The following is a 538,795-nucleotide window of genomic DNA, read 5'->3' as shown; positions in this document are numbered from 1 at the left end:
CAGTACACTGCTGAAGCAATACCACAGGCACCTGACCTTCCACCAACCAACACCTTTTTTAGGTTATTTCTTTTAAGCACTTCGCCTAACATACAATTAAGCTTAAATAAATGTGTGAGTATAGATGTGTACCATATACAAACTTTTTTTCACAAAATTTTGTCTATATATGTTATTAGATTTTAATTTATCACGTACAAGTAGAGACATTAAAGAAATTTTTATATATACTTGTGTGTCTCATAGAAAAAATAGGTCAAGGAGAAAAAAAATCACTCCTTTTCACCACTGCACAAGCTCAGTTTCACTGGAATATTAAAACACCGAAGTATTGAATGTGGAAGCAAGCTGGCATCAATTAAATGCAACCTTTCACTTTCACTGAAGGTAACATTACAGGATCACTGCAGCATTACCAGAACGCAGAAAATCTTTACCAGACGAAAGCCAATTACCTGCCTAAAATACACACGTACTAAATAATGCACTAAATGTATTTTATTTCCTATGCAAGCCTTATTTTGAGCCTGTAGAACTGAAAATGTTTGTTGCTGTGGAGGTCGGTTCCAAAGCCCGACACAGGTGAACAGCGATGGTCCAGCAGCACAACCAGAGTAACTGTGCAGGTGTTTGACGCTGCCTACCTGCAAAGTGACAGCACTGATTGCAAGGGGACACAAGCCAACGCAGAAGGATGATTTAGGTTAAGGTGAGAGCTCTTGTCAAACCTTCCTGTAAGTAAGGTTTCTTCTTAAAACACAGAAGCTGCTGGAGACATGCAGGTAATCATAATTAAAATAATATACACAAGAATTTTTAAGTATTGCAGCTAAAACTGAAACATGACAATATGGTGTTGGACATCAGAAGATAAAGTATGGGATCCCACATGATTTGGAATTTATAGATCTATGGAGCAACTTAAGATTTTTAATATGAGGAGAGAAAAAGTATTTTAGCATACTAACAATGCTACCAAGAGTAAGGAACAAGTTTAAAACAAAGCATTTCCTAAACAGTACATACTTGTTTAAGGAATAGTGGGCAAAACAGAGCAACAGTTACCTTAGTTTAGGTTGGAGACACATAGCATGGTATGCAGCACCAACCCTGAGCCAGCATAAATTACTTTTCTGAAGCTAATAATAATAATCCACAGAATAGTTAGGAAACAGTGTATTTTTCTTTTTTAAATGACAAAGCCCTATGACAAGGGAACAATTAGCACATATTCCAGAATGTGGTGACTTATTCTGTCCCATTAGACACACTTTTAAATTTTTTTACAGACCACATGAAAGTATATGCTTGACTGATAGTCAACTCTTGAAAGGCATAGCCATTAAGATATATTAGCATTATGCTGTCTATAATGTGATGCCACATCAGAGGAAAATATAATTAAAATTGTATTTGTTTTCACCTTCCGTCAGTACTAGCTTGTCAAAAATTTCTCTGGGATGGAAGCTTACAATTATCAAAATATTACTAATTTCATGACAAACATTAGTAAATATTTCTATTTCTCTCCCCACCTCCAAGAGTTTTACATTTAAAGGATACAGTGAAAGTAGGAGGATAAGATAGAAAATATATTTAATTTGGCAACAAAATAATAACTGCAGAAATTACAGCATGCAGTTAACAAGTTCCCTCTTTTCAAGTTCATAAACTTCACTCCTAATAACTCAGTCTTTAGAAGACAACCCAGCTCCCTCCTTAAGCAAGTATTCTTCTAACTCAGTCTTCTGTCACTGATGTATGTTCCTGCTTCTTAGTATTTTTATGCTAAGCACCAAATGTGTATACCCAAGGTATTAATTAGATGTTCCAGCTCCAAGGGTTTCTGGGTGTTAGACAGAAATACAACATATGTGATAAAAGTCCTATATAAAATATGGAAATGCTTGCATGGCAAAACTATTCATTGTCTTTAGCTGGGAGCAAATTTGACATCCACAGGAATGTAACACTACTGTATATCCAAAGTGACTCCAGCTGAATCACTGAGACTGATTTTAGTATGCTATCCAGACTGAATAGTAGTGCAACTTTGGACAATCTATTTCACACACAAAACATTTTCAATCAGCAAGAAAAGAAAAAGGTGATCTTGTTTGCATTCATATTTCAAAACATTTAGTACCACCTTTAAATGGTGTAAATAAAACCAGAGAGCCAAGAAAAAAAAGTGATAGAGCTGACAGAGAATGGCCACACGCAAGACTGAATAATAATTAAAACAAACAAACAAACAGTCCAGCTACCTTCAGACTCACACTTGCTCTCTCCAGTAGAGAGAAATTGTGCTTGAGAGAGCAGTCAGATGAATTTAAGACAAGTTGCAGCACATTTTTCATGTGAGCTCCCACATTGCACCGAGACCCCTGCAATGCATGGGCAAAATCAAACAAGCATCAGAATTTCTGACATGACTCTTTGCTGAAAGCAACTGGAAACCTCTACATATTACGATGTAGCTGTCTGTTGTATTCAGGAAGGGATGCAGAGAGTCAGTGTCCCGGTTCCTGGGAGGTATTTTGCTTTATAGAAAACTGGTTTTAATCTGCTACTTTGAAGCTGTTGAACATAAGCTGTTCATTTCCTTCTTTGCCAGATGCAGTGGAAAATAGAAGTTCTTTATATTTGGAATTGAAGATAGGCATATTGCTGTTTTGCTATCTATTGTTAGATGAGAAGTACAGGAAAAAATAATTTAGGACACCTCATCATGTCTTGATGGTGTACAAGCTCTGCTGTTGCCTCTCTTCCCAGTTCAAATAAAAAACTGAAATGCAGCAAGAAAAAAAAAAAGTAACATTTATTTCCTCCAGCAAGAGGCCCCAAAGGGACTGTAGGAGGTGTCAATGACAGAAAACACAGAACAGCAGACCTCTTCAATATCCCATATTTTGAGAAATGCCAGAGGCTTGAATCTTAGTCAATCTGTGTTCTACATAGCCTTGGTATCCTTTCACGTTGTGCCATTTCAAGTAATTTGTACAAGAAATAAACAGGCTCCAAAACAGAGTCTAAGCAAAGACCAGATACTGGTCTTGCAAATTTCCTGTATTTATCTGCCTGTCATTCCTAGTTTGCCATTTTCACATGAGTTTGACTGAGAAGTGAGCCAAACAATCAGCTAATAAGGAAAAGGGGGAATCATAGCAACAGGTATCTATGCTGTCTAGCCCTGAAAACCCGCAAGGATAGAAGAGAAGCAACAGCCACAAAGATAAGTGGAGAGAATGAAGGACTCTGGAGAGAACTTGAAAGAAAACTTTTAATAGATTTGTGCTCAGGGAAGGCAGTTACTTTAGTGAATCAGAGCACAAATTCGTGTTATGTTTAAAGTCACTTATCTGGAAAGTGTGCTAACCCCAAGAAAAATCTGATAATTCTCACCCTTCAAATAAACTTTTTTTTTTCTAGTTTTGAAGGTGGTTTTTAAAGTTGTCATTTTCTTGATGCAGAAAATGTATTGCTAGCTCTGGACTGTGCAACTTTCTCAGCAGGAGAAAGCTCTGAAGAGAAAGGAACACTTGGAGACTGATTTGACAGGCAATTTTTACAGTATAAAATTAATGGCAGCTGTTTGAAACTACTCATGTGTCTGAAACATTGAAAACCCCACAGCTGAATTTTTGACCTGTGGGCACAGATCAAGGAGCATTGCACTTTTGCCATATGTTTCCATAGTGTGGGGCATAGCCACTTACTTCCATGTATGCATTTTGCATCCTATTAGTAAATCAATTACACTTATTTTTCCAAGTCTTCTGAAAATCATTTTGGAAGCTAGTACAAATATTTTACTACACCAACACAGATCCCACTTCTCCCAACAATATACAAAAAGGTTTCCTTCTCTTCACCTTTTTGTCACCTACAATGGATTAATGTCATCATATCGTAAAGGCAGTGCCTCACTGCACTTTTTTCCAGGTTGGTTTTTCTTTTTTTTAATTGAAAGACTTAATTAAAAAAAAAAAAAATCTGTTAACAGTATAAATTTGTAGTGAGAGTAACAGTAAGAACTTTGGGCAGACAATTTGCAAAGGTGCTGTGCAGCAGGTTCCTCCTGTAGACAAGAACATCCCTATGTACTGTGTACTCACATAGGGGCAGAGGTTAGCACTACTGTGAGCCTCAAGGCTGCACTGCTTCTTAGTATAAAATGATATAGCATTAAAAAAAAAAAAAAGAGTTCTTTAATCTTCTATTTCTTTAGTAGATTCTTTTATTGTGGTGATAAATTTGGAACAATGAGATTATTTGATTAAACTTTCTCAGTCATTGCTGAATGGACTACCCTGCATGTAGAATTAATAAAAAGGCCAAGACACTTCATTAACATGCTTGGTATTGAGCTGGATTGGCAGCGGTGCAGTTTAATCCTGCCAAAGGGCATTTTCTGAGGAAAGTCAGGAAGCTTTTAAATCATACTCTTAAAGGTTGAGTAAGAAGATGACCTTGCAAAAGCTGTGGTTCTGAGCTGTCCAGACTTCCCCCCTGGCCCATTCATGCTAGAGCTGCTCGCTGCACAGAACAACACATGAAATAATATGGCTTTTCCTTGGGTGGTTAAAATGTATAGAGCTTGATTTGGCTGTGCATGCTAACTGGAAAGCTAGATACAAAAACTTAGTTTGGAAAGAGCCACATGTGTGAGCATTGTCTAGCATTTTTTTTAGTAGCTGAAAGTACAGTTACATCTGATGGTCTAGAGGTAAACTCTCATTTAAAACAGCTGATACAAACCCACCACACCACTTTCACATGTGCCCTCATAATTTGTATAAGCAATTACAGCTCAGAAAGACACGGAGAAACTGGGTGAAAAGCACCAGTAGTTGAGCATAAGCATGCCTATGAAGACGAAGATCAAGATTTATGTCAGCCTTGCTGCTTGAAATCACACATCTGTGGCAGACATAACTACAGAAAGTAACGCTGTCAAGTAAATTGCATTATACTTGTCATACACAACATCCTTTTGGCACCAATTATGGACCAAAATTTTATTTATTCCTTTTGTTGTCATAAATAAAAAGGCTTTTCTTGTGGCTTCTCCTCCTACCTACTCTATTGTCAGTAACTATGATACCATTTGAGACAAAAACCGACTCACACTGTGCACTTACCGAGGTTGTCATGTCATTTCCAACCCTTCAGGTTCACTTTGTGCTGCATTAGTCCATAAAACATGACATTCCCCTCACAGAGCTGAGCAAGAACTCTCTCCTGTCCTCGAATAGTTGTGGACATTCTCTGCTTTGTCAGGCATAACACTCCTTAATTCTACACACAACCAGAAATAGTCATGTACAGAAGCCATTTCTTTTTTAGGCCTAATCTTATCAGTAAAATTAAAAACAACAACAACACCACAAAAAACTCAACAGAAACATTCCAGCTCTTCTCATGAAGTTGAAGAAATAGACAATAAACATCCCAGTTATTAACAGTGACTTTTCTGACTTTGTAATAATCCGTGGGCTAGCAGTCTAATTCTAGGCTCAGGTACATCTCCCACTAAAGATTAAATATTCATCTTTCCCCTGTGATCAGTAGTTTTTGTAGCACTTGCTTGTTTTCGTATCGAGGTATCTTGTGATAGTAGCATCGGGAAAAAAAAAATCTACAAAACCACAAAATCTACAAAACAAAAAATCTACAAAAAAGTTTCTTGACTGAAACAGGTTGTTTAAGCTGATGAACAAGGTTTATGCTTATTTAACTATTTTGACCGTTAGTAAATTCAAGTGGTGACTTTATTAGGCCATTATGCAATTAGTTACCAGATCTTGTAAAACAGAAAACAACCAAAACAAGAACAAGTTCTCCTCCTGCAGCGGGACAAAATATGCAAAAGTCTTAGCTGCCTCCTAGTTCTTCCAGAGTACTCTTATACTTCCAAAAGAAAATCTCTGTGGCATTAAGGGAATCTGCATCTAGCATGACAGCATACCACCAGATCATATGCAAAGGTTTACAAAAAAACACCAACACACACACACTTCCCATGAGGTATACACTAGGGATGAAAGCTATTTTTCTGGCTTGTGTATCAGCAGCATAAAAAAAAAGGTTCACCATTTAGGATATTCTTACTACTTCAAGGAAAGAGGAAAAAAAGAGGAATTGTTTTCCCTTTCTCACCTACTTTATTCACCCAGGGACAACAGAATGGCACAAGGTAACATGGAGAGACTGGGCAGGGGGAAAAAAAAAAAAGAAAGAAAAAAAGATACTAATACAAATCCTTTGAAGCCATTTGTTATAAGAAAGACAATACATTGTTTTTCCTGTTTGCCCAGGACAGGAGAAGTAAGGGGCAAAAAAAATCTTGCCATTCAGATACTGGGCAAAACTTTGCTTTGGCGAGGATGGTTACCAACAGAGAAGTGCCTCAGAAAGTTTCCTGGAGCCTCCATCGCCAGTACAGTATTGAAGCAGCTAGACACACCTCCGTCAGGGGTGAATCCTGACCCATTCAGCTCTGTTCTGCATTGCTCACTGGCAGCAGCCATTTCATGTGCCAGGCCAAAATCATGCCAGAAAACACTCAGACTCAACTTCTAGAGAAGTGTTGCTGCGGTTCCTCCTATTATTCCATTTGGTGTTTTGTGTTGCATTAGTCAATTGCTACCTCATTATTTGCAGCCTCCTTGTTTCTTCCATTTTATTACATTTTAGTTGTCAAACAAGACTGAAAATAAATAAATCATGGAGCTTGGGTAATGGCTTGTTTTCCCTTTTCTAAATGCTCATTCTCCAGTTAAGAATGAACCTTTTTTTCACTCTCTCTCCAGAGTTAAGCTATCGTTCAATCTGATAAAATTACATTACTCCTGATTCTTATCCCTTACCCATGGACGCTCATCAACTCTATCACATGTGACCCAGCTCAGAGCTTCAGAGACTATTACCTGTGTGGCTTTTCAGAAATGCAGTTTGTAGCACTAGTTTTTGCAGAGGCTCTTTGGTGGCATTTTGTGAAGATACAAATGAAGCACAAAAGAGATTTCCATGCAGCCTATGACACATTGGGGGTACAAGGGGGAGTGCTGCTTGCCTGCTTCCCCAGCTCCAATTTCACTGCAGGCAAGAGGCAGCCATCAAAATGACAAACAGAAACAGTCAAATCACAAACGAACAGGATCCAGATGAAGTGCAGTCACAATTTCTTCATCAGCCCCTAAGTACCAAGAAAAACAAAGAACATTCTCCCACCACTCAGAAATGGAAAAGGAAGCTTTGGGAGGAGAAAAACTCTGAACATCCTTAAGAACTCAGATTATCATGGAATTCAAATTGCTGAGCGTCAGACAAGAAGGGTTATAGTTGTCCATAAGTGGTAACAGTTATCAGCATGCCATTTTCTTCCGAAGTTCAGCCTGTCCTCTTTTAACTTGTTTTGGAATAGGCAGGGTGACTGCAGAGCACCCACTTGTTACCTTGAGGTCCTGCTGACTGCAGGGGTGTTCATCTAGTCCCACCTGTGTTGTGGTATTGCATTACACAGACCAACAAGACAAGCATATATACAGCAGAGAAGTCCACAAGAGACCAACTGAACAGATTTGCAGAAAGTGCATGTGACGTAAAGGTCCAGGAAGGAAGTGAGTCCTCTCATATGGCTGTAACCATTTTTTGCTGAGGGTCAAAAAGGTAATGTGCAATTATGGTGTTCACCTACACTGAAAATACCAATTATATTTTGAACTTGAGTTTTAAAAAAGTTCACACCCTCTCCCCCCCCTTAATTTCTGTACCTATCCTAAGCACCAGTTAATTTTATTTATTTTTAAGGTATTTACCTACTCAGGCACAATTGCTACGAGTGTTCAGCAAAGGGCAGAAAGAGCTGAAGGTAGGGATAGGAAAACATCCCAGAGAGCAAACTGTGCAGTTTTGGCATGAGAAACTGCCTGGTGCCAGCAGATACGTGTGGTTACCCTCTGTTAGTGCCTTCCCAACAAGGTGCGTGTTATCTGCGCACAGACACACACACACACACACCACGCTCCAGCCCAGGGCATCCATCAACTCATTCTCGCAGCTGCTGTACCAGCTGTGGCCCCCAGAGGCTGCTCACGTGGGGCTAGGGCATTTTTACCGTCTTCTGCAGGAACATGACTAGGCCCTAAATAAGCAAAGTATCTAGCTGTAGAGATATATATATAAAGAGATTTTTCTTCCCTTCCTTCCTCTATCTGGAATGAAACTCAAGCATTAAATTTTTAATGGAAGGATAGTTTTGTAGTCTCTCTCTCCTTTGATCATCAAGAAGGTTTTAAAAAACAAACCAATTGTTCCCTTCCTTTTGAAGTTCTACACAGCAGGATCATTAGTGGTAGACAAGCAGGCAGAAGTAATACTCAGTGTTAGATTTCCACTGTCACCATAACAACATTTAGTTGGGATGCTGAGCTACCATCATTTGAAATTACACTGACAAGTGCTACAGAGTTGTGGGCAGGTGACACAGCTTTCATTTTGAGGCTGTTCTCTCCAGGAGCAAGCTGAGAATCTGGAGAAAGACCTGTTCCTTCTGGACAAGAGGCTGAGGAGTCTCTGTGCTTCATAGAACAACCTGAAACTTCTGGCTCTACTTGTCTCATGAGAAGAGATTAAGCTTTGCAAGCTTTGATAATTCATTGTGCAGCTTCTAGTTCTGGTTAGTTTGCAGCTCCTGCTCTAGTTGTCAATCTATAGAGAATCCTCTGGAAATGGTTGCCTTCTCCTGCTCTCCTCTCCACTGCCCCAAGTCTATGGACCATCATTAAATGCAAATATAATGAGTTCTGTTCAAAATTCGAGGATCATTTATGCATAAACACTTGTGTTAGATTTTTCCCTTTATAAACACAGTATTGGTGGAAGGTGGTAATTGAAAAGTTTCCTTTTCCTCTAGAAACCAGATGTTTAAACTGTGTTTAAATAATTTCTAGACAATTACAAGCATTATCCACATGAATTAACAGTCCTAGCTTATCTGCAGCAGGATAACATCTCCTCCTTCCCTGTGAAGTGCAATAATCTCCTTTCATATTGGTTACTTAGTTCTAAACTGGCAGGCAACACACATGGGTAATGAGGGAACTTGTTGAAACTGCACAAGTGAGTGGAATATGTGTTTTAGGGTGAGCTAAAGTGATTCCTAAATTTCTATCCCATTTGAAGACGAACAATAAGAGATCCCTGAGGTGTGACACCGGATGCTTCATGTCAGAAGGTGGTGGAAATTGACAGCAACCTGCACATCAGTGGTACCTCTATGATACTTCCCAAAAATCACTTCTATGACCCCACCATTTCTCTTCGCTGTAGGTAACTTCAACTCTATATTTTAGGTGGTGACGGTACAACATAAAAGAAAGATTTAATCAGTATCACCAAAACTTTGTGGTGGATACAGAAATGAAAACCCAGTTCCTAGTTCCAGCACCTAACACATGACACTCAGTGGATGATAGTGAAGCTTCAAACATGCACTTTTCTCTGGTGCTGCTAGTAATCCCATCCAGTTTACTATAGTATCACCTTGTGTAACTTGTCCAAACCAACAACAACAAAAAACCCCACCCACAAATCCGTAACTAACAGTCTTCTCAGGGGAGCTCACCTAATGTCAAAGACTTGGAGGTAAGAGTAGTTTGACATGCAGACGACAGCACCAGAGTTTGCTGCCAGGAAGAACAGAGGGGAACCAGGAGATGACTTTGATTTAGGACCTGCTTACCATAACAGCGTTGGCAACATTATGCTGAGTAACATCATTTCTAGTGACAATGGGCATATGCAGCAAAAAATGAATCCCAGTGGAATGAGTTTTGGTGTTAAATAGCAACCAGTCACTAGGCTATCTCAGGAGTTGTAAGTGAAAAACCATGTTTCTCTCATTTTGGAGAAGTTCATTCCAGAGAAGCCTACAGCCTCCAGGTGGTGCAAAAGCAAGGCTTTGAACAGGTGAATTTAGCACAAAGCTCCATGCAGAAGGTTCTGCTGCTGTCACACTTCACCACAACAAATCACAAGCAGGTTTAGCTGTTTCCCCAGGTGGCTCTGCTATTCAGCCTCTTTTTCCTTCATCATAACAATTTTGTGTTGTTTATACAAGCTTCAAGATGCAACAAATTACTATGTTTTGTGCAAATATACTTCTTCCTGCCTGTATAATGAGCTCTATTCATTTGTTTCTAATGTTGTATTATTAGCTTAGTTAAATCTATCTACAAATTTCAGTGGTAGAATAGAAAAGAACAATACCACACTAATGCAAACCTCTTCACTTCCATCAGGTACATGTTTGTTAGAATACTAACTTCATTTTCCATTGTTCATGAGTCTATAGTTTCTTCACTGCTTTGCAGATTACAATGAGTGTATTGGTTTTTCTGATGTACACACACACAAAACTGCAAAAGAGCTCTGCAGTGACAAAACCTGCATACTAATACCCTAGCTGGTGTGTCAAGGGGCTACTTGTAGGCACTTATCTTTACTTAGAGCTAAAAGAAACTGAGCCTTCATTTTAGAGTAAATTAGAAACATGACAGAGGCTACTAGACCAAATACAAAGATTTAGATCAAGTAACTCCTTCAACTGTAAAAGCCAGCAGTCCATGCTTACACCAAAGCTAACTCTGAGCTCACTAACTGAGCTATTTCTGCCTCTAGTACTAAGAAAACTTCTAGGAATTACAAACCTTCGAGCAAGGACTTTGGAGCAGAACAACAAAAAAGCATACTTGAGCATCCCAGTACACAACCTTTGATAAGAATTATCTCCTGAAACACCAAAAAATCCTCTGGCCCAATAGCCAGAGTAGTGCAACTGCCAGTGTCCCTAATTATAGCAGTTGTTTGTAACTTTAATCACATGGACATCATCTGCTTTCTCTAGATTTTTGTCAAGCTACCTCCTACCACACATGACTTGGAAACTTTTGAGAGGGGAGATAAGGGTGCTTGCTGGCCTTCAATTTGGTGAACATGGAAGTCAAATGCAGTGCCATAGCAAGGAGAGAAGATATAGTGCAGAAGGAAGGCAATGCAACTAGAGGGAGAGTATTTGCCAGGTTAATTAGCTGACTTGGCTCAGATTATAGCGGGTAACATCTATACCACTCAATCTATCATAACAAAAGGAAGGAGAAATACAAAACCAGAAATATAGATTCCTCTTATCCTTGCAAATACCAAAGTGGAGTTTATTGGCCTGGGTCCACAGACTTCTGTACTTATAGAATACAAACTCTGTACTGAATTCTGTACTTTGGGGCCTTTTGATTACTAATTGCAGAGAGTTCATTACAAGCATCATTGTCTGAGTGCAAAACAGTTCAAAGAGGACAGAGAGAGGTAAATTCTAAACATACAAACAGAGAACCAGAACAAACATAACAGATAAAAGGCCTAAGAATGAAAGGCAAAGATCGCAGAAGACAGAAAAAACCCTGGGATTCCCAGGTTGGCTGGTACTGTCATGTGTCTTTTGTCATGCTGGTGGTGACGTTCATCTAATACCTCCAGCACCAGAGCTTTCTTATGGACACGGCGATGCAAACAATTAGATCTTCTATTTGCTGAGTGCTTGTGGAAGAGGCAGTTTGATGTTAGCACTCCAAACCCAAAGCAAAGAAAAACCTGTAACAGAGCAAATACCTCATGCCTTCATTCTGACATGAAGACAGTACTTTTAAAACATGTACTGAATATGCCTTTAATCAGTGCTTCGCATTTATGTATCATAACAGTGAGCTATTTTTAGCCCCTTTTCTCATTACCCTATCTGTAGCTTTCCCCAGGACTTTTTCAACACTTCACACTTAAAAAGAATGGGACACAATTATCAGCCTGTCCATTCAACGAAGGGTAGCCTAATCATCAGTGAGACAATCTAGAGTTCCAGAATTACCTGTTCTCCTCCTTTCATGTCTCTTCCCCAATAGGTCACTGACCATTCTTGAATAAAAGAATGTATTAGGCTTGGATGAGCTTTGCTCTTCCTAAGCATCTCAGAATGTGGCTATAGCTAGGAATAATAAATAAATAAAGATATTGAACATCCCCCAGCAGCCTTTAGATGTGAAAACAGATCTCCCATTTGCGCTGCTTTTATCACAATATCATCTCAGACTTGCATTTTCTGAAGGGACTAGAGTCTGTTACCCAGGTTCTAAAAATATTTTTGTCCCCCTTGGACAACCAATATTTCTTCTGGGTTCCAAGGAGACTTTGATGTGAGCTAGAGGCAGAGTTGCACAGCTGAGACTTCTGACCAAACAAACATGCTCCAGCTCAATAAAAGTAGTTTCTATAATATTGTGGTTCAGAGTCTGTTTTTCTTGCATATTCAATACTTTAATAATAATTTTTATCTATCATAGAAATTCAGTAAGAGCTTCAGAACCGATCCTTGATCGGATTACAGGGCTAAAGTCAATGTGAACAGCAATCCATTTTCTGTGGCCAGTGAACTTGTACTTGCTTATTTCAGGACCTACTATGGGCAGACATTTGAAAACAGTGTCATATTATTTTCCCCAGCACTTGCAATCCCACTTTAAGCATTTTAATCAATATCTGATCTTAAGTCTCCAACACTATGAAACAATGGTTAAGGATTGCCCAGTTGAATAATGTTGTATTAAAAATATACTCCAGGTGTCTTCAATTACACATGAAAGGATCAAGTCTCAGAACCTGTAGTAGACAAGCACCAAAGGATTTTACATGAAAGTGAACATGAAGAAGGTAGCTCTTATCTTTGCATACTTAACTGTATGACTCAAAGTTCATGCATTTGTAGCATCATATTTAGATGATTTTAAAACTGGCTTCAGAAATAGAAGCAGCCCCGTGCTTAATAGTGAAAAAATTAATTTGAGGTGAAAGTCTTGTTCTGTCATGATTGCTGTCTCTCTGAAGTTCACATACCCTCACTCAGAGCACAAAACAGTCTTGTGAGAAGTGCTTGCACAAATCCTTCCAGTCCTTCAGTGACTTTTGAAGGACCCAAGTTTAACCTCTCTCTCTCAGCTTTTACTTCCGTTTCTCCTTGTTGACTGGCTCAGTGAAACTAGAATAAAGTCTTAGGGATGAGTCTTTAGCAGAGCACAGAGTAGGAAAAACATCCCTGGTGTGATCTGCTCCACACAGCTCTTGGTTCACTCCAAGTCATCTCCCGTTGGTATCTGTGTACTCTGTGCAGACAGAGCTAGACACATTGCTTTCACTAAAAAAAATAAATCAGGCAGCTCATCTGATCTTACGTGTCCTGTTAGAAGCCAAGCTGAAGAAGCTGTGCATATAATTGCAAAGCAATTTACAATTTCCTCAAACTTCGTGTTTGAGATAAATACGTGTGCTTGTCTACAACAAGCCATGAACACAAAATAATTTCAGTACTGAAGAGTACTGAGCTACCTGAATGCTAAGCATTGTTTTGCTGATATAATGTCAAGGCTGACATTGGCACATATATACTCTTTTTGTTAAGAGGGAAAAAATGCGTTTGAACAGCAGGGAAGGCAGATCTGACTTTGCAATACTTTCCAAAATACCATCCACTTGCCTAGGCTAAATGAGGTTTTAACAATATCTTTTAAAAAAGAAAACAATAATTTCTTTTCTTGCATGCTCTGTTGAAAAATTGTGCTAATATACAAAATGCAACCTGCAGACAATTTTTTTGCCATACAGGACCACATAGCTTTTCACCATCCTGGCCTGATCTGGGAAGCTCAAATATCATCACTCTGGAGCTAGAAAGATTGCATCCAAGTTTTTGTTTTTAAGCTAAAGGGCTTCAAAAATTAATAAATGAAACAAAATTTTGTTTTACTAATTCCTAACAGCTCAATTGTTAATTTTAATTACAAAGCCATGATAGAGTACAGTAGAATCAAACTGTATTCTAGTGTTTGCTTGTCTACTCCTTATACTAAACAGAAGATGCACAAATATTGAAGAGAATTTAGGCAGGTACTGCAGTCACATAAGAATTAATATTTGAGCTTGTTTAGGTCTTAAGTAGTTTTTGGAAAAGCTTGATCAGTTACAATAAGGGCTGTTTTCCAGAATCTCGTGGAAATAATATATTTATAGAGATCTAATATATCTTTTCCCAAGAAAGGAAGTTCAGAAAATATTAAGTCAGCTGCTTTTGTGTGTGTGCATCTACTGCTGCCTATTTAGGACTACCTTAGAAGATGAACTAGCATATTCAGCAGTTCACCTACTGCAGTTAATCATCCAAAAGGGACATGGGGAAGAGCTCAGTGCTCCATCATCACACTTTGGGTGCTTTCTGGAGTCCTGAGCTGGCTGAGGGTGCTGCAGCCCCAAGTAAACACACCCAGTGAAAGATACATAGAATTGCTAGGATTTTGAGTTAGGCATATCCTCTGAGATAGAGAAGATAATTCAGCTCTGACTGAACAGGCTTCAACAGTCTTCAGAGGGCTGTCAGAATACTTTTCTTTAGATTATCTGTCTTCAGGAGTGCGAAAAAAATATTAAAGTGACATAAAGGAGGTCTCGCAATTTTACCTCCTGCTTTTCTTGAAGCACAGGAAGAAAGGGCAATCTGAGAAACTAGTATGCACAGGAAAATAAAAGCAGACTGCTTAGAGAGGTTCCTTTTATTGAGCTTTTTTGAAAGCTTTCACAGCTCCACAAGACAGATCTCTTAATTTTGCAGTCCCATCAAAGCAGTGTTCACTAGTGCAGAGACCTAACTGACTTTATACTGCAGCTTGTAAGAAACAGCACAACACTTGGTTTCCAAACAAAGGATCAAACATGGTTTACCCAAACAGGTAGTTTGAAATAGAATGGGTTCCTGCTCAAATGACTCCCTCACCAGTGATAATAGCCTAAAGCATCCACAGTCAATGTTGAGCACACAGATTGCATGCCAAAGCAAGCCTTATTAACAACTTTATGTTACTCCTCCTTACTCCAGGTAGGAGTACAGGCTCCAATTATAACCTGCCAGTCCCACTTTTAATATCAAGTTCTCTGGTGCAAAGAGGAAACAAGCAGGACTTTGAAGTAAGCTGGAGGAGACCTGCAGTCTGTTTTCATTTGCAATACAGTTCGAGACATCTGGGAGGTTTCTCTTTACTAATGCAGCTTATGCAATTTTTACTTTCCACATTAAACAGCTATACTTCAATATTCTGTGTGTCATAGATACATATCTTACTTCTTCATAACACAATGAGTATTTATATTCCAGTAGCAACTATTTATATGTTCTGTGAACATCAAGAGAAAAGAAATAGGATATTTGTATTTCTTGCTAAGACGGTTTAAAAAATTGTTAGCATGTTCCTCCTATTAAACCAGGTAAACTGTAATGTTAGCATCAGAATGTAGCTGTTAGACATCACTGTTTCAAAGCTTTTATAGCTCAGTTATGCATTGTGTATGTGATAAATGACTTCCCCTTCCAGCTTAATCAAGATTAAGTGTTTGAACCACAAATACCTTCTACTCTCATATTACTGAAAACAATTATACAAGTACAAAGAAATTGTATATAAAAATAATCTAACCAAAAAGAGGAATCAGCAGTAATCCACTTAATCATTGAGTACTGTAGTTCTGTAGTAGAAACCAGTTAATATCCAGTGATCACATAAACATCTTCCAGAGAGCTAGAAGCGTGCCCAACATGCATCAGCTTCTGAGGGGGGAGGTCGGTAAATGCATTTCTTCATAAGGGTTGCTTTTAAATGAAGACTCAGGGGTTGTGGTTTTGCTAGCAATTAACTGTGTTTCTGTACTTTCTGCAAGAAAGCCCTGTACTAGATTCATTATCAGTATCCCTCAACATATCCCTAACAGAGCTTTGTCACAAGATCCCCAGGCACAGCCCAGCTGCAGGTGTTTTCTGGGAACAGTTCCTCTGGCAACCCAGGCTTCCCTTCAGCAGCGCCTCTCAACACTCACCAAAGACCTTGTTCTATTCGCTTTTTCTCTCTTCCAACCTCTGTTCACAGCTAGATGATCACAATGGATTACTTCAGCTGAGGCAGAATTCCTAGTGAGAGTATTCAGGCACAGCTCTTTCTACTCTGAAGATCATACCCATTGATAATAAGTGTTCATACAGATGCAATAAATCCAAGGTATATTGGGTGGAAACATAAAGCTAACTGTTATTCTTTACAGGAGATGATACTTCAGAGAGTAGAGTATCACTACTATTAAGAGCACATTATACTGTAGGTACTATTCTTATTAAATGTGATTTTTCCAAAATAAAAGCTAATGCCTTACTCATTAAGTATCAATTGGGTTTTCTTTTAGCCTTATTCTTTCTGTAAATTATTGCATTGAAAAGGGTTATACAAAACTGGTGACATAATGCACTCTTGGTACCGGTACTGTATTTTGTAAATCACACTCTCATAATTAAGCAGCACAAAAGGTTCAACACCTTAGCCCCTGTGGTTTACCATTTGAGGTGATGGCTGGTGTGGAATAGGCAAGGTTGTGGATTTTGGCCTTTCTCACAAGCATATCGTACAGCATGATCTCACCTCAGGACAGATTTCAAAACTAGCTTAAAATTGTGTATCTGCGTTGAAGGGTGCTTTACTATGATTAAAATATGTGCTTGTATCCCAAAAGACCTTACGTTTGAGTGAGGGAGCTGAGGTACAGTGGGGCATCACCCCACTGCTCACCAGCACTGGAAACAGATATCTCTGCAGACTCTGGGTTATGCTGCACTCTTCAGAAGTCTCTAAATTACCAGTTTCTCACTGGATTCTTACCAGAAATCTTTTAAGAGCTATATGGAAGGGTGAATGGGCCAAGGTCTTGTTCACTGACAGCAGACCCAGAAAAAGAAAGGACTAAACTCCAATTTCATTGCTCTGATTTTATATTGTCCCATAATTGCAGAGCTTCATTTCCTGCCTATAAATTGAAAAGCTCACCACAATACATATTTGCAAGCATAATCGCATACCCATGTAATTCAATCCTTACTGTATTTTATACTGTGCGTTAAATGAGTTGCATTAGAAAACAAACTCAATGGTTGTTAGTTCTTAGCACATTTAGGAAATTACATCAAGCTTAACACCATTGCAGAAGCATTTGATGCAAATCTCAAAGCAAATCTTAATAGCAAATCTCTATCATATACCCTGTTCTGTAGTTCATTAATACCTATTTAAGTAGGAGAGGGAGTGCATGCCAATTTTCTTACACTGACAACAGCTTCTAATAGAGTTGTGCACCCCTCAAATAATGTTTTGTATGCACCTTAGTAAATGTGTGTGTGGGAAGCAGGAGGTAGGAGGCAGATTAAAAGCCTCTTCTCCAGGGAATCAGTTGGATGCAGTTCCAAGGACAGCTTTGTCTTCATTTTGCTCCAGAACAGCAGGGACTGACTGAGATACTCCGCATATTCAGAATCCTCATCTGCAAGCATTTTGTATCCATGGACTGTGCAATGTAAGACCATGAAATTCTAGCCATGGCTCTTAAACTCCATGAAAAACCTAAGTCTTGACTTACTGGTGCAGCTGTCTGGTCAATTAGGGAAGGAAGAAAGAAAACAAAACTTCTGAATTTCTAGTCTAAATTTTGAAAGAACATGCTCCCTATGGTCAGGCAAAATGTTCAAGAAATGCTTGACTAGAAAAAACAGTTCAGAGAAAAATGAAGTAATGTGGATATCATACATACAGAATGCAGGTGAAGCCTTGAATACTCAGCTTCAACATATGATTAACCACATTCCTCCAGCAGCAGCACCTGTCTCAGATGTGATCTTTGTTTCTGCTGAAACAGTCAGCAAGAATATGTATTCCTTACTGCCCCAGTATATGCAGCTGTCTCCCTCAAAGCCATCAGACCAATTCCTTTATTCACACTATTTTAATATTTCACACCATTGCTTCCTGCTGTGAAAGGGAGGTGTTACCACTGGAAGAAGGGCCTGAACCTCTGTGTCTTACACAGTCCAGTCACGTACAGCTTAGTTCTTCCCTTTCCAGTTCTCTCACAGTTTTTGCCTTATTTTCTTCTCTTAGTGTGAATCTATGAACACATTCTCCACTGGCAGACACACATCTCCATTTTTACCTCTAGTATGACTAATACAAAATGACAGAGTACTAACAAACTTAGCAAGAGTGGTTGGTGTTCTTTAAGCTAGCCAAATGCAAGATACTTAAGTTAAATCAATTTGTACAATACTCAGAAAATATTAGTTGGAAAGGGTAGGAAAGTGAGAAAAGTGGCAGTTATCTTGATACTATTTGCTTCGTCATCCTGAGAGAATCAATTATGTCTTTGTTCCTAGATCTGTGCAATTCTTTGTAACTTGTACCATTATTAAAGCTTTATGAAAGACAAAAGCAAAAAAGCAAATCACAAGACTTCACACAGCATAAGCCATGACCCAACAGATGAGTTTAGATCTCTCTGGGATCCATGCAAACATTTTCTACAAGTTTCACAGCTTAACACCAGCAGAAACACAATTGTCTTTCTGATAAAAAACCTGTCTCCTGTGTGAAAATAAGGTTTCAGTCAATAACTTTTTTTAAAAAAAATCTCCTTATTAAAAAAAAAAAAATCTATAAAACAAATAGTGTGATCTTTCTTTTAAAGGCAGTTTGAGAAATTGTTTATTCTGATTACTTTAACATTGAATATCTTAAGTTGCGATTATAATCAGTGCAGAAACCTTGCAAGAATAAGATAGCGTAGGAAGCAGGGACTCATAACAAAGCTTTCATTTCAACTGATAATTGCTGCAAGTAATTTCTTTTCAAATCCAGCCTTTCACCATTGTGTTCCTAATATCCAAAAACCCTAGAAGCTAAGTTTATTTTGTACACTTAAAGGAGGGAAACTAGGGCAAGGAAAACACAGTGCCCTACACAGTGAATCAGTGTGCCAACCTACGAAGTTTTGGGAGGAGACGGGGCAGAATGTTGCTCTGGACTACTACACCAAACCAGAGGAAAAGATGCAAGGGCAAGCTGAAGGACCCACACCAGTAGTCAATTATTCTATACCCACCAGTTGTCACTAGGCTAGCAACTGGCAGCTTCCCAAAATGTGATTCTGCTGATTACAGTGCCAAGGAGGGGCTCAGAGCTGTAACCTCCCACCTGTGATCACTCTGCACATCCTCCAGGAGCCCACACCTGCTGTGCTGCCTTTCGTGGGCACACGCATCCCACTTTTCCCTTAGCCACCTGCAGAAACCCCAAACAAGGGCTCTCTTGGGCTCAGTTCCCCCCAAAGGTTTTCTGGGGCACAGAAGCCCATCATACCAACACATAGCCCTAAGTAAGGGGCCACAAGCTGGCACTACACGATGCTGGAAGATGCCAGACCAAAAGTGCATGGGAATTTCATACCTGTGGCTGGACCTCTGGAAGCTGCAGCCCTTAGCTCTGTTGGGTTTGGCAGGCCCAGAAGAGCCTTATAGCTCCTGCAAATCCCACAGCTCCATCACTGCTTACATGGATTAAGTAGCTCCTTGCTAACACCCAAAGAGACTAAAGGTGAGTTCAGGCAGACAAGATGCCAGAGAACAAGAGTCTTAAGAGCTGCAATCAGTTCCCTGATCCATCTCCATACCATCTGGCCAAAGCTCTGGACTTCCTTTTGGTTGGTATGAGGCACATGGAGAGTTGATTTTATAAGTCCCAGCCCTGAAACCCTAACACAGGGTATCAATTGTACACATCAGTGCCCTTATTCCACTGAGAATCAAAAGTACTCAGCTGTGGCCTAGCTGATCTCCCAAACATGGGTGGGAGAAAAGAGAGACAAAGACCAGATGATTTACATCCCTTGTCATTCATGTTACGCACCACTACCTCTGGCCACTCATTGCTTGGGCAACACCCTCTCAATGCTTACAGCATATGGATGTGAAAGTACAAGCAATACATACATACATCAATGTTGCTTAAAATAAAATCATTTGCCCCTTTCATAAGATCCTGCAATGGGCTCTGCTACCTTCATTTCCTTCATGCAGATCTCATATGAATCCTTCTCTTTTTCCACCCTTCTCCAAGACTGCTTTCCTACCTTCCACATCCAACAGCCTTCTCTCAGTGCTCGCCAAGCAGTTTCTCTCACTGCTAACCATCCCAAGCAACCTCCAACACCTCCACTGGCCTTGGGAGCTCCCTTGTGCCTTGGGAGCTCCCTTGTAGAGCAGATGTGCAATCTTCTTTTAACCCTTTCCAGGCTGCTACCGGGGCAAGAAAAGGGTGCTTGTACCTCCACATAGGTTGCTACATGCCAAACTTCAGGTGTTATTACAATTGCATTGCTAAGTGGACTGGTGTGACTGCCGGGCTAAACCACTGAAGGCAGAAGAACTTCTCTGTGGTCTGAGGAGGCTGATATGGCAATACAGTATTCAGCCCCACTACTCCCATAGTTTTAAAGAACCTTTCAAAATAAATGAGTGTAAAGAACTGTTGTGAAGTGATTCAAGGGCTGGAGAAAATTCCCCATGGTGAAAGACTTTAGGAGGTTGTTTATTTTGTCAACAAAGAGCTTGAGAGAAACATTCACTACATTACATGACTGTCTGCATGGAAACAAAAACAAACAAACAAACAAACAAAAAATCCAACAATATTAATGATTTCTGTAATCCAGAAGTATATAATTTTCAAGAAATCACTTACCAAGAGAATTAATGTATTGCTTCTTTCAATTTTCATCTTCGTTATTTCAGATGTTATAACTTGGTAACAATTTCTTTTTTAAAATTCTTATAAAATCAATATACTTCTCTGCCATCAATAAAAATTATCTTAAAATTATAAATATTAGGACACTGATGTGGTAAAATTTTATTAAACACACAAAAAATGAGGCTAATATGTGACTCCTGGTTACTTGCCTATTAATTATGACTTGGGCAGACAGCTAATTTTGAATATTTTTTCTAGAAAGGATGATAGGTTTCTAAAGAGATTTTAGGACTAAGAGGCTGGACAGGGCTAGAAATAAGCTGCTTCTCAGAGGAAATACAGGTAAAGGGATGTACTTTCCATTTTAGATGTTAATCAATTGATGGGAGATTCCTAGAGAGTCTGCTAAAAAAGTTAATGGGTTTTCTCTCTGGCAGATCTCCTTAGAAAGTCTACTGAATATCCATGGGGAACCTAAATCATCCTTCCAACTATATTTTTTAATTGGTGTTCTTGAAATAGCTCTGTAGAGAGGGTATGCTGTATTAACTTCCGTAGTTATGACAATAGCGGTCTGCCGGTTTAATCTTTATTAAACCCTGTAAAGATTTTTCCAAGAGAGCTTAACTATGGTTGAAATCATGTCAGCTTTTGTATGATTTTACATAATTTTTCGTTCTTCACGATGTGCTGAGAGGAGTCAGCAGCTCAGCTTGCCTCCCTTTGGAACGGTCCACTGATGTGTAGGTGACATGAGGGGTGGTGACGTGCCTCAGCTGGGCAGATCCATGGTGAGCCCTGGCCTCCTGCACAGCCAGGCTGAGGACAGGGCTGGATGGAGCGCAGTGCAGACATATTCCAGGACACATGCCGGTGTGTTTCTGCTTTTGAAATGAAGTGACAAGTGTGGGGATGTGGCTGGGTGATAGGTTCAGGTGCTTGAAAAAGCTGAGAGAACCCCAGGTTAGAAACGGCCATTTTAAGTGCCCTCTCCTTTCTAACTCAGCCCCAGGGAGCTGTACCTGAAGGTCCTTTCCTGCCTTCACACAAGATTTCCTGTTACTTTGCAGGCAACATGTAGAAAGCTTAACTGGGAGTTCAGGAGGCGTGTTTTTGGGGGCTCTTAGCTCCTCCCTGACTTCTAAACCCAACAAACTCCAGCCAAGTGAATGTACTTGCCAGAGAGCACAGCTGCCACTTCAGCAAGCCAGCCTGTGCTCCCAGCAAGGGATGCCATGGGCACCAATGCTATTGATGTTCATCTTGGTGTGACCCTGCTTCTGGAACCTGCCATGGAGCCACAGAAGCGAAAATGCTGCAGGTCTCCACACCACCCCAGGCACGTCCTTGATCTGCCTTTCTGTGCCCTGTTTGGCCAACAACTTGGCTCATAATCTGTTGTTTTGTAACAAAATCACTAAAATGGTACCTACGGGAAACAACAGACGAGCTCTGGCTCCTGGAGGTGTTTTGCTGATATAGAGGACTGCCTTTGATGGCTCTTAGGAAAATGGCAATGGGCAAGGTGAAAGCAAACGTGCAATGCTGTTAAAACCGAAAAGAGAGCAGTGGTGGTGTGGAAGAAGAAACTATCCATGCTCTCTGAAGCCTGGGACTTAGTTACAGCTTTGCCTGGGTTCCTTTTTTAGATAAAACTTTAGTAATAATATTGTCCATCCATTTTTAAAACTTATACCGCAATACTTGCCCCAGTGACTTTCTGCAGGAGTGCAATCCATCTATCAATGAAAAACTGCATAAAGAAACATCAAATATAAAAAAGCGCACCTCTTTTGGATTGAGGATGCAAGAAGGCAGAGCTGTGACAGCATTGCAGGTTCACAAAGGCTTCAGACTGATATTTTTATTCTTGAAGCAATAACTACAAAGTTGTAGCTGTTTTTAGAGGGAGGTGAGTAAGACCATTTTTGGTGTTCAGTTTCAGTAACACACAACCTGGTGGCTGAAGGAAAGGCCCATCAGGCCCAGCTCTGAAGAACATCTTGCATCTTTCTCAGGCTATTTCTTCCTGGAGAGGGCAGGAGACACTTTTGTACATTTATGACTTTCTGCATGGTTACCAGGGTCTCCATCAAACAAGTAGTGAGCCCTGGCTCACAGTGACAGAAGAGTAAAAAATTATTAATGAAGCAAATTCTCCCATTTTACCTCATAACGATGTTCTGGATTTAGGCACGTTTCTACAGTAACAATAATGTCTTCGGAAGGATTTGTTAGTTTATCTCCTGCATTAATTCTATGGAGTTTTACAATATTTGGAATTTAAAGCATCTTTCTTCTCCACAGAAAGCAGATCATTGTTTCCTTCATAAAGAACAACCAAAACTAGAGAACATTTTGACTGACATTAAATATTACTAAAATAGGATTTCTGCGATTCTGTAATGCCAGCAAACACCACAAAATAGCCTTCCCTACCCCAAAATAACCAAGCATGAGAGGAATATAAGAATAGGAGGAGGGATTGGCCTTTTTCATTGTGTCAAGTGTCGCAACATTTTGTGACAAGAAAAAAAGAAAAGGTTTTTTTTCTAAAAAGCAATCACTTTTGTTCATAATTAAAACATTCTGTACATTCCAGAGTGACACATATTATCTCTTTCATAGGATGCAGATTTTGACAACCATTCTTCTTGTTTCCAGGTGCATTTGTATAGACATTTGGGAGCATGTGTTTTTATGTCAACGTGATATGCAAACTGCTTGGATTTCCAGAAACACTGTGACATGCTTTTCCATTGCCCTAACAACAAAAAATCACACAATGTAGTTCCTTCACACCAGCTATTTTCAAGGGGTACTCCACGCTTTCAGAAAGTGCCAATGTATTTCAGAGTCAGTATCTGCATTGTGTTGAAATTACTTTGTGGAGTAGAGGGTTAGTTCTTTCAATTTCTGTCATTGTATTTAAAAATAATAAAGATTTATTTTTCTGAATATGAGCTCCATGCCTTTTCTTCCTCTCTTAAGAGTTTTTTAGGGCAGAAACACTAAAGCATCCTGCTTTTCAGTGAGTTGTATGCTAAGGCTCCCTTCAGTACTTTGATTATGAACATCAACGGTCAGCGTGGTTTACCCACCCAGCACATATGAGTTTGATCTATATGATACCCTGTTCCCTTACAAGGCAAAGCTAGTATACATTTAGGGCCTCTAGACAGGCCTGGAGAATACAAGTGGGATAGGCTCCCTAAAACCTGCAGCATTTTGCAGTGTTTTATCCATTAAAATAATTTTATTAAAAAAAAAAAAAAAAACGCTCTTCTAAAAAATGAAAATATGTTAAATATGTTGGAGACTATTCTGACCTTTATTTTAAAAGCTTTACCAAATCTGGACATGGTCCTGAGCATGACCTAGCCAACCCTTGTTGAGCAGGGAGGCTGGACTAGCTATCTCCAGTGGTGCTTTCCAGCCTCAACTATTCTGTGATCAGAGGGGTTTATTTTCTGCCTTGCCAGCTGCTTTCTGCAGCAGTGTTCCTACATATCTCAGAGCTGTTAAGACAAGGACAAGACTTCTTGTTACACATGCTCATTTTGTGCAATGCTGGCCACAGGGGACAGAAGCTTGTCAGCTAGCGGGAAGCAAGGAGAGACACGAGAAGACATTACAGAGGATGTGCAGAAGTCACCACAGAAAACACAATTCTCCTCTTTACCTGGGAGGAGGTAACACCCAGCACACTGCAAGATGAGCAGCAGAGCTCTGTCAGATATGCTCTGTGCTGCTGTGGGAACTCATGTCTCTATCCAGGTGGCCCTGGGGCTGTTGGGCCATTTTCTGCTCCTGTAGGGATCTGAAACAGATAGAGGAAAGGCTGAGGTGGCTCACCAGGTGGTTTGGGAGGTCCCCCAGTAAGACACAGAATCCTTTGATATCCTAGATCCCCCTAAAATACTCTTGAGCTCTTCTCTTTCTCCACTCTTTAGAGTCACATAGCCATTGCTTGATACACCTAAGCAGATACATACATAGATGAACATACACATTTTACCAACTCAAAAAAAAGACAGTCAAATTGCTGCATAAAACCTAGGAATAAGCATTACTAAATGACACCCTCTTTTCGTTATTGCTAATCAAGTGTATTAAACTTCCAAAGAAACACAAAGCAGTCAGAAATGTGTAGTTTCTGAACACAAATAGCAAGCAAAAATACCTGAACACAGAGAGATCCTGAACCATGTGAAAGGAGCCACTACAAGTCCAAAATAGTCTATGATTTCCTGCATTTTGTACTCTGTAAATACTTTCACTTATGCTCTGACAATAGTGTCAATCTAAGCAAATAAAACTGTCACAATGAGTGTTAAGAAACTAGTAACCTGGGAAAGTGAAAAAAAAGTAGTTCTCTACATGGGAGCACCTGTGGATATGACAGCTGTCAGTATTATGGCTAATACACATGGAGCCAAATATCTTTGCAGGGTGATTCTGCAGCCATATAAACTTGGGAATAACTCTTTGTGAGAGAACTTGGAACTATTTGTACTAAATTTGTCCTGGGACTAAGTATTTTTCTCTGCAGAGTTTTGAGGATAACATTTGGAGATTGCCAGTCACACCTAGGTCACCTCAGAGAAAACAGAATTTGTGCCATGATTTCAATTATTACTTCAGATATGCCAAATCAGCTATGTACTACTTGTTTCTAAGCTGCCAATGTGCAAGATTTCAGTCCAGTAAACTATTTTCTTCTACTATCTACTGATATGGATAGAAAGCTTAACTATCAGTGAAATCATGCAAAATAGACAGGAATCAAAATTATTCCTGAGAAAATAATCTGCTTTTATTTGAAGACTATTACTTGCTTTACCAATGCTTGTAAGAATATTTAAGCATTTGCTGTTCAATAGACACATTCTGTATCTTATCTGTCAAGTTCTCCTTACTGCCTGAAACAAAACCAGTGTTCTCCAATTGGATGGGTTGAGATTAGGTGTGCAAACCAAGACAAAGTGTTAATTATACCTGTTAAAATCTATCTACACATTTATATGGGATGGATCAGAATTGATGTGGGCAGCAGGAATCTTTTTATGCAGTGTCCCCAATTCTGCTTAGGCCAAATGCTGGTTACTTCAGCCAGGAGAGTCCCGCTTTTCAGCACTTGTCTTCTACAAGTCCATTTGCAACTTTGTGAAAAGTTATTAATATGTTGTTTGTTTGTTCCCCTCAAGACTATCCTAGCTGTGTGTTGGGTAGCACAAACACTTTGGAAAGGTATACCAGCTGCTCTCCAAACACTGACCATGCCAACCCACTTTCTCCTGAAATCTCTTGGGATCTGGCTTTGAGCCTGGCTTGACCTAGCTGAATTCTCACCAGCCTCTGCAGGAGCAGTAAGCTAAGCTTGTTTTAAGGCACTAGAAAGCAAAATGCTGGGATTTTTATGACATGAAGAAAACCAGTTCCAAAGTATATGACCAGCTCAAGGGTTTTGAACTGCTAATGTCACATGCAGAATAAAGGACTATGCTGCCTTTCTGTTACGTGTGTCATTTTAATATAACTTTTCCTTGTCACAAGACTTTTCATGAAAACAAGGCTTTATTCAAATAGCATTATCTGAGGGAGGATGAAGTTGAAAAGCTGTGACAGACTAAAGTAAAAAAAAAAATTATCAAAAGGAGTCTTGTGTGACTCATTCAGTTATCTTATGCCTATATAAGCCCATACTTGCATCACATGTTTTCACTGCTTTTCATTATATAAAAATAATACTTAATTTTGAGTGTAATGTGTTCTGTATAAAGGCAGAAAGATATTTTAAAGTATAATGGTAATCATCTGCCTATTGCACAGAATATTATACCTGGATGCATTTTATTGCCTTTCTTCATGGTACTCTGAAGCAGCAGCAGGAATTTGGAGGCACAGCAAATCCTCCAAGCAAGAAATAGAATAGATGAAGCAGTTGACTTGCATATCCTGGACAGCGCAGGACTAAAAACAATTGCTGTGCCTGTTGTAGGAGCTGGAAAGCTCATCGTGGATGAGTCAGAAAAGATGAGCTCATGGTTAAGGCAGATTAACGCTGCCCAGGATACAATTATTCTATCACTGCCTCAGCCACAGACAGCTCTGTGAAGTGCCACAAGTCACCTAGTGTAACTCTGCACACATCAATAAACTGTGCTTGATGTGATCCAGGGGTCAATTTGTCCAAATGCTGAGCTGCAAAAGGTGTTAACACTGACCATGCTGAGGGCTCTCAAAAAGCCAGGCTTGTCATACTGACCTGGGCACCCCTTAAAGCCAGAAAAAAGCCCTGTGTGTAGCAATGTGCAGAGGTCCCTTCTGTATTCAGGATTGCCCTTCCGCCTGCTCCATCAGGCTAGTAGTATAAATATAAAGACCACAGAGCTTATGGATTAGAGCTCTCTAATGCCACAAAAATATGAATTTCCACTTTGAAGGCACTGATGTGAGCAGTATGGAGAAGCTGCTATAGCTGCCAGCTATTTTGTTTTGCCCAAACAACACTTAGTGTCTTTCTAATCTAGTCAGGGACCAGCCCGTAGTTCATTTTCTTCAGCCATTTTCCAGCCTCTCCGCTACTAGAAAAATTCGTTCAGGTAGTGTTAGTTGTGAAAGCCAAACATCAACATATAGGAAGCACTGGCCTTGTGACAGACAGATTGTGAAACTGTAATACTGTTGTGTTGCATATGGATGCCTTCATATAGTCTTTATTTTGAAATCACACTTTCAATAATATTTTGGGGGAAGATATGGGGGCTGTGCAATAACAAATTGCACCCAGATTTTCAGTCTACAAGATCCATACTACTTGCCTGGCAAATTTATGCCCATCACTGCTTTTTCTTGCAGGATCCCCTGATCCAGCCTCCACTGACTTCAGGCAGTTTTAACTCATATTGCGGAGGGTAAGGCAGGTTTGTATAAACTGTAAGTAAAACTGGTACCTAGATGAAGACAAATTACATTTAAATCTTCTTGATTAACTTTAACCTGAATCAGAAAGGAAAGATTATGCCTTTAAAAGTAGCTTTTCCTAGTACCGCTTTCTCATTAGCCTTTTTGAGACTGTGTGTTCTCCAGCTTTCCTGAATGCAGTCCTTCACGTTTCCATGACCAGTGAGTCTTTTATGCCAATGGGAGGTAATGGGCTTGTTTTAAGGGCAAGAAAACAGAATATATGAAAGCTGACTAAAAACCTGGTTAAGCAGACAGATCAGAGCTCCCAGTTTCTCACTTATTTCATTGGACCCAAGTACTTAATGTGAACATTGTCATTCTGCTTTAATTCAGATAGCAGAATTCATATACATAATAAAATTAACTGTTTAGTACAAGCAGCAGAAATATTTAAGCATCCAGTTGACAATACTGGCAATATTATTTTTGTACTAACCACAATAAATTTAGGGAATAAAGTGTTTTTGTTGTAGCAGAACAATTCTGTTTCAAATCACCAAACAGTTTCAGGCTTAATTTTCTGATTCACTGCTGTTGAAACTAAGTTGGCTGTCCAAAGTTTATGCTGTTGAAGCATGCACTAGCAAAGAGACAGAGCTTTAAAACCCATATACATTGCGGCCTATGACTTGTGAAGGATGTATCAGTACTATCATTCATTAGAAGAACAGAAATCAAAACTACATCTTTGGTCTCAGTTCAGTATGTTCACAAGAACCAGAAATTCTATTTTGATTTTAAAGTTATTTTCAATTGCAAACACTTTAATTTGACAAACCTCTTCTTAGTATTATTCAGCCTTGCAGAATATTATATATATATTATTAATAGAAATCCTTACAGACATTTATCTAACATTCAATAACCTTTTTTTTCGGAGAGTACAGATTCACCAAACAGGTCCTGTGTATTGCAAACAATTAACGCTCCTAGTAATCCATGTGCTATGTAAGTTGTTACCTCTTCAAGCTCATGCAGTACCTTGGTTGGTTGTTTGGTTTATGTTTGATAACCCTGAGAGAAAAGAGCTGTGGTACAACTTGACAAAGAGCAACAGCAAAGCTTTTCAGACTCTTAAAACATACGGTGTAGTATAAAGAATACTCTAATACAAATTTTATTCCAAAATATTTTTCCCTTCTTGTGTAGATCCTAAGATGATAAACCATATAGGTTTTTTTTTCAGTGTTTTCATTGAATCTACCCACCACTCAAGACTGTGCCAAGTGCTGTCTCTTTGGCATTTTTAAAGTAGCAAATTGGATTGGAAATGCTGGTCAGAGCATGATGTCTGGCACACAGAACTGAGACAGGAGCTGGGTGTGCTCAAGGCACTACATCTGGCAGCAGGAGATAAGACAACCTGTGGGGAATAATCAGCTTTTTACACACAGGTGTCAGAAAACTCCTTCTATGTTGAAATTGGGCTTTTTCCCTAGTCGATGTTCTGAAAGGCAAGCAGAGATTAAGCCAGGTTTCCTCAATCAAATTCTGTCAACATGTACCATAGTGCCCACCAGCTCAAAAGTTCTCACTGAAGTTTTGCTTCTCTGCATGTCCTGGAAGCACCTGCCTATCTGAACCACTCCACATTTCTTTGGTGTGACCTCCCATGTTACCTACACTGCAGTGAGGGAGGTACCTGTTGTCTTATGGTCCCATCAATATAATGTTTGGACCTTACTGCAGGAAATTAATGTATGAGACTCTACAGTGCAGCCATAATTATGACTCAAGGGGACAGATCTTTCCAGATACATCCTTAAATTACAAGCATACCTGGAATTTGATCGGCCAAACACAAAATGCCCATTGCTAACAATTTGTAACCAATCTGGGCTGGCAAGCAAAGGATCATAGTCACTGCAAAGAGAGCATGTAGATGGCTATTGCAACAGTGTCAAGGCAAACTCTGCGGGGAGTAGGAGAAAAGCCATTTTGACCTTCGTGAAAGTGCTGGCCAAAAGATAACCATTCCGGAAGACATATAGAGCAGCAACCATCATAACATCAGTGCAACTCACTAGGGGAGAAATATCTTAGCTGTAGCACAACAACACTGTATTTGCAGCTCAAACAACTGCAACATAACATTTACCAGAGACACACTAAGCCTGAGGCAAAGCTGAAGTATAGAGATGTCATTTTGCCATGCATTGATAAGAGATAAAATACAGCAAAGCTGGGCCTACTGGGAGTTTTTGATCAAGTGTATCAGTGGATGCACTGACTGAGTAGTGAGTTCCATCATTAGGTTTTTGACTATTTCCTGGCCCCCAGTTTGGGGTCCTGAAGAGAAGGTCTAACATGATGAGAAGACTCCATAGGGCTTCCTGGCAGGTGGATTTCACTCAGCTGGTAAGGTTTTTCTACAAGACATCACAGAGATGTGTTGAGTTACTTTGTGTGTGGCCTGAGCTCTTCTGCAAAACTGTTCAGGAATCATATATCCAGGTGGGCTTAGATTAATACATTTTATCTCTCGCAGTTGTCTATAGTTGCTGAGGCTACAGATGGGAATAGCACAAAGGAGACTGAAGATCTGAAACACAGTTGGCATCCACGACTGCCTCTGGTGGGGGTGAGAGCTCAATTTGTACAGAAACACCCTATCTGAACAGTATTTATTTGTGCACTGTGTGTGCTAATACAACTCAGAGCCATCTTCACAAGCTTCACAAAAGTCTTTGCACACAGGTACTCTTAGGAAGCCATTACTCTCTCAGAGCAACTCATTAATTTAAATAGGAGAACCAAGCTGATATTAAGGGAGGTCACAGAGCATTAAAAATTTCAAATGAAAACCATAGCTTCCCATGAATGAAGTACTTCTACGGAGATGCCCAGCAAATTTAGACAAAGTTTAGTGTATTCAAGTCTTCTCTGAGATGACAGGAAGTGAGTATAGTCACCATTTTTAAATGAATTGCAGTATTCTTGTGCTAGGTACAATTTTCAGAGCAATCATGTCAATTCTGCAGAAAACCATTGTGAAAGTTAAGAATATAAATTGCATGATATAAAAGGAAGAGGAAAAGACAATTCCTTTCCAGTTCACATAATTGCAAATGAACCACAGCAAGAAACATCAGGGAGTCACTTTTCACAGGAGCACAGATAGCAGGGGGTTAATTAGCGTTGGATCATATGTATCAGACTGAAAATGTGTAATGAATAGCTACCACTTTCACATGAGACAAGGCTGATAATCTGCTGTCATTTCAGGAAACATTTATGTATGTAGAGAAATTATCCCAGTTGCAAATAATCACACTGACTGCTGTAGACCTACCAAAAGGATAACTTTGAGGCCAAACCACCTAAAAATGAATCTTAAAATGTATATTCAATGAGGCTGTACTTTGCATATGGCAGAAACCAGAACTTTCTGCCAGACCCGGACACATCAGAGATGTACAGTTTACCTTTAGTGAAAACAACCTACAGCAATCTTTTCAGTTGCTTGGATTTATTTTCCTTGTATGTAACTAGGATGAAGTATGTGTCATGTGTAGGATCTTTACTGGTACATTTTGGGGACAATTTTGTAGAACTGTATTATTAGCTGCTACAGGTTTTAAAGTTACTTCATTTTTTGCACCAAGATGACAGAAAAGAGAGTGAATGGGTGTAAGGCTGAATAGGTAAGCTGCTGGTGCCAGGGAGAGTTAAATATACATAAGGAATTCCACTTCCAGGCAAATGAGGCACCCGTTTGGGAACACACCTGCATTACTTCTTCATCCAGGTGTCACAGAACCTACCAGAGTGTCTCTAGGGACTTCTCTTCAGCCTCCAGCCCACAGGCCTGGCCACATGGACCAACCTCTAGTAACCATTCAATTTTGAGTTAATGACTGCATTCAAGTTTCTCCCCTTTTTCCTCAGAAAGGTCTTCCACTTGCAGGATTCCTGCTAATTACTGCTCTGGTGATAATATTTTACGAGGACCTGGCTATCCCCTGCTCCTCCAAGCTGTCTCTGCAGACCTGCTCTGCAGAGTAAGCCCAGCCATGGGCAAGTATATGTTTACAGTAAATAAGAATTGGAAGCCTCTAAGTAGGCTGGCCCTTGCTCTTCTTTCAGAGCTCTACTGAATTACCTGTCTTGTTCTGTCATGGTCTCATTCATTATTTGACACTTCCTACGCTTCCCCCCTCTTTGCTTTCCCCAGGTTCTCATGGTTCCTGCTGCACAGCAAGGACAAGCAGGGCGCAGCCAAAGCTGCCACTTGTCATCCAGTTTGCTCACAGATCTATCTGCTTGTCTTTCCCTACTATCATGGGAAATAGTCCTTTACCAGTATGCTGCTTCACATAGCACAGCAGAATATAGCTGTGGACACTACTAATTCCTTCCACAGCCCTGTAAGAGCTTATTGAAAGAATTAGGCAGACAATAGTACCAGGGTGCTTAAAAAGAATGCTTCCTATTATTGTGCTTTTCTTACTTTACCCAATTTTTTCTTTCTTTATTTCACACTGCAAACATTGATTCCACAGGGACCAGGACTCAATAGTACACCATAGAAGAGGAGAACAAAAAGTTCAGGTTTACATCTAAGTGTCGATTTTTCTACAAAACTCCAAAACAGACTTTAAACAAGACCTCTTAATGACCCAAAGAGATTTCTGAAAATCCTACTTCTTGACAGAGCTTAAAAATCTACTTGCAGCTTTTCTATACCAGCATTTCCTCCTGCCTCAGATATTTCTCATAAAGCCCTGAAACAGAGCTTTTACAAGTACAGGGAAACACTTCAGGCAGGAGGATGACAGCTTAGCTTTGTCCAGAACTGAGCCTGATTTATGATGTTTAAACAAGACCAAGATTTAAAGCATGATCTCTGGAGACTCTGCTCTAAACTGGACAGATAAATCATTTTTATAGTTGGATGCTTCTGTTTACCTCATTCACCATGTCTTTGGTCTAACAGCTTGATATTTCTCTGAACAATCATGAGATAAGAGAGGATTTCAGAATTGCTTCACATCTGTATTAGTACATTACAGACTAAGTTGCAGAAGTTCTCTGCATTCAAACTAATCATGGGATACAGAAATACAATAATTCATCATTAAAGCACCAAAGAGTTCTCCTTTTTGTGCTTTTCTCCTTAAACATTGAAATCCTTCTCTCATTCACATACATGTGGACCATGATCAAGTCACCTCTTAAACTTCAGCTGCAGTAAGTGAAAAGATTAAATTTTATATTATGTTTGTTCTGTTTTAAAATCTTTCTTGAATCCTTTTGCACAAAGCATGCTAAGAAAGAGTATTAGCCCTGGGGCAGGTCATTATATTCCTGCAATGGTGGTATTATTATCCTGTATAGAAACAACATACTCTTTCTGCTCATGTGATATTCCCCTGCTTATATATCCTCTGACAGAGTGCCAGGTAGTCATAAATAGGTATTTGAATTGTGCACACTTGAACACAGTGCACTTCAGAGCAGCAAGCATACTGTGTGACTCCCTTTTGCTCAGCAGTCATAATACAAATCCATTAATTAATCAGATTTCAATCCCTCTCTTTGTCTTTAATATCTATCGACTACAGACTGTTGTAAATACTGTTTACAGAATTCAAGACAGATCCATACCTGTACCTGTCTGTTTAATATCTTGATTAAACACTCCCTCTGTTCATGCTTCCAGTGTGCAAATATTTTTAAATTGAAGTAAAAAATAGAAGTGACATATATTTTCACATATATAAAATATGTAAGTTAATAGGTATATTACCATGTGTTAAATATGTACTTGTAGGGATAACATCAATCTGAAATAATTTTAGATATCAAAGAATTATTTTTAAACTCTTTATCAACATAGATGCTTTGTGACATAACCCTCCCCCACTCAGTTTCCCTGAAGCACCTTTGCCTTATGAGCATTACGCCTGAGCTTTTCTTATTTGTTCCAGAACCACATTCTTTTCCTCCACACATCTGTACTGTGATAATGCCTTGCTCATAGGTAGCTGTAGGAATTAATTGTTAAACTAGAAACATCTTTTAGGGATAATTCTATCTAGCAGACATGGAAAATTCCTGAGCTGTTGGCAATATCTTGTTTGGAAAAATCATATTTAGAGACTTGACGGGTATTATGCTGTTGGCGGGGATAGCTCTATGGTATATGTCTTTTGACTTGAAACTACCAATGATGATGCAGGTCCTTTCTGTATATGAAGGAGCTGATTACCTAGGTCTTTTCCCTGATCTGGGCATGGTTGCAGACTCCCTGGCAGCAAGTCCCATCACCCTCTGCCTCCCCTTTCAATTTGTCAATAATTACCGCAGATAACATCACACCCTGTGCAAAGTGCCAGGCCCTTCTGCCTTTCACTGGTTCACTGAATGTCCATCTTTTCCCTTTTCAGCTTGGAGAGTGTATATTAAAAAAAAGAAAAAAATCACAACACATCAATAGATCCAAATTTATGTCAAACTGAAGATTATGTCCTGGCATTTTATGACTTCAGGGAAATTGCATGCAATTTTTACTGGATTCGTTTTTCTATATCAGTGGAAGGGATGCTTATGAAAGATTTTCCATGTATTATTATACAAAGCAACTTGTTTACTGGAGTTTGTTATTAAAAATCTTCATTAGACATTTAATTGCTAATTTCGACTTCTGAAAACCACAAGTGGTCTGCAGCTTTTGAACCTCGGGCTACTTTCTAACTTGAGGCACTTGAAAACTTGTTTATGTGATATATATAATAAAGCTTGCATTAGAAACTGCAATCCCAGAAGATCTTCCTTTCAAGAGCTAATGGGATTTATAAATCCTATTTTCACATGCCACTTTTATACATTAGGTACACATGAGCACAGTTTCTGGCTATTTATTTCCAGCTTTTTGCATCAGATGTATGTTTTCATCTCAATTTTTTCCCCCAATAGGAGAACTTCTCCATACTTAATAAGTAGATGTACCTCATCCATGGGTATAAAGTAAGGCAGAAAACAAGTAGGTATAACATATGACTTCTTCTAGTCTCCATAAAATCTAGTGCCTTATGGTACTTCATATTCCACAAACTTTGAGCCATGGTCTTCTGGAAAAAGAAAATGAAGACATCTGCTCAGCTTGCCTGTAAGCTACAGGTAGTGTTGGCGGGGGAGATCGTGTGTGTGCCAGAAAGCCTCAACCTGAGAAGAGTCACTTAGCTGTAATGAAAGGATGGAAATATATGCTAGCAGGTCAAACAATGCAAAATCCTGTTAAAACTGAAAAGGAACACCGAAATACGTGACCCAAGCAGCAGAAGGAGAGAGGGCCTGTGAAACCAGGATGTTGCTGGCCTGGGCATGATCTTCTGGTGATTTTTAGGGCAATCAGTGAGCAGCCAGCCATCATTTTGACAAAAAAACATCCTTCTGAAGGCTGAACTAAAAGAATCATACTTGACTGTTGAAGAGCAACAGGATAAGAGCATCTGAAAACTTCAACTTATCAACTACTTGAAGAGAACAACACATGTCTATAAGAAAATGTGTACAATGGTTGGGCTAAGCGAAGGTAGACACACATCTTCCGTCCAAAGTGATGAGGACAGCCTAACTATTTTTTCATAAATAAGTAAACACATCTGCCTGGAAAGCAAGTTATGGCATGATGTATGCTCAACTGAGAGAAGTCGAGGTGTGAAGGCACTGGTCCCAGGCTAGCACTGAGGAACTGCTGGAGAACCAAAGCATTCAGGTCAGATGCAGAAACAAACCTCTACTCACCGCATGTGTCATCTTTTGAGGACAAGGGCAGGACAAGTGGTCAGGTGAGATATGGGTGATATCTGCTAACACTGGTGCTGTGGAAAGCTGGAAGAACATGTCAGAATGGTGACACCACTCTCCCTGAAGAATGTGGGTCTGCCCAATTAATGTGCTTCCTTGCTCCTATTGCAAAGATGGAAAAAGAAGTCTCTATATCCAGGAAAGAGGCACTTGTACTCATTTTTGGGGTCAGGTGGGCTAATACTGTGGGAACAGAGGCTGCAGCTGCTATTTGATATCTCCCATATCCCTCCCAATGTTCAAAGAAGTTCCAGGATAACTTAATCTATGAATCTTGGTCAAATTAAGTGGCTAGTTTTGAACACATTTTTAAAAATAAATGGGATTAAGAATATGATTTTGTTTCAGAAATAGTTACTTTTTGAAAGCACATTTTTAAAAAGCCCCTTCAATTACTTCTAAAAGATCAAATTTATGACTGTCCTAATACGTGCTAACACCCGACAAAGAAATGGGTGATTAAAAGCTCCCCCTCACAACAGGATTACTTTTTGTATCAGTCTTGTCAAGAACCCACAAACCTGAACTTTTCCTTTCAGATTTAAGTACTTCTTTTTCTCCCCAATTCAGTCATCAAACCAGGTGGAAGAACCCAAACCCATTACTGATTCCACCCAGATGGTAGGCAGCGGCTGATGACCCAGTGTATGAGAGACTCTGCCCTCTGTGATGCTGCCTGTACAGACACGAGGCATTAACAGGCAAAGCAGACCCACACGTAACTCTTCCTCGCCTTTTCCCATGCCCCTTCTGTTGATCAGGTCCTGTCACTTGAATCATATGCTTTCCCACACTGAAAGCAGTTTCCAAAATGCTTTTTAGCTGTTGCTTCAGCTGTATCACTTTATTTACAGCCTTTCTTTTAACCAGTTGCCAGTGCAGACACTATTTGGTCTTGCAGTCTTAGGGGGAGTGCCATCAGTTTAACATGGGCCATGTTAGCCATTTCCCTTTGAAGATAATTTCTACTGAACATGCCTGTGACAAACCTCTTTTCTCCTTCCTTTTTCTTGGATTATAATAAAACACACCCTATGACGTTAATGATTTTGTAATATTTGTTGAACTATTTGGATGCTAGGAGACACCACAACTGAGGTCATTTGTTCAAACAATGTACTGGATTGAATGTAAAGGATTCTTTTTGCTTTTTGTCTTGCTTTTTGTTTTGTTTTTCTCTGCAGGACCCATTTGTACATTGAATGAAGTCGGAGCTTGCTTAATGGAGCTTTTCAGTGTTTTATATCACCTTCGTTGTCTTGTCTAACCACACAGTATTTCTGTTCTTCCATGACAAAAGAATTGTCCCTTCTCTTGCACTTTTCTGCACACTCACACTATAATGTCTGAATAAGTAATAAATAGGTGCACATTTACTGTCACAGCAATCTGGTGTTGGGGGACACTTTCCACATGGAAGATTAAAAGAAATGGAAATGTCAGACCACCCGTTCATTGCATGGTCGGTTTCAGACAGGTAGGATTTATCCTTTTAGAGCACTTTCACTACACGAACTTGTAATATGTGATAATTAGGTAGTTCTATAACAATAGATATGCTGGAGACATGGTGACACTTGAACTAATTCAGATATTCTAGGCAAACTAGTAGTTTTGGGAGAGCCACAAACGATTGCACTATTTGCATTATGGAAGTCAGCGCCATCCCTCCCACAGCCCAGTTCCACCTCATCCAGGCGTGGCCTCTAGCTTTGAAGCTACTTAGAAATGGTGTGTTTGAGTGTTCAAGTGCTTTTGTAAGCCTTACATCAGAAAATAGAGGGTATAAATTAAAGGATTTGTCTACACAGCAAAATGAGGTTTGTTGGCTTTTGCACAAACAAGCTAGTACAGCTAATGCCATTGGCTTTGCAATATGTCACCCAGGGAAGGACCCAGGTGACCATGGATGCTCACTAGCTATGGCTCATGCGCGCAGGCAAAGCTTTATATTTATGGTTCTGTTTATGGCTTGCAGGAGTAAATACATCGTATCAACTAAGAGGTTTTGCGTGGTAATTCTAAAATGAGGCCACTCTGACAGTTCCTAAGAGCTGCCACGGTCTCAAAGCAGTGATTCAGGTGGGCGCTTGGTGCCTAGAGGCAGCTGCTTGCCTGATGTCAGTGTTTCATTGCCAGAGAGGTCGCTCTCAGCAGCTTAGAACATGGGTTTTGCAAGATTCCCCCCTCAGAACTGCATCCTCTCACTAAGAAAAGCAACATGATTTATGCACTTTTCTTCCAGAAGCTGTCACTGGCAACAGTAAATTGTAGAGGATAAAAGTCTTTTTGTCCACGTCTGTTACAAAAGGTCACATCAGTGCCCCCTCTCTACGTGTCTTATTTCTTCTTTGTTGTCCCTTTTGGCATAGTCCCAATCTCTAGTCTTTCTTCCCTTGGTGTCCCATCCTTCTCCTCTCTTGTTTCCCTCAGCCAGATGCTCAGCATTTGAAGGCTCCTGCTCTACTGGGTGCTCCCACAGGATCTCACTCTGGCTCTGCCAACACTTGGTGCAACATTTGTGCCCAAACAGATTAGAAAGTAAATCAAGATTTCAAGTTGCTACAGACCTGTGTGGAAAGTCCAGAGAGAGTGGTTTCTCTCTTACTGTCTCCAAGATCAAAAATCAAACCAATTGATTCTGCTGCGAACAGTGCCCAAGAGCCCTGGCAATCTCTCTGATAAGGCAAGGTACAATTAGTCCCACAGCAAACACAGGGCACAGAGACCAAATGAGGACACACAGGGCACAAAAAGCAAATAGCCCAGCTGCTGAGGTGATGAAAGCTTACAGCTAACAGTGCCTGAAAAGGTCTTACTTCTTCCAATGAACACCAGATATTGATGGCGAAGTCTGATCTGGGTTTGAAAGAAAGTGTTTTTTAGCCAAAAAAATTACAAATGTGTGAAATCTTGAAGTAGGGTGAACTGTTCATGCCAGCTGAACAGCTTGGGAGGGACTGGTCTTAGACACATGAAATTCAGACGATTCAGAATTTCTTTGCCTTTTTTCCTTTCACTCAGCCTTCCTTTTTGGTAGAACAAAGAATGGAAATCACCATTTTTGAAAGCAACAAACCTGAATACAGCCGTAGAGAGTTTATACCCTGTAGTCTTTAGAAGGAAGTATTGGCTGTTAAGGTCTGCGTACAGATTGCCAGCTGTAAGGCTGAACTAATAGGAAAACAATGTGGAAAAGAGCCAAACACTGCAGAGGCTGGAAGGAGGAAAGCAGCTGGCCAGCCACACTTGGGACTGCCCTAATCAAACAGGATTTGGAAAAAAACAAACAGGCATTTCAGAGAGTGAAATAGGGGCATTGGGAACTCCCTTCAGGTGAAACCTCAAGAGATAGGGAGGTGCTGGTTCATTGGCTGTCACTGAGGACAAATCAGCAAAGCTGGGGCCCATGAAGAAAGATGAAATAGAGGCAAGTCAGTTATTTGGAAAGGAAAAGATGTGAAAAGGGATTGCTAGGTAAAACAACTCATGTGATTGGGACTGTATGGGTTACCTGTCAAACATCCATGCAGCTGATCAACACAGCCTGGAGCAGGACAATAAACCTGTTTTCATAACCATACTGCGTGCATCTGGATTGCTTCCCTTGTCAGAGGGGCCCAGAGGGTGACCTTGAATGTTAAGCTGGAAGGAGTTGGAGGATGGTCTGAATACCGCTTTCACATCGGTGGTCCTAAGCAATCTTTCAAACATATACTCAGCTTTATTTTGTTTATTTTCATTTTAATAAAGACTTAGTACTAGAAGAAAGGTTTAGAAGTAGTTCATGTTATTGCAGACCATTGGTCAAAGTCTGTTTACACTCTTCTGCCGCATTGTCCTTTGTAGCAGCCCTTTGCTGATCACAGCCACAAGGGCAACATCTGTGCTCCAGGAACACCTCGGTGTTCTGGCCATACCCTGTCCCATTTGTTTTCCCTCATTAATATACTGCTCAGGAAAGGTTGAGGAACTTGCCTAAAATGTGCACTTTCTAGAATTGTTTCCTTCAGTAAAGCAGTACACAGGAGCTTGTGTCTGTGCCCTTGTACTTTATCTGCATTCACACGCTCCTCTCCACATTATTCCCTGTCAAATATTTTCCCTGATCAGCAGGCCAGAAATGAAACTTCAGCAATACAGAGAACTCTTGGGGGTGCAGGCAATGATCAGACTCTACTTGAGCCAGTGGATCACTCTTGATTCACCCATGAAGAATGTTTGAGGAGAAAAAAACCTATTTGATGGGGGTCGGAGGAGGTGGGGGGAAAGGCATTTGTAGTTGACAGCCAGCTAAGGACAAACTCCTTAAAGTTTATTAAAACTCCATCAGGCTGCAGCCACCCAGGGTGATCCTTTCCCAGTCCAGGCACTCAAAGGTTGGTTTTACAAATCAAACACACAAAAGCTGCAATTCTGCACATCTTGGGAAATTCCCTCAGTGAAGTTTGGTGCAACAGTAAAAAAAGAAAATAAGTCACTCACTTCTCTGTCAGGTGTGCTTGGTCTGAAGTGCCGCCCAGGGCATCCTGGGCTTGTGGGCAGAGGGCAGCCTCGCTCACATTATGGCTTCCTTCAAGCCCTAGCTGCCTTCACCTGAGGTTGTATGAGATGTAGGTGGGACATGATCCCCTGAAGGAAAACATACCAAAGAGAAGGGCTACAGAGAGGTGGAAGCCTGTAATTGCAATTACAGGTCCCCAAACCATACTTCCATACAGGCCACCTCCAAAAAGGCTCATATCCCTATTCCAAATAGACTGGCCCATTATGCCCTGTTTTGTGCTCCCAGGAGCAGCACCAGAGCCTGGGCTTGGCACTGTCCCTTGAGAGGACATCCTCAGCCAGGATGATGTAACAGACCTAGCACCTTGGGCCAAGAGATATACACTTTATCAAGGAAACAAGAGAAAGGTCCTGTCACAGCACCTGCTTATCTGGTGTGCTCAGGTCCTGTGCCCCCTCTGTAGCTACAGCTCCTGCCTGGCTGTGGGGTCCAGCAGAACCTCAGCACATGTCCACACATTCCACAAGCCACTGCATAATTGAGGTTTTTCTACCAGCTCAGACTCAACCTGGCAGGGGTGTCTGCTCTTTTGTACACACCTATGCCTCATCCCTAGATGATGACCCTCTCCTCCCAGGCTCTACACATGTATCATCATTTCTCGTGTCCTACTTTTACAGGTTAGCATCAAGCAGGAAAAGCATTTGTGATGTGAGATGTCACTTGACCTAAATTGAGCCAAGCACTGGCCTCACAAGGACATCAAATGGAGATCATATCATTATAGGTGCGTTTTAGGATACCAACATTTACCTCCACCTCCCCACAGGCTTGAGGACATGTCCCCATGCAAAAATCCCTTCCAAATAAGCATTGTAGGGTTATATCAGACTTCCAGTCTCTGACAGCCAGCATTTTACTGAAGGTTGCTTCATCTTTTGGAACTTCATCAGCATTTGTCCCAACCTCTGACACTCTGCAGCAGTCAGCTTTTCGGCACTCGCTTGGCATCACAATGGGGTGATTCTGTTCCCTGAGAACTCTCCCAAGCAGCTGGGTTTCTAGAGGTGCCAGGGACTCACCACAAAGACACTTCTTCTTGTCATTGGGTTTTAAAGCAGCCATTCACTCAGTGAACCAAGCAGGGAGAGAGGAAACAAGGGTCCAGCGGTCACCAGAAGGGGATGGTGCATCAGGAGGTGGTCAGAGGAGAGGGAGGACAAGGCTGAAGGAAAGACTAGGAGAAGAAAGGAGTGGGCAATCAAGCGGAAAGGAGGACTTATGACAGTGATATCGGTGTCAGCTGGGATTTTATGAAGCATATGAAAGACAGACATGCTTTTCAGGCATTTTGAGTCTTTTCCACTGCTGTGCGATAAGGGCAATGCAGCTGCAAGAAGGCATATGGCTCAGATAAGGGAAGGCTAATAAACATATGGATGAGGTTTAAACCCAGCTAGATCAAAGGAATATATTTGGCTATTCTCATAACAAGGATTTTATCCTTGCCTTGCTATGTCCCCTCAGATAGGAAACTCCTCCTTTAGTCCCAAGGCAGTTCAGCCTTTTTCTCTGGGTCTCCAAACAGTGTTGTGAGAATCTAAAAAGAAAACTGATCTCTTGGCTTACACTTGCTCCAGCACAAACCTTTGTTTCCTCTCTAGTCTCAGCTTCTCACTCTCAAGCATCACCCTCAGTACTTTACAGCTGCACCCACCACAATCAGCAGTTATATCCCCCCACCAGATCCTGCACCCCAAGATCAGGCCAGGATGCTCCACATGCCTGTCCCTGGGCTGTGGGAAAGGTACCAACGAGCAGGAGATACATGTTTGGGTCTTACCTTTCTCTGGGAGCGAGGCCAGAGCTGTTGCACATACATGGATGCACTGACCTACATAGGCTGCCTGCAAGGCTGCTAACACCTCCTGCACCCGCCAGCACTGATAAAAGCCACCATCACTCTCTGCTGCAAGTCCTCACTCCATAGCTAAAGCTGCCAGGACTTGTTTTAGTGGGTTTTTCCTGTGCACATTGCTTAGACTTTTGTGATACTTCTTTTTAGCTAGCCTGACCCTCCACAGAGGAGCAGCTCTTGCCCTCCAAATCACAGACCTTTCCCCACCTGGCCACTGATTGCCATCATCTGCCCCAGCTGCCTGGCCTTGGTTCAAGCTGCCTGATCCCCAGAGGACGCATTTTTTTTCTTTAAGGAGCTCAGCAGATCAGTCTGTGCCTGTTCATTCACATTTAATCCAGTGAAGTCAGCAAACATGTTTAGCTAAAAGAAAATGACAGTATCTTAAAGATAGCAATGAGTGTGATTTGGGGGCAGGATTTAGTCCACTGAGGAATAATAACTCCCCCTTTAAAGTCATATCTACTTTATCTGTTGAAAAAAAATACAGCTATGTTTACTCTCTATTGATATTTGGCCAACAGTCAATATTGTCTAGTTTTGAAAACATATCAGACCACACAAAAGAGCTGCCAGATTCTTACTGAGCTGATGATTCCTTTTGTACCGTCTTTTTCCTTATCTTGGGATCCAGGCTGTCATCTTTAATTATTTTAAAATGAACTGCCGCATCTTATCTCTTTTAGAATATTTTATTCTCTCTTCACTCTTGTATCTTTATCTACAACATCAAAAGGAAAGAACTGTCATTGTTCTTTTTTTATTATTATTAGTGGTTTAGCTCATTGCTTCTTAAATTGAGGAAAGTTTAAAAAAAAATTATATTCAGCTTTCCTATTCTGGTTCTCTGGTGTAAGCATCCTTTCCGACTGCCCAGCGCTTTCCAGGAGACTTTTCTTGTATGCTGGGTGATGAAATGCCACGTCCTGCATTTTGCTTGGAATGTATCAGCTACATGATGCTGGAGAAGAAGGACTCCTAGAGACTAGAATAGGTGATACATGAACCAACCTGCTCTGTCTGCATTACTCTGCTTCTCCTACTGCATTATCCACAGGTCTAACCACAGGTCTGACCACTGTGCCCCTCCCTGCCAGCCCAGACACAATAGTTCTTCCTACCCTACCTGATATAGTTGTTGTTACTGACTGCTATCTAGACACAATGAATTTGTGTATGGAGTTTGCAGTCTCCGGGCTACACTTCATACCAAAGAAATACAGTATTTCATGCCTGCACCCTGCTCTGCAAGGAGGAGTGAGTATGCCTATCAGCATACATGAGTATATCCATCAATGTACACCACTGTCACAGGGCTTGGATATGGTCTGGGGAGTCAGGACAAACACCACAGCGGGTGCCATTTAGGATAAAATTTTAAGAACTCTTGCTGTGAGAGGCATAAAGGGACTGAGGATCTCTTTTAGATGTTTAAAGTGTTTACAAGATGTCATAGAATCATAGAATAGTTTGGGTTGGAAGGGATCTTCAAGGGTCATCTAGTCCAACCCCCCTGCAATAAGCACAGTCATATAAGCCTTCCTAGCCCCTTGGCATCTGAATATTCTTCGCTCTCTGGGGCTTTCACCTGCTGCCCCGGCCTGTGACAGTGGGCCCCATGCAGCCACTGCTGCACCTTGTAGAGCTGTTTGTGGGGGCTGAGGGGCCATTTTCAAAGGTGACTTTCACATGTAGGCACTTCTTTAGAAAATAGGGAAATGGTCTAAACAGGTGACTGACAAGGGTGGAAGAAGGGGAATTGTGATGCTTAGAAATGAGCTTTTCTTTAAGATTATTTTAATTGTGGCCCCTTATTCACAAAAAATCAAAGCCTGATCTGCACAATCTAGTCACACCATAGCATGGACAACCTGGAGGTAAATGCCTAGGTAGATACATTTCTATTTGTTCAGCATAACACATGCTTCTAGTGATCAATAAAATACAAATTCAGAAAAGCAGGGATTGCATGACATAGGTTTTTAGCGTTTTGATTATCACAGGTACAATGTAATGAAGTAGATTTATGCCAAAACACTCAAACTGGCATCTTACAATGCATGACTATGCTTGTCAGGAACTATTTATTTAATAATTTATCATATTAGGCTTAAAATTAAGCAACAGTCTGTACAAAATTACAATTACATGAACCTGAGAATAAAAGAGGGTAGGTAAAAGCTGGGACACACAGATACAGAGTAGAAGTGGACCAAGCATACAGATTAGTAAGAAGTGAGGATGCAACACTTGGCAACAAGCTGCACTGATATGGACATGGAAATAATTAGAAGTGTCCCAGAGACTGGTGTACAGCACCCAGCACAGCAGTTAGAGCTTCGCACCGGAGAGCAGAACAGTAACTGGCTTTGGAGCAGAAGCTGAAATGAAAGCTGACAGTGGAACAAATGTTGGTCGGTAAAACACAGGCTGATTATACACCAGTTAGCATTGATCCGGGTGCCAAGAATAACAGCAGGCACTGGAACAGAGTGGGAGAGTGTAAGGCTCTGAGAAAGAGCTCAGCACAACAGAGCAGAAGATGATTAAACAAACAAACAGGCCCCCACCCCAAGGAGGAAATGATTAAAGCAGCATGAACAGGGAGCTGCAGCCTCCTTCTGTGGGAAGCCAGTTGTGCAGTGAGCTGGCAGAGCTGGAGAGCCAGCAAAAGGCAAATATAAATTACTGGGGGGAAAATGAATCGGTGTTAGCCGTTAGCCAGCATATGTTAGACCTTTCTGAGAAAACTGGCACAAGTGCTTTTATTAACGACTATGGCAGAGAGATAGGCTGGCCTGGGAGGAGGTTTGATTTCTGGACCATCTGTGGTCCTGCCTGCCAAACCATGGTATGGCAGGTGGCCACGGGCCAGCCCTGGCCCAGGACAATGTCCCTTGTCACAGGCAAGGGAAGGTGAGACCTGCTCACCCACACTTCCCTTATGCAGGGGGGCTCATTTAACTGTTGAGCACTGGCATTTCGATTTGGGGACCTGTTGGTAGTCGTCATGCAAACAAAAGGCACTGTTTGCCTGGGGAGTGGCACGTCCAGGATCTGTGTGGCCACCTCTTACCAGGACAAAGTAGCAGATAACAAGAAGAAGCAGCCAATAGCTTAAAGCATGTCAGATCTTGTATTTCATTATACATAAAGCCTATGTTTCTGTATCCATCAAGCCATTTGCTGCCTCTTTCAAGCACATATGGCAAGTATTTTTCATCTCTTCTGTTACATTTTATCAATGAGCAGGGGTAAAGTTAGGCAGATAACAAAAGCCATCATGTTCACTGAATAGAATTAGAAAATGTCATCATAGAAATAGCTGGTTATTATGTAAAAATGTACACAGATGTAGAGTGCTGTGAAAAAGGTTATTCCTGTCAGTAACATAGATTAGTTGGCCTCATCTCTAAAGCATAATATAGTACAGTGACTCACAAGGATTTGTTTGTAAAGCTCGGATTTACTGCAGGAATTATAAACAATGTAAGGACTTGGGTGAAGAGGACACTATAACAAGATTAATTGATAGGGGTGTTACCAGCACACAGAGGTATCTCAAATTGGAAATTAGCCTATTTCTCTTCATGCCAACAGTGCAAGACAAGGCCTATGTTGTAAATGGATGACTGGATTTTTTCATAGGAAAAATTAGGTAGCCCTGGAGCTAGTAAAACTATGAAATGTGATGGAAAAACAGCATGGGTAATTCACCTGTGGTCAAAGGTGGCAATCTGTTGCTGTGTGCTGAGATGTTGTCAAGGGGTGCTGGAGAGGTGGGTGACCTGGGTGCACTGCAAAATGACATGCTGCTGCTCAGCCTCCTCCTTTTGACGGCTGGGGAAATGTGACAGCAGATCCAGGGGGGTTCAGATCAGCTATTATCCAGGATGGCAGGGAAGGTCCTGGAATGGGCCAAGGCACCACTACAGCCTCATTGAGATGTCAGTGTCCACTTCTCATCACTGGGCTTTCAAAACGATGATTTTAAACAGACGAGTGGGAAATGGCCACTCAGAAACAAGAGATGATTCTCACTGTTTCTTAAGGGCAGATTAAATAGCCTGTCTGGCATCACCGTGTTAACAGAAGACAGAGAGGGCTGGATTACAATAAGTAATATTACAATAAGTAATAATACAATAAGGGCTGGATTACAATAAGCAATAAGTACAGCAATTCTTTCCATTCAGATAAAAGCTGCTGCGAGATCAACCAGGTGTCCACTGACCCTGAAAGAATTTGGGTTGAAAAGAAGAAGAAGATATTTAACTTGAAGAAATAAAGTGCTACAGCAGCCTTTGAACAGGGATGCTGGGTGGAGGTAATTCGACTGTTATAAGATAATACCAGATTAGGTTACAGATGAGACTGTGTGAATGCAAGGATAGTTCTCAGTTTTGGAAATGATCGTGTAAGATACAAGGTTATTCAGAGTTCCAGTGGAAAGTGGACTTACTCGTGTGTTTGTGACACTAGCTTTTGCCACTCAATCCCATGGCACCTGGTTATCCTGGTTTCCTGGTTATCCCCAGGCTCCAGGACAGATTTTCTCTTTCTTGCCTGATGCTGTTCATTTGGTCTTGATTTTTACTCTTCTTCAGGGCACTACAGCTGTTGAAAGCAGCAACAGGGAGTTGGTCCAGGTGTGTGGATGCCTCAGTGGCACAGAGACCACCTACCAGTTTGTGTGCCCCCTGACCCCAGAGACAGGTCAGCAGAGACAATTTTGCTTGTTCTTTTCCATAAAATTTGAAGTGGCATTAGATCCAATGGGGGAAGACTCTCTTGTTTGGCAGCTGACAGAGCATGAAACTGAAGGAAAGAATATGATGAAGAGAGGCATTAGCATCTGCAGTTGAGAAGTCCTTGCAACTGATGGACTTCTTCCTCTGACTTGGACTGAGTCCAGTCCTGCAAACATGTTCATATGTCAGTACATCTGGCTTGGGAGAGATCCTCTGATTTTGGGGGAAATAGACCTACAGAAACCATGAGTATATTTAAAGTAGGGCTTTCAGCCTGTACCCTTCCTCAGCTGAATGCTTGCCCAAGCTTCCTTGTTTTATTAGAATAAAAGAACCAAATCCTATTAAGTGACAGCAAATAAAAAACATCATGTATAAATACCCCAAGAGATAACAACGCATTTCAGCATAACAAAGGAGCTGGTATTTAAAATGTATATTTTTTATACAGGAATATTTTGCAGCTACTAATCTGCAGTGTAAATAGGCATGAAGTCTTTTTTATCTCAGCAAACATGCTGTTTACTCAAAACCTCCTTCAAAACCAGTCTTGCCCAGCCGTTAAACACACTGGATGTATTTAGACTCAACCATTTGACAGCAGCATTTCTCAGAGGACCAATAATGAGTAAGACTTAAGCCTGTTAAAAACACATAGAGTTCTGCCATGGCTTTAATACATAACTACAGCCAATTTGAAGCCTAAGTCTCTACTTGTTTTGAGTTTGTCCCTCTGGATGATAAATTTACCCAGCACCTCCCAGCCTGCCACAAATATTTTCCTATAATCCATTTAGCTGGGCTTCAGATTAAGCAGTATCATATAGAAGAGCTGTTAGTGCTATTGCTTGTGAGCAGCATTCAAGTTTGGATACGAAATAGGCCAAATTTGCGTCTAAAATTGTTAAGCTCCCATGGGAGCGTGTACTGTAGCTGCTGCATGGGAGCAAGAATATGAATTGAATTATAAGCAAGAGAGGAACAGAAATTCATATCCCAGCTCAATTCCTGTTCCTGCTTCCTCACAGTCCTTCGGAGACCAGTTTGTCATTGAGGAGCTGAGTTCGGGCTCTTGGGAATGAGAGAGAAGTTCCAGGTCTTGTACATGCTTCCGACTGTCGAATAAACTGTGTGTGTCAATACATTCGTTTCTGATAAAACAGTAGCACAAATAGGAAGGGGAAAGAATCTGGCTGCATTTCTAGAGCATGATAGGGCCATGATCTATCAGCATCAGGATTTATAAAATCAATAAACGAGATAAACATTTCTTTTTGAGAAAGGTGCAATACTACTGGCTGAAAATTGAGCAGTAATTCCTTGTATTGTTCAACACATGGGTTTTCTACTGATTTTGTATCTCACACCTCATGAGATGTGAGGCTGTTATTAAAATGTCAAACTGACCCCGTGGCCTCAGGAGCTGCCAGCATGGTGACGTTAGGACACCATCATCTTGCTGATGCAACACCTCAAAGTCATTTCAAAATAAGCTTGGATTGCATTCAAGGATGGCGGAATCCCCTGAATTATAGGACTGCAAAGTGTAACAGCAATAAAAAGGTAGAAAAGTAGCAGAAGTAAATGGTTATCCTGCTCAGCCTGTCTGGACCATACGCATCCTCTTTTTCTTGGGCTGCAGCAAACTGACCTTCCTGGGGTCTGGCTGACCTGAGGCTGTGTGCTTTCCATGTATTCCTGCTTCTCTGCTCTGGCTGTCATCTCCAGGAGTTTCCCACAGCCTTAGATTTTACAGCTGAGGAAGAAGTTCCTGGGTAACTATTTGCCCAGTGGATCTATTTTTATTCAAGCATTCAGCGTCAGTCTCCCGTCTGTGTACAGATCAATACATTTTTCTGTTTAGTCTCCAAACTCACATTTAAGGGCATTCAGGACCAAAACATTGGAAAAACTATTGACATTTTGAGATTAGTTTTTTGTTTCAATGCATAACATGCAAAGAAAAAAAGTTAAACCTTATCAGCCTCCTTTGTGAGAAGATGAGATAGCAATACTTGCACCATCAAAATAACCCATAGCTTGCCAGATACGCACAGGGTTTAGATTGTGCAGATGTGGGTCCTCAGTGCCTGACTCAGGACACAGCCCTACCCACCTCAGAATCCTGGTGTTAAGGCTCTTGCCTCATCTGTAAAAGGAAATTGCAGCCTCAGCTGCATTTTACTCAAAGTCAGACCTCACTAGGGCAGTCACAGCACAAGTGTCCCCACTGTGCATCACAGGGGGATGGTACAGCCCTAGAGCAGCTCCAGGGAATGCAACAGATCCATTTTTTAGCTGTACCCTGAAGTTAATAAAAATACATCTTCCTTCTGTCTGCAATGCCCTCCCTGCAAGGTGCTTTAAACCCTACCAGGGGTGCATTTATACTCTCAGATGTGTGCTCAGCACCTTGTTGATGCACGAGGTGCTGCCAGGAGGGCAAGAGGATCAATGAGTTACCCCTATTGCCTAAAATTAGTGCTAAGAGATTGCCTGAAGTAAATGTGTACTTCTTGCTTCCAGCAGGTCAGCTCATGTTTCCCTGAGCTCTGACAACCTCTTGCATCCTGAGGGTCAATAGAAGACACAAATGGCTCCTGCCCAGCAGAGGCCTCTCATAGGGTGCAGCAGATTGCATGTAAAAATGTCTCTGTTTCGGGCTCTTTGGACTGTCCGGGGCAGAGAGGACTTGGTGCTGGCACAGCTTGTCTACTGTCCCCATGCATCTCCCCCATGGTTAGCAGGGGTAAGGACACATACCTCCTGTGCTGCAACCCTGGCTGCAGCACCAGCTGTGCCCCATGGGGTCTGTGTGAGGGGGGATGAAGGGAAACCTGGGGTCCCAGGGAGACGGAAAGCAGAGTGGTGGGGGCATGGTGGCTAATGCCACCTCCCCTTTCTGCTCCATGGCCACAGCTCAGCCCATCTGCAGAGGTACCACCCTGGGTGCTCGCAGAGGCTTGGCATGTTGGTTTCAGTGCCTGTGTGGAAAAAAGCATGTTGAAAAACTGAAACAGTAGTGAGTTGAGCTTTTGACAAGATGCTTGTGTTCAGTGCCCAGAGCCAGACTGCTTTAGCTATGCAAGAGGACACTGAAGGATGCTCATCTTCTCAGGACAAGCTGATAGCTAATGGATTGTGGTCTGTCACCTAGCACACAAAAAACATAACAAAACCCTACATAAATGCTGCTTTTGGAACAATTCATTAGAATTTGTGCAGCCAGACAAAGGAAACAGGAAATTTTTAACAAAGAAGGTAATTAGCCTCTGGGACAGGGGATGAGAGCTGGAACAGAGTCTTAGTTGGACGTGGAAATCTGATCTGTCCTAATACAGCTACTGCTGACGTGTCTTGGGTCCTTTAAGAGTTCAGGGAAGAGCATCACAAGGGTCATTTCTACCTTTAAAAGACAGAAATGCATCTTTTCTCTCAACACCTTCTGATTTTTACAGATTCACTAGCTCCCACTTCTCTGTGTTTCTTTGCAGAACGCTTCAAAGCCCCCCACAACTCAGTGTGGAAGATTAATAGTTAAGTATCTTAAAAAAGCAACACCCCCTTCTCCTCCTTTGATAATCCTAATTTCAAACTGTTTCACTTCTTTCTTCACCCTGCAGCAGGCACAGGTCCTTCCCCAGGGGCTGCACCAGGCTGCTTGTCCCCATCCCCTTCAAGTCCCACCGTGTCCCCTCCTTTACTGTCCATCCTTGCTACTTACCTTTTGCCTCAAAGCAGCTGCGGTGACTCTTCTGCTCTCCCCTCGCTGCTCCCCTGGGATGTCCCATCTCCTCAAGGCTGGGGATGTTGCTTGCAAGCCTTCCTGGGGCAGACACTGACTGTACCCCTGCTCTGCATGGGCCTGGACAGCTGGGGGCTGGTTTAGTGGTACGAGGTCAAGCTCCCTGGGAGGTGGGGTATGAAACAAGGTCATCATCTTCTTTTGTATTGACCTTCTCTTTCCTCTGAACGTGCAGCAGGAATTTGAGTTAAATGGAGCATGGATTTTAATCTTTGCATAATCAATTTCAAACAAGGCCTTATTACCCAATGCAAATAGGATTAATCTGAAAAGGCAGCTAACTAAACATTTGGGGGACTTAATCCCAAAGGTGATATTGTACTTTAGTACTGGACATCAATATTTTTTGCGCCTCTGTTCTTTCTGAACACAGTTCAGAATCACAGTTGCCAATCACTAAACAACTTTAACAGATCTTTTGCTCATAATCAGGAAACCAGCCCAGAAATGCAAAATTCGGATTTGCTAATTCTCATTTAGACTGATATTACAGTTTGCTGCTTTCTGTTTATGCAAACACGCTAATTAATTTTTGCCCATGCATGGCTGAAACAGAAGTTTTACAGTTGTAGAATAATGTGGGATTGCAGGACAGAATAAAATTAGAGTCTAAATAACGCCCAGAAGCACAGCAACAATGCACTTAAAAAGCAAAATAAAATAATTTAATTCTTTTAGATGAGCTATTAGTTTTTATGGTTATTAAATTACTAGCAGCATGAACTTTGGCTGCTGTACAGAGAGCACAGCTGGGTGAATTGTAGAGCTTTTAAATGCCAGAGGTTGGAGCAGGTTTTAGATATAAAGTGGTGCAGCTGGTGGTGGCTGCAGCTGGAGTTAATGTACACTCATGGGCAGGGATGGGGCTTTCTCAGTGACCAGCTGTCCCCTCACCTGTTCCCACCCCCATTCCTCCTGAGGGCAGATGGTACATGAGTCCCTTCTGCCCTCTTCATCTCACTTTGCCGCCTGCGGAAGCAGCCCAGCAAAGTACTGGTGAGCGCTTAGGGATGGTCAATCGCATTCTTAAACGGGAAAGATAAATTCAGAAGGTTGAGTGGGTTGACCAGTCCCAAAAATGAGGCATAGAGGAATTGAGTCCCAGTTCTATGTGCTACTCTGGATACTTGCACATATATACTACATGCTCAAGATGACATGACCTCTGGGATCAGCACAAAATGGGTTTGGAGAGTTTTGAGCCTCTCAGGTGAGTGGGTTTCTCACTTTTTAAGGTAAAGGTTTCACTCTTCTCTTTTCAGACAGCCTGAGCCACATTAGCCCCTGAAGAGTTTCGGCAGTGATGCAGATTTACACTCCTGTCCATGTGTCTGAACACTTAGTGACTTTAATACAGAAAAAGTTGTTAGGATAACAAGTGCAACTTGCTTCAGGAAGCAGAGGGACCATCTACACTGGGGAAATGCCAAACTGTTTTCCTGATTCATGGTGCATGTACAGTGCAACTAAAGTAACACAGAGCCACAGACTACAGACAAATTGTGAAAAAACATAATCCCATTATCTTCCTTTCAGGTGATTTTTGGCAATGATGTCCTTCTTCCTTCCCATGGAAGCATTTTCCTCTTACTCCTAGTAAAAGGCAATAAAGCCTGGTGAAAACTATGTGGTCACTTAGCAATCTGCCAGGATGATTTTGTCCTGACATTGGCTGTCAGCCCGTGCACCTGCTCCCAGCCACACTGTCCCTCCTCATTACCTCAATGCGTCATTTGGCCCCAACTGCCACACGTGAGATCATCTTGTTGTCAGCTAAGGCAATGGCTCTGACAAACCGGTATCATCACCAGCAAAATAACTGCATCACAGCACTCACCATCGGTGGCAACACAATGACCTTTGAAGATAATTGGGACAAGAAATCCATGGTAAAAAGCAAGTAGAATGGTAATTTAGGAAGTGATGAGTCTAACACTGTAAGCATTAAAAATGATACACATCAAGTGCCTAATACGCATTAGCAAGCATGTGAATTTGCAGAACTAATCATAGTGATTTCAAAAATTACTGTTTCTGTTTGAAGTAAGCAACATGGACACTTTTTTAGCTATGTAGTAGCTTCTTGATACCTATTATGACAATGATGGTTACTAGTGTAACTCTCTGCAGAGAATAGGAACCAGTTCATTTGTACTTGTGCACACCTGGAGTAACACTACATCCAGCCATACTAACTGTCTTGCTTCAGTAAAAAGCAGAATCAAGAAGAATGAATAATAATGGAACAGAATTAGGGCAGTAATATTTTTAGCAACTTATGGTTCATCTCAGTACATTTCTGACTAGTATTTACAATGCAAATGGTAATGTGGAGTTGCAAGACATAGCATCAGCAAAGAGGTTCTGTGTATGCTCCTGTCACCCAGAGGGCAGCAATGGCCAAATAGCCACGTGTAAAAGGCCTGCTCTGCTTTTCTTCCCTTTCTCATGAGACCATCCTATGCAGTCACAGTGTTAGTGCTACCACACCTGGTTACTACAAAGCACTTAACTTGAAACTGCTCTGTGGGAAAGCCAGAGGTAATCTGCATTTGATCCTACATGGGACAGTCCCTTACAAACCAAAACAGCACGCACAGCAGGGTAGCAGGTCTTCTACACAGCACACCTACAGTGTCTTTCCATACCTCCTAGATACAATCGTAGATCCAGAGCTGCAAATTGGTGGGAGCTAGGAGAATATTCTGGGCAACTGTTGCTACATTCTTCTTGTCTCCTTACACAAGTTCACCTAGGTCTGCTCTTGGCCATTGCCAAAGACAAAATACTGGGCTAAACAAACATTAAATGTAACAAAGAACTTCTGCCCTTGTGCAATTACTCTGACAGAAACACCCAACTAGGTAACTTTTGTAGTGCTGACCATAAAGCTGCAAAGCACCCAGATCTCTGAAGCTACCTACTCACAAAATTACCCATTTCAACCTTCAGCAAGTCTTGTGTTGACCCACACTAGGTGCAACTGGTGAACCTTCGGAAGAAACTCTTAGGGAAGAGGACATATTGTTGAAGAGACAAACATGACTGTTGCTCAGCTCCAAGATCAAAATTCATGTGGGTTCTTCCATTTTCTTCCCCCAACACACTCAATGGCCTGCCAATTCTTTCTCTTGAAATAAAAATAAAACACATTTATATTTAACAACTGAAAGACAAACAGAAGGTGGCATATGTCAGCTGCAGCGTGGGAACAAAGCTATTAATGGGATGTATGCCTGGATCAGTTGAATCCAGGAGAGTGAGGACAGGACCCAGGCACTTCTCTTCTGCATACAAGTCATTTACTCACATTTTTAACTCCCTTTTGCAGTTTTTGTTTCAGCACCATTGCTTTATGCCCTCCATTTGGCTTTACATGCACCAGCTTCACAGTTTGCCTCTGTGAAAGATATGCACTTTATACTAAGGCTCATGCACGATAGAATTCTTCCTTCTGATCTAGATTCCAGATTTAACTAGTCTGATCTTGTGTGTTAGCTTCACATGAAGATGTAAAAGCTGTAGGAAATGAAAGCAGTTGTTTTCATCTGTGCTACTAATATCCTGCAATGACATTTTTTCAAGCTTCCTCAAATGTTGGAGTAGTTAGGTTATAAAGACAAGATAAATGTTATGCCACTCTTTTTTATTTGCTATAATCAGTCAGCATCTGAAACAAAGCCAAACACACTTTGGAATTCTTCTTTTCTATTGGAATAATCAACACAATACTAAGCTACAATTAATATCAAGGTCAGGTAACCCTCTGGTATTAATGGTCCCTTCCTTGAGCTGAGGAAGGCTAAGTAAAGGATGCACAATCTTGACAAACGCAGACAGAATTTTTGCACAGTATGTGCAAGCACACACACCACTAAAGAAAATACTCCCCACTTCATAGTGCAAGCAGGCAAAAGCCAGACTTTTTATTTAAGTTTAAAATAACAAATACTCACCTACATCACAGTATACTGTTTAGTTTATCACTTCTGCTTTGAAATCTGTGCTTTCTTTTCATGTGTCTACATTTTGCAATTGTGGACACACTGCAAAATTAGCTTTGTATATTATTTAACATCCGTGCATATCCTTTAGAGCTTAATGTTACAGTGAAATTAAAAGTACTTTTGAACTTTAAGGTACTGAAAACAATAAAATTCCACTAAAAAAAAAAAGTATAAATGTTTCTTGTTGTACAGCACTCTTAATTTTAGGTCAGTGTCATTTAAATGTTACAGTTTTGAATTATTCACTGTATAAAGAGAAGCCTAGGGAAAAAAAAAAATCTAAAATGCCATTCTTAAGTCTGCTAAATTCTGATGATTTATGATATATGTACAGTATATAAATATTTTCATGTATATATGTACATATATATTGGTTAACATTCATTATAAGTAGAACTGTATTAACTTAGGCAGTATAAAAATAGCCACTTCTCTGGGAACATGCAAACACAGTATGCTCTCACCTAATCTATAAAACCCAAAACAACCAAAATCTTTCACTCTGTTTTTCTATAAATATAAATTTTAATTGAAGCCTTTCAGCTGATTTAACCATAAAGTAACTTTTTTTCCAGTAAAGATATAAAATCTGTTTGATGCTAGCTATAATTAAGCTCAAACACAGTATATTTTGGGTTATTTACTTTCAAGTATTTTTTCCACGTGCGCTAAATCTAGACACACCGCGTTTTCTTTTACAGTAAAATAGTATTCAGCTCTAAACTCTAAAAGCCAAATTACAGGCAATCTGGCATGCTTGCACTGCAGGGAAAAGGCTCTCCTCTACACTGTTCCTATGTGGGAGGTTGTCCTAATATGGCTATTTGTGCTCCAGATCTTTTGTTCACTGCAAAGCATTGTCAAGATTCCCATATCATGGATTCTTAAGGCCAGAAGAGAGAGTACTACAAGCACTTAAGTCTCATCTCCTGCCCACCAAAATTCACTCTGAGGTCCCTGCGTTCAGCACAGTGACTGGTAGCTGGACTAAAACACCTCTCCTGTTACAGCCAAAGAGGTTCCAGCTTCAGAAGTTGAACAAGATCTTCACTTTAGTGACTTTTCCCAAGGGGAAAAAATTCCGGTTCCATCTGAACCAAATGTGACGTTTTTCCTTTTTCCTTGCCACATGAAAAACTGAAAAATTGTTTTGCCCTGAAACGTTCCCTTCTCCTCCAAAGTGCTCTGAGTACTAGTTAGAAAAGCAAAAGACAAAGGGGCTGCGTTCAAAGGTGCCACTGTTTCTGTTCCTCCACTCACCTACCAGCTCAGCAGAGAGCACACACTGGGTTAGACTGTGGAGGAAACAGCACCAAGTCCTTCTGACAAACAGATTTCAACCACCTACTAGGAGAATGCCATAAGAACTCTGTCAATCATGGCCTATGCTGAATTTCAGTTCTCTTTTTCATTCTGTTCCACACAGCTAAAAATCCACTCCTACCCATTTCAGTGGACCAGAATGCAGCTGTCTCCCTTCCATAAGCCCCATCTCACCCAGCACTTAAAACTGGTCTCGCTACTTCTCAGACTTTACAAAAGTATTTCCTAAACAAAACAAGACACCAAAAACACAGCATGGAAGACTCAAGGCACACTCTCTTCAGGACAGCATTTTCCTTGTGATGGGGAGGATCTCTTAAGGAAGTGGTTAATTTGAATGTAAATGGTGTGGGCAAAAGAGGGACTGGAGCCTTGTTTTTTCATTCCTAGATTTAATATTTACACCTGCAAGTTACTGGGTAACAGAGGGATGATCTAGATACTCCCCACCCCAGCAGATCTATAGATATTGCTCTAGAAATGTTTTTTGGACTCAGATACTCGGTGCGTTTGGATTAAATCTTTGACTACACTTCTGACAATCAAAAGTGCACATCCCAAGATTTGCCATGCCACCCAGTTGAAAGATGGGACATCCAACCAAATGAGTTGGATGTCACTGAAGGCCTACTCTCCTAAAGATGTTGGATGAAGTTGTTTGTACAAGCCTTTCTCTCTGGCACCTCTGAAAGCAGTACACCTAACTCCTTCTCCCTCAAGCAGAATGGCATAATGTTCCCAGCCACATCCTACATTTTTCCCCTATTCCCAGGGTGGCTCCCACATTTTTCCCAGAAGTCTTTTCTATGTCAGAAGTGATGAATCCTTGTTAAAGTAGCACAGTCTTCCAGCTTTTATATTTTCAGAAAATAAAAAAAAAAAAAAAAAAAGAGGCATTCTATTTCTTATGGTAAGTAGCATAAATGCACCAAAACAATGGTATGGAATACCCCTGTATTAATTATTTAGAGAGCTGTCATTGGAAGTTGGGGACTGGGAAGTCACAAAAGGCTCATTTGCCTTCTGATCGTCCTTCATAGAGGCTGCTTGGTCTGAGATGGAAGAGAAGGAGAGCTGGTCATGTTCCATTATATGCACTTGGTCCTCTTCCTTGTCCTTCTTCACGTAAAACAACTTCCTAAACTTTTTGAGTTCATGAAGTTCACAGAAAGTCTCGAGAACCACCAACATTGCGATAAGGCCCAGCAAGAGATAACCTGGGTACAAAACCAAACAAAACAGTGTTTCAATTATTACAAATTAAGTAGGGCTGAAACAGTTTTAACCCTGTAACTTTTCCACCCTGTTATCTCTGTTAATTTTCTGCATGACCCAGTTCCAGAGCTCTGTAACCCACTTTGGACCATCAAATCCTTTTTGTCCTTTTTTATTCTGCAATCAACAAGACCCTGCACAATCAAATAAAGTAATGCTAGTGGCTTTAATTCTGTTACAATTGTACAAGAGAAAAATATGTAAAGGCATTACACAAAACAGAATACTACAATTTACCACATGCATGCTCCCCTACTTAAAACCTTTGTAAGTGCTCTTCAAAGTATTTTTTCCTTTAATATTCCAACATGTTATAACATAAGTAAAAATATGGCAGCTAGTTATAGTTGTTGTTTGTACCAGTTTAGCAGTACAAATCACTTATAATTCATGAAAACTTTTGAATTACTTTAATATTATGAAATATATCCAACACCCTGAAATGAGTGGAAAAACAAAGCAACTAGAAACGTGTACAAAACCAATAAAATGAGAAGTTACTGTAAAATCACTGCTGATATTTTAAAAAACATGACAAAGTTGCTCTATCTGGTGACACTTTGCAGATTATTTGCCATGTTTTACCAACATAAGTTATACAAACATGGAAGTGTTACTGAAATGATATTACTGATGACTTTGGTGGTACACTGACCCTGATTTTTAAAGGGAATAGTCAGCGCTCATATACTGAGACTTTTGAAAATGAAGCTTCATATGGTTAGCAGCCCACTGTGCTGGGGTTTTGTTTGTTGTTTGTTTGCTTTTTTTCCCTCTCCAAATACATGCATCTAGAATTTGAGGGAAGGTGTTAAAATGAGCATTTCTTAATCTCCATGTTTCACTACACCCCGGCCACTGATCATTACAGTTTAATAAGGAGCATGACTATTTGAATATTTCATCATTTCAATGAGGAAATCAAGGAGAAGCTAAGTGTGTAATTATTAGTACAAAATGCTCATCCAAAGGCTGAACATTACATGTGCTGAAAGATCAACACAGATTAAGTATTATAACATACATACGGTCACTATTCTGTTACCTAAAGGCATAAATATTTCCCCTATAGTTACAGATTATTCACTGGCAATAATTTATTTTTCCTTCCAGGAGCACCATTAAATCAATACCGCAATACCAGCTACAGATCTAAATCAGCGCTACAGCTAAAATTCATTATTTTCTTTTAAGCTTTATCTCATGACACCAAATTTGAGTTACGTATCAACACAAGGAAGAAATGACAAAGCTATGCCAATTAAAAGGCATTTATAAATCTGTACTGAGAATTTTGTAATTATCTCTGAAATTCAGTCCAACTGATCATCATTTGGTTTAGAACAAGACTTGTGTTCTCCTAAAAATTCTTGAAAAGCATGTAGCACTCATTAAACATTTTCTTATGTAGAACTCCAAAACTTTTCTAGAAGAAAATTAGGTTCAGCAAAAGAAAACATTCTACACATCTTGTTTGGCTCTTTGAATTGTTCACATGAAAGGAAAAGAATAATTTAAAAGTTAGGACCATAAAAAGTGTTGAAATTAAACATAAGGTTACAACACTGCCTAAAAGCTACTTTTTCATTTTAGTATTTCCTGTAATTTATTTCCCAAGTGCTGTAAGGTTTCAAAAAGGATAATCTGAGCCATAATGTTTTCTTCTGATTTTGAGGTTTGAGAATGGCTAGAAGTTTTACAAGGCCTTCACAAGCCATGACTTTTTCCATTCACTTCATCATTTGGCATCCTCCGATCAACTCTGCAGATCAGCAGGGTAATAATTAAAAGCTACTACTGGCAAGATAAACACAATGGGTAGAGGGGGAAATCTCCTGCAATGACAACAGGCCTGGCAGGAGAAACAAATAAAATGTTCTGTTGGCTGCTTCGAGGAATGAAAATTCAAGGCCCAATCGTTCTTCAGGTAAAACACAAATGCAAGTTAATGGACACTTCACCTACATTACAATTGCTGGATCATGCACAGGAGCACAGACAAATGTGTATCAGCCTAAGAAATGGGCCTGAGAGGAAAGGTTTGGTTTGGCCATTCAGATCTTCTAACCAGTGCGTCTGATGACCCAGGACTGTACAGACTGAAGCTGTATCAGAAACTGGGATACTTCAAAACACTCTCACTGGAGAATACTGCCCTCAGTATACATTCACACAGAGTGCCAACACAAAGATAATTTTCTTAGCTCTACTTTGATCGAATCACTGATCACTGTGCCTCTCTTCTGTGTTAAACATAACAGAACTATTTTAAATTTAACATTCATGGTCTTGCTTTGCCATCATCTCAATCTACTTGTCTCTCTTTGACAGCTGGTATGTACCAGTGCCAGCTTCAACTACCTTCTGTTACAACTGGGGTCAGAAACTTTGCTGTTTTGCCCCATTTCCCATTGCTCCTCGATTCCTCTCTGTACACCTGTCATCTCACCTTCGAAGATGACCTTACGTTACAGGGATCATCCCCTTGGCTCTGTGATGCACTGAAATCTTAGCCTAACATGCTCTTAACCATTTTCATAACAGTAATGTGAGCATTTTTTTCTACTGTTAATAAGACAGTACGTAGCTATGGTTTGGCACAATGGAATTTTGGTTTTAGCTGCTTCTCTCTTAACTAAGTAGACTGATCTTATTTAAATGTTTTCTCTTTGCACAGCTACCTACAATGCCAAGTTTTCTAGCTGACAGCTCAGAGAACAATCAGCATCCACAGAATGGAGAGGGAAAGTCTGATTATTTTTTTTTTAATATACAAAATGCCTTTTACTTGGCTGGTTAGTTTGACACTTACATGTAATTCCAATTTTATACAGCTCTCGGAATTTTTGATTGTAGCCTTCTCCTGGCACATAGTCTCCGAGGCCGATGGTGCTCAGGGAAATAAAACAAAAGTAAAAAGATTCCAAAAAATTCCAGTCATCTTCCAGAACAGAAAATATTGCTGCAGGGATTAAGAAGAAGCACGAGACTGTGATGAACCCAAGAAGCATAGCGTGGATAATTGCAACAATCTGCTTGGAGAAGCCCCAGCGAATGTGGAAATACAGTACAGGCCTCCTGGTGACATATACAATGATGCGCTGTACCACTGCTGTCAGGAAAAGCAGCGTAAAGGGGATCCCAATGACTGAGTAGATGATGCAGAAGGCCTTTCCTCCATCAGATAAAGGCACTGTGTGTCCATAACCTGGAACAAAGCAGAGGAGACAAGTTGAGCTAAAGCTGGGAGCTCATGTAGCAATTTGATTTTGGCTGTATTGTGTAAGGAAAATACTGCTTCATTATTGCTAATTCCGAATTCTGTTCTTGACAAGTGCTGCCTAAAGGTCTGTTTTAAGCAGGCAAACAAAGCCTAAGTACTATCAATAAGCAATATTTCAAAATCATGAGCATAATTGTATAAACGCTTACTTCGGAGAAGGAAGTGGGAACTTAGGCCAGGAAATCTGTGTTTTATTCTGGGTTTTCCTGCAAACCTTTTTGTTTAATTCTACAGAGTGATATAACTTCTTTCACTCACCTTGTCAAATGGAATAATCCATACTTCAGAAAAATATTCCTAGATTTACTTCATAGTAAAGTACCAAGACCTTTTGTGAAAAGCATTTAAATTATACAGAAGTATTCTAATCAGCATTCCACACTATATACTTCTGTGCCTCTGGAAGGTGTTTAGTTGATAATCAAAAGAAAACCAAAAGTAGAACAAACATTTTCACATCAAATCCTGGGATCTAACCACTGTGGCTGGATTTTTGCCTGGTCATTTACACACTGGAAGTATCAATACTGATCTGCTCAGAGTGCAGGAATGTATTCACTGTTGTTCAGGCTGATCATGGCAAGCAATCTCAATTCCACAAACGTGTGCAGTTCCACTTGTACCCAGCGCAAGCAACTACGCTGCCAAAGCATACTCTGCCAGACAGCCTGGTTGTAAATGTAAATCATAGGCACAGAAAAGAACAGTAAATCCAGCATAAACCTGGAAGGCTTTCTTCTGTTTGCCAACTATAAAAAAAAGGAGTATTTTGTTTTCATTGCAGTAAGGAAGAGGAAATATCTTGAAATCTCTTTTGGGTAGTCTTTACACCAATATCAAACCAAGCAAGAGCAGACAGGCCCCAGTAATTCTGCAGCCCCACATATGCCAGCTCATTCGGGTTACGTTAGTGCTGTACAACAAGGCACTTTCCAGAGGTACTGCAACCCTGAGGACCCCTGGCAGAAACCAGTGCATACAGTGTCATGCTGCTTCTGATCCCTGAACTGGGCTCACTCTGCACTCGCCCAGTCTGCCCAGCGCAGCACTGGACTGGCCAGACATGCCCCGAGGGGTTCTAGGAATCCCATACCTGCTTCCCCGTGAAACCAGCTGCTCTGCAAGCCCTTCTGGGTTTTATATGAACACAAGGTATTTCCCCTCTACATTAATGAATTTAACAGTAGAAGCACCAGCGGAGTAAGAAAAGGAAATGTTCATTTTATTTAAAATGCATAGAGACACTTCCAGAAAACAAAAGATGGGCAAAATGTCTTATCATTACAACAAAGTCGTAGAGAAGAAATTCATTAGATGTAGTTTCTCTGTGTTAGCTCACTTGACAGGAAACTTCAGTTGTATTTGAATTTTAATGACATTATGAATAATTTACCCAATCTCAGTCTTTTGAACCTCAGAAAATCATATTAATTAATGCCTTCTTTCCTTGCTCACCTTCTGTTTGCTTTATCTGTTTTGAGATAAGAGAACCAGAACTGCACAGAGCACACCAGACACAGCTGAATCACACTCATGAAGCTGCAGGGAAGGTTTCCCACTTCGTGTTCTACTCCATCCCTAATCATGCTGGACATTTGATTGGCATTTGTGACTACCACTGAGCTGACACTTTCTTGGCCCTGTCTATCAGAACCCCAGGATCTTGCCCCTCAGAGGTACCTGGGATTGACCAGTGCAGATACCATCACTTCATATGTGAAACTATGGCTGGTTTTGCTGCGTGCGGCACTTAACGTGTTATCCACACTCATTTTCGAGTGCCATCTTATTGCCCAGTTGCCCTGCAGCTCTTCCATCACCCTTACTGACTTAAATAATTTTGTGTCTTTAGTAAGTTTTGTTTCCTCCCCCTTGCAGGTCATTTATGAATATGTTCAACAGCACAAGCCCAAACACAAGCCTCCAAGGAACAACCTTTGTGACACTCCCCTACTTCAAGAACTAACCATTTTCTCCTTCTCTGTTTTCTGTCTTTTCCCTATCTCACATCCAGCCCCAGTTGGTTAGTTTTCCTGAAAGCTTTTCAGGACAGCCAATCAACTGTAAATTTGGAAGAAAAGAAAGATGTGTGCTTTGAGCAGATCATGTGATATCAAAAACTGATCCATGTGACAAAAAACACAAAAAAGGCAACTGCAATGCTCCACCACATCATGGCGTCTTCAATAAAGCACAACTAGAGGCGTGTTATTTAAGATGCAGATCAGACCTCATCTGGACTAATCCACTTCATTCTGTATATCTGCATTTAAAGAATTAATTCACACTGGAAGAGGAGCAGAGAAAGTTTACTGAAACCATCAGGGGAACAGAAATTATTTTATGAGAAGATAAAAGTGGTTGGCTTCCTCGGCACAGCTGAATAGAGGCTGAAAAATGATATAGTATCTGCCTGTTAACGCATCAGCATACAAGTACTACCAAGGGAAAATAAATGCTTTAGATGAAGAATAATATTGCCACACAAACAAATAGCTTTGATGTAGCATGAATAAATTTAGTCCAGAAATGAGAAAAAGGTTTTTAAGCTTCAGAGACGTGTTTTGGAGCAGCCATCCACTTTCAGTACTGGGCAAAGAACCCAGCTATGTTTAATATGGAGCCTGATGAAGAGTGGTAATTTTATGGATGCTGCAATACCATGAGGTTATATGTGACAAGCAGGAATTGAGCTTGCAGGTCTAGAAAGTTCCTTGTAAGCTGCAGGATCCTAAATTTAACACATTTGCACTGTTCAATGAGTCCATGCTTTCATTAATTTGAACCCAAACATCTGTATCATGCATATATTAAAACAAACAACAAACAAAAAAACCCCACCAAACACACCACCAAAAACCAATCAAAAGAAACAACCAACCAACCCCTAACACTTCGGTCAGTTCATTATGCACAGAGCAGGCTGATGATGATTTAATTCTGGCCTCAGTGGGGACCCAGGCAGCAATCAGCTCATTTCTTGGTGAGGAGGGGTTGTGTTACCTCTCCAATACTTCCCTATTAATTCCTTCTGAAGGATAGACATTATCCTTCCAGGTGCTACACAGTGTGCACCCAGACTCAGAGGGAAGTGTAGAATGAGAAAAACTACTACAGCAAAGTTTGCAACAAGGTTATATTAAACCAGGTGCTCAGACTAGCCTGCCTGGTTAAACCCTTGGACATTTTCCCAATTCACAGAATTAGTTGAGATGCCTGAACCACATGCTACCTTCTAAGGTCTGCTCTGCGCTTCTGCTGAGGTTTAAATGTTGCTCAAGGGACAGCGGAAAGGACTGTGTATCTGCTCCTCAGCTACTACCAATTACAGGAACTATAATACTACAGAGCAGTAGTTTCAGACTGAGGAGAGAATATATGGTCCACTCAACCAACAGCAGTAAGAAGATGTCAGCTTCCAAAAGCAATAGATGACTGATCAATGTTTGCTTGCTACACAGGATACAGAGTCACTGCCTGGGAATAATTGCATTGAAAAGCTTGAGCTAAAACAGTCACAAAGAGGCTACGGCAAGTGGGGAGGAAAAAGATCCATATTATTTTGCAGTATGAAATCGCTTATGTGACTTTTCCTAACAATGCCTATAATCTTAGTCATCAGTGTACAAAAGTCATTAAAAAAAACCAACACAGCCTTACATTTAAAGAGAGACAATTACAGATCCGAGGCAGGAGATAACTCCAAGTCTGCTTTCAGACACTTGCGTTCTATTGCCTTCCATCTCTGCTGCTGCTCCTGTTTGTAGCTTCCTTTGTACTGTAACTTCTTCAGGGAAATTCCCTTCTATAACCCCTCCATAAAGTACCTACCACATGCTAGTTCTACATAAATAATAGATAACAAAACATATGCCAAGTTGCCTTCTTCAGTGGAAACCAGCATGTTCAGAAGCATTTCAATTGCTATCCTAAGATATTCTTTTTGTTATGAGAAAAAGACGCTCACAAATATGAGACTACTTACAAAGACATTTCTGTATTCTATCAAGGAGACTTGCTATGGGTGACTAGAATTAAATTGTCCATGTACCATGTCTGTTAACCGTGTTACTGATTATGAAGACAGCCAAGATTTACTGAATGCTGTATTTTCATATGTATAAAGTAAATATCCGATAACAATCACCTGTTTAAAAGCATGGACCTTTGAAAACCCAAGCCCTCAGATAACCTGCCCAAACTCAGAAGCAAAGTGACACCAGAGATAAAAGGATATTACATACAATCCCTCCTATTGTCTATTAGGCACTTAGAGGTATAATTCCTTCAAAAAAGCTCACAGAAAAAAATGTGTGCAAGATCAGCAGGATTTGCCAAATTAAATAAGATCAATGCTCCACCTAGCTTGGTGTCTTGAGACAGATCATATTTGATTGATTATACAAAAAGCAAAACCCCACAAGATGCAGACAGTTGGCTTTCAGTTCTATTCACATGGGACTTTATTCCTTCAAAGTCATTTATTGTCTTATGACTTGGAGGACTTCTACTGCTATAAGATTATATAAATATTCAAGATGTCTTTATCTGTTCTGATGTAATTTTGAATGTCATCATAGTCTACAAAAATGCTTATGAAAAAAATCATTTAAAATGCCTAAATCTTTTACATTGATCTTGGTACTGTGAGGGAGGTCAATTATGCGTTCAATAAAATACTCTTCCATTTGCTGTCTTTCAAGTTAAGTCTTTTGCTCTTATATCTTTCTAAAAAGTCTTGGTCATGACTTTTCTATACTTTTCAGTGGTTTGTAACCCTCTTGTTAGTTCTTCTTTTAGTTATTTTCTCTTCTGTCTTACCCGTGTCTAATTGTTCCTGTTAGATCACTTTGTAGAGAAATATGCAGCATTGATCATCATATTACGGGTAAGATTAATTTTCTACCTCCACTTTTAAATACCATTAGACTTGGTTTACCAGACTCTCTAGGTAGCTTACAAGAATGTCCAACTCATAACAGCCCACGTCAAACCCAGTATTGTGTATAAGCATGTCACACTGGTCTTCCACCCTGTGTTAGCTTGGCATCTGTTGGGACTGGGTGTTTTCTACTTTCATCCTTCTCAGATATTGTTTGGACCAATCTAAGCAGTTTTGTCTCTTCATAGTTCAGTCCCCCCTGTAGCTCACTAATTGGACTTCTATCTGTTAAGAAACAGTCATCACCTTACAGGTCTTTCCAGACCCTGAATTGAGCATTTAGAGCCAGAGCGCAGAGGTGTTGCAATTCTGTGTTTTGATACCCCAGCCTGGACTTCCTCACAGAAGTTGCCAGCGGTTGCCCTGAAGAGCTCATGTTGAAATGTCATAAATGGATCTGACATCAGATGAGGCAACCAACAGGCAAACAGAGGTGCCACAGCCCTTGGGAAAGTTTCCCCCCAAAAGGCCTCTCCCAGGCTATGGTGATGAAGCCTGGAAGGTGTGCATGGTGGCTGCAACATTGGCTTTCTCTTGCCCCTCTGGTACATCCCCGGGTATCAGTTGTCCATGATTGCTCTCATGAGCTGCTCTCATGAATAGGGACCACTGTCCACAGCATTAAAGTTCACTCCCCTCCCTTCATGACTTAAACAGTCAGTGGTTTTGTGTCATCTGTCGTCTTCTGCCAGGTGCTCTTCTTCCTCTTTCCTACCACCGGCTTTGTCAAGCCACTGCTACCTCAGGTCCCCTTAGCCCCAGGTGACCTGTTACAACACCACTGAGCTTCTCAGGGCTGGGAGTGGGTTATCTTCAGCACAACCAGTGTCCTCCCCGACACGCCCATTCCAGTCACAGAGTCATAACACCCAACCCCAACATGGTGGCACAACACGACAGGCGAGCTCATCCCTTTGCTAATTTAAGTCAGGTCCCTGAAGATAAGTCAGCCCTTTATGTCTGCTCATCATCTCAAAATGCCCCAATAGATGAAGTGAATCATGTGCTATGTATTAAAGTTATGCAAAAATCTTTCATTCCTTCCAAGCATAACATGACTCACCGGAATATGATGATGAAGGTCAATGATAATATTTACATAATTTCTACACTGTTACTTTTATAAACCTTTGACATTTTCCGCTGTGTTTAACAGTGAAATACATCCTTTTTCATAACTGGTCTATTATCTTCCATGATAGAAAGGAAACATCAGGTGACAATAGATCCATGAGGTAAGAGAGATCATAAGTGTCAAGCATTTTTTCTATTGCCAGAAAAAGCACAGCAGGAACCAAAGTGACCAGAAGCATGCCTTACAGAGTTCAAACCAACATTATGATTGAAGCAGCTGATTAGGAAGTTTATGTAAAGTACAGCAGCTGACTGGGTCATAAATTTGCAGGCAATTGTCACCTACCATCCAGAATGAAAGAAATTAGAAAAAGATGTGCTGTATTACACAGCATATCTACACGCACCAAGGTATCTGCTCAGAATCAAATTCTTTCAGAAAATGTATTTTGCTTTTTCTACTTCTACTGGGTGAGCACTGGGAAGGACCAGCTTTAAAGATGGCTGATAGGCAGGTAGTTAACCTGCCTTTTAGTACACCATTGCACATAAGCCTTTCTTCCCTGCAACAAAGATAGAAAAAATAATTTAAAGGACAGTTAACAGACATGAAAACTGGTCCATAGCTAAAAATACGCAAAACAGTAGCATTGTGCTACTGTGAAAAGATTTTTCAGAACTCTTAGAGGTTTGGGACAGAGCAATATCATTGAAACAAGACATTAAAACAGAGTTATATGTTAAAAAGAGGTAAAAATTAAAATTTCCCAACAGTTTTGTTATACAAACTTGAGACCTTTGATTTCTAGCCAGGTTGAGATAAGTTACCCTACGTGGCAGAAAGGAGGATGAAAAATGCCACTACAATGGGCACTTTTAAGCAGAAGAAATCCATTTGGATGTTACGTTTTGTTGCCTCCTCAGTTGAACTAATGGAACTGGTTTTGGGTGCATTGGAGGAGGGAGGAAGAGAAGGTGCCGTAAAATGAGTTGATGAAATTATCTGGATTAAAACAAAAAAAACACAAACAAAACCAAAAACACAAACAAAACCAAAAACACAAACAAAACCAAAAACACAAACAAAAAAAAAAGGAAAGTGGGGAAGATATTAGTTTGAAACCCAGTGTTCATTTCACTAATCAAAGCTTACAGTGAAGTCCTTAGGAGTTGCATTGGCATAATTAGGGAGGTGATGAAGGGTGTGGCAGAAACCTCTTAAACCAGTTTTGCCACCAAAGAAAACACTCATTAGGTTCCTCCTCACACAAGACCAGCAAGGGTGATTTAAACTTTTAGTTGAGGTGGTGCTATTCCAGCTCCCTTCAATAATAATATAACCCTCAAACCTTACTAGAATGGAAGTGGTACTTTCAGATTTAAACAGTTAAATTAACCATGAGCATTTGATCTTCTCCAAAATGACAAGTCCACCACACTGATTTGCATGTATTTACTAACAGTACACTGTTTCAGTTGCTTCTGAGACTGTCCTTTGCTGCCACCAGTTATCGAAGCCAAAGACTGCAAACTGTCCTGCCAGCTGGGTTTGGAGTTGCCTCAGAAAGAACCAGTTCATATAACAGGCTCACAATGTCACCTGCTGCACCAAGAAAGGCTGAAATGGCTTTGAACATAGTTTTATAATAACGTTGTATGAGTAGTCTGGTTGGCTGTCAGCAAAATCCAAACCCAAGAAATCAAGCCAATGGCATGGATATATTGGCTTCTGTGTTCAAATGCAGTTTCAAAACAATTTCTGCCAGAACAGCTGTATGTCAGAACACTTGTATCTTGCAAAGCATACAAAGTCTGCCACATCTGTTCCCGCATAGGAAGCAACGTTTCACCTGCCCAAAGAAACCACGCTGGAAGCTGCATCCAGAGATGCTGGAAAAAGGGGACACTGAGAAATGGAACTGGGGAAGATGTTTGAATGAGGACAAGGGATACTTCCACACTGTTTATCTGAATATATTGAGATAAACAGCTTGGTTTATGGTCTTATATTTGGTATTGTTTAAAACTGTCCAAGGATTCGTGTCAGTGCTGGCAAAACACTGATGTTCAGTTCCTGTTCTGACAAATATGATCTGGGTCAGCCTAAATAACCAGCGTGACAGTGGATATAGCTACATATTCACATGTAACACATCCATGTTCAGAAAGTGTGGCAAATGCTAATAATAAAAAAATAAACATACCCAAGATCTTATGCAAGGAGCAGAAAGGGTAATGATTTAAATTTCCTACTAAGTATGTTCTTAGCTCTCTGAAAAGTTATCCCCTTTCCTGCAGTAAGCCCAATCCAAACTCCTCATGTTCTCTGGGAGTCCCACATGAAGGGACTGCAAAGGCTCTGACTGACCAGCACACCTACACACAGGATGGCCCTTATGGTGGAAAATTATTTCTATATAGATAAAATAAATAACTACCCATATAGAAATACACTTAAAAAAATCAGTAATAACATTTTAAAATAAATTTAATAAATATTAAGAATTAATTAATAAATATTTAAAGCTAAACCAAAACTGGTATGAAATTATTTCATATATCCCGCAATAAATGTCACTACCATTTATATGCTTTTCAGTTATTGTATATTTATTGTATTACCAAAACAGAATAAAAATATTTTCTTGCCCTCAAAACATATAAAAATATGAGGCACAAACAGAAAGGTAGAAAAGAACGAGATGGTACTGGGCACTGTGCAACACAACAGCATCTATATGCCATCATCACTACTTGACCTACCTGTTCAGGTATTTACATACACTCATGAGCTTCCCCTGACCCTTCTCTCCTCCAGGCTGAACAGTCCCAGTCTCTCCCATCACTCACAGGACAGATACTCCAGTCCCTTCAACATCTTTGTGGACCTTCACTGTACTCGCTCCAGTAGTTCTATATCTTTTTTTGTACAGGGAAGCCCAGAACTGGACCCAGCACTCCAGATGTGGCCTCACCAGTATTAAGTAGGAGGGAAGGATCAGGTCCCTCAACCTGCTGGCAACGCTCCTAATGCAGCCCAAGATACCATTAGCCCTCTTTGCCACTGGGGTGTGTTGCTGGTGTGCCTTTCACCATAATTTATGCAAGGAAAACTGAAAGTGCTTTACGTCTTTTCAGATGAGCTTAACCATCAAGATCAGAATAAATACATACATTATGTACATATCTATTATCTTCACTATAGGAAAACTACAGTAGTTTGTTTGTAACAAGAACTCTTGTATCTTTTTTTGCTATTCTAAGTGCACTTAAAATTTTCTAGAGCAACACATGCTGCCCCCTTTTGCAGCTTAGCAGTCCTGGGAACTCTCATGTTCCAAATAAACTTTTATAATTCCAAAATTACGGCACAGAAATCCTTACATTATTCATGTTCACCATTAACCCATTTCTATGATCTCCAAGGAATATTCATTTTATTTCCAGCTAGGAAATGCATTAAGACAGTTGTTGCCTTTGTTCCAACCTAGCTGCCGATGCTGGAGAATTGTCTGTATGTGGAGAAGTTTCTGTACCCTGTACTATATTAAGGTTACTGTGCACCTTTATATCTATACATGAGATATAGGAGGTGGGAATATTGACATTGTGGCCTGGGCATTTCTTTGCAATTCAATTTTTTTCTGTACCAATTATGCAGCATGAGGAACTGTTGTCACTTTGAATATTCAGGATAAACAACAATAAAGCACAAATAACCTTTTATTCCTTTCTTCAAATTCTGACATACCTTCATATTAATTATTATAAATATTTTCTCTCATGTAGAGATGAAAATATAGACATGGCTTTTCAAATTAGGAAAAAAACATGTTCTTGAAGACTGATAAAAATAGCTTTGCTCTGCTCCACCTGTGAGTTAGCTGCCCTTGTGAGCCACAAACAGTAATATCAAAATGCATGTTAAGAACATTTTCCAATAAAATTTGAGTGACAGAACATAAAGCAGTACAAGTATCCTGTTTTCATTTCAATCAGCAAGAGAAAAGCTGTAGTCAGTGCAGGTGGATCCATGGAAATTATATATTTATAGATGGTAATTTTCCATTTTTAAAGTTGTGATCATTTTTTTATACTGTTCATGTCTCAGAGACAGAAGGAGAAATTACAAGATGTCATGATGACGAAAATGGTTTTGTGTTGTTGGGCTTGTCAGCAAAACTTGTTCTTTAAAACATGAAAGTTGTTTGGTTGCAACAGCTGAGATCTTACTCTGTAAGTCTCATCTGAATGTAATGAAAAAAGCAACATTTGATCATATTACTTAAAGGATGAAGTATCTGCTAATTCCTACCCATAACCAATTACTTTGGCTACTAGAATGTAAGTATAGCAACAGGGGAAAAAAAACCAACCAAAACCAACAAAACACACACACACACAAAAAGTCACCTTGTTTACATTAGTATTATTACAGCACAGTAAATGTAGGTCTGTAGAGTAGAATATGTGGTAATATGGACCTAAATTCATCATTATATTTAGGGAAGCCAGGGTTTACTTCAGATTTGCTCTACTCTGTTCACAAAGACTAGATGCCCAGTAACAGCTGAGGTGTGCTTCACTGCTCTCCAAGAGTGTGTGCTTCAGGTTGTTCAATCAAAAAGAAATCTACTCTGCACACTCCAAAATTGCTCTACAAGTATGAACCAGAAGTGTGAAGTGGGCTTTCACATTTCTGATGGGCTCCAGATGTTTTGTAGGAAAGACTTTCACTTATAGTTTCTGAATTGCCATCATCAATCAATAATATGAACACCACCATGCAAGACAATTCACACCAGATGCAAAGACTACAACCTGCTGGGCATACTGAATGGCTAACAAGCAGTAACATGTTGACCACTTGGACAACTGCTGGTTTAGCCAGTATTTACCCATAGTTCCTATTTAATGAAGTGAAAAACATTACAACCATATAGCAGTGATGGTAATGATGAAGTCACTCCCATAGCAGCAGTTAAGATCCATACGGGGGAGTTGTACAGAAGTGCTCAGTGAAGATATCACACAACAGAAGGATGTGTTGTGCTAGATCAGCACAGCAGTAGATGGAATCCACTGCACAGGGACCAAGTGCAGACAAAAGAGTAGGTACAGAAATTAGTATGTCCATTCCACATCCGAGATTATTATTAGCTAGTGTTTGGTGCAATATTACCTCTTTTCAAGAAAAGTATCGGAGAGAAACACAACTCAAAAGATAATTACTTTAAGTGGAAAATGATAGCATTCTTTCCTGCCAAGGCCTGACACTGGATCTTGCTAATCCCACCTGGCTACATTATGTATGAGTAAAGTAGACACTATCAACCCAAGGGAACTGTTAGGCCCCTCCAGCACAGTCTGCAAAAGCACCCATTGCTTGACACCAACAAGGAACCTACCATGTGCGAGACAAGGGTGTCAGTACTCCAGGTGAGGCACATATTACCCTCCATGTGTGCACAGATCCACGTTGTGCTCAAGGCAGGAGCAAAGACTACAATACGCCAAGTGCATTCAGCACACCGAGATCTGCTAAACATCTGTGGCAAAGCATTCAGGCTTTATTTCTATCACAGATGATAGCCAAGAAATACACATGCATTTCTGAGTTTGCTGTTTGGGGTTTTTGTTGTTGTTTTTAAAGTTAACAGTATTTTTAAAACAAACAAAACAAAAGAAAAACACAAACAAACAAAAACCCAACCAATGCAAAACAAAAAACCCTCGCACAAGCTTAAATCTATATTAGACTTTGGTTTCTTACAGTATTATCCTGGATTTAAGACCCTATAAGGGTTAAACTGCAATCAAACCAGGATTCATTTGGTGCTGGGATTTCCCTCCCCATCCCCAGACTTCTCAATAACAGCACATCTCTGGAAGTACCCACCCAAAACGCAAACATCCCATCTTTAGACCTGCTTCTAGTGAAGATTTAGCAAAGTAAAGAAACATGTACCTTGTTTCAACAGTTATTTTCGCTGTAATCTCAGATTCATTTTTCAATGGAGAAAAAAAAAAATTGAAAATTATAAAAGCCTGCTAAATAAAATCCAACCAACAGGTCAAAAGCAAGGTGAGACTTTCTGTGAGCTGCTCTGAGAATTCCATCAGGGAAATTCCAATTATTCTTCTATGGGTTTACCTGCCCATGAGGCAACAGATGGTCAAAAATCTGTATCAAAGTAGGGGTCCCACCAACAGACTGCTTTATTATGAATCTTTCCTGATAGAACAAACTCTAAGTCTCAAACTTAAATTTGATAAAAGATATATATGAATGAGCTTTATTAGGAAAGCTTTACTTGTAGTCCTCTGAAATGTTAGAAAACAGGACTAAGTTTTGTGCTGGTTTTGAGGGGTTTTGTACCGTGATGTTTAGCAATTCATGTGCAGCAGCATTTCCACAATAACAGATTTTTGAAGCCACTGATCACCAAGATCAACGTGCAGTCAGTGAAACAGGTCATTAACAACCTTCTTAAGAACTTCGACATCAACTTCAAGGTATTGAAAGAGGTGGGGTACCAGCCTTTCTACAGTTCTTCCTGGGATTCACAGCCTTAAATATTCAATGTAGGAAAAACATGGAAAATGATTTGGCAGAGAGATTAGGAAAGAAAATTCCCATTATTAACTAGATTTAGTCCATAGTTTGTCCATAATAGTGATCTTCTCTTTTTTTTGTTAATTTGGTAAAGAGCAAGATGAGACTTTCAGCTTGACTGCAGCATAGAGATGATACATCTTACATAACAGTAATGCTTTCAGATTTCATCTTTAGGTATGGCAGCCTGCACCTATGGAAAAGTTCATTTAGCAGGTAAGATGTATTTAGCATCTAATTAGCAGTGAAGCTGAAGAGACTGGTAGAGGTGGAGCTTTTTACTTCCAGAAAAAGTCTGGAACCACGGCTTCGTTTCATGCCACAACTTCTTCTCTCCCCACATCTTCAAATTTTCCTGTAACAGGTTTTAAAGTTCTATGAATTACTTCAGCCTCTCACCACTTGAAGGACCTTGTTTATCCACAGTGCATCACAGGGATGTGCCAGCTGCCACTGCTGAGCCCAGCACCTGTGCAGTATGGTACTCAGCTTGAAGTCTGGTGCAGTTTACTAGGAAGAGGTTTCTAAAAATTGATAATTTGCATCTGTTATCATCTCAAATGCAGCTTGGGATGTGTCAAAAGCTTTGAATGTGTTGCAGTGGCACTTACTGCAGTGCTTTAATCATGTGTTCAATTAGTAAAGAATATCTATCTAGTCTAATTTATCATTTCTTGCACTGAAATTAGTTACAGTTGTTCTTCCTACCATCTGGGAATAAAAAGAAACAACCAGCTGCAAATTAGTATGCTTCCCACCTCCGCTTCTGAAACAAAAATTGCTTTATTGCACCATCAGAAAGAACAGAGCATGAAAACAGTGAATTAAACTGGTATTGTGGGCAGTAAGGAATTATCACACAACATTAAAAAACTAGGCCATTTCATGCTGTGGAGTTAAAATCAAATCTGTAAGCAGCCTCTTCACTAAAATGCAACCTCACATGGAAGAATGTATTATCTACTAGATACAGCAGGGGAATAGGAATTTATACTTCTAATCACGTTACTGATTTAACATGTGGAACTTGGGGAAATTACTAGCATCAGCTCCCTTGGCTGGCTGAGGAAGACACACACTCCTTACCTTTGATTTACATATGAGATACTGAAGTTATCTTGCAATCAGACATCATAATGCATTCTAGGCAAGAAATTCTATTTCTGTCTTTTGTTTTAATAGCTGTTTCTCAGAAACAAGAATTCAACAGCACATGAAGCAAAATAGAAGCAAATAAATTTAACATAAATAATAAAAATTGCTAAAGCAACTAATAAAACCACACAGAACTGAAAGTGCATCGGTCTCCACTTTTACATCTGGAATATTTATTTCTAACTTAATCATAATTAAGAGGCCATATTTACACAAAGGCCAAAGTGAGATACTTTTTAGATGAAATGGCTTATTCTAAAGTCTAAATCAGTGTCCTACATATGATGCTTGATGGTAGTCTGCCATCTGAATATACTCACAGTTTTGTGCTCAAAATAGAACATTAATTTGCAAGGCCCAATGGGGAAATAATTCAGCTGTTGTGAGAACTAGCTTACTGAACCTCAAGTGAATTTTACAGATACGCTAGTCCTATCGAATCATTTGTATGTTTAGAACATCCCGCATAGCAAACACTAATTGTGGGGACCATAAATGGTATTAGTTACACTGGAATCAGGATACTCAGGATAATCACAACTACATCTTCTACTAGTAAAGGAAAGGAAGAGCATTGTAGTTGCACATACTATTTCTGTTCACAAGAGAATCATGTAGATGGTTTTCACTACCTAGAAGGGGTTATTAAGAAATATTGATGTAGCATTTAGAAAGGCAAACTACAGATAAAAGATGTTTAGCCAAAAACGTAAAGATACAGACAGAGCAACTTAAATGCTGTGTGGTATTCAAACACTACATTGCCTGGTTAGATCAATGGCAATTTATTTTAAAGCTGTGAACATCTCTTCAGTTTGTTAGAGAAATGTCTCTTGGTGGGATATTAGATGTTTCCAGAATTCTTACAACTATAGGATGATTTTCCTAGTGAAAAATATGTCATTCTAACTTCTCAAGGACAGAACAAGACAGCCCTGCATATAATGAAAGCGGGCAACATTTAATCAGTAGGATGATTCACCAAAAATGTCCAAGTGCCCAATCACAATTCTGGACCCATCATGTCAGTCAAAGACCGTCAATACTGACCAACGTATTTGAGTTCCATTTCCTTAAATCCCATTATGTTAAAGTAGCACACATATCAGAAACACTTAGCAAACATCCAGGCTGAACACTGAATCATGCAAAGGTTTCCCTTGTTCAGCACCTTCCTGTCAGTGTTTGCATTTTCAGACTGTGACAAACATGAAAAAAGCTGGATTGATTCAACCTGTGACTAAGGAAAGCGAGATGCTGTCAGTAGCATCTCTCAGACCTCAATATAAAAGGAGATGGAATGTAAAATGGTTGATAATTCCAAAATAAAGGCCTAGCACTGAAGAGCCTGGACCACCAACGTGTAAATTGATAGTTAACACATCTTTTCAAGGGAAGAATTTATTTTTAAGTATCTGACCCTATGCACACATTCGATTTCTTCTAATTGTCAATTATCATAATTTGTAAACTAGTTACAGAAACTAAACACAACAGTATGACTGTGTCACTTCCTTACTGCTTTCAAAGATTATGCAATTTATCACCTAACACTACTTACCCAGTGGCTAAAAATAAAGTTCCCCTTGACACTTGTGTACCTCAGGTATACCGGAAAGAACTATCTTAGTGGTGGCATCTGTATTAACTAAGGGTAGTCTTAAATTCTTTCAGCTGTCCTAGCTGTCATTTTAATGTTGCTTGAAGTAATCCTTGTCTACAAGGGGCAGCTAGCAACTGTCAGATACATTATCATTGCAGGAAACATGTTCTTAGGTTGCCAGCTCCCAGCTCCTTTCTTGCATCTGTTGTTGATTTGGCCATGCATTTTTGATTCTTTCAGTGCTTTCACCAAGTTGTTATGTAAATGCCTGATCTAATCCCAGAGTTACTGCTGAGAAAGAAGATCCTTTTCTCTTTGTGGGTCCACCCCCTCTTGCATTGGTTTTAGTTTACCTGACTGCAATAACTCAGAGCAAATCAATCCAGCAGAAAGTGAAAACTTTTCTTCTAGTCTGAAAAACTGAATTGGCTTACTGTTGTGTGCAGCAGGAAACAGCCCTAGCTCAGGGAATAAGGTTGGACCACAAGGTTGAAATCAGGAGTCCAAGACATCTTCCTTCCGCTGACAGAGCTGTTAGGTAGGCTCAGCCTGTGTAGTTCTTCATCAATCTGAGCAAACATTTACTAGACGTAGAGAAAGCCAATCAGCATGCTACACCAGTGCAAACACTGCCTTCTTCCCACAAGGACTACCCACACATTTGGTAGATTATGTGCGCTGCACTAACTCAAGTTTAGTTTGTTTTCTACATAAAGTACACAACCAAGCAATTTCTTAGAAGGGAGCGGCAATACTTCTGGAGCCTCCGCTGAAGGAAAGATACAGAAACGTGTATTGCACACTTCAATATGGCTTCTGTAAAACCCTATTCAAGTAGCTGCAATTTCCTCTAATACTATTGAGCAGAAAAGCTATTACTAAAGGAAAAAAGAAAAGAATATGCAATACAAGAAAGTGAAAGCATGCTGAAGTGCATCCACAGGATGGGAAATCAGCTTACTGTACAGGAACACAGCCTAGCAGCAGGAGCAGAGAACTGCAAAACATAATTCACAGGCTCCTATTCTCAGCCATACTAATGGCTCCTACATGACCTTTCACAACTGTTTTTGTCTTAGTTCATCCTTTTACAAAATACATACGGAAGTATCATTCTAATCTTGCAAAATGCAGAACACAATAAAAGGGCTCTAATCAGTAAAGAAGTACATGCTTCAGGATCTACTGATAAAAGGTGGTTCAGAAATGTGAAAGATAATCACCATCTCCGTCATGGCATCTAAGGACAAGGTATAATGCAAGGCTAAAACCTGGATCTCAAACTTCTGCTTTAGATGTGGAGAGAGTTTCTGTCTTTTGCTTTGGTTGAGATTCATGGCTAATAATAACTTCTAGTGTAAATGACATTTTCCTCAAAGCAGCACATGAAACTTTGTCAGGTGGCAATTACCCCCAAAAACCATGACCGGAACATTCAGCTGGCTTCACTTAGTACAAATAGCTGCACTAAAAGATATGACTGGAGATTAATCTTTGTACTACAGATAGGATGTAAAAGCATAATAACTCCAATAATGAACTACAGCACGAGTTTACCCGTAGATATACTCTTTTCTCATCAGCATAGATTGTTGATTCATGCAGCGCAACATCATGTAGCGTTCACAGTTCTTTGCTTGCCCAACTGGAGATGCAGCAGTGATCCAGAAGCCAGGTTGGCAGCCTGGACTTCTCAACAGACATGCAAATGCACATAGGTAAATTATTTAATCTCTTACCCTCACACAAGAGCACTTCATACCATTCAAAAGATTTAAAACATTTTGCATTCATTTCTGTGTATCGCTTACAGTTTACAGTAGCTAGGCCTTCCTTTCAAATAGTAACACAATGACATATTTTTGAGCCCTAGGCATTTCTGCTATACTGCTGAGCCAGCATTCCAACACTAAATAAATATATAGCCATGAAAATAAGTAACAAGACATGCTGTGAAGTATTTAAAATTTAATTGCCCATTAGTAAATCATACAGCCTAGAGCTTCCAAAACTCTAGAAGAGATGGAAGTTCGCCGTTTCGCTCTAGGGTTTTCTCATTTCCTTTAGGCTGTAGGCTTCAAAGGAAAAGGTCTATGCCATTCTTGCACAGCACATAGTTGGGTAAATAGCTAATAAAATAATATACAGAGTAGAGATTTCATGGCCTTCTCACATTAATCTTACACAAAACAAGTGATTTTTGGGGCTCTTTTTCCCCTTTTATGAAGTAAGATTTACAGGATTGTACAATGAATTCTCCAAGAGTTAAACATCGAAGATACTTAATTTTTGAGATCTCTGAGCACAAGGTTTTTTCCCACTATAGCTGTCTTTAAAATCATGTACAGCAGGGGTGTATACACAGGAGTGCTTACATTTATACAGTCCTAAAATTACATTCAGCCCTTTGAAGGCAACTGCGAGGCTGATGTGGCCACCAATTAAAATGAGTTTGACACCCCTGGTGTATAGTATGATCTCAGCCTATGGGTGAGGAGCTGAAATTGGAATCTTTTGCCTTTTGCTTTGCCTTTGCATTTGGTGTCTCTGGAATAACAAACCCATTTCAAACTTCTAAACAAAGGAGGATACCTACTCTAGCCTGCCTCTGGACTTTGGCACTAGTTATCGCCTGTTTCAATGTCTAAGACTGCCAATCACATTTTAAAAGCTCATCCAAGCAAAATATGTGTTTGGAGTGTGCCATGAAGGTTTAAAAGGACAGAGAAAGTAAAAGATCAAGTGTCACATAAGAGACCATTCAGTTTAGGCTTTAAGGTAAAAACATGCCAGTGCTGCCATCATGGATGATAGCAAAATTAGCCAATGAGATGTTACTACTGCAACTTGTAACCAATAGCAAAAAGACACATGAGCTGGTAAAGACTATATAAAAAGGTGTTTGTGGCAATAAATGGAGACTGCTGTTTGTACTTAAGAACTTGGTCCATGTCACTTGTCCGTCTCAACCACGAGAGTAAAGAATAGTACAATGTATGTCTTAACCCTATCATTTCAATATCTAATCCTGGTTGATGCCCCACACCCTTAAACCAACTCATATTTCTACTCTTAGAAGCCATTTGTGAAGCGGCTACTGTTAAAGAATTTAAGGTTATTTAGCTGATTCAATTTTAACAGTCTTTAAATAATTGAAAGCTAAAGGAGGTACTCAGACACTACATGCAGGATGAAATTCAGAGGTACATTTTAGCCTTCCCATTTCAGCTTCTGGAGTTATTTTTAACATCTTCAGAAAATACATTCAGTGTGTGGAACATGAAATGCATAAGGAGCAAAAGACATGACAAAACCCCATACTCATGGTACCAGTTCTCTCAAAAGCTGCATTTGCAAAGGTATTAAATTATGCTTGAAGACATTCTGCATAGAAATTCTGGTTACTCCAGAAGTTCTCACTTTGTAGTAGAGGTGAGTAAAAAGATGCAGAAAGCTTTTACTCCCTGTTAGCATTACAACAGTCTGGACTCACCATTTTCAGGAGAAAGATGGAAAACTTCTGTTAAAGTTTCTGCTGGTAAATGGTATACCCATTTGTCAGAGGGCACAGCCTCACTTTCTCACACACAAGCAGAGCAATACTCAGCAAACTACCGGGTTGGCTTGTTCCACTGGCAAAACCTGTTTCCCAACCCATCTGCCTCTCTCAGCTGCCTAAGCAACCTCCTTGCTTCAGCATCTCCATTCCCCCAGTTCCTCAAAGATACTGTGATGGCTTAAACAGCTTCAGAAGGTATGGCACAGAATCAGTTTAGAGTACAGACTAGAGTAATGCCCAGGAAGCATCAGTTAGTAAATGTTTGGTATCTGGTGACAGCTGGTGTACCACTTCTATGCATATGTGCTTTTCCTGCAAGGAAGTTTCATACTCTGTTTTAAGAGTTGAATGTCTATATTTTTCTTTCCAGGGGAGAGAAAATCTGTATGCTCTTGCAAAAGTCACTCTGACACTTTTCTAAAGCACAACCTCTTGAAAAGCTTTGCTTCATTCATTCCTTTCAGTCCTGGTCTTAACCACATCACTGTTTTGTATGCATAAGAAGCACAATCTGTTTATGGTTTCAGCTAGGTTCTTCACTTAAAAAAGCAAATGGACACATTTCTCTTAAGGTCTTCTGAGTCACCATCAGTAACTACTCTAGGACTTCAGTTGGATTTTGTACAAATACCATAACCTTCAAGCAGCTGAGGTCAGATCCAGAAAGACAGCAGAAATTTAGATAGCTAATTTCCAAGAAACTTTTTATTGCTATTTTTTAATCCTGAAGGCATCAAAACTCTTGTAGGTATACTCATTTTTCTCAAATTGCTAGAATTCCACTTCTGCACATGCCAAGAAATATCCTGGTCTTCATATGGTTTAGCAGTTTGTTACCTACTTTAAAATTAACCTGGAGCTGTAGCTAAAGTAGACACTTCTCCATAGATTATTATATTCTTCTATCCAAAAAAACATAGACTGTTAAAACAATGACGCAGTGGGCCAAAGTGAAATAAAGAACAAAAGACAGCTAAACAAATAAACAGGAGAAACTACACATTTGAAAGTGAAACAAGACTTCTAAATTACATTTACATAAAAGAGAAAATCCTACTCAGCAATGGTCAGTAACTGCAGGATTTGATTGATAAGTTTTAGAAGTTTTGCTCTGAAAGTGTACATAACTTTGAGCTTAGGATTTGATTTGGAGATGTCAGTAGAATGGTAATAAAAATTCCAGCTTTACAAAAGGCTTTTGAGAGATTACTCTCTTCCTTTCAATACAGATGTAAATATCACAAAACAAAATAAAGCCTGAGTAGTAATTAGAAATAATAACAGAGTAACAGGAGGACATGTAATCTGTCTACGACAAACAGCAAATAATTTTAACATTGCTAAATTAGGAAAAAAAAAAGGGAAACAGCAAAGCTAACATTTACAAATATTAGTCAGTTAATAAGCCTAGGGCAGAATACTATTAACCAAGCCCTGAGCCCAGTTACACTCTGTCTATCATACTAAGTTAAATGGACTGGTTTTGCAATTTTTTGTTTTGTCTGTGTGTATTTCAGCAGAGAAAGAACGACCCTAGAACTGACACAGAAGGACTACAGAGGCAGCAGTTGCAGTCCCTCAGCTCTGGAGAGCTGCTGGGCTGGCTCCTCATCACGGGGAATTTAGCAAAGCAGGTAAACCAGCAGGACACAGCAGTTAGGAGAATGCATGCAAGAGACACTCCATCTGTCAGCAGCCAGCACTGCTCCAAACAATAATTCAGTCATGCTACTCCATGGCTTCTCTGATTTCTGCCAGGACATGGTTTTTACTACTCATTGGCCTGTTAACCATAAACATTGGATTAGAGCTACTCATGCCACCTTTGTTTCAGCAAGCACAAGCAGGAGTTTGGCACAGCTGATTGCTGTGCTCACATAAGAAACCAGGAACTGCCACCCTGCCTGGAACACAGGACAGGACAGAACCAGGTTTCCTCTCTGCTACCACCTGCTTCAGCAGAAAAAACAAGAACTTTGTCCCTTTGTCCTGGACATGCAAGAGATAATGTGCCCAGTCTGTCAGCTGTGACTTTCATCTCTGGTAACTAAAGGGTGGCTTCTGTCTTGAAGCACAGAGCCTAATACATTTCCCCAAAAGTTTATTAGCATTAATTTTGGACAAATATGGGGTTTTTTGCAATATTCATACAAAAGATTTTTGGTTTGTGTTTTTGGCAGGTTTGTTTTTTAGATTTTGGGTTGGTTTTGGTTGATTGGTTTGTTTGTTTGGGGGGGGGCGGGGAGTGTTTTGTTTGGTTTGTTTTTTGTTGTTGTTTTGTTTGGTTTTTTTAACTTAAGGCCCTTCTTTTTTGGTCTTAAATTTCATGGTAGTCTTTGTGCCTCCTCCTCCTCAACACAGCTAGAAAACCTTAGTTCAAATCTTTATCTTGAGAATGGCATTAAACAGAACTCAACTGAAGCCTCCCACATCCCAGGAGACACATTTTAACCCTGGGGCCAGACTAGAATATGACAGCAGCAAGTCTGGAGCTGTTCTAAAGTATATAAAATACAGGAACTTTCCCTGAGAAGAAAGCAGACACACAGGCAGACAGAATGACTCTTTCACTTAGTGTTTACACAACTTAATCAGAGAAGTGGGACGCCTGGTTCCAGGACAGTCTATTGATCTATCCTGAAGGGGACAGCAGCTATGACTAACCTGTCCCAGAACACCCTGTAGCACTCAACTACTCTCTTTGGGCACAGGTTCAAATTCCTCCAAGCAAAGCAGGGGAAAAAAAATGTGGTTTTTCATGTGCTAAGTCAGTGCCCAAACAGTTGATCTATTGAGTGTAATCCTTCTCCTCTGGCATCTTTCTCACCTACCTCTTTTCTTAGAAGCACTCCAGTATAAGAGCCACTCTGTTCTAGAGCGCCACACAATCTCACTCTGTCTCCTAGATCATCCCCAGCAAATTACCTTTTCCAGTGGATGTGGTTGCTAAGTAACAATCATCCCTGGAAAGAGAAACAAAGTTCCTTCCCAAAGTTCTGCATCCCCACCCTGATGAATAGGTGCAATTTGTCACACGTATTTAAATGATCCGTGAGTGATGTAGTTAAACGAAGCTTAGTTTTCTGCTGAAGTCAGAGGTGGCTACTAGTGAGACTGATCCAAGTTTAAACCATCACAAAGTTTGTTCATTTTCATACAAGGGGCAACAGAGAATCTTATGACAGGTCTCTAGACATACGTTAGGTATGAATTATGAAAGATATTTATTTGGTGTCTATTAATGAGCTAATACAGACACCCCCATGGACACAAGCTGCGTATTCTTCCGCCAGCAAAATAAAATATGCGTTTCACATTAAATTAAAGTATGTGACAAAAAATTCTGCTTTTATTAAAGCCTTTGTGAACTATCCTCTTTCTAATAAAGTTAAATTCACATTCTTCCGTAAGATGTACAAGACCCAAGTAGCCTCTTCCACCCCAAGGCTCTATTGTAAGAACATATGAATCTCAGACTGGAGCGTAACAAAGACATCATGATGCTTTCACAGCATTCCCTTATCTTCCACAGGTTTGTTAAGGTCTGTACTGCACACTAAATATGCACTGGATGTGGGGCCTTTTCCTGTGAGGAGGAAGGAAAGCTAGCAAGACCACTTCTTGACAGAAGAACTTGGAGAAAATGATGGAGACTGAAATGTTTCTCTCTCCATGGCCTTCATATGGACTGCACCTTCTTTTGCAGTACATCCACCAACTCCAGCAAAATCTCCCGGCCTGTTAACCTTCATGAAGGCAGAGTTTAGCTTCTCTTGCTAATTATCAGTAGCAATGCTTATGAGAATTACACCTAACAGAGAACATCCTTATGAATCAAATTATATACACATTTATATTAATTTCTCATTGGGCTTGCCAGTAAGATCCATATAACCTACATAACTTAAATGCAAAACTTCTCCTGAAAGCCATATTGTTTCTTTACTAGTCCTTCAACCAAGCAGTTTCAAGGTAACAGCCACTGTCAGCTTTTAGCTACAATGGCTGCATAGATGTTCCTTATTCTCTTCAGAATACAGCAAGGAGAAACACTAATTCAGTACATCATGGATCTTGGGTGTCATTCCTTGCAACACAGCATCACAACACATCCTTGCAACCTTAGCATCAACACTGAAACAGGTACAGGCTAAGTTCTGGAAAAGATGCTGATACTCACTAACCAGCTTGCAGATAACCACACTATGGGTTTCAGAAACAGTTGAACACTATCAGCCCTCTCCACCCTTCTCTTACTGTCTTGACTCCTGTGACTCAGTTAAGAGTCCAGCCTGACCTCAACCAAAAAATTAAAAATGTGCATTGCCATCATAAAAGATGCAACTTCTCCTCACTCTTCCTCTGCAAATCCCGAGATCAGGACAAGGCTACACTAGCTTCCTTGTAATGTGTATCTTGTTAACTCTGTCATGACTGAGAAGGATCCAAAGCAGCTGTTTCTCAGCATCCCTCTGGTATCCAAATGTTAAAAGAAACCTACAGTCATGTTTGTGATGGAGGCAAAAAATACAGCTGGAGAGTCAGAATAAGACTTATGATCCTTTTGCATAAAAGGCCATGAGATATCCTTACACTGAGAAGACCCATTTCAAAAATAAACTTAAAAATACAGGCCCCAAGTTCCTAAATTGGCATCTCCTTTCCTTCAAACAACAGAAGCCACTTTGTATCTTGCAACACAACCAATATAAGTTTCTTTTTTTTTTTTACTTAATTCTGCTTACAACTCATGTAGTGCAGTATTCCCATATTGCACCAATATGGGATAAGATCTTACACCCTAACAGCATGCCAAGAACAGTGAAACACACTACCTGAGAAAGCAACCACAAAAAATTACTTCATTTTTTAATTGTCAGAAATAAACCACATACAGATGGCCCCACAACAAAGGCAACCAGAAACAACTGCTTCAGCAAGATCATTCACAACATCTAGCACTGAGATAAGCAATGACCACAGATGTGTGTAAGGTCATAATTACAGAGTTACCAATACAGATGCTATTTAAATGCACACAATTGTATATTCTTAGTGTTTACGTTGTCAATGATTAATGACCAAATGCTTCCCCTTATACCCTGCTCATATGGCAATCTGCATGACTGCTTAAATTGCACAGGGAGGAATAAAGTTGTTAGAAAAGAAACCTGCAGCGAGTCACTGCCATAATCTGCTGAAGCCTCATCCCCAGTCCATGTCACTGCCCTTTCTTTGCCCGTCCTTGAAGCAGCTTGTAACAGTCCTGTGACAGTCCATGTATGCAGCAATATAAATTGCCTTCAACAAAAATTTGCCTGTGTTTATTCTGCAAACTCCATTTAAGAATATTTCCAAATTCTTAACTGGCTTTATCATTTGCTTCAAAGACTTTCTCTAGTTGGTAAGATGCCAAAGAACATAATAAGGATGGGAGGAAACAAGAAGTGAAGTTAGGGATGCTAAAATTAAATACTTTTCCTATGTGCTTTATATAGAAAACAAAACAACTGTGAAATAAGCCTTGTCCTCTGCACAAGGGGTAGGTGTGCATTTATTTACATGATGAATGACAGATTAGTCAGCTGAACATAAGGTACACCCGAGAACTCCCTGCAATTTCATTTCACTTCTCCTAGCACAGAAACAACCCTCAACTGCTACCAACAGTACCAGGGTTCTCTTTTTTACTTTTGTCCTTGCCGTACTTAGCAAAGAGAAGGAGTTTCAGGTGTACAGTTTGTAACAATGCAGCATTTTCCGAATGTTCAAACACTTCCAAACAGCTGTTTGAGATGACTGGGCATAGGTTCAGCTTCTTGCTTGTCTTTCAAGCGTAGGGCAACGAAGATGATTAAGGGAGTGGAGCACCTCCCTTATGAAGAAAGGCTGAGGGAGCTGGGTCTCTTTAGTTTGGAGAAGAGGAGACTAAGGGGGGACCTTATTAATGTTTATAAATATATAAAGGGTGAGTGCCATGAGGATGGAGCCAGGCTCTTCTCGGTGGCAAATAATGATAGGACAAGGGGTAATGGGATCAAGCTGGAACACAAGAGGTTCCACTTAAATTTGAGAAGAAACTTCTTCTCAGTGAGGGTGACAGAGCACTGAACAGGCTGCCCAGGGAGGTTGTGGAGTCTCCTTCTCTGGAGACATTCAAAACCCGCCTGGACATGTTCCTGTGCGACCTCACCTAGGCGTTCCTGCTCCAGCAGGGGGATTGGACTAGGTGATCTTTTGAGGTCCCTTCCAATCCCTAACATACTGTCATACTGTCATTTCCATGATCATTTCAAAAGACTTGAAAGATTTCTTGCACAGTTGCAGACTAAATTAGGGGGAAAATCATGTACCTCACCAGAAATCTACGTGCTCTGAGAAGAAGTTCTTCTTGAACAAGTGTTGGACATAGTATACTAGTCTGGATTTATATTTGTCTACTTGTAGAAGTTCTTATTTATATTAAAAAGGAAACAAGTAAAACTAAAAGGCACTGCACAAACCAAGAAACAGATTGATTTTGTTAAAAGGAGCCCAACCCAAAGGCCTATTGGACATAGAAGGACATACCACCATCTGATGCCTGGTCTATTACATCCGTGATGACTAGATAAACTTCAGTTTCTGAAATTCACAGAAATAATGATAACACACATGTTTCAGACTTCTGTGCTTTTTAAGTATATGCCATTTAAGTGGAGTTTTCTAAAATGTTTTCAATTTGGACAATAGTACCTACCTTGTGTTTTCAGTACTTTCCTTGTAGGGCCTCTATGATCAAATCAGCTAAACATGCAGGGCCAGGTTACGCCCTGCCCTTGAGCAGATGTGGAGTGGGAAAGAGATATCTCTGCCGGAACTGTACCACCAAACCCAAACATCCTGTACCTATGTCTGAGCAGGCAGTGTTAAAGTGTTATCGACACAGTTCCATCCCCACTTCCCAATGGTGAACTTTTTTTTTTATTGATTCATATCTGAAATCAATATTGCCAGATTCAAAAATAATAAACTGCAGGGATTGTGGATTAGAATTTTGTCAGGCCAATAAAATTAAGTTACATACATGACAAGAGAAAAACAGAGCTTTTTTAACATCCTCTTTTTTTAAAAAGTGTGAGTTATTATTATCTAGAAAAAATAACTTTAATACAAAAATTGCTCTTGAACAAAAGAATATACATTTTACGGTACCACAAAATGTGATTGATTAGGAATGGAAACAGGCATTGTAAGGTCAGTTCAGCACCTTAAGTTTAAAGTGCTTTATTGTTTTACTGAAGTACTGTGTGCTGAAGTGCTGAAGTACTATCACAATTTCATGCTTTTCTCACCTTTCCCACCAATATTATTACTATACCTTGATGAAAGTTTGGAAATTTATTCACTGAAAGCGCTTAATTGTCACAAGCATGCCACTTTCTTCTTACAACTCTAGTTATTAAGATGAGGGGGAGAGGTGATACGAGGACATCCATAACCCTATTTTACTTTTTAAAAACACCATCCTCCTTTTAACAAGGCACACAACCTGATCCGTATACTCAATGACAACTATTTTTAGGACAAGCATTGTCTGTTTGAAATCAGTCAGGAAGCACCAAAATAAGATCAAGTAAATTATTAAGTGTCATTATTGATATCAGCTGATTAGATTTCCCTTAATAGAAAGGATGCTCTTTTAGGGAAGAAAAAAAAAAAAAGGCACAAAGTATTGCATCTTTTATAGTAGTCTCAATGCACTGCCAAGACTCAAAGCCCTCTAGTTGGACTAATTTTAGGGTGATTCTTTTAAAGCTTTTCTTATTCGGGAAACCTTTTGTTATTCATTTCAGTGGGGCACATTCAGCTCACCACATCCCAGCTTCTCAGCACAAATGCCTGCACCCATCCTTTACCAGAAGGCTGCCCACCACAATCTTATGTGAAAAGCAAGTGCTGTAACAATAAGTCCTTATAAAAACTACGGCCAAAGGAATGCTGCCTCGAGCTTTTCAAAATACCACTTAAAATTGCTATTTGGAAGCAAGTAAGCATTATTCTTTTAGTCTTTCACGTGCAAACGTTAAACCGAAATTGACGGTAAAATATGAAACTGAAATTTAGCTTCGCTATTATACCCAGATTAGCAGTGCGTTCCCTCCACCCCCATTCGGCCTGAAAGAAACGCAAAGGAGACCAAAAAAAGCTTAAGACAACCCCTAAAAGCATTTAAAAGTTGGTAGAAAGAGATTGATTTTCTAACGCACCAACATTTTCAAATTACTCCGGAGCACAACCGCCGCCGCCCCCCCCCCCCTCACGCCCAGGGCCGAGGGGCTGGTGCGGGGCCGGCCGGCCCCGCACCAGCCCCTCGGCCCTGGGCGTGAGGGGGGGGGGGGCGGCAGGCCCCGTCCCCCAAGTCCGGCCGCCCCCACATCAACCCCTCAACCACCCGGGCCTCCCCGGAAGGCCTCCTGGACCGCGGTTCCCTTACCCGTGGTGGAGAGGACGGTGCTGGCGAAGAAAAGAGAGGAGGTGAAGTCCCAGTTCCAGTTTCCCGAGGCGTTGCTGAGCACCGAGACGCCGTAGTTGCTGGCCTCCAGCACCCGCATCAAGAACTGCTCCAGCTGCTGCTCCGACAGGCAGGCGTGCTCCTCCAGGAAGCGCTGCTTCAGCTTGCCCAGCTCCTGGCGCAGCAGGTCCTCGTAGGGCAGCTCCACCGAGGAGAACACCACGGCGCCGAACACCAGGTAGAGCAGGTAACCCAGCACCAGCAGGGCGAAGCACCAAGCCGAGCGGTGCTGCTCCACCAGCCGCACGCAGGAGCTGCCCGCCAGCGACTGCAGCATCTTCCCGAGCCGGGGCCGGCTGAGCCCCGGGCCGGGCCGCCGAGGGGGAGCGGGGTTTGGGCAGGGGGGGATGCGACCGCCGCCTGCCCTCTCTGTGGCCGCTGACTTTGAAGGCGCGGAGCGGCGGTGATGTGGCGCTCACGTGGCCGAGCGGCGCAGGTACCGCGGCTGAGGGACGGGCCTGACGCCGCCAGCCGCCCGGCCGCGCCGCCGCCTCACGCCTCTGCCGCCGGCTCCAGCGCCGGCTTCTCCCTTTCTCTTTCTGTTCCTTGTCACCCAGTAACGCGCGCCAGAACAAGGGGCCCCAGCTGACGTTCGGTGCTGCCGGCCGAGAGCCCTCCCTTCTCTGTGGCGGGGCGGCGTGCGGCCGGACGCCTCGCTGAGATCTCTTCCCCCTTCTCACACACAAGTGTCTGCAGATTCCCTCGCCTCACTGCCCCCCCCGGCCCCAGTGAGAAACCCCCAAAACAGCCATTCCTCCTACTGCTTTGGTTTACTTTGTGTTTTATCTTTTACGTTTGTGTGTGGTGATTTTGTTTTTTGGGTTGGGGGGGCAGGAGTTTGTTGGGTTTTTTTTGTTTTTTTTTGTTTTTTTTCTTTCGTATTTCAAAAGTAACTGGGCAAAGGAGACGAAGGTAATGCCGGAAACGGAGCAGTGTGAAGCAGGAGTCTGAATTTTGGTTCAGTAACGTGACGTGTTCAAGGGAGAACCCTGATGGGCTGGCCTTAGTGTCCCCCCTCAGGTCCACTGGGACATAACTTCAAAACGGTGCTAGCGAGTGTGCAGTTTGAACCAGGTGACCTCCAGAAGCCACATCTAAGCTAAATGAGTCTTTACTTCTGTGTTGCGCTCCTGACAATACTCGCTTTTTAATGTCACGAAGTACCTGGCTAGTGCCCAGAGCGGTGTCCACAATGAAGCCAGCACTCTGTGTGGTCCAAACCTGCAATCTTCTCAAGTTTCACTTAAAATACATCTTTCTTTGTCCATCTCTGGTCAGCAGTCACACAGTTAACCTGCCAGGAGGTTCCCCACCACATGAAAAGGAGCAGTGAACACTGTAGATTCTCAAAGTGTTCCTTAAGGTGACTAAAGGCAGCTTCTGTAAAATGAGAGAGGAGATTCCCTAGTCGCATCCAGCAGGGCTCTGCCACTTCCCTCTCATGTCTCATGTGATGGCAACTTGTACAGTCACAGAAACAGAGTAGTAGCTTGTAAAACAGAAACTTCCTGAGGCTGAGCCAGTGAGTTCAGAGTGTATTGAATCTGGCAATATATCTTAATCCATGGGGTGCCCCTCTAAGCTGTAAGGACTAAAATGGAAAAGGAATAGAAAAACAAAAGGCACAAAACGATTTTTCATTCTAGAAATGTAAAATGATGTGTCAACAATTCCTTTTATATAAAAGCTACACTGGGCTGTGGGATGAATCTGGCCTGGCAGAACACAGAACCAGTTCCCCTCTGCCAGTTACAGCTGAGTTGTGCCAGGGGTTTAACTCCCCACTCTCTCTTGTTGGATGATCAAAATCTACATGTGTTCCTGCATGTGGAAAGCAGCTGCTTGAATGCATGGTGAAGTGTCACACTTGGGGGATGTGATAGGTACGTACCTGACTGGCCTAGCAAGCAGACTCTTGATGCTATGCCAGGACTGCACATGTGTTCTGGCCTACAGATGTATGTTTGTTGTGTGTGCATGTGCAACTTTTGCATGCACGTCCAACTGTACAACTGGGGAAGGGGCACCATGGGCATTTGGGCATTTTGGTCAGATGATAAACTTTACCTCCATGGCTGGAGTCCTAAACTGTTGTAAGGTAAATGGTTCTAAAGTGCCTTCTTCATATGTATAAATTGTAGCACTGGGCAGAGGTGCAGCACAGTTAAATTAGGGGAGAAGTTTGGAATGAGCAACTGAAGAAAATCTGTGCTGTATATCCAGAAGTTAACTGACAGAAGGACAGACAAAGGCAGAGATGTCATGTCCTTACACCACCACTTCAGCACCTTCCATCAGCACAAGCGTATCTTTAAAATGTATGTTTTTGCTGTAAACCAGTGATGTGTAGGAAAAAGACGATTCAATCAATAGCAATGACAATTAATAATGGCTACTGACTGAAATAACATAATGCAGACAAGCTTTTGAAGGGAATATTCCAAACAAATGTTTTATTGCATTGCACTAAGACAGCATGCATTTAAGCATTGTTACAGAAAAAGAGGTTGAGGAACCTCATTGACCAATTTAGTATGCTTGGCTAACTCCATCCAATTACTTAATCACTCATCCCCTCAAATTCCAAATGACTGAGTATCTCCATCTATAATAAAAAAGCCATTTAAAACAATATATGTGACATACTGGGCTCCATTTTGATCAAGTGTACTTGGTTTGCCAGGTACAATAGGTTTTGTAATACAATTTAATTTATGGCAACATCTAGTAGGTACAGTTGCATTTGTGATAACAAATGGGCATATCTTCACTAGAAAACAGTATTTTCCCAACCTTCAAGCCAAATATTTATTTAAAGGTTTGAAAATGTTTGCTTAAGAACACACCTCTCTTTCAGCGGTGATAGGAAACTGTGGCTGCGTAGCTGAACAGTTTTATTTACTGGCCTCCTTCAGTTTTCCATTTTTAAGAACCACTCATTCTCCATTTTTAGAAGTCTCTCACACTTGGAGATTTGCTGGGTTAGAGAGAAAAGGAGGACTCTGCTGAACAGAACCCACTCCACTCTTATAACTTGTTTTTTCCCCACAGGTTTTCAGAGGCGTCGTCTGGGGGGAACAACAGCAGAGCAGCACATCTGCGTCACCAAAGTGTTCACGTTCTTGTTTCCAAAGCAAACGTCTGGACAGTTTGAGTTTTAGCTACCACTGTTTATGTTCGTGTTTGAACTCAAAGCCCTTAACATACCTGATAATTTAATTACAGAATTCATTGAGATAGATGTGTAGATAGGTGTCATAATGTTCAGTTTTCTGACTTCAAGTGATCATATTTACCATGACAATATTACACGTTAACGCAATTGTGTCATTCCAGTTTCCTTCTAAAGTATGCTGTGTCTATTTTCACATTGTTTTGCTAGTTAAGCAGCAAGGCACTCACGGACTGATTGTACTCAATTAAGTGTTATATACTGTGTAACAGAAAGTCACAACATGCTTCCACAAGGAGTGACTGAAATTCTGAAGCAGGCTGTAACAAGAACAGTCTTTTTCAAGCAGAAGTTTCATTCTGCTGTGATCATCCCTCTTAATAAAACATGAATCCAGTTAATAAAGCGTACCACATTATCACATCGCTCATTCAGTAGCTACACTCTGTGGTGACTGGGCTCCTTGCTGCCAAGGAATTCCAGCTGCTAGTGGGGAGAAGAAACCCACTCTTGGTAGATACTTGTGCTCCCTGTCGCACCAAACTCCCCTCTGAGGTACAAAAAATGCAAGTACAAGCTGGCTACCTACAAGGATAGAAGAAAAGACCAGCACTCTAATTCACACATAGAACTGAGGTAGAGATTGGTTTTGTGTCCTGGGGTGCCAGAAAACCATAGAGAAAGTTAGTAGTCTCTCTAACTCTGCTGCCTGGGGAGACAAGACAAATCCCCTGTCACATCCCTGGTTAGCAGCTTCTCTAGTGTTGTCCAGAGGCTGAGAAAATCCTGTCTCAGACATAAGAAATGCAAGGCCCTCTCAAAGCTGTGTGAATCACATTTTCTGTTAGGAGAGGTCAAACTGAAATAAAGAAGTTTTGTGTTAATGGCAGCCTATTTTTATCTGAGCTTTTTGGTTAACTAAAAAAATCTTTTATTACTCACACATTTCCAGTGAAATGCTGAAGTGTTCCAAACCGTGGAAGACAAGGCTGGAGGGGGATAACAGCCTGGCGGCAGACAGTGACCAGAGAGAGGGACAACTGTGCTCTAGTCTTTAGTGCAGTTAATGTAAATTATATTAGATGAAAATACTAGCTTTAGTGAAGAGCAAGAATAGTTCCCAATAATGCTCTAGTTCCCGGAGACTGGCATGTGCTGAATGGCATATGGCAAAGAGGAGATTTGATGCTCTGCTGCTCTGGTCACTGAGCTCTATGCCCTGAGGGGGGTGAGTCTGGGGGAAGGGAAGCACCCACATTTGGTGCTGCTACTAATATAAAGTCTATAAAATATTTTCATCACCAAAAAGAAATAACTGAAAGTAAGTCAAGTACACAGAGTTTCAAGTTGATTGAAAAGTATTTTTTATTCAAAATAGCTAGTCTTATGGCAAAATCACACACACAAAAAAAATCATCAGTCTTAGAAGAAAATGTCCTTCCTCTCAAAAAAAAGTATAAATAATTAACCTGGAGAACCTTAAGTCCTAGAAAGCAGTATAAATAAAATCAGTAACTAGGCAATACTCGTCCTGCCAAACCTGTTCTACTCTGGCGTACCTATAGCATAACCTTGCCATACACTGAGCAGAGGAGTTGGTGGTGGTGAGGAACAGTGGGACGAACAGTGTGGGAGCCTGTAAACAGTTATGTGCAGAGAACTTGAAGTACTATCAAAGCTGTGTCACCCTGACAGCTGAATACTGAATAGCAATAGGGAACCGATTTGTCCTTCGGGGTTTTTATTCAAATTTGGTGTGAGTATAAATTCAGTGGTTATAGCAAGTCTAAAGCCTGATTGATCTGTCCTAAATTATGTGTATGTGAAGAAAGATTCTCTAAATTCACTTTCATTAAGGATTCTGCCACATTTATGTGTTCCCATGAATTTTTTTTAATGAAACAGAGAAGTAAAATCCTGCATAACTTGCTGTATCTGTTAAATGAAGCCTGGAACGTAATACATTTCCTGTTGTAGAAGAAAATATATCTGAACAATTGTTTCTAAACACACAATTTATGGGCTTTTGCAAAAGTTAATATAAGGTTGTCTAGTGGCTCTGACTGAATGTCATGTCCCTGTGGGCAGGCAGGAGGTGCAGTTAAAAGAATCACATCCTCAGGAGGCACCAACACAAACGTAGTTTGTGAGAAGCAGTCAGATGGGTCACCATGTGTTCTGGTTTGCATGGGTAAGGTATTCTATTTTGGCTAAAGAGAATCATCTAGATTTGGGTCAAATAACATGAATCTTATAAAAATTTAATCAACACAGCCTGACTTTATAGGAAAAATTAATCTGGGATTCATTCCCGTCTTCATGTGGCAGGAGGATGGAGATGCGATAGGAGAGTACAGACATATTTAGGTCTTTAAAATTTATCACCAAGTGAGCTGGTGACAGTAGAAATATTGCTGTGGAAGAAAAAGAGTCAGCAAAGTCTGTGTCCATGCCGTTTCCAATATCCTGCCTGGCTGCATTCTACTTGAGAGGGAGGGGAGATTTAGTGGCTTCCTCAAAAAATCATTTTATGCCGTTAGCTTAATGGTGCAACACTGTCCACAAAGAGCACTGATCTGTGAGAGCAAAGGAATGAATGTACCTGGTTTGGGGGCTATATTTAGGAGAAGGTTTACGTCATGGAGTAGTAGTAGTTAGAATGAAGAAACTTTATATGCATGGTCAGGCACAATTTATTTCTCGAGTGAGTCATGCCTTGTTCAGCGTAAATGTAATTTTCCTTAGAGTTGCAATAAGTATTCATATTCGGCCAATGATCTTGTTGTCCAAATGGAATAACTGAGAGATAACAATTTTAATAAGATAAGCATTTTATGTCATGGAAAAAGTAATTTCAGGTGTTCTTGCTATCAGGTTTACCCAATGGCATTATCCAAAGAGGAAATTGGTCACTCTAAGAGGTGTAGGTCCACTGAGGATGAAGCCTGCGTATGTGTACATAAATACATACATTGATGTATATACATATATGTTTGTATATAATTGTATTGTGTGCTTCCTCAAACTCTTCACTGTTATATTCTAAGTTGTGCCATATCGTGGTAGAAACATAATTACCCATGATTTGTAGGATTGTGTTAGCGCTGAAGGAATGTAATAGCTCAGAGAATTCAGGATGTCAACATGACCTTATTACAGCATTACATTAAATACAATTCAATATTTTAAATAAAGTGACCTTGCCCTATGAAGTCCTGTGGCAGTCAGCCAACAGAATCAGTCTTTTAAACCTGGTGGTCGACGTGCTGAAAAGAGGAAAACCAGGCACTTAATGCTTTGTACTGAAAATAAGGGTTCACAAAATATTTTATTTCTCTTCCTACTAGAATTTTTAGTACTTCTTCCTCCTTCTCGGCAGCCTGGTGTTATAGATGGTTATGGAGGGAAATAAAAGAATGCAGTAGCTGAGGTGGACTTGAACAGCTGTGGGTGTCCAAGCCTCCCTCCTGATCTTATTACCTCCAGGACTGATCTTGGTTTTGTCTCAGAGACGTTGTGCTGGTTCTTGGGCACCCAGGAGGTGATGGCACCAGCAAAGCCCACCACCTTCCTCTGGGTCACTTTCAAAACACCCAGCCCCAGAGAAGGTTATGCACTAAATGACTTAATTGTGACTATGTTTTTCAGTAGTTAGACTGTATTTCCATGATTTCTGTTTTTTGTTTAATTGAACCCCAGTCCCAGTCTCTTAGTTTAGTGCTGCCATTGGGGAACATCGGTAGATCCTTTTGCCTGTTTTAATTCCACCTGCATTGCCTTAGAGTTTGTGTACTTGTATAATCAATTTTTTATGTAACATGCTGAGTTGGACTTGTGTAAACAGTGGTATGGGTAGAAATAAACCTGTACCCAGCAGTGGTGACATTTTTACTGACAAGTAACACAACCTCTCGCCCATTCGTGGAAAAGTCACATTAACTTGCCAAAACACCTTTCAGCTTCAGCTCCATTTGAGTCTATTTGCCTGGGCCCCAGCATGTGTACACAACACAGCGCTGCTCGCCAAGGCCTCCCTGACCTGGGTAATTCATTCAGACTGAACAGTGTGCACACTTGGACTTCTTCATCCACTCAAGTCGGGGTGCTGGAGCCTGGTCCTGACACTGGCTGCTCTTTGACTCTGCATTGGACAGTTGGGCCCAGGTGGCTGGAGCTGTTGTCGTTTGTAATGGTGAACTTCTGGATGCCTGCAACTGGCCTGGCCTATATGAGACCTTGCAGTAGCTACACATTGCCTCCAGGGCAAGTTACTTTGCTGAAGTAGGGAAGTCTGATGCTGGATGTGACTGCCTGTGTGTTGATCACACAGGGGCCACAAGGCAGATTCTTAGGATGACTTCCAGGTGCTGCCTAGACGCAGCCCAAGAAGTAAGGGGCTCTGGAAGAAGAAAGGTTGCAGCTCTGGGAAAGGATCTCTCCTGTTGCAGCCATAGCGGATAGCTAGGATGTACAGCAACTTGGCTTTTCAGAGCTCTAGACTCACAGAGAATTTAAATTCTAAAGACAGATCCATCTTACAGATCATTGCCAGTCTCTAGTATATAAACCATACTCTAACCCAGATCCTCAGCTATACCTGAGAACAACCCTTGTGTTTGATCTTAGATATTTACTTTGCTGGATGGATCCTATAACCTGAAGGACATTAATGCTTATCTGTAGGCTGGCACAAGGTCCAGTGCTTTCCTACAGCTGTCCTAGCGGGATGGAGAACCTAGGCAACCCTCTTCCCTAGGCTATAGTGAAGTAAAGCAGGAGTTCCTATTCACAGATGAGGAAATACAAACAAAGCCTTCTAATCTGTGATACTCCTACCTAGCCATGCTATTTGGACAGGTTCATTTTCTAGGCAACCCTTCTGCCCCAGCAGAGTTAAATTTTAATGAGTGCGATTCATTGCCTTGCTGATCTAATGCCTGGAACAGCCCATGGGTACTATTGCCACATGTACCTGCTATAAAGAATACCAAAGCCTACTTCAGTGACCTGGATCTTTTGAAAATTTAGTCCTTTATTTTTATCCACTTAGAAGGAACACAAGCTGCAGTGGCCTACTTTTTCTCAACTGTGTCATCTGACTCATCAATCAAAACTGAATTTGAGTCCTATTTTCACCTACTGATTCTCAATCAACGTAACAAACCTATCAGAAGTACAAAAGGACAATTTTATCACTCGACCCAAGATAACTTTGCAAATCTTGAGTTTTGAGATATTTTAAGGGTTAAGATAATTACAATTTCAGCAAGGCCAGATTCTACACTTTGCCCTGAGAAGATACACTTGGATATAAAGAACACCACAGGACAAGAGAAAAAAGTTCTGTGGAGTAAGAAAACTTTAATTTGAATAGATTTTATGCTATTGGGTTGGTTAATTTTTAATAGAATACAATAGCATTATCATTCTATCCACTTGTCAGAGTGCACTGTACACTTTTGTAACATTTACCAGATGTCCATGAAGGCATGTGTGCTGAGAAAGAAATACAAAAATTGTCTGGCCTACAGCTGGTTCAAGAAATAGCTTAAAATGTAGGTCTATCTAGAAAAACCTCAGTTAAAAACCTGACAGGTTTTTTCTCCCGTACTTTCACAAATGCATGAAGTGATTAAAAAACAAGAACAACCACACCACCACCATCAAAATCTGTTTTTCTTGCTGTTATGGCAAAACAAGTATCAGTGACCTGATCCTATTCCATCTGGCTCCTGAGACATAAATGGGAAGCAAATACAACATGTGCTAGAAGATCATTTGGCCTCTTGAAATCTCTTTCCTAGAATCCAGCCTGCTGTCCTTCAAACAAGTCTTTAACCATGCCAGGAATAAAGAATAAAAGACTGAAAAACTGAATTTCCAGGGAAAAAGAAATTTCTCACAGTGCCACTGTTTCTCTTCTGATTTCTCACACCTGATTTTAAGACAGATCTACAAAACGTTTTGAGAAGGTGGGGCCGGGAACGAACATTTACAATCCTTTTGAACATTGCCAGCTTTGGATTTTGATTTTGTGCTGCATTATAATTTTCTCTACCTCTCCCACTTCTTTGTTTAAAGTAATGATACCTCTACCTGTTCTTGCTCCTACCTAAAGTCTTCTTCTCTTACACATGCCATAAAGTGAATCTAGGACTATATTTTCATAAACAGGAAAAGGAAATTAACACTATGCATATTTCTGAAGCTGTCTTTTCATTAACTAAGTCCTAAGCATTCCCTCAGTGCAAATAACTAATGATAAAATCTTAAACCAGGCTGCAGAATTGACTATAACTGAATTGCTGTTAAATTAATTTTGGGACAGCACATGTACGACTTAGGAACAAACTTCCTGACAGGCTTTAGGCTTTAGACAGACCTCTGTTTTCTCTTCAAGTCAACATCAGATCCCCTATAAACACAAAACAATCAAAATATTAATATTAAATTTGTAATTAATAGTACTCAGATATATCAAGGTAAAATTGTTAACATCTATACTGACTTCAAGTATGCTTTCGGGGTCATGCATGCGCATGGAGCAATTTGGAAAGAAAGAGGACTCTTGAACTCTCAAGCTAAACATATCAAACATGCAGAAGAAATACTGAAACTACTGGAAGCAGTACAACTCCCTGAGAAAGTGGCGATTATGCCTATTAAGGCACACCAGAAAGTGAGCTCGGAATTGGAAAAAGGGAACGAGCTGGTGGACAGAGAGGCAAAACAAGCAGCTAAGCAAGAGGTAAAAATAGAAACTGCCCTAGTCTCCGACAGGCAGGTCTCTTTGGAAGGTAAGCCAGAGTATACTAAGGAAGACCAGAAACTTATTATAGATTTAGAGGGACCATGTAATAAGGAAGGCTCACACCCTGCAGGGAAAACTTATTGTTCCCTCCAGAAAGAGGTGAGTGTGGTGCGGCCTCACCTGGAGTACTGTGTGCAGTTCTGGGTGCCACAGTATAGAAAAGATCTAAAGCTGGGAGAGTGTCCAGAAGAGGGCTACGAAGTTGCTGAAGGGTTTGGAGAGGAGGCCATATGAGGAGCAGCTAAAGTCACTTGGTTTGTTCAGCTTGAAGAAGAGGAGATTGAAAGGAGACCTCATCGCAGTCTACGGCTTCCTCACAAGGGGAGGAGTAAGGGTAGATGCCGAACTCTTCTCTTTAGTGACTGATGACAGAACCCGAGGGAATGGCAGGAAGATGTGCCTGGGGAGGTTTAGGCTAGACATTAGGTAAAGGTTCTTCACCCAGAGGGTGGTGGAGCACTGGAACACGCTCCCCAGGGAGGTGTCACGGCCCCAAGCCTGACAGTGTTCAAGAAGAGACTGGACAACGCCCTCGAACACATGGTGTAAACTGTGGGGTTGTTGTGTGCAGGGACAAGAGTTGGAGTCGATGATCCTTGTGGGTCCCTTCCAACTCAGGACATTCTATGATTCTAGGATTCTATGATATTGCCACAGTGACAATTACTCTTATTTGTGTTCACTAAGTAATGTGGAAATGTGCTGGCATGCTGCCTCCTCCTGTATGGTGACATATGGCCCATGTGTGACTATTTCCCCAGGCAAAGGGGACAATAGACCCAAAGGAGCCTTACACAGAAGGACCTGTACCAGCCTGGTACCTTGGGGAAGACGAGTGGCTTCTGGGTAGTTTCCTAAACACCAATTCAGAAAGTTGAAGGTAGGCACTTTGAAATTTTTAGCCTCAGGCTTCTGTCTGCTTAGACACTCCCATTCATATTGTGTGATAGACAGACATTATTTCGGGGGAACAAAATGTGCTGTTACCACAGGATCGTATAAATCCTGTCTGTCTTCTGGGAATTTCAGCTTGAAAGAAAAGCTGGATGTAACTATCCTAAAGTGTTAAATATTTATGAAAAATATATATCACGGCATCCTACATACAATCGTTCAATATACTTTTGAGACTTTACTCCCCAAATACTTCCGTATTATCTTAAGTTGTTGACAAATGGCACAATGTTTTGCAGCAGGAAAAGATCTCCCCTCCAGCCCTCAAATCAACCTCTTAGGACATATTTCTTCTGCTTGATGTTAACACAGAAAACTGAATTTTCACCTCAGCATTTTTTACTGAAATGGCTTTGGTTATGAAAGTAGAATAATCAAGAAAACCATTTTAAATATAGCTTCACTAAAGTACAGAGGAAATTACATTGTCTGCTGTGTATGAAAATCTGTCTATAATTACATTTAAATGTCACTCCTTTCAGTGCATTTTAGCATTTCTGCAGACTGTAGTCCTTATGACATATATAGTTTCAGAATATAGCCTTCATTTTATGAAAATTACGACCCCACGGCATGCATTCAGGACAGTATGTCTTTGTATTAGCTGTGAAAGATAATCTAATAGTTGATACAGTTTTTGACTAGTTTCCTCTCATTCCAGTAGCATAATTTGTTATCATTTGCTTTACTCTGCATCCTGTAAGTTTGGGAGGAAAATGATTCATCTATAGCTAAGGACAGTACAGAATTTTGATATAAATATCTGTATTTCATGTTTTACAAGTGATGCTTGTATACATGAAATACTATTTATTCCATTTAAACAGTAGTGGAATTTCAGCAATTGTAATATTTTCTTTCATTCTGTGGTCTTACTATACAAATAAATTAAAAAGTTATTGAAAATGAAGATATTTATATGGCTGTCCTTTTGCAGAAAAGATGCTAATTGACCAGAATTTGTTGGGTTTTTTCATTATGTGAAATACCACAATAATGCCATCACTTATAAGATTAAGTTTTCCACTTGCCCACTTGCGATGGCTGTTTCCAAATTGAGGCTTGTCTCTTTGCAAAATAAACTGAAAAGTAAAAAGCTATTCCTAAAGAAAAGACATCATATTGATATTTCATCTAGTTATCAAAACATTGCTGTGCTTTAATGCCTTCTGGGTAGTAGTGTGTCAACAGGGTGGATAGCTGGAGAGAGGGGCCTGGCCCCTGTCCACCTCAGCTCCCTGCCACGTGTCCTGGTGATGTGTGCTCCCGTAGTGGGAAGCCTCTGAGATCCTTGCACCCTCGTCTTCCATCCCACTTCTAACATTTGACCAGCTCGGATATGGCCTTCAAATCAGTCTCTGAGCAGTGACAGGGAGTGGAGGGAATGGGCAGTAGTGATGCACAAAGTCAGGCCTTTAGCCAGCATTGATCAGAGTAAACAAGACCAAGGCAGATGGCTTATCCCACCTGCATTTTAGGTGTAGGTGCCTCTGAGAAGGGCAGAGCTGCATCCCCCTGCCATTCTCAGACGTTCAGCCACTGCTGGATTTTTGTTTAAACCTTTTGAAACATAATACAGTGGAAATATTTTCCCTTCAAGACATCTGGTTTTCAGAAGCAATAGTTCCCCTTGTTAGCCAGGAATGAACTGTAAAAATCACACCTCAGTCCAAATGAATTCTGACTGTACTTGAAACTTTAACCTAATTAAACTGTTAACTTCAAACTCTGGCATAAAAAGAAGAAAAGAACATTGTCATTTTGACATGAGGCAGGTAAGGCAGCTTCTCCCATTTTAGCACATTTTGTACCATACAATGGTGAGTTCAGATATTTCAAATCTAATTAGGACATATACAATGGACTTTCACTAAATTGTCATGTAAGTAGAGCCTTCATTTCCAGCACAAGCAGCTCAGGTGACCTGCTCTGCCTGGCCCTTCTGACTTCCAGACAATGTGACTGAATGAAAGACAATTTCTTTTATCCAGAACTCCTGGCTCCGAAGATCTGTCACTGCCAACAGCCATGGGAGCAAATCTTATGTCAGCCTGAAAAATAAATATTGAAGAATAAATTGAACTATAATAGTGTGTCTGTCTGGTTATTTAAAAATATATGAACAAAGAAAATGCAAAGGACAGGAAGCATCCAGGAAAGGTTTACAGAGATTATTCAAAGGTGAAGAAATTGAAAAGAAACTTCTTCTTCCAGAAACATCCTGACTCAACATCCACTGAAACTAAAGAAGTGGTTCCATCCCTTGCCTTTGAAAGTCTCATCTGTGTGTCTTCTCAGACACATCATTTGTGTCTTCTCAACCACAACTAGATAGTACCTAATTGCCTTTCTTGCCTATATGCTCATGCTAAAGCCTATTAATATTGCCCAAATAATGTAAAGGGAAGGGTCTTGGGCATGTAATGATCTAGCCTTCTGACCATAAACTTTGAAGGAATGGAGCACAACAACTCTATCAACAAATGGAGTGAGCTAAGATTGTCCCAAGAGGCCTTATTAAAGTTATGAGAGAATTACAGGCACATTCAAAAGCTTCTACTGAAAATTACTATTGAAACCTCTGAACTGTTATGAACGTCTTTTGGCGATACTCTTGAGACTTCTTGTAACATTCTACAGAAGATGCAATTCTCCTTTAAACTCCACATGGTGCTTCAAAAACCTGCAAGGGTTATAATTTTCTAATATATATTATTGTATTGAACAGTTATATTAAAATGCTCTTTCAAAGATAAAAGTAATGCAGAAAAAAAACAGAATGCAAACTCTTCATTATAAAGAAAAAGTAGAAAGGAGATAGCTGAAAAATTTTAGTATGCATGTATCAGTAAGTATTAATATTGTGAAACTCAAGGATTAATAAACAAATTAATGACATTAAACACTCACAGCAATCTGCAAATAATTGCACATTAAAGGCTTCTAAAAGTGGCTTGGTGAAGTTCTAAAAATTATCACTAGCCCTGGATATCTCAATTACCACCCAAAGCTATGGAGGCCAAAATTTTACTTACAAATACTGCTGTCATCTATTTGTCTCAGCAGCTCAGAAGGCAGAAATATTCTTTACAACTAGAACTAAAGTTCCTTGTATTTCACCTGAATTTGTCATACTGGACAACGTCACAAGGATCTATTTGGGATTCCTCTTGACTTGTGGTTTCTGCTGAACATGTATATAGGTGTCAAGCTTGAGTGTAGAAGCAATGCAATGATTTCCAAAGGGCTTTGTGCCTGTGCTGATAAGACCTGCAAGTGCACTACAAGGACACGTGCAACCAGCTAAACTCATATCTTTCTGCTCTGCAGCACCAAGTCTGATGAGACAAAACGCTATAAACGTCTCTTGCATTATAGTCACTCATGAAAGTGAAGGAGGAAAGGAGTGAAGGAGGAGGGAAGCTAATAAATGATGTTTCCTACATTTAGTGACAAATGTTATGAAAAACCCCACAGTCCTTTGTAACTGATGCTTTCTCCTTGCCTGTCATCTGTGTTTATGCAGTACCTATCAGTCTTTGCAACCCTCAGTTCTTGAACTCTTTCTCAAAGTATCTAACATGGGCTTTATTACCAAACACAGAGACCCTTCTCTTTCTTTAGCCTTTCAAGAAATAGTAGGGGAGGAGGACTGGAAATCTTCTGAAGATTGGAGGAAACAGATGCTGAACTGGGCAGGATGGGTCTGCTATGAAGTTGTGGGTACAGGGAAGAGCTCCCACAGGTGAAATGGGGACATGTTTGCAAACTCAGCCCACCCCTGTCAAACAGAACTTCTGGAGGAGAGCCCATTTCAAGCCAGATCTTCAAACAGGAGGAGGTCAGGTTTGAGTGGATCAGACACCTTAAAGAGCCCAGGCAGACAACAGAAAACTCACTTTTACAGATATCTCCTGGCATATCAGTCATTTAGACATGAAAGTGACTGTATGAGCCATAGTCATGGTTCAGTATAGAGCTAAGCTTATTTTCTGGTGAGAGGGCAGCTTGCCTGCAATTAGATAACCCTCCTCCTTTCCCAAAGCACTCACTTTTCTATTTTTTTTGCTTGATAAGAAAAGTTTAAGGGTTGTACTTCAGTAGTGACTCACAGTGAGGAACCTAGGGAGCTTGGTGGTAACTTGAGTGAGTTCTTAAGAAGCACGATAGTATAAGTTATGAAAAAATGCTTGCTGTCTACACAAGCTGGTAAGAACTAGCTGTGATGAATGGATAAACCTCACTTACGTTTTGTATCCTGGTGTTTTGCTACCTGGAAGAAGTCAGTGTGTTTGGGCTTTGAAACTGTATCTGATCTTGTATGTACTTAAGGAAAAGAGAAAAAACTGATATTACAGTTATTTATATAACATTAGCCTGTGATTATTTCTTGCATGGAGAAAAATGTCCCTTTTTTCATGGGAGTGCCTGTGAATATGAAAGGCTCTGGGGGATAATAACACCCACTGAAAAGTTGGTATTTGGGATTTGTCTAATCCCTGACACTTCTGTTGGATAAACATATTCTGAGAGCTAGACTCACAGGAATAAACCTTGCTGGGTGCCGTATCAGAGCGGGTCTGTTTCCTCTGGAAACTAACTTTGAAATGCTAATAACTTTTTGAAAGTTATTTATGAATTATTCCATGCAGCTGCTCCATTTCTCATCACTGGGATTGCCCCCATCAGGCAGGGAGAACCTGTGGGCTCCCACCTGTGACCAGTTGCTCTTCAGAGCTGGTCAGGGCATTCTGTATAGGAAAGGCTTCTCTGATACCAGCACTCTGGCTCAGTGGTTGTCAGAAGCTCCTGGCTGCCAGTGAGAAATTTAGGTAATTATTTTCTTCCTCAATAGATTTTCCTGAAGAAGCAGAAATAAATGAAGTATATTAGCTTGTTTTACAATAAGTCCATCTTGCTTTTACTGAACTAATTACCCTTCAGTCATATAACTGGTTATACTTTTCTAAGGCATTGTGAAATCTGTTGAATCTGGAGCCAGAGTAATTATGACACCTCAGATTCATTTGTGTTTAAAAGCAGTGACTGTTCGTACAGCTTGTATTTCATCAAAGAAAATCAGAGCATTTTATATACACCACTGCCTCTCAGGACAGTTGAAGAATAAATTACTGATAAGAAATATTCTTACATTTTAATGTTACACACTGGCTTTTCTTCTAAAAATGTTTTCTGAATATACAAATACCTAAAAGCTCCATTCTGTGCTGCACAACACACAGTGTATGAACAACTCAATAAGGTTCAGGGTAGGAAGTGAAACTAGTTGCCAGTAAAAATAACAGAAAACATTCTGAAATGCAAAAAGTAAATACCCAAGTAAGAATTTGGCAAGGATGTGAAAGCTAAAATCTCTGCACTCTTTGAAATGAAGTAATGCCATTTTCAACGACCGCAGTGTCAAGGGCGTTCACCTACAACTGTTTAAACACAACTCCTGTTAACACAGGGTCAGAGAGATGAGTCATACAAGGTGAAGCAACAGTGAATCACTGAACCCACCTATAACAGGTGCCCTCTAGACTAGTTAGGCATTAGTGATGTGTGACTGCTCTGCTTGAGGTGGTACCACCACAACGTCCGGAAAGGACAGGACAGGCTTTCTCTCTGTTTGCAGGAGACAGCATGTGCTCCCATTCTGGCTCACACAAAGGATGCGCAAACATGTGTAGAGGAAGGGGAAGCTTTGGGTATGGACAGCCAGCCACACCGCTCCATCCCTTCTCAGGCTCAGTGCAGTAGATAAGGGTTTCAGGTACAGGCAGGCAGCTGGTGAGGGTTTGTGCCACACAGGAAGCCATCTGGACACCCTGCAAATGCCAGAGGGGCCAGTGCTGGGGCAGGGAGAACTATGTGGTGCCTGTGTGAGGGCACACGCCAAAGAACCCACTGATTATTGGCAGGGTGATTAAACCAAGGCACAAGGAAGCTGAGTACTTTTGGTAAAATGGGCAACTAGCTGATAAGAGAGAGAGAGAGAATATTCTACAGGCAGAGAACTGAGACAGTGATAAGGTGTATAAATTAAACACAGACGTGTGAGACAGCTAAGAAATTAACTAACATCTCCTCATTCCCTGCCTAGGTTCTTAAAGCAGACAGCGTGATGTGCTCCGCTCTGTCCCTGCAACCTCTGTGAGAGGCTGTCCCTGCTGACCAGTGTGCACTGCACTGCATGCTAAAAAATACTGTGCATGATTAAAGGCTCAGAGCCAATGGGGTTGTAGCAGCCTTAATTAAAAATGCAATTAAAACCCCAGAACAAGTTATTGTTAGCCAAAGGAGCTAGGAGAAACCAGAAGGTTGGTCTAGGCTTTTTTTACCTAAAATATCGGAATGGGAATGTAGCTAGAGAGATAACGAGGCAATTAGAAACGAGAAAGGAATGAAATTAATGATGACTCAAAATGGCTGGGAGAGCTTTTTTTTTTTTTTTTTAGATCTGTCTATAGTGTTTTAAAAATAAAAGAAGTTTGAATATTCAGGAAGTCAGAATGATGCTATAAAATTAATTGTTGATTAAGAACATAGAAAGAGTAATTAGGAAATGTAAAATCTATGATTTAATGGATCCAGAAATACATATCTCAGAGGAGCTAGAGGAACTGGGGAATCTGAATGGATTTGGTGGGGTGCTGTAGGCTGTTTCCAACATCTGGCTTTATGTACCTAGTGGCAGTGCTAAGTTACTAGACTCATCCCTCTGTAGTCATGGTGAAGGAATCACCTCCAGAAGATAATAGTACAAACGAGGATCCAGGAGTCTCTGAAGGGGCCCAACTCATTCACCTGGGCATCTGAACTAGTGCCTCCATGCAAGTGATATGAAAGTCCCCCTTTGTTTCACACAGCAACACTCCATGGAGGGACCAGGGGAAATAGTGTTTTCCATCAGAGATGGATGTGATGAAACCTGCTGCTGCTGATGCTCCACTCAGGTTATTACCCTGTTCTTTTTACCAGGATGTTAGAACCTTATTGATATTGAGTTCACACAGACTTTGTATTCCCTTAACTCCATCAGCTTTGAAATGAAAAAAATGAAGGAAACTCTGAGACAGAAACGAGGCATCTTCAAAGGGCAAAGCTGCCACTTCAGCTGCTTGTATCAGCACTAAGCTCAGAGGGGTAAACTTCAAAGGGACGGAAGCCTTTTTTCTTCAGCAGCTGGATGAAGCCAGCCTAACACATATCAGCACAGATATGGTTTTCCTGACTCCAGAGCTAAGAAAACATCTTTCATGCATCCAAGGACTGGGAAGTCAAAAGTGATTCCACCTTGATTTCATCCTTGTGCCTAAATCCTTTAATCAGACATGGTCCCTGGCAAGAATCTGTTTTGTTAACAGGAACCAGCAGAGAACTGTAGAGTTGGTATACCTCAAAAAGATCCTAAAATAGGATCAATCTGCTAAAATAGCCAGTGGGGAGACAAAATACCCAGAAATCAGTGGTTCATCCTTCCATTGCATACTAGCCTTGCCTCTTCCCTCACTGCTGAATATTTATGCATCCTTGATCATTTGCATCTGCTGCTGCCTGGGCTCTGAAAGCAGTGCAAGGTAGTCTGGAGGGAGCATTCCAGTCTTTGCATAAAGGAAGCCCTGGTGTACTGGTGTGAAAAGAGAGAAAACAGCTCTGACAAGCAGACCACGTATTAAATATTAAAATGCTACTTACCCCAGCTATTGGGGTCTTGTATCCAGCATTAGTACACCATGTGCTATCAACAGGTGGCGCCAGGGTGTTTAATAGAGCAAAGGGAAAAACTATTTTGTGTACAGTTTGGTTATTTGGTTGGTTTTGGTTTTGTTTTGTTTTCTTCCCTATAGACTACTAATTAAAAACAAACATTAAAAAACCAAACAAAACAACAAAACCACCACACACAACCAAAAAAACACCAACACACACAGAAGAAAGTGTTTTCTTTGCTCCCTTGCCCCTCCTTAAACAGCCCAGCTGGGACAGAGCTGGCTGGGTGCTGCTGTCCCCCCCACCGTGTCCAGCCTTCCAGCTCTGCAGGAACATCCCAGAAAAGGGCAGGGTGTGGGCAGCATGCAGGCAGCATGTTCCCCTTAAGGTTTTAAATTGGAGTAGGGGTAGAGGCCTTAAGCTCCCAGTTCAGTCTGGAAACAGGCATACAGCCACATCACCTTCCATCTTGGTGACCAGCAAAAGCCATCAGTGGGTAAGGTGGAACAACAGAAGACCCCAAGCCACTGAATGGGCAAATAATCTTTATTCCCTTCTGCTATCAGGGCCTGTTCCCACAGGCCTCCACCCTACCCATTAAATCAGCTGGAATCAGGCTAGGAACATCAAATCCCAGTGGCCACCCTTGGCTGATTCTTGTTTATGCATGTATGCAGGGGAAGGCAAGAGAAACTTGAGTGGCAGTTTTAAGAGCTTTAGCCTCTCTGGAAAATTGTGCGGCAGCCATCAGTGGCAGACTTTTTCCTTGGCCATTTTGCAGCCTTGAACTCTCATGTACTTTCCATTTGTTATTTTACAGGCAGCATTTTAGCATTTGGTCAGAAGGGAAGACCTACTGTAGGTAAATGAAAGATAGCTGATCAGAATATCGTAATTTAATTCTGCAATGAACACCAGCTGGTCATCTATGCCTTTCTTGTTCAGAAACCCTGAGGATAAATTTGCATGAAACTGTAAATGCACACTGAGAAAGCAAGCAGTGCACCAGCTGGGAGAAGCAAGGGCCACAGCAGAAAGACAAACTGGAATCCATTGGTCAGTTTATACAAGGTTTAACCAATCCATTGGTTATTACAAGGTTTAATACCTTGTACTTCTTTAGGCAGACCCAAACAGTGTCCCATTAGCTTCTCTGACCTGGTCTCAGTGTGATCCCTGTGACTTTACTGGCTTTCCCTATTGTGTCAGCAGATGTGGGAATAGAGGCACAGTTTCTTCTTCCACAAGATGCGAAATGCATCACACTCTGCCCTAATGAGGATGTTGTTCCCTGATGTAATCTCTCTCTGTGTTCTCAGGGATCAGACCCACTTTTTAATGATCATCTGCAACAACCTCCAAGACTGAGAGACCTTCCCCACTCAACTTACCCCACTAACTTGTCACTGTCAGAGAGAGATTTATGAAGCACCACAGGTAACCGGCACTTCCCAGTACATTCTCCTGTGATTTTCTGACAAGAGATGTTAGAGTGGATACCCAATTGTGTTGTTACACAGCAGATCAGATACAGCCCCAAGACTTCTGCCATCTATGAGTAGAAGTCCTCAGCACTGAACTCATGTAGGAGTTTATCACCACCAGCACTCATTCTTCCTTTAGGTGTGGGTGATGTTGAAGGCATGCAAAAATAAAATTCCACATTAAATTCTTGCTACTAATCCATGCCTTATTTCAACCCTGCTTAGTAAACCCTTAGTGTATACCACAATCCTTTGTTGTTTTACCAATAGTGCCTACTATAAAGGAATCAGATACACTTGTACACTCAGGTTCCTTTACCCTAATCCAGTGACAAAAAATAAACGAGAAAATGTTAAGAAGGGCTTTTCATGGATTTGCATTGCCTGATTATCACAAAATCATTGCTTCAGTGCACTAAAAAATCCACTCCTTAATCAGTATAATTAAAACCTTATATACTTCTTCCTGTTTTGCCTGCAGAGTGGTCATTTGTTAAATTGCCAGATAAGGCTGCTGCATCAGCTTTGTATTTCAACCTGATTTCACGGTGTGATAAGACTTGCTAGATCGCCCTCTGTGCTTGTTTGCATGTAGGCGTGTCAGTCCTTTTTTAATAACTATTGTACTAAACAGTCAATTTCAACCAAATCTTTGGAGGTCTCAAAAGTATTCTGGTCCTTTAAGATTTACAGCAACAGAAAAATATGTGGAGAAGAATGTTCTGAATGTTTTATGAAAGAATTGTAAGCACCATCCACCTCATTAGACGTAAAGGAGTCCACAGAGGAGCCCAATTAAATTCTGGTTTACCACAGATAACAGAATCATCCCACATGGACAGAATCATTGCAAAATAAGAAAAACAGGGACCTCTTGAGGGCTTCTAGACCAACCAAATGGATAAATGATACTGTGTCATACCTTATAAACGTTTGTCTAACCTGTTAAAGATTTCCAGTGCTGAAGTCTCTCAGGGCAATTGCATGAGCACACATCTTCATTCCCTACCATCTTGTACGACAGCTGAAACATTGTAAAACATTAGCGAACCTCTATAAAATATGGTTCAAAGCCTGCCACTCTTGGCTGGATTTGCATTTCAATTTACAGCAGCCTAGGAAAGGAAGGTAAAACAATGCTATGGCATTGATTTCTCTCAGGGACATGATAGTTGCATAAAGGGCTCTGCTAATTATAGCCACCAGCTATCAATAGACTCAACAAAAGCCACAGCAGCAATTTGATGCCTACCATAGCTCTTTAAGCTGAAAGCATTTGTCATGTGTAAGAATTGATTTTCAAAGGTAATGCCACAGCAGCCCCTGCAATAAAACACAGGTAGACTTGACTCTGAAAGGTCCTTTGGATGGTGAGTTACTGCCAGAGCCTTTTCCTCCAGCACACCTTGTTTTTAATTGATGGGACTTCTCAGAAGGTGGATCCATAATACATTACTTGCTCAAATTCAGAACTTTAATCCCAAGGGAGCTACCAGAAGAGTTCCCTTAAATTTATGTTGGAAATTATGTGGACCTTCCTCAAGGGCAGAAAGTGCAGTACTTAGGCAGAAATATACCGATCAGTAAAAGACTAAGAATGTAATTGATTCTCAAAACACCAGTACCTGTTTTGATAGATAAAGGCAATGGATGAGGCTAGGTAAAAATTACTGTCCTCAAGCAGAATTTTTACTGCCTAAATCTGAGGTTATATTTGGAGGGATATGTGATATTTTTATACATACTTAAAAGCAGTGCCTCAAGATTGGGAAGACTGTGAAATGCAGTCCTCTCTCGTTTCCCTGACTAGAGGGAGTCCTAATTGCTCACTCTTTTACTTCCTTCTGAGCTGACACCAGACTTCTGCCCACAGTCCATGTGGGTCCCTAGGCTTGTGTGTATGTACACTGCAAGGTTTGGGGAAAGAAGTAGATGAAGCAATATCCATGAAAAACAGTCTAAGGAATTTTCCTGAGCCAGATCTTAGCTCTGTGCCTCTCCCAACCTTTCCACGGGAGTGAAAAGTTCCATATTAATTTCTCTCTGGTGAAAACCCTTGGTTCTCTTTTCAGCATCTTATAAAACTCAAAACTTCTGCTACTACAAGTTGGCACAAGTCCCTCTGTGCCAGGGGTGTTGTGTTGGTTTCTATCAGATTTGGAGCTGCCATCAGCCTGACAATGCAAGAGGGTAATTCCTCAAATGAGTGAAATACTTTATAGAACAACAGAGCCATGGCATTCATGCTGTGCTCTCCCTAAGACTGCCTTCTTGCCAAAAAAATGACAAAATATTTAAGTATAACATAACTTTTAAATTGTTCATGGCATTTGGATTTGAAACTCTAAGCAATAATTATGCTAATGAGAAACAAAGTATTTTCTTGGCAGCAGAACACTTTTTTTGTTGGCATTGTTATTGACTTGTTTATTTGTTGCTTTCTTGTCATCATCTCTGGCTTCTATTTGTATGCAGTAAGTGCCATTTACAGCTGTCCTTGAGAAAACCACTGCAGCTTCCAAAGATTGCTTTCTCATTTCTTTTTTTCTTGTTTCAAAAGTAACAGCTTTTTGTCTTTTCAGGCCTTCAACAACTGCACACCACATAGCTATTCCCTGAGAAGGGTAATGACTTTGTCAGCTGCGCGGTACAGCAATGCACCAGGGGAATCAATTGGGGACTTGCCATTACAACAGATACGAGAGAAACGAAGTGCCCGTCCAGAGAGGCCTCAGTATTGGGTTGATTGATCACATTCCCATTTCGGTTCTTAATTGTTCATTGAGCAGGGGGAAATGGAGTAGATCCAAGGGGGATCTGCAAAGGAAGAAAGTAAATTCTCAGCCAGAGCTTGCTGCAGAGAAATATACTTCTTCAGCTTATACATTTCGAGCATAAGCAGCAGCTTTATGTGAATGGAACCATTGTCATAGGAAGGTCACTTGAGAAATGGATGGACCAGACCCAGTGACCTCCTCTGAAGACGGGTCTTTGCTGAGCTGGGTGCAGGGAAAGCTGGCCTGGGGTGGGAAGGCAGGGGAGGAGAGGCCGGGCAGCTGCACAGTGCCTCCCTGCAACACGGCCTGCAGCGGCCACCACTGCAAACACTGGCAGCAGAAAGGCTGCAGCCCCCACAGCTTCTGCCCTGCTAGGTTCTGGGCTGTGTAGAGATGATTTCTGCCTGTAGAGGAGTCCCACCTACTCATGGAGGATCTTTAGCCTCTCAGAGTACCGTGAGGAAGGGAAGCAGAAGTTCAGCTCCAGGGCAATGGATGCCTCAGTTCACTTGAGTGATGGGTCAGAGAACTGTCCTGCTCATTAGTGTGGTCTGCAGGAGCCAGAAAACCCCTGCTGTGGGAGCAGGGTCACGAGCTCGGTGGAGGAGCACTGGTGTACAGTGACTGTGACATGGACCAGATCTTTACATTGACCCTTTAAAATGGATGTGACGCTGCCTTCCCCATCACATCTGTGGATAAATCACAGTGGGTTTTTTGGCATTTCATATTAAGATACAACAGACTCTGTCCTGTGACACCTGTTTCAAAGAATATAAATAGAAAGTGAAACATTTTGCTTTTTTAAAATTTATGTGAGTTCCTAAGATTTTGATAATATTTTAATGGAAGGTCTAATTAGTGGGTAATTGAATTAAAGGTTATATACTGCAAATGCAGTTCATTAAAGCTTGAATTTTAAACTACTAATGCATGTGTAGCTGTGAGAAATGAGAAACAGAGACGTAGAACGTCTCCTGGATCTATTGTCTCTGCGCTGCATCTCTAGCATACAAATAAATGACATTCATTTCTTCTTTTTGTCTTTGGGTAGATCACCCGAAAAATCTATTATTTACCAGATAAGTGAATCGATAGATGTTGTTTTTCTCCTTGAGCTAGATCTGCCTTAAGCACAACATGGAAAACCTGTTTTTCGATGCATGGAAGTTCACGAGCATTAGCACACAAAAGGGTCACTATACAAAAGCTGTATTTTCCAGCACTTTGTGTTCCACGTCACCATTTCTACACCTTTGTGTATACTTGGTGAATAGTCGTGGTGTTTTTTAATAAAGAGGATATCTGAATTCTAAAGTTACAGAATCATCTGCAATTACAAGAGCCACCGAGTGACCAAAATAAACCTTGTTGCTTGCTTCAGGTTATGTCAGAAGCGGCTTTCTCAGGGCCTGGCACTCAGCAGGCATTTCTGAGATCTGGCCTGCTGCATGATGAGCAGCTGCTGACAACAATCCTGCTACCCCAGCACGTCTGTTGCTCTTTTGGCAAAGCCCCACCACCTCTGGTTCTGCTCCTCATCAGAGGATCAGACTACCCAGGGCACACTGCTGCAGGGAAAACAATGTCTCGGTACAGACACATAAAATAAAAACAACCAGGAATCACGTAAGAACATAAACTTCATGTTGACAAACGTCAATGCAAGCACAACCTGCTGGAGATTAAGGCTGTACTCCCTGACAGATACATTTCTTACTTTTACACTTTGGCTTTGATTCTTTCCTCCATTATTGCTTTACTCAGTAGTTACAGCATGCAACAAACCTGTGATGTTCCAAACATGAAAAACAAAACAGAGATCAAAGGGGCAGGTCACCAGCCCCATAATGCAGCATTGCACGTACAAGACAGAAGATATTTCCGTGGGGCTTGGGGTGGGCCACTGATGTATCCCAATTTGCTCCTTGATACCCAGGTGAGTAGAAAGGAAATGAGTTAAGAAATTGATGCCACATCAGTATCTGTTTCCTGCTAACACCCAGTCCAGGTAATCACTTATACCCATGCCCAGTGTCTGTAAAACTCGTTTGTCCTGAGCTGCACTGCAAATCCATTTTGAGCTCATAAGGGACAAGCAGATGAAAGCTCAAGACCAACATATTTCTGTCTGCCTTCATGTGTCATTCATCAGTAGCCTCACGCTTCAGAAAATTCAGGATTTTTGTTTTCAGCTACCTGCAAGAGGCAGCTTTTGTGTTCAGCTGGGGGTTACTCAAGAGATTAGCCTCATGGAGAACTAATGTCCCCTGAGCCAGCCTTCTGAAACCTAGGGGTGATGGAAAAGCCCACTGCCAATGATATATCAGGATTTAGATTTCCTCCAAGGTGTGCCTTGAAATATATCCCAATCCCAGAACAAGAAGGTTCCTACCTTCCTACCTGAGGACTTTACACTGCTTTTAGGAAAGCAAATAAGAAGACAGTGATATGCGACTCTACCCCAAAGTCTGAGTTCATTTTCAGTTTGTTGCTGGATGAACATTTGGATGATTGTTTTTGCTGCACTACGGATTTTTCTTTCAGTTTCAGGAGTTTGAGAATCAATTTTCCATAACTGAGTAGCATAGCATCTGTTATAGATCTAGGAAAGAATTATACCAGGTTCCTTGAGTGTATTAATAGCTGGTTTGTAATTAGTTTAAAAGAAGGATTAGGTGGCGACAGGTGGCAGTCACTGGACAAATAACCTTCATACTGTGGAAAATACTAGGCAGTTTAAAAGATGCTGGCTGTAGCAAGATTTTTTCAAGTGCTGCTGACTAGCTAGCAGATAATTCTCACTCGGTTGAATGAAGCTGCACTTAATTTGTGCAAGACAATTAAGGGGAAATAAGTCACGGCAGTATGACCCATTGTTTTGTTTTGTTTTTTAAAACAGAAGTGCCAAGTCCACCAAGTGTTGTCTCTAGAGTGGAGAAACTGCCTGAAAGATGTCTGCCTGCTCCAGGTGGCCAGGACTAAGCACCTCACAGGGCACTCACATGTGGGCCACCCTGCTCCTTGCTGCCTGGTTGCCGCCTGTGCATGGGAGGCCCACGACGAGCAAGGACAAAGCCAGCAGAACATCATTCTTGGGGTGCCCAACTGCTTTTTCATGTCCTATTCTTCCATATGTAAAGCTGCGAGATCTGAAGTATTCATTAGTCATCAGGGTTTATACACAGCACCCCTTCCATTTTTGCTTATTTTGGCTATCTTCACCTCTTGTTTTTATTTATGTAGCTGATTGTTCAGTTTCTTGTGCCTTTTTCATTTGTTTGTTTTTCTTTTAAAGATACCACATACCCGTCGAGGAACTTCCATCCATCCCCCTCAAGCAGCCCTGACAGCACTCATGTTCTAAGTCTAAAAGTCTTCTGGAACTCTGGGACTCATCACAAAACATAAATCTCTGGTTTATAAAGGTTATTACATTTCTGCACATCATAAAATGCTCATTGAAAGCTGCCTCATAATTAGAGCCGAATAGAGAAAAATTTATTTCACAGAAGATTTAGATGTTTCAAAATCTGCTTTTCTTCCAGTTCCAAACAGTCCGTCGGTATTTCCAAAGATTCTACAAACTGGAAAGGAACAGCCTACACTGGGGTGGACCGGGATCCTGGGAGGCCAAAGAGCAACTACCCTGTGAGATCCCAGAGCAACCAAAACTCCTGGCTCCCCGACAGCCACCCGGGAAACAAAAACACAGTTTGTGTGTATGGGAGGTGGGAGACAACTCCTGTCAGATGGAAAAGTGGCTTCTGAACAGAAGTTCAGACACTGATCAGTATTTGCACAGAATTTTATACATAATATTGATCAAAGAGGTATTGTGGCTGTTAAGATTATTTTGAATATATAGTACCTTGCAGTGCCATGGTTACATGTGAAATGTAAAATAACCCCACTTTAATTGAAATCTATAAACAATATTTCAGCAGATTTGAAGCTTCATGCCTGCAGAGCCCCTTTGTTGTTAGCACAGTACAATCTCCTTCTTAATTTTGCTTATAAATTGATTTTAAAGTGCATATACATATATACAGTGAGTTATGCCTGCCTCTTTTTTACATACTGTAATGGATGTGGACATTAAAAGATAAGTGTGCACAGAACACATACGGTAACATGGAGAAGAATATAATGACAGGACGGAACACTCTTCCTCGTAATTTAGCTAAAACCAGGTTGGATTTTGATATTCATCTAGTTCAAATGAAGCATATCTAAACCATTAATTCTACTATCCATGGTTCATTTACTAATATGATTTTATGTAATCTTGACAGCTTTAAATTACATTCAGGTACTTACAAATGCCTTCCAAAGCATCTTAGCTCTTGATGTATGGTGACCCAATCCATTCCTTGGCAGCTGGATTTAAGCATGTCAGAAAAAAACCAGACCGCCACGGAATTTCCATTGTTGAACTTTGCCAATTAAAGGTCCGTCTCTCTTAATTTTTCCCCTTCTGCAGAAATCAGAATTGAAGCACATTTTATTTGGCACCTTCTCAGGCATTTCTGTGCCAAATGTGAGTTTCCTAGATACACAAAAGCACCCAATCTTTTACCAGAATATTCATTTTCATGTAGTGGTTGATCAAAAGTGACATTATGTGAAAAGGCATTACATATTTATTGCTTTGTTCTTCTGCTCTGAGTACCCTGTACATGCTTTCTGCATTCATAGTAGGTCTCATAAAGATGTCCATTGGTTTTATAAGTAGCACAATAACCTCCAAAGGTTTGTAGGTATGATTGGACAAGTGTGCTAGGATTGCACTTGGCAATTATTTTGAGCTGGATTTCAGTCTTGCTGAAATGAGGACAAACTAATTAGACTTGGACTCTTCAGCTGAAAAGAAAAGACAGCTGAGAACAGAGATAATAGAGGTTTATAATGATAACTGAAGTAAACAGGGAACAATTACTCAATTTTCCACCCACTACAAGAATTAGAAGGCACCCCAATTAACAGGCAGCAGGTTTAAAACAAAGACAAAGAAATACCTTTTCTCATATCACCTAATTAAACTGTGAAACTAACTGCTCATGGAAGTTACAGATGGAAATATACAAATGGATTAAAAGAGCAATCATACAAATTCATGTAACCCTGAATGTGTTCCAGTGCTGAGGGAACGGGATTGGATGCAACCTCTGGCTCGGGAAACCCCTAAAAAATCAGTAGCCAGGAAGGTACCGCTTTGCATTTGTCTTGCCTTTTATGCTCTTCCATAAGGACCTGTTACTGGCCACAGCTGGCAGCAGGATGCTTTGGGCTCATCCAGTATAGTTGCTTTCATATTTTAATGATGGTCTTCACTATGCTGCCATAGGATGATTTCAGGCATTGATATAATGAGTGATACAGTAACAGAATAGCTGTGAGAGGTGCTGAGATCCCCAAGATACTGAGGAGCAACCATATGGGTCCACCATGCCCACAGCAGTGCGACTACCCTGAGCTGAGTACCAGGGTGCCCAATCCATGGCCCTGGGACAGTCCAGCTGGGAAACTGGCCTACTTCTGCCCGGCAAAGCCACTGCACTAGGACATGCGTTCAAGCAGCGACTGCAACAGGAAGGTCACCGCAACAGCATCTTCCTGACGTGAGCAGCATGGGTTATGAGGTTTCATCCAGCACTGTCACATGGAGAAGCACATCCCCTCTCAGCTTCCTCAGGACTTTCATTATAATAAAAGACTGTAAAGACAAACTATAGAATTGATCTCTTGGTGGAGAATAACACCACTCAGACACTGGGGGCACTATCTCAGTCCTTACTTGTACAGTTTTCTGCTTCTCCAACTTTTGGCATATTTTAAACTGGAAAAGGCACATATGCAAAGTCACAGCATTCAGCACATGTAACACATTTGCTTTTCTTCTCGAATAACACCAACTGGGAAGAAAGAGGGACTGTTTAGGACTGTTTAGACCAGGGGTGTCAAACTCATTTTTACCAAGGGACACATCAGCCTCACGGTTGCCTTCAAAGGGTCAAATGTAATTTTAGGACCGTATAAATGTAGGAGTAGTTACTAGTTCAGACAGTGTTACTGCTTTGTACCTTCTCTTGCCTGAGACTTTTTCCCTCCCAATAGTTGAACCCACAGGGCACAGCCCTCCATTCAGCAGAAATAAAGTTGCGAGAGAATCAGGAGGATGATCTGACATTAAAATATAATTTGTTTCATTAAGGGAACAAAAGAATCTCTCTGGACAAAATAAAAGCCTATTTCAGATATAATACTTTAAGAAAAAAACCGAACACTTCTGAGCCATGGAAATCACTGAGGAGCTGAAATGGTGCAAACTTCAAATATGGGACACATCACCTCACTGAAGTGACAGCAAGTGTCCTTTCAGGTGCTGACAAATCAGAGAAGAGAAAAGGCTGAAAGACACGAAACTAAATCAATATAGTTTCCTCCTGAATGAAAACTGGCTTCAGTCTAGTATTCTCTTTAAAAAGAACAACAAAAAAACCAACCAAACAACAACAAAGAAACCAACCAAACAACAACAAGGGTAAAAATGGCAACAGAAAAAGAAAAACTCAAAGAAATAATATAGTTGCTTTCCACCACAGTTCTTTCAAAGCTCATTTTAGACCATAATTTGCCTGGAATTGCTTCTTGAATAGTCCCTTGGTTTTCTGTCTGCTGTTCCAGGTTGAATGAAAGACATGGTTGCTGCTGGTAAAATAAGCTTCCTCTTTTGTAAATGTGCCAATTGCACTCTCTGCCATCAGCAGACAAGCCAAATGGTTCTTCTGGGGAAATATGAATTTCCAAGCAACTCAGCTGTTCAAAGGCTCAGCATAAATAATACCAAGGCCAAAAAAAAAATCCCTCCTGTAACATCCACAAAGACAAAACAAAAAGATCACAATTGTATCATCATCCACCTATATAAATCTATGTGAGAAAAGTGTGCAAGGGGGTTTCAGGAAACTGCAAAACCACTAATGCCACAGCTTATCTGTACAGAAAAGGTCTACCTTTCAATCCAGTGTAATTCTATCAATAAATATGTTGCAGATGATGCAACCTTCTTGAGTGGCAATTCAGGTTATCCCCTACCTCCCCCAAAAACACAGACATCAGAGAGCCAGGCTGTGCTAACTCTGCCCACCTTCTGCCATTTGCTTACTGGGAGAAGCTCCAGCTGGCCCAAGCCAGGTAGAAACAGAATCATCTCACAGGAGTGAACACGGCAGGTAAGGTTGCAGGACTGCTCTCCAGACCAGGCTGCGGAGACTTGGCATGATCCCAACCTCAGCTGCATGTGTGGCTTCTCTGCCAGAGAGCATCACCCACACAGCAGGGCTGGGAGAGCAAGGCATAGCCCCAAAACTCCTCTGCGACGGAGTGTAGAGCTTGAAGTCTCGAACGAGCACTCATTCATTGACATTTTTAGCTGAAGAGACAGATGTTTTATTGAACCAACCGAGAGGCAAATGCATTTATTTCCCCTTTGCCTGTTCCCCTGTAGCAGGCAGTAACCTCCAGTAGAAGGGCAGTTGCCTACAGCTGGGGGGGCAACACAAGCTTAAAGCCTGGCAGCCCTCAGTTGGGTGGCCATGTACCAGCACCTGGAGGCTGTCTGTCTCTGCACCCGAGCAACTGCGCCAGTGGCAGAGATTAATCATCAGGCTAGCTTTCTTCTGCTGAAAAGGATGTTCCTTCCCTTTTGTTTTGTCTTGTTGAGACACTGTTTCATTTTGATAAGGAATACGAAAAATATATCTTGGAGCCTACGGCATCAAGTGAAGGAGAACCTCCTCCCCAGCCCTGGCCCTGCCACAAAGCCCTAATTAAAACTCTGCTCAGCTATAGGAATTGCAAGCCACTGTTAGTGGAAAAGGCTTTATGCTGGTGATTTTTGAGGCTTTCTGGCTGCCCCTTGCTGAGCAGAGCTGCAGAAAGCTCTGGCTGGTATCGATCACTCAGCAGTGCTTGCCTTCTCCACCAGCCTGCTGGGCAGGAGTTGTTTTCCAGCCTGTACATCATGTGCAATGTGCTCCTGCATTTCCACGAAAGCTGGAGCGTTTCATCAGTAAAGCCTTATTTCATAACAAAGTCAGTGTTGGCTACATAATAGGAAAAGTCAGGTCTCAAATGGCAGCAGTCCAAGAAAGGCTGAGCTCTGGCTGTGGGGCTGAACCCTGGCTGTGGGGCTGAACCAGCAGCAAGGTTTGTCTGGAGGTGGGAAGCCTGTACCCCTGCAGCCCAGTGCGGTGTCACTGAGGAAAGGCTGGGGACAGGATGAGTAGAAGAACGCAGGATCAGCTGATCAGCAGTTACCTCAATTCATCCTTCTTGGCCCCTGGCATCCAGGCTCTTGGCAAATGCAAAGTTCATTACGATTTTCAACAGAAGCTCTTCCAAAAGCACAGTGTTGTAATGTTAATGGATTGCTACTATTACAATATAATCCTGATACACTGCATTACTAAGAGAAAAATCATCAGAAACACGAGAAGTTATGTTCTTACCTAGGAAACCGTTCAGACGGGGAACTGTGTGAGACGTTTCCTGCACGAGCTGGCTACAGAAAGCGTGACAAAAGGGTAAAACCTGTGTCACGCTTCACCTGGCAAGTTCAGAAGCGCTCTGATCTAAAACCAGTAGTTCCAGTTCACTGTAGATTGTATGCTCCAGAGGCTTTTTTAATAGCAAAGCCTGTCTGAACTTTACTTAGCCAGCAACACTAGGTGAGAACTAGTCACATATTTTACTCTGGAAAGTCATCAACATGCCTGACCCACCTGAGTGTCAGGGAGAGCTGCTGAGAAGAAATGGAAGGAAATGGTCTTGTAAAAGAGGAGTCATTGGATGGCATAGATTCAGTCTGCTGTGTACCTTTAGGAATACTCCTTGGAAAGCAGGGATGTAAAGTTTATTCTACAAGATAACAGCAGCTAATACTACCAAGGAAATGACATTCCCAGAAGTTATTGCATGAAGGATCTAGGGCTATTTGCATTGAAGATTTATAACCAGGACTAAGGCTGTCACCTGCACAGAGATGGGTTAGCTTAGAGTGGAATACAGAAGAAATTAGGGGGGTGTGAGCTGGGATGAAAAAAGAGAGAAACATAAAGAGGGGATAAATAAGTTAGTTGCTCAGTGAAGCTTATGACACTTCAATGAGAATAATCCTTTCTCAGACCACAAAAACATTCAGAGAAAAAGTATTGCAATAAACCTCAGAAAGGCACTGATGAAAGACTGTAAATTCAGTTCCAAATGTTTGAGAGGTTGTTAAGTGGACTAATATTAAGTGGGATTATAAATGTAATGGCATGTAATATAGCTTTTAAGTAACTAGGGAAGCATTATATGAACTGACAATGGTGATCTGTGGCTGTGGGACCTTAATAAATTTATGAGAGTTTATTACTGAATTTCATTTATTGCCATCATAAGGAATGCTTACGCATGAGAATGTTACATGAATGGAGATAATTGATCATCCAGGGAAATGTCTAAATGCATTTAAAGGAAGCTTTCAAATACCAATTTTAAATGAACAAGAAAAAAAGTTATGTTAAAATCCATTCAGGGAATATTGTTATTAGCAGGACACAGTCAAGCCCCTTAGGCAAGAGATGTTCCTTGTTCTGAGATACTTGATCTTGACTGCAGGAGAAAAAAGTTTTACATCAGCCCTTCCAGCACAGATCCTCTCCCCAAAGACACAATGGTATCCACAAGCAGAGGCAACATCCCACAGCAGCCTTTAGCACTGAAATCGAGTCACTAGAAGTCTTGGTATGAGTGTGAGCTCTGGTCGCCCACATGCCCTAGTTGCAGCTTCACATTACAGCAAATTGCTGCTGTGCCCTGCATCCAAGGACAAAACGATGAGGGTTCCTTCACATGAGTGCTGCTCAGGCTGGAAGGGGCTCCTATGGGCACCTGACCCAGCCTCTGCTCAGCTTTCCCTGGGTAGAAGCAACAGGGAGAGATGGGAACATGAGGGTTTTCTGCACCCAGGCTGAGCTGGGCGGGAGCACAGAGACAGGTCCCTTCCCTGCAAGGCTGTAAGACACCCAGGGATCTGCTGTAGAGCCACCGATGGCCACAGCTGAGCCCCAGGAGTGGTGAGTAAAGGAAGGAAGGAGGGAGAGAAGGAAACACAAAGGTGTTAGCAAAAATGATAAAAGTTAGAAAGAGCATAGGGGAAAAAAAGGAAAGAGAAAGACTGTGTAAGGCATAAGAGAAACAGCAAAAGGAAGGGTTCTTATGTGTGGAAAAGGGAAAAACAGAAATAAAGAGACTAGGAAATCAAAGAGAAAATATACTTGAGGGATGTATGAAGGACAGTAAAAATGAAGGAAAAGAAAGAAGAAGTGAAGGACAGAAGCTGGTGCCGCAGACTCAATTACAGTGTTATTGAAGTCCAGCGTCAGATCTCACTGAACAGAAATTGGTTTTCTTTATGTTTGAATAAGACTTTTTGATGGATCTTGTGGATTTCCACAGTAGTCTAAAGAGCTCCTGCTTCTGTTCAGTTGCAATTGTACAAAAGTAGCTGATGTCAAAACGGATATGGAAAAGCTAAAGGGAGGTAAGATTAAAAGGCTGCAGGGTATCCAGGCAGCACTGTGAATTACATATTGGTCAAACCAGCCTGTGGCTGGGGCCCTGAGCAAGTAAGAAAGAAATCCTGTGGTTTGGAGCCACAGAAGTCATCTGGGACTTAAATGACACCAGTCTAGGTTCAGAGGAGAGAAAGCTACAGCTTCCCAGCAGAACCTTCTTCTCTCTCTTTCCCTGACCTTCTTTTTCTTCTCTACTAAGATCACACCCATCTTTCCAACTTCCAAATCTTAAATATTGTCCCTTATTGCTTATTCATTCCTAGATCTTACTGCATCAATTTGCCTGGCCTTTCTTTCAGACATTTTTATTGGAAAGTTTTTAAACATATATATGTATCTTCAGTGCCAGTGAGTGCTTGTTAAATGAATTTGTTTGAAAGTCTTCAGCAAATTATACCATTAAATGATGTGAGATAGTTTTCCACATGACAGCACTAAATCAGGCAATCAGATCCAGGAGCAGAGTTGATTTTTACTGCAGCAGAAGACCTGTTAAAACTCTAAAGAAAGCATCTGGCAAATTAACAGAATATTAAATGCAATAAAATAATGTAAAGCCAAGAGACAACTCTCAAGTATGCTTTGGTGGGGATTTACTGAATTAATGTCTTTATTTTTTAAAGACAGCTGGTGAGCTCTGGAGCCTCTCTGCTCTACAAACATGCACATGTCCTGGCTGGGAATCAGCTGGGAGCTGAAATCAAAAGAGTTTTCCTGCATGAGGACATCTGCAACAAGCGACCAGTGAGAGAGCAGGTCTGTTTGAACCACCAGTACATTAGAAGCAGGCAGTGGGACACTGCCATTTTAAACTCATGTTCATGCTTGGCTAAGATTTTTTTCTTTTTATTTTTTTCTTTTTTTTTTTGGTGATACTTTTCAAATCACAGAAGTGTGTGTCTAATTTGCCTTGCATCATCAGGATGCAAACACAGGTTATCTCTATGGAGCCACACATGGCACAGGTGGTGGGAAAATGAATGGGGGAAAAGGGGAAACTAGAGTCTCTCTTGATCACTTGTCCTCTTCACCTTTCCCTTTTCTTTTAATCTATGTACCCTGTCCCTTCCTAGCCATTAGCCCATTAAAAAACAAACGCACGCCACCCCAACCCCCGCTTAATTGTTTGGCATTTGCCCAATTGTATTTGTGAAAAAGTATTGCACGTCCGCAAAGTGATGTCCTAGTGCCACAGCATGGGTTGAAGGTTGCTCTGGACACTGGATCTGCTTCTCATGCCTTTGAAGTGCAAATTTAAACATCCCTGGTCATGAGTCATAATGAGCCTGTTTTGAACAAAGCCTGGGCAGCCCAATGAACCAATAGTTTCTAATGAAACTGTGCTTTGATGGAAAATAATTCCATGGGCACACTGGTGGCATATTTTTCCCCTTATTTCCATATACCTGTTGGGGAATGGAGATCTAGGGCAAATAAAGCTGGAAGAATAAAATCTGACTGGAGGGATACTAACTTCAGTTCTACTTTTGGAATTAATTCATCATCTTTCTTGCTACAAAATGGGAGAGCAGACATGCTGTGTCTTGTGTCCTATCCCTGGAGACAAGACTTCTGAAGCCCTTGATAGGGTTTCTCAGCACATGAAAAGTTGAGTGGTGGTTGTAGGAGTGTGGATCACTTGGATGTTCCTATGGTGGCACCTAGGAGGCTCAAAGGACAGATTTAGCAATACTACAATTCTCATTACGCACTTGTCCCTCTCCCCAGCCCCATACTATCGTATGGTAGCATCCCTTACAGCTCTCTCCTGTCTGGACGCAGGTGTGGACCAGGGACACAGTGATGAAGACAGCAGGCTGGCTCTATCCCATTCCCTGTTGGGTTCGTGACAGCACTTGTTGCTACATGTTCAACTCCCACTACAAAATCAGCACTTATTATTTGCATTCATTTTAACTGAAGGCAGCCTATCCATCTTTTCCCCCGTACCCTCTTTCTCATGTCTTGAAGCTGTAACAATCCCTGCTTGCCTCTGAAACTTTTGCATCTGCTGTCTGAAATACTGTTCTTAGAATACACATAAACACATTTGGGAACTCAAGCCCTTTCAAAATCAGAAATCAGCTTTTATGAACTGATATGCTTGTGGGAACACATGGCAGTGACCTCTTTTTGAATCTCAGCATCAAAGGAAGGCGTTCCCCTGAGATATTTGAAGCTCTATAAATACTTCATATTTTCTTTTTTAAATGCAAATTATTGTATATTTTCAAACTGAAATGAAACTTTTGAAGATCTGAAAAGGGTCTCCATTCTCAAAGGTGCATGGTATGGTACATAGTATGCAAAAAAAGTCCCAAATGATGCAGAGAATGTGATCTAGAAAGAAGTTCATTCCTCTAGTACAAGTCAGACATCAAGGTCACGATCAATAGATCTTTTGTCAGAAAAGATCTTCCAGGGAAAAAGTTTCTTGTATCAAAGAGAATCACCAGATTACAGTAGGTGACTCTCGCTATCCATATAGTTTTCATCTTTATTCCCATCTAAATAATCATAAAGAGCAGAGATAAACAGAAAAACAAATTCTAAGGAGCACAGGCAGCTCCAGGATTAAAATGATTGAGGCACCGTGCACTGAAGGACATTCAAGAGTGAAGGCTGAATGAGCTTTGGATATAGCTCTAAGTCCTGCAATGACTCATCCTATATTAAATCTCTTTGTTGCAGTTAAATAAATTGCATGAGAAATAAAAGTCCTTTTTTATGAGAGGTGAAGGGGCTCCAGCTGAGGGGAGTGTAGCAGGAGTCATGAAACACAGACTGTGCCATCAAACCTCTGTCTGTCATGAGGAGAAGCCCTGGCTCTTGGTTGGTGGGATAGATGACTGCATCACATCTTAACCCTTGTGAGTAGCTGCTGGAGGAGCTCAGGGTAACACATACACCACTGCCTCCTGCTTATTGGCTTGCCAGTGATGAAGACCAGGGTAAGGGAACAGCAGCTGTCATGAACCGGTTTCTTCTTCCACTCTCTCCCTCCAAAAAGAGGATTGAGGTGTATCATCGTTCTCTGTGGAGCTCAGTGCTGACAGTGAAATCTCAGCAAAAGGTGCTCTCAGCTCCTTCACAGCCAGTCAAGTGGGATGTTTAAGGTCTATGGAAGAAAGGGCATCTGTCTGACTCTTGGGGAGAGTCTGAAACCCTTTTCCTTGGGAAAACTCAGAACACTGGAAGGACCAGCTTGAAGAAAGGAAGCTGATGTCACCTCAGAGCAGAGTCGCTCAGGCAGGTGTCGCGCAGGCTCGTTCGTGCCTCCCTACACCTACTGAGTTAGTCAGTGAAGGAAACGGTGCCATTTGGTACCACAAGGTTCAGTGTATTTGAGATCAAACCTTTACGAGCCTAGTAAACACTGAGTTTTCTTTAATCAGATCCTTGCCAGAGTGAAGAAGAGCAAGTCTGCTTGAGACCAGCTCAGTGGATTTGTCCCTTTAAAAGATTTGTGCCTTAACAAATGCAGGTGATGCAGGAGGGAACATTTTTTCTTGCGCTTCCTTCTGGAAGCTCAACCAGAAGGTCTGAAGTTCTCACTTCCACCCTTTCCAAGCCCTGGCAAACAAATCAATCCCAGACTGGACACTGGTGACAGAAAACAGCCTCACACAGCCACACACCCTGGCATAGCCGGACACTTTTTGGGGGTACTCTGGAAAGGTGCAATAGTGCAACTCCCCTTTGTCTCTGATGCCTCGTCCTTGCCCAGACCCAAGGCCCTACGATGTTCTCTTGCTGCCACCTGGCTCACCCTGGACAAGGTTGCACTTTAGAGACTCGTCTTTCAGCTGAGTACAAAACGAACATTACAGCATTCATCGGAGAGGTCAGGTGGATAGCTGTGTTCTTCCAGAGCTGCAAACCAGAGCTGGAGAGTTGGGGTGTAAAACACATAAGGTTATACTTTTCTTACTTCCCCCACTGCAGGCTAGTTTCAAGGAAACTAAAATTGCTGCGCTCTTACTTTTCTTTGTGAACTAAATAAATTAAGGCCCTCAGATTACTGTCATCAACTCTTTTACTTCTGAGTATTCCTGAAAGCTCTCACCCTTATTCTCCTAAAGCTTCTTCCTCTCATCTTTCATTTTCAGTCAGAGTTGTAGCACAGTTGAGCAGCACCTTGACGGTGAAGTTACGAAAGACGCACAAGGAGACAAATGTTTTGAACACCACTGTCTTACTCAATGGCACAAAACAGTGCTGTTGAATGCAGTAATGATTTGATATTTGGGAGGATGCCTGTTCTGTCAGCCTTCAAATCAAACACTGAAAACTGGAATTATGCCTTAATTCAACCCTGGCAGCATCTGCCAGGTGCAACTCAGGTTGGTACAGCTCAGGGGACCGTATGGTCAGCACAATCACGGTAATGGTCAGCACAATCCAGTGCTTTCTGGCCAAACACTTTGAAAGAATAAAATTTACTCCAACTAATGCCAGTAACTATACCTAGACCTTGAAAAGCAAGAAGACATAAAAAGAAAGGAAGGAGACAAGGAAAAAGAAGTAGGCTTCCTGTAATTAAAGTTTTTACTGGGCCATGGGCACATTTCAAATTGTAACTGTAATTCTCAGATCTCATGTTTTAGAACAGTTTTCCTTTATGTGAGCATATGCTGTTTTTCTAATACTTTTTCTTTGCAACATTAGATAAACATATGGAAACTTCTGGTACTCATTGGCAAAGCATGAAGACCAGTGGTGCTTACACAGTCTAAAATAATAGCCTGTTTGCTGGCATAGCAACATCATATTTACATTTATGTGAGTAGCTTCACCAGTACCTGCCACATGTTAAGGTGCACTTGACGAAGTCTGTGACTTTTTCATTCTTTGAAAGCTACTGCAGAAATTCAGTAGGGCTAAATGTTGAAACGATTGATAATGTTTGGTTACTGGGTAAATGATTAAACAGCACACGTATGGAGGAAGAAATAGCTCAAAATGTTTGTTATTCATGTGCACTTGACTTGGTAGAAATACCTCAGAAAATATATTGTACAGTTGAGGCTCTTTTGTACCTTTTGTAGCACTTTATAATATCTTCCCCATTTTTTCTTTGAGATTAAATCAAATGTAGATCTGATGTGTTCTGTACAGTAGAGCCTAGAGCACCGACAGCACCTACGACCTCTTTTGCTTCTATTTTTTGTACAGAAATAATGAAATCCACTGAAAGATAAAAACGATTTAGGTATTTCACAGAGCTAGAGAAAATGTGTTATTTGTGCTCCCTCTGGTTTCAAAGAACATCAGGCAGAATTTAGAAAAATTACTGGTCAATGTAAAATAGTGTGTAATTCTACACCTAACACTTTGCTATGAACAGTAGGCTTGAAAGGCTATGAAATTGCTGCAATTACCATCTCTCACAAGGGACTCATTAACAAAAATTACAGTAGACGATCTGGACAATATGGCCAAGAAATTCACACTAACCAGCTGGTATGTTTGTATGGCTGTATCGGTACATCTAATTCAACAGATAGGAAAACGTGCTATGCATCTGAATTGTAGTACTCATGATGAAGACAGTGCCAGAGATAGCACTTAAAGGAAAAATATGATATAGAAATGTTATCCTTTTTCCATTAAGGAACTTTGCATGATCAGTCACTAAAAGTCTGATCCAAGACGATGCCTCATTTGCTATTCAAGGCTTAGGTACATTGTACTTAAAAGATTTCAAGAAACAGGTGAGTGTAGAAAGCTTCTTCCCTTCCCCACCCCCGAATCTTGGCATACAGTTAAATTGAAATTACCACATTTGAAACATTAATGAAGAAGAAAAGGAAGGAAATGTGGTTCTGCTACATTAAACCTCAGACAGTTCTGCGGGGTGCCATTAGCTTCAGAGAGTGCATCACTCTGAAGGGAAAAGATAGCTCAAAATCACATTCGGATGCTGAAAGGAAGCCTCCCACAATCTAAAGGAATGTAATAAAGATGACAGATGATGACACCAGTGGAAGTAAAATCCAAGTGGTCAGAAGAACGGCTGTTCAATTCTTAAATATAATGAGATAACTTAAGTCTCAAAATAATAATAAAAATAGAGAGGCTGATGACTGCTTTATAAAGGACAGCTAAAAATAGGACTAAATAAATTAATAAAAATAGAGCAAAGAACAAGAAAGTCTTTATTAAATAAACAAGACAGGAACCAAGGAGATCTTCAAATGAACAACTGCAAGAAAATGCTTCTAATTTCTCAAAGAGGTAAAAGAAAAAATGTAACAAAAGCTAAGGGGAACAATTTATCTGCAGCGTGCTTTGAAGAATGGTTGTGAAGACAACTGAAATAATTTCCAAAGGTGTAACTATGATAATATGTAGTGAAACAGTGGAACACTTCTAAGGAGAAGCATGAACAGAATAGAAAAGAAAAAGCTGTGGGGACTATCGAAATTTAATCCCTTTCACTTGAGAAAACACGCAACACCAACTTCTGTGATCTGAACTGCAGGGTTTGGTGCTTAATGCTGACCAGGGAATTTTACCAGTGACTTTAGAATGAGATTAAACCTTGGTAAGAAAACATTGAAAAAATACAGCAAAATTAGTTACTGAATAACAAATGCTGGTCACCAGCAGTGGGAACCTATTCTTGAGAGAACATAAAGTCCTCTGCTAAGTTGACTGGAATTAAAAAAAAAGCCCCTGCTTTGTACAGGATGATAAATTTTAGCCACATCGCAATCCAGATTTAAGAGGCAAAATACAGTTACTTGCAAGGATGGTTGAATATAGACCACAACTGCCAGCAAGCCAAGGTCTCTGACTGACCTACCAACAGTGTTTTGGAGCTCCTGCTCTGCATTGAAAATGTGATTCCAGTGTTATCTTTATATTATAGCTCTACCACTTACTACAGAGGCAATGGTGGCATCAGGAAGGATTGCCTGGTTCTTGCCATCTAGCTTCTTGTTCATGATCTCCATGCCAAATACCAGGTTAAGCCTGAGTCATCTGTACATGGCAGCTCTTAGTATTTTCCTAAATTTGGAATAGCTGTCCCATACTCTGAATCTGGTGAGACCTCAAACTCTGTATCTAGAGCTGGAAGTATTACAGAGTTCAGACTAGACATTACTAGGATTTGGAGCTGGAAGTGGATCCACTCTTGCCCACACATCACCAGCAAAAGACTGAAGTGGAGGATTTCACACAACCCTAAGCTCCAGGATTGCCAGACTGGTACCTTTCATCGCCATAATGTGTATTTTAGAGGAAAAAGAAATGTTTTGTAGCGCAGAAGCAATTTAGAGTAGCTTTAGACCTAAGCAAGCTTGAAATCAGTCCCTTAAGACTGATCTTGATACCTCCAGCTTACTCTGTTCCACTCTTTTAGGTGATGATGCAGTCTTCATTTCACAAGTGTGAAATCAGATTAGGAGAAAGGCAAGACATCTTTACAGATGAGTAATAGCTAAAACTAGAAATGACCCTTGGCAGAAAGAAACAAAATTAAATTAAGAGAAAATGAGAAAGGCACTAGAAGTCTTTACTAGTGACACTGATTTGGTAACTTGTTTGCCCTGGGATGAAATTGGACACAGTATAGGCACAGAAGAGCTGACTTGAAGAACTCTGTTTTAGCAATATTTAATAGCAACTTGGGGAAAGAATGTGCCCCAGTCACTCCTTGAAGTTATTAACAGATTTCCAGTGGGCAATAGGATTAGGAGGCTTTTTAAATTTAAAGCTTAAACTACAGAGATTTAAGCAGAAGAAATAGAGTGCTGGAGGAAGAAATGCCTACACTTTATTTATACTTTAAGAAGTTATCCGAGTGTGGATTAGCCATTACAAGCATCCTGAGACACTAAGACTGTATTTGCTTTCAGGCTCATCCAAGTTGATTCTTCCATCTAATAAAATGAAAGGCTGCCTCTCATTTGCACTAGCATGGCAAAAAAAAAAAATCTTCTATTGTTCATACCTTGATTTATGCAATGTTGTTATTTCTAAAGTAATGCAAAATGACTTAGAGCATGTTGAGAATCTCAGGTCATTGGATGATTTGAGACTACAATTGTTACAGTGATTTTAAAGTTACTCATATGCTGGTGAAAGGAAGGTGATTGAGACCAGAAGATGACCAGGAAGGCGTTGGGATGGAATAAGCAGTCCTGACAAAGCAGTAATGGGACCAGGAAATTGGAAAAAAGGTTAAGGTAGGTGTGTTATTGAAGGTAAAGAGGCTCATTTCTCTCCAAACTTTCATAAAGAAATTTTCCGTAGCTTAGTAAGAATCCTCTTGATGCCATGTCTACTGGAGATCTCCTTTCTGCTTTCTATACTGCACTGTCCTCACTGGGTCAGGGAACAGAGTGTGTGGTTTCTTCTGCTTAACAGGACCTTCTATATAAAAGATCTCTATGGATCTGTGAATACAGATTTATGAGAGATAGATGGATCGATCTGATTTTATTTCTCTCTTAGAAAATGTAATCACTATGTTTAAATTTTTAAGCACTTAATTGATTAGGACAAACACTCTTCATTCAGCGCTGAAGAGCCCTGAGCATTTTCTGTAGCCTGAGAGTTCTGAGCTACAGGTATTTTATTTTATTATAAAAAATGCAATGAGCTAATGAAAAATAAATAGCAAAAGAAATTACTAATACTCTGAATGTTAGAAGGCACACAGATATAAGCCAATAAAATGGGGACACTTAGCTAAACAAATGTCTAATGAATATTATCTAAATGTTTTTCCCCCCAGGAATGTTGTTAGACTTGATTCAATTTATTAATATAGTTTAGTAGATGGGATTTCAATTCTTAAAAAATAGTAATACTATGAAGCAAGCAAATAGGATCTTTTTCTAGGTGATGCCTTGCTAATTTTGTAAACGTAATAGTTTACAAAAAAATACAAAGTTGCCATTCCTGTCAATGCAGGAAATACAATTTGGCATACTGGACTTTCTGCCAGCACTACACATGCCACCCAGGGACTTGGCCAAATCACCTTAACAGGATTATTTCCATTGGTTTTAAGTACTGAAACATATTCTTCAGTGCATTTTATACCTCATTCAGAGCACATTGAACACGTTAAGCCTAATTAGCCAGCAGTGTAAGATCAAAAAAGGCAAGAAAATTTGTTGCAGGCTCGACACAGTAGTTTTCAACAATACTGCATCATGGTCCTTGATTTCAGTCTGTTATAGGGGTCTTCCATGTATGTTTTCCTCTTAACTCTGCGTAATTCCTTCTGTTCCATGTGGCTGAATGCCTGTGCAATGTTTTTAAATTATTGGATAAAAGGCAGAGATCGTATCTCATGCTGCCCAGTAAAATACTCAGAAGTCTACAGCAGTTTGATTCCTTTGCCACAGATTCAAAACTGATGCAGTTGTCATTATAACCTTGCCAATTCTCTGAATTATTCAGTTCTCTCCTTCCTTAAACACTGCTTAAAATCTTCAGGGTGTGAGTCACCCTGCCTTTCTAACAAGTGTGCTGAGGCACACTGCAGATATTTCATTAGAATTCTCTACAGGCTGGAATAGATTATAATAAGATTACTGTCACCAGCAGAGGGAAAACTGCAAAGGTAGATAAGAAAATCTGAAGGTTGCTGGAGGTATAAGGGTTGCTAGAAAAATGCAATTCATTCAAAACAAACAAACCAGTCAAATCCCCTTAGGAAACTGTTAGCAGTGAAGTTGCAGAAATGATCGAAGAACTGCATGGTAAAAACTTTCCACGTTCTCTAGAAATGCCAGTGGAAAAGAATTTGCAGATCCACATGAATTAATGAAGAAAGACTTTGAGGTTAATTGCTGAAAACAAGCTTCTCTAACTCTCAGAAGAAAACTATAGTAATCTCTGGATGTACATAACACCATGATTTACTTTTAAAATCAGCTGGAGTAACACGCCACTTAGAGCTAAAAAAGGATCCTACAGCTGCATCCAAAACTTTTCCCAGAACCAGGAGCAGATGTACTGGGAGCGTGAACCAGGAAACTGCAAGAGAAAGCTAAAAGGGAGCACCAATTCCAGCTCAGTTACATGCAGACTCATTGATAAACAGTGCCAAAAACCACTGATTTTCACCCCAGGTCAACCCACGTCATCTTCATCCCCTTGTAACATTTTGAAGGAGCCACATTCTAAAGCCCCTTGTGTGCTCCCCTATGCTTGGTGAGATCAAAATAAAACATTGTCAAAGCCAATTGATCACAACCTGTAAATTCTCCCTTTGCTATTTTTCTAGTTTAACAGCAACAACTAAGAAATTTAACAGCAATTAAGATGCAAATCTACTGGGAATCGCTGGCTGTCACAGCATCCAATATCGTCTTACTGTTTCATTTTAGCCCTTCACCTGACTGCATCCATCTGCTATCTTTCGTCTGCCTTTGTGTTTCTGCTCTTTAGGAGAGGAATCGCTTTTTCTGTCTTTCTGCTTATAGAGCATCGTGCAAACTCTGAGCTGCCACCACACCACAGCACAACAACAACCATAAAGCACTTTTGGGAGCCAAGATTAGGCAAAAATAGAAGAGCAGGAAAACTTTGCCCTGTCTACCCTTTCCCTTTGAGATGGAAAACTCAGCGGGAACCCTTTGTTCTTTATTTGCCTATGGGGCAACAATGCGAGTCTGTCATTTTATTTCCAACATGCACTTTATTATAAAGAATGTTTTTGTTCAAGATTTCTCCCAAAAGAAACATATATACCCCTCTCTCATCTCTCCCAATCTCCTCTTTCTACAAATGAGTGAAATGTGTCAAACCTAACACAATAAGGAAGCCCCTACTCATGGGAAAGTTTTTATCCTGAGTAGTTAAGAGAAGTGGAAATAGGTTTAGTGCCTTCTCTCTTTGCAAGGTGCCACCACTAGGTCCACTTCCATAATAGAACACCCTATCTCATTACTAGTTATAAATATTATTAACATTGTCGCAAACAGCAGTTCCCTGCCTCTTTTTTCAAATGTAAGAAATACAGTATGTCCTGTGTAATTCTAGCACTTTCCAGAGGTTATATTCCTGTGACCAAAACTATGGCAGAAACAGAAGTGTGATCCTGCAGTATCCAGACTAGCTGGTTGCAATGATTTTCCTAACATTTAATGATATTCTAGTACCTCTTCACTGTAAGCACTTCAAATAAAAAAAAAAAATAAAATAGAATAAATAAAATAAAATAACGCACACACAGAAAACTACAAAGGAAACTATTAACACAGTTCCGACCTATCTTCATAATACCTTCTCCCTGTTCTATACATTGCCACAACATGCAGTTTAGTGCAAAACTAACCAATACAAAAAAATTGTGAAGAATATCCTACCTCCAAATGCACAAATCTTATTTCAAGAGTAACGTGTTTCATTCATTCATATACTCATCAATACCCTTTCAATCTTTACAAACTTCACTTACACACATTTGAACTCTGGTGAAACAGAATGCACAACTTGCATTGTTTTCTGAATGAAAAGTAAATGCTTGGTCTTGTTCATTTTTTTTGTAACTGCAGCTCAAAGTAGTGTTCTCCCAAAGTCACATTATCATCTCCTAGAAATATGGTGATGTAAATAAGTCTGAATTTTGCTGTTATGTGAATACTAGGATGTGTGGATGACATTCGTTTTATAAGTTAAGATGTAGGACAAACATTGCTCAATGATACACAGGTTTTAGTATGGGTTTATCTCTACTAAAATGCCATCATTTTCTTGAGGACAGGGTACAAATTTGGTTTTCATATATATCAGAGTGCTTTTAAATAATTTTTCAGCCAATGAATGTGCTCAAGTGAATGTTTGTACCTACAGTGAATGTCACTGTGTTCAAGAACCTGCTTCATTAACTACAAGATTAAGTCTATGGACTACAATTTGCACTTCACCTCTCCTCCAGAGTCATTGCTGACACTTGCATAATATTACAATTGCAGAAGATTTGTTTTAATCACAATGATATTTTAAGAGAAAGAGTTGTTAAGGACCTGAGCATTTGGGTAGATCTCAAGGGAACTCTCAGTGTAATTACAAACTCCTTTAATTGTGTTTCTGCAGAATACTGTACATTGGATCCTCTGGTTACAAGAGACTGTAGCTGCATCAGAAGCATCCATATGGAAACTGCAGCACATAATTCAGTCTATGTACCCATTCAGTAACTGGTCTCTCTCTTAGGACTGCCAAATGCACTAATTACTGCCAGGGTTATTTTGTGATCTGTGAGCTTGTTCACTAGAAGTGTGAATAACATCGTTGCCTGTATTCGCAGAGACCGAAAAAATGACTTTAACTCACTAAGAAAGGCAGGATATGGTGCAGTGATTTGAATCATGGTGTTCTGTATTGCTTTATTAGTCCTTTTATTCAGTCACTTCTACACAGACCAAAGATGTTTCATCATTCACTGAAAAACATCAGCTTTATACATAAGATCAAAGACACCAAGTTTTTCAAGGCAAGGATAGGGTAATGGTCAGAGCTTTCTAACCCTGAAAAATTACATTTTGTCATTGAATAGACTCTTTTTAAGGGAATTTCATTTCTACACATATTTTTTGGTAAGTCAACCATTGCTAAATATGTAAATGGAGCTTCCTCTGCTCTTAAAATAGTCAATTTGACAAATGTAGATCAGGCCCATAGGACTTGGTTTACAAGTACTCAGCTTATGCATTTGTATCTGTAGTGCTGGACTGACCTGCTGCTTCTTAATTCTTGAGTCACAGTTCTCAAGAAGACCTTATAAGAAACTCGCAGTTCTTGTTCTTCCATCACAGACTCAGGGAAAATAGAACTGAAAGGGGAAATAACTTTATCACCTCACTGCAAGGTTAGATTAGCTGTACATAAGACATTCCTGATGGATTGGTATTTGAAATTTCCAGTTATAGACAGCCCACACTGAGCCAGAACTCTAGTTTCAGAGTCTCTACTATTAGAAAGATTTTTCCCAATCAACACACTCCTCTCCTGCTCATCTGCTACATCCATAGTAAATCCACAGAAAAGTCTGTCCCTCTCTTCTTTCCAGCTGTCTTCTGATTGACAACCATTTCCATGCATCTCACATACCCCTTACTGGTCCAATACTCATTCTGACTGCTGTGCTGTTATGGGGTAGAAAAGGAGCTTTCTATCCTTTCTCTCTCTCTTTAGCATATATCAATCATAATTTGGTCCTGTCCTTATCTTAGTGCATACAATTATCTTGCTCTTGCTCCTCCTCCACCCCCTTTTTTTTTTTTGTCTTTTTCTTCTTCCCTCACCCTTCTGAGCTTTGTGTTCACTAAACTGAATACTTGTATGGATGATGGGATCTCAGTCATTGGAGATAATAAGAATTTGACTGGAAAAGATCCAGAGCAACCTGCTCTGAGCAGGCAGGAGGTTGGACAAGATGACCCCCAGATGTCCCTTTCAGATGCAATTATTCCATAATTAATGTTTGCAGCTTCGAAAATTTAGGATGAATGTCCATATTAGCCTTTACAAAAGTATCACCTGCTCCACATTAATTGCCAAGCAATGGATTAGTTGTAATATCCTTCCTCCTCTCCCCATGACAAATGAATCATTATCTCATTTAAAGGGAAAGATGTGACACCTTACAAAACCTAGTGCAGTAGAACTCGTTTTCTGAACAAGTATGTCCTGAGGTTTAATTGGGTGAGGGAATTATACCTTTGTTCTTACTTAGACCTGGTCACAAAGTGTCTGCTTCTAATTACCTGTTCTGATTGATTGCTGGTGGGTTTTTCCATTTCAGATTTTAAATAGTTTTTCACTCCTCTTCACAGATGCTGCTCTGCTCACAAATATTCATGTATTTAAGCATTCTCATCTGAAGTCCTGGACCAGCCCCAGCATTAGCTAGCATGAGTTTTCTCCTCTTGGCTTTGTGCTTTCCAAGGGCTGACAACACAGCAGGAATGACGGCTCTCACTCTCCCGGGTGACTGAGTCACTGGTTCAACTAAATGAAACACCATTAATTATGAAAGAGTTAGCAATAAGTAAACAAACTCTCATCTGTGAGGATTTGCTTTATTCAGGTTTAAACTCTAATCAATTGCTTCTTCAATAACTGTTGAAAAAAATAAACAAGATTTTATGTTGCAGCAACTATACTGGAGTGCCTTTCTAAGAAACAGCTTTTTATTGCTGATTGCATTTTAGTGGGTGAATATAAAAATAAGAAGAGCACTATTTATCTAAAAACTCCTCTTCTTTGCTCCCCAAATATCATTACACTAGCTCAAACTCTTTCCTTTTTTCCCAGTAAACAATATAATTCAGGATTTTAATGCATAACCCTGTTTTCCCACCCATCATGGGCATTATAATGCAACAGAGGTGAATGTTCTGCCAAATAAAAAACCCCAAAACACCAACACCTGCATTTCTTTTCCATATTCACCCAGCTGGAACCAATCCACTATTAGTCAGGAAGTCAGATTTGGAGTTAACAGAATATGCTTCACTTTTCCGAGTAACTAGAACAGGAATTAAATGAGTGTAGGTGCAGCAAGTGGATCACGACAACATATTGCTGCCAGTCACCCCTAGAAAAATCACTTTTCTGAAGCGTGTGGCACAGTCTCACTACAGATTGCTTGGAAAGAACACAGGCCTAAGGTGTTTTGTATAGGTTCTGTAGGTATGGATTGGTATAAAGTATTTAGTGAAGCAAGGGAAAGCAATGAAATGTAATGACTGTGATACTGTGAAAGTTATGTATGAGTTTTCCCCTGCACTCTTAAGCCAGTAGCCTTATCACGTAGGCATTTTCCTGTTGAAGAAAGCATTCCAGTCACAGGACAACCATGCAGCATCTGTCCTGCTTTGCTATATGTCTAAAGCTGAGCTTGGCAAAGCACCATCCATGACTGCTAGTTTTCTGTGTCATATCCCCCAATTTTTAGTTCTAAGGGCTGATTAATCATAGAGAACCACATCTCCTGCTGCTAAATGACAATTAAAAAAACCCCATTCAATATGTCAAAGTATGATTATCCTCTTCACTGTCCTCCTCTCAATATACATACCAACAGATCCAAATATTCCTAATTTTTTTGTTTGGAATTTCAGTTATGTAAAAAATACTGTAAAGCAGTCCATTTTCCATAGTATTGAAGTCCCAGGATGGAGAGAATGAAGATCATATTATACTGCTCAGCAGAAGACAGAGTTATTTCAAAAATACCTGTACCGGAGATTAATTTATCCCAACTTTTTTATTCATCTCCTTGTTGGGGCCTTTGATGCAATCACCAAATATTTTTAAAAATTTAAAAGAAAAAAATTCTCCCAGACCTTTTTTTTTTTGAGCTAATAAGAGTTCAGAAATATTTGTACAATCATCCACCTATCAGAGCAAAACTGAAGAACGGCGAAGTTGCCAACACTTAAAACCTATGTATCATCTAGCTACATAACTTCATTTTTGTCCTTGGTGGGCAGAGTCTGTCAAGAAGGTGGTGTTACTCAGAGCAGGGGGAAGGAAAGTGCTGAATGATGCTACAGATAGCGGCACTTCACACTAGTCAAAACCCCAGTATCACATTATTTTTTCTGGAGAGGTAGATAAAGAGTGCAGCCTTTTTGGGTACAGGAGGGATTGTTTACCTCACCCATCTTGCACATTGGCCACTTGACTGTCGGATCTCCATTTCCTGACTGGATAATGCTTGAACTCCAGGGAGGATGTTCTCAGGAGTGGAGGGTGGCAACAGGTACTTGTCATGGGAGGATTTGCCTGGGCACGGGTAGTGGTCCTGGAGCAGAGGACAGGGCTCAAGGAACACTCCCAAATTTGGCAGCAGCAACCCACCACCAGCCCTGGCATGCACATGAGGATGGAGTCCTGGTCTCAAACTTGAACTGTAACAAGTCGTATTTGTTATTAAAATGGTACTTTTCAGAGCTGCTAGGTACAGCTTTTTTACAGCAGGAACCTCAGAGGAGGTCATTTATTACTGGTCTATTTCTAATAGAACAACTCTCTGAGGAAATCATTTATCATTGTGGCTAATGACCAGAATATCGTCAATATGATATAGTTTAATTAACAATTGTATCAGCACCAGCTAGCCGTTCGAAAAGGAGAATTTCCCTGACCTTTAAAGGAATTCTAATCAATTTAGAAACTACCTTTGTTAGAAGTTGGACAGTGAAAAGCTAAGGTCCGGGGCTCAGAAAACTTTTAATGAGAACTCATTTGGATACAAAGTGACAAATCATCACAAAACCACTTTATGTAATCAGTCATTATTTCTGCATATAGCTGCAGTCAGTGGAACTGGAAGATCCCACCCCGGCATACAATGAATATGCATTTGCAAAGGGAGTGTTACCTCTATCACTTTTACTTGCAATATGTTCTTTTTCTGTTGCCTGTCTTATTTTGAGCCTTTAAATAATCTGCTTGTGTATCCCCCTGAATAGACAAAAGAATCAGTACATGTCACAATGATATTGAGTCAAGTGAGAGAGCAAAACCAGGAGGAGGATGTCAATTGGAAGGGAAAAAAAAAAAAAAATAAACCAACACATTGATCTCAATATAAAAAGCCTTCAATTGAACAAACATGGCTCAAAGATGATCCTGCACATTTAGTGATTGGACAGTTAGCTGGTGGAAAGAGCTAGCTGGCTGATATTTTCTTTGAGCATAACAGTGATGATCTGGGGAATGTAAAACAAAAACCTTTCAAATATATTTAGAAAAATGAGGCAACCAATCGAGAACAATGAGGCAGAGCAGAAGAAACTGGAGATACAATCTCTGAGGAATACAGAATTTAAATCTCAGTTAAGCAAAAAGGCAACACAACGATACACTAGAGAACAATAGAAATGTCACTTCATACAAGCACCAGAATTACTGTAAATCTGAGATAATTGCAGGTACATTAGCTAATCAAGAGGGAACAAACAAATACCACCTTACACAGACTACTTACAACGGTAACCATCTCTGCACATGGGATGACGTAAGTACACAATGGATTTGTTTATAAGCGTTGACTCTGAATTATAATGGTCCTTATGCCCTGATTTATCACCTGTCATACTTTCCCAACTACATTTTCCTCATACTAATATGGTACGTTGAAATCCAGCAGCATATCTTAGAGCTGTCTGGAAAGACTCCAGCAGGAGAGACCAGCAGGATCTGCCGGGGGACCCAACATGATGCTCACACGGCCACTATTGTGGCTGTGCCCATGGGCAGGCAGCAGCTCTGCTCTGTTAAGTCAAGCAAAACATGTTTCATGGAGTACTCCTGTCAGGTATTTAAAAGTAAAAAAATAAGAAATCATGTTGTGCAGAGCCTGGCAGTGAATGTTGCCAGCTATAAGAATGACCTTTAGGTCTGAGATTGACTGAGCCTCCTTATTTCTTCTCCCTGTGAGGCAACGTTTATCCAGCTGCTCCCACCACCAGAAGCAAAACCATGCATTGATCCTACAATGAAAAGACCCAGAGCCAGGACAAGGCCAGAAAATAATCCCAGGAAAAACAGTTACTGGCTCCTGCTATTTCTGGCACGATGACAACTGTCCCTTACAGCCCTTGTGGAGCCACCAGACCATGCACATCTGCCCTGGCAGAAGCCTGCAGAGCTTGGAACAACTCTTTGGCATCTCTCTCCTCAGGCTCCAAGATGCAGGCCGACACCCCTTGCAGGCGGCCCCCAAAAGCAGCTGCCTAGGCAAAGAGCCAGCTTTCCTATAAAGTTAATTTTAAGAGCACTTGATTGTAGGTTCCTTTCACCTCATCACATTTCAAACACTTAAAAGCAACACAAAAAGAAGTGGTGACAACATGCATGTCCTGGGAGAACCTTCTGCTTTCCCAAAACTTTTCACTGTCTTGCTCCCCCACCCCAAAATGGTTTGTTCAGTTGTACAGATGAAGGCCAGAGGCAGGGCTCCTGCCTCTTCCTGTGAGCATAATTCCCATAATATCCAGCAGGGAGAGGGAAAAAGAAGACATATTCCAAAGTGGATCAGCATGAGAAATGTTAAAGAAACTACTATAGTCTCTGGATAAAATAGCAAATCATAAGTAGAAAAGTAATCAAACTAAAGGCTCCTCCAAAACCAGCCTCCTCCTTCAGTACAGAAAATCTGGCCAAGGAAAGCCTTTTAGTTGTTTAAGTGCATTATGAAGAGAGAAAGATAAAAAGGAATTGAATGAGACACCTTCCCTGACAGGTCTTGCCATTGAATCATACATTTGAAGCGTATCTTCTGCTACCCTACTGCTCACAGTTTTTTAGACACTAAATCTCCCTTTGTTTTTCACCAGTGGCCCTGCAGGAATGTCAGTCAGCACTCTCTTCTGCCTTGTCTGATCCTTAATTGGGCTCCCCATCTGCCATATCATACCTGTCTTTGTGGCTTGGTTTCTTTAAGCACAAAGCAAAATGTGAAGGGCTTTGCTGCGGTGAGCTTAACTCTGTCATGGGAGCAGGATTCTGACCTCTTTTCCTACCCACCCTTCAGAGACTGTGTCAAGGTGGTATTTCTACTGCCCACAGCTGCAATGCAGCACGGAGACATCGCAACCACTGTTCTGTCTCATAATACGACCTCTGTGCTCGGGAGGAGTGAGGAGTTGTGCAGAGAGGACCCATAGCAGGAAGCCCTGGGGAAGCATTTGCAACATGACTCTGGCTCTGACAACCCAAGGATGTTCTGCCTGGAGCAGATGGTGTTGTGCTTGCCTTCAGTGTGGTTTAGGCAATCCTCAGAGGGCAATCACCCTTTAAAAATGATTTGCACATTATGGTCTGGACAGATATTTTCTCACATTTTCCAGTCAAGAGGCCCTGAGAGGCCAATGGAGAAGGGAAACTAACTTCTTATAAGCTTTTTTTAATCACATACTTACGGCAAGATGAGCCAGGCCTGTGAAGAAGAGGAATCTAAATGAGCCCAACAGTGACATCCAGAGGGCAGAGACCAGCAAGCAGGACTAGCAATCAGAATTTGAAACAAACAAACAAACAAACCAAAACACACTAGAGACGAGTTTCAAGCCCACTCAATGGTAGACTTCTCAACCCCCACAGGTGCTGCTTTATCTACGTATCTGACTCCCCCAGGAAAGCAAGGCACAGGGAACATTTCTTGGATGTAAAGGACTCATCTAAGTGTTCCTGCTCTGGCAGGGGGATTGGACTAGATGACCTTTTGAGGTCCCTTTCAATCCCTAACATTCTGTGATTCTGTGACTAACACAGCACTCCTTTTTCATGGAAATGGAGATACATCTACCTACAACAGAGCAGGAGTGCACCCGAGACACAGCACTACACAAATCGAGTTGTTTCTGGAGAAGTCTCAGCCTTGTGAAGCAACTTGAGAGAGCTGGAGCAGCACTATCAGTCCACACAGACTTGCCATCTCTGCTCTAGGTGAACAAACCTCTGCTATTTTGTCTGCACATTGTGAGCTTTTCCTGCAGCTTTGGTTGCCTGAAACGGTTTTTTAGTTTCTTCCCATTGCATGAGTGCTCTTAAGTTATTCCCCTGTCTCACCAACTCCTCTCTCTCCCTTCCTGCTGATTCTGTGGTTCTACATGCTTTAAAAAATACAACTCAAAGCTGTACAGTGGTTTTCTACAGATTTCACCAGGGGTAACTAAACTTGTTTGTGCTAAGAGTACCTCAAGATCACAGGATGCCTACCATCACGCATGTAACGTGTGTTTTTCCTGTTACAACAGAAGCGGGGATTTCAGACTCCTACATAGGAGACAAAGAACACTGTATGTGGGGTAGATGTGCAGTATATGTTTTACCCATCCAGATCAAAATGGGATAGTGATAGATCAGGTTAAATTTACTGTACATAGCAGCAGCTAAAAAGTTTTGGGTACAGCCCTCCTGCAGTGCAGGTTCCAGCAGGCTGGGTTTCACTCGTCTGCAGGCTTAGCAAGGCTTCTATCTGCTCAAGTAGGAATAGAAATCCCAGAGGGGGACACCATTATCCTATCTACTGAGTCACGATGATTCATTTAGCATTCAGCTTCCATCAGATACAGCAACTCCTGGAGTTTAAACTGCATCGGTTTCCACCCTGCTGTGATTTCAGTTTCTCATTGGTTTATCCAGCTCCCCAGAAACTTGCACTTCCTGAGGCAAGAACGCAAGTCTGGATGTTTATTTATTGTAAATTCATTTGGAGAAAGCTACAGTTACATTTGGAGAAGCTAGTTTTAAGCATAAAGTACAAGGAGATGGGGGGCAGGTGGGCAGGGGGAAGGAAAAGCACACTGTAGCGTTAAAATCTGTAAGAACTATGGATCTTGTTTAGAAAAGACCTCTTACATCATTAAAGGAAACATTCTACCACAAAAACAATTTCAATGAAAGCTATCTTGAAAATGCCGTTTTTAAAAAATTTAGCTAACTTGTGGCTTGCAATAAGTTACAGACAGTCTTTCTGATAAAGGGACCAAGCAGACAGCTGTAACCTGGTTAGTAAACGGCAATGGTACAGCTACATTGCAGGTGCCAGAGGTAGCAGAGATGCAGAGCAGTTGCAACCCTGACCAACTCTGTGGCAGTAACCAAAAAGCTGTGAGAGAGCCAAATCTCCCTTAGACAGACCTGGATCAAGAAATCATGCCAAGGAGAGGGTCCTTCTCTCCCCATAGCCCAGTGTTACAAAAAAGTGTGCTGTGCCCAGGATCAGAAGGAGACTGCAGAAGAACTGTGGCTCTTTTCCTTCCCCCTGTAGTTGCCTTGTGCTCCAGTAATTCTCAGTGGGCATGTGACTACTGCTGTGCATCTCAGGTGGACACAGGCATAGCCAGAGTATACTAGCAAAGGTTTAGGAGTACAACTGCTTTTCAGTGGCGTATCAAACCCTGCCCCTTTTGTAGTCAATGAAAATTCCCACAGATTTCAACAGGATTTTGATTTCAATTCCTAAATCCATCTCTCACCCATTCAACTCAGAAATCATAGTTTGAGCTTGAAGACACATGATGAATCATTATTTCTGCTGAGCAAGAAAGCCATAGCAGTTTAAAAGGATTAAAATGCTCTATGTCTGAGCTGTGTTCCAGCCACATTCCTTGAAATAGATGCTATTGTCCCACTTTGATATATTCTTTCAGGTTCTCCTTGCTGTCTCTAAGGAAAGAGGTTTCCCAGTAGCCCTTTAAACATTGCAAGCCACAAGAACATGTTTTCTGAAAATACTACACAGTGAGTAGAAGAATTAATTCCAGCAGGAGTCAGGTTAGCGCTGACAGCATGTTTCCAAAATACATTTTGACAGCTTAAATGGCTTGATCTGTTTTTCATAGCAAAGCAGCATCTTTATAAAGCGACTTTGACCTCTGCTTGTACAGTTGGTGCTGCAATGCTCCTCAGAGCCTACGAATCCTGCAGACTCCTGTGCTTCAGAGTTGGGACAGACTCACCAGCAGTGATTTAAGGTCTCTGGGTCCTGGCATGTGAACATCAGATTTGTTAATGAATCACATGCAAAAACACAATGCCAAAGCTCCCAGGCTTCTTAAGGCAGAGTTGGGACCAGGAAAGTCACAAGATCAGCAACAGGTTCAGTGCTTAGCTCTGCTACAGCACCTCATGCACTGTGTCCCGCTCCAACCTGTTAAAGCACAGAAGATCTGAATTCTTGTGAAGGCCTTCAAGCATCCCTGTGTGATTGATGAGAGGCAGAAGACATACACCTCACTGCCCAATGAGCATGGCATTTTCTTGTGTTGCTTTATCTGCCCATTCCAAAGGGTAGTTATCTGCAGCTCTTCAAGGAAGAAGCACCTTGCACGAATTTTTCATATTTTTTTGCCTTGGAATGTATCAGAACACATTATTTTCTTCAACCAGCTTTAGTCCCAAATATTCCTCCTACTTCTTTTCACCACTTTCTGTTCTGTTTATATTAATTCAGAGAAGAAAACTTGATAAAAAGCAGTGATGTGGCACTCCCTAAAGTAGAAGAGATTTTAGCATCTCTTTCCTATGGCAAGGTTTTCTGTACAGTGCTACTGCCGTGGCTAGTGCCTGGAAGAAGGAAGCAGAGAAAGTTGTTTGACAGTTTGCAGACTGCTGAGCCCTCTCTCAAAATCAGAAGCTGTCTGCTGTGGGTATCAGCAATTTCCCTAAATAGCAACCATTCTGTATTTGACTGTGACTAATAGCAAAGATCTATGGCGAACTGGATTGGAAAAGCTGCTTACATGAAAGTGCCAAACCAGCAAACTTCACAGAAACCAAGGAGTGAGGTTGGTTGTTCTGGTCTTATTTATTGACCATCAGAAAAGCTGATACAACTTAATCAATAAGGAGGAAAGTATAACCACACACTCCATCTAGCTGCATAAGAAACTCTTTCAATGAGATTCTAAATGCTAAACAGAATTAAGCAGAATATATAAAATATAGGACATATTCATGACAGCTCTAAAATATTCGCACAAGCACAGGTATGTAAGGACAAATCAATAAGAGTAAGTCACAATAGGAATCAACACTATTAGGGAATAAAAGAAAGCTGAAATAAAATTCAGTAGTATTGTAAGTTGGAGAAAGAGGGGATTTTTGTCCAGAAAAGGCTGAATTTATCATGTTGTTTTTGCTTCAGTCTTTACAAGAAGCAGAATAGTAGCCAAATACCTATACATCTTTTTATTTTTATTTTTGCCATCTGCTTTCTCCATCTGGCCTGTGTTCCCTCCTCTAACTACCTGAGGTGCTGGATGGCATTCACCCAGGAATTACCATGAAGACAGCAAACACGCTCTCTGAATAACCTTAAAGAACTCTGGAGAATGGGAAAGGTCCCACAGCAATGGTTATGATACTCGTTCTTCCCATCAAGTTACAGTAAATAAATGCAAAATGAGAAGGTTCTGTAAAATTATGCATTAGTCACCTTAATTATGACAGGAGAAATGCCAAGTACAGATTTATTAAAACTACTATATGCTACTGATTGGAATGATGGACCAGCAAAGAAGCTTCTAAAGAGTGCAGACCAGAGCTTAAACCTCCTTAAAGGCAGGATTAAAATTTAGAGTGCTCCTTCGATTTATCAGGCTCAATCTCAAGTCAACAAACTGCAAGTGATTTTGAGGAGTGCAGAGTACCACAAATGGAAGGAAAGGGGATAAACTGTGCTCAAATGGAAGGGGAGGGCTCCTCTGGGCTACGATGTTACAGTGAATAGACACGGGAGCTATATCAGACCAAACCGAAAAGATGGGAACAAAAGTGATATAGTGGGAAGAAAAGGGAGGAAAAAAACCACCAACAACAAGAAATTAAAAACAAAAAAGCCCACCACATTTAAAAGATAAGGGAAGTGATTATTCCTCTACTCAGAGCTGGATGGGCACAGACAATAACGTGTCAATTTGTGAGGAAAGGGTGAAAGAGCTATGTTTGTTTAACATCCAGAAGAAAAGTAAGAGGGAAACTGAACAGTGTCTAAACACTGAAAGTGATTTTACCAAGAGAGACAGCAGTCAATAAATTATACTCCATGTCCACCTGGGAAAGGAAAACATTTAGTTGAATTTGTTCTTAAAAATCATTACTATAGCTGTAAAAATGAAGAACATCTGTCAGGGATGATACAAACAATGTTAACAGCATCTCGAAGCAGGGCAGAAGGTCTTTTGACGTCTCTTTTGAAGACTGACTTCTGTAATTCTGATTACATCATTTTCTCTGTCCTCAAAATGTTGTTTCTCCTGAGTGCCTGCACTACAATTGCTAATAACAAAGGCAAAGCTCCTTTCTCTTTGAAACAGCTTTTCTCCACTATATTACTGTGCATAATGACCGCATCATTAAGTGTCAGCAGGACTAAAGGTTTTCTGTATTTTAGTTTACAAGCACTGAAGCAACAGACTTGAGTTGATAAATGTAGCACAGTTGTTGCTTCTGCTAATGAGAGGGAAGAAAAAGGTCAACATCAATACAAAGGGAAAATGTTTCATATGAAGTGCAAGGATAAAAGTAAATGTTAAAGGCAGAAACAGAGATAACCAAAGTTCCTTAGCAACCCAGAGTGACAACCACTGCAGTGACATACAGTAGCTCACCAGGAAAGATGTTGCTGTCTCACTGAAATTCATGACACTGTCTATCCAGGCTTAATAGTAAGTTATGTTAGCTTCTTCACATTAAATACACACATTTTCTTTTGATTCCTCTATTTATGGAGGTATTTATGGAGCCATGTTAAAATATTTAAAACTGATGAAGTTATGGTAAATATAACAAAGAAGAGTCCATCATCGTTCTCCACAGCACAGAGAATCTTGTACAATTTTTGCAGTCCTGCTCATCAAACTTGTCTTCACCTCCTCCACCCTCTCTTGGTAAATAAATACCCTCTAAACATGACATCTCTCCCTCCCCTCTGAAAATTTGTGAGTTCACTCCATTGAAAAGAAAAAACCCTGATTTTAAGATTAATATCAGGGCTGGTATTTCACAATGATTTATCCACTCAGACATGTGCCAGGAGCCTTAGCTGGATGTGAGGTATTCAGTTCTGGAGAACCGAACAGTTTCTCCCCTCAAAACATGACCACTGCACCAAAACAAGTACAGACCCATCTTTCCCCTCACCAGTTGGCAAACACCAAGGAGTTGGTTAAGATGCGAGAAGAAAAGGTTTATCTGCCCTGGGAGAAGGGGGATGCTCTGTTCCAACCAGACCCTGCTGAGAACAAAAGGTTGCAAATCAACCCATCAAAGCATCCAGTTCTGCTGCTTCAGCAGTGGAACAAGCAAAAGGCAGATCTCCTTTTCCAGCCAAATTCACTCACATTCACCATCGGATTGTTAAGTCCTAGCTATTTATTTAAGAGGAATACCCTATATTTCTGAGAGCTGAGAACAATATTGACTGGAATGGCTTCAATCCCATCCTTTCCTACAGCTCCTACATCCCTGTCCCCTAAGACTATGCATGCCCTGCCCCCCCCACCTCAGCCTCTCTGTCACTTTTCAGCCTTTGACACTCAGTCTACCCCTTTTCTCAAATGCCATCAGCCCTCATAATACTTCTGAAAGCAAAGACTATTTTGTCCCAGTACTCTGAGAACAAGAGCACTAACTATATAGAGTTTGATCTGTATCTAAAACAGAAATGTTGAAATGGGAGTGAACAAATTCTAGCAGGATTCTAGACCCCACTGGTGATCCCAGTGCGCTTAAACCAATACTTATTAATTGATTGAAGCAGTTTAAGCCGAAGTCTTCCTTTGGCTGGATCTGGCTTGGATTTTTGCATAAAGCACAAGCCCATTGACACTCAAGAACTTTGCATGATCACAGGAGCTGATTTTCTGTACTTTAGTTTGCAGTACGTGTCATCTGCCACAGTGACACTGTAGTGATAAATCATCTTCTGTATGAGGAAAGACAGGCAGAGAATCACAGAAACACAGAATGCTAGGGATTGGAAGGGATGATCTTTTGATCATCTAGTCCAATCCCCCTGCCGGAGCAGGAACACCCAGATGAGGTCACACAGGAACATGTCCAGGCGGGTTTTGAACGTCTCCAGAGGAGACTCCACAACCTCCCTGGGCAGCCTGTTCCAGTGCTCTGGCACCCTCACTGTGAAGAAATTTCTTCTTAAATTTAAGTGGAACCTCTTGTGTTCCAGTTTGAACCCATTACCCCTTGTCCTACCATTGGTTGTCAGAAGAACCCAAAGGAGACATTTCTCGTGTGCTTGGGAATGAAGTAGGGAATTGCCAAACCTAGGTCTGTTCTGCTCTGGGAAAGAAAAGGCTCAGTGATATTTTGATGTTGAACCAATAAAATGTTCAGGATATTGTTGAGCCCAAAATGAGTTGGAGAAGATTCTGAAAGGATTCAGTAAGGAGTTTCTGAAGAAAGCAAGCTGGATTGGAATGAGCAAGGGTGCTGCTGGAAGGATGCTGAGCCAAACAAGAACAGAGTAGGTCAGCAGGACTCAGTGACTGCCTGCCATGTATACTGGTACCAGACAGCAAGGGCATTACAGATGGGTAGCAGGCTGTCTCAGTTCATCCCTCTACAAGCATCATCTTGTTCTTCATAGAGCGAGGTCAGGGTTGGAAAAAGAGCTGGCTTTGCTCCTCACTGACCTCCACAGGGACCTCACATTAAGAATAAAAAACAGTGGGTTTACTATGAAGCCTGCATGGACAGTGAGTCCAATTTTGTGCTGTCAACTATGCCGTAGAGAAATGACCACTGACCTTTTAGTCTGATGCCACTGTCATCCCAGATTTGACCCAGATGACTAAAGCCGAGAGACACAGTTATTTGTGAGCTGAAGGTCAGAATAAAGAGGCATCTGTCAGTGGCCAGAAATCACTGCTCAACAAGCATCTTGTGGTGCTATTATCTGCAGAGTTCCCTACACAGCCGTGCATCAGCTGCTGACACTGATCCATGACCAGGAGCATTTCAACACCCTTGAATTTGAAGGCAGACATGACTTCTCCAAGCATGAAAAAGAGTAGTGTCATTTTCCCGTTGAAGTTAAATCTTCCCCCAGGACTCTACTACGCAATTACAATACAGAACAGTGGCTTAAATTGCACAATGTGGATTTGGCAGGTTACCAAATCCCAGGACTGTGGAATTAATAGGTTGTTTTTCAGTTTAATGCTGAAATAGACAAAGTGATTGACTGAACCAAAACACTTCAAGTTTGTGTCATGTGCCTCTTCTGCAAGGCAGGTAAGGGTGGACTAGAGTTGCTCTGAGAAGCTGGATGTCAAATGTTCCAAGTTTCATAAGCCAAATCCAGCAATGAACTGTTTAAAATTTCGACTCCTGCGTTTACTTCAGATTTTTTTTTTTACCTCTTGTAATTATTTTGTCATAGAAGACTCCAAATTATCTTGTTTGGGAAGGAAAGAAAAAAAAAAAGCTCATGAACTTCATATAAACCAAAACTATATGAGATTATTTTTTTTTTACATTTCCCTCCATTAAAGAAAAACCATCCTACCATCAAGTTTTATTTAATAAAGAAAAATGTTTGGGCGCATCTACTACTCCCTCATCCTGATTCAAAACATTACTTGATAGAGCAGAAGTAACAGCCACTAAGGCTGACTAGAAGTGTGTAGTTTTCTTTCAGAAACCACTAATCCAGGGGAACCAAAGTGGTTTCTGGCCCCTGTGTTCATCCTGCCAAACCTTCTTACATAAAGAAGCAGCACAGTCAAGCCTGTTCCCTGTCCATAACACCCCCATGCCAGGGCAGCCAGCTCCTGCACAGCTTATGTCTTTTGTGCAGCCAGCAGTGCCCAGGCCACATGGGATTTCAGCATCATTTCAGAGACATCTGCACTAAACTTTGTCATTTTCCAGAGCAAAAATACCACCCAGCAACAGTTCTCTCTGACCATGGGCACGTTAAGGAACCTTGAAGGTTTCCTACGCAATGGCCAAGGAGGGCTCAGAAGCACAAATAGTCCCAGAACTGATGAACTTTTAAATCAAACCTAAATGGCTAATGCAAGCTAGTTATAATAAATATAAAGGAGCTGTTGTGTAGGGTGTCCTGCCTGTGCAATTGTCTTCTGCTAGAAGATGATAAATCCCATTTGTGTCATTTCTAATGGTGAAATTATTCCATGCAGCAAAGCACTGAAATGTCATCTGGTTGTGTTCCTGCAAACTTTAAGTTCTGATTCAATTACACTATTTCAGGAGGAGGCAGCACTTTCAATGTTATCATCATGTCATTCATGGAGAACTATTTATCTATTAAGACCGAAAACTATTTCCCAGATATAACAGCTGACTCTTAACAAACAAATGTGGAAAAAGAAGTATATTTGTTATCTGGATAAAAAGGTAATGACAAGCACATCTAGATTCCTGCCTCCTCAACTGAGTCATAACCAGAAGAAATAAATCTGATCCTTGAAACATTACATTAAAAAAAACCAAAAAAAACAAACAACAACAAAAAACAAACACGAAACATCACGCCCCAAGCACCCATTAGGAATAAAGGTATCAAAACGCAGATCAGAGATTTACAATAGGGAGGACTAGAGGGGACATTAAACAGAAAGCTCAAACAACACAACTAGATAAGGAAGACCTGGGCAGCATGAGATGGCCACATCATCAGGAAACCTCTGTGTGAGGTTCACAGAATGTTATCTCCTCTTAGGATAAAGGGAGATCAGTTGTCTCTACCAACACTAGGAGACAGGAAAGGTTTTAGAAGAACATGGAAGTGAATTTGCCAGACACAAGCTCAGTCATTGCTCAGCAGGATGTCCTGAGGTCTCATAAGCAGGCAAACATGAAATGCGTGCCATTTCTGCTAGCCTGGTACAACTCAAATGTTCAGCCAGACAGAAGTCAGCATTGCATTGAGTCACCCAGCCTCTTCCAGCACTGGCCACAGAGGACATCTTGCATGAGTTGCCATGTACCACTCCAGCTCTGCTACCTGCTGCCTCTGATACTCCCATTTGACGGGACACGCACACTTTCCCCTCACCTTTGCACCTCCCTGCTGAAGAGCAACCTCATCCCCATGTCAGGCACCTCCCAAAACAGACACAAACTTCACAGCAGCCAGCCAGTGTGCAGCACTAGGCTCACAGTCTACCTAAGACAAGACAACAAAGCATACCACCATGCACACGGTGGTCTATAAAGGAGAAATCCAACTCCTAGATGTTCAGCTGTGTGCCCTGCCAAACTCAGGGCAGCAGAGTGCACTCAGCTGCTGTCTAAACATGGGCAACGGAAGGAGGGTCTTCTACATTTAGATGCTGGCTGTGCAGAAGCAAGGACTGGAAATGTATCTTTCTGAGCACCATCCTGTGCTTCTAGAAGAATATTAAAGTTTGTGCTGGGATGCAACATGCTCAAGTAACTGCTGACAAAAACACACATATCAAGGGTAATGGGACCCGTTTCTCCACACAGGCTCTGTTTAACTACTGTCTAGTAACAAACTGAATAGCTTTAACCATATCAAGTCCAGAATATATATACACACGTAGATCCAGACTGTATATGGTTATTACCTTACCACCTCTTCGGGTCAAAATTCTCCTGCCTCCGGCTGCTGTGCAACTTCAGCCATCAGAGCACTCTAAGTCTCCTGCAAAAGGTGTCGCAGCACTAGGGGCCTCAGAGAGCCTTGGATCCACAGAGGCCAAACAAGCTGACCTTCAAGAGAAGCTATTACGGTGTGCTCTGCTGAGGAGAGAAACCCCAGAGAAAATAAAGATGATGCAGGGACACGATTTCCAAGTATCCCAGGCACTTAGCATAGCAAGAACAAACAAGCAAACAAAAAGTCCCTTTGCCCTGTCACAGAAATTAGATTATTTCGTTTGACAATCTACTTAACTTATTGCTATTACACATTTCAACTGATGTGCTGAGTCACCACCATGGCTTGCCATCAGTGCCTATAATAAGCAAAAAAAGGTCTTCAAGAGCAGCAAAGCATCTGGTTCTATGAGCAGGAGCGAGATTTTTTCCTCTCTCCTTCGAAAGCGGTAACATAATTCTTCCACGCCAGACTCTCCTTTCACTAGGAAAATGTTCTTGGACTTCAACAAATGAAAACTAACAGGTATATACCCACACTTTTTAGAAGTTCATACTAAAATCCCACTTTTTCATCCAGAATACACTTTCTCAGAGTGCCAGAAGACAATCTAATTCATTAATAATAGTGACATCCTAGCAACATGTAACATTTACATGGTAGCTACGTAGGTATGTACCTATCAGACAGAACGCTGCTTATAAATATACTAAAAAGAAAAGTATGTGCTGTTTCTTTAAGACAAAAAGATGCTGTGTCCACATTTCTGGCAGTCACATATGCACACATTCCATGCAAGACAGGGAGCTTACCTGGCAAGGTGTTTTACAAACACAAGCACAGCAATTTGCCTTTATCACCAAAGTGCACGTGGCCATAGCGATTTGAATACAGTAACTTTCAAGCTTCTCAAGTACAAGTACCAACATCCATAATAAAAAGTGATCTCTATCATCTACTGCACTAGAAGTCAATTGCGAAAAATGGTGGCTCTAATTACTGACTCATAACTTGAAAACTTGATGGCAACTTTCACCACAGGACAAGAGCAAAGTGTTAGTCAGAAAGGCAGGTATTAATTGCAACTCTTAAGAAATCAGCTACCCTGGAATCTGAAAATAAGGGGGCCTTTTCTGATGGAAAGGACATTTGCCATCAGCACCCAGTGGCTGTGGATCATTGGAGGTCTGTAACCAAATACAGCCCACAGCAGTTTGCGCAGCAAGGTGCAGCAGTATCACACCTCCTTGCTAGAGGCATTCAGAAGGTGCTCGTGTCTGGCTCTGAGGGTGTGGAACTCTCACCCACTCTGGTAATGTCACCTTTTATGAATGCATACCTTCCATCCATCACTTATGTTGTTTGACTGTCTCCTCCCCCACCTCGTCTCAAGCAGCTTCTAGGAAATACATTCAGATGAGATGGGTAAGCAAACGGGAATTCACTTCTCACTAAAAAAATCATACCAAATAATTTGAGTTCCATTACAGAAAAGACTGCAAGTTTTCAGCTACCACTTTTCAAAACCAAAATTACATGCTGACACAGAACCCCACGGTATAGCTAAAGAAAGTGGTGTCTGTCAGATTTCCATAGCACTGGATCTTTATCAGGGTTTGCTTTTCAAGCCAGCTTTATGTACTGGTGTTGACCGTGTTTAATTTTATGTGCTAGCTGCTCTGATATGCACTGTAGCACAAGCACTCAATGAGATGGTGTATTTTGGATACCATTTACCTTCTTCATTTCGCAGTGTCAGCAGGTAATTGTGTGGGGTCATTATAAGTATTGGAGGACAGGTTAAGGGCCTAAAGAACCCACCTGTGTTCTGAAAGCAGCTCCTGCTCACAACTGCAGGAAGGGAGGGAATAAAAGCTGTCCTCAAGGAAGATCTTTACATCCCCTGAAAAGAGACAGGAAGAAAAATATGATATGTAAAATATCATCATCCCTGTCTGACATTTCTGGCGAGTCTCAAAGGCAAACAGGAAATAATACTGCTACCCAAAACATAATCTTTAAATCAAAGTTGCCAGTTATTGCAGCATTTATCTGGAACCCACCTGTAGTCCTCAAAAGACCGTTTGCGCCAGCTACTTGACATTATCAACTTGTGTTATTTGCTGCCTCCTGAAATGTCAGCTGCCTAACCTTTCCAGGCTGTTCTTACACACAGTCTGCTTTTCCAAAACTCATTAAGTTCAGCAAAGACCTACAGTCCTGTGTAAATCTTGCAATCAAGCCAAGCTGCAAAGGGAATACAAAGATATATGAACCATCTCCAGACTTCGTGCACTTGTGATTCCTCACTGCAAAGGTCTCTCCTCATTGTCAAGCTGTGAGGAAATGAATTATTTTATTAAATAACATAGACCATGCTACTTACAACTAGCCAATTTTATATAAATATGTTGCAATCATCAGTACTCTCTAGCTACACAGGGAGACAATCCTCAGCAAAAGTTAGCTCAAGGCTCTAAACTATGCCTACTGTTTAGATTAATCCCCAGTACAGACTGTCTGACACATGTTACCGGACACTGTGCATCTGTCTAGGAAGTTGCAAGACTGCTGCTACATTATCAGATAGGTTGATATTAACAGCAGATACCAAATACTACATTACAGGTGCTATACAGTTTTAACTTTCTGAAGGGGCAAGACCACTACTTAAAGTGGATTCCTCCGTTCAATATCAATCTCCTGCCTTTTTTTCTTTTTGCATAAGGACAGTTAAGTAAACAAGTGTTTGGTGGTTTACCTGTAGAACTGATTAAAAATAAAGAAAACTCACAAGAAGAAAAACAAACAAAGAAATCTCACAAGCCCCACAAACCACCAACCTACCAGCCAGTGAGTTTAGTTACAAAAAACTCCTGCCGGTTGTCACATATGGGGCAATGAAAGCCTCCTAGTAAAAAGCCTGGGGGGCCAGGGAGGAAGTACTCTTCTTTCCAGCATTGGGAAATGTTATCTTAAAAAGGTAAGGTATAAATTACTAAGTTTCAGGTTACTGCCTACAACTAAAGAAGTGCAGTTCAGAAGTTCTCTTACTTGTGCCTCAACTAAGAGACTAGTTACCAGAGAGTTAAGTCTTCAAAAATTTTGGCTGTTTTATTCTTTACCACATCCTTATCTTTATCATCAAAACACGAAAGAAGAGAGGATGAGCATTGAAGGAATTAAATTCTGTACCTGAATTCCTCTCTTGTCCTTCATCGGTGAAACCAGACCACTAATAACTTTTGATTTTCAATGGATGTGGGTCTCACATTATGCTTCCAAATAGACTTTATAGATAAGGCAGCTACATTATTTTGAATTTTTCCTTCACTGGGGACAACAGTGTACCATCAGCAGCCTAAACATAACTTGGATCCCTCTAATGATCAGATAAAGGCATTCAAGTGCTAGTCAGAAGTTGCTCTGTGCAGTCAGAGGAATGGCAGGTCACTACTGAACATGGGATTAGGGCGTCCACTTGCATGGGGGACACAGCAGAGGCATCTCATCCTACTCAGCATCACAGTTCAGATATAACCCTTCTCATACATCTCACAGGAGAATCTGGGGGTCTGACTGAACATATTTTAATCTTCTCTTGGGATACTGGTGTGATAATTTGGGTGAGGGGTGGTTTTAGAACACTAACTGAGCTCTTCAGAGATCGTGCTTGTGCTAAGACTGCTAAAACCATAGCATAGGTGGCCCTATCAGCACTCAGCAGCAGATTAGGTGGCAGCTGGGTAGCTGGTTGATGGATAGCAAATGCTTAATGAGGCAGTTAAACATCCAAGCCAATTAAACACCTCAGAGGAGCTGAGCCTAAGTTTAGTGTAACCCAGCTGATTTTGCTTGAGGGAAGTTCACATTATCAGCCAGTCAAGGAGAGCAAAGGGGATGGTAACCTCTAGCAGTAGAGAAAAGGCAGAGGCATGCACAGTGGTGACCATTTGGGGCAAGGTACAGATTCAGGTAGCTCCAGAGAAGGACACCTCTCCACAGCCTCAGCTCAGAAATGGCTGGCACCTTGGCTTTCTCAAACTGAATTGATTAGAGAAGACTTGCCTGAGCATTTTCAGCAGCAGAGCTGGGATGTGGGAAAACTGGGATACTGTCATCAACAAAGCAAACAAGTTTGTTTGGCAGATATCTTCAGGCCAAATCTTAACAGCTCTTTCAGCCCACTGCATCCAGAAGAAGCGAGGGTTCATGCCCATTCTAAGCTGAAAGTCGCCACACTCAGAGAGGCGCTGTGGCTTTACCTCCCATTCCCTGCCCTCTCAGAGGGAAGAGGCTGTAGCTTAACAACAACTTCTCAGTGCCTGGTAAAGTCCATTAGGAAGTTACTTTTTATATGACTGCCCCCATGTAACTTGTCTAGGTTTGAGCAGTTCCTGAAGGATTTTGCTCCATAGGAAAGGCTTATTTTCCATGAAAGAGCAGGCTTAAATCTATTTGCACTAAATCACACTTGTCTAAGTGCCAAAGTGATTATACATATCGTTAAAACAATATTAGGATTTCATAGATACCATGGCTGCAGTCCAGCCCCTACCAGTAAACTGGGCTAACTGGAAACATACACACCACCCTTTGAGAATAAATGAATAAATAAACCGCCACACACAAAAACACACCACAAATCGCTTTTACCTTCAGTTTTCAATTTTAAATCCTCCACAGGTGATTTCAATAAAAATCTACCTTAACTAAAAGCAATTACTACACACAAACTCTGAACCTTACAAGCCTTGCCCTCACTCTTCATACCAAGAGAAAGCTTATTCTAAGACGCCAAGCAGCCATATCTAGCTTTTTAAACCTTACAGGTCATACCCGCCATTTTTCTAGTATTTACCCTACAGTAAAACCATGAGGTCAGTAAGACTCCGGGTCACTTCATGGTGTTTAGATCCACAGAGGAGAGACTTTGTCCTAAGGTTTCAAAGAAGACAAATCAATGAAAAAAAAAGTGAACTTGAACAACTTTTAAGCCTGCACTACTCAGTGATGTTATCCAAGCCAGCTGCCCTATGTCTTGGCCCAAAAATTTATGTTCTGTACTAAACATACCCTTCCTGCAAGGTAGTGTTTCAGAGTGCCTTCCTGTTGCTGGAATGGTGGCCCTGAGGAGAAATTTAGCATTCTTGCAAGCTATAGTCATTCAAACATTTTAAGGAACAGGTTTTCTTCACTTGAGTGTTAAGCAGGTACAAAAGTGCTTACAGGAGAATGGGGCCCAAGACACAATGAATGCCTGCAGAGAGCCTAAACTACGTTGTTGACCTTTCTGCAACATTCAGAAATCTAAAGTGTGCTGACCACATGGGATCTCCAGATCTGGAGCAAGAGAGAGAGATCTGTCTGGTCCCTGGTATTGCACAAGAGGCAAGAACCAGGTTTGTCATCACCTCCCTCGCTGACAGGCTCACAGTTGTGCATGGTATCACCCTTTTTCCAGGACTGAGACCTTTGCTAGAGACAAGCAAATGCTGTAAGAATTACAGTCTGATCACAAAAAGGTAGCCAGTAAGTAGGTTACTTGTTTCTTCCTTTAGTTTCTTTTAATCTATAGAATTTATGATTTTTGTTTTATTTTAGGGTACACTGTAGTGCAGCCAAAGGCTCTGCCAAGGTGGAGAAAGCAAACCTGTTATACTTCTTGAGGATGATCAGCACAGCACAGGTGGTTGGGTAAGAATTATTATGCCAGCTAAATGGGGTTGGGCAGTGGTAAACACATTTTGTATTATAGGTGAAGGTGGAATTCAGCAAATGTAGTTTATGAGAAACATCTGCAGGAACCTGATAATAAAAATCATTAATACTGTCAAAACAGGTGGGGTGTTCTTGGGTTCATCACTCCCCATAGATGTTGCAGCTATACTACCAGATGTCTTCATAAATTTTAATAATATTCATTACTCCTAACACGGATTCTTGGAGCTGTATTTCATGAAATATTTTAATACAGCAAAAAATAACCTCACAGACATACCCAACACTTTGTTGCAATCTATACTGACAGCTAGAAGATCACATTCAGACTAAAATTCAGCAACAGCCAAGATAACACCAGCCACCTCACAAACCACAAGAAAAAGTTGCACCTTAACCATGACTATTTCTGAAGAAAGATGTCTTTGAAGAAAAGGAAGACTCTCATAGAACATTGGTTGACTCCTGCTCAACACAGGCACAGTTCCACAACAAAAGCCATAGGGAAAAGCAGCACTTCTTTAAGATAATCTTGAAGCAAGAGAGTTTAAATATTCTTTTTTTTTTTCCTCCTCTCTCATTATTTTTAAAAGATACAAAAAAGCAATGCAAGCTACCTAGTGCAAAAATGGTTTGAAATCAGGGGATACATTTTCTCTGTTCCTGACTTGGACACAAGTTTCGTGTGTGACCTGAAGTAGCTTCCCTGATCATTGCCTCATTTTTACAGAATCACAGAAAAACACATGTTGGTCCTTTGGAGATCTTGTAGTTCAACCTCCTATTCAAATCAAGGATAGCTTCAAAGTCAGACCATGTTGTACAGGGCTTGGTTTAGTTGAGTTTTGAAAGTTCCCAGGGACTGAGAGCCCTTCAAGAGTATGTTCTAGTGCTTAGGAAGTTCATCACAACAGAAGTGGTTACCTCCAAACAAAATTTCCGTTTTGCAGTTTGTGACAATTGCTTCTTGTCCTTTTGTTCCACACCTTTGAGAAGAGCTGGGCTGCATCCCCTCTGCAATAGCCCGTCAGGTAGTGGAAGACAGCGAATTAGCCCCTTAACTTCTCTAGACTGAAGTAGCCCCTTTTCTCTCAACCTCTCCCAGTACAGCCCATGCTATGACCCACTGACCACTTCAGCCACACTCTGCTGGGCTCTTTCCAGTTTGTGGATCTCTGCCTTGAACTGACATGGAGAGACTGTAGTAGACTTAGTAGTCTGTTAGCTCTACTGGGCTATGCAAGAGAATTTAAACTAGACAAATTTAGCTAGGGCCCAAAAAGTCTGAAGTCTTTGTAGGCAAAGGCCTCATTAAACATGCTCAATCACCGCATTCATTTTCCACAAGTAGCATCCTCTAACACTCACATAATTTAGTGGGTGTGATGAAAAAAAAGTCAGTCTGACTTGCTGGTCAGCTCTCAGAACAACAAAACTGAACCTGCACTGGAATAAGTGGTCTTAAATGCGATGCATTGAACTCAAGACCTGTTTAACAGACTCTATTCTTGATACAGTGGGTACATTTATGAGTCATCTATTTCTATGGCCACTTTTTTTTTCTTCTTGAATAAGGTTTTTTCAAGATGCTCTTTACCAATAGGTGGCAAGCACTGTGACTAGAAATCCCCCTCAATTTCACTACCAACAAGCCCAGCTAGAAACCAGATGTAGTTCTACTATTTTTGAACAGCAAACTTGCTTAAAGCTAATAAAATGGCAGTGAATAGAATAATAGAACACAGGGCTGAAACAGATTTCCATCACTTGTGTAATTAACCATACTCTGGAGTTTATGCAAAACACAGATGTTTAAGCAGTAGTTTCTATGACTACCGTCAGTCTGCTCATTATCTCTGAAAGACTAGCCCAGAGATTCTCTTTAATAGGCACTAAGAAGGGAAAGTCACGATGGCACACCACTACTTGGGATATGATGGGTGTTAGAAGTACAATTAATCATTTGTCAAGAACACTGCTTTCAAGACCTTCCGTATGTTGGCCAAGTATATTTGTGCTTTTGGCTCACAACCTGACATTCAAAAACCTGCAAAACCTTTCCAGAGAGCAAAAAGGGAGCAGAATACAGGGCTACAGCCTGAAAATGGTTCAGTATATTGTGTGCTCTTATCTCCCCAAGCTCTACTGCTCGGGCCACAGCATAGAGAAGGAAGATGGGCAAATCAAAGACTTAACATGCAAGACTCTACTTACAAAGACCTTTAATTTTATTATAGTAAGTTTGGGGAGGCATCTGGAGGGGACAGAATAGATATTCTTTAAGAATTAGAGGACTATGAAATTATTAATTTGTCTGTACCAATTTTGCTTTTATGTCTGCAACTGTGACAAGAGGGAGTTGGTTCCAAGGGTCCAGGAGAATCATGCTCTGTAGAGCCAACTGAAAATGTATCTTCCTTCTCCCTGAGAAAACCTCTGGACTTCAAAGTCTCTAGTTTCATTCCAAAAACAGACTGGAAAGCAAATATCTCAGAAACCTTCTCAGAAGGCGGGAACAATTTTGTTCCAATGTTATTAAAAAGACTACACGAGTGCTTGTATCATTTTGGTTTTGATACAGAATTTTAGAAATCAGAACATGTTCCAAACATCCAGGGCAATTCAACAAAATTACATGGGAAGCCAGCTAGTTCATTTTTTTTTCCCCTTGAGTCCTAGTTTTGTGGCCAAAGCACCAGACAGGCCTGGAAAGCATGGGTGAGCACTGATCTGTGTCCAATCCTGGGTCAGACCCTGGCCAAGTCTTTGGTTCTCCATGAAGCTGAGTCTGGAATTCTCAGGAGAAGCTCCTCTGCATTGTACCAAGGAGGGAATCATAGTGAATGGATGACAAGTACTAAATGCAAAATAGTTCAAGTCATGATTGCACTTACCAAACAACTAAAAGGCTCCTAGAAATCTGAAAGGGAAACTAGTGGCATTGCAAAGTACTGACAAGAAACTATGGGTTCCTTCTCTTCTGTAATTAGTAGAAATTCACAGGAGACTAACTCCGATTAAACTAGTTGAAGTCATTCTATAGCTGGATAAAAAAAAAAAATAATAAAAAAAAAAGACCATAAAAAACCCCAAAAAACCACAAATACATAAAAACCCCACAAACAACAGAAACTACCAACCACAAAACCACACTCCCCACAAATCCCAGAATATTAGTTCTTTAAGATTTTTAGAGCAGTTGTACAATTTGGAGAGTTTAGAAGTCCTGCAGGAACTTCATAATGGCTTGAAACAGTAATAGCTTACATAATTGGACGTTAAATACAGCTTTGTAGCAGCTACTTTAGTATAGTCACAGTTGTACAGAACTATAACAGCATTTAAACCTCATCAGAATGCTGTCCTGTTGTGCTTGAGACTTAATTCTCTCAGCTCCCTGGGGAAAAATATTTCCTCTTGCTCTGCATATGTCAAGGCAGAAATTAATTTCTAGGGCAAGTCTTTCTTCTAGGTCATTAACTACATAAAGAACGATAGAGTTTTCTTATATAAGGGAGCCCCTCTGCCCCAAACACTGATAGAAAGATACTGGCTGTAATGCAAGGCACCCAGTCTCCCAAAAGAATATGCAAAGCAAAGACCTGGTCTCAAACCTTCAGTAACCTACATGAGTTAGTTGAAAGTTCAGCTATCTCTTAAATTTCCCTGCACCTAGGTATGAAATTGACACTTACAATAATCAGCTCTGGAGGCCAAGAGATGGCCTTTGCTGTGGCAAACTCCAGATTTGGCACATTCAGTCTTTCCAGCTGCAACACAGCCACCGTAGCTGCGAGAACCATGGACAAGCTACTGCAACCACACACTCCTAGCTTAAACTTCAGTCCTACACCTCTTCACTTTTATGCAGAGATAGTTGTCTTTGTACCTATTTCCCAACTGCAGTCCCTGTTATTATTCTCCCTTTTATTGAAACATACCTTTAAGAAGCTTAGATCACTACAGGTCCCCCCCAGAGTGGGGAAAAAAAACATATAATAACTCTCAAACAAGTTTAAAACAATTGATGGATGGTAGATGAGCTCAGTACCATGAGTTCCTTTCGTATTGCTATTAAATAGATTTGGAGAAGCATCATGTTCCTCTAATGGCAGGCTGCAACTCTAACAGGATAAACATCAGCATGCTAATTGGCACAAAGTACAAATTGGCTGCTGGTGTGTGCCTGGAGGTCCTGGGTGACAGACTGAATGAGGCAAATTTCTACATAATTGCCCAAAGAGATTTGGACTGAAATCCTTAATCACAGTTTTGATGACAGAGCAAGAATTCTGCTTCCTATCATTATTAGTTCACTAGTTCTGTGCTATCTTTTGCCTGTGAGTACTGGACATGGCTCTTGCTTTGATTTCTGTGGTGCAATAACTAGGCCACGCTTACATCTAAATTGGCTTTGTCATTAGGGAAGGAAAGGTGGAGAGGTCAGAAACATCGAGAGGAGAAGGAAACTCTGCAGCATTTTTGTGATGGTACTGAAAATCCTTCTGGCCAGTGGCAGTGACAGGAGGGAAACCAGAGGACAGGCAGGGGCAAAGCCTGCAGCCCTCTGATTCTGGAGAGCAAGGGACAGATACGGGCTGTAGAAATGGATGTTTTGGAAACAGAAACTTCTTCACTACAGCAAAGTCTCCATTTGCCTTCCCAAATCCTTTGGTTTCTATAAAGCCATGCTTTAGAGCAACCAAAGTATATAACCTGACCAAGGTCACAAGACCTTCACAAGGCCACATCAGAGCCACAGTTTTATGACCCTGCTTTGCGTTCTAGCAAAGCAGCACGGTTCAGCTCACATTGGATAAACAAGACTTGTGGCCTACCTGGACACCAGAAAATAGCCATCTAATTCCCTACCTTTCTCTCTTTTCCCTCTCTAATTCATTTTTGGGGAAAAGATTCAAGCCCCATTGGGTCTCTGTTCTTCTGCAATGAAGTTTAGCTGTCTTGTTTGAAGAAGCCTGTTCTGTTGAGCTGCTAATACCATTCGTTACATTCCGGTCGATCTAGAGCACTTCAGAGAACAACCCTGCAAGTGCCAGACACAATACCTGAAGCTACACATCTCTCCTCACAATCCCACTCTCTCCAGCAGCAGACTACACAACAGCCTATATATTTGTTGTCCAGTACCAATGTTACCACACTCAGAAGCCACTGCGAAATACTCAGTCTTTAAGGAACATTCTGCTTTACGTCAATCTGGCCTTGGATGAGAAAGTAACTTGTTCCCTAACACCTAGAACCAGTACCAACTCTTAGAAATGCAACCTTTCTACACACACATCCATAGTGGCCATTTTTTTTCTCCATTAACAGAGGATCTCACTTCCAGACAGAGCCTCAAGATATTATTAATAACTAATTTACTTTCTATCACAATACTTTAGGCAAAGCTAGCCCAGATAATGACAATGCAGATCATTTTAGCCACAAATTTGGACCTTATTTTCTACATATTATAAGACTCTTGAACATTTTTTTTGTCTCTTGGGAAGAGAAAATAGCCACCTTGTGATGAACCAGAGTCCCTTCACATAATACATTACTGAAAGTTGATGGATTAGTTCTAATTTTTATTAACTCAGTACTAATAACTGCGATTATTATGTTTTATATGATCTTACACAGGTCTTCTGGCACCTCTGGGATGACAAGGGAATAGATTTCCTCCTCTTTGGTGTAAGTTTATAGGTAAGAACAGATGTCATGCAGTTATGAACAACATTCGCTAGTAAGGGTAAACTAATCAGATATAATAGAGATTAAGAACCAAGTTCTCTTATGTATTTATCCTTTGAAAAACACCCCAGGATTATGAAAGACAAGTCAGAGTTCAGCAAACATCTCTTTTTAGCCTTCTACCACTTTCCCTTCTAGCTACAATACAGACTTGCATTCATCAGAGAAAAGCAATGACATCATGCATGCCTCTTCCTTCAGTGCCTTCCTAGAAGCAACAAGTCATTTTAAAACCAACAAGGTGAGAGAAGGTGCTAACAGTTGAGCATGTCCTCTGATGGAGCAAGGTTATTCACCATGGGATACCAAAGAAGAAGGTCAAGTGATACACACACACACAGAGCATAGGCAGGTACAGAAGAGACGGTACACATGGATCTAGCTTAAGATGAATAAAATATACATTCAGGAGGCTGACCAAAAAAAGTATTGGAGAAATGCTGGCCCATGCTCATCAACCATCCACACCAAGCATCACAGAGAGAGTAAGCACAACAACAGAAGAGGAGAAGCTGCACACAGTGGCTGCACCAGCTAACACCCAAGTGCTCACCCATGCCATTTTGTCTGTGTGAGCTGCACTAAGCAGAGCGCGTGGCCATGCCCAAACACAGCTCACCCAGGCACAGCCCCACAGCGTGAAGCTGCCCCAGCCATGTACTCCAGCAGGGCTCTCTGCCCTGATTTGGGGTTCCTCTCCCCTACTGGTAGGCCAAACAGGGAAAGATGGCCCTGAGCAGAAGTCACCGCTTTTTACTGGAGATTTGTGGAAGATAGTGGAAGACCATAAACTCTAGACTGTAAGTGCACTTATTTAGGCTGACAACAAGGTGAAGTATTTGGGTGGTTGGCTAGAGTTTCTCAGAGGAAAAGTAACTTTGAACAGTCACTGAGGTGATAGGGGAAAGACTAGAGGTCTTCTTATAGCTAGTAAGCCTTACTCTGATCCTAAATCAACTTATTTGTTTGCAGATACGTGCACACCTCTCTACACCCTTATCCCATCAATATTATGAGTGTTTCCATAGAAAAAAAATTCTTAAAGAGAACAGAGATTTTTGTGTGGGTTTTTTGGTGTTTTGTGGGTTTTCTTGGTTTTGTTTTGTGGGTTTTTTTTGTTTGTTTGTTTTTTAATTTCTGGTACCCTGGAGAAAAAGATTGATTGTCATCTCTTGATTTATCCACTTTTAAAAAATTTACATTTCAAAGAATAAGCCAATCAGGAAGAACAGAGTCCACAGTAACATCAGCTTAACTAAAACAACTGTTGAATATTCATTTTCCCTCTTCTCACCATAGAAATATTGGTACTGCTATAACAGTTGCGTGATGTGCATGCTGAGGACAGACGCTCAGCTGAACTCTAATTTCAAATAAAAGAGCATCTATTGCATTTTTTGTGCTTGTTAACATAGTTGTAATTCAATATTTGCATTGCAATAACGCCTAAGCAACCCCACTGAGATTCATCCTCCTACATAGCATGCAAACATGTTGACATGATTCCCCAAAAGGGGTGGATGGTTTGCCATCCTACCTTGCAGAAACACATGTGATTTAAAAGCTTAGTCTACAACAATGTTTTTCCCAAGACTTGTACATATGCCACTAGCACAAGGTCCTCAACTAGGAAAGGTGAAATGAACATAAACAAGAGCTTTAACATGTGTCTTTCTAGTGTGCTCACACACTCAGGTCCCTGCAGCAACCATCTGAAGGCAGCAGGGTTCAACACAGGGCACATGGGAATCCAGGTACCTGCCCCAGGCCCGTTAAAGCAGATACAAGCACCATCATCAAGAAATTTCACCTTCTTAACATTTGAGTTGATAGCACTTCTAAAGAGGCAAAACACCAAGCCAATAAATAGTAACTATTTCTATCATAGGAAATAACTTACTCCCAAGAACAGGAAAAAAATATTAGTTACCTTATTTGATAGGATGCCCAGCCCAGAAGACAGTGCTCGATGCTTCACAGGCAACACCATATTATTTTATTCATTACATTGCTGTACCAGAAGACTTTCCAGAGCTTGGAATGATTTAAAAAGCTGTGACCATGTTGTGTGTTTACACATCCCAACACACAGCTCTGTACACATATAAACACATGACTACGTGTGAACACACAAACATGCACACTCTCTCGAGGACTTTTACACCCAGATGACTGAATTCAGACTTTGAGAGCCCAAAGCAAGTAGCAGAAAAACAAAGTCACAAAAAGCCCTAACAGGGGAACACTGGGGGAGTTGCCCAGCTGCCCTCATCCCTTCCCCTAGGATGCATAGAAGACTGAAACTCCCGCAGCTCAGTAGATCCCACCGGCTACCAACAAGCACAGAAAATCCAGAGACCTTTCAACTCCCATAAACCCAAGGACTTAGAGAGTGTGAAAGACAAGGACCGCACAGCTCAGGAAGGCTGACACATATACTTGACTCTGAAGATAAATGCAGCACAGCCTGAGCAACATAATCATCAGCTGTGCCAGCCCTGCCCACGACCAACAGATCTGCAGGTCATCAAGCCCAACCTTGTTTGAGTTAGACTAATCAACTACTAATTTGCAACACCTTTCCCTCAGCTGGACCCTGCTGTTGCTTGATCACTTCAAGCTGGTTAGAAAAGAAAATTTGTGCTGCAATGAAATCTGCTTGAAAGCATTTGTATTTAGTCTGAATAGCAATAGTAAAACCAAATAAAATTACCTTTCCACCAGCTGACGAATGGCTCAGTGTTACCCACAGTTGCCCTCCCACCGTTCAGCTCAGTGGGAAGCACAGGAAAAAGCATCAGGCCGTTTCAGGGACTGCAAACTTACTCCCCAGCTAAAAATGCTCACATTAGTTGCTGCTGTGTTCAGCAACACCTTTCAATCTTCAGACAGTGATGAAATTCAAGTCCTAGAAAATATACCTTTATTAGCTGTGTGGCAGTGGGGACAGTGTTTTTGCAAGTCCTGGGCTGTCTTTGGCACCAAGCAGGTGAGGGGTTCTCCATCAGCACAGGGCTGTTCCTGCCCCTGGCTGCACGAAACCTGCTGCGGGAGCATGGGTGGGTTGGCTGGGGGGAGACAGGGGCAGGCTGGAGGCCACCCGAGCACCCAAAATCTCTTTTCCCTTCTCTGAAAACTGCCAGATATAAGTGGGGGGTGACCCTGGGAGCAGCTCAGCTCCCCACTCACTACCTAAAACAACAACCCCATTACCAGTCCCATTTTCAATTTCCCCACCCCTTGGTCTATAAACAGTGGGCTCAGCACAGTGTCTGTTGTTGGCAGTGTGGTCCATGCGTCCTTTCTCCTGTGACCAGCACAGGCTCCTGCAGGCATGATGTGACATAAACCCACAGGTCCAGAGGTTTGTTTTATCCAGGGGCTGAGAAGAGGGGAAGGAGCCAGTCTCTCGCCCTCAAGCTTGACTGCGGTATTTCTGGTAATACTTCTCACCTCTGGCTAATTGAGTCCTTAAAATATTTTTTTCTTAGAGGGGTGTTACTTAATGCTCTTCTGGTTCATCGCACTGAAATCATGTTACCATGTGGTTTAGAAAACAACAACATGTGTCCAAAGTTGAGGTTTTTTGTGAAAGGAAAAAAACCATTGGTGGTTTTTTACATTGGCCTTCATCATGCACCATGAAAGTCACTGAAATATTTGCTGCTTCTTAGCACCCTTTTCAGGGTCAGAGTTTTAGCTGAAGCAGGAGATATTATAGTTTTGCCTCTTGACCTGATTTCAGTCAGCTTTGGGTGGCAGAAGACACATTGGATAGCAAGATTCCCATTTTAACAAAATAAAACCGTCAATGCGTTCAGCACAGTGTTCGCATCAGCTGGTTGGGCTGTTCTGTTTAATAGCACTCACCTTCCTGATGTGGAGCACTAGCCGGCCTCTGCCAGAGGAGCCTTGGGAAGAACCTTTCTGGGTTTGTTCAGTGTCAGGTCTTTTGTCACAGGGGCAGAACAGGGGTCTGTTCAGGACAGCTGGCCTAACCTGGCTTGAGAATCTTTGTCTTTAAAGCCTGTTAGTAAAAAGTTGTGACTCTTTAAGCCACTAGGTGGTCAGTCAAAAAGCACAATGTCTGGAATCACTCTACAGGAAAAGGTGAGCATTTTAGAGGATAGCAATAAATATATCGCAGAATCGTTGAAAACAAAATCCAGATCTCATGATCATTTAAATAAGATGTTTCCCATCATGTTGACAGCCACAAAGATAAAGGGAGGCAGAAGGTGCTGCAGGTCTCTATAATGTTCCTGTCAGCTGTAGAATTTGACTTGATCTTTTTATTTATTTAAATCTGAAGAAAATACAATTCTATAATTTTCTCCCTCCAAGAAGAATAAACTGCATTTTTCCCAAAGAGATGACAATCAAATGTCGAACACAGTGACAGTTGCCAGCCCTGGTCGTCCTTCAACAAACTTATTCCACTGATATCTAATGATCCTCTGTTGTGAAAATGCACCGCCACTGTTTAGCTTCCGTGCATCTGACAGGCTTTTGAAGTGGTCATGAATACTATTGCAAAGCAGCAAGTAGGAGTATGAGTTTCCTCTGAACAAATGTTCTTATTAAAAACAAACTTAAAAAATCTAGTGTTGCTTTTGTTCATTTGACAAGCAAACAACATTTCTCAAGTTTCAGAACTTTATCAGCCTTTGGGTATTTTTTTCTCCTGTCATATCTGTGGAGACAGCTGAGCCTTCCACATCTTCTCACATTAGCTGCCAGCAGCCCTCCAAACATCTCAGTTAAGGGCACTCCGCTCACCCTTCTCATTGACTGGTCATAGCTGGTGGTTCATGGAGTGTTTCTCTCATTTCTCTGCCCCTCTGCATCAGATGCAGCCATGCAGCTGCTGCTTGGCGTGGGCATCTGCCCTGGGGCTCCTGCCACTGGGCTGCTCCCACCACACAGCCCAGTGCTGGAAGATGGAGGTGGCTCGTTCATCTTCCAGTGGCTGTTTCTGCAGCCCCATAGCTTGGCAAATACCAAAAAGAGCTTTTGCTGTTATCCAGCTGCATTCGACTCTGCACCATTGCTTCAGCTCATACGGAGCTCTTCATTTTGGAAAACGAGCGGTGGAAGAAGACTGTGGAGCTGCCTGAAAATAGCCAGAAAAAGCCAGGAAGGACTGTTTTGTTATATTCAGAATACAAAATTATAGAAAACCTAGTGACAGTATCAGACTTCAGATTAAAAATTATTTGAAAGACACACATGTTTATTTAAGCTAAGATTAAATTTTAAAAATTTCTGTCCTAGGATATTGTGGAGAACAAAACCAGAGTTAGGCAAGTTTCTGGTGGATACAAGTCTGGCCATTGGTGATTTTAAGCATGGTGGTCAAGAAGTAACGTCAGGTGCAAACAGGGTAATTCCCCTTCTAGAAGTCATCTTGCCCACCCTGCTGCTGTCGACTAGCTGTGTAACTCCATAGTTTCCACATACCAAACCTTTTCCCTTAGCCTGCTTTCCTTGACAAATGTTTTGTCTTTTATCAGGGACAGGGAGAGCCAGACAACCCTGCAAACAAATCCCCAGCAAGTGACCCATCAAACCTTCAACTTTGCTGCAGCTACTTATCTCACTCCGGCACTGAGTTCGTATCAGGGGACACGCTTTCCTTCGCAAACAGGGGAAAGGATATGCTGCTGTGGATCTCAGTCACGGTTGTAGTGGAGATGGTAATTCTGCGATTTAGAAACACCACTGTCTTCTTTGCGAGACATCGGTATCGTGCCACCAGGTGCTTTAGGGCAATAACATCCACTCGTTTAACACCCAAGGGCGGCCCCAGCCCTCGGCGTCTCCATCAGGTCCCATCCAGCAGCTTATGCGGGCACAGCTGATGTCATTCATTTGGTACCACCTCAGACAGCTATTCCTATGCATGCTGAGAATAAAAATGTCCTCAGAGAATAATGGTCTAGAGATGAACAGAGTTTTGCATTCTGCATCCATTCTTCTGTAAGGACATTTTGTCCAGAAATCATTAACTTCCTGCCCACTTAGGTTGCAGATGTTAAATCGTATGCTGAATATACACATATTTGAAGTGCATGGGGCAGCAAAGGGAAGAAAATAAGAGTTTTATGAAAAACAAACCACTTATTTTGCAGCAGTTCTGAAAACTTATTAGAAAATTTTCAACATAGTTTAAGTAAAAATCAAAAGTTCTATGTCAGCATAACCATGTAAGAATTACACAACACATATTTTCCATTTAATAATTGCAGAAAGGTGCATTTTAACATCTCAAATTAAGAGTGTGCTGTGATACCATGCAAATCTGTTACAAGGCGCTCAGGAAAACCAGACTGCAGGGCTTTAACATTTGCAAAAAAAGGAGTCCATGAGGAATACCCAAAAGAAATCTCTTCCTTAAAATAATGCAGTTTTCTTCTTCCACACATCTTCAATAATCTTAGCACTCAAGCATTTCCAAGCCCTTCCAAAAAAATAGTGTTACAGATAAATTTTTAATTAGCTTTCTAAATGATTTCTCTCTTACAACACAGAAAGTGCTGTAACTTGTGAAGAAGCCTTGTCAACAAGCTGTATTTGTTTTTTGTGGTCTTAACCTTACACAGTTAACCACATGCTGCTGAATTCATTCTCCCCTCCATAACCTATTAAGCCATTTTCCTCTGACGCATGCACGCTGCCCTCATAACTGTTTTGTACACCGCTGCCTTTACCTATAACAGTATAAGAATTGTCTCTACTCTCATCAGTGAACTGCTTCACAAATTCAGTAAGTCTTGAGTCAGGGAAGGTTGACAGCACCTGCACACTGTGAGAGCAAAGAGGCCACGTGTTGTTTCCCACGTTGCTTCCCCCAGCAGCACCTACAGCCCCCAGGGGAACTGAAGGTCCTGGGCTGAGGGCACGGGGGGATACAAGGAGGGGGACAGACTGGACTTGCCTTGTGGCAGCAGCGACCGCTGGCCAGCCCAGCTGCCCCAGGGGCGGGATGCACAGGGGACATGGAGGGACTGGTCCCCGCCACAGGCTCCCTTGCCAGCCAGCTCAGTGCCAGCGGCACCGTGACACCTGCAGAAACAAGTTTTGGAAATACTCTCTTCCAAAAGAAAAGAAACTGCTGGAAGCTCAGTAACAGAAAAGCCCTTTTAATGTTTTACAGCTATGTGTTTGTGACTGAACTAAGTCAAATGTGGCAGATTCCTTAATCATGTATTAGAGTTTCACAGTGAAACCAAATGGCTAAAGGGGCAGGCTTTTCCACAGAAAGGTTGCCAAGCTGTTTGCTCCTTCAGCAGAGAATGAAAACTCAATGAAAAGCACCTGCAAGAAAGGAAACTGAAAAACAGAATTACCACAGAGCAGAGAACTTCCGAGGATTCTTCACAAAGTTAGCTGCTAGGAATTGCAACAGAAAAATGTGTAGAAGACATGGAAGCATGAGTATCTCCAGTGTTTGGAAAATACTAGAAGAGAATTCATAATTTTGCACATGTTTGGAACCATGTGCAGCAAGGCTCACCCAGCAAATGCACTGCTGCTGTATAGCAGGAGGCAGCAGAGGGGCCAGAGCAGGCTTCTATGAGGGACCCTGTCTGCAAGAGCTGAAACACCCCAATTAACACTTTCACAAGAAGCAAATTACATCCAGATGACCATATGGGCTGAAAAAAAAATACAATATAGAGGAAAAACCAGAAAAACTTAGAATAGATAAGATGGATCCAATTCCTACTGTAGGAATTACTTGATTTTCAACTGAGAAAAACAACAACAAAAAAATCAAAGCTCAAAGAAGAGTGTTACGTCTGCGAAACAAAGAGCTAATATCAGATTTATTTGTTTTTGAAAGGGTGCTTAGTTGTGAATTTGATTTAGAGAATGCATACAACAAACGAACCAAAGAAATGTACACAAAACTAATCCTCAGATATCTTTAATGGAACAGATAGACTAGGCATGGAAAATTAAATTTTTAACACTCCAATGCCCAGTAATACGTCCTACCATGATTATCCTTTGTCATTTACTCTACACGGTTTTTTTTAAACTTTACTAACTGTGTTTAATAGCTAACTGAATTTATCAGCTGAAGCAGAGAGGAGGACCAAGTCATTGAAATAAATACTTAGGACCTGAAATGTTTGCTAAATGCAATTGCATCCAACTAGTGGAACGTTCTTGTTGTTATGATTGAAGCTGCCGCGATTGAGAGACGGGACGCAGTTTGATGCAAACAAAATGTCGGTTTTATTAGTGTACTTCACATACATTTATACTTTTCCTCAGCAACGTGCTTCGAGCTGATTGGTGTTTCTGTTACCGTGTTGCAGGTGATTGGTCTACACTGTACACTAGACATTTACAGACTGGCTAATGCTAAGACATTTTCTTAAACAGTTACTACCTTAACTCAAGCAACCTTCCCTGTGCAACAACAACAGTTCCTCTTTTACAGGACAACTGTTTTGCAACTTTACTAACATAGAATCAGCACTCTCTGTTCCTTCAAAGTAAGGTTCTTGCCTTTATCCTTCCCATGGCCTGTGACCCACAAGCTCCAGCACATCTCCTTTTACCAATTGATAAGGGCTGGGAGTTTTGCTGAGGCCAGCCAAATCCTGTCCCACAGAAGCTCAATATTTTTAAACATTTTTGATGGTTCTGGCACATTCCACTAGATAAGGAGAGTTGGATATGCACTTCCAATGTGCCGTATAGGAACAAATATTGTTAGAGACTACTGTGGCTTAAAATGTGTTCCTGTTTTTATTTTCCCCTCCCTAGAAAAAAGTATCACAGCTTCCTGAAGGAATACAGGCAAAGTATCTATTGACAGTGTCCTGAAAGGACAAGAACAAACCAGAATGAAAGGCTGCAGAAAGCACTTGATAGGGCTCAAGGATCCAAACTGAAATTTGAGAGATAACTTGAAGGTCATAGAACTAATCTCGCAAGAAAAAACACTGAAAATAAGATACAATTAATGTAAAGGCATGCAGGATTCGTGAACTCTGGAGGAATGTTCATATCAGTCTTGTCAGCCTGAGCTCATCTCCACATCCTTCTACAGAGAAAGGAGGATGGAATGTCCTCCTGAGAAGGGAATTCTCTAAAATGAAGCTATTACCCCTTGCATGCTTTTACAGCAAAAGACAGAGCAAGTTTTCTACTAACACCTCAAAAGACAACATAAGGCACAGTATCTGTGCAAGAATATGATGAACTTTGGGTTTGAGGGACATGTGCCCCCAGAATACTTACTGAAATAGAATGTTATTGCACAGAGGCAGAGGCATGTGCAGTGGAGACCAGTTCTGGCAAAAAAATGTCAATGACAATACTGCATATGTAGAGAAAACTGGCCTTTTTTCTACTGTATAAACTACAACACAAGCTGCTGATGGCAGATGTGCTCTGAAGAGCACCTGATCAACCCGTTCTTGGGAATTGTATGAAAAATGACACAAGGCATGCAACTTCCATGTAGAAGAATTAACTATAGAATGTATTTAGAGAAATGACAATAAAAGATGAAATAGTTGCAGAAAGTCATTAAAGCTCTCTCTCTTGGGTGGCTGTGGAATTATATTCCAAGGCTATATTGCCAGTTCAAATTACAATGGCTTTCTAAAATTGCCAGCTTGCTATCTGTGGGCTAGAGAACAGTGCTGTCACAGGCATTACAGCCTGACCCGCTTATAAGGACACATGAAGGTCACAGGGGTGCACAAAACACAAAAGAGGAATCATGCGATATTCTGTGCTGTAGTGGTCTGTACTCGGTTTTCTCTGTCAACCCATGTGAAACTCCAGCATGGGAAAAAATATAAGACAGACTCGGACTGTGGTCTGACAGAAGTACCTGCTGCTTCTTCCATCTAGAAATGAGGATATGGAAGTAGAACAGATTTTCTTCAACACCTCCCCAAACACAGCAAATCTGAAAGCCTTGCAGAAACCCTTAAAGGAGTGAAAAATCAATAACAATCAAGAGAGAGAAAAAAATGGCACTTTGAGAAGAGCCAAGGCATGCAGGACACCTGCAAGGCATAACAAGCACTGATAAGCAGCCTGCATAGCTGAATGAGTTTTGTAACACAATAGTAACGTTAGATCATTTTTTGTTGGTAGAATGTAAAAGAAGAAAAGAATAGCTGTGGTGGCTTCAAGACGAGCCAAAGATTCGGAGACAGACCTGATCAGAACTAGTTAGGCCAGGAGATGAAAGCACTGAGAGTAAAAAGTGGTAAGAGTATTTGGTTTTCTCAAACAGATCCTTGCTATGTTTCTTTTCTCTTGTAAACTGTATTGAAAGTCTCCTCCTTGAACCTTGCTCCCGAAGTCATATAAAAGAACTTGAAGTAAACCCACAATTCCTGCGTTCCAGTCAGGGTCTTTAGCAGGATGACCTTTCTCCTTCACTAAAGTAAGAGAAATTCTTCACCAAAACAAACTTATGGAAAGATGGGAATTCTGCCATTTTCCTCTTTCTTTTTGGTCCTTCAAGTAAAAATACTTAGGATCTAATATTCCTACCCATATTGAAAAGCCCTTGTCTACCCTTAAACCTAATCCTTGTTCTCTTTAAATCAAGCAGAAACTAATTGCAAAATTAATGTAATTAAATCTCACAGCACCTTTCCAAGCCATGCCTGATCTCTGGAAAATGCAGCTGAGGCTAAAGGAACTTGCCCAAGACCAGAGTACGGCTCTTTAGCAGACCCAGACTGGACTGCATACTTCACTGCCTAAACTTTGAAGCTTGCTCCCTGTCATTGCTGCAACTAGTTAACTTCACTGCCCTGTATATAGCGATGGCAAAAATTAGCAAGAGTGAAGTGCATGAGCATATGCTGCCTTGGCCAATTCTGGATGATCAGGAGCTTGCAGGAAATCACACTTTTCATTATGTTAATTGGTGAGTGTCCTGGAGAAGAGCTGGGGAAGAGACAAAGGGTTTACAGAGCACATGGCAGACGCTAGTCAGAAGAGAAGAGTCACTTCCTTACTCTAAACATTAACATATTCCTTTTACTCTCACACAACGCCCCTCTGCCTGCCCTGGTTTCATCCACTACCTGCCCATTTATTAATAAGCACCAACCCCTCCACCATCACAGATTTTAATGCATCTTCCAGTTAACCCAAGTCTCTTAAGCAAGGATGACAGTTGTTTTTAACTGGAACAGCATACATCGGTGACATCTAGTGGGCAAGGGAAATTTAACAACAGTCAGTCCAGCTTCTCAATAATTCAGCACATGAAAATATTTTGTCACCTACACTGTATCTACAAAATTTTGCCTTCAGTCTCTTGAGCTGAATTTCTGCATTGACATGAGAGCATGTATCACAAATTTGAGCCCAAACCTAACATCTTACAGTGCTAAGCTCCTCCAAATACCAAACCATATTCCAGAGATAGCCATCTATTACTTGCTTCCTCTCATTTTTCACACTAGGACTTGTTGCTGATAAATTGTCCTGATGATCTTCTAAAAGAAATCTATTATGTCATTAAAACTTTACAACAGCAGGTCCTTTAGGAAGAAAAAGAGTCTGCAACACTGTTAATGAACATTGAGTTGTTTGCCATGAAATTACGTTATTCACAGGTACTTCCACCTTCTGCCTGTAAAAAGAGTCAAGTGTGTAAAGCCCCTTCAGATGAGAAATAATAAGCAACTAGGCTCAACACCTGAATGGCTGCAAATGGTTTTTGCAAATAATTTGACTTAACATCTGAGAAATGAAGGTGCACACTTCATTTCCTATGCTAGTCTTTTTTCTTCGGTCTTCCAGCCTCTCTGTGCTCACTTCCCTTTGGAGAGGAAGGGGCTCCCCAACCAACCGAGCAGACTGAGAAGAAATAGCCAGGTGCTGCTGGAAGGAAAACTGACTCACTTTAGCTTGGACAAAAGAAATGGAAAGTTGTTACAATAGATGGTTTCATATCACTCCACAGGATTCAAGTCCCAACTTCTTTTTACATGTATGCAGCACTACCAAGATTGCCAGGCTTTTAACCTTCATTATTGGTCTCATATTCCCAGAGTTCAAGCACTTCAGGACTGAACCTTTAAGGATGCTAGAGACCTTTGTGCAGAGAAAAAAGTCTATTAAAGACCCTTTTTGAAACTTTTTTTGAGCTGCAAGGCTACATCTGTAGCAATTTAATGCTTCTTTTATTTTTTTAATTTTAGAAAAACAAAACAAAACAAAACATAATTCACTGAGTTGAAGCTTTAAAGTATTTTGAAACAAGAATTTCCACACTAATTCATCCCCAGAAGCATTTATGCAACATGCATTTAGGGACTGTTATCTTACACCTTAGCGAACTTCTCAAGAGGATTATTTGCATGGCGGCAGTTTGAAAAAAGTTTTTAAAAAAGCAGCAAGGCAAAAACCAGGCTTCTCCTCCTACTTGTAGCCACAGAACCCCTGTTCAAAACAAGGGTAGATGTATTGTACATCCACCATGCTGACACAATAGAGTTTCCCTTGGTCATGGTCCAGGGAAAGATGCTGAACCCTCCACACCAGCACCAGGCCCCTAGTTCCCCTGCCCTGCAGCAACAACACCCCCACGAGCCATCCCTTTCTACATAGTCAGCTTCTGGTCTGTATTTTTAGGGCTTTACCCCGTCATATGGGAGCTGCATACAGTCAACCTTCGCTTCTTGCTCAGCCAACATGTTGGCAATATAGTCCCACTCTGTACAATCCGAGGGAAAAGACCCTGAACTAATGCTGTGGAATTTCTCTTTCACAGTCATCGTACAACCTCCCCCCAAACCACAAATGCCCTGGTTCAGCCAGCTGTAATTGCAGTGAAGGAAGTATTAATGAGGCTCAGATATAATTATCCCCAAGTAATCCTATGATAGCATTTTGCAGGAGCAGGAAAACACCCCCCTGAGCTTTGAATAACAAATGAAAAAAACCCCGACATTTTTGAGTTAATTAGTTCTACTATGTTTATAATGCTAACCTAGTTTGCTTAATTATCCACTTGCACAGGTAGGCTTAATTAATAATCCTGCTGCTTGCTGCATACACATCATCACGCTTATTAATCATGCTGTGTAAAGGAATTCTGATTTTCTTTAACTGGTTTTAGGGTTTTTTTTTGTACAGAATTTGTAACAGATTACTTTTTTGCCAGGATTCTTACCTTCCCCTTAAATGCTCCAATTGTTATTTACCTGGAGCATAAGGTTCAATGCTCTACACTGAAGCTGATCTGCAAGGTGATCCTTAATTTTCCAAGTGCAAAAAACCAACCTGTTTCCCCAAGTGATGTTGCTGTTCCCAACTTCATCACTGTGAGCAGCAGAGGAACTTGGCATTGTGTACGTTCCCATAATTATTGGATGAAGAATAAGTCTAACTGGATTTGCTAAGTGAATGTGTTCCCCACAATCAGGAGGAACAAGCAGGTGTTGAATATTTCTATTTGAATAGAAAAAAGCTGCACTTTGCTGCTATACCTACTGTCAGTATGGGGCGAGGGGCAGAGGAGGCAGCATTTACCTCTGTTTGTTGCCTTGGTACCAGAAGATGACAGTGTTTTAAAGAGTCATCATGAGAAGCTGTTGAAGGGAAAGGATTTGTTTTGGTATTCATTTCTCAGTTAAGGGAAGCAGATGCATACATTAAGTTTGCAGAAACAGAGCACATAACACATACACTTTAAGTTGTTCAAAAGCTCTATTGCTTTCAATTAGCCTTACTCAAAAGGCACAGCTGAAGAGCAGAGTAAAAGTGTGATCCAGACTCCTGAGACTCTGATTTTGGGCCCTGTCCTAACAGATGCTGGGCGAATTACACCTTCCAGTTTTCCCCACCCAGAGAATTTTGAGACACACTTGGATTGGTTGGCAATGTTTCTCATCTGCACTTTGCAGTCAATGTTTTATTTGTTAGCAAGTTATTTACCACAGAGAGAGCATCTACCTGCCCTTAGCGGCTATTCTTCATCAACATATGGGCATTTTCCATTCAACTTTGTCCACAGGTCTAAAAGATAGAAACTATGCTGAAGACTGGGGGTTTTGCTGGTTTTGTAACTGGCAGGAAATTAAAAGTATGCTGGTGTCTGGCCAGGCTTTGAGTCCTGTCTTTCTACCCTTAAGAAAAAGAGGTTAAGAAATTGGGACTTTGCACCTTATCCGAAATATGTTCTCCTGAAATAGAAGATTCCTCTTATGAATTATTCTGCCTTGTATGAAAAGACTCAGAGCTTTTAAGATCTATACATTTCAAGCTTTTGTGTGATGAACTTTACTTCAAAATATTCCACTAATAGGAAAATCACTTGTAATGTGAGAAATCCAAGGTGATACACAAAGCTCAAGTGTCCCTTTAGGATACTTCTAGCTTAATAAAGAGGCTTATAATTTCTCAGTGATAGGCAATCCCGGAGATAAACCAAGGATAAACTGGTTATCAAAAACACACTTCAGCAAAAATTTTTGGCTTTGACAATTGTGCTTTTCTTTTGTCAAAAAAAAATGTATTATTGGGAAGTCCCAACCTGCTCTGCTTCTAAAAGTAACTAAAGGCAATATATCACTGAAACAAAAGAGACTGGCTGTGGTCTCCTATAGGTCCCTGGTTGCTTGTGAACATCCCACCATTTGTGTACAAACACAGCAGGCAGGTTAAAGCCACAGTGACACTGAATGCTGCATGCTCAAAACATTTTTATTTTTTTTTAATAAAATTAAATGAAAAAAAAATACTATTAATTGAGACTTTGTAGAAAACACCTCCTCATCTCTTCTTGCTGATTAGCCTTAAAGGCAGAGAACTGCATTTTGGCTTGTTTAAAAAACTGACTCTTCGCATCACGTGGTACTGCCAAGCAGCCACTCTTCAGTTCCTCCATCAACTGCTTTCCTCTGGAATTTGAAACTAGAGGCTTTAAACCACACTTTCTTTGAACCTTATTGATGTCTCATATTCATAACTTCATGGCATGCAGATACTGTGGTGGTGATTGCTGGTTAAATGAACCATTTCTCCTACCAGATCTGCAATGTACTACTGCACAATCTGTACTTTAAGGAGACGAGATTTACTGTGTAGCTTTAGGCATTCAATTTCTGTAGCTCAGTTATGAGCCAAGGCTTTCTATACCATCACCACAGCCCCCAGAGACCTGTTGAGAGCTTGCTCTTCTTCCTTTTCACAGCAGGTGGTTATTTCTGCATAGAGTCAGATGCCTAAATCTAGATGATGGAAGTAACTCTTCTCCCTCATCCTTATGTTTCACATTAATTTATTAAATCCTATCTCCACAGTAAAGATGGAGTAATTCCAAGAGAGAGTGCTACTTTGAAGAAGAGCATGAAGAAACTATCTTGATATTTGGGCCAGTAAGCTGTAACGTCATTCTTCTTTAGGGAAGATTTGCATATTTGCTGCCCCCTCATAAATGGAGAGCAATCAGGTCATGCAGCTTTACAAGAGTAGTATTAAGCAGCAGTGGTTGAAATATAGAGTCCTTTTAATCAGACAAAAGAAAATACCTAGTATCCTGATGAATTCAGGGTGGGGAAGAACAATGTGACAGCATTTTTTACATGAAACAGGGAATCAATTATAAGTTTCAGTAGCTTTGACCAATCATTAGAATCTTTAAATAAAACCACCACTAAACTTTGTGTAGCTATTTCCCTAACATGGCAATTACTGATTAAATCATTGAAGCCAGGTGTAATTGGAATTATTCCTTACCAAGGTTAAACTTTAACTTGCAAGGAACCTGTGTTTTGAAAGAAAAGTATGTACAGCTGCCATGTATTCAGTTCCCAGGCTAAGAGTTACAGCTCCCCTTTGTGTGTGAAGCCGAGGCATTAACTCTACTGGCACTGTTGTTTACCACTGAAACACGGTGCCTTTGATCACAGCTCTCTAAGTGCTTTACAGAAAAGGGTGAAATTGTTGTGCTCATCTTACTTACATCTACAGTGTAAGCTATAAAGAAGTTAAATGACACACCGCTCAAGATCAAATGCCAAACTTATCCTGGAACCGGGGTCTGATCTCCACTTTGCACTGCCTGCAGCTGCAACTTTCCTGCTGAACTCTTAGCACTGAACACTGCTGAAAAGTAAAGCTATTTTAGAAGATGCTGTTCAACGTTACATTTTCAAGACAAAGTATTAAACATGTCACAAAGTAAAAAGACAGCATTTATTTTAATCAAATGTAAGTAAAAGTTTTCAGAATGTTACATCCAATTGGCCTTTTAAAAAATATCTAGAGCTTCCAAAGTACTTGATTTATTTTTATATATATATATATATATATAACCCCAAATGCAAATTAATTGGCTGCATTGATCCAATGCAATTACATAGGCACATTTTTAAAATCTTCCTTGAAACAGCTCTGTTAATTATTGTTGAAAGTAGCATGGGAGAGGTCACTGAACTGATAACACTTAGAGTGGTTTTAACTCTTTGATATCAGATGCCTCTTTGGACAAGCCTACCTAGACAAGATCTTAGACAAAAGACTCAGTCTAGCACATTAATTTCTTAACCTAGTGAGGAAGATTTTAAGTAAGGATTGAATGATGCAGTTGACAAAGCAACATACAAAAATAATAAGAAGGCAACCTGGACATGAACCTAAAAATGAGGAGAGACACATCTATTTATAAATATGGTCGCAGTAAAGCAAGGAGAGAAAAGAGCAAATGAAACTAGTCTTAGAGGGTTGTATAAACCACAGTAAGGATGAGGAAGAGCCAAAAGTCTTAATACAATTTAAAAGATTATTATTCCATTTGCATAATTCAAGAAGTGTTTTGACCAGAATACAAATCATAGAAGACAAAGATTATTAAAAATGTTAATCAGACAGATTATTTTTTTAATTTATTTATCAAAGATTCATTTGCTTGCTCAGTAGTCCAAAATATAGGAACTACAGGTGTTGAAAAACAAACAAACAAACAAACAACAACTTTGTGAACTTATTTCAAAAGGGGTCACCCCACAACCTCCCTTCCCCAAATTGACAAAACTAAACTTCAGCACCAGAAGGACTTGAAGTACAGGCTGAAAAAAATATCAGGGAAAATAAGTTAGAAATTTTGGATTAAGGGCTTGGCTTCAAACTATTTTGGTATGGGAGAAATGGAATTATAGAAGACCACTGACTTGGGTAAATTATGAATTCTTTATTGATACAAAATACAAGGTAAAAGTCTGTACAAACAGAAGTTTAAAACATGGCAAGAATATACGGAGACAAAATTAGATGGAACTGGAAGGAAAACCCCCAAGTAAGTCATATTATAAATACAGTAGTAATAAAGACAAATAAAAGTCCATAAGAAAAGTGGCAGACAGGCAAAGCCATTACTTCATTAGTTGATGCCAAGAAATTGTGAGTGTTGTCTGATCTGCATCCATATTTCTCAAAAGGGTCAGATGCTAAATAGTTACTAGCACAATTAAGACCAACAAGTAACAGTAAGACTTCAACTTAAGCAGGTAAAAAGCAGTCTAGAGAAAGCTTAAAAAGTGAAAGAAAACCAATATTACTAATTATCTGGGCTTGATGAACTTTGTTCTGAAGGTTATCTGATTAGAGCAGTCATTTCTAAGAACGACAGGAAAGAGAAGACTGGAAAGAACAGATGGTGTTTTGATTTTGTGTGTGTGTGTGTGGAGGTGGTACACCACAGACTAGCCAGCTCAACTTAATTTTTCCTTCAAATGTTTGAAAAGGCAACCAGGACCCTTTAAAAAGCACCTCAAAGATGACAAGTAACAGCTTCTATGTGTTCGATAAGACTTGACAAATTAGACTTATTGCTATTTAAGACAAGATATCAAGCCTCCTAGCAACATGAGAAGCAGCAAGTGTATTTTGAGAATGACAAAGCTTTTAGTGCTGTCACAGATGATTCAAGTAAGGTCTCAGCTGGAGATTTTTGGACACTGCTTTGCCTTCCTCCCAGATTGTGAAGGCAATACATTTTGAATGTCCCAGAGAGAGATCAGAGCTCTAGGAAGTTATTCAGGAAGAAAGACTGAAGTAATTGTGGGTTACCCTAGTAAAGAAAAAATGAGGTGGAATATGATAAACCTAAAGACTTTCAGCAATAAGGACAGAAACAATCAATTCCCTTGTTGTTGCAAGTAAATATTTCTCTCATGGATGAGCCACGCTCTTGGAGCATCAGCCAAGCCAGTGCGGTGAAAAGCTCAGTCTACAACACAGGTGAAAATCTTCCACTTAGCTATGTTTGGCAATGGATGACTATAAAATTCTTCTGCAGTGTATTCTACAGGATCAGCTTTGATCCTTTGAGTTCCTTGCAAGCAGAAAAGCTAATTGGCTTGCATTACAAGATTTACATATTGATAGATTTCCATATGAAGTATGTGTACCTCATTAATCTCATTTGCTTCTCATGCTCAGTCCTGAACTGCTATTTTTAGTGTATTTTATTGTACAATAAAGGCTTCTGTGGATTACAGGATCTCCTGGCTTTTTCACTGTTAATAGCAAGGTAAACTTAAATTTGACTATATAGAAAAGGAGAAAGTGGAGAGAAAGCTGTCCTGCATAGGCTTCTTTACAACTGTAACCCAGCCTCATCCTGTCTTGACTTCCACAGGTATTCAGAAAAAATCATCAGGTATCAAAAAAAAAACCAAACAAACAACAAAACAAAAACAAAAACAACAAACCACCTAAAAAAACAAGAACCACAATCATTGCTCACAAAAGCTGAGGTAATTCTTTTTTTGAAAAGCATTCACTATATAGATTAATAATATATAGACATTTACACAGTGCTTTTGATCAGAGAACTACCTTCAGTAATATCTGTTGGGGCACATATAAAATAACGAAATCATTTAGGTTGGAAAAGACCTTCAAGATCATCAAGTCAAACTGTTAACCTAGCACTGCCAAGTGCATCACTAAACCACATCACTTCTGTTTTTTAAACACCTCCAGGGATGGTGACTCAACCACTTCCCTGGGCAGCCTGTTCCAGTGCTTCTCAACCTTTTCAGTGAAGGCATTTTTCCTAATATTCAATCTAAACCTCCCCTGGTGCTACTTGAGGCCATTTCCTCTTGTCCTATCGCTTATTACTTGGGAGAAGAGACCAACATCCTCCATGCTACAACCTCCTTTCAGGTAGTTGTAGACAGCAATAAGGTCTCCCCTCAGCCCCCTTTTCTCCAGGCTAAGCAGACCCAGCTCCCTCAGCTGCTCTTCATTGTACTTGTTCTCCAGGCCCCTCACCAGCTTCGTTGCCCTTCTCTGGACTCTCTCTAGCACCTCAATGTCTTTCTTGTAGTGAGGGGCCCAAAGCCAAACACGGGATTTGAGATGAGGCCTCACCAGTGCCAAGTACAAGGGCACAATCACTTCTCTAGTCCTACTGGCTACACTATTCCTGATACAAGCCAGGATGCTGTTGGCCTTCTTGGCCACCTGGGCACACTGCTGGCTCATATCCAGCACTCTCATGACCAGTGCACTCAAAATAGCTTAAATCACTGGACAATACACATCTAGCATATGTCTTTGATTATATAGACTACTGGCCTGATTCCTCTCACAACTACTTCTCTCCATCAGGCACAGAAAAAAATCTTGCATACCTCTGACTGTTAATAACATTTATCAGGCAGAATAAGTGGCATCTCCCGCAAGGAACAAACATCACTTTCAGTCTGGAAGGTAGCAGGGAGTAAAAAGGCTTTGAAAAATGTTATTGTCTAATCCTGTCTACCATAAAACAGAGTTTAGGAGCTTTTGAATTATTCAAGTAATTTACAAAACAGTTAAGGGGAATGAATAGCCCTGTTCTTTTCTGTTTTCTCCTGGGCCCCAAATATGCAGACTCCCACCTGCTTTCATAATGATTGGCAAGCCCTCAGCTGACTAGACTATTCATAGTGACTACTGCTACATCAAAGATCTAAGCTAGGTACATCTGAAGTCTTGGCAGGGAGAAAGGACAACATAGTGCTTATGTAAATTTTCTGGCATGCAAAGAACTGGGCAGCTAGAGGAGGCCTGGCTGCATCGGACACCTTGCTTTGGAGAAGTGTTAACAGCTTTCTGCCAAGGAGCTCACTGCTGTGGCCCCTCTGTCTCCCCTTCGGAGACCAGAGCATTCATGAACGTCTTCAGCAGCCACAAGAGATCCAAGTTGTCAGGCTCTGTAACTGCACACTTTGGTGTAGTGGGAGAAAAGACTGGTATTCTCAGATATAATGCAAATGTTTTTTAAAAGTCTGTTTAGCAGTGTTGCAGAGCACTAGTCTCCATATTAATAATCACCAGTAGAAGTAACACCAAATTCAACATTTAGCTGGAGTCTGACTACTGCAGTCACCCAGGCTGAATTGATCATGCTGCTTTTAAAGCAAACGGTGAAGATTTTGGACAGATAAAAGCTGTTACATTAAGAAGCACTGAATCTGGCCATCTTTATGCCAGATCTCACCTACTGGAAGCAATTCACTAAAGCCTAGATGTGAGAAGGGTGACCATGCCTTTATTTTTTAAATGGGAAAAAAAAAAAAAAAAAAGCACCTTTGAAAGTAATTGAAGAATAGCAATTACCTCTATCACTTAGGAAAAATATTTTACATGACATGAATAAAATATGAGATGGTATTAAGTACAATTTGCTTAAATGTCACCAGGATACCCACGGAGTACCCCAGGGGTTGATAGTAGGGCTGATAGTGTTTATCATCTCCATTAATGACCTGGATGCTGGGACAGGGTGTACCCTGAGCAAGTTTGCAGATTATATGAAACTGTGAGGAGTGGCTGATGTACCAGATAGTTCTGCTGCCATTCAGAGAAACCTGGACAGGCTGGAAAACTTAGCTTAGAGGAATCTCAGGAACTGGAAATGCATTTGGTGAGGAACAGCCACATGCACCAGTATACACTGCGGGCCAACCATCTGGGAAGCAGCTTTGCAGAAAAGAACCTGAGGACCCTGGTGAACAACAAGCTGAACATAAGCCAGGAATGCATCCTTACAGCAAAGAAGGTCAATGGTGTTCTGCATTAGGAGTGGTGCCAGCAGGTTGAGGGAGGTTATCCTTCTCTGCTGTTTAGCACTGGTGAGGCCATACCTGGAGTGTTGGGTCCAGGTCTGGGCTTCCCTGTACAAGAAAGACATGGACAAATCCAGTGCAGGGCCACAAATACAATTAAAGGACTTGAACATCTCTCGTATGTGGAAAGGCCAAGAGGGCTGGGGCTGTTTAACCTGAAGAACGCTCCAAGAGGATCTTATCTTTCTTTATAAATATCTGATAAAGGAGGAATGAAGAGGGAGCCAGACTCTTCTCAGCAGTGTTCAATGACAGGACAAGAGGCAATGGGCACAAACTAAAAAAAATAACCAGGAAATTCAATCTGAACATGAGAAAATGTTTCCACTGAGAGGGTGGTCAAACCCAAACATTACCCAGCGAAGCTGTGGAGTCTCCACCTGTGGAGATACTCAAAAACAAACTGGACAAGGTCTTGGGCAACCTGCTCCAACAGAGGGATTTGGACTGTTTTATCTGCAGATGTCTCTTCCAACCTAAATGATCCCATGATTGTGTGAAATAGAAAAGTAAATCTATCCTACTGTTGATCTACCCTTCAGCCTATTAGAACAAAAAGCATTTCTTTGGTTAAAAAAAGCTATTTCATCAAACTAGCAAGGTCATAGAGTCATAGAGAATACGGGATTTCTAACAGCATTGAGATGACTAACTTATATTTGGGTTGCTCATTTTTATTTATGTTCAGGAAAAATCCATTTAATCCAGAGTCTCATTAGCTCCTCATAATGCATGCACTGTATTGATCTGATGAGTTATACTGAAAAGGGAGGTGGCTGGTGAGAATGGGATCTTTTCCACTTCCACACACTTGTACATACATCTTAATATTACCATTATGACACTATGCATAAATAAACTGCCTGTGCATTTTGTCTTATAATCTGGGCTTGATGCTGACACTCACAGGCCACATAAATATTCATTCTCCAGCCAGCCTCACCAAAAGCTCTATGCAGGCATATCTTTGCAAGACTAGGCTTTCAGCTTTGAATTTCACTCTACCGCTGGAGACTTCCCATGTCTTGCCTGTTGCCACTGTGGAAACGGATCCTTCCTGTTCTCCCTGCTGAAAGACAGGCGGATGTGCCTGTGACATGATGGGGGAATAGAAGAGGGAAGTTCACAGAAGAAGGTGTTAGAAAATATTACAAAGAAAATACGGCTTTGTTTGCCTAAAAAACATAACCAAACAAAAAACCCAAAGTACTACTCGCCCGCTCCCCAACAAAATAAACAAATAAAATCCCCACAAAACACAACATCAAACTCTCCCCCACCAAAACTCCATGAGAGAATTGTTATTCCTTACCTGTATTCTTGGTTCTGAATCAGATGCAAAATTTATTTATATCCACTGCTCTACCTCCTCTAAGATATCCAGCAAACATTGTAAAAGCATCAAAAGACACATTATGGTCACATGAAGGAAGAAGCTTATACCATAAGTTTCTGCCTACGTCAATTGCAAGAAATTACAGGAACATTCATGTTACTGTACTGGATAATTAATCTTGGAGTAATAATTACATTTTAATGTTCTGAGAATACGCTGGCTGTAGTCTACATCTCCTGGTTATTCACCAAAGCACTCTTTTGTATATGTCAGGAAAGCAATAAAATATGTTTTTTGAGAAAATTCAGGTCACTTTGCAATACAGTAGCTACAAAACATTTATTTTTTTTATTTAAAAACATCTAAATCATCAGGTTTTGTACAACAGCATGTCAAGTGTTTATCTTAATCTTTGTAGTGTAAGCACCTTCAGTTTTATGCTAAAACAATTGACATAATTTATTATTTGGTCAGGCTATTAACCTACATTGAAATAAATATATTTTTAACCAAGACAGATCACTTAATGCATACCAGATTACCAGATCTTTCTGTAAAGTTTGTCTGGTGAACAGTGAAACACAGACCGTGAAACCATGATTACAATAATTTTTTTAAATTTAAGTGAAGACTGGCCAATAATTTTAAACTATAAAAACAATGATAAAGCACTACAGAACTAGAGCCTAAAAAATCTGCATCACATAAGAGAAATATTCAGGATGGCTTGGCTAAACTGCCTCAGAATAAAAGGTGGAATACAACCTCCTAAATTAGTTACAACACACTGGGCTGGTCATATCATATGTCCCACTCCTACGGGAAATTATCGACTGAACAGGAATAGAAATCTCTGTTTAATTACAAGAGACATAAGCCACTGATAAGTGAAAACAACAGCTCACAAAGGGCTTTTTGTACTGATACTATTGATTACAAAACATGCGGTGCAAAATTCAACATTTAAAATTATGTAAACCTTATAAGTACAGAACAGAACTGAACAGAAGTTTACAAGTCAAATATTTCAGCACCTGAGATTTTTCTGTAGAAAGTCAATACTTTCTTCAGAAACACATAATACAATCAACTCCTTTTCTCTCAGTATTACATAGAAATAATTGATCAAGAAAGAGTTGAAATATACATAAGGCTCCAAAATTCTAACTAAACTTTGAAGACAAATCTGCTGTCAAGCTATACTTAAAATGTGATCCATGTGCGTCACCTAGTTGACTTTATTTTATGAAAATATTTTGTATTCAAACTGGAATAGACTTCATCTATTAGTGTTCTGATGAAATTAAAGGTTAAAGAAAAGACAAAGAACACTATGCAGCTTGAATCATGTTGACAAAGAACTAAGAATACTGAAATAGAAACAGGTTTGAACAAAATGTAATAACCTAATCTGCTATGCAAGCATTTAGTTTTACAGACAACTAGTGGTTATGTCTTTATTTTGGCACACTAATACTCTAAGGAAATGTTTTTCTATTTTCACTTTGAGAGCTGGTAAATTGCATTTTATGTGTTCTGCTCTGGGTGATTAACACTTCTTGATTTTGTATGTGCCATTATCTGCCACCCTCAATGTAGCCACTGTACTGCATACCAGTCTTAGAATACAAACTTTATTATTTAACCCCTTGGTTTTGAAGCTTTAAGCAACTGTGTATTCTACCTAACAACTGAACTCCCAGGTCTCAGAGCAAAAGAGAAAACATTTAAAATAAAGGTCTCAACAAAACAGTGTTTTCACGGCAACACAGCAAGACAGTAGTTTTGTTCTAACATTATCTAATTTTATTTATGAGGACTACTTAAATGTCAAATGATATGCAAAATTAAGACTTCAAATACTGGAATGTGAGGGATGTTCTTTCCATTCTAGAAATGCTTTCATCAAGAAAAGTATACTGTACATTTGGTTTTATTTAATCACTTACTTAGTGATACTGTAAAAAATTAAACTGTGTTATCAAGCTTAAGTGTTCATCCCCCCACAATTAACTACTTGGAATTTTCTGGAAGCTTTCTATCACTGAAAACCAGGCAAGCATTTCTGGTTTTGTTCTTTAATTTCTGAATGTGACTAACTGGGCAACCAGTAGTAACTTCAAGAAGAAAAGCTGCAGAGATTATGTTGAAAGACTTAATATTAAATTATTGCAGTGTTAACATTTGAGTGCAGTAAAAAGCGCTGTTGGCTCATTTAAAATCAAAAGCAATCGTCCTTAACCCCATCAACCTTCCTCAATACAAGGTGCAGCAGAGTTTAAAAAAACAAGCAGGGGGACAAACCCCTCCACAACAAACAAAAAATCCCAAACCAAGAATATTGTTTTCGGTGCAAACACCGTAGTCTTCAAAAGGTTAAGAGTACAAATATTTATGTTCCAGTGTATCCTTACCCACAAGGAATGTTGTTTCACATTAGAAAGTATGTCAAATACCTTTCATCCAATCGCAACACTAAAGTTTACCCTCTCAAATCGATATTGTGCTGAAACCAAAGTGTTTGTACAAGCAGTGTAACTTTCTGGAGAAACTCATCCACACAGTTGAAAGTTCTCACAGAAACCAAGGGCAAAGACTGCAAACGCAGCTGCTGGTCCTTAGCCAATTTCAGCATCAAATGCCAAAGAATAACCAGCTACTTAACGAGCAGTGGCCAGAGCCTCCTGCACCAGCACCTCCAACCCCAGCCCCCTCCCTTCCCAATTCTACAAGCCCCAGAGGCAACCTGCAGACAACCATGTTTTTGGCAAAACTCTCATTGATGGAACACAACCTTTACTGCATGCCCTTATTTTTTTCAACGCGTAAAATTTCCAGCAAACCCCCCTCAAACCTAAAGAAAACTTCTGTGACGCTGCAGAGAGAGGTGGGCATGTTATTTTAGTCATTAAAAATATGCTTATAAAGTTCACCTAGAATACTATTTTGCAATATTGTGCTTTTAGAGTTACTAGTTGGGATTCCAAGGAACACTTGAGAAAGGCACCAACTACACCTTCTTAATTAGCTGCCCATTTTAATAATTTTGGTACTATTTGTCACAGTACATCAGAAAACAGCAGCACAAAGCATTAGATGGACAAGAATTTCATATTTGTTCCCCTTTAAAAAGCAAACATTTTTAAAATGAAAGGCACTCACGACAGAAACTCTCTCTCGAGTTCATATATAGATGGCCGACAAGTTTTGCTCTTCATTCTACACAAGGGCACAGTACAGTCTCTGTTTTGACCTTCCACATCAATATCGAGTAATGAGGGCATGTGGCAGTTAGTTCTTTCCTCTGTATCTGGCAAGAAGTTAACATCTGGACCTACATCGCCCTCTAAACATTCAGAGTCTTTAGAGTTTGGTTTAATAACACGTGGAATAATCTGCCATGCATCAATTCTACTTCTTATAGAAGAAGGTCGAGGCCTTGATATAATATTGACAGTGCTTTGCTTTTCAGTTGAAGTACTCCTGTGATTGCTTCTTTGTTGAACAGACGGAGAGTTAAGAATTCCAGTAAATGATACAACTGGTAACGTGGAGACATCACTGGTTGAAGCAAATCCATTAGCTAGGGGAAAGGAAAGGCCAAACAAAAAAAAAGAGACAATTTAAACCATGCAACTTCTTGATTTCTTTGCCATTTGTAAATCTGTGTTGCAATAAAACACTAGCAGTCTGTGGTTTTTTGGTGTTTTGTTGGTGGTGGGCTTTTTCCCTACCAGAAAAATTAAGAGGCAGGTACATTTTTGGGGAATCTCTTAAGAAAGGACCAGCAGTGCTCAAATAGCATTTTTGTATCTATACTCTCTGCTACAGTCTGTAACAATTTGTTTTGTTATTGCTACAAAACAGATAGAGAGCAAAGGCACTAATGACCCAGAATGAATCTTAGTTCTCTAATAAAGCCCCAGAAATCTGTCCAGTTATATGAGTAACTACATATGCATAGAGTACCATGAAAAATATTATATTTAAGCCACTGTAGAACACCTGTATTGAAATTTAGAGCTTCTTTTCAAAAACTTGTTAATCATGAACTTATCCATTTACATGGAAACCCGATTTAAAGCCCTTTATTTCAGGTTAAAATTTTATCAACAGTTTAACTTAAGGATTCATGGAACACATGACACAACTTCTAGCTCAAGCAAGCAAATCAAAATTTACCACTCTTGTTTTTCTTGAAGTTAATAAATGTGCAGTACTAAAATTATACTCATTCACTCACCTATGCAGACTCAAACTATATTAAATAAGTGTAGTCTCAGGAAGTCCCCAATGACATAATGCATGCACACCCAAAAGTGTCAGTTTATTTCAGCCATAATGCTAATATTCTACATGTCACAAAAAGCAGGTTCTCAACAACATTAAAAGACCAGGGAAACCTATTTTTGCAATACCTGAGAAAAACAGATATTGCCTTAAAATGAACCATCTATTCTCCTTAAATCTCTGTATACACACTCACTACTATTCCACATGCAGGTAGTTTTTTTAGGGTTCAGTCACAGATGGCTCACCCACATACAGTTATGATGGTGGTTGCTCAGCTAACACAACAGTGTAACAAAAATCTTAGCAACTCAAGGTGAATGGTTAGTTTCCCTACATTTTGTTTCTATACTTAAAAATCCCCTATAGTTTAAGTCCTTAATTACCTACCTGTGGTCTGAAAATTGTTCCCATCTGATAAGGTTCGTCTGTGACCCAACACTCTTAACTTCATCGAGGAATCATTTGGCACATTTTGAAATTCTTGTTTCAGGCAACGGTTAAAAGGCTGATTTTTTAATCTTGTAGAAACTGTGTTAGAAGCCAGCTGTATCCTCTGTTCTCTCTTACTTTCAGAATTTGCAGATGAAAAGTCATCAGTGGAACTACATGGACCACAATCACCAATCACAGCGCTTACAAACGCATCTTCAGTGTCAGGTTGAAGTAAGCATTTTGTGGAAATGGAGGGCATAGAGAGGAGATTCACAGTATTTGCAGCTGGACTTAGGGATGGAATACTTGTTTCCTCTTTCTTGGACTGCAGTCTTGTAGGGCTGGTACTCCTACGAAACTTTGAAGCACGCTGGAATATTCCATCACGCTTCTTCTTCTCATCTTTAGGCAAGAGTTCATCTGGACCCTGCGATTTGTTCAGCTCTCTGATATCTAAACCCAGGGCAACAGATGCGAGGAGGACAGCACACCCATACAGCACAGAATCCGTCTTCTTTTTCTGCAGCGTCCTGCTCAGACTGTTTGTAGGTGTCATTTGAGGAGTACTATTTGTAGAACTAGCAGAGGTTCCTTCTTCAAAGCTCTCGTGTTCTACTGTGTTCTCTCCCTGATCGTCTTTCCAAGGAGGTAGATTAATATAGGCCTGATTCGGCAACTTAATTGGCTTTGGTCTTTTACTGTCCAAACCTTCAGGGAGAAATTTCTTCTCGGTACAGACACCTAGAAAAAATCATGGTATACTTTAAGATTGCAATTCAGCTATTTTGCTATGTCATGTCTGCGTATATACACCATTACATCTTTTCACCCGCAAGTGTTAATCTTGAGGTACACCATATATCCTTTTAAATGCCGTCAGAAGCTCAGAGACTCTCATTGTAAGATTCAAAAACACATTCTAAGCCTAAACCTCTTCATGTTTTCTTGACAGTCTGTAAAATAGCAGAAGGACCATTTAGCTACAATCTTATCTTTTCAGCAACTCAAAAGGATTTGCAAAGCTTTACAAACAACATGAAAAATATTTGTGTGTATGGATTACAATGAAGTAATTGACTATACACAAACTGGTAGATATGGAACACATTCTTTACAACACTTTCAATTAAGCGGTGTTCCAAATTCCAGTAAGTTACTAGAACTTTTTCCAATTAATTCATTAGGCCATGGTGGTCTGCAGTAAAAAGTAAATTGGACATCTCATACCTAATGACATACAAAACGGAAGATATAATTTGACTTACATGAGTTATTCTACTATAAACTACTGAATGCTACAGAATAAAAATAAATGCAAATATGTAATCTTCTCTGTATGTAGGGGTGTAGCAGCAAGCTAATGATTCTATAAAATTACTATTTGTGAAGCCTTGATTTATACCCCTACCAGTATATACCAAGATGAAAACACCTTTTTCCTAGGGGGCAGGGGGAAGCAGCAAAAAGCAGTGTTTAAGCAGCATACTATTTCCTCCTCCAGCTGGCATCAATCTAGCTGCTGGTATGGACACCACATTATATGACAGTTTTTTCCTGACACTACTAACTTAATTTTCTCACGTAAGAGTATCTGTGGTACACAAAGTATGTGAAAATTTGAATAATATTACAATAATTGTATAGCCACAGCACATTATAGTAACAGACATAAAAAGCAACATATAGCTATTATGTTCCTGATCCTAAGAGGATGAAGTATGTTTATTTCTTGGGATTTACCTGTAAATCCCAAAGTGTTGCCTAAACAACTTTAAGATTTTAAATCTACCTATTTTTTCTTGAAAATTTAGGGAATAAGTTTCATTTAAAAAACAGGCAACTGCTATCTGGGAGTACATCTGGACTTACAGGTTTTTAAACAAATACGCATTCTTTTAAACAACTATGCAGATCCCACTAACAACAAAAGTCATAAATGATCATTTAAATGTCAAGACAGCTACTGATTCAGACATTTCTTTTTAAAAGAAGCTAAAAAGAGGTCACTGCAGACCTCATATACAGATGAGTCTGCAATTCGAAAACGCGGAAAAAAAAAAACGAACCTCTGTCCAGTACTGCTCACACACCATGTGTAGTTCTTAGCTGCCAATAATGGAAATGTAAAGATTTTAACACTTGCATTTTTTATAGACAGTTTTCTTTTGCGCAGGAAAATTATTTGTAGCATGACTACCCTCTAATAATCTGCATAATCCTTGACAAATTCAAGCAATACTACTTATAATGCTGGAGGTAGACTTAATGCCATTATATGGCACCTTCCACTTTTTCAAATAGAGCTCTTACCTTGATCCACAAACAGTGAAGCTAAAGGAACACTCTTCTGATTTTTCATTAAAAGGGTTGACCAAGGGTTACTGCCATCTGAAAGAGGTCTTACTCTGAAATAACAATAGTTACTTTGAATTTGCAGAGGATAAACGCTTTTGACAGAAAATTACTAAAATATCTTTCTTTTTAAACTATAAACATGAAAACAGTAAAGCTTCCCAAAGGTAAAGAAATTTGTATATCATAGCACAGAGTCATATGATTATAAATTGATACATGCATTATGTATCAGTTACTCCTTACAAGATTAAAGTTTCATGACACAACAGCCTAAAAAGAAAACCAAAGAAAACTGGGTCTTGGCTACCTATTGAAGAAAAAAAGTTCTTGAAAACCTGGACAACAGTTTCAGTGTGTCAAAGAAATGGAAATTTATTAAACATAGTGACTTTAAACCAAACAAAAATATCATAAAGCCAGTTTCAATAGATGGTCTGGAACTAACTACTGCCATATGTTAATGAGTGGACGTCTCTACCAAGAAAAAAAGCGCACTATAAATAATTATATATACTGGAAGAGACAAGGAAAAGAATCTCTTGCTTCAGAAAAACTGCTGACCTCTAGTTTTCCGCAATCAGAAAAAAATAATCTGAAAGTTAAGCCGTTCAACTGACTTTCAGAACTCTTCCACACCGTGTTTTTCAGTTTAAACGGTGTTGCTGGTGTGCATTGTGCTTCACACATGCACATAAATCAGTCTTATTTAATGGTCCTGGAAGTGCCCACTGGGAGCTACGCTTGCAGTTGGACACACACGCCATGAATGCCTGGTGTGCATTAACAGCTCAGCATCCCAGTATGTTCCAAGTCTCAAAAACCAGTGGTAAAGGGTAAAAGATACGAGCCACTAAAACCTTAAGATAAGTTAGTGTTCTATCCTTAAGTCTATGTGCAGGAGCGACTCATTAATAATGTAATTACTAAATTATTTAAAAGGTAGGACTGAGTTTTACCTGTAACTAGAGACTGCAGAACTTTTCTCCTTCACTACCTATGTTAGTGATTCCATTACTAGGACCGCTTAGTACTACCAAACAAACAAAAAGTAGTAGACATACTTGTCCTTACAATCTGCACGATCCTTTGTTTGAACCGAACTTGGTCCCCATGTACAACCTCTCTTTTTAACACTTCTCTTCACATCTTCAAACTCTTCTTGGTGATAAGTTGTGCTCCTTCCCCAAGTCCTGTTGCTTTCATCTGAAGTTACTAGAGATTGGATTTAAAAACAGAAACACCCCAACACATAAATACTCTTTCTAAAACCAAAATATTTTGACAGAAAGAATGTTTTCTCCACTGTAAAACAATTTTGATACAGTAACACAGTTTGTAGACAAAAATTGAGATTTTTTCTTTTACAAAAACTACCACACAACTGAATTGATCCAAAGAGATAAGCAAGCAAGAAAAATCATTTATGAGCCGACAAGAGGCCCAAATTAACAATGAAGGAGCAAAATGATCATATTTTCCATGCTTCCTTTAACTGAGCTCCTCATATTTAGGTAATTCAGACAAGTGAGTTAGACTGAGCACTTAAATTCCAATGAAGAAAATACATGCTGTGGAATAATTGGTATCAAATGAAACAGAATATTCCAATTATGACAATGTTTTCTTTCTCACTACACCAAAAAAAAATTATACTTTAAAAGTGTCTAACCTGCATTAAATGCTTAGTCTTTCACTGTCTCAACTGTTTATGTTAAACAGCACCAGCACCTTTGAAACATAATGAAATCTTGCCTTTTGTCATAACCCCACTTGGAAGTTCATATTCACTTGTGATATCTACATCTTGCTGGTACACATACACACTGTTCCTTCGGCCATTAGCTGTGTGTGTATCTGTGTTGGGAATCACTGAGGAAAAAATTAAGAGAATGTAGTAGAGATCTTAGTCAAACTTATTTTAGAAACAGAACTGTTTCCCTTCTTGTATTTTCATCTTTGCGTCATAAAGCCCGGATCTATAAAGGCAGTGAGCATCTTTTAACAGAGGGATTTTACTGTAGGGTTGAGAGCATCCTTTTTCTAGGACCAGACTCAGAAAAATACATTTTTGTGTATGATTGACTAACTGGAAATTAACTTGCTATGAACTCAGCACGCTTACAGTTATGATGGAGAGATCCAAGAGAAAAAAAGCAAAGTTATAACAGCATGATAAAAGAGGTGGCCTTGACATGCTCCTGCACAGAATGTCCTGCCTGCCCGTGCACACCTCGCCAGCACCGCTTCACACTCCCACCTTCAACCACATTCCAGGAGCTCTGGATATACATCTTACTGTTTTCCTCCACTATTTGAAGCATCTTTCAAAATCAGCTGAATTCATTTTAATAACAAGATTTACAATTAACTAGATTTTTAACTTAAAAACTTATTACATTTGAAAGATAGTCTTGCTCATGATAACGTGAAGCAATCAAGTAACCAGTTGTTAGATATGCCTGTTCAAATCACCTGTATTTGAGCAAGTCTTCTTGAAACAAAGGCAGTTTGAAGTTAAATCAAGACAAAAATGTTATTGTGGGAGAGAGAACTTATTTTGCACAGGTGCAGATGGGTGTGGATCTAAATTGTTTCAGCTAGATACTCCTGAGAGATCTGACAAGCTTTTAGGTAAAGCTTAGGGATGCAAACTCAGAAGCAGAAGTGTACTTCTTTTAAAGGAGAGCCTTTATGATGTCCTGTATGTTCTAGTCCTACAAATACAAATGCCTGCTCAAATTAGAAGAAAAAAAAAAAAAAAGAGAGAAGGAAAAATTCTCAGTGGCACTTAGCACACATGCAAGAAGTGGCATTGCTATGGCTTACATAAGTCTATGCATTCAAAAAAAACCTCAGGTTTTCAGAGTTATGCCAATACCTGACACTTCATTTCCAAGCACTTCCATACAGAGCAAGGAGAGAGAATCAAAGATAAAACAAGACAGTCTTGTTTGTATGTAATTATGGTATTTTGCTAAGAAAAACCTTTCCTACCTTTCTGCAGTAAAAAAAAAAAAAACAAGCAATCTAAAAAATCCACCACACAATTTGAGGTCAAGAAACCATTACCAACACAGATACTATGTCAGCTAACTTCTGAAAAAGACTTAAATCATGTCAAACTTTCATTAAGAAAAGCAAGACAGGGTTTGTCTGCCTCTCTTCTTTATCCACAACATATGGGTAGTAACAGTCTTCAATCAAAACTGTTATCACTTACAGTTCAAACAAATAATAAAGTTACTGCCAAAAAAGACAACACTTCTCCCTTAGACATTAACAATGAAAAGCATTTCATAAGGCAGACATATTCCAAAGGAGATGAGAAATCTGGTTGCTATCCAAACTTTTAAATTAAGTTTCAGGTTGGTTTAAAAAAAAATAATCTCTAAACTAGATGTTGAACAGCATACAGAAAAAAAAGTCCCCATGCACTGTGATTTCCCCTCCCTTTTATTTACATCTGATGAAGCCAGATGCTGAAGTAATTTCCTTCAGAGGTGACTATCCTTACAAGAGAAGATAGTAACCATCCACATGCAATCAGCTGGAACAGGTTCCACTGATTCCATACAGAGAGAGAAACCTGAGTTTTTTTCATCTCACATGGCATTCCATGCTGAATATGGATAACTAGACAATCTACTTTGCACAGTAGACCAGACAGTACAAAGATAAGCAGTGACTCCTATAAGAATTGTTTTTTATCTCTACATATGTCATTGCCAAACACAAATTAGGGCTTCACTGTAACCATATTATCAGGTTTTTTTCCATATTCATGTTACATCCACTGCATGAGCATGAACACACCTTCCCTTCTGTCATCAGTATACATGGAATAATGTTGGCCTACAAGTGTACCCACAATTTTATTTTTGTTTCTTTCTCTTGATTTTAAAAAACTCAAAGCAAACTTTCTTCTTTATTTTCTTCTGGTTTTGTATTTGCTTAAAGCTTGCTTCTTTTCAGACATAAGCAACCTGGGTTGCTGGCTGGTTCTTCAGCCTTTCTATCTGACATTACTCCCATATTCTCTGAATCTCTCTTTTTTTCTTTTTTCTTCCCCCATGCCCTCCCCTGTCCCGATAGTCCCTAACTGATTTCATTTACTAACTCCAATACCTAATAAAAACCTGTTTTCCATCTTGTATGGGTTGTAAACATGAGGTCTTGCCTTTTGCTGTTATAAAATTTGATTCTTCGTTGGTTTATCCCAGTCAGTTTACTAATGAGTTTCTGTAGTTATTAAGAAAATATATGATTTAAAGCATTCGCAATAATTTTGAATTACTGAAAATCAGCATTGTAGCAAGATTATCCTTCCCATCAGAAGAACCAGTCGCAAATGTGAGAACAAGTTAAGGGACCTAGAAATTAGGCAGAAGTCTGTCTTGCATTTGACACTACTACTGTTTTTTTAGTGAGTGTATGGAACAAACAGTCTCTTATTGAACAAATATAAATCGTGGAGACTTACACTGTATAGCTCGAAGACGAGGAATTATTGTGGGGCTACTTGATGGACTAGAGCTGTTACTGTTTAAACTCCTCCTCTTATCCAGATTGGGGGATGCCTGCACTGTTATTTTGTGCTGGAAATCTGTAAGAGAATAAAACAAATCTGCTTTAATGTTCTAAAATAAAAAAAATCTTCAGGTTACACTGCTGTACTTCTTAGAACAATTAAAGCTATATAATGAATTAGACTTGATAGTGTAAAAGATGTTCATATTAAAGACACTGACAAACCAACTTGTGATGTAACAATTTAGATGTCGAGTCAAACAGGCCTTCACAGACACTACATGACAGGTTTGCAATAATGTCAACAAAAGCAAGTAGGTCCACGTGGACCTGAACTGAGACACATCCACATCACAAGCTGTTATTCAGTGTTTTTGGTTGTCATAGAGGGAAAGAAAAATCTTGGTATTTCAAGTCAAATCAATATTAACGGAAAGCAGATTTGCCTTATTTTTTAAACATGCAATTAACATACAACATAAAAATTTGCATTAACAAGGAAATCACATCTATCAACATGACAGAAAAAAACCCACACCAAACTACAGAATTACAAACATTTATAGCAATGTAATGATAAAAGAATAATTCATCTTGGCAAGTAGGAAAAACATTATGAAATTAAATTTGCCAGTATACCCCTTTCTAATTCCCATCATCAGTGCAATCAGATTGTATGCTATTCTTAAAACAGATTGTCACAAGGACAAGTTTAGCTCTTTGTCAAGAATCATCCAGATAAGTCATACTCTGAGTAAAACTGTTAATTTTATCACTTTTTCAAGTTAAATATGGACAGAACTGGACACAAGGACCAATATTTAGTTTAAGCTTGTGATCCAGTATAAACCAATCTAACATGCTCACCTGGGAGGCTGTAGTGTAATTTTTATTGTATTTATTGTTATTTTTAAAGTAAGGACAAATAAGCCCATTTCACTAGTGCTGAAACAGTATTCTAAATATTACTGTCCTCATTGTCTCTTCCCAACTACCAGACCTGTTTTACTGTGTCATTAAATTCTTATTGCATTATTAACAAACTGACAGACTTGACCTGGAAGCCACTGGAAGGAAGCTCATCAACACCAGGATGCTGGTGCTGGCACTGAGGGCTTTCCAACCACTGGTGTCACCGTGAGTTTCCACAGTGCCATCTCGTGGCAACATCAAAAAGGCACCACTAAACCTGCCCCTGACACCAGAAAAACCTGACTCTCTACAAACACACCTCCTTTGCAAAAGGGGCATTTTAATGTGTTCATGGGTGGAATTAAATGCTCCAACACTCAAATTATACCATATTTGTATTCTGAGATAATATCGTCTGTTGCTATTACAGTGTTGGCTTGCAAGAAGCAAGACATGGAAGATTGTAACTGCTGTGTTGTATTCGCAACTGCAACAAGCATCCAGTTTGGACACACCACACCTGTACCTCCAGCCTTTACCAAAGTGCTGCTTTTACGCTGAGTATTTGGAAGTTTAGGGCAAACAGATCATGTTAGAAAGTTCTGGGATGTGATTAAAAGGTACTTCTCTATCTGCACACACATACACACAAAAAATCTGAACTTCAAACCACTTTTAAATCATTTGGCTCCCATGCTTGTAACCTTTTCCTCCAGATACAACAGACTTCTGGCTGAAGCAGTTGAAAGATTCTTCCAGTTAAAATGGGGACTAACCCACAAGAATATGATATGTGAATGTTGCTTTCTTAGGAAAAAATAAAAAGGGAGGGCTAAACAATTATTACCATATCCTTCTGCACTATTAGGGCAGAAGGACCTAGGATCAAAATAGCAGCCAATACTGAAGACTTTAACCATTAAACTGAACCCTCCATATTTCATTGTAACATATACTGTGATTTTTTAATTGCAGACCTGAAGGCAAACTAATTCTGTGTCCATCTTTAAGTTTCAACCGGCTTCTTTTAAATTTGCCCTTCCTCTTCTTAACATTGGGTTTCTCTTGATTTAACTGGAATATCATGATATTCAGCTCACGCTCCAGTACATCGATCTCGCGTTCTGCTAACTGTTGCTCACGGCGCTTAAGTAATTCTTCTTGAGATTTTTGCTGGAGAGCTGCTCTTGTCAACTCCTCTTCTCGTGATCGAAGCTCCTGAAGATAAGAGTCACACAAGTGAAACTAAGTAATAATGTGAAGGTTGTGCTGAAGGAAATACAAAGTGCACAGTATGTTGTATTTCCTTGTCTGTTTTCATGATGCACTATATACACCTAACATGCACCTATGATCTTCCGACAGTTTTCCATTTTGCGTAAACCAGGAGTCTGTATCTGGACACAAACAAGTATTACACAGGTTTCCTTTTAACCCCTTGAGTCACTGTATTTAAGGTAGGTAAGCACTGGCAATGGGAACAACACATCCAATTAAAGATTATCAGCTTACAGCCTAGCAGAAAATGTGCTCAAAGTACTTCAGGCCAGACACTCTTTCACAGCATGAGGGCTGCTCTTAGGTAGCTCCTATGCACTAACAAAGTCAATGACCTGACGAATACACAAATTAATGCCTTTATTTTTAATTTTCTAACCTTTCCTGTTTTTCAGACATGTATTAAGTAGCACTTTTCTATCTAGAAAAGCAATCAGTATTACACTAAATGAGGATTAGTGTAATAGGATAAAGCAAGTCATAAGACAGAAGACAGCTGTTTCTTAATTAAAATCTAGCAGGTATCTGTATAGCATCAAACATCTACTAACCACTGAATTACACCACATAGTCTCCAACAATCAATGTCACAGAACAGTTGTTCTTTTCCCTTCATTCTTCTTTATTTTTGGGCAGGAAAAGCTTTAGTAAGGAAGCTAGTTAATTTTTCAGAGTAAACTAATCCCCAAGGCTAAACAGCTGTAAATCTACGATCTTAAAATTATCATAATCTTCAGCTACCAAAATCTGCTAAAAATCATCAGAAATTTAGAATTCAAATTTAGAATAAAGGTACTTTAGAGTTTAAATAGAAAAGATGTTTATTACTGCATTAATACAGTAATAAAGATGTATTAGGAGACACTGTTGATTATCCATCTCTTGTTGTCCCCAAATCCAGGTTCCATAAAGCTCCGTAACAAGGCAAACACTGAGGACCCTGAAAAGGCAGACAGTCTAGAAAAAGTAATAGTTTCCTCACTGAGAGATTAAGCATTTACTCTTCTCCAAATAAACTAATTAAACCCAGACTTACTGCAATTAATTATGCAATGTTTTTACACCACTCTACAACTGAAACACCCACTGTAAGGAAGGTAGGGAAGAATTCTATATTTAAATTGCTCAAGAATGTTTGTCAAAAGAAGATTGTGATCTTCTCTTGGAGTGGGCGTCACCATCACTCATTTACAGAAAGCCCTTGAGGAAATTCCTGCAGCTACAGAAGATCCTCTTTTACAGGTCATGAGACTCCATGCAGGGTTTTTTTGTTTTATTATTCTATAAATACTCCATATACATTACTTCTTCTCTAATACCTGTCAGCAAAATTGATAATGTGCCAAATTAAATAAGCCCGCATATATGAAAACCTTGTCTAAGTCAAAGTTACACGTTTTTATTCTTAAACAGGTTTACTTGATTAGGGAAGATGCCTTTGTAGGTGCATTTACATTCGTATATGAGAAGTAAGTCTCATTTTATCTTTTCCCCTCTCCAATTAAGCCTAACTCAGTTTCACACCAACAATGACTCTTCTCCCAAAGCTTTGCACCAACTTATTTAATCCTAACCTTGATTTAGTCAGATTTTTCTTCAATGGGAAATCTCACACTGGACTAATGACTCCAGAAAACTAAAAAAGGGAATGCCCTTTACAGTTGCTCCCAGAGTAAAACGTGCAAAACTGCTGGTTGAGCAGTTTCTGGGTGGCCAGAGAGCTATGCCCTCTGGCAGGCTGTGGCAAATAAACGCACAGCAAGTAAAAAGGAAAGTCTCAACTCTCTGACGAGGGACTGTAACCTGGTAGCTCCAGTGGCTCCCAGCCCAGCCGCAGCAGCCTGTGTACCCAGATGGGAGAGGGAAAAGCAGAGGGTGGAGGGAAAGGCAGAGACTAAGTATGGAAGATTATTACTGATGACACTGCAATCTTAGTAGCCATCAATCAAGTTTTATACCACATGTGCTGATATTACAGTAGATCTGTAATGTCACACCCATCACCAACCAAGAGTCCACAGACAGCCAGTCACGACACTGACAAGTGAGGGACAAAGGCTCCTGACAGTGACTCACAAGATGAGAGTTTAGTTTTTGCTTTTGTCAAAGTTACGTGACTATGTCTTTTAAAAAGATTTCTTCACAGCTTACTGCATCTCAATTCTCTTCTTCCTCATATACTACTGTGTCATGAAAAATATCAGCAAATATATACTGGACAATAATTATACTGCCTAAAGACTTGCAAAGAAGAAATCTCTTCCTACTAGAAGCATTTCTAACAGGGACTCAAGAGGACACTTGGCCTATTCCAATTGTTATCTTTACCAAGTTATCTAAAGAAAAATATAAAGCTCAGCATGATCAAAAACTAGTTGAAGCAGCTAAAAGAGAGGGCAAAGAGAATCAACAATGGGCATCCGTTTAGCACAAATATATAATGATACGAGATTATGCAAAAAAAGATCAGTGACAGGAATCTGGATAATAAAAAAAGGAAGATGGATTTGTTGATTCAGGAGTTTAAGTGTGACCTAATTAATCTTATTAATAGCTGGCAAGAATATTTCCAAAACTGTGACACTGAAAGAGATCAATATTATCCATTTGTTCAGGAAGAAAAGAGAAACACACCATCTCACTTTTGGAAAAAAAGAAAAAAAAAAAGCCACATGGTACAGTCATATAACAGGATGAAAAGTTTTTCATTCACACAGCTGAGGAGGATGTTCAGCAGCAGATGAAAAATTGCAGTGCTTATAAAGATTAGCTAAGGGGTAAATAAACTCTGCTTTGTTTGTTAAGTGATGCATTCAAATACCCAAGAAAAAACAAAATGTTTTAAAAAGAGCTTATATATCATACTGTCCAGAAACATATTAATGGAATCTAAGAATACCTTCACCAACAAGAACAGACAACTTAATGTTTTAGAGAGTAAATCCTCTCTTCCAAGTAGTTGATCCTATGTATCTGCACTACTAAATCACATTTAAATCCTCTCTTTCAAGTAGTTGATCCTATATATCTGCATTACTAAATCAGGTTTTCAGCATTATATTGGTAAACCACAATTCAAAAGTTCAAAACTGCTATATCACACATAGACACATACACTTCCTTCACTACCATGCAACTGGAAAAATCAACTTACTTTTTCCTTGGTCCTCAATTCATTGAATATCTGCTGAATTTCCAATTTCCAGTCATCTTGCATGGAATGGAAAGACTCTTGAGGCATTTCAGTCATAACTGCCCCTTCAATGGCAGTAAGCTGTTCAAGAATTAAGGCAAACGATGGTCGGATATGAGGGTCCTGCTCCCAGCATTCTAGAATTTATCAAAATCCCATCAGTTTTTAATAATACATAGAACTTTAAGAAGAGCTACATGAATTTCAAGTTACTTGCTAGTGTACTTCGAGTTCTAATGTGTTCCCTTTATCTGCAAGGTTTCCCTAGTTCCTTTTCCATTTACAGAAGTGGCATCTACCTACCTGTACTCAGCTGTTTTTATATTAAGAGTCAATTTTTTTTCATCTCTAACTTTAGCACTTGAAATAGCAAAACTAGCAGTACTGCACAGAAGGGATCCAGATAAGAGGTAAAGTTACTAAACACAAGGAAACAGAGAGCAAGCAATGTTGATTTCTCTCTAAAGTATTTCCAAAACATTTTTGACATTCAGGAAGAAACACTGAGGGGAAAAAAAACGCATATGCAGTTCTTCCACTTAAGATTTTAATCTTGATCTTGTACTGATCCGTAGAGTGTGACCTGTGTATATCCTGTAGTTTGCAAAAATTAGTGCAATCTGAGTGTAAAAGGAAATCGGCAAAACCAGAGCAAAAAATGTACTCTGTCATTACTGAATAACTGATATCATATGCTGTAATACTGTATGACTTCCTCAGAAACACATTCAACTGCCTGTAACACCAGGTTGCTGTGAAAAGAAAAACAAAATCCTTTGTACACAGCACATTATCAAATGGGGTGTTTATTTTGCAACCCCATGACTATTACAGGCAAAGATACATACTCCCAAAACATAACTATTTAAAAACAAAGGAAGAAACAACATAGATACCTTTCATTAGTTTTGCAAATGGTTCAGGGCAGGTGGATGGAATGGGCAAGGTGAGCTTATTGACAGCAACTCCATAAGCCACAGCAAGGCCATCAATGCCACGGTAAGGAACTTCTCCTGTAAGCAGTTCCCACAGCAACACTCCGTAACTACAAAAGGTAATATTTTTTTTAACAGTTATTTTTTGAATGCTGACGCATTGTTCACTTAAGAACAAACAAGCATCTGTCCAACCATGCACTGAAATTCATGAGGATTTCCCACATCAAACGTGAATGTCTTTAAGAGTCAGCTCTACTTCAGTCATCTTGCGCCTTTCTACTGAGTGATTAACCAAATCGGATGCAACTCTAAGATGGGCCCACACTCCTATCCAAAACGTAGCCTGAAGTCTCTTTTATAGAAATGCTAGTATCATGTAAATCTTGTTTACAAGCAGAAGTCTGAACAACAGGAAACCAAGCAACCTTCTCCTCATCAGAAACCAATCAAACAAAAAACCTCCACCAAGCATTCAGGCTAATCCCCTTTCCTAACATTTCACAGCAATTCACCTAGATGTACATGCTATTAAAAAAAAAAAAAAAAAAACACACCAGAAAAGCCCCAGCTTTATCTGGAAGTGTGCATTTCTAATCTCTTGTGTGCTCTAAAAAGGCCCGTTAACTTTTCACTTCCCACAGAAGATATAATAAGATTGAGAATTTATTACACACACAACTAATTTCTCCATGCTAGGATAAAAAAAAACCAAACAAACAAAAACCAAACCACAAACAAACAAAACATTGCCTCCAGGTGGTGGCCTATAGAGATCTTTCCTCAGTGTCACATACAGAAATAAAGAATCATAGCAATTCCTATTGCAGCAACACTAATTGTAAGAATTTCTGCTATGCTCTCCATTCCAGAAGAGCTGGGTGTTGCTTCTTTTATCTTCTTCGGGTCTGTATGTCCAGCGCTTGGCTTGCTCAAATGACCCAAGCCCCTACCAAAGGCTGGGACAGAACACTCGCTGCTCTTGCTCTAGAGCTCCCATCCCACCACCACTGAAATGGATGGTTTTCACAGTCATTTTTGTGGAAGTAAGAATAATACCTTTCTAGAAGGTAAACCTAAAGTGGACTTTATGACTGGTTTATTTGGGGTTGTGTTCCCCACCCCCATCCCCACCTCCTCTTCCTGCCAGGGAACCACTGTCTGTAGAACTAGGGTACAAAGGACAATCTATTACTGCTTTTGAGTAGTAAAGTGAGCGGACATAGGGACAAAACCAGAATACAAAGTATTTCTCTTGCCCTTTCTCTCCAGCTGTGCAAAGAAACTACCTGGAAGTTTTGCAGGGCTGGACTGAGCTCTCCTATGTAAAGAGAACTGCGTACAGCACCGGGGAGGTCAGGGCTTTGTACCCCTTCCCTTACTACGTACCCCTTAGTACTAGAAATATCACCTCAACTACAGTACATGTGACAGGGAGAACACCACACGCTATTAAAGTTCTTCTATTACTTTCTCCTTGACAAGAAAGTCATTTAGCATTATACAAGACTGTACAACATCACTTCAATAAATAATAAGACAGCTAACTACACAATATGAGCATGAATATCAGCAGTAATTTGTTTATTTATGTTCTGTTCAACTAAGAAGTTTTGCCTATTGCAAAAATCTTAGAAAACTGAGGAAATTATAGTGCTAACACCCTTAATCAAAAGCTGAAGAATATGGTCTATTCCTGAAAAACAGAAAATATGAAGAGGAGTATTTGGCTTCTTAATATTTTCCTCCCAATTTTTCCTAGTCTAATCTCTGCAATTGCTTATATACCTAAAGGAGGACAAAACAATGAATTACAATTTTGTTTTAAATCAGCGGTACTTCTAACAATGAGTACAACACTTTCTGCAATACATACACATTTTATGTGTGATGGAGGAACTCTACTGAACTACATTCTCATCTGTGTGCTTAGAGAAATCATAATATCATGCTCCCTCAGCAAGTGCATACTGTTCCGAATTCAAGGAATTCTCTAGTTCAGACTATTTTAGACATATTTTAGCATGAACCCTGAAGTTAAACAGAACAATAAATTTAACTAAAAAGAAATAATCCTTTTATTAAAAGTTGTGCCACTCTATTATCTTTAGTTATATCTACAATGCAAGCCTTTAATCTTAAGTAGCACTGAACAGTGCCACAACGGTGGTTGTAAAATTTTAAACAGACCAACACAGTAATAGTCTGAACGCATCTCTTTTAGTAGAAGTAGTCTTCAAGTACCAAAAAGCCAATGCTGTGGGGGGAAAACTGTGGGGATGAACCCCAAAGGCATTCTAATCCTGCCACGCTGGAGTTTTGAGGAGCTACTAATCCATTGTTATCTCGGACAACAACTACTTATTAATTCTTTCTACTATAGAAGCAGATACTTTGTGCATTAAATTTTACCAGCTCATGTACAGTTGTCCTGGGTGAACAGTCAGAGCTTCTACAAAAGAGCTTTTAAGAAAAGATCAAAAGCCACTTTGCCATGCACATGCAGGCTGGAGGCACGCATTACTGTGAAGCCCACCAATGAAGTCCACTGCCAGCACCGGGACATCTATGGGCATGTTTGCACTTTCAGGCTCCATACACAAAACCAAGACTGCCACACCACTGAAGAAAAAAAAAAAAAGTGTGCTGACTGATGAAGGGGAGGGTGGAAAGAGTGGAATTCTTGTTTAGGAATTTGGAAGCATGTGCCTGAGAGTAATACCTGCAGTAGTCTGGTTCGGGAAGCAAAAAGGTTACACATGCAGGGCCTAGAAAGCACCAGTTCTGCTGTCTAGGATGACACCTGAGAATGTGCAGCCTGGAAGACTCTGTGTGAAAACACTCCCACAACATTTCCAAGCACTGGCTAATTCTGTAAGACTAGCTGCAAACATGAGTACACTTAAGCAGCTTCAACAGCCTTTTTTTTTTCTTTTAAAATAAGAGGTCTGCAGACTTCTTTTGGAGACCCGGTACTCAGAATATGTAACTGAAGCTCAAAACTTTCCTGACATATACTGTGTTCTTGCCTCAGAGAGACCCATACTTAAACTTGTAACCTGAATGCTTTTTTTAAAAAAAAAAAACCAAAACACTCCTGTAATCAAGGTGTTCTTTATTTGCCTTTCTTTTAAAGAAAGAGTAAAGATAAGCAACAGAATAGATCAAGGTGCAGCAAGCAGAAAATGTTTAGAAGCCAAGAAGGCCTAAACTATACTGTACAACACAGCCTTTCTACTTATAAACCTCTCCTGTTAGACGTCCATCATTGAGCTAAATACTTACATTTTTACAAGAGAGGCGTGCAGGAGAGAAGGCGAAGAAGAGAAATACTGTAGGTTCCAAAAATGTAAACTAATGTTGCAGGAGAATATAAAATAATTGCACCAAAGCATACCCCCTCAGATACCTAAAATCACAGCAACAAGACTGGACAGGACCTGTAATTAAGCACGGAATACAGCTGATTAGGGAAACGCCTACACCCAACCTCCACCCCGCAAAAGAAAAAAATCAAAGAAAAAAAGGAAGAAGGAAAAAAAGAATGAAGCCAAAGATGTTTCTTAACCGGGCATCAACTCAAACTGATGTAAACAAAATGCTGAAAACCAATTCCAGACACAAGACAAATGGGTGTCACAAAACAGTAGCGCAGATATATAAACATTCTGAGAATACCAAAAATATTACTTCATGCTGGAGAATAACAGGCATCTAAGCAAAATAGGCCCATATTTAAGAATTATACAACACAGAACATGCATAAGGCATGAGAGAACAGATTAAAGTCCACCCCTCCTTCCCCAAATAGCTACCTTGGATCCTTCAGAGAGAAAACGTTTCAAAAAGAAAGGAAATGTAGACTTTTCAGGGTGAGGCACAGCAGCTTTTAGAGCCTATTGTGCAATCACTGCTTTTCCCCACTCAAAAGACAGAACTAAATTAAAACTTAAGTTTAAATTGCCTTTCTACAATACACGTATCCCACACTACATCACTCAAAAATAGCATCAGTTTTGAGAGCCATAATATTTATATGATCCACAATAATGTCTTTAACAAGAAATTCACAAATATAACACAGGGAGTTCCCCATCTTTAAAATTAGAGAGCAAGTTAAAACAATTCTGTGCTTAACACTGTGTCCTCACTCCAGCTACTAGAAGCAAAATCTCTACACGTATAAACACTTAGATATGATATTCACTTTTACACATGATAACATTCTAGATTCCTAAAAACCATCACGCATCTGAGTTAACATCTGGCAAAGTTCTGGTTTGCAGCTTACGTTTATTTATCAGACTATATATGGTAATAACTGGCTGGTGCCAATTCCTTTATGCAGAATGAGACTTTTCAGACACATGATATAAATTAAACACACCAATTTGAGATCAATCATATGCTAATGTATCAAGAGCACATGGCTGTTTATATTAAGACTCCAGATATAAATACTTAGGTATCTTAACCAAGAGATATTTTAAAGGCTTCCCATAATGAGATCTTGTTTTCCCAAAAAAAAAAAAAAAAAAAAAAAAAAGGAGCTTTTCTGTTATTTTTCCCCCTCTCTCACCCAAATCTGTAAGTCATTAATAACTACAGGTAGATCAAACGAACTAAATAATGTGAAATTACTATGTTTCTTAGAACAGCTATACTTGCCATATGCTGGGATAATAACCTAGGAAACCACCAAAATATCCAAATAAAAGTTCATGAGAAAACTTCAGCATAGGTCTACTGAACATGGTCTTCAGCAGACAAACTTCTTACCTCCAAATATCGCTTCCTTTAGAAAACATGGAGGACTTGATAACTTCTGGAGCCATCCATGCGTAAGTCCCTGCTGCACTCATTTTGGTTGTTCTGTGCCACTCTCTAGCCAGACCAAAGTCTGTAATCTTCAGAGTTTTATTACTAATGTCATCATGTTCCATCTTCTCTAGCAACAAAACTGCAAAAGATTGAGTTTGTAAATTAATGCAATGGGAATCAAATCAAAATATCCAGTCCTGTTATTAATATCACATACGACTTGTACTGCACAAATAATTGTATACTTTAAATGTTGTGAAAATATTAATGCCATTTTTATAAACATGAAGGTTTTTGATAATTCTAACCTACTCTAAGCTACAAAAGCAAGAAACATCTACAGTACTGTGAGTTCTTTTTGCAACTGTGTGAGCAGATATTAAACTAGCACAAGAAATCCACTGTAGAGAGATGTAAAGTAAAGCATGTAAGTTGAAGAAAGTCCAGAATCCTAATGTCAAACTGATGATGACAAGATGTGAAAAAGGTATTCATTTTGGAATGAGATTCTGAAATAATAAAAATAGCAGTAGTAGTAAAACAAAAGAAGTGTGAAGAATTGTTATAAAAGATTTTTAAAAAGTGGGACACATTATGTCACTGTATAAAATCCATCCTTAATACCACATTCCATCTTGGTTCTTATTTATCTCAAAAAGTATATAAGAGAACTGAAAGAGGCACAGAGAAGGACACAACCACGGTGCTCAAAACAGCATGTCCACAGGTACAAGGAATGGTTAACAGACAAGGGGTCTTCCCCCAGGAAAAGAAACAGCTGGGAACAGAATCTTTAACACCACCTAAGGAAGAAAGCTGTAGGTAACAACTGTTCACAGTTCTTCAACAGAAGAAACAGACATCATTGAGCAAAATTAGCAGATAAGCATCAAACACGTGGCAGTCATTCAGACAACACGGGTAGGTGAACTCTTGAATTCTTGGCATAGTATGTGAATACTATTATTTTGCATAGATTTAAAAAGTGCCTACACAAATTCATAGACAACTCCATAAAAAGCATTTAAATTAAAAAGTGGGTTTAAGTTCAAGAAATCTCTGGGCCACAAATCAGCACAGGTGGGAGAACATACCAGAGGAGTCAGCTTGGCTTAGGAGTCCACAACTGGCAGCAGGACACTGAACTCACATCAAATCCATGTTAAGTTATGTCCACCACACCTTCATGCTTGTTAAAGAGTAAATTCTCTTTTTTTGCTGTTGCATCCTACAGTGTGTATTAAGTGTCTGACTTGTTCATAACACAACAGCATTGGCAGAGTTGTAATACACCTTCACAAACTAGTACTGAAGAGAACTGGGTTATTGTGCTAGGGCTCTCAAGGAGAATGACAACAGATGCAAAGGAGTCTTTATTAATACACTATAATTTTAATTGCATAGTAAGTTCCTCTGTCACTGTCTGTTGTAGTAACTGTTAGCTTTGACTTTCTATCAAAATTATCTCCCAGGACGAAGATCAAAGGTTACATTACAAATAAGAATAATCATAAATGCATGTGTTTTCCAACTATATGTACAGCAAAAAAGAGTGCAGTAAACCCATTAATAAAAAAGCAGATGAAGAATTACCTTCCCTTCCAGAGGAAAAACTGATAATCTTGCATTTGCAATTGCAAGAAAACATGTTTACTGGTACAGATTAATTACACTCTAAACAAATATGTCCAAAAATGACATCAAATCCAGATGAAAAGAGAACCCGTGTGCCATTTTCAGTAAGCTTCTTAACACAGAGTAGAAGAAATGAAGACAAAAATGGTATAGACAGACCAAGAGCTCACCACTCAGCACCACCAGCACAAGTTAAATTAATGCTAGAGTTTTTATATTTTTATACTTGAATCAAAGACCTATTGTTTGCTATTCCATTTCAAACATGTTCAGCAGAATTCCTGACATTCCTTGACAGCCAATGTGACCGAAACCAAAAACAGTCAGTCTTGCAAAAGGTAATAACTGGCATGTGGCCAAGTTTCGTCCTACAAAGAGACGACATTTCTTAGCGGTTCAAACTTCCCTTTCCGGCCAGTAGCCAGGAAAACAGCAATACTATGCACAGATTACTTAGCAGCTGGGTAGTAAAAATGCTTGGCATAGCTGAGTAGCGCTCTGTGAAGTGCTTCCCCCGCAGCAACCCAGCAACCTTTGCTGCAGCATCCTTCTGCACAGCCCCATGGCCTCGCTGGCTGCTGACCCCCAAGGAGTCACTTCTGCGGTATTGTGCTGACCCTCTCCGCTCAGCCCCCACTTGGTTCTTTTTCAAACCCCTTAAATTACCTTTTTCGGACTCCAATACACCCGCAATATTAAGTTGGCTAACAGCCAGTTGAGCACTTTCTGATTTACTTCAACATTTTTCAGACTTCTTGTTTTCCACAAAGAATAAAGCTCGTACTTACATTAGTTCTAACATTCTGACAAACACAGCCTCAAATATTTAAAAGTAGATAGGCTATTTGAAAACAAACTTACCCAAAACCCCAGAATTAGATTAGGAACACAGAAGTGTAGGAAAAATCCTACGACCACCTCATTTATTTTGACATAGGCAAAATCAGAGACTGTGACTATTTCTGAATGATTCGAAATTTAAGAGAAGGAGACTAAGTCGGGTGTGAGAAGACCACTTTGTGCAAACTGGCATAAAACTTCATCTTGGACTGTTATTCAAACATTTCATGTGCTACAGCCATAAATAACCGTTCGACTAAATATTTTAAGGTTGTGTATGCTCCCTACCAGTTAGACTATATTTTTCAACACACCTCCCTCTATGACTGTACCTTTCTGCAATGAGATCAAGGGGAAAATAAATTTATTAACATCATAGTAGCAGAGGTTAGGGTGTCATATATCAGGCACTCTTCGAATATGAGAGCACATGGGAGCACATGCCCAGAACCATTTACAGCTGGGGAACAAAGAGAAGTTATTGCATGCTATTTACAGTAATTCAATGAAATATAAATCTATAGGTTGAAGATAAAAGACAAAGAAACCTTGACTCAGAGAGGAAAAAACAAATGCTATGTAGTAAAGTGGTATTGAAATTTGTGGATATGATTTTTTGTATGTCCTAAAAATTAAAAGTTTTGACAATGGAACAAAGGTATATTTGGATTCTAATAGCATCCTTAACAAAAATATTGCTATTTAACCATACAGATGGAAAAAACGTTATACACTTCAGTTGTCTAATGTAAATAAAAAGAATATGGAAATCCACTTATTATTAATCCTTGTTTAATGAAGGATGTAGCTCATAGAATTATGAAATAATTTAGGTATGAACAGACCTTGGGATGTCAACCCTCCCCCCACTCAGAGCAAGACTAATGTTGTAAAAAGTGTAAATCTGCTATCAAACATTTTGAGGAACCTGTAAACTTATGGCAGAACAAAAAATTAACATTATCTATATTCAAAACAACTGTATTGTGTTCACTCAACTATAGACATTAACTTAAATGTCATTTTAGAATAGATTTCAAAGAAAACTAATAAAGGACGGTAATAAGGGACATCAAGGCATAGAAAAAACAGCAATAATATGGCAGAGTTACATCACAAATAGCTCATGTGACAGTAATCCCCTTTTATCCTGACAGATGGTTTCTTAGAAAGAAATAAGGTAGCAGACAAGTACCTTTTAGGAAGTTAAATCATACAAACAGAATAAAGATCATTCAAAGAATTCTGCATAGCAGTTGTATGAAGGAAAATCTTGAGACAAGTTATCAGGATAAAACGAATCATCACTAGGAAGCATGTTTGCTTCACATGCAGATTTGCGATCAGAGTGAAAATACAAGGAGTGTTTCAAGAACTGACAGCAAAGTCAGAAGATACTGCCTACTCTGAAGAAGACCAGATCATCATACTAGAAAATATGCAAAGTTGGAAGGAATCAATCATAAAACCTACAGCTATAAAGCAGAGGTGAAAGAAGGCAACAAGGATCTATCAGTAGAATCGTATAAAGCATAAGACCTCATACAAAATGCTGGATGAACTTCACATATATATTCAACAACAGGAACTTAAACTGGAGCAGATGCAGAAAACAGAAGTAGTCAGGAACATGTAATGTATTTTATCTAGATAAATCAGAAGAGCTTATCCTTTTGCTAGGCTAAACAACTGTCAAGGGCAGTTATGAGAACAGAAGTTAGCCATATCTAGGAACAGGATACAGATCTACAGCACTGGTGCTCTTATCGATAAAATACGTTCCTAGGTGCTTTGGCTGATCAATCTTACTGGGATGCTTGTGATTAAACTCAGTTCTAGATCTGGAGCTACCAGGGTGGGGAAAGGCTCATATCAGATCTCAAGGTATTGCCTCTTTCCTCCAACCTCCCTTCAGCCCTCCTCTGAAGTGTAAAGCAGAGTTTACTCCTCAAAAAAAGTCACAAGATCCAACATACACTCCTGTCAAACCTAATGATTCCTGAAATGGCAATGCTAATAATCTTTCCTGCTTTCTTTCAGCATCACGAGTTAGAGCTGGAGTCTTTTTCTACTCATCTTATGGCACACTGCAAGTATTTTATGGTGTAACAGTACGCAGATAAGATGTTCTGCACACTTTTACAAACTCTATCACACAGTTGCCCAAGACTGTGACGGAACTGTACCTGCTGAGCCAGCTGGTAGTTCCCAAGTCCATGTTCTGATTAAAATAGAACCAGAAACATCTCTCTGATGAACCACTACTGTTCCTATACAAGCTGCTCTCTAGTCAGGAAAGGCACAGAATTGCTTGAAAAGGAGGCAGAAGCCCCAGTAAAATCCCACTCAAATGCTCCCAGTCCCCCCACTCTTTCCTGTGCCATTCCCTTTCCACCACTCCATCTCCAGATCTCCCCTCTGGCAGTAATGCTTGGAGCTACTGAGAACAAAAGGTAAGAGATAAACTGCAGCAAGATATGGACAGATAGGCTGTAACCATTCAAAAAATAACAGAAAATAGCACATTTAGACAAAAAATCCTGGGGTGCATGCCTGGTCTACCAAATGCAGACAAGTCCAGAACTATACCCCCAGTGCTTTCAGGACTAAGTTTAAACTTTAGAGAGGAGCTGAAAGAATTTGTTCAAATCACAAGCATTTTGATTAAAGCATAATTTTAAATGAAAGGCTCACATTCTTGCCTCACCTTCTCTCCTTTTTATTTCTTAAAATTCATGTAGCTTAAGAAACCTTATTTACAGCAAGCCTGAGGGAAGCCTGGACAGACTTTGTAGTTTGCAGTACATGCAGGCAACCTCCACCAGGTACTAAGCTCTTCGATGCTACTCTTTTAATACAGGTTATTTCCTACAGTCCTACTTTTCTTTTTGTTACCAAAAATTATAAATTATATTTCTCCAACCTTATCTATCTTAAAGTCCCCATTTAATATAATATTTCATTTGACAAGCTGCTTGAAACCTAAAGACTTTATGCAGTTAAAATCAGCTTTATTTCTTAATGTACTCCAGCACTTTCAGGTGACCATTTTAAATTATTAGCTATTTAAACCAGCTGCATAAATAAGGTATTCTGAGAGAAGCCAAATCAAAGGATTGACTTGAATACCTTTTTAGTAGTTTAGATGTACTGAATTTAAACTATCTTTTGATGCTTAATTAAAAAAAAAATTCAAAATAACAAGTGCTTTGGGACCTGATGTGATGTATCCCAGAGTCCTGAGGGAATTGGCTGATGCAGTTGTCAAGCCATTCTCCATCAAAATTTGAGAAGTCATGGCAGTCAGGTGAAGTTCCTGGTGACTGGAAAAATTGAAACATTGCACACATTTTTAAAAAGGGTAGAAAGGAGGACTCAAGGAACTACCAACCTGTCAGTCCCACATCTGTGCCTGGGAAGATAATGTAACAGATACTCCTAGAAGCTGTGCTAAGGCACATGGAGGACAGTGAGGTGATTCAGGACAGCCAGCACGGCTTTACCTTTGGGCAAGTCCTGACTGACCAACCTAGTGACCTTCTATGATGGAGTAGCTGCATCAGTAGACAACGGAAGGGCTACGGAATTCACCTATCTGGACTTCCGTAAAGCCTTTGACATGGTCCCCTCCACCATCCTTTTCTTGAAATTGGAGAGGTATGGATTTGAAGGGGTAGACAAGGAACTGGCTGGATGGTTGCACTCAGAGAGTAGTGGTCAATGGCACAATGTCTGGATGGAAACCAGTAACAAGTGGCGTCCCTCATGGGTCAGTACTGGGACCAGTACTGTTTAATATCTTCATCAATGACAGAGACATTGGGATCAAATTGCACCCTCAGCAAGTTTGTGGATGACACTAAGCTGAATGGTGCAGTTGACATGCCTGAGGGACACGATGCCATCCAGAGGGACCTGGACAAGCTCAAGAATTTGGCACATACAAACCTCATTTGGTTCAACAAGGCCAAGTGCAAGGTCCTGCACCTGGGTTGGGGCATTCCACAGTACCAATACAGGCTGGGGGATGAAGGGATTGAAAGAAGCCCTGCAGAGAAGGACTTAGGGGTACTTGTGGATAAGAGGCTGGACACAATCTGGCAACATCCACTTGCAGCCCAGAAGGTCAATTGCATCCTGGACTGCATCCAAAGCAGTGTGGTCAGCAGGCTGAGGGAAGTGATTCTGCCCCTCTACTCTGCTCTGGTGAGACCCCACCTGGAGTCCTGCATCCAGCTCTGGAGCCCTCAGCAAAGGAAAGACATGGAACAGCTCTGCTGTGAGGACAGGCTGAGAAAGTTGGGGTTCTTCAGCCTGGAGAAGGCTCCGGGCAGACCTTACTGTGGCCTTTCAGTACTTAAAGGGTGCCTATAAGAAAGATGGGGACAGACTTTTTAACAGGGCATGTGAAAACAGGACAAGAGGTAAGGGTTTTAAACTAAAGAAGGAGAGATTCAGGCTAGACATGAGGAAGACATTTTTTACAATGAGGGTGGTAAATACTGGCCTAGGTTGCCCAGAGAGGTGGTAGATGCCCCATCCCTGGAGACATTCAAGGCCAGGCTGGACAGGGCTCTGAGTAACCTGACCTTGTTGAAGATGTCCCTGCTCATTGCAGGGGGTTGGACTAGCTGAGCTTTGAAGGTCCCTTCCAACCTCAACTATTCTATGATTCTATCTTCTCCTATCCTCTTTATACTCTATTTATACCTTCTACTATACCTTATTCTCTACTTTGTTGCTACTAAAAACAAAATGTTAAGCAACTATATTCTCTCACATTAGTTATTTTCCACTGACTGCTTCTTGCTACCTTATCTACAGTTTGCTAAATAGCTGACTATTATGGTTTTCACAAATACAAGCTATTTAATAGCATAGCTACTTAAGTTACTATGACTATAGGTAAGACCGCTTACATGCCCACATTTACCACCATTGATAAAGCCATTCTTAGAGAATACCAGAAAGAAAGATATTATACTATATTCCTCTGCTTACAAGTAGAGATTATTCTGAAAAAGCTGCTACTGTCACCTGCCCCCCCCCCCTCACCCAGTCAGTTCCCTCTCCAACTGTTTGCACATGAATCTGGTTCCTGTTAATTCACTAAATCAACATGTAACAAAACCAGCAGGGCTACCTTGTATCTTTACCTGGGAACTAACAGGCAGAAAACAAAAACTTACTAAAGGTTGCATATTTAGTCAAGGAAACACAATACCTTGTCAATATTAAAAGAACTGCCTCCATTTTGTGGAGCTGTTGTTTGGTTAAGATTGTAATTAGAAACTAAAATTTCAACACTACTTATAGAAGCCATGCCCAGTTTTTATTGTGGAGCTGTTGTTTGGTTAAGATTGTAATTAGAAACTAAAATTTCAACACTACTTATAGAAGCCATGCCCAGTTTTTAAACTGCAAATTAACTACGACAGTGAAAACAATAACTGACCAGGACATCTTAAATACATGCAAAAGATGATATATTTGTCTGTACAGCATTGCTTCTTAAATATCTTGCTTTTCTCCTATGGGTTCTCAGGATAACAACTGTTATTCTCCTCTCAGTCAGTGTCTGTCAGATTGAAACTATCTCACTAGCATAAGTTTAGAGCTCACCATCAGAAAGAATTTCTTCCTTTAAACACTGATTACAAATGCAAGAGGCATTTATCTACTTTTTATTATAGTGGTACTGTGCTCCTCTTTCATTTACATCCCTTTATAGCAGGCATATAACCATTTCTTCATTTTCACACTGAATTGAAAGCAACTCAATGACACTTTGTTCTTAAACATATTTGTCTAAAAACACCCATCTTAAGAAGGAAAAAAAAAAATTGAAAAAAATAATAATCCTATCTCACAGGAGCCAACATATATTAAAAAAAAAAAACAATCTGAACAAAGTGTTCCCAATTGGAAAGCCAAAACAAGACAAGACTTGACACAAAGAGTCCTTGACAGCATATACTGACAAATACGCACCAACCCCATAAGAAAAATACACCCCACAGAGGAACAAGTGGCACAAGAAAACCACCAAAGCATTAGAATGGCAGGGAGTCACCTGGCTATCTGCAAGAAATGAAAGGAAGAGAGAGAGAGAGGGATTAGAGATTTCAACAGCTTCAACACACCTTGCAACACCATTTTTTGCTTCCCCTTCACTTCTTTAATAACTATTCTTAATGCAACTTAGGGCAAATGGAAACTTGAGAGAAAGAAGCAGTTTTAACAAGTTACTGGCACAGGCTGCAGATGCTGCAAGTAATTTTCTGCCTGCCACTTGTGCTTCACTTGCTGTTCAGGTAGTTCTGTAACGCAAACTAGAAATTTCTATTGTGTCTTGAGAGGAAGTACCAGAGGTAACACACATTTATAATTAGACATTCAAATAATCATCATTTAAACAGTGGATTCTGAAAAGGCAAGATTTAGATATTGCATCAGCAAAAAAATCAAAAACAGACTGTACATTAAGTGTTCTCAAGCTCCCTGTTTAATGAAATCTTAAATTTAGTTCTACTTAAATACTACATTCAAGAAGTTACCTCATTACAGCAATTCCTCCATAATTTTACAATCACATGGAAATCAATCGACACTGAAACTTAGCTTTAAGGCTCGAAACACTCCATTGGCTTTAAGACTCGAGACACCCCATTGTGCGGCTCGTACCAGGAACTTCCATACTTATTTGAAACAATAATTACTTTCTTTTAAGCTTCCTTCTTTGCTTGCTGTTAGTTTTTTAAAGGCAGCTACGCAATAAAAACAGTGACCAAAATGCAGGTAGATTAAAAAGAAATACTAAGAACAACTGGTAATAATAATTAGGTGGTAAACCAGTCAATCCTGAGATATTCTTGTAGTTTCAAACTCTATAGAACAAAGTGGCTGCGTATCCATTCCTTAAAGAACATCACCTTTGTTATGAAATGGTGATTCTAATGAACTTGTTCCTAATTCAAAAAAAAAAAAAGAAAAAAAAAAGAAAAAAGGCAGCAAGGCAAACTAAAGCTATTCTATTCAAACTGCAAGAGGAGTCTTAGCCAATATATAACACATCAGGTACAGTTTCCTCCAATAGAAACTTCCAGAAAACACATTAATCACCTTCCTATCCCAAACTCAAGACCTGTCCATTTCCTTCAAAACAAAGTAAATCAATATATACCATGTGACATACAGAATTCACCAGGGCAATGTAGCTGAAGTTTATCATCTCAAAAATGGCAACCAGGGGCAAGAGCTGACAGAGGTTCCTGTCCTTCAGACCTAACAAGTTAACTGTCATTAGTCAAATAATTTTTTGATGATTTAATTTAAAAGAACAAGAATATTTCATTCAAATTTGGTTTGGAATTTTTTTTTAAGTAAACAGAACATGACTTGAGGCAGTCTGATATTTGAAGCTAATCAGGGGAATGCACAGCTTCTGAACACACACAAGTATTTACAATGTTGGCATATATTTCCTGATCATAACATAATACACTCAGAAATTACATACTTGTTGCTTTATCTTTTTTGTGATCTATATGAAGGTGTATTTGGTGTGTTGAAACTAGAATATTTAATGTACAAAAATATCACTTCCAAATCAAAGGAAGAAATGTTTAATATAACTATATAGATACATACATAGAAAATTAAAAACACTTTCTACCTTTAAAGGTGACTTACTAACCAAAATGAAGTATAAGGGTGTAGGCTGATGTCACAACTAAGACAGTAAGAGCTTGGTGTCGCTAAAATACTTACCTTAACCTTCTCTCCACTTATAGCCACTCACACTAACAGCTTTTCCCCCCCCCCCGCCACCAAATCTAGCAATTGGGTAGTCTTGGGAGACTCAACTAGATAGCTCAGCAGAAAACGAAGCCTGCAAATAAAACAGATTAGAGTAGTTCTCTGTGGGATCCCTCAGATGATTTAACACAGACCTACTGACTGTGCAGGCAGGGATGAGCAGAATCCACTGATGCATGGGAGGGGGAGAACCTGTGCCTGGAGATGAGTGGGGGAGCCTATGGCACAGGTGGTGGCTGAATGAACCCACACATGGCCTGCTGTAGTAAGGGAGAAGTCAAGCAACGCTTCAGAATTAATAGATCTAACCCTTTTACATCTGCTTTTAGTCAGAGGTGTAAAGATAGAATCCATCTTTGCTATTTTTTTCCATCATTAAATAATCTTTGATGAAATTAACTATTGGAAAGAACCAGTTGAACTAACTGAAGACAAAAACATTTTCTCCATCCCCTTGAAGATGCCTACTGCTTTGAATCCAGACAAACTCTGATGGTAGATGCTTTGTCAAGTTTAGTCATTGAGTTCCCTTAGAACCTCACCAGTTAATGTGAAACTCCTTTAATATAATTTCTATGATAAATTTTAATAGGTTACACTCCATAAAGAATTCTGACTTAGGTTGTCAGGTTTTTTTAAACAGAATATTTGAAAGAGCCTTACTATTTTAAAACAATTTTTTGCCAAACAAACTGTTTCAAAACAAAGCAGAAAAACAAAACAACAACCACCAAACAACAACAAAAAGAAACAGCCTGGGTTTTTGAGACAACTTTTTTTTTTTATAAATACAAAACTTGGGAGAAAAAAAAATATAATTCTGTGGAGTGGAAGGATTCCTGCATTCCATCCTTGCAATTTCTTCAGTAGCTGAGGAATAGCCCCTCCTGACTGTGCATTTCCAAGAACTCTGATATTTTTTAATAGCAAAGGCAAAACAGTTATTTTGAAATGAGAACTCTGCAAACTTTGCAGTGCTCTCTTTCTCTTGGGAAGAGAAAATGGAAGGGAAAACCTGCTCTTTTGACTCAATAATTAGCATGGCATTCAGCAACGAGTGGAAAAAGTACATTTTTTTTCATTTTTACATGACACATGAGGAAATAAACTCAATTACTTTAATGAAGAACAGTGGCATCTAATCCTGATCTTAAAAAAATAAATAAATAAATCACAAAACTGCCCAAACATTTAGACCTAAAGTATAATCAGTTCCAAGGGTTAATTTGTCCCATAAAAAAACCACAGTAATGAAGCAGTTACTCCTGCATTTTTGAGAGGGAGGGCTGGCTTATCAGCTCCAAGTTAATAGCACACCTGCCAAAACACAGATTTTAGTCGCTATGACGAGAACAAAGCATGATTATTCAGCCAACACTGGCATGTCTAAGACTGATTTAACTGGAGCTATGGCCCCACACACACACCAAAAAAGAAAAGAGAAAAAAAGAAAAAGGTTAAACTTGGCAGGAAGCTCCAAGAAGGAAGAATATTTCTGTGGTGACATTATACAGATACGTAACTTTTCCATTTTACCATATATAACCCATGACTTCAAGGTGCAGTAAGTGGGTCAAAATTTAAATATCCACTTACTTTCGGTTGCTGATCTGAGGTAAGCTCTCGGTAACATGGTCAAGCAAGGTAAAAATGGTGAAATTAGTTTTAAACTGTTAATCGAGGAATGCACATTTATGACATCAGTTGTTACTTTGGTACTGTTCGTATAGTCAGTCAAGTCATTTGGTATTTAATATATTTTACCTTTATATATAATCTATACTTTTGTTGACTTCAATACCCTAGTTTTGTTTTTAAGAAAAATAAATCTCCAACAAAACAAACAAACAAACCCCAAAACACCAACCAACCAAAACCTAAGCTCAAAAATGCTATTTAGAAGCATTATTACTGAAGGCCATTGAGATGACTTCCAATGCTTTAAATTTTAAGACATCATCAGAAATAAAAATTCAAGGATAGATATCACCCATACTGCAAACACTCCTTGCAAATGTTCTTTGTACAAGGCAGTCGCGTTTCAGAATTTGAAACACTGAAACAGAATAACGTTTATACTTGGTGATAAGAAAACTTACAGGCTGCAAACAAAAAGCCATTCTCTTCTAAGGTCAAAGAAACCACAAAACAGCCTTGAACATCCCAATACAGTTCAATGGTGTGTTACTTCTGTTCTTTTGAGGTTGCAGAACATAAATTTTTAATGGAACTTTTAAAATTTGGTAAGAGGATTCAAAGGCATTCAATGTGCTTGCAGTCCCAATAGGGGGAAAAAAAATCTGTAACTGAAAACTCAGTTATAGCTCAGATTCTTCCAAAATTAGGCTAATATTATCGATGCCTAAATCCCAACGCCATTTTGCATTGTTTATTTAAGTACAACGCCTCATTTCACAAGTGTTAGGGTCAGCAGTTAAACCTATTTCTCAGTTTTAGTGGAGTCAACAAAATTGTATAAGTATTTTAACAGCTAATGGGAGGTATTTAGCTGCCTGTTTTTCCATTGACTTATGTGGAAATGGTTTGCTCACTCAGTGCAGTTTTCATAGGCAGGTAGGTATGTGACTATATCCTTAAGGTACCAGCTTTTTAAAAAAAAAAAAAAAAAAAAAAAAAAAAAGAGCCAAGTAATGCAAGTCTTCTTTAATATATAAATATTACAAACACTCTAATCCAAAGTCCTACACTTCAATTTCTAATGCTACCCCAAAACAGAATGGTCAGCAAATGTGACATTTTGCTGTGACCCCCCATGTTGGACATGAAGAGATCACCAGAAACCTTGATGCAAATGAGCCTCCTGCAGAAATCTGCTGGGAAAGAGTCCAACATGGAGCAGGACAAAAAGAAAAACTTCCCACAGCTGTATACCAGATCACTTGGTGTCTTACAATGAGAGAGAGAACAAACACAGGGAGAGAAGAAAGACATGAAGAACCAACCAAGACCCAGAAAAAGATCAAAGTATTATTATTCTTGAATTCATTATCCCACCTGTTAAAGATGCAAAGAGTCTTAACAACAAATAAGGAACAACTCTGCAGCTGTCAGATGGACATCGTTGGGGAAACATTAAAATGAAAGTCTGTATTAAAAATTAGTACTAAATAAGGGTATTGAAAGTTCATGGGTTTTAAACTAATTATATTACATTTAGCAAGTGTTTATCCTAGAATATTGTTGGGAGCATTAAGGACTATATGTAAATATACTTGAGCCTTGTTACATTTGAGGGAATTTGTTCTAAATTAATAAGCATTTTTTCCCACCTGTTAATGCCCAGACTTGAGACACGGAAAAACATCAAATGCTAGCAAATTTAGAAGATAATAGATCAAGGTCAAATAAACGGCTATTGCAACTAAGACTTCATCTACAAATAAAATAATTGCTGGATGCTGTTCCTCCTCTGGAAGCCTACAGACTGTACAAACAAACATTGTGCCACAGAGTAGTAGGACTAGATGTGATTCTGTGCGATTCACAAAATTTCATTTGAAAGATATTGTATTAAAATCATTAAGTTCCTGAACATTAATTTTAAATGCTGAAACATATCCTTTAACTGGAAATAAGCAACTATGACATTTTAGTGCTAGGTATTTCTACTGTAGACTGAGACAACTCGAGCAGATATTCAGCATTGTCCTTTCTTGAATTCCAGCATCCCTTTCTGAACACAAAATACACAATGTTTTTACATGTAGCAAGCAAATATATCAAGCGAATATAAAACAGGCATAAAACAAAGAATTTCCTTTGATAAACTGGGAGAAGATACACTATAGCTCAAGGCAGCCAAGCATTTGCCGCTCCCACAGAATCCAACAGGCCTTCAGGGTCTCTAAAAAAAAATAAAATCTCTATCTACAAAGTCTGAGCATGCATCAAATAATGAAGCAAATTACTAGGAACAATGTTTTATGAACTACAGTAGAACATTTTCAAGTGACATAACTATATTCAAACAAAAAACTTACTAGAATTCAATGGCATGCTACCTTTTCATAGACCACAGCCTTCAAAAGAGAGATGCTGTATCCCAAACTGACAAAATTCTGCAATCCTCCAATTTGCATGAGGGTGATTTGATTTTGGGGGTCTGGTGTTTTTCTGCTATACATTTCCAGGTGCTTCGGGATGTACGACCAGTTCTTATGTTGCAACGCAGCAGCATTATCTTTACAGCAAAACATAAGGCAGGGCTACTGCCACTCACAGAGATGAGATAGGAAGCCGGTGTACCTGGAACAGTTTCTAGCTTTATGCAATTTAAATAATTAAGAATAGTGCAAAGCATTTGAGTGCCATGACTTCCTATATGAACACAGCATGGAAAACCACAGCATAAGAACTTTAAACTGGTAAATAACTTCTGGCCCCACCGTTTTATCTGACTGACATTAGTCGAAGCGATACCATGTTCTCAGAGATATGGTTCCTACGGTTTCATGAAATCAGCTGCCTTACGGAAGAGGAACTGCAGTTAGCTCTGCCAGGGAGAAAAAAAAAAAAAAGTTCATTGCTCTCCAATGCTCAGAGAGGCAGGCCAGTAGGAGTTTTGGAGCTAGCCAGGCAATACATGCAGTTTCAGACCCATTATGGCATGTGCAGCCTGCTATAGGAGGTGCAGGAGTCACCCAGCCTTGAAGGTGGCCACCCTGGGACACTAGGGGTGCAGGAGGGAACAGAAGAGCAGCAGTTCCACAAAGGAGAATGCCACGAGGACGGGAGATGTAAAACACATACAAGTAGAAAATGAAGTTTACTAGTTTTGTTACAGTGTAACAGGTGAGCAGTAATTGGCACAGTGGTATTGACACAAACAACTCAAGTTTCACTGCCTTTAGAGGACATGTTGGAAATTTATTTCCAGACAAAGAAAGTTAGGTTGAAACTCCATTCTGCTCAAAAGCCATCTCTCTTCTCCCTCAAAACTACCAAAGACCACGTAATTTCATTTTTACTTTTCTTGGTAACTGTACATTAGAAGATACTGAATTTTCAAGCATTTAGTAAGATCTAAGCGACCCTACAGCTCTACTTGTGATGTGAACAACTCTTCTCTCTTCAAAACCAAGCCAAGAAACAAATTATGCACCCCACTGGTTTCAGAATAAATCGAATCTGCTCAGGAGGTGGCAGATACGCTTAACTCCAGTTTCTTGCTCTTTCTCTCCCCAAACAGCTAGCGTAAAGATGCTAGGTGGAAAAGTTAGAGGCAAATAGTTTTTATGAGTTCTTGGAAACCTACCCCTCTTATTGTAAAGGTGTTTAACAGTGTCACTTAAGCAACCATGGTGCAAATAACCTGTAAAAGCAAAGAACCAGAGATAATTTGTTCTTGCTTTTCTCAAAACTCCAAGGCATCTTCCCTCATCAAAAGCAACTGATTCAACAGTTCCATCAAACCACATCACACTTCCTTTTGAGGTTTTAAAACCAAATTATTTCTATTTTCCAAACGTTTTTCATGAGACTGGTTTGAAGAATGTCACGTTAAAGCGGATTGTCCAATTGCAGTTTCACTGTTCTCTTGCATGTTTGATTTGTTCAGATTTCAAGTGTTACTCTCAGCATCGTCTCCTTATTCAACAATCCTTGAAACTCAAGCTGTCCTTGACGGTTTCAAAAAGTGATATAAAATCAACAAACTTCATAGAGCTGAGGGCAGCAAAGGATCCCGGGATGTCGGAGGAGCTGGTAAAAGCCATAGCAAACTGAACCCTACTTGCATATCCATCCACAACAAATGAGTAGCAAGTACTTTATCAGTATTGTGTTAGTACACACAATCTGCACTAAATCAACTTTGTGCTTTACTTGTACTCTTGGATGGGCCTGTGGGGTAAGCAAGATATTCAAAACCTTTTGTAACGCTTCCTACAAGTACACAAAGTTAATGCATTAGAGATAAAGTGCTTTTATTTGTTTTTTAATGCAGAAGTACTGCACAGTCTGAAATCAATCCCAGAAACATGAACCTCTGCTTTCTCTACACTAGGGTCTAGAAAATAAAAACCTTGCAAAGTCTATCTGAACTTATTACTAGCTTTCTTCAGAATACTAAAAAATAATCAGAAAAGGCTGCACCAAGCCCTTAAACAACCATAGGTCTCATAACTAACAAGGTGTTCTTGCCCAGAAGAAAGCAATTTGATTCCCCTAGAGAAAAAAGTTGCCCTTTCAAAGAGTCAGCAAAACAGTTGAGATGTACTAAAAAAAACATATGTAACTATTAGTGTCCTGTCTTGTAGATGAATTCCTGGGTTTTGTTTTTGTGGCTTTTTTTTTGTTTTGTTTTGCAGTAAAACTTAACCTTTTCATAATTAGCTGTCACGCTTAATCAAGACTAAGTTTGTACCCAGGAGATATAGTTGAGAATGTTTGTATTTTCACAGTTTTTAAGATATCTGCTTTTCAGTCAAAGTATCATTTAATTCATAACTCCTTGACTACTCATGATGGTTTGCAAAACTCCAAATTTTCTTTAAAACTTTTCCTTCAGATTTTAGATAGTTAAAGTCCACCTCTTAATCCTTAATTTTAGATTATCTCCTTAATCTATAAAGTATACCTAAGAACACAAGAACTGCTTATGAGGAAGTTATGCTCAAAATAGACCATGTTCTTTTTCAGAGAAACTTTGTACTCTGTCGCATACACAAGGTTTTACAAAGCATCCAAAATTTGCAAAGCAACATTAGAGACTATGGTTACTGTGTTTCACTTCATCACACCTAACCAAAGCTGAAAGAGTTATTTACACCTTCGTTTGGTCTACTTGTGAATAACATTAAAACATTACTTTTATTTTCCATGGACTCCAGAATTGAAGAAACTCTGCTACCAGCTGAACTCACCCTTACTTCCTTTTTCAGCCCTCACAACCAAGTCTGTTAGTTTTTCTTCCCAATATAGAAAACATTTCCCAATCTATTTATTTCCTTTTTCTTGCATTATCAGAAACAAAAACCTTTTCGCACCTTCCAAAAGCAGCCCAAGGACACTTGTGCATACGAACCTAGATGGTCATTGCTCATAATAAAACTTTACTGCTTTCATGGCTCTTCCATTCTTAGAACTTTCTCTCCAGTCATGTCAATTTGGCATCAGCAAAACTGCACCAGCTATGATGTCCTATAGATCCCAACTCCATAAAATTGCTCAGAGAGAAATAACACAAATGCCTTTGAGATGCTTACTCTGCTCATTGCCTGCCAACGACAAGGCCAGACATACACCCTTTCCAAATCAAATATACTGGTGGAAGGGGGTGCCTTCTCCTGGCTGGAAAAATTAGTTCCTGCCTATTTGCTAGGGAAATAGGTTGGTGATCATCCCTTACCATCCCATGTTAAGAGCAGTCATTTTCCCAGCTCCTTCTTAACAAAAATAACTAAGCTAACACAAAACATTCTCCTCCTACCTAAGGCTGCTTAATGGAGAGCACCGAACCGCCACCATTAGCAGTCCACGGAGAACAGCGATGAGCAGCTGAGGAACACTGCAGTCAGATGCATCTTGCAGCCACAGATGAACTGTTACTGTCCACACCAAGAAATTCAATCGGTCAACCCTGGCAGCTTTCTGTTCCCACTGCATAAGACTGGAAAGGACTGTAGCGAAAGAATGCAGTGAAATCTTTGATGAATAGATGAGTTAACAGAACAGGGGATACTGTCTTGATTAGCGGTCATTTTAAATTAATGTTGTTGAACTTAAGTACTATGATATATTGTACCACCAGTACACCATTGTCTTCCAACATTACAATTTAGTTGGATGATCAAGAGACATAATTCCATTTAGCATATTCAATACTGTTCTCAAGCTTTGCTAAGATTAAGAAATACGGCTGAGAAAACTAAGTAGCCAAGTTAGCGCTCACACAACAACATTTAGTAATAAAAAGCAGTAAACAGGCACATATGCTGAGGTTATAATCAAAAGTATATTTTTTTAAATGTTCTGCTATTATCCACATACACAGAGATGTTAATGGTAATCAGTTCACAACGGTCACCATCTCAGCTCTACATGCTATACTAAACCATAGGGTTATTAATTAATTTCAGATACAGACTTTGCCATTGTCACCTTAGGGGGCCAGTGTGCAGCAACCCACTTTGTCTAAGGAAAGGCACTAAATACTCAAGGTACAGCAGCTCACTCTGTACACAGCAGCAAACTCAGAAGGCACAAGCTTCCCACAGACAACTTGCTAGAAATTAAAATGTTGACCATGACCCTAAAGGTAAGTTCCAGGAGTTCACCACCTTGTGCTAAAAACAGAACCACAAACACAGATGAACTAGGTCCTTTCTTTATCAAACAAATAGTGAAAGTATTCTCAGGAATGGTCCCATGACTGAGCCTTGTCTTAACAACCCATGCATGATGACCTTCAAGACACACTGCAAAGGCCTTTAAACAAATTGCTTCAAACTTGAATGGAGCTTTTTTATTTCTACTGAACTAGTTAAGGACTCTTAACTAGGGGCGGTGGGGGGGGAGGTAACATTGTTGCAATTTGGACCATTCAGAACAAAAAGGAAAGAGTGCAATGATGGCTTCAGACATTTACAGAAGCACCTAGATTTCCACTTTCAGGTCACTAATTCAAAACACAACTATAACGGTAAGTCATAAACACTTCTAGTAGCCCAGCCTTCCAACACCGAGGCTGCCAAAATCTTTGATGTTCTTGTATTGACAGGCGGACCAAGGATGGCATGAGTTGAGCAACTGCCTCACTCTTTCAGGTGCTTTTGTCCATGCCAACAGATGAAAGCAAATCTGGCAACTGCACAAGTGTTTCTACTCGTTTTAAGCTACTGTAATTTCTACCTCAGTGTTCACTAAGTGAATGAATTGTAGCAATGCTGAAGCCATGCAATGAAGAACAGAAGCACACATAACTGTTGAGCAGCAAAACAGAAGCAATACACAAGGCACTTAATTTACTGTGACTTTTAAAGCAACGCATTGGATGGAGTAAAAGAAGTCTAGTGGATTTGCAAGAGTGGTTGTGCAGAGAATTTTACCCCTCTTTGCTTTGAATGAGTTCCCATCCAAGAGAACAGGACTTTGCTCTGCATGTGTTGCAGGTAAGCCCTCTTCTCCCACCTTTCCACAGCAGGTCTGTAACCAGCTCACAGCAGCTAAGCTGCCGCCAGACCCAGGTTCTGCCAGACGGTGCCCAAGCCGCCCAGCTTGCAAAACCCACCTCCCGGTGAAACCGGACTCCCGGACCGTGGCCGTCCAGGCCCGGCCACACGTTTCCTGAGCGAGCCGCCCACCACCGGGCCGCGACCACGCCAACGGCCAGCGCCGCCGCGCCGCGCCCCCCGCCGCCGGGCAGCCTCAGGCGAGGGGCCGGCGCCGTGCTGCAGCCCGGCCACGGCGGAGGAACAGGGACCCCCGGCTGCCGCCTCACCGCCCGCAGCGGCCCGAAGGCCCCTCCTCGCCCCCCAGCTCCCCTGGTCGGGACTCACTGTTGCTCGACTTGAGGTCCCGGTGCAGGATGGGCACGATGGCCTCGTCGTGCAGGTAGAGCATGCCGCGGGCGATCTGCACCGCCCAGTTCACCAGGATGTGCGGGGGGATGCGGCGGCCTCCGCGGGCAGCCCCGGCCCCGGGGGCGGCGGCGGCGGCCAGGGCCCTGTTGAGGGAGCCGCCGCGGGCGAACTCCATGACGAGGCAGAGGTTGGGCTCCCGCAGGCAGACCCCGTGCAGGGCGATGATGTTCGGGTGCCTCAGCATGGAAAAGAGCTTGGCCTCCTGCCGCACGCTCTCCGCCGTGGCCGTGATGTCCTCGTCGGGGTCCTGCCGCGCTGCCTTCACGGCCACCTCCTGGCCCCGCCAGGTGGCCCGGTACACCTTTCCGAACCCCCCGACGCCGATGATCTCCTGCAGCTCCAGGTGCTGGAAGTCGATCTCCGTCAGGCTCCCCGCGGGATTCCCCCGCCCGCCGCCGGTCCCCGCCGCCCCGCCGTGGGGCTGGCGGGTCACGTAGTTGGCGGGGAAGATGCCGAGGCGGTGGCGGATCTTCCCCGCCCACCAGCCGTCGTCGCCGGACACGGCCGCATCCTGCGACAGCACCTCCACCACGTCCCCCCGCCGCAGGCTCAGCTCGTCCTCACCGCTCGCCTCGTAGTCGTACAGCGCTGTCCACAGCGGGCACGGGCACCCGCCAGCGGCCGCCGCCCCGGCGCTCGGCACAGCCATGGCAGCGACCTCAGCCCCGGCAGCCGCCAGCGCTGCCAACGCGGGGGCGCCCGCCCAGCCGCATCCTCACCTGCCGCCGCCGAGGGGGAGCCGCGGGAAGGGGGAGGGGTGGGGGCGCCGGTCAGGGGGAAGGGGCGGGGCCCGGGGAAGGGGCGGAGCGCTCCCGGCCCCGTCGCCGCCGCCGGGCTGCGGCAGGTAGGGCGCAAGCGCGCGCGCGGGGAAGGCGGGGAGGGGAGTGGCGGTGCCCCCCTCCCTCCCGCCTCCGCGCCCTGCCCCCGGGGATTGGCCACCGGCCGTCACGTGGGGCCGTAGCGCTGGGGGCGGGTGCGGGGGGCGGCGGTGGGCGCGGGCGGCCGGCGGGCGTGCGGGCAGGTAGGTGCGCGCGCCCGGCCTCCCACGCGTGCAGACTGGCAGGCTCCGGCCGCCGCGGGGGGCGGGGCGATCGCAACGGTCCCGTCCGGCCAGACGTGAAGGCACCGCCGTGCCCAGCCCGCCGCACAGCGTCGTCCCGGGAGGGCTGGGGCAGAGGTGGCCAAAGCCCGCCCTGCGCGGAGCCGGGAAGGGCGCTGGGCTGAGCCGGTGGCCCCGGAGAGGTGGCAGCGGCGTCTCGGTGCAGGCCGTCCTCAGGCGCCCGCCGCGGGTTGCTGTGTCCTTCGCGGGCGGCAGAGCAGGTCGAGGGGTTCGTGCCTCTGCCGGCAGCTTCCCCTTTCCTTCGTTGTACGGTGTTGGGACTTCACCAGAATAAAACCCAAGCAGTTTCTGAAGAAACTGAACTTCCTCAGTTGGTGTTTCCCCTTCCTCCCGTCCCGCCACTCCTCGGCTCCGGCCCCTGCTCGCTGTCCCGTCCGCGCACGGACTGAGGCGGTCCCGGCTCCGGGGCGCGATCACACCATCCTTTCGGTAGGAGCTCGCCTGGGAAGCATTATATGTGCTATTTCTGGATGAAGACTTGACTGGCTTTAGGTGAAAAAATCGTCTCACTTCTTAAACTGCAGTAGTCGCTTCGTTGGAAGTTAGAGGGAAGTGTGTGGGCTGGGGATGTACTCTCTTCTCAGCACTGTGGGAAGCATGGTTCAAAGTGGAAGGAGATGTGTTTTTACCCTCAGAGTTGATCACTTTGTGCTGCGGTACCTGTGGTTCTGGACGTGGCTGCTGCCAGCCGAAGCCCAGAGGTGAAAAGAAAATGCTTGGCGAAAGTGCCAGACTGCCCTGCCAGGTAGAAAAAATGTGATGAATGCCTCTCAGCTTCTTGCACCCCACATCCAGAGCACTGTATGTCCCTACATAATCACAAAATTTGCAACTGGATATCACAGGACTAAGGCTCCGACATAAAGACAGTAATTCAAAAAAATTAAAAGCACTGTATCAAAAAATCATAAATTCTTGTTTATTCTGCAGTCTAAACTGTGTCTATAGTGGTACACACAAGGCAAAACCAAAATTACACAGAAGGTGACTTACGGAACCATGTTAACCAGAAAGAAAAAATGCAGAACCAGCATGTCTATTTAGTCTTTTCCCATTTCTTTTAATGTAAGAGAATGCCTTGCAGCTATTCAGAGGGATAATTATAAGCCTTTTCCATATCTGCATATTTGCTTTATTATAAAAGCCATAAAGTATGTTGTAATACAAGCATTCTGCCACACAAATTCCACCTTGAACTTTATCTGTTATCTAAAGGAATCTGCGGGAACTAATTAAGTGTGGAATGTTTTGGATCAGGTAAGGCATTGGTTGCAGTACAGTGAGAAGTTAAAATATTTATTTGGAGCTATTATTCAAAAATTTGCTCTCTGAAGTACCATTATCCACTCACAACTGTTATAATCGGGTTATTCTTTGTTCAGTGTTTCTGCAGCAACTAGTACTGTAGGATCCTGGGATGTAATTGGTGTTCCTAGGAATTCTGATAATGGAAATGACATTGCAGGGAACACTGTGAAGTGGCTGTAACGTTTCTGGTGGCACCACCTAGTGGAGTCACCGTTGGGAAGAACAGCAGACAGAAGCCAAAGCTTTCGGCTCAGTCTGTCATTAGCTTCTCTTGAGAGAAAAGTGGTCACATTTTTCATCTTTGGCACTCCTGCAACTGCAGGTGTAGTTCTGTACATCTGCGCTGTGTCCAGAACGTGTATCCTGAGCTGGAAATTACAGGAACCCTTCATGCCTGCAAGTACAATGATAGCAAAAATTGTTTAGTGTCAACATCATCAGAAGATGAAGAGTTGAAAATTTGCGAGATGAGTCACCCTAAAAAGACCCAGTGTTACATCAACTATGATGAAGCCTTCACCACCTGGGGCTTCCAAATAATAACCAACTTGAGTTAGAGGGCTCAAAAACAGAGGAGGTTTTGAAGAAGCTTTAAATTTCCACCTTTTCTTACCCATCTCTCTTTTTTGGAGCTATGCATGTAAATATTCTTATTTGCCAGTATGCATATGGAAGAGAACTTCAGTAGTTTCCGCTAAATCAATGTTTTTAATTACCACACATCAAAAATGTTATTCATAGCAGGCTATTGCACTCTATTTGATCATTAGATTTGTGTTACCTAACTTTGTCATCTTTGAAAAGAATCTGGAAAGCGTAAAATAAAAAATTTCCACTCAACAAGGGAGAGGTCTAGGTAGGATGGGTACACAGGGGAGGCACACGAGGCAGTGCTGGGACTGTGCCTCCTTCACACAGATCAAAAGACTTCCCTGCTTACCAAGCACACACCAAACAAGTACTCAAGCCCCAAGGCTACAGATCCACAGATGTGTGAGGGTGCCAGTGCCCCTGAAGGAAGCGGTGCCATTCCTGCCAGCCATGCTGCTGTATCATCCCTCCCATCAAGCCGACGCAGGCATCCAGTGCGGCCACATCATCTGCAACATCAGGAAGCGAGCTGAGATGTGGTGTGTTAGTTCACAAATGTGATTGTTTAATTGCATCTCTGGTGTCTTTGTCTAAGAAGTCCATACAAGGCATGCTGGAGCAGTGTGTCAGAAACAATGAAAGGGGTAAATTTGGTCCAGAAAAGTGCAAGTTGCATGGTGGCCTCCATTTCATACATGCATCCTTCACAAAACTGCCATAAAAGCTTGTACATGTGGAAAAGTCCCCAGAAGGGGTTGATGAGAGACATACAACTGAAGTTCACAGCTATTTTCTGATGGCAGAGGGTGAGAGGAAGGGAGTGCTATGTACAATTGGCTCTGGTGTTCACAGCACAGCCTTACACCTCTTCCTTCAGGGTTATGCCCTGTATCCGTATCCCACATCCTTTATTGCCTTTGGCCTCAAGCTTTCACTTGGCTCCATCCTCCACTTCATCTCCTCTCCTCACTGCTTCCCACGCCTGCCTTTGCCCTGTCCCTCATGTACCTTTTACTTTTGCTAATTTGAGGTCAACTGCTGTGAAATTCTTTAACACAAAACTCATTCTTGAAAGATATCTAATGGCTTTTACAGAATTTCTCCACCTGCCTGTCCAAAATACAGCTCAAAGCAACACAAAAAGGTCAACACTGAAGCTGGGTAGAGCTCAAAGCTCAAAAACTCGTGATGCCTCAGGTAAAATTAATAACCGGCAATGAAAACAGAGGCGGCGGGGCGTATGTGACCGATGAGGGGAGCAGTCCAGCCGGCTGACGCCGATGCTGCTCCTTTGCCGCGCATTTTTTGCACCTGTGAAGGAGCCCCGGGCGGAACGCCGCGGTGACGGACGCCTCCGCGACAGAGCTGGCCCCCGCCCCCGCCCGGCCGCTCTCCTCCCTGCGGCTTCCGTACGCCGCCGCCCACTCCCGACAGGCGGGCCTAGTCCCCCGACCCGGCAGTGGGGCGACGCCCCCCGCGCCGTACCGCGGCGGGGACGAGGGGGACGCCGTGCCCGGGGCGGAGAGGGGCTGGCCCGTAGCGGCGCCCTCCCGGCGGCGGCGCTCGGGGTGGGGCGGGCGGGATGCTCAGCGTCGCGGGGCACCATGGGAGAATCCGCGGGCGGCCGGCATGGCGGCGGCGGCGGCGGGCGGCTGAGGGGCGGCGGTGGCGGCGGGGGGCGGCCATGGTGTCGCCGGCGGCGCGGCTGGTGGGGCAGGGCGTGTGGGCGGCGCTGACCGGGGGCTGGTACCACGACCCGGAGCAGGGCGCCTTCACCAACAGCTGCCACCTCTATCTGTGGCTGTTCCTGCTGACGCTGCCCATGGCCCTGCACCTGGTGAGAGCCGGCCCGGGGCGCGGGGGGGGCTGAGCGGGGCGGGAGGGGACGCCGGCGTGGAGGCAGCAGCGGTGAGGGCAACGGAGGATAAACTGACCCCCGGGCGGAGGTTAAAACCTAGGCATATTGGGTTTCAGGTGAGGATTTTGTGTCTAAAGGTGAAGGGGGTTAGTCTGGGGCCGGACCTCTTGGGTAGGGTTACCTGGGAAGGGGTGCGATGCTGGACTCTGCGAACGCTGAATGACCGTGGGGACGTTTGTTCAAAAAAACAAAAGAAACCCAAAACAAAAAACTTCTAGACACATTTTTTGTTTCAAGTCTGTTCCAGTCTTACCTGTGAGAAGGGTAAATAAATGGAAAAATCCCCAAACCAAGTAACTGATATGCCTTGCTGAATGTCACTGGTGAGTCACGTGGCTTTTTGGTGACATGCAGCTCCCTTTGTGCTGAAATTTAAACATTGCAAATAACTAATAACTAGAATTTATTTGCCAGACTTTAAAATTATTTTCTTTGAAAGCTTGACACTTTTGCTCTATTTTTGTGTGTTTTCCTACTGTGCTTTTCTCACTTAAAAGTATAGTTTGCTGGATCATTGCATCTATTCATTGACGTGTTTTTTAGTGATTGTAGGTTAGTTTTGCCCCCACTTGAAACTATTTACATCCCTTTGGTTCTCACAGTGACTCAACAAAATTCTTAACCAAGTTCCGTAGAAATTTTTTGTTGGATAAAATTTCTAAATAGGTTTCTTTTCATGGTCAGATATTGGCCTGATTTTGTAAAGCAAAGATCATTCGTGAATCCCTCTGCAATCCCAGTGAAAATGAAACCTTGTATTTTTAAAAATCAATTTATATACCATATTTTGTGGCATGGATTGCTGTGAATTCCTGTAAGCACAGCTCATGGAGTTAATGGACCAAGATAACAATATGCTTTTTTCTGATTGAGAGGGTCTATTTCCTCTGTAAAACAGCAGGAGTCTTATGTTGTGGAATTTACTGTCAAAGTGATATGTGTGATCAAAAAGAAAAAGTTAAGGTTAACTTTTTTTCCAGTTGATGTTAAGTATGTATCTGAAAGAGTATGTATTTCCTTGTGGGAAACTTCTGAACTAATAGCATGGAAGAAGGCATGCAAGGTTGCACAAAAGAACACTGGATACAAAGATGGTAGGTCAGAGCTAAGGTAAAAAAAAAAAGACATTATTTAAAGGGAAGGGGAGAAAACCTAACTTATCTACTGAACTTTTTATCGGGCTTCATCTTTGCCTATCTAGATGGACTTGCTTTTTCTGCAGACTGGCTGACTTTTCTGATGAATCATCTGGTTAAAGCAGGGCTTGTGTTCTTGAGCTGATGTACTGCTATGGGAATTCCTTATCTTGATAAGAATAATACATTTATTATGCTGGCTGCTTGAGAATAATGATTTCCTCAAGTATTTGTTTTCTTGCTTTTAAGTGGTTAGACTTTGTAAATTTTGTGTGAGGCATGTATTTTTGCCACTTAGAAACTTGAACCCACTTTTTAACTAAAGGATTTAATTGGGGAAATGTTATTTATAATATTATATTCAGTAATGTTTGGGGTGAAATTTATGTTACACACCTGACATCAGTAATTTTGGATTTAGCTAAAGCAGTCACTGACATTTCTTGAAACGGCAAAGTCAAAACAAATCAGAGTGCTACTTTTTAATATTTTCTTTTGCTTGGGATAACCTTAATTACACTTTCAGAAAGTCTCTCTGAAACAGTTTGATTTGAGTGAAATGGAAAAATTTTTCCAGCTGGTTTTAGATTTTTCACACTGGCTCAGCAGAGACGTGCTGACAGTAGCGTCGAGAAGATTATAGCATCAAGTTGTTTCTGTTGTGTGAATCGAGGATTTCATTATCTCGCTTTGTCAGCATAGTGTACTTTGATGCTAATGGTTCTGTTATTAGCTTCCCCACTCCTGAAAATGTAGATCCGTGTTTCCATCTCTTCCTTTTCTTTCTCATTTATCCTTTGTAGTAACAAATATACAATTAAAAATGTATATTGGATATTATTTTACAGAATTGTAATGAGATCTCTTCTAACTTTGCCGTGTCAACTCTCATAATAGATTAAGAATTAAAGTTATCTAAAGTTATCTATTCCACCAAGCAGTCCAGCGTTCCCAGGTGTTTTGTGCATGAAAATAGTGGTAATTGTTATACAAAGCCACTGGACTTAATTTAACCCCAGTGAAACACCAGCGATGCAGAGATGGGGAATGCTTGTACTATAGCTTATTTTACAAGCCACAAGAGAATGTGCATCCACATTTCAGTGAGTCCCCCGAATGGCTTAGCGAGTTTCTTCTGCTTTTTGTTGGACAGGAAGCCCTTGAACTTACATGGTTGTTACTTCTTACGCATTAGATCTTCAAATCATACTGTGATAGGAGAAGGACAACATGGCAGTATAAGGGTGTGGGCACGTAAATTACTCAGAAGCAAACTGTAATAAAACTTGCAGTGTGTCAGCTGCTTCCAGTCCCGTTTGGCCACACTTTACCCCACTTTATCTCCCTGTAAAAGTAAGGGTACATATACTTCCACAGAAGAGAGATAAGCTACACTGTACTAAGAGAGGTGGGCTATGCTGTACCTACTGTATTTATTGTGTGGCAGGATACACACAACTTAGTGTACACCCCTGGAATTTTGTTTGCTACCTGTTTTTCCATGTTTGTACTGTGGGACGGACATCTCTTGGTTATTAATTTAGCTAAATTAACATAAAAATATTTCTCTTTGGCTCCAGTATTATATCTCCCACTCACACCTCCGCAAGCCTGATGGTAGTGGCTGACTGTGTATTTATTTGGTAGTTTCCTCATTTACGTTCTGTAGCACACCAAGGCAGTGAGGCCCAGGTCCAGCACTGTCTTCCTTTGATGCCTCAGTTGCCCAGGCATCAGCTGGGATACATCTGGGTCTAATCAACTTTAATCATTCAGTCCACTTTACAAGGTGTGGTACTTGGTTCAAAGGTTACATACCTTTCTAGTAGGAAGTATACACCTCGGTCACCTCTGCCTTTGTGATACTCGGATAACTTCAGTAGGCATTGAAAAGAATTTGACGAGCGATCTCTAGGCAGGCAGAAGCCCCAGGCGCAGGCCCTCCCTACACGGGCAGGTCAGCTCTATTGCGTTTGCACTAGTAAGCCAGGCCACATTTGGAGCATGTCAGCCTGCACTGTGACCCCATGCTGTTCTAGTGCAGGGTATAACAGCAGAAGCTACTGGGAAACAAAAAGTACATTATTGTACAGTTTTTAATTGGGCAAGAGCAAAGACAGCTAGGGCTACAGCTTCCACAGAAACCTGTGGGATGTCACAAAGCCTGCTTTCTAATGAATTTCTATTTATGGATGGTTTATTTTTTAGCTTCTAATAAGATGTCGGCTCAATGGAAGCTTTTCCTGTCACTGGGGTGGCATTCAAAAGGCCAGAGAGCTGTGTGGGTTCCTCTTGTTAATGCAGGAGGTGTGCTGCTGTGACCTTGTCCCAGTGGGGTGCATTCTCTCAAAGTTAGTTTAAAGTAGCCAAAGAATTAAAAAGTTATTCAGCAGAGGGAATGGAGAGAGATGATGAATACACAGACACATGGCGTGATTATAAATCCTCATTTCCACAGGAAACTGGGCTAATTATAACTATAGTGCATCAAAAGTGAATCTATCATGTAATTCCTCAGTGGTCTATAACTTAATTTCTCCTTAGCTCAAGCAGATTTGATAGCTCTCACCTATTTACCTGGGAACACGAGCTGCAGTTGTATGACGCTTGTACCCTTATGCAAGAGGCCTGATTCAGAAAATTGAAACCTTTCCATTTTCAGCTTCACCTTTCTCCTAATTGCTCACGTGGGCGATGAGCAAGCTGCCGACTTGTACTGCTTAGCTTGCCCCAAGATTCAGGATATTAAGGGTGTGCTGGCCTTATTACACGTGGGCAAGCTTGGAATTGTGAGTATGCATGGCACGTACATGGGGGAAACGCTGTATATCCCAAGCAGATGGGCAGAGGGAGCACGGGCTGGCTCGGGTGCATCCCTGGTAGGTCTGGTCACAAAGCAGGGATGAGAACATGCAGCACTCAGCATTTGCTATAACTGGCCCTCTTTTCCACTCAGCATCTAGGAACTTCATGGTGGTCTGTTTTTGTTGTGTCCTCTTGACATTATACATATAATATTAATTAAGCTTTATGAATATCTCCTATAGAGCATTTCTTTTCTAGTGGCTCATTCTGAGCTGTTACTTAGTAATGAGCAGTTGGCCTGTGCTTTTTAGTGTATAACTGAAGAGATTTCTCGGAAACTGAACAAATCCTTCTTTTCAACACATCATTACGGGTACTTGGTTATCATTCTTTGTGAAACCAAGCAATTTTTAACTTGTGTTTTGCAAATACATTAGTCATAAAACACAAGTTCTGCAACCCCATCCACCAAACTTCATACCCTGAGAGCATGACCTTGCAAAGTGATCCTCTTTCTGGCTCAGATTCGCTAAATAACTGAAGGGCATGCGTAGTTTCGGTATATACATAGTACCACAAAGTATTCTTAACAGACTAAGCCTCAACTTGTAGAAAGTAATGTCTTTCTTATTAGAGATCATTAGTAGCACCTACATGCTAAATAGCTTCTCCACTTTTGTGCAATAGATTCTTTGTATGTGAATCAGAATAGTAATAAAAAAAGACTTGCCTGGGAATTTTCACATGTACGTTTCGAAGGTATGAAGTCTCACTAAGCCAAAAGCAACAGCAGAATAGCAACCCACTTGCTTGTAATAACACAGAAATGATTCAGCATATTCATGTCAACATCAAGATAAAAGCAATGACTTGTTTTAGAGATGAAGTGTGCCTTGCTCCTTTCACCTGTGTGGTCAGTATGGTTTATTTGTAAATCTGAAAAGAATTCTAATCTTTTGCATCCAAATGCTCCTTAACCTACAATACTGATACTTAAAATGATAGATTTAGGCCCAAAGTAAGACCGTTCTTAAAAAATTAACTTCAGTAGGCTTTTAGCAAATCCTGAGCATTGAAAATCTTCATTTCTCCCCTGCCCTACAAATTGTGCACACCTATAGTAATGCTGTGTTTAAAAAGCAAACCTGAGAAGAAATTAAACTCATTGTGAGACTGCAACTGCGTGACAATACATAAGGACATTCCATGACTATAAAGGCTTTCGCCCTTTAATTATTAACTGCAAATGTCCATTGCTATGATTTGTCCTTTACTGTAAGGAAGTATTTACATATAAAAATGTTGTTAGTATGTGATGTCTGTGAAAGAACTTTACAGACTATAGTTGAACTGTAACTTAATGACTAGGAAATATGGTGCTCATCACAGATCATCAGCAAACAGATCACAGACAGCTGCAAATTAACAATTATGAACTTCAGAAAAAGAATTCAAAGAGGTTGGCTTTCCAAATGCATTTTATTCATTTGTTTTGACTAGACCTGATTAATTATTTAAAATTCTTCATTGGTAAAGAAACTTGGGAACATGTTGTGAAAAGTTAGAAAAAGGAGATCAAACTACAGCATTTTACAGTTAAATCGTAACTGAGAAGTACAGTAAGATGACAGTATTTTTCAAAAGGGGATTCTTCTTTATAGGTAACTAATATTTGGTTTTATATCTGTATTTTTATAAGTTCATAGTTTAGGAAAGGCTGCAGCTGCATTATCCCGGCAATGCAGTATTTTAAAAGGCTTTACAGTGTTTGTTAATTGTGAGATTTTTACTGATTTTTGTTAAAGAAATAAATAATACCTACAGCTAATCCAAAGAAGAATGTCTTGTAAAATGGTTTGAAATGTGAACAAATCCTTAGACCTTTTTTTGTGAGCAGACCTCAGCTATACTGTATGAAGATGCATTACTTCGTGTAGTTGCAAAACTTAGCAGAGGTACAAATAATAGATAATAAGGAATAAAGAGTTTGAAAATTACTTAATAAAAATTAGTAGCACCTTCTCAGAGTGTTTTGATTATGTCTTTATTATTTCTTTCTGTAGGCTTTTCCAGCAAATGCAGTTACAGTTTTTGTGTACTGCAGCTCGGTGACAGTGTTCTTCACAGTAATAAAGGTGATCAGTTACCGTCTGCACCTTATGTTTGATAAAGGTGAAGTAATTCAGCAAAAGCTCTCAAGAAAAAATGGAAGGCAATGTAAAGATACAGAGGTTCCAAAAGGAAACACAGTTCAGCCCTCAAATCATAGGTAAGGTTTTCCTTATGCGTTGCTGGTACATTTGGTGAAATGCATGAGTTTGCACTATGGTCCTGCATAGTAGAAATACCTGTTGACTGTAGGAAAACTCTGTACAGATATGTAAGGAATGGCAGTTTTAAAAACCTGCTTGGTGCTTTTGTTTTTGGTGGCTGCAGCTTGCTTGTGGTGAAGCAGGCAGAGCTGCACCTGATGCAGAGGGTGGTGGGGCAGCAGCTGGACTGATGAAAGGCAGGAGAAGACATCTCTGGGAGGCACTTAAAGATCTGGGAGAAGGTTTCTGGGGAAGCCTGAAGTGCTTGCTCTTTCCTCTTGCTGCTGTGCTTACCTGCTGGGAAGAGGAGAGGAACTGGCATGCACCTGTTGGCAAAGAAAATGCTTTAATATCATCACAGCTTTGAAAGCCTAAGCTCATGTTGATGTTGTATCCTCATAGTAACTTCCCCCTCAGATCACATCTAGATGTGTAAGTTGCTTTTCTCTCTTACATTTTATTGTGACTGCCTATGATGTTTCTGTGGTCCTGTTCATGAGGAAAGACGGAACTGCTTTTATTTCCAAGGGCTTTTGGTATTTATTTGCAGCTTCACTACTGAGGAGCCAAGTACTCTGTCTTTGCTGCAAAGAAACAATCAAAGTCAATAAGGCTGCCTCCAGGCTGAGATAGTATTAAAGGTAAAAATAGTATTGGGCTAAAGCCCAGTACTGACATTTTCCAGATTTGTGTATAGGTAGGATATTCCACTGTACACTTTTTGGAATAAATGGAAACGTTTCTTGCTGTTTTTCCAAGCTTGAGTCATACAAACAAGTGAAGCTGGCAAGCGGCTTCCAGTGTTCCCAGGTGTTATGACAGATGTGAAAAATGCTGAAATAAGGTATATCCACTAGTGACGGCAGCACAGAAATGTCCAAACAAAGCTTAAACCGAGTAAGTTTGTTTCAGCTACTAGTCAAGCTTCAATAGAGAGCTCAGTATAAAAGAACTTCTTTGGGTGTTTTTTGGTGCATTTGCAGTGGCTACTGCCAGCTCTGTGCAAGCTATCAAGATTGTTTGTGTACCTAAATGCTACTGTTCTTCTATGTGTTTACACATGCACATCTGTGCTATGCTCCTGGCCGTGACATTGCTTGTACTTAATGATCTTAAAGGTCTTTACCAAACAAAATGATTCTATGATTCTGTTACTGGGAGTGTCGAGATCTGCCTGCATTGGGGCTCTTCTGAGAGATGCCTCTTACATGTGCCACTAATCATATAAGGGTTTTATTTTAGATTGGTTGATGCCTTTCGGGTTCTATTCCTCTTTAGTTCTCGCCAGCCCACAAAGCTATTTTCTATTTACAGATGTCTGATACAGTTATTTAAAAGGCTTACCAGTTGTTCTAGGCTGGTTCAAATTTAAACAGAACCTCAGTGTTTTCCTGTTCACTAGCTAATGAAATTAATGCAAACTTTCATAATCCTGCCTTTTCTTTGGCCTAGAAGTGAAATCACTTAAAACTTGAGTGTTAAATCATATAACTATTCCTCCTATGAGGTTCTAGGCACAACAATCCATTATTTAGTACTTGATCAGAAAATAAAGAACTTAGTATTTTGACTAGATGAATGATAGAAGTTTTTAAACAGGCCCTGGTAGTTGGTAGGTTATTTGAACAAGTTTTTGAAGCAAGCTACCTAGTAAAAAAATTGTGGAAAGGTGACTGAGACCTCCAGGTAAATAATTTTATAGCTTATATACAGCTGTAGGGTTTTAAAAATAAGTTTTGGGGGAGAAAACCTCACAAACAAGCAAATAAGCCTAAACCCTCTCATTTTGCCATTTCACTGTAGTGTTGTTGTTTTTTTTTAAACTTAATTTTTATTGTATTATACTCAAGAACATGTGTTGCTTCTCATTAGTAAACCTTGTCCATAAATGCCTTCTCTCTATGGAGAAGCTAGCAGAAAGTATGTGTAAAAAGAGTTAGCGGATTGTTGAATGCATCCAGAAAGGAAGTGATCAACAAGTTGCCTATAACATATGAAATTAGTAATGGATATATGTTTGCCTTGGGTAAAACCAGAGGAACAACTTTATTTTGTGGTCTAATAATCATATGAATACACATTATGTATTGCATTTCAAATAGTTGCTTGATGGGAGGTTTGTAAATAAGCAGGCAGTTAGATAAGCAATATGTATACCAGGGTACAGTCAAAGGACGTAAAAAGCAAAAATTGTGAATGGAGTAGCGTTTGGCTGTTATACGCCTAAGGAGAAGCCACAAACAGCCTTTCATGCCAATAAATCTCTGTGTGTGTCAGGCAGGCTAAATGACATTATAAACACATAGGGGGTTTGAAGAGATGTCATTATATTTCTCATGGCAATGCTTATTGCCAAAGGCACCAGAACCATTTTTATACCAAATGTTTTTTTATTTATTTATTTTTAGCAGGTTGTCTTGGTGTGGAAGGAGGCGCAAAATGGGGTTGCAGTATTTTTCAGCCCTGTGCTTTCAGTATTGGAGGGAGAAAATGTGCTTTCGCTTCAGTGCACTGTGCTACTTTTTCCTATCCTGTTATTATTCCTCAGCTTTTCCACAGAACTCACTGTGATCCTCTGTGGTAAGATGCATTGCTTTAATTCTCATTTACTTCCTTTTCAGCAATAACACCGGGGATAATGGTGTCATCGGTGAGACCAGCCAAAATGACTCTACCCAAACGATTCACGACAGTTCAAGAGCACAGGCTCTGCAATCCCAGAACTCACCTGGAGCCATGGTTAGTATGAAGTTTTCTGCAGTGGTATCTTCATGTGGGGCACAGCTGGCCACATGGTGTTTCACATTGCCAGGCACTGATCACTTGAAGCATAGGAGGAGGAAGGGCTGTTTCATGGATCTACATGGTCTACTACTGCTGTCGGTCAGCCTTGTCCTAAAGGTTTGGGTTTGCAGAGCTGAAGCTGGTATACATAATTCTGCGCTTCTTAGGAGGGGTCTGTCCGCTCTATAGATACCAAATGGCTTTTGTAAATCTTGCCAAGAGCAACTGGTTTTCATGGCTGATTGAGAGAAGGGAGAGGTTAATAAAATCAGAGCAGCCTCTCGTTGCCTCAGAAGGGATCTGCTCTTGGAGCATTAATAATTTGGTTTTGTGTAACAAGACTTAGGCTTATAAAATGAACCCAACACATCTCTTGAGCAGTTAAACAAAGCATAAAAAACATTATTTAAATCTGGGAGGTGTCTAAATGAGGTTAAAGATACATGTATGTGCATTCCATGCCATTGGCCATGCTTTCTAAATCAATAGTGTCTTAAGTGATGAAGGGGATGTATGTAGATGTTATTATTAAAGCAAAAATAGAAACACCCATGAGAAGGTTGAAGAGTTAAGGATCAAAAAATTAAGAAACGGAATGAATGCTGTCTGTGTAAACTACTCCCCATACATACTGTGATAAAATCTTTAATTATGTGATCCCATGCTATTTTTTCTACAGGATTCCTGCCTCAGTCAGTGCAGAGGATGGTTAGTGATTTCTGAATAAGTAGCTATTTGATACTTCATTCTGTCTTCATATCCCTCCACCCCTACCCCATGTTCCTACTTACTGCAAACTGTTCAAATCCTGCTCTGATTCAGAACTATTTCCTCATTTCCTGGAGTGTTTTTTCCTTTTGTAGCATCTGTGTGATTCAAAGACATTAATAGTTTTCTTTTACCAGGTAAAGTATTTTCCACCTTGTTTCTGTCCTAGATGCCAGTATTCTAGTATTTGTCCATTCTGGAAACCTGTTTCTTCTTGGGATCTTGTCCAAGTCTCCCACTTCCAAATATGTAGGTTGGGTGTTTTCAAACCTAGTTTTCTGTTCGTGCTGTCAGGATACCAGCATGTAATTTTAGGAGATAATAATTATTTTCCCTTGTTTTTGCTGCCTGTCAGCCAGAAGAGAGCCACATTAATTTTTCCCAGTAACTTTTTTCTCAGTTATGCACTTAAGCTTTTGAATTTAGACTCTTGAAGTATTCCTCTGGAGTATTGTGTTTAGGTTTGAGCTCCCCGATTCGTTCCGACAGACCTTGACCTGCTGATGATAATTCATTAGAGGCCACTAAGGGGATTGAGGAATGATGTACATGATGTATGAGGACAGGCAGATGTGATGTTTTAGCCTTTGTAAGGCTAGAGGAAGACCTTATTGCTGTCTTCAGCTTCCTATGGAAAGATAAGGAGAAGATCGAGCATGCTCTTCTCAGAAGTGCCCAGTGACGGGAGAAGAGACAGTGGCTGCAACTTGCAGCCATGGGAAACTACAAATTGATCAATTGTATTTGAGGATTTTTTTTTGGTGTGTGTTTGTGCTGTTTTTAAATTTTTTTGTTTCCCCAAGAGGGTGGTCAAATACTGGAAGGGGTTGTCCAGATTGGTTGTGAAATCTCCATCTTTGGAGATATTCAAAGCTCCGCTGGAGATGGTCCTGAGCAACCTGCTCTAACTGCACCTGCTTTGAGTGTGTGTGTATGGTGGAGGGGATTTGGACTAAATGACCTCCAAATCTTCCTTGCAATCTAAATGATTCTATGATAATTTAATGGCTCTGTCCTCTAGTTTTCCATTGAAAAACTGGTTACCAAGTACTGGAGACTAAACTTTTCATTTTGGTACTTCGGAAACACATAGCTGGGAAAGTGTAACAAATGAACACGTTCTATTCCATAGTGATTAAAAAAAGAATCTGGATTAGACATTGCAGTTTTTTTAAAGAAATTTGGATTATTTTTTCCCTCTCCAAACATCACACACAATTGCAATGATGCAGTTTAGAGCACTATTGTTCTATAACCCTTACCCACCCCTTGCATTTTGTGCAAGGTACATGTCGAAATTTCAGTGATGTTAAGTGACTTAACAATGCTGTAATTAACCTTTGATTAGGTAGCTATTTCATTGATAGATTTATTTTTTCTAACATAATTTAATACATGCCCATGCTAATTTTGTGTGGTTCTTTTTATTTTTAGGAGCTGCCAACACAGGAAACTATTGAAGATCTAAGAGGTATCTTAAAGTGTTATAAATCCCTTTAAACCTTTGTTTAATCATTGCTTGCCACAAGACCCTTTAAACCTTTGTTTAATCATTGCTTGCCACAGAGAAGTGGCAGCGAGGACCTCATGGCAGGTTCTGTTGTGCCTCATGTTAGGTGCTGAATGGAAAAGCTTGGGAGAACAAAATCTCAAGGGACTTCTAACAGACTAAGCTTTCTTGGCTGTCAGCCAAGCTGTTTAGGATGCAGCCTTTTGGTGAGAATGCAAGTATCCTTCCTCATTTTGACACAGGGAGATGAAAAAGGCTTTCTGCCACGTTCTCGGGAAGCTCCGTTGCCTCTGGAAAGCGTTAAACTGGGAAGCCAATTCTCAGATCACATTTTAAAGCCCTTAAACATCTTCTGACTGTAGACTCCTGTTATGACTGTTGACCTTTATGTCAGTAGTGTGTACCTCAGCAGACTTTGCTGAGCGGTTCCAGTGATTGACAATATATTTCAGTTTATCTCCTTTTTATTAAGGTTGATTGCCATGTCCTATGGAACCAGTTAGGGATGGCACAAAGTGATGTACAAACTTCTGCTGCACTGGCTTATTTTTTCTTTCATCTCTCCCTAAGTGGGGATAATTCTATAAAAAAATGTAGTTTTGATATTAGCTGTTTCTTGAGCTATTTTGACTATTTAAATTAAATAAATATTCTGCTACACCTGTCTTAACCTGGAAGGATTCCAGCATGCTTTTATAGTATTTCACATGTAGCTGAAAAAAAGATCCTTGCTTAGGAGCTGTTTTAATCAGCTACGTCACCTGTGCTTCATTTGTTCTACTCTGAATCAGATTTTGCTAGCAAATATCATACTTTGATAGTGCATGGTGTTCAGGTTTGAGACAACTAACTCCTGTGTGTTTTTCATTAGGTGTTATGGTATTAGAAGACCAGGCTGCACCACCAGTTTCATCTACCTCACCCTTTATCAGAGCAGATACATTACCTGCTTCTACAGCCTCTGCTTCAGGTGCCACAACATCAGCAATAGTGACAAAACCAGCTGCTATGGAGACACTTTGTCATAATGGAATAAATGAAAAAGAAGGGAACAGGCAGCCATACAGACAGCATGGATCCCAAGATATTCTTGTGGACAGAGATGCAGCTAAAAACTTCTCCAATATTTCTTCATCACAAGGTGATATTTTAAAGACTGGAGTTTCTTCAGAGCCATGGGACAGTGAAAATTCAGTTATTTCAGACCATTTGAGTAATCCTAAAAGCTACAAAAGAGAGAAATTGCCAGATACATCACCACAGACAGGCTTTACCAGTAACTGCCCACAGTGCAATGCCATTGCAACCAAAGATCCTGAGCATGTGGAAGGTTGCTGTAACACTCATGAGGACCTTGATTGCTCAGACAGCGAGACTGCTGTCGCGGTTGTGGACAACTCTCTTCCTGGAGACCAGCTTTGTGAGCCCATTAAAATTGTCATCACGATGAGTACTACACCAAACACCACACTCAGTGACCTGGCGGGCTCTGTCCACCTGCAGGCTCTGGGAACTGAGAGAACGAGCTCGGCCATCGAGTCTGGTGTAGTTACGCCAGGGTGGCCAAGTCAGCAAACTAATGAACAGCTCAAAATCCCTGTTATCACTTTTGACTTGTCTGATGACAGTAAAGATAAGGCTGGCCCGGAAGTTAGTGAGAGCGAAAGAACTCCAGAATTTTTAAGGGCAGAGCTGTCGTCCAACCAATGCTCTGGCTATGAATCGGGTGATGCAGTGAAGGAACACAGCAACCCAGCAAACAGTCCTTTAGAAACTAACACTTGTTCGGATCCAAACAGGGAGAATGCTTCTGAAAATGTGCAGACCGTGGATTTAACTTCCAAGGAAGACCTGCAGAACCTAGACCCACAGTGCGGTAGAACTGCTCATGAAAAGAGGCATATGCGGGTGCTGAGTGTAGACAGTGGGACAGATGTGCTTTTAAGTAAGAATTTCATGGAGGTATCTGACAAAGAAAAGACCTTACCAACTTCTAAATCGGATCTGGAAGCTAAAGAAGGACAGGTGCCCAATGAATCTAACTTTCTAGAATTTGTCTCCCTCCTGGAATCCATTAATACCTCAAAGATGAAGGCATCTAATCAACTGAATATCAAAATGGAGACGACAAAGGAAAATGGGATTGTTGGAGGTATGATGCACGGTTTACAACTCCTTGAAAAAGAAGTTGTGACTAGTTTAATTATTTATAGAAGCTTAACATGACATCTACAGTAGGGTGAAATCCCAGATAACTGGTTTTGCTAATAAGGCCAGGGAAGGGCTGGGTTTGGTGGGACAAGGTGATTTAGTGAAAGTGTGATAGTGTCAGCTGCAGTTCTTCAAATATTTTTACCTTCCTAAAGATTTTCCTTTGGGAAACCTCATACTACCCTCAGTAGGCAATTGGTATGTATCCAGTATTCTTTATTAGAATAGCATGAATGTGGCAGGCCTGTATTGTTGGAATACCAAAAACGTCTTATGTGTATAACTATAGCATTACACCTGCCCTCGCCCATCTTACCAGGTGCATGTGGAAGAGTTGCCTGTATGTGCCTGTAAGTATGTGCAAAGCTGGAATTGTCACTGGTGATGGTTTGACTTTAAGCTAACGCATATGTGCACGCAAACATATTTCTAAATGTCCTGCACAGCTGTGGGTTAGTTTAGAATTAGAAAAAAATGTGTATTTGGGGTTTTAAGGAGGAAAGTTTGGATGTTTTCAGTGGAAGCCTCCAGTATTTTAACGAAAAGTAGTATCTTCCTATACAAGCTCCCACTTAATCAAAATGGCTTCTATTTAAAATGAAGAAAAATCTCAAGCAGCTAATTTTAAAACCTATATACAATCCAATTTATAGCTGTTATATAGAAATATCTGGGTTTAATCAGCATTCTCATTACCGTGACCTAATTCTGTGACCCTTTCTGTTAGAAAGGAATATCTAGGCAAAACTGGCAGGACTGTTTTGTAAGGATGCGAGATTTGGTGCAGCAAAGGCAGGTGCCACCTCAGGCTACTTGCCAAGTGGTTGGTGCAATCAGTTTAGAAGATCTGGGGCAAAGTGAAATAAGACCACCTGTACCTCCCCCTTCTCCAAAATGTTTGGTTTTCCTTAGATCCTATAACAAGCTGTTCTAAGGCAGCCCAAGAGGATGAAATCTCAGTACCTATGAAGGGTAAGTAACTTAATGGCATCCAGCAGAACAGTTTGGCCCTTCTGTTTTACAGTGGTATCCCTGTCCATGGGCTCTAGGGGATCTCTGTTTCCTGGCTCATTCCTACAAGAACCTTTGATTACGTGAAAAATACAGAGCTGATTTCAAAATTTGTCAGCTTTTTTCAAAACAAATGTGAAATTCATTTTTTTAGCTTGTTAAAAAAATAAGTAGATCGTTTTATTTTCCTGATGCATTATCTACTTGTAGATTCTATCTACCTTTTGCTCTGCCTTTCCTAATTCTTTTTCCTCTTATCTGTTCTATCAACTACATTAGACCCATATCTCATTTCATCTTTCATTATGTCCTTTTTTTCCTTCGGCTTTATTTTTCTAATTCTGTGCCTTCACTTCCCCTCTACATCCCTCCTCAGTTTCGCCACTCTGTGTCCCTCCTATGTGACCTCCTTATTTGCCTTCCTCTTCACCCCACTTTTCTCTCCTCTTTCCCCTGTTATTCCTGGCAATGTACTGTTGCTTTTCTAGCCTTTTACATGCTCTTGAGCTCGCCTAAAGCTGTTGCCTCCCCACATCTTGCAGTCACTTCTTCTGTACTTGCCCTTCTCTCTATTCCCTAGCCCAATTTTTCTCCTCCAAGACCTGGTGCCTCTGTTCTGGTCTGATCTTACCCATCTCTACTGGCCTCTCGGACCTTTCTGCAGAGCAGTTTCTGCTGCACACTGTCAAGTTTATCAGCCTGTCAACTGGCTCCTGTCTGTGCTCTGTGGTTTCCTAAGATGTGTGTGGAGCAAGCCCAGCTTTTCACCAGAGCCTGCTCAGCCTATCCCCTGTGGATCCCCCAGAGATCCCTCCTAGGTCCTCCAGGGTGTTGGGCTCAGGGTCACCTCACTGTGCAGCAGCACCTAACAAAACCCAGGTTGTGGCAAGCAGTTTGCTGTCTTTGCTACTCATCAACCCTAAAAAGGAGCATTTACGCAATGATTTGATTTCTGTGTGATATGATGTAGCTTGAAAAGAGAAATATTAAAATTTCGGAGGGGAGCTTTTAAAAAAAGAAAAAGTGCAGCTAATCTGCAAAGTGTTTTCAGACATGTATTCTCAGATAATATGAATGGGGAAGATTGCTGCATGAAAGAAAGCAATGGGAGATCAGAACAGATCAGACTCATAGATTCCACAGTGACAAAAATCCAACAAACCAAAGCTTTATTAATGTATGTGTAGTTATTGTGCTTTAGATCTGGCAGATGAGGTTCTTACTGGAATCCAAGATCCTGTGGAAACAGGAGGAATCTGCTTTTTCCCTCAATCTAAGCTGTTTCTTAAAGAAACCTGAACTGAATCTCCTACTTTCCTTAAGTCTCTGTATGTTTGTGAGATGGTGAAGCTGAGCTGCACACATGTGTAATTAAGCAGCCCTGCTTGTTTCTGACGTGGGCCCATCAAGTGTCACCCCAGAGAGGAGCGGGGTGGGCAGAGGGGTGCACTGCAGGGGTGATGGCTGCAGCTCCTGTCCCTGCAAAGTGGCTCCTGCACCTTGGACCCACGCTGTGGGAAAAAGGATATTCAATCTGAAGTCTTTAAGCCAGGGAGAGGAGAGGTAGTTCAAAGGCAGTTATTTTTAAGAGCAAGTAGGCTTTGTTTTCCAGCCTACTCAGAGTGTGCTGTTTGCTGAAATAAATTACTGTCATTAGTGGCAGCTTCCCCACAGTAAGAGTGGATTTTAGGAATGAGAAAGCTTCTAATTTGTTTACAGCCATACAATTACAAATATGCTTTAACGAAATAGCATCTTAGAGCAGATCTGAATAAACATTATTCCCACATTAAAGTGGTTGTTTAAAAAAAAAAAAGTGGGAGGGGAATACAGAGCAAGTCAATATGCACCAGTTGTTTCGAGGGAGGAGGTTCATTGTGTTTGTCTTTTTGTTCTTTTAACCTTGCAAACCCCCTAATTGGTAGAAGCCTGGTCCAAGTAAGCATGAAATGCACCCCACAAAGGTGTTTATTAGGCAATGTGAGAAGCTTGGCAAGTTCCTGGAAAGCTGGATATTAAGAGCTGTGTGTAAGAAAGCTGACATTTCGCATAATTTGGAGAAGGTGGAGAAATGTGCTCATCAGAAGAGTCTTGCAAGTGAGTGCGTGCTATGGATGGGTCTTTGTTACGGGTGCTCCCTCCTAAGTTCTGTGGAAACAGAAGAGATACCGTCCTGGCCACATAAGCCTCTGCCAGTAGACAGCTCGGTAAAATGTGGTACAAGAAAATTAAAGCCTTCCTTTATGCTACCAAGGATGCCAGGTTTAGTGTGTTAAAGTATAGGACATAAAAGAGCTGTTTAAGAGCTTTTCTGTTGCCATCCCACCTCCTCTAGATCTTGAGAATGTACCACTGGCACTGTTGCTAAAAATGACTTTCAGACCAGTGTCCTTTCAGTTTTGAATCAAGCATGCACCACCCATGTAATGAGAGCCTGTTGAAGGGCAACTGCAAATTTTCTTCAGTCTTTGAGAAGCACAAGGGAATCCGGGTTTATTGGCTGCTTTGGTTCCCTCTGACATGTCTAGAGCTGCATAAGAGCAGCTGTGCATTAGACTTAGGGCAAAAACTCATGTGTGTTCCTTCTGGCACAGCTGACTTGTAATCTAGGACAGGCTGTGTTATCACCCAGGGAGCAAAGCTTGCCGTGGGAGTGGTGGGGGCCAGCACGGGAGAACCTAATCCAGGACGGCGTGGCCTGAATTTAGATGTTTTGCAGGCTCTTTTTAGAAGAGGTACTCATCATTCTGGGCAGTGCACAAACCACAACCTCAAGTGAGTTCTGGATCCCAAGTAATTACCCTTCTCCTATAAAAAGTTAAAACATACTTCTGTGGATATTTTTAGTCTCCTCAATTTTTTTACCCACATGTGAGAAAGAGGGCTATCGCCTGCCATGTAATCATGGGGGAAAAGGATCGTGTCATTGAGTCACCAGCTGAAATAAGAGCCATGGTGGGAGGGGACAGCAGGGGGTTTGCTGGTGGGCAGATGGCACCCAGAGCCCTGCCCAGCGCTCACTGTTCTCATGGAGCAGCTCTGTGCCGTCTCTGACTCTCATGCTGAGTGCCAGGGAAGGACCGTGTGGTGTTTGATGCCCTTTTTGGATGTGGAGGAAATGGGATGCAGAGCTTGGTTCTTTAAACCTGGTGCTCCATGTGTAAGGCTTGACGGGCTGAGATTTCAAAATTTCAGTCTTTTAAATCAAAGAGGCTATAGTATGTTTGACAAGGCTGACACCTGTAAAGAAACTATGAGGTTATTTCTGAGGTCTGTATTCTGACATAGTTGTTAGGTATAGTGATTACACTATTCACCTGAGACCTCGAAACACTTGACTTTATTACCAACACTGCTGCTGGCCAAGGAGATTGTTTTGTGCAAGTTGCTTCTGTGCTGAAGTCTGTCTGTCCTGTAACAGGTACAATGAGTATTGCTTCAGGAGTAATGTGGTAATCCTGATTAATAGATAATTTTGTGTGCTTCTTCAGTGCCCACATTGAACTTTTATACCAATTCCTGGACTGTATCGGGTTCCTTGGGTACTACTGTTTGGTGGGTGTCCAGCTTTGATGCTAGATTTTTCTTTTAATGTATTTGTGGCATAACAGGCAAATTTGATTTGACAATAAAGCACATAAATGAGTTGTTTCTGTTAATGCAGTCAGTGAAGAAAGAGTGGGAAATGTCTATTAAAATGCTGTGTCTGATCCTTAGAATATATTCTCCAGAGATATGAATGGGACAGTTCACAATTCGTAGAGCTTTTGTTTCATGCCAGGTACTAACAAGAGCACAGAGTGATTTGAAATCACTTCTCTGTGGCTAAACAGGCAACAAATGTATTTTCAAGTAAAACTTTCTGGTTTGGAGCATAGCGCTGTGGAAAGCAGAAGATTCTACAGCAGAGCAATTAATGAACAGAACAGACTCAGGCTTAATTAGCTTAATTCTGCTTGACCAGATTTCAAACCAGATGGCATTCAAAATTACTACGACAGTGACATTTTAACTTGTGGAAACTGGGACAGGGATATGCAAGTAAAAGATGAGGAAAAATGTCTGGGAGTATCTGGAGAGAGGGCACAAAATAGTAAAAATATTTTGAAGAAAAGTTACAAAGCAATAAAATTTCAGTCTGATTACCTAATAATAAAGCAACTTTGAAGTTGAGACGACCAACTGTCAGTGTATCTGGTTTACTGCATGTATAAAAGCTCCTCTATTCCACCTGTAAAACCATTTTGAGCCTCCTCCCAGTGTGGACCAAAGGCCTGGCTACAGAGGTGATTTGGGATACCTAAAATCTGTTCCACAAATCAGTAAGTTACATGGCACAGGACATTTATGGTAGTGGCATTTAAATTCAGAGCTCATTTGTCAGCATGGGTGTGCTTTGTTCTTAAGTACTGTTGCTGTGCTGTTACAGCTCTTTAGTGCAGATAGAACTTTAAAACGTTTACAAGAAGTATCTTATTCCCATATGGGACATAAAAGAAATGTTTATCTTGCTAAGGATTTCACCAGGTCAACTAAGGGATGTATCTTGTGCTTGACTAAAATATGAAAATTGTGTACAAACCGAAATGTGGTGGTATGTACAGGACTCTTCCTAACCACTCTTCTCCAAGCCTGACTTAGCCATGAATCTTGATAGTTACTCCTCACTTATCTGAGTCATGTGGTGTATAATTTCCAGATAAATTATGGAGTTACTTGCAGAGCCTGGGTCTGAGCTTGGGCCTCCCATGAGCCCAGCTGTGAGTATGGCAGAGATGCATGGAGCGGTGGCTGGAGGTAAGTGGCCCTGGTAGGAGGCCACAAGGCAGGTGCAGGTACATTGCCTTGTTGTGCTTTTTACTCTTCTCTTGCTCTTGGAGAGCGTTTTTCCCTAGTAACTTGAGCTTTGCCAGCACAGTTTCCATGTAAGGAGTGTTTGGTGACATGGAGCTGATTACGTACCCTGGCAGAACACTCCTAGTCTAGACACCTCTATCTCCATTTTAATACTGAAGGTGTAAGTCATTCAGAAGAAAATGAGTAATAATCTTAAAAACCACTCACAAACCCATGATAGCCCATCTTTCCAGTGCTGAAAGTACTCATCACCGTGATGTTGTCTGATTGGCACAGTAAGCCTATAAGAAGCAGTACTGTTTATGTTTTTATTATTATGACTCCACTGCAGGGAAAAGAAGTCTGCAAGGCTTGTGGTTTGGAATGGAAGAGAGTGAGGCATTTTCTAAAACCACTAGATAATCAAATTTAAAATCTTTTTAATTGTTCCAGACCTACAACCAGTTTGAGGCAATATGGGACCAATTAGCTTATTAAAACCACAATTCCTGGCCTCTATCAATTATTCTTACAGCTTGAATGGTGCAAGCCTTTAGGAAGGTGATTTCGATTAGGTGTCTATGGCTGTGTCACCTCCCTCAGGTACAGTTACATTAAGGGGATGCTTCAGTAATGCCACAGTTAAATAAGGCTCAGTTTCTGCTTAAAATAGTGTTTAGATCTTTAGGAAAGGAAATAAGTGAAATAAGTGTTGTCTGCTCTCCTCGCTGCCTGCCCCCCCTATCCCACCCCTGGCACCCCCCCTTTTTTTTTTTTACTAAATAGAAGAAAGAATATCTGGAAGACCTATTGAATATTGTCTCTGTGCACAAACAGATGCAAAAGATTTCCCTAAATCAAACTTAGGCTCATTGTATTTATTGCACAAGAAGTCAGGAGGATCCTTGGTCATTGAGTGCTACAGAGAGAGAGCAGGTGGCTCAGAACATTGTCAGTGTTGTAGTGAGATCCATTTTTTTTTCCCTCTCATTCTGGAAGCTGAAGGAACACTGGTGTTCCAAGCAAGAGTTGACATGGTGTCTATCTCTGCTGGCCATTCCCTCTCGCTTCTGGTACCCCGGCTGGTGAATGTCGGGTGCCCTGGTGAGGTTCTTCAGGCTTGGTGCTGCTTGTTGTACTTCACACTAAGGGCTGAGACCTGCTGGTGGATGATACAATTAAAGTGCTTCTTACGCTTCTGGATTCCCCTCTCCAAAAGTAAGTGTAGAATGTCTGCAATGAAAAGTGGTTAGTGTGAGTGTCTGAGTCTTTAGGGTATTAGAGGGGTGTGTCCTGTGAATTGAGACTGCTGTAGAAATGTCTTAACTTCTGAAGGTAGGTAGGTTTGTAGAAGTGATGTTATTAGATCAGCTGATATGGTTGGAGGAAAACAGGACAGATGATCTGAAAGGTTTGCATGTCCAAATGCTTGTCTGGTTTTTTCAGTTTTGTGAGTTGGCCTAATAAAAGAAGTTACATCTCTCTACATGCCTTGAATCTGTTTTATCCTTAGACTGTCTTAACTATGACGCCACTATTTCTTTTCTGGTGACTCTTACCATTAGGATAGAAATTGTATTGGCAGGTAATGTAGAATGGAACTTTTTGTGGGGGGAATTTCTGTGGTTTTTTTTCTGGATGATTAGATTTCTCAGGTGTTACAATAGCGGGTATTGCGAGAAGTGTGGCTAAGTACATTTCAGTACACCTTGCTTGGTGCAAGAAGATACAGGACTCACTGCAGTATCTCCAACAAGCACAACAAAACCTATGTATATTATTGATTAATTTCATTTAAAGTGTTTAATTCAGTGATGGCACATGGTGGTGATGAAATCACTGACTTAGTTGTGCTTTAAATCCTAACAGATACTTTTTTTTTCTTTAGTTTACAGCCAAAGCACAGTTGTAAAATACTTCACTATTTGACATGAATGTTAATAACTAAAAGAGATTATCACTTGAAAATTGTACATGTATAAGTAAATGATATACACTCATAGAAAGGTAATATAAATATAATTGGTGTTCAAATTGATATTCAAAGTAGTAGAAATTGGACATGTCTATAATGTATATTTTAAAATATGTATTTCTGTATTTTCCAAGCATAGGAAAATCTACTGTGAAATTATTTAGTCAGTTTGTCCTTTGTCCTGCATCAGGTGCGTGGCTGGTGGGGAAGAGGGATTAGGCAGCTACCTGCTTTCCCATCCAAGAGCACTATTTCCTTTGAAGGTGCTGCTTTCCCTTTCCTAAAAGCGGAATGGGCCAGTGCTGCTGCTTTTCTGTTGCCTGCAAACACAGCTTGAGAACAAATTAAGGCCCCCAGGGAAGCAGCTTCTTACCATTCTAGGTTAGGGACAAATTGCTTCCCTCTGAAACAATAGAAGAAGCAAAGCAGAAATTCTCTCTCATTTGTCCTTTGCTTCATGCAGCCTGTTCTTGAAACAACCCATTCATGCAACGTCTTCCAGTCAGAGTACCTCCTCGTCCAGATTTCTGTCATTGTAATGTTTTGAGTCACTTTAATGTTTTCCATAAAACTAGTAATTGCTGTAGTGTTTTGGTTTTTCTCTTTTAGATGCTCTTGTTCAGTAGTTAATGAATGAAACTCTTGACAGTCATCTGTGGAGAGTGGCTCCACTTCACTGCCCTGTTTTCCAGATAGCCAGACAATGGAGAGAAAAGAAGAAATGGTGGGAACAGAAAAACACTGTGAGCAACTTCCTAAACAGGAAAGATCAGATGTGCAAAGCCAAGATCGTGCTAGTACTAGTCCAGTGCCACCGGAGTCTGCCAAATTTGCAGCACTGTAAGGCCAGTTTACTTTACAATTTTCTACTTCAAAGATATGATGTAAGCTGTTTTGTTTCACTGACTAGAAATGACATAAACTTTTAATTAACCTCTCTTTCTTTTTGTTTTATTGAGAACAAGAAAAAAGTTCCTCATAGTAGTTTTGAAACATTTTTGTGTCAAGTTACCAGGGCAGCAGGCAAAGGCAGATAATCTACCGGGTAACTTCTCAGCAAGACAGTTCTGTCTTGCAAGTAATAAGTGGACCTGAGGCGTCTGTGCAAGATGAGCTATCCGTGGATGCGATGCACGTGTTCATAGATGAAAACGGTGAGTTTATGTAGCTGGAATAATTACAATGTGTGAGGAAATATCTAAACAAACTTGAGATGCTCTGGAAGGCTATTTCTTGTCTGTTACCAACTGCTTGTTTTTCTGTGTGCATGGAAGAAAAGGGCTTAGTAATTTCAAGTCAGATCAGCAATAAGCAGAGTTTTCAAAATGCAATAGCGACCATCACAGACCTGAGGCTTACACAGTACGTGAAGTTTATCTTCCAAACATCACCCTCAAAAGATGCTGACTAGGCCAAAAGACTACTTCTGTCTTTGCAGAACCACCCCTGACAGTTTCTGCCTGGTGAGGAGTTTTGCAGTGGCCTGGTTGGGCAAAATGTTTCTCCTTTTTTACTGTTTTGTTCTTTGGCTGGCTCAGACTGAACTGTCAGACAACATGGCGGTTGCTCTTGTTTGAAGTTGTGGTCTGGTACCCTTTCCAAGAGAATTAATGGGTGACTTACTCTTGCCCCATGCCTGTGCTTTGCACGACGCTGCTCTGCAGCTGTTGCTAGAGGCTGAAGCTGTTACATACTCGGTGGTGGTTTGTTTGAACCTCATGTAGCGCCCTGTGAGGTATCGGCCCACAGCTCTGAACAGCAGCCATCCCAAAAGCCGTGTTTCCCTTAAACCTGCCTTCAAAACCAGTGCAGAATGAGTGCTCATGGTAGCTGGGTTCCTTGGGTTCATGATGCCAGAGCAGAGGTGTTTTGGTGTTCTGCCAATTCCTTCTGGCCCCGCTTGCAGCCCCTGCTGTGCCGCAGGGCTGAGATGAGAGCTGCCAGTCAGGCAGATGGCACGACCCCTGGGTCAGTGCGCAGCGACCTGTCACTTGATGCTTGAAAATGGAAAGAGGGGAGAGCAGCAGTGACTATGCTTTCAGCAGAAGTTCTCTTTGCTTTTTACCTCCTGACCTCACCTTTGTCAACTGAAAGAAAAAATTTGACGATTTCACATTTTACAGTGAACTTATATTGAGAGATGGGCTTTGCATTTGCTTTACATACCTTTAAATATCTGTGTAGCACAGAAGTCTCTAGCATGTTTGTTCCTTTGGATCTTGTTTTGATTTAAATTTCCTTTTTTGCTCCCATGGAGTCTTGTGCTCCTTGCTGGAAAAAGGGGTCAAATTTTTACTGTAACTTCTGTGTTTTGATTTGTCTTAGGTTTTTATTTGTTCAAATGTTAACTTGCTTTCTGAAGATTAAAGTAAGCCTAGTGCACAAACTGAAAAATGTATTTATAAATGTCCCTGGCCTAGAATGTATTTTTTATGAACTTTGAATGTAAAACATATGATCATATCACCAAACTGATTTTTTTTTTCTCTGTATTTTCTAAAGGGGAAATTAGATCCTGTTACTTAAAGGCCGGCTGTCAGAAGGAAGGAAATTTTCGACATCAGCTATCAAATTGTGATTGTATTTCAAATGCTCAGTAAGTAAGCCCTTATTTTTAGAAAAGTTAAAAGTTGTTGTTGCTAGAAGTTATGGAACTGATTGTAGCTGCAAAAGATGCATGCGAAGAGGAGCACGGGAAGAAAAAAAAAATCTGTTAGCCCATTCTAGAGACATCAAAGCATGTGGGTTTTGTTCTGTGCTAAAACAGTGATTGCTTTATAAGATAAGGAGAAAAGTGAAAAAGAGAACCAGAACTAGCCAGTGTGCTTTCATTGCTTTCTGGGAACAGCCGAAGTCAAGTGTGGTGATATAAATGAGATTGTAAATAAAACAAAGTGGGACTGTTGCCAGCTATTCTTTCAACCTGGATGTGCTGCTTCCTTCCATTGCCTGTTGGGTCCATGGTAGATGGTGGTGCTGTGTCAGTATCAGCCAGTGATGTGGTTTCCTGTGGATTCTAGCAACAGAGCATTCCACCCTGCGTGAAATCTCTAATGATAGTTCGCCCCTCTGAAAAGGTGTCTGAACAATTTTCTTTTTTCAAAGGTCTTTTTGGAGTAATTCACCTAAATCCAATGATATATATTCCACCAGGTTATTTTTAAATTAATATTATTTTTATATAATTTTTTAGTGTTATTGTTTGTATTTTCAGCTATAGGCGTTGACCTAAAAAAAGATATTACCTGTACATGCATTTTTTGTCCTGGAAATTTTCAGAGCTTAAATGTAGCATAAACAGTCTCTTACTAATAATTTTTTAAAATTCTCTCTTGATTCTGCCAGAAGCTACTAAAAATTAGAATTGTTCCAGATTGTCTCCTTACTTGTCTCTCACCAAATTGTCTTTTACTTGTCCAGCAGTCTAGCTTTTAAAATATTTAAAAACTTGAGTTATTCAAGTTAAATTTGTGGAGGTCTTTATGTTGCGTTGATCACCAAAAATGATAATTCCTTTTCCATCTTAACCCTCACTTTGGCAGGTCATTCTTGTTATTGAGTTTCGTAAGATATTTAAACATTGGCAGGTAGCTAATTAATTCCCCAGTTACTGTCCATGTAATTACCTTGACCCCACTTCTGTCTGCTATCTTGCCAGTAACACCTCTTGCCAGTGGTCCCTGTGGGATGGGTTCCCTGCTGTGCTAATTGCCTGTAAACTTGATGTGCCCATTACCTTGCCAACTTCACCTCTAGCCATAAAGCGCTGTGATAAGCTTTGACAAGACAAAGTGTAAACTGCATTCTCAGCTCCTGGATTACATTAGAAACTAGTTACAGAAAGACCATTTGAATCTGTTTCAGAGTGAGAAAATGGAGAAACAGCTTTCTCATCCTGAAAACCGTTCTTCTGCCCCATTACATTAAGTTGTTTACCAGCCTTTTTCTCTCTTTCAGTGAATCCTTAATGTTTCTGTGCTGTGTGTCTTGAGTGTGAGCTTGGTGTCTGGGAATATAGCTGAGAAAATTCACATTTGTGTAAAACGGGTGCCTGGTATATGCTTGAAATGCCTTTTTGCATGGTTAGTTTGACTTCTTGCCAAATGACCACTAGGTTTACATCTTACCTGTATATAACAGTTACAATTTCAAGGTAAAATTCTTCCCATTTAGATTGGTGCTACAAAGCAAAACCCACAACTGTTAACATTAATGCATCCGTGTATATGATATGAAAGAATGTACAAGTTAAAGCATCATTGGAGGTATATAGCTGTTTTCTGGGATTAGGAGAACCAAGTTGGAGTTAATGAATGTCTTAAAAATAAGTAGGTGTCACTCTGACACAACTTTTCTGTTTACCACTCTGTGACAGAAAGCAGACATTTCCTAGGAGTTTAATTGCCCTGAATGAAAACTGAATCAGTTTTGATAAGCAGTCAAAAAGATAAATGTGAGCTATCATGTTATCTAGGCTTTAAATGTAAAGTGACTCATAAATATTAGTGAAGGCGTAAACCCCTAAAATTACAGCAATTACAGTAATAATAAAATTAATGATTTTTGCATGATTTGCATGATCCATCCCCAGTAGAGAGGCTAATATGGACATAAGATATACATCGATGCCAATAATTTAACAGCGGTCATATATTCTATGCATGCTTGCTGTACCAAATAATATATTTTCAAACATTTTTAACCACTTTGCTAAATGTGCTTTCATTGCATATTGGGGTTCTTGTTTAGAAGGTCAAGAAACCTCTGTGTGTGTGTAGATGCATACTGAAGAAGAATGTGTCAGTATTTGATACCTGTCAGTAATGTAGCTTTCATCAATGTGTTTGAAATACATCTATGCAAAACTCTGTTCAATGACGTAAACTATTGTAGTTTCTTTTCCCGTGTATCAAATACTGAAATAATATACTGTCTGAATGTATAGCCTACAAAATTTGAATGTTTTATCGCTATTTTTGATCATGAATAAGTGAGGTGGTAATTTTATGATGTTGCTAAAAACATAAAAAAGCAAGTTTACATAAACTTCAGGGCACTAATATAACAGACTTTACTATTTTCGTAGTTTCTATGCAGTTTTGCCCCAGGCAAAAATGTATTTAAAATTTTACTGTGTATAAAATTGTGGTGTTAGTAATGAAAAAGAATAGTGCTTGGAGAAACATTGAAGACAACATTGAATATCAGTATATAATACCGTTAGATATGAAGTTGTTAAATAAATAGCTATATTCACATGATGATCCTTGAAATGCTCCCATGTTTATACATTCAGATTATTTGTTCACATGTGAAGCAGTTCACATGTGTGATAGCATGATGGCCCTGTGAAACTCAGATGTTTTCCTCCAGAAGTTTTACTCATGATCTATCGCCATGATTTTTATTTCAGCATAGCATTTTGCCAGCTAATGTGAATTCGTTTAGGTTCAAGAAGGGCTTGGTTTATTTCCAAAAAATAGTTTGCATTTTTTCTGTGCTGTTTTGCTCAGGCATATATTGCAGTCCATCTCTGACAGGTTCACAAGCACTCAGACCCGAGGTTAGATCATTAAACATCCCTGAAGAGCATTCCAGTGTAGGATCATTCTAGATGCTCAACAGTACTTATGGATGTTTGAGCATTCTTTTTTTTTGAACCCTTGCGTTCGTTTCCATTTGAAGCACAGAGCTTTCTTTGATGTGTGCAAACACGTATGTGCTATGGTTAACTACACTTCAAAAATTACAGGAGGTGATCCACACACAAAATTCTCATATGGATATGGCCATACCAACCCAGGAATGTTGTTTCTGTCAGAAAACTAAGATGCATGTAGCTCCAAGGAAAACTGTTGTGGTGTGGTGGTTTTTTTTTTTTTGTTTGTTTGTGTGTGTGTGTGTGTGTTTGTGTTTTTTTTTTCTGGTGGGTTTTTTGTTGTTTTTAAATTTTGTGTGTGTGTGTAAAAGTTTTATTTCTTAAGTTGAAAAAAAACTAAGGGCTGTTTTTTGAGGCTAGGCCAATTCTGTCTCTCAAATCAAGTATTAGATCTTCTAAAGCCTATGGGAGTTACGCTCACACAAGCTGTGGAAGCATTTGACCATTTATTTTTCTTTCAAGAAATTTTCTGAGGTTTAGAGAATGCTGTTTATAAGAATACTGCTTGTATTCCTGAGCCCATTTCTCTCTCCTGTGTTAAACTTCTGAGAAGAAAACTATATTGAAACTCCCAGTTCTGTGCAAGGTGGTAGCATGATACATATGAATTGGTTTTAAAGGGATAGAGGTGGTGTCTCTTCAGAACAGTCCAAGTTTTTACCAACAGTGATGCATATATGGGTTTAAGTGCTGGACCTATTCTTACAGTTTATCACTTCATGTGTCTGGTAACAATCTGCAGTAGTGATAAATTGCATCAGAAGGCTGCTGTGCTGCAAATGTGTAACAGAAGCCGGAGTTGAAAATAAATATGTAAGATAGGCCACAGAAATGGATGTATGGCATGCAGCTGAAATACTTGAGAGTTGGAGCAGAAAGAATGATTGCCCAGCCCTGAGAGGGAAAAAAATTAAATCTTTCTTTCTTAGCTGTAGGTTCTCCTTCCTGCCTAAATGACATTTGGGCTTTCACTTGAAACTGATTGTGTATATATACACTTGCTGTATACCTTTAAAAAAACAAGAATTATTATAATTTGAGCCACCTTCTGCTTTCTTGGTAATGTATATTTTTAAACGTATATATATAGCTATCAATATAATTTTATATATGTATATAATTGTATTTATATATGGTTTATTATTACACGTGATTCATCTATATCAGTACCATTCACACATTCATATTGCGTTTTGCACGTTTTGTCTGAGCGATTGGTCCTCTAAACTCCTCACTTTTTTACATGAGGCTGTGTCACTAAAACCAGGCTTCTAAGAAGCTATTATAGTTTGAGTCTAAAATATTTCACAGTACACATAGAGAATTCCCATTAAGAAAAAAAAAATCTGCTTAAAGTTTTTTGGTTTTATCATATTATTTTGGGGGCAACAGCAGGCCCAATAAGTTAAAAAGAAGTAGTTGCTGCAAACTAGTAGCTAACAAATGTTAAGAAAATAATTTAAGTTACCTGCCAGTACAGCTGGGAAGTGTTGGTGTTTCTGGCCCTCGACAAAAGAGAGAGCTTCAAACCAATGAGTTAACTTATTTGATTTACATTCACGTCCCTGAATAAGCTGTTTGAGTGCATTATACTTTATGGAAGTATCTAACTGAATGCCTTAGCGGTACTGTATGTCTTTATAAATTCATTAGTACTTCAGCACATTCAGTGACTGAAAATTCCATGAGCTTTTGAGGTTTATTCCTCATAGGATAAAGCAGACTTGTAAGTAGATTTAAAAAAAAAAAAAATTTATTTTCTTTTTAGCATTTCAAAATGCCATTTTAAAATGACAAAATACTGTGTCAATAAAACATCTTTATATTTTTCAGCAAGGTGACCCAAATAACGAAGGTCATGCACTGCTCTAGTAGCATGCTGCTGACTCTTAAAGATTTTGTAAAGCTGCTTGGCAGGTTGTGCGGCTGAGTCCAGTTTGAAATGGATGTGACAAATATGATGTAGTTCTTTTTCAGATGCAGTGATTTCGAATGAGCTCGTCTCCAGAGCGAAGTGCTGCTTGAACACATAAATGAGCATAGCGTGTCCATGTGCATGCTGAACATGGTAATGCTTGAATTCCAATAAAGCCATTGATTTTTCTGAAAAATACTTTTCACAAAACTCAGTAGCATTTTCTGGTTGGTTTGCTGAAGACAGGAGGAAAACTTTGTGTTGGCTTGGCCAGTTAAAATCCTTTCCAGTATTTGTAGGGTTTTCTAGCCTTGCTGTGAACACGGAGCAGAGGAGCGTTTCCAACAGAACGAGACTCAGATATTAGAGGGGGCTATGGTGCCACATGATGGCAGCAAAATCCTGCTCAGGATTAGGAGCTTTGGGAGTCCTTCAGCTTGTGGGACTGGCTTCTCTTCCCTCCCCCCACCCTTTCCTAAGGAGAGTTAGAAGGGATGTTCTAAAAGACTCTGCAGATAATGGAACTGTGCTGTTAATGGTGCTGTTAATGTATTAATTCCAGTAAAGCTTCATCTTCTTAAAATGCATCCTCTAGTTTATTAGCTAGTACATGCTGTTTGTTTTTAAAGTTGTTAGTACATTTATCTTTACTCTGAAATGTCACAGGTTTACAGATTATGCATTTACAGGCTTGTTATCAAAATTAAAAAAAAAAAAAAATCTGAATACAAGGAATTGAAGATGTAGTGAGTGGATCCCATTCTTAAAACACTTAAGAAGGCATGCCTGAATTCTTGACCTCATACTGTCTGCAACACCTACTGGTAACATCTTCTGCAAGGCTTTTCTGTCCACAAGTTGTATCTAACCTAATGAACTTAATAGGTATAACTGCTCATTTTGTAGTCCATTGCAAAACTTTAAGAGTGATCTTATATAATTTTATGTCTATTATGTCAGTAAATCAGTACATCCAACCTTCTCATTCCGTAAACCTGGATATTCTGTCTTATTGTTAGGGTGTTATTACTTCTAGTTAAAACAAATGCTAGAAATCTTCCTCAAATCTTGTTGCATGTGTAGCAATATGTGAGCAAGATTTAAAAGAGATTTTGTTGTTATCTTGAGCTCCCCTCAGCGGTAACCACTAAGGAAAGTTAAAATATGCATTCTGAATTAATTGCATTTTTTTTTTATTCTGTTAATTTCTTATTAAAAAAAAAAAAAAATCAAGATTACCTCCTCTTTTTCATGTTTTTTCCATGTTTGCTATGATTTGGTTTGTCCCATCATTATCCAATTTTAATACTGCTCTCACTTTTGCATATTTGTTTTCTTATATACATTAAGTTGTTTTTTAGCTTTTTAAGTCTTATTATTTAGTAGTACAGTTGGGAACTGTAAATCATCTGCTGCTTAAAAAGGCAATATCCACAACTAGTGGGTTCAGTCTCAGTCCTGAATTGTGTGATACCGTGGTCAGATTAATGCTGGCAGCTTTGTAGGGGAGACCTGATGAGCAATGAGTAGAAATGTAGCAAGAGGCCTGTGTGTGTGACAAGGAGTAAAAGTGATTGGGACATGAAATGGCAGGGAGGCCATTTTGGATGAGAAGGAGCAAAGCTGCTGAGGTGGTGGTAGTTAGGAAGACATCAGCAACAGCACTGAGTAATGGAGGCACCAACGGCGAGCTGTGGGCTGCTGTTGATCCAATATGTTCAGTGTTGGTTCAGACACCTGCCTTGACACCACAAACTGATCACTTTGAAAGGACACAAAAGTAAGGGCCTCTGGAGCTCCTGCTGTGTTGTTAGCACCAGCTGACTCTTGGACAACCGCATCACTCAGGTCTCAGTTGAGCAAGTGCTTTGAGTGCACCTTGGACCAATATCTCAGACGTGACTGCTGGCTGGATGTGCAGAAGGGGAGATTTCCAACTCTGAGCTTCACTCTGGCTGTTCTTCTAATGTCACAGCCAAGGCTGCTTTCACTTTAGAGTGGTGCTTTAGTGAGTATTACAAATAGCTTTCAGCTATACTATTTATTATTGCTGTGGACATTTGTTACATGCTCTTAAGCTTTGTAGTGACCCAGACAGCTGCATGAAGGAGTGTAGTAGGATCTTTCTGGTTTTAAGCGTGTGAGTGCCAAGAGAAAGGTGCTTTGTTATTTTGACTGTTGTGATATTGGTTACAAGATTCCTTGTCCTTTCCTCTTATATGCAGGTTAAAAAGAAATTTAGCCAGGACCTGCAGAACAACTTTATTAATGGGGAATTATTTGTGGCATGCCTGTATAATGAGCTTACCTTGAGAGGTGTTTGGACTCAAGGCTAGAAAAACCTTAGAAAGGGGATGACTTTAGGCTGCATTATATTTGAATGGCTTGGGCCAGATTGTTAGAGGTGTAAGGCAACTGTCACAGACTAATCCAAGAGGGATAAAGACAACTTTTCTGGTGATGTGTGGTTATACTAAAACATTGTCAATGTTCTATGATTGCTCAACTAGCTTCTGTTTACTCGGTGTTCTTAGAAAACTAAATTATGAGAAAAAAAAAAATAAAATTTCTGACTTTATAACCAGTTACCGGTAGAGGGTGCTATGTATCTTTTGCATTTGGTCTGCATAGCTTGAATGTTTATAAAATATATTTGCCGTTAATAATCTATTATTCAAAATTTAGTTCAATTATACCTTTGCTTAAATTAGTGATGCAGTTTACTGTTGTAGACCTTGATAACATTAATTTGGTTCTGAAAATGAACAGATTTTCTATTTAGCAAGATTCCATGTTATACTGTGATCAGCTGTTATAATGGTTTTATGATTAGACAGTGTTTGCTCCTATTTATATACGGTAATACATTTATAGAATATAGTTTACAGGCTTATAAAAACATGAACACCACCATTCCATATCTTACTCGTATTTGCTATCAGTGTGATAACAATGTCATCAGATGAAACATACAGCTTCTAAGTAGCTGTGCAAGCAATTCAGTGTCAGGGGGGTGGCATGTGAATATCAGAAGGAGGTTGTGTGGAAAACAGGGAGAAAGAGAAAAAAAACAGTAAACAGGAGCTGAGGGGAATGGAAGATGAGGACAGAGTAAAAAGATAAAGAGATGAGGTTGATGAATAAAAGGCACAGGAGACAGGTGAAGGCCAGATGATGGCTCCTGATTTTGGAATTGTTGCTTTGCTAGCTCTGCCTTCCCAATTTCTCTGCCCTAATTGCCTTTTCAGGCCTATGAAACTTCCAGTTTTTTCCCACAGTCAGTGTCCCAGCTGCCTGTGGACTTTTCTCCCAGTTGCTCATAGGTGGAGCTGTGATTTTTTTTCTGTAAACAGAAAACAGACTATGGGCTCTCTTGGCTTTTCAGTTATCTTCAAGTCTGGTGAGATTATTTGATCTCTTAAGTTTATTCTTGGAAGAAGTCTTATGAGTAAAAGAATTTTGATTTCTGGGAACTGATGGAGCAAAGTACCAGGGGAGTATCTTGGCCTATTATCCTTCTGCCATTTCCGTTCTTGGTAAACATGGGGTGAAAAACATGGTCCAATCTAGAAATATTCCTGATTGCACTTGGCTTTTGTAGAAAGGCAGCTAAAGATGCAGACAGTTATTGGAGATTAATTCTTCGTTTAAGAAGGTATGAGCAGCCACTGTTCTGTTCCTCAGCTGTTTTGTTTGGTTGCTTTTTTGGGCACGAATTCTCAGGGCAGTGTTCCTGTACACCCTGGGCTACACTTGTCTTTTTCCTGCTGTGAACAGGGAGTCCCAGTGTTGCACCCACAATGACAAGGAACAGGACAGCCCATCCTGAGGAAACAAACAAAAAAATACATCACTTTCCTTCAGGTGGGACAAGGTTGCCCTTGAGCAGGGCACATCAGAACATGCAAAAGGCATGGCTGTCCTCTCTAGTCCTTATCTGGGGGAATCTTCCTCCCCTTTCTGCCTGCCTAAATTTATTAAATGAGATCCAAGATCTTGGATCTGTTCCCATCCCTTCCGTACTTTTTTGTTATTGACTGCTGACAAGGTGCTAAACAAGACCCATAAAGGAGATGTGTTCTTATGGAGGGCTACCTCGTGACTGTTGCGTTGGACCAAGTCCTCATCTTCTAGTACTGTTGAACATGACAGCTGTCCTGATGCTGTGGAGCAGATTATTCTTCTGCCTGTAGCAGGAGGAGTGAGGAGTGCAGGGGGAACCCATTAAGCCTTTGATTTGTACTCAGCTGATAGGTCTGCTGGGGTGGTAGATGGTGAATATCAGATCTGGGATGCAAGCCTGATAGCAATCAAGGCCTTGAAAAAAACAGAACTACCCGGCTCACAGACTGGAGACAGCATGGTTCCTCTGGTGACATCCTGGGGCTACTGGTGTTCCTGTTGGGCCAGGCAGAGCTGGCAAGTCCTGGAGAGGAGGAGGAGAGGATGTGTGCATTTCAAGCTTTTGGTGTGGCTCTTCAGCCCCGCTTCTAAGTATTCCAGACATTGAACCTTCTTATACCACTAGACACTGCAGCCAAAGTTAACAGCCAGTTATGTGCAGGACAGCCACAAGGCTGGGACAAGGGTTATGTGACAGGTTTTGGGAATTGGTGCCCAAGGGCAAGGAAGCTTGGGTTCACTAAAATTAATAACGTGGCTTGGGAGCAAATGTAAGATGTGCAAGATGAGAGTTTTTATTCTCTGCCCTACCACAGACTTCCTGGCTGACTATAGGCAGATCGCTTTAGTTTCCTTCTCCTTGTCTTTCCTTTGTGGAAAACAGAAGAAGAGGTATTGATTACTTGCGTGAGCACTGGGGTGCTTTTATCACGTGCAGATATGAAAGTAATAAAAGCCCAAGGCAGGCATCCAAAGGCAGGGGGGTAATGAGCTCAGAGCAGGGCACCTGATATATAAACCTCCTTTGGAAGAGAATAAGCAAGAAGTATTTGAGATAGATCTTTCCCCCAAGAAACAATTATTTCCTTTCAATATGTTTCTTGCTGAGACTCAGTCATGTTGTGTCATGTCATGGTAGCACACCAACAGGTATTGCTGCTGTAAGTGCAGAAGATTTCCTTGAGTTGATGTTGAAGTGCTGCATCTACAACATAAAGCAGTAAACATGGAAAGAAACAAAAAGTAGCATCTTGCTCAGGTCCCTCCCAGGGTGAGTTTACGCTCAGCACAGGGGATATCTGAGCTAGCCTTGTGTGAATTAGCTCATTTATTGTTGTCATCTTGCGAAGGCAGAAGGAATTTCTTGTAGGCTGAATTCTCAGTAGGATAAATTAGTGCTCACCAAATTCAGTGCAGGTGAGGCCAGACTAGCTTGTTACCTAAGTGAGCTTGCTTGAAAGCTAATCCAGGATCTCTGCAGTAGCTACCCTGCAGTTTTGCTCTGTAGATATGCAGCTATTGACCTGAATTTTTGTCAGTGGACAGAAAAAGGTACTTCTGAAGTGTGATTGGTTGTAGGTGTTCATCTCAGGATAAGAAAAAATTATGATACAGAGGTATCTGTTTCTCTGTGGTGCATGCAGTAGACAATGTGTATCTAAATTTGAGTGTTAGCTGCTTTGTGGGCCTGGGCTAGATTTCAGGTATGGAGATGGAAGGCTCCATGTCCTGTGTGCCAACCAGCAATGTAATTACAGGCTTCTACCTGTCATGTTTCGGAAATACTAGGAAAGTACTGCTTCTTAAACCAGTCTGTTTCCTTTCTTCCCTCTGTGCACAGTGAAATACAGTTCAGCTCCTCTAGTACTACCACTTCAGAGAGCCAAGAACCATCTTCTGGCGACCAAGCAGCGAGCGCACTTCAGCAGCAGCTCCTACTGATGGTGGCACGAAGGACCCTTTCAGAAAGCCCACGGGTACATTGTAATATCTCAGTTTCTAGCATTTTGATAAACTGCTTTATAAACAAATGCTGCAGGCTCCTTCCTGAGACAGTTTTGTTGATTTTTTTTCTATACTACTTTGCCTGGTATTGCTCATGTGGGAGAAGATGTGTTTTATGTTGATGGATGCGATTCAGCTGCTTTCTGCTGACACCAATAGTATCCTAGGGGAGTACTTAAAGACTCCATCAACTAAAAAGTCAATCTTCTGTCTTTGGTGTTATTTCATTTGAAAGAAAGAGGACACAGCTGTTAGGATTTTAGACACACCACAGGATTTTAATAGTGTGAACTGTTTACTCCAGATTCATTAGTACGCTAAAACCTCATGTCTGGTTTAACTTTTCTGAATTGGGCAACGAGAGTTCTGGATGTCTGTTGTGGAATGTCAAAGCCATTTTCTCAATGCAGCTGGTAAAAGAAAAAGGCCCTCAGAGTTCAATTTGTATGGTAATATGTGGACATACTTGAACTTTACAGTGTTTGGGGTCTGTGACCAATAGCTTAAGGCTGTAATCTGTTTTTACAATTCCTTTTATACTAACTTTAACTTTCTCTTTTTCTCCCGTGGCAATTTCTAGTTTGATATTTATGAATAACCTTAAAATGCTGGTTAATTATCTTTCATCTTAGATTTTGCACAGGAACTTCAAGATAGAAACAGTTTGTATATAGGAACTATTTTAAATTAAAAATAATGAATTTGTCCTGAATTGTGTATTTCAGATTGTGACAGAGACTTCCCTCTAATGTCTCAGATATTTTCCAATTATTTGTAATCTTATAAACTGCCTTAAATTAGAGAAAAAATATCACGCCTTACTTTTTTTTTTTCGCTTCCGAGAAAACTACATCATTATGAAGTAAGGCATATTGCTTAATATCACATATCAAGTTTGTAAGAAGGCCAGGCAGTATTTTAAGAACTTCCTGGTTTCTGATTTTTATTTTTTTTTTAATAAAATGTGAAATTCTGAGGCTATGTAAGTCAGGATAAGTTTTGTCATTGATTTCAATGGTTTAAGGCTGTCTCTGACACCATATAAATTTATGAAGTGAATTTTTATAAACCTTTTTTTGATAGGAGACACAATTAGACTTAGTGACTAGCTCAGGGCTAGTCAGAGAATTTCCCAAATGCAGCTCCGAAATCTGACTCCAGCCCAAGTACGGCAAGCTCCATATAATGGACTTCATCCAAACCCTGCAGTTCTCAGGAGCCAAAATGTTCACTTATGCACTCAGTTAAGTACGCGTTAAGCTGTTCTGAGGACCAAACAATTAGATCCTCAGGTGTTTTTAATGGACTCTGCCACCATTTTGATTTTTTTGTATTTAGTTTAGTGAGCAATCTAGATTAGAGGAGTGAAGTTAATGATTGCAGGTGACTGAGCTTCACGTTACTTTCTGTTGGGAAGCAGGACCCATGAGAAACAAAACTGTGCCAGTATTGGCAACTGTAATATTTTAAAATTTATTTTTTCTTTAAAAATGCCTCAATTCCATAATTAAGTGACATTTTAAAGTGAAAATAGAAAGATTAACATTTGGAGCACCTAAATTACTTTTAGATTTTAAAATCAGCATGACGAAAGGATTGCAATCAGTCTCACGGCTTTTAAATTACTTGGAGTTGTTAATAAATGAAAGAACAGCCTGGCATCCCTTTGCATGTCTGAATGCTCAGAAATACGAGTCAGTTAATGCATGGCTGTGCACTTTCAGTCAGTTGGAGGCATGAGATAAAATGCATAAACTCAAATTTCTTTCCCTGAAGCTTAAACTAGCCTGTTATACTTCACATTTGCTAGCAGACTGAGGATATCAATTAGTTGATTCCCAGCTGACATGCAAAAATACATTGTCACACGTAAATTATGTGTTAAAGTGAGGATTAGAAATTATTCCAATAATCTGAGAGAAAAAAATTGACGATTCCTTTGTGCAGATGGACAGGTTGTTTAAAAATCCGGGGTTTTCTAGCAGTTATCAGTTCAATAAGGTGATAAATTATTTCACACAGAAATCCTCTTGTCTGACTAGGAAAGTTAATTTAACAGAAGTAATTCTAATCTAAACATTGCCTAGAGTTCCATACTACATATATTTATTATGTAATGTTGATTAATTAACAATGGCAGGGACTAGGAGGTGGTTGGAAACCAGTAAGATTTACGCTGAGTAGAAGTTCTGGACCTTGTGGACCTGGCTGATGGTCTGTTGATAGGCCTCTCTCCCCACAAGTGCTGGTGAAGGGGTGCAGGAGCAGAGCAGGGGGAGATCTGGGGTGCTGTAGTTCAAACACAGGCAAGACGAGAAGGCCTCGGAGTCTGACAGAAGCAATATTTAAAAGGATGGATTTATGATTGTGATGGTAAGATCAGGGACTCTTAAACTGTTGATGGCTATGCTGTTTGTGCTATTTTGCAATTTTATTTTTTTTTTAAATCCCCTTTGTGTTCTTGAGGATGCACACCTGAGGTGGTATTAGAAGCACCTCAGGAAAAATAAACAAAGCTGTGTTGATAAACAAAGCAGAGTTGATAAGTCACGCCTCTAGGCCTTAAAGCCTGCTTGATATTTTTTTGCTAAAAGCAAGGATTTACCCTATTATGTGTGGATTTGTGTTGTGCTGAAATTAACCTGTTTCATAGAAAAAATCTTCAAAAAGAAACTTTAGACAAACAGTAGATCAGGACTAAAAAATACTTATTTTTAAAGTGAATTCTTAGTATTTATGTTTAAGGCATGTTATCACTGAGCTTCAATATTGATACAGGTTCTGTCCATCTGCAATAATTAAGCTGGTGTGATATTTTTGTTCCTAATTTCAAGTGAAGAAAATAAATATGCTCCTACCATCCCTTTTAGAAAAAAAAATAGCTGAAACTTCATGTAAATTTGGCCTTTTAAACACCTGTTTTGCTGGCAGCCATATGTCAGTGTGAAAGAGTGTTTTGTGTATTTCTGGTTTGTTTGTATTTAAAGCAACCCAGCCAGGACCCTGAGGATTCTTCATGTTCTTCAGCACAGCGGAAACTGAACAGGCAGTTTTACAGATTTATTATATTCCCTGGCAAATGGATTAAAGTCTGGTACGATCGTCTTGCCTTATTGGCACTGTTAGACAGGTAAGCTTTTTTTTTAATGCAACTCTTACGTAGCATTACAGTGGCTGGCTCCATGTTCATGAAGCAATGCAGACCCCTAGAGAAGGAAAAAGTGAGCATTATTAGTGTCTTATATTTGAGTGGATAGATGCTTGTTTGCTTTAAGTCGAAGAAAATATTTTTAACAGTTGGTTTAAGTGGTTCTTGCTTCTAGTTGTCTTCAAGCAGAGACTTTGATCCATGTGAGCACCATCCCTGTAGAATTCTTTAGTTTGGCTTTCAGCTGTTGGATCCAATGGTTCTGAGCTTTCTGATGAGAAAACTGTTTTTTTAATGCCAAAATACAAAAGTGGAAGGATCCCGGGTTATTGTAAACCAGGTACTCAAATCTTTAAATAAAATGAATGGTTATGAGTGATATTCAGGAGCTCTTTCAGCTATTCTCTGTTCCAGTTAAGATTTATTTGTTTAGGGAAAATTTCTTGTCTTGGCATATTTTTTCTAGTCTTTCAGTTTAACTTGGCATCTACTCTTCAGGTAGTGCCCTTTGCTATTAGACCTCACGTGGTAATCTGCTGGACTGCTAGGAGCTTCAGACATGTTAGCCTACATACCTAATGGGTGCTGGCTCTCCTATCTCTGCTTTTGGGTGGATGCTATGTCATATATGTTAATATGGGCTCCGCAGCAGAAATTTCAGATGACAGCTTTACATGCTATGTAGTCAGGGAGCTTAGATCCAGAGCACATACTTACTTGTCTGTGGTGTCTTATGTCTGGCTTCAATTGCATGAAAAGGATCTGCTGATAAAGTCTTTTGTTATAGCCTGAATATTAACTTTTTTGTTGTTGTTGTTTTTTTAATCACAGATTCCTTGTTCTATTAGGGTAGATAAAACAAATAAAACATCAGATGACAGATTTGGTCTTTCATCTACCTCTTTGTTGTCAGATGTATATTTTTCATCAAATGAATGCCTTATTTCTTCATTTCAAAGAGTTTGGGTTGTGATTTTTTTTTTTTTTTTTTTTTTTTGTGTGTGTGTGTGTGTGGTGTTTTTTTGAAAAACCTACACTTGTCTACATGCAAATCAGCTCCACTCTAGAATTCTATTAATATTTGGTAAGTGAGATTGGATGATGCCGGACTTCAGTGCATATGCCTTGCTCCTATACGTTTTAGCTATCACAGTGGGTAAGGTCTTTGGCATGGTGGTGAAGAACATTCAAGTGTTGTTTTGGGAATAAAACCTGAAAATTCTGATAGCTCCAGCACTGACAGTTCATATCAGCTGCAAATGGACCTGTCTTGCTCTAACAAATATATAAATGTTTATACTTCTCTGAACACCTTTATTCACATAGGACGGAAGATATAAAGGAGAATGTATTTGCTGTCCTTCTAGTAGTTCTCGTTTCACTTCTTGGATTCCTGACTCTGAATCAAGGCTTCTGTAAAGACATTTGGGTTCTGCTGTTCTGTCTCGTGATGGCCAGCTGCCAGTATTCTCTCCTAAAGGTAAGACACAAGCTCATATCCAACCACTGGATTATCTTGTAATGAAGGCAAAATCCTGGAAGTAAACTTTTTGGGTTTTCTCTGTTTTGTTTTTAGAGCGTCCAACCTGATCCTGCTTCACCAATACATGTAAGTATCAGCCAGCAGAACAAGTCTTTCTCCTTTATTATCACTTGTGTACTGTGAAACAGTTGCCTGTTCAGTGAAACAAGCATAAGCAGATTGCTGTTCTAGGTCATTTATGAAAATAAGCAAGGTTTTGCCTGTGATTCTGAGACTTTGTACTAATTTTAAGCTATTTTAATTTATCACTGCTAGTAAGAAAGTGCTTTTCCTTTAAGCTAAAATATACAGTAAAAACAAGCTGAAATTCAGTTCTGTGGCATCATACAAACTTTTTCTTTGCTTTCCTTTAGAAACAGTGACTGAAAACAGCAGAAGTTCCTCACTAGCAGCTCAGTCATTGGTCAGTTTGGGCTCTAAAGCTTTTCCTTCCCGCCCCAACCCCCCCGCCCCCGCCTCAGTTTTTGAGATTGGTGTTTTGTTTTAATCTGGTATTGCAGATCTATTTCTCACTACTCTTATTAGCTCATCAAATAGCACAGGTGTTTTTCCTTTGTTACAATATGGTCACAGTTTCTGTGCTTGTGTCCAGAAGAAATGGCCAAATCTGTGAGTGAATGAAGGCTGTAAGCATCTTTGCTGGTTGCTATTTGCATTTTGAGTATATCTGAGAAACTGAACTCTGACAGTGACAACCACCTTGAAAGGAACCAGTTCCTTACCCAAGTCTGTCCTCATTATAGGACTGGTGTAGGAGCATCATCCTAGAATTGCAACCTGACCCCTCCACCTGTCACAGTGTCTCAGTGTTTTTGATTTGCGGATCTTGGAAGACATTTCAGTAGTCACGAGGTGCCTTGCTTGCTTTTACTCTGGCTGCTTTAGTTGCTCACATTTCATATTTAGCTCTGTGAATGTTTTTGAGGACCCTCTCTCTTCCCTCAGGGTTCAAAACCAGCATGTTGAAAACTGCAGGTCTGCTGGATTGTTTCCCTTTGGCATGGTGCAATTATTTTTGTCAGTTCAGAGGCTGGAAATACATGCTGAACTTGAAATTGAGGTTATTTACAAGTGTGTGCTACATGTTTCACTGAAATGGATTTCGTAAGATTCTTAGTTTCTTTTCCACACCAGTTATTATGGGGTGAACTTTTGTTGTTGGTTATAATGCATTCACAGGAAATACCTGTGCATAAAAAGTAGGGAAGGATAATAAAGAGCAACTTACACATTGTAGGGTAATGTTTTCAATACATTAAAGCAAAAATCCTGCCTCAGCAAAAAGCTGGGTTTTTTTGGGAACTAAAATAGCATTAATATTATTTGTCAGTTTGACTGGCACATGTCTGGACGTAATGTGAACTGTAATCAGATACCTTGCACTTATTCAGATATTAGTGATGTGAGGATTTGTTTAAAGTGGGTGGCAAACAGTTTAATCAAAACTTATTTATAAAGCTATTTAGCCCATATTTTTTTTGTAGTGTTAAAAGACAAATGTTATTAATGAGGTTTAAACAGCACGTCTTTTGTGGAGAATCCAGGTTTGCATTTCAGACTCCCACAATACTGTTACAAGTATAATTCACTATATTTTATTCTGTTTGTCACACAATATGTGTATTCCCATCTTCCATATACTCTCCTAGAACTTTGTTTATCAGGGACATTTTTTACAAAAAAAACTTTTTAGTGCTCCATACAAGCTCCAATGGAAATAAAATTTAGAGAGTTTTTCCATGGAGGGTTTTAAAGGTGAGAGGCATTATAGATAAAGTTAAAATGGAAGACTAGCTATTTTTACATTATATATTTTTAGCACAATAGGTATTTGTAAAGGTTTGCTTAAACTAGTAAGCACCACAAAAAATAAGACAAGAAGAAGAGAAAAGATACTCCATGTACTGCTTCATAATTCATGTGACTTCATTGAAATTAAAGAGAATAACATCTCTTGATGATAGTGTAAGAATGCATAACAGCAGAAGGATGAAAGAATGATCAGCACCATGTCCGTGAATGAAAATGCAGATTAGATTTTTCAGTGTGAAACAAACCATCGTGAGCCACGGATTTGCACACTAAATTAATTTCTATTCTTGGTTCTATGAGTAGCTACTAATGCCTTATGTTATCCATGCCTGCCAAGGGGGTTTCAAACTTCTTCCCTTCCCTTCCCTCTCCCATGCTGACTTTGTTACCGTTTGATGTGACTTTGTCATCTCTAGCCTATACCATTTTGAAAGACTCTGCTTTAAAATACCATCCAGTGAATTCAGAAGACACAGTGCCTAGGGATGCTTAAAGCTTTTGTTCTGAACTCCTTTCGAAAGCCACTGTATTTACTTCCCGGTGTTGAGGAAGAGCTGGCTAATGCTTGCTACTAGCATTTATTATAGCTGCAGGTTTAGTACCATTTCCTGCTACAAAATACAATCCTAATTTTCCTGTCAGCCTGTGCTTTAGGTTTTTCCAGTTCTGGTCCATTGGGAGCTGGTGGCCTTTAGTTGCTGTTCATACAGGGGTATGTGCTGCTGGGATGATGAAATTCAGGAACAGCCTCCTCACTGGAATGATGGGGAGAAGAAAATAAAGTCCACCCCAAGTGTGAGTTTTATCAGTTTATTAACAGCAGAATATAAGGGAGGTTCCATTAACTACAGGGTATTAAATTCAGAGATCCAAGAGATTCTTGTCATGTGCATTTTAAGGTTTTAGACAAATGACTTTGACTGCAGAGTTTCTCGATACTGCTTAGATGGAGCAACAGATTGGGCAGTAAAGGCTCTGTCTGTGGTAAATGGCTGTATTGAAGGGTCATGAAAGCTTGTCTGTAAGTCCCTTTTAGGACACCTGTAGAGCACAGGATCTAGCTCAGCTTTACAAAGACATTTGAACTTCGGAAGATTGCAGTCATGTCCTTAATAAGTCTTACAGACCACTTGCTAACTTCATTGTCTCAGTCCCATTACCTGACAAAGCAGGTAGCTATCACAGTGGGGCACCTGCCATCGGCAGTTTCGTAAATCCCATAAGGCACTTAAAATGTGTTTTTAATTTGTCCCTGTAAGCTTCTTTGTAGAACCAAGCATAGGCACTTTTATATAGAGCTATCTGTCCTTTTCCTCTTGCATGTGTGCACACACAAACAAAAAAATCATTACATCTTTCTGAAACTTTCCCATCAAAATGCTTTGCAGTCAATAATGCTATTTTACTAAATTGAAGTATTTGTGAAATCATTCTAACTTTCTTGATAATCTTGATAATTTTTATCAAAATCGGAGATGCACCAGTGCTACATTTGTAGGATGTGAATATGCTTTTAAAACATACTCATGAGAAACATAAGACTGAAAAAGTCAGTAACATTTTTTGGAAGACTTAAAGGAAAGGAAGAGTTTTCAATGTAACTTTTATCAGTTAAGAAAAAATGATTGTTCAACAAATTGGATGTAAAATATAAACAGAATCTTGCTTCATTATTTATATTCTTCTGAAGGAAGATGCAGAGTGAAATAGTTTCACCAAGATGAATTTTTTTTTTTTTTTGTCAAATGTGATGTGTTTGTCTGGTAGAACAAAATGAGCCCTTAATATCTGAAATATCTTGTTGATAGTTCCACTGCCACGTGGCTGTTTTGTTGAAGGGCTGCCTAGCTTGGCCTGTGAGCGGCAGGCACAGGAGAGCTTCATGCTATTTTTTGTGCTTCTAAAACCTTGAAAAGACGAAATGCAATGTCTATCCCCTGGCTGTGGCATTCAGGAGGTGATGCACTGTCTCACTGATCTTCTCTTCTAGAAGGTGTCCGCTCTTGATCTCAAACCAGTCCTGCCCCAAGTAATCCCCTTCGCCTAAAGCATGTAAATGACAGTGAAAGACAGAACTAACACTGGCAGCGGTTCCTCTTTCTCGTGTTGCCTGTTCCCCAGATGTGGGGACTGGAGTATCCGCTGAGGTCCAGGAACCTCGTTCAGCATCCCAAGCCGTGTGACAGCCGTGGAGCAGTATCCTTCCTCCCGTATTGCTGCTCTTGCTCTGCTCATCTTCAGCCCCTAGTAGGCAAGATTTCCTTTTCGCAGTGCTATCTCAACCCCCACTGCCACCTGAAAATTAGGGAAGGTAGTGTTTACTCACATTTTGCAGGCTGTTCAGGCAGCCTTTGGAAACTGCTTCCACAATCCTAACTAGCAGTATTGTTATTGGCACGGTAAGAGTGGTTAATTTAGAAGTAAGAGTTACGTATACACTGTAAACCTAATTGAGTATGTCAGTGCTCTGCTTGGAATTGAAAGGTGTGTGGAACTAAACCTCTGGACTTCATCAACTCTTACCCAACTGCCTTCAAGTAATTACCACGCAAAGAGAAAATCTGGGTTCTGTAATTAAAGAGATAAGACAAGAATGTAGCATCACGATAAAATAGGCTTTGGTCTGGAGTATGCATCAGGTAATAAATCATTAAGCAGTTGTTTAGATGCAATATTTACTGGTTTCTTTCCTAAGGCACAGTTCGTATCTAAGAAATGAACTGAAGTTTAAAACCAGTCAGAAAGTAATATTTTAAGTGATTTTTTTTTTGTCAGATTTTTTTCTTTCTAATTCTTCTTTGATTTTTTTTTTTTTTTTTTCTCTTTTTCATGGACCTGTGTCCTATTGACAAAAAAAATACATTAGTAAAGTTGAAACTTCGATTAAACAGCTAGGAATTGTCAGTGTGACTAGATTCATATTCTGTGGATGTGAGGTGCAATATAAGCCCACTAGTTCCCTGCAGTCTGCCACCTTCTTAACTGATTGATCCCAAAACAGAGTACAGATAAGTTAATAGCAATGCTAACATATGAGCTTGGCTGGCAGCCAAACACATACAGCTGCTGATTCGAATCAGTAAGTAGACAAAAAAGAAATGATCTTTTATTATACTCACTTAAATTACATTTTACAAATAAGGACAGTTTCACACCAGCTTTATGTAAGGCAAACTTGAATTCTTGTCACTTTGCTTCTGGCTTTCTGCACTCAGTTAAATTGTATTGGTATAAAAAAAAATCAACCTCCATGCCTCACACTGCACCTAGGAGGTGCTCTACTATTTTTTTCACTCCTCAGGATGCAATTAAAAATTAATTTTGTATTTCATAAATTAAAATTAAAAAATAAGCCCAGCTACCTGAAGCAGACATTCATTAAAATAAAAGTAATATAGAGATGAATTATTTTATTCTTGAAAAGAAAGGTTCAGAAACATTCAGATTTTTTTTTCTCCACAGAAAATGACTATTTCTGCAGTTAGTGTGTTTTGAAAGGTCGAGAAGGTTAGATTTTCAAAAGCATAAAAGATTGATGGAGTTAGTCTTAACTGCTTTTTGTGCCTTTTGAAAGTCTTCTCTGGAGAAGATAAAATACCTTGTAACATTTTTATTATTAATTAGTATGTATAAGTCATTAAAATACTTTGTCTGACTCCTGACCCCCTCTCCAGTTTAATGCAGTACACACAGTAGGAGAGTGAATATAAAATTGAAACACTTTTTCTTTTTTTTCTTTTTTTTCTTTTTTTTTTTCCCAGGGTCACAATAAAATCATAACCTACAGCAGGCCTGTTTATTTTTGTATATTGTGTGGCCTTATTTTGCTGCTAGATGCTGGATCTAAAGACACAAATCCTCCAGTTTATACAATGTATGGCTTGAAGCTCTTTTCGCCTAGATCTCTCCAGTCAGCCAGAGACCATGTAATAGGTGAGTCAATATTTTTCCTAGGACTGTAAAAGTGGATTAAGCGTTAGCCGGGGAAGTCTGTGTTTTCCCATGCTGGCAATCAAACGCATGTTACAGAGGCACAACTCTGAGTCGAATTGATAGAAACATTTGGAATGACTTAAGACGCAGGCGGGGGGAGGGTGGAGGACAGCTGGCAACCTTCCCTCATGTAAAAGGAGTTCTTAATGAAATGAGGCTCATGGAGAAGTCTCTGTAGAAAACTAACAGTCACTGATATTGTTAGCAAAAGACATCATCTGTGAAATGCAGTTAATCTTTCTAAGGGTTTGTCTGTGCAGAGCAGTTATTGCAAAGTAAGCTGAGTTTTAAATTTAATGCCTGGAAGCTAATCTGTGCCGAGTCCTTGGTTGGACATTCTTCCATTCATGAAGAACACGCTTTTTCTTGGTTTAGTTTCATTTAAACTTGCTGTCCACGTGATGTGTTAGTGTGGAGCAGCCGCTCCTCAGTAGCTCTTCCAACCCGTTTCTTTCTGGAAACGTACCCAGAGGTGGTTGAGGACATTCAGGTATTGCCCCAAAACGGGAATGATGATCCGTTGGCACTAATTTGGAGTGGCGACAGCTGGAAATACCCTGTTCTGTCAGGATGATTCTTCCTGTTACTCTTGCAGTCTATAACTGGTGCTGCCCTGGTTGTGTCACAGGTACAAGTGCTGAACTGGACTCAGGTCACATTAGTGCAACCCTGTTAGGTATGAAGTAGAACAAGTTTACTATAAAACTTGTGTAAATTTCCCAAGAGATGTGTCATTGGCATACAGAGGACGACCCATTGGTTTTTGAATTTAGAACCAGGAAAACCTACTGTGGTAGAGGAAAGAAGTTTGTGATATAGAGCGTATGACCTTTGAGGTCTTTGTTCACCTGTGACTGTTGTACTCAAGTCAGGCTGTTACTGCCTGAAAGGCATACTATTTTCAGGAAAGCCTTCTGGTCCTTTATGTAGGTTCATTGGCTCCCAATCTTTTTCACCAGAAACAGGGGAATAATGAAGACCTGCAACTCACTTATTTTCATTAGCTTCTTTCATTACTTGCCTATGGTCTCATTAAAGTTTCCTCTTACATCTTATTTTCTTTGCTTGTCAAAGGTGAACAGTAAAAATGCTGATAAATAATTCAACAAGAATCTTAAATGACTCTTGGGATAGAGATAAATGAAAAACTATAGCAACCGCTATAGGAAAAAAAAAAGCGGTTATAAATGTGCTAATTTTGACTGGCCTCGAAAGAGATGGTGGAGCAGGTTCTTGCAACACCCTGGAGCAGGTGAGGGAGAGAGGAACTGCAGGCTCATCTGCCCAGCTGGCATCTGTTGAAGAGAGAGGGAGAAGAAACCATTTCCCATTGCTTGTCCCTGTTCTTGTTTTGCCAGCTGTGGGAGCTGGCACATCTGTGGGTGTATTTGTTCCAGCAATGTTTGGTGCCACGCTCCGGCAATTCCTTGCTTTCTCTCTGTGGGAGTCCCACCTTCTGGCTGCCATCAATCCTTGCAAGTGTTCATGGTGAGGCTACTAAGCCAAAGTCATCGCAATCAGCATCCTCCAGCCTCTTGCTGTGCTTTGAGTACCAATTCCCTTAGACACTGAAGGTATAGGGGAAAGTATATGTAGGGGCTAGAAGTATATAGAAGTATAGGGGGAAGGTATAGGTATAGGGCTTTGGGAGGGAAGTGGGCCCCACTGAATACCAATGAAATGTTGCTATTGTTTTGTGGTTTTTGCCTGTATGCTAAGTATTTTTAATATATTTTTATTTGTCGTCATATGGTGAGTTTTTTAATTTATATTTTACTTATAATGTGGTGTTCAGACTTGATATGTAGGAAATCGAGAGATTTTTGAGTATATACTACAAATACCGAGGAAAGGAGAAGTTTTCTATTTTGGGTGTTTACTGTGGTTAAGAAGCTGAAGTGATGGAAATCATAGAAAGGTCTTAGCAAGGAACTACTGTGGTGCTGCATAGCATACTATTATAAAAGTCTTGAAAAAAGGTTATAAAAAGCATTCAGTGGGGGTTTGTTAGATGTGTAACCTGATTACTTAAGGAATGTGGTTTTTAACGGGTCCATTTCTTTGGAAGTAATCTATTTAGGATCTCATTGTGGTTTATTTTAAATCGATGCTGGTCCTGCTATTGATTTGTGTTAGTTTGGGTATCATGGCTTTAACTCACTCCTAACTATGGTTTTCATCTTGAACTCCTTACATCAGTTGACCTTTTTGCTGGGTTAGCACACATAGTGGAAGTAAAGGCACGGACAGAGCCAACCTCAGTCACTGGGTGCTACAGGTGTGGTTGGTTGACAAAAGCAGTTACATACTTAATGATAGTTTTTGTGATGAAACCACTTAAGCATTAGACAGATTAGTGAAATTATTTGCCAGACATCTTGGAAAAATAGTTTTCATGTGGTGACAAAATTGTGTGATAGCAAGTCCTCCACCTGCTACTTTCAGCAATGACGGAGTTTCTGTCAGGGGAAGAAAGCCTCTGTGAACGTTATCCTCTGCTATATTCAGGAAGGGGAAAACAAAAAGACTTTTTCTCACTGAAATAATACATTTTTTTTTTCCTCCCTGTGGAAAAGTATGTGTTATTACACAGCAAATGGATTAGTACTCAGATATATAATTTTTTTAAAAGTTTGGAATCTTATTATTTTTAAATGTTCGCAGTGACATTGCCACTGAGTTACTGTTCTACATTTCTCAAAAGACCCGAAGCTTCCAAAGTAAAAATTTGTGTTTCCACCCTATGCTTATCTGGTAGCTACTGATTTAGAGAATACCTTAAGCTGCAGCTCACATAAGCATTTTTTAGTGTTCCAGCCCTTAAAGGTGTTGTATGTATGGAAACGTGAGGCTTAAACAAATATTCTCTGGAATTCATAATGTAATTCCAACTGATGAATCAGTTACTTTTAGTGTCAGCTTCCTACAAGGGAACCTGTTGCTCCTAAATTCAATCCTTTTGTAAGTGACAACTATTGGTTTTCCTCTCTGGTGTACTTCTTTGTGCAGGATGAGATAAATAAAGCTCCCTTAGCTAAAGAAGTTACTAGGGTTATTCAAGATATTCATAAAGAGAGGGTGAGGTGAGGATATTGCTGTAGTCAACAAGCTTTTCCCTCCTTGTTTACATTCACTCCTATATATTTTGGTGTAGTGACAGTATAATGTCTGGGCTTGTCCTTCCTTTCCTTGCTCTTATTCAGCTTTTTCGGAGGCTGCTGCAGCAAAGGCAGCTGTTTGGACTGAAGGTCAGTAGTCTAAGATGAGTTCTGGCAGTTCTGCAAGTCCTTTGCCTGAGGAACAAGACCATCCTGTGAATTTCAGCAGTGAGTTTTTGGGATAGTTGGTCCTGTGGCAAGTGCATGTGGCCTGCTGGGCAGTTTGCCATTGTCTGTCTTCAAGAGTGGTTCTTGCTTGGCTTGGTGGAATATCTAAAAGAAGAGCAGAGTAATAAAGGAAGAGGAGGTTCATAATGGCATTTGCATGTAAAAGATGGAGAAGACAGTGTTTCCTCACATTCTTACGTGTGTATAATTCGTGCCAGTAGCAGGAAGTCATGATGAAGGGTGCATTGTGAATGCAAATGTGCTGAAGTGAGCCCTGTCTGTGTTTAACACTTGAGTATGTAATTTTTTTTCTCTTGTGTTTGACTTCCTCATCAAGATTTATAATATTAGATAGCAGTTGGGTATGATATGATATGATATGATGAAGGTAAAAGCTGTCAGGCCAGACTCAGTGTATTGTTTTATTTTAGCACAAGATTCATTAGTAAGAGGAGCTGGGAGTAAAATGTGAAATTAGCATTCAACAAAGAACACAAATCCTATTGTTACCTTCTTAAAATTTGACTGGGGTGGGAGGAGGAATGAGTTGTGCAAGTGATTTGTTTAGTTTGCTTTTAATGAGAATGAATAGGAGGAAACTGCAGTCTTCCTAGCATGCAAACTAACAAATACATACTTGTTTACAAGGAAGAGTGGCTGACACACATCTCTTGCCTTCACCATGCAGAACATTCTGGTACTAGTACAAAGAAGCAGAAAGCATACGATTGAACATGTGCATGTATCCTTGAAAACTGACAGTATTGGAGACCTGGGTCAAGTGTGTGTTTTGATGCTTTGCCAGACAAGCGTGCTGAGCGTTTTCTGGGGTGGAGCCAAGAGTGAGTGAATGGGAAGGAGGAGTGGCTGGAAATGAAAAGAACATGAGACAAGCAGCACAGTTACCTGAATTATAACTCCTATTTTTCCTTGATTGTAAAGCAGCCATTTAAATTAGCATTGCTATTTAGAAAGAGACTATGTAAAGATGACAGATTGGGTTTTACCCCTGAGTTTCTTGGCTGTTTTTAATATTCATTCATTACTGCGAAGTCAAGGTCCATCCTGCTGGAAGCTGGGGAAACATTCTGGGGAAGTTTCACTATAGGTTTGTCCCATTTTTAAGTGTTCTTTTATGTGTCTGCTGTTGATTGCTAGCAGAAGCAGAATATTGTGATAGCCAAAATACTTCGGATCTTAGCCATGAAAATATTTTTTGTTTGTTTATATTGAATTGTTATACCTGTGCTTGAACCATTTCATATTCAAGGAGGAAGTTCTGAAGTCTGTAAATTAAAATTTCTGTACTTTAAATAGAACAAATATAACTTTGAAAGTATTTGAGAAGCGGTAAGGACGCTATATAACACTGTGTTTTGCTGCTGCTGCTTTTATCCAAAATAAAGCTTAAATTTAACCTCTGAGCTTTAGTTTCTTACATGTAAAATAGTATCATTTATTTTGAATACATGAGAAGTGTAATTGTTGCTTCTCAGGTTAAGGTATGCTCACTTGAGTAATCTACAGAATTTATTGCAATGATTTCTTATTCTGATATGAGGCATGTTTCTCTGTTCTCCATACAATGTGATTATGACTGTGTTCTAACATACTTCTTTTTTTCTTTAGTGTTTTTATATTGCTTTCCTGCAATTTCTCTTCTTGGTCTTTTCCCTCAAATCAACACCTTCTGTATATATCTTTTGGAGCAAATAGACATGTTGCTTTTTGGCGGTTCTGGTAAGTAGCCAGTTGCAGCTTGGGCTGTCCCGTCCTGGGCTTATAACCTTAGAATAAAGTATATTATCATGGGTTTTAAAGCACAGTGTATGTTAAAGCTCAAACAGCTAATGGTATTCATATACCAGTGGGGTGAATACTAATAAGATGCGCTCAATTATATTTCTTTTTTCTTAAAAAACAAAGTTGCATACGAGTTGTGCTATAGGCTGCAGAGTGTGGTTGATATCAAAGAGCTCTTTCCTCGCATGTCCAATGTGAATCTTTACTATAATTATAAAAAAAGAAAAACTTAAAAAAATTTGTTAAAACTCCATTTAAAAAATAAAAATAAAATGTTTGCATTGTTCCATAGTAAGGTATGTTTACAAGATACTGGAGGGGTGGTTTTTTCAGTGTTATTTCATTAAGAGATTAAACAAGGCCTGTGAGAGACAATGTATCAATTTTTTTGTGGTAGTGGTGGTTTTTGTTTCTCATTTTAGCTTAAATAACAGAGAAGATTGGGATGCACCTACACTGTCATCTTAGTTTGTATCAGAAACAAACTTCCTCCCTATTCCCACTTAACACATGTTGGTTTGCATCACAGAATGATGTCAGTTTGCAAACTGGATTCCACGTGGATGAAGCTTAAAAGACAGGTGCACTGTAAGGCTGCACCTGTTGCACTCCAAACACTAATTGCACTGATATGGTCTGTGGGACCAGGCTAGAGAGAGTCTGCAGTAAGGCATCTCAAAAATGTATGTCATGGAGATGACATCCTCAGCACTTCCCATTCCACAGTCTCACATTTACTGTGTTGTTCTGTGTGTTGCTGTAGACGTAGCCTTTGGCAAGTGGTTAAAACTTGGATGGATTATATGGATGTTCTTTGCTTTTTCTCTCAAAATATTATAGCAGACCTGGAGGAAATAGCATGTTGGGTAAAGTCCTCATCCTATGAGTAATAATGATTCTAGTGTAAGTTGAACCCTAATTAGAGCACAGTTTTGCAGCCCCTGTATCTCCATTGTTGAGGCTGCTGAACTCCTAATTCTGACTGACAGCTTTTCCTACCCTACTTCTGGAAGCTCTCAAAGGAGGTTATAGCAGGAGCCTTCTGTGTCTCCCTTGAAGTTCATTCATGTATCTTATCATGGTTGACCGAGGAAGTTAGGATGCTTTTGGATGACACCAGAGCCTGTGTCTCAGGAGCAAAGGGAAGGAAGAAAATTCCACATGGGGTCTGACTAGAAAATTGCCAGCTTTGGAGATCACTTCATTCCTCCTTGGGACCTCAGGTCAACAGAAAACAGATGGAGTATGGTGGCATCAGGCTTTCAGTCTTCTCGGTTAACAGTTTTGAGAGCTTATTTGGGAGACTGAAGGTGTTCTCTCAACAACTAGCTTTGTGGTATCAGATTTTAATCTCTATACCTCTTGTGGTGCAAGAGTTGTTTCATTTTTTTTCCTTTGATTGCATGTTCTCATTTAGGAAAAAATTAACTATCATGTCTGTATTTCAGCTGCTGCTGGGTTTGTATCTGCACTATACAGCATTTCCCGAAGCTTTGTGGTTCTGATTGTCCTATATGCTTTCTGCTTCAGTGCAGTGAAGGTAAGCCAGAAAACAACACTGCAAAAATTCAAAATTTCAAGCTCAAAATTCATATAATCTAGGGAGACCAGCAATGTTTGGTGCTACATTGTCATTGTTGTTTATCAAGATGAGCTTTACGGGCCATGCTTCAGGTTATGCATATTAGCTACACTGAAATGGATTGAAACTGTAGTAGAAATACTGGAGTAAACCTGTGTCTAATACCTGTGACTGTTTGCCTCTTACGTGTATCAGTCTGAAATGATCCATTAAATTTCCCCTACAAAGACTAATGGCAGCCTTGGCTTAAAAAGCTGCAATTCCTATTGACCTGTATGAGCTGGGCTGAATTGGGTCAAAATTCCTAGTAAGGTCCATATTTCTGAAGGAGCGTGGGGTGGGGGAAGGATTTTGTTGTTTCTTTGTAACAGCATACTGAAGAACTTAAATGTAAACCAATAATGTGTCTGCATCCATGGGGAAATGCAATTTAGGAACTTGATGCAAGCCAGATGACTGTTGACCACCCTTTTCCCTAATATTCCAGCAATATCCACAGTTGTTGGATTAAGGATGTTAGAGAGTGTGACCCTACTTATTTCATTTGGTATCTGTGGACTTCTTGTCTATGAATTTGCCGAGTCCCTTCCTGAATGTGCTGGTCCTGCCTGCCTCCACGACTTTTGTGCCAACAAATTCCAGATGTGCAAAGCAGTGCTGTCCTTCATGGGTTTTAAGCTGCTCTGCTAATGTCACCAAGCCTTCCCTATGCCTGGTATTGCAGGATTTGTGAAAGGACTGCTCTGTATTCACCACGCCCACTGCCTTCGCAGTTTTGTGGGCATCAGTCATACCCCTCCCAAGCCATCTTCTCTTTAAACTGAAGAGTCCCAGGCTTTCTAGTGTCTTCTTGTAAAGCAGATGCTCTCTCAGGTGTAGCTAAGTTAGTTGCCCTACTCTGTGCTTTCTCTTACTCTGTTGTGACCTTCAGATGGGGAGAGTAAGTCACGTATTGCGCTGAGGATGCAGGTGTGCCACAGCTCTATATGCTGACCAAAAGGCTGGTTAGCTTGTTCTACGTACCCTTCCCAGGAGTGCCCGGTTTTGGGGTTGTTTGTTGGTTTTTTTGACAGATGCTGCATTTTGAGACACATTCTAAAGCTTTTTTATTTTTTTTTTTTTTTTCCCCAGTTAATATATAGGTCCTCAGCATTTTTTGTTTTATTTTAAAAATAGTAGTGAAATTCTGGCTGCCTTCAGGTCTGCTGTAGAATTCCCAGTGACCACAGCAAGACCAGAATTTCATCTTAGACTTGTGATAAATTTATCCTTCAAGGGACAGCCTTTTGACAGCGTTTCCTTACAGACTAGATGCTGTCAGTGCCCATTCAGGGGTGTGCCAGGATGTGCAGTGATTTACAGGCTGCTCTTGACATCTTGCAGGCATATGTAAGGGGATGTTTTGTGGTGCTACACATGCATAGCACACACAGAGATCCCAATATGAGGTTCTACAACAGCCAAGGATGTATCATGTCAACACGCAGGCTGGCAGTTTACACAGATGAGAGGGCCAATCTGATATTTCTTTAAGGCAATTCTTTAAGGAACATAAGCATCTCTTTATAATAACTTTTAAAAATTTTCCATGTAAAATTTGAATAGTAGTCTTAAATCAAAAAAGGTCAATTAAAATGCCTTAATGATCTCTCACAGATAATCAGAGCTGGCTGTGCATATGTTTTTAACTGCTCCCAATAGTAGAGTAAAATGTGTTAAGCCACCATTTTATCTTGCCCCTGGGTGGCTTGAGTCCATACACAATAAATTATGGCAACTTGGCTGCTGAGCAGTGCTGTGTTAAGACACTTTAAATTAAACATCCTTGAACATGTGGTATACTCCCAGGGAATCTCCTGTTTCCAGGCTCACCCAGTATATCAGTTGTACTGGTTTGACCTGACCCAGCTGTTTGTTGCTAGAAAGCTTAATTGCTGCTTAAGCAGTTTCCTAAAGTAGCTAGTACTCCTGCTACCACTTTCCAGTAGTATATTAGTGATTCAGAATCTGGCAGCTTGCATGGAGAAGGTATCTCTCTCTAAGGATGAACAGAGTGAGAAAAATCTACAATGTGGGGCAGAAACAATGAGAAAAATGGAAGGAGCTGTATAGAAGGAAGGAATTGAGTTAAACCACTATTAAACAGGCAGATATCTGGGGAAATAATAATTTTTTCCCCTTAGGTTAGCAGAGAGCGATTCACTACTTGTATGATGGATACTTAAAAAAATAATTTTGTAAATAGTGTTAAAGAAAAGCCTCTTAAAATATTCTACAAACTCCTTTCTTAGAATAATGCTTTAAATTACAGCATGCAGGTGGCTTTGTAGATAAGCAATCTCCTCATGGATTAGACTTCAAACTGCTTAGAAATATGCTTTTAATGCTACCCTGAAGTTGTAGAGTGCTGTGAAAGATTTACAAGATATCTGTTATAAATTACCAATATTAAGTGCAGACTTTCTGTTCACACAGAGATTACAGTTAATTTGAATTTTTATGGCACTGTACTTGTGAAGGCACTTCTGAAGAGGTTAATTTAAAGCATGTAAAGATGATTCCACTTGCTTCGGCTCACAATCTCAGTCTACGGGGGTGCTTGAAATTTCATACGTCTTTTTCTTCTACAATTCATGAAATAAGCACTTGTGTTAACCCTCCTTGTTCTTCAGTCAGGTCCTGAGATTTGTTTTTCCTTTTGGACTGTTGCCTATAAGATTACAAGAATATTATTATTTGGTTGGTGGAGGAGGAGTAAGAAATGGCTTAAATGCAAGACAAGAATCTGATCCTGAATAGGGACCAATGTGAAAGGTGGTCTAATACCCCCATAAGAAACTAGAACAGTTTTAATATGTAGTGAGGAACAACTCCTGATCCTGTTGATCTGAAGGTTTGGATTTTTCGTGCACCAGAAATTGCAGAGTTTAACTCAAAACTGAGCAAACACTATAGTCTGTTTCATTGAGGTGTTTGCACAAAGGTGATAAGCATATGGTTTTCATTAAGATGGAAACAGCATGCTTTCCATGCTTGCACTTTTGAGCTATTCTTTATTTTTTATTTTTATTTTACTCATTTAATGTATAGTCAGATTGGCAAAACCAACAGAACTAATTTTTCAATATTTGTGGGGCTAAAAATATCAACACAATCAAAGGGATTCAGGTTGGGGAAACGTGATAGACTCTGGCACAGGATTTCTGGGTTGCAAAGCTTATTTCTTGGCTGAAATGTAGCATCCTCAGATGTATACTTTGTTTATTGGCAGAACATTTTATAGCTCAGCAGGTGTAACTAGCAGAGTTCTATTTCCTGAAATAAATTGCAGAGGAGAATGGATCTCCTCTGGTTGTATGGTTGTATGCTTTTTACTGGTGAACAATTGCTTGCATCAAATGGCCGGGCTGAAGACCCCTTCCAGTGGTATCAGGCTTGACCCTCTCCTTCCTTAAGTGGCTTTTGTGTTCTAATTATTTATTATCTTGCAGGGTGAAATAGTCTATGCACATTAATTATTCTAAAAGGAAAGATTATATTCTTGAAGTTCATTAGAAGAAGAATAAGGTTACCACATGTTTTTCTATTTTATCAAAATAAATAAACAATGTTCATTTAATAATAGATCTGTATTCTTCAGTGAGTTTCTCTTGTTAATTTTTAGGACAGAAATTATATATACGTATGTACAATAGTTTGCTGTCAAATTTTGAAATTGTTTTAGAACAGCAAATTCAAAGCAATTAATTCTTTGCTCTAGAACTCGAATTTTAGAAAAATTGAAAAGAAAGAATTGAGCAATTGTTTTGGATATGTCCAGAAAACAGTGCAAATACTCAACATACGAATATAAGCTTTGAGAACTGAGACAAATAGGCCTGTGCTGAAATCCTGTGTCTTGTCCAGGCTGATATTGCTGTTGAATTATGTTTTCCAAAACCAACTGTTGTCTGACATAGTTGTTCTCTCTGGTGATGCTATGAAGTCACCTAGATAGATTTTTGGTTGACAGCCATGTTATCCCAGTGATGCAAAGGTGGTTTGGCTACAGCTTTAAGGTACTGTAAAGCATCTCTTTATACATCTGATCCCATGACGCATCTCTGTAATGAGGATATGACACCAGCTGCTTATCCAGACTTACATACAGCAATACTGTAAACTTGATTTTGGACAAGAGAGAAGATAAATGTCTTAGCTTCTGAAGTACAAAGACTTGAGTTTCTCCTGCTTGCCTTGAGATGTTATTCATCTCCCAGGCCTCAGTTTAATGATATCATCACTCCTTATTCCAGTTCTTTCTTGGTCCTTTATGAACTCTCATTTACTTCTGTTTAATAAAAAGCTTTAAGTCCTAGACATGGTTTTTATCACCTCTTTTGGTCATTCCTTGGATTGTTACATCTAATAGCAGCAATTTTTCAGCTCTCTACTCTTTTGAAGCTATTGGATAACTGACTTCAGTTTAAAATCATCTGCTTTCACTTCAGCCTGGCTTTATTTCTGTTTCAGTCCTGTAATCTTGAACAGAAAGTGGCAGCTCTAATAACTGCCTTAGCCTTGATATATGAAAGGGTTATCTCTTATTTCTGGAGGAGGTGTTTTTATTCTCAGATATTACTTCCATCAGATATAGATACAGGAACTTCTGTGTCATCTGTTTCACTTGAGTAGAATTGCTTGATGTGCTGATTTTTGTTTCCCACTCCATCTGTTTTGTGGTCTGTGCCCAAGTATTTAACAGATATTAAAAAAAAAAAAAAAAGTCAGGAAGTCAGGTATGCCCTCTTACTTCTTCCACAAATATTCAGTCTGGAATTTAATCGTCTTGATATCAGTCTTTAACATTCCAGCACATCAGTGTTTTCCTGTGGGGCAGAAGAGCACACCCCCGAAGGTTCCTGGAATCAGTGAGTCCTTCTTTACTGTTTTCTGTTCCAATCAGCTGGTTTGGATTTGAAACTTATCCAGAACCAGTTAACTATTTGTCATCCAGCTTTTTATTAAATAATGAATGAATTTATTAACTGCTCGAGGAACTTGTGGTTTATCTTAATCAGCCTGGAAAAAATTCAGATTTTGGACTTGGGTCAGAAAAATTAAACTGATGTGAATGTGTTCGTACGTAGCACAGATGCATCCTCCAGCTCTGTGTAAGTGCATTTTGGTTTTAGTGGAAGTTATATAGTTTCTATTACCTCATACCTGAAGAAAGTATTTTCTGGTAACTTACTGCTTCAATGGACAGTTACTAAAAATCCTGTGTGTATTTTAAACCATTCTCAGCTCACATTGATGTAGTTTGGTTTGTTGTTTAATGAGTTTTAAACTCATTAATCAGAATAACAATGCTTCTTGATTCCTGTTTTTAGCGACACAGGCTTCATCTGTGCACTAATAATTTTGAAATATTTGTCTTGGGGTTTTATAATGGGAAAGAATTGCAGGCGTATGTCTCCCTCATTCTGCTAAGACTGCCTGCCCGCCCAAATAAATTTCTAACCAGCACTGAATGGGCCCATGTGTGTAGACAGAATTCTCTGATGTGTAAGTGACCAAAAATAGAAGTATAGGATTATTAGACAGCTTTGTTTCTATCACATAAAATACTTTCAGCCCTGTTGGAGGTTTTGAAGACAAGGCTCATCAATTTTATCTACTTTCCAATTTAGAGATCCCTGAGGTTCAAGCAAGAGCTGTTAGGAGTGTTAATTTTGGAGAGACTTGTCAAATATCAGACATTTCAGTGAGCAATGTTTGCAGCCATAGTCAGACTCACACTTTAATAATAACTTCAGTAGTTATGCTCTTAGTTTTCTGTGTATAATATGAACTTATTGTCCAGATAGAATAGTAAATTATGTCTGCAGAATCTGATATGGCCCAGGGTTACTCTTACAGAATTATGTCACTGTATAGGGATGTAGACATCTGTAGTTTTTGTTTAGGATAAACTCACCATTAGGTGAAACACGAGTATTCATGGCTGCACCTGAAGTTGTTACTCATCTTACTCTCTAGCTGAGGAATCCTTGTCACAGACTGGGACCTGGTTGTGTAACTGCATCAGTCCCATCCTTGTAGATTTTAAATTTCAGCACTGAATTATGACCACAGATAACAGTTGGGAGTGCAGAGAAACAAATACAACGTTGCTCAGAAATGGGTGATAATATCTGTATTCTGGTAGCTTATCACTTGTCAGGTCTTTGGAGCTCTTTTGGGCAAGTAATGTTTTGTTTTCTATGGTTGATGGGTAAATAAGGCTGGTGGGGCATCTCTCCCTAGAATTTTGTCTCTAACCATTGTAATGCAAGACCCATGAGTAATTCACATTACCTGGTTGTTAGCCTGTATCCATGATAATATAGTTAAGCTTATAGTTAACCTTGTAGAGCACAAGTCATCATTACCATTTTCTCATACCTTTGGGGGGAGGAGGGAGGGGGGAGGTTTTCCTTGTACAGTCTTGTTCAGAATTTTTTTTATGTTCAGAAATAGGATTATAGTATTTCTTTCCATTTATCATCCCACATGTGAAATGGCTGAGGATCAACAACTGTCCTGCCTATTTTTTGATACAGGCAATAGCATAGCTCCGTGATAAAGCTGGGGTGTGGAAGTAAGGGGAAAGACCTCCCCCAAAAATTGCTTGAATAAGGGTGAAATCATGGGAGAGTGGAAAACTAGATGATGTCTATTCTTTCTCATCCAGCTTTTTCTTAATTAATTAATTAATTAGTTTGTCTCCATATTTAAAAAGCCAGTCAGTATGCAAACACCTTCAATGATGCTAATGCTGCAGCAATCTGCAATGTCTGTGAGTTGAGAGGAATACACCAAAAAAAGTAGCAGGAGTTTCTACTTACCATAATGGTTTTGCTGTGTTCAGAGCACATTTTATCTCTGAAGTAGGATACATGATTTATTTTAGCATATCTTTGAAAGATAAGAGTTTGCTACATGCATTTTTTTAAAGGAATGAAGAAGCAAAAAGGATAAATAATGTAGGACAGAAAACTACTATCATCACTTTTTAAAAATACATTTGTCTCCCCACCTTCACCAGAGGTAAAAGGCTTTTAAGTTCAAAGACACCTTTATCTTTCTTTTTAGTAGGTTGTTTTGGGATTAAGCGATTCTGTGGTTGAAATGGAACACCACCAACCCCGACCACTGGGTCTGTTGTGGCTTATCACTTGATCATGCTTAACCCTCTAAGTCCATCTCACTTGTTTTAAAAGTGACTACGTGAGTGTCTGCATCAAAGTCAAAACTGTATATGAAAGCACTCCATGTTGCCTCAACCAAATAAGGTGAAGTAGGAAGTCAAACTCCTTGTCTAGTATGACAGATAATAACCAGCTTCCAAGACTAAAACCTGTCCTTCCTGTTTTCCCATTCAGAAGAAGCATTGTCCAATTAACAGCTATACTGTTTTTTTCATCTTTTTAACTGAAAGCTCTACCAGGCATCATTAGTTGGGGAGGAAAATGACAAAATGAAGCAGGTTACATCACATTGGTGCTGGAGAAATTACACCGTTATTAATTTTTTATCTTTTGGACAACATTGTGTAGCATTATTCTGGGAAGTCCTGCTCTCCAGGCACGTAGCAAATATTGATGCCTTTCCTGCCTGCCTTCCTGGCTCCCTGGCAGATGAGCTTTGAGGGGACAATGACACTTTGGAACTGGAGCACGGGCCAGCCAAATTCAGCAGCTGTGTGTAACATACTGAAAACATGGAAGTGAAGAGCTCCTGAAACATTAATATGAGGAATCAGCCATGTGCAGTGTTACAGTAGAAACAGGGCAGAATGATTTCTCAGACTAGCTACTGATACATTTCAATACTGAGAATATATTGCTGGGTTCTTTATAGGATTTTGCTTTCGAAACTGGTTGCAGGGCAAAGGGGTAGTCAGTCACTAGAAGCTGCTGGGTGGATCTCTGTGCAGTTGTGTTGCCTTGGAAATGCAGTGGATATTTAGCTGGGCTGTGATTCAGCCATTTTCAGAACATTTTGACTCCAGTTAGTTTTCTAAAGTGTTTTGAAGAATGTGAATTTCTTATCTGAGACTAAGCATGGGAGAAGGTAACCAAATATACATTTGGCCCCAAATTAGGAACAATGAAATGAAGTGTGGAATTGGATGGCAAAGGTGAACTTGTCAAACAAATGGTGCTGGATTATTTCAGTAATACTGTGGATTTCTTTTGTTTGTAATACCTGTTTTAAGGAGGCTTGTTTTGTAGAACTGAACACTCTTTCATCTTTGTGATGTTCAATTGTATGATGAGGGGAAGGTGATTCTTTGTTTTAAAATTTCACTTCTGTGATACCAGTTCTTAGGATAAGGGCAATTTCGTCATTAGATTCCAAAGAAACCTCACGTGGTAGCAGGTGGTTTGTCCTTTAACAGCAAACTAGCTTGTCTTTCCCAGGTGTTCATTGCTTCTGAAAGAAATGAAATCTTTCTTAGTGTGAGTCAGCTTTGCTAATAAATCATGCATATCACTAGGCAAAATAAGATTAATAAACTCACTTTATTCTATGAAAATATCGGTCCTGTACAAGTTGTGAAGGTTTTTCAAGCAGAAGACATACTGCAGAAGAAGCCTTGTTCATGCTAGGTCCTATAAGTGTTGTCTCTTAAAACTGATCCAGAAAGTGCTCTTATATCAGGATCTGGTAACCTCACATTCACTTGCTCAGGTGGGAGTTGTGTGGAGGCATTGCACATGCCTAGTAAGTGAAATGGCTGTGGGCTCTGAATTTCTGTGTCCTTCACAGCCAAATTTTGTCCTTTTACAGTCAGGACTCACAAGTTTGTCTTAGGATCCCTAATTTGTAGCTGAGTTGAAGTTGGTCTTGGTAAACTTTCCTTAAGCTTTGTGTTCTTTCTCGTAATATTTCTAGCCAATTTTAGCTGTTTAGGTCGCCCAGAGACAGTTTTTCATCTTTGTTGTGCCCAGAGTGTGCTGGCAAGTGTGTAAACTGTCACTTCTCTCCCCATGCGAGGTTGTTCACGTATGGTGGTGAACGCTCTCCTGCTCTGCTGTGCTGTCCTCCAGGCAGGGCCTGGGTGTGACGTACAAAGCAGCAGATTTCAGAGTGAGGTGCCAGAACTGTACCCCACTGCCTGATTTAGGCAACGTTAGCATTTGTTGCATGCAATCTGGCCACAAGTCGAGTAACTACATATCAGTTTAGAGTTTAGGCCAGGGGTGTCAAAGTCATTTTCACTGGGGGCCACATCAGCCTCGCGGTTGCCTTCAAAGGGCCAAATGTAATTACTCCTACACTTACATAGTCCTAAAATTACATTCGGCCCTTTGAAGACAACTGCGAGGCTGATGTGGCCCCCAGTGAAAATGACTTTGACACCCCTGATTTAGGCTAGTACAGTGCAGTTCATTTCACTGGTATCTTCTTTTAATGAGAATTTTCCTCTAGTGTTTTATTAGAGAGGAAAGAAAACCTGCCTGGTGTACAAATTTAGATGCTATACGTTTAACACTATGTGTATGGCTTAGCTTACTATATATATATATTTTTTAATTATTATTTTTTTTAAAGTTCTGCATTTCTAACTTACAAATACTCTGCTTTCTGTCCTTCTGTTCAGGAACCCTGGGATGCACAACACATTCCAGCACTGTTCTCTGCTTTCTGTGGTCTGCTAGTTGCACTTTCTTATCACCTCAGCAGACAAAGCAGTGACCCATCTGTACTGATGTAAGTTGCCTGCAATGTTATTTGTTGGTTACCCTGTACAGCACAAAACCAGAGTGATGTCTGGGTTTCAGAACTGCAGGGATTGTATCTTGAAAGTATGGTGGTGAGGTAGAAATTCCTTGCCATGTCTGCCTGGTTGGTATCAGTCCTGTAAATAAATGAAGTGCTGCAGTCACATTGCCAGTAAGGCTGGTGCTCTTTAAACAGCACTATCCGAATTCTCTGAAGTAGATTTTGCCGTCTGGGAGATTGTGTGCTTGCCATGTTGGAGGATAGAGAATTACCTGAGGGGCCTCTCAGGCTACTGCAGTTGCAGAATGTGTGCTGGGTAGCACTGTGGCAAGGAGAAGGGACATTTGATATGCTGGGAAGAGGGTTCAACTCCAGTTCTTGCTGAGGTTCACAGTCGGTATGCTGTGCCTTTCTGTTTGAGATTAACTCCTTCCTTTTCTGCTCTGACACAGTCTGCTAGAGGTAGCTGAGGAAAGGTAGTGTGTATTTAGAGCTGACATTGCAAACAAGGGAGATCCAGGAGAAAAGTCCCACAATTGTGATCTGCAGGTTGAGGTGACAAGAAGAAAGCCCATGTATCATAGCTCAGGGCTGGCAGACATGAGTTTTCCTGTATGTGAACTGTGCTCTATGGCTGTCGTGGGGGCTGTGGTGGTCCACAAGCACCTTGGCATCTACATATGTGGCTGTGGGATTAAGCGAGCAAGTGGGTTTTGTGCAGTCGATATCACCAGCATCTGGAATTCTGCTTCGTGGACAGCTCAGTCATTTCCTAGAACAGTGCAGAGGAAACCCATAGGTTCTCTCCTTTGATTCATGAGGTGTGTTGTGTGTGTCTTGAGGTGACATGCTTTAGTGTATGAAGGTTCTAGTGGGCATATGGTAAGTCATGGCGGTTGGATGCACAATTCTGTAATGCTGGAGAGAGAAGGGAGAAGTGGAGGGCTTTTTAGGCCATTGGAGATTATAACTGAGTAGAGAAACTTGGGAAAAGGAGATTTCTGATCAGGAGGAAAGGATATAGCGCACTAGTAGAAAATTGGCATCCCAGTAAATCTCACTGAAGAACTGAGAAACTCCTTCTTTACCATCCAGAAGATTCAGGGAATCTGATAGTTATACATTACTCGGCTCTGATGTGGCAAAGCAGTAAGAACTGCTTGTATCTATTGCCATTAACTTTATCCAAAGCCTGTTATGTCTGCCACTGATGTCAATTAGACTTGGATAAAGCTTTGTGTAGGTGGTGTGTAGTTCATTGACTGTTACAGTATGGAAGGAAGTGAAGCTCTGTGCTGTCTTAGGGAGATTTGTTTAGTCTTGGAATAAAATATACAGAGGTAAATTGCAAATCAGCATTCAAGTATGAACTCTTTCAATTTTGAAGTAATTTAAATGCATTCTTCTCTCCCACTCCCCAGGAAGGACACACCAGTTCATTAACTCCTTTAATAAAACAGAAACATGTCTTTCCTTATGACTTTTGTTTTAAGGAAGTAATCTTAAAACATTAAATCAATTTAAACTTTAGCTTCCAAATTCATCACATTCTTAATTAAATCTTCAGCATCTGAAATGGTGGTTAAACATCTTAAGATTATGTGTTCAACATCATCAAATGTTTATTGTGCGATCATGATAAAAATGTATAATCTTTAAAAAAAGAGGTTTCAGATTTTTTTAAGCAGCTTTGAACTTAATTAAAAGTAGTTAAGGAGATTGGAAATGGTATTTAAGGGATGGCCTGTGGCATAAACTTCAACATGGAGGATGAGGTAGCATATAAATTGTGAGCTGAGTATTACTATACTATTTATACAGAAGCAGCTTCTTTGGCCTTTCCAGTGGGTCTAAACAGCTTCCATATTGGTATTAATAAAGGGCATGAATGCAACAGTACCCTCTCTGCTCATTCCTCTAAATGACTGTCATATTGATTGAACTGCTGAGACTCCTTAACGTTTTGGTGGGGAAGTTCTGCCCTGATCGTGGATAGAGCTGGTTTGTGTCAATCTCCAGCTATACAGAGATAAGATAACTACTGCATATGTGAGGAAGGAAATCTGAGGTTGTTTTTCCTCGTCTGCCCTCCAGGAATATATATATACACATATATTTTTATATATATATATGTATAATGTTAGATATGTTCAGAAGTATCCTAACTAGGATTTTTTTTTAACAGGTCCCTTATTCAGTGCAAATATGTCCCTCACTTTCTACGTCAACAATTTGAAGATTCGTCAGCAGATCCACTCCCAGAAAAGATGAGAGAATCAGTGGTAAGACCTTTTATTTCATTACTTTCTGTTCAAAGCTCTCTCCCACCTATTTTCCCTACTGAGGAACCTTTTAAATATTCTCATTTAGTAATTTAAATATTTAAATTACTAAAAGCACAGAAAATGTTCCTTTAAATCCACAGATGAAAACTTAGAGAAGTTCTAGATCTTCTTTCCAGTGAGGCTGGAAGGAAGAAGGGGGGATATTGCATTTCTCCATTCTGAAGGGTTCCACTGAAGGCCTTAGCAACATTGGTTCCTTGATGTGGTTGATGTGCTCACAGAGCTTAGGGAATGTGACATCTCATCCTGGTATTCAGAGAGTCAATGCAGGTTCTGTGCATAGACTTACAGCCTGGCAACCTGGTGTGTACAGGGTAGGCTGGTTTGTTTAACAAGCGTTTAAAAAGATGAGCAGTCCTGCCTAACTCCTTGTCTGTGTTGAAGGGAGACAGGATTTGGTCCACAGGATTAGGTGTGTTTAAAGCAGCCCTTATTAATTCTTCTTCTAGGGCTAGGTTTGGACCTGGTTTTCAGGAATGTTTTTTTTCTTTGCCAGGAAGTACTCTTTTGACTGTATACTCTCTGCCCCAGTCAAACCAAGTGGAGCACAGACCAGACTTGGAGATGGAAGAAGCGTTTGGAACTTGACTAGTATGAGAGAGGGAGGTCCAATGCCAAGCATTGCTGTCTCATCCTCTCTTCTGTTCTTGGCAGGAAGTTTATTTCCTACTGTCTGGCACTTAGCTCTCAGTTTGTGTCAGCTCACTTCCCACTTCAGCTTGAACATCCAAAGTGACCCATCTCCCTTTTTTTGTCTTTTTATGTTAAAAAAATTCCCTAACTGTTACCCAGTGGAGGCTGATCTTATGAAGAGTTCATGTGGGAAGACGGTGAAGTTCGCAGAAGTGTTAAGGCGTGTTTGACATTTCCTAAAATCATGAACTGTCCTGCTGCCCAGCTGTCAGGCAGCCCTTCTTCCTGACCACATCCCTAATGCCTGCATCTGAGCATTTGCAATCTAGGCAATTATTCCTAAATTCCAGAATGCTTGCACAAGCAAGGAGTGTTCAGAGAGTGCCTGGAAGATGGACTGCCTTTTTGTGACCCTTAGACATGACCTGACAGTGCACAGTGCCTAATGGTACAGGTTGCTAGAGTGGTAGCTGGCCTGGCCTCCAGATGCCACTTCAAAGGCGTACATCTCTTCTGTACATCTTGAATCAGTTGTCGAGCATTTTATGTGTTAGACAACCTACATTCAGTCCAGTTGATCCCACACTACCAGTGTTTCCTGCTTTTCTTTGCTAAGCTGCTACTTAGATTATTCTCTACTATGTATAATGTTATTTTAACCTGCTTACTCTAATAAACATATCACAATCTTATGTGGGTCTTATTTCTTGTTGCTTGTATTGAGCTACAGTTTCTTGCAAACTAAACTGTTTGCAACAAGGTCACACTGCAATATGAATGTCCAGCTAGTAGCAGAGCAAAAAATCAAGGATCTGTGTTAAAGTTTTGCTATATTTCATGTCATTTCTGGTGTGTAGGTTACTGCCCCAGTTCATTGTCAGTCCTTTCTTGTACATGGGCACTGTATGGCAGATGTAATGGAAAGTTTTGTGTTCCCTTGTATTTGTATCCCACTTGTATCTTTTGTTGATAGTGCCCTTCTTGGAGCAGTACAGAGTCTGATCTCATCTGTTCTGCAAATGGAGCCTTGCCAGGGGACTCAAGCAGTTGCTGTCTCTGACCACTTAACTGGTTGCATTTCACAGTGCAGAGGGAAACCTTGAGCAAGGCTTCAATATATTGAAAACAAAACAGACAAACAAAAAAACACAAAAAAAGCCCCCAAAATCTGGAACAAATTTGCATCTGAGATTCTGGCTGTATTTTCAAAGCAGAGTTATGCTGCAGTCTCTTGACCTATTTTTTTGTGTCAGTAACCTGGACAGGGATCTGATGTCTGTATTAACACCCTTGCCATGTGGTTCAACTGCACTTGGGCCCTTGAGCCACTGGGGCAGAGGATGCAGAAGAGCAGGAAGGACTGTGTTGGGACTGGCCAGATGTAGGACTTCAGTTCTTCTCACCTTGTCTCATTCCTGTCATGTTTTACCAGTGCCTTTTTTTTTTTTTTTTTTTTTTTTGCATTTAATTAAGTGCGATTCCTGGCACCTTTTGCTTTCCAGGATGTACCTGGTTTTGGGGATTGGCACTTTTCTGTTCACTTGATAGTCCATGCTGCTGCTTTTAGATGCTGCTTTGCTTCAGTGTTGCTGGACCTTACTCGTTCTTTACCTCTGTTCAGGCTTCTCTCTGTTTGTATAAAAACTGTAAGCAAATGTGTTTGCTTACCATGTCAATTAGCAGTGCTAATTCTTCCACATTGAGAGATATCTTGAAGAAAGAGAGGGCAATTTCTGATTAATGCAGGCTCTTTGTCTAAGCCCTGTGTTATCTGGTACCTGTGTCTCATTTAAACACAAACCAGTTCAACAGGAGACTCCCACTGCTATCTCAAAGTGTGGTACTAATAGAGCAAGTAGGGAAGAACTGAGGCAAGAGAAAATGCATGTGCCTCAGATTTGAGGAGCACAATCAAGACAGTCTCTGCTGACTTGCTTCAGCAACAGAGATCGTGTTTAGGATATAGGACTCAGCTGACTTTTAAAAGCCAATTTTAAATAGCTTCCAGAACTTCTGCAAGGGGATCTTCAAACAGTTCAGAAACTGGGTGAAACAGTATGTCAGTATTTGAAGATTTTGTGGTGGTAGGTTGTTTTCTTTTTTCCTCTTGGAGTGCTCCTCTGCAAAGAGAGTATTTTGAATACTCTGTCAGTGGCAAGAGATGGAAGGTTGCAACAAGAAGAATGCCCTAGTGTATATACAGACACACAGTCTGAAAGCAAGCAAAGTTAATATTGAAAATTAATGTGTTGTAGTCTGTAGTGACTTTTCATTGATGTTACGAATAATAAATACAGCATCTCTAATGTTTAGTTACATGACCTTTACTATTTTTCTTTGCTTGAATAGCTGTGTAAGAATTGCCAGCTTTGGAAGCCTGAATTATAAAGCAGCTGTGATGGATAATTGACCATTCAACTTTGAGAATGGAGCTTCCTACCATTATAATTAATTTCTATAGGCATCCACATGGCTGATTACTAGATTAACCAGTGGCCTGAGGGTGCTAATGTGTTACATTCAGACTCGGCTTCCTTCCTGGCCATTAATACAAACATTCAGATAGCTAGTAAAAAGATTTGTACAAAGCTCCAAAAGAATAATTGAAAATAGTAATTTTTTTAAAAGTACCACTGTAGTGTATTTTGCTTGCAAAATCTGCGAGGCATCAAATGTAGTGCTGTTGGTTTGGGGTTTCTTTTTTTCTTGAGTGTAAAATGCAGAGATTTTAACTGTTATCAGAACTTAGGTTTTCCACATTGGACCAGTTGCAATGAGGGATCAATCAAGCAGGACATGGTAGGGCTTTTCAGCATTCAGTTCCTAAGCCTTGGGAATGGAATCCAATATCTTGCTTTAGAAAACTGGGTTTAAATGCAGAATGGGGGGCAAAGCTGCGTCCAAGGCAGGCACGTGCTTTGCAGGAGCTGGCTGCCTTCAGCAGGAAGGTGGAAGCCTCAGAGCCAACCACAGCAGCCTGTAGGTGGGTGCCCAGGGTTTTCTCATGGAGGGTATCTCTGAGACCTCATCAGCCAAAGAGGTAACTACCCAGGGTCAGCTGTTTCCTGGGAGGCCCTGACCACTATGCCATGAAACAAAAGTGATTCCAGCCTAACTTTGTTTTAGAAGGGATAAAAAAACTGAATTTTTTGAGAAGTTTGAATGTGTCTGCCACATCAAGAAGGAGCTCCTGTGGGGGCTGTTGTGCAAGTCAGCAGCTGAGCAACGCGGTTACATTTTGAAGCTGTTCTGTGCAAGGGCAAAAGGGCAAGTCTGGGCATGCATGAAACTGTAGACACTTCAGATGTTGCCAGAGTTGGAATGCAATTGTCAAATGTGGGTTCAAAAAAGTGAATAGTAAGGGTGCTTTAAAGCACAGGCCTTTTCCTGTATGGGATTATTAATACGTATCGAAAGCAGTGAGAGCATCCCGAAACACACACTTGGAAACTCAGATGGGAAAGGTAACAAAGATCAGTCCTGTGCAATATAATCTATGTAATTACAATTTGTTCCCCTTTGGTGACCTGGCCTGTGCATAGAATGGAAAGTTAGAATCCCACACCTGCCTGCCAGATGTCCATTATTATCACCTCTTCTGATTTTATAGCTGAATTCTTAATATTTGGTGTTTTTCTTAAAATGACCGCTTTTTCAGTCACTGATTATGAGAGAAATAAGTCATTTTAGTAGTAATCACAGAATCGCAGAATGGGTGGGGTTGGAAGGGGTCTCTGAAGATCATCTGGTCCAACCCACCTGCTAAAGCATGTTCATCCAGAGCAGATCACACAGGAATGTGTCCAGGTTGTTCTTCAGAGAAGGAGACTCCACAGCCTCTCTGGGCAGCCCGTTCCAGTGCTCTGGCATCCTCAAAGTAAAGAAATTTCTCCTCATATTCAGATGGAACCTCCTGTGCTTCAGTCTGTGCTTGTTGCCCCTCATCCTATCTTTGGGCACCACTGAAAGGAGTCTGGTCCCATCCTCTTGACACACACCCTTGAGATATTTATAGGCATTGATAAGATCCTCTCGCAGCCTTCTTCAAGCTGAGTAGACCCAGCTCCTTTCTGGTTGTACAGAAGAGCTTGAAAATATGATTGGAGTGTGTTTGTTGTTCTTACAAGCTTGTTTTAGATTATTGAGTAGTTGGATTCAGCTGTTCAGAAGATGATACTTGATGAAGACTTTTCATAATATGTATTCATAAAGGGTCTGAAATAGTTCTGTAGAGATCTGGCACTGCTTAACATTCTCAGATGCTGTACTTTACAAGCTAAGTGCATCTACTGGAAATAATTTTTTTAACCTTTCAATGTTTTTTAAGGATATTGCATATTACATCTATGTAAATACTTCTGCTTCATGTAGATTTTGTATGCAATGTCTTTAAAAAAATTCAAAGGCTAAAAAAAATATTTCCATTACATAAATTGGTAGTAGTTCCCTTATCCATCTTTATCAGGGTTTTGACCATGGTTTTTCAGTATTATCCCGCGTACTAAAACCACTGGATTTAGAGATGGATACAAAACTTGCTAGTGAGAGAAGGTCTGAACTGAGCAGAGAGATTCTGTAGGGACAGATTAGTGATCAAGGTTTGCTCAGAGAAGAGAAGGCCTTTTCTGGGAAGTCCCCCGTGTTGCGCTCCTCCTGTTGCATATGGCAGCCAAGGAGCAAGGCCAGCAGGCCTATGTTTTGAAAAGATGGTCAGGAAGAATTAGGAAGGCCTAAACTCTGCTCCTACACCTTGTCACCTGTGGTCCGTGTGGAGCAGGGGGCTGTGTCTGGAGAGGGCCCAGCTCTGGGAAGGGAGGGAGCGCTGTTCCTCTGGAGCTACGTGCTCCCGAGCAGCCTGCGAAGGGGAGCGACAGCCCTGACGCCTGGAGGATTCAGCTAAACGGGATCAGAGTTTCCTGGGACAAAGCAAAAGTACTTCTTGAGCCTGAAGGCTTTATAGTCCTGTTGCATTTCAAAGGCCTGCTGCAGCAAGGGGAAGCGCTGATGCTTGTGACCTTTTACTAAGAAGCATCTTTCATAACAGGGAGTGATAGGCAGCCTAAATATTGTGGTTGCTACCAGCTTCCCCTGTAATTCGCAACCCTTCTGTTCACTTGTTCTGCTTGCTTTCTTTTTATCTCCATTGCTCATAGGTTTACTATCCCATCATTATTTTAGTTTTCTTTCTTTTTCTCTGATGAGATACTACCTAGATTGCAACACCAGAAAATCAGATGAACTTCTAATTCTACCAGAATTGTTGCATATCACATGTGGTTTCTATATGTCCTTGAATTGAAGCATAAGTCAGTTTCGAGAAGAAGAGCTGTGAATAGTTAGTCATGTGAGAACTTAGCAGTTGTACTGACTGCTGAACTTCAATGTCCCTCTCATAAATCTAAGACAAGATTTTCATTTATTCACAAAGATGTTTGGGTGACCTCTGAAGTACAATTCAGGAGATCATACAGTTTGCAAGCTATCTTGTTTATTTGTTTACTCAGAATGACATTTTAATCCTAAGAAAAACAGGCTGGAAACACAGTGCTATTTTCCAATATTTAGAAACAAAATTACTCCTGCCCCAGTTATAGATCGTCATGGAAAAGCAGATGTGTCCTTTCGTTATCATTCAGTGACACTAGAAAAAGACCTTGTCTGAAATCCCTAAAATCTTGCTGAAATTTGGCTTCCGATACAGAAAATCAGAGAATGGGACATGTCACTTTAGAACATAAATGTATTAACTATGTGTCTCTGAAGACATTACTGAAAAGCATGAGTCATTTCAGTAATGGTAGAGAAAGTGAATCTGAAAAAATTTTAATGCTTTCAAATAGGAAATGGAACCAGAATTTTGATTCTCAAAAATAATAAAGTCATAATGTAAAAGAGTTCTATTCCTTGAACAGAATCAGACTCAGTATGAAAATGTATTACTTTCATTTCTCCCATCTTAAAACTACGTTATTTAAAAATATAATTTAAAATCAGGCATCATGAATTTAAATGTGATTACTTTGACAAACCTAAAGTGTAAAGAAATAAATTCCTGAAGCAGAATGGAGAAAATACGTTTTTATAAGGCAGTGCTGATCAGCCTTATCACAATGCAGACTGTGAGTAACTGGGAACAGAGTTGTTTACTTTGGTTAAAATAGTGCCTTACTAATTTTATATAAAATAATTATTTTCACAGAAAGAAATCTTGAAATCGGATCTCATCGTCTGCACAGCGGCTGCTGTTCTGTCATTTGCTGTCAGTGCCAGTACTGTGTTTCTATCATTAAGGGTACGTATCTAGCCTTTCCCTTCCCACCCTGCCTCCTCTCCAAGGGTATTATCTCCTTTATGCAAAACCACTGGATGCTTTAACTGGAAACAGTAGAGATTTTAGGTGGAGAAGTTAGTGAAGATTTATTTACTGGCCATGATTTTTTTTTAATTTTTTTTTTTTAAATGTGTTGAGACAGTTGATGGATATTTGTATTTCAGTGTTACTTATTTGAGGTCTCTTTCCTTGAACCTCTGCATGTCCACAGCTCTTTTATAATGTGGAACCTGGGGACAGAGTGAATAAACCTGATCACTTGCCTTTTTTCCTCCAACTAGGGAGGAAAAAATTGCTTAATTGTGTGTGCAAAATATGTATTTCAAAATCCATATCCACTTGTGGAGTCAGAGTTTGGACATAGGCATAACAATTAATTGCATAGAAATACAATTATACATAGGAACTGTTAAAAAATATTTTAGAAAGTTTTATATGAAAGTATTGTTTACAAATTATAACCATGTTTTGTTTTCTCTTTTGGCCCAGCCATTTCTGAGCATTGTCCTGTTTGCTTTAGCGTGGACTGTGGGGTTTGTAACACATTACGTGCTTCCTCAGCTTCGCAAGCATCACCCTTGGCTGTGGATCTCCCACCCCATACTTAAAAGCAAAGAGCACCAGCAACGGGAAGTGAGAGGTTTGTAATAAAATCTTTTCTAAACAATGGATGCAATGACTTGAAGCTTGTCTTGGTTAAAAAAAATATAAAGTAAATCCAGGAGGAACAGATCGGGGAGAATAAATTATGCTTCACATTTCTCTCTTCTGAATAGCATGAATGCACCATCACTTCCATTTTTTTCCTCCCGATCACCAGCAAATCTGTGAACCTGTTGTTGCCTCCTGAGACCGCTGCACAGAAGGGCTGAGGCTGTCTAGTCCAGGTCCTCTGCTCAGAGCAGGGCCAGCTAGAGCAGTGTGCTCAGGGCTCTGCCCCGTTTTTAATATCTTCAAGCATGGAAGCCTTTTTAGACAACCCATTCTGGCACTCTTATCGTGCTCACTGTAAGAAAGGGGGGGGTGTGTGTATGGATTTTAGCATGGGGTTTTTTGTTGTGTTTTGTTTGTTTGTTTGGAGATTTTGTGTGTGTGTGTGTGTGAGAGAGAGCTGTGTTTCTTGTTTGTTTGGGGTTTGTGTGTTGTTTATTTTGTTTTGTTGTTGGTTTGGTTTGTTTTGGTTTTTTTGTTTGTTGAAATGGAATTTCAGTTTGTGTCCATTTCCTTTTGTCCTGTCACTGTGCACTAGTGAGAACAGTCTGGCTCCATCAACTTTACCCTCCCCATCATGTATTTGTACCCCTAAAATGCCCTGAATCAAGCATTAATCAGATGCCCCCTGAGCCTTTTGAAGTCTAAGCAGTCCCAGCTCCCTCAGCCTCTCCTCCTATGTCAAATGCTCCTGTCCCTTAATCATCTTACTGTCCCTTAGTGGCCTTTCACAAGCCATTGTCTGATCAGCCTTTTGCTTTTACATTACAGTACTGTTACTTGCTGTGTTGCTTGATATGTTATAGTTCACGCTCAATACATTGGTATTTTATATAATTTAAAATGGTTGATGAAATTGAGGCAGAATTTTTTCTACTTTTGGCATATAACTATATATTATTTGAACAGCATGGGTAGTGCAGCTTAAGAATTCTAATTTCCATAATAACACTTTTAGGGAAACATTAAAATGGAAAGGAATTGAAAAATTTTCTTCAAGATTTGTTCTTGCTAATGTCTGCTGGCTTCAGTGAGTAGTGCCCACATACATACGAGTATCAGTAAATATTTTAGTATGTCGAGGTCTGATTTCCAGTTCTGATACAGTAATTTCTGCAAGCAGACAGTACATTTTGAGAAGCACAGCTCTTTTTTTTTTACCCCCAAGCTCTCATCTTGCCTTTGCTACCAGTCAAAAGCTTGCTTGTCATTTCTTGATGGATCTTGTGCCTTAATCATTCCCAATATGTTCCTGAGGTGTTTGAAGACAGTGTTGTCAGAACACAGTCTGCTGAGGGACTTTAGTCTGTTCTTCAACAAGACAACAAAAGAGTTCAGATCACTCTCTGCAAAACCATGCATAAAGGATTTAAATCTTATCTTAAAAAATTCATGTCTTTCGAAGTGATTACTTTCCAAAGAAGGCTTGGGTATGAGAAAAGTACCCAAGAGACGTGATTGAAGGTTGACTTTTAGCTTTTAACGCAATACGCCAAGGGAAGTGTAGTAAAAATATAAATCTTATTTTAAGGATCATGTCCAACCGGAAACATTGTTCAGGGCTTCTTCTCCCTGATAATCAGTAATTCTGATGAATACCCAAGTTTTATTATTTGTTACATCAATTAATCATAAAAGACTACTGTAGTATTTCTTTCCCTTGTCCTGATTAGGTCTGTCTTCATTAGTCAGAAAACATTTTTTTCCTAAATGCAATGACTCAGCTTTTGAAAAGGTTGAGGGTGGAGGTCTGCCAGACTGATCTCCGCAGATGGGTTTCCTTCTGCTTTGAGATCAGCTGCATTTCTCATGCTACCTGCTGTGGGCAACAGGCTTTTTTCCTTCTTTTGCAATCCTCATTTCATATGTGGTCCATTTCTGCACTGTGGGGCTTAAGTGTTATTGCAGTGTATCTGGTATTGTGTGTTAAAAAAACGAGTAAATATATATATATATATATATATATATATATACACGCACACACATTTCAGTCCCTTAGGCTGCTGCAGAGGCTTTTTATCATGTTCTGAGATGAGACAAGCTGAAGAAAAGGTTGTGTAATCCCTTTGATAGATATGTCTGACAGGCTGTCTTATTTCTTTTACCCTGTAAGAAAAATGTAGGAGCTGAACTTAAAGATTCCCTGTTTATACAGAAAGAGAAACGTGGAAAAGGATAGTATGCTGTAGTTGTCAGGCATGGACAATGAAGGGAGAAGTACACAAAACAAGATGTGTGTAAGGAGCTTTTACTGCATAGAATTTAATTTTCAGCATCCCAATTTTTGACAAATGTAGTGCTATGGGGAGACGGATGATTGCTTGCAATTAGACAAGCAGTTGGTAACGACAATTCCACAAGTCGTTCCTGGCTTTGTTTCATAGACTTTGGATGAGCTGCTCAAACTTTCAGGCCTTGAACAGAATCACAAGTATCAGACCAGTTCTCATGATACCCCTGTGGGATAACTCATTTATTGCTTGTCATTGTTTTGCCTGACTGCAGGAAGAAAGGCTGAGGTCAAGATGTATGAGCTTATGGTATAATAGATGTGTAGAAAGTAGTGCTGGACTGAGTGAGAAATAAACCCTGGAACATGAGACACAATTTTTCTAATCTACTTCTTCCCACCACTGCTTTTATACCTCACAGATTCACATAAGCCATTTTTAAAGCATGCACATCTTTCCCTGGGCCTCCTCTGAATGTGATCTCTCTGCACCGCCTGCACACATCACTCTCTGCTCCTGTAGCTGCCTTCTCTTTGGTCTACGTGATATGCACATCTCTTTATTCAAGCTTGAGTTCTTAACACAGAGCTCAGCTTTGGGAAGCTGGATGAAGTTCTTGGGTGGAGCTCTGGGAGTAATTTGTAGTTCAGGAGGAGGAGAGAGGAACAGAGAAAAACAGCTAAGTTCCAAAATGGACATCTTGCTGCGTGTATGAACTTTTAGGAGCTGGCCTTTAGGTAATAAGAAGAGGAAACATTTTACATTATAACAGGAAACAGAAGTTGATAATATTTTCTGAAGGCAGATTTTTGCAAGAGTGTCAGCTTAAGATACTGGCAAAGCGTTACTTAAATCTAATTTAGAAGGATTGCTTTTAGATCTTTTCTCTTTGAACATATACAAGACACAGCTGTGCCTGTAGAACAGGCAAATCTGATGATTCAGCATGTCTTTGCCTGTCATTGAAAAGGTATGTGTGGGAGGGTGGGATGTGTATACATAATTATTTTCATTCCTTCAGGGAAGAGTATTGGAGATTCAGTAGCTGACATTGTTATTTCTGAGTCAATATCAAGTTCTGCCTTTTTGCATTCACTGTTTTTTCCAATAACCTTGTCAATCTGCGCTCGGTTGAGAATAAAGACATTATTTTTGTCTATACACAAGTGTTTCTGCACTCAGTTCACCTATGTTGTCATAGCAGTTGAACTGCACAGAGCATTTAGTTCTTGTTTAATACTCATATTAAGCACTGTCATGTCATTAGAAAACTCCACTGCATACAAAAATATATTCTTTACTGATGATTAATGTAATCCTGGCAGATACTTTTTACAATGGCTGTTTAAGTGTTTTGAGAAATATCTATGACAGTTTCTAGCTCCTGTTAATTCTTCAGTCAATAGAGCTGAAAGGATATTTCATTTATCAGTGATGTCAATGATACTTTGCAGTCTAATGAACATCATTTTGCCACTATAAGATGGGAAAGGAGATGCACAGAGTTCAAATGTGGTTTCCTAGGTCACCCACCAGGTCAGTGCCAGAGCGGGAGAGGGTTTCTCTGGAGCCATTACATCAGTAAAAGTGCTATTTAATATAGTGACTAGTAATTCGATTATGTAGAAACTACCATCAAGCATGAACCATCTCCTATTGTTTTTGAGCATTTCTCATGAGTGCAGTTACAAGCAGCAAAACAGATGCTCTAAATTCAGAGAACAAAAATTATTTCTCTATTGCAAAAGAATTATGAATTCTTTTGTTTCATGTTGGCTGATATTTATTAATGTGAGCTAACTCATTTCTTCTACAGTATTGCAGTGCAAAAATGCTGCTAATTCGATGAAATGATCTGTTATCTGAATTTGTATTTCAGATGCTGCTCATTTGATGTGGTTTGAAAGGCTCTATGTGTGGCTTCAATGCTTTGAGAAATACATCTTGTATCCAGCTATAATACTGAATGCCCTCACCATTGATGCTTTCTCGATTAGTAAATACAAGAAGCTTGGTACACAGTAAGTAGGTTATAACTCAAAGCATGTGATTAGTAGAATATTTGGGATTAGACAGAAGACTGAGAAATGAAATTTGTTTCTTGAATAAGTCTGCTTGTCACAGTTTGCTTTTGTGCATTGTAAGTTAAGTATACAATAATCACTGGCATTGCTGAAAGAAAAAAGCAAAACTACTTTAGCACGTGCTAAGACATGACTCCAGTGAGAGAGAGAGAAATTAAAAGATTACAGAGCTATATATAGATATACACGGAATGTCTAAATGTCAATTAAAAGCAAGACACACTACACCAGGCTGCAGGTGTTTGGGCTTAAACACAGTGGGATAATGAGAATTAATCAGATAAAAATGAGAAATCTGGGCTGGATATCAGGAAACATTTTCTAACTGAGGATTTTTAAGACTACAATGTAGTCTCCCAAAGGAGTTATCAGAAGCTTCACCACACAAGTCTTTTAAGGCGAGACTGAATAAAATATTCAACAGTGTAGAATGATGGTTAGTCCTGCAATAGGAGTGGTTTGAGAAAGGTAAGGATACAGAATTTTCCAAAGTCTGATGTCTCTGATATTAAGCAGAAGTGCTGATGCTGATCCATGGTCTCACAGTATGACCCTGCAGACAGCCTTTTATGGGAAATATTTTGGTCAGTGAGTTGCTTACTGCAGATACTCAGCAGGCTTAGTGACTGCAGAATCTCCAGTGAGCAGAGTTTCTGCAGTGTTTTTATCAGAATGATGGTGATGCAGATGATAAAAACAACAAAACAGCCTGTGTCCAAGAAGGAAGGTTCCAGTAGCAGGAAAAACTGCTGGAGCGGAAGGGGAGTTCCTCAGTGCTAATAATAATTTAGAGAAAAGATCTTAGATGTAAAAATTGTGTGTTGTTTTAATTATTCTTCTCTCTTGAAGAGCAAACAACTTTAGGGACTACGCAACTATAAGGAAAAGGTGGTCCCTGCTTTTAGGGGCTGAAACTAGAACTAGGGCATTAGTCAAATTTTCTGCGTATTCCTCCCAAACAACTACTTTTCCAGAGGGACTCTCACCAGTCACTCAGGGGTGGCATGTGTAGTTCCCCATTGACCCTTTTCCCCCCGGCACTTGGGAGATGCTGAGGCCAAGGTGCTTCAGGAGTTTACAGGTTTTGTCCAGTGTGAAACAGAGTTCACGCTCATCCCTCTCTTTGGTTCTGCAAGGCTGGGAGAGCTAAAAAGTAATCAAAATTTCATTTGTCTGTCAGCAGACGTGACTGAATACATGCACAGGGCAAATATGTAGGATAAGGAAGGTGCTATTTTTACATAGTCATTCCTCCAAGCCAGATGGCACTTAAAAGTCTCACCTCCCTCAAGCATTCAGAAGTAGTGAGTCAGTCCCCCAGAAATCTTGAGATTAAACAAAGTAATTACATTTGTCTGTCTCTCATTGTTTGGCCTGTAGGGGAATACCATGACAGCCCTTTCCTTCTCCCATCCGCCTTGTGTCTGTGTGATCACCTTGGATTTCAAACCTGTGTTTTGTGCTTTTTATTGTAACTGAGGTCTATCCACAACATTCCCTGTATCCCTTCTTCTCTGGCACTCCTTTAATATGCTTCCCCTACAGCTGCCATGTAAATGCCACACATCCTCGGATTCTACCTCTTTCTCTTCAACTCTGTAAGCCTCTGAGGCATCCTGGAGTCTCCTTGCTCCTTCCATATACAGTGTTACCGAGGCTTGTACCTCTCTGCTTTAATACCTAAATACATTTTCTGTTGCTGGAACGTTCTTTAGTTATTTACTGCACAAGGATCAGACCACATCATACCTTAGAGAAGGGAAGACGGCATTCTCCTGCTCTGTGTCTGGAAGTGTCTGGGCTGGTAGCTTTTGCGTGGTTTGATTTTGGAAGTTTTTCTCTATTTGAATATATTTTTGTAAAGAAGCTTCCCTCTTGCTTTGTGATATAAAGGACTGGAGTGGTTTGCTGGTTGAGGAGGCAGAACAGCTCCTTCACAGTCAGGAGTTTGCTTGAGCTTTCCAGAGCCCAATCTGCTGGTTATTAATGGGACTCATGCTGACAAGTGGAAAAGCCTGCCTGTGTTACCTGCCACAGAGACTTCAGAAATAAGCCCCTCTTTTTCTCTCTCTTGCTTTCTGCTGAGAGTTAAAGCCTCAGGAGGAGCATCTTGGGTGGCAATATCTTTAAAGAAGAAAGGTAATAAGCAAATTATTTACTGTTATCCCTGAGACCATTATTTTATAAAAAGTCTTTTTTTTTGGTGAAATTTTCTGCATGTTATTTGATTCAGCGAGGGAAAAAGTCTTCCTTTTGCTCTATGATCTGTAAGTTTTCCATGTGAAAATTCCTCCGTGTTGCAAGAATTTTCTTCTTTCTGAAGATTGCGAGATCCAACCAGTTCACATGAGACACACTGGGATGGTTTCTAGTGGCTTCAGAATCTATTTAGCTTAGTTGCTAGGTTTTCCATTCAGAAATCTGTGGCAAATTGAAAAGAACAGATTTGACAAGGTGAGAAATAAGGTCGGCTTGGCATTTCATTCAAACAGTGATGTCCTGGGGATCTTTTAGAATGACCTGCACTCAAGTAAAGTTGCATTTGTGTTACAGAAGATACACAATAATGAATAAATGCCACATAAAGTCAGCCTAGAAATGTGCAGACTTATGAGCTGTGCTAGAATGATGAAAACCTGTTTAGAGCTTTCTGGACTGTCGAATGTCAGTCATGGCAGCAGCTCTTCTGGTTCACAGCAGGATGGAAGAGAACTTTCCATGTGTTTTGCAAATACTTGGCCTGCTTTGAGTCACTCATTATGAATTGAAGTTCCCTCCCTTTTTTTTACGAACATCAAAATGTTAATGTGTTTAATTTACTGAAGAGAAATAACCTGGCTCTCAATTAACAGGGAGTTACTTGTACATGACTATTAGGTTTTGTTAGTCTTTTTCGGGAATAGATTCAGTATGGTTCTTGGGCATCAGAGTGCAAAACTGCAATCTCAATGTACTTGCTCAATTGCCAGAATGCCCTGAATTTTACCTTATTCATTAGGAGGCTTGAGATTTACTTCTGTTAGGCAACTACCAGGCAAGTAGAGGCTATGGGAGGCTTGCTCTTAAATCCTCCTACTTTGGTGGTAAGGAAATTCTTGAAGGAGTGGGGAATCATGTGTTCCAGTTCCTGCTCCTGACCTGTTTCTGTGGTTATTGGATAAAATAAAGAGCCATGTAAGTGTTCATGGTCTGGAGCCCATTACTGTGTTGCATTTATGGGGAGTGGTCATCTACCCAGGTGATCTAAAAATAAGTATGTCTGAGACCTTTCTAGGATCTAACCCCCAGAATAGGCTGTATTATCAAGAGATCAAAATTACTGTCCAAGCAAGACCATCTTTATGATTCTGTTAAGTATCTTAAAAATTTGAACAACCTCAAATCTCTGCGTTCAGAAATATATTTAGAGACCGGAGTGTTGTTTTTGTTTTTTATTCAAGGGGTGCCAACACATTATTTCCATCTTTCCTTCTCATGTAGTTGTATTTTCTTTTCTTACACAGAAAACTGTAGTTTTCTGCAGAGTTAAAAGAGGAACGTTATATTTTATGAGATATAGCAGAGAGCACTTTAATCTTAAAAGACTGGACTTTGATTTTCTGTGTGGTCACTTTCTATTTATAGTTCTCAGCTTGACTTTATTCTCTTGAATATAATAAGGGAGAGTAAAATGCAGGCTGCACACATTTTACAACACATAGATGAACACACAATTTCTTTTCATCTGATGAAGTAGTTACTATATAGAACAGATGACCTTCCAATCAAGAACAATGGTTAAGAATTTCAAGCATTTCACATCTGTGGGTGTTTCTATCCAGAATTTTGACATTGTGTGTAATGAAATTATGAGAATAATTATAAACTCTGTCATCAAGTGAAATTTCTAGTAATAAAAACACTGGAATGAGTTCCAGATACTTTTTTTTTTCTCAAATTACTGTCATGTATTAATGGAAGTGCTAAGGTACTTGCAAAACTGAAATTTTAAGAGTTATACAAAAATATCCTTTCTGGATTCTTGGTTTTTAATAGTCAATACTACTGGTTTTAGTACAGAGTTCTTTCTTTGTTACAGATTAGAAGTGTGTGATAATGATAAGGGAAAAAAATGAAGTTGCATGTGGGTAAAATAAATCTGATTATTAAAAGAACATAGCATTAAGATCAGAAATTAATAAAATGTGAACATCAGAAATTAAAATGTCTAGATTTATATATACTTAGCAATCTAAAATACATCTGGTACAGCTATTTGTATTTAAGAGCTTCATAATGTAATGCTTTATGACTTTGACTAGGTTTTCTTTCTGCCTTTCTTACAGCTGTGATATTATCCTGATAACAGTTGCTGGGATGAAACTCCTCCGCTCCTCATTCTGTAATCCCATTAATCAATTTGTTACATTGAGCTTTACTGTAATCTTCTTTCGATTTGACTATAGAGACATTTCAGAAAATTTCTTGCTGGATTTCTTCATGATGTCCATCGTGTTTCATAAGGCAAGTTTTATAGCTCCTGTCATTTCTTTGGAAAATTTCATAGCTTTATACAAGTTTTCAGTGTCTCTCTGCTGATCAGTGTGCAGTTGGATTTTTTAGAAGTAAAGAATGAATGTAGACATTGATACTATAGAAGAAAAAAATCTAAGCTGAAAACAAGGTTCCAGCTAAATGTCTTTTCTGCTTTTGTGCAATGTTTTGCATTTACTTTGTGTTCACGTGTTGCTATAGAAAGTTCAGAATTGTTGTTTTCAAGAGGAGGAGGGTTCTCAGTGAGCTGGAAAGAGCCTCTTGAGTCATTAGTGCAGGGCGGCCCTCCAGATCAATCGCCTGGTGTTTTTATCTGGGTTTCCTTTGAATGCCTCTAGTGTTTGACTCAACAACTTCCTTTGGGAAATTAATACATTATCTAATCATCCTCATGATAATAAATGATTTCCTAATGTCAGCCTTAACATTTTTCTTTTCCTATTTTCAGTCTGTTATCCTTGTGATGCTGCCCTTAACCTTAACCTCAGAGCTCCTTCCTCTTTTACATTGTTAACTCTTGGAGTGTGCTCTATTTGAATTTACTTTAGGAAAAAAAAACCCTTTCTGCATCAGTCGGATCAGGTCCTGTCTTGATTTGCTATATCTGCTGTTTCATTGAAAGAAGCAGGTTTAGCTGATACCTTGATAAAACACGAGAAAGTATTGGCAGCTTGCCTCAAGCTTTTACCAGTTCTTTTGTATCTTGTTTTGTTTTTAAACTTGTTGGTCCCCGATTGTGATAACATCTGATACATTTGTCTGAGGGTAACTCTGGTGAGGTGTTTTATTCTCATTGTGTTTTTTTGTTGTTGGTTTGGTTTTGTCAGGCTTGTTTGCTTGGTTTCTTTTTCTAAAATATTCCTATTATGTGTATGTCCCAGCTAGCACCACTTCATTTCTGAGAGGAGAAAGACAATGGAAGGTTCGGCCTTCCTAAGGAAAGGCCCAGTTTGTTGGTGTTATGTTGGGAGTTCCCAGTCATTCCAGCAAAGAGCGAAGTGGAAGTTAAATGCTTTTCCTGGTTTATTTCTGTGCAGCTGTAAGGGAGGAGTAACAGCAGCTCAGTGATGGACATTGGGCTCTTTCTTTTCTCTGAACTCTTGGATCACACTCCATCAGTGTGTTCATTTGCTTCAGGCCTTTGGCCCTCAGGCTTGTTCTGCTTTTTCTCTGCTGCGGTGAGGAGACAAGGACTGAGGATTGAGGAGGGAGGGCAGAAGAGATACGAAGCCCTGCTTTAAAAAGAACCCCTGCCCCAAGCTCTGTGATCCTAAAATACGGTTAGAGTAATTTTTTATACTCTTTACCTTGGAGTGAAAGCTGAGCAGTGAAAGTGATGGGTGGTTGGCAGTGTTGTGGCAGTTTTCAGTATGTGTTGCATTACTGTGTTCCCTAGAGTAAGGGGTACTTTTCTGTCTCCAGAGAAGATTGTTAGTAATGTGAGTCAGTGGACATCCCATGTCTGGATAATGGCTTATTTAGTCCTAAAACTCATTCTCCAAACATCACTTCACAGGATCCAACAATCAGCATCCCAGAATTCAACGTCTCACTATTCATTGATTATTTTGAAAATGTTGACCCTGTGAGCATATCACAAAATACTGATGTGGATTATTGCATTTTTTTGGAAGAGACAAATACAAAGGCTCTCAGTGTTGTTTTATGGGAGTTGCTTGGGTAGTTTGAAGCTACTGTTTACAGTAGAAAGACTAGTGATAGAAATACAAGTGAGGTAATGAAAGATGCATGCTGAATTAAGCAGAGATGTTTCCTAGAATAAGTACTGCTCTACTAGGCTGAAAGCTTGTACTACAGACATGTTTTTAAAATGTAGTTTTAGCATTTTTCTGCCAGCTTCTTCATATCTGATAATATCTGAAATCTTGCAGGTCATTAGTTCATCAAGTGTACTTGGCCTTGTTGCATTTTTTTAAAATTGAAATTAAATGGTTGAGTTATTTTTATTGCAAAAGCACATGCACAGTTACACAATTATCATTAAAGCCAATCTGAAAAATAGCATTGCAGATGATAGCAATTAGAGTTCTATTAATTTCAAATCATTTTGAAATTTGAAGTTTTCTTCACCCTAATTAAGATCTGAGCTTTTATTAGGTCAACATTGTGGAACTTTAGTAAAGGATATGGTCATTTGAGGATGTTGTGTGTTATTCCATATCATAGGCCCTAAGCAGGATGCATACACCTCTGTTCCTGAAAGGTTTATGGGTCTTCACAGATTCTGTCAGTCACTTTTATGTTTGCAACTATTTTTAAAAAGAAAAACAAAAGCTAAAATAGTTTCTATTACCATCAGCTTTGTCTATGCAGAACTTGTTAAACAGTCGTGACTGATTTCTGCTTACTCATTGAAAGTGCCAAGTTACTACCATCTGAATTAGGGAACACTAGAAATGCTGTGTCATAGTGATGGTAATTTTTAGGCATGGTTACCCCACCAAAAAATATCTGCATGCTTTCAAAGCACTGTGGTAGTAAGCATTTATTTTCTTTTATGAGACACTAGGGAAGAAGGCATCTAAATTCAACAGACATTCACAACTGCACTAGTGACTCTTGAAGCAGATTATGTTGAATAAAACTTTGCTAATAATGTTGAGTGGAATATTTCTGAATATCTCACTGATTGTTCTTCCCTCATTTTCCCCTTTGTGCTGTTGATTTAATGTGTTTTAGTCAAATCAGAAGCTCTAAATGAGCATATTGCTTCCTGAACAAGTTGAGGCATGGAAGTCCAAATTGCTGCTCACAGATTTTTATCTCTGTTTGTAGATAGCCAAACCGCCCACAGTGGGGCAACACAGAGAACAAGAGAGTCTGTTCAGTTCTGTTTCTGAGGATGTTTTTAATCAGTCTGGATTTTTTGGTCTTTGTAACATTATAGGATTTATTAATGTGACATGGTTAATTCACTTCTTTTTTAAAAAAATCAGTAGCTGTTTACATTTTGACAAGTTGTGAAATATGAAAATTTAATGCTAAAAGTTGATGAGGCATACGCAGAGTGTACTGTTTCATCTTTCAGATTGATTTGGGAAGGGAGCAAGATAAATGTTTAGGAAACAACTTTCTTATTTATTTTAAAGAATGATTGTGGCTTTCAATTCAAGTGGAACAGGATTTCTCCATCTCTGTTATGTTAAGGCTTCCCACGTAGCCAGCTCAGTTTGTTTTTTTGGCTACAGCCTGGGATTCTTCTGTCCAAAACTCCCATTGTCTATATTCTTTAAATCAGAGCTGAATGGCCTTTTGAAATTACGTGATTGCACATTCATAAATTGTGGGTGTAATGCTTTACAAGAAGTCAAACTGGATAATCAAGACAATCTTCTTGTTTTACATGACTCCATGCAAACTTTTAAAATGAGCCAGTTGTTCTCCCTGGACTTTTTAGGAGATAGTGTCAGTGCAAAGGTTAATAAGAATGTTCATTGAAAATGGAAACACACAAATAACTGAGAATATATTCTTCATAGGTGGAGCAAAGGTCAAATATATAACAAGCCTTAGGAGATTTCTTCCTAGACTTCTAACAGTAGGAAAAACTCTAAGACTTTTTCTTTAATAAGATAAAAAATGTGGGGATGTTAACCAGTTTGAGGGCATGGAAAGAGTCATCTATTTTCAAATGATGAAAAGATGGACCTTTCTTCCACCCGTCTAATGTCTACTGACAAAATGCTAATGTACACAACACATACATGAGAGGGAGAGCATATGGATGATTAAGTGCATGTCGTAGCTCATCTAGTGCATCTTTCTTCAGTGTGATTTTTTTTTTTTTTTTTTTTTTTTTTTTAAAAAAAAAGACATGTTCCCAGCACTGCTGCTCTTGGCAGATGAGTGAGCTGCTTTTAAACAATGTCTGGAATGCTGACTTTTCAAGTCCAAAAGGAACAGGTATTATTAAGTGTGAAGTAGAAAGCAATGCAAATAGTTTGAACAGTGAGGATATAGTTTTGGAACTGAGTGTTAATGAAGATGCTCATGGCAAGTGCTGTCCCCAGATCTTTTTCCGTGTTCTCTTAAAGATGTGGCTTTGCATTTCATCCAGTGCTGTGGACATGCTCTAAATGTTGCTGGTGGAGGGGGCTGTAGAGTCTCCCTGAACAGCTTTTAGAACCTCAAGTCATGCTGATGTTGAGCTCAAAGAGCAAAGGCAGCAAAAAAACTTGGTAGTGTGGGTGCAGATGCTTCTGGCTGTAGTATGCTCCTTGGCTACTACACAAAACTAGTGTGGGTATTGTTTTGTTTGTTGGGGTTTTTTTTGTTCATGGTGGTGGTTTTGTGGTGTTTTTTTGTGGATTTGTGTGGGGTTTTTTTTGTTTGTTTTCCGGTCTCTTCACTGCTGGGAGAAACCAGCTGAGCTGCATGTTGGAGATTTTTGTATGACAAACTGTGGTAAAGTGGTTCTTTTACCAGCCACTCTTTCAACTGAGAATTGACACCTGGCTTTGGAATATGCATTTATGCCAAACCTGTGTAGCTTCCTTTAAACCCTAAAGAAAGAGGCACCCGTACCTTACACGCTCATCTACTACAGAGATCCTGGGGGGAATTATAGGACCGAGTGTCATTAAGCCACTAATGTGTAGGACTGCAACTTCTTATCCCTTTCAGTGTCTTGTATGTTACTGTCAGGCAGTTTAATGGCCTCTTAATTTGTGTGTGTGGATGAACTAATTAGCAACACTAAAATACAAAATCACCTTGTATTTTCTTATAGTTGAGTCCTCTGAGGGTTCTGAATTTGTCTTCGTGCATAAGGCAAAATAATCAAAGAACCAGAGCTTGTTAAATTTGCCTTCATTAACACTGAATTCATTTGCCTAAGTACTCTTACCCCTGCTGAGCTCACTTAAGAATACAATTTCCCTGTCTGATATTTTTTCTTCTCTCCCAGAATACATTTTCCAACTAATAAGGAATCTGCATTTTTTTATTTTTTGAAAGATTTTTTTCTCTTTTCATGTATTTCTTTCTGCCATAGAATCCAATGTCACGCATCCGTGAAAGATGATCATTATGTCAAAGTAACTCCAGCTAAGACAGTCAGTTTGTAACAACCTGCCAGAGCCGTGCTAATCAGTCTTACCTTTCAACATCCACACCACAATCCCTTGGACAGAAAAGAAGTGCGTGTCATCTTATTTTCCTTCATTCTATGAGGAAGTGTATTGACCTTGTTGGTGCTTTGTTGAAGTCAAGTAATTAACCTATTGGATCTTTTTATTGCTTTTATGGCAATAAAACTCTTAGGTAGTTGACATGTCCCATTGATTGATTTAGGTGCTACTTATAAGTCAAAAGCCTTACTCTTTTTCCTGTCCCCTTGTGATTTTTTCGTCCTTCTCTAAATCTGATGTTTCACTTCAAAGCTTCTGGCACTAAGTTGTTAATTCATATTTTAATCCGTTTCTTGCCGTTTGTGCATACTGAAATCCAATGTCTTAATCAGCTGCTCTCTCAGGTCACAGCTGTTTCCTCAATTTTTAATATTTAGCATATAAACCCTGTTAAGACACTTTCTGCTGAGTAAAATACTCAAGGCTACATCTGATATTTGACACGCTAATCCCAGTAGTATTTTGCATAGACTCCTTTAGCACTGTACAGTTCATGTTTCCCTTTAATGCTGGAGAAATGGCTTAATTGATTTTTCATCACCGACCTCTTTGTCAGACTTCATTCTTGATACTATTCCCAAATTGTATTTTGTCTCTCTTTTTTCTTTAGAGTGGGACAAATACACTTGGGGTGCAGGGAGATATACACACCTTCCCTGGGTTCAGTCCAAATCACTATACACTAAGGACTATATTCATGTATAATACTTTCATGCTGATGGAGACATGTTCTTATCTGTCAATGCAGGCAATGAAAGAGAAATCCTGAGTATCTGGTGCTTCAGTGCACAACTTTGTACTTTTTTTTTTAATGTCCGTTTTTAGGAAAGGAGATTTCTGGAAAGATACAGTCCTGGCAGGAGCCAAGGCTTCACTGAAGAGGCTGGATGAGTGCAGCTCTTAACTGATTAATTTTGCTTGTCTGGCCCTCTGCAAATTAGTAGTTAGCTCTGATCTTATGCTTTTTGCTCACCTTGGGAGATGGTTTCTTACAGTGCCACAGGCTCTTGCTGTCAGCTAACAGTGTTGGAAGAAGCAGCCTGTGCCATGAGCAGATCCAGGGCTGCTTGTTATGTTTTACCATCATCTTATTGTCATCATCTTCATTGTACTTCCCTCTGCTCAATGCCTAACATTTAACTTCAAATGTATGGCTTCCAAGACTTTTACTCAAACTGTTTAAAACATACCTGTTTTGTACACTGTCGATGTCAAGTGTTGAACACTGTTTCAGGAGGTTTGTTATCACAGCCTTTGACTGATTATGTTTTGATTCTCTTATATATGTTGCATTAGACAATGTTCTTGAAATCCTACAACATAAAGGCTTCAAATGTCTGTAACCAGAAGCAAATAAAGACAGCCTGGAAAGTATTTCTTTTGAATTCAAACACAGTGCTGTTAAAACACACCAACAGAATGTCACAGACTTAAACATTAAAAACCTTTCAATATTTCCAGTAAATCTTGTTTTGCAGGATTTCATAGGTGAAGTTTCTTTTAAATGGCATTAAATAAAAAACAAAGTCAATGGTTTGCAAAACAAAGCCATAAACTAGAATAAAATTGTTCCACATAAGTTTAATTTCATATCCAAAACTACATACATGCTCACAACTTTTCACTCCTAGTGTATCTTAATTTTTATTGACATTAAAAAAAAACAATCAAAAAACAAACAATCAAACAAAAACAACAAACCAACAACCTGTAGGTATTGGAACTTACTTCAAGACTTGGAGCTGCCAATTGACCAGAATTAGCTTAACCATGAAAAACTAAATACCCCCCTAGCATCTGATAGTTTGAGTTCAGATCCACCTTAGGTTCTCAGGATTTAAACAGGAATATAAAGAAATACCTGTTCAAAGTGGGAAATAATTGCCTTCTGCATTTAACTTTCTTAATCTCTCAATTTTGTGTTGCACATAGAGCATATAGCCATATATGACAGATACTTTTGTTTTAAACTGATTTGTATGTTTGCTTTTTTAAAAAACACAGCAAAATTCAAGCTTAGCAAGACATTGTTAATGTTCATGCATTATTTAGTCGCGGTATTGCCAAGGAGTCTGCCCACACAGAGTCCCAACACATGCTAAACAGATAGAGAGGCTGCCAAAAGCTGAAAGCATTGCACAGCAGATCACACTCAGTGTCATTTAAATTCAGATGTTAATCTCTTCCTAGTTTATTGAAATCTACCAAACTAAGAAAAGGAGATAAAATTTCAGTGACGTTTCAGATTCCAAAGTATTTTAGGGGGTTTGTGTTAACTAATTTCCATTAACTTCTAGTTTGTAATGTTATCTAAATTTGGTTAAGAATAACCAGATCTAAAAGAAATTCTGAGAGGTAACTCTGCCTCTGCTTTCTTTATAGATACATAGAATGCTAGCTTATGTGCCAGAGGTCTCCAGAGGCTTCAGAACTCATAGAAGACTTAGGGATGATTAAGATGATAAAACATGTGTGTCCACATTAAATATGAAAGATGGATGCATGTTTTACATTTCCATTCGACAGCAGTGGGAATGTGCTAGTTTAAATTTACTCTATACACTGATAATTTAAACTCTTTATCAAAGACTTAAAAACTGTTTGCTGTGCAAAACTGTCATAAGTAAAGATATCTAGGAATATTAGATCTTTGTGTCCCCTAAATAATATATCGTTTGTCTGCTAAGTGAACTGTAGAAAACACTGAAGATCTATGAAGGCTTAATAAAAATGTTCCTTTATTAATCATCCTAAACTGGGATGCAGAAGTCTTAATGAAAAAATCCTTTTTATACATGTTTAAGGAAGTCTTTATAAAGAGAGGGTTAAAACTCAGCACAGATTTTCTTATTATTATTATCATTTTTTACACTTTAGATGGGAAGGTTCCCCTTTTGTATCTATCTCTGTTTGAAAAATATACCTCACACCCAAGTTATTACCCTCATTCAAACAAAACTTTACTGAGGATAAACTGCATATTTCACAGAACCAGAGAAGAGCTGAGGTGTACCATCAGGTCCCAGGAAATGTTTTTGTCTAGTTCGTTTAAATGTACCCCTAAATAATCCCTCACTGGTTAGGGTGTCTTAATTTCTCCCTGCTTTCCTGCAGGTCTCAGGGGCCTGCAATTCTTGAAGGTTCACCAGTGAAGACCAAGGCAGAGGTGGCATTGAGTACCTCAGCCTTCTCCATGCCCTTTGTCACCAGGTCCCCTGCCCCATTCAGCAGTGGGTCCGTGGTATTTTTCCCCAGTCTGTCATTTTCTGCTGATGTATTTGTAGAAGTCCTTCCTGTTGCCTTTTAGTTTCCTCATGGGTTTCAACTCCAGATGGGCTTTGGTTTTCCTAATCCATTCTTAAGTCTGTATTGTTTCTGACAATTTAAAAATGTTATTGAAGGTTTTGCTCTTTAGCTAGTGTCTTAATGATTATTGAAGACTGAAGACTGAAATGCAGTTAGTTGTAGTTGAAATAAGAGAATGACTATTTCTGAGGATCAGCTTCCTCCTATTTCTGAAGGCAATTTTTAGCAGCTTCAGTTTCTTTCTGTGAGAAAAGCAGCAGTGTTTTGTGAATCCTTGGAGTTCCTATACCAGATGTAGGAGAAAGCATGTTGTAAATTGGGTAAAACTGACAAGGAGAAATATTTTTTTCAGATGATTCTAGCAAAATGAAAAAAAGCAAATGTAAAGCTAAGTCCCCCCTTCCTAAATCTCTATATTATAGTTGCTAGATGACATCACCTTTAGCAATTATAGTTAGATAAGTAAAATGCTAATGGCATGTTACCCTTAAAGTGTTTTGCAGAACGTGCCCTGGAAGCGGTAATTTAAGAGGTAATAGATGTACTTGACAACTCTTAATGAAAGCAGTAGCTTGAAAATCACATATTCCCAAGCCTTGAGGTGCAGTGTTGTAAGACTTTCAAAAGCCAAGAGAGGTTCACTAGAGCATTCTTCTTAGCTTCATGTTTTTGTGAATGGAAATGAGCTCCATTGCCTGTCCTGTAGAAACATTAGTCGAGAGGCAAAGTGTTCAAAGAAACAACAGCAAGTTCAAGTGGTGGTGAATGTAGAAGTAGTAGGACTTGTTAGAAGCAACAGTGAACTTGGGCTCCATGGTCTGTTTTGCAAGAATGTGAAAATATTAAAGGATGATTAAAGCAATGTAATGGAACAAAAAGCCAGAAGGGTCTCCTCCTGAATCTGCCTTCTTAGCAAATGCAAAACCTGAATTTTATTTGAGGTTTGAAAACCTTTTCATGAACCCTGAGCTTTGAGCATAGCTGGGGTGAGTTATGGCTTTGTGATTTCAATCTGTAACAGGCAGAATTTCACTGGGTTGTGCTGTAGTTTTGAATTTTTGAGGTTTCAGATGTGAGTCATTAGCTTTTTCAACCCTTCCCTTAAATCTTTTAGCAGATACAGTTTTTCTCCCAGCTGTTCATTCAGACATTTCAGTTAAATAAAAATTAAGCAAAATAAAGCAAACCCAAAATGTGCTAAACAGGATTCAAAGAAATAAGTCAGTCCTAGTTTCAGTTCAGCTTTACTTGCCTGCTTTAGCTAATGTTGTAGCTTTCAAGTCACCTGTAATATTTTTGAGAGAAAACAAAGTTGACAAGATATTAATTTCTCAAACTAAACAGGGGTAACGAGGCTGTGCCTTGAAGAGATCATAACATCTTGTTTTTATTAGGGCTTTGGTGGTTTTAAATAGTGTGCCTGTGAAAAGTTAACATAATCTGCATTTTGCATATTGCTCCTAATTTGAGTCCTGCCAAAGCAAAGAAAACATGAAGCGTTGCTTTCATCTCAGCTGGAAGGTTTATCAGTTGTATAATAACTGGAGTTGGCATGAGCCTGGTTATAGCTGGAGTTAGCAGCTGCTTCTCTGATCCGTCAGTAGCACAAAGACCAAAACAAATTAATGCTGTTAGTCATTCTTTCTTCCCTCCCAATTCATTTGCAATTATTTACAACAGTTCATGGAGAAGCTCAGTGAAACACCATGTAAGTGCATTGCTGATGTGGATGCAGGTGGCCAAGTCTTAATTTAGGGGTGGTAAGTGAAGGGCAGATGAGATGCATTGGCCAGTGAAGGTGCACCCTCTCTGACTGACAAAACACTAGTCAACAAGGTGTCCCTAGGACTGTGCTCTGTCCTTCAGGCCAGCTCTGCTGGGGAAACTTGTGTACGGACTAATAAACTCTCCCATACTGTGCATGGAATGGACGGATGGAACAGCCACCTGGCAATGGACCATGGACGGTTCTTGTTCAAAAAGATGCCTGGGCATTGTGTGGAGGAGTGCTGGCTGGGCCAGACCAAAACCTTCCCAGGGACCTTTCTAACAGTTTAACAACATACACAACCCCACTGCTTGGGAACATTTGCTGGAAGCATGTAATATATGAGTATTGATACAGCCTCAGTTTTTCAGGATGTTGGCAATATCGTGTTTTTCATGAACTCAATTAAAAGGTTTGCTATGGAAATTCAATGTATATTTGCTATACGAGCATGAAATATTGCATGTACTCCTGTTTCACTGTCAACTTGTGTGTGTGTGTTGAGCACTAATGTCCATTGATGGCCAAATCTTTCCTGACAGTTTGTCAGGAACTCACTCTGCAGTGTGAATCTGATGGCCCAGTGCAGACAAGATCTGTTTTGGCCTGATGCAAAGAGAGCTGGCAGAAAAAAATGTGTTCTAGGAAATAAGTACATGTCATTCTTCAATCACAAACTGCTAGCTGCAGCACAAAACATATTTTACAGGAAGAAAAAGTAAATTCAGTGGTTTTTAATTTGTACCGCACAACAATAAAAATTCATGTTAATGCAACTTTTTTATGGTTAGGTGATTTGATCTTGAAAATGCAGCTACAATTCATGGTTAATGCCAAGCATGTGTTTGCATAATGATAGCTTCTCCCATTGATTCAACAACTGACGATGTTGTGTTCTCAAGAAATCTGTCTGATTTCCATGTGCATTGAGCCTCCTGTGTTTGCTATAGCCACTTTCTCCTGGAGTCTCTTCTCCTGTAACACTCAAGTGTCTGACTGGTGGTGTGATACATGCAGCGAATATCACAACCTGTCTTCCTACTTCCTAATAAAGCAGACATACTTTTTTGAAGAAAGGTAATCTGGGAGCTACCTTAGTATGGTGGTTTAAAATGTACCTCATTGCAGGTTTGAATTTCAAATGAAGAATGTATTTTTGTCCCTTACTAAAATAAGGTCTGAATACCTATGAAAGCTAATAATAAAATATAATTTATCTTGCATTAATTCCAGGGCACAGTTCTAAAAAGCATGTCACTTTCAGGTATTAGTACTGAAACAATCTCTGTGTCTAAAAAATCAACATGTTTTTCCCTTTTCTTGTTTTTTTTTTTTTTGTTTGTTTTTTTTTCAGCTGTGGGACCTACTGCAGAAGTTGCAATTCATCATGACATACATTGCTCCCTGGCAGATTGCCTGGGGATCATCGTTCCATGTTTTTGCTCAGCTCTTTGCAATACCTCATATCCTTTATAAATTTGTTTTGCTTTATTCTTTAAATTCTTATTCACGTATGTAATTTATTTACAGTGTTTGAATAAGGTGTGAAATTCCTAGGTAACTTATTTTTAAATGTGACAAAGCTTGGAGCATCTCCTGAGACATACAACTTTCTATCTTGGTTGCATGAGATCTGAAACTGGGAAACTGAACTGTGGCTCACACTGGTCTGTTTTAATGCCCACTCACTTCCTCCCCAGCCACATTCCACAGATCACTTACTTCCACAGTCCTCAGGATGGACTTTTGATGCATCCAGAAAGAAATGTTGTGACTGACACATTAGCTCTAACTTGGGTGGACTTTTACGTATGCAGAAGCTAGTTTTGGGAAGTGCTGGGCATATGGCTGGCCTAGACCTGCAATATTAGTTACTTTCTCAGTTGCTTCTAGTTCATATCTCAGATACAAATTTATTTTCCATTTTAACTGTCCCGATTTTTCTTTTTTCCATTCCAGAAGCACAGGATTTTCACATTTTAATGTACATTTTTCATTTTTATAAATGTACTTTTAACATTTCCACTCTGTTTTATGAGTAGCAGTACATGTCCATCAACACCAAAGCAGTCCTTTTGAAACAGTCAGTTTCAGTGCCTGTTCCAGGGCTGTGAGCACTGGTTTTGTAGATATAGAGAGTAAAACAGATTTCAAAGACCCCAAAATATCTGTAGGGTTAAAAAATATATATATATATTGGATTTCCGAAACAAAAAACTTGCAGTCTAGTGCAGTTAGGAGCTTGATTTAGTACACGAAAAAAGATTAAAAAATTAATAAAGCAGTGTAACTGAACAAAATTAACTTTATTGACCTCTAAAGCATTTTCAGACATTAACTTTTCATTTCTTCCTTCCCTCCCAACCAAAGTTGTGGGAGAAGAGTTGACAAAGTGGTTTTAGTTAAGACCTACAGAAGAGTTTACTTTGTACTGTTTGTTAGATACACACACTTAAGGCTTTGTCACTTTCATACCACAGTGGATTTTTACACCCTGTGAGTGATTTCTTCTGTCTGCTCTTTGCTGTGATATATTAAATCAAATGCAGCATCAATTAACTATGCTTATGTTTCAGATAGAAAGTATAAATGAGAGCATTGGACAGAGGGAATTGCAGACAGAATAACTCCCTGAGGGAAAGCTTAAGATTGCCTGTTAAGGAAAGAAAAGCTTTATAAAACTGAAGGTCTGTCTTAGCACTTTTGAGTGATTTGTAGCAAATTATTACAGAATTCCACAACAAAAAAATATTTTCATCTCTGTTGTAGGTATGAATCGCAGGAGAACTGTATATGAGGTTATTTAGTAAAACATTTAAGAACTGAGATAATAGTTTAGTGAATTTCCCTCTGGTTTTGTGCAGTGGTAACGTTACTCTTGGTAAAACTACATATTAAGTCTTGCAAAATGGAAAGCAGTTAACTAAGCAGGATTTAGTTTATTTACACAGTTATTGCTAAAGTGATCTAGACTAGCTTTCTACTCTTTATATTTATAATATCCTTTGTAAATGCAAATCTGTTTTTTAAGGCAATGTTGCAATTATGATACTGGTTAAATGCTCAAGTTACTATTCCCACAACAAGAATTACTTTGTCTTTTTGCATGGTATCTTTATTTGTTGTTACCATAACCTAGCAAACAGTACTGATGAATGCGTATTGTAGTTTGCAGAGGGACCATGCCTGCCCCTTCTTTGCAGAGTTTGATTATTCGTGGTTCCTAATTGGCTAAATCACTTCTGCGGGCAGGAAGTAAATTTTTGAATTTTGAAGCACCTCTGTGAGTTTTTGCCATAAAGCTCAGCGACACGAGAAGTTCTGTGTGCTTTAATGCGTTGGGTTCTGGTGCGCAGACCACAGAGGTGCAATGCATGGAGCCAGGTGGAGGTTGTGAAGCCTCCACCGTTAGAGATCTTCAGGAATTTAGATGAACTTCTGTCAGGAGTCATTTAGGTTTAGCTGCTTATTCCTTGGTGCTACTAGGTGGAGTAGGTGACCTCTCGAAGTCCTTTCTAATTACGAAAGAGGAGGAACAGGAATGGGCTTCTGGCTTGAGGAGAGATCTGCAACTTCACTTCCAAGGGCTTCAATGAGTAAGAAAAGATTATGTTCATAAATATCAGTGGATTGAGCAAGTCAGTGTAGTGTGGAGTCAAGGGAGGATTTTGTGTGAGAAATCAACAGAGAGATTTGGAAAGGATTTCTAGTTCATATTATCCTGTCTATGAGTTTCTTCTTTGGCTGTTTCAGGGTTACAGGTGTAACATCAGAAAAGGAAGCCCTGTGATGCTCACTTCTCCCATCTTCTAGGTGATTGATAGTGTGCTTGGAAGTGCCAAAATATTTTTGGCCTGTAGAAATTGCAATTAGAAATGTGGGGTTGGGGAAACAGGATTTGCAGTGGCCTTACTGCATAGTTTTATATGAAAAGAAGGGAATGGAAGACTTCAAAAATGTTAGTCTTTCAGTTACCTGTTTTGAAACCGATTGGAATTTAAACAGGGTTTTGAATTACAAGTTAATCCTCAAAATAGAATGTTTTATTTCACGTTGAAGGGTTTTTAGTTATTTCTTTTTGTCAAAATTTGTTTTTGTTGATATTCAAATCTGTTATTCACGAAGAAGTTTTGATTCTACTCTGTGTAACCTGACAAAGATGTTACACTGGAACTGTCTTGGGACACAGAATAAGAAAGCATGCCTGGAAGTTTCTGACACTTCTTTTTTTAAATTTTCTGTTTAAACATAGTTAAAGCATTGGCATTTAAAAAAAGATAAAAAAACTAATAAAAGGAAATAAAGTACTATCAAACAAAAAAACCCTGAAGACAGATAATTGTGCACGGTACACATCAACTGTGCATGTAAGGGAACTGAGTGCTGTTACTTGGTCTCAAGACATGCTTACATATATGAAACATTTTATTAAAATCACTCTTCACAAGTCAGATGGGAAATGCCTTCCAGCATACATACAGTAGAGCATAATGGCTTTTAGCAAAAATAAAACTGTTGCTACTGGTTATGTCTTCGATACAAATGGTTCACAGTGGAGGCCTAAATGTCTCAACTCATGATGGTGGCAGTTGTTAAATGAGTCATGACATTAGAACTCTCTTTAGAAAACTTGATTTGCTGTCCTTATCTGTCCTCCTTTTGTCTCTTCAGTTCCCATCCCTCCTTCCTTTATCTGACACTTGTTCATCTTTCACAGCCTGTGCTGGTTATGACTAAAGAGTAATGTGACAGTGTAACTTTTTTGATTTACTTGCTTCCTGCTCTGTGCTCTCTGTTGCTTTTTGAACTTTAGACTCTTGAGGGCAGCTCATTTCGCAACATCAGTAATGCACAAAGACACCATTCCAAACCACTCTCTTTTAATAAGTTTGAGGGATTTGAGAGGTATCTTTTGGCAAGTATTTGTTTTCAGATTTTGCAAATTGCTTTGAAAGCAAAGCTAGCTAGCCTTTTTATGGAAATACTGTACCATGAATTATGCTACATGTGTTAAAATGATTTTGTGAAGTCTTATAGTCTGTGGGACACATACACAGGGTATTATTGTAAGAGGGTAAGCTAAAAGCCTCTGGTTATTGGGAGGTTTGATCTAAATTTTAGTTTGAGATGCACTCAAGTGTTGTACTTTGCTAGTCGCTCTTTAGTCCATGACTTACTTACTTGGCACTTATTCCCAGGCGAGGTGTGAGGAAGGACAGCTATTCTCTTATACCAACTTGGAAACCTTTTTCCTGAGATTCCATGGACATGGTATGACTTAATGAAGAATTAAAGCCTAACATCTAAAGTTTTTGGATTTTTAAATCATGTTCTTTTCAACTTGCATGTTTTTCAGTATCCTTGTCCATCTCCTAACTTCCTTTCCAGCAATCTGGAATATGAATTTACATTTAAAGTAAACTCTGGATTCAGGTATTCATTATTAAATTTATGTGTGATATTTATTATTCCTCTGTCCTCACCTTCTCATTTCATATATATGTCAAAAAATATGAAGTGCTGAACATTTTTTTACATTTCAATCAGCATGGACTGTTAAATTGTCAGCAAAAATTAACACAAAAGCATGATTTTAAGCCCACAGGTTGGATTATAGAGGCATAGTTGTTTCTCCATGCACTAGGTCATTCCAAAATAAGCAGAAGCACAGAATGAAATATTGGACACACTGGGATCAAGACTCCAGTGCAGAGAACTGAGAATTTCCAAGAAAATCAGGTTTGGGGGATTTTTGTATTTTAAACTCTGTGTGTCAGACTCTGGAAATGCTCTTTGTGTCATAGACGGTACACGAAGGTCGCTGGAAAAGGGCACTTAGTGCTAGGCCCATGCTCAGGATCTGTCCTCGGGCGGAGATGAGACAGGGTCACCCTGATAATAACGTACCCTGTGCAGACATGTTGCCTCCATTGCAGCCGTGCAGAAGTGAAGAGCCATTGATTGCATGCTGATAATTGGCAATTTGGCACTGCCTTTCCTTTCCTTGCCACCTCTTTGGTAAGATAGATAACAACAAAAGAAGCAAAAATAAATAGTTCAAATTGCTGTCTTGGCAATGCTTTAGAAGTACACAGAAATAATTTGTGTTACCTTAACTTGCCATTTTCAGACTCTGCTATGCTTTTTTTTCAAACTCTGGCCACTTCAGTCTTTTCTACACCGCTGAGTCCGTTTCTTGGTAGTGTCATCTTTATCGCATCATACGCAAGACCGATCAAGTTCTGGGAGAAAAACTACAAGTAAGGCAATTCAAATATTTTCTACACTTGTGATTTGTGAAGGTTTTGCTCTCATTAATTTCCTTTCTGGAGGTATTTTTGTTTTGGAAGATAGTCCTTAAAATGTTGTAGAGCATGAGAGGCTAATCTTTGAATCTTGATTCTGGTGTTTTAAGATTTTGTGGTTATTTGGTTATTTCTGAAGAAGTATTTAAACAATTATATTACAGATGAGATGTCGTGTTGCATTTGTTGTACAGACATACAGTAATGAAGCTGTGAGAAAAAAAAAGAACAACAGTAGAAGTTCCAGTTGTCAGCCTTTTTTTCTTGCTAGCTCATGTTAGCAACTAAATCTGTGAAGCCTTTGGCACTAGAAGTCATGCTGCATTAATGTGTTTTGTCCCAGCCTGATTAAATGTTACCATTTGGGATGTGGCAGGTGACTCTCATAGGGAAGTGATTAAGAGTTCGCCTTGGCATTACTTGCTACATCAGATCTTGAAGTGTGACTGAAGAATTGGTTTTGTCAGATTTTAGCATCCATTCATTCAGTTTGACAAGTACATAAGCACAGACTATTGAAAAGATTGGATGAAGAGCTTCTGCTCCTTCTGCCCAGTAGGATTTGAAAGCTTGTGGTAACTGGGATCTAATGGGCTCCCAGCAAGAGTACTGGAGATAGGGAAACACTTCCTTTTCCAGAAGGAGGTGGGTTTTGCAAGGGATGAATGAGTGGTCTGCATCGTTAGGGGATAGGTTCAGTGACTAAGGGGTGTCCTTTGAGGCCTGTGCTCTGAGCAGCCTGAGAGCTCTTTACCACCTACTGACATGTAACCTGGCTTGGAGGAACTTATTGCAGCTGCAGAACAGCGGTTTGAGGCACTAGGTGAAAGTTGTGTTGGCGAAATCAGGATTTGGCTGAACCAGTGAGAAGTGCTAGACACTTACCGCTCTTGTATTGATGCCACTGATGTATCTGAGCACCTCAGGAAAACTCAAAACTAGATTGCTATTGCAACAACACATCATCAGTAGGCTAAAACTAACCTGTCTCGTGACGGTCTAAACCCAGCTCACGTTCCCTATTAGTGGGTGAACAATCCAACGCTTAGTGAATTTTGCTTCACAATGATAGGAAGAGCTGACATCGAAGGATCAAAAAGCGACATCGCTATGAACGCTTGGCCGCCACAAGCCAGTTATTCCTGTGGTATCTTTTCTGACACATCCTGCTTAAATTCCATAAAGCCAGAAGGATCGTGAGGCCCCTCTTTCATGGTCTGTATTCATATTGAAAATCAAGATCAAGCAAGCTTTTGCCCTTCTGCTCCACGGGAGTTTTCCATCCTCCCTGAGCTCGCCTTAGGACAACTGCGTTATGCTTTGACAGGCGTACCGCCCAGTCAAACTCCCCACCTGCCATCTTTTACGGGAAAATGTCTGATTAGTTTGGAGAGTTTTATTTTTGTTTCATTTTGACTTGTCAGTGAGTGAATATGTACTCGTCTATAAAGAAATTACTCAGACAAAGCCAAGTCATATAAAGACTGTTAGAAATTCTAGTGTGTCTTTCTTGATCATCTCACTTAAAACGTAAGAACTACAACCTTGCCCCTTAAAATCCTTTCACAAGTAGCAAACAGCCTTGTAGAAGATTCAGATAGTCATCAAAGTGAAATAAATGTTTGCCTGAACCGGTGGCATTCCACAATATGCATGTGTAATGACTCCACCTAAATTCGTATTCATTTTGTCTCTAGCACTTCTGATTTTCCTTGGCCTTGCTTCCATTTCAGTATTTCATTGCTCACATGAAGAACTAATCAGAGCGAGTGAGCACTGAGCTGAAATGGGTCATTAAAGGGACACAGTGAAAAGACAGAAAAAGGCAAGGCAAGGGAGTAATTTTGTATTAAGAATAGGGAAATTTTCTACAACGTACTTAAAATAGCTCAATGAAGTGAGATGGGTCTTGTCTTACTGCTTTAAATCTTGACCCTTCAACATCTAAAAATCCAAAAGGATGGCATAATTGCTTTCTTTCAGAGCTGTGCAGTTGAACAGGATCGGGAACGAGATGGAGTGGGAAGTCGTTGTGGCTCCTGCACTGGCCCGTCTTTGGGTTGCAGTGCCCTGTGGCCAGGTGTGCACTGAGCTTTCAGGTGCTCTAAGACCAAACAGGATGAAGAGATGGGGAAGCTGGTATAGAGGTTTCCTTATTGCAGTGCATTGACCTTTTTGGCAAGTTCAGCTCAGGGTATTCATGAAAAATCACGGGTTCACTACAGTGCAGGCTGAGCTGTGCCTCATACAAAGCAGAAGCTCTGGCAGATGTTTTTTTTTTGCTGTTTCCATACTCATTGCCAGTTGACAGGAAGTTTTGCCCAGGGGAAAGCTACCTCAGTGTGCTTTAGATAGCTTGTTGTTGTTGTTGGTTTGTCTGCTTTGCATGCTTATTTTCAAACACTTCCTTGTTCTGTCAATGACTACATTAAATTATCACATTTATATTAGCTACACAAAAACTCATTTACGTTTATATGAAGTCAGAGGTAATCAATCCCATGGTTATATTTTTTTATAATTTAACCTCTTAATTGGACTAACTGAAAACAATTTTGAGAAGCACTCCAGATATCTAAATATGATGTTTTTGTTTTTCTTCCAAGTCATAAATTAGGTTGCTTTCTTAGAGTGTCGTTTCTGTATATGCAGTATATGCAGTATATGCACACTTCACTGTTCTCATGCAAACTTCTTTTTTTATTTGTTTCACTTAAGGAAAACTTTACTTTTGCATCTCATTTGGGCCAACGGTGTGAAATGAGATGAGGAAAAGCCATCCGGTTCATTTTCTGTGGAGTGAATCCAAGGGTGAAGCTTTGGACATTAGCAAGCAGAATATTGTGTTTATTGAGCTGGGCTGTTAGGCCAGTAGCTTGAGTGGTGAGCAGCTGCTTCATCTGTTCCTTAAAGTGTTGATCTGGTTGTCCCTACCTGTGAGAGCACGCATACACATCTTGCAGTTCCAGTATTTCTTTTAATCCCACTTTTTTCTGATGGCTAAAGAGGAGCTTGATTCCTCAGGTTTCTGACCAAGCATCTGCCACTTTAGATGATGTGAGCTGGAGCTGCAAGGCTTAGAGAATTAAGATGATAGCTTGTTTGATTTTTTCAAGGAGATGGAGGAACTGAAGCGGGTCTGAAAAAAAATAATAATAATAATTTTGACAGTAAGCAAACTGTGAAATTCCTAGCAAGCTCTTCAAAATTCAGGAATCATACTGTGCCTGTTTGTGCTCTTGCGGTGTGTGCACAGAGCATGGGTGTTCTTCCCTGCAGTCAACAGATGCTGTTTGTTCACAGTGTGCACTTTGGTACTCACTGTGTGCAGAGTCTAGTGCACTGATACATCACTGCAATCAGGGATCTTTTGGGGAGAAAGGGAAGGGTGACTTTAAGAAGAAGAAAAAATACAGCAATAAGGGAGGTGATTAAGAAAGAACAACTTCTCATGCAACGACTCTTCTACGGCTTTTGCTGCCATTGTTGAAGAGAGAGGTGTGTGAAATCAGAAAGCTGCTTTGCTGCTCATGAGCGGTCTGTCTCGTGGAAGTCCAACTATGAGAAATTTTCTCTTTTTTAAAGAAAAATAAAAAGCTTGATGCAACACTGGCTTCGTCCTGCCATTAGCCTGAGTTTGAAGAGTCCTGTTTTAGTCTTTATTTTCACAGCTGTTGGAATGATTAGGCTGTAGATGTCAGAGAAAGAAAAGGAAATAGCAGTAAATCTTATTTAATGCATAGGCACTTTAAAGCATGAAGTGTTTGTTCAAACGCTGTTGTTCCATTCCTCTGCTTTGCTTTTTTTCTTAAATACTTTGTCATGCTGTAGCCTGATTCTGTCCCCCCCTCCCTTCCTCTTATCTTGCTTTGTGTCTGGGATATGGCAACGGACAGGGCAGCATAGGAAGTTTACTGTCATACCCCAGTGGGTCTTAACTGCTGGATCACGTCGAGCAGCCTGTTCTCTGCTGCAGCTGTGACTTTTCCCCCCAAACAGCAAACTGCCACCAGGAATCTGGAGATTTTGCTGCCTACAAGCCCCTCTTCTCTCTCCTGCTCCTTGTTTCTGTTCTCTCTTGGTCATCTGGTTCAGTGACTATTTTTGGGTAAGGCACAGCTTGCATTTGCTTTGAAGGGTCTCAAGTGAATGACTGTGGTTTAGCTGAATTAGGTGCCTCTAAAGAGGCTGTGGTTAAATTGCCAGTTATCTCTGAATGGCATTCAGGACACCTCTCTGTGTTCAAGAACATGTGAGCAAGCCTTTCTTTTCTCCATCTTTTTAAAAAGTGTATCAAGGTGTTATTGTTCCAGTCATTGCAGTTTGGAAAACAACCACCTGTAAGGTTAATACAGGGAACGGAGGGTAAGGAAAACCTGCCCTGTCTCAGCTCCAGTGCAGCTGGCATTTTTTTTCCTGCTGGCTCACTTAACCTGCCCATTGTGGACAGCCTGCAGGTGGAATGGGAAGAGTTTTCTCAGTGTAGATGTAATTAGATTTGACCCCACATTATGCACGTGTGTGGGAAAAGGACTTGTGAAATATACTCGTCTGCTCCCTCCCTTTTTCCCATAAAATAACAAGCCTTCCACTTCCAAATGCTTATTTTTTAACACACACCAGTGCATCTGGTTTCCCTGTGAGCCTGCTCATCTGTTACAGCTGCTAAAACCCCTGCTCCGAACACTGAACATCATTCAACCATAACTGTCCATGGGCCTTGTTTGGGAGCTGTATGTTCAGACCTTTCAAGTTCTCCTTTTTAGGGCTGGATTTCTTTTTTTAGTCTCTTCTTGCCATGTTGTTTGGTTTTTCACATGTTCTTAGACCTCCATAGTGGTGATGTTTACAGAGGAACAACTGCAGCAGATGTTTATAGTTCAGTAATGCCTTGGACGCTGATTTATAATGAATACTTTAAAGAAAGGTACATTAACCTCTGAAGTCAACAATTAGCGCATAACCTAAGCATAAGAGAACCTTTTTTCCTTTAATCAGCAGGAGTTAGTGTTTGCCTTATTTCCTCAAATATCGCTTCAGAAATGTTATGCTCTGACTTCTGTCACTGCCTGTTCTCCTTACTTAGTGTTCAAAATTTTCTGAATACTTCCAGCCACCTGGCACAAAAGCCACATTACAGCCATGAGTTTTACCATTCATTGCAATTGTTTTAGTTTCTTCTGAACTGTTTCTCTGCTAATTTTTTTTGTTTTTCTCTGACTGCTTCTATTTTTGTACTGTTTTTTTAGTGAACTGACCAGAAAGAAGCACTATATTCCAGTTGTACAACTTTACCCTAGAGTGTACTGAGGTCCTAGTTCCTTTGTTATCAGCTATTACCCAGTTTTATGAATGTTGGCCCCTTTGACCCCGGCTCTTTTAAGAGAGGTCTTCACTGAGTGGGCCTCAGGGCTCCTTCAGGCTTTTATTGAATGTTAATTTGGAACTCAGCAAAATAGTATAAATATGTATTGGCATGTAGATAAAAACACAATGGGTGTTTATTAGTGCCTGGGACTTTCTAGTCAAAACAAATAAGCCCAATTAATTGAATGGTTTTCAGTCTGTATTTTTGGTGTGCTGTCTTCAAATCAGAAGGGCTGTCTGGTCCTGTTTGCAAAGCATGTGGCATTTGGTCCGAGTCTTTCTGGAGACTTCAAAGGTACTTAGATCTTTGACCATCCAGCCTAGACTGGTACTGAAGGATGCCTAGGCCTGGCTTGGGTGCCCTTGGGTACAGCATTCCTGCTAACTCTAGTGGCACTCCATGGCTGGCAGTGATGCAAAAGCTGAAACATTAACAAGTTGCTGCTTTTTTTTTCATTGTCCCCTCTCCCTCTCCAGCAGATTTTGCAGTAAAGATTTTTTTGTGGGGAAAATACCTCTCTGTTGAAACAACGAGTATAAACTGGTCTTTGGGAAGTTTCACCCTGTTCCCAGGTGCAGGTGTGACCATGGTTCTGGCACTGAGGGAGAAAACCAAAATGTTTGAAGAACAAGGAATGTCTTTGCCTGTACTTCAGCCTTAGTTCTTCATGAGCCCTCTGAAGTTACAGGTTATTCATTAGACTCACTCATCTGACTGTCTTTTCAAGACCATTCCCTGTCCCCTCCCTGCTGTAGTGCTGATCTGCTTTACCTCTTTCACATTGCACCAGTAGTGCCCATGGACTTGTACCTACAACCCTTGCCTGGTTTGGGAGCCTTTAATCCCTTCCAGCAGGTGTGCAGGGCTTTGAGGAGTGACAAAACCACAGCATTCAGGTGTGGGAGGTGCTGCTTCAGATAAAGCCCCAGGCTGTAAGAAGCCCTAGTAGAAATTATGTTACCCTGAGCATCTTGAACAGTGATCTCCCCCGGAGTAAGTGACCATGTGTGCGCCCCTTTGGGCACTTGCTGTGGCACAGATGTGTGTACATCTCTTCTCCAACCCAGCCCACACCTTATCACTTCACTCCACGTGTCACACTGAACTGGGAAAATGTGGGGGCTGCCAGGGAAAGGATGGGCAGGGAAAACCGGGTGCCTTTAATCAAATAGGTCTGATATTAAAATAAGTATTTTCAGAGTTGCCGAGAGTTTCACATTCAAGGGAGGCTGTACAAAATTCAAAGTTATATTTTAACTTTTGGCACTATTTCTTTAACTGGTAACAGCTCCTCTTCTCAAATTTTGCCTGTGGCAGTCAATAAAACAAATTGAGGCTAATTGAATAGGAGCCATATGTGTGATAATTAATTGGGAGTGCATTCTGATTCAGTGCTCTGTAGTTCCCTGCCGAGTTAAAGATGCATCCACAACTCCAATTCACTGAATCATTCGAAGAAGACAGAAGGGAGGCCTCAGAGAGGGAACACATGCTGAGGGCAGGCGGGAACACAAGCAGAGATCAAAACCACAAGCGGGATAAATGAAAAGGGAAAGGGATGGTCAGAAAAGGAAAAGGCATGCCGTGAAAAATCTGAGAGGATAATGCAATGGATATTGATAAGCAGAAACTCAGACCTTTAGAGGAAAGAAAGAAATCATAACAATGTTAGAAGAGGACTTGTAAAGATATTTGGAAAGGAAAGCAGCAGCAGGACATAAGAGAAAGATGAGAATGCACTCATTAATCAGAAATGGAACACAAGTAGTATTTTAAAGGCTTGTGTTGATATACAGTGGCACTAAAAATTTATAAGATGTTCATCTAATGCTTAGTTTCCATATTTTGTAAATCGAATGAGATGAAGTAAACTCATGAAAGTTCTGTCATGTCGAGTATTGGAAACCTGTTGAAATGGATTGACTGAATTTCCGTAAGAACAACTGTTCTCAGCAAGCATTCATGCCTTTCACTTGGATAATGTAGATTATCTCCTGTTTTAGACTGAACTGAATCAAATGTTTAGGGGCAAGCTGAGGTTCAGAGTACTAAACTCAAACCTTCCATTTAAGAAGATGCTTACTCAAGCAACTTTTGTGAATATGGGGAAAAGCTGAGATCACAGAGATGTTCAGCAAGTATAACTGTTCTAACTGAGGTGTTACATAAGTTGTGTAAAGATAGCAGTAGGGAATAATTCACGCTACAGCTTGCCTAAGTCCTGATTGTCTTCTGATGTACAAGAGTATGTACTGGTCCCAAATTGCCTGAGGGCTCATAAGAGCAAAAAGTAAAATATCTCTCACTTATTTCTGAGGTAATGCGAAATGCAGAATTATGTCACCATTGCCACTGAGAATTGTCTCTGAAGCTTTGCGCTAGTTGGGACTAGGTAAACACTGAATGAATGCTACAGGGATTTTTTTTTTTTAATTTAATCCTTCAACTGGCAGTATTTGCTCTCCAGAGTTTGTTTCAGTCTGAAGAGTACTGTAGAGACTACCGTAGCAACTGCCGCAAATGATGAACACTGTCAGCAGCCTTTGCAATGAGGAAAACAGAGGTATTAAAAGTTATCCCTGTTTTAGACTGGGTTTTGTACAACTGCACAGTAGCAATAAGGTTTTTCTTGTTCTTCAGTGTAGTATCACTGATGCTGCACTCGCAGGTTTATGGCACTGGAAAGGTTCGGTTAGCTTCCATTTTGCCTCCCTTCATCTTTCGGTGAAAATATGTATATGGAGTACCTGATAGTGTGCTAACCTAGTATTTCTGGTGTAGGCTTTCTTTGTAAGTCATCATTCACCAGTCTTTGTCCTACTTGTATTTTCTCATACTTTCTTGCTATCCCCACCTCCTAATTTTATTTTTAAGCAGTGACCTTGAGTTTAAAAGTGATAATTAAAAAATCTTAAGTTTATGTTATTTTAACATTTCACACTGAAAAAACTTAAGAGCACTTTGTTGTCAGCAACAAAGAATATTAATAATGAATTCTGAAATGCCTTGCTGTCCTTTCCCCCTTTTGTGATATTTAAGCAATGTGCATCAATCTGTGGAGTAAAGGAGACAAACACCTTGGCCATATTTGCTGAAGGGGCTCCCAACATTTTGGTGTGTGGTTTGTTTCTTGGCTTTTGTTTTTTCATTTTGTTTTCATTGTTTTCTGCCTGATCTCGCTCTTTTTTTCTGGTGAAAACGTCAACAGGACATTTCTTATCATCTCCGTTCTACTCTCCAGGTCCTTACTGCTTCTCAGGCTTTTGCCAGTTCACTCATGGGCCCATTGGCCAGTGCAGAGCCCAAGTGCATTAGTCCTGCAGAGCTCTAACCCAGCACTGGGCACAGTGTTGTACCTTTACTATGACGTTTGCTTTGGTTTGTGATGAGAAAACCAGGAAAATAACACTCACCTGCCCTATTTCAAATCCATGGTTTTGTGTGTAATTAACACTTTTGCTTTTAAATGAAAAGTGCGTCTGTGGATTGCAGGCAGTGAGGTATGATTGTGATGCAGGGTCCTGTGCTAAGCCACATCCTCACAGGAATGTCAGGTCTAAGCCCCTTTTCACTGACAGAAGAGTGAGCACAAACGTCTCTGTACAGTTGGCATAATCCTTCCACTTATAGAGCTTCTTGTATCATTTAGTATAAAATACCTGAAGATAGTGACTAAATGCCTTTCAAAAGAAAAAGCATACAAGGACAAGGGGGAAGAAATTAAGTAGCAAGGCAGACAAATAAGACAAAAGCAGGGATATTGATGACATTTTGGTAAAGCATTAGTGAATATTTTAAAGTACACAGATGCTTAAATGGCCTGGCTTACAAATAAGAGGTGAATTCCCCAGCTAAACCTTTGAATGTCAGAACATTTAGGTGGGCTGTTTAATCCCTATTTGGGCACTCAGTTTTTGATCTCACATTCACACCTCTCATTTGCATCCCTACTGCTGCAGGGGCACAGAAACCTCATCTCCAGGAAGGCTTCAGAATATGCCAAATAAACATGCTCAGCAGTAGCTCGGCAAATGACTGCAACTCTGATTTTTATACCTACTAAAACCACAAAAAACCAATATCGAACAAACACCCCCCCACCCCAAAACCTAAAACACAAAAAACCCCAAAGCTCTCAGAATGAATTATAAAAAGCTTTTTAAGAAACTAAAGGAACCCTAAGAACAGGAAACATTATTGATAGTAAGACCTTCCTGTGTTCTAAAAGGATCCTTCAACAGCGCTGTCCTTAACAACTGGAACTTTTTATACCATAGCCCTCCCCCAATTTCCTGGTGTTCAAGCAAAGCCACTTCTTATTTTTGTTAGATGAAACACTGGAGCAATTAGGGAAGGAGGGGAGGAAGAAAGCATGAAAGATAAAAATCAGAGAGAGTGACCAGGAAGGAGAAGTTGCTTTCATTTTTAAGAGATCTTATTGATGTGAGTTAAATCTGAGGCATCTTTTCCATGCGGCTGCCCAGAAAACCTGGACATGGTGATGCACGAAGGGGCTGTCAGCCTTTGCTGTTATAATCGTGCTGGAATAATTCTGCCTATTAGATGAATTGATTTAAAACTACTTGGGCATCCTCCCACTTCCAATTAGTACCGTCGTTTTTGCCGCTGGTGTCCTTCAAATATTCGTGTCTGCCTGCTTACTCTACCATCTCCTCATTCTCTCTCCTGCCTCGCTGTCATAGCCTTCTACTACTACTGTGTTTTTAATGCTAAGCCTTCCATTTATAGTGCCAGCAACATAACACATTCACAAGAAAATGCTGAGGATTTTTTTCGAGACTTCCATGAATAGGGCTGCAGCATAGTAGAGTTTGGAGTTTCTCTCTGTTAGATTTGCCTGTTAGATGTCATGGAAAGTCAGATTCCAATGTATTGGACACAAAGAAAAACTTTGGATCTCCCCTGGAAAGGCATCTCTTGCGTCCCTCAGAGGGGAAATGCTTTTCTTTGTTCTTTCAAAGTAGACATCCCCTCCTTCAGAGCAGGAATCCTGGAAATCCTAAGTTTGTGTTTTGGGGAAAAACCCAGCAGTAGCAAGGCAGATAGAACAGTTGTGATTTTATTCTTCTGCAAATAAGCACAGCTTTTTTGTTTGTTTTTGTCTTCTCAATTTGCCAAATTTGCCAAATCCACTGTATGTTCCCCAGGCTGCCTGAATCTCCTTCAGGCTTTCTTTTTTACCCTTCTAAGGAACTGGGAAAGTAAAGTGAGAGAAGAAAGTCTTTCCAGGTCGAAAAACAAGGCAATATTTTTGGACAAGGGAAGTATAGGAAGTGACTTCATCCTTTTGCAAAGGGAAGCAATAGTTATAATGGCATGAACAGCGCTGTGCACACCCGTGGATTGTCTCAGTGCCCACATAAATTCTGGATTAAAAGAGCGTGAGAGAGATGTTTCAGGAACTAAGCAGGATTTTTACTTTAAAATTACTGAAGACTTAGCTGAAGATGCTCAAACACAATCTCTTGCTCTCCAGGGCAAGTGCTCAAGGACTTGCAGTTGGTTTGCGTAGAATAATGCAAATCAGGAAGAAATGCAATTACTGATCTAATTATCACCTTTGATGAGTGGTAACAACCAAATTTAAAGCAAGAGGCCACTGGAGGAAAGCCCAAATCACCCACTAGTCCCAAAAATCCAGTTTGAGAAGTCCTAGTCAACAGGGAAAAGCCCACGAATAAAGATTTTGCCCATTTGAGTGTTAGGTGCAGTGTATTATAATTTAATGCTATGCAAATTTCCATTGCCTTCAGGAAGGTACAAACATAGCTTTGGAAGCTATGTTTGGTTTTTAAAGTCCAAAATGGATTACCAGACTGAATTTATTCAACTAAACTGAATTTCAGGACAGGAGGTTGCTTTACAAACTGTCTGTATTACCTTCGGTCTTAAAAAAAATTAAAACTGTGCTTCAAATATCTGTATAAAGATTTGAGTTTTTCTAGTAGTGTCTGAAAAGGTAAATCCTTTCTTGTGTCATGTCCTGAGGCCCGTGGTTTAGCTGCTAAAGCAATCATTACTGTGCTTGGAATGGAGCATAAAGCTGCAACGGAGTCTGGTTTTGTTTTGTTTGTGAGAGCTGTTCTGTTTCCTTCCGTTCTTCCCCATCAGGCTGCATTATCTGTCTCAGAGTGTCCTGAAGCACTTGTGATTTTCCCTGGTTGTTTCACGCAACTTCTCTCAAAGAAAAGAAATTTAAAAAAAAAAAAAAAAAAGAAAGAAATGGAGCCACAGCTGCATGCTGGGCAAAAGGATTTCTACCTATTATAGATTAGAATTTTCTGAAGTATTGCTTTATTTGTATGGGCCGCAATATGCCTCAAGAACGGAAATGCTTTATAGGTTGGTAAAAAACTGGGATAAAGAGTAGTATTGACTTGTACCTCATACTGCCACACTGATTTCAGAGGGACTGAACATTAACAAGGAGTCTCATAATCTTAAAACATATGCATTTGGAAATCAGCAGCATTTCTCTGCTGAGAATAGAAAATTGGTTGAATTCCATAACCTAATCTTTATGCTTACTCTTGCGTAAGTTGCAAATGCAGGTGGATGTATATCAGGGTAGAAGAATTCTGACAACCTTTTTGAAGTAAAATCATTCTTTCTATTCTGAACTGCTTAGAAGGTCCTCCCCCCATTGCCATTTTCTGTTGCATAGGAAATGAAAATTGCAGTTACAATAAGCTGAGCCAACCAGAGGCAGGAAGATAAATAATACATCTAATAAAATGTTAATCTATGTAGATAATGTACTAATATTAATTACAAATAATTCTAATTAAGACTCACATTCTCTTCAACTGTATTTCTTGCAAAGTAAAGAACATGCCTTTTTAAAGCAAAAATCAGTTGCTTTTAGGGAGTAGAAGTAAAGCAGTTCTGATCCTCTTCTGTCTGCTACATGGAAGCCTGTGTGCAATTTTTCTGGTGGTTGGTTTTCCAGTTTTTTGGGGTAGGCTGTAGAATGTGGATGAAAAGGCTTTTTAAAATTAGGGACATCAATGGCATCCTTCTTCCATTTGGCTTCAGCATGAGCTTATAGCTTCAGCTCAGAAACTTCCATCTTTTAAAATAAACTGTATATTGACACACGGAATCCTGGAAGCCAATACTGCAATGAGGACATACGGACTCCCAGAGAGTCTCTGCTGTGCTTCAAAGGCAACATTACCCTGTGTTTACACCATCCTTTGTCAGTGTTCTTTAAGCTGTGTGAAAGCCTCCCATATAACTTTTACCCTCTTTGCCACAGTCATCTTTGGGGCATATCTAAGTTCTCATAGTGAGTAGCTAAATTTGGGGTTTCTAAGTTGACTGGCCAACCATCATCCCATTAAAAATCTCCACTATGCTCTGTGCTCCACCCCCATGAGCCAGACCCCAGCCAATCCCATCACTGTTTGTGCCCTCATCACTGTTTGACCAAGGACATGATGAGGACAATGCCTGGATGTCTCCCTCGATTCCTGTGCCAGGAGAGATGGTGCCTTGGCACTTTTCCCCTGTGTTTGTGGGCCGGTGAACAGATGAGACTCTTGCCACTGTCATGTGTAACCTTCTGTAAAATGTGGTTTAGAGCGAACAGCTTTGTCTTTCCCCATTTTCTCTTTTAAGCCCATTTTTCAAGGAAGGAAAATATTTACATATCTGATTGATAGGTCTTCTGCTAAGGCTGGTGATTGAGGGTAAAACTTTTGAGACAATATTCTTAATTAAATGTCCCAAAATCCTAAAGCATCACTGTCAGAAGAGTATTTCAGGGAAATGTATATTTGTCATAGCATGCATTTCTGTTAGCCAGGTTGTCACTTGTGCCCTGAAGGCCTAGGAGATGGATGCTTGGGAGCTGCTTTGGACTTCTGGTGTTAAATATCACTTGTCACCACAACAACCACTCCTTTCTGTTGGACACGTGCCTGCCTGTAGTGTTTTATTCATTCTTTATTTTCAGACTTTGTTAGTGTCTTTTATTACAGGTAGGAATAAAAGCTCAATGCAATCTGCTTTCTGTTCTGTGACCATTTTTCCCATGGTATTTATATTCCACTGCTAAAATAAAAATACTTAGTAGGGAATATGTCATTCATAAGGGAGACAGAATTACTGTTTGTATGCAATGAGAGCCTGTAATTTACTCTTTTTCAAGTGACAAGAATGACCAGAGACTCTTGTTGCTGCCTAGCTAAATATGAAACTAAATGAAGTGATTTCTTGTTGTTGTTTTCCCATAGATGCCTTACACCCACAGAAAGATTTTTCACATAAGGAAAGCCCCTCAAGTCTAGCTGTTTCCTTTAAAGCTTAGAAGGGAAGAAAAACTGATTTAATATTCTTTCTGTTTACTGTTTTGGTGGCGCCTGGCTCATGTGCTTCTGCAGGCAGTTCAATTATTTAAGTATGTAGTGCTGTGAATGATCACGGATGCCAAATCCTGAGTGACCTCTGTTCCACAAGATGGAAAAGGGGGAAAAAAAGAGTTTGAGGAAAAGGAGGAAGAAACACAGATACTTCTGGTTTATGTGCTGATAAGCTACTATATCAATACCATTATTGAACTGAAATACTATATATGGCTACTTGGAGTAAACTGATGAATGGATTAAAGCAGGGGTGTCAAAATCATTTTCACCAGGGGCCACATCAACCTCGCAATTGCCTTCAAAGGGCTGAATGTAATTTTAGGACTGTATAATGGAGGAGTGTGAACTGCATAATGATATAAACACAGAACATGAAGATACGCTAAAAAGAAAATAAAAATGTAGTTTGGGGAGAATCTGTTTTTTAAAAAGAGAATTGGCTCTACAACATGTCTTTATTTCCAGCACCAAAAGATCGGACCATTCCAACACAAGACTGGCAATTCAGATCGAAAAGGATGCAGGTATGGCCTGGGAGTTTGGGTGTTTCGCTTGATTTGCAAAATGTGATGTATTTACATGAGCAAGGCTTTGCCTGGGATGCTAAAGAAGTGCAAAGGTTTTAAATGATGTGTGAACAAACCAGAGTATTTTAAGTGTAGCAGAGCACCACTTCACGCCACGTGACTTAACTAAATTCTCTTTTCAGTTCCATGTATGTGATCAGGCAGCTGCTGGGCTGTGCACCCCTTGGTTAATAAGAACACTGCTGGTTGTGTGGAGCATGCAGCAGATGTCCTGGCTGGACTCAAAGGTCCACTGGGAAGAGTAAAAGGTTTTGGAAAAAAGCTGCAGATAACAGTGCCCCTGCCACCACGTAGTTTGGGCTGATGGGTATCTCCTCTTCCTCAGAGAGAAACCTTTTTGGAGAGGCGGGAGGAGAAATTGGGAATTTGTGGGAGGGGGTAAAAGACAGACACAGGAAATATGGAGGGCTGCTCATGCAGGTGCTGGTCTGTGAAATGAGCTCCAGTCCCTGGGGATATAAAGCACCTTCCTGGGCTGCACTGGGTGGTTCCTGTGAGAGTGGGAAGTGAGACATTTTCTGGCAAACCAGTGGACACGGACAGTGTGTGGCACCTCAGCTGATGCTCTTCTGCGCCTGGCAGGACAGAGCCCTTTCCAGGGGAGACTGATAGCAGAGTTCCGTGCCAAATCGCAGTCCCAGTGGGAAGCCAGGGTTACATACAGGGGTTTCTTCTGCTTTAGTGTTCTGCAGCTGATTTTATTTTACCACTGAGGTGTTAGGGATTGTATTGTGGAGGCATACGTTTACCTTTTAATTATTCTTGTTTATACCTGCCTGTCTTTTTATCCTTATTCATTACATTAGTAGCATGAACAAATACACATCTTTAAGCAGAAATGGGCGTAATCCAGAGCATCCAAGAAAGCAAGCATGGTGTTAGCAATTTGAGGCTTATATAGTGCTCTTTTATTATTTATCAGTTCAAGGCAGATAGTTAAGATGTTTCCCAAGGCCATTCTGTCATCTGTTAGCAGTAACCTTTAGCATTATTATATATGCTAATAAGCTAATTATGTTTTAAAACCCATAGCTCAAGCAAAGCATTCTTTTTGTGTGTGTGCTTAAAAGATTCATTTTATGACTCATTTAGATTTTGACTGTCTGAATATGCTTCAGAAGGTCTATAGTTGATTTTGTCTGTGTATGTGTACCTGCATGTACATGTGTACCAGGGCTGGATGCATAAAGGCCGCGGTGATGAAAAGCTGTGTAGTAGCACACCCACTCTTCCTTTTGCATTGAGGAGCAATTTGTAGGGAAAGCTACAGCCTGTCATACTCTGATTTGCTCTCCGTGTTAGATCTGCTCCCAGATATGCACATACATAAATATGCAAGTGTACCTGATATGCTCTCGTGTATACAAATACACCTCCAAGATGTTGTTTTGTACATGTACATCTATTCATGCACCAGCATTTAAAAAGTATTGAAGGTGCGACACTGATGTAATACAGAAAATAAAAGCAGGTCTCATGTCAAGTGCATATATTATGTAAAAGAGTACAAGCGCAAGACAACACCGCGTTGGATTATGTGACACTGTTAGCATTTATGAAAGATTCATTTCCTTTCACAGATCACCATCATAAACTGCTAATTTTAATCCAGTTAAATGCCATAGATCTTTATGGGATGAGACCGTTACACTGTAATGAGTGTTACCCACCTGGGCAGTGTTTCCGATTGATGTGTAACTGGACAGCTGATACTATTTTTAAAGAAGTCATAGCAGTTCTAGTGGTGAATGGACCTTGTTTCATTCTTTCTCAATACTCTAAATGTACTCTTTAAAAATATCTATCCTCATATTAAGTACCCACAGATACTTTAGGGACGAAGCCTTGAAAAATTCCTGGAGGGCTAAAAGAAATAAATCATAATTAAATTACTGGAAGCTATAGGACCAAATTCTTTAAAAATCCTAACAATAATATTCAGATTTAAGTTTGTGTACTGAAATAATAATGATTTCTGGTTTCTTATTGCTCGTAAGAACAATATGTAGACCTTAACTTATCATTGCAGAGGAGCCAAAAAACTCCTGCTGTAATAAAACATGAAGGAGTTTTGGTGATTTGGGTAGTCTGAACTATGTGTGTTATCACTAACTTGATGCTTTATTTGTAATATTGTTAATTAAACAGAAATTTCAGACCTGATTCTCTGAAGACCTGAAAACTACCTAGAAAACGCAGTGTGTATAAAGTATCAAGAAGTTACTATCTAGTTAGAGGAAGATGTTTTATGCAGGAATAAAAAATAGCATAGGCTTTTATGCAGAATGGCTTAGTGTAGTAATAATTTTATGTTTTTACAAATGTGTGCTGCTCTGGTTGTAGGAAATGATGACAATAATCTCAACTCCATTTTTTATGAGCATTTGACAAGATCTCTACAGGAGTCGCTTTGTGGAGATTTGATTCTGGGCCGCTGGGGAAACTACAACACAGGAGACTGTTTTATTCTGGCATCGGATTATTTAAATGCCTTTGTGCATTTGATCGAAATTGGAAATGGTCTGGTCACCTTTCAGCTCAGAGGGCTGGAATTTCGAGGTAAGGATCCCTGATAATTTAAGTAATAACAAAACCAGCAACAAAATCTGTCTGGCTTTCTTAATGTATCACAACTCTATAGTATGCTATAGAATTTGAGAACTTTTCCCTCTTTCTTATTACAGATATTTTTCTGTCTGTCCAAAGGCTCTGTACTTCTTTATATCATTATGTGAATGACAATGTTCTGAAACCTGGATGTTTAGAAATTTGGAGTCATGTTCTGGAGTATCGTAAAACTTCCAGAAAGAAGGCCTATTGAGTTATTTGCTTGGTTCACAGATCTTTTAGGTTATGCTTAGTTTATGTTTTCAGATTATTTTTTCCCACTACAGCTATGAAAACCGAAGTGGTTCTTAAAATTGTTCAACCCTCAAAACTGATCTTTGAAAAAATGCCAAATATCATTAGACTCCCCCCATGGAAAATATCCTGTGTTGGATCATGCAAGATGCCAGTGCTGAGATGGTCTCTGTCACAGTAGAATAGGAGAGGAGAAGAAAGTGGGTCAGGTCTTCATATTTCTCTTACTTAGGAAGGGCAGACTTCAGCTGAGGAAGGGACCTCTCTTTCTTCTTGTTCAGTGTAATCCTCTGTCAGGACACGTCTCTTCAGGGAACGGCAGTTGCATCCCCTTCCTCGGTAGTGTGGCTTCTGTGAGGCCAGTTGCTCATAGTGTCCTTTTGTCTGTTGTTGTCTCTAGGAAGAAAATTGAAAGTAAAACTGCAAGATCTCTAAACAGCTTTTAAATTTTGCTCATACTACCCATGTTGGCTGCCTGTGTTTGTTGTTTGGATTTGTAACCTTTCAAAGATCCCACTTCGCAATTGCAAGGGATAGGAGTTTTGAAATCCCAGAACAGCTTCCCAGGCTCAAGCCTGGGAACATCTAACGGGCGATGTGTAGAAGAGCATATATTCAAGGCAACTTTTCAACAAGGTTGAGTATGAGAAAATAGGAGACAGACTGGCTTGTTGAACATATTTAGGTGTGGGAGGATTAGACTAGGAAATAATGTGTAGGCTCAAGTCTTGACTGTCACAGACTCTCTGTGGGATGTTGACCAGGTTGTGGTCAATGCTTGATGTTCACTTTTCTGCCTGTGTGGTGGGGGTGAAGATAACACTCTGGTATCCTAAGAAAAGTTATGTAAAAAACAGCAAATACCTGAAACAGCTTGGTATTGTAGTACCTGAAGAGATACCTATTCAGTACAAAGGCAAATTGTAAGAAAAAGCAACTGGAAAGGAAGAGAAAGAATTTGTTTATCAGCCTTGTAATTTCTTGTTGTTCATGATGATGTGTGTGTGATTCTGTGGCTTTCTTCAACTTCAAAGACATTGCAAGGATTATCTTCTCCTTGTATGTCCCCAAGGTAAGCAGTGGTGCTGCTATGTCAGAGATAAGTACTGAGGTTAAGTACCCTATAGAGTTCACAGGTGGAAGACTTCTTTTTGGGTAGATTTGGAATTTGCTATTGCTGCTTTAAAATCCAGGCCAGAAAAATGCAGATTTATGTTGTTCTGCAAGAACAGTACCGCTGTTTTCACAGGCTGGTAAATCTCTTAGATAATTGCCTTTTGTTTTTGTTTTTTGTTTATGTTTTGGGATTTTTTTAAGACAGTTTTAGTCGGCCTGTCAATTTTAGTTCCTCTTAAGTTGCTCACATTTAGAATTTTTTAATGGAAACTCTGCGAAATCAAAAAAAGAGTTCAATAATTTCTGCAGATCTGAAAAGTGACTTCCAGGGTGGATTTATGCATGTTAGAGACATATCTTGGACAATGTTGACATTTTGTTCAGATTTGTTAGGGTTTTTTAGTAAACAGAGCCATGTACATTTTCATGAGCTTGCATTCTTATGTTGGAAAATTATCTTTGCTGATCATCCTTTTGTGTTAAAATAGTTCACTGTAGGGTTTGAAACAAACAGAAGAAATCTCACTTTTATGCTTGAATTACATGAGTTTTGTGAGTGTTTTTTTTTCCTGTATGTAGTTGCCACCTACTGCTGGGTCCCTCTGTATCATCACCATCCCCAGGCAGTTCAAGAAAAGTAAATCTTGGAAGCAGAGATGGAAAAATGAGAGGGTCCTCAAGCCACGTGCTAGCTGGAAAAAAAGATGAGGGCCCTAGCCCGACAGGCTTAATGAACTGGAAGTTGAATAATTTTGTTGTGAAGTGGTTTGGGAAGACTTTGTTTTGACTTTGAGCCAGGATGGTTTGTTACCAGGCAAGTGCCATTTTACATTTGAATCTGAGAGCAAAGCTCAAAAATTGCAGCGTGCCACCTGTCAAGGCATCTCTGTATTCCCTAAAATCATAGTTTAAGTAACTAAATGGGTCTGAAAAGTGACCTTTCCATGCAGACTCCCTAATGCTGTTCAGTGTTAGTGCTGTAGCTGATTCACTTTGTGAATAGATTTAATGTGTCTGCTGGATCACAAAATCACAGAATGTTAGGGATTGGAAGGGACCTCGAAAGATCATCTAGTCCAATCCCCCTGCCGGAGCAGGAACACCCAGATGAGGTTACACAGGAAGGCGTCCAGGCGGGTTTTGAATGTCTCCAGAGAAGGAGACTCCACAACCTCCCTGGGCAGCCTGTTCAGTGCTCTGTCACCCTCACTGAGAAGTTTTTTCTCAGATTTAAGTGGAATCTTTTGTGTTCCAGTTTGAACACATTATCCCTTGTCCTATCATTGGTTGTCACCGAGAAGAGCCTGGCTCCATCCTCGTGACACTCACCCTTTATATATCTGTAAACGTGGATGCAACAGGCCTTTAAATTCAGTTGGGGCTGAGCCTCGCAGCATTGCATGTGTTTCATGGTTTGCCATTGAGAGCCAGCTGAGGCTGAGCCAAAACTCTTCCTTGGAAGGTTTTCTTTGCTCCTTCCTCTGTGTGGGATCATGGCCTGCAGGGGCAGGAAAATAGAGCTGGCTGCCCCCAGGCAGCACCAGAAGCCTTCCCCAGCATGGAATAGGCACGTTCTTCCCCATTTACAGTCTTGGAAATGACAAATGTGGGGTACAACTGAATATGGTAGGATTTCTTTCTGCACAAGTGGCAAGAGTATATGGAGCTGCCCTGGAAGAATCTGGTGGTTTAAGAAGTCAACAGTTAAGCACTGGGCTCGTTTCCTCTTCTTTGGGCCTCTTACATTCCTATTTTTAGTTGTCTACACATGCTGTTTTTCACACAGGACCCACAAGAAAGAAAAAAGGGGCTAGAGGAGGAACTTGAAATCTATTATTTTTGAGTTTTGTCTGCTTGACTTAGTTTCAAATAAGTAATTTCAATTGAGGGCCCTAAGAATCTGCTGCTCCCTAAATAGGAAATCTTTGTTTGCTTTGGAAATGAGGGAATCACAAGAGTGTTCTCTGTGACTGTTTTCTGTTTGAGAAAACCAAAACCAATATCTGCATCCTGGAGCTCTGGATTTTCCTACGGGTGTTTCTCCATGTGGTAGCTGAGAAGCTGTGCTGGCAATAGTGCCACAGCACTGCTCAAAGAAGAGGTCAGAGAGTCTTCTGAAGTGTAGTGGGGACAGAAGGCACTGCCTCCCCAGTTTGCAGTCCAGCCTAATTGAGAGTTGGCATTATAAATGACTGATCCAGATGCTTTTGGGTAATAAAAGCATTTGGCACAGCTTTTAAACAAAACAAAACAAAACAAAACAAAACAAAAAAAAAAACAAAAACAAAAACAAAACAAAACCCAAACAACCAAAACCCTGCAGGCAGGGTAGGAAGATACAGACTGAGCAGACTGAAAGAAGAGAATCAGCAAGGCTGGGATTCCTCTCATCCATCTTTAGTCCTGTTCAAATTAAGCACCTTGTTGAATTTGTTCTTCAAACTCACTTTCTACAAACAGAGAGAGGACGTGCCTCCATCTTATCATTCGTCCTGTGTGTAAAGCAGAGGGGAGCCTCAATACCTTCAGGTATTGAGAGGAGATGCCCAGCTCCTCCTTGACCGAAAATGAAGAGAGGGTAGTACTGAGCTCAGGCTGGGTGAAAACTTCCAGGTAGCTGCACATTGGTGTGGGGGAGTCATATCCTTTGGTAACGTAACTCTGTTGTCTGTATGCTAAAAGCAGCCTGCCAGAAGAAATACATAATGCATTTTTTAATTTGGTGAAAACCCATGATCAGGGAACAAACAGCAAGAATGTCAAAATATCCAGCTGCTGTGAGTTCTCTATAGAAGAAGGAAAGCTTAAAATATTTTCCTGTTCACTCTGTGTCTCTACAAAATGTCCAGTTTGGTGTTACATGTGCAGAAATTACTTACGGATGGTGATGCTGAAAACTTGAGGAGCTGTTTTCTAACTCGCGGCCAGTTGCCTTCAGTCATGTAATTAAGTTCTAAATCTCTGCTGTGATTTTTTTTGCTACTGCATGTTGCACATGCAATATTCACGCTTCACTTGGAACTTCATTAGATAAATCAAGGACACAAGCACAGAGCAGACACATGTAATTGTACGTAGTGTAAGTCAGCTGTGACAGTGGGATGGGATCGCCTGTGGGGCTTTCTCTATGTTAGCTAGCTTTTTTCCCACGCAAATTGATGCATGAACGTAACCAGTTTATGGTATAAGCTTTAGGCACACTAGTGATGTCTAAGAAATAAAGACAATTACTCATTTCTGCAGTGTATGTGTACACTGTATAGTTTTATTACAGTAGCAAGTATATTACCAGTGTAAGGAGTATTTACTGGTGTTTGATTTTTTTGTGTCTGAAGGCTCTGTAGCACTACCAAGAATCATTCTTTATTTAAAGAGTGGTTGCAACTTTAACTTTTTGCTTTTACAAATCACATCTTGCTATTAGCAAATAATGGTTCCCACCTTCCTGTCTTTCCTGAGACCACACTTGAAGTGTATTCAATGTATGCACCAGACCATCAAAAGGTACTGATAAATTACAAGGACTTGAGAGAAAAGCAGCCATTTTTAACACATCTCTTCATAGAGAAGGTTAAAAAACAAAAGTACATTGTGGGAAAGAAAAAAGGCCAAAAGATGCAGTGCTCAGAAATATTAGAGACATGAACAGAAAGGATGCAAAGAGGTTTCTTTAATCTTGATTATTTAATTGGGAAGAATGGCATGAAAAGGAAGAGGATAGTTTATGTTAAAAGCAGGAAATCTGCAGTGTACAACCCTGTCTAGATGGACAATGATGCCCCAACAGTGGAAGCCATCTATGAATTTCAAATAAACTTAGAATAGTTTCTGTAACACAGACTGGAATAAATATTTAATGTCTTTTTTTCCCTTTCTTTCCTTCCACAATTTTATATGTATATATGGGTGTACTGGAGAAGACTTCTGGAAGCAAGGAAAAATGTTGTTAGATGTACTGCAACCTTTTTATTGAGAAAATGTCGTTGCCAGAAACAAAAAATATTGTGTCTTGCATTGCACTCCGAAAGAGGTGACATGAGAGGTTTTCGTGGTATATGGTAGCTGCAAGTTTAACAACCAGCATCCTTAGAGATTGCTTTCTACCACCTGGGCTTCTACAATGTGTCTCTGTGGGCCAAGAAAAGTGAAGGTGTCTGAGGAGAGGGGATGCCTGTTATTGCAGCAACTGGTCTGGTTAGAAAACCAGGCTTTTTTTCAGGCATGCAAAAACCTAAAGCAGCTGAAAACTAAACCACAGTTTTATAACGAACAGCTTTGATGTTTGAGGAATTGATATTGGCTTTTAAGTCCTGAGAGATTTTTTTTTTTTTAAACAACCTGAGACTATCAGAGCCTATTTCTGTTCTTAATCCAAATTTCACAAGGAAAAGAGCAGGAAGGAGCCAAAACAGTTGCTGGGTTCCAAAATGTGTTTGGTTGTGGGGTTCATGAGTTTACATTTAGGAGCTCAGTTCACTCCTTTTTTAAGCATTTGGTTTTCTGTGTTTCTAGAACTATATCTGATGCTTGTTTCAGGAGAGGACGTCCTTTCAATGCCTGTAACCTGTGCTCTGTGTGCTTCTGGGTGACTTCTTGTTGCTCGTTAAGCTGCTATCCTGAGCAGAAATGTGTCATGTCAGAAGGAGCCTTATCCATCAGAATTTGGGAATACTCAGATTTGCAGCAGAGCTTGGTGGAGCAGAGCCAGATATTTGTACTGTAATGCCTTTATTTGTAAAATATTAATGTGCATGATTTTGCCAAAGAAGTGGTGAGCAACCAGGCACTTTTGTGGAGTTGGCGGTGAAGAGGCCCCTGCATGGCCTGCAAAAGAAGTTACCCTGGGCTTCAGTCCATCCTTGTGACTCACATCTCCATATCCAGCTCCATCTCTCAGACTTACCACCTGGTTAAATCCCTTAGCCCAAGACTGGTTGTTGGGGCCACAGAGTTTTAAGCTTGAAGTGCATAGTGCAGGAGAGTGATTTGTTGATCTTCTAAACTGGTCTGCAGGGTGGGGTTAGGGCATGAGCCCTGTGAGCCCTTTCTATTTACCTTTGCACCCTAGTTGCCTATTACATGTCAGCAATCCTTAATGCTCAAGCTATTGCTACCTTCAGCCACAACAATTAGTCTCCATTCTGGATGTTTTGTTAAACTGAAGCATTTTGTGGAAATTAAAACTGCTTCTGGAAGTATGTGGTGGTGCTACAGGATTTTCTTTCTGGACCTTCAGAACACAAAAATGCTTTTCTTTTCATTCAGTGAGTTTTCAAAATTAAATTCAAAAGCACACTTTGATTTCAGCCTTAAATTCTAGAAGGGTGGTTGATCATTAATTTAGGTGTATTTTATATATCCTCTTGAAGTGAGATTACAGTCTTCAGTTTCAATTTTCTTATTTTCATTTAGGTCAGATATATCTGACAGGGCACAAGTCAGTCCTCAAATCCTGATGCGTCAGCAAAATAGAGCTCCAGGTTCTCACCCGGTTTTCTCCTGAGCTCGCGTAGATTGACCTTGCTTTGTTCAGCTGGCACATGTTTTTGCATTGATGGATTTTTGGCAGCTATCCAGTGTTAGATATCTTACAAATGAATTGGTCTCATCCGTACTAGCAAGGGTCACAGTGAATGACTAAGCTTGAGTGAAGGGTGAGAGCTTATTTTCTTTCTGCTGCAGAAAAAAATGTAAAAAAAAAATAATGTTTTCCCTCGGATTTTAAAATGACTAATTACCAGTGAAAACACTTTCCTGTATTTTAATATTTAATGATACTACACATAATTATATTGCTGAACTGAAGTGCACGCTCTGCTCCCTACTCTTTTGTTTTATGAATAATTTTCTGAGTTGCTTGAACTTGATAATTTTTTGAGAAGCAATATACAAATTGTCATTTTAGTCATCGATGTATAACATAGACACAAAAGGTTAAGGTTGCCCTTCTGTAAAAGATGTACACAAATGCTTAACTTCATTTACTGTGATTTGTCCCTTTTGGTTCAATGCATTAAGCTGAGCACATGGTCTTGGTCTTTGCAGTACCAGTGTCTACAGTAATGAACCAGAAAGGGTCGATGTAGGCACTGGTGAAATGAAATTTGTCAGTAACATGCAAATCTGTAGCATTGAAGTCCAGCCAGTGCATTATGGGTTAAAGAAAGACTCAGTTAAAGATGAGAGAAAATCATTGACAGTCTTTCTAGAGCTGATTGCAAGAACTGGGGGGGGAACCAACATTTACTTGGGTATCAACCCTGCATTTTGTGTGTGCAGACTTGAATCCTTTTATAGATGTCATTTGCAAATACTAATCAGTAGCGTGATGATGGGAACAGGGATTTGGTGTTTTGTCAGAGCACTGGCCATGGCTCAGATAACTTATCGGGGATACCCCAGAGGCTTTGCAAACAGTCAAGACACCAAATCCCCAGGGTGTTAGCACCAAAGTCCATCAAACAGCTTTTGTTAAGCAAGTGCGTGTTTGCCAGATATTGTCAGAGAACAGCCCTGATTTTGTTCTTTAAAATAAATCTGCACAATTACCACATGAACTCCTTTGGTTGGTTCCCAGAGCTTTTGTAATAACATGATACCAGTTAGAATGTCTTGCCCTCCCCAAGTTCAATGCTGATTGTGTTCACTGTCATATAATTTCAACTTCAGTTGATTAAAATTACCTAGCAAAGATGACTTGGAGACATTTTTACCTGTCAGATTAGCTGAGAATGCAAATAATTCTTCTGGCATCTTGTTCTTTTGTTTGTTATGCATGCAATGACAGCTTCCCTCAGACACTGAAGGTCTCTTGAATTCACCTATTATCTGATTTGCCAGCCTCTTTAGTCACATATTTTACAAAAAATATGGCTTAAGAAAACTAGTGATTGGAGGCAATCCAGCAATAATATTTTGTATTTATTAATAGAGATAATGCAGAAAGCACAAAGAAACAGCCAGCATCCCATAGGAATGAAATGTGATATTTCCATAGCAAAAGAAAAAAAATGTTTAGGAACAGAATTACATAGACTGATTAAAACTATCTTTTATTCCTTTACTTGTAAGGGGATCACTGGCAGTTGTTTATTACGCTTGTATTTTTCATGGCTTATGAACAATGGGCAATACTTAATTTAGCACCTGGGATGAAGATGTCTTCTCTTAAATTCAGTTTAATACTGAGAGATATCAAACCTTCCAAAATAAATGTAACAGCAATAGTAACAGCACCAGCCATGGTGTAATTATTTTACTCTTTTCAAGCTATCTACACAGGAATACGCCTTTCTCTACTTCAGTTTGAGTATGATGTCTTCTGACTTGACTTCAGAGAAGCATCCACTGACCCAGAGCAGTTGCTGCTTTTTTGCTGTTGAGCAATAAGTGTTAATTCATGTAGAAATCTGTGAAATATGAAGCAGAAGCAGTCCAGTTCATGTCCAGTCCAACTGGAAATGTCAGTCCATGTTTAGTAATTTGTGGCAGTCTTGAAAGAAAAGATGTTTATATTTGGATTACTTGGAGACATTTAATAATTTGTCATATTGTATGTCCCTGAGGTCCAAGGAGGAAAACTTCAGTGCGTGAACAGCATTGGGTACAGAATGTAAGTTTTCACTTACAGAAAACTGAATGAAGAACACGAGAATAGACTGGATCTTTTTCCCCTGTATCTCTTAGGGCTACAGTCCCATTTTTTTTCTCACACATTTCTTCCTTCAGATCTTTCTATTAATCTTTTTTCTTGTATGTTTTTGCGTGCTGGATACATTTTAGAAGATGTACATGGGGGAAAAAAGGAGATGGTGATAACCAGTATTTTAACATACTTGGTTCTATTTTGAAGGGCTTTTCTTGGTGTTGAGAGATGAATAATCTGGGTGCTCTTTCTATTGGTACAAGCTAAAGGCCCTCAGGTTGTTGCCCAGACAGTTGTGATGGGACCGGGATGGTCAGTCGAGGGCACAGTGATGGTCACAGAAAGGCCTTTGGGATGCTGCCTTGCTCCAGGCTCTCTCTCAGGGTGTGGGCAAACTGAGGGGAGACTGGAGCTGACGCTGTATTCTTTCCCAGTCCATGTTCAGATGATGAACGTAGCCAACTTCTCACATCTACAGTGCCCCAAGGGAACAGGTCTGTTGGTCCTGGCGAGGGATTTCACTGCCAGACTGCAGTGTGGTCTCTGTCTTCCTCTTCTCTTGAGCCCATCTGGCAGCTGGTGAAGCCGGCTCTCTCCTGAGGGGACACTCAACCACAGGTCGGAGGCCCATGCGAGGCATCAGAGGAGGTGGCCTTGGAAGACAGTTCATGTACAAATTCAGTGGAGAGTAAGTTCAGCAACAGCCCACAGAGGGGAAATTTAAAAAGGAGCCGTGCATCAAGAATGTATTTTGAGAACAGTGCTGGGGGAGCACATGGATGTCCACCTTGGTTTTGATTTGTGCCCTACGTGGTGCAGAAACCACATTTTCATAGATTGCAAATCCCAGGTGACTCAGCTTGACCTTATACTGAGCACAGCACAGGCCAGAAATGCAGAATCTGCAGAGCAGATATATTCTTGTTTCTGCTCTTGCCTCATGACTTCTTTTTGAGTTAACATGTCTTTTTCAGGAAGATTTATTCTATTCTAATCTAAAGCCTGTATAATAGGCTACTTAGGAAGCTGTTCAGTCCTCATGATGTACTGCACTAGTGCTAGTCACTGGAGATGTTTGATCTGGAGTAGCTTTTACTCCAGTGGGAGAGAGAATAGCCCATCAGATGTTATTTTTGGAACTTGCTTTCTGAGATAGTTTGCTAAAACCCAGATTTTGTAAGTGCTTTGACATGCTGTAAAATCTTTGCATCATGTGTGTTATTTGAAGAAGCAGACTGGGACTGGATCAGTTTGCTTAATGTGCCTGATGGAGTGAGATTCTTCAGTGTTGCTTCCTGTGAGTTTTTATTAAGGCAGAAGCTGTGGCCTGTAGTTCATCTCAGCTCAGAACCAAATGCCTAGAACGTTAGATCAGGCCCTTTTGGCTTTTATAGGTGGTAGTAAATAAATAACGTGCAGCTCTTTATTTGCTACTGCGCATGGATCAATTGGCACATCTAATTTGCTGCCATAGCTCTTTCTGTTAGATTTTTGCTGTGTGTGTAGAGCCTTCAATCATCCTTTTTCAGCTTGGAAGAAGTCCTTTGTTTCCTCCTCCTCCCCCAATAACTGGCAGCATACTCTCTTTTTCTCACTGCCAAGGGACATATTGCCAGCAGAGAGAAGTGGAAGCTATAACAGAAGGAGATGAAGACAATGAAGGCTGCTGCTGTTGTAAGCCCGGGCACTTGCCTCACTTGTTATCGTGTAATGCAGCCTTTAACCTGCGATGGCTGACCTGGGAAATAACCCGCACCCAGTACATCCTGGAAGGGTACAGCATCATTGATAACAACGCTGCAACGATGCTACAAGTGTTCGACCTGCGGAGAATACTTATCCGATACTATATAAAGGTAAACTCTTTGGTAAAGTGGACTATATTCCTAGACAGCTTTGTCGAAAAGAATGAATGTTGGCTGTGTATTAGAAATAGCGTTTGAAGTTTTTTGCTTTATATGTATTCATTTGCACTACCAGCACTCAGACTGATTTGATGTTAGGTAGGGATATTTAATTCATATCTCCCTTTGCTACATTTGATTCTGACCACTTATATTTACAGTTAGTACAGAAAATTGCTGGCTTGGTTAAGCAGAAGTCAAGAAGGTGAGTTCACATCCTCTAGCCCTGGAGTCAGAGGAAGCATTCTTACAAAGCAAAACTTCACTGACAGTTTGTTATTTCTTCTTGACTTGGCCTTCCACTGTTTTTTTTCTGCCGAAAACAAAGATCAACAAGCATGAAGTTCTTGGGAAATCTCTGAAGAGCTGTTTCTCAAATACACTTTTTTAGTAGTGCATATCCCCTCCTTACCTGATGTTTTACATATATACTACAACACATTTGAACTTGTTTAATTCCATTGATTACACAGCAATTCATTTACATCACTTCTGTATTTGCACTGTTATTAAGATCATAATGACCACACAGATATTAATTTGTCAAAATAATTGAACCACATAGTCTAGCAAGACACCTTCATCTTCTGCCAAAGCCATTCCAGTCCAGCAAATGAAGAAATCGCTGAGCTTTATTGTCTTCTACTGAAGCAACAAGAACCAAATGCTGCCTCCTGTGCCATTGGTACAGCCACAAAGCCACTCACTAAAGCTCCCAGCCACCCCTGGATCTCCCTCCTACTACATTTCTGCAGTTGTAAAAATCCTGTCAACCTTACAGAGAGACCTGTTGTAAATAAATTAATTGCCTTTTTTTGCAAGTGAGCCAATGCAGTAAAAACAAGATCATTGCCTCACAAAGCTGCTTTGATCATACACCTAATTACTTTGTAAAATGCAAACTGGGACTTCATAAATAATTTTACAGGCAGTAGGGCCTGGTAACCAACCTGCTTTGTTTAATTAACTAATTAGAAACAAAGCTGCATGTGAGCATGATTTTTTCATTTTAGAAATGGTTTTTGTGGGTATGAACTAAATTGTTTTTAAGCAATGCATCTAAACTAAAAACAAGACAAAATCACCTTCTTTATACTGAAGTGAATATGTTGCTACAGTTGCTTCACTTCAAAAGGTAACCTGAATAAAGTGAACACAAACTGATGCAAGCTGATATAAGGCTTAGCTTTTGATGGTGAATGAGACTGAAAAAAATCCCAGTCTAAGCTGCAATGAAATCAGCAGCTTATTAGTTTAAAGCATTGGAGAAACGTGCTTTGACAACTGGAACTTTTTTAGTGCCTTCAACTAACGTGTAGAGGACTTGTGGAAAGTGTGAGGTTTGTCATATGGGAAGGAAAACTGAATTGAAATGTAGCTTAGGGCGCCTGGACATACCTGAGGAGCAGCTGATGTAGGCGAGGTGGCTTAGACGGGCTTTTGTCCCGTCTGATACAGAGGTGGTTAATTGATCCTGATTTGAGTAAAAGGGACGTGGGTTAAACTATCTCCACACTACTGAGGTGTGATGTGGCTCCATCTCCACTGTACCCAGATTTTGTGATGGCCATGACCTGTGGCTTGGAAGGTATGAAAATCAGATCTCTTTTGGTTGGATTTGGTTGAGCCAGCACTGTAACACTGCACTTACAGATCTTCATTCCTAGCAAGGTGTCAGTCCTTTAATCTTCTTCCCTTCTTAGGGAGGGATGAACAGGAGGTAATAATAACCTGTTGGCAGCTGCAGTATTATCCTGGGCTGGGCCTCCCTTCAGCAAAGGCAGAGTGTGCTCAGGAGACCCCATCTTTAGAATGACACTTCCCAAAATAAAGCTATAGGGAGATTTTCTTCTGTTCTTCAAGTTATTAGTTCCTTCTATGAACAGGAGCCTTGATAAGATTTAGTAAAATCCTTAGTACAGTCTTGGAAGGTGAGAAAACCATGTTATGTATCAGATCAGCTATCGTCCTGCTTAGTACTTACCTCCAGATAAACAATATCAGAAGCAGAGATGAGAATTCATTCCTTCCCCAGCTCTTTCTTACAGGGGAATCTGGAGCTGTAAAGATCCTGTGCAGTTTCACTGTGAACATTTCAAAGCCCTGCCACTTTCTTTTTAACGGTGTAGGAAAGTAATTGTAAGAAGAACTCAAGTTAATGCAGTATTCAGGTCACATAAATCACAAACTCAGAAAACACTCAGGCCGGAGTTTCGGCAGCAACTGCGCTTCCATTGCACTGAGCATCTGGAGTGCTTCTAGTTTATTCTTTGTAGCTTTCAACATTGTAAATATTTACGGTATTATTTCTGAATTGCCATATAACTGAGGATGTACTTGTGCACAAACACATTTAGGAAGAGCTACTAAGAGCGGAATTTAATTAGGTGGCAGAAGCTTTTGCTATTTCTGTTAATATGTCTGATTGCGAGTCTGATTTTTTGTCCCCAGTTGAATCTGCTTCTTCATAAGCATGGGTGAGAATAATTTAAAAAAGCAAGCTATATTTTGAGGATCAGCAGAGAAAATGTATGCTTTGTTCCAGTTCTCCTGTGCTTCAAGAATAATTACCATCTTGGTCTTTTAAACAACTGAGTGTCTTATTCCTACCGTATTTATTTTATTTGCAGTTTCATCAACAGCCTAAAAAGGCCCATATTTCTTCTTATAAAAGGATTTTTACTCTCCACAAATAAACTGGGTCAGCTCCTTTAGCCCTTCTGCATATATTTTGAAATGATTTCCTGACCAACTACTGTGATATTTTTCCCTTGTGCCTCCTTCGTCTCTTCTCAATATATTCTTATTTAAATGTCTTTTAGTATTCAAGAAGTCCGCATTCACTGAGTGCTGTGTTTTCAGCTCTATTGTTTCTGCATGAATCTTTTTTTTAAAGAGTGTATTGTTTTCCACATGCCAGGAAATCAAGGGGCCATCCTTAGTCTGTCTGATTTGTCTTTTTCCTCTGGAGCTTAATTTTCTTCTTGCTTGTGTATTTTTGTACAATTTGAAAGATAAACTGTGAAGGACATCTGGGATTTTTAAAAGGGCTGATAGTGCTTCTGTCCTTTTAACCCCATCAGATTTTCATTTTATACATTTATTTGCTTAATAATATTTCCATTGATGGGTAGAGTAGAACTACATCATCTTCATTCATGTTCACTTGTCCCTCATTTGCTTTGGAATCCAATTCTAAATTAATATATTTTATTAAAACAAATTATAATAATAAAACATTATAGTGGGACTTTCCAGCTGATGCCACTTTCCTTTTTAGCACTGGACCTTTTCCTTAAGTTTCATACTCTTTTGAAAATATGCTTTAAATTTGTTTCGGATATATAGCTTTGTTTTGTTTTATTTTATTTTGTTTTATTTTATTAATGGCTCCAGACACAGCAGTTAGAAGAACTGAAGCTTAGAAGCCCAGGCACTGATAGGAGATATGAATCTGGCTGCTTCCTAATGTTTCTGCATTTGGAGAAAGAGCTTTTCCTGAATGCTGCTGCTCCTTCAGTGCTTTAGAAGCAAACTCAGTTACATCACTTCTCTGCTTCTTAACCCGACATATAAGAAAGAATCCATTATTCTTTACTGGCCTCATCGACAGATAGCAAAACCAATGATGCTATTTAACGCAGAGAGAAAATAGAGTTAAAACAGAGCTTTTCAGACCAGTGTTGCACACATCTGTCAGATCTCACCTTTATGGTTAAATCACGGTGAAATTTTTGTTAAAGAATCAGGAAAGTTTCGTCCTTCAGAAAAGAGGGAATCCAGGGAGGAAAAAGAGCCCGATTCTGGGCATGTGACCATCTACTACATTGGGGGTTTTTTTGTCAAAATATGGCTGAACTTTTATCGACATCACCTTTTTGGTGATAGACTCTAGGACTCCATTAATATCCAGTAATTACATGTTTGAATGTCAGAACTCTGTATTCTTATAGTATGTTGTTTATATAAATATTCCCGTGAGGTAGAAGGATATTAAAAATATTATTTCTTTTTCTGTTTTCTGCTGTTTAGATATCAATTGTTATTGTCTTTCTGACTTGAACAGTTTTGTGAAGCGATGCTGCCCAACAGTAAAAAATAGGAAAAATAAGCACCGTTATGGGTAGTTAGTGTGGTCCTATTGGAATTTTTTTCTTCTGTGTAAAATATATCTGATTTAATAAGAGATGGAGTGACTAACGTTTGCACATTTTGTCAACAGAGTATAATATACTTTACAGCAAGTTCTCCCAAAATCCTCGACTGGATAAAAGACGAATCCATCCAAAAGATACTGCAGCCTTATGCAAAGTGGCATTATATTGAACGTGACCTTGCAATGTTTAACATTAACATAGATGAAGATTATGTGCCATGTCTCCAAGGAATAACCAGAGCTAGTTTCTGCAGTGTTTATCTGGACTGGATTCAGTTCTGTGCTAGAAAAAGGGTGGAGGTAAGCTTGCGTTATTATTTTTTTATTTTAGTGGTAGTAGTAATTTTAGTTCTTGGGATAGGAGCTGAATGATGCGTGGTTATTCTTTTGCTTGCTCAGCTTTGATACAATAAAGTTTATTTCCTTTAAACTGTCACATTTAACATGGAAGGAAAATATATGTTTTGGGGAACGGAAAAAACCCCACGTATTTTGGAGACTACCCTTGTTCAAAAACTGAGTTTTAAGGCGGGTTAGTTTTTGAATACAGAACCAATTCCTTACAGTGCACACTTCCAACACTGGTCATTTCATCAGCTCTAGAAAGCTCAGATATACTGAGTGTTTGCAGAAGTGATGCTGGGGCAGGCCCTGGTCAGGGAATGTCATCACTCCTTCCCTTACCAGTGTTTGGGGATGGTTGCCAAACATCGGTGATGTGTGTGTGCCCTTGCCAAACATTCACCTCTGTTTGGGTACAGTCTTCAAAGGGTAGGGAAGTACATAAAAAACTAACTGCTGGTGTAGGTCACCTCTGAGAGCTCATAGTTCATATGTAAACCGTGCCACAAAACTGCCTGAAATTACCTCGCAGCTCTCAAAGGTCAAGGGCAGGTCTCCAGCTCCGTGATCTCATGCTCTGAGCCACTAAGATTACTGATGGTCAGCAATCATTTGTCAGAAATGCGCTACTGTATTTCCCTGGAATACTCAAAATAGCCCAGAGGGAGAGTACAGTTTCAAACAAGCATATTCGCTTGATTTAATTTTCCGATTATTGCTGATAATGGCAAAAAATGAGAAGTGTATCTTTCCTGGCTGCCATGCGCTGTTATTTGTGCATTTTTCGTTCAGGATCCCTGAGTGCACATCTCATTTGTTACCACTGACCTTAGCTGGTGTAATATCGCTGAATCTTAATGTTTCTTCTCCACTTCAGTTCCTTCTCGTGTCTCTAACCCCGAATACCGTTCCAGCAGTTCCTCTCAAATCATCACATTGATGCTGTTTTCATTGAATTGTCCTCTGAGCCTTCCCACCAATCTCTTGCTACTGGGAATATTTTCTCTCTTTTGTAGCTCTGCGTCTGAGCTCCCAAGTTCTGATACACAAGGACTTGCACGGTGCAGGGGAAGCCACTGCTAAATGATGCTTTTTCACTTTTATGTGTCTCAGACTTTCAAACAGAATAATAGATTTAGGGATGCCCAATAGACTTGAAACTTAGCAAAGTGAGACTTAAAAAGGCAAATGAGTGCCTGCACTAGTGCGCACACATACTAACTATATAAAGTTCATGTAGGAGATGAGGTGTAAAAAAGGCTTTGCTGCACACATAGCCCTGAAAATCAGTGTATTGAATAGAAGGAGCTACATTCTCCATTATAATTGGCTTCAGTTTTAGGTTCAAAGAAAGCTGTAAGAAATCATCCATTGCACAGACAGAAATAATAGTCTGTGTCCTCCTCAAGACTCACATTCATTATGGGTTCCTTCAGATTTTCCCTCCTGCTTGATATTAAGGTTTTCTTTGCAAAAATTTAAGTAAAGACATTCTCCTGAGCTAGTAAATGTCATTGAAGTTATTTGACTGCTTGTTAAAATATGAGGTCAGTGTCATCAATGGTATACAATTTAGGTATGTATTGTTATTCACTAAAAATGTGTTCCCCCATTTTTTTCCAAACAGATTGTTCTGGAATTTGTGGAGGAGTTTCTTAGGTGCTGTGTCCCATGAAAAGGCGTTTGGCTGCCTCCAGTTGCAGTGTCTCTCAGCCAATAAGGAATCTGCTCTGGTTTAGAATATCAGATCTGGAAAAACAAACCAACCAAAAACCCACAAAAATCCCCACCACCACCAAAGCTCCCCTTCCTTGGGATCTTGCCACCTGACACTGAAATGCTGTTCTTCTAGCCAGTAGGCAAAATAAGCTCTCACTTTGTGGAAAGCCTCTGATAACAATGATCCCCTTTCTTGTTCTGTTTAATTGCAAAGAACATTTTTGTGTGCAGGTCCAGCTACAAGCCAATTTTATGTTATGATTTACAGAACTGCAGTGTCTTTAAAGATGGTATTTGCATCTGTAATAACATGTTATTCTTAAAACCTTGTAGCACCTGGACAGTGATGAAGATTCTCCTCTTGTGACGCTTTCCTTTGCCTTGTGCATACTGGGTCGGAGAGCTTTGGGAACTGCAGCTCACAATATGGCCATCAGGTAATATTTAGGAATCCTTTTTCCTCATTTTAAAGCAAAGGCCTGTTTGTGGTTTTTTTCACTTACTGTGGAACCTCAGCAGAAGATTGGATCAAGGTAAAGTCTCTTTCCTCCATAGAATATTTTTTTTTCTGCCATTCCTGGACTTTGGTAGTGTGCTTAATAACTAATATCAGTCTTTATTTCATAGGGCATAGCAGAATTTTGCGTTGAAAGAATAGGTTATTACTTGTGTCCATTCACCACTGGCCTGGCTACTGTAACACGGGCTTCCTCCAGAAGGGGAAGAAACTGTTAAGTACTCTGACATCTATTTAGCAAAATAATAATAAATCCATAAGGGTCCTCTGTTTCTCGGGGCCGTATTCCATGTCCCTTCTGCCGCTTCGTTCTGGTGACTGAGGAAGGGAGAACTTTGCATCTCTTGAGACCACAGCTTTGGCTGTTCTGAGTCGACCTTATTCATTCATTCATTCATTCATTCATTCAAAACACTTCTTCCTAGAAAGTCTGGTTAATTAAAATATGCTTGGTTAAATTTATTTCTGTATATGCTCTTCACATTACATTTTCCTTAGGGATTCTTCCATTTTCACTAGGAGTTCTGAGTTGTTTTGGGTTTTTAAAGAACCGTTTATGCTGTTCTGAGAGTTCAGCCTGAACAATAAATGTAATAGATAAGGCATTTTATTAATGAAACAATCGTTACTTTAATAAAGTCTGACTTCTAATTTTAGATTTTTATTAGATGTATTTGAGCTCCCTGCGTTCACAAGAGTTTAGTCACAGTAGAGGAGATTAATAAATACACAGTGTCTAAGTGACCTTGCGGTATTGACACAAAACTGTGGATAACGCTGGCTAACCCGCTATCAACATGGTCCTTAGAGAGGATTTGTCTTACTAACAAGCAAACAAAGACAGCATGTGCGATTTTGAATGCATTTTGTGTTACAAGATAAAGCAGGCTTTTAAATATTCATTCTAGCTTTGTTATCTGTTGAGTCGTTTGTAACATCTGCTTTTATGTCTTCCTCTTTCAGTTAGTCATGCAAAATGTTTGTGGCCCACATGGCTTATTTCTTGGTGTGCTGGTTCTTTCCACTTTCTCAAGTAGCTTTCATCATCTCTTCTTTCTAGTTTTTGCACATTGCCTTCCTGTAGTGGTTTTCTTCTGGGTTGAGTTTCCTTTCCCTTTATTTCTATGCTCTCGAATTAGTGCAACGTTTAATAGTCATCGATATTTCCAAAATAGTGCTATTTTTTTGATGATCCAAATTTTAGAGTTTGTGGGCGTGATAGAACAGTTGATGTGCATTCGTGCTTTTTCTTTTTTTTTGAGAAAAGATTAAAGTGTATTTGATCTGGGGCTGCAATAGATATGTCACAGCGATATTAGAAATGCATCTAAAAATATCACAAAAGCTTCCTAAAACTGTCATCACGTTGCCTGTACTTTCCACAGGATCTTACAATCTTCATTACAATGTTTTGGCACTAGTACAGATACAACAACAATGTCACCTATTTTTATTGGCTTACATGGTGAGTCGACAATGCAAAGAGATAATATTATCAGAGGCTTTCTGAAGCTTAACGTGGAAAGTATGAATGTTGAGAATAATCATTTGCAAAGTCTGCTGTAAAGATTTTAATAATAATTGCGGGAGTCAGCTATACGATGTCTTTTAAAAATGTGGAATATTACCAATGAACCAAATCAGTTCTCTCTTTTGGTGAGTGGATGCTCCATGCTCAAAAATAATTTTATTGGGAAGAAAAGGTCTGTAGAAGGGGGAAAATGTAGTAGTCCTGTGCACAGCACAGCTCTACACCATTCTTCTGAATCCATTCTGTATAATCCTGTGTCTCTAAGTCCTGATTTTCTTTTTATTAAGTAAGTGCTCCAGGGCAGTATTGAAGCATTGTACTTTTTCAAATGTGTTTTGTGACATGAAAGGGATTAAGTGGAAGCTTCTGTCAATATCTTTTTCAGTGCTTCTTCACATAAGCTACCCCTGCAAAAGTTTCACTGTGAAAAACTGTGTCACTTACCCACCTAGTTAAATTACGTTTCATACATTTCAACTGCCGGGAAGATTTTGGAGAAAAGAAAAAAGGAATCTGAGAAGTTATAAATTGCTACAGCTACAAAACGTGACTATAGCTTGGTGAAATACGTTTATTCTTGTCTTAAAGAATGAATATATTTATTTCAATTGACAAAAACAATTCAGTAGAAGTTGTTAACTAAGGAGCAAGGTGGGTATGCTACCCCTGACATCAAGACCTTTATCAACAAAAATCCAAGTACATTCATGTCAGCACAGAGGGCAGTTCTTACTGCACTGACTGTGTTTACTGCTGCACACGGATCTTCACAACTTACCCAAACACAAAGCAGCAGTAAAGCAGTGATACCCCGTTAGGAACACAATTACATGGCATGCCAAGGAGAAGGAGACCTCATCCAACATGCGCAGCACTGCTGGGGCCAGAAGGAGATGTTCCTGAGGATTAACTTGAGGCGCTGAAGACAGGTCTCCCTCCCTTCAATCTGTGTTTGATGGAGATGCGGCAGCTCTTATGGAGGGTGGTTCAGAGCAGTACTGCTGGTCCTTGCCCCGAGCTCTTGCTGCCGCAGGTTTGCATTCAGTCAGGTGGGAGAGAACTGAAGGCCCTCAGAAGCTGGAGGAATCATTCCTTAGGTGACGCTTCACAGTCTTTTTCCTTGAAAAGGTGTCATGATATTTTGGGGACCTTTTGGAGCCTACAGGTGCTGAAGAGGGTTTTAGTTTTCTGCAGAGATGGTGTCAGAAGAGGCAATCCCCCAGCCAGCTGTGTGCATGAAGGGGATGTACCATGTGCACAGCTGTCTGGAGCTTGCTCACTTTGTAAGAGATCCAGCCTCCTAACGCGTGCTCTGTCGCACACAAATGCTGGACTATGACAACTTATTTAGATCACTCTGGTAGGCACTGAGGAACGACCTTGAACTTCATCTCAGGACTTTGTATTCTGCCTGTGAAGGATCTTGTGTACAACACTGGTAGAGGTTTCGTGATGAGCTGGAGATGTAATGGCCAGATAGGCATTGTAGTCTTCTCCTCATGCTTATTTCTATGAAGTGTTTCAGATACGTCCAACATGAGCAAACTAGCCAAGAGTCTGTGCTCCGTGGTCCATGCTTTGTTCTCAGAGGTAACTGCAGGTAGTAGGAAACTTTCTCTAGACTAAGTCCAGCCCTTGCTGTGTCTTGAAGAGTACTGTCATCCAACTACTGCGCAGAAATAGTAATGCAAAGGTAATGTTACACTGAGCTGTGCACTACAGAATTGAGGTTCAAGTTTACATTGTGTATGTAAACTATCAATTTGCACTCATTTACACATGATTTTGTCTAATCTATTAATCAGTAAATGTCACTGGGTAAACCAAGATTTTAAATGCTCTTATATAATGTATGTAAATAATTATTCAGCGTACCTGTTCATGTAAATGTCAGCAGCAACCCAACATTAACACTAGATTACACAATAAACGCATTCATTAAGAAGGCAGAACATTGCTATGCAAATCACTCGCTCTTTTAAACTGTCATTAGGAGGCATCCTGCACAAAATGCAATTTGAAGAATGACACGGCATTACCATTCATTTATTCAAATATGAGTGATATGTTGAGGTGTGTATTTGTAAAAAAATTCCTTAATAACCCTATTCAGCCACTAGACCTACTAGTAAATAAATGCTTAGTATACATTTCAAATGTGGAAAAATATAAAAAATCTCTTAATAAAGCATTCCTCATCAGGCATTTCCAGCACTACGAAGCCTGGATGCTCAGGTCCCCTCAGCTCCCTTGTCCCTTCCCTCCTGGGCACCATGTTGCACTGCCCAGCATCTAAGGGGAAAGAGGCTGGGGGTCCTGGTGCCACAGGGCCGCTGGTGACACTGCAGTGCTGGTGGGGGTTCAAGCAGACGGTGCAGCTTTATGTGTGCAAGAGCTTAGCAGAAGCAGGGGAGTAAGCTTGACTCTTAGCTCACAACCACTATCATCTCAAATATCGAATGTAGAAGGGCTACCATTGAAAAGATTTCATTCAGGTGGGCTGTGGCACTCAGGTCATTACCAGCTCAAAGGCATGCATGTTTCTTTATTCCTTAAATATATCTACAGTTAACATTGGGAAAGGTCTATGAACTGCAGACGGAGGATGGGTTTTGGTGTGGAGAATACACACAGCTCATTCGCCAGCTCGTTAGTCTTCATCCATACTGTTTTCAGGCTTGCATCAAATGCTTTTAGTTCCAGCTGTCAGAGCACCGTGGGGGTGAAGCAGGAGGGGGTATTTGCTTTGGCTGTGTTGCACCCCCTCTGGTAGTTGTGGTGCTCCTTAATCTCCTTGTTTCCAGACACCAGAGAGGCTGATGGTTCCCACACACCTACTAGTCGTGTTCTAAAATAGCTCACTGTTGTGACAGCAGCTTTTCACATTCTTAGCTCAGAGGGTTAGAAATGTTGCCAGAAATAGTAGTTATGTCTTTTCCCGATTAATGTCATTTCTTTGGCATCTTAACTAGTTTTTAAAATATTTGGAACAATCCTGTTACTACAGCTGGTTACTAACTGAGGTATGTTAAAACTGGGCCAAGAAAGTAGCAACAACCTTGAGTCAGGCCTGAGATCAAAGCTGTTGTCTTTACAGCTTCATTCTGATCTCATTAGAGTCTTCAGTAGAGAGCATAACAATGGGAATAATAACAATAGCTGCATTTTATTTGGATTAAGGGCTGCATGTTACAGAAGTAGTGGCTTGAGATAGTGTCACATTTTAGGCAGAATGTACCCAAAAGCCTCATTATGATCAGCAGGAGAACAAAAGATGTCCATGGTTTTCTGAATGCAGCAATCTCCTCCAGACTTCTCTGGGGGAAAATACGATATATAAAATGACTCTTAGCCTCTCACTGCTACTGCCACCACTTCTTTGTTCCTTGTAGCATTCCTATTTGTTTTTAAAAATGCTGGTTAGAGAACTTTTTATGCAGAGGGATGAGAAATGGATGAGCTTTCCCTAATGAAGCACAGTGACAGCTGTACCCGCTTCCCTTGCTGCCTCTGCGGATGCTCAGCTGCATTTTGCAGAGCTGTCCCAGCCCTGCCCTTGCTTGCAGCAGGTACTGCTGCTCACAGCAGCTGCTTTAGCATGTGCTGATGCTTGTAAGACACTTTGATGTGAATGCAAACTCTTTTGTCTGCTCTGGTGTTTGAGTTTGGATGTGAGAGCCTCTGATGATGTAAAACACAGTTATCTCTCCTGCCTCCTTCCCTTCATCCCAGCCAGACTTTCAGAGCAAATACAGGGGGTGTCATGTGGGGAAAAACTATACTACAGATCATCATTAGGTTCAGGCTACTTTTTCCAGTTTCATCCTAGGAAGAATATTTAGATACAGAAGTGTTTTTTTCCAGGCAAGGATTCAGCTGTGTATGCTGGATGTTGCCTAGTGGGTGAGCGAGTGGAAGGACCCGTCCCGGTTTCTGGCCTTTTCAAAGAAGATGATAGTCACACATTTCACCACACTGGCTGCACTTACCACTTTCTTTTTGCCCCAACCGGTTTATCCTAGGGCTTTCCTAGCTATTAAGCAGGATTTGGGTATACTACCATTTTCTAAACTCTGGAGGTGATTGATTGAAATTCAGTGGGGATCAGGACCTGCTCCTTGAAGACACATAATAAATCCCATTGAAATCGGTGCCTGAATGTTTTGAAGATGTGTGTGTAAGTGCCTGTCTCACATAGGCATGTTTTAATATGTAACTTAGTACTAATAAATGCAAATCAGTTAAAAATTCACAAGAGCTTCCCTGTACTCTTGATGTTCCCAGCAGCGACAGCAGCCCTGCCTTCCTCACTGGCCTCGGTCCCACTGATTAGTTGATTTGTATTACATGGTGCTTTCACAGAGAAAATCAGTATCCAGCTGTTTTTCTGGCAACAACCTATATATCTTTCAATTTTAATCTCTAAAACATGCAACCCACCAAGGGCAACACTAGAATGTGTCTGAGCTGATGATAGCCCAAGCAGTCTCCCAGTCTCTCCTTACCCTGTCTTAGAGAAGAGAAAAAATTTTCAAGGTTTGTTTTTTTTTCTTTTCCCAAAATAATTAAGAAAACTCAATTATGTGGAAAGATTATTTGTTCTCTGGAGGAACCCTGGGTGGTAATGAAAACCACTAACATCTTAATGCAGCTTCTCCTCAGAGCCTTTACTATCTAAAAAGTCAACTGTTATGAGTAAAAGCTTGGCAGGTAGATGAAACCGTGTCCTGTGGGTTTGCAAGAGACGCCTGGTTTTAACATATGGTTCTGTTTTCCTCAATTTGGAGTTTGATTCTTCAGAGCAGCCCTAGGACAGCAGTCCTGCCATGAGCATTATACAAGTAGCTGTGTTGTCGTCGTGGGAAGCCTGTGATTTGGGGTGCAAACTGGAGCTGAAGGCTGGTTCTTTCCCTTCCCAAAGCCCCCGCACAACAATTTTCTAACAACTACTCAATGTTTTACCTTTTTACGTCTTCCTTAAATCTTGGGTCCAGGCAAACCATCACCTAAGGTCAGGCAGAACTGGTTACGTCTAGTTTCTTATATTAAAAAGAAAAGAGAAGACTTGGTATGCATTTGCTTTAGGGCTCCTAGTTTCAATACAAAATGCCTGTCATGTGATTCATGGTCTCACCTGGTTTGCTGAACAGTTCCTGGAACTTAGTATTTTTCTCAGTACGTCTGGTTTAATGTTCGTGTCTGGGTTTGAGTTCCATGACAAAAAAATCTCAGACTTGCTGAAAATACCTTTTACTGCTGTGGTGTTTTGTTTAGTTTTGTTTTGTTTCTTAATGAAATTTTTTACCTTGCAAAGAGAACTGCTAAGTGTTAACAGGGCCAATGAATAAACTTCCAAATGAGGGGGCAGCTTCTGCTGCCTGCACAGAGCTGGCAGAGCAGCTGGCACTCCTCGACCTGCTCTCTTTGGCCCAGCTGCAGAGCAGCAGCACCCTGTGACCCAGCCACCATCCTTAGGACATCCGTCATTCCAGGTGCCACACTTGTTTGGTGGCCAGTCGTTTACAGTGCAAGCAGAAGGAAAGCCTCCTATCCCGAGGAATGGGTTTTCATTAGAAATATGCGATGTGACCCATGCTTTACACCCACCGTGGGAGCTCACCCTGTGCCGGAGGGTCCCCCCAGTCACTGTGTGGCTCAGCCCGTAGCTGGTGACGGGCAGGGATCCGGCTTGGTGAGACAGGAGTGACGTCTGGGAGTGACCCCAGCCTTTCTCTTACAGCTTGGACTCTTTTCTGTATGGGCTCCACGCGCTGTTCAAAGGAGACTTTCGGATAGCAGCGAAAGATGAGTGGGTCTTTGCAGACATGGATCTGTTGCACAAGGTTGTTGCCCCGGCAATCCGAATGTCTCTGAAGCTACACCAGGTAGGGCCTTTGTTATGTTTTTATTTTTAGCTTTTACTCTTGTATCTGTTGTCTTAGAGAAACACAGGAAACCTTAGAAACTGTCCAAAGGAAAAAAAAAGAAAAAAAATAAGAGTGTACTTCTTGTTGTATTCTGAGAAAACCCCTTTACCAAAATGGAAGCTCGGCATTTATTTCTTTTACATTCACTCAGTCTTCTTTTCTGCATGCCCTAGCTGCCTATTTGAAACCAATCATACTGCAGAACTTAACCCTGTATTTTTCATCAAAAGAAAACTGTCAGTCATGTCATGTTTTACTTGCATGTACACTATAAAGATGGTTACTAGATTGAAAATAAATACATTAATTAGACTAATTTCATTGCTAATTTAGCAATCCTTTTGTGAATAGCCATACACATGTAATGCTTCCATATGTTAAAAGACACAGCTGAGAGGAGGAGAATGTTTTGAAGGGTTCATGTCACAGCTATTTGTTTGATGATGTCAGGCTGATTCTGAGCCCATTCTGTTTTCAGTTGTAAAAATCTGGCACATCTCCACTAAAGTCACTCCAAGTTCTTCAGGTCAGCCCCTGTACAGCTTGGAGTTGATTTAGTTCTTGCTCTGCCATGTTATGATTTAGTATCACATGCTTTTATCATGCATGATATTTATAATTGCTCTGAATGTAACTGAAGGGGAACTGCTGTGAATTAATATCTGAGAATATGACACAATAATTTTATGAATGTTATTGCTGGCAGTGTTGCTGCATGACAGCTAAAGTAGTAACACAATATTGTGATATCTGCTGATGGATTGTCTGTCTGTGCTTTTCTTGGTGGTTTTCGTGAATAAAAATAAGGATTTTTACAAGAACTGTGGAATGCCCCGGGTGATTCTGATCTCCCTCCGGCTTACCCAAAAGCTCTGCCCCCCATGGTTTCCCACTTTATAAAAAGAAAGCAGATAAGCTGGCATTCTCCGAGTGTCTTTGTCCAGTGAAGACATGAGTTCAGAATAGGCTTCAATAAAACAAAAATTGTACCTTTCTAGATTACTGTTAAATTAATTGTTCTGGCCCCCCAAAGACACGCTGTATCAAATGGCAAGTGACTTGGGGAGGTCAACTGGCAACTGTTGGAAAAACAGGATTTTATTGTTAATAGTTTTTGTGTTTTCACAAGTATACCTGATCTTCTCAATACTTTTTCCTGTACTGCCAGGACCAGTTCACCTGCCCAGATGAGTATGAGGACCCAGCAGTTTTGTATGAAGCGATCCAATCTTTTGAAGAAAAGGTTGTGATTTGTCATGAAGGGGACCCAGCCTGGCGCAGCGCTGTTCTCTCCAACAGAGAGGAGCTGCTAACCCTGAGACACGTGGTGGATGAAGGAGCGGATGAATATAAAGTTATCATGCTCCACAAAAGCTACTTGAGCTTCAAGGTTATCAAGGTACATATACCATCTTTGTAATGCTGCAGTAATTTAGGGCCATAGTTGCTGATGCTATTTCTGAGTAATCTGGCCCAAAGGAGAGGCTGAGTATAGTTACTGGAGTAGGACCTGGAGGCCAGAGGAGCTCTCTTCAGTTCACTTCCATTTTGCAACCACGTTTGCATATCAGAAATAACATTCTAGGTTTTACCAAGCAGTAGCTGCAGAAGTTCATAAAACCTGTTGATGCAAAGACATGAGGTGTTCGCACCCACACCTGCTGTTGTTCTACCCCGATCATGTAGTTTTGCATCTTAAGTAGCAAACATTTTCACGTGAGCCATGCTTCTTTTCCCTGCCTGTAGGTCAACAAGGAGTGCGTCAGAGGCCTTTGGGCTGGGCAGCAGCAGGAGCTGATTTTCTTACGCAATCGGAACCCAGAGAGAGGAAGCATCCAGAACAATAAACAGGTCTTGCGGAACTTAATTAATTCTTCGTGTGATCAGCCACTGGGATACCCAATGTACGTTTCCCCGTTAACCACCTCGTACCTTGGGACACACAGCCAACTGAGGAACATTTGGGGGGGACCTGTCAGTTTGGACAACATTACAAAGTGGTTCCGATCCAAATGGTTAAGGTAGGTGTTAAATGTTGGTTACACAGGTAGAGACCCTGCGGTTCCACTGTATTTCCTGTTAAGAGAGTAATTATGTACTGTTATCTATGAGTAAAAAATTAATTGCAAATAACTCAGAATATTAAAAAAATAGCCCTACAGATATATCAGAAAGCAAATTCATTAAGTCACTCATGGCTTTTGTTGAACACATAGAAAGCTTTGCTTAAAGTTCATTATCAAATCACTCAGCACAGGCATTTCTCTCATTCCAGAGAATTTTACTGTTTATGCCATGTAAGTAAGGGTGTCTTTTCTGCAGTTCAGTGACATGTCAGAACATGAGTGAACGTGTTGGTGGGTTAGGCTCCAAAGCTTTGGCAGTATAGATGATCATCCCCAAGTAATTGTTCTTGACCAAAACACATCTAAAATATAATATTACTATCCACTACAACTGCTTGACTTCCCCTGGGTAAGCTTGATCAGTATCTGACACCTTCCAGCTCTCATTCCTACATGTACTTTTCATAGAGCAATAGCTCAGTCTTGTTCTATTCTCCCCACCTGCCCTATCACCACTGTGGCTGAGGAGAGACAGGGGACTATGGGGACACTATGAGAGCCAGCCTGCACGCTAAGACCTATCCTAAGATTAAATCTGGTGGTTTAATACCTCGGTTTCCCTGCATGCATCTCATTCTCACTGAGCTCTCTCGAGCCAACTCCCCTTCTTTGCTATTTGGTTGCCTCATGCAAAAGTTGTTCTAGAGACCAGTGTAACATTAGATAAAGAATCCCAAGGTCTTTCTAGACTCCGAAGCCTCTTCACATAGAGAAGGAAAAGATTCAGTTTGTGTCGCATACAATTTTGTTCCAAGTAAGCTTTACCGTGTCATTATCTTTGTCATCTCATAAAACGTCGAAGGACCTGCGGCAGTACAAGAAAGTACAGTTACACCTTGTGAGGGCATCTAATCTTGGTGGCACAATTTTTGATACCTAATAAATGGCTGACCATGTGCGTGTCCCTGCAAACAGGATGCGGAAGGACTGCCATGCAGCTCACCACGAGAGGGGGAACATTGAAGAGGTGGACAGTGCAGGGGGATCTTCGTCCAGCAGCAACTCCACAGGCAGTTCCAGCCAGAGCAGCAGCTCACAGCCCACCAGAGATGGCACCCCTCAGCTGCAAGCTTCATCTCAAGAGCCCCACCAGCATGCAGGTATTTGTACTAATTTACTGGTTGGTTTGTTTGTTTCTTTTTTCCCACATAGGTAGATGTTTTTGAGGTGCTCTCATATCCAGTGGAAAACTAATTTTAGAAAGAGGGAGCTTTCTCTTTCCTAATGACCAAGCACATGTAGGAGATGGCCTCTTGATATTGTTCCAGGTGTTTACTGGGAGGGTATAAGACAAACGTGATTCATCAAAGGTTCCCCTGTCAAACTTCTTTATGTGTAACTTTTGTACTAGAAGGTGCCCCTAACTATGCTAGAATGAGAAATGCAGATGGGAGGGAGCCCGTAGCACAGTGAGCCTGGCCTTATTGTTAGCTGGGAGCAACAGAAGTGAAAGTGTGCAAAAATCTTAATTATCTTGGAAGGACCCTGCTGATTTATTTGAGGAATTGGTTTGGCTGTTCATCAGTGTGTGTAGAGGACAAACAAATAGGAAATAACTTCTCATGTCTATATAGCAGTTACCAACAGGAAATTAAATGTTGCCAGTCATTCTGTCAACCAACAGCTGAGCCCTTCTCATATTAAATTATGCATTCAGAAGTACTTCAGGCATATTCACAAGGTAGAACTAGTGTCCCTCACATTGGAAATATGCATTACATTTGGCAGTGGGTCACTGTGAGACCTGTTACTGTGGGATCAGGGCTTGTAATGTAAAGCCAATTAACTCAGCCTTTTACCAAGGGGGGTATTACTGTATAAATTAAAGCAGAGAAGCAGAGGGGTGTGACACTTGTTTGCTTCCCGTTAGATCATTTTGACCTATCATTAAAGATAATGGCCAGGACTAGAGAAGATCTTGCCTTGAATATAAATCAAGTTGTAACAATAAAACAACTGCTGCTTTTAATTGAGTCTATCGTTAGAGGAATCCCCATGTGCACACTCATAACTTGACACTGCAGTAATCAGAATGGCAAACTAAATTGTAAAATACTGATCCTGAGCATGCTGTACAAGAATGAAAGTTAATTGTGAGTTGTTTAGAAGAAGGTATTGGGTGCCTGGAAAACCACAATCAAGAGAGAAGGTCGCACTTAGTTAAGAAGAGCAACTGGGCTTGAGGTAAAACGAAGAAACACGCAACCAATGCAAGGAAGTGGAAAATAGCAAATGCAAATCAGTATTCAGTCCTTAGAGACCGTTGGTAAGAGAAAGCGAATGAAATAAGAAGTTTCTGGGTAACACCATTAGAGACAAAAAGATGAAAGTAGGTTTGTGACTGTTTATTTCTAAAGGGTATTTGAAGCAAAATAAATCCTTGCAATGGTTTCGATCTGTTACTGTATGGAAAAGCAGTTGCCAGTAATGTAGAAATGAGAAATGTCTGGTTTGTATTGGGAAAAATGCAGATGATCTGTTTCTGTGATCTGATCATGAAGTAGTTCCTTCCATCCTAACAGCTATGAAGAACATGAAAGGGTGGCTATCAAAGCTACATGCTTAATTGAGCAAATCCAAACGACTCTCATTCAAGAAGGTTTTTACAAGAGCTGTTTAAAACTCAATCTCTGATCTTCAATAAGTATCGGAACGCTAAGGGAGTAACAGAGAACTGGGAAATAACTTACACTGTGCCTGTTGTTTAAAAAACCAGAATGGATAGGGTGACCTGGGTAATGCATGTCCGTCAGTCTGACTTTGGTTTGAGTACACTGTTGGCCTACCACACACAGTCCTAGTGCCCTGATTTAAGAAGGGCAGTTCTAATTTGGACGGAGTTCAAAGAAGAGCCAAAAAATGATCAAAGATCTGGGAAATACACCCTGTAGTGAAAGATTAAGAGCTTTCAAACAATTTATATTGTCAAAGATGCTTTGATCATAGTCTGTAAGTACTTACCTGGGAAAAAAAGGTGACCAAAGACAGTTGACTCAAACAGACTTGGATATAACCACACTGAACAAATTCAGATTTGAAATCAAGTGCACATTTTTAACAGTAAATAAACAGTGAAACAAGTGACTAACGGTTAAGCTGGATTCTCCGTGATTGGGGATATTGGATTCATTTCTTAGAAATAATCGTAGTAATTGGTAATACCATACAGGAATTAATTCCAGGAAGTTCTATGGCCTGTGCTGTATAGCACAGCAGACTCCATAATCACAGCAATCCCTTCTAGACTCATAATCTATGAATCAAGTACATTTCCTGTTTTCATATTTCATATTTAATTTTGCAGCCTGGTGCCACTGAGTCTGTAAAATGCAATGAAAGCCCTATATAAAACGTGCAACCAAAATCAGGAGCATTGGAAACGTGTGGGGTTCTGCCCCAAAGTGTCTTTATTTCATGATGCAGTTTATAGAACAGCCTTTGTTTCCTAAGTGTTTTCAAGGACAGAGTTATTTATGTGTAGATGCGGGTGGTCTCCTGTCCAAAGCTCTAACCACTGCATTTGGGATGAATATAGAATACTTTTGGACAGGGGTCAGCTTGGCAGTTTAAATCACACACAGATGTTTGGCCACGTTAGCCCCACGTTAGCACAAACTAACACACCGCAGCCCCTCTGTTCTTAATTCCAGTCTGTTCCTTTTACTTAAGAAGGGTAATGTATTAAAATAACCGTCAGATGTAGAAACCAAAGCACTTAAAACAAAACTGCGGAGTCTGAAGAACCTGAATCCCTGGGGAGGCCTGACCCCCAGTGTGTGCCCTCCCTGCACAGGGGACAACAGCACCATGGCACACACGAGCCACCTGCATCTGTCCCCCTGCTCTGAAGCAGAGATCTTGGGGTTCTTATTACAGAGAATGCTGCTTTGCATGCTACCTTAGGAATTTTTTTTCTTTTAATTTATTGTTTGGAGCATAAAAGTAGAATTAAAGATACGTTGTAAGTGGGGTGCGAAAGTGTCCAGTGCTTGCCAAACCAACTAGGTTTTAGTCCAGCTAAAGAGCTCCAGTTAGGTTGTGGCCCAGCTCTGCCACCCGACTCGGTGTCAAGTTACCTAAATTCTCTTTGCTTCAGCCTCTGAAAAATGGAGCTAATGATACCAGCCTCTGGAAAAGCAGGTCTGTGGATGTAAATCAGCATGTTTCAGCTATATAATAGAAATACTTTGGATATGAAATCCTGTATTACTGGAACCCTCATGAATTCAGCAAATAGTCATGTTTTTGGAAGACAGTGTGAGATATGTATTCCTTTAGGCCTGCAAAATTTCAGTATCTAGAGGAGTTTCAGTGCATCCCTCTTCTCCATAGTTCGGGTGCTGGGAAAAAACAAAGCCGAATGAATTACCAACAACCTGGAAACGCCTCCCAGCAAATCTTGTTTCTGTGTTGATGGTGGCTCTCAACAGATTTTCTGGCATCAGCTCTCTACCCCACAGCTATAGCTGGGAAACCAAAATGCCAGCTTGTGTTAGTGTTTGGAGGTTCCTGGAAAGCAGAAAAGCCAAGGAGGCGCTCGCGTGACTGCGTGTTTGCTGTGAAAGCCTGGGTTAGAGAAAAAGAAAACTCTGGGGGCCTGTGGCACCTGCCAGCCCAGGGCGTGCCCTGTGCAGAGTGCCTGGGTGCAAGCAGGTATCTGGTGGGTTCACTGTCCAGTACTTGATTTGGTTTTCATTCTATGCCTATTTAAATGTGCAAGCATAAGTAATACAGTAACTATTTGTTTGAATGACATTAGGCATTGATATAAATGTTAAAAACGGGGGTCTATGGGTAGATGAAGATAGAAGTTGTCCAGGCACATCAGAGTAGCTTATCTAATCACCTTTCTGTATCCAACAGCAGCTGCATAGAGATGCTTCACAGAATGGGGCAAGAACCTTATGTGGGTTTCATTCAGACCTCCAGTTGACTACCCTAACTGGAGGTGCTCACAACTTCTCAGTCTGTGATCTACTGTAAATATCACTCTCACAACTCAGATAGAGTTTAATATTAGTCTTTAAAACTGTCTTGTGGCTTGAATGCTATAGTCTTCCACTTGTTTGAATTCTCAAATTCTCTTTCCCCATATGCAGGAATAATTCTTTTTAACGTGCTATTGTTTTAACTCACAGTTTTTTTGTTGTATTTTTGCATTTAATGATACCAAGCCATTTAAGATGGATATTCAATATCCTGTACTTTGGTGTGGTTGTCCAAGGGGAGTGGAGTTACAGCAGCACTATGCTCAGCCATTCACTGGGCAGGTTAAAAAGTACATGGTAGAATAGGTGTGAGCCTGTGATTAATTTCCTTGGGGAGCCTTCTCATTTCCCTCTCTTTTGATGCAGTGCAGAACCACTGGAGCTATTCTGACCAAAAGCCAGAATCCCTATCATGGAAAACATGGACAGGTTCATAGGTTAACCAGTGTGTTATCTGTGTTATTCTGGGGTTTCTATGCTGATAAAACCAGCAGTAATATGCCAATAATAATATGTACACATGGGACACTGTCATTAGCACAGATTTCACCAAGATGCCACTTACCTAAATATATTATTAATCTCTCTTTTAAAGGCAGGAGAAAACCCAGAAGTCAGTCCGTCCAGGCACACACTGCTTTAAACCAAAGGCCCCCTTCTTCAAGTCACTCTGGACCAATTGTAGAAAGCCGCCAGCCTTTCATCCAAACATCTACATCTGCCCACGAAATTGCCCAAAGGCTTTCCAGCAGTCAGCTGTCATTCCACAACTCAGCAACATCTGTGTTTTCCCAGTCCCCCGCTGTTCCTGTTGCTGGCCAGCTGACTGTGCAGGAACGAGCTGCAGCCATGCTCAGGTCCAGCCTGGCCTCTTCCACCAGCTCAACTCTCAGCCTGCTGTTCGGCAAGAGAAGTTTTTCAAGTGCTTTGGTGATTTCGGGGCTCTCGGCTGCTGAAGGAGGTAACACCAGTGACACCCAGTCATCCAGCAGTATGAATATTGCCATGGGTCCCTCTGCTAGAGCAGCAAGTCAGGCAACTCGGGTAAGGCTGCAGCCAAAATAGCAGTGCTAAGCGTGAGCTTCTGTATTGCTCTCCTGCCTGGTTCCTGAACTGTTCTCACCACTGTTTGTTAGTTTCTTTCCTCACTGGTCAGAAACTATTATTTTCCAAAACAACATCAGGATTTGGGTATTTGTTTTGGATTTCGCTGCAACACAATCCAAATGAGACCGTTTAGTGTGTACATGAGAGTGATGTATCTGTAAGTAACTCACAGGCTGGCTGTTAAGTGTGGACCTGAAATTGCAAACTGGAGGAAAGTCCCTCTTTCATTCACTCAGACCTGGGACTTAGGTCTCAATTTTCTGCAGCCTGGGTGCTGAGTACCATCATAAGCAGAATAAATAGCTCCTTCCTGGCTTGCTTAAGTAGGACTTAATTATTTGTACAAAGAGGAACGGTTCCCACTGAACGCTGCACTTGTTCTGTCCCTCTCTCTGACTAGAAATTCAATCCAGGACCTGACAGCCTTGTTGCTGAAAGGGTTAGCCAAAGGAAGTCTGTAGGAAAGATTTCCTAAAGGAAACCTGTGTGCCCTGTGATTCAGCATTTTCCAACAGCGAAACAGTTGCACACAAAGAACTTCCAGCCCTCTTCCCAGGAGGGGCCCAGTTCTATTCCCATCTTCCCTGGAAAACTTAATGCACATAGTAGTGTTATTGTTTTATTGTCTACTTAAGTATATTTATTTAACTCTGGTTGCCATCAACTGCTTTCCTGAATTTTGGAACTTTCACCTCAGCAATACCGAGCAGTAACATGAGAAGATGGATTAGAGATAAAGAGCGACTGCAACTAAAGGTTGAGTGACAACATAATTAAGACTAACTTTCACATTTGGCCTATCAAAATGGAAACAAATTGCCAATGGGAAAATTGTGGATAAGGTCCAAATGATTTTCCTGGCACTGTCATTCTGAACTGTGTATAACTTCCCTAATTTTCAAAGAATTCTTCAAACCCCAAGTAAAATAAACTCCTTACCCTATGTGTGTTTTGCGCTCAACACAAAATACCATGTATGGTACCGTTCCCTGAAGTTTTGCCATGAACTTCAACAGAGGTTGACTGAACATTACTAACCTGGGTCCAATCCTGCTTTATTACTCTAATGAGCATTAGTAATATTTCTGCGTGTACAGCTGAACATATCAGTTGACAAGGTGTAATTCCAGCTCTCAAGAGTTTACAGCCTAATTGGCAAGAACTCAGCCAGTCTGCAATACCAAGCACTAATGGTGGGATTCACCTTGTCCAACTTTAAGCCATCTAAAATTCGGGCATGAAGTCTCGGTAGGTTTTTGGTGTGGCCTCTGTACTCAGTGGAGAGGACAAGCCACTTCACCCTTACAGCTGCCAAGAGGAAATCTTCCCCAGGACACTCGTCTCTCCCTGCCCATCACTGGCAGCCTAGATGATACTTAAACTATACGATTAATTTAGATGAGGCGAGTCCTCATCAAAGTAACTGCTCAGAGTCCAGGTGCCTATTTGATTGGAAGTGGTAAGGAGGAAGTGTTTTATTTAAACGTTAACGCAGCACAGTTCTGGAAAGCTTTTATACTAATGAGGTCATTACAGTGGGGTGATGCTGCACATAACATTTTCAGATTGATAATTGCATTCCTGTTCTGATGGAAAGGTTTCTTTTTAAGTTGGACTTAAAATTTGGTGCATAAAGCAAGCCCCAGAGCTACCTGATTTAACTTCTTAGAAATCAGCCCTGCTAGGAGCAGGGGGGTTTGGACTGGATGACCTCCAGAAGTCCTTTTACATCCAAATTATTTTATAGCTTTCTATATGTGTACATCTCTGGTACTAAAACCTCTTGCTCCTTGTCTGCTTTTCCTTCCAAATTTATGCGTTACACAAAGTGCGACAAGTACCTCTTCACTCTTCAGAAATCCCTTGTGAATAATGCATGTTAAGAATCCCAAGCAGTGTCACAGAATGACATTCCTAAATCAAATTTTAGCTTTTTTACCTGTCACTTCAAAAATAGCTGAAGTATTACTTGGAAATTTCCTAAACTGATTGACTTTTCTTTCTTTTCAGCAACTTACCGAGACCTGTGAAGCAACCGATGCTACAGAACCCAGATCCCGGCAAGAGGCGGGTCTGGCCCACGCCATGTTCATCACTCAGAACCTGGAGTGCAGAAGGGCCAGCCAAGAAGATATGGCCCTGGAAGACACGGCTTCTCAGCAAAGCCTGTCTGAGGAGCAGTAGGAGTATTCCTAGCACAAGGGAATTAAAGAAAGTTAGGTCAGGGATCTGTACCTGGGTTTAGGTTCTTTCAAATGTAACAAACAACCTCCAGATGTTTATTTTTCTAACTTCTACACAAGAATACTGTGGGGCAGATGTTCTTCAGCTAAAGGCCTTGTCATGGGTAGAGTTGGAAGATGTCCTAAAATACACACAGTGCCACTTCCTCTCAGGTTCTTGTAAATCCTAGAACAATGAATACCACCGGTTTGATGTTCCTTCTCCTGGAATGGTTGGAATCACGAGTGAATACAGTGGGAAATATCAACTCAGTGAAAAGCACACAAGACATCTCTTTCCTGCCATAACCGAACAGCTGATTGCATGCAAACTAATTGGCATTTGATACATAACATAGCAAAGGACAACTTTGAACAGAAGCAATGAATAGGTAAAAGGACAGTACAACATGTACTGTAACATGAGCTAAATCTGGGTTTTTTTCCAAAGCAAATATTTTTTATTTCTATTTAACATGTTATGCAGGTGGTAATTCTGAATAGCAACATACCATCACAGATTGATATACTGCATGCAGCCATATTGAAATATTACGTGATTGAGCCACGCTACACAGTTTAACAAAAGTCAAGCGTGAGAAAAGAAAGTATCCAGTGCATGGAAAGCCTTCAAAGCATATGGTGCACCTCATTTGCAAAGAAAGCAGCTTTACATAAACAGCTGCTCTTAGGTATTATCTCGTGCTCCTGTTTGGTTTACACCAGTGTTTTTCAAATTCCAGGCAACAGCCCCCTTGGGAGTTGCCGAAGCACCCAGGGGAATCCTCCTCAAGAACAGGAAAGTGCAAAGCAGGCTGTAATTATCGTCTGGAAGTGTTTGTATTAGGAAGGGAACAGCTAAATGCCTTTAATTGCTGGACACAGCTCAGTGTCCATAAACACTTGTAGCCAGTAATTACAGAGCCTTCTGATTTCCCTCCCCCAGAGAAACTGAGCTGCTGCCAATTTAATAGTTGCATAAAGACAGATGAGGCAAACAAGGGAGGCTGCGCCTTCACAAAGTTTGAGAAACACTGATTTACAGGAATGCATGACTACTATGGAAGCCAAAAGGCTACAACGAATTTTTCCTTAGCACGCACGTGTGCTCATTTTTGTTGTTTTTTTTTTTTTAATTAAAAAAATTGCAGCTATCAGTGTCTTGCTGTTCCTCTTTACTGTAACTACCATAGGTTGTTTCTAATTCTCAACACAATGATGTGCAGCCAGGCCATCTTGTCCCAATTAACAAGACAGATTTAACAAGAGCTGCTGTAGCTAAGTCTCATTCTGTTAGGTGATACACAGTTGCATTCTGAGCTTCCTACTGTGCCACACTTAAGTAGTAGAACTAAATAACACCTAGTGAAAATAAAATGATCCAAGTACCTTTTGTGTGGCAGCAGTTTTTGGGTTTTCGTTCTGAATTGTTTTCATTTGCTTTCTGCCTTCTGAAATTAAGAAATCTATTGTTTTTCCTTCAGTTCAGATATTAATGAATTGATTATTTATAAAGCCCAACACAGCCTAGGCAAAATTCTGCTCATGTTCGCAAGGGCAGAAGCAGATTATTAATGTACAGACCCCGACACACAGTCACCAGCATGGTTTAGGCCTTGCTAATGTCTCCTCCAGCACCCAGGTGTGATGTAGAAGAGAAAATTGAATTCAGCTGCTCCCTTCCGACCATTTCTGGCAGATGGTGCCTTTCTTCCCCCTACCCTGCTCATGAGGTGCTTCATTACACATGACGGATGGAGGTTACACAGGTGGGTGGAGAGCTCTTAGTGACAGCCACCAGCCCCGTTTCTGCACTCTGGGCTTTTCCATGGCAGTCTACTACAATAGCTTAAGTTTTAATTAATTTCCATCAAAAATAAGTAACTCCAGTAGTCCTAATTAACCTAAAATATTCTATGTATCCAACTCAAGCATACTAAACCTACAGAATAATAAGACATGATGGTTAGAAATAAAACGTGGAACTAGGTATGACATTGTACTGATTAAACATCATCTTAGATTCCACCATGTTTGCATGAGGTAGAGACAGACCCAATTACTTTCTACCTGATGAAGATGCATTTAAGGCTCTGGTACACACAAAGCTAACGAACAGGTACTAAGACTTTACAGGAGGCCTAATTTCAACAGTAAGCTGCACAGAACAGCTCTGCGTAGCACCAAAAGGCACCTGAGTCCATAGGGTGCTGTTCTCGGCGTATGATCTTACCCATACTTTTATTCCAGAGAGACCTAAGCAGCCTGATACTTAACCTTATACATGAAATGCTTCAGAGTTGCAAGATGGAGGTACCTGTGACACCTCAGGAACCCCACCTGTTGGGCAGTTTTGGGCTTTAAATGAAAAGCTCTGCTTTTAAGTCAGTTGCAGCACTGATGGCAGGTTTCACTGCGTGTAACGCAGTTGTTAGAACTTGGCCCAGAAGCTCCTCAGGCTGAACAGTCTGCATGCATTACAGGTCTGATTTCTTACCGTAGCTGTGATGCAGGAAGAACGGCCACTCCCAACGACACAAGTACCTTTTACACACAGTTTCATTTTGTGTCAGTTTTGAAGATTTCGGGGATTTTTCCAGACCCACAGAGGCCACTTACTCAGCAAGGGGTAAAGGCAGAAGCCTGCCAGATGCTTGTTCAACCAGCCCAGAACCTCCTTGTTTCTACAACCTGAAAGCCGTGACGTTCCCATCTTGCTGGAAGGCTGAACGTGTCCTTTGAGGAAGCCAAAAACTCAATCCACAAGAGTACATGAGGCTCTTCCATAGAAATGGCAGAAGGGACAGAGCTTAATCCAGGTAACATCACCTTTGCTGAAAAGAAACATTGTGAGTGATTTTTATCCACACTGGCTCAGTGGGGCCCTCACAGAGAGGAACAGAACAGTAGCACAAACACAGTACTTAAGCCCTTTCGTTGCATGTGGGACACTGACCCCCTCCTATTTTGTTTTCCTGAACTTTCCTTTCACTACTAAGCTCTTGTTTACATCATAACTCAAAAGCCAGGTGCTATACTCCTAAGGGTGAATCATGGCCCAAAGATCTGGTAAAAAGGTTTTTAGTAACATTTTTCCAAAGCAAACCACAGACCGCTGAACTCACATCCCCCAGGTACGCTGGCAAGTCCCTGGCCTGGCCTTCAGCCCGGCTCTTTCCCACCACAAGTAGGAAACAGCGATGGGCACAATGTACAAAGACTGTTTCTGTTCATTCCGAAGTACAAACGCTGGAGGTCCTGCTGTTTCCTGCAGTTTCCTTCCATGCAAACTTCTTCTGTGAAAGAAAGTAGATTTCTCACTGAAAAGTCTCACCTCATTCCCAGAGACACAAAAATCTTGGCACTCATTGCATTTAACACAAAGGTTAACAAAAAGGATTTACTTACTTTGTGAGTGAGTAAAGTGAGTCTTTTTTTTCCCCTTGACAAGACGGCCAGATCACCTCAATAACCATGAATGACATTCTGAAACAATTAAGTTCGTAGGAATCTCTGCAATGTCATCACAGCTTTTTTAAAACACTGTTTATTAGAATAAAGCAAGAAATGTTATCTGCATTTGGCTCTAACCCACCGACTGCTCTTCTCTTGCTGGGGAATTTAAGTTAAAGATTAGCTGAATTTTGTGCAGCTCAATTTAGAAGATCAGAATTACCAGTGAAATTCTCCAGCATGTAATAATCATCTTCTCATCAATGCATGTTTTTCAGCTACAGAATTATTGCCATATTTAGATTACTCCCTGGATTGGGAGCTAGTATTTAATTACAATGTTTCACTAGCACTTGTATATCCTTAAATCTGCAAGACAGACATATTACGTATAATTAACTTTGCAGCAGGTCCAGTGTTAAAGATTCACCTCTCTCATTCAGCCTTTTCAGAGTTTTACAAGTCAAAAATTGTCTAATGCATGATAAATAATGCAGGCCCTGTTTATTCCATGCTGTGTGCCATTTTATGTTGGAATTACAAAGCTCCTTGCCAAAACCATCCTCAGTTCTCAGGCTTTGAGAGAGTAATTGGTACCTCATATTCTCCCTGTTTTTGCACCAATTAAAACCTGCAGGTGCACTAATGTTGTCATCTGGAGTCTTGCGGCTACATCAGAGGTTATTTTCACCAAATGTGGGCTATTAGTAAAATGGGCCCATCAGGGGAATTGTGAATGCTCTGTTGTTACAGTGCTCTCAAGGCCTTCCAAATATTTTACTAGCACAAGACCAGACAATAATTTTTTTAATCTCTAAAGTAAACGCAGGGTGTCATAAAAACTAAGTTCCCTTGGAAACATTACTTTCTCACTCAATGTATATTTGAAACGGGGCAAATAATTTCTTCAGGACTGTCTCAGATTAAAAGGCTGGACACGACTGGTAAGGTCATCCAGGATCTCCTGCTGAACGCAGACCACGAAATTTCTCTTTATTTCCCTTGAAAAACACTCTGTAGCTCAGAGAGAAGATGGGCTTTAAAAAAAGAACACCAACTAAGTAAAGTCTCTGACCCATCTTGAGATAGGTAGCAGAAAGCAAGAGTCAATGATGTCAGTAGCAAAAATACCCTTTGATTTGAAAGGGCTGATGCTTCACTCCCAGTGAATGAAAAATCCAGCTCCATTTTATAATGTTTTCTAGTGATTACCTACCCTCACTATAAAAGGTCTTCCTTGCACCATTAGACAATGGCTTAAAAGCACTAGAGGCACACTGAGCAAAAGCTCCCCAAACTTGCTGTTATCATTTTTTTTTCCAGCCAATTAAGTGATGGGACTACAGCAGGCATCATGGCATTGTATGAAGGGCAATGTATCTGCTCTTAGGAGGAACAAATACTGCTCCCAATAATACTGGCTGAGCTGGAATCTGGAAAACCAAACTCTGCCATCACTCCTGAAATAACTCCCCTCCCCAGACTCTACAGCGAAGTATCAAATATCTCCATTTTATTTAGCTGTAAAGGTCAGTCCTCATCTAAGATTCAACTACAATCCCACTAAAAACTTGCTATACTTGTGACGCATTTCATCACTGAAAGAACTATTCTTTTGCGGCATATTTCACAGCTTAAGAGACTAAACATTGGAACAGCAGGACATCCAGCACTGAAGAGCAGAGAGGTTTCTGTTTGAAAATCTATGGCACATAGCTCTGAAAAAGTTTGCTTTGATCCCAAGTCCTTCACCTCTAACAAGGTGTCTGGTCTAAGATGGCCACAGTAATTTACGGGGGATTAGTGATGCCTTCAGGGCACAGCCTTATTTTGCAAAAAGCAGCCAGGAGCTGTACATTCTCAAAGGAGCGGGACCCTGAGAAGAATTCCCTTTTTCCAAATGTGAAGAAGATGATACTATCATCCAAAAGGATTTGGGAAGCATAGTAGTGGAACAGGCAGTCAGGGAACAAGGCCATGGCATCCTTTAACATGGCCTGTACCTCTTGTCATCCGTGGAGGGGCAACGTTTGTACCAGACCCTCATTCGGAACATTTGGAAGGAGAAAGGACATTCCCTTCATGCTTTCAGCTGTTTTCCAAGGCACCTGAAAAATGCCTCTCCCCATCCAGCCCCGCTACAACCTGGGGTGTCAGTTTTACAGAAATAAATCACTGACATTTGAAAATGCTTTTAAAGACTTTGCTCATTTTAATGGTTGTTGAACTGAACAGAAAAAAAGTTAAGAAATTACTGAATTATTAATAACTTTTTGCAGCCAGAGATGACTGTAAATCACACAATGAACAAGTGTGCACCTGGGAAGGAATTCTCTTTTCACAACATGCGAAACTGATTAAGTGGTAGCACTTTCCCTGAACACATCTGCACACCCCATAGGGAAAAAACATTGTCTAATATTCTCAAACACTTCTTATTTCACCATTAACTATTATGCATGTGCAGAATCAAATAAGGGAAAAAACCCAACCAAAGAGTGTCAATAAACATAACTGATTGGAAAACCCATATAGAAAAATGCAGTATTAAGTCAATCCTGACTTAATAAACTGCATGAAAAACATAAGATTTGACTGAACTTCATGGACTTGAAGATTTATATGCATATATATATATATATATGTATATATATAATGCAGCCCCCTTAACTACTGTCTGGGCCACTTAGGAGAGGGTAGAGTAGGTTATTTTCCCCCTTGAAGTGGAATTCTGTAAACGTCACTTGGGACTACAGGAAATTTCCTTGAAATACCAGATAACGCTTCTTACACTGCAACTGGAGAGAGGAGTGTCTGGGGTCAGGAAGAGAGCATCTGCTTATGCCTTCTACCTCATGAATCCTCAGCACCCATGCTGAAACACACCTAAGTGGAGCCACCAACAGCAAAGATACTTCTACATAATCCAGGAAGAGCACACACGCATTTTGGGCAGGATTCTGTTGTGTTACACCAGGGCTGAGATCCAGATATTGAACTGCCCTCTAGGCAGAACATTCCACACCACACTCTGAAAGACCAAGATCGCAAATAGATTTGATAGTTAATTGCTTTTACTTGGTGTCACTGAGATCAGAGTCAGACCACCTAACTTTCAAATGCCCAGATTAGAACTGCATGTTAACTATGCAACTGTTCAGTTTTTTGAATGGATTGGCTTGTGAACTGAATAAACAAAAATCCCGCTATCTCGTTTTCACATTCTAGAGTATTACCAGCTTTACCTTGCTTATTCTGAAGGCTCCAGTAAAGCCTCCAGGGACTAAAGCAGGAAGGACAGATTCTAAAACATCTGCAAAATGTTGTAATGTTTTGTAAAAATAAAAGCTTCAGTGTTTACAGGCAAGGACTTCATTTTCTGCAGGATTCCACAGCTGCCAAGATGTCTTGCAAAATGCTGTTTCTGTTTTCCTTACTGACCTAGAGAATGAGAAATTAAAACTTATGTAATTTGATCAATAACCACAACTTCAAGAACAAAGCAGAAATTCAAATGCATTTCTTTCTTAGTGGACAAATGTTGAGTGTCAAACACCTGCCACCCCCTGCTACTGAGAATACAAGCTGAACCCACAAACCTGCCTATGTAATTGAATATTCAGTGATCTTTTTGATGTAATTACCCATGGTATTTTGCAGTTAGTTATTCAGGTCCTGAATAATACAAGAATCACTTGAAGAACCAGTATGTACTTTTGTCATTACTATAAATTCTTTTCAATTACCCAATATAACTTTCCTACTATAAAGTGGAGTTCTTTTGCCTTCAGTACTTGAAAGGGTTGTATTTATTAGGATGACAGATCTAGTCAAAAACACTTGCAGTGACAAAAATTAAAACACACTTAGCAGCACAACTCTATATTCTGAGAAACCTTAGCACTGCAGGATAGAAACAGCTTGAAAATGAAATAAGACTACTTGAGAAAGCTGGGGTGTTTGTAGCACACTAGGGTATGCCTTTGGTTGACCAGTCCATGGAAATGTTGGGCTTTAAGACCAGTACATGTGAATCCATATAGTCCAGTCTCCTGTCCTTTGCTGGGCCCATCTGCATTGCAGCACCTGCAGCTCACTGTGAACTGCCAAGCAAACACCAGCACTTGCCAGTCATCTCAGCACCCAGGGGCAGCAACAGAGCATGAACTGGTGGGGAGGGGGGTATAAATTACCCCTTCTTCACAGACCAGGTCCTGATACAGAGCCCAGTGACCCACAGTGCCCTGCATCACTAACTCAACCAACACCTGGGGTGGTGAAAGGGTTAACGAGCAATTGTGAAGTGTCAGCAAAAGCCTCATTTTCAAAAGTCTGAGAGATCTTCCCCACTGTTCTAATCCTTGCAGAGAGGGCAGGAAGAAAACACACAAAGAGCCAAAAAAAAATTAAGGGCATCCATATTTTTAACAAAGTTTGAGAAATGCTGTTTGACAAGGAAAGAGAGACACCATGCTATGCATGGCATAAAACTCTCTACCAGCAAGGATTCACTGCATTCCCTGTAGCTGCATCTAAGATCTGAGCACAAGGGTTTGTATCCCTTACAGTACTGCAGTCAATACTGAACAGGAGGAAGTATTATTAAACAGGTGACAGTCCTACCCAAACAATTTGGCCCGAGGAGCCTACTGCTATTTACAAGCACAGACATCCTGTCCAAATGCTGGAAACCAACACTGGAAAACCTAGAGACGATGGTCTTACCTACACCACTTGAATTCAAGAGAGCAGATCAAAATTAAAGTGATTTAAAAAATGACATAAAAAAAGAGAATAAAAGGGCAGATCTGCCTGAAGTGTTGCTGGTTTTATTGAGTATCATTCCAAGCCTATTATAAGATAAACAGAATATCCCACAATAACAAAGAGAGCAGGAAAACAAAGAGTGGAATTGCTCTTCAATAAGCCTATTGAGAGACCCCAAGGTAAACAAGGCACAAAGCATAGATCAGCCAAACTCTAAATCTCACAGCAAGTGTCCCAATATCCTGACTTTCAAAGAACCTTCTGAACATTTAATAGCTCTTCCCACTGTCTTACAGCCAACAAAAACAATGCTACATTTTATCTATCCCTTTTCCATACCAACATGCCAGAAGTCCAGTGAGAGCAGCAGAGAGAAAGTGCCAAGTGCTGGGAAATTTTCACGACTGTTTTACAAAGGCTGCTCGATAGATACAAGTCTCCTCTTAAGGTCTGGAGACGTTCTGTGCAGGCAGATTTCCCAGAGAGAACACATTTCCCAGTATCTGCACTGAATGTACAAACAGATGGGCAGATTTTTAGACAGGGACTTGAAAATAACTGCAGACACTGCTTATACGAAGCATTTAGGTGGAGGAAACTACCATCTAGTCTCCAAGCAGGCAACAGTAGAGGACAAAAGCTTTCTTCCCCTAACTTTTAAAGTACCATCAATGAACCTCTCTTGTACAGTCTGTTCAAATGTAACCTTTTCTTCTTTTGATCCATTTAACTATTTATTTTCTTTCTTAAAAGGCATATGCAACCAAACTTCACTAGTGGATTTCATGGAAACAAAATTAATAGATGGCAAAATGGGAGAAAATGAATATCTGGCAGCTGCTAAGGATAATCTGATCCTATTTATGACACTGTGTCTGCAAAACTACATAGAGCTGGGAAGTGCAACAAGAGCCTCTGTAGTTTCACTGTAAAGTTTAGTTCTCAGGAAAACTGAATTGGGCAGCAACGGAAAAAAATGTGTTACATATCAGAACTCCTATAGTTAAGTGCTCAAAACATAATAAATTAAACATTTGGGACCAAATCCTCACCTGCTTTTAGGGCATCTGGGCCCATTTACACTAACTGAATATGCTTTCAAGACAGAAGTGACTATAAAACCCCAAACAGCTGTCTCTATGCAATCAGTGTCAAACATCACAACTATCCTTGTGACACTAAAAAAAAAGGATGAGAAAACTCTGCTGAGTTACTTGAATGCAGTCTAACTCCATATCAAGTGACAAAGGCGGCAGAACTTTTTTGGAAAGTTGCCACCTACTTCTGCACACTTCCAGGCACCATAAAAGTCAGTAAGGAATTACTGACCATGGGCTATTGGGGCACTCCAGGCTCTCCCCAGGCCACAGCCCTTAAGGCGCAGATCTGGTGATGCGGCATTTAGCCAGTAACACCTCTGGCTCCCCAGGGGCAGGTTCTGTTCCGCCTCACACACACGTTTTAACTAGCTGGGAAAGAGCGTGTAGCGTGTCACTGGAGCAAGCGAGACACATGCTCTCCTGCACAAGACTTCAGCACAGGTCTCTGCCACCTGGGAACTACTGCAGTCCGGCGCACATTTCACACCCATGCTTTTGGCTAACAGATTCACCAGAGAACTCTATTCAAATAAAAGAAACCTGCACATCCTAATATCAGCAGCATAAACAGGATGGCTTTTTCGGTGAAGTTTTTTTTAGCTAGAGAAAACATTGCTCCATTGAAATGTGCAGGACGACTTGAGCTGGCTGTAGTCCGTGCTTCAGAGAAAGCTGTGCAGGCAGACTGACAGCCAACAACACAGGCTGAGTGGTACGCGCCCTCAGAACATCCCCTGATAAAATCAGGCAGCAGAAGCCTCAAAAGCTCCCTTGAAAAGCCAAATGCTGTTTTCTAGCACTCTGTTTCCTCCTCTGAGAGGACCAAAACCACACTATTGCCTTGCCATGACTGTAGCCTATAGCACCAAATGAGTGCTACTTTCAGCAAGGCTTTCTCCAGCCCCTCTTCCCCAGTCCTCCCACTGTATGGTCAGTCATAACAAATTCACATTCACGTGCATCCCTGTTCAGTAACCTGACAACACACATCAGTTCGTCAGTGGGAAACCTGGGGTTTTATCTCCAAAAGGAAGGGTAGGAGTTGAATGCTTATGCGAGGAAACAAATTTTCTCTCATCTTTGCTCCTCGTATTGCTCTAGCACTTAATTAAGCAGGGATTTATTTAAAAAAGCAGAAATCTAAGATGATGATGGGAGCACCAACTAAAAGAAAGTTGAGGAACTTGCCTAAGCACTGCAGTTTTATTAATCTCACTTTGAAGAAGAAAAAAGAGGATGGAGGCTCTGCCTTCCCTGCAGTCATTAAGACCATTCAGTACAAAGCTGTTGAGATAGTAGTTTTCCTTCCTGATTCATTTGGACAATAACGAAGTTAAGCATCCTCACTGTGATGTGCATCTGAAGAACTGGCTGCTACAGTATACTGCTCTACAGCACATTACCTCTTTTAGTAAGCCAGGATGTGTAAGTCCCACTTACTGAATTTATAATTTATAGAGATGCACAGTTCAGTTTTGCATATATAGCTTTATTCTCTACTAAAAATAGTACACACTGAGCAGAAAAATAAACCAAAGGAGTGGGGACTGTGTTTAGCTTGTTTTTGTGAAGCATTCAGGACACTTACAGATGTTACAGAAACCTCACACACATATTCCCGTGAACAGGCTATGTTTTGTTCTGGTAAGCTTTTGAGAACCTCCCTGGAACTGATCAGAAAAGCACTTTGAGGACCTAATGTTCTGAAAAATATGTCTGTAAAAATAACACAATGAATTCCAAAATTGGTTTACTGACTCCAAAGAACATACACCCCATTTACAAGTGTCTTTCTTCTAGAAATCATTTCTGCAACTCCACTGATGCCGTATTTTTTTTTTGCTTGAACATGATTACTGGTAATACTCCTGCAAGCCAGTCTGGAAAAAGAAATAAATTTAAAAATCTAACTGTACTTCAAAAGATTTAACTCTTATGAATAATGAAAACTTGTATGGCAATAATACTACAGCAAAAAAAAAACCCTTTTAAAACAACTACATCATTACTTCTACAGCCCCGCACAAGCAAAGCCAGCTGCGTGAGACCACTACACTAAGTGCCAAATGTGACTTTTTTTTTTAATAAGGTGAACACCTGCCCATTAAGAATAAAATGAAAACTAAAAAACTTATTTCATACAAGCTACCCACAGCTATCAATTGGTAATGATTAGTTTTTGAACAGAGCCAAATATAAACCAGCAACCTAGAACAGCAGGGTTTAAAGGATGTTAAATATTACTCACATTGAACACTTTAACATCTTTCCTACTTCTTATTTCTTCAACAAGATCCAGTGGCTTTCCCTTAGGTATTGGAATAGTTCCAAGCACCACAGTCCCTGAGCCAGTCAGTGTTTGACGAACAGCTTGAATAAAAGCCTGGCTGAAGAGTTCCATTTTCCCAACCTCATCTATGACACAAACTGTTTTCTCTGCATCACTGCCATGGCTTACCTGTGGAAAAGAGCATCGGGAGACTGTAAACAACAAAGAACTTTGAAAAAGCAACAGAAATCTTTTCTATGCTAATAAAAGAAATACCTCCAAAAGAATGAAATCAATTGTAATATTGGGCCAAGTGGAAGAGTCAAAGCCACTGCTGCTAAATGACAGATTTATAAATCCGTCATTTCTACTTCAGTACAGATTTTTCTGAAAGATGAAAATATTTGTACAGCATAAATACTAACTACGACAGGAAATACCCATAATATCATTTTTCCTTCAAAGCAGAATTCTCTTAATGGTCCCATACAAGCTATTTGACAAATAAGAACCACACTTTGCCACCTAGCAGCTCTCAATCCACCTGAGGGACAACAATTTTTCAAAACTTCACCCTTTCTACCAAATTATCCATTTAGAATAGGTCAATATTCAGGCAACACAAGCATTTAAAAAGACTTGCATTAAATCTAGATTTGCAAGCCTCTCATCTTGCAGCTGGGTCAAAGGAGGCTTGAAACTAGCATTTCTCTCAGAACAGCTAGCTTTTTCAAAGCTACACAGATAAAATCAAGCCATTTCCAAGCCTCTCTCACATCAGAACAGTCATCTTCCATTTCTTTGTCGAGATATAGCTTATTCTATAGCCCTAGCCATCTCCCTGGATGGTAGGATAGGCATCATACTAATGATTAACCACATGTGTTGGGTTTTTTTTTCAAGAAGCGAATACTGTGCTAAACGGTACCGTACTGCAGACTGGAGGGAGCAGCAGGGAAGCCTAGGAGAGATCATGGGTGATTATCACTGAGGGAAAGGCAACTCAGAAAGCAGAGGAACTATGCAGCAGAACAAGAGGTGCACTGCCTACCCTCTCTTGGTAACAGTAACTAAGAACTATATTTCATTGTTTATAGAAGTGAGGAAGAAATCAACTCAAGTCAAAACATCACTGAAGATCCATGAATATATATCAATACCAGCCACATTATACAAAACCTAGAAAGAAAGGAAAAAAAAACGTTTTCCCTTGTGAAGGCAAAATATTTGCTTCTGGGAAAGTGAAAGAACTGTATAACATGCATCCTAAAATCTTTTCAAGCTAAGTCTCTGCTGAGTAGCTGTTTTATCTAAAATCCTTTCATAGATCAGTGAGCTAAAAAGCCAATACTAGTCATGAGGTCACACACTGAGAAACAGAGCACTCTGCTTTGAAAAAAATCCTCAGTGCTGCCTGAAGAAGTTTCCAGAACCAGAGAGATCATACATTGTAGGAACTACCTCTGTTCTCACTGGAGTGATTGAGACCCAAGTTTTAAGAGTTGAAACTGTCCTCAAGGCTAAATGGGCACATGCCCACGCCATGCTGGCCTCCAATCAAACCAGGACATACCTACAACTCTCCTGTCCTCACTCTTCATTTGTCTCTTCTTGTTTCAGTTCTATGATCTTCCTCACACTCCTCCTCTCCCATTTTGTGCTGTCTACAAGCAAGACCACATTCCCACAAAACGGATTAACAGCACTTTGAATGAGAATAGGGTCATGCACTTTCCGACTCTGCTGGGCCCTTTTCTTTCTCTTCACTCTCCTGTACTTGCAGAAAGCTACATAACAACCAGAAAAACTCAACACTGCTAACACCCTTCTAGCAAGATCTCTCCTGGACTTCATATTAATGCAGCAGTAAAAGGATTCCAAGTACAGTGCTGGCTTAATGAAATATTTTTTATTAAACTATCCGTCTACTTACTAACACAGTCAATCAAGTTACAGTAAAATTAAAAATATAAAAATTGTTCAATTTTATTCACATTTCCTTTCTCCCTTGCCTGCAACATCCTTGCTTCCCTGATCTCAGACTTTAAAGTTCCTTGACAAAAATAAGAATGAGATCCTTAATCTCCTTTTTGCTCCTCCTTGAAGCTCTATGTTTTGTTTTTTCCTTTCAAAGCTCATTAAGAAGTCTATTCTTGCTTGGCCCCTTGAGCTTTGGCAATGTAGAAAAATCACAATAGGATTTTTTTAGTAGTACATTTCAGCAGCTGCTGAACAATGTTTGTGATATGTTATTGCCAAAATCAGATCTATTTTTGTTTAATTTTGGAGAGGGGAAAGGTTGGAGTGAGAGAGAGGAAGAGGGAAAAAGGCAGTAACAGAATGTTCAAGAAGGACAGCAAAAGGCCTGAGTGAAAAGTCTTGTCACAGTCAGAGCACTCCTTGTGCAGCAGGCTAAATCCCAAATTATAAGGCTACCATTATCAGCTAAAACCTACCACTCTGCAGGTACTAATGGTAATCAAAACACATAATCAAAAATAACCAAGTGCTTATACTGGAAGAAGATGGGAATCCCAGCAAGAGGGGGAAAAAATGCTGTAAAGAAGAGCAGCAGAAAAAGCCTTTTTCTTAGACCCACTGACTCCACCCCGTTCTGCATGGTAAGCCACTCATACAATTTTTTTGCTTTCCTACATGCAAGATGGTGGCACAGGAAAAACCTTCCTAGTGGCCATCTCACAGACCAAGGAGGTCCTGCTCACAGGACAATATCAGATCAGGAATGGGAGGGGACTTCAATCTCTCCAACACCACAGCAAGCACAAGAGAACAAGCCAGATTTTCCCCTCCAGCTTCCTGATCCTGAAGTCAATCAGAAACTTCAATACCCAAGAAACAGGCCACTTATTAATATCCAAAACTAGTGCTCTAGAACAGCCTTCCAATAACACTAATTATCATGAAACATCAATTTTTCAGCAGCTTTCATAGAATACTTACATTTCTCAGCATAGGTAGAACCAGCTGCTCAAATGAAACAAGGTCTACAACATACTGTCCAACTCGATATTCACGTCTTGAAGTAGAAGAACCAGAACTGAATTTGAAAAAGAGACACAAGATTCCTTCTAAATAATGAGCTTAGTGAGAATTCACTGCAGTCATTTCAAGTGGATTTATGAGAAGTTATCCTAGTAAGTCAAACCTCCTTCATTCTTTCAAGAAAAGGAAAGAAACTCTGCAAACCATCCATTGGGTTATATTGCAGACAGCATACTCTCAGATAATAAACATACCATAAGCTACCTTCACAACTGTGTAAGCTCAAATTTGAACAGTGTGTGCAAGGACCATGGGATATAAAAGCCAGCAGGTATACTTACACTGAAATCAAAATATACACCTGCATTTCAGATTTTTGAATTTGGTAATGTGACACTACAGACAGCATCACAGCAGTAGCCCAAATCTCCGTGCGGGCTGCAAAACCTTTAAACAATCTTGGAAAAATATTCAGTTTGCATGCTTTATCACTCTGTCCTAGGTAAACCTCCTTTATTAACAATATGCAAATTATTTAGTCAGACAACTATGTCTGAATGAGGTGCATCTGGACCTAGACTAATTTTTGCGCAAAGCATGAAAAGCTAAGTCTAGTAAATCAGCAGAGACTGTGAGCCCCTTTGCACTTCAGAGGCCCCCCTCTTAGTGGGGCTCTGGAACCCTCTTTTTCTTAAAATTCACATGTGGGTTTTGTGGGCCACACAGTGGTTCTTTAAAACAATTTTATATGCAATTTCCCTTTTATTTTCCACTTCTGTCTCCATAAATTAGCTGGTGAAAACAAAAAAACTTCCTCCTTGACTACAATAAGCCACTTACTGTATCCCAAAGAGACGTGGCCTCACAACAAAACGCTCAGTAGCGCTTCCTCTCTATCTGGCGTAAAGAAGGCAGTAACAGAGAACACCTTTCCCTAGCACATTTTCAGTATTTCACTAGGCAACAGAGACATTGTCTACATACACAATACAGGCATCAGGCAGGACACAAGAACTGGCCAAAGAACCTGACCACAGAAGTCCTATGTGTGCTGGAAATCACCCTCTGGAAGAGCAGTTAACATGCTGACAGACTGAAGCAGAAGCATCAAACAATAAGCCAGTTAAAGTTATTAAAACCCCAGTACCTGACTCTAGATAAAGGTCCTCGTTTTCCAGACAAAGTGACAACATCAAATCCTGTTCTCCTGCCACCTTCTCTAACCTCCTCTGTGTAGAATCCATCAATGGAAATGCCTGAGGATTTCAGAGCTTGAGTGACTTTCTGTATCAAAGTAGTCTTTCCAACCCCTAAAAATAAAGAGGAAACAAAAAGCACACAGGATTAATCTTCTTCTCCACTAAAAGCTCATTTTTAAACACCACAGTAATTAATCAGTTCATCAGGAACATTGATTAAGTCTGCAAATTTATTTTTTTTAAATGAAAGGAAAGGGAAGAACAGAAGCACCTTTCACACTTCATCTTGTATTGATATTGTAATGTTTTTTCAGCCTTTAAGAAGTATGTCTACAGTGAAGTCACAACAGAATGGTAAAAATACCGCTGGCTACCACTAAATTTGTTAGCTTAAATAGTGTGTGGGCAGGCAACAAAGCTTGCCTCAAGGCACATAAACACACAAGAGCCATACCGTTACACAACTGATACCCAAGCTGACTGGAAGAATGGCTTATGAATTTCCCTTCCTACCACTGCTATTCACTATTTTTTTTTTACGAACAGAGCTGAGCTCATCCCCCTGTTAGATCATAAAGTCAAAACTGACTGCTACCAGGAGCCTAACTGACACAAAGGACACCCTACTTCTGTTGATGGCCTAGAAATCAGAAGTACTCAGTGCCCCCGAGATACCAGGTCCTACATGGCAAAAGGTATTTCCAACAACAGAATCGCAAGAGAGGTTTTGACTAGATACAGGAAAAAGCTTTTTTATGGTGAGGACAATCAAGCCCTGGAACAGGTTGCCCAGAGGGGTTGTACAGTCTTCATACCCTCTGAGGTTTTCAAGGTCTGACTGGATAAAGCTTTGAGCAACCTGGTCTGGCCTCATAGCTGACCCTCCTTTATACCTCCGAAAGCGATATCATAAACTAGCCTGTGGTCCTATAATCCATTTTCTTACCCTAAGATCCTTAAAACCTTCACCGTTTGATGTCTCCTAGCACAGTTTGATGTATTTTCTACAATGTGAACGTTGGCCATGTTCCAGACATCCTCTCAGTTCCCACAAAGGAGCTATTTCTTCTCCTTTGCCATTGCACAAGTACATCCCTTGACAATCCCCTTTTAAACTCAACTTTATTGCCTCTCACAAAATTTAGTGTTATCACTTCATTTTTAATCGTTGTTGTAAAAAAAATCAGAAAATAGAAAATATCCTGCAGAATAAACCTTTAAATTCCTGGAGATAAGGGCTATAGACCAAATGTGAGGTGCCTGAAGATGTCAACAGAAATAATTTCAACTCGTACATACCAAATTCCTCCCTTAGTTTTTAAGCAGATGTAGGAACTACTTTCTTAATAGTCAATATCAATGGCAAAAACATTCTGTGGCTGCAAGGGGACCTAGTCAAACAATTACGCAAACTTTTCAAAACTGAAGCCAAAGGGATTCCTGGCATTCGAATAACAAAATGACAAATGTGGCACCATCAGTATCTACCATCTTTTCAGGGCCTTGTCTATATAAGCGAATTTATACTCATTTGGCTAAGTAGATTTGCCATCTCTAATTTGGTTACCTTCATTTAGTAAATTGCCAAAGAAAGCTAAAATGCTTCAAACTAAGTTTAAGAAAGCTTAGAATTATACAATTAGCTAATCAAAACAGTTCCCTCAAATTCAGTTAAGTGAACAGAGACAAGGCCTAAGCAGGCCTAACCTCTGTGTCTCCTGGAGGGCTGTCTTTATTTGGTGGATGGAAAAAAACAGAATGAAATGGGTGGAAGGCACTGTATCTCAGCCTAGCAGTATTTTCAACTAATTCCAGACAAGAAGAAAAAGGTTCATAAAAAGGAGAATTAGGCCTACTTCTTTACTTTCAGGCCATAAAAGAAAGTTTTGCGGTATTTCTTCACCAACCTCACAGCCCGACCCTCATGCTCTGTGCCACTCTACCTCCACAATAATTGGACTCCCACACCATGAGAGACTATTCCACTGCTTCAATCAAGGCCTGCGCATATGGGATATGAGTTATTACCTGTAACTGAACATTACTCAGGCTGGAAGTGCAGAATCACACAATGGTTGGGGCCTCTGAAGATCATCTGGTCCAACCCACCTGCTAAAGCAGGTTCACCCAGAGCAGATCACACAGGAATGTGTTCAGGTGGGTCTTGAATGTCTCCAGAGAAGGAGACTCCACAGCCTCTCTGGGCAGCCTGTTCCAGTGCTCTGGCACGCTCAAATAAATAAGTTTCTCCTCTTATTTAGACAGAACCTCCAATGCTTCAGTCTGTGCCTGTTGACCCTCATCTACATTACAGAAAAGATGAGCGCTCAGAAATTATTAATGGTTTAAATGAAGCAGGATTAGTTGTCCAGAAGGACTTTTTCCCCCAACACTGAACTGCAGGGCAAAAGTCAAGGAAAAAGCAGTAGCACCTGGACACATTTGTGCCATGTGAGTGGATGAGGAGCTAAAATGGGCTTTCATTAGGAACAAATTAATTAATGCAGCACCTCTGACCTCAACATGTGACACCCGTGCAGGGGGACAGCCACAGGCCTGCACGCCGCTCCGGGGCCACCCCGCAGGCAGCTGCCGGGCCGGCCTGCAGCAGGAGGCGCTCCGGGAGCTCCCGCACCCCCGGGCAAGTGCTGGGGCCGCCGGCAGGCGCCTTCCCCCAGCTCCAAGCGCTTCACAGCCCCGCGCAGGCCGGCTGGCCAGGCCGCGCCGAACCAGGCCCCAGCGGCCGCGCCGCTGCCGCTCCCCCTCGCCCCGCTCCCCTGGCTCCTCCTGCCCCCGTTACCTGGGGGTCCCGTGAGGAAAACGTGTTTGGACATGGCGAGGGCCGCGCTCCGCCCCCTCCCCCACCCGACGCGGACCGACTAGCGGAAGAGCCGCGTCGCTCCGGTCCGCTCCGCCCCCTCGATCCGGTCCTGCCCCGGCAGCTTCGTACCGCTCCCGCCTCAGTGCTGCGGGGCCGCGCTCACCAAGCCTTGGTGCTTTGCAGGCGGTCGCGGCAAAGCAGCGCGGAGCTCCCTCGCCGCCTCCCCTCATAGCGGCGGCCCGGGAGAAGCCCGCCCCGAGGCCCTGTCCCCGCGGTGCCTCACATGGCGGTCCTTGCGGCCTTGAATCCCAGCGGCCGGCGTACGGTTTTAATCGGCCGGTCCTGTAAAGGTGGTGGTCGGTAGCCGCGCCCAGGCGGGGTTGGCTATGGGGAGGTCGGCCTGTCCGTCCCATGGAACCCCGCGGCGGGCAGGCGGTGTGTCCCGGCGGGCCGGGGGCTGCTGGGGCCCGAGGGCACGCGTGGGTGACGCCGAGGAACTGGCCCTTCCCAGGCTGTGGCGGCCCGGGGCTGGGCTGCTGCCGTGGTACTGCCCAGAAGATTGACACTATTTAAGGTTAGGGGAGAAAGGAAAAAACAATTTCCTAAATGTGGGTCAGCATTTTCTGTATCCATTCAGCTTGACCTATTTAATTTCTGAATATCTTAAGGAAGCTCTCCCCAGAGCTGCTTACCCGTTCCAGTAAACAACGTGCTCCAGGTTGCAGCCAACCAGTCAAAAGACAAAAGGATTTTCTGATACCTCAATGCAGACGGTAAATGTAACCGAGGGGGTTAATGTACAGCTACGGGGGTTGTTACAAATCTGAGTGAATTGAGTCACAAATGAAAAGGTTTGGCAGGTTTAACAAACACACTGACAGATCTGTCTGCATCCTAGCATCCCTTATGCATGTGGCCTCCGTATTTGTTTGGACTCAGGCGATTGAGAGCTGTAAGAGAGCAGGGAAAAGGATTTTTGTGTGGAGGGCTGTGGTGCTGAGGTGATGCCCTGACATCAAGGTATATTGATTCCTGCCTGCCCATAAGCACCAAAATGTTCACCCAGAAATACTATGAAAGGGATACATCCTGGTTGTTGCTTACTTCAGCTAGAATGACTCCCTTCAGCACATCTCATTTTCAGTAATTTCCCATGGATTTAAATGTTATTTATAATTTTCACAAAGATAACGAGTATCCTTTTCAGACAGATGAAATGTATAGATTGGCAGGTAGAGTGTACATCACAACAGACAGGTATTTCTGTAAATTGAACAAAATGGTTTTGATGTGTACATCACATATGGCCACTCTTCCTTGTATTGTTTTATATTCTTAGCAGGATCAAGAGCAACCCTCTATTTAGTGATTCTGCATCTTTAAATACAGAATACTTTCAGGTCAGCTAGGAGCAGGGTCTATATGGAACCATGGGTCATTTAAAAGTGTGAGGGATGCAATCAGCTGTTTCACTGCATAATAAGAGTACCTTGTAGCACTGCGATTCTGGCTTTTGAGGAAAGCAAAAGTCTCTTTCAGTCTCCAGTTACGCTCCAGTTAAGTGTCTGCTCTCTTGTGATGTAGAAATTATCATCACCACTTTCAGAAGGAGCAGTTGCAACAAAGAGATGTTAAGAGGCGGCATTAATAAATTATGCATTTCGTCCCTTGGGTGGCATGCAGAACCGGAGCTGATGCCTAGGATCCCAAGACAGTGCAAAGGGAAAGTGTCGTGTAGGAGTGATCAGAACTTGCCAGGAAATGTGGAGAGGATGCTTAGAAACACTCCCTACCCCTAAACCTGGTGCAGTGTTTCAGGATAGTAGAGGAGTGTTTCTCTTTAGCTGAGATTTATAAACCAGAACCTTTTACAGCTGCACTGTAATTGCAGGTGTAGCACTTCTGCTTAATGTAATTGGCTACCATTTAGTCAGGTAGTAGCAAACATGTATTCTCTTCAAATGCCTCCTCAAGTTAAGGAAGTTGAAATCCATATTGTCCATTTGCCAGGACAGTATCCTTATAAAACAAATTCACAGGCTTTTCCTGTTAAAGCTGAGACACGGCACAGCCACAAATTCAAGCTGCTAGGGCCAGACAGAGCACAGTTAAGATATTAGTGTAGAGGAAAGATGTAGTTTCTGCCCTCAACAGCACTGTAGAGTCAATAGATATATTACACAGAGTCAATTCACTAGATATATTACATATGATCAGTATACTTCTGTTTTATGTAAAATTTTGGGTGTCATCAGAAGCAAAATTTAAGTGTTACTTAAGACCAGACCAGGCATTATTTGTAGCACAGTTTAGAACATCTGTACCTTCCTTTGGCCTAACTACTTCACTGGATCTGGCCAGAGGTATTTTCAGAGAAGAGATGATAACTCCGGATTCTTGTTTGCCTGTTCTTTGCTTTCACTGATGACCACATCTAGCTAATTTATCCTTCTCTTAAGCATAAAGACTCTTATTCCCTATTTCACTTCAGTAGTATGGATCATGTTTCGTGCTTAAATACGTAATTAAAAAAATTTGACAACTCTAGTGTTCCTCTTGGGGAGTAGGAGGTTAGAGAGGTAACAAAGCTTCTCGTATAATCTAAGATGAAAAGTGCATTTTCATAGTCTACATTCCAATACTTTGTTTTGTGTTTTTTTTTTTTTTTTTTCAGGAGGAATGAAATAGTAATGTTAACTTATGGCTTCCTGCAGGTGTTTGTCAGGCATCTTTAATCTAGAGAAAGAAGCACACAGAAGAACTGCGTATTTACTAGACTGTTAACAAAAGAACAACGCTTTTAAATGGCTACTTCACCTGTGCCCTGAACTTCCTGTGCTGAGCTTACTGTGATTGATTTTACAGGTAGGTTTTCTATATAATATTAAACTATTTCAGTCTATTGGCTGGTTGCCCAGGCAGGCCACATGAAGAGACACAGACAATGTTGTTTTGTTCAACATAGACTTTTACTAGGTTTTATAAATCAACCTTTCATTTTCAGAAGTGCATGTGGAGAATTTTAGGGCTACTGCTACTGTTTGACAGAACCCTTGATTGCTGGTACCATAATCTAAGAACTGTTTAGTCCTGTTTGCAGATACAGGACTCTGTTATTTCACTGTTGGACTTGCAATCACCTTGGGATTGCAAACAAATGTATTGTAAAGCATTTGCAGTGTCAGGGCTCAAATTATTTAGCATTCCACTTGAATTTCTGTTGTAATTTCTACCATAAAATGTTCTTTCCTTCTCCATGCTCTATCTAGGTTGAAGTCATTCAAATGTACAAAAACTGGGAAGTAGTGATGCCAATTGCGCTTTTTTGAGTTTTGCTGTTATGAATTGGAGGTTTTATGTGTATTTCCTCAAAGATTTACTGTTTAGGTTTGTTCCCTTTCATATATTTTTTTATCCCTTTGAAATATTTATTCTATAATCTAGTGACTGCATAGAACACAGGTTATTCAAGAAGCACGAGTTGCAGTGTGCATGTTGTCTTCTGCGTAGCTGTGTGCTGTAACTGATAGTCTTTGGAGTCAGCCTGCATGCTCTCCCAATCATGGCAGGAGTTGGTTAGCTGAAATAAGTAGGAAGAACATACAACCTTACCAGTGTAGGTAACTGTAAAAGAAAACGGTCCACATGGGCTTTACTCCTTTTAGAATGAGAAGAAGCCTAAAAGGTTGCCAACTCAGACTATTTTCCTGTCCAACTACATAGACTCTGGTTTTGCTAGGTGAGGGTCAGTTAAATTCAACTCATACTGAATTGAACTGTATGGTTGGGCAAGGCTGTGAAAGAAGTGTTTACAGAATTCTGGTGCCTGGAAAAGAGTGCCCCTGGAGTACCAGGGGCAGGCTGTGATTCTGAGTGACCTGTGGAGACCTTGGAAGGAGCTGCCAATCATTGTTAAAAACTGTTAGCTAAGCCTGGGGAAGCTTGCATTTATTGCTGGATGTTCAGTAACGATAGAGTCCTAGATCTTTTTGTTGAATAGGGTAAAATTAATTAACTGCAAGTTTCCAGACCAGTGGCTAGGAAAAGAGGTCATTTATGACATTTATGGTATTCCCTAGAGGGGAAGCCAGTAGGAATGAGAGTGTAATCTGCCATCTCTGACCTGCACCCTCAGTTGGGCAGTAGTTTACCTTTCAGCACTCTGCCTAAAGGAAGGCTCAGCACAGTGTTACAGTTTTAGCCCTCGGTTTATCTGGTGTTAGGTTTAGGGTTTTTTTTGACCCTCATGGAAGAAGGAATGGTTAAGTTGAAACCCTTTTCTTGCTCTCCAACAGAACTCGTCTGTTTGATTCATGGTACCTCAAGTTTGTATGTAATTTTGCTTACATTATGATAGGGAAGTACACTTCCATTTTAAGATATTTAATTTTAGAGTGTTCCTTATTTTGTCCTCGTTCTCACTTGCAGAGGATGCTCCTGATTACAGGTAGTGGCCTTAGCTGTATCCTGCTGGCCATCTAATGATATTAGGTATTTCTGACTTGACTTTGTTTGGCCTGTGGAGTAATCACAGTGTCAGCAGGTGTCTGAGAATAAGCATCAGGCAACTGGAGCCTGCCAGTCTTTAATCTTAAACTTTCCAGAGAGAAAAGCCATTAGCTACATGCAGGGCCTCCTCTAGATGAAAACTGGGGTACTCTCTCTATCAGTGATTTATCTATGGATCTTTTGTGTGTGGTTCATGCAGTATAAATCCTTTGTGTTCCATCAATGGTTGTGTTCCCCAGAACAGAAGAAATTCCTGAAAGCATTTCCTGAAAATAAAGGCATAAGAAATAAATTATATCAAATGTTATAAATACCCATATAAATGTAAGTTGGAGAATATTTGTGAAATTGAATTTCCTGTTGTAAACAGAGACCAACCAGCCTTCAAAGAATATAGTCCTCTGTCTCTACCAGCATAGCATGTCGAACCTCACGGGCGATTGCAGCCAGTTTGGCAGAGAGGAAAAAGTAAAAAGTCTAATACATTTTTATACTTTTTTTTTTAATACACACACATGTCTGAATATAAGCAGAAGACCCTTTTAATGGTCTGAGGCAAATTATGCAGCATAAACAGAATGAGTTAGGCAGGAGAGAAGCCACATAGAGCTCAACCAAGAGCATAAATCCATAGGAAACCAGGTTTCATTGTTTCCATTCTCCATGAAACAGCTTGCTTGTCTGCTCTTTTCAATCATCTCCCACCTTCTACTTCTTCAAAAAGAAAAAAGTGTCCTTGAAACTGCATGACATTTTGTATGGTATTCTTATATTTTTAGTAGAAGAAGCAAAACGCATTCACTCTGGAAAAAGAAAATCCCACTTGGTTCGTTGTGGGATGATAAAAATAAATTAACTATGTTAATCTGTTACTTTGACATAGATACTTGCCTGGAAATTTCAAATTTCAACTGAATTCTGCTGTGCACTGGTTGTCAATGGAATAACCTGTAATTGAGGAAGAACTTAATTATAGTACAGAATAAATTTGATCATATTGCTAAATTTTTCAATTGCTGTTTTTTAAGGTGTAACAGTTTTGTCAAGAAAATGTCATTCTTGTGATTCTTGGTTTACATAGGCAGGAACGTAAATGAATTTCTATACTACTTTGAGAGACAGTTGGCAGAGTGCTTGGTACAAGCTGCTGTAGTGGAACAAGTGCATCAAACAGTAATTCTCATAAGACAGTTCAATCTGAGAAACCATAGGATGGAGTGAATACAAAAATCCCAGGAAAGCGAGGCAAATTATCACACACTGGGGCCTAATCTCCTTAAACACAATAAGAAGAATATCCAAAGTTAACAAGCATGGATAGTTAAGAGAATGCAAACAAAAGCCAAGCCAGTCCAACAAGCTGTAGATATAGATGTATTTAGAAAAACGTAGTTTTCAGATTTATTTTCCTCAGAGAAGCTTCTTTTTTGATTAACAGCTTTTATGCATAAAGGATGCAGTGGTAAGCCCTGCAGTATACTGGTGGGCAAGGGTAAAGCTGTTCCAAGAAGGTCTTCATGTCTCTGGCATCCACAGGGAAGAGGGCAAATCCGGGGTGATAACAAGGGCTGTTGAGAGTACCTGAATCTGGTAGCTTGAGAGAGGAGAGGCTGCTCCTGCTCTCTGATCCCCCATTCAAAGAGTAGTGAGGCTGAGCTATTCCCAAATAGACACACCCACACACAGTATTTGTATAGACATACACATGATTTGCCATGTAGATCAACACCAACAGAAAACACAGCATAAACAGTAGCAATGGATTCATCCTGTTCCCCTCTCTGGCTGATCAGGGTGAAAGCCCTTTAATAGAAAATCGCAGATATTCATACCTATATATATTATTCCTACTTATAGGTATATTATACTAAGACGTGGGTATGCCAATAGATTGATTCTTGCTGGCAGTGAGGAAAAGCAAATTATACACCTGGTCCCTCAGCTTCAAGAATTTAATTTCTCAGACACTTAGTGTCCTGTTTGTTGTTTTAAATTGGTTATTGGTTTCAAAAGTTATTAAGTCTTGAAGAAACTGAGAGATAGCATAACTACAAAATTAATTTCCATAAAACAAGTTTCCAGTTTTTCCAGGATTACTCACACTAGTGATACCTTGAAATTATGTCAGTTAGATTTTATTATCCAGGAAGATACTAATCACCATAAATGAAGTTGGCAGAAGATTCCATAAATTGTTTTCTTGTTCTTTTGTATATTCACTTTGGGTTAAAGCTTTTGATCATTCCGAGTCGAAAGGGACCATTATGTACATTTATTCGTATCTGTGTTCTAACAGATGCCACGAAATATTACCCACTTATTCTGTGTGAAGCCTAATACATTATGGTTGTTTGAGGGTTTATCTTTTAGAAAGATATCCAAGTGGGATGCTGAGGAATCTATTATACCAATACATTTCAATGAAATATTCCAGTAATTACCTTAATTTAAAATTTGCATTTTCCTTCCTGTTCAGATTTTTCTAGCTTTGGTTTTCAAGCAGTGAATCTTGTTATGTTTTTTTCTGTTTAATTAAAGAAATTAGATGCCATTCTACTAATCTGATACTATGTGTGCTTACATTTGTGCCAATATCAAAGAGATGCCTGTACCTTGCTCTTGTTACATCTTCCCCCTCACCCTAGTTGTTAGTTTGAGGGAGACCCTGTACCCCTGCTCTTGTTAAAAGAACAAACACATTTTCCCAAGAAAATTCAGTCCCTAGTAGTTACTTCTCTATTCCTTCTTTTTCTACCAAGAAAAGAACAAAGGAAAGAAATTTTGCCAGCTAAATAAATTCCTCTTAGTGCCACCTGTGGTTTTGCCCAGCCACAATGAGGAAAGTCACAGAGGGCAAACAAACAGTCCATTCTTTGCTAAAATCTATACAAATTCTGCCATGGCTGTCAAACATTTCTTGCCTGATGTGAAAAACAAAACTCTATTTCAGCATTAGCAGTTAATGGTATTGACTTTGTTGAGTAGCCAATTCAGCTCAATATTACTGGGAAAAAAAAGTAATTTGAACAATCAGATGCATAAAATTCCTTTTTTAAAATGATAAAACCATCTTTGTGGTTACCATTTGTTTTGGTTACTATTTTTATCATATGTTTTCTAGCTTAGCTGCATTTGTCATGTTACTAGTAACGTAGTTATGCTTAACTTCTCCTATAAACCTTTGTAGAGGCCTGTGTATAATTCTGTTTCTGTCATTAGAAATTCTGATTCATCAGTTTAGATTGTTGTTCTGAAGTCTTGGTTGCTAGGAACAGTGGTTTGCCTCCTTGCCAGGAACTGAGGATTTATTTTCTTCCCAGAAGAAAAGCTTGTTATTTACTTGTTTGTAATATGTGCTTTGTCTGCATGACTGATATTTTGATCCATTTGTAGGTTAGGTGTTTTTCAAGTAAAAGTCCTGCATGAATGAAGCAAGTGGATCAGCACCAGGTGGGTAGAAATATCATTGCAAGGCAATACTTTTAAGATTTAAAATTTAATAAAAGATGAAGCCCTGCCTTAAGACTTCTTGTCAGAGATGGGCAATTATCCTGCAAGCACTTACATTTGTGTTCAGTCGTGCCACTGTTAGTTGTCATAATGGGTCCATGGACCAGGAATATCATGGCTGGTTTCTAGGGGCTTGGGAAGGGTTTGAGATTAAACCTTCACTCTCGCTGAACAGCACCTCCCAGCTGGCTCCAAGGCAGGCCCCGAAACACTAATGAAGGGACTGTCCACTCCCCCTGCTCATGGCTACTCCATCCCAGATGACTGTACAACCTTTGCCTACACAATCTAGTCATGTCAATGGATCAACAGCGGACTCCTCATGCTTGTCCACCCACCCCTGACTCTACACCTCGGGGCAGAGCAGCTCCAAGACAAACCCTTACATGTGCAGACAGACACTCCACAGAACGCTACAGACAACATGACTCAGACCACAGAAAAAAGCTCAACAACAAGAATGGCTCCTGGACCATAAACACCAATGAGCACAAAAAGATACAGGGCAGCAGTGATGAGGCAAGGAGCCTCTACTGCAACCACAGAAGAAGGAGTTGAACGTAACAGCCCCTAACGAGACAGAACTGCCAAAACAGAGACGATGCAAGCGCAAAAAACCGGTTGCAAGACCTAGCAACTTCAGAATGCTGGGAAGAAGTGCTAGTCCCTTAAACTGGAGGGCTACAGAACAGAGGTGCTGACACAGCCTGGAACAAAACCATAAAACACAAGCAACCAGAAATGTCCAAGGCACAAGAACCAGCTACACTTTCGGCTGCTGATGCAAGAAAACCAGCCGCCGGTCGGCACTACACCAATCGGCACCGGCATTCCAGAGTCTGGGATGGCACGCCAGACGCCTGCCGTGCCCCTTGAGCGCAACGAGACCCGAGGATCATCTAACAGGCACAAGGCAAGCTTCCCAAACTACAGAACAACAGGGACACACAGGCTGGACCTGCCCAGCACAAGCTGGCATCACGCTGAAGTATTCTCTATCTCTTTTACTCACTCAAAGGCGACTGATCCTGGATGGGTAAGAAGAAGTGCAGCCACCCACCCCGACTACGAAGTGCAACCCAGACACTTAGGAGCACCTGAAAAATGTCTACCAGTACTAGTCGTTGCTCACATTGGCTTAGTCACCTCTGCTGCCAATATCCCACCTACTCATTGCTTTGCATCTTTATAATAAAAGTAAAACAAAACCTGTAAGGCAGTCTTACAGGTACCACTCACATGCCTGCAGAACCTTATGGCTCAGCCTTTTGCATCTTCACAAACAATATCAAACAAGTCACTTTGATGCTGCTCTGTAGCTGGAAAAAGGTCTTTAAATAACTATGGCTGTGGCACCCAGCTGGATGGTGAACAGATAGATACACAATTTAAGTTGGAGATTTAAGTAAAAGGCACAGAAAAACATAGCTCACAGTTCTGGAAGGTACATTTGAACGATCTACCAGGGGCTGCTGCATGCTGCAAAGGTTCTAGGGACAATGCAGTGCTCTGTGGGTAATCGGGAAGGCGATGAGCCACCCCATAGCCTGAAAGACACTCTGCCTTATGCCCCTGCTGCTTCCTTCGGAAATGCCTAAACTCCATCTACAGATACACACTAGATGCTCATCTTAACCCCTACTAGATAACCTGACCATCAGTCCTAGGAAGAGAGATTATATCAGCAACTTGGTATACAGCAGCGCAACCAAAAAACAATGCCCCATCTTCAGTGCAGTCAACAATTACAGGAAAATACAAAGCACCTGGGAACCCTGGAAAGGAATGGGGAGCCCCGGGGAGGCATTGGGAACCCTGAGGAGGCGCTGGGAGCCCTGAGGAACCAAGGCAAGCCCTGGGGAAATCTTAGCAGCTTTGGGCAATCAAGGTGAACCCTGGGGATGACGGTGGATCTCAGGGGAGCCCCAGGGAGATGAGGCGATACCTGGGAACGGTCTGGGGAGCCCTGGAAGATGAGGGGGTCCCTGGGAGACCTTTGGATTCCTGGGGAGGTAAAGTAAGCCCTGGGGTATTTTTTTAGGAGAGGTGCTTATGGAATCTAATTCTGCTTTGTCATTCAGTCCTACTCAGAATGTACTCGTGGTAGAAGTTAGACAGTATCTGTGGTCTTGCTAGAAATTTAGTGTAACACAATAGCATCTTAATTTTCTATAGGAAATTTCAATACACAATATTAATGATAATATGATTACTGTATTTTATGGGCTACATTTTCACTTACTGCACTTCATTTTTGGGGTGGGTTGCTGCACTTCTTAGTGGTACCGGGTCTGTTCCCTTTGGGCAGGTAGAGGGGACAGGGAACTTTTCAGCGTGATGCCAGCTTGTGCCTGGAGTTGATAGGTCTTGCAGCCCAGTCTTCTACACTTGCGTTGTCTCTGTTTTGGCAGTCCTGTCTCACTAGGGGCCATTACGTTCAACTCCTTTTTCTTCTGGGGTTGCAGTAGAGGCTCCTTGCCTCATCACTGCTGCCCTGTAGGTTCTCATGCTCATTGGTGTCTCTGGTCCAGGAACCATTCTTGTTGAGCGTTTTTCTCCAGTCTAGTCATGTTGTCTATAGCGTTCTGTGGAGTGTCTGTCTGCGCATGTGCATGTTTGTCTTGGAGCTGCTCTGCCTGGAGGTGTAGAGTCAGGGGTGGGTGGACTAGCATGAGAAGTTCGTGGTTGATCTGTTGACATGACTAGATTGTGTAGGCAAAGGTTGTACAGTCATCTGGGATGGAGTAGCCACGAGCAGGGGGAGTGGACAGTCCCTATATTAGTGTTTCAGGGCCTGCCCTGGAGCCATCTGGGAGGTGCTGTTCAGTGGAAGTGAAGTAGGTTTGATCTCAAAGCAGTTAAGGCTTTCATGTACGGGGCTTAGTGTTTGGTGTACTTTTTCTAGTGAAAGGCTGTAGTTGGAGTCTAGCTTGTATTTCTAAATGGAAAGCAGACCTCTGGAAGGGTTAATCAGCTCATCAGCATGTGGGTGACTTCCTCAAGGGATAGAATTATATTTAAGTGTAATGCCTAATGATCAGTGGTATGCAATGTCCTCTGAGAATACAAGTCACCGATGTCTCAAATTGTTGTGATCAACACAAAGCCAAGTTCTTGCACATAGCTCAGTCTTATAGGAAGCACTACTACTGCACAGCCACAGCCACACATACATATGTAGCCTTGCATGTTGTCCTTCCACTAACTTATCCTGTCTCTTGATTCATTTTGCCCTCTTCTGCATTTGTTTTTACATTTTTATTGCTGTTTTGGGGGTTTTTTGGGGGGGGTTGTTTTTTTGTTTCTGGTTTGGTTTGATGTTTGTTTGTTTGTTGGTTGGTTTGTTTGTTTGTTGGTTGGTTTGTTTTATTGTTTACTACTTTGTAACTAAAGCTGCTGGAACTCATTCCTTCCTGGCCATTGGAATCGAAACAGAAGATGGGCTTCACCTCAGACTCCAGCTGCCTGCCTCAGGGGCTGGGAGCTCTGGGTGGCTCCAGTTACATCCGATCAGTGTGAGAGACAGCAGATTCACTGCTGCCCATGGCCTTGCAAGTCTCAGCCCTGTCTCTTCCCAACAGCCTGACATGCTTACTGACCTTGAGAGGGAAGGGGCTCTTTAGACCAGGACTGTGCTCTCTCCCATTCTCACCTGCATGGGCTCACATCTTGTAGTTTCAGCAAGACCCACTGATCTCTTCAGGTCCATTCCTGTTACGTCATCTGTTATTTCTGCTTCTGCTATTGTCTTTCGTAGTTTTGTTCAGAACTCTATCTGGAGGCAAAACCTGACAGTCAGATAGTTGAGGATATTTTGTGCTTAACCGTGCATGTTCTTTCTGCTTTTTTTTCCAAGTGTTATTTGTTATGTAATCCTTGTACTTCACTGTTCTTTCCTTTGAAGTTCTGTATGCGATTTACACAGATTAGTGTAATTGGTGTGAGCCTGCTCTGGTGGAACAGGTAGAAAGTTTATAGTACAGTTTCACAGATATTAACAGAATAGCATAGTTGCACTGCCTGGGACATGAACTGGCTTTTTGTCATGTGCTTTTAACTGTAGGGTTAATATCAGTGATCTCATAGGAAAGAGATGTCACGTTAAACTGGCTGCTGCCTTTATCTTGTGTCGTCTGAATTTCAAATAGCAAAATTGAATATCTTAAATAGTCTTGTGGTGTTTTGTTGCAATAGTCACGGTTCTCAGTTTTCTCTGTTATATAGTTCTCAAGTAGGCTGCTTCTATTATCTGTTTCCTACTCCAAGAAGGGATGGCATGCCCAAAAGCTTATTCAAGTTTTACAAAAAGCTGTAGCTGTCGGTCTAGTAACAGAAGTTACATTGACCTTACATGCTTTGTCTTGTCCTTAGCTGTAGAATTCTTTATGTAGTCTGTGTTCCTTGAATGCTGAATAGGGAGTTTCAAACTGGACTATAAAGTTTTTATTTTTAATAAATGCACGATGTTGAAAGACATGTTAGTAGTCAGAATCTGGGAGCTGGTTTTAGGTTTCAGGCTTAAGTTTTGTTGAAAGGACGAGGTAGGACCGTTTTTCTGGTGATAAAGAGAACATCTTTTTCTCTAGTCTACTCTCCAGTTAAAGTAATTTTGGACCTTTCACAAGCACTAGAGTCTGGAAAAAAAGGACAGAAAAGAGAAACAAGATATAAAGTAAGTAATGTTTTTGTTCCTGCAGACTGTAAGCTGGTGATGGATGAACTTGCAGAGATTTAAAATCCAGTCCAAATGAACATCTAATGCTTCAGATTATTATCAGATACATATAGGTACCACTCAAATCTAGAGAGATATCTCATATAGGTTTACCATCCTTTTCTGTTGAACTGAAATAGTGTGAGGAAAACTTTCTTTGTTACATCTTATTTTTTGTATTAAAAGAGAAATGGGAGGTAAATTATCTGAACTTTGGAAGATTTCAACACATTGGGCTGCATTTCAGTTTAGAGAGACTGAGAAAAGATAGAGATTTCTTGTTTATTCAATTTATTTTGTCCTTTTCCACTACATACATTGGCTTAGACAATAATACAGAATTTAAATACCAGACTGTGTTTATATGTGCATGTATATGCTTCAGAGGTGGGCCCATGTGAACCTCATGAAGTTCAACAAAGCCAAGTGCAAGGTCCTGCATATGGGTTGGGGCCATCCCAAGCACAAATATAGGCTGGGTGGAGAATGGATTGAGAGCAGCCTTGAGGAGAAGGACTTGGCGGTGTTGCTTGATGAGAAGCTTAACATGACACAGCAATGTGCACTTGCAGCCCAGAGAGCCAACCCTATCTTGGGCTGCATTAAAAGGAGCATGGCCCGCAGGTCGAGGGAGGTGATTCTACCCCTCTTCTACGCTCTTGTGAGATCCCTTCTGGAGTCCTGCATCCAGCTCTGGTGCCCTCAATGTAAGAGGAACCTGTTGGAGCTGGTCTACAGAAGGGCCACGAAGGACAATCAGGGGGCTGGAGCACCTCTGCTATGAAGACAGACTGAAAGAGTTGGGGTTGTTCAGCCTGGAGAAGAGAAGGCTCAGAGACACTTTATAGTAGCTGTCCAGTACCTAACAGGGATCTACAGGAAAGATGGGGAGGGACTCTTTATCAGGGAGTATAGTGATAGGACAAGGGGTAACTCTTTTAAACTGAAAAAGGGTAGATTTAGATTAGATATAACAAAGAAATTGTTCACCACGAGGGTGGTGAGGCACTGGAACAAGCTGGCCAGAGAAGCTGTGGATGCCCCATTCCTGGAAGTGTTCAAGTCCAGGTTGGATGGGGCATTGAGCAACCTGGTCTAGTGGAAGGTGGCCATGCCCATGGCAGGGGGTTGGACTAGATGATCTTGAAGCTCCCTTCCATCCCAAACCATTCTATCATTTTATGATTCCATGTATGTGCTTCTGTCAAGTATACATTATTTATACACACATCTATGTTATAAAAGAATGCTCAGAGACACGGTAACAAGCATTTCCAGTGTACTCTTATTTTCGCTTGTGCATGAAGATCAGCTAGATGTTAACATTACAGCCATTTTGTAGCTATTTGCAGAACATGTATTATTTCTTCTTACTTCAATGTGTCATTGTAATTAATTCACATTGGAGAATAACATTCCATTTTTAATTTAACTAGTTGCATTTCATTCTGAGTCCTTTTTAGAATGTAGCTTAAACAATGACCGTGTCTCATGAAAATATACAACAAGAAAATAACATCTGCTGCATTATGTTGGCAAACACCAGAGCTAATGAATGGTTATAAGGATTGAAACAGATGTCTGTTTACAGTTAAAAAAATATTCTTTACCAGTTTAAGTAATTTCCTAAATTAATTTAACTCTTGTTTGCAGTGTGTGGCTTAAATTGCTTTGCTATGGTGATGCATGATGGAAATGTTGGGAGACTGAATGGTTTCTGTTCCCCTTAAGAAGTCTGACTTAAATGTGACATCTAAGTTGGCTTGTAGAATCCATAAGGCCAATTTGATTTGATGAGGGTTATCTTGTCAGTAGGAGAAAACTTCCATAATTTGCTGAATATAATAATCTACTTAGGAGTATTACAGTTCAGAATGCTAGAGGGTTTTGCTGAAGTGGAAAATGAATGTTTAAAGTAAAATAACACAAATAGTCGTATCATACAATCAACTTATCCTTGGTGCCATCTCAAGGTATATCAAGGATAAGAGGGTCATTAGGGGCAGTCAACATGGCTTTACCAAGGGGAAGTCATGCTTAACCAACCTCATCGCCTTTTATGAGGATATAACCAGGTGGATAGATGATGGCAAAGCAGTGGATGTGGTCTGCCTTGGCTTCACTAAAGCCTTTGACACAGCCTCCCACAGCATCCTTGCTGCTAAACTGAGGAAGTGTGGTATGGACAATCGGATAGTGAGGTGGACTGTGAACTAGCTGAAGGAAAGAAGCCAGAGAGTCGTGGTCAATGGGGCGGAGTCCAGTTGGAGGCCAGTATCTAGTGGAGCCCCTCAGGGGTCAGTACTGGGGCCTGTATTATTCAATATATTCATTAACGATTTGGACGAGGGAATTGAGTGTACTATCAGCAAGTTTGCTGATGACACTAAGCTGGGAGGAGTGGGTGACACGCCAGAAGGCTGTGCTGCCATCCAGCGGGACCTGGACAGGCTGGAGAGTTGGGCAGGGAAAAAAATAATGAAATGTAACAAGGGAAGGTGTAGAGTATTGCATCTGGGTAGGAACAACCCCGGGTTCCAGTATAAGTTGGGGAACAACCTGCTAGAGAACAGCGTAGGGCAAAGGGACCTGGGGGTCCTGGTGGACAACAGGGTGACCATGAGCCAGCACTGTGCCCTTGTGGCCAGGAAGGCCAATGGCATCCTGGGGTGTATTAGAAGGCGAGTGGTTAGTAGATTGAGAGAGGTTCTCCTTCCCCTCTGCTCTGCCCTGGTGAGACAACATCTAGAATATTGTGTCCAGTTCTGGGCCCCTCAGTTCAAGAAGGACAGGGAACTGCTGGAGAGTGTTCAGCGCAGAGCAACGAAGATGATGAAGGGAGTGGAGCACCTCCCTTATGAGGAAAGGCTGAGGGACCTGGGTCTCTTTAGCTTGGAGGAGACTGAGGGGTGACCTCTTTAATGTTGATAAATATATAAAGCGTGCATGTCGTGAGGATGGAGCCAGGCTCTTCTCGGTGACAACCAATGATAAGACAAGGGGCAATGGGTACAAACTGGAACACAGGAGGTTCCACTTAAATATGAGGAGAAACTTCTTCTCAGTAAGGGTGACAGAACACTGGAACAGGCTGCCCAGGGGGGTTGTGGAGTCTCCTCTGGAGACATTCAAAACCTGCCTGGACACATTCCTGTGTAACCTGCTCCAGCGGGGGATTGGACTAGATGATCTTTCGAGGTCCCTCCCAATCCCTAACATTCTGTGATTCTGTGATTCAAAGTGAAATAACATGTAAACAACTTCAGTGCTCTCCACTTCACACATCATATTCTTAGCAATCCTCAGTCTCTAGATCTTGCATCCTCATAAATCTGCTCCACTTCCAGTGTTAGCAGTGTAGGTGCTGATCCTCAAGACAGTGAAAAAATTGCACAGAAGGCACATAGGGGTTTCCATAGGCCACTCTTCTATTTGTCCCTCCTTGCTGAAGAGGCGTTGAGTTTCTTCTTTTTCTCGGGATAAGAAATTCCTTTAAACCTTTCTTGGTTATCCAGATCAGTATTAAGGAAGAGTTTTATTTTTTCAGCTGAGACATGCAGTGTAGAGTTTGTGGTCTGCAATTCGGGACTGAGGTAGCAATGCAGATTCTAGATGACTTCCCTGAATTTGTAGAACTTTTTCAAGTTTCATAGCTGCATGTCCACTTTCCTACAGATCTATGCATTAAATAATACATTTTAACCACATTTTTTCATAATGGTGCCATTAATACTCGAATAACCTCATAATGATATACATTCTCTTTCCTCCATGACTTTTTCTCTGAAGTAGGCAACATTTAAGAAGATTAACTGATTTTTGAGAATGAGTTAGCAAATTACATGTTGTGTTTTATCTTTATCACATACAGAAAAATAGTGTTACAGTGTGTCAATAGTTCACCGTGACATACAGATTGGACTGAATCCAGCACAGGTGACAGAGTAGTAAACAATGCTCATTATTCAATTTAGAATTATGGACATCAAAAAGAATTAAAAATAAACCTGTAGGCGATATTGAGGCTTTTGCTGTTTTGTCAGAATAATCCCTAAGTGTTGCACATACTTAAACAATAAAAGAGGTTAAAAATAGTGCACAAGCTCAGTGCCGCAATATAAACAGTCTTTCACTCCTTGCGTTGTACAAACTTATTGGATTGCTGTATTTTACTTACTGGAAAGTGCAGTCTTTAATTTTGTAGATGAAGTTGTAGATGTATGTCACTGTTTGTTGTAGGTATTGACTTCTTATCATAAAGGATTCTCAGATGCTGAACCCAGGCACATGCAATTAAAGCCATGGGAGGAAGTTTTATGGAATCATTTTCAGTCTCTACAAAGTAGCTTTTCCTGAACTACTTACTACTTCAAAACTACAGGTTTGGGTTTTTTATCCTCTGATCCTAGCTTCTAGCAAGTGTGATGCACTGATTATTTTGTAGGAGCCACTGAACTCTGACTTCTTATTCCTTTGCTTCTTGTGTTCAGTTGCTTCCACTACATTGCCCAGCCAACAGCAGGAACAAGGCATGGGAGAGGGTACAAGTGGAGAAAACTTCTTGTGCTTAGACATGAACAAAGCCATGAATTATTGTTTATTCCACAGTTACATTTTATGGGACACTGGATGTATGTGGAATCCCAGAAAAATTGTGGTTCATGAAAAGGTTTTCTTTGACTTCTTTTTGTCTTTGCAGTGGTGTACTCTGCAATGAAAACAACCACACAAACTATTTTTTGTGTCAGATTTCCTTTTCAGCCTTGTTTCTGCTCCTTAGTCTTCTGCTAGGGTAGGTCTTCAGGGGCTCTGGTCTATAAAAACACTTATATACTTGTGTTCATGTAACTTTTTTTTCTTTCACACAATGTCAGATTAAAAATGGCTTCATTCTCTTATGCCTGGTAATAGCCTATGCACTTTATAGCCTCACTAAAGGCAAAAATAAGAGGCAGAATGTGGCCTCCAGAGTGAAACGGAGCAGAAAGTTTGGCTCACTGTGTTCCGACAGGATGGCAGAATGTCTTTTTCTATTCCTTGCCTTTTATTAATGCGGAATTGGAAGAACTTGTCTTTTGTATATTTTGTCCTGTGAGACGGAGGGACAGATTTAGGAAGATGGAGTACCTACAGTATTGTATGCCACCTACCGTCTCTCCACACCATTTCCAATGTGACACAGTGTGCACTTAGGGTCATGCCATAGGGGACAACTGAACTGTTGTGCTGCCTCCTGCTCTACCTTGGAGCTGCACCAGCATATGAATATGTTGAACAAGAACACAGAACTGGAGTGCACAGGGAAAACTGGAAAGCAGCAAGTCACCAGGAACTACAGTATTGGTCCAGTTCTGAAGGAACCTGAGGACAGAGTTGCTAACAAAATGTCTAGTACTCTCTAGAAAACAGAGGGCTGTCCTTGACATTGGAGAAGAATTGTTTAGGAGGCAGGTAAAAAATAACTATGTGGACAAAGACAGACTTTAGAAAAATAATCTGCTTGAAGCTTTCAAGTTGAGAGGGAAATAGAGGTGTGCAAGAACCCAAATCAGTGAAGCTTTTTGTTGAGGATAACCAGTCTGTTTCAATCTGCTCCTCCAATCTTCCTCATGTGTCATGGAACATAGTTTGGAAAAGAGAACTGGTGGTAAGATATGCTTAAAATAATGGCAGAGAATGAATAAATTCTATATGTCTATGTTTATTTTCCTATTATAAAAATATGCAGATTGTAGAAGACCAACTTTGACTTTGTTGTGGAACTTTTTGCCAAAATGATTTGCTAAGTGTACACTAATTAAAAAAAAAAAATGAACAAACAAAAAAATGAAACGCAACAATAACATAAACACATAGTAATAATTGCTTTTAATTTTTTTTTTTTTTTAACGAAGCTCATGGGATTTTGAAAAGTCTGTACTTATAGAAAAACTATTTCAGGGCATAGTCCATAATAAAGATGATAGTTATTTTTCTCCCCTGAGCTCTCATCTGGGTATCTTTATGGTCCCAGTAAACATGGGAGAATGCACAGCTCCAAAAGGCAAACTCTTTAAAATCAGCTGTGAGTTTTGTATGCTTATTGCAGGTCATAGCCAACAAACTTTGCTTTGGGTAGTGCCTTCCATTGAAGTAAAAACTATGAGGCTACAGTTGTTTATTTAAAAAAAATACTTTCAAACGACCTATGAGGGGTGAATGGAGGAACAGCCTTCTGTACTGTGATATCTTTGTGGAACTGTGGCATGTCTGTGTCAATAGAAACACTGATTTCCTTTGAGCTGCTGACCGTCTTTTGTATAGGAAAGGTACAAGTCTTGCTTGCAGTTTTTTGAGGCTAAGAAAGTACTAATACCTCATCTAAATGATTAGGTTTTGTCTGTAGCATGAAGAAACACAAGGCTGTTTCATGGAAGTTTGCAGATGATAAAAATTGCTGAAATAACAAAAATGAGCAAGGTAGGTTATTTAACAAGAGCAGCCTGTATTGCGTTATGAACTAAGTGTACTGATGTATGCCAAATGAAAGGCTGCATGTTTCAGAAGCAGAAAGAAGTAGATTCCACTTACACTGTGGAGTCTGTCTTGAGAAAGAAAGCTTCAAAAAGGACTGGGGAGGACCAGGGGTTGAGGGATAATTGGTTGAACATGTATTCCTGGTTGTATGCCGAGGCTGAGCAGTCAGCGCGGTCCTTGGCAGTGCAGCAGAGGGAGTCCAGAGCTGGGATGGAGAAGCACATTCTGCCATTATGTAGCATTATTGCGCATGTTACTGGGCTTCCTTGCCCTGTGCTGGTGTTAATACACTTAGGAAGAGAGAGGCTAGAAAATGGTGATGTAGAAAACTCGTTAAGTCTCCCAGAAAAAAGAGGGAAGCTCTCAAATTCACTCATTCAGGTGACTTGAGGTGACTTAATCACTCTTAATACACACAGGAATGTTTGTAGTAGGGCAGTTTTAATGAGCTCTAATAGGGAATTTGGAACAACTCATATCAGAAATAGAGTGCCAGATTTTTTAATGGATGGTAATTAGCTCCTGGGACATAGCAGTCTTGATGGATTTTCTATCACTTCCAAGACCTCAAATCTGATTGTGCACTTCTCCATACAATTAGTTTCAACTACAGCTTATTAAAGTGTTGGGTGAGGGTGTCTGCTCTGGCTAGATGAGTGTTTTCTGTTTTAAACTTACCTGTAGCTGATGTATAGTCCTGGTCTGCAGAAAGTTCCAAGGTTCAGTTTTTCCAGAAAGTAAAAACCGCCTTTGAAATTGCCGATCACTGGAACCTGTGCTGGCAGGAATGGAAGTGCTCTCCCTCATAGGGGTTTTTCTCTCAGACAGCACTAGTGTTTTCATTGTGGTCTCTGCTCACCCTGATCACCTGTGTCCTCACAGGATCTCCAGTGAGACCTGGCAGATCCTTATGTTCTTGCTGCTGTTTGTCATCAGCACTTGACCATGTGAGACTGATTCCCTGCACTATTACACCACTTAGTGCTGCTGGAGAGTCCTGTGAATTCCACTGAATGCTGCCATGGTGCTTTTGGTGTGATAGAATGGAAAAGCAAATCCAAACCTCTTAAACTGTATGTACAACTGTGGAAGGATTAGATGCTGCTCATTCAGGAGAGGCTGTTCAGCTCCATCTTCTGTAACTGTAGCCTTCATAGAATCACAGAATCATTTACATTGGAAAAGACCTTTAAGACCATCGAGTCCAACCATTAACCTAACACTGCCAAGTCCACAATTAAACCATATCCCAAAGTGCCACATCTACACATCTTTGAAATACCTTCAGGGATGGTGACTCAACCACTTCCCTGGGCAGAATCCACTTTTGTTCAGTGTAAAGCATATTTGTTTCAAAGCTGTCTATAACAGACTGGAGGCAAGTGCTGCAGTAACTTCAGCACACATAATTTGCACTGCTGAGGGGAAGTCATGAAATTGCATTTCATCCCAAAAGAGATGAATGTCTTTGGGACACATTCTGCCCTATGATACCTTTGTTACTTGCATGACATTGTACTGGTACAAGAGTACAGTATTTCCCGTTGCTCCTTGCCATATACAGGCTTGTGTCAGGTAGGAGCAACCTGTCTCACATCTCAACAGTCCAAGAGCGAGCTCTAGGAAAATCAAAATCATGTTCAATTTTGCAAGAGGAATGTGTCTCATAGTGCCTACGGTTTTCTCCTCCCCTCAACCCCATTTTATTTTTACTCTCTGCACATCTGCTTCAGTCCTGCCTGCTGTGCTGGAGAGATGCCATCCACAATAAAAACCCCCATCAGTTCACTGGGCACAGAGGACGTTCTGGTAGGTTCCAGAAGCAGTTTGAACCTGACCTTGGCTGAACTTGTCATCTAAAGGTACAAAAGCTTCCATCATTGTAGCAGTTTAGTTGCATCTGTTCCATCTCACAGAAAAATATCTGTGAAGGGAATTATTTTATTAGCTGTAATTTTGGCTAACCACTTTACTCCCTGTCAGAGTAATCTCTCCTACTTTTATGAGTGGTTATAGTAGCATAAATCCTTTAATGTTGTGGGTTTTGGACTAACTTGCTGGTGGTTCATGACAGCAAGGTTTTTGTTTGTTTGGATGTTAGAAGACCAGTGTTTTTTTGGTCAATTTGGTTTGGAGGAAGTTGTTTGTGGAAGAGTCCCCCCTGCAGAGAAATGTATTAGTTCTCAAAGCTGTGTAAGGTCGCTTCCCCAGGCTGTGCAGAATCACACAAGAGAGTGGTGCAGTTAAAAAAAAGAAGAAAGGCATGTTTTCCTTTTGAACATTTTTAATTATTTGATTCATAGAAAGAGTCTCAAAGACTCTTACCTTTCTTCTTAATTTGGTCCTGTTCAGTGTTGTGTTCAGTTCGCATTTTAATCACATTTCAAGACTGATGCAATCATGCGGGAGGGGAGGAAATCATCCATTTACCTTGATGGGTGTGGTGGTAGGTGTCATAGTTGCTAAATTACTTGTATCCCTGACTTCCCAGTGGTCCCAGCTGCACCCTAAGGAGGATGTCTCTCCCTCCTGGATAGCAATCCCTGTGCAATCTCAGGCTGAACCTGTCTGCTGTTCTCAGAGGATGCATCTCTATAATCTCCATAGAGTATGACGTGGAGATGCCAAACCTATAAATGACCTGAGTTGGCATTATCTGCTCTGTGCTTGTCCATGTGCAGATTACAGCTCTGGAATGGAGAAACAGCACAATCTTTGTATTGCAGCCAGGCTCTCAGTTGCAGAAAGGTATCTTGCAGTGCTGACATGCTTGCACTGCATCTGGATACAGAGCATGTGAGGTCTCTGCTCTCTTTGCAGCATCTCTTTGCAGCACCTCTGCCTCCTGATCCCAATGGGCTTCCAATGTGCCCTGACTATCTTGAGAGGTCTAATTTCGTCACAAAACCCACAAGTTAAAGCAACAGTATTGCTCTTGACCTGTCAGGACTCCTAAACCAAATCATTAGCTCTTCTGAACGAAAATGTTTAGGAGTAACCCCTCATTCTTTTAAGCATCCATGGCTTAACAGCTAGTCTCTTGGCTTTCAACAGGGCTCTTCAAAGGCCAGCACCATGGGGTGCTGTGCACAGCTGGATCTGCTTGGTTGTGCGTTCATCCCTGTTAGCAGAGACTGACAGTCCCCAAACCAGTAGATGTTATCAACAGCGGCCTATGAACCTAGTCAAAATATTCCACGTGTTATTATGAGGTGAGGGTGTGAAACTTCAAAAGACTTGTGATCTTCCGTATTTTGGTACAGAGAATTTATATTAACTGCTTCTCATTGTCTTAAGTCTGTGAAGGAAATGGATTTTTATCTTGCTTTTCTAGCTCTATAGACAAAAAGTCCTTAGCTATACATACAGCTGTCAGAAAGTTTATGTAGTACTTTCAGAGTTTTCCATAATTCTGGGTCATCTGTCACACAGTAAATATTGATTTACTGTATTGCGCCACAGAGAGGTTCTGCTAATCCATTAAATACTGACTAGGATTCAATTTTTGTTACACTAACAAGCTTTTGAAGAACAGGGTGATGTAGACTAAAGAGAAATTTTTCCTGCCCCTTCAGCCAGGGAAGGAACTGTTTAAGTAAAAACAAAGATGGGTGCCTGCAGGTAGCAAGGAAGAAGTCAGACAAATGACAGAAAATGCAGGTCCTGCTCAGTTAATTGAGAAATAACAATTCAATCCTGCTGTAAAAGTCTCATGGTCTGGGGGTGGCGGGGGCAGGATGGCAGTGCGTAAGGGTGTTTTGGTTTTTGGCTCTCTGAGCTGGTTTGCCAGTTCTGGCTCCTTGCTATCTCAACAGCCACAGAACACAACCACAGATCCCAGTGACAGTGTGGCTACCGTGAGTTTTCTCACCTAGCAACACAAATACTGTGTTGTGCTGTTTTCTTGTGTTTCTGGTACTGCACACCTATGTAGTATATTTCCTCCCTTCTTCTTGATTCAGGAGAAAGTTCAGTGAAAGGAACTCTGTAGGATTTTTTTACATCTCTCTCAGTGCAGTACAAATGGATACAAGGGCATCATCTACCTCTAATTATGGCTGCAAAAATGAACATAGCTGTCTTGCCTTCTTACAGCTTTTTTTTATTTTAAGTAAGTCAAGAAGGTTTTGGGCATGGTGCCCACCTGCCCTGTGAACAACTTTTGAGACCAACAGGTTCAGGCAGATTGGCGGGAGGGTGTTGATCTCAGAGTCGTTATAATCCAACAGGCTTCAGGAGGAAACCAAAGAGGAGGGGCGACAGAGCCCCTATTTGTGTCTCCATGAGAAAAAAAACCTGTAGTACAGATTTGTGCTGTTTTAGACACCAGAAAATATGCATAGAAAAACAGTATAATGTGCTAATGACAAAAGATTATATAAGCAGCTCTGTCATCCTACTAAATATCAGTAAATCCAACCACAAAACACAGCTTATAATAAAATAGGTTTGATTAGCTTTGCTGCCCATGGAAGTAATGTTTATATTGAGACAAATGCAGTAATTTCCTTTAATGGAGGATGAAGAAAAGCATTTCTGCTCATTTTGGGACTACAGGACACATCTGATATTTTGATTTTTCATCTCGTGTACTCAGAAGATGTGGAGGTGCTCATCTGTTCCTCTGCTCTGATGAGACGGTCCAATTTTCTGTTCTGAGTCTCCTCGTTAACAGAGATTTGCCACCTTGACAGGCTGGTGAGCTCAATAAGACAGCAGAGAACTGTGAAGCAACACCTGATACTATGTACTAAAATCTTTGCCTGCAACGAGTCTGACTAACCAGGTACTTAATATTTAATATCAATATTTACTTTAAAAATATTGTATGTACATTTACATAGAGCAGTAGTGCAACTGTGGAATGACACACCTGGGAGAAGAAGGAACTGTGTATGATTTAAAACTTGAGCAGCGCAGGCCCTCCCAAAGGCCCCCGAGGAGTGGCACAAGGAGGAGGGAGGAGGAGAGCACAGAAGGGGGACACTGGGATAACAGGACAACCATGTTCCTTCCACAGAATCACAGAATCACAGAATCGACTGGGTTGGAAAAGACCTCAGAGATCATCGAGTCCAACCCTTGGTCCAACTCTAGTCTGTTTACTAGATCATGGCACTAAGTGCCATGTCCAATCTCAGTTTAAAAACCTCTAGGGACGGCGAGTCCACTGCCTCCCTGGGCAGGCCATTCCAATGCCTGACCACTCTCTCTGTAAAGAATTTCTTTCTAATATCCAGCCTAAATTTCCCCTGGTAGAGTTTAAGCCCATGCCCCCTTGTCCTTTTGCTAACTCCCTTTCTGTTTGTCCCACTGATGGGTGTCTGCAGGCTCAAGCAGAGATAGGAGACCCAGGGAGAGCATTTACGTGGAAGCCCCTGCTATATGCCCTCAGTGGCACAGTGACGATCCAGCAACCGCAAACTGAGGTCTGGTTGTGATTGAACTGCAATTGCAGCAGTTTAGCCTTTCCCATAGTTGGAGCACTAGGACTGTCTCACTTTTCCATGTGCCTTCCTTGGTGTCCTTTAACATGTGAGACCCCTCAGTCGTTGCACTCTTGGTGGTCTTCACTTACCCAGTGTCCTGGTTTGTTTTGTTTATCAGCACCTCTGTCAAATTTTGTTGAAATTGTCCAAGGCATTGAAAAGATATGTGGAGGACAGGCATCTATGCACAGAAAGCCTGACTCAAAATGTAAACTCAATGGCTCTTGAAACTGGCAGTGGATAGTGCAAACTTGTGTGTGCCAGCAGTTAAAAAATAAAGAACAAAACCAAGGAAATAACCATAAAACGCTTCTTCAGAAGAGTGTGGTCTAGTGGGAGGCAGCACTTTCAGCACACAGCAGTTGCGACCAGTGTATTTTTGCACCCAGTTTTTCTTGTTGCTGTTTGATGTGTTATCTCTCTGGGACAGCACCATACTCTTATTTTGGCTCATAGAATAGACGTAATAATTCTCCTCCCAGAGGTCCTGCTCTTTAGAGTAAGTTGTGTGGTATTGTACAGTGTTTGCCTTCGTTGTTTTTAACAAACTTCATTATATCTCTGCTCTGGACTTTTCCTGCAGCCGTTTCAAATTGCCACAAGGATAAATCAAGGGTGTTTGAATAATGGGTATTTGGTGTGGCTTCTCACAGGAAATAATGGCTGCTTTCAGTATCTGAAGGGGGACATAAAAAAACCTGAAGCCACTGGAAGGACAATAGATGTGGTTTGGATTCTGATTTATTATCCAAATAATGCCATTTAATGCTAGATGTAAAACAATTTGGAAGTGTTAGCTCAAATGTCTAAATTACCAACATTTCCTTCACAGCCTGGCAGTCTCATAGATTATTTCTTCATTCAGTCTTTCTGCATAGGAATAGAAGCACTTCAGGGTTATCACCATTAACCAGAGGTGTGGACACTGTTCAGATTGTACTTCTTGAGTAAAAAAGGACTGCTAACTTCCTTAAACTGTCAAAAAATTAACTTATGTTTAAATGGAAAATCAGTTTACTTTTTAGTTTGATTACTCATCAAAACCAGAAGCGTGTTTGGTATCTATAGACAATTTCTGGTGACAATCCAGCAAATCAGAATCTTGGTAGGATAATATTATTAATATCCCTTTGTTAGCATAATTTTGAGGAAGAAACATGTGAATGCTTTTTCTGTAAGAGCTGACTCAGGAAATAGTATTTTCTGGTTGTGCATCTGAGGAAAACAAGCTTAGACATTACCTAAACAATTATTTTTACTGATTATAGTTCTGCTGGAAATATGCTTACTTTATCTGTAGTTCTGATCTACCAGCCTAACGTACTGTAAACTGTTGCTCCAATGACTGTCAGCAGTTCTGTTGCAAATACAATACTGGATTTGTGGGAGTTCTTACCGAATGTTTATGTGCAGTTTAATACCAAAGCAGCAACTTGAAGCATTTAGTATTAAAATCGCCTTTGTTTCTTAATGTCATACAGGAATAAAAGCCAGGATTTCTTTTCCTCCAACTTGATTTGACATAGGAATACTATTTCTGAATGCTTTCCGTTCATGGTACTTGTTTCTGCTATTTGTCTTTGGGGCTGCTGGAGGTGAGCGCTGCGCTTTGGGCTGGATGTGCTGAACAGTTCCTTACAGCCAGGAAGTTCCATTACTTCATGTGGCAGAATGCAAACCCCCCTCTCGCTCCCTCCCTCCTTCAGTATGGAAGGAGTAGGCACATCTCCCTCTCTCTCTGCTACTTGAGGCTAACAGCTTCTTTTGTTTGGCCCCAGAGCACCCTGGCCAGGGCCATTAGGAGAAGGGAGTGCCGAGGCGCCACTGAGCCGCTGGGCGCCCGCGGCCAGTGTGGGGGATGTTTGGAGGCTTCAGAGGCACCCACAGCCAGTGTGGGGGTGCAGAGAAGCTCCCAGAATGCCTACAGTCAGATCTGATCAGCCAGTATAAAAACGGGATTCTCGTCGAGACTCCACCCGTTGTCACAGGTCTCTCGGAGCACGAGCAAGATACTGCGGCCGAGAGCCCCCCTCCCCGGGATGGGGACCCCGCTTGCCTCGCCGCCATGGGTGTGAGTAAAACTTCTCGCAGGACTGCGAGTATATTTGTACTTTTCGTGCACATATGCACGTGTAACTTTCCGTGCTCCATATGAGCATGTGTAAAATTAATCCTCGCAGAATCGCGGGTGTATTTTCCTTCCGTGCACATTTGCACGTGTAACTTTCCGTGCTCAATACGAGCACGTGTATAAATTATTTCCTCGCAGAATCGTGAGTGTGTTTTCCTCCCGTGCTTCCACATAAGCACGTGTAATATTCCGTGCACATTTGCATGTGTAAGTAAATTAACCCTCGCAGGATTGCGAGTGTATTATAAATTTACCCTCGCAGAATCGCGAGTGTGCACTTCCCGTACTCACTACAAGTACGTGTATCTCTTTGATAATAATCCCGCACCGTGTTCAGGCAAGTGTGTACTTCTCCGGGACTCAGGGACGGCTCCGGCATTGTTTTGGTGAAGCCATGTGCATGCACTCTGTGGACCGCCTGTTGTATTAGTTGCTGCCCCTTAATAATTTTCCTCAACTGATATCCGAACCTTTATTTAAGTCACTTTGGAGTATTAAAACCCTGTTTCTCACCGGTTTATTAAAAGTTGTTTTGGACCCTGTTGTCCCTTAAACTAACCTCGGGGTACCTCCGTGACACTTCACACACACATTCCTAATCACCTTGAAATGACAATAAATATCAGCTCATAAATTATTTGCATCTGCCTATTAATATTTGAGTCAGTTTGGAAGAAGACACTTGTGGGATACTTTTTATTTCTTCCTTGTACATGACAAATATGGATAGATAATCCAAGGTGCTTCAAAGAACTGGTCAGGCAATTGCTTGTTTTCCTCATGAAAAGATTGTGATAAATGAAAAAGCTCGATTTTTATGAAAATCAAACAACCCTAAAAGGTCACAAGTCCCCAAACTATGTAGTGATTTTCTTTTAAGAGGAAAACCAGATCTTTTAATTAGAAGTTTTGTATTTTTACCATTTAGTAATACAGTTTCTTTGTTTTTTTTGTTTTCATAGTGAGTTCAAGCAATTTCAGTTTCTGATTTCCTCCATATGAAAAGATGTATCCACGTACCTTGAAGTTTGTTGCTTGAGGTATGTTTTATAAGATTATAGCACTGAAGCATGATTTTCTCTGTAATATTTTTAGAAGTTGAAGGCAATTTGACCAAATCTTGCAAGTAAAAAGACCCTGTCTTTTGTCAGAGATTAAATGTGAATATTTTTAGACCCGGAGGAAGATGTTTTGGGAATGTGTAAATGTCAGTATTTCTAAGACAGCTAAAACAGATACTGTGCGGTTTGCTGACTTCAAATTTCCAAAGCAGTACAGTAAATTGGAAGATTTAGTTATGCTATGTAACACATCTCTGTGAGAGTATTTTATTCCTACACTGTGAAAGCCCCCAAGGTTTTTAAAAAAGCAAGAATATTATATGTTTTATGGGAAGTCCTCCAAAAAGTTATATGGCAAAAAATACGCAAACATATCTAGAAGGCCTGAGGATGTATGATACCAAACAGAATATGCCAAGATGTTTTGCTGCTTTTGACTGTAGAAGTTGAATTGCTTGGTCATAGAGAAGGGGTAGAAGGAGAGTTCAGCAAACTGCAAAATGGGATTAATAACAGTATGTTAACAAAGTATGGAGGCTACTTGGAAAGATGGCTGTCAAGCACACAGGAATAAGTAAAAGCTATTGAAATTAGTCTGTAGCAGGCTCATGGTTTCCTCTTGGTCAAGGGAAGGACCCTTCTCATGAACATGAAGCAGGAATGATGGTGAGTGAATCATGAACATGGCAAGGAATGCACTAGGCCAGGTATGCACTACACTTGCTTTTTTTCAAACTATGGGCCTCGTGTAAAGGCAGTCTTGAACAGCTGAATCTACTTTTTAAAAACAGTTTTTCACTACTAGTAAATGTTTCTGTAATGAGTGCATTTATTTGCTTTTGCTGCCAGCAGCTGCTCATGCTTCTGAGCAGAGGAGTCAGTGTTTAGACTTGTAGCCAGTATTTGCAGATGCTTTTCACTCCCTCAGTCTGGTGGGGCTTAACTCCTGCTCCCACTGGAGAAGAGCTGATCAACATGCCAGTAGCATCAAAAGCAGGGGATTTACTGCTGCTAGCTGTGAAGGCATGGTTTGCATGGTCTCAGATGAAGCTTGTTTGAAAAAAGAGAAGGATAATCACATGAAGATGGGTGGGCTCTAACAGAGGCATGTCTGCAAAAAATGAGATATTTTGGCTTTACTGTAACTAAATCTAAGAGTACTGGTTCCTAGAGTCCTATCATGAGGCATGGTTTCCTTCATCTTTGTCCTAGTCTGAAGGAAAAACTTAAAAATAAACAGAGTGTAATACATACACTCGACAAATGTAGCAAGTTTGTTTAGCCCTTTCAGAATGGGGTTCAGTAAAGGATGTGATACACTGCAAGGAGTGGGACAGTGGTTTTTTAGTGTCTTTTATCCTAGCCTACATGAGGTGGACACGTCTGAACAGTCTGACCTCTGAAGTCTTTCATTCTTTCAAGTCTGCTGATATTAATGAGGCTCCCAGGCAGAATGATCTCCCCCTTTCTGTCATATCTCCACTTCCTTTATCCATTCCTGGCTCCCTAGTCTTTGTTCTCGGCACCAAAAGCTCATTTACTTGTTTTCTTGCTGGCTGTAGCTGCTGGGGTTTACTTCCTTTCTGTGCATTTTCTTCAAAAGCCTTGAAATGTCACATAGCTATATGTCCTGCTGAGATGCTCTTGTCTTATTAATGTAACAATGGGTGTTTTTTAATGAGAAAACATGAAAGTACCATGAGCCTGCCTCTGCGCCTCCCCAGCCTGATCATGAGAAATTGATGAATTGTGTGAAGTCTGCAAAGCCTTGGGAATTCATTTTAAGTCTGTTTGGGCAAATATGCACAAATAAGAGTTTGTTCTTTAGGAAATGGTTTGAAATTGGCTTTTCCAAATAGCATACTTTGACTAGGGATCAGGGCTCTGAGGCTGAACGCAACCTGACACAGTATCCCCAGAATACTGTGACTAATGAATTCCCCTAATGTGATAAAGGCAACTTATGTCACGGACTTTGGAACAGAGTCTTGCATTAACTGTTCTCATTGAGTTTCATCTCTGGAGGTAACAATTTGGGACTTGTATCTGTTCTCCAGTAGGAGCCATCAGATGCTCATGAGGTGAGTGCCGACTCTCCACTGCTGATCTCCTATTGAAGTGATGCAGCACAGCCCACGTGATGGAGACCAGGTTCCTCATCTCAGGGCTGGGCTTGGAACTCTGATGGTGTGTGATTGTTCCTCATTTATAGGCTGATGTAGCTGTCATCCCTACGTTGCTTTTGAAAATCTGGTAGGTGTTTGCTTGTGAATTTGGGAGCCTCACTTCCAAATCTCCTATGTCGAACTCTTGATCTAAGTGGGTGTTTGCTTTGGCTTCACTTTTTCTTCCACGGTGCTCATTGTGTAAGAGAGGAGAAGGCAGCAGAGGCAAAAAAAGCACCAGCAGGGCAGGCAGCTTTCTAATGGAGAGGATGAAAATTTTGCCTGCAGTGTGTTTTAAACAGGTCTGGAGAGACCTGTCTGTCTGTCTGTCTGCAGTTACACTGTGCTAGGCAGGCCCACTGCAGCTTGCTGAAGGAATAGTTTGCTGCTTTCCTTAGTGGACACCTTCTTCTCTAGGTTCTTTCCACCCACCATGTTTGGTCTATGTGTGATATTGAGGGAAGGGATGTGGCTGGCAGCAGCAGGAATCACAGCACTTCTAGAACTTGGGCAAAATACCACGGACCACAGATTTCAACAGCCTCAGTTTTGGGTTAGCAACAGGGTAGTTGCTCTGAAAAGGGGTTTTTGTTTGTTTTCTGAGTGTCTTCTATATCAAGCTGATCAGGTGGATACCACTAAGTATTTGTATCTCTCTTTTCAGGAGAAACAAATTCGGGACCTGATGGGTCCCATAATGGTCACACTGGATTATTTTATAAGGTGGGGACGTGCTAGGCTGCAGCTGGGAGGATGCCTTTGACTGCATGTCAAAGACTGGATGTCTTTCCTGAGCAATGTCCCATGCCAAGACAACTCCTGTCCTGAATGCAGCGCCCTGGTGTCCTTGCTGCTCCAGGACCCACCAAGCCACATGGAGCCACTCTGCACAGCCGTTGCCCCTGGGGCTGGCTGGCTGGCTGGCTGCTCCTGCACCATGGGGGCCTCTGGGCAAGATGTGGCTCCGTGCTGCAAGCGCAGGAGATGCTGTGTGCTCAGCAAAGAGTAGGTCCTGTGCTCGGTACCTGAGATTTGCTGGGGTCTGAATTATATTGTCGACTTTGTAGCTGAAAGTCATATGCCAGTGTGAAACTAGAAATATGGGGCAGAGTCCATCTCGTATCAACTACAGGCAATTCTATGTAAGAAAATGCAAAGAGCCTCCCAGGGTCAGAAGAAAGGTTCACCTAATCACTATCCTGTCACTAGCAACAGCCAAATGGGGAAGCCTGGAGAGGGGTGCAAGAACAGAGCGAGCCTGTAGCAATCCCTCCCCAGAATTCTCTCCCAAGATCCAGGGATTTCAGACAGTGGCAGTATCTTTGTATTCAAGAGTCCTTCACAGATTTTTTTTTTTATTGTGCATTTGCCCTTTCTTGAACATGCACACATTTTTACATTTATTCCTGTGCGAAGATTTTTGCAGCTTAACCATGTATTGTGTCACCAAGAATCTCGTTTGCTTTGAATTTGCTACCTGCTAATTTCATTTAATGCCCACAGCTCTAAGTGGGAATTACACTTAAAGACCAGAGGATCCCTTGCTCAGCATGCAGTGTGTACTGAAATGTGTGCTGCATGGGCAAATGGGAATCACAGAACAGAGATTCCCCTGGTCCGTGCTTTGTGAAGGCACATCTCACTGCTGCTAAAACTCCTACACCACTGCAGGAAGAGCTTCTAAATAGTGACTCACTTTGTATTGTCATGTACAAAAATTTAAATCCTGAAAGCTAATGTAAAGCCTAGGGGGAGAAGTATGGGAAAGGGATGAGGAGGAAGGTTCAGATGAGACTTTGTCTTAATACATGCATTAAATATAGTAATCTAAAATCTGTTTATAGTTAAGTCAAAGTTTAGAATAAAATAAATACTAGGGAGAAGTATAGCAGGGGTTTCCCTTAAAAAAAAAAATGTATAAAAATGTTAAATTGTCCTTGAAAATAGGAACAGTAAGGTGTAACAATGTCATGAAAGCAAGACTGGATACATAAGTTATTGATGGCAACAGATCTTTAAATTACATGCAGCAGCAGGGAACACCCAGTGTTAAAAGATAACACATGCACATCCGCATATTGACACATGTTCTTTTTTAAAATCTGGCCTCCTGTGTTGGTGTTTTCATTGGCAGCAGGAAAATAAATTTTGCCTAATCTCTGATTTTCATTCCAGATAACATCTTCCTTTTTCCAGCTGCCAGTAGTTACAAGGATGTCACACAACAGTAGTAGTTTAGTGGTATGAACTGGTGCCTTGGCCTCACAAATCTCATAGTCTTGACTCCTGTTCTGATGAGATGTTGTTTCCTTCATGGGTTCTGCACCTTCAGTTTTAAGGGGATTGATTACCTGCACAAGCGAGGCTTATGGAACTGAAATCTTTGTGAAGAAAACCATGAATTCTGTGTGCTCAAATGAACTTTTTGTTCTATAACGGCATTTCATTAGTTCCTTCTGTGTCATGTTTGCGTGTGTGTGTGTTTGTGTAAACCTTACTGTGATCACAAAATGAAAGGGAAACAAACCACTCAGGAGCCGCCAAGATTCAGGTTTCATTATGCCTGACATCCATCCCTTCTTCCACTACAGACTCACAGGTTTTGAAATAAAAAAGCACCATTTTAATGGATTAACACATTAAAGTTTGGGTGGTTTAAGTGATCATAGTAGTATGCAAAGTGAATGTAGAAACACACATTTTGAGGTATTTTATCCACCACTTTTCTTGAACATCATCTGTGCCAGCAGGAGTCTGAAACAGACAGTTGCAGCTAAACCAAGTAAAAAATATCTTTTCTAGGACTGTAAAAACAGGACTGGAAGAGACTATGAGAGCTCCTTGAATCTACTCTCCCTGACTATTCTGACCAGATGATTGTCTAATCTATTCTTAAAAGCCTCTGCTCATGGAGACTCCACAACCTCCTCAGGCAGACTTTGAATACTAAACTAACTTTCCCACTAGAAAGTTTTCCTAATGTCAAATCTGCATCTCCGTTGTGCAATTTAAGCTATTAATTCTGTCCTATTGCAACAGGCATTGGGAAGAGTCAGTTCCCTGCTTTGCAGCAGCATTTTCATACATGAAGCTTACGCTTTCCCTTCTGCTTTCTCTTTTCCAGATTAAATCTTTCCCATCCTTTTCATCATACCCTGCTGCACTCTTTTCTCTAGATTTCTTCCTTGAAGTGGGCTACTGAAATTGGATGCAGTAACCCCGAACATGCCTTACCAGCATTTCATGGAGTAGAAATCTATTGTTCTATACATTTCTTTTAATCTATTTATATAGCTTAGTATGACATTTAGCTTCCTCTATCTGAGGATAACCTCTGGCTTTTTTGTGACAGAGTACTGTCACAGGAATGGCAAACTTGTACTTGCTGAGCCACATGCATTTTGCAAGTGAATCACATATATCTTCCCTGTATAGGGCTGTATAGAGTACCTGGAAGCCTTCCCTGTGACTAGAGCCAGACAAATGGCTTAAACACCAGAATTTGTCTCTTCAAACTGAAGTGTGGAAGACTCATTTTCAATTTGGATCAAATCCTGCAGTACTTCCTTAAGAAACTGTGCTTGAAGAAACTGGAGTGAATCTTGCTAATTGAAGGCTGCCAAGAAATCAGCCAAGCTATCATTGTAAGAGAGGGCAGCGGTTTCCCTGACCACCCCTGCTACATGGAGTAAAATCTAACTAAACACTCTTCATTTGTAGTACTTGTATTTAACTACAAAGGCAGCACTGTCGAGCCAGAAATTGCCTAAGCCGAAGGTATCAAAAGGGACAATTTCTGCTGAGTTAAGCCCACGAGGTATCATTGGGATGGGACGAAAGAATCTCTGGGATCTGCTTCTGTGACATGCAACACTGCAAATGTGAAACACGCTCTGGTGTTAGGCTTAGATATGAAGTTCTGAGCTGGCGCGTTAATGACCAGCACCAAAGTGTTGCACAGCTCCCTGAGAAGCCTGCCAGGGCTCCTTGTCTTCCCAAGTACAGACGTGTGTGCAGTTGTACACAAGCTCTTCTCTATTACTACAACCTTTGAATGAATAAACACTGATAAGAGATGCTTAAATATTGTGCCTGAACTATGTTTTGACAGCTGTCGCTTATACTGTCTCCCCCCAGGTCTACCTTTTAATTACATCAGGCTAACACAATGTTTCATCTGTCACCCTTGGCTGATAGCAGAAAGGGACAAATCTAGTCATGGGATGAACAGATTTAGCTTTTCTCGCTGCCATGATGTGTTGTTTGCTGCTCTCTACTTCAGTCACTACCCACGGTCAGTCATTATGGTTAGAAAAAGGAATGGCCTGTCTAAGCGTTGAGCAGTGGCTCAGGGAATTGGCGTGTGCTTTGTATGATGATGAAGTCCAGCAGCTAAGGCATTTTTAGCTGAATCTATGTCATGTGGTATAATTCGAAATCCCAAGGGACAACTGTATTTTCATCAGCTAACGGGGCCTGGGAATTGGCTGCAGAATGAGAGAAAAATAGTCTTAGCGCTTGAGCGATTACTTAAGCTATGTTCACATCTTTCCATAGTCACTTAAGCTGCTGCAAATTGGAACTGCTCAAATATTCCCAGAGAATAAAATTGAGAGTGTACAAGATTAATGTTCTCTCTGTATGCAGACTGCTAGCTGTGGGATGGAAGGAGTTGGCATTTAATGACACATTTATGGAGGCTGGGTCAGTCTGCTGGGGAACCGACTCAGTATCGCACATCTTCCGTGGGGGGTTCTGCTGTGTTGCTGGGATCTTGCATGTGAATAGCAAGTCTTGGAAATACTCTTTGCAAGTGGGCTGCCTGCTGGAGAACAAAGAGGGAAATGAGTTCAAAGAAAAAAAAAAGCTCTCTAACAGCTTGGAATATAATATATTTTATGAAGACCCTGGAAAATGAATTTCCTTTGGAAAATTTGTAAGTGGAAGGATCTCTGAATAGACTCTCTGCTGACTGTTGCACAACTGTATTACGATGGAGCAAAATACAGTATAGTACTGTAAATGATATAGCTTGCATATATGAGTTCAGAGTATCACAGGGTCTTCTAAATACAAAACTTCTAAATTTAAGGAAGACTGGTTTGATTGTTCTCTGCTTTCTAAGGTGCATTAATGTGTGCTAACAGAAACTAATGTGCACACTTAGTAGTTTCTTTGAGATGAGTAAAAATAATGACATTTATGATAGTGATAATTCACTGGAGCTGAAAACTTATCTTTTTGAACCAGATTTTAATTTACCTTTCCCTCCTCCCAAGACCAGAAAAGGGAGAAGAAAGGAAACACCCCTTGTTGTGGGCTTTTTTATGAACTAAAAGGAGCAGCAGTGCCACTCTCGTGTGTTTCCTTCCAGCTGCAGCTGCCTCCCAAAGGCCACTGGCTACAGTGGAGGTACATCTCTCTGGCTGTCAGCGTGACAGCTTTCATGGCCACCTAGCTAGTGGTGGGTGTACACAGGACAGACCACACCTCGGGACTGGTGTCAAACAGGGCCATTGCAAAGGACACAACTACTGTGTGTTGACACAAAAGTCTCTGAGTTTCCAATTTCTCTTGCAGAAAGCTTCACCATTTTCTTCTTACTCCTGTTCTCGTTTGGATGCTTACACTCTTGGCCTTTGAGATAGTTCAGTGACATTACTAAGATAGCAGAAAGAACACAGGTAACTTTTCTCAGACGAGGAATGACTCTCGTGTTCATGCTTGATCTGGCAGATTCTCTTGCATTTTGGGGGGAGTATATGTGTGTGTGTGCTCCTTTTTCTTTCATTTTGAGACACCATTTGTTTCGGTAGCAGATAACTCACTCTATTCACCATCCTTGCCATGGCAGGCCTCCTGTTTCCATTCTGGACAGCAATCTCTCATGCACTGAGGGAGGTAACTGAAGAGCATTCTCTGTTCAGAGTAAAATGTCCTTTAAAGGGATTTTTGCCCCCCCGCCCCACCCCGCTTCCTCGGAGGAGTTGTCTACAGGTCAGATGAGTGAGTTGGAATGAATCACAGAGGAGTCAACAGTCAGTTTGGGGTCATCTTTTTTCTTCCTCGCTTGTCTCTTTTCTTCAATTTTCCAGTCTCATTGAAGTTAGACCTCTCAAGATCTTTCCTGAGAGCAAAAGGAGGCAAAGAAAGCGTATCTCTCATTTTTTTCCTAATTGTCATCCAAAAGCTGGTTAGACTTTAGCACTCATAAAACTGTGAGGAGTCACTTCTCTACTTTTGTGCCAGTTCCTGTTCATCTTGGTGAAATGCCTCCTACCTTTCTACCTGTGGTAGAAAAGGAAATTATGTGAAATGCTCTGCAAACTGACATAAACCCAAAGCACCTTCCTGGAGAGGGAAGAGGTTTGTGATGGGATGAGTGGTACAGAGAGCCTTCCACAAATAGCCTGTGCATGCTGTAAACCTGAGGCATCCCTGCAGCAAAAAACGGGAGGCTGGGGCCTGCAGTGTGCACTACAGATGCTCGGGAGGCTTCACCTTCACCTCCCCAGAGCCACACAGCCTGGCACAGGCTCTCCATGGCTCGAGAGTCCTATTCTGGCTAGACTCAATAGGACAGTAATTCCATCGTGGCAGTGTCACTGCTTCGCTGTTGCTCACTATCCCAAGAAGTGGTAGCACTGCCCTTAAAAATCCCTCCTGCCAGAGCTGCTTCAGGCAGTTGCAGCTGCACTGAGGTGCCACTAACGTTGCTGCAAGCGGCATTAACTGTGACTGAAAAACGTGCTGGTTGTTAAGGGATGTGCCCTTCCCAGGGACTGCTTGCTGGCTCCTCTGAACCTTGCAGATATAAACTTTGCAATGTTAATATGGAAGTGATTCTGCAAACTCACCAGGAATATGGGGCAAAGCTCTCTCCCATCTCATCTGTGCCTTTGTCTCGTCCTTTCTTCCAGTTTGCAGAGCCCTTTGCTCCTCTCCTCGCTGTGTAGTAGATAGGAACATTTGGCTTTTTGCAATCAAAGCAGTTATTGGGGTCTCAGTGGGATTATTTTCACATGTTAGCGTTGCACAAGTCCAGCTCCAGGAAAAGAGGCCAATATTTTCTTTAACACATGCTGGTATAAAATAGGAACAACTCTTCTAAAAGCTTAGAGACTGAAATGGCTTTGAATTAGATCCAAGGACCTCAGATTAATTACAAAAATAAATCAGAATGAATGCTCTTTTATACATCTGCTACACAATGGTCCCTGGACTTAGTGAACCTGGATGTCAAATATATAGATAAATATGATCTGTACTGAAACAGAATAAAGGGCACATTTATATAGCTGTGAATTAAGGTTCTATCCTTTGCTGAATTCTGCTGTTACTTTGCAGCATTTGAACAAATCTAAAAGCAAAATCAGATCTCTGCTACTGAGGAGACAAGGTTGCAAAGCAAATTCAGCTTGTTTTATGCAGTCTTGCTGTTTTGCCAGAAATTTGGCTCTTTGCTCCTAAAAATGCTGCTATACTGTTTTTTGTGCTACAGAAACTTACAGCCCATGCCACAAAGGTCATCTCTCCTTCTTTTTTAAAGGCTGTCAGGGTAGAGCATCTATTAATGTTGTAAGTTTTAACTTGCAGTGTGAGAACCTGAATAAATTAAAAAGAACTCCCATTGCCTTTCATAAAGAGATGAACAGGCCTTTCATGCTTTATATAAGTGCCCCATGCTTTGGAAACAAGGTTACATCTATTTGAGTCATTATGATGGAGACAGCTCAGGCAGCACTAACTGCAGGCAGATTTCCAAGCAGAGGAAAGAGTCGGGCCTGCAGCGTTTCGGGAAAGATGGAATTTGGGAACAAGAGGAGCCCCAGGATCTACACTTGCCAAGAGCGACTCATTCACACAGAGGCCTGGTACTACTTGTAGGCTGATTGGCACTGCCTCACCCACTGTAGAGGAAACATCTCCTGCTGGCTTCCTACCAGCACACAGAGTCTCTAATTCAGGAAAGCACAGTCTTGTGTGCCAGTCCTGAAAAGCGACCAACCCTGACGAGGAAACAAGGACTGGCAAATCTGTATAGCTCTCGCCAAGACTAAAAGCACACTCGCTTCTGAATGGAAACCATTTCAGCGCAGGGTGAGGTGGAGGGACTTGTTCTGTTCAGCGTGAAGGAAACTCAGGGAGATCTGATTGCTGCCTCCAGCGGGGACGGCTGAGGAGATGGAGCCAGGCTCTTCCCAGAGGCGCACAGCGACAGGCATGCAGTGGTATCAGTCACACACTGCAATGAGACAAACACCAGCTCGGTACAGGGACAAAAGTGTCACAGCCAGAGGGATGCACCATGGGGACACGTTGCCCAGGGAAGGCAGAGGGTCTCCATCCTTGGAGGTATAAAAAGTTTGACTGGAGAAGGCCCTAAGCAACATGCTATCACTTTGAAGGAGTCCCTGCAGGGAGTGGGGTGTTGGACAAGACAAGCTCCAGACCCACCTGAATTTTTCTTGGATTCCAGTTTGTCACAGAATCATAGAATCATTTTGCTTGGAAGAGACCCTTAAGATCATCAAGTCCAAACGAGTTCTTAACTAAAGTGACTGTGGAAAGTCACTTCATGCTGTTTACCTCTGTTCCTTTACCTTCATATTGGAAATAGTATTTTACTTCTATGAAACATATGTCCTTCGTTTTTATTGTCTTTTTTAGTGCCAAGGGTGCACTTGGAGGTATACAAGTCATAAAGAAAACGCTGGTCTTTAGGGCGACAAACATTAAAAAAATTGCAGGCCAGTAGTTCAAATATTCTGGCACTGCTGTGACTCCTTTAAAAAAGGGGTTTTATTGATGAGGGGGACTAAAATTAAATGTGTATTTGTCAATTTCCCCCCTTCTTCTAGGTCTCCAGAAACAAGGTGTATTTTTATCTAGATAAGCACCATTAAGTGGAGCAAGAATAGTGCCATTTCGTTATTCCAAATCATGTCCACATGACAATTTGATTGAAACTATGTGGAAATGGCCCAGTGTTGACTTATACAGAGCTTGTGGGCATTTGCAAGATGACGCTGAATATGAACAATTACGATAGCTGTGCAGGTGGAAGGCAGTACAGGACAGCACATTCTGGTTACAGACATTGAAAGATAGTTCCATTTCCCAAAATGTCAGTGATGTCAAAAAAAATTCTCCTATATAGCTACAGCCCCCTCCTTCCCCTTAGACCTTTTGCCCTTAGAAAAGGCAATGCTTTTTCCAGTAGTAATGCTGGAAACATTTCATTACCTTTCCTGCAGGCAAAGTTTTCTTTATGTATGGATACATGGAATGGTCTGATAATGAATGAGCTGATTGGCTGAACATCTGCAGGTGCTCTATAATGACAACAATTAAGCTATTCTGAAGCTATTACCATATTAAATTAACTTACTGCAATGCTATTAATTATAATTCATGTTCTAGAAATGAAGCAGCACAGCTAACATTGTTATTTAATGACCTGTAAAAGTAAAATATAAAAATGGTAAATTTCCTCATGTAATTAATTTAAGGCTGGAAGATCGTCGGTCAGAGTGCTCCCCAGTGTAACTCCAGCCACTTCTGGACTTTTGTAACGTAAATGATTACGATCCATGTTACCTTTTATCTTGAACGAATAATTATTTGGCATCTGATAATTAAAGCTCTCCAATAGTTGGGCCAAAAATGAGAAATCAGGCAAAGCTCAGTTGATCTCACTGTGAAGTCTGAAACCTGGTATGGTTTTTAGACAGTAAGTTTTGTGACTGAGGATGACCTCAGCAATGTGTATTTTACAGACAAGATCTAGCAGGGATTACTTTTATGCATAACATTTTAAGGCTCTCCCTTAAATTATTTTCCACACGCTCCCCCTAGGTAGAAGTAAATATAAGTCTTTTGACTTATTATTTGCTATTGAATTTCTCAAAGTCTGTGACATGGTGACTTCTTCAAGGTATATCCTTGAAAACTGAAACAGGTTTGTCCTGCCCAGCTCTCTGAGGAGTTATAACATCAGGACCTGCCTGTCCTTGGGCACAGAAGCCTTTGCAGCTGCGTGAGTTTTGTGAAGCACTGGGGTCATTTCCCCTTGCGTGCTCAGCATGGACCACACTTGGAGCTTTGTTGCTGCTCCTGAACAGAACTGCTAGAGTGAGCTCAATGTGCCGCATAGCCAGTGCAGTCAGGACCCCTGGAACAGCCCTTGCTCCTTATTTCGTACTGCCTTGCAAGCAGGAACTCTGGATACCATCCTGTCATGAATGACGGCATTGTGAAATGAAGTAATGAGAATAAGCTGGAGCAACTGAAGCACTTGTGGGTTGCTATCTGCAACAGCAGTAGAAACTGGGCTAGACAGCTCCTATCCACGAGCCATCAACCAGCGTAAACTGAGCTTGTAGAGCAACCCACAGGTGTTGCTTTTGGCTGGAGGGAGCTATGAGCCACAGCTTCTTCCAGCCCTCCTTGCCAAACCCGGAGCTGTAGTGCTACAAAAGGGATAGTTGTGATGCACATGACCCTTCTGTAATAGTTGGCCCTTGATCCTGACTACTTGTCCACACATTTTCTATTTCATGCTTTTTGTGGAAAAAGCAGAGCCGTGGCCCAAGGCACATACAAAAAAATTATCTGGATGAGAAGCTGCTACACTTACCCTGGATCTTCTATAACAATGCCTATTTTCAGACTGATTTTCTTCCCTTGAGGAGAGAGGAAAAACTGTGGGATCTTAATGATTCATTTTATTGATGGTTCTGAATGTTTATTGTTGTTTTAACTATCAAAATGTACAGGGGCTGGAATCTATCCAGAGAAAAGGTGATTTATTTCCTTACACTGTGTGGAGCAGTGGCAAGGGAATATTTCCATCTTTATTTCAAGCATTTGCCTGAGGAACAGTGGGACACAGAAATCTGTAAGTTTGAAGAAAAACAAGGTGATGGTCAAAACTGGGAGCTGAATGTTGAGGTGTCTTTTCTTATTTGATGCAGGTTCTTGGCCTTCTAATCCTCTCTCTATCTATGCATTAATAGTAAAAACTGTTAAAAATAATATCTTACCAACCCAGAACTTCTCAGTTATAGTCTCTTTTATACCTGCCTTTTCAAAGATTAATACAAGGAATCGACTTATTTATTTTTAATTGCAGTAGTTTATTAAGTGTGTGTCTATGTGCTTATGTGAAACTACAGATATAACTGACATACCCGGTATGAAATCCTAGGAAGGTATTTCTGTTTAAATATCAAACATTGTTTAGCCTCAAGTGTTTTAAATCAGGCTTAATCCCTTTTGACTCTTAATCAGACTGTAGTACCCCATAATTTAAAAAAAGTTTCATATACCTGAGCAGGGAAACATAGTCTTGACAGACCGCCCTGGTTCTCCTCATAAACTTCTGAGTCAAGCTTTCAAGCCTTCAAAGCAGACGTGATGTAAAAAAGAAGTCAGAAGGCCCATGATTTATGTCTCTCTTCTTGAGCATCTATAAAAAGGGATGATGTGGTGTTGCAAAAATGGATTAATGGATTGTACCTGGAGCTTTGTGATCCTTCAGACTAAGCCATTATAAACGTTCTGGTATGACCTTTTGCTTAGTCTCTCTGTTGGAGCTTTTCCTGTAGACAATGTTGCAGTGGAGTGTGAGACAGACATTCCTTGCTGAGGCTCTCATATGTGGCTCAATTTCCAAAAAAAAAGTGGTGTTCTCTATTAGTATTATTTTAATTGCTATTTCATGAAAATGGCAATGTGCTTCAACAACTTTTCCTTTTGGTATGGATGGTAGAGGCTCAGAATATAAAATTTCTTATCTCATTTTGATGGCTATTTGTCCAAAGCCCAGTGTATTTTGGAATTTATATTAGTAACTGCATCTGACCTGGATTCGTTCCTTGCAAATTTGGCACCAACTCCTGTGTCCCTAATTACAGGAAGCTTCTTGTGTTAGGGTGCTAAAGTTTCCTGGGAAGACGTGTCTCAGGTTCCACCATTTGTTGTGTGGATTTTCACAGGGTGCAGACAAAAATCCCAAAGTTTTGCGTAACATGTTGGTCACACTGTAAAACTGCAGTGGACTTTTCGTGGATGCACTTTGCCTTGGCAGGTTTGTAAATTCAGGAATCCAGAGGTTGATATGTTCCCCAGAAGCTTAACGTTATGTCCCAGGGGTCTGTCCACCTCGACAGAGCTGTACCTTTTCCTCTTCACGCTGCTTTTCATGATCAAGCAGAGCCATCAATCAATGACAGACAAGTATGGGAAACAAAAAGCTTCAAATAAGTGTTCCCTACCGCAAAAGTGAGGATTTGGTTTAAGGATCTGAGCCCGCACAGCATTATGGGTATTAATTTTAGATAGATAGTCACCTTTTTGAAGCTTATCCTAACCTAATTAAGTGTCTGTTTTTCCCTTAGGGCTGGCACTTTTACTAGATGAGATAACAGCTGCACCTCTGTGAGAAGCCTTGTGAAGGGCAAAATATTTGTTAGCAGTTGCTATTTTCAGCCTTGCCAGAATAAACAAAGAGCTCGGCACCTGCAGTTATTTCTTTTAAGAAGTCAGCACAATTCGTAGCTACTCTGGGGTCGGTGGAGGAAGGCGCAGGGAGAACAAGCAGGCTCACCTGCCAGGCTTTGGGAAGATGCTTCTGGAAGAAGTGGCAGGGTCCTTGGTCTGGAGACATGGGGCTGTCAGATGATTAATAACACTCTTCTAGCAAGGATGAGGAATACATGGAAGAACAGAGTGCTTTGAAATTACTAGTGCATCTTGGGACAACCCAGTGTGAGACCCACATTGGCTATAAACAAGAGAGATAGCAAAAACAAACAGGGAGTTCAGACAGAGGACAAAGGCAGGAGAAAAAAAGATATTTTAAAATTTTTTTTTTTACTCCTTTTTCTTTTTTGGTAATTAACTACAACTAGATTTCAGAACCCATCATTTTAGACCCTGATTGTCCAAACAACACATCTTCATCTCAAAAACAATTAGGCTTTGGGCTTAATGTGCCTCAGAGGGTTACATAAACTAGATCCAGGATAACTCCTTACACAAGGAAAACATTCCTGGCTGCATGGGAGAGCAGATGGCATTTAGGTAAATTGTATTTGCAGGAAACTCCCCCTGTGCCGTTAGATGGCAAATGGCTACTGTCACTGTTGTTCCCCTGCTTGGGTTTGTGGGAAGCTACAGAAAAAATAAGGGCTTAATAAAATATGCTAAATGCTCTGGTGATGAGGCAGAGAGGGTTAATCTGCAAACACGTGTTACAAGGGTCAGCACTGTTGTACGCTGACATTTGCAGATCTGTCTCCAAGCACTGCCTGTGGCTGGGGGTGCCACATCAGACCCCAGCCTGGGCTACAGGGGACAGTGAAGGGGGATTTCTGTGCTGGCTCCGTTCTCCAGAGCAGGCAAGGAAAGAACAGGAGTGAATGCAGCCACAGGAGGGTTTGGATGGGGAAGAAGGATCTGCAGCTGCTCCCCATCACATGGCTGAGGGCATTTCGTTCTGGGGAGAACTGTGTGGATGGGGATGCAGCCCTGAGACACCTTAGTCAATCTCATCTTGAAAGGCAATGTGTCTTTGGAAGACCTACACCGAAGTCTGGCTCCGAATTTGACACCAGCCGTGTCTGCAGTAGTAAGATCTGTGTGGTGCTGGAAAATAGTATTCAGAAGAGTGTCATGGCTCTGGGGGCACCCACAGGCCTCAGTAACCCTGATAAGCCTCACTTGAGACCACCCTGCCCAGGGTCCCATTTCAGCCCTTGCGTCCATCCGTCCCTGCTCTAGTGATGTTGCAGCAGTGCTGGTCTCCATCTCTTTATGGTCCTGTTGAGCTAGGCCCCTGTCCCGGCTTGTCGCTGTGGTGACAGTCAGAGCCCAGGGAAGAAGTCACTCCTTTGAGTGAAGGCAGAGAGATGGGCCACTGGAGTGGAGGGTCAGTGGGCGTTTCTGTAGACCTTAGGCTATTTATTTCCATGTACTGAGGGGACTAGAGGAGTTTTAAGGGAGTTAGGCTGGAGCTGATCTCTCGCTACTCAGCTGGTTTGGGTTTGAAAAGAAGTTATGAAAGTGGCTGGATTCTGTCTGCTCTGCTTATCTGGATGATGATATTCTCTATGAAGCTTTGTTTTCTCCAGATATAGTTTGTGAATAAGTATGAAACCCTTGTGACGCAGTAACTGTATGGGGTATTTGCTCAAGGGGAGTTTATTCCATCACACTATTCTTGGTCCCTCATGGTCTAATTCCTTTCCCACAATAATCCTTCTGCTTTATTTGTTGCAGGTTACACAAGGGTCTGGATTATTTTGGGGAGTACTTTTGTATTATTACTATTGTTACCTATAGCATTTTTACATGAGGATGGGTATTTGAGGGTAGACAATATCCAGATGAAAATGCAGTTCTTAATTTCGTTGCCATGAGTGAGAAAGCCTGAAAAAAAGTCATATTTTCTAGGTCAATAAATGAATATTTATTATTTGAAAACCCTTTGTGAAAAGGAAGAAGCTCAAAACTTGACACTGATGAATAACCTGTATTGTTTCTGAATGCTGAGGTATCTAAAGGGAAAATAAATGCCTTCCTTTTTATGCCTGAGGGACTCTCAGGGGGCTAAAAAAGCCTGGTAAAACTATATATTTTGTCTATTTGTGGAACCAGTGCTAAATTACAGAGAAAAGTGAAGACTTTTTAAAGGCCTAGTGATCTCTTTTCCCTTCAGTTAGTCTTGCAACGTTTCACAGACTTTCACAACTTCACAGAAGGCTGGAATACTGTGAGAACCTGAGGGTGGAGACGCCTGATCACTGAGCCTCCCTGTTACCAGTGGCCCTTCTAAAACCAGAGCTCTTCCATCTCTCTTTATTTGCTTGGCTCATCCATAAAAATGAGCTCCTCTTGCTTTCAAGAGACCATGTTCAGTGGAGCTTGTGGAACAGCAACTGTCCTTTTCGCCTTGTACATCAGTGCCAGTGCCAGTGTAGGGACCTAAGAAAATAATTAATCTTTAAGGAAAACAGCACTAACTCTGTGCTCAATGCTTTTGGCACTCCGGAGACAGGCAGGGTGCTATTCTTGGTCAGCCAGGAGATGCAGAAGAAATGCTACTTACAGACTCCTGGCTTATCTTTGTGTTCATCCAGCATTCATCCAGATGGTCGTCTCAAGCACCAAAGTTCACTGCAGTGGCACGGGAAATAAAGACTGACTATCAGTATGTGTAGATTGTTGAGAACAAGCACTATCATTTAAAAGAACCTAATTTAAATTTACAATGCTTCTTAGTTGATCTGGGGTATCTTGACCATCGGGTCAGCCTAAAAGTATCTCCAGTGTTACAAATCTAGTTAGCCTGATCTGATTTCTTTTCTAAAATTGTAACTGAGGCGTGTGTCATGAAACCTCCTTTGCTTTCTCCATCTCTCCTGTGGAAGAAGGGCTATGTTTCCAGCACAGGCCCTTGGAAAATAATGGAAGGATCTGAGAGTGCCCCACGTGTGCTTTCCCACAGGATAAGAGCATGGAACGAGGGTATCTGGGATGCAGCTGGCTGAAATGATCACTTCAGTACTGCGGGGATCATCAGCGTGTTGTCAAAGATCTGTCGCTGGGACAACACACCCAGCAAACGCGGGGAGCGCGGTGAGGAAGGGCGACTGTGCCCTTTTCTTATACTTTTTACTGGACCTTTAGTTATACCTAGTACAACCACTCTGTAAAGTCTTAGAGAAAACAGCTTTTAAAACTTGTGATATCATCATTTAACTAAGTGGTTAGTTCCCAATGGAAAGGTCTTTTCAGCTTATCTTTGAAAGACAGGGCTTTATGGTGCTCTGGCTCTGTGATAAATTCTCCAGTTTGCCCTCTGCTGAAGGGAGATCTGTTCCATAATTTACAACTTCTTGCTCTTGAATTTTTATGCTCTGAGGGCTAACACCTTTAAGTGTGGTACACTCAAAGAAAATCAATCTAAGAATAGCTAACTCAAAAAATATGCTCATTAAATGTATTTAGTATGATGACAGAGTCTCCATGTTGTTGCCAGTCAAGATCTGCACCTCCCTCCTTCCTTGCTTGTACTAAGTAAGGATTTACTCCTGGAATTTAAAGTTGCCTCCATTGTTAAATCTGATAGGGTCTAGCTAAAAATCAACATCAAATGAATACATCTCCACACTGTAGAAGTATGCAACTCATCTCTTTTGCCTAAGGGAGAGTAACACAGAAGACAAAGCTCTTGCTGTTGCCAAGAAGCCTCCAGTCCAACCTCTTGGGAAATCTGACTTATTAAATAATTTTTTTCTCTTTTGTTTAAAGGTTACAAATTCACTTTTTCAATAATAGATTCAAGGCTGCATAATGTGACAAGAACTATATTAAAAGCCCCATGTCCATGCTTAAAGCGGTTGTTACTGACATCCCAAACCACTCAAGCAAATCCACTTCAGATTTGGCTCTCTGTACTTTATCCTTTTGAGAAGAGAACCCAAGTTTGTAGTCAAAAGTTAATTTCTTATCATAAACCACATGAAAAAGAGCATAACATACAAACATATTCTGCGCTAGTCCGGTAGCTGTGGAATAGCTTTCTGTAAAGAAAGTGCTAAGAAAAAACATCTTAATCATTAAATGTGATGCAAGAGCTTATCTGTGAACAGTGAAATCAAACTGAATCAGAAAATGTGAAGTACATGTATGCGCGGAACTGTCTTTTTCCCTTGTGAAACAGGAATGGACTAATGCAGTTGTGGGGCAAATTTAATATTAAAAATAGCAGTTCCTACTCTGATAGTTACATGTTTAAGTGTGTATTTAAAAGATGCATTTTGATGGTTAAAGCAAGATTAATTCTAAATACAGAAGTTAAAGAACTCTCTGTTTGGTAGATCTTTTCAAAAATCCAGTATGAATACTAAGTCCAGGATGATTTATTAAGCACACCAAAGCTGGAGTCATGCATAAGCAATGAAGGAAGGCATGCTGGAGCTCTGGTCTGCCTGTGCAAATGCTGCTGCTGGTTTTAATGTTAATAACTTTTAAAGCTATTCTCCAGTTATGCTTCTCTCTTCCTTTACTCATCTACCTCATGCAAATATTGGTCCATCTGTGATATGCTATATGCTCATCTTAAAAATATTATTGATTAAATTTGGGATTATTTTAAAAAAACATTTATTGAAATACTCTCTCCTTGTACTCCAAAGAATCTTCTTTTAGGTTTTATAGATTCCGCCAGTGTTTGCTGAGCCATGAAGCTTAACTTTGGCCTTTGACCAAGTTGTCTGTCACTCCGTTTTATTCATTCTGGTGCTCAATACACAGTAGTTTGTCAGATAACAATAAACAGAAAATATGTTTTCTTTAAAACAGGTTTTCTAGGTATGAAAGTGCTGACTGAATGGCAACATGAATGAATTGGAAACTCAAAAGTTTTGCAAAGCTTCTGTTGTTTGCTTGAGGTGTGTGACTCTGTGCAGGCTTGAATCCAAACAGTACTGAAAATTAAGGCAGGAAAGGATGCTGCAGCTTTTTGTTTGGGGGAAATATAATCTGAGTCCAGCTGTGGAGATTCAGAGAGAGTTTGTACAAATTTGAAACAAGAATGCTTCGATGTTGGTAGGAAGGTGAAATGTAATCAAGGGATACATGGCTAGAAGGAAATAGTGGAGGGAAGTTTAAAGCAATGATTAAATACATTGGTTCTGCTGGGTTGAGTGAGAAGTTCTGGAGGTCTTGGATCCAAGGAAGGCGGTAAAGATTGGAAATAGTGGGATGACGATGCACAGAAGCACAGTTTGGCTATACCTTCTGCTTTATTTTTGAAGTTTATGTGAAGACCTGTAATATCTCTGCCTTTCCAACTCCATTCAAAACTCTCTACCATGAAAGCTGGGATTTGGAGGGTCCTTGTCATTTGGGGAAAAACATCCCTTTGACATTATGCCCTTCCTAAGGGAAAAGGGGCTGGTTGCTATCTCTCCTGATTGCAGACGGGGATCTGCCGTAAGTCGAAGAGGGATATGCTGTTCTGGGGTAGGGAAAAAAAGGGAGCTGTGCTTTACTACCCAGGCATGCACTAGGATCCAGGGGCAAGGCTTGAAGGGATTTGGGTCCTTTCCCTGCTCTCTCCACGTGAACCACTGGATGCCTCACCTGGCCGTTTGATGTGGTGAGCCAGAGAGCAAGCTGCCTGCCTGATTAAGCCAAAATACAACATCGAGATAGAACTCGGGAACTGGGTAGAGACTTGCTCTGGGCTTGTCATAGATTCTTGGTGAGGTTCCTCACACCACTCTAGGAAGCCTTTTCTGTTTCCAGGCTGATCTCCAAGGCTACATGTGTAATAGTAAATACAGCAGGCCGAGATTTATCTTCCAGCCCATCATCAATGGCAGTCGTGATTTCAGTATCATCCCATTATTTTTCTTCTAGATAGGGATGGTGTTATCTGGTGTGTTTCCTGGGAAATTCCCCCAGACCATGGTGTCCCCCAGCCCAAGCCCTCACATGTGGGACAGGGCCTCTGGGTGCAACTGAAGCCCAGCTGGTGAGGTGCAGGCTGTTCAACAGCATGGTTGTTCATTTACCAGGGCATAAGTCCATGCTCTGGCCCTGATTACGTTATTATTTTTGACAAAGCCCAAGTACTGTGTCCCTCCGAGCATTTACATTTCTTCCTGATGTGAGTTCTCCTGTCAACAGCAAGAGAGAGTTTCTGATGCCTCACAGATGACAATAGTCCTCTTCCTGATTACACCTGGAAGGAAACTTCTTCCTAAGCACTGATGGTGAGAAATCTGTACGCTAAGTCATTTCCAGCCTACACAGAAATGCAATTTCTGCTTAGTGGAAATGCAGCTTTTCTTCTGACTCACATAAATACTTACTTCTCTTTAGAGCATCCTGAATCACTTTTCTTGTTAGTGTAGTTTTGGAACAGTTAAGTCATCCTGTTAAGGCAAAGTTGTTTATGGATTTGAGTGAGTCTGATCATACTGCTATGGTTTAATGCTATCATTATGATGCTTCTGTGTGTTCTGGTAGGTCTACCTCAACAGTGAGTTAAGGGACATAAAGGATTTCTTTAGTCTCACTTTAAAGCCTTTTTTTTTTTGCTATTCAACTGCACTTCAATCTGTTAGAGTTTTGGTTGCTTATAGATGTAAGTTGCTGAGGTATGTTGTGTTCCCTTACTCATTTGTTTTTCTGGACAGATTGTCCTTACTACTGATTACCTGCACGTTGCCTAACTGTTTTCCTTTTTAAATCCAAGAGGAAAAATTCTGTAACAAATAGTCACATAAACATCCTTTAAGTGCTTGGAAGTTAACAAGAAAATGAGTAATAGCCAGCATGGATTTGTCAAGAATAATTTATACCAGACTAATGTCTTTTTTTTCTGTGATCGTGTAACAGGTTGTTTGGATATGGGAGAATCAATAGATGTCATGAGTCCTGACATTAGGATGCTCTGACATTCCTGCAGATAAGCTGGGATGTGAAATTACTCATGTGGTTCGTTTTCTGTTCTCAGTGCATAGTTCTCCATGGGTCACTGTCAAAGTGACAATAAGTAGCAGCGAGGCATTGTAAGGGTCTGTTATGACTCTGGGCATACTCAATATTTTCATTAACAGCTAACTGATAAAAGAGGAAGGATGTGTGTTACATTGCAGATAATAGTAAACAGAGAGAGACTGAAAGGTGTATGAAGTTGTTCTTCCCATCTGAGTCCTGGAGAAACATCTGCTGGAGTGACTGTGTATGGCTCAGGGTAGGTACGTGTTGCAGGGAAGACGTGTACGGCTGTAACTGGGAAGCAATAGGAATGACCATTGGCCTGCGAGGGAAGGCTGAAAGGGCTGTGGCTGCTTCGTCCAGAGAAAAACCAAGAGGAAAGGCAAGGCTTAAGTAGGCATAAAGCTCCTGTCAAGAGGAAGAGAATAATTTGTTCTCTTTGTAGTGTGTAAGATAGGAAATAATGGACTTAAATAGTATCAGGGGACACCAAGGTTTGACACTGGGAAAAACTTTTAACATTCAGGATCATTAAGCACTGGAACATGTTGCCTGGGGAAGATGCATAATCTCTCTTATTATGGTTCTTTAAAAATGAGCTAGACAAAAAATCTGTCAGGAAAGATGTAGTTACAAGTTGATTTTTGCCTGAGGGTTAGACGAAGTCTTGAGTCCTTCAAGTGCTATCATTTGTAGTTCTGTGTGTCACTGCTGAATTCAGCACTTCATGTCTGAAAGCTAGCTGAATACATAGAGAGCCTGAGTTTTCACTCAGACCTCTCTCCTCTGCTTTTCTCTAATCCATAAAATGAAGCCCAGAAGGAACAGATATAATTGTGTTCTAGAGTAGAGGCACAAGTACTAGGGAGGTAAGAGATAAAGAACAGAAGCTTGGGTGAGAAACGTCTTGCCTTCCCAGGGACGTTCTGCCAAGTGTACCGAGCTCAGTCTTGTTATTCTCCCAAATGGCCCATCCATGATTGCATTAGCACAACGTATCACCGTCTGAGAAGACTTCACATGCCAAATTCATTGCATTAAAATTTAAGGCAATAAATGAGTGCTTATAATGTACTGGCAACATTATCAGTAGTGGTATTGCCAGCATATTAAGGACTATGATGGATTGACTACTGGGGAATTCATTAAATTTACAAGAGTCTCCCCAGATGATTCCACTGGCTAAAATACTAATTGCTGCCCTTGGGAGCACTTTGGCCATTCAGTTGCCAAGCAGAGCTTACTCTGAGAACAAGATTATGCTACTGGTGTTTGCTTGAATTTGGGAATAGAGTCAATTTATGTCAGGGTTTTTCAACATTGAGAATAGTTTCTGTTTGTACAAAGCTTACTGTCTTACTAAACATAGAGCCTACGAGAAATTATTTTATGAGTGAAAAATACATTATATAATACAAAGTGCCCCATAGGTATAAACAATAACCAACATTGTGCTTGTGCAATGAACCTTAATCTAAAGTTTGTGTTGTTTTGGTTGTGTGGAGGATGGCAGCGACTTCTGCCTGTGCAGTCACCTGTGCTAAAAGGGGAAAATTTCTGAAACTTCAAAATGAATGTATAGAAATCCTCTACTTTCCTTCTTAAGATGATGGATACTTCAAGGTTAATGGCTAATGTTGCAAAGTCAAGTGTATCCTTATATTTGTAAATGTACACTGGATAAATTCTCCAGAGACTGAGACTCTTCAGCAGTGTGGGTCCGTGGAATTGTTCTTGAATGAACTCAAAGTGCAGTGGGTCACAGTCTGGATTTAATTTTCTTATTTGTAAATTTTGATTCTGGTTTAGACAGCTGGAAATCAGTTGAAGCAGAACAGACCTTCTCCAGGTGCTGTGATTGTATCAAAATTGGTTTCCTGACTACAAAATTGAGATCTGTAATAACTTTCATGGGTCAGTAGCTGCAGAGTGGATTTCTTTAATGGAACTAGAACTATAATTTAGCTGTAATGTAGAAAAGTTGAAGCATTTTTGGATGAGGTGACTGATATTTTTTTGACAGACCCTCAGTGTAATACACTAAATATTAAAGAAAACAATCACAGCAATAATAGTTATCAATGGCTGAGACAGGATAGGAAATCTGGGGCTTCTTCATCTAGTATGGGAACATATTTCACAGCTAAGAGACTGTGAGTCTGTCATTACTACATCATTAATAATCTCTCTCTTTTGAAACTTGCTGATGGGCTGGTTTTCTTCTGAGACCCTGAAGACCAGCACCTGAATCACTGTCTGATAGTAAGGTGAGCACTGGGATAGGAGAGCAGGAGTTTTCTCCCACTTCTGAGTTTTGTTCCACAGCTCCAGGTAAACCCCAACACAGTTGAAGTGTGAGCTGGCACAGCCTTATTGTCAGAACACAGTTTTTCAGTTGAGCTTTTCCTTTTATCTTGCACAAGTTGCAATCCTGGCTTGTCAAACATGGAAATGATTGACTCATCGATTGTTTTGCCCTGTTCTCAGTAAATTGCAGTGCAATTCCCAATTTACCTCCCATATGGCCAGTTCTTCTTAAAAATCCAACTGCTTAAGCAATTTGTGCCCAAGAACACAGGAAGGGAGCACATTACTTACAAAGTATGTAATCAAGTAGTGTGATCCAACCCATTAACTGAGCAACATCCTTCTCTTTATTTGGACACTTTACTGGCTCTGGGGTTTCAAGTGGGAGCTGTCACTTACACTTTCTGATAATAAAACTTAATTGAAATTTCATTCCTGTACTAGCAAGTGCCAGGTCACCAGATGGTTCCTAATGGTTATGTCCACATATTCTGTGCTGGATAGCAGCAGACATCATCTGCATTCTTACCGGGACAATTGCCACCTGTACTTTGCGAATTTTTAATATGCATATCTTATTGTTTAAATAATGTAGAAAGAATTGCTTCGCTATTTACTAAATACTGTAAAGTAATAAACTTCCACAGGCAATTCTTAAAGTTGGGGGGCTGGGGTGTTGATTTATTTTCTAAATCAACAATAACACCCTAACAGCTTTTAACCACAACAAAATAGTGGATTCTTATTAAAAAAACTCAGAATTGCTGAGACTGTAAAAGCTGTGATCCAATCAGGGAAGTATCTCAACTCTCAGTGTCTCAGCATATCAGTATGTGCAATGTAAGTAACACCTTGAGGCAAACGCCTTCCAGGGTGTGGGATGGGATACCCAGGCTGGGTAGTTAGTGTAGGAGATGTTAACAGGACAAACAGAGAAAATCTGCCTGCCATTGCAGGTTAATGAAAGGCAAGGAAGGATATACATAGCGTGAGGATGTGCATAAACACATTGTATTTCTCACACTCGTTGTGCTGTGCCTAGAAAAGGTGTGTGTCGTGATCTCACTCCCTGTAGCGGGGCAGGCCCAGTCATGGCAGAAAAGGAGTATGAATGTGGAAGCCATTAAAGCTGTAGGCATGGACTGGACCCTGCTTCCCTGCCTGTCTGAGTCCTTGGAAGTCTTTTCCCTTTCCACCATGCACATGAAGAAGCTGGAGCTTGGCCTTTTCCTCATAGCTGTTTCTGTGACTGCACATGGGATAATGGAGCAGCAGGAGGTAAAGCTGTTGCAGACAGTTCTTGTAAGAGCAAGAATCTGGCCCGCTCTGAGTCAATGGTGAGAAGGAGCTTTCAGGCAGAAATGGACGCAGCTATTTAGATCGCTTCTGGAGTAACAAGTGTGATACTGAATGACTGAACCAGCTGCCTACTTAGATATAGGCACTGAGGTCAATCTTAAAGACATCTTTTGGAAGACGGAGTGTAATAATTCATGATATGGTGCCTGAGGGATTTCCTGACCACTTGCAGGACCGGAGACAGGAGGTTTCCTAGATGATGCATTTGAGCAACTCATTTGCATCAAGAGACATTTTTGCACTTACCCTCCGGATGTGTCTAAAAGTCTTGTTGATGTTCCCCAACAGCTGTCAGGAAGATGAGGGAAAAAAAAGAACAACTAAACCCTGTCACCACTTGTGGCTTTACAGCAATTTCTAAACTTCAAGTGGCATGGCTTTCCTCTTTGCTTCTTCCATTGTTTTTGCTTTACTCTGTTGTCTTTAATTGGGGTGGCAAAGGGTGTTTGCTGATGTGTGTGTTCCTATGTGTGCTTCTTGGTTTTAACCCTTCATCCAGAACAACTCCCAAACTGAAAAGAAAGAGAAAAGATCAGCAAGTTGTGTTGTTTTGTGCAGGGATGGGCTATTACTCATTTTCATTCCAACCCAATACACTATTTCTGATATATAAGTAATTTTTACCCAGAGTCTTTTAAAAGACAAACCCTTCCTTATGCAATCAGGAAGGTAATTCAGAGACCAGTTGAGATGCTTAAGTTAGCCAGGGGAGAAACAAATAAACTAGAGTCCCCTCAAGAGGGACTCATCCCTAAAACTTACTCCCTCCTTCCTGTTCTTGTCTGTCTTCATTTTAATGTCCTGCAGGTCAAAATGCAAGGGCTGTGGGGCTGTCCCAGAACGACATACTTTCTTTGACCTGGAGTGCAGGGAGCAAACTCCTGTTGTTACTATTGCATCAGTACAGCTTTACTCTGCTTTCTGCTCTACATCTGATCCATAACTTTGGTATTTACTCGAGTTGCGGAACTGCTGGCAGGCCTGTGTGAGATGGCTCCAGGAAAAGCAGGACTGCTGGGATCTACACTGTTGCTAAACTCAAACCAAAACAAAATGCATATCTTCACAGTTCTTCCTATTGAGATCAGAAGTAGAAGTAATAAATACAGTGAAGGAAGCTGTTCTCAAATTATTTGGGATGTTGAGTGGAATGGGAAAGTGCTTAGAAATACTTTTTGAATGGTTTCTGTAAACATTCCTTGAATGGCTTTCCGGTGCCTAGGTTTGGTGAGTGTTTTTAAGAAGACGGGGGCACTTTCTAGAAATTTTTTTGTCTTCCCTTTAATTTGTTAGATATCTCATAGGGGCTGGGAAAACAAAATTTTAGTTCCATTTTAAGATTTGAAAACAAGCAAATAGTTTCAGAGGAACATCTGGAACTTAGCCTCCAACTTGACACCAAACTTCTCTAAGTTTGCCCACAAGTCATTGTTCTGGACACACAAATGTGATGCCAGCAGCACAGAAGGGATGTTTCTTTGGCTGACTCCTGCACTGCTGTAAGGTTTCAGAGAAATGGAAAGCAACCTTCAGTTGCTACTAGTACTTTCCTTGATGCAGCCCTTGACTGTACCAACCCAAACTAAATTCACACAGCATGTGTGTAATTTGACAGAATGTAATCAACAGCTAAAAATCTGGAAAAAGGATGCAATTAAAAAGTGGTGTTGTAACAGTGATGAATACCATGGAAGCAGTGGGTTAGTGAATCTGCTGCTCTCCCTGAAAATGAACCAAATTTCCTGTTGATAAAAGGTTTTGATAACAGTGAATCTGCTCCAGTATTTTGTATCAAAAATGGGTATATAGAAAATATGCTGTAGTACCTTGCTTTCAGGTTTTTGCCGTTCTGCTGAAGGACCCTGAACAACTGCTTAGATAGTTGTTTTGAAGAAGCCCTATGCATCTATTCCATTTGACCAATAAAACTGCACAATGTTTGGAGGGCTGTCAAGTAGCATTAGAGGAGCAGTAGGAGATGAGAGACCCACAACAATCAAAAGGCTGTTAATTGTATTTCAGAAGAGTACAGCAGTGGTTATGAATTGTGGCTTTGAATCAGAAACCAGATTTTCTTACATACCATAATTCTATTCCTGACACTTGTTAGAGTTATGGATGAGGAAAGTGAAACCACATCCATGGTACATCAGAGCTTCCTTTATATCATATTCTAGGTTAGTGAGGTTTGACAATGTTTCTTGAAGAGCTTCCTTCACTACATATGCCATTAAATTTTGATCAGCATTATCATTATTATAGTCATATCCCTGTGTTGACACCAGTAGTCAGGAGTAAGCAGATGAAATGCCAGTAATGAAATGCTAGTGATGAAATGACAGTAATGTAGAGAAGGTCGGACCATGATCTGTTAGTTTCGGTCCTACATTCCATGTCTGGCATGTTCCTGTGGACAAGAACTCTAAGCAATAGAGCAACCCACTGGCAGAAGGAGAAGGACTGAGATGGTGAAAGACAGATGTACAGCAATTTTTTTTTTGAGAATGGAAGACATTAGAGTTACATTGAAACAGGCACAGAGTAGGAAACTAAGATGCATGGAAGCAGAAACTCTGCAGAGACCAGCAGACAATGGGCAGAGCTTCAGTTTGATATCAGAGATGAGAACGAGTCAATGAAGGTGTCTGAAAAGTGTTTGGGGTTTTTTCTCAATGGTAAGTATGGGCAAGCTGAGTTCTTGAGATGGCATGAAAAATGTGATGAGGAGAAGCTGGAACAGGCAAGGCATCAAGGTGAAAGGAACAACAGGAATTTGTGGGGGCAATCCCTGAAATAAGGTTCTCAAGATAGTGTGAGAAATAACAGGCAGGACTGCATGGTGTCATTGAAATTCAGGGGAGAGTCAAATGTTACATACTCTTAGTACATAAGCATAGAGGACAGAAAAAATACTGAATCTGCCAGCAGTTCAAGTCAAAAGAAAAAGAGCTGGAATCTGAAAATATTTGTTGAAGCATGACTTATCTTCTTTCAAAAACACTTTTGCATTCCAAGAGATAATACTGTTAGAGCCCTCTGCACACATTTCCATTCTGCGACCTTTTTTTGAGATGACTAATTCCTGTGGAATTGCAGGGGATTTGACCATGTAAACACCTTTACTTCCTTTTGAAAACCTGCTACCTTCTGTTAATGGATACATAGAGAACCAAATTCTTACCAGATTTAGCTCAGATACTGCAATGTATGAAGGAAATCTACTAGGTTATCACTCAAAATGTTTGTAAAAAGTCTATTATTAGAATAAATATATATAATAGACATCTGAAGTTTGTTTACTTACCATTTTAGGGTTTTATTTTTCTTTTTTCCTTTTTTTTTTTAATTAACTGTAACTGAATCAATCTTTAAATGTTCATTTGTTTAGGAGTAATGTGTATCTCAGATGTTATTTAAACATTTCCTCTACCAAGCCATGTTATTTTAAACAATTGGTGAGTGAATCACTTGCAGAGGTCTCTGCAGAACTGAAGATTAATGCTGTTTTCTCCAGCATGAGACATTCAAATTCATCCTCTAGAAAGCAATAGAGAACACTGACTACCCTTCTGGGAAAATGCAAGCAATTCCTTAAAGTCAGGGGAGGTTTACGTTACAATTGGCATATAAAATTCAGACAAGTGAAATCATAAAAGCCAAAACAAAAACAGCTTAATACAGGTGAATGTCAATGCCAACAAGAAAAAGGCAGTGAAGCTGCAGCTCATCTGGGTGACTTCAGCATAACAGAACTGCATACGCACAATGAATTTAAAATGAGGGAGGAATCTGAATGTGAACAAAACTGAAATTAAAATCAAACAGTATACTGACTAAAAGGGAGGATGGAAAATGCAAGCAGCTAGCTGGTAGCAAACATTAGCTGTAGCAGATGTGATTGCCATTAGCTCTAAGTGCATGTTAAATTAAAGGCAGCATCTGTTCTCACAGAGATGGCCTCAGTCATCTCAAAAAGAAAGGTTAGTCTGGAAATCAAAACTTTAGAACAGGACTAAAGGCAAGGTTTGGGACAGGTAGAGAAACCTGATGGCTGATAACCACAGATAACCATTCACAGTCCAGGATGGTCGTTCTGTGGCTCTGAATGAGCAGTGTTACCTTTCACAGGAGCTGGTGAAAATCCTGCATGTAGAAGTCAAGAAAACCTTTTAGAGGTGTGAATGAAAGATTCAATTATTTGACTTCCTTCTAGACAATCAAAAGCTAAGAAAGCAGTAAATTAGATGCTGGTGACGAATGCTGAGAAAAGGAAAGCAAAGTCCCAAAGATTTCCAAATAATGACTAGCATTTAACTCTGAGCAGCACTTTACACAAAGAGAAACAAAATGATTACAACAGCAGGCATCATAAAATACTGGGACCAAGAAAAGGAAAGTACTAAGAATGAGTAACTCAGCCAAAAAATTCAGTCCCACAGTTACCAAGGCTGGATGTGATTTCAGAAAACTAAGGAGAAACACTTCCAAAATGATGAAGGGAATACAAATTGTAAAATAGGTGGTAAGAACTGTCATCAGAGAAATCACAAACAGAAAAGAAACTATGTCCTCTAATCAGAGTGCTGAGATCTGAGGAATAAAAAATGAAGTGGAGGAAACATGCCCAGCTGGGACTTCTTAAAAATGTTTCTAGCCCCTGACTGAGTAGTAAGGCTGAACAGAACTATCTAACAGCAGGAAACTATTACAGCAGAAGAATTAAGGTGACCCAAACTGTCAGTATTTGGTATTCTGCTCTTCCCATCGCACCACCAGTTATATAGTACTGGCTATATAAATGTATTTTAATAAATAATATGTTTAAATAACTGTTTAAAAGACAGACATGGCAAACTTGTTTTAGGGCCATAAATTCTGAAAAGAATTTACGTATATATCTAAGAGTTTATTTCTCGGTCTGGGACTTGGGGTGAAAAATTAAGTTAAATTTTATTTGAGCTGATTTAACCACCTTAATCAATGAAACTGTGGTTTTTGAATACCCTTCTGCCTTACTTCTAGAATACCATACAGATTTAAAGCAAAGATCAATTGCTAAAGTAACAAGTCCAAAGTAAGAAGCTAGATGGCTTTGTTTAGTGAGGATCTATAATAAACTTAGGTAATTCTCACATTTTAATTTCACTGTAGTAAAGTTTAAAGTGCAACTAACAATAATATAAAACTTGAAGTAACTATGGTTTACTGCTTAATAGTGTGGAGCAATGAAGTTTTTAATGAGTCAATGAGACCAAAATGAAGACAACAGCAAATTCAGTCAAAATACGATTATATGTGAAATCTCCAAGGGCTACGGAAAATTAGGAAATGGAAATCTTAGTAAATATTTTGTTTTTGTGGCACTTTGCATTGTCACTAGCCATTGGCTCTGACAAGCACTTTCTAAATCCATAACAGAGACTGCGTGTTTATGGGGATTGCTCAGCCTTCGGTAACAACTGAAAGCTCTTACAGCCAGATGGCTGGATGGCTGTAAGAAACCAATTTGGTTTTACATCAGTCTCTCAGTGGATAAAGGCCCGCACTGTAATGAGTACTAATTAATAATCTTTCCAGGAAATCTGATGAAGAACCGTGGATTGAATGCATGTGGAAAAATTAAGCATTCTTGCTCAAAAAGCTGAGTTTTCAAATGAAGGTGTTGCTGTGCAGCAGGACATGATTTGATTATTCTCCCCTCCCCTTTTTTTTTTGTCTCTGAAACAGTCGTTAGGGAACAGATTTAGCTGAGGTGTTTCTGGGAAAGTAGTTTTCCAATGAACTGGCTTTCTTGGTACTGAATCAGAAAAGTATTGCAGAGCTACCAGAGAGAGCACTGATGCTTCTCTCTGCTCCTGATACTTCCCTCAGACACCCCCCTCCACCACTATGGTTCCATTTCATGGGATGCATATGGGGTATCTCAAAAACAAGCCCATATTCTGAAGTATCTGTGCTACTTTAGAAAGGCTGTGCAGGAACTGCAGGGGATATGCTACTATTATTTGCCTCTCCCAGCGTATTGTCATGTCCCCTGCACAAACATAATCCATGCAATTTAGCCCTTACAATCTAAAAATGATGTCTCTATGAAAAAATGGTGTAATACTTCCATTAAGATGGGAAACCTCTTACTAAATCTCTGATGTTAACAACTTGATCACAGGAGTACAGGATGCAAGTTACAATGACAAAATTGTCTAGCTAATATAATGTAGTTGAGTGTAGGTTATTAGAGGATTCGTACAACAGAGAATTTGTTGCTGGCATTTATTTTTTTTCATACTTTATACCAATAGTAAAGATCTCTGTTTTGTTCTGTTGAGATATAGAATCTTCTTATTATTAGCAGGTACTTGCCAATATATTGGTTTATGAGTTTTCAATGATAAATATGTGACACAAAGTTCTTTCCCATTTATGTTGACTGAGAGTTGCTGTTTGAATATTAAGTAAAACTTCATTTACTCTCACAACAACATAGATAATATCTGCCAAGATTATTACCCCAGAGGGTAGAAACTATCTGTTAACCTCTCCATGCAATAATAACCACTTGAGTCTGTATTTGAAAAGATGAAACCAAACTAAAATGTGTAAGCATGATCCTTGTGTAATGTCTCCTTTTGTCTTCCTAGTATGCATTTCCTGTCATCTTCTTCATTCTCCTGCTGTAATTTTAAACTCTATTACAGAATAAAACATTACAAATGCTATCCTAAATAAAATTAGCTCTAAAGTGATTAGTTTCATTAGTTTTAAACAAAAATAAATACTGTTCCTATCCTATTTGCTTCTCGAAATTCAAAGGTGGAGATAGGTGATAGAAAAAGGGCTGAGAATTTACTATTGAGTTTCAAGCCATTTGGGGCTGAAAATACAACTTTATTTTAAAAATAAACTTTTATTAAGTAATGATCCTCAAATTGTGGACTCTTAGTGTTAGCAACTCATTTAAATAGCCACAGAGTTAAAGTGGTTGGGCAGCATTGTATTTTAATTACCGTTTTGCCCAGGAGAACTGCAAGATGTTATTCCATCAATAAAATCAGAAATACTGCCATATATCAATGACAGTCTGAATCCATGTGTATCAAAGAGGCCCATGGCATTACAAGAAAAAAAAGGGCTTTTTTTTTTGTCTAGCATTGGAGGTGATTAAACAGAGGCACACCAAATAATACTTAAGAACTGTTCTGGCCAGAAGTTCCTTCAATATATGGATATTTTGGCTGCTTACCTTTAGATTAAAAATAGTATTAGTAGCATTCTCAGAAGTCAACAGCAGATACTTGAATAATCCTCACAGATGTTAGTACTTTAAATAGGGGAGGTACTGTCATTCCTACAAAATAAACACATAGGAGGATGGAAGTAAAAAATCCCTTCAAGATGTTAAACACAGAGTTGCAATAAGTACATGGAGAACCACAGTGAGAAATCGAAAAGCTGAGGAAAGTCAGATTGTAAATTACAGGGAAAGGGGGAGTTTGTGAGTCTGTCATTTAACAGTCTTGATGATAAATGTCCCGAATGATGAGACAGTTCAGAATGTGAAGCTGGCAAAAGAGACAAACTCCTCAAAGAGAGTGGAAAGTGGGGACAAGAGAGACCTAAAACCTAAGGGAGGAATTTTGAGCTGTCTTCAGGTTCAAGTCAAAGAACGTCTCTGAAATTTTTAACAGGCATATAGACTCTAAAAATACTCAGTAGTTAAACACGAGAGAAGATGTTAAGTTCAGTGATCAAACTGGAAGTCCTAAAAAAAACAAACCAGAAATCCAAAGTGAACATCAGATGGTAGTTCAGCCATCATAGCAAAAAAGGGAATGTGGCAGGTAGCAATTTACCCACAGGAACCAAAAAGGGGACATGGCAAATTCTTCATTATCTCAAATCTGTAAATGATGATGCTTGTTTGGTCCAAGTTTATGGACTGTGGGTGCTGACCTCCCCCTGGCCCCAGTATCAGAGAATGCAATCTGGGAGTTCCAAAGCGTTGAAAATTTACTGCGCTCTTCCCTCCTCTTTGCACACCTCCAGTCTTCAAGGTCAAATAACTTCCATCAACCTCTCAAAGCCCCCCCCAGATTATATAGATTTACTGTGACCAATAATTCCTAAAGTATTTTATAATCAATTGTGAAAATCTGACTTACATGAGAAAATTAAACCTAAGAAATTCTAAAAGGGCTCATCTAGTTCTGGTCAGCTGTGTTTAGTCATAGAACAGTGAAACAAACACATCACAATGCACATTAGCTGATAAAAGTCTGTGCTTACTGGTTGTGACAGTATGTTTTAACTAACTATTTGTAATGAAAATGAAGTGTGGAACTGTGTTCATGAGGGATAAAAACTTAACATTCAGTTAGGAACATATTTTGTACCTGACTGCTTCTGTACTATTCTACCCTTGACAAGTTTTATGCTTACTGACTGCATTTGCTGCTTCTGTCTTCACTTTTAGATTTGACAGTAAGTGATGTTTCTTGTGCTGTTTGGCTTAGTTTTATGTTAAAATACTGACACTGAAGTCATTCTGTAGGTACCACGTAAGAGCTATTTGTTTGATATTCAAATATTACTTTATTAAAAAAAACTCTTAAGTAAATTCACCAATGTATTAATTGTGCACGATACAGTCTTAAGTTAACTTGTATATATTGCACTAAATATTGTATCTTAATCCAGACAGTGAAAACTTGTAATTACACTGTGTATCCCGGAAGTTTGTTTATTACAAGTTCACTGATGTCTTTGCATTGATTAGGAACATGTAGTTTCCCCAGAAAATCCTCCTCTTTGTCTGACATGCTGTTTTCCAGGACACTAAGCTCAAGGTCAGACACGTTAGATGGCCAGTAGGAGCGAACTGGAGTTACTGGCTGGCTTCTTCCTGCAGAGGTCTGCCCCTTTCCTTTATTCAGGTCAGTATCGGAGCTAACTTGTGTGCTTCTCAGTGTAGATGCTTGTTTAATCTGCTGATCGCCCCTGTTCTCTTTCTTACTGATCTGCTCTTCATCCAATAACCTTGCCTGAATGGAGGCATCTTTAACTGAATCAACAGATTCACTACTAGTTTTCTTGCTGGTTTTTAAGTCGTGTTTTCTCTTCAAAGACTGGACTGGGGATGAAACTGAAGGAATTGGCAGAAGATCTGAAGTACTTTCAGCTCTTTGACTTGTCTTTGAAATTCTGGACCTGCTGGATTCCGGCTCTGTATCTGACCAACCTTGCTTTGGGCTTTCAAGCCACAGAGGTTCAGGACTGCTGTCAAGAGCTTCCAAGTCTCTGTCTGTACACTCAGCACTGCTGAAGTCCTCTGAATAAATTGTGTTCTCAGGACTAGCAAAGTCATCTGAGTAAATGAATTCAGAGTTGTTTTCAACACTCCTGCTGGGGCTTGGTTTATGATCACTTACAACAGACGTGTCATCATGCTCCATGGTTTTATGGTGAATTAAGTGTACTGCTTCCTCATTACTTCCCTTTGCATTGCCATCTGATGGGAAAGCTGTTGGGAGTTGGGCTTTTGCATACTCTTCCTTGTGAGCAGATTTTAATACAGTTTCCTCCAGTAAGGGGGCTGTAGTTACTTTGCGTGGATGTTCCTTGCTTGAAATTTCATCATTGCTCACCAGACTTTCACCAGCCTGTTTCTGCAGGTCAGGGAACACATCTCCTGTCACAGAAACATACTCTGTAGGAACACTGTTTTGTAATGAAGTCTGAACAGCTTTATCAAATCGATTATTGTGCTTTGAACTGTCTCCCTTGCTACAGTGCCTGTAAGAAACTGTATTCTGTCCTCCAGCATTTCGAAGCAGCTTTCTTTTGGATAAAGGGCTTCTCTCCTTCAACATCTCCATTTGCTTTTTTCTGTACTGCTCTCTCTTTTCATGAATTATCAGCTTATCTGGGTTGGTCTGCTGCAGCCGTAGCCTCAGAGTATTTGTCAGCCCGTACAACAGTTTCCTTCTGGGAGGTCTGTTTTCCTTAGTTTTGCAGTTCCTTTCAGAGCTGGGCTCTCCTTGGGGTACAGCTTTCTTAGATCCTTTCCCAGTCCAAGAAGACCCTGGCGAGATGGTCTCTTGCTGATCTCGCTGGAATCGAGGGCCAGCAGCTCCACTGCTCCCACCTGGCCCCAAAGGTGCTTCTGCAGGCTTGAAAGCAGAGGAGCGGCTGGGGGGCTGTGAGGCCATGCCACTAGCTCCCGGGGCCTGGTAGAGCCAGGCCAGATGGGGGTGCACAGCAGCAGGTGTAGCGCCTCGGGTGAGCACGGACAGCTCTGCCAGCAGGGCGCTGAGGAGCGGCAGCTGCCCCAGGGCGCTGTGGAGCCGCTGAGGGCTGGCAGGGTGCAGCAGTGAGGGCCCAACACTGGGACGTGGCGGGATCTGGCCCTGCTCTTGCTCCTGGGGTCTCCAGGCCTCGACGTGCTGCCACTGCCCTGCAGCCGCCGCTGCTGGTGGAGGCAGGAGTGGGTCAGTGGGCTCACGGCTGTAATACAGTACAGGAGGGCAAAAGATGTTGCCCTCCAGCTCCTCACCCTCCTCCTCCTCATCCCGCGGCTCAGGGGATGCAGCAGCTGGCGTGGCAGCCTGGGGGCTGGCGGGGCTCGGCGGGGGCGGCTCCTCAGCGGCCTCCAGGCTGCTGAGCCGGTAGCCCAGGACCAAATCCCCGACGGGGCGGCCCGCGGAGTCGCACAACGGGAAGCAGCCTCGGCGGCCGCAGGAACCAGTCGCCCCGGGCCGCTGCAGCAGCTCAGCGGCAGCAGGGGCCAGGGAGACGCTGCAGCTGCCGAGGAGGCGGGGTGTCCCCGGGGCGCGCCCGGCGGGCAGCGCCAGGAGCAGGGCGCGGAGCGGCCGCCGGCGCAGCGCGGCGCAGAGCGAGCCCCGGCGCCAGCGGAAGAGGCAGCGCTTGCCGCGGCCGAAGGGGAAGGCCTGCCCCGGGCGCAGGGGCGGCGCGGCGGGCCGCAGGAGGAGGGTAGGGAAGTCCAGGAGGCGCAGCGCCACGGCCGGGCGCAGCGCGGGGCCCGGCGCCGCCACCCGCACCGCCTCCACCAGCAGCTCCAGCGCGAACAGCCCCTCCGCGTCCGCCGCCGCCATGGCCGCCCCGGGTTGCCCGGGAGATGCGTGTGTGGGGAGGCCGCCGGTTTCTCGCGAGAGGAGCACTGTCCAGCCGCCCCAGGGAGTCTCCCCCCGTGCCGTTGCCCCCAGCAACGCGCCTTTGCAAAGCACACTGGGAGCTGTAGTCCGTGCCGGGTGGGCGATGGCGCCACGGGAAGTGCTGCCCGCCAGCCCTGCAGCGCAGGGGCCGCACGGGCACAGGGGTTTGAGGGAGTACGAGGCCCCCGGCCCCACGGCTGGGGAGGTAAGCAGGGCCCCGTGGCCTCGAGTCCCACGGCGGACTTGCCGTCTAGACAAGTGATTGTGCCACTGTACTCAGCACTGGTGAGGCCGCACCTTGAATCCTGTGTTGTTTTGGGCCCCTCATCATAAGGACATTGAAATACTAGAGGGAGTGCAGAGGAGGGTGACGAAGCTGGTGAGGGGCCTGGAGCACAAGTCTGATGGGGCTGTTCAGCCTGGAGAAAAGGAGGCTGAGGGGAGACCTTATCACTGTCTGCAACTACCTGAAAGGAGGTTGTCGCATCAAGGGTGTTGGTCTCTTCTCCTAAGTAGCAAGTGATAGGACAAGAGCAAATGACCTCAAATTGCACCGCGGCAGGTTTAGATTGGATATTAGGAAAAAAATCCTCACGGAAAGGGTTGTCAGGCATTGGAACAGGCTGCCCAGGAAAGTGGTGGAGTCACCATCCCTGGAGGTGTTTAAAAGGTGTTTAGACGAGGTTCTTGGGGACATGGTTTAGTGCTGGAGTTAGGTTATGGATGGACTCAATGATCCCGAGGGTCTTTTCCAACTGAAATGATTCTATGTCGAGGCCTGTCCTGGCCTCGGGCTGCGGGAAGAGGCTGAGTGGGGGGCAGCCGGTGCAGCAGGGGAAAACCAGGTGCTTCCTAGTGCCCGCTGATGGGTGGCCAGTGCAGCGTGGCAGCTGCTGTCATGCCCCTGCCCTCAGTCCAGAAGGCAGCGGCTGAGGCCCTGGTCATGTTTTCCCCACTGTGAGTCAGGAGAAGCAGCCCCAGGGGCAGGGCTAAAACAGCACACTGGGTGCCATCAGTCAGCAGGAGTGCTTGTAGAGTCAGGGATGTTACAGTGTTCTGTGCTTTGTGGCCTCTTCCCACCCCAAGAGAAACATCAAGGTCTGTGCCAAAGGCTGTGTACTGGAGAGTCTCTCCACAGTTGAGGGCTCATACGTAGCTGAGATTTTAAAATCTGCAGTTCCACATTAATAATTTTTTTTCTAATAAGCTGCAAATGTCACCTCTTCATATTTAATGTCTCAATTTCTGTAATGCCTGAGGGCCATGGTCGTATCTTAATAAATTCCTACTTTTTCTCCAGCCTTCATGTAAACTAGGAGTTGGAATAGACATGCTTGTGGAGAATTTCACTCCTTGCCCTCCTACCTGGTGAAGAGAGTGCCCTTGCCTCTCTGACCACCCTCCTCTTACAGCAGAACCTCCTTGCCACAGGCACAGAAAATACTTGCTGAGCTAGGTAGAAAATTATTTTGTTCAATTAGAAAGTTCACTCTAAACCAATGTACCTTAAACTGATGGTGATCAGTTAAAATTACAGTACATCTTCACCATTTGCCACCAGGGAAGTAACTAAAAGAAACACCACTCCCCTCTCTTTGTTCTTTGTATTCTCTCATTTTTTCCCCTCTTTATTTCCTCTGCCAAGTTCCAATCACTTTTTATAAAAGCAAAAACCAGTGGGAAATGATTAAATAATCCAATTCTTCACTGTTGGTCAGTTCTCTTGATCATTATTATTTAAAGGACACATATTTCATTAGCTGTTACATCTGAGAAAAAAAGCTGGTGAAAGGGCTGGAAGGAATGTCCTGTGAGGAACAGCTGAGGACTTTGGGCTTGTCTAGTTTGTCAAAAAGGAGGCTGAGGGGCAATCTCGTTGCTTTCTACAGCTTCCTGAGGAGTCGATGTGGAGGGGGAGGTGCTGAGCTCTTCTTCCTGGTACCCAGTGATGGGATGCATGGGAATGGTCAAAGTTGCCCGAGGGGAGATTCAGAGTGGACATTCGGAGGCATTTCTTTACCGAGAGGGTGATCAAACACTGGAACAGGCTTCCCAGGGAGGTGGTTGAAGCTCCAAGCCTGTCAGTGTTGAAAAGACGTTTGGACAATGCCCTTAATAACATGCTTTACCTTGGTCAGCCCTGAAGTGCTCAGGCAGTTATAGATGATTGTTGTAGGTGACTTACAACTGCAGTAGTCTGATCTATGCTGTGCTATTCTAGAAGAGAATTAAGGAGTTTGACCTCTGAATTGTGACCAGGGCTTAAGAAGCAAATAATTAAGTTCCTCACAGTTCTTCCACTGCCTCTATTGTAAATACGTGAGTCTAAGAGCTACAAGTCCTCTGCCATCGAGGCTGCTAGCGCTCGGGTATTGCCATTGTATCAGCATTGTGGCAGAGGAAACAAATGGCCAGTCCATTTCCCTGCCACATTCATCTCCTGCCGTCAGTTGTCTGCTTTCCTTGTGTTTCCTTTTCCTCCAGCCCGTTTTCATCCCAGGAGGGCCTGACAGTTTAGTTGTTATTCTCAATAAAAGAAGACAGAAGACTCCCTGATACAATGAGAGCGACAGATGTTTTTAACAGTGGTCAAAGAGTCTCTCTAGAGGCCTCCTGGGAATACAAAGGATTGGTGTTTTGCCCATTTTAGAGATGGGCATGCTGTCACTATGGCGTTTAGTCCAAGATTTTTAACCTCTTAATTTTGAGACTTCCAACTTGAGTAGGCAAGAGATGCATCTTTGTGTGTGGTAACTGTGATGAAGTTAGGGGCTAAATTATGGAGGAACCAAAGCCTTGTTTTAAGAAGCTGAACCAACAGTTTCATGTGAAACTAAGCTTTTCAATTTTGTGTCATTGAAAATCAGCCTTATTCCTGTATTTCATCCTGCGCAGACAATATAAATAAAAAATACTGAATACTTATGAAAACTATACGTGTTAATAAGCTGTGTAAGATCAGTCAGTGAGTGAGTGACAGAACAAGTATTCAAATAGAAAGTGGCATTGATTTTTCGATTTATTCTTGTTAACATGTTTTATTAAGTCAATCCTCTGGTCATGAGAGCATAGTCTCTTCAAAACAAACAGAAAAGAACATTTTGTTGTCGAGTTGCAAGCTAGAAGAAAAGATGTTTTTCTTTCCAGTAGTCCTGGTTTCTATGAACCAGCATTTTAGGGAGACTTGTGATGACAGTTCTGTAGATTGCATGTCACAAAAGAGTGGTTTAGAAAATAGGCATGCCTCAGAGTGGCTGGGTTATGGAGCCAAGTTTCGTTACCTGCTACTGCCCCAAAGACAGCAGGTACATATTAAGGTCTGCATTAGTTACATTCAGTAATCTTTTAAAAATAGCTCTCATTCTTTTCAGTGCAATCTCTGTAGTCCTCCTTTCTTAGAAATAGACTTCAATTCTGTTGTTTTTTGGTTGTTTTGTTTTGTTTCTCTGAAAGACTGGAAGGCTGAGGAATTTTGCTGATTCAGTGAAGTCTTTCACTGACCTTATTTGTATGTTTGAAGTACTAACATTTTGTCTCAAAAAAATCCATCCCAGGCAATTGGTACCATTAGCAGCCACTTTTCAGCAACTTTGGTTCAAATCTGTCTTCTTTTACCCTTGATTTCTGTAAAATTTCAGATTCATTGATCTCTCTACACAAATCTTCCTGTACAGTTGTATACCTGTTTATGGATGGAGAAGTATGGCTATTAAAAAAAAAAAGATCCTGAGAAAACGTGGCTTTTGCTAGATCTACAATTAAATCTACTTATTCTGGTGTTGTTCTCGAGATTGCTATTTTTACAGATCACATCCTGGAGTAAAGAACTGTTGTTTGCCTTGATATAAAATCACTCTTCTCTGTGCAGAATCTGCAGGGCGATGCTCGGAATTTGTGCAAATATTTAGCCTGGTGGCACTGTGATTCAGAAGGGGGTCAGACACTCTGCTGAAATATTCAGCTGCAATATAATAGCAGTTCTTAAAATACTCCATCTTAAAGTGCCACCCAGAGAAGACTTATTTAGTCTTTTCTCAGTTGTCTGTTGAGTCAGCCACTTGTGAAAAGGCAATAAACAGGAAGAAATTCAGGAATAAGGATGGCAGCCTTTGATAACTCTCTCAGTTTTCATGAACTCTCTTCTTCAGCTCAAAAAAAAAGGTTAAAATACATGAGCAAGGCATTTGAGGTTTTTGCAATATGTTTAGGTTTCTCTCTTGAAGGATCTAGAAAAGGTTTTGAAAAGGAATTAAGTCAAATGAGAAAGTTAAATTTATTCAGAAATTGCCGTTTGCATGCATTTCTGTGTATTGTGCGGAGATTTGCACGGAGCTTTGCTATTTCCTGTGTCCAGTTTCTTCTTCATGATCCCTAATTTTGTGCTGACCCAGATCTAGTGATGTATGGAGCAGCCTGGGAACAGTTGCAATGGTGTTATTGGCACAGGCATTTTGCTATCCATCAAAATGAAGGATGCTGTGATTTCTCCCCACTTCTCATGTCCACAAAGTGCCTCATCAGTTGGGCGGTCAGAACAGCTGGTACAGAACCTGTTCAGCCATACAGCTCCGAAATAACCTCTTTTGTGTTGCTACCCTGAAGATGCTTGTTAACTCCTCTTACTTCAGTATGATAGTTCTCACTTTTATTTTCATTCCCTACTGTCTTTAGCAGACTTTGGGAGTGTTAAAATAAACATTATTTGCCCATATGTGTGGTCCGTCTCCATTTGGCAAACACCCGTCTGTTTCCCGTCTTTTTAATGATTTCATTGCTGTCCTTAAGATTTTACTTTCACAGAGTGGTGAGAGTTAAGGTTTATGGCAGAGTTACTTCTGCAAAGTCAGCAGGGGTGGCACACAGGATTGTTTTCTCATTACCTCAGCAGGGGGAAATGGTTGGCCTTCGAGATATGTGTGAATCTGTGGCTTTCAGAGCCAACTTGGAAATACAACCCATGCCAGCTTGCCTTCTGCTTCCAAATTTCTTCAAGAATTAATGGGACTGCGACAAAACACAGCTTCTCCTTCTGTACTGAGCAGTCCTCATCATCTTTCTTGGATCTGGGGAAAATCAGTTCAATAAGACAGTTAAAGGAAACATGGGAAAATCTGGTGAATACTTGAGAGAGAATGACTCCGTGAGAGCCAACAGGAAGCAGGACGCCACAAATACAGGAGTTTAGACAACTATACTGAACATGACAATGAGACATATCCATAAGGGTCACATCTGAGGTGATTTCCTTTATTAGGAAAAAAAAAAAAAGTTATTATTAAAGCCAATAGACATTTTTGCTAAAACAATAGTGAAGGGTTGACCTCAGGATTCAGTCCATTGAATATTCTTTACATAATGCCCAGCAACATGCAAAGCCAATTTCCTTAAATAACTGGGTGTCATTAGCATGTGGAGGCTTTGCCAGCAGTCTTTCCTTTTACTTGATATAAACCATCATGAACTCATTTGATATTAACAGAAACCCCATGGGTTCACATGCTGTCATTTACCATTAATTAATGTATTATTGTTTATATTGTGTTACTCCCCATCCAATAGCTGGGAAGCTCACAGAAAGTTCTCCAAGGGATCAATTTATTTTCTTTGGCTTAATGGTTGCAGCCCATACTTGTCATGCACATATGTACTGAATGACGAAAGGATTCCAGGTGCTCAGCCATCCGAGTAGGACCACTTAATCACACAGCAGCACAGTTGTGTGCATGTGTTTGAGAAGCAGAGAAAATCTGTACCAAAAGTTTTCTCAAAGGTGTGGGGGCCCTTACAATTCCTGTTGTAACTGTAGAGAAGGTTAGATCCTCAGCCCCTCTCAGGGTTTAGCATTCTCTCTGTAGGCAGTGATTTTTCAGACTCACCACCTCCTAAAAAGCTACGTTTACAGCATTCCTCTAGCTCAAGCTGGGAGCCATTGGGGGTGAATTACAGTTCAAGTATCTGACAGAGCTTCTGACAGTGAAAGCTCTTGTGAGCCTCAGGATGGTTCTTAAAGTCAATTCAATAGTTAGATGAGATTTCATTACAATAAAAAATTGGATATGTCTGCAAATATTTGAGTAGGAAACAGTTAGTGTTGTGTGCATTGTACCATCACACTGATGACACTCATTGTTTAATCTGTCATAATTACCATTCTAAAGTATGTTTTTTCAGAGGTTTACAGTACAGCTGTTTTGTTCACTGCACATTTTCAACTCTAAGCTGCTTCTCTTTTTCCCTTTAAAATCAAATTAAAATCAATTTGACTGCTTTGGGAGCTCTCCTTTAGAGAGAGCAAAACAAAAAGAGCCAAGGATATTGTTAGGCAGAGCTGCAGAGCTGGACCAGATCCTCCTCATGAGGCTGAGTGATACCCAAGTGCCTGTGCCTGGTAGGAAGGGGAAAAACATCTTCTCCCTCTTCTACTTCATCTCCCTTAATGAACAGGAGGTATGAAGCTGCTTGTGGAGGTGGCAAAAAGAGAAACCAGTTAGCCCTGTATTTTTCATGTGCCTTCTTGTTTTCCAAGGAGACAGGGTGGCAATTCCGTGGTTAAGTAAGGTGAACTGTGAGACAGATGACTTTCTGATGAACATTTGTCCCTGGCTTGCCTGGCAGTAGGATTTCCCCTCTAAAGATGAAGTCCTTTTCTTGGCTAACAGCTTTGTTCCAGGGATCTCAACCATGATGTCACTCGTGCATGCTTCATCCTTTCAAGCTTCTGTTCTTACTCTGCCAGGAGGCAAGGACGGAGTACTTCCCACTGGTGTCCTGCAAATGTCCATAATTTGCTGACTCCTACTTACCATGGTGGTGGCTGTGATTGATTATTGATTAGAAGGAAAGAATAAGCTGTGTTTTAGGATAATAAATATGAGAAACGAGATTTAGCTTCAACTTCCTCTTTCGCATAGGTTTCCTTGGGAAGATCTAATTTCTCAGTGCCTGAGTTCCTCTCATAAGACATGACCAGTGTTTCATAGTGATGCTGAGTGGATAAGTACCCCCTGGAAGGGAAGAAATCTCTGGGATGCACAAAGCACACAGCATCCCTGCCAGCCCCGCAGGGCCTTGGCAGGTGATGGCAAGTGGCTGTCCCTGGGATTGTTTTGCTTGCCCCTGAAATGCCACACCACAGCCCAGTGGTGAGGCCACCAGACCTTCAGAAGCAGTGAAGAGCAGCTGAAAGTGAGCAATTTCCTAATATAAAATCTGACCAGCTCTTTCCTGCATTTCAGGAGTGGCTCCTGCAGCACAAGGGGAGATGCTCCGAGAGGCTGCTGTGTCTGCCTAGCTCACCGTGTTGCCATGCAAGGCTCTTAGGTTCTGCAGATGTGGCAGCCTGCCTGAGCTAATTATCTCTGCAACTCCTGGGAGGATTCATCCAGGCACAGCACTGTGCTGACACAGCTACCCTGCTGCTGGCTCTTCGGCTGGCCCTGGACAGGGGATCCCAGGGCTGCACTCCGCTGCAAAGCCTAGCTATCATTGTAGGAGCTTTTCACACGTATTTGCAACGCTGGAAAAGTATGTAATTCACTGCTATGCATATAGTCCTGTGGGCTACAGCTAGGGAGGAAGATAGGCTTGTTTCTCTTGTGCTACACCATGTAGTCTGCATGGGCAGAAAGACGGAGTGCTGTCTGTTGTAGGCCCCAGACTTAGGGTCAGATGAGAGGTGTATCAGTGCAGGGCCAAATACCCTTCTTGTCTACCTCTGCTGACCTTCTCTGATTTAAGTCAGGGGTGTCTTTGGCCCAGTAAGTTCAGCTTAAGCAGCTGTGATTGCCCTGACACAAAGTCTCCTGGTTTTGCTGGTGTGTATTTTAAGCTTATTGCTATTTCAGTGCAGTTTCGTGCATTTCCTATTTGAACAGTTCCTGTCGGAAGCATGTATTGTTTGGGAAGACGTGGCATTAATTACTGTGTGAATTATTTGTTATGTGGGTACCGTGGAAGAAATAGATGGAAACTATTCCAAATGGTCTTTAATGAGTTCAGTCATCCAAGATCCTGATTTCCATCTCATAAATAATAAACTGTCCTCAATATGCTAATTCGAATTTTCCTTTAAATTGCTTATTTTAATTTTGCAGAGGAAATAATCAAGAAGAAAAGTCCTGAAAAATGCAAGTCTGCCCTGTTTCTGTGGCAGGGCACTCAGAGGTTTCAGTGTCTCGTCCTCTTCCCCACACTAAGTCCTGAGACACTGGGCATGTGACTAGGCTGGTAATGGTTTCATGTCGCGAAGAGTGAAATTTGAAACATAATGAATGAAAACATATATGCAGTCTTTGCTCCATACAGGAAAGGTCCTTAACATAACCTTACGCAGTGAGTTCTTTGCCATCTCCTTTTGATGGGATCTCCAGTCTCAATTTCCACTGCTGATTGTTTGCTGTTCAGGCCAATGGAGGCCACGAGTGTTGCCCTGACAATAGACCTAGCCTCTGGCAAGGTAATAGCGTGTGCTCAGCACTGACCTGTCTGCTTCATCAAATGCAAGATCAACAGCCTTTTAGACAAGTCTCATCTAGTCTTGCAGTAGCGAGTGATGATTTTTCAAATAGCCTTCTCGTATTTTGCGGACGCTTGTTCTGAGGCATGAATGTACCAGTAACTGGACTAATGATTTACCACTCTGCTAACTATAAATAGAAATATGTCTGCTCCAGGCAGGCAAATTGTTGCACTCAGGGAGTTTGGTACCGATATAACAGCCATGAGATTATTCTGTTCTGAAAACATACTTTTCTTTTTTTTTTTTTTTTCTCCTCAGCATTTTATCCTCAGCAAACACGTTTCATGATTTTACACAAACCTGTGGTCTCTGAGATGTCTGTAAGTCCAGACTGAACGATAGCACACAGAATAGCAAAAATACTTCAAGGAAAGAAAAAGAAGTGTATTTTGGACATGTATTAGCTGATTACACATCATTCAGATTTGTTGAGGTTAGATAGTGGATGAAGAGACAGGAATAGAAGGTTTGGATGGTCCTGCAGGCAAATCTTGCTGAAAACACAGTCACAGAAATTTCATTTCAAGAGACAAACCAGTGAAAAAATCCAAACAGGTTACTCTATTTCTTGCCCTGGAAGGAATGGCAGCTTTTTGAAAACATTAATATCCTCAGTCAGGCATTGCAAATATTAGTTCTCAGTTCCTTCAAGGGATAAAACGAGATAAAAATAGAAGCCACTCTGAAACCTCCCAGAGGCTGACAAATGCATTCATTCATTTCTTTATAATGACATCTTTCATGAAGGCCTTAACACTAAATTCTCAGAGGAGGATTCCTTCCCCCCAATACTTTCTCACTTCTGTTGAAAGCTATCTGTATCATTGCACACAGGCAGGGCGTAAAATACTTTCTGAAAACTCAGCTGTGCTTTTGTAGGCGGATCTGAAACAGGAAAAAGGTTCATTCTCCTGCATGCACCGCAAATGTGGTGCTGTGACCTGCAACAGCATGGAAGTATCTGGCTGTGGTGGGACGACCCACGTGAGGAGATGGTTGTGTGTGGTGCTCAGCAAAGGGTGAGCAAAGTGCAACCCCTGCACCTCAAATCTGTGTGTGAGAAACACACACTGCACAAAACAGATGTCAGATTTGCAGCAGCTTTCATCTCACTCTCTGCTCCTCTCGTTTGTCTGTCTTCCCAGTTTGTTCATCTCTAAGGCCTGCATTCATCCTGCTTAGCGAAGGCAAGCAAGCCACATTGGCCCTGTGCTGCCGGGAGAGAGGCTCTTCCAGAGCTGCCAGACCTTCAGATTAATTGACTCCCTCTCTGAGGAGCCTCTTTTTGTCTGTTGATTGTATAGGAACCAAGGTTGTTTAGCTGGCTGGGTTAAATGTCTACAATTGAGTGGGGTGATCTTGAGCTCTACACTTGAATCTTTGGTAAAGTTAGCATGTAAACAGAGCAGTCAGTTGCTTTATTTTTCTTACACTAATTTTAAGAGTCTTTTTCAAAACCAGAGTGTAAAACAAAGCCCAGCACGTTGCTTACATTGACACTAGGAGTTAAGGCTGAAGCCTGAAATGGTATCGTTATTGGTGGGTGGAACTCGTCTGACCAAATGCAGACTGAACAGAAGAGATGAACAGAGATGAACCCCAAAAGACTCCCTCTCACTCCTCACACTATAAATGAACATAGAGCCAATAGCTCATGGGTAATCTTGTACACCTAGAGATATGTTGGGATATTGCATCCACAATACCTGCAGAGCTCCTTCCATGGCAGTCCTTCCAGAGCAAGGGGTCGGCCACAAAGGTGAACTGAAGATGCAGGACTGAAGGGCACTACCCGAGTCACTGAGTTGGTGCCTCTCAAATTGCAGAAAGGTGCAGTGCAGATGCACAGACCTCACCCTGGGATTCTGTACAACTCCAGGCTTCTCACAACAGACCCCAAGTCTGTGCTAGAAGACTAAATGCCACAACAATTGTGCTGCAGGAGGAGAATGGGAGAGATCAAGGGCATTTCTGAGTCTTCCTGGCTAGCAGGAGATTTGCTGGGTGACATTTGCAGACGTTTCCAGACCACGTACTATGTGGCAGAGGAAGACAAACAAAAACCAGCGGTCTCTGATGAGCTAATCTGGAAGAGGATTGCTTCCCCATTCCAAATCTGGTGATTAGCTCAACCCTGAGCATACGAACAAGCACAACAGCTGATGGATGCTGATACTTCAAGGAGCACTGATGAACCTTGCATCTCTCAGTGACCATGTTTACACCCTTAATGGACTCAACATGAAGTATTCTATCTTAAATCTCTGTGAAAAAACATGAAGTGGGTAAGGAAATAGTATATCATTCAAGAAAAAGTGTCAGCTCTGGGAGTATAACCTTTATTAAACTATACCAATCTAATTTTACTCCTATAATTTCCCATGTATACAACAAGGAGATCTCCAGTGGGAGTTTTTTTTTTTCTTTTATAAACAAAGGCTTTGCTTTGTAATATACTGCTTTTTGGCACAGTCTCTGACTGTATAAAAGCCAAATCTTTAAACAATGTGCTGTGATCTTATCTGATCTGCAAGCTGGAGGATATATCATCAATATAATTTGTGGCAGGATATTTGCATAGATGTAGTGCACTGAAATCACACAGGCCAAAAGGAGACAGTATCAGCTTAAAAAAGTAAGGCTATCAGCTTAACAGCTCCATGAATATGTGCTCTTTCTAGAATTGGAAATCACAGTTTGCAGGTACTTAAACCTTGCTAAGAGAAAACACACATTGTGATTTTCTGTCACTAACATACTGGATCACACAGGGAACCAGTGACTACTGACAGAGTTTCAGCTGTTGTTCACAGGTTTGTGTGTGGCTTCATAACTCCATTGCTGGTATGCAAAGGCTGTTCTTGGCCTCAGAGAAAGGAGGGCTGAAGGGCTTGGCCCCAAAGAAGGGGGGGCTGCCCTCCTGAAGTCATTAATAGGCGCGAGGTGGCGTTCTGCAAACGACCACTGCTGTCACAAAATTAATTGGTTCCTCTGCTGGTATTCTTGAAAGGAGTTGCTAAACAAATGAACATTACCAGCACTGTTCAGGAGACCATGCTAAATTATCATAGACCCCTCTGGCAAAAACAAACAAACAAACAAAATGTGTGTGTCACTAAGAGGTGCTCCCTTTGCATTGGGGTTGAGATACATACTAGTGTAATTTAGGGACCAAGTGGAGCTCATGGTGTCAGTGAGTCTACTCATACTGCAGGAAAAAAATTTACATTAGCTGCTACAGCAGTAATTCCTGCCACTTTCTTGTATTCTGCACTTGCTTGAAGAAAATAAACTGTGGCGTACTGTACATAATAAAGGGCTTATTTTCTTGAACAGCACTTATAGTTGTAACCTAGCAAGAGTATTAGGGAAGCTGGTGACATCCACTTTGCCCAGACAACCAAAAACTTTATTTTGTGCCAGTGGTTGCAGCTTCTGGAGCCCTGATCCCATAACGGGAGGTGTGAAGGTTAGAGACAATGTAAAGCTCCAGATCTGGAACTGAAGCTTCTCCAGTCTAAGAAGTGTTGCTGTTGGTTGTGCTCCATGTCTAGCTGCTTTTTAAGTTGCAAAAGATTTCTATTTCTAGTATAACACCCTGTAAAAAAAGAGCATACACTGACTTCTCTTGTTAAAATTCCTTTCAGTTTCTTAGGTTTTTGGGTTTGGGTTTTTTTTTGCTTTACTAGTTAGGAATGATAGAGGTCAGTGGAGCTTTGTAAAGCACCTTTCCAGCAAGGGTGAAACATATTAATCACGCTGCAAATCCTGCCTGCTGGCTGAGGGGCTGCCTCTCTGTGCTGGTGTACAGGCCTGTCAGAGCCCTGGGGGAGCCCTATGCACACGTGGGCACCTGGTGTGTGCAGGGTTGGACAGCCGAGAGGTGGAGGTGTGAAAAGCAGCACAGTTCTGCCAGGTGCAAAAAGTCAATGAGCAGAAGGAAACCCAAAACTGTTCATTTTCACCGTCACTTTCTTTGTTACCACTTTGCACAAGTGCGATATCAAAGTTAATCACATTGTCCTTTTTTCTTGTCCTTGACTGTATTTGTATCTTTGCAGTTATTTTTACGTTTTGGCATGTTATCAGCTTCCAAGAGCGGTATGCCAAATCAGACATTTCCGCTTAAAGCTGTAAGTCTCCAAGTAGGACGAGTGAGTTTGGTTTCTTCCCTAAAGGTTCAAAATGTCCTTGCTTGCTCTGAGGGTCCTCCATGGGCTGCTATTCTGGTTAAATGCAAGAGCTTGGTTCCAGAGTCTCTGCTCCATGAGGGAGATCAAGCTTCTTCCTTTGAGAGCTTGCTCCTGACCTGAATGACAAAGAAACCGAAACAAGGGCAGGGTGAGGCTGGGGAAGGTTTGCTCGCTGGTGTAGCTCATTAGAGGACTCTGCTGCCTTGCTACTAAGCCTTTTAGTTCTGCCAAGTTTCTTGATGAGAGCTGCAGGAGTAACAATATAGAAGTGGGTCAGGAGTAGATCTTGTGAATCTACTCAAAGGCCAAGAGAACAGTTTGTGTGGAAGAAGAAAAGAAAGCAAGGAAAAAGAAACAACAAACAAAACCAAAACACAACAAATAGGAAGATTTTGGGGAGAGGAGAGGAGAGGAGAGGAGAGGAGAGGAGAGGAGAGGAGAGGAGAGGAGAGGAGAGGAGAGGAGAGGAGAGGAGAGGAGTTTCAGTAGAGCTTTGTGTGTGAGCCGTGATGCATAATTACACACTTGCTTCCGGATTGAGTGTCTGAAAAATTCTTCAGTGTCTTCAGCAAGGCTTTTGTTAGTGATTCTGAATCTCTTTTTCTGCAATTGCTGTTAGCTGTAAGGCCAGCCTGCCTGCCTGCAGGGATTGAGACTGTACGCTGGGTGAGCAATGTACTGGCCTGCTGTATACACATTGCAAGTGTGGAACTGCACCCCTACTGAGACCCAGGGAAAAGCAACAGCAGAAAAACAGGAGCTTGTGCAGGATGGACAGTTCCCTTTGAAATGTGGTAGGCATGTGATTTCTTTAAAGGGAAAAAAATCAATAGAAGGATTTTTTAGGTTGGAGAAAACGCCATCCCCAGTGTTGTTTTTGGGAGTGAACTTTCACATCTCTGAGCAATACACATTGCTTATCCAGCATGCACACAGCGTATGCCTCAACTTTCTATTCAACTGAACATTTTGCCATGCTGGCAAAATTTCTTACGAATAGCTGGTGTCATGAGTTTTTTCTATTTAGGCCTAAAATCCTAGGAGGTTTCTGCAACACACAGTTTAACCCCTGTCACACTGAACTGTAATCTGATTTTAAGCAAAATCTGACTGTGGCTCTTCCAGCACATCCCTAATCCAGCTAGCTTCCAGCATATATTGTATACATCTATGTTATATATGTATTTCTTCTGCTTTTATTAGAACCCTTGTTGGCTGCCAGGGTTTTTGCGCTTCATTACTTTCTGAGTGCTTTTAACTTTCTTTTCACGTTTGTTTTCCTAGCAGTTAGAATACAAGTTTGAAAAAGCACGTTAATGTGATACACCATTTCAACTGAAGTAAAAGTCCTTTAGCGTACACATTTACTCAAAGAAAGTGGGACTGACAGAGGAACAGGATTCTTACTGGTGTCATGCTTTCATGTAGAAATTTCCCCTTAAAGGTGATTTTGCATTTGCGACAGCTTCCCCTGGATCTGGCACTTTCTGGATTTGGTGGTACAAGCCAGCATATTTCTTCAGCCTCGGCCAAACTGAGTGCAGCTCTGCCTGCTGGGTTTCCCCTATCAATAATTAATACATCAGTTGATAGGCAATGAACATTTCATAAGGCCATTTGAACAAATCAGAACAATGTCTTCCTTGCATCTGTCAACGAGATACTTTTTCATCTCTCTTCTGCAAATTCTCTCATTTTCCTTCTGGACGTTGGAAACCTCTTCCAAGAGAACACAAACAGAAGACTCTTCATAATTTTCATAACATAGAATTTTGAAGAAATATGCTCAACTTAGACAACTACATTTCTGCTTGCAATGTTTTACCTCCTAGTGTTACCTGGACAGCATGAAACTGAGAGTTTAGAGATGTTTATTTCTTGTTGTTTTTCATTGTTGCTTCCTCCTTCTGACATTATTTTTCTCACTGCCCAGTGTCAAGGTTTTGCTACATCACTGAGCTCCCTGTCGTTGTGCAATGAGGGCACAAGCCGGTTTTACACACACAGGTGCAGAACTCTAGTACGTGTGCAGGAGTCACAGGTGTGCAGCAGTAAAGCTATTTGGAAATTAGGGTGGGGTTTTTGTTTTGGTTTTTAGTTTATCTGAAAATCCTGGTGGTTATTCTTTAGACAACCCTATATTTATCTGGAAAATAGGTCTGATGTGGATGGGGTTTGTTCTCACCCACAAATTCCCTCCTTCTCCAGCTGCATGCAGCAGTGTGACCTGGAAGCCCCTGGAAAGGCACAGATATGGCAGGGCAAGAGCAGCAGAGTCATACACTGAGGAGTTAGTATCCCACAAGGAGTGGCAGCGATGGATAGGAGCTGTTTATGTTTTGGGCAGTGACCATAAAAGTCCACTGCGGAGCAGCCTGAGACCATGGGCTGTACATGTTAGAGAAAACCCTGGGTGTCCCTTATCTTGCTCTCTCTCTTTTGTAATTATTATTATGCTTAATTTCTAGGTCATTTTCAACCAAAATTATTTGGCAGGCCAATGAGGAGTTAAGATTTAGATAAAGCAGAACTGATAAACCAGTTACTATTTTGGGGATAGTCACAGAAATACTTGGAATGCTATGAAGCAGTTGTTACAGCCTTTTAACCTCTCTAAGCTGGGAGTTTCTTGGGTAGGGGCAGAAAATGAGTCTATTTTTTCCTCCATAGGTCAGATGATGCATGTATATGGATTGCTTACTGATATGACTCAACTGTATGAGCAGAATAGCAATGATCTCACTGTGTTCTCACTGGAATATTTCTCAAAGATTTCCTATATACCTGAATTTTGTCCCCCATCCCATTGCTCTGTCTTTTAATTAAATTTTAGCCGGAATTGATTACATCTAGATTTTCCCATGGGGCTGTTGAAGTGAATTTACTTTTATTCTCCTATCTGTAAAGCTTGTTGTTTAAATCTTTTCTCTCTCTGTCTCTTTTTTTTAAGAAGATTTGCTGATTGCAATTTGATTACCTGTTCAGCCTTTTACAAATTATGTTACTCTAATTGAAGCCTAGAAATAGAAGTACAATAAATGGCTGTCAGTTAACCTGAGAAATGTTTGATTTCCTATTATTTTATTCTACTCATCTCAGGATTCTGTGTTATAGTAAATGATACTTTTTAAGCCTCTGTAGAAAATACTGAATTAAAAACACAACAAAGCAGAACACTTGCATTTATTCAGTAGCTCTCCTTAGAGACTGCAAATGTGGACAACTGCTGGGTCTGTTGTCATTTTCTAAATAAGACAACTGTTTTCTTGGTGGAAACCAGGACTTTTAAAGTCAGATTTTCAAAAAATAAAGCTCCTGAGGCATTTAGAGGCATGAGTCTCATTCAAAGGCAGATTTACACCAGCCAGAGATTCCTCTTATATGGGGGTGCGGGGATGACAACACTATCAGAAGGAAAACCAAATTCACTTTGTACATGTCTCCGAGTGAATTTTGCTTGTGGGCAAATCTGGCTATCTGCAACAGAAACGTGATATTCTTCAATGCTTCAAGCTGTCCCGAATTCTCGCTTCAGCATTAAGTTGTGCATAAACACTTGTCTGGCTGGCAAGGCTTTTCTTTGCAGCGTGTATCCCTGGTGCAGTGGGCCCAGCAGCACCGTCCCCAGCAGAGCGTGTCCCCCACGTTTCACACAGCAGCGTTTCCATACTAACCGTGTGATGTGGGACACCATGGAGCTGCTGCTCTCCAACTGTTCGCCTTTCAGTCCCACGCTCCTTTATCTTCTGATCTATAGCACAGAAACCATGTACTTTGCTGCAGCTTAACTGAATTACTCTTGTGTCACCCACACCCCGTAATGCTATAAAGGCTGGTTAACATATATATGAAAGCCATGGCTCACCACTGTGCTTCCTGTGACATATGCTCTTGTCAAAGGCTTTCATCACACAAAACCGTTAAAAAGTCGTGACCCTACTGAAAAGATCCAGAAACAGGACTAACAAGTAAAGAAATCAAGAAGCAGTTCCTGTTGGGTTTTGGATGGGGAGAGGAATCTCTTGATTTAGTCACTTTTTATTTTCTACGCCTCCTCAGCGCACAGTGCTAAAGTAGTTAATGCCTCACTGGGTTCACGCTGAAGGCCTCTTGCTGCCAAACACCTGCAATCAGTAGTTGATCATTTGGCTGGGAAGTCCAAGGCCAGACACATGCGATGCTGAAACTGCATCACCCCCTTCTGTGAATGCCACAAAGCCACAGGAGGGACACCCAATGGTGCCTTAAGGTATACAGTAAGCTATAGGGTGCATATTTGTCAGCAGTTATGTACAGAGAGTGTCTGTGAAAAGTGTCAAGTCCGCCAGGATTAGAGATAGTGTATTACCTGTTGTGAAAACAGGGTGATGATGACAACACTGCTAAAGCATACCAAAGGCCAATTTCCAATATGTTTCTTGTGTTGTTTGCTTAAGCAATTATTATAACCCATTTGCCTGTAAATGCGCTTTCTGTTGTTACATCACTAACCTTACCAATGTCAACATGTTCCCCATATGTGCTTCCATTATATGACTTCACAGACTAAGAGTGCAGGACACGTCTCATCCGAGGCAGAGCACTCACAGCCCAAGCATTGCGGATGCCTGAGGAGAACAGCAAGTCCTATAGACAGAGCCTGGCTGCCGAGAGGATCTGGCTTCCTGCAGGGGGGGGCAATTTTCTGCCAGAGGTCTGAGTCCTGGTGAAAGGCCACATACCAGGGGAGCAGTGGTGCTGGCAGGGCCGTATGGGCAGAGCAGCCGCAGGAGCACACAGGAGGTGCTGCTTTCCACTTGTGTTCAGCAGCATTACTCCCAATGAGTACCTGTGGAAGTGACAGAGGAGGCGAACCGTGTTTTCAAGGTTTTGTGCTTTTCAGAGCGCTGTGAATGCGAAGATGTTGTTTTGAAGCTATTAGCACACATATAATTGAAATAAAAAACCACAGAGAAGCAACCTCAGACTGTTCTCTTCTGCAGAGAGGTCTGCATACAGGACTCGAACTGTATAAAGAGAGTCTTTACAGCCAGCTAAAATGTAACACAAAATACAATTTTTAAAAGAGCAATCAAGTGGGGATTTTTTTTTCTTTCACTGAAGTAGGAAAAATCTTAACACTGGTTCTCTTACGGCCAAATAAAACAGGTTGGTGATTTCCACCGGGCTTATTATCAAGAAGGTTTTTATGTAAAGTTGGTTACTGTATCCAAGATTTCTAAGTAGATTTAATAATACCTGCTTATCTAAATGGCCAGAGAACACTGGCCTTTTAAGCAAAAACTACGTGATGCTGAGAGATTTGAGACATTACTGAGCAGATGTCTTTAGCTAATAGTGTAAGAAAAGGGACAGAATTTCTACCCAAAGTGCAGCAAGGCTGCTTTGCTGCCCGCACCTTGCCCACATTGCAGAAAATAGTCTCCTTTCACCAGCTGTGCTCTGGCAGCCTCTGTTGAATGGCACAAAGTCTGGTGTTGCCCTTCTGGCCTGGGGCAGGCCTGCAGATGCCTGCTGGGGGATGACTGGGGCACTCACAGCTGCTGGATATTTTGGGGCTTCCTTTATGTCTCTACAGCCCTTCTTACAGAACTGCTCTAGAGCTGGGAGAAAGGAGCTCAGCCTGGCTTCCTACATTTTGGAGAGTGCCTGATCTCTCAGTGGGTATCTGAATGGTGCAGCTGAGAGGGAGGTGCCCAGCTTTGTTCACTCAATGTGCTGTGTTGTCTCTAATGGTTATAACTCCCGTAGTAGTCACTGATGGTAATTTTGGGCAGAAACACTCAGGTACTGTGAGGATGGGCTGCAGGCAGATCTCTGGGCATGATGCTGTCCAGTTTCCTACTTCCACCTCTGCTTCTGTGATGTTAATGATTTTTCTTGGAGCATCTACATAATATTTCTGATATATTTCTGATATATGGGGATATAGTTGATGTCCTAAAAAGGGTTGCAATAGGTCATCCATTCTACGTGGAATTTGTTGAGAATCGCTAGCCAAAAGCTGACTCCAGTCACAGATTTTGGGAGACTGACTCTGACTTTGGACAAGGGTCAGGAGCCCAAAGAGCAATAAGCTTGGGCTGTGGTGACGATTTGTTCTGGGGCCACTCAGGTCTGACACATGCGCTTTGATGTGCTTCTTGTGTTTGCTGCGTCCAAGCTGTTACCCTCCTGCTTGTCCACCCCATTCCTATGTCATAGTTTATCACCAGCAAATAAGTGGTGGTGGAGTAAAAAATCACACAATCACAGAATGGGTGGGGTTGGAAGGGACCTTTGGAGATCATCTAGTCCAACCCACCTGCTAAAGCAGGTTCATCCAGAGTAGGTTGCACAGGAATGTGTTCAGGTGGGTTTTGAATGTCTCCGGAGAAGGAGACTCCACAGCCTCTCTGGACAGCCTGTTCCAGTGCTCTGGCACCCTCAAAGTAAAGAAGTTTCTCCTCATATTCAGATAGAACATCCTGTGCTTCAGTTTGGATCCATTGCCCCTCATCCTGTCGCTGAGCGCCACTGAAAGGAGTCTGCTCCCATCCTCTTGACATCCACCCTTGAGATACTTATAAACATTGATGAGATCCCCTCTCAGCCTTCTCCAGGCTGAACAGACCCAGCTCTCTCAGTCTCTCCTCACAAGAAAGGTGCTCTAGGCCCCTGATCATCTTTGTAGCCCACCACTGGACTCCCTCCAGTAATTCCTTATCCTTCTTCATAAGACCTTCTGGATGAGACCTGTAACCACATCAGGTGCTAACGCTGGTGTTTTGCTGCTGGTTTACTGTGGATGGTACCAGGCTAAGCATTCACCTGCCCACTGCCACTGGCTGGGGTGAGAGGGTGGATGCCAGGGTGCAGGGCTGAGGCAGTTTGCTCTGGCTTGGGGAAGACCCTGCCCTCTAGCCCAGACCTTGGTAGTAGCCTCATTGCAGTTTCCTGTCTATCAGCACACTGTCTTCTCTCTAAGGACACATGCAGAAATAAGAAGTTTTAATTGCCCTTTCAGCAGGCCAGTCACTTAGGCCTATCATCAGGCAGTTGACCATGTTTGCCAGTGACACAAAGGAGGGCAGAGTCCTCTCTCTTGCTGTCATTTAGCTGCCATTAGATGGGTGCTTCTGCTTTCGTGGCCGGGTGACCCATCTGAGTGCAGCAGCACCTGTGAGCAGGAGCACCCACGGCCTGGCCAAGGCTGCACATCCCCCTCTGCTTAAATCCTGCCCAATGAGCACTGCTCTTCACCCCATGCTGTTTCTCTTAGCAGCAGCAACGGCGTTATTGATGAGGTTCTCAAGGTTGACTAGAAGACAGAGCTGTATAGCTGCCATGGAAATTAATGACAGTTACATGGCAAAATCCATCAGCTGGCTTTGGGAAAGCTTTGGGAAGCCAGCTTCTCCCTGTCTGTGCTTGTTTACTGGAGAGCATTGCTGTAAGAAGTTTTAAAGTAGCAGAGGATGCAGTAGTATTCACTTGCTGCAGAAGCTAGAGAGAATTAGATGCTCTTTTTTTGTTTGTTTGTTTTTCCATATCCCCAGCTGCTGTAAACTGGCTGCTCTCTGCCAAAGTCGATAGAGCTATACCAATTTGCTCCAGCTCAGGATTTGGATCTTTCAGGCTCTATCAGAGTATCTCCCATTTCCCTTTGCAGGCAGGTGAAACACTAATGAATATGGAACAAGATCTTGTAGTGAGTGGATTTTAATAAATAAAAATATATTAACAGAAATCAATGCAGGGCCTTGCTCCTGTCAGCATTTGTTCTGTTTTCTCCCCCTGTCCCATTCCTTCTTTGTTCACTGTGATTGCATCTGCATCACTATGGTAACTAATGAATGATTATTTAATTTATCAATCTCTGGATGCAGCAGTTTAGTGTTTAAAATATTCCAGCACTGTCTGTCATACACATATGCACAAACACATACGACCTGTGACACAGGAAATGCTATAGGTGCTTGATATATTAAATTAAATCTGTTAACCCATTTCTTCAAATGGAATGTGAGAGCTTTATTTACTGTGACGATGGCCACAAGCCAAACAATATGAGCAGATAAACATAGTTGTATTATTTAATGTTTACTGTCAGTGTGTGTCAGCTGTCAGCCAGCACACCTGAAGTGAAGGCAGCACCATTTAAATCCCAGAGGATTTCTACACAGTTCCCAGGTCATAAGAGTTATTGCATGTTCACAGGAAGTTTTCAGGAGAAAAATGGTATTTCATGTTTGTAAGAGCCAGTCTAAAACTGTTATTTTGAAGGAGTGAAAGGGGAAGAACAACTGTCATTGGCTTTTCAAAGGAGTGGTGGGCTTTCATCCGTCTGAAGTCTTCAAGAAAAGGATAAATAATTGCTGGAGGAATGCTAGGGCAGCTACATGCTCTTCCTTGGGGCTGATGTAGGTGGGGACTGAGTGAAAACGGTAGATCAGCATCTACTTTCATCCTATTTTCTTCCAGCTCTCTGTCTACTTCAATGCTTTGCAGAGCTGGATATTTTCAAGAGATCCCTAGACACCCAGGTAAGTTTTTGCTTGGAGGGGACTCAGTTTTATTCTGTCCTAAAGAATTGTGCAGCTGACTTTTAATCCACAAAGGGAATAGTTTCTCAGTAGAACATACTCCTGCTACGTGTGAAGCAGGGTAGTTTTAATGAAGTTACTGGTTTCCTTTTTTTTTTTTTCTTGTGGCTGCTTGCGGAAATGGGGGTGAAGAGTGAAGGGACAAGAGTGACAATATACATCCAGGCATGATATGCTCTTCCACCTGCTGAATGGCTGCAAAAGAAATTATGTGTTTCTCTCTTGGAGCTGGTGGGACCTGAGACGTGACCATTTCAGAAGCACCTTGCTCAGGCCTGGGGGAGGAAGGTTTACCTGGGCTTGAGGAGAAAGATTTCAGGTACTCCAGGAAAAGACACAAGAAGTTTAATGCTACACAATTCTCCAGCTTTGCCCACATGGGAAAACACAGCCAGTCAGACTGAGCAAATATCCAGCTGCCCACAGGCTCCAGGGAGTCACCTGCTTATTTTGCTTATCCTTTGAGCCATCCTGGGATGCTAAAAGGTAAAAATTCCGGTCTGCAGGCAGTTGCTCCCCCCTCACTTCGCTGGGATGTGCACATGCGTATAGATGCACACTGTATTTGTAATGACACACCTCAGAAACAGCTGTTTTGCATTGATGAAGCTGAAATCTCCTGGGCACACTCCACTTTGCCCAATCCTCAGCCCCAAGAGAGTCTTTTGACAGAATGGCTACGCTTTATTGTGGTTTCATACCTGAAACAGCAGGACCAAGGACTCCTAAATCATGTCCTATTGTTGATATACAAGTGTGCAGTGATCCTGACAGGTAGTTTTATTGCTGGTTACATGAAACAATAACTGGTTGTATGATGGCCCCCAGTTAACCTGTGGTAAGGTGAAAGCAGGTCCACTAGACTAGAATGAACTATTATATCTGAAGGTTGATTTAAGGCTGAAATGGGACTCAGATCCATTCAAACTGTGAAACTGTTCGGTCCCTCTGCAACAAATGTTTTCTTGCATGGCCCGTATGTGAAGCAGGCTGTTTAAAAAAAAAATCTCATTCATGAATCCTGATTCCCCCTGAGCATGAAGCAATAGAGCCGTGGTAAAGATACAGGCAAAGTATAAACCATGCAACTTCTCAGCTCCTGCAGCTCTCTCCCTCTGAGTCCATGTTAAACCTGAATCTTTGCTCCAAGCTCCAAGGAGCATCATTTAACCTGGGCTTGCTTTAGAAACCCCTGCAGTTCAGGATGTGCCCATTATGTGCTGCACTGCTGCTCACCTGGAAGCTATTGAGTGTCCCAAAGGAAAATTACAGCCATCTTACAGGGATGAGTCATCTCTAACAGCTGGGTGAGAGATGATTTTCTAGTTGTACACAACTTTGAGGTAAAAACCAAAACCAAAAAGACAAACCCTTTTCTGTTCTGTATAAGGCTGAAACCAAGTTCCTTCTATTTTTGAGGGGAGAAAATGCAGAAAGGAAGAAAGATCCTCACTTCGCATAGCCAACAGTTCGTTAATCAAGTCACATCAGGTGAAAAAGATTCAACTTTGCTGGCCTCCCACATTCTAGAAAAGTGCTCTGACCACAGAAGTATTAGGGATCTCCTTCACAATCTTCATTTTTTTATGCAAAATGGAACATTGCCAGCCTCTGAGAGGCTGACTTTGGTAGGTAGTTAATAGCTTGTTGATTTATAATACCTGCCTAGCACACCAGGGTCCTAAGTTCAGCTGTGTGAGAGCCCAGGACTTCAGGCTATTGTCAATTCTAAGCCTCTCTTGGGTTTCAGCCATAAATCACACCCTAGAGATGGAAACCTTTCCTGAGAAAAGTTCTGGCAATGCTTCTGTGTTTCCCTGCTAAACACTTGTTTCAGCCACTTGCTGCTTTCTGATTAAAGAAAAAATTCATTGAAGAACTTAATGAACTTTCTCTAGGTGTTTGGCAGCATTGGATCTTTCAAAGAGCTCAGAAAAATTGAATTAATTTTACTGTGGTTTGGATTGCAAAGTCTTTCGGTAGGTTTCCAAAGATCTTTTTTTTCCAAGGTATTGCATTTTATGTGGTTTGTAGTATCTGATATGCATCTTTGATATCTTAGCTCTTCAGAATGAAAATTTCCAAAGCATGAAAAATTTACACTTCCACGTGGATGAAAAATGAGGGGAAATAGCTATTTTTCTCTCACTTTTAGCAAAGCAAATTAAAAGAAATCTATTAGAGTACTTGATGCCACAGAAAGGTTTGGGGCTGACTGATGACAGAGGATAAATTTGCTGGCTTTACTGGGATCCACGTGGGCAGATTAAAAATTGCATCAGCAGTAAAAGCAAAGAGGCTGTTCCAGTGTCTGCAGTGACCTCTGGTGCAGTGCAGACCTGGGCTTTACCTGCTGACCTGGTTGGGCAAAGAAGGTGGCCTGCTTTGCAGCTTTCTAATGGATGCCATCTGTAAAGTGTAGCTCTTCTTGCTCCTAAGCGAGCTGTCGTGCTTTTTTTCTCACCTGAGGACTCTCTCCTGCCCTCAGGAAGGGTTTGCTCAAAGGGCTCCTGCGTGAGATTTCTCAGCTCTTAAAAAAAATGAGAAGGGTTGATGAATCTTTAACAAATCCTTCCCTTCGGCTCTTTGTCAGACTGAGGAAATAAATGACTCTGGCAGTCCCATCCCAAGTGCTTTTGCCCGAGACAAGTCCTATCTCAGCTGCTAACAGAGAAGTGGCATTTTTTATTTTGCCTAAGAGACTCGCTTAACCCATTCATGGCTGCTGGCTGCAGCCCTTCATCTGAGATTTGTGTTCCTGTTTTCAGCACACACAGAGCTGACTGAGGGCTGTAAGACTACACTTGAGCCTTATTTATGAATAAGCCTAGCAAGAAGACCACAAAAACATAACGAGAATTTAGTCTGTTTTTCTGCTTGTGGTTACTGTACCAATAGGGAGAAAACCAATCTAGGTAGAACAGTGAGTAAGCTGTAGGCAGACTGAATCAAGGAGCAAGGAAGCATGGTCTTGGCAGTAACGCTGTAAGCACTTGCCAGAGGGATGTTTCAAAAGGACTTTCTGCTCTTTGCATGCAGTGGGTTTGAGGGGAGAGTATTTCCCCTGCCCACCCTGAGACCGTCTCTGTGCTGCCCAGCAGCCCCGTGGCGCAGAGACGTGGCGGTGCCTCAGCCCGCACATGGAGACGTGCACGTGGCGCGGGTCAGCCAGGTGTTGTGGCGCAGATGCTGTGTTGCCCTGTACTGGCTGTGCTTTTGCTGGCTCTGGAGCTAGCCCAGACTTCTCTGCTCCACGCCTCCACGCACAGCGGAGGCATTTCCCTGGAGATGAGGAAAAATCCTTGGGGGAACGCAGCTTGCTCTGCTCAGGGGGATTGCCTCCACGTGTGCATGGGTATATGAATATTCTGTGTGTAGCCAATCTGGGTTTTTTTACGCCTTGAGGTCAGCCCTGAAGTGTTGTTTCTGTGCCATTGGTTTCTCCCTGGGTTTGAGAAAAAGTGAGCTCACTAGCTTTCATATTTTTATCTTTACTTAAATATCCTTGAAATCAATCTTTTACTTAACAATCTTCACTTAAAACTCCAGTGTTCGTGACTAGAGTCAGCATTTTTAGTTAGTTTTCTACTTAGGAAGCCTTGATAAAGCATGAACAAGGGCATAAAGGTCCTTTTACTCTCGGAGTACCAGCTAGCAGAGCTGAGCTTTGTTTGTGAGCTTCTGAAGTAGCCAGGGACACAAGAGAGATGAGAACACTTTAATGTTGTTCCTCTCAAGTGTCACCTTGGGGTGACTTCTTACTTATAAAAACTACTTGGGGTTCTCTCAAGCTAAGATCGCTCCAAGGCAACACTTTTGATCAGGCATGACAGTGAAGTACATCCACTGAAGCATAACATTATATGTGTCCTGCACAATAAATAGCAGTCAGATAGAGGGATGATCCGCAGCAAATCACTGTGGGCTGTCACACCGCACTGCCGGCTGTCCCATGGGCATCCCGCAGCAGCTGGGACCTGCTAGTGGCCTCCCTCTGTGCCAACTGCCCGACCAGGGTGCCAGTTTCAATGGCAAAATGAGCAGTGTTCCGAAATGCTGGCTAGGTTTTGTCTGTCTGTTGGACTTTCATTTGTTTCTCAACACTTGAGCAAGAAGCAGCTTTGCTTTCCTTTCCGCGCCCATCACTGGCTGGCTGCTACTGCCTGGTGTGAACAGTTTCAGTGCTCTGTCCCTCCTCTTGCCAAGTCCAGTAACAGGGGAAGCGGGAACAGACTTAGGCTGGTGGCAGCCTCTCAGTGCTTCTGCTTCTATGCAGAATAGGGAAATGGTGCTTCTCTCGTCCCACTCCCCTCCCCCCATCTTTTACCACATTCTGTTGAATTGCCACTCTGTGCTGAGAAAAAATAGACTCGTCATTTTCCCATTTGCCACCAGTGGGTTATAATGGTGCAGTGTAAAAGTCTGATCCAGTTTCCAAGCTGATGGGAAAAGGAATGTACTGACAAGCTGGGATGGTGTGTACTGAGCACAAATAAGGGGTCGATTTAAAGTTTAAACAGTGTATTTAAACAGGAGGCTCTGTCTGAACATCAAGAAATGCTTTTTTTACTGTGAGGGTAATGAAGCATTGGCACAGGTTTCCCAGGGAGGTCGTGGAGTCTCTATCCTTGGAGCTATTCAGAAACCATCTGGACATGGTCCTGGGCAACTGGCTCTAGGTGGCTCTACTTGAGCAAGGAGTTGGACAAGGTGATCTCCAGACATCCTTTCCAACCTCAACCCTTCTATGATGCCGTGATTATGGACTGTTATACCCATAATTCTGTCAGGTCATAAGGCAGATAAGGTTTGTGAGTAGAGTTGTGTTATTTTTTAATAGACAATAACTTTGTTAGAAAAAAAATGGACAGACATCTGAACATATGCTTTCATCACCTTCTATGTACCTAAAGTCTTGGGTATTTTTATAAATACAATAGCTATTTTAATAAAAGATACTGGCTTTATCCATAAATTCTTGTTGAATTAGGCTTTTTGAATCAGCTAAGTAGACCCCCATAAGACAGGTGTGCCAGAAAGATACTCCAGTGAACAATATGACTTACAAGCATGAAGAACATGGAAAATCTAAGCAAACATGATGCTCCGTTGTCAACTCTACTGTATATGCAGGAAAGCGGGTGCTACACTGCAACTTCCAGATCAGTGCTGCTGGAAATTGCCTCCAGCCAGTCACTGGAATCTGTGCTTCTTCAGCCTTGCCATTTAGTCCCATACCTATCTAAAGTATTTCTGACACATTTCCACAGTGTTTAAATAGTACTTCCTCTCAAATATGACCAGTTATCCAGAAACTGATGCTGCCCTCCAGGTAAAGCTGTGACTTGGTGCCAAAAAAGATTGACTTGAGGGGAATGCACGCAGAGATGTGTAAGACAGGAAATAAGAGAAAAAGAGAGAGAGACCATTTATTTCATAGCTCGCAGATTGACTTCTTTAATGACATTTTCATTAACAGTTCTTGCTGCTAAATGGCATGGGTTTCTCCCTTTAGAGCTGTCTGTGTTATTAATGATGGACTCCACTGGGAAGTGATTTACATGAAACATGCTGCTCTCGTTACAGACAGGAGCTCTGTGCTGGGCCAGAGGGAGAAGGAGAAGGAAGGTAAGCACCCTCTGCAAATGAAGGGCAGTTTCCTCTGTTGCGCCATGAGCACTCATAACAAATCACCCTCTCTCCCCCATCACCTTGGCCCAAAATGTGTCCCACCTTACAGTCTGTCCTACTGCATCGAGGTGAGTGTTTTTACACAGGTCTAGCACAGAGTATAGTGTTGGAAAGGCTGGGATCAGCTGACACACATCAGCACTGCAGAGAAGCTGTAACCTCAGTCTTCCCGAGGCCTTTTCCGCATTGTATCACCTCTGATGATGGCCTCCTGCATTTCCCTGGCTTTTAGTGTCATAGAAATAGGTTTATATTTTGGGGTCTATCAAGTTCCAGACAGACACCAATGTAAAAGCTTGACAACTAGAAAACAGAAAATGAAATATCGCTTTTTTCCATCTTCATTTAAAAAAAAATATTTAATTTCTTCATAAATATGACTGGGACTTTACATTATGGCTTTTTCTCTAGGTTGGATACAAGGCAGCCTGGACCATTTCTTGCTAAGTCATCCCCTGTGTGCTTTTTTGTTATAGATGAAATGGTTTATGTTGACTCATAAGTAAAGAGATATGAAGCTTTTTAGCTTCTTCCTACAATGTTGCAATAAATTAATAGGAAACATAGTGCTGAGACTGTGCTCTCAACGTGGATTTCGAAGTGTATACCTATTGAGATCTCATTAAAGTTGTGCTTTCTAAGAGTTAGTGATCTAAACTGTCCAATTCATGCTTTCATAGAGCAAAACAGGTCTCAAAAATGGCTTAGGTCTCTTGTCTAAACCACCTATTTTAAGATGAGATTAATTGTTTTCTGAGGGTTCCTGTCTCTCTCCATTGACTATCAAGAAAGATACGGGTGACTTAGCTTAGATCTGAAGAATTTCAAAGACTATCTTGGTAGTTTGAGGGATTTTTTTAAGAGATGAGAGAATGGTTTGGAAACGGAAGCTGCTGTGAGTTTAGCTCCATTTTATATTCTCATTTATATTTCACTTATAAATAAAATGTATGCACTTAATACGTTTTAAAATGAAACAAAGATATGATTGTCCACAAAAAGGCAAAAACATCATCTGTTGCCTGCGGTGGACGCTTGTGCCATTGAAATTATGTTGTAGATACAGCCAAGAACTTTGACTTCTGAAAAAATAACATCTCAGACTACTGAGAATTTCCTTATAGGAAAATAAGGCATCATTTGTACATAATTAAGTAAACCCTCTCTGTTTCTCACATCTCCATGGAAATAGATTTGTTGTTAAGCTCATTAGAAATAAACATTTTGCTGGTACTTCCAACAGGAAGACTAGCCTGACAATGCCATTAAGAATCAGAGAAGGAATCAACAACTTTGGAAGGTAAGAACTTGCACTTCATGAATCCTTGTTAATTTGATAGTTGGAAATTAAGGACTGTGGATGGAAACTTACACTGACACCTGGATTCATCTCACAGAAAGTGCCAGTAAAAAATCAGTTCATGCTTTTTTAATTGATAGATTTGATTTCATAATAAGGAGGGCAGCCTTGTCTTCTTGGTTATAAAGTCTTCTGTGAAACTACATGCAGACAAAAGTTATTTGTCCACATTGGTTTATTTGCTGAGTTCAGGCTTGAACTTGTAGCGTTGCACCCGAACCATCCTCTCCGCAGAATAGATTATAAAACCTGCAATTCAAATTTTTTCACATTTTGCCTTCCTTTTTTTTTAACCTAATTTCTACATCAGCTAAAAAACGTCAAAATCTAAAAAGTAAAGCCTTTTTGATTTTCCTGGAGGTTTGTGCAGATCAACATTTCTGGGAAGTCGACTGAAATGTAACTGCAAGCTTTTGGTTCTTTAAATAGCCTTGGTGAAATGTTAACAGTTTTTCTGTACCGTATCTGTAACAAAGCAGGAAGATTAGAAGTGAGGTTTGGCTTCAGCAAATCATATTGTTGTCTTTTAAATTAGTTCTGCTGTGGGCATGGTGCCCGTAGTTTGCTTAATCTGTTAAACCTTTTTTGGTAAATTAATATTTTGGACAATGATTAATATCAATAATTTACGTCTACAGTTTTCATGTTGTATGTTTGCTGAGCTGGATTTGCAAAGGCATCAAGCCAGGATGTAATTCCTGGCTTTATTAGGTTATGAAACAGAATCTATCCGGAAGATATAATGTCCTTAAGCTGGAACATCAGCAGCAACAGACAGACCTTAATACTGCTGGACCCAATGGAATTAGATTTCATGTATGCTTAATGAATGCAAATGCCACTTAATTTTTACAGCTTGAGTTGTAATACATTGCATGTGACACATCTGCTACTGAAAAAATATTCAAATGTGTGATTCTTACACCCAGTGTCCAATTTCAGCACTGTAAAATGGATCCTCTTAGGGAAGCGGGACTGGGGAAGCTTGCCAGCAATATTACTGCATAATTTAAAGCAGCCACCAAAGAGAAACGTTAAAATATGCACCAGGCAATTACAAGTGTTGTATATGTTTTTATTCTCCTTTGCTGCTGTTCAACAAGGAGTAGTAAAGAGATTTAGAGCAAGTGGCAACCATAGCAACAAGGAATTTTTGGTTCAACCTGGTGCTGTGTAACTTCTGGCAGTGAAACAGATTTCAGGATACTTTGTCAAGTGTTGATTCTTCCAGAAGATAGGTGCAGCACTTTCAGTTCTGCCTCTCAGGCACCGGTCCCATGGAGATACGTGAGAGCCAATTTCAATGCAAGCCCAAGCAGAAGTGATTACAATCGGGTTACGCCAGAGCTGGTCATGGTACTTGTTCAGCAATGGTCCCTTGGGTTTGCTAATTATCAGAGATAATAAGTCCCATTCTGCTCTCTGGGAGAGAGAAAGGAAGTAGATATGATGTGGAAGAAGGTTTCTATCCCTTCCCAGTCCCCTGCTTCATCCAGCTGTGGCTAGGTGGGCATTGACCCTGAAAATAAGTCAGTGAAGACTCAAGGGGAGTGTGGGTGGTACACAGAATTCAGTTGTGTACAAATAGCCCAGGAAATGTATTCGGTGGCTGAGAGCCTGGGGGGTTTTCAAAGGCAGCCCAGTGTTCAGTCACTGTGCATTTCACAAAATAGGGTGGGTATGTATGCATAATATTCAAGATTGTGGCAGTCACAAAGAAGTCTGGCTACTGATCACAAACTAATCTGTGTGAAGTCAGAAGGATCTGGGACTCTCACTTAGGTGGAAAAGCTGACCTTCACAGGTAGACACCAGAACAAAATGTCCATTGCCTCTTGTGACAAAGAGTTAATTTGCACAGTTAGTTCTGAAGTCAAAACAACAGCAACATGACAGGACAACAAATGCTATGCAGTCTAAAAGATGAAATGGATGTTATTCCAGAGAACATGTTACAAACAACTGTCATTAAATGTCATTTTTTTCTAACTCTGAGGCAATCCTTCTACTTTTCTGTATAAGACAGTGCTGTTCTGCACGCTGAGAGCAGGCTGAGGGATTTTTATTTGATGGGCCAGAGATGTCTTCCATTAGAGGTACTGAGGTATGTAAGCCTCTTGCGTTAATACTCTTGTTTTCCTTAACCTTTCCTCATGCTCACCTTAGGAAGACACTTTGCATGGCCAGGTCTGCAGATCCCAGGCTGAAAGACACTGACTTTAAAGGTGCCCCTTTAAAGTCCCTTAGCCAGGCATTAATTCCAGACATTGAATAAGCAGCTCTGTGCTCCCAGGGGTAGCTGGTGTCCTTAGCCTCTAACCAAGGAACTCCCTCATTTTTACAAGTAATTTGCCAATTGCTTTTTTTTCCAGACATGCAGAGTTAGGGATAGGTCCTGGAAATGATACACATAAAGCACACATCTGTTTTATCTAACTCTCCTTTGAAGGTTACTTATCACGAGATACTGTGATAGCACATAGATCTCCTCCAGCTCATTACACCTTAATTTGGGATCCTGAGACTATAAAATTGTTTCGTACATTATCTGGAAATAGCTATGGCTGACTCTGCATCCCAGAGGGGGAGACCTATTGCCTTTTGGCAAGACATATGAAGTTACCTCTGATCAAGGCAGCACATTCTTAAATACTTTATCTCCATATGTGCAGTCACAATATCAAGTTACAACAGTAGGAAGCAGAAAAAGAGTATTGCCATCACACCTAAGAATATAGATGTTTAGAAAGGAGTGAAAAAAGTAAGGCAGAAATCTAAGATCTCCTGCTCTCATTTTTTTCAGGAATACCATTTTTTGGACAAGCTGTATAATAAAAGCAGAAGGTTGGTAATATTATTTGAGCAAAGTTCCCAACAACTATTACATATGAATAGCCTTTGTATTGTGCAGATTGTTTTCCTCCACACGCATATTTTCTTTCTTGCATTGGAGCACTTAAAGCATATCCAGCAGAGTTATACATCTGCATAAATATTTGATAACTCTAATTGTGCAGCCTACACCATGCTTTGACCCTTGGGCATGTAGTGTAAGTAAATGTGCATGCCACCCGTGTATAAAATGTTAAGGTGATCAGGGAATGTGTGAGATTGCCTGAAACGTCTTTTTAAAGCAACAACAGCTCTACTTGTGCTGTTTCAGAATCCAAAGAAAAATATGTTCTTGTTTTATAATTAAAGGGAGATACTGTTAAATGATTTCATATTATTTGTTAAATTAACATGAAAATAATCAGCTTCTCATTGTCACTTCCATTATATACACCTGTCCTTCAGGGTATCTTTCACATGTGAAAGAATCTCATCTTTAGAAATGTTAACCAGATAAGAAGGAGGTTTGGGGCATGGGATGGTCTAAATACCATTTTGGTTCTTAGCAAAAGCATTGTTAATAATGAATTTAATTTATCTTGGAAAGAGGTGGACCATAATTACAGCTCCTAGAAATACATACTGCAGAATTTCTGTCTTTTATTTTCTGCTAAGTATAATTTTTAATCTAAGAAAAAAAAAAAAATCTGGCTATTTTCATTTGGAAAAAGCTGCCTCTGGATGTATATCAGTAGACTCTGTTCTTCCTGAATCATTGATAAATTGAAATACTAATGCCGAGAAAGAAAAATCTCATTTTTGCACTTCCTGTCCACATCCATCTTAAATGCAGAAAACCTGAGGTCATTCTTATAGGTGGACAATAAAACCAGGATTTCCATCCTGTGGAAAATTCTGATACTTCTAATATTAATTCCTCATGACCTGGTATGAAAAGTTGAGACAGTTGGGTAAGTCCCAGACTTTCCAGTCTCACATTTACTCATAGTACTTGTTTAAATGAAAAGAAATGCTTCTTTTAATTTATTTTATATCTGAGTCTTGTGGGACTTTTACTCCCACCTCCTCTGCTTTCGATTTTCCCCTCCGGGTTGAGTGTCTTGATGGGGCTGACCCTGTCTGGCCACACCACAGTCATGCCCTGTCCATCCAGGTGTAATGTTTCAGCCGAAGGGGCAGCCTGAGAAACTGTCCTCTTGGGAAAGCTGGCATTGTGCTGAGTTTTGTGTGTAGCACTGCAGCAATTCAAGTGGATGCAGCTTAGTGCTGAACTGAGACACCGCAAATTCATCTGAGACATTTCTACTCAGGCTGACATGACTCAAAGGCATTTCATTTCTGTGGTCTAATGAAAAAGTGAAAAATTACTTTTACCCACAGAAATTTTGACTTTACAAAGACCTGCATTTCCAGTTATAAAGACAAAGACACTTTACCCGAGCAGGATAAATCAAAGATGTTTTCCTGTTTACAAACATCGCAGCCTTGCCACCTGGCTGGAGAAAGCAGAGCGTGTCCTGCATGTCAGTGTGACTGCTCACCCTCAGCTGTCCCTGCCAGTCTCAGTGAGGGTAATGGGAAAGGACCCACATTCAAAAATAATACTACTGTCTTTTTGCTTTTCAAAAAGAAGAAAACATACGTGAAGAGTGGAATGTGCTTCTGTAACGTGTCTCAGATAATCTAGGCCAATCCCTTGGCCTTCTGCTTGCCTATCTGCCGCTTCCATCTGGGCCATTACCAAAACGAAGACCGCAGGCGCTGCCGGTGGGACTCTTCTTGCTCAGAGTGAAAGTCTCCAGTCTCCTCGAGCTGAGCTGATCACCCTGCATGTCCATTATCGTTAAGGGAAGAAAAAGGCCTTTTTATGGCTCGGTTCATTTGCCCTTTCCAAGCACCCATATCGGGACATGAGCATCGTGCCCCATAAGTGTCTGTTCGCTCCCCTGTCTGTGCAGAGACTCAAGGCAGCTATCGCAGGGGTAAAGGTCTGTGTTTTGTTAAATCAGTCAAGGAGCCTGTGAAGATATCTCCTAACTCCAGATATAGGAAAGTATGACAAGTATTTTAAAGTGTGTAACAATCCATCATTATAAATGCTTCACTGAAGTTGGTTTGTTACTTGTTATGCGTTGTTACATTGACATTATTGTGCTCTTAATGACATACTCTTAGCCTGAAAAATGTTAATAATGGTGAATAAGTGAGTCTCAGATCCAGGAACCATCACCTTCTGAAGATTTGCCTTCAGCTTCAACAGAGCTTTGCTTTTTGTAGTAAAACTAGCTGGATATGTGAGTCTACTACCCAATACACTGGGGCACCCATAAGTAGTTTTGGCAAATGTTTGCTTTGTAAATGTCTTGGGCTACTTTACACAGAGGCATCCAAGACCCATCAGAGCTCTTGCACATGTATGCATAAATCTGAGAAGCTACAATAATAATAAAAATATATTTATCTGAAGGTGTTACGCTTTTAAATGTGCTTCTGAAGGTGAAGCCCTCAGTGGCAGCTCAGAGCTAAATTATATGGACTGAGGGGTTTCCAGGGTTTTGAACATGCAAATGAACTTAGCAGCTAAGGAAATGTTCTTCTGTCCCTGGCAGAAAATTGACTTTAAAATGAAGCAGAGGGAGAGAGGTGTTGGATATGGAGTCTCCTGGGATAACAGGCAGAGACTTTTTTAAGCTGGGAAACTGCCTGCTTTTCTTCACTGGAAGAAACAAGATCTGGGGAAAAAAACAGCGATTTGCAAGAATCTAGTATAATTTGAGATGCTCTAACAGTATTGTCCTTAGCCTCCTACCTCTCTCTCCAGCAGGTAGTGGCCTTCCAGAAGTCCTGTATCAGCTGGGGCTTGGGATATTCTAGGAGGTCTCAAATAGTGCTAGGTGTGTCCAACATACTTTATATTGCACCCTAACAGAAAAAATCCAAAGCTCACTGCTTGAGCCAAAGAAACAGCAATGTAGCACCTATGGAATGCTCTTTTTAAGCATTTGCCATCTTGCATAATATCTTTAACTTTTTCCTGTATTAAAAAATGGTGAATGCAAGTAAGATTTAAGTGAATTTTTATGCATAGGAATTCTAAATCAAATATTCTGAATGCACCAAATGTGCAATCTTGGCTTGAGAATGACAAATATATGGGCAAACATTAGATTTTCTGGGACAGAGGAAGAGGGAAGACAAAACTCTAAAGTAAAATGAAACTTTTCAAGGCTTTTGTTCTGTAACACCGTATTTGGCTTCCTGTAAAAATTAACTGTGAGGAACAGAGACGGTAAGTAGGATGTCTCTAAAGGCACCCATTGATGTATTACTGATGCATAAACTGCCTCCCAGCCCAGTTTGCGATTGCAGTCATCCAGGGTGCACTTTATGTCAGCTACATAGGAAACATTTGTAAGAAATTAGAAATTTGGGTGAGCTAAGTATTTTTAATGAATTTAAATCATTATCTCCTTGATTGTTGTTATGGACACAAACAGTTTCATTTTAGCAAAGCGTTCATGGGAACCATCACTGTGAAAGGAGGTATCATAGGACATATATTGGAGCAGGTGTGGTGGTACATTCCTGGGATAGAAGTGATCAGTCTGATTGCTGCAAGTTAAGGCCAGTAGTCTCAGATGGCAGAACCTGATGTTAACCCCAGTAAAGTAATATTTAGGCCACTTTAGATATCTGACATTAAACCTAGTTGTCTGCAGAGGCAGCAGCAGTCCAGCCATCCTGCCTTCTCAAGTGCTTGTTAAAGACAGAATGTGCTGCAGCACCAGTGTATTTGTTACTTTTCATCTCCAGCATGCAGATGTCTTCCTCCTATCAGCAGAAGTAAAGACAGAGGTTCTGCCAACCTCCCACACCCTGGCACTGAGGGCAGTGCCAGCTGCTCTGGTTGGAGACCTTGGGGGCTCAGTGGGCAGTGGCAGCCGCTTGCCCTGCCAGAGGAGCCTTGGCATTGGGCTGCACCTTGTTGTCAGGTTGGCTTCACCCGGTGCAATAGGTAGCACTGGGATCTGACAAAAAAACCTGACACCACATGGTCATAGAGTTGTTCAGATTGGATGGGCGCTTGCTCCTTGGATATATGCATCATTTGCTCCTTGGATATGGGGGTCAGGAAAGGGGTCTTAGTTTTTTGCATGTTATGTGTGTATGTGGCTTCAGTACCTGTATGATTTGGATAAGGTCTTGTAGCACATGTTTAAAAGGAGCGGGCCTTACACTGGGGCTCGGGACTTTCCCTACCTTGAGCTGTCCCAGAGTTTTCATCTGGACCAGCAACATTCCTGCTCTTCCAGTCCTAGGATTTCCCTCAGATGCATTCCGGGATGATGAATTTATGGTGGCTTAAATGCCGACAAATGACTGATTGCCAACATGAAGCAGATGCTTCTTGCTATATTATGCTAGAATTGGACCCTGCTTTTGAGAACAGATGAATGGATTAAGCCCTTCATTACTTTTGCCCTCTTGAGAGACAAAATGTCTGCTTGTCTTCTGGAAGACTGGCCAGTATGTGTGATTGCTTGTGACATATTGCTCTGATTTTGCTCATCACTGCAACCTCACCTCATTTTACAGAGTTTTAGATATGCGTTGTTCTGTGCTGAGAATCTATTTGATTTGGGAAGACTGAAATAGAGGTTTACCTATATTCTGTACTTTATTAGATGATCATGCTTGCAGGTTGCCATAGCTGCAGGTGCCGAATACTCAGGGCTCTTCATTTTCTGTGAAGGCTTCAACTTCTTAGTTGAAAGAAAGGAAATATTTGTTTCTTCTGTGATTTTCAGCAGTAGTTTACAACATTGTTGTTGAAGAGTATGTAGCAAGAACACAGGAAGTGATTCACCAGTGAGAAACAAGTATAAAGGCGATTTAGAAAACTGTTGTTTACATAGAGGTCTGATTTTTATGCTGTTTTAGGCCTGTATCATTTGCAGAACAAGAGTTGTATAAAGATGCAAGGCCTTTTATTCTTTTTTATTTTCTTCACATAATGTTATTGTTTTCCAGTTCTGTCCTGAACTGGATTAATAAATACTTCAGGTTTCTGAAGCTTATTCTGTTCTATGGACGGTAAGTGACACAGCCGTAATGATAACAGCCTTCTTGAAGTCATCACTCTGTCACAGTTGCCCTGAGGGAAACATTTCAGATCAGTGACTAAGTGAGCTTTACTGTCACATTAACCAAAAAGTCACAGCCAGTTTGAGTTTGCACTAATGTAAATCAGAAGTGAATCAGCTTTATACCATTGTGACTTTAGTGCCAAGCACAATGTTAATCTGTGTTTCTCACATATTGCTCTAATATGCTCACATATTTTTCTCCTCTATTAAAATAAATCCACATTTCTATAGGAAGTCCTTTTGTATATACAGTTATCATGCATATTACATTAACTCATTGCATGGATAAAATCAACAGCTAGTTTCTTGCGGTTTGTTTTCCCTGACACAAAGACGTATTTCTAACAGCATGTTCAAGATGTGTTAAAGTAAGCATTCTTGAGCAGATATAACACATCGAGTTGGTGCTCCAAACCAATTCAAGAGGTAGGTTTTAATCCTTGCTATGGTGTAGTTATAAAAAAAAAGCAGACATAGTATTAGGCTTTAGGAGGGTAGCTGGGAACCTTTTGCTGAAGTAGGACTGATCAAGAAAATAGCTATTAAGTCCCTCTAGGGCTAATAGAACAAACAGTGGTGGAAATATGGAGATTTTATTTCTCCCCCGCTCTGCTTCAGTAGTTTTAGACACCTGACTTAGATGAAGGCATCTTTGATAATACTAATGAAGGAAAGGTCAGAATCAAGCTAGATTTCCATTGTAAAGTAAACGTCACTGCTTCTTGGAGGCCAAGAAAGCCAACAGGTACTTAATGTGGAAGGTGATATCAAAATCCAGCCCTGCAGAGATTATAAAGGCAAAAAAAAAAAAAAAATCAAGTTCTTGTCACACTGAAATAAGGAATCTAAAAGAACATGAACTGAAGGGGAAAGGAATTCGTAATTCTAATAAGAAAGCAATTTCAATTGCAAAGACTTTGTTTTGAATGAGTGGTCTCATGTCTTTTTAATTATGGAGATTGTATTGGTGAGTTTTTCCTAAGCATCATGAGTCCTACAATGTATTTCAGATGGGAAGCTGGTTAATGTTATATTGCTTGCGTCCGAGGTATAAACTATCTGCCCTTTTCCCTTTTTTTTTTTCAGTCTTCTTGCATCAGCACATGTTAAACACTAACTTACTAAGAGTGAGTTTCAGACTGGAGACACCAGAAGCATCAGCCCCTGCTCACTCACCTCTTGCGGGGCCCCGGAGCTCTGCGGATGCAGCAGCCGAGCTGGGCACGGACCCTTCACATCCCATAGGCAGCTGCTCAGAGACTCACCTGTGGAGGAGCTGAGCCCTTGCTTCGGCTTGAAACTCACCAGATTTCCCCACTTCCGTCAATCTGGGTGCGGTGGAGATTGCTGGTTTTTGGCTTTGTCTTCACTGACTCTTTCTTCTGGGTCCTGAGTAGTCTTGTATTTCGGCTTAGCGATACTGACCCCTATTCCAACTGCACTGTCACTCCCGTGCAATGTTTTTTACAGTTGCATTTCTTCTTGGGCTGTTTGATCTCCGAGGCACTCCTCTCCCACTGCCTGAGCTCTGGGCTTCTTACTGTCCTGGCTACACATGTCCTGGCCCCTCTTCAGCTGCCATCTCCCTCCAATTTCTGCCTGTGACAAGTGCTAACGCTCCCATTTTCAGATGACTGAAACAGTACATTTTCTCTACAAACTATCTCATTGCTGCCAAATGCTCCTGTCTACGCACCCTAATTGTAAGTGCTACAGGCCTGTCAAGTCTTGCACATCTGAAGTTTTGCACCTTGAGAGCTCTGAAGTGGAAAGAAACAAGTCTGTTATTAATGGGCTCTGCTTTCCCCTCCAGAGCTGATTCTTCTGGATGACCTACTGCAGCATTTTTCTAATCTTCTGGCTCGCCTTCATCACTGTTTTTCAGACATATGAGTCTGTCAGCTTGAGTGGTACATGTTTGAGAAACTACGGACATTTCTCAGCAAGCCTGGAAAGGAAGGCAAGCAAGCAATGGGCTGCAAGGGTGTAGGAGGAGTTGGAAAGATATCTTAATTACTTATGTTCATTAAAAATGGGGGAGGGGGTATTTTATCTACATACCTGGTCTTTTAAGCGATATTGTTCACAGTCTGTGTTATGAGATGCAGAAATTTGCACGACATCATGTTTGCCCAGATGCCGTCAGGTGACACCTTCCTCCTGGTCATCCCTTTTTGCTGTATGCATTTCCTGATAAGTCCTGCTGGTGAAGGTAAAAAGGTAAAGACCTTCTAAATGCACAAGGGAATGACTACGTAACAACATGAACAGAGCATCATAAATCAATCTTTCCTCAGGAAATAAAAAAATATCCCTGCAGACTCCAGCCTACTACAGAGGGAGCATAAATATCTTTTAAACACAGGAAATGGATCATGTTTCTGGAAGAAACTTTACTCTCTGGAGCTTCTATGTTACGGGTCTTCTTTCACATAAGTTAATGTAAAGCTGGGCTAAAATTGGTATAAGTGAGATCAGGCCCTTTGTCATAGGCTGAGATATTTATAAACAGCTTTGTCTTTAAACAATGTGGGCCATCCATCATGTTTCTCAGCCACAGAGAATAGTGCACAGTTCTGAGGAGTGGGGCAATGCTCAAAGAAAAATGTCTTCTTCACTCAGCGAAATTGTTCTGATTTCCATGGTACCACACTGAGCATGTTCTAAGGGGATTGTTTCTCCCCATTAACCTCGGCCAGTGCTGCTGCTTCATCAGCTGCATGAGGGCTCTTATTGCCTCAAATATATTAAGCTACATATTTCTCTCTGGCAAGCCCAGGTCATCTAAGGAAACCAGAGGAACTGAGTAAGTTAAAGTTTGGAAGGAAATGTGTCATGAAAAAAAGAACTCCCTACAGAAATATACTTCCAGCAGCGAGCTCTGAATGAGCCGTAGAAAGAGATATATTATTTATTAAATGGACAAAGAAACAGTGAAAATTAGGTCAAACTATAAAAACGTGGGGCACTTTGACCAGCAAAAACTGGTTGGAAAATAGAAATTCAAGTATTTGAAAATTGATATTCTGAATAGGAATCAAAGTTTTAAAAGTATTGAAAAGGCAATTCCTACTTAAAGTTCCTTTGAAAATATTTAATTGTCTCATCTGGTCACATTGCAAGTTTAAATATCAATTATTAAACACAATGCCTTAGTACTTTAAATAGAAAGGCAAAATAATAAAGTTAAATATATACAGTTATGCCTCACAAAAACAATTTGGCATTAACAGGATGGAACAGCTGATGTAAATGCAAAGCTGTGGAAGTTATTTATTTAAGCTTTCACTTATTTGTAACTTGGCCCAAATCAATGTGTTCCCTGTAAAAGTTTCACTTCTGGAGAAACTTTAAAGAAACTTTTAGCCACCAAATATTTTTTGACAATACTAGGGTAATAATTGCGTCCCGACAGAGCACGGTAAGCTCGGGGTGTTCCTACCAGCAGTACGGCTGCTCCGAATTGCTCTGTGAAACAGCGTTTCTCACAAATGGGCAAGTATTGGGCACCCTCTCACCGGTTGGAGATTCAGCCTCATGGCTGCCTCTCCAGAGCAGTAAATCTCAGACCAAATTGGTTTACTTTCTGCAAACATACATTGTCTTTTCAGGCCTCCAAAATTGCGCACACTCACAATAACTAAAAGTCTGGCTCGGCTTTGTTCTCTGTCTTAGAGCAAAACACAAGCAAAGCAGCTTCCTTTCTGTTAGCTAAAGTTTAGTCTTTCCTATAGCTGTGACAATTAACAGGACTCATAAATATAAATCCTGCAGGTTGCTGGAACTTTAAATAGTAAATGTGATAATCCTCTCATACATAAACTTCTCTTTCTGAAAGCAAATCCTTGAATCCATGGTGGTGCTCTCATTTTACACACAGAAAGGACAGTCAACTAACCTTAGAAGCCAAGCTCACAAAGCTGACTAAAATAGACTTTTGCTGAAAGAATGGGGAGAAAGATGGTTTGCAAACCCCTTCTCCTCAAACTTGCAAGTGAGAAAACTGAAGCCCTAGGATACATCTCCTCTCCTCTTTTCCAAGGAAGATTTTTATGGGAACAAAGCATATGAGATGTAAAATAAGCAGAGATAAAACCAGTATATGTTCTGTCAGATTTTAATATGGATCTTTTCATATGGATAACATACTCCAAGAGTCTATGAAATTAAATATGTTGTATCTGCCCTTTTTTTTTTTTTTAAGCATACCATAAAAAGTAATTTTAAGAACTTATTGCTTTAATAAATTTTATAGGAGCTTCTGTAGTGGAAAGATTTTTTTTTCTCTTGCATTGTACAGTAATGCTTTAGCATATTTTTAGTCTCTCTTGTGCTTCAGCTTTACTACCTGCAAAATGGAAATAACGTGTTGCCTCCTGTGAAAAGCAGTATACAAGGAACAGTATAAAAGACCAACTTATTAGTGCTCTTCCTGTTTTTATCCTCCTTGACGCAAGTATTCAGCTAAATATAAAGTGCCATGATAGATTGTTTCCATAGCTGGAAGAAAATGGTGATGGAATCAAGGGTTCCTTTGAGTTTCTTCTTCTTGGCTGAGCAAGAGTCTTGTTTTACTGATGGCATGGGGGTTGCATCCAGCTGGTTGATGTCCTTGCCTGCAGCGTTGAGCCCCTTTCCACTCAGCACGTAGGTGCAGAAGTCTCTTTGGTTTTGCTCTTTTCAGGACTGTGTGCCTCGTGTTGTCCTGACTGATCTGGTGTTTCTTGGCAGCCTTCTCCCTTAGCTTCTCTGTTTCTTTTTCTGTTTGTAATTGATACTCAAGCCTTTCCAAAATGAGAAAGCTTTCTGCACACATATGCCTTTGTTTTGGGTGTTCTGGGCTTGCCTGTGAGGCTGGGGGTGCTTTGCACTCACTCTCTGGTTCTGTAAGGGCTCTCTGGGAACTCTCTGTACTGCATGGTAAACGGTGGGCAGCAATTACACCCAACCTTTAGCCACGTTTTAAGAGGATAATGATATCTATTGTAAAAAAAATTATCAGTGATACCGCTGTAGCATCTGATCAGCTAATTGCATATTTCATCTTCTGCTCATATAAATAGCAGCCATGAAAGAAGTATAATTAATATTGCAGCTAAGAAAATGTTCTAGCGGCTGTAATTAGGGCTGGATAAATTGCTAACTGTGAATAAATAAACCAAAGTGTTCTTGATCCCATTGGTTAGTGAATCAATTAGGGAGTTCTAACTTCTCGCTTTTCTTCTCTTTCTTTCTCTTTTTTCCCCTAAATGCAACTGTTTACTGATTAACACGTCGGAAAATGTTGAACTTCCATGGAATGCAAATTATCTGCTTTGTAGAGAAGAATTGCCTAACCAAACTTCATGGTGCTGATAGGTAAAACTTTGTGAAGAGCATAACAAATAAAAAAAACCCATCAGTAGCGGAAGGGAATGGGTGCAAATCCTCAGGAGGTACAAAGTTTCAAGGCAGATGAAGACCTACCTGCAGGTGCCATTGGTGTCTTTGCTGGTGTGGGAGACTGAGCACTGATCCATGCTCCCGGGGCTTCCTGAGTGTTAAGGTCAATGGACTCTCATGTGAGTAAATAGCAATTAATAGCAGAAATGTGTGTGGTCAAGGAGAGCTATGTTTGGTGCTCAGGTGAGCGTCCATGACTGCTACCAGCCTGGATCACTACTGTTCCACATTTTATGCTGGCATTTTTACCGGTACAGAAAGGATCCTGTGTGTTGTTACTAAGTGGGAGAGTAATTTTTACAAGTGTACCTTGGCATTAATGGTCCACGACAATGAAGAATGTGGCTGTGCCACCATGGAGTTTGCTTTAGGCCTGGTGCTCCCAGCTCACACACAGACTCTGCTTTGCGTCACAATTTTAAACTCAGCTTATTCTTTTTTCTCTGCGTTTGTCTTCTAAAACTGTCTGGATCACCAGTTGCTCACAGGAAAGGCATGCAGAAGGTTATTCCAAATTTACTGAAGTGTACTGAAAACATTTCCTAAACTGTTATTGTTTTGCCATAGTGAACCTATCCCTCCAGTGATTGCTCTGAATGGATGATTTGAAACCACTTAAAACTAACGGTTGCTTCAGACAAAATTTAGTCTGCGAATGCTCAGTCAGTCATGAGTCCCTCATTTTCCCCACTTTCCCACACAGGTGAGATTTCAAGCAACCTGCACGCAGCAGAAAAAATCATAGAAGGTGTTCCACAAGCCTGGCTGTCACTTGGGAGGGCCAGCTTGTCAGCAGCGTACCTTGAATTTCACTGTCATTAAGTGCCAGTCAGTCCAGTGAGATGCAGAAGGCATACTGTAGCATTCTGTTTGTTGTTGCAATTGCTGATATAAAGTGACTAACCCTCTAATTACCCAAATCTTGGGACTAATAATTTACATACTTTATTTTCCACTCAGTAAAATATGTTTGAGACCCAGAGGAGTGCGAACTCCATCTACTTAAATGCCAATTTTGAGAGCCAGAGGCTAACTGCAAGCAGTTCAACATATGTGTGGGGGTGTCAAAAGCATTCGGGCTCAGCCTTGAGCTGACTAAGCTGAGTTTGCAATTTAGCCTAGAGCTTATCTCCTGTTTTTGGCAGAAGCGGCAAAATTTATGATCTGTCCTGGTGACATTGGAAACACCCTCATGAACATGTCTGAATTGTTTTGTTAGCTTTGCAAATTCATTGCTGGCAAGATCAGGTCTTACCTTGAAGAAAGACCAGAACAGATCACATTTCAAGATTCTGTAAAAATACCAAGAGTTAAATCATATTTTTTATAAAAGACTCCAGGCAGGCTGTTCTCCAGAGGTAGGTAAGATATTCTCAAGTGGTGGGGTAGGTGGTGAGAGATGCTTGTTGCATTGATCAAAGATATTGTGACAGAGAAAACCTGTAGAGCAGTCTCTTTGCCTGACCCGTGTTCCTTCCTTCTTAATCTAAACCACCGGCACTGCTACATTTGGTATTGAGATATAAATGTTTATTGACTCTGACATGATTATGAACAAGGGAATGGTTTAAGACGTGACCTTCGCTACAGAGGCTGCTGGGTAGTTCAGCCTGAGAGATCCATCATGTGCGCTTTTAAACCTCAGCCACCCTGCAACTCACACTGAGGCCAACTCAGTGCATCAAATGGAAACAAAATCAAAGAGGAGCACAGAGAGGATCATTAGTACCATCTTGGTTTCCTTTGCATTGGCATAATTAACATTTATGCATAAACATGCACTTGTTGACATATTCTAAAGAAATAGCATATGAAAAATATCTGCTGAGCGGGTGGTGAGCCGTACTGTGCGAACAGGGGTGGCAAAATGCAATACTCATGTGTTGCTCATTTTCTCATCTTGTCCTTCTAAGGTGTCTTGTCCTTGCCCTAAATTGTAGAGGGGGGGGTGTTTCATGCACTGTCTAGCATGCCATTCCTAACAGCAGTGAACAAATAAAAGATACCACTGCCAACAGTGTTTAGCCATTACTACAATATGAATATCTAAAATGCTTTCATGGGAGGTTTGGGGGTGTGATGCCCCATATACATAAACGTGAGTGTGTGTATGTCTGAGCACTTAATTAAAGTACAACAGTAATCTGATAGGATTTTTAATCTCAGTGATTCCTGGACTACAATAGCATCACAGTCTAGGCTTTTACCTACTCTTTCTGCCCAGTGAGTCAGATACTTCTTGAATCCATCTCCCATCTGCCCAGATAAAAATTTCTTGCAACACTGAAAAAAAACATGCCTCAGACATTAGTTGTGGTTTGATGCAGAGAGACTATGCAATGTTTGCTGATTTTTTTTCTAATTCTGTGATCCTGGTTTTCCTCCCTCCCTTCCAGCTTCCAAGCTGCACCAAGAGAAAATCCAATAGGGCTGAATATTTATCGCTTTTCTATGTAAAAGGTTCTGGAGCTGACATGGAAGAAAGGACTCCGCAGTTATGAACAGGAAGAGGCAGTGTGTAAAACCGAAGGTGGAGGAGAGGTCTTTTCATGGCTGTTAAATTCCAGCCTATGAAAACAGTAGCTATATTGGAAATCAATAGCAAAACCCCCATAGACTTTGATGGGAGAACAATTAGGTCACTGTTGGTTTTCTTTGAATTCCCACACTGGGTATGTCTATTGTTTGTTTGGTGGCTGGCATTTTCTTGAAAATCCTACTGGCTTTTTTCCTTTGTTGTGGGTTGCTTACATACATTAACTACAGTAATTCCTATATTAAAACCTACTTGTAATGTATGGGAATAGGCCAACTGTCTTTTAAATTGTATGCAACTTGTTTCCTGGCCCTATGGTGGTTCAGCGGACTGTTAGCACTGCAAAGTGGTCATGTCACACCTTGCTCAGAGTTAGTAAACACAGTTATTGGAGCCTTACTGTGTCTTCCTGTAAGATCATTGTGAAAAGAACAAAGATAATAGCAGTTTGCCATGAAAAGACTAAATAGGCCTCCTTTGAGGCACTCCATTACTATCTAGTGGCCACTTTCACTTATGGTATCCACACAGGTGCCTCAGGTGTGAGTAGGAATTGAACCAAGGGCTGTGGACGCACTCATCTGCTGCAAAGCAGAGGATGTGGACAAGGGCAGGTGCCAGAAGCTTTTCTGTGTCGGCACAAGTACTCCTGCCCAATGAGCTGGGTCAGGGAAGGAAAGAGTTGATGGCGTATTTTATTATTTTATTTTATTTTATTTTATTTTATTTTATTTTATTTTATTTTATTTTATTTTATTTTATTTTATTTTTACTTATGCTGAGCTGGATCTGCCCGTTCCTTTGATCACACCACAGCCAGATGATCACTAATGGAGGGAGTGGGGCATTGGGCGGGCTGGGAAGAAAGGTGAGCTCACCTATTTTCACAGCAGCCCTAAGCTGAAGTGTGGTTCAGCAAAAGTGTAGGAGCCTGGGTGGCTTCTGGGAGGGTGCAGGAGGACCCTGGTCCCCAGTGGAAGCAGCTGAAGAGCTCTGCTTGCTGGGCAGGGCAGAGGCTGTGCAGCAGCTGCTTGGGATGAGGAGGCTCTTGCCCACCTGGGCTCGTTCCTTGGTGGTGGGTGAGAGATGAGAGATGGTATCTTCCACTGACCTGACCTGGGACATAATCACTAAGTTCAGAGGAGTTGCCCTATCTTGGTGAGCTGTAGATATGCCTCTTTAGGGCTGTGTGAAACTCAGCAGTGCTGAGCATTAGGGGAAAGCGTGCGAGACAGGGTGGTGGCCACTTTGGCATGAGAGGAGGGCACATTTTCACATATGGTGTTCCCCTTTTGTTTGCTGAGCCCATCTAACCGAGTCATCTGAGCAGGGGGGAAATGTGATGCCTCCACATGCTTTGCCAAGGCAAGCCTTTGTGGTGGGCTCTGTGGGTGCAGAGAACAGGGGGCCCATGGGAATGAAACTGAAGGTAACAGTGCAGGCAGGCTGCTGAGCTTCCACTTCTCTAATCTGTGTGTACTTATTGTTTTCCTGTGTGCCTTGGATTTTTCTCTTGGCCTAGGCATTTCTTCAAAGCCCTGCGCTGGCACTGCCCTGGCATTAGGAAAGCAGAAGAGAGCCTTCTGTTTGAAGATACAAATATTTGCAAATATGTCTTGAGTGTTTTTCCCTGCACAATATCTTCTTTCTGTGTGCTCATTTGGAGAAGCTGTTCTTCACTTCTCCTCTAAAATGCTTTTGTGCAGCATTGCTGATGCAGAATGCTTGCCATGTCCCCTGCAGAGGGGACAGATTGATCCCTCCATACACACACATATAATCTGTTGAGTGATTTTTCACAATAAGAGGTACTTTACAGAAGTAAATTATTATTACTATCATCCCATTACTTCACTCCTTTGGAACAAGGCCATTTTCCCCCCACTAACTATCAGCATTCCCTGCTAGATAAATAGTAGTGCAGATACTCTCGGGATGAGTCACCAGGCTGCTGCAATAGGCTGGCAGCTCATCCTCAGATAAGAAGCCCATTACCGGTGCAATGTGCCCAGTCACCACTGACTCAGAAACTGGAAACGCAAGGTTGCTCTTAAGCTAGCAATGATGTGACGGTCACCAGGCTGCCTTAGCTTGCCTGACATTTTCACTTATGATGAAAATACCAGGCTGCTGATGTCAAAGCAGGACCTGTGTGACTCCGACAGACTCTGAATAACTAGTCTAATACATTATTCTAGAGGAAATAATTTCAGGGTAGGGGCTTCCAAAGCTGTGTTCATGCGGAGCCACCTCATGGGTGAAATGGCAGCCTGAGCGCCATGCTACAAAATTAATCTTGAAAGCCATACTTTTACATTTGGTCATATAAGCAAGTGTTGTCCTGAAGGTGACAGTCCTAGTAACTGGATGTCCCTGGCAGCAGCTCGGTGTTCTCACCCCCAGATAGCCCTTGCCATTCCCTGGGGCCTCTACTGGGTCCTGACACAATGCTGAAGGAGGTACTTGTGGACCCATCATCAGTCATTTGATTCTCTCGGTGACAGGCACAACTCAAAAACCTATTTCTGTGGCTCATTCAAAAGCTCTGTGGCTTCTAGTAGAGCTGCTTTTTGGGAAGAATTTGAGGTGAGGTGAGAGATTTTGTTCCTTAAGTAATCCTGTAGCAGGAATGCCTGCTTTAATGTATACTGAGGAATATCTTTAGCTCTTTACTTTCTCCTGACTTTCAATAAGCAAGCCTCTGGCTGTTGTTAATTTTCAGGTACCTTTTGTACTTGGGAAGGCTGTGAACTGAGATAACCTGAGAGCGCAAGGGGTGCTGAGGGGTGCCAACCCATCTCATTGTATTCTTTTAAGTCATTGTGGTGTATGGGAGGATGCACTTTGTCCTGTAACACCAGGATTCAGTGTAGTTTAATGTGCTGTAATATCTGAGCTGTGGGTGACAGTAAGTGATCTGTGTCCAAAGACCTCAGCAAACAGGTGTTTGGAGACTGAATACTGGTACCTGTGCCTGTTTGCCTCCTCTAGGGTATGATAAAGGGTCACGTCTTTACATCCACAACTTTATGCTAATACAGAATCACAGAATCACAGAATCGACTGGGTTGGAAAAGACCTCAGCGATCATCGAGTCCAACCCTTGGTCCAACTCTAGTCTGTTTACTAGATCATGGCACTAAGTGCCATGTGCAATCTCAGTTTAAAAACCTCCAGGGACGGCGAGTCCACCACCTCCCTGGGCAGGCCATTCCAATGCCTGACCACTCTCTCTGTAAAGAATTTCTTTCTAATATCCAGCCTAAATTTCCCCTGGCAGTGTTTAAGCCCATGCCCCCTTGTCCTGTTGCTAACTGCCTGGGAGAAGAGACCAATCCCCACCTGGCTATAACTTCCCTTCAGGTAGTTATAGAGAGTGATGAGGTCACCTCTAAGCCTCCTCTTCTCTAGACTAAACAACCCCAGCTCCCTCAGCCTCTCCTCATAGGTCTTATGTTCAAGTCCCTTCACCAGTCGTGTTGCTCTTCTCTGGACCCGCTCTAGCACTTCAACGTCTTTCCTGAACTGAGAGGCCCAGAACCGAACACAATACTCCAGGTGTGGCCTCACCAATGCAGAGTACAGGGGAAGGATCACTGCCCTTGTCCTGCTGACCACGCTGTTTTTGATACAGGACAGGATACCATTGGCCTTCTTGGCCACCTGGGCACACTGTTGGCTCATGTTGAGCTTCCTGTCAATTAGTACCCCCAGGTCCCTTTCTGTCTGACTGCTCTCCAGCCACTCTGCGCCCAGCCTGTAGCGCTGCAGGGGGTTGTTGTGGCCAAAGTGCAGCACCCGGCACTTGGCCTTATTGAACTTCATCCCGTTGGAATAGCCCATTTTTCTAGTCTATCCAGATCCCTCTGCAGAGCCCTCCTGCCCTCCAGCAGGTCGACACTCCCTCCCAACTTGGTGTCATCAGCAAATTTGTTGATGATGGTCTCAATCCCCTCATCTAAATCGTCAGTAAAGATGTTAAACAGGACTGGACCCAACACTGACCTCTAGGGAACACCACTAGTGACTGGCCACCAGCTGGATGCAGCCCCATTCACCAGCACTCTCTGGGCCCGTAATGGAAATTGCCACAACGTCTAGAGCAAGCTTGTTCTGAGGAGTATGACACACTGATTCTTGCCAGTTAAACTGCTAGAAGGTTTGAAAAAGCTATGGAGAACAGTATTCAGCAACCTGTGATGAATATGGAGCCTGCTTGCCCTTAGTAATTTGGTCAATTTCACTACCTTGCTTTAAGAATCAGCAATACTGGAAAAAAAGGGAAGAGGCTAGACCTCCAAGTCAGTGCAATTTCACTGAACTAAATGGAGCTGTGGCAATGTGCAGCAGTGAGCCATCAAGTTCAAGGCCTTAAAAGCTTTAAGTTGATGAATATTCCCTGCTGATGGCTGATTATTATTGGTACACTTTGGTACAATGCCTCTGAAGTGCAGTAGTCTATCAATTCAGCACATTACATGAGCCTCAGGCTTGCTTCACTTGTGTTCAACTTTTTTTGGGCACCACAATTCAACCTCATTTTATGGTGATGTAAGCCTGGAAAAAAGCCACAATAGACTGGCGGCACTCCTTCAGGTACAGATTTGTGCAAACAAGAAGTGTGTTTATCCCTGTCTGAAAGTCCTTGCTGGCTTGATAAGTTAGATGTTTTTCAAGTTATTTTTATTTATTTATTTCCTTTTTCTTATTGCTCACTCGCTACAGTGAACAGGCTAGCCACACTTGCAGTGTGTACAGATGTACATGCCTTGCTCTCAGATTCCCTGCAGGCAAACAATGCTAAGTGTGGAGGAACAGAAAGATAGCTTTAAAAGAATGACCTTAGGAAACAAAAACTGCAAAAATGGTTGCTGTGCCTGGTGTTTCATCTGTAAATGCCCAGGGAAATTAATTCAAATGCAAGTGGGAAATGTATCCATATCTTTGGGTAGAGGAAATGGAATTTTTTTGTACAGTGGCTGGCTCTTTAGGGCCAGGTTTCTAGTGTTGTATCCATGGATTTCTTCCTTGAAAGGGGAAAGAGGTCATTGCTGGAAGATATTTAAAATTAAATATGAAATGCACAGTAACTCTTTTATTGCCTAATAGTCCTTGTTTTTCTCATTACTTCTCTTGGCTTGAGACACAAGTATCTTCTGAGATCAGTCTCCACCATGCAGTGGCTGGGCTGTTTGGTTAACTATTTTCAAGACTTACCTCTTCTTTTTCTTTCTGTGAAATGAGTTTTCAGTGCATTTGGCCTGACTGCCTTTGGCTTTGATTCTGAATGGTACTTGACCTAGTGGGATGGTTGCATCATTGGATATTTGTATAAAGAATCAATGTTTGTTTCATTAGCTCTACAATCAGTGCTGGGATCCTCGAGTAAACCTTTTCTTGCCTTTGTGTATTTTTTCCAGAATGTTCTTATGCATAAAATTTCTGAGATTCTCCTTGTTAAAAAGAAGAAATTAAAAAGTGAAATACCTACTGACAAAAGCCTGGAAGAACACTCAGTTTGGAAACTCACTTTCACTCAGGAGCATAGTTGTTAAGTACAGGGTAGCTACACACACAAGCAGATAATTTGCCCTTGCTCTTAGCAACGGAGGCAGAGACACCATCACTTCCCTGTGCTCCCTTTGATCTCTGGTGTCACCTGAACATTCCTACGCTCTGCAAGCTCAGTGCAATTTTCTGACTGCTGTTTCTTGCTGAGGCGGAGGATTGTTTGGCAAACGCACATTTGAACCTAATGCAATCTTCATCTTTCTCAGAGGTGAAGAAGCAGGGCCTGGACGTCCTGTTGAGGAAACTTGAAAATAGGAGGAGGAGAAATAGAAGGCAGGAAAAAGAAAGACTTTTCTGACCTGTTTTAGGCTGTTTTTATTTACGTTGGCTGAATATGGCCTTGCTGTCCATTGGTCATAGAAACTGGAATCTCATAATCTTTGAATCTACATCACTCCACATGTGTCTATGGGAAAGTAAACCCCATCTTCTAGGGCATCAATCTCTACTTGTGCTGGGACATGAGAAAATGATAGAGGTAGTTCATAAATGGTGCTAGGAAGAGCTACTCTGAATAGATATATCTGAGTCAGTAACTTTAACTTCTCTTTAAAGTCAAAGAAGTGTTCTCCTTTTGTGTATCCAAAACTGATTAGATGACTCATTCCCTAAAACTATTGATTTCTCTCCAAAACATATGAAGAGGACCTAGCTTAGCTTAGCTCAGTTGTAAATGTGTGTTGACAGATGCCTTAAGGTCTGGTGAATCCCACTCTTGATAGCTCTAAGGGTGCAGAGGGGAGCTGAGGATACTTACAGTTTGCAGGAACTGCCAACAACAGATTTAGAACAAGGGAGTAGCTCTTCAAATTAGACACAACTGACAAATCAGCCTTAATTCAGTGAATTGCTAGTAACATCACACTCAGCACAAAAAGAACATGATGTTTCCTGTTCTCTGAGCGTTTTTTTAGACATGGGAAAAAAATCTGATATAGTGTAAAGTTTTCGCAGAAGAGTGCATATGGCTGATGCCTTATATAGGTTTGAAGGAAATTCCCATGACCGTGTTTGACCTTCCTGTTTTTTAAAACACAATCAGCATCCATATAGTTGTGCACCTGTGGATTATCGTGTACTTTGCACATGATGAAGCTGCTGAGTTATGGTAGAATTGGCAAAAGGCAAGTTGATATACCTGCCAAGGCAGGAGAAAAATTAAGTTGCCTGTAAAGTACGTGCCTTCACTTTAACAAACTTGGTTTAGCTATGGTACAAGACACTTATCAGAGTACTGAATCAAATAGTCATTTTGGTGAATACAGAAAGTATACCAGAGTGTGTTTTTGTCACACTCTTGATGCAATTCCCTTGCTGAGTACTTTCTTTTGGGAAATAAACATTGTTGCATATGGTCCATTTTGCTAGCAACTCATCTCATTCACCTGGGTTTCATACAGTTCAGTTTTGATTCTGCAGATGGAAAATCCTACCATATAAAGGATGGACTCTAAGCTACTCTTTGACTATACAGAAGATCATATGATACCATGAATCACATTTTTTTGGTACTTATCAGTTCTTTATTACTTCAGTGAAAAAAGTAGATTACATGAATAATTCTTCTGATTGATAGATTCAGGCCAGAATGCCCAGAACCTTGTGGGACTGATTATCTAGGACCCAATCTGACAAGATTCATACCCACAATTAACACCAGGTGCTGTGCACAATCTGGAAACAGCTGCCCAGCATACAGTTAAGAATGTGTAGAAGTCTTTTAACAGATGAAGTTTTAGCTTTCAGGTTGGGAAATGGGTCTTTCAAATATAGCACTAAACCCCCCAAAGGCTGGGTTCTGCTTTCCATTCAGCTCTAGACTGTTTCTTCACCTGAGAAATGAATCATATCTCAGAAGAAAGGTGTGCTGTTTAACTAAATTGAGCAATTTGAATTCCCAGGATAAAAAGTACTCAAGATACAACAGATACTTCTATAAATGCTCCGACTTTAGGCAGGAATAAGTAACACACGGGAATCAAAGTGACAGAATCATATTTTTGGTACTCAAGGGTATACATCCATGCAAGTTGTGCTGCACTCATTGGCTTTGACAGTCATTTTGCTTCTAAATATTCTACAATTTTCTTGCAGCCGCAGCATTCATGGCTGAACATTGGGGACGCATCTGGTCTCCGGCTGCTGCAGTCAGTAGCACCACTGTCACAGAATAAACAGTGGTCAAGTACACATTGCCCATGTCAGGCTCACATTTGGGGATCTTCAGTGACATAGGATCAGAAGGATACAACCGATGTAGGATGGATGACTAGAGGCAAAAACAGGATTTGAAACTATTTCAAGGAAAATTTAACTGTGCATTTGCACAGGCCTTTGCATAAGAGTTTCTTCCTGGGGAGAAGAAGGGGACCTGATCTCACTTCATCTGCAGGGTAGGTACCTGTCTTCGGGATAACTCCCTTCATTACAAGTGGAGAGAAAGAGGTGCCTAAAGGTCATGATTGATTTTCCCTGTCCCACCATCTGTTTTAGGATGAAACTGATCACAGCTGCATGTACTAAAGCCTGTTTCTCACTGACACAGAGACCCTGACGGCTGGTTGAGATGTACTTGTCTGGCAATTATCTACAGTTAAGGGAGGTGAATGTGACCCCTGCACCTTCTGTCCCAAGACCCCACACTCTGCCTGCAACTTAGTCAAGTAGCAATGTTCATCTGCTATTAAATACTTTCCTACAGTTTTCCTAATCTTTCTGCTGAATTTTCTCCAGCTTCCGGATGACATGGAAAAATGCTTTCAAGAGGCCCCAGTGTGAACTAACGTGAAGCTAGGCATAAACTTAAATTACCCGACGAACTGATATCTCATTGATTTAGACATAGCTTATCCACCTTTAAGCAGGCAGTGGGGCAAAGCACTCAGACCCCAAACCTATCAAACACTCAGTGTAATAAAATATTGCATCATAGAGTGATTTTTAATTATTACAGACAGTAGGAAGCCAATAGTTTTATCTACTGTTACAGAGAAACTGATGAAACCAATTGTCCAAAGCCTTTCTTGTAACCACATTGCAACAGTACTTTTTTTCTCTGAGGGTGGTTCTGAGGATGAATTAGGCAATAACGCAAATTCCTTGAAAATGAAAAATAAACACATAGGATAATTTTTTCTGTGCCCCTTGGGTGCAAAGGCGAAAATAAAGATCTATGTCTTCTTCCTCTTCTTTCCAATAGCCTGTCTCTTTGCACATTTAGTTTTGCAGTTTCCTCAAGCTCATAAATCTCATGGAAAAGGTAAGGATTGTAAGGAGAGAAAAGTCACCATCACTCTGTGAGGTGAGTTTACATCATTCTTCCTTGTTGCCCTTGTGTTCGACCAATTTCATCCTTAGTGGTCTTCTTGTTTTCCCTGTATATAAATCAAGCTATGCTGACATGCAAAATTAAGTATAGGAAAATCAACTGCTTGCTTTATTGCCTGATGAGGATAGGCTTCAGTGGTATTTGATGCTACTAGCATCCAGGGAAAAGTACCTGAAAAAGAGTTGCCTTTTTGCGCAAAATTTTCCTGATTCTGTCTGTGTTCTCTAGCCTGTGTCTTTGAAGAGGGGGAGAGTGTCATCTTGTTGCTGTTGTGTTGGCCTGCAGATCAGTGGGTACCTTGGCTGTGGATAAGCTATGGTGGATATGGTGGATATGGTGGATAAGCTATGTCTAAATCAATGAGATATCAGTTCGTCGGGTAATTTAAGTTTATGCCTAGCTTCAAGTTAGTTCACACTGGGGCATCTTGAAAGCATTTTTCCATGTCATCTGGAAGCTGGAGAAAATTCAGCTGACAGATCTTAGGCAAAAATTCCTTCACCTCTGTGCCTCTTTCCCATCAAAATACTTGCCTTTTCAAAGGTCCTTGTATTTTACACCCATAAGACTTTTTATTTGCAGCTACTATTATTTTGCTACAGCATTCTTCATAAGAAACTGAATGGGCAATTCTGGAGAGATGGAAGATTTTGATTTATATATATTTTTTAACTGCAGTTTTCTACTCTACAAGTTGAGCTGGAGTGTAAAATTCTGCTTTCAGGGTAAGCGCATACGATTGCTTAGAAGAGCTGGCAGATTTTCCTACTCCTTTCCATTTTACCAACTGGAATGGTGTTTCAAACTTAAGATGAACTGTTGGTACGCTTCCCAGTTCCCTCATTAGAACAAGCCTGATGGTGTTGCCTGCTCATTTGATTGTAAGCTTTTCCCGACCCATTTCCTTTTCTTGTACATTTAAAAGCACTAAAGAGAACAGGATCCTGATTCTAGTGGAGGCCTTTGGGCATTGCTACATTAAAATCACAATAAACGTTGAACTTCTGCGACCCTATAAGCCATGACAGAATAGGTCAAGTATGTGAACCAAAGTAGGAAATGTTAAATGCCATGTTGATTTGGAAATTGTATTTGATACTGTCTCAAAACATAGGACTATGTTTCAGCTGGTATAAGAGTCATAACTTTTTGAGGTCAATGGATCTTGTACTGATTTAACTGTTGCTTTCCATTTGGATAGTCATGGTTTGGAATGAATGAGACAACTAAAGATTTTTCTGCTATAGATGATGCCTTTTCTACATGATTTGAAAAAGACCAAAACTTAAAAGGAAGCAAGAACAGAGACTGTAAAATAACATGGACATGAGACACCAAAGCATGCATCTCAGAGGGAAAAGGTGTTGGAGATAAAGGACTCAAGATTTGGGCTTAGGCTTGGGACAGTCTAATTAGAGGAAGAGAAAATTCCAACTGTTCACCTTTGTGCAAATCAGTTGGGTGTTTTGTGTACAGACATCTTGGAGCAGCACTCTGTGGGTCAAATAACATTTATTTGCTTTGAAGTGATTTTCAAGGAAAGAATGCTCATTTGCATTGCTAGTGCCCAGCTATCATTGCATGCAGATCTCTTGGGAAACTCACTAGCTTTGTCACTCACTGGCTTTGATTTGCCTTCTTTGGTTTGTTTCTTTTAATTCTTCAATTTTCCTTTTTCCTGCTGGGGTGAACTTTGTGCTCATGCTTCCCAGTCCATGATACTGTAATATTTTACTTACTCGCAGAAAGCAGTGACACTGAGCACATAGGTGCAGGCTTCCACGCTCCATCCTGGCACGTTTTTTGTGATTGCCACTGCGTTGTCCACACACCCCTGGCCTCTTTAGCAGTGAGCACCAGTTGTGATGGTAACTTCTGCATCTTGATCACTTATCTACTTTGTATTGGATTGACACTACCAGTTTATTTAGGGCAGAGCTTCATATAGGCAAGCGGCAGTAAAAATATATTGAATTTATTGTTCAGAAGCTGTGACATCAGATAAAAAAACCCTGTAGCCCATAAGGTAATCCTGTTCTGCTTTGACAAAGAGGTACTGGTACAGTCAGCAACTCAGAGGCTGACTTACAATGTCCTCACTCTATACTTTGCTGCTTCACTGATTGATTATTTACCAGGGTAACAAAGTTCCGTGTTTAAAACATTGGACAGAGGTCCAGGAGAGGCAAGATAACTCTTGCCCCTGCCACAGATGGTCCTTCTGAACTTGGAGAAGCTGTTCAGTGTCTCTGTGACTATTGGGAGTAAGAGCTCTGCCCTGTCTTACAGAAGTGTTGACAGAGAGTTAACTTGTTTGCAGTGAATAGATCCTGCTAAAACTGTGTGATGGCTGTGGAGCAGAAGGCAACATATGAGAGGGAAGGCAGAAGTTATTATAAGGGGTAGGTTGAACATGCAGGTCCAAGGCAACCAGGCTACATCACTTGGTTTTGTAAAGATAAATTGAATAATCCTTATGAAGTGCTGAGATATGTGAAAGCCATAGAAAATCCCAAATATAAATACAGCAACTAACAGAATATCCACTTGCAATTTTATGAAAATCCCTGCCAGCTTTTCTTTTTTTCGAAACTGAAGCTAGTGCTTATAGCATTTTTTTTTTAAATCTGCAGAATTACACAGTGCAATATTCAGAGCTAGAGAAAAGGTTAAATTCAAATAAACCTCAGGACTGAATTTTTGGCTATAAGACAGACCGAGCTGAAACTTAATTGTGTCCTTGGAAGCTAATGCCGTTTGCAGTATGGGGGCACATTAGGAAGTTTTTTCCATTCACAGCTTTCTTTTCTAATACATATCCAAATGTAAGAGCAACTTCTCATTTTAGAAATACATCCAAAAGTAAATCCTACTTCACCAGTGCAGTAACAGAGCTGGGTCTGGGGAGTGAGGAGTTACACTTGCAGTTCTCCATTTGCTTCTTTTGAAGGTGTCACCTTCACACAAAGCATCAATCTGTTCCACACTGCAGAGGCCAGAATGGCCTTTGCTACCTGCAAAATGTTCCTCACTTCTACTGCCCCCCAATTTCTGCACTAATCAAAGTTCTTGGCACCAATTTCTTTAATTGCACTGGTGGGACTTGAATGAAAACTGATGTCTCACAGGTTCCAATCTGAGTGAATTAGCCTATGACAGGATTGCCTGTATTTTTGAAAGAGTTCAAGTGTCCTTTAGACTCTTAAATGAAAGAGCCATTTTTCCACGAGCACTCTTCAAGTACAAAGCACAGCGGTGTGATGAGGGGTGTCTGCGTTTTTCTGAGTATCCAGTCAGAGACATACATGAAAAAAGTCATCCGCCTGACTGACCAGGAAAGCAGCCCCCTTCCCACACTTAGTTTGTACTTTTGCTGGTGTTGGGAGGTGACATACATAGAGTGGCCCACTGATGACTTGCATCAGTGACTTAACCTGGGCACTCTGCAAATGCGCTGGAGGTTTTGTGGTATGAACAGATACTGCAGGTTGGTGCCGGGCTGCAAAGAGCTTTTGAAAAGCGTTGTGAGGGCAAGAACAGTGTCATGTTGGCATAACTCGAGTCAGTGCTTCTACACTAAGTAAGGACTTGGGTTTGGAACTGTTACCTGTCTTTAGCCTTCGTAACTCAAAGAACCAAGAGTGAAAGAAAAGGCAGTGAAGAAAGAGTCCCTCATTCACTGGGCAGCCAGCAGAGGGGAAGCAAAGACAGGCCTGGGGCACATCCATGTGGATGTTGGAAGTGATGCCCAGAACTCCCTGATTTCATGATGCTCTACTGTGCTGAGGAGCAAATGGGTCTCCATTCAACCCTTCTCTCCCACCTTTCACCCTTATTTGTCTCTTTTTCCCTCCCTCTTTTTACTTATTCTCACAAGTTGCTCTCCTCCCCTTCTTCCTTCCTCTGCCCGTATCATCAACCACTAAAAAAGCCACTTACCTCAGGATGGTGTCTACTGGCGACTCTGTGGGAATAATACAGCTACCAGAGCACAGACACAAAACTTGGTTTTACGAAGTACTCCCTGGATGTGTACTCCACGCCCTTGACAGCTGTGATGCCATTGCAGCTTGTCACCCCAGTGAGCAGAATTAAGCAGGGAACTAGAAGATGCTCCCTTCTCTACTCTCAGCAGCTGTGTTTGCAGGGAGTAAAAACGTGTCCAGGTTTTTTCTGCATTTATCTCTTGATGATGTCTGATCATCCCATCTGCCCCGTGATTTATTTCCTGACATTGGAAGAAATTACCATTGTTTATGAATTCTGATTTGCAGAGACCAAAGAGCTGAATGCAAAGGACTTCCGTACGGAAATCAACATTTACTTCAAAGGTCAAGGGAAATTATCAGATAAAAAATCTGGCTCAGCCTATCATGTCCATTTTGCCTTGGAAAGGTCCAAAAATCATACACACTTGGTCATATTCCTGACAATAGTCCGTTGATTTGAGATTGGGCTGAAATCCTAATTTCTATCGACTTACTCTAGGTTAACAGTAATTAATTTCTTTGTTGTCTCAGTCAAAAAACCCTATAATTTCTCACTAAAAGACTTATTGAAGGCAGACAGAAGTATCTTCATCCTTTTGCTCTTTTATCAAAATCAAAACATTTCAAAGAAATTTTTGTTTTTGTTTTTCTTTCCTTTGCAATCACTTATTTTCAGATTTTCAAGTGAGCATTCCTGAAGTCCAAAGCTTTATGGTCAATTCCTGACTGAGGAAATAAGAACACAAATTAAAAGGAAAAAAACCAACCAACCAAACAAAAGAAAACCAAAAACACACCAAACAAACAAACAAACAAGAAAACCCACAGCCCCTCAAGTTACAAATCCCATTTTGATAAGATTGCATTTTACATAGATTTGTGTATGTTCTGCTTTTGAAACCGCTGATTTTTTTAATTTTTTTTTTTAATTGTTGTTCTCCAGGTAAGTTCACCTGAAACCTTGGAAATGTCTTTGTTGCATTGTGAGAAAGAGCCTTACCTCCATGGGAACAGGGGGCTCACAGACCAGGAGTGCCTGTCACCTGGGGTAGATAAACCTGCTGTACTTACTCCCTTTATTTCTATCCTGATGATGCTGACATGACAGTTCCATGCATTTTTTTTAGTGAAAAGAGGTCAGTTTTAGCTGTCATCTTAAATATAGTAACAAATTTCAGTTGAACATTTGAATACCTGTTTGAGGCCTGTTTTTGTAAGTGAAGAAAATCACATAGCCTTGATTTCTACTGTTTTGACACTTTCTTTTATGAGGGTGTCAGCCTCTGACTTGTAGTGCAATTATTGCAGTGACACTGACACCTAGATATTGGTGCTATTAACACTTCCATTTCATGTCCTCTAAATAACAGTCGGCTCTTGGAAATCCTTTGGTTGAGTTATTTGCCTCAGGATGTGTCTGCAATGCAAAAATAAACAAACCATAGAATTTCTGGCTTTTTAAAGCTGAAATGAAAATCTTAGTTGTCTTTATATGTGACACATTCAATGTGTGCTAATTTTCAGTTGAAGCTGCATTTGTTATAGGTGTTATTTAATGTGGTTGTGTTGGTAGAGAGACACAGAGGACTAGAAGAGCTCATATTAAACTCCTGGAGGAAATTCCTCTTTAGAATACAAGAGTCAGTTCAGAACATTGCAGTAGGTATAGAATTTGTCAATGGCACTTTCTGGCTGACAAGCTCTTTGAATTCATGGTCCATCAGCCAGAACAAGGAGGGGGAAGCTGAAAGATTGTCATGACATTCATTGGTGTTTTCACCACTGAAATGGCATGGCTGTACCTAAGAGTAGATATCATTGCTGCTCATTACAAGCAGCTGTCATGGAGGCAAGCTGAAGAAATGCCCTTACTGTGAGACTTCCAAACAGGGCAGAATTTGTCAGTGTCTCTAGGATACTAGTAAAACTACAACAACAGAAGTTCTCTCAGAAGCTGATGAAAGGAAAAAAAAAGTTTACATTTTACTAAGCCTGTTACTTTAATTTGAGATAAACTTGTGCTGCCATTTGTGCTGCCACTGGGTCATGTTCCCTCTCCTAACTCTTACTAACCACCTGTGCCTGCTGCTGCCTCTTTTGTGGTGACACGAATGCTGATATGATTCATGATGAATCAGATGGGAGAACAGATGCAGCTGAAAAGTACCGGCAAGTATGATCTGCAGGGTCACTTGCATGTGCTTGCCCAACACTGGCGTTGGTACAAGGAAGGCACCAAGAGCAAGGAGCCAGATGAGGAACTCACTGGCCATGACCTTGGTTCTGTGTCTCAGAGAATAAAGTGTGCTTCAGTCACAGGTCTTCTCAGAAAGAGCTTAACTGGTCCCCCTGAAGAGAGCAACTCCAGTACAGGTTTGGTTTGTCTAGTCAGAAGCGGCTGAGGAAGAGTCAAGGGTTCTCAGGTCCTGACTCTCATGCTGGTTCATGACTCAGATACACAGAGGTGTACCAAGTTCAAGAGCAAGCTCAGAGCTTCTCGTGATGCTCATCACGATGCTCACGAAGTGCTTAGTTCAGTCTGAATCAGAAGCAACTCTTTCACAGTCAGCAGAGTTATGCCATCATAAAACCAGCGTGACGAGACAATCAGGTCGTATGTCGATAATTATCCAGTTTCTTCGCTTTGAGCATTCCCACCCATTTTAGCAATGCTTTCCACATCTTCCCCATGTGTCGTTATCTTGTCTGGCAGTCTGGGGTTGTTTGATTTTCTCTTGGTGCTAACCATTGGTCTCAACGTGGCTTTTGTGGCTTGCTTTGAGGAGCAGAGGGCTGCCAGAGCTGCGAGGTGGGTTGTCATCCTCCCCCATGCGTAATCAGGGAAAATAGATAGATGATGCGTGAATGGCGATGAGGAAGAAGAGGCCTTGTGCTCACTCCTCTGCACTGACTGGCACTCCAGTGAGTCTCTTAATGTCCTCCCATCTGAGTTGCCCTTTTGAACTCCAATTTCACTAGTGTGGAAATGGTTTCAGTGTTAATCAGTTGATCTCTCCTCTTGAAATTTTCAGATGAAAGAGTTGACAATACACACACATACAAACACAAACTCGTTTATGCTTATTCATTGCTATTACTATTTTTTTATAAAAAGGTCCAGGGTAGACTGCAGTTTAGGAACCTATATAATGTAGCATAAAAAGAGGATAAATTAGTAGTCCTAGTATGAATCTCTTTTGCAGGAAAATACATTCCTTCATGCTGAGAGCTGCTGAAATTACAGGTTTTTATAAGCTTGCATCCACAATTTTTTTTTTTTAGTATGTCTTCCTCTTTCCATAGTGCCCTTTCTGTGGTTTATTTAAGAAAAGGTAACATATACACCTTCTTCTCCACTTGTTGCAGCTTCCGGGCAAAAGAGTCAGTGTTTGTCTTAGAAAATTCAAAGGTGCACAACTGGAGTTGCCAAAGGGCTTGAGTCAACTTTTTTGAGAGTTCATTGAACAAATTTTTTTACAGAGAACCGTCAGGTGCAACATAGCAGATGTCCAGATATGAATGTCCTCTGCTGCTGTGCCTCAGAATATTTTAGAGACAAAATACAGTCCCTATCTTTTTTCTCAACTTTTCTTTTTCTTTTTTTTGGTACAGCTTAAGCTACATGAGAGATTGTACCCACCATAGCTTCCCATTGCTGCCAGATGACTGAAAATGGAAAAGCTGAAGCTAAATTTGGCTGTGCTCTCTATTTTGGAATACCTTTAATGTGCAGTCCCTTTTCTTTCTCATTTCAAGCATTGCTTCTAAAGCGTATCTGTGAATCATTCGTAAAGGCATCAGCTATGGCCATTTCAAAGCATCATCTGCTTAAGAAACTCAAAGTAGATTGACCTGTTTCCCCATGCTAAAACAGTTTCACCAACTTGCTAATTTTAGAGGATGTTTCCAGACAGTGGCTTTCTTTCTTCTAGAGCCTGATGGATGTGATTTTGATGCCCTCAAGTCAGTAATAATTTATCCTACATGTGCTAACATTATCATTAAGTATGAATAAGACTGTCACCATCAAGCCTGACGTAAACTTGTTTCAGGCTCACCCAGTACACTTTATTCTCTTCTTTCCCCATTCTGATTTCTCTCTTTCCCCTTTGATTTTCTTACAGTCTTGTAAGTTGTTTCAACAGCAGATCTTGTCCTTTGGAACACTGTAACTTCCTGATGGGATCTTATAATAATGAAACCTGTTGTTGGTCAGGTGTAACATCTCGGCACTGTTACAGAAGCAACAAATGTTGGGTTTACATCACCTTCAGTTTCCTTAGTGCTGGCTGATCTTCCAGTGTCTGGAGCCTCCAGATGTGAGGCTAGCAGAGAGCTGCAGGAGGTTGGCTCATGCAGGTGTACTATGATAGCAATACCCAGGAAACTGGTTTAGGTACTGAAAACAACATAACTTAAAAAAAGGCGGCACATAGCTGATCTGCTGCTGAGACCCATAGGAAACGTAGCTGGGCAGAGCACCGTGGCTCCCTGTGCTGCTGCAGCCTCTGCTGCCCAGCTCTGCCCTCTGCACAGCCCCTGCGGGGACTGACCCTGAGCCTGAGAGGGGGAAGGGGATGCAGGACCAGGCACTGGAGACCTGCCTGCAGTTCTTGGCTGTGTCAAGGATTTCCTGTCACCTTGAATATTTCCTTTACTTATCATGTCTTACTATTTCCATCTGTAAAATAGGGAGAACATGTTTCAACTCCTCATAGAATAATTGTGAAGGTAAATCCAAGAAAATATGCAAATACTATTATAAAAGTAATAATGCTGGTAATAAAATTTATGAACAGGGTGGAACAGAAGTTCCTGTTTCTACAGAGGACGAAGCTTATTGCAGTTTCTTTTTACAGTATTTTTTACTTTTCTGGAGATGCTCCTGGTTTCCTAATTAAATAGTTTCATAAAGATAGGTCTCCTCCCCTGCCAGTGCATTGGAACCCAACAGTGGAGCACAGGCAGCTCATGGATAATGTCTGTTGGTCACAGATCTCTTGGGGTTTGACTTCAGGCAAAATGTGTGTGTAGCCATTTAAAAGAAGACCATGCTATGCAAATAAAAAGTTGTGTTTTGGTGCCACTGGAGTTTCAAAAAGTCATCTCTGTCCTGGGTTTGATCCTGTTCCAACTGGAGGAGGTGGGAGCTTTGCTGCTAATTCTCCAGGGAGCTGGGCTGAGGTGAGTAAGCTAGCAGTGATATTTAAAGAGAAGAAATGCCAGCTAGGTAATCACTTCCAGAGCACTGGGGAAGGCAAGTGTGTTTTGTACCTTTCTGTCTGGAAACACAAGACTCTGCCCACACAGCCAGGGGCAGACTGCAGAAATTAATGTCTCCTGTGTCGGGGTCCACTAAGCCATTCTGCAAGATGGCTTCATTCCCCTAAGGGTGCTTTTGTCTTCCTCTACACTCCTTCCCAAAAGATCACTGTGAGCCCCCTGTAAACCTGCCTTAGGGCCACTCTCTGTGCTGGAGTTCTTGATGTATTCCCCCATCATAATCACTCCACTTTTCTTCAGCACCCATCCTGCTTGCAGCAGCACCGCTTTCAGTATATAGAGCCCTGCAACCCTGCTGCAATGCTGCTGCGTACAAGAGACAGTGGCAGAGCCGAGGCACCTTGCTGAGGAACAGGTGGGAAGGTGCTCCCTGCCTCAAACATGGCGCTTGCCTGGTTGCTCATGAACCCTGTATTAGACTGTTTCTAAGAAGCCTCCCAGCACACACAGAACAGGATCCCTGTATGCCAGTCTTGGGAAGACACTCTGCTGACAAGGTCCTTGCAGTGCCCAGCCCCATGTGGGATGCCTTGTGCCGTGCTTGTGAGCAAGGCTGGCAGCTGGGTTTGACTTCCTCAGGAGTGGCCCATGCAGAAAAGGGTGCTGGCTCCCAGATTTTCTTCACCATGGTGCAAAGCAGGTCAGCACCTGGCTTGCCACATTGCACGAATTGAAAGCAACAGTGCTCAAGGAGCTAGACAGAGACTGCCGAGCTAAAGCTGCATTGCTGTATTTAGCACTTAAGCCGAGTGAGCCGCACTTTGGATAAGCAAAGATGAATCTTCCTCACTGCTTAAGACAGATTTAGGAGTATACAAGCAGCATTATCTCATTTTACTATGTCTTCATTATTTCAATAGTGGCCTGTTTCAACTGGCTGTAAGACAGCCCTTCATGAAGCATTAGACATAATTAAAATTAGCTTTCAAGTGCCAAAACAAATAACCAATCTAAATGCATTTTCTTTTATTTTGAGTTGTATTTACTGAATGGAGTTACGTGGTCCTTCAGAACTCTTTCCCCAACCCTTGTCAAATTTGGAGTAATCTGAAGCAAAGAACTGGTGATCACTTCTGCAGTGAGTATCTGAGCTTGGCTCCATCCACAATAAGAACATATGCAAAATGAGGTGGGAGTTTCTGTTTGGGGAAAGCTGAAAGGCACAGTGCAAAACCAAAAGCCAATTTACAGCTTTTCTGTAACTCACCATGGAGTGACATTGTTTTGACAGGTGAGAGGCAGTATAGCTCACTGCACTGAGAGATATTTCTGAGTAGCCGGAATCTCACTTTGTAATGTGTGTGAAAAGGAAAGTAGGCCAGAGAAAGAAACAATTCTCTCTTAGTACAGTCCTGCTTGCTCAACAAAACTTAGAAGATAATATCTACAGGAATACCAGCCTTTCAAAAGCAACAAGAATTAAGAGTGTCACTACCTCTTTTACTGAATCTGTGGATAACTCTCTGGAAACTTGATCCACATGCCTGCTCATTTTTGGCTATTATGCAAAGCGTAATTGCATTATCAACCAACCAGTAAAACAGGCAAAAACCTGTGGTGAATGCTACTGTTCCACTGATCTGTTTAATGGATGAATGATCTTTTCATTTCATCTGCGTCTGAGTTGTAAAGGAGAGAAGGCAAAATAGAATAAAAGCAATAAAACCATGAAAAAAGGGGATGGGGATGTTTGTGTTGTTCTGTGAGGCACCACACAAAGACCCACTTTGATAAATGCACGTGACTAAATTTAGCATAGTGCAGACCTAGGTGTCCCGAAAGCAGGACAGCCCTGTGGCTGTTACACTCCCAGACTCCACAAACCTACATCTCAGGATAGGGGGTGACCTACCCCTCGCTGCACTGCCGGGCAGGCACAACTCCTGTGCTGGCTCTGGGGCACCCTTTCCAAGTTTAGGCCAACTCCGTGGTGATTTGTAAATATACCCAAGCTCTGAACCAGCGTGACATTTCTCATGCAGCGTGGAGAAGAGAGGGAAAAGACCAATGTTGTCTGGCATTTGAAAGCTGTATACCTTACCTCTCCTTTCCTGTGTTCCAGATTGTTGCTGTAAGACTCCAATAGAAAACCCACTGAAGAAAATGAAAAGATTCCTACAACATCAATTAGCATTCAGTCAGGCCAAAAGAGCAAAGTTATGTGGTTGCCTGGCTCCTTCAATTCTCTTATGTCTGCAGTGGCAGGCTGTCAAATCCAGTAATTCACATAAAATAACCTTCTAGCATAAAATGGAAAAAGCAACAGCAACAAATGGAAATGATAAAACTGAGAGGAAAAAACAAACTAACAAAACCAACAACAACAAACAAACAAGAAGATGATGTGTTCTTAAGTTTTTCAGTTCACGCAAGATGAAATAGCTGCGACTGAAAATAGCAGGGCTCAGCCAGTGCCATGTGTGTCTGTCACACCCCTACTCTGGTGCCCCACCAGTGTGATCAGCCAGCCCAGAGAACCTGAAATGTCCCTCTTTTCCCAGCCTGGCAGGGGTCGTTTTGCAAACTGGCCACCTAAGTGCCTGTGGGTAGCAGAGCTGCTCCAATTGACACTGGCTGGCTGAGCAGCAAGGCCTCTCCGCTTTCATGTTCCCTCTTGGGTTGATTACCCCAAACTTTTACTGCTCAGGCCTGTTGTTGGCCCTGTGCAGGGGGTGAAGCTGCCCTTGCCTCAGCTCTCCTGCGGTGCCAAGCTGCGCTGCCCAAGTCATGCAAATAACAAGTCGGTGCGGAGCAAAATCAGGTCAAAGAACTCCAGAATTTGGTCTGAATCACAGAATGTCAGGGATTGGGAGGGACCTCGAAAGATCATCTAGTCCAATCCCCCTGCCGGAGCAGGAACACCTAGGTGAGGTTACACAGGAATGTGTCCAGGCAGGTTTTGAATGTCTTCAGAGTAGGAAACTCCACAACCCCCCTGGGCAGCCTGTTCCAGTGCTCTGTCACCCTCACTGAGAAGAAGTTTCTCCTCATGTTTAAGTGGAATCTCTTGTGTTCCAGTTTGAACCCATTACCCCTTGTCCTACCATTCATTGTCACTAAGAAGAGCCTGGCTCCATCCTTGTGACACTCACCCTTTATATATCTGTAAACATGAATGAGGTCACCCCTCAGTCTCCTCTTCTCCAAGCTAAAGAGACCCAGCTCCCTCAGCCTTTCCTCATAAGGGAGATGCTCCACTCCCTTCATCATCTTCGTTGCCCTACGCTGGACTCTCTCCAGCAGTTCCCTGTCCTTCTTGAACTGAGGGGCCCAGAACTGGACACAATATTCCAGATGTGGTCTCACCAGGGCAGAGTAGAGTGGAAGGAGAACCTCTCTCGACCTACTAACCACTCCCCTTCTAATACACCCCAGGATTCCATTGGCCTTCCTGGCCACAAGGGCACTTATAACTTAAGCACATAGAAGCCTGAGGATATTTGCAATGTTTCTTCTGTGGCCTGCTCAGTTCCGAAGCAGAGTAACTAAGTGAATTCACAAGTTATAATGCAGCGTCAGAAGAAATGTAAAGGTAAAGTGCTGAGTGAAGAGTCATAGCAGAAAAACAAACTCCACCAAACTGTTAGATGTCTCATGATAGATGAGTCAGAATCTCTTTGTTTTCTGCTACACTGTTACCAATTTAGCAGGCTGCAAAACGAGAAATGGAGCTGTGGATGACAAGAGATAATTTGTGAAAAATGCCCACAGCTTGTGGGGTAGATGAAAGACAAGATACAGCAATTACAAAATACCAAGAGACACTCTATGTGGGCAAAGGGTGTGTCCAGGTTCCTCAAGCATTTGAGCAATTAAAATCTGAGTTACCATTCTTTCCAATAGTTTTCCATGCGCAGAAGCAGGTGCCTTCTCCGAAGACCACTAGCAGATACATCAGCTATATGTTGCATCTGGCACCAAATGGAAGGCAAACATTTTAGGCTCCAGTGATCCTCAGTTTGCTTCCTTCGTGAATTCCAGGGGGGAAAAGTGTTTTTTTGCTGGGAAAGTGTAGAAAACAGTGCCATCGGTGGGATGTCACAGCATGGAACAAGAGCAGAAGTTCAGAGGTTACTATGAGGCCCAGCTTCAAGATTACTCACCTTTGCTTCTCTCATGTGAGCCAGATTCACCAGTGAAATTCATTTCATGTATATGTGATCCAAGTAAGGCTTCACCACCTACCACAGAACTCCAAAGATTAAGAGTTAAATACAGCTTTGGGCCATGTATGAACCATCAAAAGTAAGTGAATTTGCATTTTGATTACACTAGATATAGTTTGCTGAACTAAAACAATTTACTTTTTTAAGATTTGTGAATCCTCCTGTGAATTAAAATGTTCCATATTTTAACTCCTAATGTTGGTCAGCAGATCAATGCTATATAATAGGCCTACAGAATAAGCCATGATTGTTTCCTGTCGTGCTGTTGTTTCAAACTGAATACCTTAAAAACAAGAACTGGGAGATGCAAGGTAGAATGGGAGCTTAGATTCTATTTGCACAATTTGAAAAGTAACTAAACCATTCAATAGCAACTCAACAAAGATCCATGGTTGAGGAAGACATCTCCCTGGTGTTCTTGACAGCATGGCATCTACATTTTCCCATATTTCAGGAAGGAGTTTAAAATGAGCTCAGAGAGAAAACAATTCAGAGAAAATAAATGAGAATTATTATAGGAAATGAAAACCAGATCGTAGTGAAAAACTCTGAGCATGCTACCTATTTCCTTTATAACAGAACTGATTGAGGAATAACGCAGTTGCAGTCTAAATGTGCCAGCACTGAGCATGCAGCATGAATAAACTTTTCAGTGTAGTGGACAAAAGTATCACAAGATGCATTAACTGAAAGGCAGCCAGTTCAAACTAGGAATAAGGCACACATTTTTAACAGTGAAAGGAACTGAAACAATTTACCAAGGACTTCAGTGAATTTTTCATCAATGAGAATGCATATAGAATGATTGGAAGTTTTTCTAGAAGACACCTAGTTGAAACAAAAATTAATTCATGGAAGTTCAATGGCATGTCATACGCAGGTCAGACTAGATTATCACAAATGGGTCTTCAGAGCTTTGAAGTCTAGGAATTTGTGGGAGATTGAAAAGATATTAACAAATTTTCTTCCAGTAGAATGTCCTTAACAAAGATCAATCTCTCTAGCTATCAATGGATTTTCCATACTTTTCATCACCGTCTTAAGTCTTTCCCAAATAAATTAGATTAGTGTAGTGAGATCAATAATGATTTCATAGTGTTTTCTCTTTTTCAGCCTGCCTTGGTTATTGAAAGAACCATTTAGTCTAAATATACACAATCTTTTATTTCACTTGAGAAACAACCCATCCAATTACATCTCATTCAAGCAGCATCTTAAAATGAAAGTCTTAATGAATATAGTAAAGCTGCCAACTAAGAAATGCGAGAACTTTAAAACTTCTTTAAAAATTAGTTCTGAACATTTTTCTGTCAATAGTTAAGTATGTTTACAATATAATTACGTTTATGGTTTCTAATTTTAGATTTTTCTGAGTTAGTCAAGTGCAAAAATTCTGGTTGGACCATGTGGAAAACAATCTTTACATGCTTTTGTAGCTCTGCTGATTTTCTTATATCTTTCAAATACCCCCAACTTGTCATGTGCTGAAACCAAGTCTGGAAAATGTCAGTCCCAGAAAACATGCTCATGGAACTAATAGCAAAATAAAACCAACCAACCAACCAAAAAAACCCCAAACCTGTGGATGTATTAACAACTGAACTCAGAGATAATTATAATGGAATTTTGGTGCATATTATCAGTTGGCCTAACTGAAGATTCAGACATTAGGAGACCTGCCAGCAGAAGTTGCCCAGGAGATGTGCTGAAGCAGCCAGCCTGTCTTTTCTCCCAGGCTGACTTCATTTACATGCCTCATCATGCCAAGTTAGTCCAGTCCTTTTCCCTCCCCAGCAGAATCAGATGTTGCAACCTATTTACAGTGAGGAGATTCCCTTACTGGGTGAACTTTCTGTTACCTGGCAGGAGAAATTCCTGGGGAATGAATGCAGCCTTAGTACCTGTGAAGCAGCTAAGGCAGGGGTGTCAAACTCATTTTCACCAGCGGCCACATCAGCCTCGCCATTGCCTTCAAAGGGCCGAATGTAATTTTAGGACTCTACCCTTACATTTATACGGTCCTAAAATTACATTCGGCCCTTTGAAGGCAACCGCGAGGCTGATGTGGCCCCTGGTGAAGATGAGTTTGACACCCATGAGCTCAGGGATTAGAAATGCATTTTCAAGTCACGGAAGGTTTCTGATAAAGAGTGCAGCAGCACTCTGCCAGAAGTGCAGCAGAGTACAAATGCCACAGAAGACAATGGGACATTTTTTTGCAAGTAGAAATTGAACATCCATGTTAGATATTTGCTGTCATTGCCCCAGTCCCAGTAAAAAGTGGTGTATATGATGGGTGCAAATTTCACAGAGTTTGTGCAAGTCAACCCACACTGCTGCAGGGTAGTTGTATGTTACCCAGCATGACAACACATTGAGACTTCAGTCTGGGAATATCCACAGTACAGTTTGGTCAGCACTGTGCAAGAGAAATTCACCCTTTTCCTGCTTCTGTCTGCCTCTCTTCTTTTACATATGTCCTCTTAAGGCTTTGCGTCTGTTGACAGACTCTCAGGGGAAACCTGTGGTAGAAATGTATAAAGCCAGGCATACTCCTGTCTCACCGTCACTGGAAGGAAGCTGTTTGGTGGCTTTCCAAGAGCTCCTCAGCAAAGGACAGACTACAGTTGCCTTGTCTTACCGTTGGAGATACGTCCACAGCCAGGACACCCAGATTCTGCTTCATGTTATGTTTAATTAGGGTGAACCTTGCTTATTGTCTGAAGTGCAATTCAGTAGGGGGGGGGAGGGGAAAAAAAAGGCCTGTCACAAGTTAAATAGTTGGGGAATTAGTGAAATACTACGTAATTAAAAGAATGGCTTCTTTCCACAGTGAATGAAAGCCAAAACGTCTGTGAATCTCATTTCGGCATCTAGCAGGAAAACTGTCAGCCTGGTTATAGTAAAGATGATAATATTATGTTGTTTAATCTTATCTGGATATGTCCCCTCCAGTGGTTTCCTGCTGGTAAACCACAGAGAAGAGAGGCAGTAGTAAGTAAACTAGAGGAAGTGAGATGAAATATAGTATGCTCCTTTGGTTAATAGGGGATTCATGTGAAGGATATTGCTAATTAAAACCAATAGTATTTTCCTCCATCTGGGCTTTCAAACCCAGTTTCAGAGGACACAGAGGATGTTTTGTTTCAGCGAATTGCTCATAGTTTAGGGAAGCCATGGGATGAAATATTAGTATTGCAGTAAACTGTGCGTGTGCTTTAAGAGCAACACATGAAATAGACATTTTCCAGATTGTGAATATATGGTTTCACCCACATAATGTCCAAATGAAAGGGCAGCTTGGGGTTAGAAGAGCAAAATCCACCCTCAGCCTACTCTGAGATACGAGGAGCTGCCAAACAGTTGTGGTGACTGGAATAAGAGCTCTTGTGTCCCCAGGCTATGTGTGTGTGGCTCCGGGGCTGCTGGATCTACGGAAACATGACGTCTGGGGATTTGCCTGCAGTGCTGACCTTCACACCAGCCTGCGGATGGTATGGTGATGTACAGGGAGTGTGCAAAGCCAGCAGCTGCCTCCCTGCTACTACTCACAGCTTTCCTCAGCTATGAGCAGAGGGAGCTGAGGTTGCTCCAAAGATCTGGCCAGAATTCTCTTATAGAGCACCTCACCTCATTAACTGCATCAGGAAATACCGAGCTACATCAGCAAAAAGATTTGCAAGTGAGATGACATCTTCATGCAGTGGTGAGGTCTTGTGCTCAGTGCTTACTTCACCTGGATTCTAGGCTTGTGCCCAAGGCTGAGGAAACAAACCTAAACTTTCTTCAGCTTGCCTATTCATGAGTGCCTTGTGTCAGCAAAACGTGCCTCATCATGTGGCTACCGGATGTTTTCTTCACCTCCTGCACCACTTCCAAGAATCCCACTTTAACTCGCTTCCCCAACAATGAATGGAAAAGTCCACCTTTGTTGTTGGAGTTGTCTTTACATCACTGGCAACAAACAGTCTGTAGGAGATGTTGGAACAACTTCCTGTGTTACAGTGTCTGAAGACTGGCTTCAAATGTGGCTGAGCTGGGTACTTTGAAATTAAATACGAAGGGGAGAAGCAAAGAAGAGATGCTGCAGGAAAAATTTGGAATGCGTCTTAATCAGAGCTATCCAAACTGTGGCCTGTGGGATGTCTTCTGCCTGCCTTCTGCTTGTATAGTATCTGGCCCATAGCTGAACAGTTATGATACCTTCTGGGTCCATATTGTCAAAGGCTGGACTGTCCTACCGTGACTTATTCCAAATCTGCGGCAAGTTGAGTGTCCTTCACTGGTCAATTCAAGTGAAATACATGCATCCTGGAAGCTGAAGGGAGAATCAATTTCTTCTTTTCTCCCTACACTTTTCAATAACATTTTTGTGTTTATCAGTATTTTATCAGGAATTCTTCTTATCCCATTTGCTCTAGTGCTTTTGAGGCTTCAACAGCCCTTTATTTTTGCAAAAAGCTCTTGTTTACCTCTTTTCACCTGTGTTCTGGTTTCTGGCCCTTGTTCTTCTCGTGTTGACTCCCTGAGGGTACACAGATGGTAGCCTGGAAGCCAAAAGGAATGATACTGGAGCAGTGAGAGGAAAGAAAAAAAAAAACACAACAACAAACCAACAAAAAGAGAAAGAAGAAAAGCAGTGATCACAGCAAACCTCCAGACTTTCCTAACAGCAAAACCCTAATACATATCAGTGTGCTGGATCTTGTCAAGATGCAGGTAATGTGTAATTTTGGGAATGCAACCTAAACAACATTTAGCTTGTTGGCTGTAAATGTTTAGACCTGTTAAGTAAGATATCACAGTTCCGTCATGAAGTACATTCTGTCAGCTGAGAAATGTTCTTTTATTCACAGGCAGTGTCATAGTTAGTCTGTTCTTTAATGGTGGACGTCAGCCTCAGAAGCACCACACAGCAGAATGTCTAAGTTTTTCTTGTGTCCAAACCAAGCCCTCTTACCCAGGCTAGGGGTGCAGTTTGCAGTGAGGTCAATTCACCCTGTGTGCAAGAAGGAGTTAATCTCTCCACTGCAGTCTCTAGGGACTGACTGGCATTTTTTCAGAGGATAAGGAAATGCCATGATATACAGATAACTTCAGGCAGTTTTTTTTAAGCATAGTGTTCTTTAAAATAGTAGGTGAAACACCGAAATATTCTTGGCGAAAGCTGATTTGCATCCAAAGTGCTTTATAAAACGAGCCTTTGAAGGAAAACCCAGTAACTAAATGCAAATATTGTTCTTAGCATACAAAATACAACAGCTCTGTTACCTGTTATATAGTACCCTACCAACTTCCGAAGGTTGCACATGAAACGTAACCAAGCTTATTACAGAACCATTTCGCTGCACTGACGATGCAAGCAGCAGAAAATGAGCCGCAGCAGAGGCAGGTGGGTGGTTACACGGGCAAGGTCAGCAAGCCGGAGTGAGCGGGCAGCCCCCGCGCTGAGCCGGACACCGGCACCGACACCGGCCCCGGCGGCCCGGGGACACCTGGCGGCGGCAGCGGCGGGAGCGCGGCCCCGGGTGCTGGTGCCGCCCCTCGCCTTCCCCTGCGGCCCGAGGGGGAAGCCGGGCCGGGCCGTGGGGTACTCAGCGAACCCGCCCTGCGCAGCAGCGTGGCCGGGCAGGGCTTGCAGAGAACAGGCGGCTGGTCAGGCTCTGCTCGGGCCGCCTGGCCTCGAACGGGCACTGCCGAAACCAGCGCTCGATGCAGAGCAGTTTGCGTTGCTCAGTATTAACGCTCTTTTGTCAGGTGAGGGCTGTTAATGACAGGGTGCAGGAAGGTGCTTTCAAACCTGAGCAAAAGGACAAAAATACATCGCATGATGTAGAAAGGGTGAGAGTTTGCCCGGAAGATCAAAAAAGAGAAGAGAAATCAGGAAGGACCAGGGAGGACTCTCACTAAAGAAGGCCCTGAGAGAGTCCAGAGAGCAACTATTCTGGTCATCCAGTTTTCTTTCAGAGCAAGAGATGCAGGGTACAACATGAATGATAGCAAGGAGAGAAAACTGAGCAATCGCTGCAAGGAGTCTGAACTCCAGAGAGGCAGCACGTCCTCAAAGGGAAAAGGACTCATTGAAATCAGCGGCCAGAGCACTCCAGTAATGAGAACTTGGCCGGCAGAGATCAGAGATTAGTACTGCCTACCATACCCTGTGTGCACTTACAACTCTCCTGATTCTCTGTCTTTCCGTTGACATTTTCTGGGCTAGTTTTTAAGGGAATGAACCTTCCAGTAAGGACATGGTTTAGAACACAGTTGAAGTGGAAAAATACACTGTTCCTTTCACTTGCAGTGTTTTTTTCTGCATGAACCTATGCTTACATTTAGGATTGTGGACTGTATTTCTGGATTTAAAATGTATAGTAAAAAAGCAGTTAAGCACAATAACCTAAAATTTGGCCTGCCTTGTGTGTTTACGATCTGTGGCATATATGTGGCAGTTTCTTTCCACTAAAACCTTCTACTTTGTTTCCAGCAAAGGGAAGACAGTGAGGAGAAGTTTACAAGGCAGCGAAATACTTGTAAATGTCAACATGGCAGTCTGCTCCCCAGACCTGAGCAAACAGGTACAACCAGAAAGTTACATACCCATGAGAGGTGGGCGCAGGTGGAGGGGAAAGCAAGTGAGAGAGGAATAGGGAAAAAAAAACATCCTGTGTTGTTTCTGTAGGGTTCTGTAGGAGTAGACTTTATTCCAATTATGTTGCAGGCCTCATAATTTGGCATAGCAGATGGGAGCAGCCACATCAGTCATGATAACATCTTCTATTTTGCAACCTCAATGTAGAAGTGGGTCCTATGATTGCAGATATGGTCCCTTGTAGAACTGGCCTGCGGACTAGAAATAGGGAAATTCAAATTCCAAAACCAGACTTTGGTTTGCTTACCAGAACGTGTGGAGGAGGTGGAGGAAATGCAGATACCTAGCCATGGCTTATTTGGCAGGCAAACTAAACACGTTCAGGGCTGTACAACACTGAGGGAAAGCACCGCTGCTCCTCATCGCTTACAATTTAGGAGCGGTATGCAGAAGGCAGAGCGCACAGGGCTTTTCCGAGGGCTGCACTGCCATCTGTTCCTTCGCTATAGGCGTCTCTGCTTTGAAGCTGTAGGTAAGAACAGGCGCGGTGAGATGGGAACACCGCCCAAGTGTCGCTCCCTGCTGCAGGCCGGGAACGGTCTCAGAAGGGCGTTCGCTCAGACAATGCAGAGCCCGGCAGGACGGCCACCACGCTGCTCGCCATCCCCGGGACTCCCGTCGGAAGGAGCCGGGGGGGACGCAGGAGCCCTTGGAGGGGCGGCAGCGGCGGTTTGCGGTAACGGCGGCGGGGCAGGGGCGGGGGGCCCAGGGCTG

General features: G+C 40.9%; 5 protein-coding genes and 6 long non-coding RNA genes across 33 annotated transcripts; 4 read left to right on the top strand and 7 right to left on the bottom strand.

Annotated features, from left to right (window-relative positions):
• Positions 1-54,102: 54,102 nt before the first annotated feature.
• On the bottom strand, positions 54,103-88,523 carry KCNK1 (potassium two pore domain channel subfamily K member 1). The gene is made up of 3 exons (XM_065057780.1): positions 87,787-88,523; positions 59,891-60,286; positions 54,103-57,020 (listed from the first exon to the last, which is right to left on the bottom strand). The coding sequence occupies exons 1-3, from the start codon at positions 88,139-88,141 to the stop codon at positions 56,761-56,763; spliced, it is 1,011 nt and encodes a 336-aa protein (XP_064913852.1). The 5' UTR covers positions 88,142-88,523; the 3' UTR covers positions 54,103-56,760.
• Positions 57,226-59,884, bottom strand: LOC135579085 (uncharacterized). Its single transcript, XR_010471499.1, has 2 exons — positions 59,453-59,884; positions 57,226-59,388 (listed from the first exon to the last, which is right to left on the bottom strand). It is a non-coding gene; the product is annotated as an uncharacterized LOC135579085 (long non-coding RNA).
• LOC110363414 (uncharacterized) lies at positions 87,915-91,461 on the top strand. Its single transcript, XR_010471498.1, has 2 exons — positions 87,915-88,051; positions 90,916-91,461. It is a non-coding gene; the product is annotated as an uncharacterized LOC110363414 (long non-coding RNA).
• Positions 91,462-133,180: 41,719 nt separating this feature from the next.
• On the bottom strand, positions 133,181-164,393 carry LOC110363411 (uncharacterized). The gene is made up of 5 exons (XR_010471955.1): positions 163,913-164,393; positions 152,326-152,407; positions 151,844-151,903; positions 135,140-135,383; positions 133,181-134,205 (listed from the first exon to the last, which is right to left on the bottom strand). It is a non-coding gene; the product is annotated as an uncharacterized LOC110363411 (long non-coding RNA).
• Positions 164,394-184,763: 20,370 nt separating this feature from the next.
• Positions 184,764-227,998, bottom strand: MAP3K21 (mitogen-activated protein kinase kinase kinase 21). 2 transcript variants are annotated; one of them, XM_065057773.1, is made up of 11 exons: positions 227,001-227,998; positions 207,148-207,328; positions 202,330-202,478; positions 201,395-201,570; positions 197,940-198,180; positions 196,004-196,126; positions 193,276-193,392; positions 192,585-192,735; positions 191,479-191,573; positions 189,124-189,909; positions 184,764-188,026 (listed from the first exon to the last, which is right to left on the bottom strand). In XM_065057773.1, the coding sequence occupies exons 1-11, from the start codon at positions 227,731-227,733 to the stop codon at positions 187,602-187,604; spliced, it is 3,177 nt and encodes a 1,058-aa protein (XP_064913845.1). In that variant the 5' UTR covers positions 227,734-227,998; the 3' UTR covers positions 184,764-187,601. The 2 variants fall into 2 exon arrangements, with proteins under 2 accessions (XP_064913845.1, XP_064913846.1); XM_065057774.1 differs by lacking the exon at positions 193,276-193,392 and having other exon boundaries at positions 227,001-227,991.
• Positions 227,999-229,719: 1,721 nt separating this feature from the next.
• LOC135579084 (uncharacterized) lies at positions 229,720-230,546 on the bottom strand. Its single transcript, XR_010471497.1, has 2 exons — positions 230,453-230,546; positions 229,720-229,906 (listed from the first exon to the last, which is right to left on the bottom strand). It is a non-coding gene; the product is annotated as an uncharacterized LOC135579084 (long non-coding RNA).
• Positions 230,547-231,692: 1,146 nt separating this feature from the next.
• On the top strand, positions 231,693-382,863 carry PCNX2 (pecanex 2). 5 transcript variants are annotated; one of them, XR_010471482.1, is made up of 35 exons: positions 231,693-231,940; positions 238,026-238,231; positions 240,896-241,013; positions 243,261-243,297; positions 244,208-245,488; positions 246,460-246,519; positions 254,062-254,209; positions 254,378-254,523; positions 255,872-255,965; positions 266,687-266,822; positions 269,838-269,980; positions 271,325-271,478; positions 271,575-271,607; positions 277,115-277,286; positions 282,302-282,412; positions 283,924-284,015; positions 293,689-293,798; positions 295,996-296,092; positions 302,988-303,080; positions 303,609-303,759; positions 307,941-308,082; positions 312,471-312,648; positions 324,257-324,366; positions 329,034-329,162; positions 343,428-343,486; positions 345,893-346,108; positions 356,775-357,028; positions 361,299-361,532; positions 363,627-363,730; positions 371,082-371,226; positions 372,437-372,667; positions 373,015-373,289; positions 374,310-374,494; positions 378,978-379,533; positions 379,567-382,863. XR_010471482.1 is itself a non-coding variant. In XM_065057769.1 (35 exons), exons 1-35 carry the CDS (start codon positions 231,788-231,790, stop codon positions 381,671-381,673), a joined length of 6,420 nt encoding a protein of 2,139 aa, XP_064913841.1. In that variant the 5' UTR covers positions 231,695-231,787; the 3' UTR covers positions 381,674-382,863. The 5 variants fall into 5 exon arrangements, 4 of the variants coding, with proteins under 4 accessions (XP_064913841.1, XP_064913843.1, XP_064913842.1 ...); XM_065057769.1 differs by having other exon boundaries at positions 231,695-231,940; positions 378,978-379,426; positions 381,500-382,863; XM_065057770.1 differs by lacking the exon at positions 246,460-246,519 and having other exon boundaries at positions 231,696-231,940; positions 378,978-379,426; positions 381,500-382,863.
• NTPCR (nucleoside-triphosphatase, cancer-related) lies at positions 382,150-400,790 on the bottom strand. 18 transcript variants are annotated; one of them, XR_010471485.1, is made up of 8 exons: positions 400,487-400,790; positions 397,451-397,613; positions 396,262-396,358; positions 393,280-393,489; positions 388,410-388,605; positions 385,120-385,197; positions 384,837-385,007; positions 382,150-384,545 (listed from the first exon to the last, which is right to left on the bottom strand). XR_010471485.1 is itself a non-coding variant. In XM_065057775.1 (5 exons), exons 1-5 carry the CDS (start codon positions 400,734-400,736, stop codon positions 388,537-388,539), a joined length of 789 nt encoding a protein of 262 aa, XP_064913847.1. In that variant the 5' UTR covers positions 400,737-400,789; the 3' UTR covers positions 387,354-388,536. The 18 variants fall into 18 exon arrangements, 4 of the variants coding, with proteins under 4 accessions (XP_064913847.1, XP_064913849.1, XP_064913850.1 ...); XR_010471492.1 differs by lacking the exon at positions 400,487-400,790 and adding an exon at positions 400,303-400,446; XR_010471484.1 differs by having other exon boundaries at positions 382,150-385,007; positions 385,120-385,254.
• Positions 400,791-403,010: 2,220 nt separating this feature from the next.
• Positions 403,011-428,233, top strand: LOC110363389 (uncharacterized). Its single transcript, XR_002421428.2, has 3 exons — positions 403,011-403,188; positions 408,226-408,282; positions 428,155-428,233. It is a non-coding gene; the product is annotated as an uncharacterized LOC110363389 (long non-coding RNA).
• Positions 428,234-461,386: 33,153 nt separating this feature from the next.
• On the bottom strand, positions 461,387-464,806 carry MAP10 (microtubule associated protein 10). Its single transcript, XM_021296169.2, has one exon. It carries the CDS (start codon positions 464,708-464,710, stop codon positions 462,314-462,316), a length of 2,397 nt encoding a protein of 798 aa, XP_021151844.2. The 5' UTR covers positions 464,711-464,806; the 3' UTR covers positions 461,387-462,313.
• Positions 464,807-491,649: 26,843 nt separating this feature from the next.
• LOC135579083 (uncharacterized) lies at positions 491,650-495,961 on the top strand. The gene is made up of 4 exons (XR_010471481.1): positions 491,650-491,694; positions 493,001-493,057; positions 495,140-495,221; positions 495,921-495,961. It is a non-coding gene; the product is annotated as an uncharacterized LOC135579083 (long non-coding RNA).
• The last annotated feature ends 42,834 nt before the right edge of the window (positions 495,962-538,795 follow it).

This window comes from Columba livia, chromosome 3 (assembly GCF_036013475.1).
Source record: "Columba livia isolate bColLiv1 breed racing homer chromosome 3, bColLiv1.pat.W.v2, whole genome shotgun sequence".
NCBI classification, from domain to species: Eukaryota; Metazoa; Chordata; class Aves; order Columbiformes; family Columbidae; genus Columba; species Columba livia.
This window is presented reverse-complemented; position numbering and strand designations above follow the sequence as displayed.

Excerpts from the sequence above, each read along its gene's own strand:
- KCNK1 (XM_065057780.1), bottom strand. The coding sequence starts at position 88,141 with ATGCTGCAGTCGCTGGCGGGCAGCTCCTGCGTGCGGCTGGTGGAGCAG. Across the intron at positions 60,287-87,786 it reads CACCGTCCTCTCCACCACGG|GTTATGGACACACAGTGCCT; the intron begins GTAAGGGAACCG and ends GCTTTGTTCCAG. Across the intron at positions 57,021-59,890 it reads GTATAAAATTGGAATTACAT|GTTATCTCTTGCTGGGCCTT; the intron begins GTAAGTGTCAAA and ends TTTTGTACCCAG.
- MAP3K21 (XM_065057773.1), bottom strand. The coding sequence starts at position 227,733 with ATGGCTGTGCCGAGCGCCGGGGCGGCGGCCGCTGGCGGGTGCCCGTGC. Across the intron at positions 202,479-207,147 it reads AAAGGAAGCGATATTTGGAG|TTACGGAGTGTTGCTGTGGG; the intron begins GTAAGAAGTTTG and ends TACCTTTTGTAG. Across the intron at positions 201,571-202,329 it reads ATTTGCAAAACTAATGAAAG|AATGCTGGGAGCAGGACCCT; the intron begins GTATCTATGTTG and ends GATAAATTCTAG.
- PCNX2 (XM_065057769.1), top strand. The coding sequence starts at position 231,788 with ATGGTGTCGCCGGCGGCGCGGCTGGTGGGGCAGGGCGTGTGGGCGGCG. Across the intron at positions 269,981-271,324 it reads TTATTGGCACTGTTAGACAG|GACGGAAGATATAAAGGAGA; the intron begins GTAAGCTTTTTT and ends TTATTCACATAG. Across the intron at positions 303,081-303,608 it reads CTGTGTTTCTATCATTAAGG|CCATTTCTGAGCATTGTCCT; the intron begins GTACGTATCTAG and ends CTTTTGGCCCAG.
- NTPCR (XM_065057775.1), bottom strand. The coding sequence starts at position 400,736 with ATGGGACGGACAGGCCGACCTCCCCATAGCCAACCCCGCCTGGGCGCG. Across the intron at positions 393,490-396,261 it reads TTCTACCTATGCTGAGAAAT|GTAAGCCATGGCAGTGATGC; the intron begins GTAAGTATTCTA and ends TCTTTTCCACAG. Across the intron at positions 388,606-393,279 it reads AAGATGTTAAAGTGTTCAAT|GTCAGTAAGGAAAACAGAAA; the intron begins GTGAGTAATATT and ends CTCATTCTCTAG.
- MAP10 (XM_021296169.2), bottom strand. The coding sequence starts at position 464,710 with ATGGCGGCGGCGGACGCGGAGGGGCTGTTCGCGCTGGAGCTGCTGGTG.